We start from the raw sequence: 576,716 nt of genomic DNA on the forward strand, positions 1-576,716 counted from the left end.
CTTTGCTGTAGTCTGTGGCAACTGCCGTTCATCTTCATGGATCACCCATTCTTCTTCATGGCCACCCTAGCTCAAAAATTCTGGATCCAGGCCTGATGTAAAGGAATAACGGTAGGGAATTGTGACTTAACTTCTACAGCTGCTAACTTTGGGACCTGGGAACCCATGTTTGAATTCCAGCCCTGGCGCTTGATTTAACATTGTGCAATTCAGGACAAATTACTTAATCTCCCTGTTCCCCCCGAAATAAAGAAATACAAAGTGTGCATTGTATTTGTTTAATCCCAATTTGATATAAAAGATCCTTTACATCGTCTCCTATTCCCTGAAGTTATGTATAGGACTCCGTTGTTTCCTAGCTGACTTTGCGCTATAAAATGCCAATCCATACACATATGCACAGAGAAGAATTACATTTTAGAGGAAAGGGGCAAAGCATGTAAATGTACAGGAGGAGAGATGAGAACAACATGTGTATGTACCGCAGAAAAGGGAAACGTTAATGTACAGAAGAGTAGCACGATAATGTACAGACAGAGAGGGGAGGCGTGTTAATGTAACAGCAAAGACGGAAGCATATGAGTGTTCTTGAGAGGAGGGGAAATACATACATTTATAGAAGAGAGGCCTGGGAACGTAGTGGAGGGATTAAGTTGGGATGAATGTGAGTGTACAGGGGAGAAGGAAAGCCTGCAAATGTACAGTAGAAAAGAGACTCGTGCCAAGGTATATAAGGAGGGTTGCCTGTAAGTATACAGAAGAGGGCATAGCCTGCAAAAGTAGAGGAGAAGCGTGTGAATGTATAGAAGAGGTGGTAAGCACATGAAAGTATAGAGGGTGACGAGCGAGGCTGGTGGATCATTACGATTAGAGCACATTAGTATATATAGGAAATGCAAACATGCATCTGTACAGGAAATCAGTACTTGTACACATGTAAAGGAGGACGGAGTAGGGCACCCTGTGAACGCAGAGGAGGTGCGTTTGTAATATTACAGGAAGGAGGGAAGCCCGTAAACGAACAGGAGAGTAGGGAGGACAGGTGGATACTGATCTCCGTGCCTTATTGGGGTAAAATATGTAAACTCCCGGAGCTCTTGCCTGCTCCTGACCTTGCTTACATTTTAAAAACAGATTCCCTTTCATGGCAGTGCACTGGCAAACTGTTTAAACATCAGATGGGAATCTTAATGCATCACCAGCACTTTCTTCACAGGCTATTGCAGTTTAATTGGTAAACCCCGAAAGCCGAGAGCTAGAATTAGATCCTCTACAAACCTACATCAACAAGCATTTGCAATGCAATAGGTGCCCGCCGACGGGCCTGGGATTCCAGAGGAAACGCTGTGCCCGCCTCCCTGCTCGGGCCGCGCTGCCATTGGCGGACCCCTGAGGCAGAAAGCCAGGCAACAGGAGAGAAGACGTAGGCCGGGCCAGAAGAAAGAAGGAAGTCCCGCCTGCTGCTGGGCTATGATTGGCTGCCCGCCGGGATGGAGCAAAGAAGCCGAGTCCTCCCGCGGCCCGGGTCTCCTGTGAGCTACGGAGCACCCCGGGGCCGCCCCAGAGAAGAGAAAACTTGCGTAGCCGGTGAGTGGGGTCCGGTGCTGGTGTGTGTGTATGTGTTTGTGTATGTGTGCGATTGCGGCGGCGGCGGGGGGAGGGGGTCTTTGTATGTGTGCGTGCATGTGTGTAGGTGCGCTGGTGTGTGTGTGGGGGTCTCTGTGTGTGCGTGTAGGTGCGCTAGTGTGTGTGTAGGTGCAGGGGCAGGGGGGGTGTGTGCCTGTGTATGCGTGTGGCTGTGTATGCGTGTGGCTGTGATGTGCGCATGCAAGAGTGTGGGTGCGCGTGCACGCAGCTGAATCTAGCCGGAGAGAAGCGCGTGGCAGTTTCTTGTCCTTCATTCCCCCGAGTCAGCTAGCTATAGTTCTCCACCTGGACCGCATCCTTCGGATGCGTATTCCCAGGCTCGACCTAAAAAGGCAGCAGCTTCCTAACGGCGGAGATTGGAGTTTTTCTTCATTCGATTAGCTTGAAAGAGCAGAGCAGTTCAAGGGAACACGCTAGATTAATTACCTCCCAACCATATACTCAAAGCTGTTCCTAACAGGGGCCCCCCTAAATATGTTTGGCTCAGGGTCCCCAAAATCATTAGGATGTCCCAGTTTGCTCACTCTTTTTTCAGAATCCCAATCCCCCTTTAGTTGTTCTGGCTCGCTCTCTGTGCTTGCTCGCTGCGGTGCACTCCCACACTAATTTTACGCCCTGCCGCTCTCAAATGTCACCAGCCGCCACTGCTAACTCAAATAAATCCGAGACCTATTGCATTTCCAATGCTTGTTTCCATTTCCAGTACAGCGGTGAGGTAAGTTCGTCACCGCTGCGGTGAGATAACTTGTTATAACGAATATGAAAACAAGGAATGGTTACATAGGCGTGCAGGATGCAATAGCATTTTTTTCTGAACAATAACGGTATTGCTACCTGCAACAAAAGAAAAGCGGTTGGCACACGAGACAGCTGCACACCAACCAATCGACTGCGTAATGCTAATTTCTGTGTATTTTATGGGATTTCAGCTGCAAACTGTTGCAATGAAACATTCCACAGGTCGTCGGGTTTCACTTCAAGTTTTTTTCTGGAAGCCTCCGTTGATATGCACTTTTTTCTGCCAACTAAAGCTGGGCTCCAACAACAGCGCGAGCCGTCTGCCACATGAGCGTCCCCTGATGTAATGCAGCAGGCGCCGCCCACAGAGCAGCCAGCGAACCACTGCAGCCTGCGGAGGCCGGCGCCGGGGAAGCCGCCGCGGGGAGCACCGCTGGAGGGGACGAGGGGGGAGACAGGCCCCGGCTCCCAGCGACGGCTGCAGAGCTGTCTGCGCCGAACCTCCTCCTGCAGGCGGGGTAACCGAGCCTGAGGAGGATCACAGAGTCCGCGGGAGGGGGCTCCTGTGCTCCACGGCAGGCGCGGAACGGAGGCTTCACTTCCCTGGACCCTTTTGTGTGCAGCGCTCGCTTCCTGGTCGGGGGGCGTCTGTGCGCGGAGGTGAGTTAAGGACCTCTCTGGGAAGGTGGGTGAGAGTGCGCCCGAGTCACGGCTGCGCGCCTGGGGGGAGCGGTGGGGATAGGACAGACACGCACAGTGTCCCCGGGCAGAGCCTGTGCCCTCACCACTTGTGGAGTTGTGCCTGTTGGTCGCGACCGAGCCTCAGGTGGCTTTGCCTCAAAGCAGCCCCAGCGTCGCCCCTCATCGAGCCGACAGGCTGCCCTATGCAAACGCAACGGCTGCTCCTCTGCCTAAGCAGAACCTTCTTGGTTAGGAAATGTCACTTACAGACATATATTCCCACGACCGTCTCGCAAGACATTTTTAAACTGCCTTCAATTTACAGCGTTTCTCCCATTGAAACTTTCAGGTGGCAGGAAGGACGGCTTGGATGGATGTTGGAGAGGTTTGAGGTAGTGATTGGTTTTCAGGCGCATCCCACGTCGTTTTGATTAATGGCCTTTTTTTGTTATTAATTGTGGTGAGATGTTACCAAGCACACCGGGGCTTTAAGTGGGATGAAAAAACGGGGAGGGGGGCGCGCAAAGGGGCGTGACCAATGTAATTAAGGACGTGGCTTAAAAATCGGTGCTTAGCATACATAGTGTGCCGCCGGACTTGTATTTTGTTGTTTCTGTCATTGCATCCAGATATGACACGACAGGTAACATCATACCTACAAGTAGGGACTATTAGCTTTGCCAATGGTTGTTAGTTGCCTAAGATAAATAAGCAGCAACTATGGCTTGTACATAATATTGAAAAAGCTTTCACTCGAAGCCCTGGTGACACCACAACAATGGTGCTGCTCCTGAGTTTCAAAAAGAGAAGGGAAACCACAGAGAAAATGACTCTTTAAAGGACTTCCCTTCCCCCCTACTACGCTCACCTTGCATGACGTCATGCCATAACTTCTCCACTAGTGAGAAGTGAGCAGTGTGAGCAGCGCACATCAATGTGCCTGCTGTCACTGCAGTCAGGGCAAACAAGCATTTACAATGCAACCGTCTCGCCTTTGTGAAAGTTAGCTATTGGCATTGTAAATGACAACATTTTTTTTATGTGTTGGTTTGGAAAACAGATAAATAAATGGCATTTTTATTAACAATGCCAATAGCTTAATCTCTCGCAAATGCGAGACCTATTGCATTTGCACACACAAACGCACAGAGCCACACACAAACGCACAGAGCCACACACAAACGCACAGAGCCACACACAAACGCACAGAGCCACACACAAACGCACAGAGCCACACACACGCACAGAGCTGCACAGAGCCACACACAGAGCCACACACACACACAGAGACACACGCACACAGAGCCACACGCACACAGAGCCACACACACACCCACATAGTCACACACACCCACATAGTCACACACACCCACAGAGCCACACACACCCACAGAGCCACACACACCCACAGAGCCACACACACCCACAGAGCCACACACACCCACAGAGCCACACACACCCACAGAGCCACACACCCACGGAGCCACACACACACACAGCCCCCACACACACACACACAGCCACCACACACACACACACCCACAGAGCCACACACACCCACAGAGCCACACACACCCACAGAGCCACAGAGCCACACACACCCACAGAGCCACACACACCCACAGAGCCACACACACCCACAGAGCCGCGCACACACACAGCCACACACACACACAGCCACACACACACACACACAGCCACACACACACACACGCACACACACACAGCCACAGAGCCACATACACACACAGAGCCACACACACAGAGCCACACACACAGAGCCACACACACATACACAGAGCCCCGGAGTCGCTGGAAATTCCTGGCGCAAACTTCCACAAAACCTCAAAATCCTTAATAGGATTTAGAAAAGCACTACTTTTGATTGAAATGTGTAGAACTATACAGCTCGATGATGATGCTGGTGATCAAATAGAACCCTCATCTGACTGTCTTCAAGCGGGGATGAGGAGCAAAACCAAGGCCCAAGTGATTGATTCTTTTTGAAATGATAGTGATGAGCTAAAACGATAGCATGGAATGCACTGCTAGGGCCGAGCCCCATGCAGACACTCTGCGACCGGACCTCGGCCAGCTTTGCTCTGGGGCGGCACTGTCCGCCCTCCCCATGGCCGGCGTGCAGGTGTTGCTGCTGGGCGCTGGCTCATCTCTTGGCAGGCGCTGCTGCAGTGCATCACACGCTGAAATGGCGGCCAGAGATGCGGATCGTGAGCAGCACATGGCAATGGTAGCAGGGTTAGTGATGGCCACCATGCAGGACAGCGAGAAGGCTGTACTCACAGTTCCGGAGGCTCCGAGTTGTGTGTATAGGCTGCAATCAGCTCATCGTAGGTCTCAGCTGATAGCCACGCTTGGATCAGGGGTGGGAGACAACAGTCGTTCTCCGCGGCCTGCGTGCATCGCAGACGCTCTTCTAGGCGGGCGGTGATGGTGTTGAGGCTAGCCCCGACAGGAGTCAGACAGTGCTTTAGGGGAGCCTCCGGCGGCATCGGCAGACATCCGGGGAGTCCCGGCTGCCCTGGGGGTCCGTGTCCGCCTGGCGCAGCTATTGCAGGCTGAGACCTAAAAACTGATCTCCTGTATTAGGGCACAAAACCGAGCCTGAGAGAGACCCGTTTTGAAGCCCCCTTAAAAAGAACTGCCGGTGCTCAGACCCGGCCCACTTAAAGCCCTGATGCACCCACATAATTACACAAAATGCAAACCACTACCTTCAAAATGGCTTGCTGTATGTACCTCGAAGGACCTGAAACGTTTTTGAGAATGAACGATTCTGTGCGTTGCAAAATATAAGTGAATTTTCCATGTCACGGTATTCTTGAAATTATGTTCCAGAATCGCGCTTACAGTTTCCAGGTTTGAGGTTTTCCAGTAATGGTTTAGTGTTTTATGATCTTTGGTTTATGTTGTGCTTCTTGTTCCTAGGACTGATTAAAAAAGGGATTTACTCGGTATATAGCTAAATTCATGTAAATCAATCTGCAAGACAATGCAGTTTAATTGCTGAACAATGCAGTGACATTTGTGCCAAGGTAATATTGTTTCAGATCCCAAGGTCCAACGCGTTCTGTTAAGTGATTCTAGGTTTTTGGGTGGATCGGTTTTGAACTTTTCCATGTTTAAAAGCTTAAGTTTTCAGGTCAGGACTTTCCAAGAGGAAGCTACCCTACTATCAGGAAGTGGAGAGGAAACATGACCTCAGGTAGTGAGGAAGAAGGTTGTACGGTTCATAAGGACAGAGTGCATATTGTGTTTTGCATAAGAACTGCTGCAGGGTGTTTTGGGACAGTCTGAACTCGTTAAATAAGCAAAACTTGTCATCCTGGCTAATGTATAAATACACTTTAGTGCGGTGCTTCCACATAATCAAATATAATTTGCAGTTCATGATACCGAAAGCGGACCTTTTACAGGAAATTAGGACAAACTCTTTCTCTCCAAACTTTGCCATAATCCTATCAAGAGCTAAATTGTGTCTGGGGTTGTTCCAGAAGGCTACTGGCAAAAATATTTTCGTTGGCATAAATGACCCTTTTATGAGGGCCAAAATCTCAGATGCTCTACGCCACTCAGAATTGAGTGTGTCTGCTAATGGAATGGTGTAGGTCTGCGGATATATGAATGTTTCAAACCCAACATGGTTTGTTTAAAATATTACATTTGAGTATGAGGACTTATCTGTATATCCTAACAGTACATTTATGCACACATGTAACCCTTGCATTGATGGTCTGTATCTCTTAAATCACCAACAATAGGTATTTTGCGTAATTCCCTAGCTTAATGGCAATGGCTTAAATCTCTATAGTAGTTGTGGACTGCAACAAAATTGACACGGTTAGCGGGGAAATGGCCCTGCAAAATGAATGGAACATCCACAAACCTGTACGTTTGTAAAACATGCCAATAAGTTTGCCTGTCCTTTATCACTTTGAAATATGGTACATTTCCTGTGTTTATTGGGTTCAAGGGGGTAGGAAGCACCTTAAAATCGTATGGTTTGTCCAGGGAAAAGTGTTATAGGCAGGGAAAAGTTTTTCATAGTATGGGAAAAACGTTTAACTGCAAGTGTTCATTTCCTCCTGTTATACTAATGTATGTTTTCTACATTGTGGAAATCGCTTCCCTAATTATTGACTTGGGATGCATGTCCCTGGAAATCTAGAACTGCTGTAAACTTCCAAGAGAGGTCCTAGGATACTTGTGACTCCTAAAATGTGAAAACTTTCAGGAGAAGTTTTCTGACTTTTTACTTTTAAACAGGCCTAGGAGAAGCTGCTCAATTGGCAGGAGTTTTACTTTTTTTTTTTTTTTTTGTAAATGTCATTCTTGGTCAGCACATCATAAATTACTCAGTACATTTTGCAGAGCATTGGCCAACAACATGGCTTTGTTTCATCCATCCTCCGAGCAGCTCAGTAGTTTTATAGTAAAGGGAGGTAGGGCAGGGAGACAAGGTAAGGTAAATGCAAAGCACCAAGATATACCAATTAAAAGTCACCTGGGCCAAAACAGTGCTCTCAGACTCTGAAAGTGAAGGAGTGATAACTATAGAAATTCAGTATAAAGGGGTGTCCAATTTTAGAACTTGTGTCCACATTATTATTACTCTGTCCATGTCAGCGGTATTTCTAGCTGTGCCCTCGAGAGATCATAAACAGAATCTTTCAGTTACATTTCTAGAGGGAGACTGGCCACAGATTTGGACAGTTCGGCTCTCCAGTCTGCCTATTTGTAACACTGCAGTCTAAGCTCTCCCCCTTTTCTCGCAGCGCTGTTTTTTTCTTAGTCAATTCTGCTGTGTCTCTGAAAACCTGTTTGTGCCCCGTTGTGCCTTGTGGGCATTGAGTAATTTGCAGGTTTCTCCTGCCTGCCGCTGTCATCTCAGGCTCCGGTGTATCATGATTCAGACAGCACAGCCTACCGCTCGCGCTGTCATCTCGCCTCCTCCGGGCACTCTGGATTGTGTTTCATGGCTGGAGAGACCTGTGGAAGTGTGTCTTCAAGATCCCGGGCTGTGAACACAGTCAAATGGCGCCGCTGTATGCCTCGGGTGCCATGCGGATAGGGTGATGTATTCAGGCAGCCTGCAGGTTAGGTTTCTCATTATAATACCTGTTCCATGAACTCTTCCAGAGTAACGTGGCCCTGACTTCAGTGTTTTTCCCAAGACTGCAACTGTGTGCAGGGGCGTCGCGAAGGGCTGCCCTTCCTGTGCAGACGCGTTACCCCTCCCAGTTGCTCTTAATTCGCTTTCATGCAATTATGTGAAAGTTTGGGATAAGTGCATGAAATTGAACACAATTACGCTTAATCATGTGAAATGCTGAATTTTAGTGCAAAATGCATCCCCATGTCCATTTTGGACATAAGGATATTTTTCACGCTAAAAAATAGTGGCAAAACACAATTACTGTGAACAGCAGCTTCTCGCATTCTGGTCGTTTGAGTTATTTCTCCGCTCCCATGCTATAATTTTGCCAAGAATGGGGTGTTATTACGTGACATGGCTTTATGGCATAATTTCTGAAACTTTGTGCAACACCCATGACATGAAATTACCCAAATTACAGAAATTATTCCAAAGTAATTAACCATTCACCCAGGCCTCGTTTACCTGTAGAAAACTAAAATACATTGCGAACTTGTTTTCATATGACACCGGTTTTTACATTGCCTCTTCTCATTTTGCGAGCTGGACTGGGGCGAATTAGCAGGCCGTTTGATGCCAGTATTCACATGAATCATGTTGTACTTCACAGTTAAACCTAATGCAGAATTTGGGAAGCCAAATTAACGCGGGCCTCGGTAGTTCCAAGTCTTGTTCTTCATTATGTCATATTTATGTTTTTAAGAAGGCAAATTGTTTGATTTCTATGCAATGGTATGGTAGAGTGACTTGACTTAAGTATTTGTCGTTCCTGATTTGCTAGACTGCATGCAGGAAGAGTTAAGTGCTCGCTGCTGCTGAGCTTTGTGTATATGTTTATAAAAAGGGAGTTGGGTCTTCATGAACCAAGGGGTATTGGCCTCTAAATTCGGTAAGAAAAAGTTTGATGTCTGCTCCAAAAATAAAATCTTATCTGATCCCATGTTACAGATAATTACATGGACATGAACTGTAAGCAAGGATTTATGACCCTTAATTGTTGTATTTTTAGTTACGCTTTATACCCCAGATACCCCTCTCCCCCTTAACAGTGTGCCCTATAACTGGTCCCACCAGAACCCTGCTCACTTACACCTCTCTCCATTCTGGTTTTGTTGTTTGTCTCTGCAGTTGTCACGGCTATGCAGAGTAGGCAAGGATTAGGAACAGGTGAAGATAACTCGCAGCTGTCATATTGTTCAGCCGGACAGCTCTGTTTATTGTCTTTTTTCAATCCTTGGTTAAAACGTTTTAAGCAGTCCAGTGGTCTCCGTTGCGCTCATCAGTTTCTGTCCCTGTACTCATGCCAGGTCCCATGTTTAGCTGTTCTTGATTACCTAGCAATTGAGGCTGTACGGGAGGCGCATGCCATGCTCCCACCCTTATGGCCCCACCCTTATGGCACTGGTTCTCTTCTTTGCGGTGGCTGCAGCAGCCTTGTCCGATTTAGGGTTACAGTTCACTCAGGAACTGTCGGAGACACTGAAGGTCTGGGGAATACCCTTTGCAGCATGGGGCACATCTGGCTTGCTCTTTTTTTTTTGTCCACTTCTTCTGGATGCTTCACACACTTGGAACACACTTTTCCTTCCGGGCAGTCTCTCCATTTGCGGGGTCATACAACCTTGTGCTGTCTCACCAGACGGGCAGACTTCTAGGCTCTTTAATTACATGCTTCTGTCTTCCAACAGAAAGCGAAGATTTAATGTGATACCTCCTTACCTTTCCAAAACCTTCTGTCAGGCAAAAACCCGCCCTTGTTACACAGCAACTCTTTGAGCGCTCTGTGAAGCACCACCTTCCACTGGACTGAAACAAAGGGCCATTGTTTGGATCCCACTTTTAAAGACATTTTCTAAACGGAGGATGTAGAGCCATTGTCTATGGATTCAGCACCAGTCAGGGTTGGTTTTAAATGTCCTTTCTATGCTGCTCTCTAGATACAGTCTCTGTACAAAGTGATGTTTTTCTCAAAGTGAGGTAGCAAAGGGACTGGCTCCAAGCAGGAGTATATCAAGCAATAAAATAGCTAAAGAGGGGAAAAGGAGAAAAATGGCATACTGTTCACTCAAACAATGTACAACAAAAAACCCCAACTCTCCTGTCACCCCAAAGAACCTTTTATGTACACACTGTCCCAAACGGGTCTCTTGTTTATTCTAGAACTTAATGCCCAGTCCCCTATCACTGGGATTCCTGTAAAAATGGGGTGAAACTACAGACAGAAACCAAAAATAAGTGTGGCTTTAGAAGAGTGTAAAAAAGTATAAAATAGGGGGAACATTTGTGTCCTCAATTCCTCCACATGATGTCGGCTGTTACTTGAGGGGATCGAGGATTATCCTCATATGTCCTGAAACAGGGTTGGCTGCTGGCCCCGTTACTTTTCTCATTGTATGTATCAGACCTTCCTGACTGCTTTGCATGTAACAAGGGAGAGAATCCAAACATAGGTTGTCGCCCTTTCTCTTGCCTGATGTATGCAAGTGACGTTGCAATTCTGGACCTAACTCCCAAAGGCCTGGGTAATAAGCTGGTGTCTTTGCAACAATATACGTCTACATTATTTGAAGATCAACATCTCAAAGAGTAAGGTACTAATTTTAGAAAGCAGAAATGCTGGGAAGATCAGTAAATGTGTTTGGAGTATGGGTCCAGAGAAGTTGGGCATCGTATACTCATACCCCTTTTTAGGGAAAATTGTAGCCGGTAACATGCTGGAAAAAGCACAATGAATATTGTTCTGGTGAAACTTTTTCGCGTGCCAATGGGTTACATGTTTTTTACAATGCGATGAGGTGAAGACAATTTATTCATATGCGATCTGTATTTAAGAATAAAGTCCCTCCGACTCTGCTATATGCCATATACTCTATAAAGGTATCACAATGGGACTTCTTAGAGAAAATGTAAGGGCACATTTTATGTAAATTATGTAATTTTAACTTGTTTGTTTCCACCCCAGCAATGAGGTTGGAATTCGGTCTGACAAGCTCATATGTATAAGGGCTGGCCAGTGTGATTCAGTGGGACTTTAAGGTCAAGAACAGTGAAAAGGATTCCATGATTGACCTTTCATGAATCGTGAAACATTTTGCTTTGAACTGGGAAAATATACATTTACCTGAGGTTATGACCTGGCGCTAGGTTACCTTGAACTGCAGGAAGAGGTGTTAGCTTCCCTTTCTCCCATACAATTTAAAAGCTACCTAAAGATGCCTCTCTACCAGCTATCGGACAGATGTTCTGTCCTGTATGATCCAAAAAAGGCTTGAGACAGTAACTCTGTCCAGCCGCTACAAGGTTGCTCAGCAGTACCTGGCCTGACATTTGGATCATGATCTCTGCCGTTTTTGGATATTGTTTTGAATGAACTTTGTTGAAAACGACCCTTTTTAGGGTGCTTTCCTTTGACTTTTTGCTTTTGTCCCTCCTGGTTTTCTGCTGGTCTATGTGCTTGCCTTAGACATTTGAGCACTTTTGACACTACCATTCAGTGCCAAAGCACTGTGCTTGTTATATACATACTGGTGATAGGTGTATACATGATTGGCTAATTCGAATTAGCTGTAAGTTTCTTGTCTAGGGAGAAATATACCCATGGTATGTAGCTCAAATGTTCCTCTGTGAGCCTACAGCACGGGTTGTGCCACTCATGGAGGTAGCTCTTCAAACGTACCACAGGTTTGCCCTGGCAGGCCCTGTGTGCAGGTTACTGTTACTCCCTATGGCATTTAAGAAGCTACTTGCCAAGGTTCTGCAGTCTCTCGCGACATCAGAGTACTTCCTAGAGGAAGTGTGCATTGTCGGGAAGAGGCAGGGCATCGGCGTGAGTGCTTTACATGCACAGGTAGTGAATGGCACCAGATTGTGTGTTCGATATGGTGGGGCCTGCTTCTCGCATTGATTAACATGAGAGACCAGTGGAAAGGCTATTCAGCAGTATTTCCTATGTGCAGAAGAGTAGTAGTATAGTGTTTGATATCGATGAGTTAGTAATGGCAAATCCTTTCTGGTCGTGCAAGTGAATTCAACATTACTAATGTGGAAGTTCCACTTTGGGAAAGTGGGCATTTATGTGCTCTTGGCTCTGTCTCCAATCCACATCTGGGTGCTAGGGGTATGGCTGCATCTGATAGAAGGCCATAAATTAGATCTCAAGGAAAACTGCAGACCTCTGAGGGGCCTTCCTGGGACTTATAGGAGGAGGTGGAATTGGCACCTGCATTCCAGAGGGCAGGGTCTTGGCCCCACTAAAGTTATTGATCAAGCCTTCCAGTTTAGGATGGCGGACAGGACAACATTAAGAGAGAGCCTGTGCATTTGAAAGATGACCTTTTGACCTGATCTCATCTTCGAAGGCCATTGTGGGTATAACTACTGGGGCACTGCCATCAGGAGTTGGATACGCTTTTGGGGTTGGAACCATACTACACTCGTTCAATGATGGGGCATTGACAAGAGGAATCATAGGGGCAGGAGGGACACTGACTGGATTATCGACACACTTGAGGTGGCCTGGTGCTTTTCTTACTCCAGGAAGAGGTCTGTCACTTGGATTTTTCCTGGATGTTACTGGTTTGCAGGTAATTGCCAGCTTAGAAATAGGAGGACACTCCATCCTATTTTAAAGTCACTATTTTTTCTGTTGCACCGTTTCTCACTTTACCATCAAAGAACAGCCATCATTGTTGGTCTGTTTGTATGGGTGGACCAAATCCTTGACCAGCAACTAATGGTGCGGCGCTTGAAGTCCCAATGATCAGGGGACTAGCCTGATTTGCACCGGGGTTTGGCCATATGATAGGACTGATCATTGAGTCAATTTGGTGGTAACCCTTTGCTAATTGTTTTGGATTTGTCAACCATGTATGAATGATCTGTACTGTGTTGGTCTTTCCTATACATATAGTGTTCACCTTGTTTTGGAATAAGCTGTCTTGATGTGACTTATCCACCCCGAGATTCTGTTAACTCGGATTGACAGTGCAGCCACATAACTAAGCTGGTAGACCCCCCTGTTTTTTGTGTTATACACAGGTAATTGCCAGCTGTCATGACCCGGGTCCATAAGCACTCTCCAAGGTCTAGTTGGCTAGCCTCCTGTCCACAAGGTCCTAGGGACAAAAGGGTTCTCTCCGTTTCCACTGGATCGCAAGGACCGTGCAGGGTGCTTCAGAAACGGGTGGAAGTTATCGTCGGTTTTGACAAGGACTGTCCTGAAATACGCTGTAATCAAACTGTGCAGAGGAGTGTGCTTGTATAGATCAGCATTCCATCTGGGGTGCTGGAACGTGTGGAGTTCAATGAGTGCTGGGGAAGTTTGCCAAGTCCGAAAGGACCCGTGATTGCAACTGTAAACCTGTGCTAGCTCACACTCTGTAGCTTGTGGTATCCGAGGCGTGTTGGGGGACATTTGCCAAGTCTGCAGGACCCGAACTGGAAGCCTAGACTGTCTCCCATCTCCAGATCGGGAGGATGACAGTACCCGGCACCGCAACCTCCGTCCAAGGTTGGTGACTCGCTCTCCCCAGAACCACGCACAAGTTACTCTTTTGTTGAGAATATCGTAACTGGACCAGAAGTGTCTTGTTGTGCCTTGTGTGCACCCAAGGCTGGCTGCCTTGAGCACCTGTAGCAGTTTGCACCCCCTCTAGAGGGGAGACCTTTCTCCAATTTGGAAGTGCGCCTGCTTCTGGTGTCAGTGTTCTGCCTACGTGGGGGATGGTGATCCCGCACAAAGTGAAGGTGCCGCTGGATGCCTGAAGGCCTTATCTGGAGGGACGAAACCAAGCAACTATATCCTTCCACTTTAGGTGGTACCGACAATCTAATCAAAGTGTTGCTAGCAGGTGTAACTTGCATAGTTGACTGGTGTATTTTTAGTGACTGGGCCATGAGGCGTATTCAAAACCTGTGATTTCTTGACCATTAAAACTCTACAGGGTGTGCAATATTGGGAATGTCGTGTTCTATGCTAATGTGTTAGTGGGAAAGTGGAATACCTCGGAACGGGTCTGCATTTATATTTTGTGTCGCTTTTGACGTGGGAAGGATTGCTTAGTTCATGAACACCTCGGGGAAGTATTCACATGGGTTTATGTGGCTTACGAAGCAAGGGGATAACTGGGCAGGTGAATACCTATGACTAGTAAATATATGTTGAAGCCGTTCTGCTGCTAATGTGAAAGTTCAACAGTTGCATATAACTGTAAAGCATATATCCAATGTCTATGTTGTTTTGATTCCAATGTGTGTATAATACAAAGACCAATGTTTTATACATACAGTGTCATCTTTTTGTAGTGTACTCCGTGTGTTGCAGGGTTAGTGTTTTGCCAATACTTTATACTTTGACCCGGAGGATAAGCCTGACTTCTCTGTGCAAAGTTACCCGAGGATGAGCACAGGTTATCAGACAAGTGTATTGTACTCATCCTATCTAGGACGTTGGATTCTGTCTGACTTCGATGCGTCCCAGCCAGCCACAAACAACTAGGTCTAAAAAACTTACTTCCGCTAAATGCGCTATGGGCAGGCTGGCCGTATTCTGGGAAAACAGGGTAAGAGTGTAACTTGTGTAACTCTGGGACCCAAGATCTTAATCATGTACTTTTTTGTTTGTCCTGCATTATCTCTCTGCCGTTGCCAAATCCTAAGGCCAGTGTTCTTAAAGAATGATATCAATCAGCTGGGATAGCACATGAATTTTATGACCTAATAGGTAGCAACGTTTTGAAATATTTTAAAGGCTTTATAAATTTATACTAACTCGGATTCAGGATTGCTGTGGTGCTATGTGAATTTTGATTGTTCAAAATTAGAGTAATTTGCACAAAGTTTAAATTTGTGTGGTTTTATGAATTTACATCAGTTGATATGCAGTTTGCTGCTACAGAAAATTAGTTTATGGGTATAAATGTTTTAAAATGTGTTTATCTATTCATTTTTCTGTATAATATGATTTTATATTTATTGTCTGGTCTTAATTTATGCAGACCTCTTTTGAGTTCCAAAGCATTAATAAAGCATTGAATTGAGTAGTGTAAAATTAGATATAGGGAAGTGCCTCACATAGACAATCATCACAAACCCGTCGAAGAGTGCTACAAACTGGCTAATATCTCATTATCAGCACTTTCCCACGGATGCAGGAAAAAAGGACAATCCTCCAAGATCTACTTTAGGGGGAGACCGGAGAAGTGTTTAAAAAACAAATATATTAGTACCTGCATCAAAAAGGAAAAAGTCCTCAATTGAATGAAAGTTCTATCATCACTCTGAGTCACAGATGACCCAAAAATAATTTTAACATTTTGTCTGAAGTACCCATTTTTTTTAATTAAATGGACTTTCGACACATGATTAAAACCAATTATACATTCTCAGACCACAAAGTAACAAACGGCTGATCTGTTTCAGTGCCCAAAGAAGGACTATGGCAATTTCATTAGAGCAAGAGGACCGACTCAACCAACAGTGCACAAGGTAAAGGCCTACCAGTGGTCAGAAAGGTTCAAACAGTGAAGCTTTTGTCAAAACACTGGACCCCCTGTGGTATTGGGCTCTAAAGTTCTGCAACCTTTGCATTTGAGGTTGCAGAACGATCTGACCACTGGTAGGCCTTCACCTAGTGGTGAAGTTATAAAACAATCCTGTGACTATTGCATACTCACCCATATTTATGAATTAATTTCATATTCCCAGATGGCATATAAATTTCCATAGTAATCTCTGTGGTCTTCCTACGATTCATGTTCAGCAGCTTTTACTTAGCCTTAGCAGATGATCTGCACAGAGACATAGTGTGCGGAAGAGGGTTTACTGTTCCAATGTTGACCCAGGACTCCAAATTCAGCTCAGATTTGTTGGCCAGTGACTTTGGCTGCTTGAGCTCTTGCTTTCTGAACAGCCGTATTAGGATGTTGAATCACATTTTTTTTTTCAAATCTTTTCATTGACCAATAAAAATGATAAACAATTAACAAACATCAGGCGACAACAGATACATTTACAGTAATCACTCATATAGCACCAACCATCACAATGGATACATCGAATTTTATGGGGTCATGGAGACTCCGACGCCACAACGTCATTATGTGCAACTGGAGGGGTACAAATGTCACCTCTGTAGCCATGCAGGTGCCCCAAATTTTCCCCCACGTTCCAGGGCGACCCCTAGCCACATATACCGATCTCTCCCTAAACATGCTCCAGTCGAGATGTTCCATCCATTTCCCCAGTTGGGGCGCCTGAGTAGCACCCCAAAGTTGCGCAATGTTATGCTTTGCGATCATACATGCGAGCGTCACCCATCGTTTCCCATGCGCTGTGAGGTCAGAGGGCTCCCAGACATTCAAAATACATCGTCGGGCCTCCACCTGCACATCCACCCCTAGTACTTCACGAAACTTCTCGTGTATCCTCATCTAATAGGACTGCACCTCTGAACAGTGCCACAATACATGCATAAATGTGCCAATCTCTCCACATCCTCTTCGGCACCGCTCATCTTCAGCCAACCCTATTCTCACCAATCGAGGCCCAGTCACGTAGGACCGATGTAGTATCTTCAATTGCACAAATCGCAACCTCATCTGAATGGCCACTGTTTTAGGAGATGATACCGCCTCCCTCCAATCTTCATCATCTATAACTAAGCCATCTGCACTCCACTGCTCTCGAAGTGTCATTAGCGGATCCTCCATGTGGTTGACCAACTTTCTATAGATCAGTGAAATGGTTTTAGTGGGAAGATGCCCATCTAACACCCGATCTTCGAGTGGGGAAGCCTCGGGAGGTGTAGTGCCCCGGGGAATATTAGCGGATCCTCCATGTGGTTGACCAACTTTCTATAGATCAGTGAAATGGTTTTAGTGGGAAGATGCCCATCTAACACCCGATCTTCGAGTGGGGAAGCCTCAGGAGGTGTAGTGCCCCGGGGAATATTAGTCTGTAGGGCATGTCTGATCTGGAGATATCTATACCTCTCGCTCTCGCTTAGTTGGTAACTTTTTTGCAGGGCCTCAAACGAGAGGATCCCATATTTCCCCCAGACATCTTTGACTCTTGAAATCCCAATAGGTCCCATTGGTCAAAGCCTTTTGCCTTCCACAGATTGTCCAAGCCATCTGAGCTCCATAGGGGAGTGGCCTGTGTGATTCTCCCCTCCCACTTGAGGTGCCTGTTGACTACGTGCCAGACCTGAACCGCGTGACCTGCCGGCCCAATGAGTGAGATCTTACCCAACTTAGTAGATGGCTCTCATATAATCATGTCCAGGCATCTGGCCCCGGTCCATTGCATTCCCGGGGTCCAGGGGTGACCCTTAACACCTTGGCTGCTAGGTGTTTTCCCCTCCTGTGCTGATTTTGGAGGATTCCCATTGTTCATGACGAGCTCAGCTCGTCATCAGCACAGCTCAACCGTGCCTCATGACGAGCTGAGCTCGTCATGAGCATGGAAAGGGTTAAATTGCATGATTAATCGACGCCAGTTGGGAGGCCCAGTAGTATTTACGGAGATCAGGCAAGCCAATTCCCCTTCATACCAAGGCAGTGTACGTGGCCTGCCCTCCCAAAGGAGTCGTCGTTGAAGAGACTCTATATCCTTAAAATATGAGGAAGGCACCGGATCCAAAGCATTCTGAAGTGCGTATAAAAACCGGGGCAGCGCCATCATTTTAAACAGTCGCACTTCCCAACAATGAGAGCGGCAACTCCTTCCATCTCTCAACATCCCGGCGAAGTCGAACCAACGGGGGTTTCAGATTATTCTCATAACGTAGCTTCGAGTCTCAGGTCATAAATATTCCCAGGTACCTGAAGCCCACCTACTCCGTCCGGAGGGGACAATAGCTCGGGACATCAGGTGGATCCCCACTAATAACGAAGAGGACCGACTTCATCCAGTTAATGGCGAATCCAGAGTGTTTCCCAAAAATGGCTAGGACATCTAGGAAGTTAATCAGAGAGTCTCGGGGTGACGTAAGGTAAAGCAGGATATTGTCCGTGTATAGCGATATCTTGTCTTCCCAGTCTGGTGTCCATCGTAGTCCTCTAATCGTCCTGTCCCATCGCACCCAGGCCGCGAGTGGCTCAAGCGCCAAAGCGAACAGTAAGGGGGAGAGAGGGCATCCCTGTCTCGTTCCGCGTTCCAGAGAGAAATCCGTGGATTTGTGGTTATTCACCACTATTCTAGTGAGGGGGTCCGAGTACAAAAGGCGGATCCACCCAATAAACTCCGTACCAAAGCCCAATTTACTCAAGACCGCAAACAAATAGGGCCATTCAACTCTGTCAAAGGCCATAGTGGCATCTAATGACAAAAGGACTGCTGGCTCGTTTTATATGTGATGCACTGGCCAAATTCCCATGCAGTCTCCGTATATTTAGTGCTGTGTTGCGGCGGGGCATGAATCCAGACTGGTCCGGATGGATCAACTCTGTAATGACCTTCACCAGCCTAGTAGCCAACAGTTTTGCCAGTATCTTGGGCTCTTCATTTAACAGTGAGATTGGCCGATAGGAGGAACACTCCGTCCGCGGCTTACCCTCTTTATGTATGACTACTATGTTCGCCACACGCTGATCATAAGGGAGCCGACTGTCACCCCTGCTCTCGAGAAACATGTCTCGGAAAAAGGGCGCCAATTTATCGGCATTCGGTTTATATAGCTCTACAGGGATTCCGTTTGGGCCGGTGACCTTCCCGGAATTTACCCCCCTAATTGCCGGGGCCACCTCATCATTCGAGAAGGGAGAGTCCAGGAACTGCCCGTCTTCCTCCGACAGTGTCCGCATTTGGATATCGTGCAGCATGTCTTCGTTCTCAGCCTCAGTGTATGTGTTTGTCGCCGTGTAAACCAGAGCATAATATGACGCAAACTTGTCTACTATCTGTTGCAGTTCAGTAATTGTGCCCAGGTCTTCCGAATGTAACTCCGGTACTAATCAAATGGCCCTTTCCCCTTTCGCCAACAATGCAATCAATTTCCCCGCCTTATCACAATGCTCATAAATCCTACTTTGTGTATCTGCATGCTGCGTCACCGCCCTCTCTCTGGCCACTTTCTTATACTCATCGCGAAGGAGTTTCAAATGGTGCCTCACCTCAGGAGTACTAGTCATCGACACCTCCATCCTCCCAAATCAGCTTCTAACTTATCTACTTCTTCGCGACCTTTTTTCTTCTTTCAGGAAATTAGGGACAGTGCCTCTCCTCGGATCACGGCTTTGTACGCCTCCCATAGGGTGCTCTCTGACTCTACTGTTCCCACATTATCGTGGAAGTAGCTGTTCGTGGCCCGCTTTATCTCCTTCTTAATGGAGGGATCTTTTAATTGCCATGTGCTTACAGGGACAACTCTACTAACGTCCCTGCATCCCACCTCTGTGCGGAACCACACCGGTGAATGGTCAGAGATCCCTCTGCCCAAGTGCCTCACCTCTCCAACGCCGGCTATCTGCGACGTCTGTACCAGGAAATAGTCTAATCTCGAGAGGGAACTATGGGCCGCATAGGCATGGGTGTAATATTTATCTAATGGGTGTCTCATTCGCCAACCATCCACCAAACCAGTAGTCTCAACAAAATCTGACAGCCATCGGCTAGACGACGGTAAAACTCTGGTGGGAATCTATCCAACTCACCATTCATCACAGCATTAAAGTCACCTCCCACAATCAAAACCCCAGAGGCAAGGACAAAAATTCTATTCAGATCCCGAAAGGTTTCAGTCTGGGGGGACGGAGGAACATATACAGACAAAAAGGTTACCGTTCGTCCCTCCCACAACCCAGAGATCCCACTATACCTGCCTCGGCTGTCCGTCCAAGTGGCTTGGATTGTCTGTGGGAAGGAATTTCGTACCAATATCCCCACTCCCCTGGATCCCGCGGAATATCCAGCATGCGCTATCAGTTTATATCCTCCCCTGTGTAACGCCACGCAACTATTCCCGGCAAGGTGCGTTTCCTGCAACAGAACTACATCGGGTGCATGCCTCCGGATCAATTGGTTGACCATCCCTCGTTTTATCCTATCTCCCAGTCCATTCACATTCCAGCTGAGCGTGGTAATCCCCAATCCCTGCCTAATTGAAGACATTAAGGTGGTACATCTCATCTAAGTCGCCTGATGCGTGAAAAAAACAACAAATACAAACTGAAAACCCACACACAATGTGATCAATATAGAAACAAGCGAAAGCCTGAATGTCCGAATGACTCAACATAATGAACCCCATGTTCCCCTCCCTGCACCCCTGCATATAGAGTACGCTAATCCCCAACTAGCACTGTGTGCCTGTCTCCCCCAATCTAATCTACTAATAACTAAAGGTAGAAAACAGAGGAGGACCTACGAGTAGGTCCGCCATCCCCCCCGACTCAATAATGCCACATCTGTCCTTCCTTTGGAGAAAGAAAATAACCCAACCAGGCTTTATTAGGCAGAGAATACGAATAATCGGTCCCTTAACACCTACCACCACATACTACTTAGAATTACCCCCTCACTGTCCAGCATTCACAGATTCATTGTTCATCAGTCTCCTCCAGAGCCCGCGACTCGGATCTCGGCATTTGGATAGTATCCAACCACTCCGCTGCTACTTCAGGGTTGTCAAAGAACCAGACCTTCCCCTTGAACTCCACACGAAGGCGGGCCGCAAACATCATGGCGTACTTCATGCCCTCATCTCTCAGCTTTTTTTTGATCACCAAGAACTTCTGCCGCTGTTTTTGTACCGTCTGGCTGAAGTCCGGGAAGAACTGTAGGGTCGTGTTCTCGAATACCAATGGGGCCTTGGCCCGAGCCGTCTGAAGGATCACATCCCTGTCGCGGAAATTGAGGACTCTGGCTATCATGGGAGGGGATTAACCCCCGGCCGAGGTCTACCCCCCGGGACCCTATGGGCACGTTCAATCGTAAAGAGGTTGCTGAGGCCTCTAGGCTTAAGATGATTGAGTATAAGATTTTCCACGAAAAGATCCGGTGTTGGCCCCTCTGATTTCTCCGGCACTCCCAGTATTCGAATGTTGTTGCGCCTCGCGCGGCCTTTATACTCATCAAGCTTAAGGTCGGTAAGAACCCTGGGAGACCTAAGATCTTGCACTTCCTGCTGCAGCAGGTTAACATCATCAATGAGGCTAGTTGTTTTGACCTCCAGGGACTTGACTTTATCACTTGCTTTCGTGAGATCCGCCCTTATCAGCCCCATTTCGATTGTCACGGTGTCAAGCTTACTATCTAACGCCTCCATCTTCTGGCCCAAGGAGGTCCGGACTCCAGTGATTGCAACCATAAGATCCGCCAATGTAGGCTCCTCACTTGCAGGAGCGTTTTCAGTACTCCCCGCATGGCCCTTTTTGGACTCGCTAGGGGACCCCTTCGGCAGTGTATATCGATCCAGCTTGTTGGACTGGATTTGTCTAGCCCCTCTCGTGGACTTAGACTGAGGTTTGTCCGAGTCTGCTCTCCCCGCCATATCACCCCTCGGGGAGCCGAACGCCCTCTCAACTCCGCCATGTAGTTCACGGCTCCTTCGCCAATCAAAATATCCAGAGACAAGATGACCCCAAGCACACCACTCTCTCCTCCGTCTGACCCAGTCCAGGGAGTCAATTCAGGCCGGTCATCAGACTCTATCCAGGCGCGAAAGATACAGCCTCGGCCTGTGACCGATCACCTCCGCCAGATCCTCTCCAGCAGGTTGCTATCATGTATGGCGCAGCCGTCAGATCACTGTCTTTATTCGCACCTCAGGGAGAGCCGAAACCATGTGCGGCCCGAGTTCACACACTGAGCAGGTTCCAGGACCTCCAAGACTCAGTGGGGCCCCACAGCCGTCAGCACTCATGCTAATCAGATCGCACCTAAGATGCCCACGCCAACCGCTGCGGTTCATAGGGAATCTCACGCTGCCAGGTCCGCTTGTCAGCACAAGACAATCACCGCATCACCCCGGCCCCTCCAGACGGTCCAAAACACCTCTTAGCAAGCTGGCCTCACTGGCAGCGGGGCCTGAGTGTCGCACTCCTGTGCAGCGTATACTCCAGTGCGTTGAGAGTCTCAAGCATGTTGGGGGGCCACAGCCGCAGCTCTCTCCATTCAGGCCGGTCCTTACGGCCCGCGGCATCACTGCGCCCCTCCGCCTGCAATCTGCCGATTCGGGCGCACTACTGGGCTGGTCGCTAGTCCCAATGCAGTCTAAATCCACGCTCCAGCTGTGCCGTCTGCTCACTCACTCCAAGTGCGCCGAGGCTGCTCCACCACTACGCGGTCCCGTCCACGCGGAGCTCACCGGCAGATGAGCTCAAGACGTCAGGGCCAAGGGAAAACACACAGCAGCTTGCAATTGCGTCCTCAAATTTCACCCTCCAGGCTTCCGGCCGGGCGGGTCTCTTCCGGTCTCTGAGGCCGGTGTTAACCTCCACAGTGGGTCCGCTACCACTCGAGGTCCCGGTTTTACAGTTCGCCAGGCCTCGAACTTGGAGACGACATTACCGGGTCTCTGGACGTCGGGGAACTTTCGGAGCTTCGCCCCTGGGCACCGCTACTGGTCCCCTGCCCGGAATGGAGGTCAGACCCAAGGATATTTTGCAGGATGGTGAGTAGGGAGAAGGAATGTTGGCGAAGCCGGTCTTCAAGCGGTCATCTTGGTCGCTGATTCGGCTCCTCCTCCTGAATCAATTTTTTAAATTCAATCTAAGACCAAGTTCCTTCTCTTAAACCGTAGTTCACCTCAATCTCATATCCAAGCACAGCTCTCACACACAAGCCTAGAAGGCTTTTCTGCCAGCATCCACACCCCCCACCCGATATGCCAAAACCTCGGATTCCATATAGACTCTAAAACGACCTTTAAGGAGCATGAAAAGAATAAAATGCCTGATGTTCTGCTTCCAATTAAGCCATTTGCACAAAAGCAACCTTTTTCTGCACCAAGCAGCTTCTATGCACTCTATCCTTCCTGTTTAAATGCATATAATGCCAGTGCCTAACTCGCCAGCCCCCCAACACTACCCTGACTTTTGTTAACCACATGGCTGCTGGGCGTTTTCCCCCCCCTGTGCTGGAAAATGCCATTTTAGTGGCACCATGACGAGCTCAGCTCGTCATCAGCACACGACACCCATGGGTGATGACGAGCTGAGCTCGTCATCAGCATCGAAAGGGTTAAAATCTGTCCTTGTCTCATAACAAATCAAATAAAACTCTGATACATCATCCTCACTATCCCACTACTCAGCTATGGTCTCTATGCCACCTTTAGCAAATTGATATCACATTGAATGATATATAAGGCCATGCGGTCTCATTCTGGACTACATTTCTAACAAGATCCATATATGTGTAGTAGGTCTGTGCGCCATCAGAAGAGAAGATAGAAAATAATGTAAAAAAACTTTCACTGTCTCCGTCCAGAGAATTGAGAACGAGTTGTATGTATGTATATGGTTTTTCTATGGGGCACACCTAGCCAAAAGTCAGCAAAGAGCTGTAAGTTACCATTGTGAGTTACCTTTTACCCCAAGACTTGTCCGTTCCCTGTAACAATTCAGGAACGAGCTAAAATGCACCTATTTTCCTTATTCCTGTCTCAAATCAATTGACTCACCCAGAGTGCATCCTCTCCTAACAGGTAGCCCTCTCTACCCTCCCACCCCAATCCTCACCAGAATTATGACCTGGCACACAACCCGTAACTGTACACGCCTGCTTAGTAGTATCTTTGCTGTTATGTAAACTGCCTACCTACCCCCATAAAATAAAATAAGAACAATTAAGACTACACCTTATACCATAATAGTAGTAAATAAACCCTTCCATACTTAGATCCATTCTCCTCTTATTCCTGCATCAGAGAACTGTGTTGCAATGATGGGTTGCCAACGTTTGAGCATTTTGTGATTGTTTTGGTTCAATAACCTACCGCCATAAATCGGATTATGCAGAACACAGTGCTTATGTTTATCTCTGAAAGGACACGTATCTTTCCGTGAAGTGAATGTTTTTTGCCTGCTCGGTGGGGGTGGGATCTTTAATGTGTAATTCTTTGTTGGAAGCTGATGTTGAACCAGGCCGATCCGATGGCCATTCCTTAAGTCCCTTGCTCACTGCACCATCAGGATTCAAGCAAGCCGGGCCGACGGCGGCTGAAATGTCAGAAACCGGTCCCCGGAAGCTTGTCTCCTTTCCAGTGAAGAATTGGCTTGGTAGTCTGGTCTGCCCTGTTCCCATGATGCACTGGGCCAGGGCCAGACTAATTTGCATGTAGCCAGGTTCTGAGCTGGGATGGTGCAGTGAGCTAAAAAACGGTGATGGATCAAGCCCTGATCTTTGGACTGGGTAAGAGTGGTCTGCTTAATTCAGACACTCTGTTCATCACCACCCCCTTTTCTGAATCGTTTTTGGCCACTATAGGTGTGGCAGGGTATACTCAGACATGAGTCCCTTGCTCACTGCACCATCAGGATTCAAGCATGCCGGGCCGACGACGGCTGAAATGCCAGAAACCGGACCCCGGAAGCTTGTCTCCTTTCCAGTGAAGAATTGGCTTGGTAGTCTGGTCTGCCCTGTTCCCATGATGCACTGGGCCAGGGACAGACTAATTTGCATGTAGCTAGGTTCTGAGCTGGGATGGTGCAGTGAGCTAAAAAACGGTGATGGATCAAGCCCTGATCTTTGGACTGGGTAAGAGTGGTCTGCTTAATTCAGACACTCTGTTCATCACCACCCCCTTTTCTGAATCATTCCTTAAGGCCAACACACCATTTTGGCACCCTTCCACCTCGGTAGCCAGTGACCCCTTTTCCCCCTCTGGAAGCTCGTTTGACACCAATTTTTGGAGCGTGTCAGTCTACTCTGTAGGGCTCTTTGCAGTCTACTCTGTAGGGCTCTTTGTGCGGCAAACATTCTTCAGTGGATATGCTGTGCACTCAACTTTAGCTCCCCAACCTTCTAACCTGTAATGACCCCAGACCCCTGATGCTTGATTCGTACCCTGAGTTTCTGGGCCTTTGCATTTTCTTTCAGGTCTTTGAAAACCGTCCCCGACAGAAGAGGGATTGCTAGTTCAATGCAAATCATTGGTACTTCCCATGTAAGTGACTTAAGTGCGCCTAGATAATAGGACGTTTCAAAACCCCAAGAACTGGTTGGTGTTTTCCTGTTTGTCGTCTCTGGTGACATAACAAAATAGAGTGTGTGATGCAACGGAGAGTTGCTGAAAATGTGGTACAGTCACATGGTACTAACCCTGAACAAACAGTGGAAGAAACACGTGCAGTCAAAGAACAGACAGTGGTGAAATTATGTCATAGCGTGTAGGGGAACCAACTCCCGCACTGGGTTTACTCAAAGCATAACGACTTCATGTACCTTGAATCCCAAATAAAAATTTACGTTTACCATGCACCATGTACAGTGTAGCTGCAATAAATAAGCAACGTTTTGTGGAATTTGTTTAGAGTCTGTTGTACAGCTCGGTGATTTGTGACGTCGCGGACAAACCATCTTTCTGCTGGTGTGTGTTTTATTGAACATGTTGACAAGCTGTGATAATTGTTGATTTAGTTAGTCAGACAGTATTTAAGGTGCTGGTCTTACGCTTTATTTGAGATTGCATAGTTGAATTTATGACGCTTTTGCCTGAGCCCAGGAATGCCTCTGTCTTGTTATGCCTCTCATTAGCGCCTACCTGACAATGCAAACACAATAATTGGCATTCCTACCGCATGCGTCATCTATACACGAGTTTGGGGGAGACACTCGGTGAGTTTAGCTGATTCTCAGCCTATAATAACAACAAAACGCCTGCTCAGCATTTTAGTCATAATAGATAAAATGAGGATCCGCTGTTATCGGAGAACAAAATATAAAGTGTGAAGTCTTTTAACTGCCTCCATTTGCAATAATGCGCTGTCCGTTTGACTTGTATGTGAGCAGCAAGCACAGGTTGCATTTTGATTCTTAGTTGTTACATGTGTCTTACTCCATTGAGGTAAAGCATAGAAAACGAGCTTTGACGTCCTTACATTACACTAGCTGCTGTCTTATAGAACACAAGTATCCCTCCAAATTGTGGCTCACAAGTTAAGTATGTGCTTTAGGAGATGCAAGATGACAGAGGAGGGCAGTGGAGATAGGCTTGCATAATTCAGAAACATTTATTGATGTGATGCTATGCAGCCAGTTGGTGAACATATAAGGTCATGGCACACTGGGAAAACACTCTGAGCTTACAACTGATCACACAATAGTTCAGGTTTCATGCTGCTGTAAGCATGGTATCCGATTGAAACTGGTCAATCACAATGTAAATGTGGGAACATTTTGATTGGACGGAACCTACTGGAATGTAGAATGTGCAACTTACTTCACAGTGATTATGAGCTATGGTCGTAGCTCAATAATATGTTTGTTATTGTATTACTGTGTGTTCTGTGTATTGTCTTTTGAACATTTCTTATTGATGGAAAATGGCCCTCTCTGAAGGATCACCCCAAATTTTGCCTTCCTCCTCTTTTTTTTTTAGTGAACTCTTTTTGTTGGCCTTAGGACTCTGAGCACTTTTCCACTGCTAACAAGTGCTAACGTGCATTTGTTTCTCCTATAAAACATGGTGACTTTGGTATATTTAGTTTACTTATAACTCCCTTGTAAAGTGGTATACCATATAACCAGCGCTTGCAATCTAAATGCTACTAGTGGGCCTGCAGCATTGATTGTGCCATCCACACAAGTAGCCTTTTAAACCTGTCCCAGGTCTGCCATATTGTGGGCAGCTTACTGCCACTTTGACTTACTTACTACTTACTGCCACTTTGACCATAGTGCCACATTCTCTCCCCCACTGAACACCGTACTGCCCCTCTGAGAAAAACTCCCACTGTCTTCAACTACAACCCAATTGTTGCCCGCTTTAAACACCTGGATGCAGCTCACTTTAAATTACGCACTAGACAAAAGCAATATGCGGCCTAAAAAAAAAAAAGTAACATCCTGGGTGAAGAAACACTTATAGGGAAATCAAATTTTAGCAAACCATGGGATATGTAAGCAGGAACAACCAGGTTACCTTAATGCTTTTACACTCACTATTCAGAAATCAGTGAGTGCTGTTGCCTGAAAAGTTAAGGACATGACTACAGGGCCCTGAATGGACCCATTTCAATGGCCATTGCTTATATTCTTACAAAACGTAAGCAATATGGTAAAAAGACCACCAGCCAGATTCATCAATGTCCCGATTTGCGACTCCTTAATAGCGATTATTAAGGAATCGCTATTAATGACTCGCAAAACGGGATTCATGTAGGAATCGCAATATTATTTGGGATTCCTACAGCTTCCATATTTGCGATTTAGCAAATTGCTAATCGTAAATAAGGAATTACTCCCCATTCATTCCTATGGGCCTAATAGGCCTTTAGGCCCATAGGAATGAATGGGGAGTCATTCTTTATTTGCGATTTAGCAATTTGCTAATCGCAAATAAGGATGTGATTTCAAGGGTGCCAGGGTGTCCAAAGGACACCCTGTAGCACCCCAGAAATGTCAATGTAGACTGATGTTGCGCACACACATGTCCAAAGGACATGTGTGTGTGTAACATCCAACTTAGAAAAATGCACTAAAGTGCATTTTTCTAAGTTTTCGCTATTTACCATGAAGTCAGACTTCGCGGTAAATAGCGGCCAAAAATAGCGAATTCGCAATTTAAAAATGGTTAATGAATTGCACTTAAGGAATCTCAAATAGAGATTCCTTAAATGCAATTCCTCGCAATTAGCGATTTTTGCATTTGGGATGATGAATCCCAAATGCAAAAATTGCGCTCGCAAAGGGCCAGATTCTCAGAATCTGGCCTTTTGCGAGCCCATTTTTCATTGATGAATCTGGCTGCACATCCCTGGACACGGAGCCGCAGCACACATTTTGTTTTCAATCCACACATTGCAGTACCTCCAGGATTGGTGCACTAGATCCAAGTCCAGGGAAAACAAAGACAAGAAAACAAAAATAGGGCTTCACTGGCAAACTCTGTAAAAGTGGCTCTACTGTGTTTCAGTGTGAATAAAATCAGTTTGGCCAGTTTGCTACCACTCTGTCTTACTTTATTTAGTTATTTTTTATATTTTTAGCCTTTTATTCCCATTGCTGCATTTTTTAATTAAAATGTCAGAAAAATACGGCATTTCCAGCAAAAGCGTCTTTCTTTTTTGGATCCATTTCACAGGGAAGCAAATAAAAGAAAGGAGAGGAAAGAGAGTGAGAACCCTGTCTTGAAGTCTCGGTTTTCATGGGCGTCCGCAGTGGGGGAGGCAAGGAGGGTTGCTCCAGGGGGGGCAAGCGCCCCTCCTTGCCCCTCCCTGCGGACGCCCATGGCCCTGCACTCTGTGTGGGGAAGGAGAACTCTGTGGGAGCATGAGGGGCTCCCCAGGTTCCACCCACGACGGCTGTGACATGGCGCTGATTGGTAATCAAAAACCTCCATTAACCAGAGGGACCGATTTGAAGGAAAACATCGGACTGAGTAAGGCCCCATTACTACTAACCCCGCAGTGGCTAATAAATCCAACTGCCCAAATCGCCCAAGGACACGGGTCCTATCGTGGAACATAGCGGGTCTGAATAGCAAGATAGATTACCCCAATTGGGGCCTTTTTATTGTGCAATGTGAGTTCTGCATGTTCCAGGAGACGTGGGCTAGAGGGGATGTTTAAAAATTGGGTTTCGCCACTTTTAATATTCCTGCAACATCAGGGGGAAAAGGGAGACTATAAGGAGGGCTCAGTACATGGGTGGGAGTCCATCAAGGCTGCACGGCTAAACAGATTGACTCAGCATCTAACTATATTCTGTGTTTCTTTCTGCATTTCCCTCCAAAGACCTCTATAGCCCTTCTCAACGTGTACTCCAGACCAGTTATTCAGGGCAAGGAGTCAAAAACACTTTAAGATCTAATTACCTTCTTACCCACTATTGCAGATAATCACATGGTGATCATAGGAGGGGATTTTAATTGTCAGTTTGAGCCACTTGAGGGAATGCTTCATGATAGCCTTTATGATGAGGATAAATATTGTGCCATCCCGGAGACTAGGTGCCCACAGGTTAAAAAATGGTGCCCTTTGGTGATGCAGATGAACTGTCTTGTCCTGAAACACTCCTTAAGAGCTTGTAATAGTAGAACATCGTCTGATACATCTAGTAACTACACCTTCCATAGAAATGAGCGGGGTTCCATATTGGACTTTATTTTAATTGACTCCAAATCCTGGCACAGGTTAATTGACATTAAAGTTATACCACGGCTCGATAGTGACCATAACCCTTTAGTACTTGAACTCAATGAGCTTAATCCAGGGAGTTCTATAAGTACACATAACCCCATTGATGACAGTTTGACACTCTCAAACTGTAGGAGAAGAGTGCGATGGTCAGATATTAGTCAGTCACAAGATAGACTCAGCGCCCTATATGAAGCCATGATTCCGGTGCTTCTGACTGCATCTAACTCAATATCTTCCAATGGGGATAGAATTGATCCTCAGATGGTTACCACAAACTATTGCAAGCTAGGGAAAGTCACATTAGACATTTTCTATCCCACAAAAACTATCAGGCTAAACCAGAAGCCCTCCCCCAGCCCCCCCCCCCCCACCATTGGTAAAACGTACATTGCCGCAAATCCAAAACAACTTTGGTACTGTCTATCAAGGCCAATGACCGTTCCCTAATTAAAACATCAAGAATGGACTATAAGGCCACAGTTACCGAGGCTGAAAAAGGGGGGGAAATTGATTAGTGGGATACTTTGAGAAGTTCTCTGGGTTTCAGGGACATGAGAACTTTTTGGAAAGTTGTTTACACAGGTAGCTCTGGTGCTAAATCACTGATAGAGCCAAATCTGGAGGCAGAGGTTTGGCGTGACTTTTGAGTCCCTCTATTTAACGGGAGAGATACTGGAAGATGAGAGCACAGAGGGGTGCGCTGTGGGGTCTGACCATTCGACCGCAACAAAGCATACCAATGAAAATGACGGCGATATTCCCAGTATAAGTCTAAATGAGATTAGTGGAGCTCTTTTTAAAATAGCTCCAGGCAAAGCACCCGGATTAGACACGATCCCTTGGGAACTATTTTGTAGTGAACCAACTGTATGGGCACCATACCTTTGGGTGTTATTTGATGCCATACTCCAAGGCATGATCCCTGCCAGTTGGGCTGGAACCGAAATAATCCCCATCTACAAAAAGTGCTCACCGCTATTGTCAATCAATTACAGGCCTTTTAAGCCTCATAGACATTACACAGAAAATGTTTGCACGTGTGCTGCTGCTTCGGCTGCAAACCTGGATGGAGGAACAGAAGATACTTCCCCCCCCCCCCTTACAGGCAGGGTTTAGAGAAAAATTGTCCACACTGGACCAAATCCTCAGACTACAAATATTACATTGGAAGACCGTGTGTCTGGAGGGTGGCAGCCGCTACTTAATATTTGTAGACCTGAGGTCAGCTTTTGACCTGGGCCCAAGGGAAAAGCTGTGGGCAGTTCACCACGAGATGGGGGTTCCAGCATACCTATCCCAAGTTATAAAGTGGCTGCACGATGATAATTACGCCCAAATCAGGTTCGGCAAGGAGGGGAAGCTTACAGGCCCCATCCCGATAAAACGCGGTGTCCGACAGAGTTGTGTGCTTGCCCCCACCCTCTTTAGCCTCCTATATAAATGGCTTAGTAGACTTTCTGCTCGCAGAAAAAGATCTTGATGCCCCTAAGTTGATCTCACGCAAAATCCCAGCTATGATGTTTGCCGACGATACCTTACTAGTATCTAAATCACCCATGGGGATCCAGAGGGTACTCAACAGATTTGAAGCATTCTGTAGCGAAAGAGGATTAGAAATCAATCTACAGAAAACCAAATTCATGACGTTTAACACCGCCAAAAGTACCCAAGCAAATCCATCCTTAAATGGTAAACCCCTCGAGAGAGTCTCGTCTTTGGATTATCTCGGCATTACCATCACAGAGACTATGGACTGGGGGCACAAATCAAAAAATCAACTCTGAAATTGGCGCAATTGTCAGGTGGCCTAATGAATGTTTTTCGTAAGTCCAGCCACAAACTGTTGCGCCCTGCTATCGAAATATATAAGGTTCAAGCCAGGGGAGGGGCGTTATACGGCGCAGAATTATGGGGCCACTGTAGCTCTAAGAGCCTCACTCAGACAGAAAACAACTTTCTCAAACAGTTGTTCAACCTCCCACGGAACACCCCGCACACCCCGCTCCGATTAGATCTGGGAGTAAGGGCAATCGCCGACGAATCTAATCTCAGACCTCTATTATACTGGCGGCGCTTGTGGGTCACTCCAGAACTTCCAGTATACAGGGAGGAACTAAAAGAGGTGATGAATCTACGGGGGTCAGGCAAACTACCGTGGCTTGCGTAAATACAACACATGACAGCTAGTTTGGGGTGGGTTGAACTCTGGGGTGACCTGGAGCTCGCTTGCACCTCACTTTCAAGGAAATCGCTAAAGGACCACTATGGGGAGTTCAAACTAGCACAGCTTCATAGTAACCCCCTAGCAGGCAAGTTGACCTCGGCCTTTTTAGAAACTAAAGACAGATACAGCCTGGAGCCGGCCCTGGATGATATTAAGCCGGCACCTGCTAGAAAGCTCTATCTACTATTTAGACATGGGGCCTTGCCTCTTCGCTCTTTCGCACATAATCGGGGGGGTCTGCATGTCTTAAAGTGCCCGGAATGCGACTGCCCTGTAGAGTCAGTCCTCCATGTGTTCTTCAGCTGCCCTGGTTATTATAAGGCAAGAAAACAATGGTTGGTACAAATTTGCAGAAACCTAGGAACTAGGCGCTGCTCTGAGGCTTTCAGGATACTGACACATGACTGTAGCATCCCGATAGTATACTCAGTAGCAGGTTTCCTATATTCTATGTGGTGTACCCGCAGAGCACTCTTTAAACCATCTTTAAAAGTATAAATCATGGCTCTGCACAAACGAAATGGGGTTCCTTCCAGAACCCCTTTATATCGCCAACTATCCGCCAAATGTATGCATTCATGGACTTCTTTTACATCCAGGTTCTATTTCCCAATGGCTAGCTGTATCCGAGTTACGTATGTAGTATTTGTAACCATTCTTTAAGAGAAACTGACTTTTTAATTATTTATACACCATGCATTATGCACTTTTAAATGCCAGTACTCTTTCCTGCCTTGAGCAATTTACTGCTATATTAGATGTGATTATCCTTTGGTGAAGTAACCTGAATTGTGGGCACCTCAGAATTGTGGCAGACAATACCCATTTACAAACACGTGTGCCAGGTAATGCCTACCACCATTTTATTCAAATGTCTTATATGTAGCATTTGTGATCATGTTTTAGGATAAACGGATTTACAAAAAAAAAGTATTTATTTACTCTGCACTATGCACTTTCAAATGTGAAATACTGTCTCCTGTTTTGATCAATCCATTGCTATATTTGATGTGATTATCTTTTGGTGAAGTAACTTGAATAAAGGGCATCTTAAAACTGTGGCAGGCAATCACCAACTACAAACTTGTGTATCAAGTAATGCCTACTTCTGTTTTAATCAATTGTTTCTTATCACATGCATACAACGCTTCTTGTAGTTTTGTACGTATCTGCATCTATTGTTATTTGAACTTTTAAGGTCATATCGACCGAAATAAAGTTTTTATTGTCTGACTTGACTTGCATATGTCGCAAGGCTTCAATGTTTCTCAAATGAATTCTTTCTTTTGAAGGAAAGTAGCCTCTAGTACATTCTAGAACGTGCATGCACGGTATTTTGCAACAGCTGCTCTTTAAAACCCATGGTCTGCCCATGTGACATAAAATGTCCTCGATATTTACTTTCCTATGACTTGGGGGGGGGGGGGGGGGGGGGGGTAGGTGGATAAAGCAATGAGTGTTTGCAGAGGAGGTGGATTTTAAAAAGGGGCAGGTAATATACTTTTGAAGTACCCAAGTGTGGGAATAGGCCTGAATGTGTTCCTTCAATCAAATCATTTGTTTTCGGTAATCGTGGTAAGCACTGTTTCCACGTCGAGATAGATTTGATATAACAAGGAGAAGATTAGCCAATCCGAAAAGCTTTTCTGATGTAAAGGCGACCGTGGAATGGCTGTGAAGATCCCCACAGATTTGCTGATCTGTTTTAATTCTAGACCGTCACGGGTCATGCTTCTTGGTAGTGCGGGCTTTTTTTTTTTATTGTTGTTAACCGGATGTCTAAAGTTACTATTTTGAAAACCGCGTACATTTTATTAAATATATCTGTTAGATTGGGTGACATACTTTTAAAACGTTGTCAAAGCCAATAGCTCTGGCTAAACCCTTATAAGGTCCCAGGGGCAAGACCTATTGGCTATGCCAATGCTTGTTAATATAGCGCTTATGCCGCAGTAGTATAACAATATAGCCTCAAGCAATCTTCAGTGTTTCTTGCCTTCAGAACACCCACAACGCTACAATCTACCCTTGCTGTTTTATAGCGCATGTCTTCGTATTGGTGCAGTGTCATATGACTACACAGATTAGAACTATTGTTGTCGCTTTGTTCCTCCTCATCAAGGACATCCTAGCAAAGCAATGCAAGAGTGCGTCAGGAGTATGTGAGCACATGGAGCAAGAAGCATGCCCTCGGCCATGGACACACCTGCCGCGTTGACGAGTGGAACAAATAACTACACATTGTGGTTTGAGTTGAAGTAAATGTGCATACTGCACATCTTTAATTAAACCTTTGGGAACCCACCTGCTTTACCGTTGATTTAGAAGAAGATGATGCTTGCGGGATAGAGTTTCTAGCAGTCTGGGGGAAGAGCCATTAGAGGGACGCACGCTTTTTAATAAAACCCTACAGTGTGATATTAGAAATGCCACTAATGCTCAAACAAATATAATCCACTCCCTCCATTTCTGCAAAATATTTATGAAGCTTCAGTGTCGGATCATGTGGTAGTGAGGTTTCAAAACAATTTTAATTGAACATGGGAGAGTTAGGTGAGGTCGTATTGGGACAGAAAATTGCCGGGGAGCCAAAATAAATTGGCCCCATTCAATGATTCAGATAGATAAAAAGTGGCCCACATTTTCAAATCTGGACTGCTTTGAATTTCTAAAGATACACTGATCAGGGGTTTTGCAAGGTATGGGAGACTGCATCCGATTTGTACTTGCTGCAGACAGTGATTGTGGGAATGCTAGGGAAAATCAACAGTAAAGAGCAGGCCACCAGACTGTTAAGCAGGCCCACAAACAGCCAAAAAACCGGCTTCCACACTGACCTTTCTGACCAGACCTTCTAGCACTACCAGATTGCCCAGCAGGTCAGTCCAACCCTGGAGTTAGCATTGTTTTGCACACCTTCGAGGCTTTGTGCAAGTAGCAACCTATGAGCATCACCATTTTTCAATGTAGTACTTATTTCAAATGCATCAAGAGGATAAATGGCATAAGATAATTTACAAACAAAACAGGTGATGGACCGAATGTGGATCAATGTCACACATTCAACCCAGTCCAAAGATCTGGGCCCAAATCCATCGTTTTTTTGCACTCCACACCACCCTGGGTTAGACAATGGCGATATGCAAATCAGCTCTGACCCTGTGCCCCATGCATCCGAGGACCGGACCAAGTGGTGTGGAGTGCCTAGGACCCACGTCTGAGCATCCCCAGCGCACTTATGGTGGCTTTTGTAGTTCGGACTGGACTGTTCCCATGGGGCACAGGCTCAGAGCTGATTTGCATATCGCCATTGTCTAACCCAGGGTGGTGTGGAGTGCAAAAAAACGATGGATTTGGGCCCAGATCTTTGGACTGGGTTGAATGTGTGACATTGATCCACATTATGTCCATCACCTGTTTTGTTTGCAAATTCCGCCCTAAGTGCGCTGGGAATGCTCAGACGTGGGTCCCAGGCACTTCACACCACTGGAGTCAAGCTAGCCGGGCTGATGAGAGGTGTTACCTCGAAACCGGTCCGGTCCTCGGATGCTTGATTCCGTTCTGGGAAGGACATGGCTTTTGTAGTTCGGACTGGACTGTTCCCATGGGGCACAGGGTCAGAGCTGATTTGCATATCGCCATTGTCTAACCCAGGGTGGTGTGGAGTGCAAAAAAACGATGGATTTGGGCCCAGATCTTTGGACTGGGGTGAATGTGTGACATTGATCCACATTCTGTCCATCACCTGTTTTGTTTGCAATTGCCGCCATAAGATTTACCACAAGAAGGGTATGCATACCAAAAATTGCACTGATGGGTACTTTTGTCACACACGTGCAGTAGTCCGATTGGCTGACATGGTGTGATAAGTATCGCACAAAACTCATTTTGCTTCCTTTATAAACATGAGCTTTGACGAATTCAGTGCTGTGCTGTTTATTTTATTTTATATTCTGCGCCCTGTAAATTATCACCTTTTCCCACTTTCATTCTTACTAGACTATAATTGGAGCAGCATTGGTACATAGATACTTCTGAATAACCTTGGTTTGCCATTCTTCTGATCTGAGGAGGATATGCACGTTTCAGGATCGGCAGGGTATACCAGTGAATAACCCCCATCACTGAAAATCTCCATCCATCTTTGGAATTAAGGCGGCTATTAGAAGAGGTTTCCATTTTCCTTGAGGTTCTGCAGTGCTTGGCCAAAGTTACATTTTTCCATAAGTTATACATATCCACCCTGGCGTCCACCATAAGTGGAAGGAAACCCCTCATGAACTGGAGTATTTTTGCTATCAAAGTGTGTGCAAATTTTAATACCCTCTGATGAATTCTGATCCTATAATAGTGTTTCATTCCAGGCACAGGATAAAGGCCAAGGTTTTTCTAAATTGATTTTCCTCTGGTTGTTCCATGATGGACACTTTCATTACAAGAACGAGATGCCTCTCCATTCATTTACATTCACAGTCTTAAAGACCACCTTTAAAAAAACTTGCATGAGCAAATATCGGTGTTTTTTTAAGAACTACTTAGGTGCAGGCAAGAATCCAGTTCAGCATGCAGCGAACTACATAAACACAAGATTATGCAGGGCCAGGCTCGGCTGCAAGGAACTGTGTGACAGGAAGTCCAACGTTTAAACTTTATTTTATTTATTTATAGTATTTTTAAAGTGTGCGCTAATCTAAATGTACCTTGACGCTAAGAACAGCTCAACAAAGGTGGCCAATTCAGAGACCATAAAAATGGTTATAATGAAGAAAACAACCACTTTTTCAAAGATTTCCTAAATGTTAGCAATACCTATTGGCTGCGAAGCGGTAGGGGAAAAGTATTTCAGAATTTGAATGCTGTGACCGAGAAAGCCATGCCACCCAAATTATTTTTTTTTAATCACATTTATTTTTATTGGCATCAAGGCAAAACAGTGCATTGTTTGGACATTTGCATCTCACATTACTCCACATGCCCTTTTTGAAAGCCCCAACGTGAGACTCCCTGTACCCGGGTCAGAGGCCTTGAGTCCGTGTATGCTGGTGAGGGTAACCCAAAACACTGTGATGCTCATTAAAACTCCCAAGCCCAGCCCCCCTACCATGACCACCCACTCCCCAACTGGTTCTCCCCCCGTGCCCCCCCACCCTCCTCCTCTGGTGTGTTCCATTGCGACCATACCATTGGTCTACCTGGGTCTCTTCTTTGTTTTCTTTTCTTTATCGCCTTGCGGTTTGTGAAACTCATCCATCAGTCTGAGCACTTTAAGGTATTTTAGGCACGCCAGTTCATGGAATTCATTGGTAAGCAGCGCGATCAAAGGGGACCATATCTCCCTGAAGGTGTCAGAAGTTTGTGTAAGAGAGGCCTGTATGCGCTCCATCTCCATGATAAACCATAGTTTGTGGAGCCAACCCGTGTGTGAGGGTTTACGTGTGTTGACCCATAATGAGAGGATGTGTTGTGTCGCCGCTCCCATTGCCAGCCCCATTTGCTTCCCCCGAATCTACTTGAGAGGGAAGGGCAGTTTGTTAGGCAGGCCCAGGATCGTGTATGCGGGGAAGCGGGGGATTTCTGTTTCAAAGTATAAGTCTATGTCCCGCACTACCTCCTCCCAATACTCCGGCACCTCCGGACATTCCCACAGTAGGTGAATCATGGTCCCCGTGTGTCCGCACCCCTCCAACACTTAGGGTCCCTGCTAGGATTACTCTGGTGCAACCTTTCTGGGGTCAGGTGCCAGTAGCAGGCCACCTTGATCGCGGCTTCCTTACTGGCCACATTACGAGCCGTGTGATGCGCCCTATAAAAGATATCTTGCCATTCTTTGTCTGAGAGCGCCCTCCCCAGTTCTCTCTCCCAGCGTTTCTGACCTGCTGACCTTGTCTGTGACGCAGGTGGAGTCAATAGTTTATACAATTCAGTAATCGCCTGTGTATCCTCAGATTTGGTTAGAAGCCACTTCTCAAAGGGGGTAAGGAAGCGGCCTACGTGCGGGAGAGTGTCTTTGTGAGTGAGCCAGTGTCGTAATTGAAAGTATTGGAAATTATGCGGGCGATCCACCTCATACCCATTCTTAACCACGTCTAGCGTCATAAAGCCCTGCAAGTCAAATAAGTGTCCGGCCGAACGACACTCCGATTGTCGCCACGGAGGGAAGGAGCCTGGGACCATCCCCGGAGGGAACGCCGGGTTGTCAAACAGGGGCGCATCGGTGACGGAAAAGATGTAAGATCTCTGTTCCTCGCCACCGCGTCCCACACCTGTAGGAGCGTTTTGGTAATGGGGGATCACCTCATGTATGCCGGTCTATCACGACGTGCCAGGAATGGGATTCTCCACAGTGGCATTCCCGCCATCGCCCTGTCCTGAAACAGCCATCTTTTCTCTGAAGTCGGTCTGGACCACTCTAAGAGATATCGCAACTGGGCTGCTTGAAAATAGCGGTGCAAGTCGGGGACCCCCAACCCTCCTTCGGCATGCACCCGCATGATGAGATCGCGCCGCATTCTAGGACGTTTACCGGCCCAGACATACTGCTGAATAACGTCCTGCAATTTCTTAATCATGCCTATCGGTGGGTGACCGGTATGGTCTGAAACAGATAAAGCACCCTTGGCAGCAGAGACATCTTGGCGGCCACCCGGCCCAGCCAGGACAGTGGTTGCTGTCGCCATCGAAGGATATCCCCCTTAATGCGCGTGAGGAGTTTGTTGTAGTTAAGTTCTACCGTTTGGGCTGTTGCGGGTGTCAGGTCTATCCCTAAGTAGGGCAGCTCCAGCCTCTCAGATAGCCCTCCCATATGGAGCGAGCCTCTGTTGATCTGGCGAGCCTTGCTCCCTAGCGGGAGGATCACGGATTTCTGGATATTAATTTTAAAGCCCGATACCTTCCCGAACCGCTCCATTTCCTCCAAGAATGCCGGGATTGAGCCCCTTGGGTCCTCCACGGCGACCAGAATGTCATCCGCGTATAGGCTGATGGTTTGCTCTTCGCCCCTGAAGGTGATGCCCTTGATAGCTTGATTGTCTCGCACCCGTTGGGCGAACGGCTCTATGCAGAGGGCGAATAACATCGGTGATAGCGGGCATCCCTGCCTCCTGCCTCGGCGGATATCTAGCGGCCTGGAGCTTGTCCCGTTCACCTTGATAGTCGCCTGAGGCATCGCGTAGCAGCTCGCCACCCAGGCCCTAAATCTCTCCCCGAGACCAAATCTTGACAGTGTCCTATCCAGGTGGATCCAATCCACTCTGTCAAACGCTTTTTCAGCGTCAACAGATAGTAGGGCTGCGTCTGTAGCATTGAAGTGTGCTTTATCAATTACGTGCATCAGGCGCTTGGTGTTATCTGCGCACTGACGGGAGGGTATAAAACCCGCCTGGTCGGGTTCAATTATGCCTGGGAGACAGGGTCCGAGCCTTGCTGCCAGGATCCCGGTGAAGAGCTTCAAGTCGATGTTAAGGAGCGAGATGGGCCGATATGCTGCAAGTGAGAGGCGTCCTTGCCAGTTTTCGGCAGGACTATAATGTCCGCCTCTAGCATTTCACGGGGGATCTAGCCTGGGCCCTGGAAGGAGTTAAAAAGTTTCATCAACACGGGGGCCAAGAGGTGACAAAAAGATTTATAAAAGCCCGCAGAGAACCCGTCTGGTCCCGGCGCCTTAAGAGGTGTGAGGCGAGCGATGGCTGAGATCACCTCCTCCAGACATATGGGGGCATCTAATGCCCCGGCATTCGCGTCGTTGAGCGCAGTTACATTGGCTTCATCTAGATCGTCCACCCCAGCCTTCTCATCTAAGGCCGGATCAGCTTCGAATAGCTTGGCATAAAATGCCCTGAAGGCCTCAGCGATGCACTCATCCTCGTAGTGATCACTCCCGTCCTCCTCGCGGATGACCTGGATTCTAGACCGGACCGTTTTTGCTTTGAGTTTACTGGCCAGCAGGTGTCCTGTCCTATCCCCTCCCACATAGTATGTATGTTTAAGGCGGAGCGCTGCATATTCCGCCCTGTCTAAGTCCAGGCTCGCAAGTTGAACCCTGGCCGCTTTAAATTTGCACCAGATTCTGGGGGCCCCTGTTCGGCAGTGCACTCTCTCCAGCTCTAACACCTGTGCTGCCAGCTCCTGCCGTCTTTCCCTCCGTTGTCTGCGGCCGAGATCGCCATCAATTCTCCTCTGACGACCGCTTTTAGCGCCCCCCACACAGCCGACATGGCTACCTCCCCTGTGTCGTTCCTGCTTAAATAATCTGTGATGTTTTGTGAGAGTTGCTGTGTGACCCCCTTATGTGTGAGCAATGTCTTGCGGAGTCGCCATTTACCTTTGTGTGAGTGTATGCGCAGGACCTGCAGGTGGAGCATTATCTCATCATGATCGGAAAGGGCCGCCGGGGTTACCTTGATATCCTGTAGCATGGGGGCCATATCTGAGGAACTGAGAAAGTGGTCTATTCTGGCGTATGTACGGTGTACATGTGAGTAAAAGGTGTAGCCTGGGGCTGTGCTATGTATCTCCCTCCATGCGTCCAGAAATCCTCTGCTGGTGAGCCAGCGCTTCCCCTCAGTAGAGAGAGCACCGGAGTCACCGAACCTTTGCCCCGACCTGTCCGCCACATTGTCCATAACCAGGTTCAAGTCCCCACCAACCAGTGTGTATCTGGAGTCTGTGCCCAGGATCTCTGATAATGCCCCTGTAAGAAATTACTCTTGTTTAGCGTTGGGGGCATAGATAGACCCCACAGTGAGTGCCACGTTGCCAATGTAAACAGTATGTGCCAGTAGTCTGCCTTTGATTCCTGCCACTTTGTCCCCCACTCGGCCCTTGAAATGTCTAGCGAAGAGGATGGCCACCCCTGCTTTCTTCTCCATGGTGGATGAGTAAAACTGATTCGGAAAAGCCTGTGACTTCATACGGTGCCAGTCCTTGGCTAGCAAGTGCGTCTCCTGCAGGAGGCAGATCACCGCCCCTGAGTTCTCAAAGTACGAGAGCACCGCTCGTCTCTTGATTGGATTATTGAGGCCCTTAACATTTAGGGTTAACTCCTGAATAGCCTCAGTAGCCATGTGAAATATTTGACCCTACCCTGCTTTTGCCGTGCCCCTGACTGGAGCTCCTCCGAGCTCTCTTACCAACTGCAGTAGTGAAGCAAACACACCGGAGCCCCCCACCCCCCCAGAAGTCCCACGAACCCCAACATCAACCCCCCACTGAAGTATCTGTACCCCCTCTCCCTTCCCCGCCCTCCCCTCCCGTACCCCAACTGTGAATCCCCAACTGAAGAACATTGTCCCAGGCCTATCCAATGTCTAATCAGGCCTGTGGTGAGGTTTCGATTGAAGGGAACTTGTGGCGGCCCCGAGGCCCCCCCCTGCCCCAACGTAGATCTATGGCAATGCATGCACAATCTCTCGCATGTATCTCATCAAGAGTCGGTGCCTGTGTCTTTGTAGACTTCTTGAATCGCCGCCGCGCGCTCCTGTGCCATTGTCTCTGGATCCGGTTTGAGTCCTTTCTTGGCGGTGCGCATGCGCGTCACACGCTGCCAGCCCTCCTTAGAGGTGTGTCGTGATTTCGACTGTGATTGCGATAGTCCGACTTCACCATCCGAGTCATCACCGTCCAGAGGGATGCACAGCAGGGTGCAAGTGTCCCGAAGGGACTTCATTTGTTGTAGCGATCCATTCCACTTGAAAATAAGTCGGAACGGGTGACCCCAAGAGTAAGGGACCCCGTTTTCCCTCAGGATGGTGGTGGCCACTTTAAACGCGCGCCACTTCTGTAGGGTGATTGCAGATAAGTCTTGAAAAAGCTCTACTGTGTGTCCCCGGAAGCGGTTGGGTTGCGCCTGGAGCGCTGCTTTCAAGATGCGTTCTTTAAGGGGGTAATCGGGTAGGAAGGCTAGGATATCTGGGGGGGGGGGAGCAGGAGCCCTGCGCGTAAGGCCCACTCTATGGGCCCTGTCAATTCGAATCTCGAAGTCCTCTTTTTCCTGCATTATGTCCCGAAACAGATCTTGTAGATAGCGGGTAATGTCCTCCCCCTCTGCTTTGGAAGGTACATTACGGACCCAGATGTTGTTGCATCTTGATCGGTTTTCAAGGTCCTCCGTATATGCTTGTAGGTCTGTTTGTTGGTCGTGGAGCCTGATAATTTCCTGCCGCAGGATGTCCACCTCTTCGCTCCTGGCTTGCCCGGTCGTCTCTGCCGCCTCAACTCTTTCTCCCAGTTCGTCCAATTCACAGCGGAGCTCTTTATATCCTCCCACCATTTCCTGCTTAAAAGGTTGAAAGTCGTCCCTAAGGGAGGTAAAGAGGGCTTCCATGAATGATTTTGTGATTGGGGCCTCCCCTTCTGCCCGGTCTTTCTCCTTGGGATGCGCATTTGTGTCGGTTTGTCTGGGCTCTTCTCCCCTTGTGGCGTTCCCTTGTTCAGCAGTTCCGGAAGGGTGCGTCCCCCTCTGCGATTTGAGGAAGACATGACTGCTAACCGTGTGCCCCTTCACGTGGTGTTCGGATCCCCAGCTAATGCTCTGTGACGGCCCCTGCCAGTAGCCCCTCGACCCCGATGGCTGAAGATGTGTGCCTGTAGGGTGCTTCACCCTTTCTTCGGCCGTTTGGCCATGCGGGAGGGACCGTGGTCGCTTTCCCGACTGAGCGGGGGGCCCAAACGACCCTGGTCTCCTAACGCGGGCTGGCCCGAGCCTCCACTGTGCACCGAGGGCACGACACCCGCCCTCCGAATCTGCTGTGGCGTGGCCCCCCTTTGCGCTGCCTCGTGCACCTCTTGTTGGGGCCCTAGGGATGTACCGGAGTACCTGTCTGAGGGCCTTACCCAAGGGCCCAAGCCGGCTCATGCCAGTCTTTCTCCCTCTCCTTGGTGGAGCTTATGCGCGGTTCCTTAGGACCCGGGCCAGGGCCCTCTTAGTGCTCCTTGCGCCCTCTGTGCTTCCTCCCGGTGCTGGGCCCGCTGCCTTGTGGCTCTAGTCTCTTCTGGGACCCTGCCCGTCCCTCGCCGGGGGCCCGATACGCTGCCCCCCGAGCCCCTAAGTCAAGTCACCTCCTCTCCCCCGCTCCTCACCTCTATTGACCGGAGCGCCGGTCCTCCACTCCTGGCAGTCTGATTTCCGCCGTGCAGGCCCTAGCCGGGGCTTCGCGCTGCGCCTCCAGCAACCTTTCTCAGCACCTCAATGTGGGGGCCGCTCCGCCGCTGAGTCTGGGCCCAAGGCAATCCGGCCTGTCCCTTACTGCTCTCCCCACACGCAGGCCGGGGCAGCTGGGCAAGCTCGTAGCGTGGGCATCCTTTGCAGCGAATTCCATCCACCCCTGTCCCCTGTTGAGAGCTCTACCGGCCTTCCCAGCCGTCCGGAATGTCTGCTCTGGCCGCCTCGCAGAACCCCCTGGAGCTTGCCCTGTGTGGTGCGATCTCACCGGGGGCACGGAATCACATCCCCCAGGCTCCGCGGGCTCAACTCCTGCTTCTTTTGCTTCCCGCCACTGGCGGCGGTGTCGCGGACCTCACTCCGCGTGTAGAGCACCACCTCCGGTGTAGGCCCGAGCCGGGACCTCGCGTAGCACTCCATGCCGCACTCCACAGCCCCTCGCTGCGCGGGATGTTTCGCCGCCCGTTGGAGGTCTGAGCTGATGTGGTGCCACTCCGCTCACTCTGCTATTCTGCCAGGTCGGCGATCGCACGGCCCGCTCACTGTGGCCGATGCACCTCTGGCGCCAACTCCGATCACCCAGGCGCCCAGTGAAACAGGCCATGGAGGCCGCTGCTGCCGCTCCGACTCTCGTCCCCAGCCGCTGGTTGTAGTACTACCGCCTCGCTTCCCAGGCACCTCCCGGGGGTCTCGACTGGACGCCCCCTCTGTTCTCGTCTCTTTTGGTGCTTAATGAGGCAGGAGAGCTAGTTTGGCCCTACGGTTGGGGGTTCAGGACGAGGAGCCACCGAAATTCGCGTCCTCTCAGGTCTCCATCTTAGCCACGCCCCCCAAAAAAGTTGTTTTTTTAAATATAGGAACATTTAACCTACAAGCCTTTCTGAACTTAAATCGCTTCTTGGTTTATTGAAGGTGAATCATCTCCAGAGCAGCCTGCCTTTCTTTCCTTCATATACGGATTTGTGAACCAGGCATATAATGTAGGGCTTTGTACTTTATCATCTGGGTAATTGGTAGCCAATGTAGTTTCGCCAAACTAGAAGAGAGATATTCTGATTTCTTGATGTTTACAATTAATCTGGCTGCTGCCTTTTAGATTAATTACAATTTATTTGCAAGATTTAGCGTGTAAACCTAACTACATCACATTGTAATAATCTAACCTGGGTGATATAAATACATTTAATATCTGAAGTATGTGTGGTTAATTCATGTGAATAAACAAATAAATAACTCTCTTTAAAGCTACATATGGAAAAACTGCTCCCTGCAGCAGATTTTATTTGGTCTTCTAAATACAGGTTATAATTATAATCTCTAAATGTTCTACTTTTTAAAAAAAAAGGCAGAGTTTGTTTTCCCCATGAAAGGAGACCAGAAGTTGTACTTCCACTTTTGCATCTGTGTAAAAAGTAAAAGAACCTTGTTTTTAGGTCTCGCGTAACCCGCGAAAGCGCGGTCTCGTCGAGACCTATTGTCAGCGAGTCTTCTTTCCAGGAAAGGGGACAGGAGCTGGCCGCGCGCTCGGAATTGAGCAGGCCACGCGCACGTGAACGCGCTCGCTGTGGCCAGCTCCTGTCTCCACTCCTGGAAAGCTGCCACACAGCCACAGCTCCCCCTGCAAGCATGCGCACAAACAGAGACAAACACACACGAGCGCACCTACACACGCGCACGCACACACACATACAGAGTCCGCCGCACACACACACACACACACGAGCGCACCTACACATACGCACACACACACATACAGAGCCCCCCACCCACCTCCCCCGCCGCACACACGAGCGCGTACACACACACAAGCGCACCCCACCCCCACACAAGTAAGGCCCACTTGCCGCCAGTCCGGACTTCAGCCGCCACCGCGGGGCTCTCCCTCGGGCATGGGAGCCCCGCGTCACCAGCACTGCTTCTCTCCGTGGGCGCGTGCACGGGATTCTGAAGACGGAAGTCCCACCCCACGGATGGTTTCGGTTTTGCTCACGGCTTGGTTTTTCTATGGGCATGTGTAAATGGGAGTTCATCAACTTTCTAATGTAGGCTGACTGTTATGATAAGGTACAGCGCTAACTTGCTAATTATGTCACAACTTTTTTTAATTTAGCATTTTTTTTCGTTCAGTTTACATATCACTAAACGTTAACCACTAATAGTCTCAAGACAGCATACAGGCACATTGACGATATTCAAGCAGTTTATTATAAAGGGGATCGCAAGAGGTCATGCGCCTATACCACCAGCCTTATGGTGGGAGTTCATTATCAGGCTAAGTTTCTGCCAGTGACTTTCCTTTACGTTACGCGGGTCTCGGCAATTTTCCTACCGCATAAGCCACGTCCTGTCTATATGTCCTCCACTATTGGGCCGGTTTTGTCTTCTTTTGATGCAGGAAGTTTGCCTCAGGTGCTCCGCGTCGCACGCACTCCAAGGTTGCAGGGAGCACAAAACGGTGCAGTGTCTTTAGAGTGTAACATGCCCTGCTGAGGCATTTAAAGTGTATGATACCTGCTTCAGATGCCAGGTTTGTTTAAGTGCAGCAGAATTTCTATGTTCTCTGTGTGATTTCCATACCGATGTCTGTTTCCCACTCAGTCCTTGCCATCATCTGTGCAGTCTCCGGCAGTGCCTCTAGCGTCGCCCGTGGGAGCCTCGAGACTAGATGTCTGGTAGAGAAGTTATTGAGTAATGCATTTTGTGGCAGTAATTATATTTGCTCAGATGGGAATCCCGGGTCCATCGATCAACGGGTCCCTTGCAGGCTGTTCCAGCAATATGCCCAGGGTTTGCGGCTAGGGCACTCCACGGAAATGCTGCTATAGATCACCCCACCCCACAATACCCAATTTGTCCATCTGTGAGCAGGCCTTAGATTCTTGTGTTGCTGGCATTAGCAGGCAGTGTGGTAGGGGCAGCCCTGGTGCGTAAATAATGCCACACCCTCTTCTCTTACGTAGGCCTTCCCATGTTTACTCGTGTCACAACTTACCCAATTCTTTGACGGCTCCCATGGCTCCTTCCACCCTATGTTGTCTATGGCTGGTTCCTGAGACTCCTTGTCCCATACTTCTGGGTTTATGTAGGGCTAATAAACTTCAGCTATCCTCTTGAGACTTTTAGTTTGGAGTTTCACTTGCTGTTTTTCTCATTCGAGATCTGGTCCATGTGAAGGCCCCATTCTCCCAGTCACTTTAACGTTTTATCAAGGGAATATCCGTGGCTGAAACATGCAAGATTATTTCTCTCCAAACACAAGGCAAGGGACCCATGATGTTCTCACCAAACAATAGGGAAAGGGACCCACGGTAAGACCAGCCATTGACATTCACAAGAGGTAAAGGCACATGGCTAAGCCATATACCATTATTGATAAAGAACCATCAGTACCTCCTGAAAGGTCCAGTGGCTGTATTATATTAGATATTATACTTTTGAACATGACATGTGTTACATCACACAAGTTATGTTTTTTCCATGGCATTTCTCTATGCCACGGTTAATGTAAATCTACCGACTAAAGCATGGATTTGTTGTTGCACAAACAATTCAAGGCACTTCAGGGGATCTGGCAATATATGATGTGATCGACATGGAGATGCATTTGAGCAGGGTCACACACCTTGTAGTACACACTCGTATCTGCAGCATTATCTTTGTTCAAGTAGAAGAAAGTGAGTATCTAACCAAGTAAGGGTTTGATTGACTACCTGCATTAGTGTTGTGGGCAATTCATTGAAAGAGGGGATCTAAAGCTAGTGGAATCCAGTGCCATGTTTAAGTTAGAGGTTGCAAAAAGAACAATTGATAGACAGAATGTTGAACAATGTCAAACATACACCCCAGTACAGAGATCTGGGCCTAAATCAATTTTGTTTTTCTCCCCATGACATTCTAGTTTAAGCCCAGCCATATGCAATTCAGTCTTGACCCTGCTCCCCATGGACCAGTCCAACCCGAACTGCCTCCGTGGACCAGAAACGAGCATCCCGGTACTGGTTTCACCCTCATCAGCAAGGTTAGCTTGACTCTAGTGGGATGGCGAGCATGGCTGGGCATTACCGTTCCCACCCGGGGTGACAAATGCAAAAAAAACAATTGATGGACAGAATTTTGAACAATGTCAAACATTCACCCCAGTACAGAGATCTGGGCCTAAATCCATTGTTTGTTTTGCTCCCCATGCCATTCCAGTTTAAACCCAGCCATATGCAAATCAGTCTTGACCCTGCTCCCCAGGGGAACAGTCCAGCCCGAACTGCCAGCCCAGTTCTTCCATGGACCGGATTTAAAATTCGAGGGTTTTCTCTAGAAAGTTTGAGATCATGAAACCAAGTTTGATTTCTCAAACTGACTTTGTTAAAGGTAAGTGTACCAGTGTCATGCCAGACTCAGAGATAACTACACGACCACTGCCAAAAGAAGAAAAAGCATTTACAATGCAATAGGTCTCGCATTTACGCGATTTTAAGCTATTGGCATTGTAAATGACAATGCCTTTGGTTTATGTTTTAAAAACCAAATCATAAAAAAGGCATTGTCATTTACAATGCCAATAGATCAAACATGCGTAAATGCGAGACCTATTGCATTGAAAATGCTTGTTTTTTTTCTCTATTCAATTTTTTCACTTTTGGCCATTCGGTTTTGGCCATTAGCAGGCATGTCCTGAGAAGGCCCACACTTATACTAGGGTTATCATTCATTCTGAACAGTTTGTGTGTTATCTGTATGGTTTATAGCAGACAGGCCAGCTGATTGACACTATTAGCCAAAATGATTCATATATAAATTGCAGCGAGAGCACTGATACCTGTGAGACAGCTGTCAGTTCTGTTGCACATCAATAGACCTATTGGTTAAACTGCAAAACCAATTTAGAGGACCTCCATGTGATCTAATAAGATCTGGTCGCCCTAACCATCAAGCACTGTTAACAACCACAGCAGGATTAGTATCACTTGGATGTTTTGATCTGCACCCAACAAAGTTAAAAAAGAAAATTAGGAGTTTTATTTAGCGCAAACTCAACCCGAAGGTATCTGACTGCTTTAAATGAGCACCAGTTACATTTCAGACGGACACATTCATTTTTGGTAGGCAGGGTGAGATTAAGTGATTTGCCCAGAATCACAGAATGTTGAACGTCCCTTTAGAGTCTCTAACCCAGTTCCCCAGCTTCTGGGTCGACCGCTTTAGCCATTAAGCCACAACCCCTCACCCCCTCCCTCCCTCCAGTTCATCTAGCACCGCTGGTACGACACATTTGGTACTGCATCCGGATCTAAATTCTGCCTCAGACAGATGGCGAAATCACGTGGAATTCCATATAATTTGACAGCTGGTTAACTATTGCGCATTCAAGCAGTTTCACCTGATAGTGGGGACATAGGTCTGTAATATTCAAGGCGATCTAGAGGACTTGCAATGCTCTGTGCCAGTCTTCAAAGTTCCATTAGTAATGTTTTGAACTGTAGTGTGTGATTTCAACAGTATGGTTTATGACACTTGGCAGATATAATATCAGCTCCAAAATCTAAGGGGTTGCTGCTCTTAACCAACACCGACTGTCTTCATCATTTATTACAATAAACGGATTGAGTAGAGACTACAGAACAACGCCTACCAAAAATAAATGAATATGTGGCATTTTCTCATGTTAGTGAAAAACATGTTCTAACCCTAACATGTTCTAACCCTCATCTTAAAAAGATGCCAAGTTAGAAGGAAAAACTCAAATGGAGACTAAATGTAATCCCTATAACAGTGTATTTGTTTGATGAATGCATGTTTCTTTATCTTTGTGTATTGTTTTGTGGTTAACCGCATCGCTGCTGCGGTCATTTTTGCGCTGTGCGGCTGTTTTCGCAAAACCGCGTTACATGACGAGCTCAGCTCGTCATCCACACACGCCACCCGTGGCTGATGACGAGCTGAGCTCGTCATCAGCATCGAAGGGGTTAAAATCATCAAAATTGCCTAGGCCAGGGTCTCCGATTCCCAATAATGATGTTAGTCAGAAGTTGAAGAACCACTGATCTATACAGTTCTCCTCTGTGCGTCTTGCCTTCTTCCAAATTTGCCTGGCGCTGTCAGGTAATATTGCTGGGCAGCTACCAAGTTAGATGGTCAGGCGTGCAGGAATTAGCTAAAAAAGATTACTGCTTGCAGAAGCTAAAAAGAACATGCTAGAGTTCCGTGAAGCAATCAACTACTGGTAGGCTTTGTGGAAGGAAATAATTGCTGTTAGAAGGAAAATGATTTGGGGAATGTCTTTTACATTTCTGCCATTCTACCATTCTACCAAGGTGTCAAAGAGCCACATGGTGTTGGCCAGAGGATTGGGGGTGTTTTCGATGTCAGTGTGTGAAGGAGAAAGTTGGTATTCTTGTATTGATCATGGTCAACAAGACATGGTACTTGAAGTCAGAAAGTCAGTGTGAGGATTTTGCCACGTATGATTCCACAAAGTATGTCACAGCTACAGGAGTGGCAGTTAGTACAGTGTATCTCATTATTCAAGCCTCTACAGCCTTCTGTGGTCCTAATTTGCTTGCTGCCAAACAGTAGTGTTCTGTCTCAGGGTTTCCCGTCTTTCATGCTAACTGTTTGTCTGATTGATATCTCAGAGCGTTGCTGAGCCGATATAATACTGGAGTCAGTACTAGATAGCCTATGATGTCATTAGTGGGGTGTTACTGAGGTGAAGAGGCTTTCAAGTCCCTATAAAGAGGATTTGTAGATGGGTAACTGAAGAGATAGATCAGGGGTAAGGTAGAAAGGACAGAGGTCAGCAATCACTTATACTTACGGTAACCCTGAGAAAAGTGTTTTCTACAGATGGCAGAAGAGGTATCTTATAATTCTGAGTTAAAGAGGGCCCTGCTTGGGCTCTCTTGATAGTGTTCCTAAGTTCCTGAGGCCACCAGATGTCTTGTGGTGATTCACTCTCCCCTCCATCATTCTGTTATGAGAGGAGGACCCCAGGGTAACTGACATTTTGGGTAAACTTCCTAGATTCTCAAGTCTGCAGCTTTGAGGTAACAGTCTTCGTTTTGTTTGCATGGCGTGCTTAAAAATGAAGATGACACTTATAACTGAGAAAAATAATGTCGATCTGGCTGGCAGAAGGATAGCAGGGCAAATAGTGAACCATGTTTTAGAATATGCCTTTAGACACCATTGTCAAATTGGAGGTTGGAAAGAAAAAAGAAAAATGTCAGGATGACTTACCCTCATTCATGGCTTTGTGAATGATGATCATTAATTATACTGTGTAATTGCTGCAGTTCAGCCTCAAACCGATGAAAACTGATAGATACATAATTAAAGGGACAGATTTCTTATACCTTAACGTGGTGAAGGAACAGGAATGGTTCATGAGTCGTTTCCGTATGCATTAAGAGCAAAGGAGTGATTTGACGTCTGTACAGTTTCGGTTGCTTGCTGAAAGTTTAGGAATGCAGAAGAATCTTCTACTCAAGCAAGCGGGTGGATGGTTACTTATTTACCAGCACTGCTCAGCTCCTGTTCTGGCAAAATATATTTGTCCATTTGAATTACAGAGAAGAAAATGCTACAGTGTAGACTGTGGAAGTGCGCGAAGATATGTGCTGCAAGATAGTTAGCAGTTAGTAAAATTAATGTTGTAAGCCTTGCTTTGCAGCATATATCATTGGCACTACAAGAAGAGCAGTAAAATAGGCAAATAAAAGGAAATCTAGTTCAGTTTCCTTCTTTAGTATAGTGCGGTAACTTTTGGGAACTTGTTCAAAGTGGCACACTTATGGTTGTCAGCCATTTGTGTGCTTCACAGAGTTTTCAAAATCTTTCATTTGGACTCTGAAGTTTCTTCTCCATTCCAGGTCAGTAGGATAATTCTGTATAAATCCTTTTCTGTTTCTTGGACAGGTGCCAGTTAGGCCAGTTACCTGACCCAGTGCAGGAGTTGTCGGTTATTATTTGATGGGTCTTCCAAACTTTCCCAAAAACCCTTGCTAAGCAAATGTTTTTATAGTGTAGAGTCCATCCGTCTGCGAGTGTGCGTTTATATAATTGGAGCTTTTGGTTATTGTTTTAAGAACGTTTTATCCTATTGTGATGTGTCATCTAGTTCATGCCAAGTAGGACACATGGTGTTTGGATCATTGAGGTGGTGGATTTCGGTGTTTGAGGTTGTGGGTGTGTGTAATGGGGAGCTGTAGGAAACTGGGAAGAGATGGTGGTATTTGGGGGTTGATGATGCTAGAGAGCGAACAGGCTATGTGGGGATGATGGACCGGGAGAACAATGGTAAAGTGTGGGTGACATTTGAGTATATGTGTGTGTTTGTGAGAGAGAGATAGGTTTGTGGATTTTGGGTCATTGGGTCATTCTCGGTTAGTGGCACTGCATGCTGTCATTCCTTTTGTGGCTTTTGTGTATTCAAGTCGCAGAGGGCTCTTCCAATTGGACTTAAGGTCTTGGAACTTTCCCAAAATCCATTGTTCACTTGGTTTAAATTTACAATAGATTATCATCTCTGGCTGTGTGCCCACAGTTGTCTTGTATTTGCCAGCATTTGAAACCCCTGTCCCTGAAAGCTGGTTTTAACATCAGGACGGTTCACGTGACATGAAGTTTAGAATTCAAGTATTTTCCAGCAAAAAAATTTGATAAACTTTCAAACTTAAGGCAAATGATCGAAAGAGTACGTCAAATATAGGGAGTTAGCAGGTACCACACTCTTATTTTTCGTACACGTGCTTTACTTTGGTATGCCGAAATAGGTTAATTAAATGTTGCCCCATAAATTAAATGTACATTTACGGCAGCTGATTATTTCTTCTTTTAAGAGATGCGGCTCCAAGAGCGGGCTATTTACTTGCTGCAGCACAAATTTCATTTCTCCCACGGCTGCCTGGCATTAATGTGTCGAGATAAATTTGCTGCCCTGCGTCTTTATTCCAGAGTAAATATGCTTCCCTGAAGGGTATTCTGCCTTAATATATTTGCTTATCAAGTTCAAAGTGCCACGGTAAATACATCGTCATGCCACAGTGCTTTACCCGGATGGATGTACTGCCCAAGACTCAGTGCCAGGCCAGCATGCCCCCCCTCGTGTAGTATACTAAGAAAACAGCGCTGCCAAGCCGTCAGCATTTCACTGGCGCGAGGTAAATATGCTCGTCAAGATCAGAGCAACGACTCTCCTTAGAAGAATTTCAGACCCTAATTTAAAATATCGCTCACAATTAGCATCATTGTGAGTAATCCATTCTGAAGATTCGTCGTCAAAAATAGCATTAAATCTGTGTTTGCTGAAAATGAAATAGTACTGCTGTGCTCGTCTGTTTTGGTATCCTGCCGTGTTCTTCTTTCTGATTTTAATCCTATTTGTTTTCATCTTTGTCCTGTTTAGTATACTCCATATGATACCACTCGATATCCCCCTGTTCCCACGTTAGTTTAGTTTCTGTAACTACGCAGCCGTTATTAAATAAAATATTTATTTCTGTGTTTTGCATTATCGCATTCATTTCACGAACTGATGTTCAGTTCCATTACCTTGTAAGAATGTTCCTGTAGCAATTAATGTGACATAATTGACCTTAGAGCAACAATCTTGCCCCCCTGTAAAAAATGCTTCTATCCTCTGTGCTTTCGAGTGTTTTCTAATGCTTTACTATTGTCCCTTGGAGTTGGGTGCTAGATGTCTCGTTTTAAGCCGGGTGGTGTGGGGTGGCTATGTCAAGGTTTTATTGTCATCCTACATGCTCCTTGCATCTGCAATTCTGAGTTCTTTTAGTATAAAATTCGTTTCTTTAACTCCTGGACTTCTATTAAACGGTATGGCCTTATCTTATTTAGACAATTTGAATTTTTGACTTTTTTTTTCCTATTCCCATTTGTCAGTGAGATAAGCAGCTTGTTTTATCATTATTAAAGATGGGCGAACCACATCACTGTTATATCTCGTTTCAACGGTTCATTTTAGCAACCCTAGACCTGAGATTGATAGATTTATTCTGTGGGTTACAGATCTCTCTCTGAGATGTATTTCATTGCCTCACAGTCTCAATGATGATATTGGGAAGTGACTGTATTTGTTGACAGTGCACTTCCACTTAAGTGACTTTCACACTTGGAAAAGAGTCGAGTATTTTCACTTCCAGTACAATCATTACTACAAACTAATTATTTTAGAGAAGAAAAGGATAGCGAAGTGATCCCAAACTGATCAGCATACTTTGCGATCCTACAGTACTCAGCAGAATAGTCGTGTCAGTTTTGCTATTTGCACAGTCATAAAATGTTTTTATCATGTTTGATATTTGTGTAAGCACACTAAAAAAGAAAACCTTTTCAAAAAGTTCCAATGTGCATAAACCAGATAGCTGTAATAAAGGGATTTTATTAGTAAAGTGAAATGGCTTTTAACACCTGAAGTTAAACTAGATATATTTTAATGAATTTGTCTCCCGGGTAAAATGTCAGATTTGTGTCTGAATATCTGTTGGGAGCCGATTTCCACTGCACCTCTACTGGCGATATGCTAAAGAAATAGGTGCCTCACCTCCAGTGGAAAACGTGGATTGTCCTCGGAAATCAACATCCACTTGATGTAAGGGAGTTTAGCATAGAACGATGGCAGAAGTTCTGGATATGTGCATTTTGAAAGACTAGCACCTATGATTTCACGTCAAAAATTCCTTAGAACAATGTAAAGGCAATGACACTTAAAATTGTTGTTTTATTTTTCTCCCTGGAAAATATTTTTGCGTACAAATACTACGAAGTTTCCATTAGGATCACTGGGGAGCCATATCATTCACACTGCTTCGAGTATTACATACACTGTTTATATACTAATATATTCACTGAAAAAACAACATTCAATGGTCAAGATTTTCAGTCGACAAACCACTGATTTCGTCGGTTATGGCTAACCAGAACTTGCCCCAGTAAGTACACTGTGCCTGACATCACACAATGTCACCAGTGCTTAACTTGAGCCGGCAGGTGCGGCCTATCCCCACTCATTTTTGGGAACCAGCACTTATTTTTCCTCATCGGACCTTTCCTGAGAGCAAGAGAAGGACAAGCATTTGCAATGCAATAGGTCTTGCATTTGCGAGAGTTTAAGCTTTTGGCTTTGTAAATGACAATGCTTTTGATTTATCTGTTTTGATAATTAACACAAATAAAAGGCATTGTTATTTACAATGCCAATAGCTCAAACTCTTGTAAATAAGAGACCTATTTCATTCTAAAGAAGCCGCCGCCATTGTCCCGGGCTGCTTGGAAAGTGAAAGCATGCATGGCGCGTTGAAAGTTGCCCGCCTCTGGCCTAGATACCAAGGCAGGCCACGATCCTTGTGCCACATCCAACCATGCACTGCCCATGCCCTCGGTGTCCTATCAGCCACAGGCTCGCCTGGCTGTACACCCCCCACCCGCATCCTGAGCTTTCGAGTTTGGAGAACAGAGCGGAGCCAATGGGGATCTGGAAGGGGGCAGTATCACCATATCAGGCTCCAAGCCGAGTCTGGCACCCCTGAAGCACTGTCTGTCTGAAGTTTGAGAATCAACATATAATGTCCCAACTGGTGTAATTCTTTAGACAACTAGATAGGATATGTGAAAACATTATCAACAGAGAAATGAGGAGACTCAATACATCTATTTAAATGTGCCAGTGGCATCATATTTATGCTGGAAAGGCAGGATAGATTACAGTAGAATCAACACTGTAGATAAATAAATAATACAACCACAATTGTACTTGGTTCATTAAAGGTGCATACGGTGAGCAAGGTGGCGACGCAAGTGACAAGGTGATCAGCGTAAACGGCGCATAAGTGAATGGTCTTCAATATATACAGTGATAAAATGAGACAATGTGGCTTCTAATGAGTTAAGAAGCTGTTTTTTTAATGTAGGTAGACTGTTGGTAGGAATAGCCACATTGTGGATAGCGCCTTTTATTGGGCTGAGTAGTCAACGGCGTTTCGATCCTCCTAAATTGGGATCTTCATCAGGACAGGGTTGTTTGTGAAACAGTGCTGAAAGGATATCAGGCTCCGATTCCAAGGGTAGAAGCCAGGAGGTCTTCTGAGTAGTTCAGGGCCTGGAGGGATAGTCGTCTAGGGGTATGTGGAAACGTGCTGAAAAGTGAAGGCATCCGATCCAAACAGTGATCGGAGCGGCAGAGACTCGATCTCTGGAACACAAGTTGTGGCACATAGGCGGCGAAGCAAATCAGACGTTGTCCGACAATTGTGGTTGTGTTATTTATTTACCTACAGTGTTGATACTACTGTAATCTATCCTGCCTTTCCAGCATAAATATGATGCCACTGGCACATTTAAATAGATGTATTGAGTCTCCTCATTTCTCTGTTGATAATGTTTTCACATATCCCATCTAATTGTCTGAAAAATTACACCAGTTGGGACATTCTATGTTGATTCTGATTATTTACCCCAATTCCAGCGTGGTTGAAGGGTTTATACTCCTGTGGTTTTTACAAAAATGTCTGAAGTTTGAGGCAAGCCCCTGACAGACACCGACAATGGCTGGGCACGCAGGACTGCGAACAACGGCGCTTCTGGGCCGGGTGAAGGCAGCAAGTTCACTGGTGGATGTGCAGGGGTGGGAGAGAGGGGTGAAGTCGAGGAAACATGCAGAGGGGGCCACGGGGAGGCATGTGGGAAGGAGGCACATGGGTGTACAGTAGGAATGCAGGCCGGTATGCAGGGGGGACACAGGGAGATATGCATGTGTGGAGGGCAAATTACAGCATAGGGTGCAGGAAGGAGGTACGCAGGATCACACAGGAAATTGCACAGTGGCCCCCACACAGTAGGGGGACGGAAGAAAGTTCAAAGGGTCACAGATGAGAGTATCGGGGGTCCGAGGCAGAGTTATGCATAGTCTGCATCGCATGGGGAGCCAATAAGATATTTAGGGGTAAATGGGGAAAATGCAAGTTGGCTATGGCGTGGGTGTGCTAAAGCTATGCAGGGGAGCAGAGGGAGCTATACAGAGTAAGAATCTGGCTATGCGGGGGTCAGGAAAGGAGATTATGCAGGGATAGAAAGGATAGGCAGGGAACACAGGGAAATTCAGTGTGAAACAGGTGGTTGCAGAGGGTGAAGCACAGTGGAGACAGTCTAGGATATCCAAGTTGGCACAGAGTTGTGTGTGCAAGACCACAGGGATATGCAGGAAAGCCACACATTGGTTTAAGGAGGGTCTTAGCATGGGTCATACAGTGGTCAGGGATGTGCATGGGAATACTTTTAGGTGAATACAAGTGGCAAACCAGAGTACAGTAGTGTGAAATGCAGGGGGCAAGTGGAATAGGAAGAGACACATGCTGGTCGCATAAGGGGCGTGCACTGTGGCAAAACGGTGTATGCAGGATTGCCACAGCGGAAAGTTCTGAATAGATATGTGTGCATGTGAGGTGTTTGGAGAATGGGCAAAGAGGGGCTATGCAAGTGACTCAGAGAAGGTAGAAATGGTAGGTACAAGAGACCCATGTAGAGGAAAGGAAGGGTGTGCAAGTGGGATGTGCAGAACAGACACAGGAAGGGTATGCACAGGTGGGCACTGGAAGGGCATGTAGAGTTGACACAGGTGAGGCAAGCAGAGTGGGAACAGAAGTAGTCTATTTAGTGAACTCGGGAGGGGTGTGCAGAACTGACAGAGGAGGGTATGCGAAACGTGCACAATCTTGATATGCAAGGGTTGGGGGTATACAATGGAGGTTTACGACGGCGTGGAAGGACCGTGAACATAAGCCAACCTTAAGGTGTTCATCCTGAGGTCCAGGGAGAAGGTGCCTGAGCTGTGTTCTGTGTACAGTGATGCTCCCGCCCCCTGGCTCCCTGCTCAGCACAGGCGCTCCACCAGCCGTGGTCCTTTCCTGGAGGGGCTCGGAAGAGGCTGTCCAGGGAGAGAGGGGGCTGCCGTCCATTCACCGCAGTGCAGCCCGCTTCCCTCGCAGCCTGTGCTTACATGTGGATGAGCACGCTGAGCACTGACTGAAGTTTGAGCCCGAGGACTCCGGCACGGGACGACTGAGGCTGCTCCGATGCGGACGTCACGCTCCATATGTGCAGGAGGGGGACCGAAGGCAAGCTCGTGCGTGTGCGTGCACAGGTCAGGTGAGGGGGAGGGGCCAGAGAGATTCAGACAGGGGTAGCTGAGCACACAGAAGCAGACCGATGCTGAAACTCTGAAGCACCTGGGGACAGACAAGGAACAAGAGAGAATAACTGGGGACGGAAACCAAAGTCAGGTGCTGAAACAGATGCAGATATAGAGATCGAGAGATGAACAGACTGCAACCGAGACACGGGCACAGACACAGAAGCACAGGACTGGACATGCATGGATATTAGGACCGCGATTTCAAGACAGATACCAGCACATAAACTCTGAGACTCAACCATTAAGCAAAACATCGAGGTAAAGTCACCACGAAAGTTACAGCGAGACAGAGCCACGAACATGGACACATGTAGAGACAGACAACGAAGCACAAACACACACAGGTACAAAACAAACTCAGAAACATCTTGAAATGAAAACAGATACCAAAAAACAATAATTGAAGCCTCCTGATTGAGTGAGATATGGAGGTAAATGAGACCGGTAATTAGATATATAGACTGAAAGCTAGTAGCAAGGGCACAGACACTTACTAAGCATTGATGCCAGGGTACAGAGAGTTGGAATCCCTTGTCCTCCCCGTGACCTCGTGCGCCGCTGAGCTCCGTGCCTGCTTCACAGATGTTGTGAAGACTTTTCTTATCTGCTCGTTAAATAAACAAGCAGATAAGAAAAGTCTTCACGACAGACGTAAAGTAAGCCACCGAGTCTGGAGAGGTCGGATCAAAAAAGCCAAAGGGAGGCAACACAGATAGCTTATTTCGAATGGCTGTCCACCGCTTAGCATAAACGGTGACACCAGCCAATGGAAATAAGGGGCGGGGCTTAAAGCCCTTTTGTAAAAGTACTCATTGGCATTAAAACTCGCCTAGCGAGCTGCGCATGTGCGCACCAATGCTAGGCGAGACCTAAAAAACTAACAAAGAGGAAAGAAGGGGAATAAGAAAGACTGGAAAAATGGGAGAAGACAGGAACCTGCAGGAGGGAGATACAACAGACACTCCGTCTGTTAGATTAAAGAGGTCTGAGGTGGATTCAGGACTACACAGACTTGGTATTTGGCACGCTGACTAGTAATATCGCTGACCTTGGGCATTTGTGCAGAGCTTCGGACAACTACACTCAATTATTTACAAATTAAGTCCTGGATATCACAGATGACATTGATGACATTACTGCTGCATCACAGCCCGTCGCCTCTGAGCTCACTTTCCATGGGTGACCACCAAAGCCGCTGCAAACAGCCATCTGCTCATGTGCAGTAGACTCTGGATGCAGGGTCTGGTCTTTGGCCAGTGACTGGCTGCACATCTGCCTTCGGCATTGCAAAGCAGTCTCTGGGCACAGGGCCTGGACTTCAGCCTCTTGTACAACTTAAACTCCTTTATTGTTTAAAATTTGTCTTTAGGAGTTGATAAATAAATTAACCTTTATTCAATGTGTACCTGTGTTCCTTCTGGCATTTATCAAGTAAAGTGCCTTATACCAGAGGCTTATTGATTAATACTCTCTGTAGTTAATAGTTCTTTTTTAGGACCTATTGGCCTTGCATCAACTATTGTTTTCGCAATATTAAGAAGTTAAGGGGCACCATAATTGGTAGCTGCATTGCGAGTGAAGTCCCTCTCTATTATGGGTGCTTTAGAGTTCTGAGTGCTGAACATAGTTGTTGTCCTGTTAAACTGGTTTTAGGTTAGTTGCAGCTTATCTGCTGAATCCAAGGAGGAGACCTCTGGGGGGGGCAGGATTGCAGCCAGGAAGCTCTAATGAAGGGGGTAATGCAAGAGCGGTGGGCAGGGATGGCTACTTTTGTGGCACAGTGACGGAAAGGAGTCACTGCCCCCTGATCAGCCCATATATTACGGTACAGCTGAGGCCCCAGAGAGAGGCAGGATCGTCAATCCAACCAAGGGGGGCGGCCAGAAGGCTTCATGAGCAGCTTAGGTTCATACTGATTGGTAAAAAACGAAATAGGAGGATATACAGGCATGTGATACTTTTGGAACAAGGCGAATACAGTGGATTCTACAAAGTAATGCTTAATGTGACTAGTCACGTATCTTAAAATGTGACTTTGTCAACTGCCCCTAATCCTCTTGGTTAAAACCATGCTTTGATTTGCTAGCTGACTTGCTTTTTGGGGTGGGCGTAATTTGCGTAATCGCGTTACGCAAATCTCCGCAAAACGGTAAAAAATCTCAGCGAACACGCGGAATTGCGTGTTCGCAATGCTTTTATTCTGTTCGCAATCACTGTTTGCGTGCTCGGGGGGAAATATCTTGCGAATACGCATTTTGCGGACACGAACAAGCAAAACATTTCACAAAGTCGCGGAACACAGAATTTTGGGCAATTTCGCGTTCTTCGGGGAATGCGAAATTACCCAAATTCCGCAAATTCCGCAACTGGAACGGAATTTACCACCCAGGCCTACTTGTTTTGTCTGCTCATACGTCGATCTTTGCACTATGGAATTATGCTACTTATTATGAATCAAAATGTGTCATGACTTCATCTGCAATCACTCTGGACAATATAGCCCTTACCAAATATAAGACACACAAATATTGCAAACGGAGGTCAGGCCTTTGTTCCAAGCAAACTTGAACGTAACATGTTGGCTGATTGTCTATCAGAATTTAGGACACCAGAACCTCTTCAGTGGTCATTTTGGAGATACCATTATGTTTGAAAGCTAAAAGACACAAACCAGCAATGATTACACCGGATGAGTCTGTGACCTTTGCCACTATTGTCCACATGATCCTGATAAAAGGCCTTGAAAGTAGGGGGTGAATAGTTGGCAGTGCTTTCATGTATATTTGCCCTTCCATAGAGGTGAGCGAAGTGGATTTATTTAGCTTGAATAATCTTCAGTGGATTTTTCATGTCTGTTTCTACTCTCTTGCCCTTCTTATCTGGTACTCCAGTATTTATTTCGATGGCAGTTCCTAAAGAATCGTAGTTTGCCTGCGGATCATACCCAGAATTAAGTTGTATACTCAACGGCTTTAAGTATTCTAAAATCATGGACTTTCCTCGTAAAACTCAAAACATGAACTGGCTCCTTTAATGAAAAGTTGAAGGTAATAGCATTTAAAGCACTTCTTCAATGTGCTAATACCATTTGAAGAGTGCCCGTGTACCTCCTTCTCTTGGCATAACTCCTGTTCCAACTTTACTTGACTTAAGGAAATATTTGAAACCTTTATTTATTATTTTCAACTGCAAAGCTATCCGGTATGCTATTGCCTATTGTTTCTCTGGCACAGACGCCCAATTTATTGGGGAAATTGTCAACGTTTTTAGATCTACCTTTTCGACATTTTAATTAAATATGATTTAGTGATATATTATGAAATTCATTAAGGAGAGGGATTTAATACTTATGAATTTTGCATAATGGCTCTTCTATTGTAATGAATATTTTTATAAAATAAACTTTTTCCACATCCGTAAATAATGTCAGAAATTAAGTTTTTTTTTAAATTCTACGTCTGACGAGTCCCAAGTTAATATGTAAATGTAAATGTGTGTATACTTGTAAAGTGCACTATCACCTAGAAGGTATCTTGGCGCTGTATACCGCTGTGGAACCCTTCCTGGCTTTCCCTGTGAGATGCCCCTTACTGGGCACCTCCAAGGTGAGGCCAGGCATCCTAGCGCTTTCGGGCCGTTGTGGAGATTAAGCAAGCTATTGCCCAGAGTTGCAGAATGGGACCCATGATTAGAGTAGGCACCTAGGCGAGAATTATCGAGTCCGTGGACATTGAGCCCAAGACCCTGCCGCGTCGGGAATTGAACCCTGGTCCCTGGCCAGACCTCTGCCTCCGGGTCTGCCGCTCTAATCGGTGAGCCACACTTAATACTGCGGTTAAACGGCGCATGTGCCCCATACCTGTTATTCCGCATTTTACCTGTACTTCAACCAAGGTGCAGAATGTATGTGGCCAAGGTTTAGCAGTGGATTATATTACAGATATGATTGGCCACTACAAGCGTGATAAAGGTGATGTGCTCTCCACACAACTATGGATGCTCTGTGGTCGTGTTGCTGAATTTCACCTGAGAGTAATGAACTAGAATTGTGATAAAAGTTGGTGATACTTGTTGCTACAGTATGTTTTGTGATCGTTTAAGATAGAGCGTAAACATTTTGCATAGGTCTCCTTAACGTCCATGTTTATAGACGAAATAAAAGTAGCCTGTTCGACTTGCACAGACCGAGTTGAGCATCTTTTCTGCCGAAACAGAACAACAATTCTTCAAATGAATATTGATTCTTGTCCCAAGGTTTAACAGATTACCAGAATTTCGATCGTCAGGTGCGTCATTGGCGTTGCAACTATAATTATTAATACATAGAGTTCTCGTTACCACGAGTGAAAGTCCTATTTTAACATAAAGTGCAAATTCTTTCCTCCCAAACCATATTCTGACACGCATCATTCACAGTTTTTAACAGTAAACATTTCAACCTGCAAGGTGGTATACACCTTTGCACCCTGTGTTCCATGTTTAAATTCACTTGAGGAACTGCTGCCCGACATTATTAAGTAACACGCTGGAAGCGAGGTTTTGCATCACATATAAACATATGATTCTTTAGCAATAATTTTGCCATGGCAAGCTTTAAGATATTTTTGAGGTGGGCATAGCTCATATTCTGAATGTCTGATCTAGTGAGGGGAAAGTGTTTGATTGATCTGCACTTCTCCATTATTTAAACATGGAGTGGCCTTTATAGTAGAAGAGAGGTATTCCATGGCCATAAGACTCCATAAGGACTTTTCCTTCTCATGCAGAATACAGTGATCCCATCATAGAATGTTGGCTAGTCCTTTTATGCAAGTGCTCACCAATCCTAATTCTAGCCTTAACACTTCTATCAAGACCATGGAATGTGGGGTGCAAATAGTTTGAAGAATCTTACCATCCACCTAATGCCAAAATTGCTTAATATGTATTGCCTCTATAGCAGGCTTCTACAACGAGCATCTCATGATCTACTGTTAGCTCTCCACCTATATGTAAGTAGCTCTCCAGTGTGCAGTCCAGCGCACTAAATTCTACGTTTTTGTTTGGTTAAATTAATATATGTTGACTAAAATTCAAAAGGTGAGAAAAAATGTGAGTATTTTTCAGACCTCATAATTTCCAAAAACTAGTTAAAGCTGATATTTGAGTGATAAATCAGGTGACACTCGGAGACTTATTACTAATATTATGAACTTGGTACCAGAGGCATTGCTGCTGTGGCTGTTATGTATTTGCCATGTAGCGGCATTCCAAATTGATAAAGCCTTTTTTACACTACAGCTGGCAACCCTTGCCTGATGCACTGTGGAGATTAGTGCTAGTAATGTTGCCTATGGTAACCAGTAATGTAAAAACTGATATGGTCGCTCTTACAACACTAAGAAGAATAGTAGCTCGTAATGGTTTTCATTGAACAGAAGTAGCTCTTTTTAATAAAAAAAAATGAAGACCGCTGGTCTATAGCATATAAAAGGGTCAACTGTATCTTCATTTTGTATACTGTTAGGAGATGATTAAACTTCTGTTGCCCCATAAAGTGACTTTAGTGGGTTTCCATATGCCTTATATGATATGTGTGCTATATGTTCAGTATCGGCCAAATTTCCGGACATAATTCTTCCAAGTTAAGGGACTTTACTACTTCTATGGTAGAATTGTTGTAAAACCAAATGTACTTGGCCCGACATCCTTTTGAGCAAAACCTCATGATCTTGGTTTTATTTGTATTAAACTTCAGGAACTGAGCATCTGAGTAAGATGACAGGATATCAAGACGTTTCTGGTGGCCTTTAGGAGTCAGATCTAGCAGGACGATATCGTCCACACAAAGGAGAGTCCCAAAAGGATAAGAGTCTAATTTGGGGGCATCAGCAGCAACCTTGCTCAGTACATTGGACAGGTCTGCCATATAAAGAGAATAAAACAAGGGTGTCAATAGGCATCCCTGCTTCAAACCATTGCAGGTCGGGATTCCTACTGTGCCTGCCTCCTAAAATAACATGACACCAGGTAACTGTGTTGATAGCAATAATGAGTTTTAAGAGAACCCCCAGTATTTCCAAGACACTCAATGTTTCCCAAAGGGTCGGCCTGTCCACAGGGTCAAAAGCATTTGAAAAATATATGAAGGCAGCATAGACAGGCACCCCTCTTTGTTTCACACATTTTTCCAATACAAGATGGATTACCGTTATGTTATACAATGTTGAGTGAGCAGCTCAAAAACCTGCCTGCACCAAAGGAATAATATTATTTTCCTCCAACATTTCTAATAAATTAGGTAAAACACATTTGGAGAAAATCTTTCCCGTGGCATCCAACAGGGGAAGGGCCTTTTTTTATGTAACAGCAAGATAATACTGCACCTCCATGACTTAAGGACCACCCCTGTAAAGTAACAATAGCGAAAGAGAGCTACTAAATAAGTGGCCCCTCGGTCAAGATTTAATTGTATTACAGAAATAGGAAGTAGATTAAGAATGATACGATCACTCATAATAATCTTTATCACCTTTAAATCCGATAAATGCGGAAAAACTATACACGAGCTAATAACTAAGTCCATTATCGTGCTGATTTTGCAGTAGCATGGGTGAAATGAGCTGGGATATCACCCTCAAGTCTCCAATTGAGGGCAATTAAATTGTGTTGCCAACATGCCCCCAGGAGCCAAGATTCTCTTTTATTTTTCCTGGAGAGAGAAGGGAACACGATAGCTGGGGTATTAACAGCCTCTTTCTGTCTTTTGTCCGTAAAAAAGAGCAAGTGAATGATTAGAGACAGTTGCGTTTAGAATTCCCATTATTTGGATCTTGGTGATACCCACTTTACAAATAATCATGTTGATATAACATAAGAACTCCGTTACCAAATGAGTATTTTTTTAGCCTGATGGAATATAAAGATTAGCCACAATAAAGGGAAAACAGAGCGGTGCTCCGCATTCTGCTCTGGGAACAGGATATACTGTAATAGGTTTGATTGGTGCAGATACACTTGATATATCCAAGTAAATTTTGAAGACAATAGTGTGGCTATACCACCACTAGTATGACCTCTCTTTGACTTAGTGGTCAATTTGGGGATCTTGAAGGCCATTATCCACTTTTACATAAGATATACGAAGCACAAATGGCATTAAACAGGTTTGGAGCCATTTGTGGGTTATTGGTTCCTTTTTTGAGTCTTTCGAGTCTCAGTTGGAATAAATAGATGGTACAAAGATCTTGTAAGCAAGGGACATCTTTTCCGCCTCATTATCTAAGATAATATCTTTTTTAGTTACTAAAGCCGGTTCCATTGATTTTTTTTTTTTTTGTCCTCATTGTGCAATGATAAGGAAAAGGCAGCGTCGAGGGCCCATGTCCTTCCGATCTAGTCTGCGAACACTCCTTTATGCTTTGGACCTCCATTGATGGTTTAACCCTATTTAAATTGCTTAAACCAAGAGGATTCCCAGAAACAGCCACTAACTGCATTTTCTCATACCCTATATTGGACTTCACCCTTTCCACAGGGTCAGTTGAAGACGAAGTGGGAAGAGTTTCCTCAGAGAATTTGATTTTTCTAGCCCCTCATTTGCTTAGGAATTTTAGCTGTCCTTTAGCTTTCTTCCAACCTTTCTTTTTTCGGGGAGTTATGGCTGGAGATGGTGGCCTTACATCAGCCCCTTTCCTCTTTCCTTTCGTTTTAAAAATTGGAAAAATGTATGCTCCCATGGATTGTAATACAGAGGGATTATATTTGCCTGAAGCAGCCTTTGGTGAAACTTGGAGAGACAAGTCCTTCTTTTTAAAGAGAAGATCCAATAGGTCTATCTACAGCTTTAATTTTTGTGGAATTACCGGTATTTTCGATATGGGGTAACCTACTTAAAGACCAAAATCATTCTATTAACTTGGGTAAACTGCTTGCCAGCTGATACGTCTACTACCTTCTATTTCATTGGGCTCTCTTTCAGAATTATTGATAAAATGTCCAAAATATGATCCGAGCTATCTGTAATTTTTTCCAGCAATTTTAAGGTGGATGACTGCATTCCCTCAAGGCAGTGAAGAATTTTGGAGGAACAGACGTAGTCACCACAGAGATTCGCTGATGGATGCAGCAGTAAGTCGAATGCTGCAGAAAGATTTAGTCCTGACGCGATGTTAATACTAGGTGTACTACAGAAGCATTCCATTGACAATCTCTTCTCTGTGTAAACGGTACAACTATTCCTGACCTACTTTTACTTAACACATCCTTAAACTGCGATATCTCTGGAATAATATGCTCCATCATTAAGGAAGAATCCCAGTGATCGTTCCCTTTTGAACTATCTTGCTTTTCTCTTGTGGAGACACCGATTCATCTAAAACCAAAGAGCTTTGGATTAAATGCTCTTCAACAACTGTGCCTGGATTGTTATCGATAAAGTGCAAAGAAGTATCAGAAGTGATTTTACTACTACCTGAAGAGGCATGAAGATTAACCTCAGGTCTGCCAAGGGGACATCCAGTAGTGGTTTTATTTGTGATTTTATTTTCAAACTATCTTCCAAAGGTAACAGATCGATCAATCAAACAGCATTGGTAAAACACAACACTGCCACCCCAGGGGTATCTGGGCGCTCTGTCTGTGTCCAAGAGCCAGGTCTTGAGTCTCTTTCTGAAGTTATGTTATGTTATTTTATGTTATATGGTTTTTGTATAGCGCACGGATGCCGCAGCAAAGTGGCGTCCCGGCGCTTTGGAGAATAATAACACAACACGACAGAAAAGAAGTAAGGAAGAACAGTGGAGAAGAAATGGGCCTAAATTGTGGCAAAAAGGAAGGTTTTAAGTGCCTTCCTAAACGGAAGCAACTCAGGAATGGAGCGCAAGGAAGCAGGCAGGGAGTTCCAAAGGGATGCTGCCAACACTGAAAAGGAGCGACCGCCTATCCTAGATTTTTTAAAACGTGGCACAATAGCCAAATTAGATCCGGCAGAGCGAAGAGCTCTGGCAGGGACATAGTGCTGGATAGTATGTGCAAGGATAAGAGGGGAGGCTGCTTTAAGAATTTTAAAAGTTAAGCACAAAGCTTTAAATTTAATTCTCTGCCCCACTGGCAGCCAATGGAGATCCTGAATGGTCCGACGGGCCGAGGCAAACTTTGGAAGGCCAACAAGCATCCTGGCCGCCGCATTCTGAACCCTCTGAAGGCGAGATAGCTCAGCCTGGTTTAGGCCCAGAAACAGGGAGCTAGCATAGTCCAGTCTGGTAAGAACCAGGGCTTGAACAATAATCTGTCTGGTCTCCGCATCGAAGAACTTAAAGATTGGTCGGAGACATTGCAGAGTGCCAAAACAAGTGCCGGCCACACGTTTTGTGTGGGAGGTGAAAGAAAGCTTATTGTCAAACCACACCCCGAGGTTTCTGACCTCCGTCACAGGGGAGGGGACAGGGCCAAGATCAGAAGGCCACCACTGATCTCCCCATAATTCACTTTCCCTACCGAAAATAATGACCTCGGTCTTAGAGGCATTAAGTTGGAGCCGATTGTTCGCCATCCAGCCTGCCACAGCTTTTAGAGCTGACTGAAAAGTGGGGGCATCCATATTGGAGTCGCCATTGAGTGCCACCGCCAACTGCGTGTCATCGGCGTATGACACTAAGGAGAGACCAAAACTGTGGGCTACCTCCGCTAATGGCTGAACATATAAATTAAACAAGGTAGGGCTTAGGGCCGACCCTTGGGGGACACCCTGGAGTATGGGGCGAGAAGCAGAAACAAAAGGGGGCGTGGAAACCTTAAAGGCACGATCCTTAAGAAAGGAGCGAAACCACTCGAGTGCCACCTCTCCGACTCCCGCTTCCATCAGGCGGTGTAGCAGAATCTGGTGAGACACAGTATCGAATGCGGCACTAAGATCCAGAAGGATCAGTGCCGCCGTCTGACCCAGATCTAACAAATGCCTGATGTGTTCCACCACAGCCAGAAGGGCAGTTTCTGTGCTGTGGCCTGCACGAAACCCGTTTTGGGAGATATCCAATATATTTGCTTCCTGCAAATGAGAAGATAAAATAGCATTAGCATGAGCTTCTGCCAGTTTAGCTGGCCAAGGAAGAAGAGATATAGGTCGGTAGTGTTCAGGTTTGGTAGGGTCGAGGGCGGGTTTTTTGAGAATTGGAATGACCGTCGCCTGTTTCCAAGCTTTAGGAACACTACCCGAGCTGAAGGACAAATTAATAAGGCCATGCAGAGCAGGATAGCAGCCTTCAGCGAGTTCCCGAAATTGATTGGGTCTCATGGGGTCGTCTGGGGAGCCGGATTTAACTTTAGTCGTCAGGGCAATAAATTCATCCAAGGTCGGACTGGGAATAGTCAATAATGGTTTATGGACCAGTGACTTAGGGCTAGTCTCCGCAATAGGAAGCTGAGCGAATGACTTGTAGATAGCCTCCACCTTTTCGACAAAAAATGAGGCTAAGTCCTCACAGAGTGTCCTGGAAGGTTGAAGAGCAGCAGTATCAGTCCTTTTACTAGTAAGGTCCTTACACACCCTGCAGATGACCTTGGTGGGGTTGGTGCTGTTCTTTATCTCCAGAGAGTAAAACGCAGCCCTGGCCGTGCATATAGCCCGATGATACACTCTAGTGCAGGCCCTATAGGCTGCTTTGAGGTCAGTATCATAAGTTTTGCGCCACGCGCGTTCTGCCTTTTTACAGGAGATTTTGAGTGTTTTAAGAGAATCGTTGTACCAGGGGTTAGAAGGACTAGATCTAGTCTTGCTCCACTTAGCCGGAATAAGTAAGTCTAATGAGTGATTTAGCCACTCACAGAAACTGTCGTAGCCGCTGGAAACTTCAGTAGGGGGCGAGGGATGAAATTTCAACAGGAGCTGATGAAAATGCTCTAAATTTAAGTTTCTCCAGGGGCGTCTAAGACTAGCAGAAGAATTATTCTTAGGAAGGGAAAAGGAGGTTGTGATACGAAATTCAATGAGATGGTGGTCAGTCCATGCCATAGGTCTGGGATGGAGCATTGAAATATTCGTAGAGAGATTCGTCAGAACGGGATCTAGTAGATGGCCGCCTGTGTGAGTTGAAAATTGTACCATTTGGGTCAGTTGAAACGCCTCTAAATCAGCCAGCAAGCTATGGACCGAGTTGGAAAGAGGAGCGTCCATATGCAGGTTGAGGTCGCCGATAATCGTGAAGTTGGCAGTTTTTAAAGCCAAGGAGGAAATCACCTCCGGAAGGCTTTGACAAAAGGCGGCGTCAGGCCCAGGTGGTCTATAGATTAGAAGTCCTGTGAAGGTGAAATGGGGATTCACTGAGATGTTAAAAAGAGCACTCTCGCAACCAGCTATGGTGACAGGTTTCCAGATGCAGGGATAACAGGTTTTTACCGCAACTGCGATACCTCCACCTCTGGCCTTGCGAGGGAGAGAGTGCATAATATAGCCCGCAGGAAGTGCTAGATTAATGACTGCCATGGATTGGTCATGTAACCAAGTTTCCGTAAAGAAAAAGATATCCGGATTGTCATCAGAAATCAAAGAAAAGACTTCTTGGGAGTGACAAGACAATGATCTAACATTCAAGTGCATCACTTTAAGGGTGGATTGATTAACTGTGCCTATAATATCGGTAGGTAAATTGACAGCCGAGGGTTTAGACTGGAGACTATTAATGCACAATGGCATAGGGAGTTTAAAAGGACAAGTGGGGCATTGAAAAGGGCCACTAAGAGGATCCAAAGAACCGACAAAGGATTCACATACCTGATGCCGGAAAAGACGCAGGTTCTCTGCAGATATCATGCTGAAAGGTCCAGAGTCCCCTGCCTTAGCCCTGCCTTAGCCCTGCCTTAGCCCTGCCTTAGCCCTGCCTTAGCCCTGCCTTAGCGCTGACGGGCGCAGACGGGCAGGACTCTGGCGAGACTCAGGCGTAGCGAAGGCACGACCGCTACGCTAGACCGCTACGTCCGAAGCGAGCATTAAGTAGGCGAGTGGCGGAACAAGCGCTAGCGCGCTAACCCCCAGCAGGAAGGAACCAGCCTTCCCAAGATGGCGTCGTCACGAAGTAGTCACGTGACTCGAGGAACCCGGGAGCCCGGACCCGCTAAGTAGCGGTGCTTTACTTTGTTTTATAGTGCTGTGAGGGCCAGGGGGGGTCGCAGCAATGGCGCAGATAAAAACAGGGATAGAAGAACACAGGTAAACAGAAATACAAAAAAGGTTTTTTAAAAGTGCGAGCGCGAGCCACAGCGCAGCGCAGTTCAATAAATTGCTCTGAGCGCAATGGAAACGCGGTGGTCACCTTCTCCAGGCTGACCCCGAGTAGATGCTCACCTTAAGTAGGCGAGTGGCGGAACAAGCGCTAGCGCGCTAACCCCCAGCAGGAAGGAACCAGCCTTCCCAAGATGGCGTCGTCACGAAGTAGTCACGTGACTCGAGGAACCCGGGAGCCCGGACCCGCTAAGTAGCGGTGCTTTACTTTGTTTTATAGTGCTGTGAGGGCCAGGGGGGGTCGCAGCAATGGCGCAGATAAAAACAGGGCAAGAAGAACACAGGTAAACAGAAATACAAAAAAGGTTTTTTAAAAGTGTGAGCGCGAGCCGCAGCGCAGTTCAATAAATTGCTCTGAGCGCAATGGAAACGCGGTGGTCACCTTCTCCAGGCTGACCCCGAGTAGATGCTCACCTTAAGTAGGCGAGTGGCGGAACAAGCGCTAGCGCGCTAACCCCCAGCAGGAAGGAACCAGCCTTCCCAAGATGGCGTCGTCACGAAGTAGTCACGTGACTCGAGGAACCCGGGAGCCCGGACCCGCTAAGTAGCGGTGCTTTACTTTGTTTTATAGTGCTGTGAGGGCCAGGGGGGGTCGCAGCAATGGCGCAGATAAAAACAGGGCAAGAAGAACACAGGTAAACAGAAATACAAAAAAGGTTTTTTAAAAGTGCGAGCGCGAGCCACAGCGCAGCGCAGTTCAATAAATTGCTCTGAGCGCAATGGAAACGCGGTGGTCACCTTCTCCAGGCTGACCCCGAGTAGATGCTCACCTTAAGTAGGCGAGTGGCGGAACAAGCGCTAGCGCGCTAACCCCCAGCAGGAAGGAACCAGCCTTCCCAAGATGGCGTCGTCACGAAGTAGTCACGTGACTCGAGGAACCCGGGAGCCCGGACCCGCTAAGTAGCGGTGCTTTACTTTGTTTTATAGTGCTGTGAGGGCCAGGGGGGGTCGCAGCAATGGCGCAGATAAAAACAGGGCAAGAAGAACACAGGTAAACAGAAATACAAAAAAGGTTTTTTAAAAGTGCGAGCCACAGCGCAGCGCAGTTCAATAAATTGCTCTGAGCGCAATGGAAACGCGGTGGTCACCTTCTCCAGGCTGACCCCGAGTAGATGCTCACCTTAAGTAGGCGAGTGGCGGAACAAGCGCTAGCGCGCTAACCCCCAGCAGGAAGGAACCAGCCTTCCCAAGATGGCGTCGTCACGTGACTCGAGGAACCCGGGAGCCCGGACCCGCTAAGTAGCGGTGCTTTACTTTGTTTTATAGTGCTGTGAGGGCCAGAGGGGGTCGCAGCAATGGCGCAGATAAAAACAGGGCAAGAAGAACACAGGTAAACAGAAATACAAAAAAGGTTTTTTAAAAGTGCGAGCGCGAGCCGCAGCGCAGTTCAATAAATTGCTCTGAGCGCAATGGAAACGCGGTGGTCACCTTCTCCAGGCTGACCCCGAGTAGATGCTCACCTTAAGTAGGCGAGTGGCGGAACAAGCGCTAGCGCGCTAACCCCCAGCAGGAAGGAACCAGCCTTCCCAAGATGGCGTCGTTACGAAGTAGTCACGTGACTCGAGGAACCCGGGAGCCCGGACCCGCTAAGTAGCGGTGCTTTACTTTGTTTTATAGTGCTGTGAGGGCCAGGGGGGGTAGCAGCAATGGCGCAGATAAAAACAGGGCAAGAAGAACACAGGTAAACAGAAATACAACAAAGTCTGGCAGCAAGGGGGCTGTACATAGTTGGAGGGGGAGTGCGTTCTAGGTCTTGGCAGCAATGTAGAAGAAAGAGCGGCCACTGCTGTGCGTGGGACAGATGCGGGTGTGTGTGCAAGGGTGAGTGAGAGGGTTGGTGAAAGGTCAGTCATTGGTTGAGGTAGACAGTTTCTAGGTCGTGGAGGGCTTTGTAGGCTTGCATGAGGATCTTGAACTGGAATCTCTTCTGGATGGGGAGCCAATGGAGGTCTCTCAGGTGGGGGCGAAGTGGATTCGTTTGGGGAGGTCTAGGATGGGTCTGGCTGCAGCGTTCTATATGGTTTGTAGTCTTCTGAAGAGTGATTGGAGATGCCGGTGTAGAGGGCATTACCGTAGTCGAGGTGGCTGGTGACGAGGGCCTCAGTGACCATCTTTCTGGTGTTGGTAGGGATTCATCTGAAGATTCTATGGAGCATGCAAAGTGTGTGAAAGCAGGAGGGGGCAACTGCGTTGACATGTTGTTTCATGGTCACTTGGCTGTCGAGAGTGATGCCGGGGTTGCGTGCATGGTCAGTTGGTGTGGTTGTGGGTCCTAGCTCTGCAGGCCACCAGCTGTGGTCCCATGTGGAGGTGTTGTTCCCAAAGATAAGTACCTCAGTTTTCTCACAGTTGAGCTGGAGGCAGTTGTCTCTAATCCATTTGCTTACGTTGGTCATGGTGTTGAAGAAGTTGATTATGCTGTTGGAGGGGTCCTCGTGAGCAAGAGGATCAAGTGAGTGTCGTCTGCGTAGGAGATTAAGTTTATTCTGTGGGATCTGACGATGTTTGCGAGGCGGTCATGTAGATATTGAACAGGGTGGGGCTGAGGAATGATCCTTGTGGTACGGCGATCAGATGTCTTTGGTTGCGGAGGTGAAGGGAGGCAGTCGAATGCTCTGTGTGTGTTCTGTAAGGAAGGAGGTGATCCACTTGTGGACATCTTGCTGTATGGCGATGTCTTAGAGTCTGTTGATGATGGTGCTGTAGGAGACGGTGTCCAAGGCAGCGAAAAGGTCAAGAAGGATCAGGGCCACAGTTTCTCCACGGTCTAGGGGTGTTCGGATGTTATCTATGGCGGCAACCAGCGCATTCTCAGTGCTGTGGTTTATTCAGAATTCTGATTGTGAGACATCTAGTAGGTGGTTATGTTCCAGGAATTTGGTGAGCCGCTGGTTGATGGCTTTGTCAAGTATTTTAGCTGGGTAGGGGAGCAGAGAGATCAGAGTTAATTTTTAAGATCATTGGGGTCTGCGGAGGCTTTCTTTAGGATGGGTCTGATGTCTATATGCTTCCATTTCTCCAAAAAGGTAGCTGAGGAGGAGTTGTTGAGAATTCTGGTGAGATGTGTGCTGGTAGGGTTTGTTACGAGGTTGTACAGGTGGTGGGGGTAGCAGTCGGTGGGTGCCCCGGAATGGATGAAAGACATGATGTCTGAGGTGATTAGAGCAGTGAGAGGAGACCAGGTGGTAATGGTTTGGATGATGTTTGCTGGTTCGTTGAGGTAATTGCGGTTGAGGGTTAGAGGTTCAAATTGTTGATCAGCTTCTGTCTTAAGGTGCTCTTCACCAGACTTAATAAAATAAGTCTGAATCGTTGATTTATTCTTTAAAATACCCAAATGTGATGTCTTCTTCCTTAATGGATTTGCATTGGTCTTTTGACAACACCTTGAGAAGATTAATCTTCCCTATCTTTTTGTTCTCTTCTTTTTATCAACAAAGCTCAGGAAAATTGCAGACACAGCATACATAGTCAGAGTTACATGACAGGCAGACACCATTGTGCAGAAGTTATATAATGCACTGAATAGGCGTCAGACAACACCCTCAACATGAGTCAGGATCTCAAGACCACCCTCTATATTTCCGCCAAGTTGCCCAGATTTTCCCCCATTTCTTAACGGCCCCCCTACTTTTATATACTGTTTCTTTTAAGCGTTGGCACCAATCGAGGTCCCGCTTCCACTCCAGCATCGGAGGCAATCTCCCCTATCTCAACCTTTTTTCTGTCATGATATATGCGAGCAGAAACAGAGGAAGTATAGGAGGGTGTACAGTAGGGATATAACTGAACTAAACAATGAAATCTTCTTTTTCCTCTGCTTCTCCACGGGGTAGATAGGAGCACACGATTTGTGACCCATACAAAACGGGCTCTCCACTCGGATTTTACACGACCTTTACGCATATTACACTTTTCCACGAATCTACACTGAGGCTGGGGGCTATGGCTGTAGCACAACAATTTATAACACTGGCTTCCACTGCAGTTGCCTGGTGGTATTGACATTTGGTGCATACTTGGTGTCAGCCTGCTTATTCGCTGCCCACATCCACTTCTGGAAAAGAGATGCTGTTCAGAAGGCTGATAGAGTGTGAGGATGGAGCATCGAGGTGCGCAGACACCAAACTCCAGCCAAATGCCAGACCTGCTGTAGGTGCTGAAACTACCATTCAGTGTTCTTCCAGTCAATACACTGGAGCAATATTAAAGGGGCAAAATTGCAGGGTGGGCCAAGCAGGCCTATTCTGCATCCGTGAGTCACAAGCTCAAGCGGTTCATGCAGTTCAAGACCCCCACATAGTGTGTAGCGCTTTGTCCTCAGCTCTTCTTTGCTTGACTTCCTCCTCCTCCTCCTCCGTTAATGCGGCCGCGAACACGGACGTGCAGCATGTAGCATTGGCATCAGCAGCTCAATCCAATTAGCAGCAGCAGCTCTCAAAACCAATCTCTATCATTTTTCTAGGGTCAAATCACAATAGTACATCCGAGAATAATTTACTAATAGTTGAATTTGCTCAACAGAGAATTTATACTGACTGTTCTTTTAACAGCTATAACGTATTAATGTAATGACATCTTTACTATCCTCTGGATACCTCTTCTAGATGAAGTACTTTCCATAGCTAGGGTGTTAAATATGAAATCCCCACTTTTACGAGGAGACGTGTACATCATATCCATGAGTGCATACATCCTACCATCCATGTACAGGTAGAGAAACCATTTTAATGTAGCTCATACCTGGGAACCAAGTGTAGATTCATGAAAAAACAAACCACACAACTAAAGAGTGCTTCAGTTAAAGGGCAGTAGTGAATCTGCCACAGCCAACTGCAACAGACACTTAGGAAGCTGACTTGGTGATCTAACATATCCAAGCACCCCAGTAAATCGCACCATTTGACCATCGAAGGATTGGTGTGGCTGGAAATAGGGTCACTCCTGTGAAGAGCTGGCATGCATTTGGGTTGCTGAATTAGGGCGACCATCGGGACACTTGCCTCACCACCTTTTGTGTTACCACCCCCTCACCAACTCTGTGCACTGCAGCTCTTATAGGCAGGTGTGTGCTGTGGATTCACTTGCTTGCCTGACTCTGCTCCCTTTGGGTTTACAGCCTTTATCAGGTACCACTCCAGGCACTCTGTCACATACGCCTCTCTTTGCACTCACATGTTGCGGCTCTTCTCTTGCCCCACCTCTAAACCTGTCTACCAAGACGAAAGCAGCCAATGGCAAGCAGTACTGATGCCCGGCGTGGACTTAGAGGTGAGCACCGGTAGGAACAATGTCTGCTTCAGAAAGTGCAGTGAAAATTAAAACTCGAAGTCTAGAAAGGCTTGTGCAGCATCTTAATGTTATGTGCTAAACATTTTCTGTTTTCACAAGGTATTTTTTTTTTACACACAGGAGGTCAACTACAGAAATACTGGCCCTGTTAAGAATTAAACTTCAGTGGTTAGATGTTTTCTGTAGTGGAAGTATATCCTGTGGAGCAAACGTGAAAGCTGTGGTTAGGGATGGCTCCTGTGGTCGTTTGTACTGATGGGGCAATCACATGGTAGTCCCTAACTTGGTGTCAGAAAGCTCAGGTGGATTGTAATGGAGTGGTCTCGATGCAAGGTCATCTTACATACATGATGCCTTGGTCCTGGTTAGTTTTATCTCGATGAATTCTTCATGTACAGGAACCCAGCAAGAGTTCCAAAGGGTCAGATTAACTCTGCAAGGTACCACTGGAGCATTGATTATGAGAACCATAAACCCCTGAACAGCAGTATGCCATTGTTGAGCCTGCCAAAGTTATAGTGCCTGCAGTTTATTTATGGTCTTCAGATGGAGGATGTTTACACAGTCTAGTCCAAAGCATGTTTCTTGGAGCACTACTGCATTGAGGAAACTCCTTGTGTCTTCAAGATGGGATCCCCTGGCTCCAGTCCAGTCTTTTGTAGTAGATGGAAGGTCACCATAAAGCGTTCAAAGCAAAATCCAGTACTCGCTTACCAACTGAGTTGCTTGCAGGGAGAATGCTGTACTGTTCCAGCGTCTTCTGGGCTCTTGAACCAGGCTAGGAAAGTTCCACAGGAACAGCAGGTTCACTTTATCCTCGTGGGCCAGTGGGAAAAGGCAGCTACAGACCTGGAAAAAATCCTTGGGTAACGATTCGAGTAAGTTGAGATGACACCTCACTGTTCCTAAGCAGATAGGATTGATCATTTTCTTTAGAACATTTTGGAGAAATGTGTGACTCTTTATGAATTGATAAGGCACACTAGACTTACATTTACTAGCAGGTACTGAATAAAACACACAACACATAGCTAACTCTCACACTTCCATTCTAATGTAATCTCAGGTCTCAGAAGGGTGTTTTAGGCTTTTGTAGATGGTGAAAAGCCTAGCTTTATGAGCAGATATCCCTCCCCTCCCTCAACTCCTGTTCTAGCTCACAAACCAGCCCACAGTAGAACAAACATTTCATTTGGCTTAAGTATATGCAGTATTTTGGAGTTGAAGTCTTGATAGTTTATTAATACAGACTCTTCGAGAGTTGATGGCTGGAACTTTGCAGGGGCTTGTGGGGAACATCTCCTCCCACTTTATGCCTTTTGTGAAAAAGCCTTGTGATGCTTAGTCACTTTGAAGATGACCAGTGTTGTGCGTTTGTGTGAACTAAGCGGATTATTGCTGAATGATCTGTGTGGATACTTGATCAATTAATTACCCCCACATGACAGAGTAATAAATGTGCCCTACCCCAAAACCTTCTATTATCGTACCCACACCACACTCTTCTGCATTGAAATCTAATTGTATGTGCTTAGCTCTTCTCAACTTCAGTACTATACCATGTGAGATTGGGAGTCCGCCACACTCCTGCTTTGTCAGTCACCTACCAATTCAATTATGAAGATCTGGACCTGCATAGAGAGACTGGGTGTAAGGCTAACCAAGATTTATGTCCTGGGTTATAAGGAGACGACAAATTGTAAGAAGCCTAATTCTAAAGAGAACATTATGTTTGTGTCGAAAAGTTGAACTCTAACACTAATGGTTCAGCCAAGTGATACAAGCAAAAGCTACCCCTGCAAGATGAACAAGCATTTACAATGCAATAGGTCTCCCAGCTTTAAAGTTTGAGCTATTGGCATTGTATATTACAATGTGTTACATTAATTTGTTATCAAACTCTGAATTGTTGTATAAAGATGGTAAATGCTGCAAGAAAAAGTAGCACTGAAATTGATAGCTTTCGCAATCGCTATTGTAATGAAGCTGAACAGGCAGGGACAAAAGCATAGTCATAACAGTCGATTTAAAAAATAAATGAAAAAAACACTCACTGAAAGTCTGCTTTCGATTCTGCGACTGTCCGCAAACCCAAAACAACGGCCTCCTCCTCCCCCTAGGGCACCTCACCAGCATTTGCAGTGCAATAGATCTCGGAGCATTAAAGTTTGAGTTATTGACATTCCGCCTGGGAACATCACGCGAGCCCGAGGAGGTGTAGGCCGTGCCACGAGGCAACCTGCGGCCTGGTGTGCCCATCGGGTGAAGTCGGAGCTGCTCGCTGAGGTTGGTGTTTCTCCCCCCCACCCCCCCGTGGGGCACAGAGACCTACCCGCAAGCCCTGAAAGAACTGCCCAGGGTGCCGATTGCAAATTCGGCCCGAACTGGTAGATGGAGCACGAAGCTAGCTGAGGCCTACTCTGCAAAGGAGGTGAGAAGTGGCGGCCGCTAGGCGTGTGGAGAGAGACATAAAGCGAGGCAAGCTACCGCGAGTGGGTTGGGCACTCACTACTCTGCACTCACTACTCTGCACTCACTACTCTGCACACTCACTACTCTGCACTCACTACTCTGCACTCACTACTCTGCACTCACTACTCTGCACTCACTACTCTGCACTCACTACTCTGCACTCACTACTCACTACTCTGCACTCACTACTCTGCACACTCACTACTCACTACTCTGCACTCACTACTCTGCACTCACTACTCTGCACTCACTACTCTGCACTCACTACTCTGCACTCACTACTCTGCACTCACTACTCTGCACTCACTACTCACTACTTTGCACTCACTACTCTGCACTCACTACTCTGCACTCACTACTCTGCACTCACTACTCTGCACTCACTACTCTGCACTCACTACTCTGCACTCTGCACTCACTACTCTGCACTCACTACTCTGCACTCACTACTCTGCACTCACTACTCTGCACTCACTACTCTGCACTCACTTCTCTGCACTCACTACTCTGCACTCACTACTCACTACTCTGCATTACCACTCTGCACTCACTACTCTGCACTCACTACTCTGCACTCACTACTCTGCACTCACTACTCTGCACTCACTACTCTGCATTACCACTCTGCACTCACTACTCTGCATTACCACTCTGCACTCACTACTCTGCACTCACTACTCTGCACTCACTACTCTGCACTCACTACTCTGCACTCACTACTCTGCACTCACTACTCTGCACTCACCACTCTGCATTACCACTCTGCATTACCACTCTGCATTACCACTCTGCATTACCACTCTGCACTCACTCTGCACTCACTACTCTGCACTCACTACTCTGCACTCACTACTCTGCACTCAATACTCTGCACTCACTACTCTGCACTCACTACTCTGCACTCACTACTCACTACTCTGCATTACCACTCTGCACTCACTACTCTGCATTACCACTCTGCATTACCACTCTGCATTACCACTCTGCACTCACTACTCTGCACTCACTACTCTGCACTCTGCACTCACTGCTCTGCACTCACTACTCTGCACTCACTACTCTGCACTCACTACTCTGCACTCACTACTCTGCACTCACTACTCTGCACTCAGCACTCACTACTCAGCACTCACTACTCTGCACTCACTACTCTGCACTCACTACTCTGCACTCACTACTCTGCACTCACTACTCTGCACTCACTACTCTGCACTCTGCACTCACTACTCTGCACTCACTACTCTGCACTCACTACTCTGCACTCACTACACTGCACTCACTACACTGCACTCACTACACTGCACTCACTACACTGCACTCTGCACTCACTACTCTGCACTCACTACTTTGCACTCACTACTCTGCACTCACTACACTGCACTCACTACACTGCACTCAGCACTCTGCACTCACTACTCTGCACTCACTACTCTGCACTCACTACTCTGCACTCACTACTCTGCACTCTGCACTCACTACTCTGCACTCACTACTCTGCACTCACTACTCTGCACTCACTACACTGCACTTACTACACTGCACTCAGCACTCTGCACTCACTACTCTGCACTCACTACTCTGCACTCACTACTCTGCACTCACTACTCTGCACTGGACGTGTAGCCTCTGGTTGCTTAGTGCTTGAAGTGCAGGCTACTTCAGCTAATATTAATTATTTCACCATCATGTAGAGTGACTACTCTTCATTACCAGAAATAAACTGTTTTTCTTTCTGTGGCCTCTTTGATTATCCCAAAAATCATCTTGTAATAACCGTGTCCAAATGCCATGATGGCATTAACTTTTGTAATTAGAAAATAGCGGTGGAATTACTAAAAGGGGCTTCCGTTATATTTTCCCAGCATCAGCAAAATGGCCAAACCATTTCCGGACCCACGTTCGGTTTTTCCAATTGCTTTTCTATGAAGAGGAGAAATTATTTGGTTTCAGGCTTTGGCTACTGCCATAGACTTTACAATGTTACAATGCTAGCTAGTATGCCCCCGGAATGCCGCCGCGGCCGCCCCGGAAGTCAGGCACGTTCGCCTGTGACGGGGGCGGAGCCACGTTCAGAGCGGAAGAGAAGGCAGGCGGAGTCGTTGCGTCTCGTGGCCCGGGGCTCCTGTGAGCGGTGTGGAGCCCCGGGGCCGCGCCAGCAGGAGGTTGGGCGCCGCGTGCTGAGCAGAGTCCCCGACATTGGCCAGGTAAGTTCTAAAAAAGGCTGGGGGGGGGCTTGGTGCACTTGTGTGTGTGTGTGTGCGTGTATGCTCGTGTGTGTGCGTGTATGCTCGTGTGTGTATGTATGCGTGCGACGGTGACGGCGGGGGAGGGAGGGGGGCGGGGCCTCGGTGCACGTGTGTGTGTGTGTGCGCGCGTGTGTGTATGTGTCAGGGGGGGTGTCTCTGTATGTATGTATGTGCGTGCGTGCATGGGCGCTTGTGTGTGTGTATGCGCATGCGTGTGTTGTGCTTGCGCTTCCCAGGAGACAGCGCCAGGCCACAGCGCGCGTTCCAGCTACAAATCGCCTGGAAGGATGCGCGTGACCTGGCCTGTCTCCTGGGACTGCGAGTCGCTGACAAAAGATCTCCTGGCGGACACAGCGCTGACGCGCTGTTAAACGCCAGGAGACCTAAAAATGAGACCTTATAGTAAAAGTGGAGATAGTCTTTGAACAATTATCCAAGCAGTGACCAGTTGCTAAAATACTGCGTAGAAAAAAATACAGTATAGCTACTCTGAAACTGGATGCTCTGAGAATGGAATGTCAGAGGAAGTGTAGAAGTCACAGTGTAGATAGACCAGCGTTTACCAAACTGTGGATCAGGACCCACTGGTGGGTTGCAAGACAATTTGTGGTGGGTTGTGAAAGTCCTGGTCTGTATGTAAGTAATATTTAGAATTATTAACCCTGTTTGAGCACCAGTTCTAAGGTGCTGTCCCAAAGTCTGTTTTTTAAGCAAACCCTTGCAAGTATTCCCAGGCAAAACTCTGGGTGAACCTTTGAGTATTCGTCGTTGTTTGTTTTACTTCACAAAACCATTTCAACAGAGAATGTGCTCAGTATTCATGAGCAAACACAACTTGTGTATGACTTTATAAATTGAGAAATATGGATGTGACCTAATGGCCAGAGCTCCTGACTTGGAAACTGGGGAACCAGGTTTGAGTCTCTAAGTAGGCTCCACATCCTTTGATTCTGGGCAGATCCTTAATCCTCTGTACTTAAAATGACATACGTCTAACCTTGTGTAATGTAATCTGTTGCGGTGCTCATGAAAAGCATTTCAATGCGCTAGGGCCGTGCTTGCACTTTATGAAACTGCTTTACCTCATATTGTGCTGCAGAAGCGTTTTTTCAAATTTACTAAAATCACTAGTATCAGCTCTAAGATATTTCATAAGCCTTCTGATTTTATTGAACAGATGCCACATGCCAGTATATCTATGCCACAGTCTGACATTGAATGGTGTGGTAAAGGTTGTGACGTTTACAAACAATTGCTGTTATTACATAAAAAAATTCCTCTTGCCTCGTGTTCATCAAAGTTAGGTGGGTGTGTTTCTCAAAGTTTGGGAAGCTCTGGAATAGATCCTGAGAGATTATAGGAAGCAGGTTCTGCTGAAACACAAAGACACTAAACCCCTTTCTTCTCCCAATCCCTTTCCTTCTCTGTGGCTGCACGGTATACCCTTTCTGTCTTCTAACTTTGTTTTTCTTAGCTCCTTTCCCTCCTTTGTGGGTGATATAACAATGAGATGCTTACCAAAATTTGGAATGATAAAATGCTGGAACATTGAATCCAAGTCTACTTCTTCCACCACCGATAGAAGCTATAGCTACAAACCTAAGTTTCTGTTTCTAATGACTATTCCCTTCTCCTCATCTCTTTTGGCTTCACTCAGTTCATCACCTCTTGTTTAATCTCACCACCACAAATTTATCTGTGTTTATATAATTTATTTCCATTCACCCAAAGACAGAAATGATAAGTAATTCGAAATTAAGGACATTCAGAAACAAAAACACTTCCTAGAGGAGTACATTTCTTTCCTGTCTCTCTGGATGGATGATTAGAGATGCATTGGATACATTTGAATATGTAGTAATTGCTGTTTTAAAGTTGTTTGAATGGGCATTATAAGACCCTGCATATTTTCATTTTTAGGATCTTGATAGAAGCAACACTTTTCTGGAGTAGGTGATTTAAGATTTGGCATTGCACATGTATGCTGCATTCACCACTAAGCAAGACAATTTCTTTTATTGAAATGATAATTCGCTTGACTTTTTTTTCCTTTGGCTTTTGGGGTCTCCAATTCCCTGATTTAGCTTCTGACTTACCCACAGAGTTCGAGTGATATTCCTCGGCCTGGCTCTTATTTTTTTGTATTTTTTTTTTTACTTTGTGTCTTTTCATTTTGATAACCAATTTTATTGAGTTTTAACACTGTGAGAATACACCACTCAGAAGACACAAAAGGAGACATGGCAAGTATACTGTAGGGTAGATGCATTAATGAAGACAATATTGCAAAGTGAGCATCCATATAGGTGACAATGTTATAGAGGCAGAAAATACTACTGTTCAAGGCTATGTCCCATTTGCCCAGCCACTTCCCCCATATGCGTTTGTGTTTCTAGGGACACCCCCGGGCCCAAATACACAGGCTTCTTCTGTTGTGCATACCAGTCCACTCCCCGCTGCCACTTATGAAACTGTGAGGTGGAGCTGGATTTTTCAATCGGGATACTATGTCGCGTTTAGCCCCCATGGTAGCCATACTCCAAAACACCTGATCTGCTCTAGAGCCATCTGAACCTTCCATAACCCCAAGCAGCATCATGACTGGGGAGAGTTGCACTACCTAGCCCAATATCTCAAAGTTCCCGGGTGATGGCTGTCCAGAATTTATGGATCGCAGGGCATAAGCATACATGCAGTAGAAATCAGCAGGGCTTTTGGAAGAGCGGGGATAGGTGGGAGCAGGAAGAAGGTCTACCCAGTGTAACCTGGTCAGGGTGAGATAGGTACAGTAGAGATAATAAGTTTGGATCCGGTGGAGCCAGGAGGTGATATGATGCGAGACACTATCACAGGATCCCACCAGCTTTCATCTTCAAGGGGGCCCAGCCAGTTCTCCCAACATGCTCTAAGGTGATCCAGTGTGCCAGGGGCATTGATGATAAAGCTGCAGTAGATGCCTCCCTTGCCCAGCACGCACATGAGGAGTTTGGCCTCCAGGGTACTGAATTCTAATTGAGAAAAGGTGAGTGTGTAAGAGAATTGAAGCTCCTGAAAGGAGCTTAAGTGGGTTCCAGACCATATGTCTTTTAGTTGCAATATGCTGATGAGGTCCCATGTCCTAAGACCTGCCAGTGCGCCCATTTCCCTCAACCAGATACTGTGTCACAAGTGGGTGAGGAGTGTTTGTTTGTTGATCAACTTAATGTGTTGAAGCATGGCCCTCCAGGCCAAAAGCACCACAAGTGACCTCTGGGGATAGCAGCAGAGACTGTAGATCTGTAAAGTCAGACCCTCCAGGATTTTGCGATTTGCAAAATAATTGTGGAATCAGTTCACTAAAGCGATGACGGCGATACGCTTGATTCCGGTCCAGGAAAGACATGGCTTGGCAGTTCGGGCTGGACTGTTCCCATGAGGCACAGGGTCAAGGCTGATTTGAATATGGCCATGTCTGAATGGTGTGGAGTGCAAAAAAGCAATGGATTTAGACCCAGAACTCTGTAATGGGGTGAATGTATGACATTGTTCTGCATTCTGTCCATCAACTGTTGTTTTTAGGTCTCGCGACCTATCGATGTGCGCAAGCGCATCGAGCGGAGCGAGAATTCAAGTGGCGAAAACATCGTCAAACTAAGGGCTTTCAGCCCCGCGGTTTTCATGAAGTTCACGTGAACAAGCAAGCGCATTCAGGGCCAGCCCAGCACATCAAAGGGCTTCTCCTCCCCTAATTATTCATGGCCGGCCGCAGGCCGGCCGTACTCTGTTTACCAAGCCCGCCCCTTCAGTTTCCCAAGCCCGCCCCCATCCTCCACGCAGCTCCTTTCACCATGCCTGCACTCTATACAGCCCAGCACATCAAAGGGCTTCTCCTCCCCTAGGGCTTCTCCTCCCCTAATTATTCATGGCCGGCCGCAGGCCGGCCATACTCTCAGTTTCCCTTGCCTTGCATGCAGTGAGAGGAAACAACCCCCCAAGACCCACAGCTGGCCGTGTACAAGACGCCACCCTTTTCAGACATGCAATTTTGCACGGTGCCTTCCACCGCCTGCATTGTCGTCCTGACCCAAGTGATCTCCCATGCCTAGAAACCGCTATTCTTTTCCCTGGGCCACAGTTGACAACAAACCTTGTGTCGGCCCCCTGACTTTTCTCCAGCGCCTTGAAAATTACTAAGTGCAGCGGAGAGAGCACTAGCGCCGCCAGTGACCATGAAGGATGCTTTTCCTGGACACCGGAATGAGCCATGGCAAACAGTCTGAGGAAGACTCACGCCGCACTGTAGAGGAGGTATCGGTTATTGAACCATGGACTGCTGAAAAGTGCCTGCAATTCTGACCGCAGCAGCATAGGCCCCTCCCCAGCTCTGAGCACTTAATCACTCGAACGGATGGTGGCCGCTGAAGAAAGCAGCTTCATGAAAAGGAAATTAAAATCAGGCCATAATGCACAGAATTAAAAAAGATCAAACTACGCAACTACTTAAAAATGAGGACGATCAAATGTAGGGTGCTAGTAAAATCCGAATCACAGCCTTAAACGTGACTTTTAGTCTGCTCTCCCAATGAATTTCCACTGTTTAACTTCGCCATGGGGGGGGTGTTTAATATCGCCACATCAAAGGCATCAATCACCCTCCCACAGGCTTCCCCAGCGCTGCCCCGCCCCCTGCTTCACGGCCAGGCCATCTGTTCCCAGCAGCAGCATTTCTCCTGCGCCAGGCCACATCAAAGGCTCTGTGCCACTTTCACCCACATAGCACCACTTTCAGACACGCAACGCCACTCACACCCACGCAAGCCCACTATCACCCACGCAACACCACACTCACCCACGCAACGCCACTCACCCACGCAACGCCACTCACCCACGCAACGCAACTCATCCACGCAACGCAACTCATCCACTCAACCCCACTCATCCACGCAACGCCACTCATCCACTCAACCCCACTCATCCACGCAACGCCACTCATCCACGCAACGCCACTCATCCACGCAACGCCACGCATCCACGCAACGCCACTCATCCACGCAACGCCACTCATCCACGCAACGCCACTCATCCACGCAACGCCACTCATCCACGCAACGCCACTCACACATGCAACGCCACTCACACATGCAACGCCACTCATCCACTCAACCCCACTCATCCACTCAACCCCACTCATCCACCCAACCCCACTCATCCACCCAACCCCACTCATCCACGCAACCCCACTCATCCACGCAACCCCACTCATCCACGCAACGCCACTCATCCACGCAACGCCACTCATCCACGCAACGCCACTCATCCACGCAACGCCACTCATCCACGCAACGCCACTCATCCACGCAACGCCACTCACCCACGCAACGCCACTCACCCACGCAACGCCACTCACCCACGCAACGCCACTCACCCACGCAACGCCACTCACCCACGCAACGCCACTCACCCACGCAGCGCCGCTCACCCACGCAGCGCCGCTCACCCACGCAGCGCCACTCACACCCACGCAGTGCCACTCTCACCCACGCAGCACCACTTTCAGACACGCAACACCACTCACACCCACGCAAGCCCACTATCACCCACGCAACGCCACTCACACCCACGCAGTGCCACTTTCACCCACACTGTGCAGTGCACAATAGGTCTCGCATTAGGAAAGTTGGAGCTATTGCTTTTGTAAATGACAAAGCCCTTTATGTTTTTAAAATGAAAACAAAAATAAAAGGCATTGTTATTTGCAATTGTAATAGCTCAAACTTTCCTACTGCGAGACCTATTGGCAACGCCAGTGCATGTTGCATTTGTCACCCAGAGTGGGATGGGTATGCTCAGACGCGAGTCCCATGCTCTCCACACCACTGGAGTCAAGCTATCCTGGCTGAAGACGGCTGATAGCCAGAAACCGGTCCTAGGATGCTTGATTCCGGTCTAGGAAAGACATGGCTTGGCATCTCGGGCTGGACTGTTCCCATGAGGCACAGGGTCAAGACTGATTTGCATATGGACATGTCTGAACTGGGGTAGCTTGGTGAGCAAAATAATGATGAATTAAACCCAGATCTGTGACTGGGGGTGAATGTTTTGCCATTGTGCAACATTCTGACCATCATCTTGTGTGTTTTGCAGTTCACCCTATGTGGGAAGGGTATGCCCAGACGTGGGTCCTGTGCTAACTACACCACTGGAGTCAAGCTATCCTGGCTGAAGACGGCTGATAGCCAGAAACCGGTCCTAGGATGCTTGATTCCGGTCCAGGAAAGACATGGCTTGGCAGTTCGGGCTGGACTGTTCCCATGAGGCACAGGGTCAAGACTGATTTGCATATGGCCATGTCTGAACTGGGGTGGCTTGGTGAGCAAAATAATGATGGATTAAACCCAGATCTGAGATTGGGGGTGAATGTTTTGCCATTGTGCAACATTCCTTCCATCATCTTGTGTGTTTTCCTCTTGGATCGTGGCAGCCTGACCTTCCTCTTGCCTACCGATGTGTATACTGGGTTTGAGCAGGTCACAGGTTTGGCCAGTTCAGGAGAAACAGATATGTATCTGACCAGATTTTCATTCGCGCTGTGCCAACTCAATCTTTCATCCTTCCAAGGACGATAATACGACTGACTTTCAATTGGTTGATACTAGAAAACCTCAAGCAAGCACCAAAATACATGTGAGTAACTTTACGAGTCATTTTAGCTGAGAGCTGCAGGTCGATTAGAGATACAGCTGTGCGACTAAAGGATGGATAAGCACACATTTAGGAGGGAGATTTCGGGGTAGAAGAGGGAGAATTGTGTTCCGTGATTCAGCCGGGGGCCGTGTAGGTAAGAGCCGTCCGTGGTGCTAGGTTGACGGTTTGGGGGGTCGACAGACGACCACAAGGGAAAATTCAATATATAATAAAGTTCTCTTACCTGCATGTGCTCCGGCTGCTGTGATTTTAGAAAGGAGCAAGCAGTGCTTTTGTCATAATATCAACTTTTCCAGTAAAATTGTTCTATCGCTTTACTGCACAGGATTTATCGGTGTTGAAATCCATCTTTATATTTTGGAATTTTAGGAGTTTGCGTTTCCCAGGGCAGTATTTGCATTTCAAATTTGCGCAAGTGCTTGGCCTCTTGAATCGTGTACAGATCAGCACAGTAATTGTAATTCTGCCACATTTCAAGGTCGACTATGGTGGTTACATTCTTATGCTTGCCATTGTTCTATTTAATCTGCTGCTGGTTTGTGTGTGATACATTAGCAGTTTGTAAGTCTCTGTTAGAAGGGTAACATTTTCTCAAAGTGTGATATTAATCCTGTTCAATAAGGATGTTAGACTTTTTCCAAAAGTCGCTGCCAATCTTTCTTGCGCGTTCTATTATATTTGTTTTTGGGCATCTCATTTTTAAATGAGAACTGCAAATCATGCACGTCCTTGCAGAGTGCAATGTAATATTTAGCTGCATGATGTTTATTTGCTGAGAATTTAATCTTCTTCCAGGAGTTTGGCAGAGTATGATCAGTTAAGTATGGCACATTTGCAAGATGAGTTATATGGGCAAAGCTTGTTAGGAGCTTGCCCTGGTCTTTCACCAAAATAAAACTGATGTTTTTCAGGCGCTACGGGTACTGTGTTCTGCTGAGCTTTTTTTCAAGTACTGCTATACACGTTTTAATGCCACAAAAACTAGCCTTTCTAAACCCTTCCCTCATTTATCCCTCCTAGACTCATCAGATACCTCCTGATTTTTCCCAAATCCACTTCTAGAAACTCTTCCCCCTCTATCTCGCCTTTACTCATCCCAAACCTCCTCCTACTGCTATGCTCTCCAAATAAATACTTTTCAGACCCTTCCCTCCTCTTCTATTCCTCCACTATCCTTTTCAATCCAACTCACAGAATGCATGTCCACAGCTCAAATCATTTCATATTTCCCTACACTAATTCACCACTAATCATTTTTGGGTTCCGGAATAGTGTGCTACTCACCAAAAAGCACTTTGACAACTTGTCAGGATAGTCGGCACTATATCAATGCAATTACAAGTCAAGGGTCCCTTCCCTTCCAGTGACAATTCCACCTACCCCCTACTGCCACCATCAACAGCCAACACCCGATGCCAGGCTGCCCTCTGAGAAGCTCTTAGATGTGCCCGGCATGCACCTTTCGTTCTCAAGTCATGGGTCCCATCCATCTGCCCCTCTTCCATCCTCAATCACCCACACCCAATGCCAGGCTTCCGTCTCAGGAGTCTGCAGCAAGCACATGCACCAAGACACCACATGCCACCTCTTTCCTTCTGGGGTTTGGAACCGCTAGCCCCAAGTCAGCACAGTGCCACAGAAAACAGGATGGCTAGTTGGGTTGTTGTGCTTGGCTTAACCTATGATCCAGAATGTTGCCACAAAGGAGAATATAGCAAGCAAACACTCTCAGACACTTTAAACATGTCCATTTCAAATTGGATTACTCTGCTAAAACAGTTTCCATGATTTAAGTCTGAAAAGGAATGACTTCAGGTAAAATAAAGTGCTGCAATAATGCCCAAAATTTCCATTTTTGTGCCTCAAAATTTGCAAATCTATGCCGCAATATCCTGGGGAGTCTGTATATTATATGCATAAAGTCAGGAAATCCCAGGAGTGTCAATTCCGGCCGGAAGGCAGGGTCAGACCACCCCTCATTAGGCCAGTCATTATACACCAAATGGTGGGATGCAAGGTAGTATAGGTAAAGGTTTGTCATCCATAAACCTCCATCGTATGGAGTGCATTGTAGTGAGGGAGAGCTAGGCGAAGCCTACAATTATGCCAGAGAAACGATGATTCCGGCCTATCCATATCGCAAAATCATTGACGAGGTAGGAGAATTGGGAGATTCTGAAAAACATAAAAGAATCTCAGCAACACCATCATTTTGTGTAAAGCGATCCTACCCATCACATTTAATGGTAGGAACTGCTATTTTTATAGGTACTTGTTAGCTTTCCGCTCACTGGACCGAGGTTAAGAGGTGAGTTCAGGGTGGCACTTCACCATTATTCCCAGATATCGGAAGCTGAGGCGGCGCGTGAGGATATCATCCGGCCAGTCTATACACTCCTGAGTTGGGGCCAAAGGTACTAAGACCAATTTAGCCAAGTTAACATGTAGGCAAAAAGCGTCTCCAAAACGCTGAAGGAGCTGCTAGCATCATGGACCACTCACATCAGGGTCTCGTAGGAAAAGGAAGACCTTGTCTGCTTAAAGTGCGATTCGGTCCTCGTCCCCACCCCCCCCACCCCGCCTTTGCACTATCATCCCTGAATCCGAGTGCCACCTTAGATTAGACACACAAGTCGCTCAATCGCCAGAGCAAAAAGGAGGGGAGACGGGACATCCTTGCCGGGTCCCCTGCCGAACAGGAAGGCATCGGAGAGCACACCCTTGATCTGATCTCTCGCCATGGGGTTAGATTAAAGTACGCTGACAAACCGGCAGAAACTGGGGCCAAAGCCAGCTTTTACCAACATGTATTACAGGTAAATCCAGGCCACTGTGTCAAAGGCTTTCTCAAAGTTGATATGGAGCAAGGCTGGGCGGGGTGGGAGCCGATGACAGTGAGCTAGAGCAACATAAAGACATTAAAAGCAGTGCTGCATGCTTCTGGCTGGCATTAAGCAGCACTGGTCAGGGTGCACAAGAATGCGGAGGACCTGTTTGGGTCTGGGAGCCAGAATGGTAGCTTATATCTTGACCTCTCCATTAATGAGAGAGATCGGACCATAGTCAGCAAAGAACGTTGATGGAGGCTGTGTATTCAGAAGAAACACGATAGTGCCTGTGTCGATATCAGTGAGGAGTCGGGCATCAGGGTATCCTTAGGGTTCGCGTAATATTCAGTGGGAGACCCATAAGGGCCTGGAGTCTTCCCAGAAGCCGCAGCCAAAATGGCTGCACCTACTTCGTCAACTGATAAGGGTTCCAGCACTCTAATCAGGCCTCTGGCATGACCTCTAATGGTGGCCTTGCTGCCAGCCCGTAATGTGCCAATTGAGCAGACAGTGCCCTTGTTAGTCTGGAAATAAGTTTGTATGTCACCTTCTAAGGCCTGTGTGTAAGATTCACCTTGGAGGTACCAAGCATTGAGACACAACATGGGATGAGGCCCATCCGCGGGGGAACCAAGTATTTTTTCTTAATTAAAAAAAACAGAGTTATAAACCTTTGAGTAGATTCATGCACGGCGGGTAAAGCAACAGGCACAATGTTACATGACGGTGTAAAATACATCTCAGCCACTTAGGGGCATATGTATCAAACGATTTTTCATTCACAAACGCTGCAATTCGCAAAAATACAGCGTTTGCTAATGAAAAATCGCTAAACGCGACGTATGACCTGTTTTCTCATCGCAAAATTAAGGAATCTCAAAATTGCGATTCCTTAATTTTGCGTAAGCATTTAAGGAATCGCAAATTGCGAATCCTTAAATGCTATGTATCAAGCACCCAAGTTGTGCAATTTCTCATTAAGAAATCGCAAATTACCACCAACTTCAAGTTGGTGGTAATTTGCGATTTCTTTCACAAATGCACTTTTTTGCATTTGTAAAGGTGCCATGTTGGGCACACACATGCCCTTAGGGCATGTATGTGCGCCATATGTTCCCACATGTTCATTTCAGGGGTGCATCAGGGTGTCCTTATGACACCCTTGCACCCTTGACATTATTCTCAATTTGAGATTCTCAAATTGCGAATCGCAAATTGAGAATGACTTCACATTCATTTCTATGGGCCTCCTGGCCCATAGAAATGAATGGAAAAGTATTCCTTAATTGTGATTGCGCAATTTGCGAATCGCAATTAAGGAAAACTAAGAAATCGCTAAAAATTGTGATTTTCTACATAAATCCCTTTTTGCAATTCTCATATAGCGATTCTCGAAAAATCTCTATTTGAGAATCGCAAACAGGGATTGTCATACATATGCTGCCCCTTAGTCACAGATACAGATTTTAACATAATTTATGTATTAGAATTATTGAGGTTGTTCCACCCTAACCCCAGATATTCTTAGGTTTATATGAGCACCCTATGGCCAGATAAACTGGTTCTTCAATCCTGGAACAATTGACCATTCTTCTCAATTAAGATTCTATCTCTTCAGGGGCCCTGTACAGTGTTGTCCAGAATCCACAGGAGTGTAGTCCAGGGAGGGGTATCGACAGGTTACTCAAAAATCTGAAGCCGAAATCAGTGTTGATTCTTAGTATTAGTTTATAACGCTACATTCCCAGACTATGTGGTAGAAGTATGTGGTAGAAGTCACCTGCTTGTGAACAACACCTTATGCACATGGGTGTGGGGAAAGTGCCAAATACACCATTAACAATTCTGGGGTGAGGTATGTTGTATGCGAATAATTTACTCGTACTAATTGTATTTTGGTAGATATAGCAGTCTCTCAGGCCAACCCAGCGTCCCTTCAGTTCTTATTAGCTAAAAATACCCAGTCTTATTTCCCCCATTTTGTGCTCGTTTCTGTAAGCAAATCTAGTGCATTGGCTATTAGGAGCTGTGTAATCTGGAGATCCTGCCTTGGACAAGTGGCTAAAATCACGTTTGCTTCTAAGGGACTGTATTGAGGAAGCCTAGTAATACAGACATAAGTTAGTCTGTTGAACCTGCTCTGTATACATTTAAATGAAAGGTTCTGCGAAATGTAGTGGAGCTTTCGGAGTAAGATTATTTAAAATAGGGCTATTCTTCCCAAGACGTTCTGCAGTAAACCACTTCCCCCCACTCAATTTCTTTTTGTCTTTTTTGAGTTTTCCTGGTCAGGGCACCATGTTGAGTTCCCAGGTACACTTGGGGTCTGTGGCTATGTGCACACCTAGATATTTAAAACTGTTTACATTGTTTGTTGATTGCCTCTTCAAGGCCTCTGGGCTGCAGCAAACAAAAATATTGTGGATTTGCCCCCGTTGATCTTTATTCCCAAGGCCTCTCCATGTAGTTTGAGCACTTCCAATATTTTGGTTTCTATGCACTAGAAGTTCACCAGGAAACGTTGCATAGTTTTGGCATAGAGGGCTGGCTAGTATTCAGATCATATAAAACTTTATTTTGGCGATGAGACACAGCCATAACAGCATATTACAAACATATTTTCCCTCCCTTGGGGTAGACACCTAATTGGTCATCACATCGCATTCAGGACGCCAATTTCTCCATTGCAAGAGTGGGAAGTAGCCACTAGAGGGACAACCCTGCTTTGTACTTGGTTAATCCTGAAGAGTGCGGTGATAGAATACTATTCGCTATTACTTAAACTCGGGATACTATTCGTTATTACTTAAACTCGGTTCAAGTGTTATTGGCTTTTCATGTAAAACTGGAAACATAGGCCAAAGTTCTTTTACTGCAGAACCTGAAAGAGAAATGTCCAAATAGTGTTGAAAACCTTCTCAGAATTGTCTACCTTCAGACCATTGTGACGCTGATAGCTGTGCGTCTGTGCTAAAGTCATCTCGACCTTTTTAAAAGCATTCTCTTTTGCTCTGATCTGGTATGCAGCCATTCTGATCTGGGTGTATTAGTGAGGAGACATCTTCCAGGTGTCTTGGCCTGGAGTTTGATGAAGATTTCCTTCTTGGTGTTAATCAATGAAATAGGGTGGTTGTCCTACTTGTTTTAGATGGCTTTCTCTTCTTTTTGCTGCCTTGATGCCTGCCTTGAACCTGAATGTCGTTTTGATGAAGGCGTGACTCTAGATCAGTGATGCTCCAATTATGGCCTGGGGGCCGTATGGGGCCCACTTGATCTCTACATGCGGCCCCTTGATCAACAACAGCAGCAGTGGGCTGCTGTCACCGAACTCGGCACTAACATTAAAAATACATGAAATATACAGGCAAGCCTTTACTTAAAGGTTAATGTAAGTTTTTTTTAAGTAAGTAGCTGGATTGATGTGGTAACGTATCTTCAAAATTCAAAAGGTGATTTTATTCCACACAATTTGGTAAAGTGGGGAAGCTGGGATTATTCTCAGGGTTTCTGCTTTCAGATTGTGCCATTCAGCCACTAGATGTATATGCTTTGTTTGCCCTATACCCACATTATGCCCCCCCCCGCCCCACTATCGCCACCCTGCTGACATCGATGAGGCACTCGTCACATCACAGACCTTCAGAAATTGCAAGTACCTATGCTCTAGATTGTTATAGATGAATGCATACTTTTAGCTGTATGACTGACAGGTGGTAGCCAATCTTGGACTTTTTGCATGTTTATTGGTTGCGTAGACTTGTTTTCCTTCTAGTGGTCTCCTGCTAAGTTACTCCCAAGTCTGACTTTACAGCTTTTTTTGATAGTCCAGCAGTTACACTCAAAACTATGACTGTTGGTAGGAGTGTGCGCTAGGAGTGTAAACCATTAAACACCAAAGATAACACAAATAGTTGTCGGGTTCTGTGAAAGGTTGGTGTGAATTGTGAGAGTCATTGTGAATTTCACTTTAATCTTTTGAACGCACCTCAGTCTGTGAGCTTGGCTAATGTAACCATACAGAAGTGCCTGGTTGTAGCGCCTTGGGCACCAATAGTCTCAACTACTGATGCTTGGACACAGATCGGATTTACTTACCTAGTACTAGCATATGTCAGGTAGTTGTATCTTTAGGTATGCATTAGCACTGTGTGAAGGTGATTTGTTGTGAATAGCTGTAAACTTCATTTTTGCACATTTTTGAAGACGAGCGTTATATGCGGGATTATGTTATTTGTGTGAGGTAGGGTTATCCTATCACGATTATCTCTTTATTTAACTTCCGAATCGATCACTATACAAGTGCCCTTTAAATAAATGAGAAGATTTAAATCTTTCACTAGCCCAGTCTACTCAGTGTTTAAACATTTTGCTTTGCTTGACAGCATGTCTACACTGATGAACAGTGCTGAACGGCAGGTGGCCACTGAAATCTAAATGTTAGTAGGATGCCTGCAATCAGTGTGCACAGCCACATTCCAATTTATTTTAAAAACATGTGATTATTGTGAGATTTTACAATGCCAGGATTGCTGTCCTAATCATAACATTTCCACCCACCCCAAAAACTTTACAAAAGCTTTACCCAGCCTTGTCTGTGTTTCCCTTTCAAAGGATGAATATGCCATAGCAGGGTGTTGTCCCTAACAAGCGGAAAGACTCCAGTAACACAGAATAATAAAGGACGCATATGGACTATAAACGTCAGCAAGATCAGCATAGTATTTCTAGAACGTTCCCCCTTGTATGCGGCCAATTTTAATAAGGGACAGAGAATAGTCATTCCTCTGTGCCATGGAATTTCCTAACAAAGCAATGTTTCTGCCAGATCCCATTCTCAACCAAAGTCAGATGTTCATATGAAACAATTTTAATATGTTTAATATGAACATTAAAGAGATCAGATGTGCTCCCATACAAGGCTGTGTGAGTTGGACTGAAGTGGGTGACTCCCGGTGTGCTGGGAGTACACTTAACTCCTTATGTCCAAATTAAACAATTGGGCTGATGCCCACAAGATAAATAGTCGTGAGCCTTGTTAACAATAACTACCAGACGAGAACGGTTCTAATGACGTTTAAAGTCTTTGAATTTATCAGTAAATGTCATAAATCAATTTATTCAGTCGAGACAATAATATTGATATTAGGAGTTGGCCAGTAAGATGAAGTGTGTTTCGGCGTCTACTACTTGCTAAGTATCTGCTCCCTATCAAACAATGCCAGGAGATTTTTTGTGTCTGGTTGTTCATAACACAAAGGCAGAATTAGTCTTAAAAGAAAATACGTATTTTATGTGAAAATAGAGGGCAGCATTTCTGTTGACTGGTGCATCTAGATTGATGTCGTTATAACTTCTAATTACTGCATCTTGTGTTACATCCGCAGTCCTGGGACACAGGGCTACGTGAAGCCTACTCGGGTGGTCCATGACTGTTTAGAAAATAAACAATGTTAACAGATTAATACATTGTGTATAAATAAAGAAGCAGAATGTAAAATTGGGGCTAAAAAGTAAGTTGGCATCCTCGGATTAATTTGTGGGAGAAATGCAAGTGCATTAAAGATGATATAGTATGAAAGATGCTTTCCCTCAATTACATTTAGAAAGACTCCATCCAACCTTCCCATTAAAATTGTGATTGATTTATTTTTTACATTTTTTTGTAAATCAAATTAAATATTTCATCATTTGTGTATTTGATGAATGCTTGTCTGTATTTTTGTGTTTTGTTTTGCGGTTCAAATCATTGAAAATGCGTAATCCAGGGTCATGGGCTTCCACAAATGACTCAGTGGGGTTCCAGGGTTTCAGTAGTGTTTAAGTAGAGGTCTACAGAAGTCAAAAGGTTAGGACCCATCGTGTTTCACTGTAACAGTATCATTTGAAGGAAGCTGCCTGTCTCGTAGTGGTGGGCTGAGTGTGCAGGCAGAGATTAGGTCAATCGGAGCCTGTGGATTACTGTAGCTAAAGAGATTTTGAGGGGTAGGCTTTGTATTACGTGTCATTCTGCAGCCTCCTGAGCTACAATGGCAGTAGTGCTTTCTATTTCTTAGCACCAAACACTGGTCTTTTCCCCATACATGTGGCACAGGATTCATCTTTCTTCTGATTAACTCACCTTTTAACAAACTACTATGAACCGGAGTTCTGAAGTCAATCTATTGTTTTTAACAAGCTCCCGAAAACGTTTCTGGTTTTGCTAAGGTGTTTTCAGAAACTTTGAATTGGGTACTTTTTCTGGGGTAAGACCTACATTTTTGGATGGGCCCAAATCCATTATGCACCCCAGTTAGTACAAAGCTCTCCCATGCATTCTTTGAGTTCTCAGACCTCCACCCTGTCAATTTTGAAAAGCTAATTCTGGGGATATGGGGTTGGAAACTGGTGTGCTGCTCCACCTTCAGTGGGTACATTCACTAAATCTCCTGGAGGAAGATTCCTGGATTTGATCTCCGTTTTCCTTCCTTCATGAGTTGTCTAATTAAGAGCTCTCCGTTCATCTGAGTAAGAAGTCAGTCTTTCAGGACTGACTTCTTCTCAACCACTATTCTGATGCTACCACCTTGTGATTGATTTAAGAGCAGGGCCGCTTGAAGAATGTGATTCTTAGTCTTGGTTGTGATTCTGATTTTGTCAGAGATTGGCTACTTCATTTTCAGATTTTAATTAAACAAATTTAGCTAAAAAGGGTTAAGTGCTATTGAAATCTCTGCACATCATTAGCAATTCTTTGCCTGCAAAAGTAACTAGTCTGCCCTTCACAGTAGATTGGTGTATTGATCTATACACCTTTCCACAATGACACCTTCACTCTCACACAAATCCCCACGCTCATCATGTACCACTATCAAATCCACACATCACCAACACAACACAAAGCCACGTTATACATAACCTTAATCCTTTCATACACTCATTCCCTGTTCGCACACAACAGCAGCTCTGCCCTCTACTTACTCTTAACAGACCCCTTTACGTCACCACCACCACCCTATGATCAACCCTCTCTTATATCATCCACCAACATCACCCTCCTCTTTTTACCAAAAACACACAACCAAACAATGCTTACACTCCACCACACACAACCTCTTTTTGCTTACAAATCTAATACAAACAGTTCTTGCGAGATACTTTGAATCTGTTACTGCTTCATGTATGTCTACCGTGTGTAGAAAAGTGTCCAGTTGGACATGTAAATCATGTAGTGCCGGAAAATACGAATAATCGCATACTCTAGGGTGAGTCACCCTCCAGTAACCTATTATTTCCCAATGTTTTTGCCATTCGGGAATTTTTTTGTGCCAGTTGTCTGGAGGGCGAGTCCTGCAGGGCTGAATTTGAACTTCCTAATACCTCCAGTCCAGTCGCCTGCCCCCGCCTGGACTGAGCCAAGGGCCTGGAACCCAGCCCCCGGCTACACTCCCTCAGATACTTTGTCACAGACCTGCGTGCCTTGGACGAAACAACAACTTCTGCCTTGCATCGCCTTGTTTCACAGCGGTACGTTTCTCTTGCGTCCGCTGCCGGTTCACTGCCTCCCCAGGACCGACAGACATCGCAGTAACCAGCCCCTCTATCTGAGACCTCTCAGAACTACTCGGGTACCTCCTGATCAAAGTCAGATCACTGTTCAAACACACCACCGAAGTCTGGGACACCATCTTCACCCACTCTCCAGACGTGATATTCATTACAAAAACCTGGCTCACCCTCTGCATCAGCCCCTGACATCTCCGCAGCAACACCCATCGGCTACGAGATGAAACACTGCGACTGCACCAAAAGACATGGAGGTGGCATCGCCAATGTACACAAGCAATCGATCACCTGCACCATCACCACTGACATAACCAGGCCAATCATGGAACACATGAACTTCCAGCCCTGCACCAATGACAAAACCACCATCAAAGGCCCCCTATCATACAGACCGCCAGGACCACGAACCGACCTTAGCAACGCCATCACTGAATTCATCACCCAGCTCACCATTGAATCCGAAGACTACACCTTCCTTGGAGACCTCAACGTCCACCTGGATGACTCCACTGACCTCCTGGAAAGATTGGAAAACATTGGCCTCGAGCAGATGGTCGCTGACCCCATACACAGAGCAGTACACACACGTTAGACCCCATTTTTATGTCCAGCAACAGAATCCGATACGGCCATGCCTTTGAACTCACCACTCCATCGTACACTTGACCCTCGTCGGACTTCCCCGCATTTCTGACAACTACCACAGCGCCCCCTACCACAGCTGGACCAATGTCAACCAGCAACAATGGACTGACGCCCTCGGCATCATACAGCCCAACGTCACCCCCAACTTGGACCAGTCAGTAGAGAACTTCAGCACCTGGATCACCAGCACCGCCAACCGAGTCACCATAGCCAAACCAGCCAAATGGCACCGACCTACCAAACGAGACACCTGGTACAGTCTAAAATACAGCACGTCGAAGTGCAGGTGAATGAAGATGGCTCACCAGCAGGAACCACACCTGCCGAGCCACCTTCAAATCAGCCCTCAGCAACTACCACTGCCAGCTCAAAGCTGCAAAAAAGGAGGCCCTCACCCACTGGATCGAGACCAGCAGCAACCAAACCAAGGAACTCTTCACCATCGTCAAAAAGTTCACCTGCCCGTCAGCCACCGAAAACTTCATCCCACCCTCACAGGAACTCTGTGACCCCCTCTTCCACAACAAGATAGCACACATCAATAGAAATGTGGGTCTCTAACCCTCCAACTTCAGCATCCCCTCGACCACCACTGCCGGCCACCTGCTCACCGCCTGGGAACAACTCAACACACTAAACACAAGCACTCTTATGAATACCATCCACTGTAAATATAAATGTAAATGTCAAGGTATTTGTAGAGCGCACTGCCACCAAGCGGTTTCCTGGCACTATTACTCATACCGCTGTGGAACCCTTCCTGGCTTTCCCTGTGAAGTGTCCATTCCTGGGCACCCTCAGGGTGAAGCCAGGCATCCTAACGCTGTTGGGGCCGGTGTGGAGGTTAAGCAAGCTATTGCCCAGAGTTGCAGCGTGGGGCCCATGATTAGAATAGGCACAGAGGCGAGAATTGTCAGGTCCGAGGAAATTGAGCCCAAGACCCGCTGAGGCGGGAATTGAACCCTGGTCCCGGGCCAGAACTCTGCATCAGGGTCTGCCGCTCTAACCATTGAGCCACACTCCTCCACTCTGAGCACCCACCAACGCATGCCCCCAACAGCTTTTCAACCTTGGAAGAGACAAGATCAGCCACCAGCTCACCACCATCCTCAATGCCTCCATCACCACGGCCACTTTTCACGACACCTGAAAACATGTGGAGGTGAGACCCCTCTCAGGACACCTTCGTCAGACCCCAGCGAATTCCAGAGCTACCATCCCATCTCTCTGTTCCTGTTCTCTGCCAAAGTCCTGGAGAAGGCCATCAACCTCCAACTCACCACACACCTGGAGAGAAATAACCTACTGGACCTTTCCCAATCGAGCTTCAGAGCCAACCACAACACTGAGACAGCCCTGATCGCCACAACAGACGACATCCGCACCCTACTTGACACAGGAGAATCAGTCAGCCTTCAACACTCTTCCACCACACACTCATTGATTGACTACACCAGATTGGGATCACAGACAAAGCGCTCAGATGGATGGCATCCTTTCTTACAGGTCACACCCAGAGAGTCCGCCTCCCTCAGCGTACCCCAGGGCCCATCCCTCAGTCCAACCCTCTTCAACATCTACATGACTCCACTCGCGAACATCGTCAGATTGCACAACATCAACATAATTTCTTACGCCGACGATACCCAGCACATCATCTCGCTCTCAACTAACCCCACCTCTGCCTGGATGAAGGACAACTATCTAAAGCTTAACACAGACAAAACTGAAGTTCTAATCTTTGGCCGGCCATCAACCTCCAACTCACCACACACCTGGAGAGAAATAACCTACTGGACCTTTCCCAATTGAGCTTCAGAGCCAACCACAACACTGAGACAGCCCTGATCGCCACAACAGACGACATCCGCACCCTACTTGACACAGGAGAATCAGTCAGCCTTCAACACTCTTCCACCACACACTCATTGATTGACTACACCAGATTGGGATCACAGACAAAGCGCTCAGATGGATGGCATCCTTTCTTACAGGTCGCACCCAGAGAGTCCGCCTCCCTCAGCGTACCCCAGGGCCCATCCCTCAGTCCAACCCTCTTCAACATCTACATGACTCCACTTGCGAACATCGTCAGATTGCACAACATCAACATCATTTCTTACGCCGACGATACCAAGCACATCATCTCGCTCTCAACTAACCCCACCTCTGCCTGGATGAAGGACAACTATCTAAAGCTTAACACAGACAAAACTGAAGTTCTAATCTTTGGCCGGCACACTGCCCTCTGGAATGACTCCTGGTGGCCGGCGGAGCTTGGACACACCCCCACACCGAAAGACCACACCTGTATCTTCTGCACCATCCTGGACAGCAAACTCTTCATAAAACTTCCCCATCACCTCCACACCGTTCTCTTGCATAGATTGTCAACTGTGCTTTGGCATTCATTTTATGCAGCTGTCACGTGGCTTTACCCGTTTCACTTAGCCAGCACCCAAGGTAGTTGTAAGATTTTGCAGCCGAGAGACAGAATACCAGAGACCCAGTCAGTCAATCAAAAATACTTTTATTTGATCTCGTTAAAAATCATAAAAGAGTGGAGAAAATTCAATGATACAAACATGTTAAAAAAAAAACAAAGTTACTTAATTGGATAAAATGTTGAGGGTTAAAAAGGAGCTAACAGAAAAGAAATGAAAACACAATGCTGTCATGACCTGAATAATCGTCCATAGAAAATACATTAAGTAAAACTTTCATGTTAAAAGAAGTTTTGAACAGAGAGAGGCGGTGCTGTACACCAGGGGCCCAGAATTTATGTTAATGCAGGAGAAGAACAAGGGTCCAAGTGGTCTTAACTGAACCACTCCAGTTCATTCTTGTTTGTTGTCTAATTCTTTGGCTGCCATTTTCCAAAGCATAATGGCTTTGCAAGAAAGTTCAATGGAGTGGCCTCCAAGACAATGTATGACTGCCGCTCTGCATGTCCGTAGCTGATTTTTTATCAGCAACTTGCGGAGGACTCTTTTCCGAATTTCTAGTAGTGTAGGGCAGATGCATAGTAGATGTAAGAGACTCTCTTCTCCTTGTCCACACAGCCGGCATTCTTTTGTTGACCATACTTGTTTCCATTTTGGGGTTAGGTCCTTCGTAGGGAATGACCCCAGCCGTAGCATGGTCAGATAATGCTTTTTATGTTGTGAAAAATGGTCTAACAAGTATGGTTGTGGTTTGAGCGACTGGTAAGAACTAATCACTGCCCAAGCGTGTTTTTTCTTTGAGAATGCAGTTTTATCCATTAGCTGTGAAATTTGTTTGGTTGCGCTGTTTACTGCCTTTTTGAAGCCAGAAAAAGGGGTGTATGTATGCCATGCACCTTCGAGGTGTAAGTCCTTGAGTGAACCTTTTAGGACCGTGACGATGGAATTATTTAACATCGCTTGCTTTTCGATTTCTTCCCAGCAGGAGTTGGCTAATGTGTTATCTTCTGCTTGCCTCATCCGCCAGTAGTATTTGATGATGCCCCTTGTCTGGCTGGTTTCTGGCTTTTTAGCCCGTATTCCAGTCGAATCTGGGCTTGAGAAATGTGCTGGGGGATTAAGAACAACCTCTTGAAAAAGCTTGATTGGGCTTGATTAAGGGCGGCTGCATCTATTGTATGCATTATTTCTGACCCGTATGATATGGTTGGTATGAATTTGGCTGCAATTACCTTCAACACATGGCCTGTTGAGCTGCCTTTTAATTTCCTGTGTAAAGTTTTAAAGGCGTAGAGAAGTTGTTTTGCTTTCGTTCTCACTTGATTCAGCTGGTGTTTGAAGTTAAGGTTTTGGTCAAGTTGAAACCCTAGATATTTGTAAGATTCCACCTGGGTTATTGGTTTGTCACCCAGGTTCCAGATGAATTTGCCTTTTGACCCTTTTTTATGATGTTTTGAGAAGCACAGCACCTTAGTTTTCTTGCGATTGATTGTTAATTGGGATGCAATGGTGTATGCTCCTAGTTGGGTCATTGATCGTTGAAGGCCTATCGGTGTTTGTGATAGAAGGATGATATCATCTGCGTATTGAAGGCTGGTGATTGGTATTTTGCCCAGTTTTGGGGGGTCGGTTTGAACTTGTTGAAGGTATATCTCGAGTTCGGCGGTGTAGATGTTAAAGAGGCAGGGGGCCAGCACGCACCCCTGTTTCAGCCCGTTTTTAGTTTGGATCTTACTTGTTATGCTGCACCCGTCTCCTTTTTTAATTTGGACCCATGTATCCGAGTAAAGGTTGATAATTGCCTCCAAAAGTTTTGTTGGTGCTCCCAAGCTTTGCATTTTGGCCCATAGCTTTGCCCTCTGTACTTTATCAAATGCTGCTTTAAGGTCAATAAAGCAGGCATAGAGGGAGCGGGATTTGGCCATGGCTTGATTGGCTAGGAGTGTGACCGCAGAGATGTTGGTGAGGGTGCCCATTCCAGGCCGGAATCCTGTTTGTGTGTTTGGCATCAAGTTTGTGTGGCTCACCCAGTCTTCTAACTCTGCCAGCAGGTTGGAGGCGTAAATCTTGGCTTCAACATCGATGAGTGCGATCAATCTGTAGTTGGCAGGATCTGAACGTGGACCAGATTTATGTATAGGATTAAGGATGCTTCCTCTCTAGGAGTCTGGAATCGTACCTGACGATAGTGCATGTGTGAATAATGGAGTAAGGATGTCGGACCAGAATAAGGGATCATGCCGGAATAATGCATTAGGCAATCCGTTAGGTCCTGGGGCTCCTTCAGGCCTTAGATTTTTTATGGTTTTAAAGACCCGATCTTGGGAAATCTGCAGAGGTGGTTCTGACAGTTCGATTGTAGGTGTATCATCAACTGTTTCTGCAATGGGGATTTCCTGATTTGTAGCTCCTGAGGGTAGGATGTCATTATATGTTTGCTCGATGTGTGCTTTCCAAGTGTCCTCCATTATGTCAGAGTTGAAGTGCCTGTTCTTGCCGTTCGATAGCTGGTTGATTATATCCCAGAAGAGCTTAGAGTCTTTTTGGTTGCTGGCATGGAGGAGTTTTGCCCAGAGTTCTTCTCTGAAGGTTTTCTTGGCTACCTTGGAGTCTCTTTTGAGGTCTTTTCTTGCTTTTGATATTAGTGAGAGAATGTCCTGAGTAGATTCTGGGCCTCGAGTTTGCAGATGCCTTAGATGTTTATTCAATTGTTTTTTTTTGTTTCCTTAAACTGGTGATGAACCACCCTATCCCTTCTGGTCTGCCTGGTTTGCGGCCATTTTTTGAGAAATCTTTGTTTAGGTCTTGAGCAAAGATTTCCCAAGCCTTTATGCATGATGGATTGACTTTAAAACTCTCCGAAAGGGTTATGCATGTGGCCATGATGTCACCTATATTTTCCTTTTTCCAAATTAGACGTTTCAAATTGTAACATTTTGTGAATTGGGACATTTATTTGTCTTTTGCAGGGTCGGCCATAATTACGAGTAAAGTGAAGGTTTGTGGGTGGTGGTCGCTTTCTGACCTATCTTTTATTTCAAAGTTTGTGATGTGGGGGAGAGGATCTAGGTTTGTTAATGAATAGTCAATGATGGAGCACGTTCTCTGCGTTACTCGGGTATATGCTTGGTGGCTCTCTGATGTCACTTGTCGGTTTAACACGCCCAATGATCTTTCTTCCAACAGGGAGGCACATCTGTTACCATGTGTGTCACGTTGTTTGCTAGGTGGAACGTGGCCTGTTGGACTATCTTTCCTTAGATTTTGTAATTCCATATTGAAATCTCCTGATAAAATTATGTTGGAGTGTGGGTGAGCCAGTTTTAATGTATCCAGTGTTGCTACTAGAGTGTCAATATTCAATCTCTTTTGTTTGGATGATGGGTGGATGTATATATTCAATATTAGTAGGCTACAGAAGGTCGGGCTGTTAATTTGATACATAGCATCCATGTTGTATCTAAATCTACTTCCGTGGCCTGCCAGGAGATGTGGGTCGAGACATAGATTGAAAGGCCTCCTTTAGCTCTACCATATTTCGAGTCCTTCTGGGCCGGGTTAAGATATTCTTTGTAACCTACTATTGGTGAAGGATTTGTTTGCCATGTCTCTTGGAGAAGAATTAAATCGTGTTTTTTTAGAAATTCCATGAAGTCCGGATCTTCTAGTTTTGAGCTCAGGCCATTTATGTTCCAAGAGCAAATGTTACACCCGTGGTCTGTTATTTTAGCTTTGGAAGGGTTTGTTCATGCCGTGCATTGGCGGGTTCCGGCTGGGTTCTGTTTCCTTTGCCCTATGGGTTTTCCTGCTTCCGGATGAACGAAGGTTATGGTTATTTTCCTCCCGTCTTGATCTTTGCCAATTCTTGGGCTTTGGTGTTCTGGGCCTTTCGCACCTCTCAACAAGCTCTCTGATGACTTTAGTTGTTGAAGTGGGGTAGGATAGCGGGCGGGCGTTGGTTTTGTTAGTTCTATACCCCATTTGGCAAATAAAACCTGCTGCTGCCAGATTTGCTCTGTGATGGAGTTATCAGTAAAGCTTACTATGGTGATTTCTCGACCGGATGGGTCGGGATTAGGGCTGAATTCAACGCTTTCAAGGTTCTCCGTCTCAATATGACGTAGGGACGGGAGTGCTTTGAGCAGTTTTAGTATTACCCTTCTATTGAGGATGTCATGGGTTCCCCTCGATTCGAAATGAGGGATGAAATGCAGCTTTTTGTAGTAATAGTTACAGAGACCCATCTAGATCTAACTGTCAAATCAGTAGAGAAGCTTCCCTATCCCTGTTAGCATTTCCTCGATTTAAGATATTGTTTGAAGGTCTATAGGCTCTGCAAAAGCAAGCAGCATCACCTGCCACCAACAAACAGTGCCAAAAAAAGCCCGCTAAGGCAAGACAACCTTGGGGCCTCCGCGTGGAGGCTTCAATTAATAGAATGAAAAGACAATATAAATTGTAAGAAAAAGGGAAAAAATAGGATGGCTGTATGTGGTTGGCCATGAGATAAAAGGTTCCATTGGGCGAAACACTTCTGGCTGATCCTCTGAGAGAATAAAGGTGTGAGGGAGGGAAAAAACAAAGTAGCAAAAAACGAAAATGTGTTGCTTCTGCCCTCTGCAAGCAAGAGTGCTTTTGATTAAAGCCAACTGGAGAGTTATACGATTTCTGGTTTCCTCATTAATGGACTATTTTCTTAACTAGTTCTTGTCTGCACAGCACAGTGCTGTGCTGTTGAGGGTGTTGCTTACCATAAAGGGCTTGGAGCCCGCCCATTCCTTACCATTCGTTGGCATCATTGTCGCTCCTCTATGCTGCCTCTTATTTGGCCAGCACATCCTGGATGTCCATTTAGTTTCTTTAGGTGGAACATGGACCAAGCATAGATTGATTCATCGTAATCAATGTGTGCCTGCTGCTTGCGAAGTGATTAAGTTAATATTTCTTTCACTGCCGCCACCTGACTTCATCTCCTTTGTCCCCAACTGGTATGATATATATTGCTCCCTCGCCCACTAGCCTTTCCCAGTCTAAAATGCATTTATTTGTTAAAGTAAAAAAAAAATGTTCTTGCAGAAGAAGTAGGCATACTAACAAGCTCCTGCATCGGATCAAAGGGATCAGATTCATACATAGATCGTAAACCGATATAATTGGTAGGCTATTGTTTTGTGTTGTAATTGCCTTTATATTGCAATTAGTTGCCCTGATGATGCTTTAAAGTGCTATAGGGCAGTTAAGTGGCTACTTTTCAAGCCACTCTATGCCACTCTAAACCACGCCGTACATTACCTCTCCGCTGTATGCCATGCTACTCCACTCTGTGCCACTAACTCTATGCCACCCTACCACAGGCCACTCTAATCTATGCCAGGCCACTCCACTCTAGTATATGCCACTGTACACCACTCCCCTTTAAAACCACTTCACTGTACGCCCCTTCACTCCCCCATTCCATACCACTCTACTTTACTCTGACACTCCGCTCTACGCCACTGTACTCCATGCTACTCTACGCCCCTATCGTTTAACCATGCTGAGCAGCACCCACGCAGCTGTACAACGTGGCTAAAAGACTGGTGAGACCTAATTGCTTTGCCAATGCATGATTTTTTTAAACGTCAACCTTGTTCATTTTAAACTATGATTTCAGGCTACAGTAATTCAGTCTTTTCTTTGTACCTTTGCTTTGGACCAATAAGCTTCATGTATTTCTGGTATGCGCATTAAAACTCAAAGGGGATTCCATAGCTGTTTCAAGTGCACGTCTTTAGGAAGCACCCATATTGATGTGTTAAAATTAAATACAGTGGTTCATTTTGTTTATTTAATTTAGAATTCTGTGGTGGAGCATAGGATTTCTATTAAAAACAATTAATAATCCCGGCAGCCCCTCGGCACAAGATGTGTTATCTTTGCCAGCGCCTGCTCCTCATGATGAATGATTAGCAGTGAAGTGTTCTGACCTATATCACATATCCGTTCTACAGCGCTCCGCTGCCTTTTGGCTAAGTACGCGCTATAGAAATGCCATATAGATACGCACTTCCTTATTTGACAGATTTACAGTACATCGCACAGGCCCTTACTTGACAAAGACAGATACACATTTCTTGGAGGAGTAGAGTACATAGCTATGGGTCATTAGCTTCTCAGTGGAAAACATGTTCGACCTTCCTTGAAACACCACTTAATGAAAACAGCAAATCATAATGTCGTCAAGCACAAGCTTTGCAGACATTGTTTCAAGACGGAATAATGGTGGCACGTTTAGATATCATGGCTACGACGCCGCCATTACACAACTGTCTTTGTAAACATATACAGACATAAAGGCAACATGGATTGGTAAAGAACCTCTTGCCACTTGTAGCGGTCTTATTGTATTAGACATTCATCAAAGAATCTCTTTTCTCTTTTGTTCCTGCTATGTTCTCCAAGGTCTTTCCTCTGTACACAAATTGTTTATGTCAGGCGTGATCTCCCCTGCATAGTATTTTCCTATATAATTTGTAATACTATTCTTGACTTTTCTTGCATTAATTGTTTTGTATACCTTGTGATTGTGTCTATTGGAAAGCGCTCTGATATCCGCAAAGATCTTGTCCGCGCTATATAAAACCTTCTAAATAAATAAATAAATAGAATAGAGATCCAACTGAACCGTGCAATAGGGTGTGGCAGCATTGGTAAACATGAACTACTGACGCGTTTTACGTCGACCATGCTAAATGTGTCTGAGGTTTAATAAAAGATTATTGGTGCTAAAAAAAGGTAGCTTTCACTTTCGGCACTGCGGAGTGCATACACTGGGAGAAAAAATAACAAAACAAAGAAAACGCAACAGACGCCTGGTGTGGTCAGTGACTTTAAAGGGCAAACTATCAGGTCCATGCAAACTCGCCGAGTTAACCTCGGGTGACATCCCCACCGCCCTCCTGCCTTGCAAACAAACTGGTTCGTGGTAACCATGGCAACTGCAGACTGTGTACTTGCAACTCTGAATATAGAGCTAAACAAGGGGGTGCACTGAATTCATGCCTCAAACAAATTAGGAACCCTCGGAAAGGGAAAATCCGAATGAACGGCACGTTTCAAGGGGCGCTACAATCAGAAGAAAGCTGGCCGGCTCCACTGATGGTGGATGGGAATGGAGTGTATTAGTGGGTTCTACTCACTGGCTTGCTTCTTTTGCAATAAGTGCATATGCCAAGAATGGACCTCACCCTCCAGTATGCGTGTTCTGAAAATGATTTAAAGTTATGTGTTAGTTTAGAGAATACGTCTGAAACACTGCACACACTTTAGGAGCTAACACTTACATATTGGTACGTCTGTTTTTTTAAAACTGCTCCACGCTGTTCCCTCCTGTGTAAGGTTAGGAAAATGGTTGCATTAAAAAGTAACATTAATTTTAAAAACCATCATTACGGATGCTCTTCCATATCCTTTTTCTCTCATTTCACCGCCAGCCCTCTGTTAATCTTTGAACTCAGACCTGTGTGTAAGGAGGTAGTGAGTTTAAAGCCGAAGATCATTTACCAAAAAAAACCTTCCACTGTAGTCAGAATGAAAACAATTCCTTATAATTCTCATGCAGGACCTCATATGCTATTAATGCTACTCTTGTAGATGTGGACCCCAAACTACTCCGACTATCGTCACATAGCTGCTACAAAGTCGCACTACAGACCCAAAGGTCCTGGCAAATTACACTCTTCTTTCCAACACAGCATATTCAATTACAATTCTTGAAATCCAAAGTAACAAAAGGATTTTGAAGCTACAAGCAACAAAACTGGCTTCTATAAGGTTACCAGTAAGGATTCAAACATTCAAGATGCATCATAACTATTGTGATGTATGTCAAAGAGGTAGGTGTAGCAGGGACATCGCTGGACTGAATGCACTCATTTTATCTTCAATCAAAGCCCGAATGCATGAATTGGTTCAGTGTCATCGTATGATCGGTAAGCCTCCTAGGGAATATCCTAGGTTCTGCACTGTCTGCTAATGTTCTGCTCATACTTGTCCACTTAACCGCAAATGCTATGTTAACCTGAAGTACACTTCCAACGGTAAGTCAGCGATATCATTACAGATTTCCAGTGAGCTAGGAGCTGGGGCCACAGTGCTCTCAATTGAGGGTAACAATTTGAGAATTGAGAAGAGTTCTTTTGAAGAGCTATTACCTGCTCTATTTTATCTTGAAAGTTAGAAAATATAGGGTCTAATATATGACTTAGTTGGTGCGTGGGGAATTAATTTTAAGATTTAAGTTCATAGCATTGAGTTCCTGACATAAGGACTGTGTTGTCCTGTTCAAATTGATATAAAAATGTAAGTTAAGATCCCCTAAATCGTCTAGACCAATGTTGGTTGGACAGTATTCTCCACAATGTTCGCTATGAATTTGGTTGCAGGTCCTGTGGGCAGTATATCAGGAAACTGGGTAGAACATGGTCATCTACAGCGGCTAGGGTGGAAAAAAATGGCCTCAGTATCTTTAATATTCGCTGCCTTGATAGTGCATGTAAGGGAGAGTTTGTAGATGATGTCTATCCCTTCGCCTCTCTTTACGGGGCGGTCATGCCTAACGATTCAGTATTCTTGAGGTAAGGCATCTAGTATATCGGGGGATAAGGACTCATTCCGTCAGGTTTCTGTCAGGAACATGGCATCAGGCTGTTTTTCTTCGAGACATTCATAGATTTCATATTTATGTTTAGTGACTTACAATTGATGAGTACAAACTTAAGTTTTTACAGAATAATGGATATTTGCTCACTCTGGGTCCGATTAAATTTGCAGTGTGAGCATATAAGAGGGTCAATCTCAATGATTAGCATATGGTGACATGCTTCCAGAGTAATATTTGCCAAACCCCTTAGTTATTCAGCTGAGTATCTAAAAGGCTGACAGCTAGGGAAACTGGCAGGGATTCTGGCCCCGTACGGATGCGGACTGGCAGACGGGCTTGCCTTTGGCGCAGCAGTGGTGTGCCTGCTGCTTGCATCCGCTACGTGTCCGCGTTGCGGCCATTGAGATGTAGACCACCTTCGAGGGTGTGGCCAGAAACAAGCCAATCCTGAGGCAGCGGGGCGTGGAGCGAGATGACTCGCACGCCTTGCTCTCGGTGTCCGGTGCGATCGCTAGCAGGGGCACATGGACTCTGAATAGGGAGAAATGAGAAATGCAAAGATCAAAAATTGTGGATTTAGTGAATAGAAACAGGGGAAACAGCGGCTGAGGAAAGCAAACCGTATAAATACTGACAAATCACGAATATTACCGTAATTGGTAGTGCATGTGACATGTGAAGTTAGTGATTAAGGAATACACAAAGGAGCGTAAACAAGCATTGGCCAAACAAATTCAATTTTTTTTATACGTAACTGTAGTGGCAAAGGTCTGGCTATTTGTAGTGGAAATGCTTGGTAACAGTTCAGAGACTTTAGGTATGTTGCTCCCAGAGACAAAGAAAGAAAATAGCATAATGAAGCAACCTCTTCAGCTGCAACTATTGAAACTGGGAACAGGACCATGTGCTGAACAGAGTGAATAAGCAGAGTTAAGATATTTCTTCAAAGAAGGCAGTTATAAAAATTAGTCCGAAGATAATCTGCTTCCTAAATGTAGAAGGCATAAACAACATGAAATAAATAATTTTGACAATGGGACAATATTTGCGGTGCATCTGTTAGAAAGCATATGTGTGCGCGCTTTACTTTTTGTGAACAAAAAAATGTTCCAACCCAACATGTCATGACAGCACAGTAAAACAAATGAATGTGCAAGGGTGGCTAGTGAGTATGCATAGACTGTTGGAGAGGAACAGGACATATTTCCTCAAAAAAAGCCATAAAACAATTATTAAAATACTATCATGCCAGTGAGGTAAATTCATCAAAGGACACACACTGACTGTATTACAAGCTGCACGTTGTTTCTTCAGTCAAACACAAGCATTGGCAAACCCAACAGGTCTTCCTTTTGGCTGCCAACACAGACCTATTGGCTTAGCCAATTGGTTTTTCCGATGCCGTTAATCATCAGAAAGGGGAGTAAAAAAAGTGGGATTATGTGTATGTGCACATGCATAATTAAGCATGCATGCAAATACCTTATGACGCTATGGCAGCCCACTATAAAACATATACTGCAAACTACGCCGAGGCAAAGAAGGAGAAAAAAAAATGTACAATGCGAACAAAAGTCAAGCTGAATGTGGAAGGCAACAGACAAACTACGGAGGGTGGAAGCAAAAGACAGCAGGGAAGGAATGAACAACACTGGGTGCAAGGAGAATATTTGAGAGTAAAGGCTGCCTACGAGGGAGAGAGTGCAAGAAAACGTGTACTCCCATGGAGTGCTGCAAGAAATAAAATATACCTGAATGTGAGCAGTGGAAGGATGCACGCCATCCAATCAAAAAAATGGCAAATAAGCTATAGGCCCAGGCAAGTAAAGGCCCTGAATAAGAAGCAAATAAATGTGTTTGACAAGGAAGCCAACCAGTGGTAAGCAATGGACTCACACAAAAGCCCACTCTAAGTAGTGGTATTGAACACAAATGTTCTCCAACAACAGAACAGCCCTAATCTGTCTCTAGGCAAGGCCTGCTTGAGGCTAATGCCAAACTCCAGTTGTAAAATAATTGGGACCATCCACAAAATGCCTTGGCCTTGAGAGAAGCAGTGGCAAAACCCTGAAAATCCCATAAAAGTTCATGCCTAAAGTTTGGTGACTCAAAGCCAGACCTAAAAAAGAAAATTGTTAGTTTACACTACAAAGAACGAGAGTGAAGCAGCTTTGAACAAATAGTAAATAAGAAAAAGCTTTGAAGGTCATCTGTCTGTCAGTCAATATCTAAAACAAGTTAACTTTAGAACTTCCTTTGATGTGGTAAACATCATCTTTCTAAGATCAGTCTCACACAAAAAAATAATCATGACAAAGCTATGATTAAAAGTGTTAACACCATAGACCGAAAGCTAGGGTGAAAGTGAACAGACACGCATCCCAGGAATTTCGAGTGCAGATGGGCACGAGACAGGGATGCCCACTGTTGTCAATGCTGTTTGCATTGGCAATAGGAGCCCTGGCTGTGTGGAAGCGGATTGTTGCTTGAACATGAAATACCTTGAAAAAACAAGTGGCGTTTGGCAAATCAAGAACAATTTGTTTAATTAAATAGTGCGGCTGGGAGAACAATTACATGCATAGGGTCTGAGGACCCTCTCCGTTTACATTTGGTATAACATAGACTTATATACAGGTCATTGGGTGTAATAAAATGGTTCTGCTAGTCCGTTTTTGGAAGGGAATGTGAACATGTCTTTGGTGCCATAAATTAATGTTTGGATGAAGAATCCAGGTGGGCCTCGACCTTGCATGGACACAATGCAGCCAGTTGATAACGTGTCCAGATGGTCGGCATGCGGAGAGCATGATCACTGCGTGTACTGTGTATGCTGGGTCCTGATTAGCTAAGTGTTCCTATCTTTATGTAGCATCTGACTTTATGGTGCTTTGGAAACACGCGCACCCCTCTGGCCATGTGTGCTTTATTGGGCAGATCTTCCTGGACCATTGTGGTGTTGCTGTGCCCGTCTGTGGATTTGATCTGGGATTTACTGCTCGCACTTTTGTGTGCTGGCTACGTGCTACCCCACCTGTGATCTGTCGATCAGTGTCCTCAAGCCAGGGTCTCAGGGCCTGCCTAGCTATGTCTAGGTTGACGCAGAGTTCACACTGGGTGAATTTGTCAATAAGGATGCAATTTCGTTTCTGTACGTAAATGTTTTGTTCACATTTGACAGCGACTTTTTCAATATTAAAATTCCCCCCTCTAGTTGAATTTTTAACTACCTTATCAAACCCATACTTTGACAGTTACATTATTGTGCTACTGTGGTTTTTCATTTTTGACAATTACTACGTTCCTAGCTACTTGTATTCTACCCAACTTGAAGGCTGCGTTTTACAGACGAAAATCCTCAACTGTAGGGAACCCACGCAAACAATAACACTATGAAAACTGGTAGCAACAATGTGCACAGTCTGGAAAGACACAAAGGGAGCCAGGAAAACCAATTTGAAAACCACTCCTGCTCAGGGGCACTTCTCTCCTCACTCATGACTCTTTACAAATGTTGCAGTGCCTGAATGGCAAGAGTCAAAGTCCTGTTAGCCATGTCATTCCCTGGGATAAACGTGCAACAGAAAACATCAGGCTTGACACAGCACTCCCTCCATCGTGGTCATTAGGTCAAACACATACTGATGCTGTATCACCATGAGATTGCTCTTAGTTCTTCCTTGATTGAACTAAGGCAGAGCTCAGTTCTATTCATCATTTTAAACAACTCCCACCTGGTTATTTGTGACCCCGCGGGCATTCGCTTTAGTTTGCAAAGTGAAGAAGGTTATGGACCTTCCTGCTGTTACTTGTGTGTCTGAGAACAGTCTGAATTCTTCTGGAATGTTCTTCTACGAAGCCGAGCCAAAATACTCTGCATTTCTTTTTTCAAGAGTCTGATGCAGCAAGTTTGTCTTCTTCCTTAGCGGGTGCTGGTACAAATCTGATAGTTCATTCTCTGGCAATGACCAGGGCAGGGGTGTAAATGGTGACAAGGGAACAAAGTTGTTGCCATCCAGGGACGAACTGAGTATAGACAAACTCGCTACACTGCCAGTGGGTATCCATCAGTGTGGAGATGCCCCATTGCATATCCGCAATGTGCAGGATTGGGCCACAGTTTTCGTTTGTTCCCTGTGGAAGAGATTAGTTACCTCTGAAACACAAGGAATACAGTGTAAGATTCCATACCGTTATGGGTTGCCCCTACTCTTCCAGGCAAGTGTATACACCCACTTCGGTATTCCAGATTACCTGATATGATGTGTCTATGCTTTTGTTCAACTCTGCCCCACGTGTCATCGAGCTTGACTGCCCTACACAGGAACGCCGTGTCTGGAGTCCACTCGTTGTTAAAGAAGGCTGCCCCAGAAACACCAAGTGCCACCCTTGGATCACAAATGGAGGCATGAGCAGATGTGTTTGTGAATTCCTTTTGGGTTTTTTTTGCCTCCAAGAATCTCTTCTCTAGGAAGTCTCGGGCCAGCATTATCCTCCTCTATGGTGCTCCTTTTGCGCATCCTAACTCAGTTTGAATATCGCTAGCCTCGGTGAAAAGGTATTGAGCTGTTAAGTTGGTCTCGTAACATGTCAAATTTACTATTTCTCTCTGGGGTTCTACCTTGTTGGGCTGGATGTTGTCCCTAATTCTGCATATGTACTGGGAGAGAAGGCATTTTGCTTGTTCAGGGGCTGTCTCCTAGGACAAGTAAAGTCGATCTGTGCCTACTGCATGTGGTATTAGCGAACGGACATAACACTACCTGGCTGATGTCTTTGGAGCCCACAGTGGGGCTGATACCAGGTGTTCTGTAAAAGGGCACTGTGTAGTGCATGTGAAATACTAGTGATTGGGTTGGTGTAATAAGTGGCATGGGAGAGATCCCTACGCAAGCAAGATGGCAGATAGACGCCTTCTCAGAGCAAAGCTGCACGGAGAGGCTCTTCAACACCAGCTTACCCAGGCGATTCTAACCCAGGGAAACTGCGGAGAGAGGAGTGAATGTGGAAGATTTGAAGACATCATGGTACTTAAAGTATCTACAGAGAAGCCCAGGTAAATCACAGAGTTTTTCAGCTTACCTTATCAGCAGAAGTGAATGCAGGTGATAGCGGTGGTTGGTCACGGACATTTGTTGTACACGCCTCGGCTTGCACCCTGGAAATTTGGATGCAGCTTGACGGTCTATTGGTTGAGACTGCTCTTAGCTCCAGCTTTCGCGTTCATTGTGAAGGGAGACATGGTGCAGCCAAAAACGGCTTCAAGAAACACACGGGCTGGTCGGATACTAACGAATGCCGCAGGAGCTCCGGGGGCGGAAACTGGCACCACGGAGGAGGGGCTCACAGGACAGAAATTGAACACTTCCAAGAGTTTTTCGAAGCAGGTAAGCCGCTTTTGCGACTGTTGCAATCTGGAAAGGTAGCGGATCTGCTCATCACAGGCGGACCTAATGAGCTAATGACGGGCAACAAAATAACAGACGTTTTATTAGACGCTATCCCGACGCGCCACAATGTTGCTAATGAACCTTCCAGCAGTAGTTCAAGGGATCCTAGGCCTGAGAAGATGAATTCTTTAGACCAACTGGAGAGTGAGAGTGCTTCAAACCCATAAAAGTATATGATTCATTTATCTGAAATATGCTCATCGGTCTGTGACCCAGAGGAGATGGCTAATCATGCTAGAGGAGGTGCAAGCTGTAGACAAATGGAAAGTTCCATAGAATCTGTGCAAGATTGTCTGGCACTTGAGCTTTCTACTGAAGGCTGTAGAAATATGGATATAGCGGATAGGGCAAGGACTTTTCTGAATGGAAGCTCAGACGGCGATGTAAATTTGCAATCAGCTACTCTGGTATCATGCTGCGATGGCAATGGTGTGAAAGGAGATGGGGAGGAATTACCACTACAAGTTGTTGGTCAGGAATCTGACAATCCCAAACTCCTAATGAAAAAGAGGGACTTGCCGGTAGCCCCTAAGGCCATAGCGGAGAGAGCAGGGTCTGTGTCTAAATCACCTAATGGTAAGTCAAAAGAAAAGGCCAAAGCAATGAGATCTGGGAAGACAACACTTCTTGGTTGTGATAACTTGCGAGAAAATACGGTGCCCTTTACGAGCCAAAGGTACCTCGGGTGGTAGCCCTCTCCGTAGATGAGTTCAGGCGAGAGGAGGGATTAAGACAATGGTAACACAACTATCAGGTTCTAGCCCTATAGATAGCTGCCCTACAGACAACAACCCTTCAGATAGCAGTATGTAAGGCAGGGGTGTAGGGGGAGGTAATCCTGAACTGGAGCCTGCACTAGCTTAAGGACAATTTGCCAGCTCGGGTCCTGAAGTCCTGACATTAACATTGGCTTTGATAAATGTGGGGGCACAGACAACTGAGAAACAACAGCGAAGGCACAAGATTATGATGAGTCATCCCTTCGTTTGATCCTTCAGGCCCTAAAAGATCAAAGACTTGAAGCTCAGGAACATTACGCCCAGAATAGAGTGGATAATCACAGCATCTAACAGTCATTACGAGAGGTGACAACTAAAAAGGGTCACTCACGAAGGATATTTCGGAACTACAGCAGAGGGTTGCTGATACCAAGGAGTTGTCTACCCTAACAGCCAGCTCGATGCAGAAACATGAGGCTCAGATCTTAGCAATACAGACCAAGATAGAAGACTTGGAGAACTGCCAGCGAAAGCATAATCTAAGGCTATTTGGGATTCCGGAGGAGAAGGAGGGCTCAGACCCTATGGCGGATGTGGCTCAGCTTTTTCAGAAGGCTTTTCTCGAACTAGCAGATTGGGACTCAGACACTCAATTACAAAGAGTTCATAGACTCCCGTTGGTACAACACAAGGAAGGATTTGCACTTTCCTCACTACATGAGCTTAGACGACTTATTGCTGGCCACTTTGCCTATCATTGATGATGTTACCTCAACCATCATCATTTTAAGACTAATACTTATAAATCGCAAATTACTTTACGTGCTTTAATAAATCCGCTTACCATTGGATTTTCAGATTTGAAACATCATTATTACCTAGAACCTGAAGAAGTCTCTTTGGAGACAAAACATGTTGGCTAAATTGTGCAATGGATTTTATGAATATTGGATTCTAATGATTTCATATTTTTTTCAATAAAGATAATAAGTCTTATCACCCAGAACAATCTGGACCAGACATTCTTCTTCAAGTTGTCATGGACAATTTGATCTCATTCGTATTAAGACAAATATTGTAATTTGATGGGTGCTGATTCCATTCTCTTTCACACAAGGAAGGATCCCGATATCCTCGGCCTCTTTTGATTTTTTTGGTGAAATTTCCTTCTCAGAGAGGCTGTATCTTTGAAAGCTCGCCCTAGTTCTCCTGTTAGAGATTAACCTATTACCTTCTTTGTCCGGTCTGATCTTTGTAAGATAACAATGGATAGATACTGGAAGTTACGTCAGTTAATAGATCTGTTAAAGGCCTCAGGGGCACAAGTATTTCTACACAAGCCTGTACTGCTAAAAGTCTTGAATGGAGAATATTCCTATTTTTTTCTGATGAGCAAGAGACTAAATAAGTGATCCGCAAGTGGCAAAAAGGCTGCAAATAAGAATTAAAAGGATTATATATAGTTTTTTTTTTAGGTGCATAAAGATAAAAGGGACCTGGGAGCTAGATTGGGATCCCTTAGATTCTCTCTGTTATGGTACTTGTGTTTTCTTTGTTTGTTTTTTCTTCTCACGTTTTCATCTGCATTAAATGGGGCAGGGTGCGGGGGGCCACCGTGGTGGTACTGTCTCCGAGGAGCTGCCCAGTCAGCGGCAGCTGGTAAAACGCAGGATTCCGCCTTTGTGGAACAGGGATGGGGGAGGGAAGTCTAGGGGCTTAAGGGGAGAAGGGTGGTTGGTTTGTGGAAAGCTTGAGGGGCAAAAAAAAGACATCAAGGGGACATATCAGGGTAGATCTGTAACAATAAAGAAAGGTATTAGGAGGAAAAGCAATTTGGCTGATGTTGGAACTGGGGGTCTCTAGTTGGCAGAGGTAAGTACCTTTGACCAAATAGGGACCCCTACTTCTAGTCAGGTTAAAGGGATACACACTGTAGATAACCCCTGCTTACTCCCTAGGTAGCTTGGCACGAGCAGACAGGCTTATCCACAGGCAATATGTAGGGTAGTTGCACTTAACACACACAATAACTTCAGAATACACCACAAACTGACACCACACAGGTGAGTAACACAAATATATCTGTATCTAGCTTTAGGCAGTTTAAACCAATGGCAATACAGCTACAAACTCACTTAACTCTTCTTGTGGTTTGCAAGGGGTTAGGAAGTTATTTGGAGAATCACAGTTCAGTCTCAGTCTTTAAAATAACAGAAAGGGAAAAATATCAGTAGAGGCTGTGAATACTTTAAAAGAATCGAATGCCGTATCCCTAGTGCTGTTCCGCTGAAGCGCTGGTACTGTGTTCACCAAGAAAAGTCTCCCCACGTAGGAACAGCCTTCCCCCGGCCTCTGCTGGTCCCACTAGCTCTCCGCCCGCTCTCGACAATCCAACGAGCGGCGGGGAGCCAGGGTACAACTTTAGGGCTGGGACGGCCGCTCGGGGACGAGGCACACACTCCCGGATCCCTCGGCGAGGACGGGTCATCCAGCAGACTCGAGCGCAGCTCCTGGCACCTTTCGCGTCGTCTCCTCACACCGTCCAATCGGTGCGCTGCCCTTCAGGCGAGACTCCTCGCTGACTTCAGCCACTCGCAGCGTGGCTCACGGGACAAGCCCCTGGTGACGTCGAGGATTCCCCTAGCTTCAGCCACTCACAGCGTGGCTGGACGATGACGCGATGGCCCGTGACCAATCCCAGCGCGGCGCCGTCAATCAGGTTTCAGTGCTGCTGAGGGGGCTCGTCTTCTGTGACCAATGAGAGCGCAGATCTTTCGATTTCTTCTCCGCGGCCCCGGCAAGGGACAGCGAAGCTTCTTTAGTGAATGCAGGCCCCGGGCGGCGGCGGTGATTAGCGGCAAGGGCCGATTTTGGGATGCAAGTGGTCGGCAGATCACCCACGAGGCCACACGATCTTTGGGGCAATTTCTCCCGCAAGGAGGCACCACGATCCTCCAGTCCCCCACAGATATGTACCGATGAGCACGGCGATCTCCACACACGGCCAGCAGTTAGAACAAGCACTGAGGGAAAAACATAGCACGATCTTCACAGCGTCTCGTAGTTTCTGGGGAACCTTTTGACCCTGGGTTCCAGGCCAGGAGGCCAGCTCTTCTCAGGCCCTTGGAGATTCTTGTAGACACAGCACACAGCAAAGTCTTGAGGTCAAGCAGGCAGGGGTCACAGCAAACAGCAAAGTCCCCTTCTTCTCTCCTTCAGTTGAGCAGCAAAACAGGTCATCCCCAGAGCACACAGCAAGGGCAGTCTTCCTTAGTTTCTTCAGCGGTTCTTTTTCTGGCAGAGGTTCCTCTTGATTGTAGAATCTGAAAATCGGTTGTCAGGGGTCCTTCTCTTATACCCCTAAAAGTCTTTGAAGTCTTTGTGAAAGTGGGTCCTGAGCCTGGTCTAAACCAGTTCTGGGTGTTGCTGGATTACTTTGTTTTCCTGGCTTCTTCCTTCTTTTCAGAGTGAGGGGCAGAGTCGTCAGCCGCCCAGCAGGAGGTGGAGGCAGCATTGTGGCAGGCAGGCACAGCCCTATTCAATCCCAGGTGCTATCCCCTCCCACCACTCTAGTTGCAAATGCAGTCATTCAGCCTAAGGCTGACTCAGACAACCTCCTGGGGGCTCCCCAGCCCCTGTCACCCTCAAACCAGACAGTCAATCCACAAGCAGGTCCTGGCACACAGAAAGGTCAGACAAGAGAACAGCCACTTTCTAAAAGTACTGTTCTCAAACACAGAATTTAAAAACAACCTTTCCTAAAAGATGTGTTATTAAATTCTGAGTTCAGGGATATCAATCACTTATGTCCTATCTTGTTCCTATGGAAGATAGGCTGGTAGCCATTGGGACCAGCCTCCTCCATGTTAGTCTAAGGAGCAAGATAACCTTGCATCAGTGATCACACAAAATGGCTGCTGTTCACTACCAGAGCATGTTACCTGCACTAGTGCATGCTCTACCTTTCATATACACTGCACCCTGCCCAGGGGGGTACCTTGAGCCTTCCTTAGGGGTGACCAATGTGCACAAAAAGGGAAGGGTTCAGCCTAGCCAGTGGGGGCACTGACCAGGAGGACATGGCAGTTCACTGACTGCACACAGGCACTGCGGTGGCAGGCCTGAGACACCATTTTAGGGCTACTCATGTGGGTGGCACAATCAGCGCTGCAGGCCCACTAGTAGCATCTGTCATCACCAGCCCTGGCACACCCAGTGCACTTTACTAGGGACTTCGTGGTGATACAAATATGCCAATCAGGTACATCCAATCAATATGATAATTTCCATAGGGAGCACTTACACTCTGGCACTGATCAGTAGTGGCAGTGTCCAAAGCATCTAAACCAGCAAAAACGAAATCCAGCGCAGCATCAAAAAAAAAATACAGGAGGTAGAGGCAAAAAGATAGGGGAAAACCACGCTAAGGGTGTCAGGTCTAACAGCTGATAAGAACAGTTTTTATGATGGATTGGGTTAAATGTCTGGCATGGAATGTTGCAGGGTTGTATAGTGGAAATAAGCGACAATTAGTGTGTGAGGAGCTAAAAATGTATCCTACTGTCTTTGACTTACTAAATATGGAAATGTTAAATTGGGAGGGGGAGCGGCTGATTATGGGTGATTTTTATTGTGTTATGGTCTATAGTATTGACTCAGCAAGACAGGGAGCTACTCCCATAATGCGAAGGGCGTTTGCTGCGATATTGGAAATGGCGCAGCTGCAGTCCATAAGAGATGCATGGAGGCAGTTGTATCCAGTTGTCCCTTGCTACACGTTTTACTCTGCCCCTCATAGGCTCTATTCTAGGATCGACATGGCATGGGTGTTGGACAACGTAATATTGACGTCAGACATGGAAATATGCCCTCGTGTTACTTCTGACCACAATCTTATTCTATTATCCTTTCAGGCCACAGCTGAATGTAAAACAGCTAGATCTTTTTTTCCTAGATATTTACTCACGGATAATGGATACTTGGCTAATACTACTAAACGGCTTGAGGTTTTCTTTGTGAGAATATGGGGTCAGCGTCCCCGCTTACTGTTTGGAATACTATGAAAGCCTTTGTTAGAGGTATCACTCAACAATTTATATAGCAGCAGAACAAAGAGCAGAAGGATGACTTTAAGGCATTTATTCCTGCCTTATGTAATATTGAAAAACAACATGCTGAGGTAGTTATGCAGGATACTAGAGATCTCTTTAATAGATGCAAATACAGCAATGAAGAAGCCTTTAAAGGAGAGAATTGCAGTTAGGTATAATAAATATCGGCTATCGCAATATGAATATGGGGAGCAAATCGGTAGTGTCTTGGCTTTTAAAGTAGCAGATTAAAGGACTTAAACAAAGATAAATGCTTTAAAGGGAACACATAGAATATTGTACACTCGTCCACAAGCTGTTCTAGAACAGTTTTCCATATACTAACAGAAGCTGTATTCACAAACGTTAATATCTGATAAGGGAGATATGCAACAGTATCTTCAGGAGAGTAATCTCCCGGCTGTGAGGGAAGAAGATGTGGCCCTGTTAGATAGTAATATCTTGACAGAGGAAATAAGTATGACAATATCTGCGCTGGCTTCTGGGAAAGCTGCTAGGAAGTGTTCTATACCTGCCGAATTCTATAAAGTTAAAAAAAATATTTTGATTATGCCATTCAGTATGGTCATACAACATATCAGTCTAAGTGGAAAGATACCTGAACCATGAAATATGACACTGATCGTTATTTTTTTTTCTAAAAAAGGATAAACCACCTGCCGATTGTGCCTCGTATCGGCTGATTTCACTTATAAACGCGGACAGCAAGATTTTTGCAAAAATGTTGGCAAATCTTTTGGTTCCAGTAATGCCCGGTTTAGTGTCTGATTACCAACATGGTTTTATTCTGGGCAAGGATACTACTGCTTATGCTAATATGGCAGTGGGGGCCTTTGATATGGCAGAGAAGCTGTCAAGAGACCTTGGCATGATCCTTCTGGACTCCAAAAAGGCCTTTGACAGGGTGGGGTGGGATTTCTTGTGGGCTACATTTATAACTTTTGGATTTAGAGGACAGTTTAGGCACTGGGTTCAAGCTCTGTACAATAAACATCAAGCTACATTATCATACTTTGGGTATATTCAACACCATTTCGAATTCTATGTGGCACTAGGCAGGGTTGCCCTCTCTCTCTGTTGTTTGCTCTTTACATAGAGCCATTAATTTCCGCATTACAATAGAATTCACAAATAATTCTGTTAGAGTAAGGGATAACCATGCTGAAGATCACTGCTTATGCGGACGACATCGCGGTTTTTACAACCAATCCAGCCAGGGCGGTAACATTTATCGAGGAGGAAGCATTTAAGTTTGGCTCTCTTTCCGGATATAAATAGAATGTATAGAAAATGCAAATGCTTATTAATTTCAAACCTGAAAGAGCAGTAATGGGCTTTTGCCCTGTAGCTACATATTTAGGGGTTAATATTTCTGCTTGGATTGATCGCATATTTGCTTTAAACTATGAATGATTATTGAAAGAGACTGCTATGCAACTAAAGAACTGGCAAAAAGACTCAATATGAAATTCTAGGGAGATGTAATTTAATTAAAATGAAAGTATTACCTAAATTTCTATATTTATTTCAATCTATTCCTCTGCAGGCTCCTATTTCATTTCTTAAGAAACTTGAGGGCGTGTTTAGTAGTTTCATTTGGGACAACAAAAAAGCCAGACGTGCGATAGACTTGCTTAAGCTCCCATCCAACCAAGGAGGATTTGACTTCCCTGATTTTAAAATCTACTTTTGGGCAGCTTTCTCTGGGTGTTTCTGTAGTCTCTTAAGTCTCAACCAGGAAGACTTTTTCTGTCACTTGATCTTGGGAAGCGATAGTCATATGTTTCTATATCGGATCAATGATCCAAATTACTTTAAAAGAGTTAGGTTCAAGACTATTCGAGATAGCACATACAAATGGCGTGCAATGGCTGCTAGATGCAATTTATCTCTATATTATGATAAAATTCCTTTATGGGGCAAACCTATGCTCCCTGAGGTGTTTCATGACCATGCTGGCAAGTACTGGGCTAAGTGTGGGATTTCGTGTCTTGGGGATTCATACGATAAGAATGGATTTGCGGCGTTCAAGAGTTTACAGCTCTATTTTAAACTACCAGGCCACTCTTATTTTAAGTATCGGCAGGTCAGGGATTATTTTGTGAAACATCTGGCTCTGACTACAACAACTGACTCAGAGGTTTGGGACTGTTTACATGGGGGGGACAACTAAGTCTGATTAGTGAAATGTATAAACCCCTTAATAATTATAGACTGAGCGATAGTGAAAGGTTGGCGGCGCGCTGGAGTTAAACTTTGGGGTTGGTGGTAACACCTATCACTATCAAACATGATCTTAGAACTATTGAAGATTCAGTTCATTCGGTCAGTTTGAGATTACAACAATTCCGCACTATATGTATGCTGTACGCTGGAAAAAATTGCTAAATGGGCTCTGGGGGGCTTGAGTGGGGATCAGACAAAATTTCCTAAATGTGGTACATATGCAGCTAATATACTGCATATGTTTGCAACGTGTCCAGAACTGGGTACCTTTTGGCTGAAGATCGGTCAAGTGCTTTATCAGAAATTGGAGACAGATTCTCCTCCAACAGCCTTAGAAATTAGGATGGGCTATAAGGAGGGGAATCAGGCACTCACACAACTTTTTTCAATTCTGTTAGTCGCTGCCCGACTCGCAATTGCCCGGGCATGGGTCTCTCCGAAACCACCAGCCATAAGTGATTGATGGACTATCGTAAGGGAGACATATGGAATGGAAACAGCTTTGGCTAAAGCAAGGGGAGCTCGTTCCTTGGTAAAATTGGAGGTAATATGGGGACAACTGTCATTAGATGTGCCAGGATAAGAATAGTATTGGAGATATCCATTAAAGGCTTGTGCTTTTCAATTGAGACGCTATGCAGCATTAAAATCATATGAAATGTTTTTTGATTTATTTGTTTTTCTTTTTCTTGTTCTTACTCCTTTCCGTCTAATTATAATGCATGATTTATGCCCTCTTGATGACAATAAAAGACTTTAAAAACAAAAGGGGAGAGATCCCTACGCAAGCGCTGTGATTGTTCTGAAAAGACTCCATTTGGTCTGGCGGTTCTTTAGTAACAAACAGGTGTGGCAGCACCCAAATTAGACAGAGGGTACATAGAAGTGCAAAAATACATAACTTGTAATTGAACATTGGAGGTCTTTGATATGGCTTCAGGGAAGATGTCTGTGGTTCTCTGGTCATTGGGTGTTTTCGTTCAAATAGTTCAAACAAAAAAGTTCACAGTGCAGTTCGTAAGTTTGATTCACGCATTTTCGATTTGAGTTGGGTTGATGAGGTGACAGCTGAAAGGTGGTGCATTTTGGAAGTGCGCTTACAGACCTGTTGGATAAGACATGGGTTCATTGTTAAGTCAGAGAATCATTGCTTGTGCACTGCAGTTAATGATCTTTTCATCAGGGTTCCTGTTTTCCCCTTGAGAGGTGTGTTCTCCACACCCCTTTTACGCAATTTTTTAGTGAGGCACCGGAAGGTGGCCCCCGATCATGTTATCTCATCGGTGGTTTAAGGCTTTAAGATGGCTTATGGCCAATCAGGCGAATTAGTTTATTTTATGAGATTATGTACCTATTTGAGTTCCTGGATGTTTATAGAGTGGTCTTGATTATAGGGATGGATCGTATCGGTTTTTCTCTCTGGTTGTATGGGCGTCCGCAGTTTTTCCAACCCTGTCTCCTAATGTGTTCATAGAGGTGCTACCGGCGTGGTTATTTTCAACCTGCACGGGACTCAAACCGGAGAGGGCATGTCACTACTGGGTGTTTGGTCGTTGCAACGTGCCCCGAAATCATGTGTCTCTCGTTATGCGGTATGCAACGTGCCCCTCCTTTGTGGCGCCAGTTATCTCTCGACCCCACCCTTTCTGGAGACTTCTTTTTGGGCTAACTTTGTATTATTTTTGTGGGTTTTTGTTCGCTTCCCTAGATCTTGCCTGATCTGCTATCTCACTTATCATGAGGCGGAGGGCGTAGGAACGTTGTTCTGCATCTCCCATGTACCCCTGATCATGCTGTCTTGTGGTGTCCGAGGTTGGGGCTTACTGCTTTCTCTGGATTGTGTATGTGGGGCCCTGTGCGCTAGTTACTTGCTAGGTCTGATATTGGAGTGAGCACCTTCTACGTTCTACTCTCGCCTGGAGCTGTGATGGACTTTGCGGCATCCTATCCCAGTTAACATGTCTTTTCTGTGGTGTTTTGGATGCAGTTCCTAGCTTGTGACTAGGGGCTTCCTCCTAGCTGGCATGCTCCTGTCGCTGTTTTGTTTTTGGAGGAGTATGGCACGCTGACCAGGCTTCGTAGATTAAAAAAAAAAAAAAAAAAACAGGGAATGAAAGAGAAAACACTGCAGAGATCCTAAGAACGTAGGGGACGCGGGCCAAGGCCTAGATTTCTCGCCAAACTTTGCTTAGAAAGGATGACTGGACTGTCTTGCGCTACTGGGATATCTGGCTACCTAGTGGACCTCCCAGTGGCCTCCACCCCGGGAGGGGGCTTCGCAGCGATTGGCTCTGGCGCTTGTGCTGCTGAGGTTATAGGATCTTTACTATCCCAAGCGTACGGGAAACCTTGTTCCCGCCACTTGATGACCGCTTCGTTTTAGAACTGAAATGGGGGCGTCCATTTGCTGGAGGTCTGTAGTTTATAGGAGTGCTATTGGGGCTTGAAATGAAATGAAATGAAAGCAGGATTTGTATAGCGCATGGCTGCCCGTGAGCGTCCCAGCGCTGAGATTGCAACTATCACTGAGGTGAGGAAAAAAAAAGGGAGTAAAAGAAAGAAGGACGGGAAATATTATTGTGGAAAGAGGTGCGTCTTAAGCAGTTTTCGGAACTTCATGTGGTTGGGTTCGGCCCGGAGCTGAGTTGGAAGCGCGTTCCAAAGAGTAGCGGCTGTAACCGAAAATCGGCGTCCTCCAGTGCGGGCTTTCTTTACTCTGTGGACCGTAGCCAGGTTTCTTTGAGAGGAGCGGAGGGACCTGTTGGGTTTGTAAGGGTATATCATGGTCTTCAGCATTGGTGGACCTAGGTTTTGCAGGGCCTTATAGGTGGTACATAGGGCCTTAAATGTAACTCTTTCTCGAATCGGCAGCCAATGGAGTGCTTTTAGTGCTGGTTTGGCCGAGAGTCTCCGAGATGTTCCTGTCAGCATCCGAGCAGCGGCATTTTGTGCTCTTTGGAGAACATTAAAAGTGGCCTCTGGGGCTGCCAGGAAGAGGGCGTTGCCATAATCTAACCTCGAAAGTATTAGTCCCTGTATAAGTAGTTTTTGAGATTGTACAGGGAGTAGAGGGAGGATTTTCCTGGCTGAGCGGAGTATACCGACACAGGTGCCAGCGGTTTTTTTGGCCTGTGTCTTCATAGATAGATCCTGTTCTATCCAGAAGCCTAAACTCTTTAGTTCCGTCTTGGGCTGAGGAAGGGGACCTAGGCAGGAGGGCCACATGGCGGACGGGAGAGGTGACGATTGGTGACCCAGCAACATAAGCTCGGTCTTGGAGCCATTGAGTTTTAACCTTGATTTGGACATCCACTTGTAGATTCCCTCAAGACAATCATGGAGGTTTTTTATTTTCTCGCCTTCAAGGGAAAAGGACACAACCATTTGGGTGTCGTCGGCATATGTTACCGCTTTTATCCCAAAGGGGGTTACCACATCCTCCAGGGGGGCCATGTAGGTGTTAAACAATGTAGGGCTCAATGAAGAGCCCTGTGGAACCCCACACTGGAGGAAAAAAGGGTCAGATTTTATATTGCCTTCACAGACCTGGAAAGTTCTGTCCTTCAGGAACGAAGAAAACCAGTTGAGTGCTTTGTCTCTCACTCCCAGGTTGAGTAGTCGCTGGATCAAGATCTTATGGTCCACCGTGTCAAATGCAGCGCTTAGATCCAGGAGGATCAGTAAAACCGATCCCCCTGAATCCAAGATGCATCTGGCTTCCTCGACTACCTTTAACAGGGCGGTCTCTGTCCCCTGGCCGGGACGAAAACCTGTTTGTGATGCGCGTAGGAGATTGTTGCTTTCGAGATAGTTAGATAGTTGCTGGTTGACTAGTTTCTCTGTAATCTTACTCACACCTGGTAAGAGAGAGATTGGGCGCAGGTTCGAGAAATCTGAAGGGTCCTGGCCTGGCTTTTTTTGAAGGGCTTTGACGATCGCATGTTTCCAGTTTGGGGCTTCACAGCATGAAGGAATTTTGGTCCTGGACCAGATGTCCGAGAATGGGGACCTTTCCATTTGGTAAATGGAACACATCCAGTTAACTTAGGACACGGGCCTTGATGTTTTCTTTTTAAGAACAAGTCTGGAAGCCGCCTGCCCTCCTTCTCAGACTATCCACTCCCTGGGGTGTGGCCAGCCAGTGCAGCCTCGGGGGATCAGCAGCAGAGGGGGGCCATGGCTTTAGCACATGCTGAAAATGGTGAACTCTAGTGAGGATACCAAATCAGCAGGACATAAGTAGCAGCCTTAAATCCCTGGATGCAAGTAAAAGTTTGTATTCCTAAAGCTGTTTCATTGGTCCTTCTTTGATTTAGGTGCAGTTAATTCTTGGGGTATGGGTGAATGGGTGTTATTTACCCTGGATGGTCATCTTACTGCATATTTGGATTCCGTGTTTGTGTGAAGGCATTACTTTCCCCAGACAGTTACCCCACCCTGCCGAGGCTGTGGCACCGGTCCCCCTTGGGCCGGGCTCCTTGCCTGTGGTTGCTGTTGCCACGTGCTTGTCCAATTATCTGATCCCTGTTGCTGGGGTGCAGCGGCTAACTTATCCCCCTGTGGCTGAATGTAAAGTGTGTTCGTGTTTCCCTGGACTTGGTTCTGTGGATTAGGATTTTGTTGGGGCTGACCCTGGCTCATCGATCGCTGTAAATGGTATGCTTTTAACCAGCATCTATCTGCAAGGTTGACCCATCTTGTGGCATTAGTAGCATTCCCTGAGGTCTTGTTGCTGCCAACCTCCCTGATCTTTGCCGCTGAAGCTAGGTTGAGACCCTCTGGGGTTTTGTGGCAGAGCTCCCTTTAAGACTGGTGCCATTGGGACGCTCATGGCCAATGTGGCCCCCTTTAGGGCGGGGTTTTTCAATTTTTCTGGAACCAATTTAGCAGTGTCTCTCTGGACTTGCTCCTGTTTTCCTTTATCCTTCTCTAGCTTCTTTTTGTGATAATGCAATATATAGGCTTGTATTTCCCCCCCCCCAGGGCTTGGTGTCTAAAGCAGCCACGCTTTCCAATCCACTTTGTATCTTGGTGGCCAGCCCCTTTTTGAGAATATTGTAAAAGAATGCCACTTGTTGGCCTGTGTCAGTCCACGGCTGTCCTGTCTCTTGTCCCCATTGTTCCCGTATTCTGTCCAGAAAATGAGTTATTGTTTTGCCTGGCTTCATAGTTTCCGCCATTAATCCTCCTTCGTAAGGGCGGCCAGGTAACAGCTTTCTCAGGGCCATCCATATTCGTTGCCTATTTGAATTGAATGCGGCCCGTCATGGTTGGTGTCTGTTAGCATTGTTCATAGGATGCGAGCTCGGGCGAACACCGTATTAGTCTGCTCTCTGATAAGGCTACTTAGGAGACTTTTGATATGGCCTGTTGCTAGGTTTATTCTTGCGGTGTTCTTCTCATAGCCTGAGATACATTTCCCCGCTCTATCCAGCAATGGCGGTAACTTCATTCTTAACCCTTCCTTTTCCTTTTGAGCCCACGGCTCACAGATTGCCCCTTTTATAGGAGCGGGTATATTTTTGCTTTGGGTAACTCTGCTTGTTTCTCCTTAGCATGGCGTTCCCATTTTCTTAGGCATTTCTGCATATAGGGGAAGTTCCACTTGGTTGGGTCAGCACCAGGCTGCCTTGGTCTCTAATTTCACGGCCAGCCCCTCTCCTACTAAATTTGGTGAGGTTGGGATCCTGCCCAAAAGCTTCTGATCTAATTCTACCTCTGACTGTTCCCTGATCGATACCCTTACCCTGTGCTTACCCCCGCTCTCCACATGTGGGGAGCGCGCTGCTATGGTTTGTCACTGTACTTCCTGGGTGCAGGCTTTTCTCTCTTACTCCTTAGCTCACGTCTTTCTTCCACCTCCCGTCTAGGTTGCCTCCTTCGCTCTGAGTACATGCTGTTCCTTTCGATCGGGTTTTGCTCTCCAATTCACTTTCTGTTGTTTCCTCCGCTACCTGGGCAAGTCCTGTAGCTCCACCCTCCTCATGAGATCCCGGAGGACTTGGTCCCCCTGCCTCACTCCCACTAGCAGTATTGCTGTCTAGAACGCCACGAATTTCCTTGACACTTGCGTGTGCTCGCTTGAACCAGTGAGGGTGCGCATTCTCTGTTCTGCTGGCGTTCTAGGTGTTGGGCACAATGGACAATGTGGTTAAACTTCTGGCAGACCTGTCACCAGACCTGGGTTGCTCTGGGACTGCTGGCCAGTTAGTCTTTCATGTCTGGGCCAAACTGTTATTTGTTCGGTTGGAGGCCCGCTAGCTTCTATTGGTGGATTTGAATTCCCTAATGCTGGAAGGGCGGGTGAGAGCACCTTCATACCTGCAAATGGTGAGGGAAGTGCTGACGCCTTGTTTGCTGTGTGTTGTGCAGGACTGTCAATCTGGGCTTCCCCGAAGATGGCTCATAGTTCTAATAATGCCTCCAATTTATCTTTCGTTTGACCTTTGTATTTGGTTTGTATATGTGTTCTCATGTGTTCTATTATGTTAGTTTCGAAAGTTCCCTGCTTTGACCAGGGAAATATATGTGCCGTCTTGTGGGCGTACCATTCTTGGCAAGTCTTTTGACGTTTTTTTACCTGTTTGAAGAACCTGGTTTGCACATGTTTTACTTGTGTCTCAATGATCAGTTTGGTCATTTAGAGGATAAGCTTCTTTATTTTTAAGGACTCTCTGGTTTCGATCTGAATCGTGGGGGAAAGTATACACCAGGGTTACTGCTTCTAATTACGTTATTATGAGCTCAGCACTATCTACAGATGCATCAAAAAATGCAACACTAACGTTTCATAAACACACAACAATGCATAGGAAGGTTACAACCTGGAAGAAATGCAGGTGTTTGTAAAAAAAAACTGTCTGAACGATATTGATTTGATGTCAAATACAGGTTGTGAGAAACAACAGCACCCTCATATGGAACATTAAATAATTGACAAAAAGACAACACTTAAGCCACAGTTTTTCAAAAGTAACAGTAACAGCAACACAACATTGCACATCAAGGATTGCACATCAACGATTGCACATCAACGATTGCACATCAACGATTGCACATCGATTGCACATCAACGATTGCACATCAACGATTGCACATCAACAATTTACACATCAACAGTTGCATTCTGTATCATTCCCAGGGGCCAAGTGTACCCTCTTTATCACGCCCAGATGTCCAAGCGGCTAGTGCAATCAATAATTGCACCCTGTATCACACCCAGGGGCCAAGCGTACCATCTGTATCGCTCTCAGCGGTCCAAGCAACCATCACCAAGAAACTGACAGAGAAAAAAGGATGACTTGTCAAAAGACTCCTCAGCTTGCTCCTAGTGCATGTTATCCTGTGACCAGGGGAAGCTCTGTGCGGTTCATAGGACTAAGTGAGCCTCATAGTCTGTCACTGTTGGCTCAGGGACAAAGATAATAATTTGCAGAAGAAACAAAATAACTCGAGAAAATCAGGTCCCTCTTGGCCAAACAAAAGTTACACCCAATCTCCTAGGTCCAAATATTTTTCCTTAAATGTCCGAATCACACCCTGTATCACACCTAGGGGCTAAGTGTACCATCTGTATCATGCCCTATGGTCCAAGTATACGGTCTATTTCACGCCCAGTGAAAAAATTGTACCATGTGTGTTACGCTAGCAGACCAAGCGACCAACACCTTTCACTTCTTTTAGAGATGAACGGTGCTGATAAACCAAATCAAATAAACCGGTGGCACTGAGAAACCCTTTTAGACTTAAAATCTAAGGTTGAGGTGTCGACTCTGACAATAAATATTCACCTTTCCCAGCATGCTGACTATCAGAAAAAAAAGGTGACTTCCGCTATGACAAATAAAATAGGTAGTATGCGAGATATCTGTTAGTGGCAGGGCGCTCAAGATAATTTTTTGTGCTTCTCCATAGTTTACAATTCTGATGTGGTCTCTTACCCTTTGTGGTAGCTGCTTCTGGACGGACCTCCAGCCCAGTGGATTCAGCAGAAATTTCAGTTAATTGCAGTGTCTGTGAATCCGCCCAGGCAGGGTCCTATTCCTTTGGCTGCAGATGGGTTTGTGGTACCAGTAGACTACAATGATGGCTCATCAAAATGTTGATTTAACATGAAATGCCTTGGAAAAAACAAGAGGAGCTTGGCAAAACAAGAACAGTCGTTTAATTAAAGAGTGCACCTGAGAGAACAGTTAAAGGCATAAGGTATGTTGACTGTCTCAATTTACAATCTGTCTAACATAGACTTTTATTCGCATTAACACCGACTTTTTCAGTATTAATGGGTCTGATGCACAAATCTGGTGGTGGCCGGGCGGCACAGGGTGTGAAGAGCTCATATCCCTTATGCAGATGATGTTCTGCTGTATTTAATGGAACTGGAACAGACACCGGCCAGACTGCTGGATATCTTTTTATCTTGGGTAGAAATGCTGGTTTGCCATAAATTGGGAAAAGTCCCTGCCGTCCCCATTAGACTCCTGATCCTAGGATAGGGAATTACCCCTACGGCTCAGAACAGAAATGCAGAAGTTTAAATATCTAGGATTTTGGATAACACATGTCTCTAAGGCGCACTATGAAGTGAACCTGTCAGCCATGCGCCAGGGCCTAGAAGGAGATGTCAAACATTGACTTAGGTTGCCCTTATTATTGATGGGAAGGGCTTTACTGTTCAAGATGGTAGCTCTTCCCAGACGTGTACATCCTCCAGAATAGCCCATATAGGATCGTGGATGTGCTGTGTGCAAAAATAGACGCCATAATACGCACACTCCCTTGGGCGGGGGATAACCCTGCATTACTTTAAAGGTCCAGATATGAAGGAGGAATTGCCTTACCATATATTTGGAAATATGTGGTTACAAAGGTAGGAGTGGTCAATGATAGGGCATGTGCGCATTTCGTCAAGACAGAATAGTAATGCTAGATGGCGCTACATTCATGCGCTGTAAGCGGGAGCATTGGCTCCAGGCGGACCCTGCCACTAAGATAGTAGTAGATATTTGGAAAACATTGATAGGGAAATGGGCTGGGTCACTAGACTAACCCGAGAACGCCACTAAGGGAGGGGACTAGACTATGGGCGGTAGCGACATTAACGAGATTCCGGAGATGGGATGACTTTGGACTCACCACATTGGCAGGTGTCTGAGATGCCAATGGGATGGTACTATTTGACTATTTGAGGGCGGAATATCAGATGCCAGAACTGCAATGGCTGTGTTATTGCCAATTGCGTCCTGCCTTCAGGGAATGCATCTCACTAATGAGGAGACACTGGAATACTCCCCACTGGAGGGGAGATTGATAGATGGGAAAGTGAATAGCAAACTTATTTAGTTGACTTTCGGCACCATAATACGGCACACACAAGAATCCCTGCTAATGTTGTGGGAAAGGTGGGAACAAGGCCTGGGGTGGATAGAGGATGAAAACTGGCACACAGCATTGGGCTTCCCAGCAGAAGTGGCAATAAAGACCAGTTTCTGCCTGATTCAACGCAAAATTTTACACCGTACATATTATGTGAGACCCGTATTGCTCAAAATTGGCAGGGCAGAGAGTTCACACTGTCATAGAGGATGCGGAATGGAAGGCACACTGCTGCACACACTGTGGGACTGCCCACGCATGCAGGTCTTTAGGAAGGGGGTACGGAGCTTGTTGGAGGAGGCCACTGGATACCTTTGGATCTAGAATCCAAACTGGCGATACTGGGCATATGGGTGCTGGCAGATATGTCACAATTCCCGAATCTTCTAGTAAATCTGGGCTGTAATGTAGCATAGCGGGACATCACACAGTAGTGGAATTCCCCCCAAGCAGCGAGACTGGGAGGTAGGCTTGGACCACTGCAAGATTGTGGATCGGGAGGCTTATAAGGGGCGAGCTAGCCCACGGAAGTTTAAAACATCTGAGGCAATAGCGACCAGGGACCCACGTGAATGGCACAGATAGTGTCACCAGACGTGACTCAATTAGATGGAGGGGTGGAATGCCGTGGAGTGGCTGTAAGGAACACTACTCGAATGTATGTATGGTTATGTTTCTGTAATATAGATACTTTACTGGACGACAGAAGTATGTCGTCGCGGGGAGGGATTTGGGAAATTGGGGTGAGAATCAACACAAAGTTACTGTATAGTTTTGTTGTTTATAAAATCAAGAAACATTTTTTTTTTAAACTGTTAACACGAATATGTTGAACATTAATAAGAAAGGATGTCTCATAGGACTGGCGCATGTTTGAAGTTACGGTTCATCACCTGCATTATGCCTGTTTGAATCTAATGCTGGTCTATATTTACACAAAAATTTGGTTGAAATTGTAATTATGAAATGGTGTGTTTGTTTTGAAGAGCCTTTGGAATACGTATTTCAGAAGGAAACTAGATGTAAGCGGGCATAACTCAGTGGAACCACAGTCTCAAAGTGTAATATTTTTAGCTGCTGAATTCTAATTTAATGTCAGCAGAAAATCTTTACGACCTACATTCCTGCCTTAAGCGAGTTTTTAATTGGTACTTTTTTGCTTTTTTTTATTTATGAATTGCTGCATGGATGGAATACATTGTACAGTTTATAATACTCGCATACTTATCATTCCACGAAAATCCTCATTTACATCTCGCCTAAGCGTACCAATGTAAATTTCGATTTAAGATTAGAGTGACAGTAATAAAGGAAAAGCAGGTAATTGGGACTTTTAATTCAGGAGTTTGTATAATTAAAAGTGCATTTTGTCATAGAGTTTGTATTAAGCTTTACTCCTAGATAAACCAGGCTTTTGATTCCCAAACGGTGCCAAAAGATTTATCCTTGCTAGCACATTTCTGTTACTTACTACTTGCTACACCATAGTCGAGCTACTTCAACAAAGGGTACCTACCAGCTTACATTTGTTATTACAGAGCAGCGACCTCTAAAGCTCACCTGTGGACCTCCATTTCCTCTAGTGTTGTATATACAAACATTCCTACACCTTTTCAGTCAGACACAGCACTAAAACCAGTTAAAATCTACCCATAGTAATGTCTGCTCCAGATTATTTCAAGGTAATAAATAGCAGGCTAGGGAAAATCATTAGGCAGTAAACAACTGTAAAATACCTTTATAATTTCCACACAACCATCTTCTCTTTCCACACAGAAAACTGAAGACAATATATACCCATGTTCAAACCCACTACTGCAAATAAGGCAATACTACAGTGATTCGAATCACACCCAGAATGCGAGTGCACACCTGATGCCACAAAAAAAACTTATCGCAGTATCATTACAAGCATTTTCAATTGAAAAGGTCTCGCATTTGCTAGAGTTCAAGCTATTGGCATTGTAAATAACAATGCCTTTTATTTATGTGTTTTTAAAAGCAACAAATATATAAAAGGCATTGTCATTTCTAATGCCGATAGCTCAAATGCTCGCAACTGCGAGAACACTTTAATGGTGCCCGAGACCCTTTCTTTAGACGCTGCTGGTCGTATTCAGGTTACAGTGAGCAGCATCTAACAAAAGGGGCGCGGCCAACATTAAAGTGAAAGCGCGGTATGGGGCACCCTCACTCAAAAATAAAAAATTAAAGAAAGTCTCTGTAGCTTGGCCGCTAAAGTAAAAGCGGACCGCGATGTAAATTAAATACATAAAGAAGCGCGGCCTCAAAATAATAACAATATGCAATCTGGTGGCGTGCTGCGACATCGTGGGTGGAATAGGGGAAGATCATTAAAGAAAATGGTGATCACCGACTAGATAAAGCAGACCCTGTAACACCACAAGTAAAAAAATCCAGTCCTTATGAGAGGTTAAAAATGCAGACAAGGTAGTACTAAGAAGGGACTAGTAAGTCTGTTCACAAATGAAAAGCAACGATTTCGAAAGGGCAGTAACAAGAGTCAAATTAAAAGATAGGTGGGAAATGTGCAGAGCTTCTATTCCATACCTCAATACAGCATGCCTCGCAGATCAGCGCCTGAGCTCCCCAGGTTTGACCTAAACCCTCAGGTCTTAATACGCAAGAAATATGGCGCCTTTGCCGGCAAATTGCTTTTGAGCCACAGATAAAATACTTCACAGCACCAAGTAACTGAGACACAGAAAAAAAACACCAGATCCTTCTCCACCCATCCAAGTACACTCATACCACCTGAGCAAGGTGCTGAAGGAGCGTGTTCGCCTTACTCCTGCCCAAAACTTTTGTGTGCACGAACACAGTAGTTTCACATTTCAAATCACCAAGCACTGTTTCTTTGTAAGAAAGGGTGCACCAGACTTGCACAAGGCAGACTTACCAGGAGAGAAAGCTGTACCTGACTACAGACATTAGGAGTAAGCACAGACCAATATAAAATAAATACATGAATAAATAATAGACTTAAAACACACCAGGGGTACAGTTTCTTGAATATTGTTTTTGATAATAGTGTGGATGTGTGTGTGGATGTTGGATGCATTTAAAATTGTGTGAAGGCTGTAATATATATTTGTAACAATGTAAATAGACTGTATATATGCTCATGATTCTATCGCAATTGTGATCTATTGATGATGAAAAAATAATAAATAGATCTATGTTTTTGAAATAAATCTCTCTGTGTGGGACAATGCTGATATTTGAAAATAATTGGAGTTAACACCCATATGTATATTGCTTTCTAGGGGAGGTTTTCCGTTTTTGAGTATAGTTCTTCCCTGCCTCCTCCTCCTAGTATTGTGTATCCAGGGACCCTCTTGTGTTTTTGACTGTTCATAGCTATACACTAGCTACCACTATTGTGGAATACATTTTTTACATAGTTGCAGTCACCACTGTAGTTATGCTTCCACTGCACATTCCTTTGAAAGGGCACCTTTTAATTTGCATATAACTTTTGACCCACATTTAGCAACTGGTATAGTCGGCTGAGTTCTGTCATGCCATTGTAGCAAGATCCATGCCACATAGTTGCTTTAAATAAGGACAATGTTCCTATATCGTATACTCTGTCACTTCATGTTAAAAGCTGTGTCACTTCATGTTAAAAGCTGTAATGGCTGCTATCAAATGAATGCAGATGTCGATATCACAAAAACTTCTTTTAGCTTCCGTGTGGAAATAATTCCAGCGCCTGGGTATTTACGTCGATGGCGGTCCCTCCGTGTAACTATGGAGAGACCGTCATCTACGTAAATACGTAATCTACGTAAGTACCCAGATGCGTGTATTATTTCCACACGGAAGCTAAAAGAAGTTTTTGTGCTATCGACATTAATTTGATAGCAGCCGTTACATCTTTTAACATGAAGTGACACAGAGTATACGATATAGGAACATTGTCCTTATTTAAAGCAACTATGGACATTTTCATATAAGTTAATCAGTGCAGTGAGCGTCTGCTTGTCCCATAGAAATAACGTTTACGGAGATTCTAGATTCCCGGAGATAAAGATAACGAATCCGTCAGGATACGGGTTAATAGAAATAGACCATCATTGCCTCCCTCCATCCCTTTCCTATCTATGTGAAAGTCTGGAATAGCACACGCCTGACTCATACATACTCCAGGGTATCGGTTAAAAGACACGAACAATTATTGTTTCCCTCCATTCCTTGTCTCTAAATGTGGAAGTGTGGAACAGCATTCATCTGACTCATACCACAGAATAGGAGCAATTGCCCTCTCCTGTTACTAAGCAATTTGTACTTGAAACTCCATCATCTCATTTTCTCCAAAGGTAGGAATTTCTGAGACAGCATCTAGGCCAGTTATATACAGTAAATTCCGAGATGGAACCCTGATGAAGGCATTGCTGGAACGTGCGTAGAATAACAACATACCGCCTGTTTTTACATCCAGCGTTTATTCATCGCTATATTGTTGGGTTGCAACCAGGGATTTGAATGTTGAATTACTTTTTGCATATTTTGAATCATTTGTGATACATCTTTAGTTATTTTTATTGCTGTATATAAAACTGTACAATATTAATTCACATAAAGAGATTACTGAATGATTGCAATAATGTTTTTTTATATCAATTTATCCTTTTGATATTTGATACACATATATAAATTAAGAAAAAAGAGAAAAATATATATTTATTCATATGATTGTATTTAATAAATATCCAATTTTGAATATATGTTTGATCCATTATGATTGTTTTTTCATTCACTTACAATTGTCATGCCCGCATAAGCTATAATCCACCTTGCCCAGGTTCTCTTACCTTTTAGTGCTGAGGGATTGCCCAGAGTAGTGGAAAACTCGAGTTTACCAACAGGAAAAAATAAAAAAGGCACATGATTTGCCAGTCAAAAGCTAATTTGACTGCCAATTTGTGAATTATCTGCAAATTGGTTAAGATATGTGCCTTTTCTGCAGTGGAAAAAAATCCACAGGCACAGCGAAACTAAAACAAGTATATGACCCCAGGTAAGAGGTGGTAGGTACACAGAGGCATAGAAAACAAAAGACTACAGGGTGCAGGGCCAACATAAGATTTACTACTCCCACAGTAGAAATACAGAGTTTAAATATTCATTTTATTACGGGTTGGAAATTATTCAGGGCCTTTGCTTGGTTTGGTGCAAATCCGTGCAACAGTACTACTATGTATCTATTGGCATACTTGTATAGCGCAATGGCTGTCACCGAACGGGTATCCTGGTGCTTTAGACTTTTGTAATCCATACACGGTGTTTCCAGCTACTGTCCAGCTTATATTGTTCTAGGAAAAAGGTATGTTTTCAGAGCTTTCTTGAAAGAAGGGAGATCTCCCATAATTCTCAAGCACAACGGTAGGGAGTTCCACAGCCTCGCTGCGGTGAACCTGAAGGACCGACCTCCCATCCGGGTCCTCAGAATCTTGGGAACTACTTCCAAACACGCTGAGGCCGAGCGGAGAGATCTGGACGGGGTGTACCAGGAGAACAAGTCCTGCAGTGGAGACGGGCCCTGTCCATGAAGGGCCCTAAATACCAGACAAAGGGCTTTGAAATCAATCTGCTGAAGGACTGGCAACCAGTGAAGATCCCTAAGTGCCATAGTAGATTAGTCAGAACGTCGGCGCGAAAGGGCCAATTTGGCAGCAAAGTTCTGTACACGCTGCAGTTTTCCCACCAGGGTCATAGGCGCCCCCAGAAGTAGTGCGTTACAGTAGTCAAGCCTACTTAAAATGATACTCCGCACTACCTCTGGCCTAACCTGCACAGGGAGCAGGGGTAGTATCTTCCGCAGCGTACGAAGCAGTGCCATACAAGTGGCCACCGTTTTATTCACGGACACGTCCAGCTGTAGGATGGAACCGAACATCACCCCCAGGTTCCGAACGGATTCAGCCGGTAAACTAGTGCCCTGAAAAGAAGGAGGCCAGAAATCCTGTGGAAGAGGCCTAGGGGTGCGATCCATTGAGCAATGCAACACCTCGGTTTTGGAGCGGTTAAATTGCAAGGAGTTGTGGCTCAACCATTCCGCGTAGTAGTCATGCAACAGTGAAAGATCTCTTGTGACACAGCCTCCTTTCCCTCAAACGAGAAGATAAGTTGGGTGTCATCAGCGTAATTCGTGACTGCTATGCCGAAAGATTTTATCAACTTGATCAGGGGACGGAGGTAAAGATTGAATAAAATTGGGCTGATGGCCCACCCCTGAGGCACGCCCTGCCCAACCCTTCTAATGTTAGATTTAAAGGGTGGCAGGGCCACCACCTGGTGCCTATTACCAAGGTAAGACACCAACCAATCAAGGGCCAAGCCAGACACCCCCACTTCCTCCAGTCTCCCGATCAAGATCGTGTGGCTGACCGCGTCGAACGCGGCCGACATGTCGAGCAGTACTAAAAAGAGACACCGTTTGCCAGTGCACAAAAATCCTCAAAGGACGACAGGGGAAAACTGTTCAGCCGGACTGGCCTAGCATCTTTCTCCGTAATAGAAGTCGAAGTGAGATTAGGCAAGGACTGAGGACTGAGAGTCAGGGCCTGGCGGTGTAGCAAGAATGTTCAGGATAGTAGCAATCTTGTCCTCAAAGGCCTGTGCCAACGAGTCACATAAAGATTGAGAGGCAGGAATATCATTTGCAATGCAGGCAGGACGCGCCAAGTCTTTGACGATCTTGAATAGGGCCTGAGACTTATTCGCGGCTGACAATAACGATTCCTCTAAGAATCTAGCCTTCGCACGTCTAATCTAGGTTTTATAGATCGCCAGTACCTGTTTAAAAAGAGCTCTATCTGATTCGAGGTATTGCTTTCTCCAGGCACGCTCAGCCCGTTTGCACTGGAGTTTAAGCTGAAGAAGTTCCCCTGAGAACCACTGCATTGCGTGTTTGTTCCTAATTCTAGTTTTTCGCAGCGGGGCCAATGAGTCCAATGAGGCCAAAATTCGCTGGCTGAGGGTCTCATAGCTCACATACACACTATCTCCCAAGGTGAAGCCCTCCGAAAGCAGAGTAGGCAGGGTTGACTGTTTAAGGAGTTTAGACCATTGTCTACCCACCTTAGTGGCTCCTAAACTGCCTTTCTTCGCTAAGGCGGCAGAAAGTGAGAGAGAAAAATGGACGAGTGCATGATCCGTCCAACAATGGGGTAGGATATTCCGTATGGTCACTTGGCATACGTCTGCAAAGATCAAGTCTAAGACGTGACCCTTTAAATGGGTCTGAGAGAGCACTAGCTGCTGCAGCTGGATGTTGCGGCAGGCCTGGACCAAATCTTTGAAAGCTGAGTCAGTTGGTCCATCTGGCAACAGATTAAAATTCCCCAACACCATAAACCTTGTGTGGGAGTAAGATAGATCATAAATAAGATCAATAAGCTCAGTCACAGCAGGCAGAGCGCTGGCCGAGGGTCTATAGCACAGCAGCCCAGTATGTAAAACACCTCCCTGACCATTTAGGGATAAACCCAGCAGTTCACAACCTGGAATTGCCTTAATATCGAGCTGGGAAAGATCTAGTGTCTCCCTAAAAATCAGCCTATCTCCTCCTCCTCTGGCCCCCACCCGGGGATTGTGTCTGATTTTGTACCCAGGAGGGCAAGCTAAACCCAATTCCACTGTGCTATTCGCTCTAGTCCAAGTCTCTGTCATGAAAAGTACGTCTAACTCATGAAGCTCAATGAGTAGCACAATTTCTTCAAAATGCTTGCTGAGAGATCTCACATTCAGCAAGCCACAGGACAAGGATTCTTGATGCCTACTGATGGTATAAGGCTGGCGACTGGGAATAGTGCCGGAGTTCAGGCTTAAAAGTTCATCACGGGAGTAAGTAAGAGCAACTCGAGACGAAGAGGCAGCATTTCTGGCACCCGGCGCATCCTGTGCGCCAACGGGTGCAAACGGGCTTACCTCTGGCGCACCTCCGGCGCGCTCCCGCTGCGAGCTAATTGACTATCCATCTGAAATAGCCGTACACGTGGGAGTCGTGCAAGGGAAACAACTAGTCCCCCAACAAAGATGGCGCCTGTAGATCGGCAGCCCCAGATTCCCTCTCCCAAGATGGCGGCCTGAAACGCCGCGAAGCGATGAGTGTCGGTGCCTGACTGCCCTAAATCCTGCCAAGTGCAGGGTGAGCCCAACTATTATTGTGCAGGTAAGAGCTACTGCTACAATGTTGCCCCCAGACAGCCCAATACAAAACAGCAAGCGCATTTTAAAAGTCAAGCGCAGATATACGGCGCAATTAAATAATAAGTATAAGGGTTTAAAATCAGTGAACAACAAAGTGCGCGCTGCGGTAATGATATTTATACATTGTATATTAATTTATCTGCTACTCCACACCTCTAGATCTTTACTTCTTGATGCGTATATTGCTGAGATCCACCGGAATCGTGGAAGCCAAATCCAAATTGCTACCTGGACCGTTTCGCCATTCTGCTAAAGAGAGAAGTTGTTGCCATCATTGAAGTGCATCAGTGTACAGCATAGCATAGTGATTTTGATGCAAATGTATAAGCAGTTATGGTGGAATAGGGTGCATTGCTCTTAGCATCCCCTAGACTAAGGGTGAGTCTACTTCTCAGGACTGGGGGCGCTTAAGGGATTGTGAGACATTCGAAGTATTCAGGGCATGGGGAGATGTTTCACATTGTTGAACCCCACCATACTGGGACTTGATGGGTGCTGATGCTGGTTGTTAAGGTACTAAGAACAAGATGCCTTCGGTCGGGTATATCCTTAAGATTTGAGCAGCACTGTAGACTTGTGTGGTTCTCTGATGATGCTTGACCCATTTCCGGTCCCTAGACTTCCCATTCTCTCTTTTGTCTCATCAATACATCTCAAGTGCTGAATCATGCATAACTCATTCCACAAAGGCCTAAACATTTAATGGAGCCTGTCAACTTACATGTAAATCACGCAATTCTTATAATAGTGGTCAATTTATGGGTAAACTGGACCAGTATCTGTGAGATGCTGCTGAGCAAAACATGTCTTAAATCAGTCATTTTGTTTTGGCTGCTTTTGTTGTGTAGCTGAGACAAAGGTTGCATGGCTTCTTCCTATGTTGTAAATGTGCTTTGTTTGGAACGTATACTGCAACTACCTCAACCACACCTTTCCTGATAAGTGTGTGTGTGAGAGAGTATTGCACCTGTCAGTGGATGCGTTTTACCTTTTGAATCGGTAAGTAACTTTTGTGAAAAGTTGTCTATACATGAAATGCCAAAGCGATTGAATTTGTCAATGCTTCTTTTTTGAGTAGGTCTTCATCCATTTGCCACCCACTTGTGTGTGTGTGTGGTCTTGTAGGGCATCAGAAGAAGCCGTAGCTACTTCTGAATGCTCTTTTTCTTTTGTTCATTTTCTTATCAGAGGTTTTCCACATATAGAATGGGTGATAATGCATTTATAGTGATCATAAAAAAAGGCATCTACTTCTCATTTCTCATTTATTGTTACATCGAATAAAATGCATCCACAAAAGCAAGTAAAAACCACATATTTACAACTCAAATATTCACATAAAATAGCCCAAATAAACAGGATTAGAAGAATTATCTTAAAAAATCAGTAACTTAAAAAAATTGATTAGTACAATAGTTGACAATCCCGTTTTAAGATTCTAGATCACACATGCCAGGCTGATTATAGCAACTTCTAGACTAACTGTACCACATGAAGGTTACTATCAAATTTGCAAATCCTCAGCACTTTTTTATTGCGTCTTTTTCCCAACAGACGACAAAGTGTACTGATCCGCCTGCTTCTCTGTCTATATTTAACTGTACAACAAACAGTAAATGTTTCTTACTTTCCACTGCCAAATGATGAATGGGAGGACAATGTGTAGTTTAGATGGATTGTGTCTGCCAAATGCTAGTAAAAGAAGCTAGTGTTAGAGTTCCAAACCTCAGCTGGATATACAAGTGTCTTATCGAGACAGGGTTGATATAATTCAGGAGCTTGTCAAATCTTGGTTCACATTTCACCTCCAAGAATGAGCTTGACCTACTACCCATGGACAAAGCTGTTTGCAACTTGTCCTACTCCTCCCACAATTTTGTTTTCACAACATTGTGAGTCAGAACTGGTAGAAATCGTATTGGACCAATAATCACTGTCTGAGAAGACTTCATATATCCCAGACAGGACATTTTAGATGCATTAGGCCTTTGAAGAATATCTTTGAGACCTTTCCTCTAGGATTCCGCTCAACTGTGGGCCAAATATGGATCCAACAATGAACCTGCCTCAACTTAGTAAGCTCAACAATTGGTTTCAATGCAAGATCAAGTCTCAAAATGAGAAACTATACTTTTTGGGAGTCTCAACAAACATCTTATGAAGTTTTTTCCAGTAATCCCAATAGAATCTACTTTACATTACCCCCAATATTCAGAGCCATACAGTGCAGCACTAACTGCTCGTGCTCTGTAGATTTCAATCAATGGGATCCCTGGATGCAAAGCAGTTCATCAGGCAAACCAAATTATAGCTGAGGTATTGTGGTTCAAAACGATAACATTCTTTGAGGGTTGTGCTGACCATGACTGGGAGTCAGATAACCTGACACCAAGGTAATCCAATTCTGTCACTCTCTCCATGCATGACTCCCCCAATATTAATTTACTTCTAACATGTTGATGGTGATTGATGGACATAACTTTAGTTTTGATCCCTAATCCATAGATGGTACAAAATAAGACAAGCCTCTGTAGTAGAATCTATACTCCTCTCAGTTTTCAAAACTAGGAGAGTGTCGTCAGCAAATAGGGGAGTATTTTCAAATCAGCCAAAATATGGGAGTCATTCTCACGATTGGTTAGGGTAGTCCACACAGCCTTTATAAAACGGAGACCATCATTTGGACCCCAGCACACCTGGGCAAAATTATCTGTATGTATAATTATATCGAGCAAGTCTGGCAGGACTAAGGATTTCCCAAAGGGCAGCCTTCAGGTCGATAAAAGCGATGTAAATGCTACCATGATTAATGTCCATTGTCTTCCATCTATCTAATGATAAGGAAGTGGGAAACGTGTTCCAGCTTACTGGTCCTTCATCTAAACTCCACCTGGAAATGATTAAGGATCTCGTTCTCAGACATCCAGGCGGTCAGTTTGTCAAGAATTTATTTATATAAAATGTACTGGATAGTGTCAATTAAACTAATAGGACTGCAGTTATTAGGCACATTACCTCAACCATTTCTGAAAATTATCTCTGCACCTTTCTAAGAAGCAGACACTGGAGTACCAGCTGCTACGGTATTTTACAATGCATTAATATAAGGGACCCAGACGGAAGGCTCTGAGTTGTACAAGTCAGCAGGAATTTTATCTAATCCAGATGCTTTCCCTCTTCTCTGTACACATACAGCTAAGTAAATGTCAGACACTGAAAATATAAGTGAGAATGTACTCACAGACATAAGGGAGTGACAAGGGTTTGTATCATTTTTTTCAGAAAAGATTACCTCCACAGCGCCAAGGCCACACTTTTGGTGACAAAAAACATCATTGCTTTTTTTGATTGAATCCTCAATAGTGTTTCCCGTAGGTAGTGCTGTATACAGCCATTTTAATTATATAACCCACTTGCGGGACGGGATAGGGGTCTTGAATGTCTTGTTGTGCCCCGCGAACCCGTGGCCTGCTATGTGCCAAAATATATTGGTATCCTTAGATAGAACTGCGTCCAATAGGTCCTCCCACAGACCTGCTTCCCAGGCTATTTTGCCTCTATTACGCAGCTTTTTGTATGTAGTCCTGGCCTCCCATATGCTAAATGTAATCCCCTACTCGATGATGTTAGTAATCATGGTCTTTGAAAATCAACAATCCCTTTGAAACCATGCATGTGTTCCTGATATCCTTTTGATGTCCCTTTTTTTGGATCTTTTAGGAAGAACTCTGTGCGATGAACATTTTAGCATAGGTTTCAAGTAGAAGGGATGCTTTATCCAGGTTTTTCATAAAGGAAAGGCGTGCTGGAAATAAACTACTATACAGTGATTTTATAATGGATGGGCATTGTATTACATCCTCCGCGTTACCTTCGGTCTGTTGCTGGTGATAATTAGGTCGTCCTGTCTTTTTTTTCAGGGAGAACGGACACATTTCTATTCAAGGTTCCATTCAGATAAAGAGTCAAAGGATTGTCGCCCCCCTCATGTCTTGGGATTGCGGTCATATCGCTCATTTCACCCCACAGCCTCAAATCCAGTAGTATGTAATCAACATTACTTCTGTAGGTGCTCCTCTTAAATGTGGGAGTTGTGTTAATATCTGAAGATCTGCCATTGCAGACATGAAGGGCGTATGAAAGTGTAAGGTCTACTAATTTTAAAGAGGACCCAGAGATATGTTTCTTTTGTGGACCAGTTAGAACTGGGTTACCCCATATCCATCCTTCTCCCTTTCCACATCTATAATTTACGATGAAGGTTAAAAGGTCATATTAAATCCCCCCACCTATGATAGTGTATGTACTCATACTGTGTATATAAAATATATTGTGAATTGAAAGTGTCTTATTGCATAGAGATATTGTTACTTCTACTGTATACATTAAGTAGAAGAAGATGCTGTTCTTTACCCAATGAGCTCTTTAAACTCAGGATATCTGGGGAATTAGTACATATCAGTTTAGTTTGACAGTTGCCGGTGGTTTTATCCCAGATATAAAATCTGTCTGATGCCTGACCTGCTCCAGTATTTAAGGCTGGTATATGATCATTTTTGTAACCTGTTCCATAGGGACTATCTATTGCCCATATTTCGTGCATCAAGCTATGGCCATGTTCCTATGTGTATCGAACACTGCAGACCATGGTATTTCTAGACTGGGTTCTCTAACCACTGTACTTACTGGTAGGATAATGTTTTGTTTCCTCTTATGTAGTCACTGTAAAGCTGGAGTACCTAGCTTCGTAGTGCTAGCCAAGCTCTGTACAGGGTTTAAGTCTATAGTATTCAGCCAATCCACTCTAACCAGATCAGAATCCAGTAAGCACTTCTATGTTTCCCTGTTTGGACAAAGGTTCTTGTGCGCTAAATGTTGTTGCCGTCTATGAGGGAGGTGGGGTATAATTAATTGAATTAAGGAGTTTAAGGGGTTGATGTGTGAACATCTAGAGCCACCAGTCTATTAGCCAATTTCTCTGATTTTAATGTCAGTTATATGTAATCAAATCACGTGCTAGAGGAGAATAACTTGTAACCTTTGTCATCAGAACGTATTGCATCATTACAATGGCGAACCCGTCTGATTCAATGGATCGTCTTGCTAACAGAGTCCTCATTCTCTCTGGAAATAGTGGAGAGTTTAGGTGTATGAGCCGTATACACAGTTTCCGTGTGTGATCATTGTAACCCATGATATTGTACCCATAATTTGTTGGTTCCCGCGCTCGATGTGAAATGGAAATGGCCGGTACACCCCTTAGCCACCATACCTTGCAATGCATGGTATGGGTAGGGCGTGCAACTTTTGCCCTTCCACACACTCACCTTTCTAGAAGTCAATCTAAACGTCAACATTTTTGGTTTCTAAACAGGATGTACTGTTGAGATTTGATTTTGGCTCCTGTCCAACACCCATGGATGTTGAATATAAGATGGACCTTCACTAACATGCAGAAGAGCTGCACTGTCTCTAGACTTTGTGTGGACACTGCTTCCTGGATTTTGGAGCTGCAAGCTGCTCATTTACTCAAGGCCAACACGAAGGCTGGGCCTTACTAAAGCTATTCTGACCTTGCCTCCTGCCGCTGTCTTGCCTACTTGGAGGTCCTATGTTATAGAATGGGGGATCAACCCAGAAGGTCAGAGGGACCTGGGTAATTATGCGTTATGAACAGAGTGGTCCCTGACCAAAGTGAAATTATTCAATAAAGGAACAATTAATGTCAAAAGTATTTAAGAAATCACTGTTGTTTATTCACATAGTGTTTCTGAGCATTTCATTGCATTTTTTCTTTTTTTAATTTTTTTAAATTGCTATAAATATAAATAACATCATTCAGTGCCCACTGTACTACAAAGGAAGGGGAGGGGTGTGCAGTGATGGGATAAGTGCAGTTAAAGGAGAGTGACAAGTCCATTGTATATTTCTTTTGACAATAGACAATGGCTTCTCAGAGGAGCCACACAGGAGTACATCCAGAGTTCTGTTAGCTTCATCATCATAACATCACAATACAACTGGTGTTCAAAATCACACTCTAGTCATGTGCACCTGGTTCGCAGCGCGAAAACGTGGGCCAGGGTCTGTATTACTCGATGACTCAGCTGCTGATAAATCGAACCGTGAAATAGCGTCCCCAGCGGCCGAGTCATCGAGTAATAGGGACCCTGGCCCACGTTTTCTCGCTGCGAACCAGGTGCACATTAATGATGAGAACCTACTGGAACTCCAGTAAGGACTTATAATTTGGAGGCAGCTCCACATTCCTTTACAAGGATTTTCGAGACCGTGTCCCAACACTGCCACGGATGCATTGTCTATACGAGAACCCGATACGCCGGATATGCCCACTCTATCCCCCGTGTCCTGAAGAAGACCCGCCGTGTAAGGGATATCATCCCTACGACCTGGGTCGAAACGTTGACCTCTAAACCGGAACACATGACTAGAGTTTGATTTTACCTAGCACAAGCAGTGGAAGTGTTCTGTGTTTTCTCCCTAGCTAGGTAACTGCCTGTCTGAGTATTTCTTAGTTGCATACTTGACTGTCCACCTGTCTATTGATCCATTCTGTTTGATTTTCGAACTTCCATCCTAGCACTATAAAAACTATAAATAGAATACCACACAAGCATCTTCTTTTTCCTGGCCCTCGTGTATCAGAGAAATGGGGGAAGGGAGCAGGTAGACTTGGGTAAAGATGAATGTGGTGGTACAAGGGAAAAAAACTGAATCCTCATGACATGACATTGTGGTGTGTGGACAGACTAACATTAGTTTAGAGAAAAACGGACATAAGGAAATGGCCAAAATACTCAAGATAAATAGAAACATGATGTAGAGTCTATTAGAAGCTGGATCAGAAAACTGCACACCAAACAAGGAACATAATGATAACAAGCATTTGCAATGCAATAGGTCTCGCATTTGCGAGTCTTTGAGCTACTGGCATTAGAAATGACAAACCTTTTATCTATGTGTTTGTTTTGAAAACATAAATAAAAGGCATTGTCATTTACAATGCGCATAGCTTAAACTCGCGTAAATGCGTGACCTATTGCATTGCAAAATGCTTGTTTCTGTTTTTCCTAATATTACCACAAACATTGCCTGCAGCAAACACAAATGCATGCAGTCTCCATATATTGCTAACATCCATACAGCGTGTCTTTACAAGTTCAAAACTGCCCCAATTTGCAAACATGGACCTCTTTTTCAGCTATCGTATTCGCTAATGGAGGACACTTTTATTTTGGTGCCCAGGCCTATGTTTTGTCCCAGTCCGACCCTGGCAAAGAGCACAATAGGACTGGGTGAACTACTCACGCCTCATGTAGAAGAACTCGAGTATGAAAGTTAGCCAGGGGCCTCTTAAAGTGTACAATATGGCTTTATGGAGCCCCTCGATTTGCAGTTACTAGCTGCCGTTTGAACTGGCGAGCTATAAAAGGAAGTCTCTAGAAGTATTGGCGTCCCAGCGCAATATATTACAGACCATGCACCCAATGCGTCACAAGAAAACATTTGAATTTCTGTAATGTAGGTGCAACCCCAAGTTCATGGAGACCACACCAAAAGCCTCCGATGCCCGAACTTGCCATAATGCTCAATCTGAAACACAGTCCGCGCATGCAGTTTGCTGCTGCCAGAAATATGTATTTTGCCATGCAGGTTTTGCAAAGCATTCCTGAAATTGCCATCTAAAACTTAAACAAAAACGGTGTCTGATATTTGATTATTTTAAACATAATATTACGAAGTAATATGTGTGTTGTTACTTCATGCTTTCGTAATTGTTTTGTACCAAGCACGCAGGCCACTCACTATAGGAATGCAAACTCATTGCCCAGGATTGTTAGCAAAATACCAATCATTTTTAAGTGGGACTTGTAATTCAGAGATGAAGAACAATGCTGCAGTTATTTTTAAACATAAACCCAATTTTGCAGCTAGTCTCCCAAGCCCCCCTCCCCTTATAATGTAACGTACAGTACTCTGTTTCCTATAGAAATACCAATACAGACATACGTCTGCTGGTTACTTATACCATTCTCCGATACTTTACATATGATTGTTTTTTACTATGACTGCTAATACCTTGTACGTATTGTGATACTTGCAAGAGTGCAGCAAGAGTTTTATATGCCTTTCCATCTTTCGTCGGGTGGAAACTATACAAAAAAGAGGCTGCAGATTGCTTAGAGATTTTCCCATTGGGTAATTTATATTAGATGGAAAGAAGATTATTTTAGAGCAAAAATACTTTTGTCAACCAGTGTCAACCAGTGTGATTTAAATATTAGTTTAATATCAAAGCCCATTTTAAGATTATTAAGTAGTTCACGACTATTAAACCACTGGCTGCACAAGAAAAAGGCTACTCATGTTATTTGTCTTGATGTCTTTACATTCTCGTGTGTGATTACCTGTCACACAAGAAAGGAGAGTACAGGTTGGGTTGGGTGGCTCTGAAGTGACAGCAAAACCGAACATGGCATTGAATTGGACAATCTTTTGAGAATAACGAGTAGTATTAGATCAAAGAGATTCTGAGACAACTGTTGCAGCCAGACGACTAAGGTGAACTGCTAAGGTGGCGACCCCCTGGGTCAGTGGTCACACAGTACAGGTTGAGCTAAGCCCTCCCAAGAAACGCTGCTCAAAGCAAGCAACCCAGCACCAAAAGCGATAGAAAGCAGCAGAGATAGGGGCAAGCCTGACGGTGAGAGGTAAAGTGGAACTAACAGCCCAGATCACAGTGACATCATCACAGGCCACAGGGATCCAGCTGCTGTGAGTAAACAAACTCATAGCCAGCAAGCCACAGGGTGGCTGCACCAGTCTCTGGTTAGAAGCTGTTTATTTATGTTCTAGAGCTTGATGACATCTTGGGGGGAGGCATGTTGGTCCTGCCTTGCTAGAGCTGTCCTACCGCCAGGGGGTTGGGGGGATTCCTGGGGAGTAAGAATTGCTGCACTATAAGATACAGGTGAGGGGCTCCACATCCCAGAAGGGAAAAAAAGAGGAGGGTGGGCAGTAGTCACAAAAAGAAGTCACATCAGCACTGAGGCGATGGAGGTGACATAGAAGGTGCAGCAGCATCTACTGAAAGTCACCAGGGATGCAGAGTATGGGAATCAGTCCAGTTGAGTTGTTCCTAGGGAAACTGTCTTGGATAGTAACTATCTGTAAGCATGAGCCTTTCTGCAGCAGACTATCGTGACACTGTGTCTGGGACCTAGGGCTGTGTAGGGCTTTTAAGTACAGGTTGGAATTCGATATCTGTGACTTTGTCAATCAGAGCCAATACCCCGTCTCTTACTGTAGATAACATGCACTACTTGGGGGGTGAGTTTGCTGATGGGAACGGGAAGTCACTCAAAATTGATTTAAAGTTGGAACTGACAGTGTAAATAAGTTTAGTTACCCCACCTAGCTTGCAATAGGCTCTGAATGTTTCAATTTTGGGGGGTGAGGGTATGAGGAGGATCCTGACTTCCAGCAGATTGGCCCAGATCCTGGTTTACATTCCATTACAGGCACCTTATTCGCACTATATGCCCCAGTCAAGGGCACATTACGTTCTTGTTACACACCGTACAGGAGATAATTGAGTACATTTAACTATAATTGAGCAGGGACGCCTGAACTTTTAATGGAAGAGTATATCCAGCAGGGAGACTTGTGTCTAGCTGATAGTTAGCTTCCCTGTCGCCCTGTCAACTGATTGCACACTTCTTAACCCTGCACCAAATACATTGGTGCATTGATTAACACTGCTTGACCAACCTCTGGTACAGTAATTGGAAGATTCATCCACAGGCCTTCAAAGACAACTTGAGCCAGCCAGATATCAAGTGAACCTGCTCTGGGATAAAGAAACAAGCACCAGCATTTGCAGAATCTCCTTTTTGACGTGTACATCATTTCCCATGTAGATTATCACACTGCTATGATCTTGATGTTGCTGCTTTCTCAGAGTATATCCTAAGGCTCTTGAGTTTTCTCAACATATGCGCCCAGAAATTATTTTTTACTTTTATCCCTTGAACTGATCAACTGACCTAGCTGGATAGGTGGTTTAGCAGCAGCCTAGCAGTGGAGAGGTGGGTTACCTGATTCTAGTACCTCAGGGCACAAGTCCTAAAAAAAGAAGTGGGGGGACGCTGTCACCGGAAGTGACGTCACGACAGGAAGTGACGTCACGAAAGGTGCCGAGCTCCTCGTCCCAGAGAGGCCAAAGAGTGAATTCCAGCTGTTTGGCAGGGGGGACGGCGTCCACCCGGTAAAATAAGTGGGGGGACGCCGTCCACCCGCGTGGTACCCCGACTCGAGCCCTGTAGTACCTATTGAAAATTCCTAATCTAGCACAGTTTTCACGAGCAAATATTGCTTTTTTTTCTACATTCTTACATACTCAAACTGCATGCTGTTTCAAAAATATTCTCTACATTCATGAAATCCGACATTAAAACCTGACCTTTAACCCCTTCGGTGCTGATGACGGCTGGGGGCCGTCATGAACCCGCCCACTCATTAAAAGCGCCGCACAGGCGCAGAATCGCGGCCGCGCCCATGGGGTTTATTAAAACCTGTTTGTTGTCTCTCACTTTTTTCTTCTCGCTTTCAAATGACTATAGCCTTCCCTTCCATCCTTTGCATGCCTCCTCTCTCACAGCACAACCTACTCTGGCTCATGCATGTTTCACAGCTCACTTACAAGATCACAATCATCCTCCTTCCTCTGAAATTCATATCTTTGCTACCTAATCTTCTCTAACTCATCTACTAATTCCACAAACCATGTGCATGACTGCACCCCCACCCCCAATGATCACAACCAAACACCATTCATTTACTCCACCACCCTAAAAATTGGAATAAATGGTACTGGACTAAACACTAATCTTGGTGGCGGAGCAGCATGCAGTCGGGTGTAAGGCTCGTAGATGCTTCACCAGGGTAGTAAACGCTACATAAATGCAATGCCAGTTACAACTCTGGTGGTTTACGCATCACCAGCCCACGTCTGCAGTCTGGAGCATTCTTTAAATGCTCGCCTGCTTTGCAGAAGGTCGGTTTAACTTGAGACCTGCGCCTCCAGGTGCTTTGTAAACGCACAAAACAATTGTTTTTGGGATTTGATGGCAGCGCTTTGTAATGGGTGTGCCTATCCGTCCTGCCCATTTGTGCAGGTGCTAATGTTGATGGAGTGAATGAACGCTTGACGCCCCCCAGTTTTGATGCCTGCTTTGCTGCTTCCTTAACCCACCGAGCTGCCTTACGTGGACTAGATCCGGTCTGCTGCGGGTCACTCACAGACAGCTGGGACAGGAACGTTTACCCACCCAATAGTGCTTGTGCAATGAGCCTCAGCAGTTGCTTGCACTTTCACTCGGGTCCCCAGCCCCGTCCCTCCGTCAGTGTGGTCGTTCGTCCCGCAGCAGACCTTGCTTTCCTTTAGTGGCACACAGCCGGAACATGAACTATGGAACACCAGCCTCTCGCTGAGAGTTTGGTGGCGACTGGCGAGTTCTATTTAGATGCTCGGCTAACATCGCAAACTGTGGTTTAAAACGTGCCTGGACTAGGAAGGAAATGTCCCCGGGGAGAGGCTAAACAGGAGGAGAAACCAGGAAGAGTTGTCCTGCTCAACCCTGTTGTGCCTTCTAGGACTCTCTAAGGAGAGATGAGTGATTTACTGTGTACAGTTCTGTTCTGTGGAGACCTTCCCTGTTTCTCTAGGACGGCTGTCCTCTTCATGCTTTATCCATTTTAGTTCTTTGAGGTCGTCAATTCAGTAATGAATTGCTCAAGTTGAGTTTCATGCATCTTTGAAGGCTTTGGCAGGCAGGAGTACCTGAGATACAGGGAGGAGGTTGTTTAGATGCTCTGGGTCTGCAGTGTTTGCAGGGCTGTGATTGGACCGGTTTTGTAGGTTTTATATAATCACTTATATAATATTCTGTTTGAACATCATCACACTGGATCCGGGAGATGCCTGGAGATATTCTAAGTTAAGGAATCTGCAGCTAGACTATGTCTCTACCAGATACATTGTTACTGAAGGTAAGTAACATGTTCATCTGATAGAGACGTCTAGCGGGGGGTTCCTTAACTTAGAATATTCCCAGGCGTCTTCCGGATCCAGTCTGACGCCTGGGGATATTTTAAGTTAAGGAATCTGCAGCTAGACTATGTCTCTACTAGATACATCGTTACCGAAGGTAAGTAATTTGTTCATCAGAAATATTTCACGTGTGATAAATCTTTGATTTCAGTTTGAAGCCTGTGTTTGGAGGGTCCCCCACATAAAGCTGCAGATTACAGTCAATAAGGTTTGAGTATTAATGCTTAGTGTCTGTGACATCCTCCATTAGATTCTTGAGTGATATAATGCATGTCTGTTGGCATTTCTTCCTTTTAAAGCCTGATTGCTTGTTTGTAAGCTTTTCCAACCTCTTGTGCCAGAGTTTCTTAGGATCCTTGTATCTGTTTAAAAAAGAATTGGGCGGATTGTTTTTAAAATATGAAGCACCTCTTATTGGTTTAGCTAATAGGATTAATGTAATGTCTTGCTCGCACGTAAGACTTCACATTTTACCAGAATAACAACTGAGCACGTACTACCAATTGCACTTGTAGATATCGTTAATAAATATATCTTGAATAAAGTAGTGAAGTCCTGTGGAAGACCGCTTCAAAACCACTGACATAGTCTTGGCCCTCTTTCCCCACCTGCACACTCAGCAGCATCCCTGGCACCTACCTGGCTCCTTTAATTTTCCTATATGATACAGATTGGCTTATTTTAAGGCGAGATAAATATGACAACATCTAGCTTGACCCAGAAGAAACTTATCGGAATACCCCTATAAACTCATATAATTTTAAAAAGCGTCTGCATAGTGTACAACCTTTATTAACTGACACTAGAAAGAAAGCTCCCGGTCCGTAAGGTTCATAATTTCAAGAGGCCTTAGGAACATGAAAAGCCGTGATCCAGCAAGTTTAAAAACTTAGTGGCATAAAAAAGTTAAACCAGTCTTAACAACATTCTGTCACGGATCAGGTTGCTCCTTCACAACTCCGTTTTAGAAAACAGCTGCAGTCACATCTCTTCAAGAAGCCTCTCATCAGACTTTGATCTATTTCTTTTATGCACTCTTGAAGCGAATTTATATTGCACTATATTTGCCTATTACTTTTCCTCTGGTGGGGAGGATTCCATGTAGTCCTTCGACTTCCACTGAGCCCCATGTGAACCAGATCTGTGTGGGTGATATGGTTTTGATGTTTTGGGTCCTGCCTATATTGATTTTTTAGTTGTATAGGCTTTGTAACTGTCCACCTAACCCATGTACATGGAATGTATCTCTGGGTTTGTAGCGGCAATGTGATTCCTTATTATGGATGCGGATCTTGCTACCCTCTACGTGTCCCTGGGTTTGTTTGTTCTGTTTTCTTTTGCTCAGGTGATTGCTGGTGGGCATATTATGGTCAGCATAGATATGCATTTGTGTGGCTTCTGAAGAAATAGTTGATGGGTTCCAGCTTGGGCAGGTCGTGTTTGAAGCATGTGCATGGTTTAGTCTATTTAGTCAGCACTTATTTTCAAAAGACCTGGGGTGTGGGGGGAGATTGAAAATGGGAGGGAACATTTCAAGGCTCGAGTGTGACCGTGATCACACATTGAAAGTGTAAGTTGTGTAAAGGTTTGATGCTTGAAGCTGTGGTAAGCAGCATGTTTTACGTATCGGAATCAGTCATGAGGGGCATTTGTTGTCCACGAGTGTTGTTGAAGGCCTTTAAAGGAAAGTTAGGACGTTTAGGTTATCTGAGAATTATTCTGGTTGGTAATAAGTGAATTAATTCTTGGTATTTCATGCAATTATGATGTAATTTTTTTGTAATAATAATATTCCACATTTGTAAAAGCGCGAACAATCACCCATAAGGGTCTCTAGGCGCTGGGGGACGTCGGGAAGATTAAGCAAGCTATTGCCCAGAGTCACATGGTGCTGGGCTAATCTGCCACCGGCACCGGGGATCGAAGGCACCACACCTCTCTCATGGGCTATACTTTATTTTACCTGCTGTCTTGCATTTCCATATTACTTTTGCTGCACATGTTTCTTATACTTTAGGTGATTTGTATGTATATGGTGCCGTAGTCCCCTCCATTCCCCACATGGACAGGAAGAAAGTGCTGGAGGCAGCGCTTGAAATCACAGCTGCTTGCACTGCAGTGGGTAGGAACCCACTCTTTTATTGATTGTTCTCTCTGCACCACTACAAAATAGGGCTGCCCCCTTTACATCATCAGTTACTTTGTCTTTCTGGTACGTAGTGGCATAACACGTTTCCATGTTTAGCATTGCAGTCATTTATATTTCTACCAGTTACATTAGTATGTATATACTATTTATAGTTATGTTGGGTTTGAGGTTTTGGTTAGGATTAGGTATGTTAGGTTTAACGGTAAGCTACGGTAATCATCAGGGGCTGGTGTAATGGTATGGTATGGGATTATGGGTTAAGATTACGTTTTGTGACTGGAGTCTGGGATTGCGTATTGCCCTAGGCAACCTTAAGGTATTGATAATTATCATGTGTTGAAGAGATAGTAAAATTCTTTTAAAGTAGATATTAACAATATAGTGGTGTGACCATGTGAAACTGGTTGTAGTTCTAGTGACATAGATTGAAATATACAATTAGCTATACGCAACACAGTGTTGGCCGTGCTCAAAAATGGGGACAGTCCAGCTCGAACAGTTCGGTCCGGTCCCTTCTGAGCAGAATCATTCTTGGACCCCCATTAATGAGATGCAGTTCGAGGATTTGAAGACTCTTTGTGAAGCACTGGTTGTAAGGTCATTGCTTAGGGATGCAGCGTACATTTATCTTGCGTTCTCCACGTTTGTATATCTATATGTTTGTAGCGTTCTAACGAAGCTCCACCCATATGGATGTATTTGCTCCTGTTTCAAAAGACTAACTTTGACTTAATCAAGTTGTGCAGCTCTTTTGCTGTTGGTTTACATGTTTAAAAATGTATTATCTGTCTATGCTTTAAATTAAATCTTGAAAACTAAATACACTTTCACTCAAGTGATTTCCATATCTGGAAAGAGTAGGCAAGATTGATTAACATCATAGTGCGTTGCCTTATGTAAATAAGCAGAGCTCAATGTAAGAACGTAAGGGAATGCTTTCTGCCGTTTTTCCCATGCTCCTCATGTGATCCCTGGTGTATTCTGGAATGCTCTTGCTGTGCTTATTATCAACCGGACTGGGAACCCAAAGCAGCCCAGACCAGCCCCCACATAGTGAATGCACCAAGCAAATTTGACTACTACAAGGAGGGTTTGGGGGGTCGTCCCCCCCCCCCCCCCCAACAAATTTGTGTGAAAATGGCGCGTTCTACAACACATTTTTCATTATATACTCAATTATATTAGCTTTAAGGCATAGTAAATGATTATCTTACAGTGCACCAGGATACGACAATCTTTGTTGTGACTCTTCAATGATTTCCTCACTATCACCCTCCAACAGTGCCCCTCATCTGTACATAGCTCCTCTCTCACATATATTTAATTTGGTTTATAGCGCCTCTCAAACCAGTGTAGGGTGTAAGAGCATTTTACATCACACACAAATGCAGAGACAATGAGTCATACTTCTGTAAATTAGTGTACAGAAAATATTACATAAGACAAAGGGGACTATGTTATGTTGATTGGATTTATATAGCGCATGGCTACCCAGAATGGGGTTCCCAGCGCTTTGCCACCCAAACAGATCCGGCTAAACTCTAAAAAGATAGTTTCTATTCCAAGAGGTTTAGAACAACAAGGTAACCTCTTCCAGAAAATCAGAAGGGAGCAACAAGACATCAGATCTGGAGGGGGAATTCCATAGCTTTGGGCCAAAGAAGTAGAAGGCTGGACCTCATTGCAGTGATCTCTTGTTTCTGGGAACCAAAGCAAGGTCAAGGTTACTTGACCGCAGAGATCAACTGGGTGTATAAGAAGATACCAGAGATCTAAGCTTCATCTGGCCTGAATTAGATAGACATTTATGCATATAGCACAGTGCTTTTAATTGGATATGGCGCTCGATTGGAAACCAATGAAGTTCTCAGAGTGGATAAGCCATCAAAGAGAACTTTGGGGGATGGAGTAAAAGTCTAGCTGCTATGTTTTGCACCATCTGCAACCGTCTGAGTAAGCTCTTCATGACCCCTAGATAGAGAATGTTTCCATAATCTAATCTGGACATAACTAAGGCCTAAATGACCGTTCTCTGGGCAGAGCTTGAAAGACAGCTCAAGATTTTCTTAAGCCAGTTTACGATGCCAAAACACGTGGTCGCCATCTTCGTAACTTAATGGCTCATGGATAATCAATTATCCATCCAAACTCCCAAGTTCTTAACCACAGGGGCAGGGCTGGGAATGTTACCCCTCAACTCTGGCCATAGATGAAGGCCCCAGGGAGGAGGAATGTTAACCACCAGTAGCACCTAATTTTTGTCCCTGTTTAAATTAAGGTAGCTGGCATTCATCCATGAAAAGACTTGCATAAGACAGCTTTTCCAGGCCTCTGCACTGTTATTTTCTTGGGAGGACAAGGACACAGCAATCTGAGTATCATCAGCATGTGATAACATATTAAGAACCACCGTTTTACAAGATGTCCGCAAATGGCCAAACATAGAGATTGAACAAGGTAGGACTTAAAGTGGAACCTTGAGGGATTCCAGATGGAGGAGGTTGTGGCTTGGAACAATGCTGATGAGTGGGACTGAAAATCCCGGTCCTGCAAATAAGAAGTCAACCAGGACAGCGCTGTGCTCTGCAGGACCATGTTCTCTAGTCTTTAAAGCAATGGACCACTTACTTAGCTTGTTGCACAGTCTGCATTATAAGGGTGTGAGCACTATTTTGTTTATTGAAAGTGATGGGGACAATGGCGGGCGTTTTTCTAATACAGCCCTATGGGCTCTAATTGTATGCTGAGCGCGGCGTCCGCTTTAGGGACACCACACTCAGTTTACTTTTTTTTTTTTTTACTTACTTTGATGAGCACGCCGCCCGCTTCAGGGACACCACGCTCAGTTTCTTTTCTTTTTTGCCTCCTTGAAATAAGCATTTGCACAAGCATTTGCAACGCAATAGGTGTCACATTTACACAAGTTTAAGCTATTGGCAAGGTAAATGACAATGCCTTTTATTTATGCTTTAAAAACCAAAACATAAATAAAGGCATTGCCATTTACAATGACCATAGCTCAAACTCAGGTAAATGCGAGACCTATTGCATTGCAAATGATTTTCTTCTATTTCATATGGGAAACAGTTCCACTGGTATTACTGAAGATACTCGTCCTGTTCTTCTGCAGCCCCATGTTTCACCTCTTTTATGGCCGTCCTATTTTGTTCATATTATTATACTTAATGCATGCCACTTCTGTTCATGTGATGTGCTTAGGAAGTGTCTTCGGGGCACTACATATGAATCCTCTTAGCTATTGCAGCTCATGGACGGGGTCCTGACCTTTGTAACTCTGTAGACCCCCCTCGACAGTTATGCAAGTTCTTATTTACTTATCGCAATTACCGGCCTCTCCTATTACTGTTCAGTCCGGCTATATTTTCGGTGACTGCATTCTGAGTTTATACCATTTTTGTGCCCCTTCCAGAGCACCAATTTAATTCTTCAGTATGCGCAATACCAGCAAAATAAACATCCAAAATGTAATGAATTGAACAGTGCGTATTTAAATATTCATATTATTACATATAGTAAACTATAACCTCCTCTTTCAGTGCTATAATATATTTTCGAGCTACGGGCCCCGTACTGTAATAGAACTGTCATGAGTCTGCAGGAATTTCTGACCGAGATTGCACTGCCAATGCCGGCGCAGAGCGGATGTCCGCCGTCCCTCGGAGTGTGTGCGGTGCCCCCTCCCCGGCACTGTCGCGCCGTCAGCCAGTTTGTCACTCAGCTGGTGGCTCGCTGAGGCGCTGCGCGAGCGCCTGCACATCACATCACATCACATCACCTCGCCTCGCGCTCAAGGAAGGCCGGAGACTGTCCTGTCAGCTGCCTCAGCACGCGCCGACGCCCGCGCATGACTGCCGCTTTTATGCCAGATAATGTACACCGCGGAATCCTGCCTACTCGCTCGTCTTCGCTATATAAACTCCTTTCCTGCTGGAATAGGCAGAAACAGCAGTTTTCTTAGCAAGCTCCTATTGGGCTGTGTAATTGCATATTTCACAGTGTTTTCTATTTCCGAACACTTGCGCTGCATTGGCAGGAAGTTATAATTAAAACAAATATTTGGAAGGAGGGAAGGCTGTCAAAGATTAAGGGTTAGGAATGGGGTGGCCACAAACCGCTTATTTGAAGAAAAAAAAGTGCGAAGGAACAACAAGAACAGTGTACAAACTGAAGAAGGTACCCTTGTCTCTAGCTACCCGCCCCCAGCTCCCCGATGATAATTGCAGCAGGCGCAGGGGTGCTTCTAGTCGGAAGAGAGGTAGAGAGAGCGATTAGAGAGGGAACATAAGAGAGGGTGTATGGATTTAGAGAGAGATTGAGCGAGGAGAGAAGGGCGCTGGGCTGGTTTGAGAATATTTGCTTGGGCCGTTTTTTTGGTTCCCAGTTCTACCCTCTCTAAAGCCATTACCACTTTTCTCCGCCAACCACACATTTCGTTCTGGTACTTATTTGTCTGTGTTTCATTGTGTGCATGAGCTCAAGCATGCAAAATGGCATTAGGCAACAAGCTCGTAGGGGCTAATGCCTTGGGGCACTTGCCAGCCAAGAGAAAGGCATTTTCCAAAGGTGGATAGGACATGAAAAAATCACCATGCTGCAAAAAAGAAGTATAGAGAAAGCACTACATTTAAAACATAAAGAATGTGAAAAGGACAGAAAAAGGGATTTGTGAAAGTAAGAATGCAACAATTTGATCAACATATATTGCATCAAGTACAATTCACCTTCTTTGCGTAACGTGGATATTGCAAGCCACTTGGAGAGCTTTGAATTTTTAAAGGCACTCGCCCTGCAGTCTCCTACATCTATGCGGGTATGAAGCTCTTCGGTGACTGCTCGTATCCTTAAATCTCTGAGATAAGAATATTTTATCTCGTATATAACGTACATTGACAAACAACTGTTGAACAGTGATGAAGATCTACTTGTTGTCATTTTAAAATGTAATTACATTTTTAGGCTGTTACACTCAGACTAAGGTTTTATCATTTTCTCTACAGCTTGAAAAGAACATGTTGCAGATTTTGAAGAACAGCAGTGGTCTGTGCTGATAATTCACTTGAGATTGTCGTCAGGAGCCAGCGGATAACAGAGAAGCTGCAAGTTCATATCCCAGCAGAGCAGATCCCAGGATTATAGGAACCACTGTTCTGGTTCCCCGCCATAGGGCCTCGGTGACTGACAGATCGGTACTGGTCGTCACATTTCTAAGGTATGGGTTGGAGTGCATTTCTGTTAACCGTTTATATTGAACCAACATAAACAGTGCTGATGTAAACACAGCGGAGCGCCCTGCTGTGCGTCTTAATACTTTTTCACTCGATAGTTACTGCATTGGGCTGAAGTGTGTTGTTTATGCTGTCATAACAGATGTACTTCTAATGGGAATTCTCGCAAGAAGCTTTAATTTTGTATACATCTGCAGTCTACAGCTCAAGATGTAGAAGATAAATTGTGCGTATATTTGTAGACTAAGAGTTCGGAGTGTGGAAACAGCACTTTTGTTGGCTCGGAAACGCAAGCTTTCTAGACACAGCAATCCTTTGCAAAGGCTAAACAGCCGTCTGCGCAGGAGAAGAGCTGGAACTGCAGGCTATTTTGAATAATTCCGTTTGACGTCATGACTGGCAGATAACTGTAAAGCTTCATGATTCAGCTACACGGCTGAGGTAAACCATCAATAATTCAGGCCCTGTGGTCTTAGGTTCTGTTTCCAGGAAATGAGCCCTAACTACAAGCACGTGAAGCGCCGCGCTTGCCAAGTGCTATGTGGAACATTAGGGCTACACTACATCATGCAACAGTTAACATTGGCCCTCGTATTTTTACATTCATACTGTGGCAACCGATCCGGCTGATGAGAAATGTTTCACTGGTTCGTTCGATGATTCGCTTCTTGGCAATTGGTGTATTTTAAAAAAATTGCATTGTTGGGCTAATGCAGTTCTCATGACTTAATGTTATCTGGTAATGGTCGCTTTATTTTTCGTTTCCCATATGAATTAAGCTGCAATGTGAAAAATGAAAAAAAGAGGGGGCAAGCCTGGGAACCGTGAAGTAACCAACATCTGTTTTCACATAAGTGCAGTATGAACTGCTTGCTGCAGGCCCAGTTTTTAAAGCTGGCCATGGTCGAATCATTCGTTGGTAATTTGAGATGAAACTTTAAATTACGAAATGTATAGCTGCTTTACTGGGCTTTGGAGAAACAGCTAACTTTCCTCATAGGGACAAGTAAGACACTGCATAATTGCTGCAGTGAATGTATGATTTTAAAGGTTTAATGAGCAATCCAAAAAGCAGCTCATATACTTAGATCCCTTTTCTGAGGTAGTTGTGAAGCGGACATCTTTGGCGTCCTGCTAAAATAAACTCAAGTTGTGATCCACAACTCCCCGTGTAAAATTCAGATTTAGTTTGGTGCTCTTTGTATACAATACTTCAGCGGAATGTAGGCCACACGTGTTAACAGTACTTAATCGGCCACTGAGAAGATAATTTACCATGGCAAACTCTTGAATGCATTTGAATAATCCCCACTTGTGTTTAAAAGCAGATTTTTCCTTGGAAAATTCCTTTTCTAGATGGCATGTCTTGTTTGTGTTGTGAGGTTTGGGTTCTCATGTCTTCCTGATTTGTTACAGTAGGCTCCAGGTGGCTGGAGGAGACACCATGCATTGAACGCCACACAGCATCCTATGGTATTGAAACTAAAAATATCAATGTTTCATGTTTATTAGAGGTGCTTTTTTAGATGGTCTTATGCATGCAGTTAAAAAAAAAAAAAATTAAGGCCTCACTTTATTTATGCTGTACACTGCATGTTTCAAACAAGCATTGACAAAGCGGATAAGTGTGGCTTTACTGGGCTAACACATGCAAATAGGCATTCAACATTGCTATTTGCATTAAAGCCAGACCTTTTGCCTTTGACAATGTTTGTTTAGAAGAGTAGTGACAAAATCATGCAAGCTTTTATTTATGTTGAGATAGTTTTAAAGCACCTATATGTATTATTTGTGAAACGTGTCATATCAAGTGTGTTGGACTTGGCTCTGCTTGCAGGGTCATCCCGAAACTTTTTGCCTTCCCCCTAGCCTTTTTGCTGTATGGTATAGGTGGGTTTCAGGATTCTGGACACTTTAGCGCTGGTTAGCAGAACCAAGTGTGTGTGTTGTCTGCCTCACATAGGCTTATATCAGGAACCCCCCCCCCCTCCTTTCCGGGGATATCTCCCCCATGGTAGAAGATGTAGGCCATGTGTGGTGTGAGATGAAAATGATGAATGCTGTGCAATGGTGTACGTAGGTTTATTTTCAAAGCCTTAGAAATGTGACTTTTAGAAGCCACCATTCCTGTCTGCTTTGTGCCTGCCTGCCTGAAGTGGGTAGCAGGTCTAGTGCTCGAAGTGACCAAGGCTGTCTCCGCCCCTGGGGTGTGTCCGTCTCGTACACCCTCAGCTTTTGGAGGGAAGCCTGGCAGACAGGGTGCTCTACACCTTCCCCAAAACCAGTTGGGACCGGTTTCCCAAGGGAGCCTTCTAGAAGTTTCTAGCCCTTTCTGGTAGGTGGGGTGAGGAGTGTATATATAGAGGAACTGAGACTCCATGTGCTGAGTTCTGTGTGGACTTTGATTGAGAGGGGACACTCTGCCAGGAGGTACCACCTCAATGGCCTGTGTGCTGGCTCCTGTGCCCCCTCTGCTGTCCACAGGGCCAGTGAGAGCCCTTTACTGGAGTGAAGACTGCTATGCCAGGAGGAGTGCCACGATATTGTGCTTAACTGTTCCTAGGAACTGCTGTCCTGTACCGATGAGTGCCCACTGACAGCTGATCTTGCCCAGCAGTGCCTACCTGCACTCCTGCCGTAGCGCCTCGTGAGCGCCACAATTCGTTTGCCTGAACTCCAAGGAGGTGAGGAGCATGGGTGCTACTTGATGGTGTGGGACTCTGACTGCATTCCTGGGACCTAGCGCCTCATGAGTTCTATATTCAAATTGCCAGAAGAGGGGCTGTCGCCTGCAGCGCTGTGCTGACAGAGCGCTACCACTTGATGCTGCATTCTGCATTTCTGCGCCACTGTCTGACTGCCCAGGAGGTGAGGAGCGTGTGCGTCCCTGCAGCACTGTGTTGCCAAAGTGCCACGAGGAAATCCCAGCGTGTGGGATTCCGCCCTGCCTGCTTGGGGAAAAGCGGGTGCCCACCCTGTGTTGATTCCAGGTCCTGAGCACTTTGTAAAGCAGCGGGAGCTCACCCCATGTTATTGCCGCCGGGGTCTGCCTATTTTTATTTTTTTGTTTTTTGTTTTTTTTAAATCTTTTTATTGAATTTTCATAAAGCAAATAGCATAAATACAAGTAACAGTACGGACCATTACACTACCGCATTCATCACCCAATTATAAGAAATGCACAATAACCGAGATTCTGCAAAATTTCACATATTACATAAAGGAAAAGGAAGACCCGTTCAGATAATACAGTTAAATAGTTGGTTTCATAGTTAAATAGGCTGTTTAATACTTCCAATAATCTTTAGGCCGGGATTGAGCATGCAATTCTTCTTCATATGTGTGTAACGTATCTCGACAGTAGGACATGTCATAGAGCCATTGCTTGATGCTGGGTGCGTTCTTACTCTACCAACATAAGGAGACCCTGCGCTTAGCAAGCAAGAGCGCCACGATACATAATTTGCGCTTCGTAGCACGTACATTACCCAATAGTCCCAGTAAACAGGTGCGAATATTGCAATCAATATCAATCTCCACCATTTCTGCCAACAATGAGTTGACTTTCTCCCAATATTCTTGTACCTTTAGACAGTGCCACGCAAGGTGGACAAAATCTGCCATGTCAAGGCTGCAGCGTTTACAACTCGCCTCCGGACGGAGGCCATATCTATAAAGTTTTGCAGGTGTATAGTATGTTTGATGTAAATATTTGAAATGTAAAATCCTTAAATTGCCGTTGGGCGTTAACATTTGAGTTAGGGTACAGGTAGTTTGCCACTCCACTTCGGTAAGGGGAATATCTAGTACCGCATTCCATCTCTCCATTGCCTTGTGTGTATTGTAGGCAATTTCGCTCTGTGCCATAGTGTATTGTCGTGAGACTAAATGTGTGGTGGTGGGTGAGGACAAAATGAGCTGCAATGTATCCAATTGTGGTGGCTCAGTTGGATAGTTGGGGTATAACTTCCTATTCGCCCCCTGTAGCCTGTGATAGGTGAAACGAAACAGTAATTTCTGATTTCTAATATACGATAAATCCTGTGTCGTTTTAAACATCCCATTATGATATAGGTCTCCCAAGGTATCTATTCCTACCTGGTGCAGCAGGCTCATACCAACCTCCTCACCTGTAACAGAAAGTTCAGGATGGTGATGTAGTGGTAGTCCTGAGGCATAAAGAGGCAACTTATTTGCCAGCTGACCTAATTTATGCCACGCTGCGTTGGTTGTGTCAATGGTGTTAATATCCTTAGCATGTAGTGGCTTTCGGTTATGTGTGATAATACCAGTTAAAGGTATTGGTAGGGCATCCCCTTCTTCTACGGCAGTGTGTGTCAAATATGGAATCTTATGATACCAATAAGTGGCGTATTGTGCCTGAGCACACAAATAGTATAAGAGGAAATCAGGCACGCAGAGCCTGCCGCTGGAGTATGGTAAGGATAAAGTTTGCAGCTCAACAGGCTCCTGTTTACCCGCCCAGATCAATTTGAGAACTACTGAGGATATTCGTCAGAACACTTCTCTGGGGGGGGCGGGGGGGTTCGGGATATAATTAAAAAGATACATTTTTTTGGGTAGAATGACCGTTTTTACAATTGCTATACGATCTGCTAGCAATAGGGGCAATTGTATCCATCAAGTGATTTTGTCATCTAATGAGGATAACACTCTACCATAGTTGGTTCTGATAACAATCTCAGGATCTCTATGGTACCAGACGCCGAGGTATTTTATGGGGTCAGTTTGCCATTCTAAGGGGAATTCTGTGGTGTGCGGAAGGGTGGTATCGGTCAGTGGAATAATAGAAGATTTCAACCAATTAATTTGGAGCCAAGAGTGCCTCCCAAATTTAATATACTCTCACAATAATGGGGCTAATTTCTGTTCGGGGTCACGGACATAGAGCAACATATCATCCGCGTTTAGCGAAATGTGCAAGGGCCTACTTGGGAACTGCAAGGCGGATGATTGATGTTTGTGTCTGACTTTACATGCTAGCAGCTCAAGGGCTAAGGCAAATAACAAAGGGGACAAAGGACACCCCTGCCTCGTCCCTTGCGCTATAATGATTGGATCAGAGACATAGCCATTCACCCGGACTCTAGCTACAGGCTGCTTGTATAATAATTGAACCCACTGGATATATATAGGAGGGAAACCCATGCTTCTGAGCACCGTCAGTAGATATGGCCATTCAATTGAATCGAAAGCCTTGGCGGCATCTAGCATGACCGCCACTGCTTTAGTGCTAGGTATCAAATAATGGGATAGGGCGAACAGCGTCCGGGTGTTGTGCGTGGTAGCCTTAGATGGTATAAGACCAGATTGGTCATAAGGGGTTGCAATCTTGTGGCAAACAGCTTGGCCAAAATCTTAGAGTCAACATTAATTAACGATAGAGGCCTATAAGAGTCGCAGAGTTCAGGGTCTTTTGCAGGCTTCAGAATGGCAATCACCACCTCTTCTCTTAACGTTGGTGGGAGTATATTCTTCTCAAAGGCATCCCGGTACATCTCGACCTGATGAGGGGCGAGCAGGTCAGCGTAAGCCTTGTAAAATTCACAAGTGAACCCGTCCGGGCCCGGGGCTTTGCCGTTAAGTAACGATTTAATGACCTCTGTGACTTCTTCTATCGTGATTGGCAGCGAGAGGTAGGCCCTTTGCATGTCCGAGAGCCACGCAATGGCCACATCCTCTAAATATTCTAAAACTTCTGCTGGTGACGCCGTTGGTTGTGATTCATATAGCGCGCAGTAGGTTTTTACAAAACCCTGCAGGATACCCGTCGCATCTGCAGAGGCAGCCATACTCACCCCGTATCTGCAGCACTGTTTGGGAGCTACGACCTTCGCAAATTTTTGACACTAACACTCTACCCGGTCTGCCTCCCTCTCCAAAGGCCCTAGCAGCGGGGCGCTTGTAGATATATTTAATTTCATCTGTAGCAAAGGATTGATAGTCAGTTAGCACCTGCTTCAGTTCCCCCAGTAAGGACGGGTTTTGTGTGCGTTCATGTTGATTCTCAAGTGTCTTCAATCTAGCCTCGCAACGTGCCAGCTGTCCTCGAATATCTCTTAATATCCCAACATTGGTACTTATGCACACCCCCCTCAAGGTGGCTTTAAAAGCCTCCCATAGAAGGCACGGGTCCGTTGTGGAGGGTGCATTCAATTGAAAATAATCTTTGATAGCCTTGGCGATAATGTTCGCATAGATCGAATCCGTAAGTGCTTTAGTGTTAAACCTCCAGTGGTCCAAAGCAACGCTGTTTCTGATCAAAGCCAATTGTCAATGCGGGACCAGCTACCATGTGCTGCTGATGTGTGTGTTGCCTCTCTAGACCCCGGATTCCGTGCTCTCCATATGTCGTGTAATTGCATTTCAGCCATGATATCGAGAACCTTAACTCGTGCCTTCCTGTGTGGCTCTGTGGTGATTCTGTGGTGATTCCTGAGTGTCTAAATGGTCATTTAGAACAAGGTTTAGGTCCCCTCCCCAAATCAATGTTCTGTCTAGCTCGTCGTGTAAATGTTGCCAAACCTCGTGATAGAAATCAGGTGCATCAATGTTTGGACCATAGGTGTTGCTGATCGCTATCCGCAGCCCTCGCAGTATCCCTGTTAGTATGATATATCTACCTTGACTGTCCCCTACCATGCGCTCAACTTTAAAGTTTGTCCCTTTTTTCACCAAAATTGTGACCCCTCTAGAGTATGAAGAATATGTTGAATTGTGAGTCGATTCGGCCCACCTACAGCCTATATGGCTGTGTGTGTGTGGAGCGATGTGTGTCTCTTGTAACAACGCAATGTGGACATGCCATCTATCAGAACGCGCAAACACTTGTCTAATTTTCTTTGTGTTTGTAAACCCACGGATATTCCATGTGAGCAGATTTAGGTGTAACCGGCCCGGTAGGGTGTTAGCCGTAGCCGTCCTCGACATTGGAGTAATAGCCACAGAAAATCGTGCTTGCAGTGTCCTTCCCTTATGCAGAAACTGTAGTGTGTCAGTACAAGAATCTCAACACAATAAGTGCCTATAGCTTGGATCTCAGCAATGCATCTTAAGTGGTCTTGCCCGTTAAACTTGTCTAACCCCCAACTCAACCTCCCCCCACCCACTTCAACAACTGAATCCTGCCAACGCCATACCCCACATTTGACACCCTTGTGAAACATTAACTGTCCGGGGAGCACCCATATGGAGGTCAGCCCAGGGTACACAACACCATCCAAGCTAATGGATGTGGACAGACCATAATTATTAATACAGACTAAATCTTCACGAACAGTTTTGAATAGTATAGACAACATTGCAAACGTCACAATTAAGAACGTATCAACTTTCCGCGTGCATGACAGTTCTTGAGCATGAAACACATGACATATTTTGTAAGACCACCTCCCCTCAACATAAGTGTCGAGCAAATGCGATCCAGACTCCGCGACCGTCAGGGGAGTTCTACCGTAGCCAAGGATCGCAGAATAACATTATTTGCAGCCCCCCCAAGACAGTACATGGCTGTGATAGTGATCCAGCAGCCGTGCCTAAAGTTCTCGTATCGTAAACGTCCCCAACATACAGCACCAAGTGGTCATCTGAGTACCATGGTCTTGCACAATCACTGTATAACAACTGTTCATTGTAGCTGGGAACGAACTGAAACAGCACATGTATTAATGCTGAGAATAACAACCCCGACACCTCACAGGAGGGAGACTGGAGCAGTGCAACTAGCAGAACCCCAATAGAAAACTTAACTTTTTGTAGATGGGGTCTGGAAAATACATGTAAATCAGTCATCTGCACAGCAGTCTTACAACTATATGTCCCAATTTCCAGCCATCAGTGTGTCTCCTCTTCTAGCATATATCTATGGCTATTGTATTCAGTGCTATGATGCCCAAGTGTTATACATTTTGCTGAAGACGTACACTTACCACTCAAGGATCGTTCAATGCCCAACTAGTGTGGCGTACCTGGGTCAGTTATATCAATGACACGGAGTATAACGTCCACAATAACTAAGACAGCTGTAGTATAAGGTCTTGTGCTGGCTAGCTGATTAGTCTGAGTCTTGCTGTTGGTCAACACGTTTCTGTTCCTTGCGCTTGCCAGCAATTCTTTTGATGAAGTCCTGGGTCGCATTAGGATTGGGGAGGATTGTTGGTTTACCTTCCCATGTTACCTTCAGTCGTGCCGGGTACAACATGGCATATTCCACCTGCATGTTTCTCAGCTTCACCTTGACATTACCGAACTCCTTACGGGCTTGTTGCACCGCTATATTGTAGTCCGGGTAGAATTCTAGTCGATTACCTTGATAGGTCACTTGCCGTTTCTCCAGTGCCATCCGCAGTATGCTATCGCAGTCCCGATAATTTAAGATTCGCGCCACTATGGGCATAGGTGGAGCACTTGGCGGTGGACGTGGCACTAGCGACCTGTGTGCGCGCTCGACTATGAAGATCGGAGATAGTTGTTCCGCCCCAAAGACCGCTTGTCAGAGCTCCTCTACTTATGTCTCCATGCGGCCTGTGTTGGTTGTTTCAGGACACCTGCGATTCGAACGTTGTTTCGGCATGATCTGGCCTATAAATCCTCCGCATTGGCTTTGATCACTTTCAACACCTTTTCCGTTCCTCCACACTTATTGGCAGTTGCATGCGCCTCGTCCTCTACTGCCGATATACGTTTTTCAGCCGCGTCTAGACGTTCCCCTTGTTTGTCCAATTTTGCCGCCAGGTTATTCACGCGGCATGTAAGGTGGTCGAGCTTCTCGTTAATGTCCTGCAAGTTGGATTGTTTTGCCTTAAGAATAGATTCCATATTGCTTTCTGTGGCAATGTCCACATCCGTTTCCGTATCAGAATGCGCTGTAGCCCCACGCATCGTCCAACGTGATTCAAAGTTTAAGCTTTGGCTGTTGTTCGTCTGGTTTCCCCATCTTGGACAGTGGAATCGTCACCTTAGGACACTTGCCGGTAAGTAGCACGAATCAGTAAACAGTTTACCTCAGTGCAGATTAATGTTGTCGCGGTCGAACTTAGGAGTGGCACTGTTGATACTGCTACCTCCTTCTAGGAAACAACACTCTCCCCTCTGCCACCCGCTATATCAAAGGATGATCGTAGGCCAGAAGCGCAGGGTCAATCAAGTGGAAAAGGCAGACGTTGGATGAGTAAATATACTGTGCCAGTATGAAGACGCTAATTTTAAAAGGCGATGCCAAGGCGGTGATACCATTTAGGGCTGTGTAGCAGGGTCCCCATCACTGGCGAGTCACCTTCATCCACCAGATAACTACACCCCAGGAACATCTGCACAGGAAATCAACGTTAATGCTGCAGTAAACTTCGGCTCAGGTCCATCCCTGCAGCTTTCCGCTTGGAGCAAGTCCGCCTGACAGAGCCCCCCAGCGCGTCAACAGTCGATCTCAGTGTTCACAAAATGGCTGTCTCCCAGGGTCTTCCATACCACTCCCGCCAACCGCAGCACGAAAATGCCCGTATTGCAAAGACTTAGTGCACTGATCAAACCAATGGGCACAGTCCAGTGTGCAACACCTCCATCACGCCATTCCAGGTGGCCAGGGTATATGCCTAATATTCCAGCTGTTGATAATGCGTAGCAAAGGGGGGTTGCGGCGATGCAGAAACTCTTCTGGTCCCCTCAGTACACACACAGCGTAGCGGGTGGGAGTGGGAAATGGCACTCAAATGCACATTAGGTCTAGTACTGAGTCGTGAAACTCAGACCTGCTTGACTTCCGGGTGCGGGCACGTCCGCGCGGCCTCCGCCTGACTGCCGCGAGTAGGTAATACGCGGTCAGCACTAGTGGATGCCTGCAACCGATCTCACCCTCAGCAGGGGCACAGTGTAGCGAGCAGGGGCACAGTGTAGCGAGCGGGGGCAACAGAGATGACAGGGAGGAGTACATTATCTCTCCTACCTGATCCAGAGGCCCGATCGGATCTGTGCCGCAGGGGCAGCCATATCCGCTCCGCTGCTTTGTTACTAACTTGAGTGCCCGTATCGTGTCTCAGTGGTCGCAGAGGTCCGCAAGCAGCTTCACCTCATGTTCCGGACTTGGGCCGTATTGGTCACGTTTCCCGGACCTCCGCTCATTCCACTTCTGTTCACGGCAGCAATCAGTGCACCTCTCAGCCTTCCAGCAACTCAGCGGGCGCCATTTTATGGAGCTCCAGTCGCCTCGCTCTGGAAATACAAATGTACGCCTGCACCTCGGTCCGTCCGTCAAAGCTTACTAGAAGCTCTCCTCTACTGCCAGGCACATTCCGATGACCATCGCTACCAATTTACAGCATCATGTCGTCTGTTTTAGGGGCAAAAACACGCAGGACAGAGGCCCGTCCGGCGGAGCTGTCTCTTCAGGCAGCCGCCCCGCAGTGCGCCCTCTAGAGCCCCCCTGCTTATTTAAATTAAGCTGGAGCCTACCCCACATTCTGCCGCACTTTTCTCCTAATCGAGGGAGCCTAACCCGCCTTCTGAAATCACTTCCGCAACCCGGGAGAAGAGGGCCGCCGCGCTGCCCGTGATGACCCGGAAGCTGAAGCCAGGCTGGGGGCGGGGACCAGCAGCCAACCGGAAGCCTCACGTCGAACAGTGCAACTTTCGAGCCACGTCTCTTGTCAATGAATAGTGAGGTGTGCATGTAGTTAAACCAAATATTTATGAAGTATTTACACATTCATACACTTGTATTTTAAAGATATAAATTTCATCTTGTATCCCATCTGTGTGTAAAGCGCTCTGATATCCGTAAGGATCTTGTTCACGCTCTATAAAACTCTACAAATAAATAAAATAAATAACAATTTCAAGAATCCACCACAAGGGCCAGAGAAGACATACGGCCTCAGAATCTACAGCTTTAAGTAGTAACATGGTGCTGCCTGGAATTAAAGGTACACAAACAGAGCTGGGACGCTTTAAGGGATATGGGGAAAACACTCAACCTATTGTCTGCATTTGGGGCAGAGTGAATTGGGGGACCAACAGAGTAGTAGCCGAGAGAAAACACAAACTCTTCTTGTAGACACTTATTTCAGGGGCCTCCTCCAAAAACAGTGGCAATGAAACTCTCATTACTGGTGTGTCTCTCCTGCAACTTCTTCCCTTCACACCTAGCAGAGGAGTCACAATGACCCCTCCCGCCAAGCAACCCTGCCTCCTCTAAAGCTCAGCTGGCCAAATAAAGACTGGTGCAGTCTCACCGCCACCAGCTGTTGACACCATTGTGTTTTCCATCAAATTTAAGCCCTCCCTCACAACTTGCACTGCTGGTCGATTTGGGGCTGCGTTAGGTAATCTGGCACAAGGCCTTACACTTGGCCTTCAGCAAATTCTGAACATACAAATATCACCTTTTTCCAAAGAGGTACTTCGAGGGCCGTGTTTGCTCTAGGCCTAGGTGCGGCCTGCTGCTCGAGCCTTCTTTCGCAACGTTTGATTAGAAGTGATTAATTTCTAATTATTACGCTATCACCAAAGCAGATCCGCGCCACAAAAACTTACTTTTTGCTACACTACATCATCCCTTATGAATAAACCTGTTTACCAACACCGATGTCGCTCCTATTTTGTCGAACAATATTAAGACAGATATGTTTCAGTGCTCCTGCTGCAGAAATCTGCGTGCACGTAGAACGTCACTGAAGTCTTGGCTGGGCTATCATTGCTTTTCATCCGATCAAAGTCTATAAATTGAGTACAAAGTAGGGGGGGGTAGAGTAATCCATTTTGTTTACATGAAAATGCGCACGACATGAAAGCAAATTGTTACAAAACTCGGACAGCCCTATATCAGATGATTTGTTTCGGTGTAGGTCTGACCTGCTCCCGTAAATAGCCACAACTGCGCATGCGCATTTATGATTTCTTCATAGAGCAAGCAAATGGTATAATTGCACGTGATATATTCCTGCAAAGACTGCTTATTCAATTAGTTCATAGGCCATAGGCCATAGGCCAGACGAACTCGACTGACTTCACTCCGGTGGAAGTTTCGATATGTATGTAAGAACAGTGTCCTGTCAATTTCTTTTTGCAGATGTGTGCCCTCCTGACGCAGCATTTGAGCTTAATGGTGAGTGGATATGGTCTAACGGCTAGAACAGTCCATTTCGAAGCTGGAGAACCGGGTTCGAGTCTCAGCAGGAACTCTCAACATCCCGTGATTCTGGGCAAATCACGTAACCTCCCCGTGCCTAACATGAAAGGGGAAAAAAAATGTGACAGTCTGTAACGCAACTGGTGCCTGCTCATGCTCTGATACCTTAAGGTCCAGTTCGCTCTATATAAAATCCCGGAGAAAAGAAAAACAGTGAAAATGTCTGTGATGTTTTAACTTTAACCCATGCACTTTAACACAGTGCATTGATTAAGCGGTTACTTGCATAATTTTTTTTTCTTAGAGAGGATGGTTTACCATAGACTACCTTTGCATAAGTCACAAACTTGTCAGTTAGTCAAATGGGTGCAAATCACAACCATGTGTATGCATAAATGCAATTACGTCAACATTTGTGAACCAAGCTTAAAACGTACTCCCAGTTGCGGCTGGCACAATGGGCTGGAGGGGATGGCGGTTCGGGAGGGGGGGGGGGGTGTTGTGGCCTGGGATGGTAATTAAAAGAAAAGCCTACTTCCCCTGGGTCACACGCTGCCGACTGAGCTCCAGCTGCGCCTGGCTGGGTCCTGCGTCAGGATGCAGACTTCCTCCCTCCCCTCTTCAGGCCAATCACAACGCTGTTATGGCAGCGTTGGGATTGGTGCTGGCGGAGCCCATCCAGGCACCTGTAGGGAGGTAATTTTCTCTATGTAGGCTGCATGCAGGGAGAGTGCACATGACTGAGGGCCAACCAAAAAGTCAGGGCCCAAAACAGTGAGCAATCCTCTCCCCCACCGCCCTCGAGCAGGACCGACCGCCCACCCCCAACCAGGCACTACTGCTTTCTCCCAGTGTGAGAAGCAGAAACATAAAATGTTAGTTTTACTATTTTATGTTTCTGCTTCTTGCACTGCGAGAAAGTAGTGGGGCGACGCCCCCACGCCCCAATGGAGGAGAAGCTACTGCAGTGCACCCTGCCCTTTGGGCTGCTTAGGGCCTCCTTTAGGTGTGGCTTGTATGTATTTAAAAAGTAAGCTGTAGGCCTGTTAAAAGGTTTATTTTGCCAGGTCAAATTGGCAGTATAAAACTGCACTACAGGCTGTAATGGCAGACCTGAGACATGCTTTAAAAGGCTTCCTCTAGTGGGTGGCACAATGATACTAGTAGCATTTAATTTGCAGGCCCTCTGGTACATGTGGTGCCATATATGAGTGACCTACGAGTAAATTAAATGTACCAATCAGGTCTAAACCATCTGTACCACGTTTTATGGGAGAGCACAAGCACTTTAGCACTTGTTAGCGCTTTAGCACTAGTTAGCACAGAGTCCTAAAAGCCAACGAAAACCGGTTCAGAAAACAGGAGGGGTGAAGACAACAAGTTTGGGGGTGACCCGGCAGAAAGCGCCAATTCCTACACTGATTCATTAGAAAAAGCGACATCAAGAAATTAAATTCCACCAGCTGGCCAGAAGTGATGGGAAGATACACAGTTCCTTTTTAAGTGGCATGTTATCTAGGTATCTGCCTAGCCCCGAGCATCAGACATCCAAAGTAGCCAGTGTTTGTTTCTGGCAACCAAACCTACTAAAGAAGAACTTGCTTTACAGTGATCCTAACCATTGCACTTCAGTTGCTTTAACTTTAGTTCAGTATCTCCTCGATTACTGCAACTCTTTGTACCTGGACCTCCCAGACAAACTTAAGAGTCAGCTGTATATGGTGCAAATTACGTCAGCACAAATTGTCAAAGGCACACACCTTCACAACCATATTTCACCCATCTGCTCTAATAATTTCACACAGAGCCATTCATGAAAGTGTGCCCTATTAAGTGGCCTCCAGATCCCGTTTTTACCATCACAAGCACCTGCGATCCACTGGACACTTTCTGTTGGGTATTCCGAAAACTGAAAGGGTAAAGTTAAGTGGCAGAGCATTCTTAGTGGCTTCTTCGAGAGAATGTCATGGACTACCATTTTTCATTTGAACTATCCTCTTCTTGTTTTCTCTAAGTTAATGAAGAGTTTTCGTATTAGTCAACCATTTTGAATTGATTTTTGTTTTATGCACAAGTTCAGCCATGATGTTTCCATATATGGTAAAAAAACAAAAAACAAGTGATCGCTACATGCAAATTGGTTGTTATCTTATCTAAAATGATTCAGGTACATGTTATATATGCTCACGAATAAATCTGATAACAATGAAACATAAAAGACCTCTGAAGTTCAAAATAAACATTGTCAGAATCTAAAAAGAGTTTTGTAGGATTTCTTGAGCTTAAAAACCAACCCACAGAGGGTAAGTAACAAATATCAATCTCAAAAGGTTGGCCATTCCCTAGAACCTGTGATTCGAACACTGGCATTCACAAGTCTAATTTCTTCAGTATTACAAATTTAAAATATCTGCCAACTTCCTAGACCACATGTTCATCCTCTTACTGCCTGAAATATATTACTTCTTAATTTGGCCTCTGTTAACTTTATTCATGATCCAAGGCACATTTGTAACTGGTTAGCAGATGTTCCCAGTGCTCAAGTGCAATTATTTTTTCGCAATTATTAAACTTCGTGGAATCATATTTATTTTGTTCTCCACTTTGATTTCACTGTGAGTCATCATTAAACAGGATTGCATTATGGTACAGTTTAATTCCCGCTGCTTTTTAAGATACGTCCTTTCTTGAAAGATCGTATTAAAGAAGAGAAAATAAATTAAGTAGAAAAAGAAAAAAGTGCTAAATAAAATATAAAAAAGTACTCAAAACGTAGGTACTTTTTCACATGCCCTGGTTTACGCATATCATTCCTTCACTTGTGATTTAGCCAAGGTTGTGATCAATAACCGTGCTGACTAAACCTATACATGTCCCGAATGTGAAGAGGTTGTATACACATTCAGAATTTCAAAATAACACAAATTATATATATGTATGGAGCTACGTGGGTCTTGGAAGATCTATCACCACTCCCTCCACTGTTTTCCACCTGGTCGAATTGTAAGGTTGAGCAAGCCATCTTCTCATCTCTCGAATTTGATTTTAAAGGACTTTGGTGTGTGTGGACCACTGACTTAAACTGTGGAACTTTGTCAAAAAAGCAATTCCCTCTGGCCACATTAATCAAAACAACATAAAAAACAACAGACAATGCAGGCAAACTAAAGAGCAGTGCAGTAAAAACCCAAATTCTGAAACAACAAATAAACTACCAAATGCACAAGTTTATTAAAATATTGTTAAAAAAATAAAATTAGTAATAGTCAAAATCAAGGGAAAACAGACAATATAAGGAACAAATAATCTTCACAGTTCATCACACAAGTTCCTAAAGTTCAAAGGAAGGAGGAATTCAGTAAGGTTATATTCAGCATCAATCAGAATAGTCCTTAGCTAGTCATATGAATTCTCTCCCCCAATCCTCAACGCGTTTCGACGGGCCAGTAGAATTGCAGCCGTCTTCTTCAGGAAAGTTATTAGCTGTATTCCCCAGAAATACTATGATTTAAAAGAGAAATAAGTCTCATCATCAATTTCAAAATTTATAAATAAAAATTGTACACGAGGCTACATCTGCTAACCAGAACTTGAAAGTTTTAACTACCGCTCAATACAATACAGCACCTTTCATCAACATTTACATAGTAAACATTACAACACATATACAGATCATATCATTGCTGTTCTTCAGTTGTTTACAGTTCATCACATTTTCAATAATTTACAGTTCATCACATTTTCAATAATTACCATTTGTAATCACGACATAGTGTATGTTCTAAGCCACATTGATGTTTATTCATTTGCCACACAGGAGTGGTATCAAAGAACACGTTTACATACATAGTTTATTAGGAATACTCTCTGTTGCCACATACGGCTCAATTTGTTAGGAATGGTGATTGTGATTCCAATTCGGCTTAAGTTGTTTATCTCCTGGATTTTATGTTTCGGCATTCCCAGGCTAAACCCCAAATAGATCCTAATAATAAGTTAATACTGACCTTTAGAGGGGACAATAAGGTACAAATAGCTTCTGCTTAGTTTAAACGGGAAATTTTCTCTTTTCTGTGCCAAGTATACGTACAGACTGAAAGAAATGTATAAAAAATATACATCTTAGAAGCCCTTCTTATATTCAGTTGGCTGTTAACTAGAGGCGAGCTAGAGTATTCACTCGCTCGGTAAATAATCGTCTCACACGGACCAGAAGTACCAAAAGATAGTTACTCAAGCAATCAATTTGTGCTGCCTCTAGAGTTCTTTCTAACTTTAGGAAGTACACACATCAGATACTCACATATAGTATTTCTTATATGTTCCTCTCAATAGTCGGCGCGCTTAATTCTCTAAGCATGAACCCAAGATCAGTTCTTCGTAGGGTTTTGCATCCTAAAATAGAGCAAAATGTCTCACTATACGTATTCTTTTGAAGCAAGAAAATTATTTTAATTAGAGATAGGCTGACTGTTCTACTTACGAATAAAATCTTGCAGTATTTTGTGCACGCGGTAGTTAGGATATATAGATGAAAACATCCCACAATTGGAACCACTGTAGAAAGAGTTAAATGGGATATATTTAGGTCCCATATTGCATACACATAGGGCGACAAGAATTTACACCGAGCTAGCACTTACATAAAAGAATGTTTACGCCAACTAGTAAGTGATATGGGGCTGCTTTCGTCTTCCCATTCAATCCTAAAATAGAGCAAAATGTCTCACTATACGTATTCTTTTTGAAAAAATATATGAATATGGAAAAGCTGACTGTTCTACTTACACATGGAGTCATGCAGTCTTGTGTGCACGCGGTAGTTAAGATATGTAGATTAAAACATCCCAAAAAATGGAAGCACTGTGGACAGAGTTAAATAGGATATCTTCAGTGCCCATGCTGCGTACACGTAAGGCGAAACCAAATCAGGCCGAGCTAATACTCACATAAAATAGTCTTTGCGCCAACTCTTAAATGATATGGGGCTGCTTTCGTCTTCCCATTCAGTGGTGGCTACTGCTCCTACAATAATTACAAAGCGTAAACACGCCTGAATATCGGAATATTTTCGCCAAGGGGTTTGTTACAAAGGAGGTTCCCACCCTACGAGCTAACACATACCTCTTCATAGGAACCCGTAAACTTTCCGCGTGCCTTTACCATGGAGTGCTATCCACTTTCCACCTGAACACATGAAAACGCCGTTTAAGTACTTTTTATCGGCGTCCGAATGCGGAAGTAGAGAATAGACCGCCGGTGATGATCATAGACATAGAAAGGAGCTTGCCGATAGGAAAACGAAATAGTTTGCGATAAGAAATCTTTTTTGTTGTATCCTTTTCTCACGGTTATTCTTTTCAGGCGCAATCAACGTTGTTAATTTCCATTATTTCCGTAAATATGTTCGGACGATCGGAATTAGAGAAATTAAAGTCAATAGACCGCACATGCGCATACCGACGTTTTTTTTAAAAACGCATCTATACGCATATGCTACCAGAGCCTTTCAGTAGATTGTTATAAACATTTTCACGGACTGTAAGGCCCTGATATAGAATTCACAAATGGGTGGGCTGACCCAAGAAATAATGGTGCCCACTCATTGACCGAACATATGTATATACCCGAATATGCAAAGTATCTCTAAATTATTTATTGAGATACACTACAGGTTCACTATTTGTCACCCGATATGTCTGTCATATATATGCACATGTGCGCATGAGCATTCAGGACCACTTAATACGTGTCCATAGTGCTGTATTATTGCTGTTAATGTATTCTGTCCTCGCATTTTTCTAAGCTATCTATGGAGCTGGATACTCCTATTCAGTGTAAGAAGTGCTTCAGTTAACTAGAGTATATGGAACACATCTATACCAGATCTAGAGCTACAATAGCGATACCATTAGTGATATAAGACCACCAATCATCACCCAATCAGCCTGTCCCATTCTTCCCGGGAGTTAAGTCCATTTCTTAAACTGTGGAACAACAGCCCTCTCACAACTGTAGCCAATAACTTGTCATGACATTTGAAAGAGATACAAAAGTGTGTGACCCATTGGTATTATCTTTGCTCTGCAGTTTTAATTTGTGACTCTTCCTTAAATAAGAGTATCTTGGGAGAGGTGTGCTCAGATGGAAGAAATGTGACGCTTCATTTTGTGGTTCACTTGTTTATTTCTTTTGTTTTGAAGCTCTAGCAGCATTTCAGTCTTTTGGCAACTCTGTAAATCCCAGGATTCTTGAACAATTTCTCCTGAACCTTGGAGGGTATTTCCTGCACCTTCTTTAATTCACAAGCCATTTCTTTTGACTGCTTGAAATTTGTTTTGAATCCATGATTTCTAAGAGGCTGCTGTTTTGGTGTGTCTCAAATGTTATTCTGTTTGAACTTCTGTCAGCGTTTCTTTGCAAGATTGTAAGTACTGCTTTGATTTTTGAAAGCCATGTTGCCTTCTCAGTTAACAGATCGGAGTCTTTTATTGCTGTAATTCATTTTATCACCGGGGATCCAGGTAAACAAATGCAGATTCTGATACAAATAAGTACAGAAGGGGCTTTAAGCGTTGCTTAAGTTTTGGAAATTAATTTTCTAAGCACGTGTAGCAGCAACCCGTAAATAAGTACTGTAAATGTTTGAGGGTAGTTTAATTCATGCATGAACAGAAGGAAATAATCATGGTATTTAGGACATTTGACCAGTTTGTGTGAATGACTTCTACTGAGGGCTGGTTTGTCGCTAGGTGACGGGGGGACATTAGAAAATATAAACAACTGAAGTCTTCCACCGGAGCATATTGTAGAGACTTTGGAATATCTTTCGACTGCACTCACATTACAAGCCCAGTGGGGGTTATCAATGTTATTTTGTTTTGTTTCACCTAGTGAAGGTCTGAGTTATTGAAGTAGCTGTATTCCCTCAGATTGCTGGTCTTTATATACTTTCCTTCCCTACCTTAAGATTTTTGTCTACCTTTAACTATTTAATTGTCTCCAGCATCTGCACAACAGCCATAGTCTTTCACGGTTTTCGTAATGAAGATCATCTGATAGCTTCAGATTTTCCCAGTAAACAGAGATAACCACCCCATGCACCATTGTTCTTAACAAGCAAAATAGAAACTACCTGTAATAGTTATAACAGACACTACACTTTTAAGACCTTTGAGGTCTTCTCCAGATCAAGTGGTCAGTCCTCCCAGATAATTGTTTTAAATAGGGTCTGATCGACCCTTGAGGTGTCCAATACATAAGACTATTCTGTGGAGCATGGTACCACACATGTGCCATAGATTTCTTTTTTGCCCTGCCAATAATTTGTCTTAATTCCACAAGTTGAAACTTCTTAGTAAACCTGGGTATTGCCATCTCAGGATCTGCATGATGAGAGGCTTTAGGTTCAGTAATTTTGGCCTACCACTTCTGGCCCCAGATATCGATAAGAGATCCCTTCTGGAGAACAGGTGCTTGAGCAGGTGCAAATAATGCGTAACATGGTCCTGCCGGCATAACCGCCATGCCAATTGCCACCCACTGTTGATTACCTAATATTCATATACAAGTAGCTGCAGTTTGATTTTTAAGTTTTCTTTAGCACAGGTGACGCAGAACTCGTATCTATATTCAAAAATGACGTAGCGATCCAGCTGTCCTTCCAAAATTGCCTCAAAACTGTTGCTAACTGGATGAAGCTTAGTTGCCCCAAGTTAAATTCAGATAAAACCAAAATCCGAATTGTCGGAAACTCCCACTCAATCTAGTCACACACCTGGTAGCTTCCTGATCTAGGCTCGACACTTATCCCTGCCAAGGTGGTTAGAAAACACAGGGTGTGGAGTGCGACCTGGCTTTTAGTTCGCTAATCTCATTTTTAGCACTGTGCTTCTGTCTTCTTAAAGCTCAAAGCAATTATTATCCCTACATGGACGAAGACTTACCTTAATCTTCGATGTCACATTTCCATTTCTTCTTCTCTCAAGAAGCTTTATTGGCTTCCTATAGCTGATGGATTCAAATTTAAATTTCTCTCCCTGCCATTGTGCTTAGGTCCTTTGCATCTTGCAAATATCATCTCATCAATTTAGATCATCCAGTGTTATTCTCACTTAGCCACCCAGAGTCTTCTGTGCACGTAAGGGCAGTTGGTCTTTGCAGTTCTAGCAGCCAAACTGCGAAATGAGCTACCTTCAGAATTACGTAAAGCTCCATCTGAGCCTATTTCCTGCTAAAAACTGAAACCATGGTTCTTTGCGTGTTAAGCACTCGATCTTGCCCCTTAGCCCTCGGATCCCTCAGTTATGCTTCTAGCGCTGGGATGCCGATTTTCTTGAGCAGCTGTAGCGCTTTACAAATCAGTCATTCACATCTCCTTGTACGTGTGACCCACATCTAGCACTCAGAAAGCACTGCTGTACCTTTCCTTATAGGCCCATTAGAAGGTAGTGTACTTCAGCATCATACTTTAGTTATTTCAGGTTTTGCACATCTCATGGCCCGGTCGTCATCCAGAGGTTTGTATTGTAGTGTATCAGCATTTGGATAGTTGTTTATTCCCGTGATGGGGTCACAAAGTGCTCCGATTAACATTTGGGTCCTGGGCACGATTATTTGAGAGCAGGGTTTCAACAGGAAGTGGGATATAAAGCGACCAACATGGAGAAGTTGGGTAAGATGTGTGAAGTTTATTGACTTGCTTTACACCTGGTGAAGCGCAGTTGTTGCCCTCAGTCATGAAGTGGTGAGGAACAGCATGAGAATAGAGACTTGAAGATCCCTCAAATTTAATTGGGAAGAGCCAGTTTTTAAAAATACAAAATAGTTGCTGCCTAGGACTTAATCTATGCAGCGGTGGTGAGTGAGTGGCGCCTTGCGTTGCGGTGTCCGCATGACCGTACAGCGTTCAGGTGGCCCCCTTCTTTGAGCAGCGCCCATATCTCTGGCCCCATTGACGTTCGCTTCTTGGTCATCTGCGAGGGTGCGCATGGTACATCTCCCTGCTAGGATGCATTACTCAACAGCAAAGAAGGGCCCTCCTTGCTCAACTGGGCCTGCCACCTCAGCACTACTCGGCTAACACAGCGGTCATTCTGACTGTTTCAAGACTCATTGTTCCACCGTAGTCCCCCTTCCAAATTCTGGGCCTGCTCGTGCCGCCTATTGAGCGCTGTCACTCTGGGGAGAGGGGGGCTCAGGAAGGGGCTGCTGGACATTTTTTGTTGCCATTCCACCTAGTTTGCTCCTATTTGCCTAGCCCAGGACTGGAACCTCTACAAGTGCCTCACTGTGCCGCTCATTGGATCCGCGCACCTGCCATCCACCTCCACCGTGGCCCCCTGCCCGCCTCACAACTCGAAAAGCCATGGGGAAACAGGACATGCAACAATCTACTAACCGAGGGCAAATGACAAACGTGCCATTCTGAACAAGACGCAACTGTCAAGGATCCCCTCTGACCCGCCCAGAGGGCACTCCCTACAAAACAACGACCTCAAGGAAATAGTAGATGTTGAAAACAGCCTGCATGCCATAGACGCGAAATCGACCTTCTAACCAGCCACATTGATTACATGAAGGAGAGATTTGACAACCATGAAGACCGAGTGGACCACCTTGAAACCCGCGTGTCAGATGCAGACGAAGCCCAGGGTATCACCGGCGAGCACCTCCTACACATGGAAAAGGTCCTCAAACTCATTAAACTTAAAAAAAACAAAGTCCTAGAAGTGCGAATCTGGCTCACCAATCTCCACATAACAGGTATCCTGGAGACCACAGCCATTGACAAAATGGAAGATTATGTGGAGACCGTACTCTTCAGAGATGCTCTATCACCAGTCTTCATCGTGGAGCGTGCCCACCTCTCCCTCTGACTGCGTCCACCCCCGGGGGCCCCGACTCGACCCATAGATGCCATGCTCCTTAACTATAGGCACTCTGTCCCCTGCCTTACCTGCGAGCGTCGCTCGGCAGCATAGTTTCATTTTACCCGGACTTTATGCTGGTGGTGCATGCTGCCCACCAGGAATTCCTGCTGGCCAAGCGACTCCTCCAGAAAGTGGACATTCAGAACGCACTTCTCTGTACAGCCAAAACGCGCATTCATCACAAGGGGAAACTTCACGGACGTTAGGGCTGCCCTAAATTTCGCAAAACACTTCACAGTCAGAAAGGTGTCTTCAAGGTATCCCCACAGCATCATGAGAACCACCTCAGTGACAATGACAGAACCCCTGTGCAGCTGTGAGTACACCTCGCAAAAACAACAATTGATGGACCGAATGCAGAACAATGTCATACATTCACCCCAGTACAGAGATCTGGGCCTAAATCCATCGTTTTTTTGCACTCCACACCACCCCAGTTCAGACATGACCATATGCAAATCAGCCTTGACCCTGTGCCTCATGGGAACAGTCCAGCCCGAACTGCCAAGCCATGTCTTTCCTGGACCGGAATCAAGCATCCTAGGACCGGTTTCTGGCTATCAAGCGAGTACACCTCAACGCCACCAATGGAGCTTCACCTCCCTTGACATGCTGGAGCTGGAACTTCTCTTCCTGGTAGCCCTCCTGTGAAGTCGTGTAGCCCCCACACGCATATGGATGCCATGAACTTTAATGCTGTACAAAAGAGGGTGGTGATGGACGGAGCATCTGAATCAATCAAACACTCACACCCAGTCAAAAGATCTGAGTTTAATCCATCACCGTTCTTTAGCCCACTCTGCCACCCCAGTTCAGACATGGCTATATGCAAATCAGTCTGACCCTGTGCCTCATGGGAACAGTCCAGCCCGAACTGCCAAGCCATGTCTTCCCTGGACCGGAAACAAGCTTCCGAGGACCGGTTTTTGGCATTCCAGCCGTCTTCAGCCCGGCTTGCTTGAATCCAGTGGCAAAGTGAGCAAGGGACTAACATATGAGCATACGCTGCCACACTTATGGCGGCCAAAAGCGGTACAAAAGGGGGTGGTGATGGACGGAGCATCTGAATCAATCAAACACTCACACCCAGTCATAAGATCTGGGTTTAATCCATCATCGTTCTTTAGCCCACTCTGCCACCCCAGTTCAGACATGGCTATATGCAAATCAGCCTGACCCTGTGCCTCATGGGAACAGTCCAGCCCGAACTGCCAAGCCATGTCTTCCCTGGACCGGAAACAAGCTTCCGAGGACCAGTTTCTGGCATTCCAGTCGTCTTCAGCCCGGCTTGCTTGTTCACAATGGGAGCCCACTGCCCTCATGTCGGGTGCCTCTGCATCCCATTGGCCACCCAGTTGGATCTTGACTGGAATGTTCAATTGGCTCACTGCTGCACTCAGGGATGAGTTCCATGCTGTTTGATTGTTATTGGGATAGGTATCTGGGTGGGCGGTAGCATTGAAGCTTTCAACCATGTTTGGGGGTTAGAGTGGATGGAGGGGGGATTTTGTTTAAGGGCTTCTGTTGGTTGACTTTATATCCCCTGCTTTGTCCCCTATGCACAATGCCTCTGCCTTTTCCAGATTCAAACCACACCTGGCCCTGCCTTCTAATGCCCTACCACCTTCATTCCACAGTGTAATGACCGCCACTAGATGCTTAACCTGGAACATTTGCTGGCTACAGTAGAAAGGCTAGACTGGTAAACACTTACCACAACAGGCACCATATAGGTATCTGCTTTCCTCAGAAACTCCACTTAACCTTGTCTAATGCATCCCGACTGCGTGTGGGATGGTGCGCTGACACTTACACATCCCTATACTCGAACTATGCCAGAGGAGTGGCACTACTTCTGCACAAAGGCCTGCCCTGGCAGCTGTGACATGCCCTATGTGATGACAGGGGTAGATATGTCCTCCTTACCGGCACACTGTACAGACCCCCATCATACTGGCTCCGAGGTCTGGCAAGTGATCACTAGCCTCGGCCAGGGAACCATCATTTGGGAGGAGGGGGGAATTTCAATTTTGTACTTGATGGTGCGGTGGACCACTCGGCCCTCCCAGGCGCCCCAATCCCAAAGTAGTGTTACATCTTCCCACACTCATGCACGACAATTACTTAAACATTGTCTGGCGGTTTACTCATGCGACCAGTGTGGAAGGCACCTCACACAACCGCCTCACACAATGCATGGTTATGTATAGATTACGGTCTACTCTCCCGAGACACCCTCACCTGGGCCACTTTAGTGACACACATGCTCCACACCCTCTCTGACCATTCCCCCATCCTGCTGGCGCTCTCACTGCTGCAGTCAGCCCTTGGGTTCCTGGACACGGTCCGTGCTGTGATCATAGACTACTTCAGCAATAATGTAGGCTCGGTGACATCCCAATCTACCCTCTGGGAGGCCTTCAAAGTTTTAATCTAAGGCACCTGCATTGCAAAACAATTGAGTATCAAGGCAATACGGAAGCAGCTGACCATGATGGAACAGGATCTCGGTCCCTGAAATACTAAACTTCCAAATGTGCTCCCACCATGGCAGCTATCCGTGCAGAGCTCTCCGAATATGAAGCAGTGGCCCTACGTGAGACTAAATATCTATGCAGAGAGGTGGACGCACATTGCTATGTGGAGGGTGATCATCCTGACAAGATGCCAGCAAGTATGCTGTGCAAACCCTGGGCCCCCGCCTATGTTGTGGAGCTCCTGGACGAGCAGCCGGGGCGACAGTCTACTCCTGCCAGGCTTCTTCAAACCATGACCTCCTTCTACTTTAAGCTCTTTGATATAATGGCAATGCCAGGCGTGGCGAAGCTACTTCATACCAAGACTCGATCCAGGTACTTTGGCTGGATTGGGCTCACAGTTTGTACCTATACTCCCCTTTCTGGTAGAGGAGGTCATGCAGGTTATTCAGGGCCTTCCTTGATAAGGCACCCAGACCGGATGGACTTACCACCTCCTTCTACAAAGACTACGCTGCATTGCTAGGTCCTCACTTACTGACTATGTATGAGGATTCTCTGGAGTCCAGAGCGCTACCACCGTCCCTGGGAGAAGCGGCTATAGTCACAATTCTAAAGCCCGCCAAGCCGGCGGACCGCCACGTCTTTTACCGACCGCTCTCCATTGTAACTTTTAGGAATTCACATGAGTGTACAAGTGGAGGCCTGGAATCCATACGCCTAGCAAACGTTTGCAAGTTCCTTTTTCTCAGGAGCAGATATACAGGTATATTTGCCTGTGTGAAAATCTGCTGATCAAAAAATCAAATTCACTTCACCCACACCTATTTCTTCCCACTTTGAATAACGTTTTGCTGCCAACCTTGTCAGGAGTACATTTCCAACCTTTTCCATTGTGAGAAGAGATTGGAGAGGGGTTGGTAAATACCATTAATCATTTAAGTTTGTGGCTGTACACAGACTGAATGAGTATTCAAATATTGGGACTAATGCTTCCCTTCTGCTTCCAGACCCTGTATGTAGATTTACAGATGCCCAAATCAGTGCCTTGCTAGAATCCGAAGTTTGAACTAATGTGACCCTTGGCATCATCAGAGAGGTTAACGCTGTCATTATTTATCCACGCACTGCTTATCACCAAGAGCAAGTGGATTTTATTTTTACAGGACAAGTAGATTTCTTAATACTCCCTCCATTTGTATAAGTATATATTTTATCCAATTTCACACCGTTGAATACTGGTCCATAGGACAACTAATTCAATATCCCTTATTAGTTCTATTATAGTAGTAGGCTTCAATGTACAGCTTTCATGTGTGTAAAATTCCCAACATTAGAACATTGGAAATGATATACGTGACTAGAAAACAGAACGGTGTTCAACTCTTCATTTAATAACTTTTAAACAAAAAGACTTTTAAACGTTGCCCTGTGGATGAGAATTTGCTAAGTCCGTATGTTTGGGTTGAATGCGCTAACACATGCAGCTTTACCACGTTGAATCAAGAAACATGGGTGAGAGATGGCAAAGTGGGCAGATTTACAATTGTAAAGTAGTCCCTCATGCAGTTCAGGGCAAGCACTGAAGTGGCGTTGAAAGGACACGCCAATCTATCAAAATAATTAGCTTCGAGATGAATACTCCACTCAGCTGAGACAAGACTCGATTGACAAAGTCCCAGTCCAATGGCTGAAAGAGGTTGGTTGAAGATTGCCAGTGTATGTTGTTTGCATGGTACAGGTCTGTTTGGCAGCTGTGATGTCAAAATCCAGAAGTAAAACGTCAGTTGTTGGCCCTGGAAGGGTACGATCTCTCGTTTAACAGGGCATTTGTGGTGCCTTTATACCCAGTGGGATAATGCAACTAAACAGCAGTGCTGTTTCTAGGGCTTACATGTATTTAGTCAAAAGAGATAAAAAAAAATCTGCAAGGGACATTCTGTTTAGGAATGAAAAACACTACACAAATTTAAGACACTAAAAGCGTGCCAAACTCAAACAGATTTGTACATGGAAACATGCAACAGTGAGTTTCTTATTTAGCAGCAGTAATTCGTTTATATTTATTTTGGGCACTTAGAAGCCCTCTTGCTCTACATGGAGCAGAGCCCTGCAGTAATCTTAAAATTAAAATGGTAACTAGAGCCGCGCTCTATTTACAACTGTCATTTTGTGTGAAAGATATACTTCTATTAGTAGTAATAATATTTACTGTATAGAGATTATCCTTTATCACAATATAAAAGTATTAAACACAAAAGAAAATTCAAACGCGTTCAAAATTACCATTTCATCCTAGCTGGCCATAAAAAAGCAAATGCTACAAATGAAGTTAGTCATGACCGAATGTTGGTCTAAAATTCATTAAGAGCTCATAAATTTACTAGTCACTTTTATTGAACCCACACCATAACCTCCCCCAAAGTAATGAAATACCTACTCTAAAACATGACCATAAATTTAGGACGGTCCCATCCTTACAGGCCCAAATGGAAAACAGTAACTACTAAATTGTTAGTAATGGTCGGATGGAACTTCGAAATTCATTATGATTTAGATTCTGCCTGAAGTTGAAGAGATTTCTTAAAGGTGTCATTGCCCAGTTTGAAGCCCCCGTGTAACAGGGATACGGCTACAAATCCTTCTGCACTGCTCTTGCACGAGTAAGGAGTGTAACAATCTATCACTTTCTTGTAATAACACAAGACCTAGTGTTAACATGCGTTGTTCAGGCTGCATAGTCTACGTTTTTTTACGGCCCATGGGGTTTATCCATCTGCCTTCAAATAGGGCAAATAGAGAACATAGGGTTACATGTGCGATGACTTTTAGCAGTCGCAAATAGAAAATTGGGCCGTTTCCGACCGCCGAAGAGTTGTTTGGCATGTACCAACCCTATTTTGCAAGTCAGTAACCTACTACCAATTCGTAAAATAAGGTTGGCGAGTTGGTATTAGGAAGGGGTGTTTCAAGGGCAAGGGCGTCCCTTCCAAGAAGCCAGTTTCAGAGGCATGTATGAATGTTTTGCGACCAGAATGCTGTTGCAAAACATTCATATTTTACTGATTCCTTGAATGAGGTGGTAACCCATTTTCAAACAGGATGGGGGTCCCCAAGGGACCCCTTCCTCTTTTTGAATGTGGTGGCAACATTATAAAATGAAAAGGGAGCTTTTCATTTTTTTTATTTCTCTTCCAATGCATCCTGTTTTCCTTTAAGGAAAATGGACTACATTTAAATTTTTTAAAAATTGCTTCATTTAGAAAGCAATCACAGACATGGTGATCTGCGGATGAGTTCAGCAGGCCACCACCACTGTGATTAAAGGACATTACCAATGGGTCGCAAATTACAACCTGCCTTATGAATATTGATGAGGCAGGTCAATTGCAACCCCAGTGGGAATCGCAAACAGTGTCTGAGACAATGTTGTACATCGCATTTTGTGAGCCACTAATTGCGAGTCACAGAAAATCACAATTAGAGACTCACAACATGAAATCGTAAATACATTTTGCTATAAACTTGTTATCCAGAGAAGGTTGATTCTCAAGTTTTAGATCTCCAATAACTAATGAGCATGCTACTCAAACCGCATGTTGTCCTCATCAGTCCTAAAGGATGCTGGGGAAATAGCTAGCGTCAACTTATATTTAAATTCCGAGTGTACAGATTTTATTATTGTTTCCCACATTGGAAGTCCATTTTCTCACAAGATGGGCGACGCATTCCTTACTACCGCATTTGGAATTAGATATTGGACTGCAGAATTGTTCCTCTGAACAGGGCCGAGATGGGAACAACAACCAGCCCTGGCAGGTTGCTGCTTGACGGGCCCTGAGAGCGAGTTGGGGTGGGGGCTGGATGGGTTGCTAGCAAAAATTGCCACTCCCGCTTTTCTTACAGGGGGTCAATATTGCAGCCCTGCTGCAAAACTGGCCGATAGTAATAAAAGTGGTCCCTGTGGGCACAAACTGGCCCTCACCCCTCCGGCCCACTGGGGAAATGGCCGGTGCCCTCTACGGCCAGTCCGGCCCTGCTCCTGAATCACCTTCACACTTTAATGTTTTTAAATTAGCTTTAATATATCGCTTAAGGTAAAATAATAGTTAAATGCTTGCAAGAACAGCTTTGTTAACATTAGTTTTCGTACAGATGGCACATAATCGACTTGTTTTCTAGAAGTTCAACAGTTTCCCAATTGATTTCATTGCATTAAGTTTAATTTTAAATTAATTTTCCCGAATGTGCTTGGGGCCCCGTAGTAAAGGCTTCAATTTACTTTTGTTTCAAACATTGCTTATCCGATAGCTCGTCCTCCCTATCTGTTTAAAAATGGTTTAATTGCAATGGTTGCACTAGCTATGTTTCCTGTGTTAACCGTTTGTCTACTATAATCAGGGATACGAATTATGCAGTAGCAGAGGACCGAATTATGCGACAAGAAAAGTGAGATCATGCAGCATAATGTGCCACATTTTTGGGCAGTATTAATTCAATATTTTACAGTTTCTGTCTGGGCGAAAGTTCGGCCTATTTAGTATCAGTTTAACACCTAAATCCGGCAATCAGCAGCTGGAAGATGACCAGTTAAGTTTTGCAAAGAACCCTCCACTGCGTGGCAATATGTGTGTCCGCGTTTTCAGTAACCTTTGATCCATATGCCATAGAAACATTGTTTTTCTTAAACTATGATAATTAATGCAATAGATGATGGATTATGTGACAAGTGTGGGAAAATCCTTAATTATGCATAAAATGCCTTGGCTGCAGAATCACGTAAGGCCGCTGGCCTGGAGCATAAAGTCTAGATAACGATGCGGTTCAGTTGCTCTGTACAAGACTTCTCTATGTACTGTAGGTTGTTGGATTGCGCACCAAATGACAATACCTTTATTTTGCTCAACTTTAATTTGAGGCAATACTGCTGATTGATTGTAACCGATTGATCGCTTTACACAAGTCAGGGTGGAAGATGGGAGTACGAGTTCATGAGTGTAATTTAAGATGTGCACGTGTTTACCAAACTGTGCTAGGTATGAGTTAGCCAATTTTAAGAAGGCGAGATCTGTCCTTTGTAAGCAAAATAACTTTGGGGCCAAACAGGCTGCCTTGTTCAAGGCTGTTTCGTGTGGTAATCTTTGGTGAACGCCTCCGAAAGTTTCTACCTGCCCAAGTTTCATGAGGTAGCTCAGTTAACCGATTAAAGAGAGTTTGGCCAATTCGCCAAACTATAGTCCACAAAAAAGACATATAGTATGACATTGAAGTGAGATATCTTTAAATGAATAATTTTAGCACTATAATATAGAGTGTGAAACCGTTCTTGAAGACCTGCTTGCATGGAATCTAATAGCTGGCGTTCAGAAGTCAAGTTTTCCTGCCTTTGCAAGATGATCTATGCTAATGCTTTCCCTTCATCATATAGTAAAACAATTTGATGGTAGTCTGTTGGATCACTTATTAGGTCTTTCTTGAATGTGGATTCTAAAGTGATCCATTCCATGACGGAAGTATAATTCATTGTTTTTACTTGGTTATATAAAGATGTAAGAACATTAGCCCAAGTGTGAGCATCCACCTTTAATATAGGAATGGTTAACCCATTAAATCGAGACGCTTAAGACCTCTTACTGTTTAAAATGACAAGGTTTACTGTGACTGTGATAAAACACCCAAGGCCTTTTGGTACATTTTTCATATCCATATTCCCTGCTCTACTTAGTTGCAGAGTGCTTCTTTTCATTCCTTATTAAATCATGTAATCCGAGACCTTCATATAGGAGCAGGTGTCATGCCCGTCAAGCATCCAGAATCTTTTTATTTGTTTGTATGTCACTTCATCAAATAGTTCAAGCTATAGCACTCCTGTTTACTACAGGTATTTTGTACGAATTCCTTTTTAAAATGTTTTATAACCTCTGCATGAGAGTTTCTGATGGAAACTTGTAACCAAAGATTTCTCATCTTGCGAATTTCTTCCGGTGCCAGACTGGATCCAAAAACTCTTGCAATAAGTCCTGTATTTAGATAGAGTGCACCATTCGCTTGTGCCTTGAATTCGTCCTGCCTCCAGACATGATGACAGAGCTGTAAAAAGGCTCCACCCCTGTGTGCTGCCATCTGCTCCTCTTTTTCTGTGCCCATTTAGCCAGATCTAGAGCTCCCCTCCTACCAATTTAAATTTTTCATTGAAATTCTCCACATTATGAGATCTAGTAGTGTGGTCTGATGTCTTTTCCAATGATGTAATGGTTTAAGCCATGTTGTGCGTTCTAAAAGCAGATGTTGACTGCTCACCCACATGACCTCGCCATATGGTGCCTCAGCACCAAACAGTTTGCTGTGCTCAAATTCGATTGGGACATCTTGCCATGTTGCTTGGACAGCAAATTCCTCAAGACTCTGAGTTAGTAGTTGGAAGTACCAAACCATCCAAACCCAATCCAGGGCCAAAAGAATCAGCTGCTCCTCATTACATCTGATTTTCTGTAGGACTTTTGAGATCGAAGGCAGAGGAGAGAGCACATACAAAAAGCAGAAGTCACACTTAAGGCATATTTTCCGTCAGCACATGTATTGACCTGCTCTTGAAATAAGGTAGAAAAACCTTTGGAGCCAACCAAATGGCATGCAGCTTCATAGCATTTATGTGGTGATGCTGCTCCATCTGATCTCCACTTTGTCCACATGAATCATCCTTTCCCCAAGACAACATATCCGCCCACCACTTTGAGTTCCAGAGCAGTCGAGGAGAGTGGGCTACCGCATGTCAGATTGGCATAATTTGTCAGTGACAATCTTGAGTCATCAGATTGGACACACAGATTCTGTCCCACAGTGCCAGTGATGGACCAGGCGCAGTCACAGATTTCTTTGAAGGGCCCTCGTGTACCGATTGGCTGTGAGGCAGTGCATGATTATAGAAAACCTGGAACAGAAGACCTTGGCTGATACTTCCGGATCATAGCCTGAATGTTCTGGTCTCCTTGTCGGGTCAAGAAGGCTTTCATAGCAATTGAGCCCTGAATGGCCTTTATAAAGGGAATGTAGAAATTAACCCAGTATTCAAATACAATTTGATAGAAGTTTAATCCCAGCACAGCATTCACGTTTCTCCACTAGATGGTCCAGATGCATCTGGCTCAGTTCACTAGCTTCACTCCAGAACACAGAATCCAATTGGAATCAAAACAATGTGCATGCTCAAGCTGACAGGGAACAATATGATGCAATACAGGGAAAGGGTGATGGACATAAAAGAAATCTGTAGTAGGAGATGTAACAGGGAATCTTCTAAACAGGCTGAATAGATGAGATTTGGATTCAGCGATCAAAAACCTCGAGGTGGATAGTAACAGCACTGTCATCTGCATATGGCCCATATCTAGCTCACCTTCAACAGCCAGTTGGCGAGGTACAGGAATATGTGTATCCCTGATCTGCAAAGATCCTTGAAGCCGGTGTAAGGCCGAAAGGTAGGACGGTTGAAAGTAGTCTGACTCTACCACAAAGCTGAGTTACTTCCTTTGGCATTGCAGGACTGGCATATGAAACACACGTCCTTCAGGTCCCAGGATCATAACATAGTCCATGAGGTCTAAGGCCAACGGAACTTAAGCAAGTGGCATTGTTTTGTATTTTAACCGTTGGAGGAAGGAGTTTACCAACCTGAGATCTAGAATTGGTTACAGCCCCCAACCTTTTGTGAGGGCCAGTAAGTACCAAGAGTGACAATCCAGTCCTCTTTCTGCCTTCGGGTAAATTTTTAGTGACCAGCATCATCCCTCCTTTTAACAGAATACTTGTGAGATCCGCTGACACCAGAATGTAAACTGTTCCATTATTGTCACCTTTTTTCAAATATAGGATATGATTTAGATAGTGTTTTTCTTATTTGATGAGGAGTCAACCCCAACTCTTAGTTTCTAAATGTACTGTTTTTTTCTTATCATCCTAAAAAAAAACATCTTCTATAGCTGATTTTACAGTAAGCAATATATATTCCCTTAAGTTTCTTCATGGAGAGTTCGAGGTCCTGCTTATTTTTTTTACCTTATTAGAGGAGGTTTGGCCTTCTATGGTTGTATTTATAATGGACAGCAAATTATGCTTCTGTATATCAGCTATTACTACTAATAGGTTATACTTGGCCTCTGCTTAGATATGGTTTTTAGTAGGTAAATCCTTAAATAATATGATTTGATATTTATTTAAAAAGAAGGCACATGCCCAGTGGTGTCCTGGTGCTCAAAGGAGTAAAAACGATACCAGAGGCTTATAGCATGACTTTACTGAGGAAATAAATGGGTCTTTGGTATTTTGTTAAACTTAAACAGATTAGATTGAAAATGAAACATAATAGGTACACTGCTCCAAACAGAGGCAGTAATGGCGGAAATAGCACAACTGCCAATGCAAGACTTCTTACAACAGGGAATTGACAGAAAAAATACTTTGAAGAGCTAAGAGTACGACTGGGTTGATAAAAGGAAAAAAGAGAAGATGTATACGTTTTGGATTGAGAATGCAACAGGGCCTTGTGGCATAGACAGAGTGCCTTAAAGGTGATGCGTTTTGACGGTATGCCACAGTGAAGGCTGAAGCCACAGGGTAGTAGCCTTCGCATATTATGGTGCTTCAAGAATCCAGCGTGCTACTGCATTTAGAATACGTTTGAGTTTCTAATTAGAAGCAGTGGGAAGACTAACATAACAGGGATTTAGAGAGTTGCAGAATTCTAGCTTCCCCAAAATTAAAATACTATACTAGTGTTTTCCTATAATCGGTACAAAGGAGGTGAGTAATTTTTCTTTGGACTCTCAGCATAATGATGTAAGTTTGGAAGTACTGGTTTTGAAAGAGAGACTAGAATCAAAAAGCACTCTCATATTGCAAACCAATTCGAGTGGGATGGAACAGATGACAAAGGAAGTAGGCCACAAGCGAGAAGACAAAATGCCTGATTTGCCAAAAACCACAACCTCCATTTATCAGTATTCAAGCACAGAGAATTGGCTTTCATTGAGATGGCTAAAATAGGTAAACACGTTTGGCCCTCTGTCTGCACGGCATAGAGAGAGCTGGTTACCGTGAAAATATTTGGATGCCATTAACATAGACAAAAAAAACGACAGCCCAAACAATGCAACAAGATTGGCAAGGGAGGTAACTTAGAAGTTGAACAAGTTGGGGTGAACGATAATCCCTGGGGGTCAGTACAGACAATATGTTTTACAGAAAACCTAGAGGAACCCATAGAGATGACTTGTGCTTGACCACTGAAAAAAGAGCAAAATCAATTGAGCATAATTCCGGGGTGACCTGCGGGATCCGAACACTTCCGACCTCCAACGCCTCAGTGTCCAACTGTGTTTTGTCTTTCTCCGGGTCCGTACTCTCCGGCGACTGCAACGTTTGACTACTAGACAACGCCGACACTGCCTCCGGCGCATCGTGTTTTCTCAGCTCAGTTTGGGCTTGCGACAGTTTCTGCTCCTTTGGTCGCCTACGTCGAAGGCGCTGCAATTGACGCTGGGGCAGCCCTTCAGAGCTCCTGCAATCGTCGCTCCACCCGATCCGTGCCAGCTCTGTACGTTTCCAGCCACGCCCATGCATCCTCCGGGGAGTCAAGAAAATGAGTGCCACCATCTAGCATAATTTCCAATTTTGCAGGGAACAGTAACGAGTACCGAATGCCTTCCGAACGCAGCTCTCTTTTCACTGGTAGGAATTAAGTGCGACGGCGCTGGATCTCCAGTGTATAATCCTGGAATATAGTCACTCTACCATTATCAACCTGATACGGACCATCTGTCCGCGCTCTCTGGAGCAGCAAATCCTTGTCCTTTTGTTGTAAGAGTCTGGCCACCACCGGGCGCGGGGGATGTCACGGCTGTGGTGGCTTGGCAGGACCCTGTGTGCTCATTCCAGCGTGAAGAAGGAAGACAGACCCTTCGGCGCCACCACTGTCCGCAACCACTGCTCCAGATACTGCACCATATCGGACCCCTCCACTTTTTCAGGTAAACCCACCACTCGAATGTTGTTTCGCCCATTGCGGCTTTTGGCATCCTCCGCACGCTTCTCCAGCGCTTGAATGAGATTCAGCGCATCCACCATCTTGCTCTCCAAAACCTTTTGGGACAGCGTTACCACCTGTAATGTCACTTCCACCTGCTTCATTCTGTCCACCAGCTTAGGGTGGTCTGCCCTCAATAGTCCTAGCCCGTGGCTACTTGCGCAATTTCTTGTTGCAGGGCTGTACATGAATCCGCAATCGCTGCTAATATACGATCAAACTGTTGTTGCAACTGAGGGTCCTGGGCCTCCTCCGCTCCTTCCAATTCAGCCTGGGACTGCTGCTCGCCCTCCGGCTGCTGGACTGTCCCGCCCTGCTTTCCTCTTGGCTTCCCCATGGTCAGCGACTCTTAATACAAGCCGGGTGTTAGTGCGCTCGCCGCTGTCTTCAAGGCTCCCAGAATATCACCACTCCTCCCTTTTGCTTCACAAGTGCCCGGCTGCTGTGCCTGCCAGGGAGGACCATCCCCAGCCGCCTCAATATTTCAGCGTGTGGCTTGATCGCTTCTATCCACAACTTGAGGGGTCAGTGTATCTCAAAACCGTGTCACCCCCGCAATCCCCAGCTCCCGGCAACTGCAGCGTCGGGGGGGGGGGACAACCATGGCTCCGCGCACCCTGAAAGTCAAAGTTAATTCTGCTGTACTGCCAACAGCCCCACTCAGTACGTGTTTCACTCCCGGTGCCAGGTGTAGTCCACTGCTCGCCAGCCTATGTACCTCCACTCAATACGCGACGACAGGGGTGCTTTCTCTCCTCCTGCACATTAGTTGCGTGTGCATCGTCGTCTATTGTTTGGTCCGCCGGTCCTGCCTCATAGGGCAGCAGTGCTAGCCCCCCTCTGCTCCTTGCTGTGTACCGCTGTCTAGTGAGCCCCGGGTTGCTGGGGCCCCCCTCCAGATGGAGTCCGTGTGCCGACTGGGGCCCTCTTTGTCGTCCTTCAGGCGCCCACTCCACAACCTCACTCAGCCAGGCTTCTGCTCCCAGCCGGCACCCTCCCCCGCTTCTGCCCCAGCTCGCAGGCCCCAGCCGCCCCCTCCCCCCCCCCCCTCCCCCCCGGCCCCATGACCGCCTCCGCAGCCAAGGGCCGTGGGACCGACCGCGCCCCACTAATCAAGACAGGCAGGAAGGCGGTAGGCCTCCTCCACTCGTTGCTCCTCAATTCCTCTCCTTCTTGCCGTTTCTGAATCGCGGAGGGGCCCGCAGCGGAGTCTCCAGGCCGCCGAGCTCACTTCTCCTTAGGCCGCCGTCTTGCTGCACCCCGAGCTCCCCACTGCAGGTCCGTTGCGGCATAGGGTTACACCGGGCGCGTTCCGCGCGGGCTCCGTTGCTCTCCGCCACTTGCTCAGCGCCCGCGCGCCACTCCTCATCAGCCCCTGCAGTGGTCGTCTTAGGAGTCCGGCGGCTTCACAGTGCCTCAGCCGGAGGCCCGGACGTTCCTCTGCCGCCCCGCCACCATTTTGTGCTTCTTCCTCGCCGTTTGTCCTGGGTCGGGTAAAAGCCCCGGAGCTTCCGCAACTCGCCCTACTGGTCACAGGGCAGGCTCCCGGGCGGGGTCACCCTCCGTCCGCGATTCCTGGTGCCTCTGGGGAGTAACTAGGGCCTCGGTATTACAGGATTATATGTGGACCGACACGGACGCTCACGCAGCAAGCTCCATGGTCTCCAAGCCCGCCCCAAGAGTAATTTTTATTTTCATAGCCTTTTTTCGTATATATGTCTGGTAGCAGGGCAGTAAGAAAGTCTCCAGTGGTGCTCTAGTATTTTTTACAGTTCGTTTTGGCCTTAAAAAATATTGTCAATTAACAGTGGCAGAAACCTCAGAAGGGTCTTTCAGGTCATAAAATCCAAGAAATTCTGGCAGGCTGTGCTTCAGATCTTCAGTTGTAAATGAAGCTTTCAAAAGATGTTCAACCAGAGACCTAAATTTTCCAGTTTTTATTTCCATTTTTAAAAAAAAATTTAAATGCATATCTGATGTTTCTGCTTGCAAAATGACTACAGGTATGATATTCAAATTATTAGTAATGGTTCGCATTTCTCATAAAATAGAGCATTCTAATCCCAGCTCCCCTGGAAGTGTACTCACTTTCCTACTATCGCCTATCCCATCATCAGTAGTATTTAAACGGGCATCATGTTGAATGGCTGTTCTATTCCAGTAGAGTACAAAGTTCTAACTTTTGCTAATGGTGCAATTGTTCCTAATGTATCGTCGGAAGAAGTCAGAGGGTGAATCGTGCATGATTAAGAAATAACTACAGAATGTGTCTCTGCTATAAATAGAGTCCCGGGTTTCATTAATGGCAGAAAAATGCAGTAGATTTAACCATAGTAGAACACTCTTTGGTACTAACTAGTAGGGGACTTCTAGTGTCCAGTACATCCTGGCCAGTTTGCCTTTGATCATAATAATGTTCAATTGTTCATTGTTTAGATAGTAAACATGTGCTCCAGGTCAATTCCTGAATGTTCAATTGAGGTTTGCTGCTTAATTGGGAACCCTCAGAAATGATTGTCATATAGTTTCTAGGAGCCCTGATCAACATAATTCTTATATTAGTTGGTTCCAAATAATTACATCAAACCAAAAAATAGTAAAAATCAAATAAAACGTATTTATAAATGTACATATTTCGCATGCAGAGTATGAAACCTCTTTACCTGGCCTCCTAATGGCTGCTACAGTGCGATTGTAGCATTTTGCGACTGCGAGTCTTTCCGACAGTGATGCTAGCGTCAGAAACTCTGCGTCTTTTTTTCTGGTGGATAGAGCACAAAGGCATTGAGTGACCCTAGTCCTACCCTGCCTACTGGCTCCAAGTCTAATGGCCCCCTGGTGTCCTGTAACCATAAGGCAAGCCCCTGCTGTTGCCCACAATGCTCTGTGCCTGCTGAATGAAGAGCACAGCAGTCGATCAGTTCGAGTGTAATAAAGTTGGTCTAAATACCAGGGGCCATATGTATCATCAAACTATTTTGCATTTCCTAAATATCGAATTTTAAGGAATCGCTATTTAGGAAATGCAAAATGGTATGTATGAACAAAATCGCTTTTTCATAGCGATTCCTTACCATTCCTAATTTGCGATTAGCAAATTTCTAATCGCAAATTACCCATTCATTTCTATGGGCCAGGAGGCCCATAGGAATGAAGGGACAATTTGCGATTAGCAATTTGCTAATTGCAAATTAGGAATTCTTTCAAGGGTGCAGGGGTGTCTAAAGAACACCCTGCTGCACCCCTGAATATGACATTTGGGGGCATTTGGAGCACATACATGCCCTAAGGGCATGTATGAGCGTCATATGGCACCTTTGGTTTTTTGGAAAAAAGCTTTTTTTAAAGAATTCGCAACTTACCACCAACTAGAAGTTGGTGGTAATTTGCGAATCCTTATGGGCTTTTTTTGAATATTTATTCTTTGATACATTGCATTTAAGGAATCGCAAAAATTGCAATTCCTTAAGTGCAATCGCAAAATAAGGAATAGCATATTTTGCGATTCCTTATTTTGCATCAAACATGTTACATACATACCATTCAGCTAATTAGCATTCGCAAAGGCCGAAATTCGCTTGATACATATGGCCCCAGATGTTTGTTTCCTTTCAAATTAAAATGCAGGTGCTAGAGTTCAATACCGAGTTACAGTAGGGGTGGGAAAAGTTTAATTATCAGGCGGCATGTTTAAGATTTCTTCTTTATCAAGTAATCCTTTGCTGTTGTGAGATCTTTCTAATTCCAGTATTACACATTAATCACCCCTGTGTAGTTTTAAGTAAAGTAATCCTTCAAGATACATTAATAACGGGTGCTCTGTAACTAATTAACACGGTCATACGTGGCCTGTACTCAAGACCTATATTGGTACCTCATCTACTTAAACATGGCAGCCATCGCTTCCTTCTTCAGTTTCGGTGCATGAAGACTCATTGATGTGCTACAGCTTTGACACCAGGTGATTCATTGTTAAAATTCTCAGACTTGCTGACTAGCCATCCCTCCCCTTGTCCAAGATGGAACAACGTGGCTCATTGACATGAGAGGTTGGTAGCGGATCCTCGCCGTCAGACTAATTTTACAAACCCGCTTGCAGCTTGCAATTCTGTTAATGCCTGCCAGCCCTGTGTTGTCATATAAATAGGCTTTTCATTGCTGATTGGACACACCATCACAGGGTGACAGCAACGTTCCATAAAGGGCCCTCCACTGTTACAATTGAGATTACATTGTTTAGAAATGTGTTTTAATTAGAATCCTGTCCATTGTCCTGATGATTCATGGTCTCCTCCTTGCTGACCCTGAAAGGAGTTGTTTGGAGATGGGGGCTGTGTAAGTGTTAACTAATAGCCTAGTCCTTCAGTGTGAACACGATCATTCTGTAGGACTGGGAGGAAGTATGTTTTCCTTGAAGTAATGTCTGATACAAAAGTGGCTCCATTTCTCTTTAATTAAAATTCAGCTAGCATTGTACCAATGTATCAAATATATATTTAAAAAAATGGGCACATAGAATTGTGCTTGAATATTGACATAGCTTGTTGGGTGTTATGGCAAAGGAAGGTGTCATTGGTTGGAGAGCTTTGGGTTTACTAGGCATTCATGCAGTATTACTCTGGAAGGGAGACTTTGTTTGCAGAAGATTATGATTCGTTTCTGAACCTCTCTGCTTTTGCAAGGAAAAGCATCAAGTAAAAAGTGCTTGCTTACACTATTGGAATTTACAGCGGAGTTTTCAGAAAACTCACATGTTTAAAGACTCTTACACAGCTGTTCAATGTAGAGAGCTGAAACTGGTAGGAAAAAAATGCATTTAATTGAAAGTGTCCCCAACAACATTTTGCTATTTTGGTATGCGGAATCTTCACACTTAAGAGACAAAATATTCAAAGAAACAAAATGTTGGATGCAGTTAATCCCTGCAGAGGTTTATTGATTAAAAAAAAAATCTCCCAAAAGAATACTACTAAAAACTTGTTTCCCACTGTATCAGTTAAGGAAATGTGGCATTTAGTCAGTGATACAACGTATTGGACACATATGACCAGTGCAGGGGTTGAAGACTAACTAATATGTTGGACTATATAAATCCCTGCAAATTTAGGCACTTGCTACCGAGAAGACCTATCTAGTGCTGTATCGAGCCACACTGAAAGTTTTTTAAACTTTGAGTCTTTGCAACTAGAAGTATTTCATAGAGAATCTTTTTGTAAGTGAATGTTGGACTTGGCACTTTTGGCAGGTTCACCCCGAAACTTTTTGCATTTGCCTAGTCTGTTTCTGTAACCTGGTGTTGCTGAATGAATGAATGTCTTTATTGTTTAAGTTAATTAAAACCATAACGATATCATAAACCAAATATAATGTCCCTATAAAATCATTAAAAAGATATTTAAAAACATAAACAAGCATATTGATTGTATAATTCCAATAGAGCAAAAGCGGTGTCCTTCTCATGATGCCAATTTAAAGTTTGTCTCATAATACAGTAAGAATTGTATTATTTTACAAGTCAGCTGAGGGTCTGTCGTGCCGAGACCTCTAATAATTGCACCTCTACACATTCGAATACCTCTGTCATTAAAAGCCTTTTTCAGTAAAAGCGTACGTTGCATTTTTAAGGTGGGACAGACTCATATTAGATGGATGATGTCTTGCCAGGCTTCAGATAAACCACAAGATTTGACGCCACTATATTTCCACGATGGTTGTTCAGCTAGGCTTGGTAATACCCCAAATCTTGTTGCCATTAACTTGAGTTTCAAGTGGGGCGAGTATGTTGCTCCGTGGTATTCCGCTGGTCGAAGTGATGTATAGGATTGGAGAACCATCCAGCCGTGTGATCTTTTTGCTAGGGTACCTTTGTCTGCCAATAATGATTGCAGTTTAGCCGCCTTGTTTACTATGCTACAGAAGATTTGGAATGACGAGTTCTTCGTCCATAGCTCCTTCGTATCAGTGTCATCTAATGCCTTTTTTAAAAATTTACAGTAGCTTGAGTTTGGATCCTCCTGGGCTTGCCACAAGGCATCATTTAGCAGATTAGATAGATTCTGCCATAATTTATAACATGTTTTGATTGCTGCGTATTTTCTCCCAATTTCCTGCTTGATGAGGCCAAATTCAAGTCGAACCTGTGCCGGGGCTGCTGACTGGGGTAATCTGAAGACTTTTTTATAGGCCTTTATTTGTAATGAGTCTAAGATTTTACCATCTTTTCCATTTAACACTATGCTTCCATACGTGATTGATTGTAGTAGTTTTGCAGCCATCACAGAGATTAGAGGTGTAAATGAGGGGCCATATAGCTTCTTAGCTATAGCGCAGAAGGCATAGATATTTCCGTTTCCTTTATTTTCAAGATATTGTTTCTGAGATTGAAAAGTCAGACTTTTCTCGATGTATACCCCCAGGTACTTATAGTTTTTTACTATTCCAAGGTGCTTTTCTCCGAATTTGAAATGATACTGATGCTGTGTGCAGTTCATGAACGACATAGTTTTTGTTTTGGTCTTGTTAATCTCCAGTGTGTTGGTATTGGCAAACATCAATAGTTCATTAAGTGCTCTTTGTAGGCCTACTCGGGTCAGGCTAAACAAAACGATGTCGTCTGCATAAGAGAGATGCGTTATGGGCAATATTCCCAGACGCGGCGGGTGTACATTTGCTTGATCCAATCGAGGTGAAAGGTCGGCCATAAAGAGATTGAATAAATGGGGGGCTAATACACAGCCTTGTTTTAATCCAATCTCAGTTGGTATTTTTTTGGATAATTTAATACCTTTCGCTAGTTTTACACGGACCCAAGTATGCGTGTAGAGTTGTATGATGGGGCGTAATATTGTTTCCGCGAGCCCCAGGTTGTTTAGTTTGGTCCATAGTAGCCCACGATTCACTCGATCGAATGCCGATTTAAAGTCTATAAAACACACTTGTAGTGGTCTTCGCTGGCATTTGCATTTATCGGCTATCGTTGCAAGAGCTAAAATATTTGTTGTGGTGCCACAAAATTTACGAAATCCAGTTTGGTACAGGAATCAGGCCATTTGTATTAGACCATTCCACCAGGTCCTCCAGGATTAGTTTGGCAAAGTATTTCGCTTCCACGTCCATGAGTGCAATTAACCAGTAATTTGCCAGATCTGGTGTTGGTGATTTTAGGCCTCTGCGCACTTTTTCACTGTGGTCCAGTGAAAAGTGCGTGCGCTCTCTGTGTATGTGTGGTGAGAGTGACCTGCTCTCCCATAGGAGTGCATGGGAATATGTGTGTCCATGATAGTTCCTGATGTGTAGGGAGTGCAAGGGCGACTTTGGTATGGGCGAACTCGTGATAATAAATGCTACGCGATGGTGTGCTCAGATTTATTGTGTCTAGTGCAGAAGTGCCACTTTTAGAAGTTGGCATGTCTGTGCAGTAAATGTGAATTGCCTGTCTGGCTTGTGATTGGCTGGAGCTGGCTGGTGTGCCTGGCTCCAGGAGTCAGGATGGGTCTGCCCCAGTGGTGAATGGAGAGATTAGCATGCTAATGTGAGGGAGGGGTACACCTGGGACCTGAATAGGGCTGGGTTTTCCCTCCACAATGCTGGCTCCACCCCCTGTGGTGCGTCTGATGTCCCTGGCCTGTCTTGTGAACAGGGAGAGGGGCTGAGCAAAACAAAGTGCTCCAGAACCAGTTGCATCTGGTTCTCCCCTTGCCTAAACTGCTACAACAAAGGATTTCTGTGTATAAAAGAGGGGCTGTGACCCCAAGTAAATGTTCTTGTGTTCAACTTGAAACAACCAGGGGCGTGCTGCTGCTGGGGCCCAGGGGAAGGATTGCCTCCCTGGGCCCTGCTCAGCCACTGGATGTTGGAGGACTTCTTTGCGACCTTTTTTTGCTGTAGGGGTAATTCCTTGGGGGCTTGGAGGTTTCTGTGCCCCCAGCGCCTCGTAAGTGCTTTATTTTTATTTGTGGGCAGAGTGCTGTTGTTTTCCCTAGAAGGAAGCGCTCCTGCCCGTTTGTTCGCAGCACGGTGCCGACCCCGCTTAGTTTAATATTTAATTGAAGATGCCACCCTGCCTTCTGCCCGCTTATTGTTATTGTTAAATTTGGGTGCTCACCCCGATTATGGCCGCCTTTTGACTTTGAATCGCTACGGGTGCCAACTTCGTTTATCAGAGCAGAGCGGGTGCCCACCCCGCGGTGTGCTTCCAATATCGAGGGAGCCTACCTCTCATTGCGAAAGGAATCGCCGCCGCAGCCCGGGAGGAGCACCGGAAGCTGAAGTCCGGCCCGCCTGGTTGTGGGCGGGGCCGGAGTTCGTCATTTCCGCTTCAGCCGTGCCGCGTGGAATCTCCTGGGTAGGGAGATAAGGAGCATGGCGTCTCGGCAGGGCTCCCATGAGCGGAGGGAGCCCTGCAGCATCGAGGAGAGAGCCCCGCGTAAGGAGGACACAAGGGAGGAGCCCGACCGGAGCATCAAGAGCTGCCGGGCCGAGTCCCCCACCCGCGCAGGACAGAGGAGTCCCGGTGAGATGAGGCCACGAGTCAGAGGAGCCTCCCTGATGAGAGCCCGGTGAGTGTGGTGCGCGAGCGGAGAGGCAGAGTCGGAGCGGCCCCGTCTAGCAGTGGGCTGCTCCAACGGTGTAATCTACCTCCGGGAGTTCCCATGGGCCCCACAGTTCCTCGAGGGGCAAATTCTGATTTGGCCACAGTATCCCCGGGCCTGCAGTGGCGGGCCGGCCCGACGGCGGTCTCTTGTGTTTTAGAGCCGCATGGCTAGCGAGGGGCTATGTAGAGTAAAGGGGTCCCGGGGGGTCTCCCAGGCACCAGAGTGGTGCCCCTTTTTCAGAGTGGCCCCGGTTGACAGCGGGCTACTTCATCGATGGGGCAATTATTTCTTAAAGGGCCAGAGCGGCCATGGGGCAGTTCCAGGCACCACCATTGCACAAGAGCCTTAGGGCTCCAACACTGTGCATCATGGTTTCCCGAGCCAGCTGGCTCCAACGGTTAGGCGCAGTTTGTCCTAAGGGCCAGCAAGAGCCCATGTCGCATTTGCGACTTTCACAGCTGCCCAGCAAGTAGCGGGCAGCTGCACCATTTAGGCATTTCTTTTCAGGGGACATGTACTTTGCGAATCTTGGAGTGAGACGCACTCCTTCGCCCATTTGGCCTCCACAGCTGCGCAGCACTTAGTGCCAGCGGCAGCGTTTAGGCCCCAGTGTTGGTCTCAGCTGCCCAGCAAGTAGTGGGCAGCTGCAAAGTTTAGGTTTGCGCAGATGGCGCACCCCTGACTGGCGCTCCATTGGCAGTGTGCCCTGACATTCTGGACACAGGGCATTTGAGACCCTTCTTGGATGGTCAGTTGGCCAGGGGGGCTGGTATATGGATAGGGTGCAAGGCCCTAATGTGATTGATGTGCTTATGCAATGTGGTGCTAGGAAATGTAATGCATTTAGTATATTTTACGCACCCTGTTTTGATACCTCTAGATATGGTTTAGGCTTATGAGGTTGTTTTACCTATTTAGGTTTGTGTTAGTGATATTATACCTCACGCTGTTATTTACGCCCCTAATGTGAGTTATACTTAGGAGGTCGGGTCTAATGTGTTTAGACTAGTGAGAGATTGCATAATGTGTTTATGCCTGTGATGTTGGCGCAGGAGGTAATTTGCGCCTGATGTGACTGTGCATATTGTAAAGTTATGTTACAGGTTGAGGTGGAGTACAGTGATTACCAGTGGCTACTGGTTGTAGGTTTTTGATCTATTTTGACTTGTACCAATTTCTGCTAAGTGTTGATCCTGACAGTGGCCCACGTGGCCCTGTCCTGTGTAAATAATCCCTTGTGAATATTGCCCGTGCCAGGTGGCACAGTGTATATTGTGTGATTGCTATCTGATGTGTTATGAGAATATATAACCTTGTGGGGAGTTCCTTTTGTTGTGTGCCTGGGATGTTGTTGCTGTGTAAGTGGGCAAATGCTTTACACATTGCCTCCGGGATAAGCCTGACTGCTCATGCCATGCTACCAAGGGGGTGAGCAGGAGTTATCTTTGGCATGTAACTCCCTTGCCCTGACTAGAGTGGTGGTTTCTGCCTGGCTTTGGCTCAAGCCTTAGCCAACCAGAAATTCCAGTTCTAACAGTGAAGATATGTTAAGAATCGTTGTTTGCATGTGATTCCTAGAGAGGAAATAATATCAAATTTTCTGGAGGAGAATGTTGTTGAGTCAATCTGTGTAGGAATATGACAGAATAGGGTAACCATGCAGTGTAGGGTGTATAAAGCTGCACCACGTAAATTGTCTGAGGTATGTAAATAGAAAATTTCCATTTTGAAAGTAAACACAATTTAGCCATTTGAAACCTTTAGTGGGGATGGTATGGCAGTAACTGTTGTAGTTTTTTAGGTCTCGCCTGTCGATGCGCATGCGCATCGAGCAAGGCGAGAGTATTGGGACTTATCCACTCTTTATCCACACTGCAAGGAATCGTGGCGATTCCTTGCAGTGCCCGTGACTTTTAAGCTCAATGCGCATGCGCATTGAGCTTAAAAGCGCGTGCACGTCCGTCTTTGTTTACCCGCTCCGCCCCCTCCCCTTCCCGCCGTGTCGCATTTCTCCTCCCCCCTCCCCTCTCTTCCCTCCGTCTTGTTTATTTTACCCGCTCCGCCCCCTCCCCTTCCCGCCGTGTCGCATTTCTCCTACCCCCTCTTCCCTCCGTCTTTAGACTTTAAAGCATGTGGTGCAGTGGTCTCTTACAAACATTTGATGCTATGAATTAGATTCAGTTTGTTACTTTACCTAATTTTGGATACAGCACGGACCAAGGAAGACTAGAGTCTGCGTTTTTTTCCATAAAATGTACAGGTTAAAATAATCTGCACTTATTGGCAGCACTTGAAGTGAACGATTCATGGTTCATCGATGACGGTGGATTATTCTGTGCTGTTTGTTGTAGACCCTCTTCATTTCCAAGTTTGGTTGAGTCGTGGGCCTTTGGTGCAATGCTGTGCTCACGTTACCTGTCGTCAGTGAGCCATCCCCATCATGTCTTTGTACCTCCGGGTCAGCGCGCGGGCTTGGTTGGTCAGGCGGCTCAGAACGTGCAGCAGTCCTCGGGTGTGAGACTGGAGCAGCACTTCCAGGTCAGGGCTCTCTTCCGTCTCCGGGTGCAGGTCTGCGGTGTTGGCCTTGGCCGGCCAGCCGTCCAGAGGGATCAGCCCAGTTTCTACCGTCATCCGGATGGACTTCAGCATGATGTATCTCTGGTAAAGGTCAGAGAGGCCGGTGCCCTGCGCCTGGTCCAGCGGGACATCGAGCAGCAGGCTGGGAAACATCACTTTGTGCTCCATGTTGCAGGCGGCTTCGGAGAACCTGGCCATGGCGGAGGCGAGGCAGTTTTTCGGGTGCTGCATCTCCGAAACTGTACAGAGGCCTCCTCGAGTCGCAGGGCAGTTGTTAGGTTGGTGATTCCCAGTGCGACTGGGTATCTGCTGGCATTTCAGGGGTTATATGGGCCAGAAGCTGGTGGCGTGACTTTTTTTTTTTTTTGGAGCAGTCAAATTGCAACAGTGGCAAAAGTTGGATCGTGCAGGCAATCTACTTCCACAGCTTGGTTAATAATCCCATGGGTTACGTAACGACTGCCAGCCCAAAGCTTGCTCAAGACAGCTCTTCGATTTCACTGCTCACTGGGTGAGGTGATTTGATGTTGGGCAATAAATAAACGAGACGTTCCTTCTGTTTCACAGTATGAATAACTCCCCTGCAGCTGGCCCAGAGTGACCCATGCAGACTTTGATAAATGCTTTATTCAAGGACAGTGTAAAATAACTTGATTAAAAAATGAAAAGATCTTACATGAGTTTACCAGATTTCGAAGTTTATTTTTCACTGTATATGTGTAAAAAAAAAAACCACACAAAAGTACTATTAACATTTGAATAGTCCTAAATAGAATAAAATTACAAGACCTATATATTCCATCACCATGAGGTACTGTGCTTACGTTTTATGCGTCTTTTGTTGCATTCGGCTCTCGTGGTTTAGCTTTTAACAGTGCAAAACCTTTCTAAAACATAATTTTTTATAAACCTTTTTCTTGAATACCATTTCGCAAATAATTAACCATATGAGCTCATTTAGACACAGCTTGTTTTCCATAAGATGACATGCTAATTACTTGCATAAGACAGATGTGTGCTTTCAGGGTAGGGAACCACAGGTGTTATATGGTGCAAATCATAATAAACATTGACAAAGTCAATCAGTCTCACCTACGAGAGCCTGTGACTCTCACTCACCCTCACTCACCCTCACTCTCACTCACCCTCAACCCCTCACTCACCCTCACTCACTCGCCCTCACTCACCCTCACCCACCTTCACCCTCACCCACCTTCACCCTCACTCACCCTCACTCTCACTCACCCTCACTCACCCTCACCCTCACTCACCCTCAACCCCTCACCCTCACACAGTGCAATAGGTCTCGGAGCATTTGAGTTAGAGCTTTTAGATTTGTTTATGGCTTTTTTTATTTGTAATTCTTTAGCATTGGCTACAGGAAACAAAAATGCTAAAGATTTACAAAAAAAACCCATAAACAATTCTAAAAGCACTAACTCTAATGCTGCGAGACCTATTGCATTTCCAATGCTTGTCTTCTCCTGTAATGAAAGACTATGTGGGAAAATGGTGCATGAGCAAATGCTTGGGTTTGCAGTGGATATGTTTGGTCTTAACTATGGTAGGAAAGAGTCACTGTTACAGCTTTAAAAGGAGTGGGCTATGTGTAGACTTGGTCACATTTATAGCACATTAACACAAACGTTTCATAATTGTATAATTACTATCATGGAATTGTCCATTATATTTTGAAAGAGATACCATGTGTAGTCCTCTTCAGGATAGATGGGGTATGGACAATGGTGGTCTGTTAGGTGACAGCATGTTAGAATTGGTGTTGGTGATGATCCAAGTGGAGTTAGGTGACGTTAGTAACGGGTAAAACATCGAGAACGTTTGACTAGAAGGAAGGTACAGCTACTGCACCACATCAAACTGGTATATATCATTTGACGTGTGGACTGTATTGTAATTGGGTGTTTACAAGGTTTGTGTTTTTTAGGGATAAGGGAGGTATTTTTTCTAGTTCCTCTGTGACAATAATTTATTCATCTCAAGCTTTTAGTTGTCTTTAGCAGGTTGCAAAGTCTTCCCCATTTCTAGTCCTGTCAATGCTCATATTACAACTATTCTTGAAAAAGCACACATGAAGTTCGTACAATGATTTCTCTAGATAGCATATGACATGTTTTGACTCTCCAAACCCATTACAACTCTGTACTAGAATTGTTGCTCACTGAGCCACTGGGTCCTATCCGTAACTGACTGACCAGGCCTAAGAAGGCTGAAATAGACCTGGGGTTGCTGGTCTTATCTTCTAGGAGGGGGCCTCGTCTGGCATTTCGGGATGGACTGTATTCATGATGGTCCGGGTCAGTACTGATTTTCTGTCTAGAGTGGCAAAGTGTTTCATACTATTTGCAAGTATTCCTTCCATCACCCGTTGCCTGTTTCCAATGTTGAAAGTTCATTTTTAGCCTCATAAATTGGTGCACTATAATCATGATGGGCCTGCTGTGGTTTCGCAGTTCATACTGATACTTTGTGTCATACACTGTCACAGTAGCCTTTACACATTTTTATTAAATCTGTTTTGGGGTATATATGTTACAATGGCAGAATCATAATTCAGAAAAATAACTGCATTAAACCCGGTTTCCCTTTTACAATTCTTAAAGCCAGGAGCTTCTGGAGGAAAGGTACATACAGAACTGCTTTAGTCAGCATCTTTTTATGTAGTTTGAAAGACGCATACAAGCTGCTGACTGCATTTTATGTCATAAAATATTACATGTTCCAAGACCGCAAGCTGTTTTCTTTCCAACCGGGGCTCTCCCAGGTCCTTTCTTGATGCCTGTAATTGTGTCCAGCTGCCCATCAGTACCATGCATATATTTCCTGGCTTCTGCACTATTGATTGTTATGTATTTAATGCAAAGTGATTTATTGTCCATGGGAGAGGGCATAGCTGCACTCCAGCTAGTGTTGCGTTAATTTTGTCCTGAACTGAAAAAGTGAGTACCTCGTGCCGGGGAGGTTGAATTGCAGTGATCGCCTAGTCAGCATTTCATTTTAATGTTCTGGTCACCTCTGTGGAACGATGATGTGAAGTCCAGATTACGTTAGCTTCACACAGTGCCGGATTAAACTCTGTGGAGGCCCCCAGGCAGTCGGAATTTCGCCCCCGCAAAATATCTACTAATATGTTTTTAATTTTGCCAACCAACAATTTTAATAAACCAATTTTATTACACAAAAGTAAACTTTAATTATTAATGTTATTAAATAAAAAGTATTTTAATTTTAGTAAACCAACAAATCTTTAAATATTCACTTTCCTCAATTTGTTTCTGGTGAAATCTTTGAAGATATCTTGGAAGTCTACCTTTTGCAAGATATTGTGTACAGTGGAGTCTTTAATGTAAAGTTTTTGTTTCTTTCAGTTGATTTTTAAAAAAAATCTTTTGTAAAAAATGTGAGAAAGCTTGATTGTAATTTTCTTTCACCATCAAATCAATATTATTTTCATCCGTTGTTGCGGGCCCCTAATAGGAGTGGGGCCGGTGTCTCCTTTGCCTGTTTCGTAATCCGGATCTGGGCCTTCACATCTATTGAAGTTTTCTCCATTTATTGGGTCGATCGCATACCTGAATTCTATTAAACCGTTTACCGTATTCACGCACAATAAATATTCCACATTTTGTAAAGCGCACAATCACCCGTAAGGGTCTCTAGGCCAGAGGCGTAGGTAGGGATTGTGTCGCCCGGGGCTATCCTTCAGATTGCCGCCCCCGTGGGGGGGTGCTGGGGAAAAAGGACGGCGAGAACGTGAAAGTTACCTTGATCATGTAAATTACATGCACATACATGACACTGTCTAGGGCTAGACAGTCCCCGTCCCCAAAATAGTGCCACCTGGGGCGGACTGCCCCCACCTAGCTACGCCGCTGAAGGAAAAGCAGAAGGAAACCCAAAACTTACATCAGTTCTACCTACCCTGTCTGTGACATCTCACTCATAACATCACAGCTTGTGCAGGACCCTTGTCCCCTGTCCCCTATCTGCCCCGTCCAAGAACTCAGCAATGTCTGCAGACCAGTCCACCACACTAGGTTTGACCACGATTCCCCTGGCAGCACCTTCAGGATACTACAGGTGAGTCCAATGCACCTGATCACTAGACTAACTTGAGTTCTGCAGTTGGGGCAGTACCAGCCCTGCAGTGGAAGCCTACTCGCTCCACCCAAGCCTCCCATGAGAGCTCAGTAAAAACCATCCCACGTGCCCCTCCCACTACCCACCACCCCACCTGCGGCACGGGTTCTATCCGGGGGTGTCAGGCGCCATAGCTGATTCACCCACCGTCATCTGGGAGTGGTGGTAGGGGTGCCAACAATCGTTGCATTTTCATCACATTCTGCAGCATGCCAAGTGGTGCAGAGACAGAAACATAACTACATACCTTACAGCTGGCTATCACATCACGTCATACTTGTCAACAAAAGACAACACATAAAGTACATTACAGAGAGCATTCCCCATAAAGATACGCTGTGCAGTTGGCTATGAGGGGTGACTAAATGTGCATGAACCAAAGCATGTTACATAAAACATCCCAAACCATACATTAGAGTTGCTGGCATGCTTCCAAGAGAGTTGTGATGTGCCATATACTATCACTACTAAAAGTGTCATCATGCCATCTAGATAATTTTACCATGCTCAGTCCACTGGGAAATTTAGGGTCAAGGATATATTTAAGACCATGCAATCAGTCATAGGCATTCAACCACATTTTCACCAACATACTAACACCCAGAGTTCAATTCATTCAAATCCGCACCAAATTGTCCAGCTGGGCCCACTCAGGATCCTTTACATATCGATCCAATGGTCAAATTTACAGCAAGCAAGTCACACCATGCACACGTCAACATAAACAGTTTAAAACCTTTGAACAAGCTGAAGTAAAATGTGTGCCTGGTAGAGTATCCCTTAAATCTCTAATTTATTCCTTGTCCAATTTGCCTCCGCACTCCTTTAATTATCCATTCTATTACCACTTTTTATTCAAACCACCTCCAACCTGAGTTGTTTTCCCTTGACTTTGTAGGTCTCTTGCTTTTTCAATTGAATACCCCTTTCATTTTTTTCCAATAATTTTTATTAAAGCTTTTAAACATTTACTTTATCAATACAATAAGTAAACGGAGAAAGAGGGTGCACATTCAGCTAGAATCGAATCATAATCAGTAAGTAATCAATTATGAAACAGCACACAAAAGACTCACTAAGCAAAAATAAAACTACAAAAAGCATCTGAGCGAAATTGATACTGTACAAAAAAACTGTAGGGGTCTTTAGAACTAGTTTATCAAAGCATGGACTTTTGAGACTACATACATTAATAAAATATGTAAACAAAACATCAGCACAATCCCTGATAGAGTCTAATATACACTTCTGCAAAAGATTCAAGCAGCCTGCCCGTATAATATAACCAATATCAAAATTAATCTGATCATAAAGTGCTGTACTCTTACATGTGTAAAGCACAAAAATCCATACAGTGCAAAAACCATGCCTGCATTTAGGCTCAAAAGCAGGTCATCCTACCCAAGGATCCGAGGCCAGCCAGAGAGCATAGACCCAATCCGACAGAGGCCCCCATATTCTTTTTCCCTTCTGCCTGGACCTTATTCCTTTGTGCTCATACAATGTGGTTTCTAAATTCAGGATAGACAAAAACCAGCCCCCTGCCATTGCTGAAACGTGTGAGGCTGTTGAGCGCTGAAGCGATGCACATACTAAAACAGCCATGGCCACATATATTAAGGAATCACCCCCTCTAGCCATTCCTGCCTCCTTTATCCCGAGGAGCATAGTTTGAGAGGTCAGAACAATATTGGTGTGGAGAATTCTCTACCCCCGCCCCCCCCCCCACCCCCACCCCCAAAGGTTTTTAGCGACCTCTGATCTCAGGGGCAGATTAACAATTACTGGTGCATCCCTGCAAATCAGCAGGGATGCACCAGTAATTCTGCGCCGCAGCTCCGTCACCCATGATGCGCCGCATTTACAATGCGGCGCACCATGGTGCAAAAACGGCACAGATGCGTCACGCATCTGTGCCGTAAAAGCGGCGCATTGCTGGAGTTGCGTCGCAAGCATGACACAGCTCCAGCAATGCTTTGGGGGCCCTATCTGGACAATACTGCATCAAGCCTTACGCCTGCTTCAAGCAGACACAGGGTTTTGACTCCGCATTGGCCTAAAATTGACTGAGTGAAATCTTGTAGATTTCACTCAGCCACTTTTAGGAGGCATTCCTGCGCAGGAACGCCCCCCTGCGATGGAACGCCTCCTTCTGGCGCAGGGTTTTACAACGTGACGCATCTCCCAGATGCGTCACGTTGTTAATACCCAGCACATTGGCACATCTTTTGCGCCGCCGCTGCATCACAAAAGTGACGCAACGACAGAGCAAAAGAGGTGCAAGGGGCTTGTAAATCTGCCCCTCATAGCTGCCAAGGTTTCAGATTGCTTTGTGTGACATTTTCATAATTTCGGTGTAATTAGGAGTGACATTTCAACAACTATGAGTGACACTTTCTCACGTGCAAAATCAAGCAATGAGGACGAGGTAAATATATAAATATCACTAGTTAGACCCATTTGAGCAACAAGAAACTCTAAGAAGCTCTATAAAGTGTTGTAAAGCAGCAAAATGGAAGGATGCTAACATATTTTAGCAGTCATCTTTAGCAGGACTTTAGCTTTGCTCCCAAAAGTCACCATGTTACGCAGTAAATGATCTCAGCTGCTATAATATAAATCAGTTATCTAGAGCCACTGTACCTGACCTCACTGCCCAGCCTGCAGAGCACAATAAATTTCAGTGTAACTGAGGACACAAGCACTGAGCTACAAGTTCATGCAGATGTACGCTCAGCTTTAAACTAAATATATTGAGAATGAGCCCTAATTAAATATGTCCCACGGTCACCGCGATTCACCGGCAGCCGGTCCTACTGTCATCTGAGCAGAGTGCTGCATAGAGGAGTGCTGCATAGAGGAGTGTACATAAGTGATTAATCTGTCACTAGTGTGAGTTGCAGCTGGACTTTTATTACGTGCTTGTGCTTTCAGTGCACCTAAACACAAGCGCAACTCTGAGTGCAGTAAGAGGGCCTTCTTTCAGCCTAAGAACATGAAGCAGCAAGTACATCAGGCGCGCAGCACCCATTGGACTCATCGGGCTCCAGCCTCCCCCCCCTCCCACCCCTCCCCATCCCGTCGTGTGTTGCAGCCCGGGATGAGACAGATCTCGGGTCAACACATAGCCGCACCCGAGCGCTTCACAGGTCTTTAAAAGACCATTTGAATGTTAATTAGGCCTTGCTGTTGTTTCACCCATTCTAAGAGCCCCTGAAGCTCCACTCTGCCGATTTGATTAAAGGTTCAGCCCCTACCCCCGAATTTTCTTTTCACCCCCCCCCCCGCCCCAAAGTTGGCTCTAGTTGCGCCTCTGAAGTACATCAACTAACTTCACTTGCCTTTGCGTTTGTTCTTCTCTCAAGGGCCCAGGCCACGAGGCTCCGTGGCGTTGCAGGCTTCAGATATCAGCGGTGGGAGGGGCACTGGGGCAAGGGGCTGAGGGGATTCATTTCTGAAGATCGGAGTGCTTAAATCTTCAGCGGAGCTTCTTTCATGAGTAGTGGGCAGCTCAAGACGTCACGCACTGGAGCTTTTTACAAGCAGCAGGTCACGTACGCAGCCGCAGCGCTTGTTTTTAAACCAACGGCGGCGCGCTGCACTGGCACGTTGTGGCGGCCTTTATAATTTATTTGGGGACACTGTGAGTGCCCCCCCCCCCCCGCATCCCCATAGCTACGCCGGTGCTCTAGGCGCTGGGGGCCGTCGGGAAGATTAAGCCAGCTATTGCCCAGAGTCACATGGTGCTGGGCTAATCTGCCGCCGGTGCCCGAACCGTGATCCCCAGATTCCGGAGTCAATCGCCCTCTTCTCACAATACCACTTTATACTTGTAATGCAAAGATTTAAATGTACTTTGACAGCATTTTCCACATTTGTTAAGTAGGTGCGCTAATTGGCATGTCATTTCAATCAAATCTCCTTTTAGTAACACTTACAATTTATTCAGTGTCTTCTTACAGAGGTCTCGAGGGCTGAAGGGAGAGAATAAAAAAATGCACATTTTCTTACTTTACTATTCTCACATTTTTTATGCTGTTCATCACAGTGAATCATAATCTCACCACTACAAAAAGCACCACAGATAAATATATTTAACCCAGAGTTCACGGTTACTTCGTGAAATAGTTATCAGTCTTAGTTTGTGTTCTTCAGATTCAGACTCTCAGTTCAGCATTAAGTAGATAAAATGTACCTTGTGAAGTACAAGCCCCAGTGCATGCGGTATACTGATGCCCAGTTTGTGTTGTCATTGTGAGTTGTGTTGAACATAATGACAAACATACGTAGACATGCTGTAACTCGAACCAGGAGCTAATGCCTGCTTTCTTTCCGATCAGGATAAGCATTGGCAAAGCCAATAGGTCTGTCCTATACAAGAGCTAATGTATTTGCCAATATGTTTTAGCTATGTTGAACACAAGCGTGGCTTCTATTCAGCATGGCTAAAAGTAGGTGACGTAGAGAAGAGTGACTTGGAATGGCATAGAGGGGAATGACAAAGAGTAGAGTAGAGTGTAGTGGCATAGAGTGTCCTGTATTAGAGTGGCATAGAGTGGTGTACCAAGGAGTAGTGATGAGTGGCCTGGTGTACAGTGTTGCAGAGTATAGTGATGTAGAGTGCAGCTGCATAGAATTCAGTGGCATACGATGTTTAGTAGAATGTAGAGGCGTGGATTAGAATATTGCATAATAGAGTGCAGTGGTGCAAGGTTGAATGGTGCAAAATAGAGTGGCATAAAATACAGTGGCGTATGGTGCAGAGTAGTGTGGCACAGAGTGCAGTTGCATAGAGTGGTGTAGAGTAAAGTGATGTAGAGTGATGCAAAGTAGATTATAGAGCCGTAGGGTGCAGTGTCAAGAGTGGACTGGCCTAGAGGGGAGTGATGCAGAGTAGAGTGGCGTAGAGTGCACTGGCATAGAACACAGTAGAGTGGTGTCGAGTGCAGCGGCATAGAGTGCAGTGGCAGAGTAGAGTAGACTAGTGTAGAGTGCATTGGTGAAGAGTGTTGGAGAGTATAGTGATGTAAAGTGAAGCGGCATAGAAATCAGCGACGTACAATGTCTCATTGTGGAATTCAGTGGCGTAGATTAGAGTGATGCATAGCAGAGTTGAATGGTGCAGAGTGCAGTGGCAGAGAGCGGAGTGACGTAGAGTGGTGCAGAGTGGAGTGGCATAGAGTGGACTGATGTAGAATGTAGTTGCATAGAGCACAGTAGTGTAGATTAGAGTGGCGTAAAGTACAGTAGTGCAGAGTAGAGTGCAGTGATGTAGAGTATATTGTTTTAGAGTATACTGACAGAGTGGAGTGATGCAGGTTAGAGTGCACTGGCGTAGAGTAGATTGTTTCAAAGTAGAGTGAAGTGACAGAGTTAAATGGTGCAGGGTAGAGTGCAGTGGCATAAAGTGTAATGACATAAAGTGGTGTAGCGTGCAGTGTAGATTAGAGTGGCATACAATAGACTGGCGTAGAGTGCAGGGGCATAGAGCTGAGTGTTACAGTTAAAGTGCATTGGCACAGAGTGCAGTGACATAGATTGCAGAGTGGCGTAGAGTGGAGTTGTGCTAAGTAGATTGGACTGGCCTAGACTGAAGTCGTGTAGAGTGCAGTGGCGAAGAGTGCAGTGGTGTAGAGTAGATTGCATTGGCTAGAGTAGAGAGACATAGAGTGAAGTGTTGCAGAGCTCAGTGTATCAGAGTGTACTGGTGCAGAGTAGAGTGCAGTGGCGTGTAGAGGGGCAGAATAGAATGCAGTAGCTTGGAGTGGTGCAGAGTAGATTGGAATAGCGTAGAGTGGAGTATGCATGGTGTGGAAGCACACTGCCATTACAGAGATTACATTTTCAATTGAAATGACAATTAAATTTGCAGAGACATAAGCTTTAGTAAGAAAAATATACAGAGCACAAACGTTAATGTGTGGAAGCGGCATCAGCTAGTGTATTGAATTTTTAAATCATATTTTATTTACTATACAAGTATTTGTTTCCAATACACTTTAGAATTAACAAAAAGTGTGCTTCGTTTATGTGTTCCTAATTCTGAAATACTCTGGAATGCTTTCACAGCTAATTTAAAGGTTGTTGTGTGCTTAAAAAACACCTTTTCCTACGCCCAGTATCTAGCAAAATTGTCAAATAATTCCTCTGGTTTTTAAGTCGGAGAAAGAAAAGTAAACACCAAGCTCCCTCCGGAGACAAAGCCCCACATTGACCTCTGTCTTTGAATGCACAGCAAATATGACAAGATGAGAACACGATTACAGGCCTGTTTACAGGAAGGAAGAATACAAGGGGAGTTTGTGTGAAAAGGCTTTCCTCCGTGGGAGGGATGAACTCACCCTGGAAAGCCTAAGATAAATAAAGCTACCAAATAGAAAGCCAGAAAATGTGAGTTACAAACCACAAAGCCAGTGGTCAGCAATAAGCGGAATTCATTCGCAGGCAAACTTTTTGAATGACCCTAAGATGTCTTCAGCAAACTAGACTGAAGTGCTGTCTCGTACGCTTCAGCCTAAAAACTAGTAATACGAAATATGGACATTATGACTTCATGTTAATGCAGTGGAACTTACTAAATTCACAAATTTCTTGCTTTTAATAAAGGATTCATGCAAATACTATTGTTAAAGCACATCATGGACACAAACTGTACTGTTTTTTATTACTTGAAATGATAGTTATACACAATGGAATTGGCCCTTGTACAAGTCTTATGCTCCTCTTTTATATGTTCTCCACATAGAGATAAAACCATATTTTTTCATACGGTAAAAAACACAATATATGTATGTTGTTTTTCCCCTTCTTTAGCCTAGCCACTGATTTTCTCTGCCTGCCATCATATGGGGTATTCAGATTGAAGTCAGCTATAACAGAGCAGTTCCCGCCAATAGGCCTTCTAAAAGTTCGAAGTGACCTCTAAGATAAATACCAGATATTGGTTCCTGGTACACCACGGAAACCTCAGTGGGAAACACTGTGGTTTAAGTAGCTATCAATATCGGACGCACTATGCTTCAACTCCATAAGCAAGTCTACACATGTGTTTTGGTGCACAGCAGTTACCAAACAGAAATTCAATCTGTCAGCTTTTAACCACAGAAACATTGTGATTCTAACTTCAAACTAGCCACAAGAGGGAGAACTTTTTTGTCAACTGGGAAAAAGGAGGCTTTAGAAAGATGGAGCAATGTCATGCTGAGAGAAAATGAGGAGGAGCATTACTACCAGAGCTGACCCTGGGTTTGGAATTCAATGGTGGGCACAAGGGCTCAAAGAGAGCGACGCAAGTTTGAGAAACGAATGCAGATACTGCTTCAAACAAAGGGAGACAATTCTGGATGTACAGACTCCTACACCATCAGCAGAAATTCCAAAATGCAAGTACATACATAACTGTGAGCAAGATTTTAATAGACACCTGGATACCTCCAGGTTTAGGCACCTTGCACATTGATTTGACTTGTCTCGAAGCAGTATATGTGCACAAACTCAATCCCTTTCATAGGGAATTACGTATTGCAGACAGCATGGTCCTAGGCAATTTACACATCTAGCACTAAACACCATTTGAGTCGATGTCTGCTCAAGACAGCATGTTAATAGACTGAAAATCAAACCCAGTAGTTCCATTTGTTTATATGTTTAGTGATGCACACAGTTTACTCACCTACCTATTCTGCTTGCGCTATCTCATCTCTGGGTTTTCTTTTTCTGACATTTCTCTTGATTTCCATCTTAGAGCCCACCACCCTATATATTTTCCCACATTTAATAGGTTTAGTGAACTAGAAATGGTGGATTGACAGTTCAGGCGCAATGGCAAGGAGTATTACCATTGCCATAGAGAGGGTTTGGAGGCAACTGTTATACCCCCTAGATCCATAAGCGATTCAGTGATAGAGACAGGGCAGTCTGATGAACCGCGGCACAGTAGGGAGGCCAACAAAACCATTGCCAAGCCGCCCAGTAGCAACAGGGAAATAGGAGATGCACTAGGAGATCTGGTTACAAGAACAACGCCCCTGGGTAATTCAAATGATAACGCTCCCCCTTCCACTCCACCATTAAACCCAAGGCCACAATCCTTGAAAATAGTATCATGGAATGTGGCTGGCCTGGGAAATAAGTTGGACCAACAGGAATGGATTTCCTTTATTGATTCTAAAGATATATGCCTTTTTCAAGAAACCTGGGCAAGGGAGGAGTATTCTCCCCATGGTTTTGCAACATTTTCCATTCCGGCGAAATTGGGGGGCAGGGGACGTCCGTCTGGAGGCCTCGTAGTATGGGTGGCAACCCATCTGGGATGCCAGGCCACACGACTACCCTTGGTTTCTGAGGACATACTAGTTGTGTTGCTCGAATGGACAAACTCCATAGACTTGCCTTGATAAACGTATACTCCAGACCAGTAAACCTATCACGAGAATCGCCTACCATTGAGGAATTGTCAGCTTTCCTCAACGAAATCGCCACGGGGATCCCTTTTCTGGTGGGTGGGGGCTTGAACTCACACTTTGAGCCTCTTGCAGGCCTCCGGGATGGATCCTCCCTAGAGGAGGAGGCTAGATGGCTAGTTCCCCCAACGGCAGCCCCACCGCCTAGAGCTTGGACCCCGCTTGCTTTAAAGATCACCGCCCTGACCCTTAAACATGGACTCAGGGCGTGTAATGGGCGTACCAAATCTGATAATCCCAGCAAACATACCTTCAATAGAGTGGGCAGGGAGTCAAGAATAGATTATGTCCTAGTCCCACTGTCTTTGTGGTCGCATAATATTGATTTTAGGGTGTTAGATAGAGTAGATAGTGACCACAACGCCCTATAATTGGATTATGCTGTCCCTGGCAAGGAGGGTAGGGACCATGCTATGGCGGTGGTAAATTCAGGCCTTCTCCTTGAAAACAACAGAAAGAGAGTAAGGTGGGAAACATTGGCTAGTAGTTGAGAAAAACTACCCAGACTTTATACAAGACTCATTCCAATATTAGAAAAAGGTGGCTTCCTTAGTGTGGAAACCAACTCACAGGAAACCCATAAACTACTGTGGTTGGTACATGAGGAACTCGTTAGGACCCTGGCGACAGATTTGTTCTCCAAGGGTCACAGCAAAGGTGCCGGCACCCACCGTACCACATGGTACAATGCTGCATGTCGTAAGGCAAAGGGGGATCTCCTGTCTTGTATCAAGGAGGGTAAGAGCAGACTGGAGATACAGGCTAGAAGACGGGAATACAAGAAATTGATCAACAATGCTAGGATGGAATGGGATCAAGATAAATGGGAGGAACTTTCTAGCTCTTTAGCTGTCAGGGACTCCCGTAAGTTCTGGAGGATTGTCAACACAGAGTCTGAGGACCTAGCATCAGCAATAGAACCTAATATTGCACCAAGTGTATGGCAAGAACACTTTCAGTCCCTCTATACAGAGGAAATTGGGGCCGCACGTTATTTATTTCCAACTGCTGCTAACCATGCAGAGGGGGGGACCCCTTTACAGAAAAGGAGGTCAGAGCTGCGATTGCTGGCCTGTCAGTGGGCAAAGCGACGGGGCTGGATGGTCTTCCAGGCGACCTGTTCAAACAGGAGCTCGATGTATGGGCCCCCTATTTATTGGTAATGTTCAATGCTGTTTTGAAGAGCATGGATGTGCCTTGTACTTGGCTGGGCGCAGAGGTTGTTCCTATATTCAAGAAGGGTTCGCCTCTGCACCCAGCCAATTACAGGCCCATCAGCTTCATAGACTTGTCCCAAAAGCTTTTCGGGCGGCTCATATTAGATCGGCTACAGAATTGGCTTGAGGAAACTGCTACTCTTAGCCCATATCAGGCGGGCTTTAGAAGAGGGGTGTCTACAACTGACCAGATATTCCGCTTAAACCTCATCTATTGGAGGACCGTACTAATCGAGGGGGGCAGCTTGTACACGGTGTTCGTGGCCTTCGATTTGGTGTCAAGATCAAAATTATGGAGTTTGCTGGCAGATATAGGTGTCCCGGTAGATAGTCTATCTATTCTGATGAAACTACATCAGAATAATTTTGCGCGTGTCAGGTGTGGCAGGAATGGGAATCTTTCCCCGTTGACAAAGGGGTGAGACAGGGCTGTGTGCTTGCACCGACTGTTCTGCCTCTTTGTGAACGGGGTAATCGCCCACCTGACCAGGATCGGTGACATTGACGCCCCCAAACTGGATGGCAGCAGGGTTCCCGCTATCATGTTTGCGGACGACACCCTGCTGTTGTCGAAATCCCCTATGGGAATCCAAAGGGTACTGGATGGGTTTTTGGAATTTTGTACGGAGAGGGGTCTTGAGATCAATGCCTCTAAAACAAAATATATGAACCTAAACCCCACTCCCTCAACACGCCCTAATCCCCTGCTTGGTTCAGTCAGATTAGAGAGGGTCTCTACATTTGAGTACCTAGGGGTAACCCTAAATGAGAAAATGACCTGGGTAACACATAAGACCAAAGCTAACATGAAACTGGTGCAGAGAGTGGGTGGTTTATCAAGGATGGTGAAGAACTCTACATATCGTCCACTCGCCCCTGTTATCCAAATCTACAAATCACAGGCGAGGGGGGCAGTTACTTATGGGGGAGAATTGTGGGGTCACACTTCTGCCCAAAAGCTGATGCTCACGGAAAACAAATTCATCAGGCAGCTGGTAGCTCTCCCGTCAAGCATGCCGTTGTTCCCTCTAAGACTGGACTTGGGTATTAGGCCAATTGCTGAGGAATTGGGACTCAAGCCATTAACTTTCTGGCGACGACTATGGAGCAGTAAAGAACTTATTAACTACAGGATTGAGCTCCAGGAGTTTCTAAATGCACCAAATGCGGCCCATATCCCATGGCTAAGCTACATAAAAAGTTCACTTGAGAGCCTAGGTCTATCAGAACTCTGGACTGATCCGGCAAATGCAAGTACCAGGATTACAATCAAAGCATTGTCAAAAGCTTACTCCGAACTAAAGCTTACTGTTACCTTGGCTGCCATGCGGGTGGGATCTTTAACAAACCTATTCATTCAAAGTAAAGACTTTTATTCCCTGGAAAGTGTTTTGGATGGTATGACTCCTGTGCTAACCAGGAAGTTATTTCTGCAGTGGCGATACAGCACACTACCTCTAAGGTCATTCACCAGCTCTTGGTCCTCGCCCCGACTACTGAGCGTTGCCCGGCATGCGCGCACTTCCAAGAAAACGACTTACACGTGGCATTTTTCTGCAAACCCTACCGAAAAATTAGGAAATACTGGCTCATCCCCCTTCTCAAAAATATGGGCTTCAGACACTTTCTTCCTGCGTATAGATTCCTAAAGACTGATCTGTCCCCCCCGATAGTGTTTGCAGTTGGAAAGTATTTAACGGCAATGTGGCACGCACGTTCTCGCTTTTTGAAGGCGGACCTGGTCCTTTAATTCTTTTAACAAATTTTAGCTACTTATCTGGTTTTAAGTAATACTGAGGACAATCTGATTCACATTTGTTGTACTAACTTTTATAATCATTGTTTTATTGGATTATGTAAATTTCATAGAATTTTGATTGTCTGTATATCTTTTATGATCTTATTGGTCGAAATAAAGATTTCAAACGAGAAACGAGTTTATATTTTTAGTGATGCACACAGTTTACTCACCTACCTATTCTGCTTGCGCTATCTCATCTCTGGGTTTTCTTTTTCTGACATTTCTCTTGATTTCCGTCTAAGATCTCGCATGTGCTGGTGGCGAAATCTTTTGTAAACAAAAAAAACAACTTTAAACAGGTTTAGACCCCACCCATTACTTACCATTGGTTGCCTTTCATGTCACTCTTCTTTCCCTGCTTCTTGTTGGTCAGCGCATCCTGCTTCCTCAAGATGTTTCCATTGTTATTCCCTGTCGTGGAGCATGGACCGAGTACAGTTTCCTGCCTTTGGTCAGTGACTTCCACTGGTCTTGTGCTCCTGAAGATATTTAAAAAAAATATATCAGTATACTCTATAAGCGGGCACATGTCTGCAGTCCATCTCCTTTCCTCTCATATCCCTCCCCCCACCATCCAGACTCTTGCTCCCACCTTCCTGCTGTCCATTGTTTTCTGCTCCCTCCCTCCTCCGCCTACCTTCCTTGTGTTGCTCGTACCCTCTTACCCCTTCTGTCCGTTGTGTTGCTGTTCCCTCTTTGCTCCCCCACACCTTCTTAATGCTGATTTCTCTGTCTGCTGTGTTACTGGTCCCTCCCTCTTCCCGTGCACCTCCCCCTCATTGTTTTTTAGACATACTGCAGAGCAGCGCAGGCTGCTGTGCAACATGGTTTAAAGAAAAGAAACATGTTATGACGCATCAATTCTGGACGCATCATACCATTTTTTATTCTTTAAGCAGTGTTGAATCCAGCCCACATTGCTGTGCAAAATGTCTAAAAATAAATAAATGACGAAGCCAATAGATCTCACATAGACAAAACTTATTGATTTTGCCAATGCTTGTTCTATTTGCTATTGTATTTCGTTCATGCTTGGATCAGATCAATTCAGAGACGTCGTTCTATCAGACAGTATTATCTACATATTCTTTGGAATGACTACCTTAAGTTTGAGGCAATCTAGGCAATATGAATAATATTTCATACAAAAAAGGGGGAGCATTTTCATCCACGTACCTGGGCAGTCTTACTTTTTAGGTCGAGGTACTAAGTAGCGAGATCTTATGTTTCTTAGAGGGGCTCTTCATCCCGCCTCTAATTTTGTCTCTCTCCCATTGGCTGGCTTCCTAAATGGAGGCCAGCCATTGGAGGAGAGAGCCGTCACTCCAAATAGGCTCCGTCCTTTTCGGATTTGGAGGTGTGTTCGGTGTTCTTCTTTCAACTTTTTAGCCACGCCCACCGAACACGCCCCCAAATCCGAAAAATTTGGAACCTTCCGTCGGCCATTATTTGGTTTCTCTTCCTATGAGGATGGTCTCGCTGTTCGTGGCTCCCGCTGTCCCCCCTCCCGCTCTCCGTGTATTTTCGCTGTCCGTGTCTGTTTGTGTCTTCTTCCCCCTGTCTGTTTCCCGCCCCCTCTCCCTCCGCAGCTCTTCTCCGTTCCGTTCCGCTCTCAACTGTCCCGCTGCTACAGTGATCTGGAGGCACCCACACATGTCTCACTCAATGAGACTAGACCCTGGCATCGAGCACACCTCGTATTCCAGCAATAGGATGAGCGCACTAATCAGATGCACCGCAAATTCCGACCATTTGTGCTGCTTCTATCCCAGTGCTAGCTATGCCCAACACACAATTCTTCCGATGCACTCCAACTCTTCCTTACCACACCCAGGCCTTTCCAGTAATGAGATCGAGAGACAGCTCAGCCAACGCAGCTCAAGCTGGAAGGGGCCCTTACTATTCCAGCGAGGTCTGCCAATGCCAGAGCTGCTCTGCTCGTCCCCCCTCCCTCCGCAGCTCTCCTCTGTCCCGCTCCCCCACCCTCCCTCCGCAGCTCTCCTCTGTCCGGCTCCCCCCCCCTCCCTCCGCCTGCAGCTCTCCTCCGTTCCCCTCCCTCCGCCCGCAGCTCTCCTCTGTCCGGCTCCCCCCCCTCCCTCCGCCCGCAGCTCTCCTCTGTCCCGCTCCGTAGAGGGGTCGTTGGGTGACAATTTGCCGCTGTCCCTGGCTTTACCCCCTAGCCTCACGCTCGCTCTTTTCATGTCGTATCTGCTGTATTTTGCTTTGTCATGTTGAGGGTCTGTGTGGCCCTAGGTACCTCCAGATGTCCCCTGTCAGGGATGACAGTTACTAAACCTGCTCAGGTCACGATATGCTGGTAGCTGCAGTCCTTTATGCATAGGGAAATAATGGGTCGAGTGACACTACAAGTACCAGCATGCAACGCAAACAAAGATGTCCGGTCTGTCAGAAGTTCCTGTTTCGAAACATTCCAGTCTGGGAGCACTGGGGTTAAGGGTGATACAAGAGGTGACTAGAAGGACAGACTGAAAACCAGGCTAAAAAGATTGTGTTACCTGGCATACATTCAAAGACCATCACTCTAAATGTGACATAATTACATAGTGGCAGATGTCTCTGAATGAAAGACTTAGCCCCTCCTGTTTCCAAAGACTTTTATTTAAATTATTCCAATAAAAGGGATCAATATTTGAAGACTTAAGACCGGACCAACCCTGCCTGACGTACTTGACGCAGTGCACCCTGGGGTTTGTAGTTCACCGTGTAATACGGCAGGCAGGTAAACGCCTTAGAAGTGAGACCGCACAGCTGGAAAGGGTGGAAGCTGAGACATTCTAAACCACCAGACCTGTAGGGTGGAATCTCGTCAAAGATTGGCTCCGGCTTTCATCACTGTGAGGTCATCGAAAGCAGCACTTTTATTTGCGTCAGTCGTGTTGTGAAACCCAGATATGTTCATGTCTGTTTCCTCCTGTTCTGAGGCCAGCTGTGCACGGGCCGAGGTTCAAGCAGCAGGACGTGCTGGCACCGTGTACGTCATGGGAGGATGGACACGGCTTCCTTTCCCGTAACATGTGTATTTTGTAAATCGCACGCTCATTCAGAAGGGTATCTTGACGCTGATTAACAGATGTTTTATTGTTACCCAACTCGATGGTACTCATTTCATCGGCCTCCGAAGGATGAAAGGCTGAGTGGACCCGCCGGGATTGAACCCACGCCCCTCCAGTGGACGCATTAGTCTCTCTGAGCCACCAGGCCCGGCTCCCATAGGTCTTAAGAAAGGGTGATGAGTGTGTTAGGCATTACATCATAGTGTTCTTAGGCTCAATCCTTTTTGTATGCATAGAATCAAAGGATTCCGTTCTTTATAGAAAAGTTGCTCTTTATTTGTGAGGACAAGGACGTAGACAGCCGACACGTGTTTCGCCCCTGTGGCGTATTGCACCAGGGCTTTCTCAAGGCTGTAATAAATCACAGTAGAGAGATGTAAATTGAATCATTAAGAAGAAGGAGCGCCTAAGACCCCAAGGAAACCGTGCGGAAGTGCAGAAAAAGGAATTGGTTTGAAGTGCAAGTTTCTTAGTTTGTGAGAGCTGGCATGTGATCACCAGAAGGGAGAAATCCCTTTTAAGGAGAAAGTGTGTGCATGCAGGCGAGAATCGCCAGACAGTTAGGATTATAACACCTCGGGTTGTTGTGCTCACTAAATGCAGGACTCTTGAGATTTTAAAATAATATACAGTTAGATAAGATATGGGTAATCAAGAAAAGACAGATGCCACCACTAGTGTAGTTGTAGAGGGGGTAAGGATGTTTTGTCCAAGAAAAAGACAAGTTAGGGGGCAGGAGAGAAGAGAGGAATTAAGCATTGTTCATATCATACCTATTTACAATTTTATGTATTCTGCGTGCTTCGTCATTCTTTACACAGTAAGTTTTCACATTTGGTCCAGTTTGTAAATCTGTTAACACAATATTTTCTCTTTTTAGATAAAAGTCTGTTGTATTATAAAAAGCCATTATGTACTGTAGACATTGGTAATCTAGGTTAACCTGTTTCCCACTCAGATGACAGTCTAATTCAGCGTTTTCGAGGTTTGAAATACAGTTGTTATGTTAAACTATACACATTCATTTTATCTGTGATCATAGGTATAATGTTTACATAGATTTCCTTATCAAATGACAGAGAGCATTTTTGTTAAACAAACAATTAAGTCGCTTACAATTTAAGATCTTGTTTATAACATGATAAGGATCGATTTAGCATGATTCAGAAAGGGAGATTTTTTCAACCCTAAGGGGTTAAAGTCCTACAGAGTACTGCATAACGGGCTAGATAGATTAATTCCAAGACAGGCAGAGTCTGCGCAGTTAGTTACAGAGCATGGGCAGGCGGTATAATCACCGGAGGAGTGGTTCCGCATACTCCATAGTGGAGGAGTCAGCCTGGTGGGCGTTCGAGGGAAAGTGCATCGGTAGCGCGGCTTCGTTGTCAAGACCGCTTTACCGATGACAACTAATATTTTGTGCAGCGCGTTCGTCTCTGAATACGCGGGAGCTAAATTCTCGGGCATTGAAGCTCTAGCTCTCTAGATGAACGAGAGCTTAATAACGGGCGTCGGAACACTTACTTATTAAGGGATTAAATCCCTGGCGTAACTCTCGGTTTCTCGTCTCTTCTGCCGTTTCCGCGTCTTGCGTGTTTGCGGGACTCTTCCATGTTTTAACCGGAAGATGAACCTTGACCCGGAAGTGCTGGTTTGAGCCTAAAAAATACACGGCTTGTTTTGATTTTATACTTGTAGGTCTGAAACATGGGGGGAGCAGTCTGAGAATTGTCTCGATATCGACAGATTCATATAGGATAAAAGTTCGTTTATGTATTGTTTTTATGTTTAAAACACACGTCACTAAAGGGATGTGTGGGCGTGAGAGGTGAGAAGATGGAAAACGGACTATTCTTAGTGACTGAAAATATGTGGAAAAAAATCGGCAGCGGACTGATGGAGAATGTGTCAAAATTGCGCCATATATGAATGGCGTGTAAAGTGTCTAATGGGTCAGAATTCAGTACAGTAGACAGGGGACGGTATTTTTACAGTCTCAAGAGAGTTTGCGAGAGATGAAGGCCAAATTGGTTAGTCTCCTAATATTACATGGTCAGATTTTCTGTCCATTCGTTTGGGGGTGAAGGGGTAGGAAGTGTACTCCTTCACTTTGTGTCTGTTATATTTGGAGAAGGGGCAAGGCGATTGCCCTTCTGCTCTGAGTCACTCCTCTTGGGGAAATGTTATCTTTGTTTTAAAACCTACAACGTTCCAACGGGGGATATGTTAAGGTGCAACCTTAGGTGATCTCCTAGGAGTTGCTTCAAAGTCAGTTTTTCTTTTTGATTATGACAGATGGAAGTCATCAAATTCAATATTTTTGAGGACATTTCTATACTGAGATTGGCTATGAATCCAATACTATCTATTTAATTATAACAGTTAGGCATCATCCCGTTCATTTACTATTAATAAACAGTTGTAATCCATACTGAACTTAGCCAGGACAGTTTCTTTACACAGACAGGCTAAATATTGTATCTTTATCTCTGTACATTGTGCTCAGGTGTCGTTTACTCCAGCCAGTGGTGCCATTCATATTCTTGGTTCAGGCCCTTCTCCACAGTGTCCATTTTATGATCAATGCACTTTCTTCTCTTCGTAAGAGGCGGTCCACATCACCTCCACGTTTAGGTGTCTTGAGTTTTTTGATACCTACGAAAGTGAATGTTCGATTGTGCGAGAATCTACAACGTCCACCAAATCTAGGAACACCAAAACCAAACACGGCGGGTGTACAGACAAGAGCGAGGATGAAGGAACAGCATTTACTGAAAACCTAGGAAACAACTTGGTCCTAAACCTATCGACAGAGGTCCTATCTGAAACACACTACAACATTCTTAACAAGGGTCTCTCCTTTTGCCCTACGGCACAATGGGACTTGGTCAAAACGAAAGTTGACCTCTTCAAATTCACAAGAAAACTCAAGCTCCAGTCGTTCTTCAATGAGAACCCAAAACGACAAAGTATATCCTATAATAACGCACAAACAAGTGACATGTCAGCACAAGATCTTGAAAACAGCAATCTGCTTTTACATCTCGCGACAGACACAGACCCAGACCATCTGGAGCTCTTGACTACAACGGCAGAAGACCTGGGCATTGACATTTTTCACTCCAAACCGAACCCATTAAAGAAAAAATCAAAATTCACCCCTTCACTACCAGCAGGAAACTCCATCGACATGTTCTCTAAAAGAGTGTCAGAGGATTTTGATAAGGAATTTCAGAAATACAAAACCAAACAAAAATATATCCCCAAGAACATCTCAGCAAAAGAAAGAATGGCGCTAAAGGATCTAAGATGTAATGACAACCTCACGATCAAAGAAGCGGACAAAGGAGGAAATGTTGTCCTCCTAAACACCTCTGACTATCTAAAAGAAGCCCAAAGCCAACTGGAGGATAAAACTTGTTATCAACTGTTGGATCATAACCCCACCAAACATATCCAGGACAAGCTAACCACCCTATTGGACCTCTGGTATGAAAAAGGCCTGTTGACCGCAGAAGAAAAAAACTTGCTTCTCATAAAAAACCCCATCACACCAACACTATACTTGCTGCCCAAGGTGCACAAGCCGGGAAGAATACCGAAAGGGCGACCAATCATTGCTGGAATCGATTCCATCTGCTCCAATGTAGGGGCCTTCATCGATGCAGAACTACAACCTCTGATGAAAGCACTACCATCCTTCATCAAAGACACCAAGGATGTCCTACAAAAACTAGAAAATATATCATGGCAGGATGACTACCTCCTCATCACAATTGACATCTGCAGTCTGTACACCTCAATTAAACATACTGATGGTCTAGCAGCAGCAAGAAAATATTTACAGACAAGATCAGTTCACCTAACTGCACGGAATAAAATGATCCTAGATCTACTGGAATTCTGCCTCTTCAATAACTACTTCTCATTCAATGGCAAACATTACATTCAACTACAAGGGACTGCAATGGGGGCCAAATTTGCCCCGCCATACGCCTGCCTGGTGATGGGCACAGTTGAAGAACATTGGCTATGGCAAGAAAGAACTGAAGAAATCATCGACAACATAATTATGTGGGGTCGCTACATAGATGACATTCTCCTAATATGGCAGGGCAGCGAACAAAAACTGAGAACCTTTATCAAATCGCTAGTACCAAATAAATGGGGCATCGAAATTACATATAACATCTCCAGAACAGAAGTCGATTTCTTAGACCTAACAATATATGTTTCGGACCAGCAACTACAAACAAAAATCCATAGGAAAGCAACATCTGCAAACTCAATCCTCCATGCCTCGAGCAGTCATCCGTCACACACAATTGACAACATCCCGGGAGGAGAATATAGACGGGCCCGTCTAAACTGTAGTGCAGAAAGAGAATACCAAAACCACTCAGAGGCCATAACCCAACGATTAAAACAAAGAGGCTACAATGAACAAAAACTCCGAAAAGAACAAGACAAATTCCTCAAAACCGACAGACAATTCCTACTTCACAACAACCTGGTCAAAAAGAACAAAACAACAATTCGCTTTAACACAGAATACCACAGTGGTGAATATATAATCCGCAAAATACTAAATAGACATTGGCACTTATTGAGAGACAATCCAACTTTGAAAGACTCTCTGACAGCCAAGCCACAACTAGGCTTTTCCAGATGTAGGAACCTACGTGACACACTCTGCCCATCCTTTTTTGAGGCAAAAAACAAACCTACGAAATTTCCACCACAAACCACAGGCTTCTACACCTGTACAATCTGCTCAATATGCAAACTTGGCAAATCCAAGACCAAAGAAGTCAGTATTAATGGACAAAAATACACAATCCGAGATTTCATCAATTGCGAAAGCACCAATACGATCTACTTGATCACTTGCCCCTGTGGCAAAAACTATATTGGTAGCTCAAGAAGACCTCTCAAGATTCGTATTCAGGAACACTATCGGAATATCCACAAAACTGACACCAGACAATCCCTTGTAGAACATTTTTTGCGATACCACGAGCACAATCCAACATTCACTTTCGTAGGTATCAAAAAACTCAAGACACCTAAACGCGGAGGTGATGTGGACCGCCTCTTACGAAGAGAAGAAAGTGCATTGATCATAAAAATGGACACTGTGGACAAGGGCCTGAACCAAGAATATGAATGGCACCACTGGCTGGAGTAAACGACACCTGAGCACAATGTACAGAGATAAAGATACAATATTTAGCCTGTCTGTGTAAAGAAACTGTCCTGGCTAAGTTCAGTATGGATTACAACTGTTTATTAATAGTAAATGAACGGGATGATGCCTAACTGTTATAATTAAATAGATAGTATTGGATTCATAGCCAATCTCAGTATAGAAATGTCCTCAAAAATATTGAATTTGATGACTTCCATCTGTCATAATCAAAAAGAAAAACTGACTTTGAAGCAACTCCTAGGAGATCACCTAAGGTTGCACCTTAACATATCCCCCGTTGGAACGTTGTAGGTTTTAAAACAAAGATAACATTTCCCCAAGAGGAGTGACTCAGAGCACAAGGGCAATCGCCTTGCCCCTTCTCCAAATATAACAGACACAAAGTGAAGGAGTACACTTCCTACCCCTTCACCCCCAAACGAATGGACAGAAAAGCTGACCATGTAATATTAGGAGACTAACCTATTTGCCCTTCATCTCTCGCAAACTCTCTTGAGACTGTAAAAATACCGTCCCCTGTCTACTGTGCTGAATTCTGACCCATTAGGCACTTTACACGCCATTCATATATGGCGCAATTTTGACACATTCTCCATAAGTCCGCTGCCGATTTTTTTTCCACATATTTTCAGTCACTAAGAATAGTCCGTTTTCCATCTTCTCACCTCTCACGCCCACACATCCCTTTAGTGACGTGTGTTTTAAACATAAAAATAATACATAAACGAACTTTTATCCTATATGAATCTGTCGATATCAAGACAATTCTCAGACTGCTCCCCCCATGTTTCAGACCTACAAGTATAAAATCAAAACAAGCCGTGTATTTTTTAGGCTCAAACCAGCACTTCCGGGTCAAGGTTCATCTTCCGGTTAAAACATGGAAGAGTCCCGCAAACACGCAAGACGCGGAAACGGCAGAAGAGACGAGAAACCTTGAGGGTTACGCCAGGGATTTAATCCCTTAATAAGTAAGTGTTCCGACGCCCGTTATTAAGCTCTCGTTCATCTAGAGAGCTAGAGCTTCAATGCCCGAGAATTTAGCTCCCGCGTATTCAGAGACGAACGCGCCGCACAAAATATTTGTTGTCATCGGTAAAGCGGTCTTGACAACGAAGCCTCGCTACCGATGCACTTTCCCTCGAACGTCCACCAGGCTGACTCCTCCACTATGGAGTATGCGGAACCACTCCTCCGGTGATTATACCGCCTGCCCATGCTCTGTAACTAACTGCGCAGACTCTGCCTGTCTTGGAATTAATCTATCTAGCCCGTTATGCAGTACTCTGTAGGACTTTAACCCCTTAGGGTTGAAAAAATCTCCCTTTCTGAATCATGCTAAATCGATCCTTATCATGTTATAAACAAGATCTTAAATTGTAAGCGACTTAATTGTTTGTTTAACAAAAATGCTCTCTGTCATTTGATAAGGAAATCTATGTAAACATTATACCAATGATCACAGATAAAATGAATGTGTATAGTTTAACATAACAACTGTATTTCAAACCTCGAAAACGCTGAATTAGACTGTCATCTGAGTGGGAAACAGGTTAACCTAGATTACCAATGTCTACAGTACATAATGGCTTTTTATAATACAACAGACTTTTATCTAAAAAGAGAAAATATTGTGTTAACAGATTTACAAACTGGACCAAATGTGAAAACTTACTGTGTAAAGAATGACGAAGCACACAGAATACATAAAATTGTAAATAGGTATGATATGAACAATGCTTAATTCCTCTCTTCTCTCACGCCCCCTAACTTGTCTTTTTCTTGGACAAAACATCCTTACCCCCTCTACAACTACACTAGTGGTGGCATCTGTCTTTTCTTGATTACCCATATCTTATCTAACTGTATATTATTTTAAAATCTCAAGAGTCCTGCATTTAGTGAGCACAACAACCCGAGGTGTTATAATCCTAACTGTCTGGTGATTCTCGCCTGCATGCACACACTTTCTCCTTAAAAGGGATTTCTCCCTTCTGGTGATCACATGCCAGCTCTCACAAACTAAGAAACTTGCACTTCAAACCAATTCCTTTTTCTGCACTTCCGCACGGTTTCCTTGGGGTCTTAGGCGCTCCTTCTTCTTAATGATTCAATTTACATCTCTCTACTGTGATTTATTACAGCCTTGAGAAAGCCCTGGCGCAATACGCCACAGGGGCGAAACACGTGTCGGCTGTCTACGTCCTTGTCCTCACAAATAAAGAGCAACTTTTCTATAAAGAACGGACTCCTTTGATTCTATGCATACAAAAAGGATTGAGCCTAAGAACACTATGATGTAATGCCTAACACACTCATCACCCTTTCTTAAGACTTTGTTGTTTGAAAACTCAAGAGGTCCAGAGTTTTATTGAGTGTGTTATCATTTTTAAAAAATCGGTGAAAACCAATGTGGACTTGGTTTCCTTCTTTGGACCGGCTCCCATAGGTGTGGCAGGTGCAGTGGCACCGGGGCCCAGAGGCAAACCCTGGTTATTGTTGCATTTCACGATACAACCAGCGGCCGGGGCGCTTCCTTGCTCTGGGGCGCCGGACACACTGGCATTGCCCCTGCTTGGAACGGGCCTCCTTCGTACCACCTCGTCTGTCCGGCCCTGGAGTACTCGCCTCGAGGATTCTGTCCACTTCTTGGCGCACGAGCCGAGCTAGATCTGATATGCAGTAGTGACAAAGTCGTACGCCCACTATCACAAGATGCGGCCTAGTCTGGGCGCTGGAATTTCAGAGCGGGTTTATCGGCCTCAAACTTTGCCGCTGAAGCCCCTCCAGGGTCTGGGGTTCAGGGTCAGACGGCGGGGCCTCTGTTTACATGCCGCTTTCACTGCCTCCTAGACGCCCTACACACCCCAGAGGCAGTGCAGGGGATACTAGGACGGTACAAGCTCACAGACGATGCCCTCGGGTACAGCCTGGCATGCAGACTGATGGCAATATCTTCATTTTACTGCTTTTGTTGCAGAAAAGTGTGTGGGGGAGGGGGGCTGATATTTTGGAATAGGGCAGCTCTCTCCGCTTCTGTGGATGCCTGCTCTGCCCTTCTGTGCCAACAACGAACCCCCAACGCCCTTCAGATGACCTCTGACCCCATCAGTACCCAGAGTTCACAGGGCGGTCTAGCTTGTACCCAGTTACCTGATAATTCCTGGAAGGTTTGTTGGCTGTAATATGGCTCGGCAGACGGCTGTTACCGCACAAAACAAGGGGTTTGAGACACTTTCTTAACAGGGATGACGTTGTTGCTGTGAATTAGTGTTTTTTCTAAACATTAAAATGGCGAGATCGAAAATGTGGACTTATTTATGTGAGTGGATTATTAAGCGCCAAAAACCATGAGCAGGTACCCTAGTGGCGCCAAGACAAGGAGAAGAGGATAAGTAAGGATAGGCAAGGGTGGAAGTGGGGGTCTGTGACAGCTTGGTTCTAGATCGCTTCAGGTGGGCGGGGGCCTGTGGCCTGCCTATTTCTAGATTGCTTCAGTTGGCCTATGGAGGGTGTGTGTGCTTCAGCTGGCCTTTGGGGGCGGGGGTCAGCTTGGTTCTGGATCGCTTCAGGTGGGTGGGAGCCTGTGTGCTGCCTGGTTCTAGATCGCTTCAGGTGGCGGGGGCCTGGTTCTAGATCGCTTCAGGTGGCCTATGGAGGGTGTGTGTGGGCTGTCTAGTTCTTTCACTCATTCATCCATCCACCCTTCCCCCAGCCTTCCATCCTTTCACTCTTCCATTCCTCCGAACACCCTTTCACTCATCCTTTCATTCACCCATCCATTCTTTCACTTGTCAATAAATCCCGCCTTTCATCCATACATCCTCCCTTTCATTCATCCATCGACTCTCACTCATCCATTCTTACAGCCATTCTTTCACTCATCTATCTTTACACTAATCCTTTTAATCATCCATCCATCGATACTTTCAATCATCCACCCTTTCACTCAGTCCATCCATCCACCCATTCATTCTATCCATCAATCCATCTATCTGTCCATCTGCCGCTTCACTCATCCATCAATCCTTCAACACATCCATTCTTACGTTCTTCCTCCCACCCTTTAATGCAGTCCATCCAGCCACCCTTTTACTCATCCAACAATTCCATCACAGTGAGTGCCGAGTAGTGAGTGCCGAGTAGTGAGTGCCGAGTAGTGAGTGCCGAGTAGTGAGTGCAGAGTGCAGAGTAGTGAGTGCAGAGTGCAGAGTAGTGAGTGCAGAGTGCAGAGTAGTGAGTGCAGAGTGCAGAGTAGTGAGTACTTTTGAGTGCAGAGTGCTGTGTGCTGTTGAGTGCAGAGTGCTGTGTGCTGTTGAGTGCAGAGTGCTGTGTGCTGTTGAGTGCAGAGTGCTGTGTATTGGCAATGTAAATGACAATGCCATTTATTTATGATTTAAAGAAAAAAAAGAAATGTCATGAGCAATGCCAATAGCTCTACCTTTAATGATGCCGAGACCATTGCATTGTAAATGCTTGTTATTTATGGTGGTGGCGCATCCCACCACCCATGATTCTCTCCTCTGTCACCCTGCATTTCTTCTTTGAAACGCTCAGCTGAGCTGGTATTCCTGAAGTGGGGACTGCAGATCACTCTGTTACTGCAGAACAAAATAAAGCCGAAAAGAGCAGATCAGCAGCACCTACAAATATCAAGAGTTGGGACAACTTACGTTGTCGGAGTATCATATGCAGGTTTTGAACTTCGAGCTTGATGCTTAATGCTTTTTAACATTGTGGTTCACTCAATACAGAAATGAGAATGGCATTTTTGTCATTTCGGTCACTTATTCTCAGCAGTCGACGGATAGTTCAGATTCAATTCAAATTGTTTAACTTTGCATGAACTGTGTTCATTAAATTCAGATGCGAATGCCGGGGAGGTAAAAATTGCCAAGAACATTTTGTTTACTGTGTTTGCATACGATAGAATTTGTCTTATGTGATTTACGTGGTGCACTTGCTCATACTACCAGCAGAACATGACTCTAAGGCCCATTTGATGAAAAGACAAAGGTATGTTTGCTGCTGGCCTTTTGTAACAAACCTTGTAATTATGGGCTGTCAGCCCCCTCAGTGATACCAGTGAAATATCCCTTTGTAGATTAGTGACTTCACTGTGAGGCCTCGGATTACTCGACGTGTTAGGATGACTTATTTGAGGTCATTTGAGACTGGGGGTTAATGCCATGTATATATTTAGACAAACATGCAAGCTTTTTCTCAACTTTGCTTTTGCGTCATATAGAACAGGGCAATCTCTTCAAGTCAAAGAAGGCAGCGTGCCTTGTAACAATGGAACTATTGTACGTGCTCGCCTGACCTCATGTTAAAGTGCAAGGTCATTGCATTTTCTAATATTAAATAAATGACATTAATCTTGATTGGCGGTTTATGGTTTCTGCTGAGTGAATGGTCTCATTCACCCAGACGCTGCTTTAATGTCATTGCAAGTGACCGAGAAAAAGCCTTATTTCAATTGTGCGGTTGGAGTTCTTAAACTGAGTCAGAATAGCTCACAATGACCACTTCTTAAATTTAACAGATTCATACGAGTGTTGCACGTCTCAAAAGACATTTTTAGTCAAATAAAACCCACCCACTTATAAAACAAGTCCTCGTTGAAATTGAAGAAGCAGAATTATAATTATCCACCTCAGCGGAAACCAGCAGCTTTCTGCTGGGTGGGAGCTAGGATCACCCTGTAAAACTCTGCCTTTTAAAAACCGCAATATCTACTTAACTATACCCTCAGAGCAAGCTGTGATTAAGACACTTGCCACATGAGCTCCAAAAACAACTGCTTCGGGCATGTAAAATGCTGTAAGCTGTTAAAATTAGTTTCCCACCCGCGTGTCAGGTGTGTCTCTACTTGACTAACTGTTTACACGCCCTTCTCATCCACCCTGGATAAAATTGCGTTTTCTGTGGGCCGCCCTCAAGTGCTGTATTTTACCATTAAATTTTTCCTATATGCCACTCTAGTCCTTTCAAAGATCGTCATGCCCACTGTGTTGGTCATAGGTTGATCCATGTACATCTACTCGGCCCACTTTCATACGAGTCTGAAATGGTGTTACTTGGATTTTTACCTGCAGCATCAGCAGTGCTCCTTACTTGCAGCATCAATAGTGCTCCTCACTTGCAGCATCAATAGTGCTCCTTACTTGCAGCATCAATAGTGCTCCTTACTTGCAGCATCAATAGTGCTCCTTACTTGCAGCATCAGCACTGCTCCTTACTTGCAGCATCAGCACTGCTCCTTACTTTCAGCATCAATAGTGCTCCTTACTTGCAGCATTAGCACTGCTCCTTACTTGCAGCATCAGCACTGTTCCTTACTTTCAGCATCAATAGTGCTCCTTACTTGCAGCATTAGCACTGCTCCTTACTTGCAGCATCAGCACTGCTCCTTACTTTCAGCATCAATAGTGCTCCTTACTTTCAGCATCAATAGTGCTCCTTACTTGCAGCATCAGCAGTGCTCCTTACTTGCAGCATCAGCAGCGCTCCTGACTTGGAGCATCAATAGTGCTCCTTACTTGCGGCATCAATAGTGCTCCTTACTTGCGGCATCAGCAGCGCTCCTTACTTGCGGCATCAGCAGTGCTCCTTACTTGCGGCATCAGCAGCGCTCCTTACTTGCGGCATCAGCAGCGCTCCTTACTTGCGGCATCAGCAGCGCTCCTTACTTGCGGCATCAGCAGCGCTCCTTACTTGCGGCATCAGCAGCGCTCTGCACTTGCAGCATCAGCAGCGCTCTGCACTTGCAGCATCAGTAGTGCTCCTTACTTGCAGCATCAGTAGTGCTCCTTACTTGCATCAGCAGTACTATTTACTTGCAGCATCAGCAGTGCTCCTTACTTGCAGCATCAATAGTGCTCCTTACTTGCATCATGGGCATTGCTCCTTACTTGCAGCATCAATAGCGCTCCTTACTTGCAGCATCATTAGCGCTCCTTTTTCGTTTGCATTTGGCTTCATGCAGTGTATAAACTTTAGCCAAGCTCTAATTTGTTGATTGTTTTCTGAATGCCTTTGTCGGTGGCTTGTGGCTTGTGTCTCCTGGTCAGTGGTAGGCAATTCCAGTGTTTCTGCCAGGTTATTTGATTGCCTTTCCATCACTATAATTCATGTAGGTGTGCATTTCCAAGACGCCTGCCCTTGGCCTGAAAATCGTAACAATCATGAGGAATTGAATTTCAAAATGAATTCCTTAAGTTTTATATGTATACTTTGAGTGAATGTCTTGGGGATTTATGACTTTGTTAGCAGCCATTGTGTTCATATAGTGGTAAAGATTGCATTTTGATGGTGTATCATTTGCTTCGTAAGGTGGTAAGGGATTGATCTCTCTGGGCTGGTGAAGGTAGGGCCTAAGATAAATATGTAGAGTAAAAAAGCATTTCAATCATCCACAAATCACACCGTTTTTCTTTTGTTTTGAATGAGTAGACACCACATTGATTCTAGTGATGTCTAGTTGTTCTTTTATTGAAGATAGTTAAATCATCATTCACTAAACTCCCCAGAGGAGACAGAGCATGCCTCACTTTGTCATCCGTTTTAAGACATTTTACATATAATGTAAATTAGTGCTTCCCAAACTTTTTAGACCGTGACCCAATTTTTAGAACAACAACCTTTCGTGACCCACTTAGCTTAAATGAACATGAAGCGAGATAAGTTTGTTAAATGTAATAACAACAATTCCTTGTAAACGTTTTAACCTTGATCATTGCCTTTTGTATTGGACTGTGGCCAACATTTATCTGTCCGTAACAGTGGCAGATGGTGAACTGCACTGGAGTGTGGTGCTGGAGCACTTTACAGAGTATGGTGCTGGCCTGTAGCATCCATTCACTAAAACTAGGGGTGGGCGGAACTCGCACAGTTTCACTCTGGAATTCTGCGGATTTGCATAAAAACTCTGCGATATTCCATGGAGTTCTACCAAAAGGCAGAAAATAGGCGTGTCACGCTGCAAAATGGTGCCAGTAGCGTGAGTAGCACTGAAAATCAGTATGAACGGGATCATGTGGTGTGCAAGAGCGCGCTGCCATTCGAGTTGATTTTGCTGCCGCATTCGAGAAGAAAATCTACTCGAGAAGCAGTCCTCTGACTGTGACCGCCCGCTTAAGAAAATCGTGCTAGGGGACTCCAAATCTCTCTCTCCAGGTCGCATTTCGGGAGTCTTTCAGGAAACAAACTCAGCCATATGGCGATTGGTAGGATCTGGCTGGAACTCCGTATTTCAAGCCTCCAAATTCCGCATGTGGAATGAAACATTCCGTCCACCCCTGAGCACCAGACAGCAGATATTATGTAATTTGTGCAAAATGAAAGGATGTTGGGCAAATGTCTAGACTCCAATCTTTTTACCCAAATTCAGAGTCGGGAACTCTGGGTGTTGGCCCACATCCATATTGCTCAATTTATTTGTTAAAGTCATAAATTAGTGGTATTTCTTGTGTATTACCACATGTAGTGGACAGATCCTGTTGAAATGGCTTTGTGAAGTTAAATAAGTAGCAACAACAAATACTGGAATGTTTACCTGGAATCTCACTTGGGACTACATGTAAGGGTTTTGTTTTAAAACTTGATTTGGTGACATTATTCAGCACTGGTGACAAACGGGGATAATCATTTCACATATTACTTTCATGTTCACCAGGACTTTCATAAACCACCAGTGTGTCCCGACCCACAGTTTGGGAAACGCTGGTGTAAATAATTGTTACTTGTGTTTTGAAAAATGTGAGTACCAATCGAGGTTCTTGACCTTTACCATTTGTTGATTCAGAGGAACAAAGAAACAATTATGTAACCACGTGATCTTTTGGATAGGAACTTGATTTTGCACAAGACTCAATTCCTGACCAGTAGTTTGGCAGTTGTATTTTTTCCACGGAGATAAAGGTGGGATTTTGTTTGTAAGTTCCATTATGATACTACCATAAGATGTGGACTCCTTAGTTGCTGATTGTCCTTTCTTTAATTTCTGACTAGAAATGTTGTTGTTTCGAACTCTGGATTTGAACAGAACGTTTGTTTGAGGTTTCTAACATGGGAGCGAACCTGTACTATGAGAACTATATAAGATCAAAAAATAGTATGCATTGCTATAGTACTTTATAACTTAATTGCTAAGTTTCATGCTTGAGTCCTGCATATCAGTATACATGTGAACTTCCGACTAGGTTTTTAGGTTGGCCAATTGGTCTCACTATCCTTTTTGTTCTATAAGACAACACAAATATATTTACTGCCTATGAAAGAAGTTCTATTGGTGCCTATGTGTATTATCACCTATATGGACGGCTTACTGTTTGCTGGTTTTTGTCTGGAGGCTACTGGGAAAATTGCTCCTGTGACAAGATCACAACTCTTGTGGCTACTCAAATTGCCATGGAAATGGCCCGCAGTGTAAGTGAGAAGTAATTAGAAAGTGGAAGACTGCCCTAGCTAGTCTGAAAGTAAATCCTGACACATCTGTCGCTGCAAGAGCAAAAAAGAGAAATAAGAACGAGCCCAACATTCGGTAAGTACAGCTAATCTTCTCTGTCTCGCGTCTACGAGGTCTATATTCAAAGTAGCCTGAACTGAATGTTTTTATTTTGGTTTACAGAATATGGTTTATTGTATCAGACCTTCACTTGTAGCCCCTGGCAGAGAAGCCAACAATCAGTTATCCATACACACCGGATGACACTGCACGTATAGCACCATGGAAAATATTATGCCTAGAATGTTGCTTGCAACTTATGCGTTTGAGTAGTGAGAGTTTAAGTGTTAATGGCATTTCTTTCTATAGCTGGTTAATTATGTCAGTAAACATGTGATTTTTGTTTGGTGTAATACGTCCGTTTGCTATCTCTGCACATCCATAAATCTGGACTAGCTATGCACATCCATTGGCAAACGTATTAGTCAATGGGATACGCTAAGGGATGATCTCAGGGATTTGAAAAGACATACTTGCTGGGAATGCCCCCTCTTACACTTCCAGTAAGATCCCCATCTATTAAAATAATCTTTTAAAGGAGTAGATTTTGTACCTGACAATATGAAAGCTACAAGTAGGCAACATCTTTATCACAATCACAGACCGGAAATCCAAGCTTCCCTACTGATAGAGGTCAAGGATGATTTTCTTAAGGTGTCTGGTTTTACAATACATTATGGCAAGTCAGAAACGCGAAACCAAAAAGCGAGTGAGGTACTTAAACTACATTGGGAGATGTGTAACGGGAATCTCATGTGATCAAAGACTTTCTCCTTATCATGTACACCACAGCCCGCATGTAATACCCCCCATTGATGAGGGGGTGGGATTTTTTGGGTGATATGTTGGGAGAGTGTAGGATGTTGGCAGTTTTTACGAGGGAACGAGAATAGCCTTTATGAACCATAAAAAAGTATTTGGACTGTGTGAAGAATGAGATGCCTACAGATCAGACATTGAGCCCTAGCACCTAGAAATAGGCAGGCCGGCCTATGGTCCAGCATAAGTAGAGCATATATTTAAGATATAGTTCTGTTATAAAGGCCTCATTTTTGTTGTTTATAAAGTGTTAGAAGTGTCTCAGACAATGCCAAATTGGCTTATGTGGAGAGATTTGTCTCGTGTTACTGCTTGCTAACTTGGAAATTGCGTGCCAATGTAAAAGTAAGTCCCCCAATGGTGAGTGATGGGTCAGTACAATAAGGAATATACTATAAGGAATATACTAGTGATTGGTCTGATTTCACACCCAGTCACGGACGGTCATTACGAACGTCTTTGTTAGACTCTTTAAGAGGTGACAAGCATGAGTTACTTTGCCCAGGGGCATAAAGAGCTTTCTGGATATATTGTAGCCTCTTAATCCTGGTTTTGTCGGACATGTTGTGCTTCTGTTAAATTTTTCGTTTTTTTTATAGTTGGGGAAAATGTTCATTTACTTTAGAAGAATTGACAACATGGTGTGTCTTGCTGTCATCTAATCTTTGGAGCTATTTAAAAGACGAGGGAATACACTTGATCTGTATGTTGGTGGCAAACTAGCATTTGGTTAAGGCTCTTGTTTCTTGATGGATTTTCTTTTTAATTGCTTACCAAAAAGCTTCTTAGCCAAATATAATTTGTTTGCAGTGTTCATGATTTTTATTTTTGACAAATGTTAATTCCTGTTCCTTGTCTTGAATGCTGCTTGTTTTCAATTAAGTTACAAGATAGTCCCCCTCCTATTCCTGCAAATATTTGCCTCTACATTCTATCATGTCTTGTAACGTCCCTGAATTAGCCATTTTCTACTGGTAATCTGACCTGTGCTTCTTGTTACCATTATTCTATCCCAGTGCTGTGGACATGGACCTCCATTTACTGCTGCTCCCTCCACTCTTTCGCTGGCAACACTTTCAACATTGTCTAGTGCACTATTAAAACCTGTCTCAACCACTCCGGATACGTTTCCATTGGGCAAATTTCGTTCCAACTGTTTGGCCAGTTTCTTTGCTCCTCTTCAGGTTTTGCACCTTCTCCTTTCTTTTTCAGCATCCATTTGCCATTCTTATTCTCCTCCTCCCCATATGTCACATCTCTGAAAGATAAGCAGTCCTTAGACACCGCACTCACTATTTGAGTGCAGACCAGCACACAAAACCCAGGTCTTTCTCATGTAAACCATTGAAAAATCTGCGTTGGTGTGTTTGCATGAGGTAAATCTGGTATAATTTGTGGTTACCCTCAGGGCACACTTTCGAGCAACAATTTGCACTCTACACATTTTTCATTCTTTCATGTAAACCTTTGTTATGGAAATGCTTACACCATTTTGTGTTACTGCTGTTATGAAGTCTCCTAGTGCTCTTGTCTACTTCTCGTCTCCCGTGAGCCCAGATAGTTCTCCTACCGACTTTTTTATTTATTTATTTTTTTAAACTTTATTTATAACTTTTCACCACAAACTGAACGGTCATATACAGAATCGTTCGAGACAATATCCATAGGCTTGTTTACATTTTACACATTAGAGCCCCGGTCACATAGCACTGATATACACTTTACATTTTTCGGGGCTTAGTAGTAGACACAGCATCATGTACAATTAAGGGGACACGCGCACCTGCGCTCACATACCATCGTCCCCATCAGTCTCAGCAACCTGGTCACTTTCCGTCCTAGTTAAGTTCAACAATTCACTACATAATTCTCTCCAAGTTGCTATATCCTCATTCAACCTTTCGTCCCTGCAGCAAGCTTTCATATGTAGTTCCTCTGCCAGCTCCTACTGACTTTTTGATCTTCATTGTGCTTTGAGGAGTGCTGTATATAAACTGGATATATCTCATGTCTTCCATGCCTCCTCCGTGGGAAGATATTTATTCAACTTCCTTACTGATTCATATTTATTTGTCTCAGTTGTAGGTATTCGTACAATTTCTACTTTGTAATAGAACTTGGCCCCTACACGTTCAAATATTTTATTAGCGGCTCCAAATTTACTGCGCCTTCCACGGTCTCAAAGCCATTATTTTGGCTTATTTTTCGTCTACATTTCCTTGGTTAAAACTTCCTCTGTGTACAGGTGTTTTGTATGAGTTTGATGCATTTATTTTAGGTTTTGTCAATGTCTTCTATTTTAATGTTTATTTCTTGTTATCGAGAGCTTCAGTTTTTTCTCATGCCATTTATAGTCCTTTCAGAAAATGGACTAAGTGTTTAGTATACCTTAGGCAGTCTTTGAGGAATGCGGAATCGTGCTTGATTTGTTTTACTCCTTAACCCTTTTAATGCTAATTAATGTTTAATTGGTGTTTTATTTCACTCTGCGGTCACATTTTAGGCACATGCTTTCATACGTTTCTTGCTCTGTAAAATAGACAATCACATAAATAAAATACCTGTTTCATTGATATTATTCCAAATTGCGAATTCCCCAATCCCAAAATCTATTCTTTCTGTGGCATGTGGTGAATGGTGCTTCTCCGCCTCGTAGCCCTTCTATTCATGGCAATTGCATCATCTGTGACCAGAGCGAGATTATTCGTGGTAGAAGTCTTTGCAAGGCAGGGAATGGACCCTGTGGGCTTGGTTGGAGAGAGTTGTGGCCTAGAAAATAGCTGGTTTGGGAAGAGAGCGAGCTCCTGCTGCCTACTTGCCTGGTCACTTTGCGTGCGCATTTCCCCCCAACAACCAGACCATGGGAACTGCTGTGGAGTGGAAACAAGGCATCTGGATTGGTCCCAATGTCTTCCCAGGGTGGCTTCATCTTAGCAGATAAGTGCTAAGAACCAGGTGATGTAGCCAAGATGCCGATGAACCAGGACACAGCTCCCTGGTCTGCTGCTTGTCTTCTCCTTGCTGCTGTTGCTTAATGCAGCAGGTAAGAAGCTGGTGCCAAGGCCATCCATAAAGCAGAGCTTGAGACTTGATTGTTCATACTTTCTGATACCTGTGTGTACCGTGGGACCTCTCTGCTCCACAAACTCTTATAATCCCTGTAGGACTTGGCCTTTTTGGTTAAAGTTCCCTAAACTTTTTGCTTTCCCCTAGACCGTTTTCCTGGCCTAGAGATGCCAATTTAGATGCTTTGGGTACTTTGCCACTGCTGATCAGTGTCCGAGAACAGGAGTTCCCTATGTAAAATGTAATGGTGTTTGGTTGGTCATAATTGGTATGTTTACCTTACTAGTAAAAGTCCCTAGTGATGTGCACTGTGTGTGCAAGGGCTAGTAATGCAAGGGCGTGCAGAGAAGGGAACTCAGGCCTTCAGTGTAGGGCCTGCACACAGAATGCTAAGTTAGCATGTAGTCCTGACAAGTGCAACCACTTGTCAGGCCAGATTGTCCCTTTAACATACGCATGGGGTGCCCCTGTGGTAGTTACCAGGTAACCCCTCGGCAGGATGCAGTGTAGGTAAAAGGCAGAACATAAACTGAGGTGTGTGTTATGTTCTGACAGTGAAAAACTCTCCATTTAGTTTTTCGCTGCTGAAAAGCCATTCTGCCCATTGGACATAATGAGGGAGGCTGGGTGTTGTTTGTTAGCCTAGTTTCCTGTCAGTTCATAATGGAGAGGTTACGTTTAATATGTATGGACTCAGTGTCATAATGCATCTTTCTGTGAAGGTGGTTTTGTCACTGTGTGTTTATAAACCACTCTTTTAGAAAGTGGCTGAGTTCTGTGCTCTGAACATTTCTGTGTGTCTCTGAAATGTGGATTGTCTGTCTGGAACTGAAAGGTGAGAGGAGCAGGGAGAGGTCTTGACCCTGGGAGGGGTTGAGATGGCACCAGGCTGACCTGCATCTGGAGAGTAGGGAGAGGAGAACCCGGGAGGTGAAAAGCCCTGGGCTGGTACTATAAACAAATTGACCCATCTCCTGATGAGGTATTAGGGATCTAGACCCCCAGTATCAAAGGGAGAGAGGGGACACTGGAAGGGAGACACCCGGAACTGATTTAGGGAGGGGTCAGGGACCCCTGAGTACATACATACATCAAAGACATTAAGGGGTAGAACTATGAGAGCTGAAGCCCCTGAACGTGGGAATGAAACCGATATGGATTGAGACTGAAAAGTCTTGGACCCATTCTGTGGTCAAGAGGAACCTCTGCTAAAGAAGGAACAACTAAGAGTCTCTGTGGATAGACCAATCCTTGCTTCATTACCTGGGACTGGTCTGCAGTTTGCTCTTCTAACTAAGAGAGAGGCTGTAGGGACTGTGCTTGGAGGTGCTGGGTCCCACTGCTTGAAGAAGACTGTGCTTTGTGCTGTGTCTTGTGACCCCCAAGGACCCGAGGTGAGCTGGCTCCCTGTTTGGAAATACAGGATCATAAAAGTTTCCGGAGAAGTCCCAAGCAACGCTGTGTGTACGCGCTTTTTGCCGCTTGAGACCCTCAGAAGTTGTGCATTGTGATCCTGGGCAGGCAGGAGCAAGCTAAGTCTCAGACGCGCAGAGAGCGTGTCGTGATGCAGGGCAATGCGTTGGTGAAGAGTGTCTGGTCTTGGAGTGCACGGGGAGACAAGGCGAGTCTCGGACGCGCAGGGTGCATCTCATGGTGCTGCCAGGGCATTGGTGAGGAGCGCTTAGACATCGTGTGCACCAACGGAGGAAGTGAGTCTCGGACGCGCTGGGTGCGTGTCGTGGTACAGCCTGTGTGTTGGTGAAGAGCGCCGGGGCCTCGTAGGCACCAAAAGAACAAGTGAGTCTCCGATGTGCAAAATTGCGTGTCGTGATAGGCACCAAAAGAACAAGTGAGTCTCCGACGTGCAAAAGTGCGTGTCGTTATGCAGCCAGGGCGTTAGGGACGAGCGCCTGGACATCGTGTACACCGGGAGAAGAGGTGAGACTCTGACGCGCAAGAGTGCATGTCATGGTGCAGCCAGGGCGATGGTGAAGAGCGCCTGGACATCGTGTGCACTGGGAGAAGAGGAGAGGCTCGAACACGCAGGGTGCGTGTTGAGGTGCAAACGGAGTGTTGGTGAAGAGTGCCGGATCGTCGTGAGCACCAGAGAAGAGGCCAGTCTTGGACGTGCGTGTAGAAGTGCAACCTGAGGTGCTGGTGAGGAGTGCCTGGTTAGGGTGTGCACCGAATTGAGGTAAAGTCTCCACAGTGCTGAGGGTGGGTCTTGGTGTGGACTGAGACCGTCTGAGTGAGGACCAAGTCAATGGGGCCCTCTGAGTCAATCTGCAGCGGCCCGGACCGGCAGCCACAGAAGAACTGAGTCGCCGGCCCGAGAACCCCGCAGCCCATGATGGAGTTCTGGATCAATGTATAAAGGTCAACAAGGGCGCCCAAACGAGTCAGCACAGGACCTCGGGGAACATATTTTTGAAAACAACAGTGTTCCCATGCATAAGCAATATTCACACAGCAATCAATTTAGACACAATGGATACTATATTCGTTATGACATGTCCAGCCGGACAGAGGTCGCAATCTTTTACTTGTTAGAAAAAAATGAGAAAACAAGATTCCTTCAGCAGTTCTTCGTAGTGGGGCACATGCCTGTACCCTAACACATACAAATTGTCATGGTGAAGAAAGTACAAACAAACAGAGCAGGGCTTTTAGGCAAAAGCTTCAGATTCCTGTAAATAATATTATAACAGAAATTCAGAGGGCACCATTACAGGCATATAACACATTGTATACGTTTTTTTGTATATGGTGCTCAGAGAGGTTGACGGCGTTTCGATCCCACTATCTAATCATGGGGATCATCATCAGGACATTAGTAATGCCTAAAGAGTAAAGCCTCTATAGCCTAAGAAAGGGAAAAAGGTGTAGAAAAACGGATTACTAGATCTGACAAGGCTAACAAACAAGTGACAGTAACCGTTTATAGGTGCCATTGTACCAGTGATAGTGATACAATTATAGCGTGCACAAAGTGCAAAAAGTGGTGATGATAATAGCGTGCAGTGCCCTGATGTGAGTTGGGCAGAAAAAATAGGAACAGACCACAGTGATAAAGGACTAATAAAATACCGGCGCGGAGATGTCAAGGCAGCAGAATTCATGCAAGGGTGAAGGTCGGCTCCCAGAAGGTAGGGCGGAGTGCCTAACGTGGGAGAGCTACTCTATTAGACAGCAACACCAGCGTACATTCAGTGGCTAATTCTGACGTCGTAATACGGCCGGCTAAATTACGGAGGTGCCCAGGAGAAGATAATGGCCGCCCCAGTTTACTGAATGCTACACAGCGTGATTCCCGGTATATTAAGGCAAGGTGATGGGAATCGTCACATAGAGGAAATGCGGACATACCGGTTCGGCGAGCCCCAGTGAGAGGAACGTACATCGACAGTGCGGGCTTACCGATGATGCACAACCAAAGAATTCAAGGTTTGGTGGGGGGGTCGGTTATGTAACCTGGCAATCCTGTGAAGAAAAGAACAAGGACAGTAGATTGATGAGGTGCCCTATTAATTAGCGGTCCATAAGGAAACCTCGGCATTTCTGGATCAAGGCCCAAGTCGCTGACATCGGGGAGGAGAGTGGGATCGCACCCCTAGGTAACGTGAATCAACACCTAGGGTGGGGTGTGGGCACGGAAGGACACTCTCTCAGCCTCCCGCTTCAGTCAGCTGCGCGAGCCGTTGCTTCGGCTCAGATCCCGGCCCGTGCTGACCCAAGACAGGGCAGTACTGGGGCCGGAGTGGGAAGCATTTGATCATTTGACCGCTTTAGCGTTTAGACCAAAGGTACACAAATCAGATTTTACTTTAAATGAAGTTGACAATTAAAGCCTGCAGAAGGTTTGTTTTATCAGCAGTTCTTTTAGTGGCCACGAAAGAAGTCTGCGGAGAAGTGTTTCATGAATATATAATAGATAGTTTACAGAAGACTTTCAATTTAAAAGATAATAATTTTGCAGAAACCAGCACAAGTAGCTCGCTTGAAAGACGCAACCACCTTGCCCAGCCTCCTCCTTCACTGCAGAAAGACACATATCAGGCCTGCCCTAAGCTAGACTTTATATGGGCATGTTGTCCTTCCTGCACTTGCGACTCGACAATCAAGAGTCTTATTCGGAAAATAGAAAAATAACTATAACAATATTTAAAGAAAAGGGTCTAGTGGGGATGTCAGCACAGTAACAGCTGCAGTCTGCGTCATCTGGGACTGGTAGTCTTGCTTATTGTCTTCTTGTAGCTTTCTCCATCTCTGGCTTATGGCATTACTGAGCAGCAGCAGGGGGTTGTTTGTGATTTCATAGAAAAACTATTTAATGGAGTATCATTACCGAGAAACCATTTCACCTAAACTGTTCAATGACATTTTTCAGAATGAATGGCATTTACTATTTCATAGAAATCACATAGAATGCCTTTTTGTTCAAAATTGATTTTTGCATGCTTTTTTTAGGGTGTAAATATAATGGTGTAAATTTAATGGCTGATGGTCTTACTTTCAAAAACAGTTTCGTTGCCGTACTTCAGGGGACCTACTTTCAGATTTATACATTTTACATTGTGAAACAATTACTTCGGATGCTTTTATTTTGCTGATCCTCACCACCTCTAAACACCATTCATTCTGATTCCCAACAACCCCTAAACACCATCAATGCGTGCCCCCAAACCCCCTCACCACACTTAAACTACACCCATCCTGAACCCTACAAGCTCTTTCTATCCCTAAACTCCACCCATCCCGGAAACACAAAAAACACTAATTACATCTAAAGTACAACCATTCCTGACTCCTATCCATGAACTCTAAAACCTCTCACTAAACTACCCATTCCTGAATCCCCATCCCAGACCCCTTAAAACTCCTCACCACCCCCACACTTCATCCTATCCCTGAACCCTAAAATAAACCTCACCATCCTTAAACACCATTCAGACTTGACCCCTTTGAACCCCTCTACGGAACCCAGAAACCTCCTTTCTAAACCCAAACTCCATTCATCCCTGAATACTTAAACTCTTCACCACCCCAAGCTCTACCCATCACTGAGCCCTAAAATACCAAACCACCCCTAAACTCCACTCATCCGTGAACCTTAGAAACCTCTCCTCACCCCTAAACTCCATGCATTCCTGAACCCTAATACGCCCCTTTGTCTGCCTGAAATTCATCTATTCCTGGCCCCCTAAAACCCCTCCTCACCCCCTAAGCATTACCCATCCCTAAACCCAAACCCCCCTCACTTGTCCGAAACTCCACCTAAGTGTAACGTAAGTTTGGATTTTTTCTTAAAATGTTTTCCTTTAAAATGTTACCTTTAATTGTTGATGTATTTGTATTGCCTTAAAATTGTCTTTCCTTGAAATTGATTCTCCATGATTTGGTTCTCTCTAATGTGGTTTTTAACAGTTTTCACTTTTCCATTTATTTGCATTAGTTTGCAGCAAGGACCTCTCTGAAGTGGGCACTAGGCCAAGGCAACAGAATTTATAAACACTCTCTACATTATCTATTCTTGTGAAACATTCTGCTCCTGTTTGTCTATCCTGGCTACACTGGATGTCTATCAAACCTGTGCTACCAGTTTTAAAACTCAGGCAGCACATGTACCCATAGGTGTCCACTGTCACTCACTGTTTTTGGCATAGCATGGGAAAGTCATGTTGAATGGTCTGCTGAGTCACCTGCTAGGCAAGAGTATTTGTTGTAATACTTTATTCGATATGTACATATCATAAAAGTACAAACAATTCACACATAAAAACAAGATATTTAAAATATTATGTTCATTTCATGAGATAAAAAGATAAAAAGGTATTTACAATCAAAACGACGGGTTATATAAAAAGTTAAAAAGTGCATACACAGTGATGGGCTTAATGACCAGATTAGGTAACATGGTCTAAGTTGTTACAGTGTTTAGCAGCATTGTGCGTATGAACCAAGCCTTTGCTATGTACTTAGCAACACCACATACGATAACCAGAGATGTAGTGTCTGATAAGAGAATACGAAGGGCTATCCTAAAGTCTCTCACTCCCAACTCCCTACATAAAGGCTTTAGCCATCTAGTTCTAGGTACCTTGTATGCTTTACAAGCGAACAGGAAGTGGGGTAGAGATTCACTCGTGGATGGGCACCCAGGACAGGTATGCAAATGGGTCCTCGTTCCTTTCCATCCCTCGATGAATTTATTAAGTGGGAGTATCCCATATCTCATTTTCAAGAAAAGAGATCTGTCTCTTGGGATTTGGATGAAATCCAGGAAAGGTTCAAGCTTCTTAGTGGGCTTGTGTTCCATGAATCGGTTAGTTAACACTCCCCTCTTTATACTTTTTGATTCCTCCGCCTGCACCCACTCCCAATAGATTTTTTTTACAACTTGCTTATGGGGTGGGGACTGGGAGGTCCAAAACTCTCCAGAACCTAGGTTCACAACCAACTGCCTCAGTTTATTCAACCACTGAATCTTATTCAAGCCATTCAGAGTGATCAGCTCATCCAAAACCAGGGCATAGTTTGCCAGTTCTGGTGTCCTTCTCAGGCGCACCCAGAACAGCAAAGGACGGAGGCGGACTATATCTGCAATTGAATGTTTTCCCATGTCTGCAAAAAGGGGTTTTAACGGTGTCGAGAGCGGTAGGGAAACTAAGTCTCTCACAAACGTATTCTCCGCTCTTACCAGATCCACGGTATTCTCACAGCCCCACAGCTCTGAGCCATAGACGGCAGAGGCCAATGCTTTGCCGTCATATACTTCCAGAGCAGGGGCTACCGGTCTGCTAATAGACATGCGCTGGTTTCTCAAAATGGCTCCAGACGCTCTTTTGAGATTTGGGAGCATTTTGGCCACATGTGAGTCCCATTGCAATCCACACCTACTACCAAGTATATCCGCGAATTGCACTGGCTGAAAATCGAGAACCGGGTAAAATTCAAATCCTTATGTCTTATGCACAGGATTTCAACCAACAAGGCACCCAAATACCTACAAAACCTTATTCATCCCTACCGTCCATCCCGCACCCTTTGTTCAGCTACAGCCAACCAATTTGTGATCCCCAAAATCAGGCTGGCGAGAATGGGCGGCAATTCTTTTTCATATCTCGGACCCTCCCTCTGGAACACTCTCCCATTAACCCTTAGGCAGGAAACTAATCACTTGAAATTCAGGAAGGCCTTAAAAACCTGGCTGTTTAACATCTAAAAACCTGATTTTCTCAATGCACTGAATCATCAGCGCTGGGAAACCCTTTGTTGGGTAGCTGTAGCGCTATAGAAGTGAAATAAATAAATAAATTGATTCTGACACCCAGATAGTCAAACTCCTCTACCACCTCTAGTGGGGACCCATTGAGAGGCAAGAGTATGCGACTGACTCTAACCGAGCCCTCTCGTACTTGTATCGTCATGAGCCAGAGATCTCCTCTTTTCTTTTTAGTCCAGCGTGCCACTTCTTGGGAGGTGATGTGGTCTGATAACTAAGGTGATGTCTGGTCTTAACAGTGACATAGTCTTGATAGGCCACATTGTATGGTCTTCAGCTTGTTACTATACCTATGTTTTTTCATCTACGTTGTCCACCAAAATTTGTAGAGATTAGAAAGCAGCTAAATATCTGTATTGCCCACAATGAATAGCCATTTTTACATAGACTTATGTGCTGAGTTTTAGCATTAAAAACGGATGCAACTTTCAGTGTAGACAATTTAGGAAGACTTCTCTCACACCTAGCTTTCCCTCCCGAGTAGTCTCCGATCAGTTATTTCACATTCACCTTTTTTGTACTTCATGCATGCTGACCTTTTATGCTGTTAGTAAGAATATGCTCGATGGCATGTGTGGCTGTAGATACACATGCTCTGCATACTCCTGCCATCCAGTGTTGGGTTCGGATGTGTGCAAGTTATTTTTCGTCAGAGAAGTCTCTGAAGTTACTGGATAAAGAGACTCCTCTATTGTGCATGGGCATCGACGCGATTATTAGATTGTTTTCTTTCCGCCATCGGGTTTGGAAAAGTTCTTCGGTGCTCCTGTTCAAGGCCGCTTTCTGACTCCCTTTGGTTCGTTGTTAAACTCTATATACCTTCGGTATTGTTTTCATTCACGTTCCACTGTTTTCTTTTGAAAACAGAAGCAATCCTTCGGTTGTCAATTCAGCGTTCTCCAGTCGTGGCCTTCGGGCCTTGGCCATTCGAGTCTAGCTTCTCTTTTCATCAGCCTCATCCAGCGATGCGCTGCTGTTGGACCGAACTCCATTTCGATTCTGCCCCAGCAGCCACACGAAATACCAGCACACAAATCTACATTGTGTTTGGAACCTGTGTCTGTCTCATGACCACAACGTGGAAAATTGTGAGGATTGTTGACCTTTTTGATTGAAGTAAACGTTGTGGGACCATCGGGTGCGTCGGAAAAAGATGCAGTGTAAAGATCTGGAAGAGACGCCTGACATCTTTGGCCAACACAATATCGAACAGACGGAGGAAGAACTGCATGAGGCTTTGGCAGCAGAGGAAGAGGCCATTTCCATATCAGGCTCAGCATCCCAACCTGAAATAGTTTGTTCTACAGATGCAGGACTTGCCTTCATGACAGCGTGCAGTTAGCACCCATATCTCTGTCCAATTTACTAAGAGACTTGCAGTTTCAACCGAAATTACGGCTCTGGGCACCGAATATCTGCTAAGGATGCCACACTCTCCGGCCCGGCACCGAAAGCCAAGCTGATACTTTCTGCATTGAGCTGACCAATCTCAGTTCCAAGCTTACCACCTGATGCATTTGCTGCAAGCCCATCCTCCGCCACTTCGGCTCTGACCACCTTGACATCAAAACAAAAATCCAGTTTGTCACCAAAACCATCCATTTCAGCACCAGAACTGATCCTCAAGACTATGAAGGAGATGCTTGATCTGAAGCTAAAGAAGATACACATTCAGCCTTCTACTGGTCGGGCAGCTGCATATCAGCAGGTCCACTTGCACAAAAACCCCACAAAGGATGACTTTCTGTTTAAAACACTTTCGTCTACTCCTAGGGCATGCTAATATCTGTCCATGCTAAAGGCGATGCTCCGTCTCCCAGATGAACTCTTTAAAGATCCAGTATGGGCACATATTATTACACCAAGAGTGGGCAAAAAATATGAAGCTGCTCCCTCAGATCCGCCTTAAATCAAGGGCCAACACCTCCCAGACTCGCTGGTGGTCTCTAATGCCTGCAAGAGGGCTAACTCTCGAACATTAGTAGATGCCTCTCCATCTGATAAAGAGTCTAAACTTATTGATTCTTTGGGGAAAAGGGTGGCAGCACAGACAGCTAACCATTGGCGAATTACCAGCACTCAGGGGTTGTTGGCGAGGTGCGACAGGGGCCATTGGGACGGAATGGAGGACCACCTCCAACATCTCCCTGAGGAGTACATAAAAAGAGGCCACCAAATAGTCCAGGAAAGTAAAATAATTTCAAACAACTCCATCAGATGTTCCCTCGACGCACCTTTCTGTCTGAGTTCAAGGTTTGAGGGTGCTCCTCAGTCATATACTGCATGGTAGGCTCATGCCATGGACATCAGAAGCCTTACCCGCGTTGATTCCATCTGTTTCAGGTACTGATCTGCATTAGGGCCAAGTCATGTGTGAAGCCGCTCCAGTAAGAACAGGGAGTGGAGCTAGGAGTGATCTCTCACAATTACTACAGTCAGCTACAAAGGGAGAAATGCTATTCCCCATCCCTCAAATCACCAAGTCTCCATAGCAGGACACAGGTGGACGGAAATCAATGTAAACCGGCAGGTCACAGGTCAGCAAAGGTCTGGACAGCCGTACACATAAAAACCTCCTCCATTTTGGGGTTACCATAGCCGTGAAAGAGAAAAACAAAATGTAATCCCTCCAGCTGGCTGTCTGATATAAAGGCCGGCTCCACAGTCATCTTGCACCATACAGCCCAGGTAGAAAGGGCAATTATGATATTATAGGAATATTTCATAAGTGTCTCTTCAGAACTCCATTTAACTTTTTAGCCTTGTGTTCTAAAAGTGATCTGTAAAGGTATATAATTTGGTCCTGGTTATTAAAAAAAACATCTCGGGGAATACATGTTGTGTCATATGCTCAGTGAAATTCGGGTACCGTACAACATTTGTGGCCTACCAGGTTCAGAGTTCACTTTGATCTCCAGGCCAGTAAAGGAGAACGGGGCTTTAAGAACTCCGACCCCAGGATAAAAGGAACAAGAAGGAACGCGCCTAAACGCACCCTGATCAATCAGTGTTTAAACTGATCCAAGAACTCACTCCACCGTTCTTAGTGGTATTTTATTTATATTTTGCCCTCGTGCTTTTCAGGCGTCCTTCTCCTTCAAAGCATGATTTTATTAAACGTCTAGTGACGTTGATGTGTGGTGTAAAAACCGCCACAATAGTTACAGAAGTCGCGGCAGCAAGCATCCCGGAAAAGGGCATCGCACATCTTGTTTACAACCGAATTCTTTTTTCTGAATTTCACAGGCCAGCAAATATCTTGGTTTGTGAGGCACTTGAGAATAAATATTGAGTGGTCGTGTGTAAATTGGTTCTCGTGCTCACTTGCACTGGGTGGGAGAGCGTGGGCCCATCCGAAGTGTTGATTGCGACCTTCATTTTTTTCTTCTAAAATGATGGTGTCGGAGGTAAAGTCGTGCCGGCGTCTTGACAGCCGTGGCAATAGTTGCTTTTCTTGAACCACGGTGTGCGGGTGGTGCGTGCCTCCACAGCCCCGTGCTAGGAAACAGCTATAATTAGCCCGGGAGCCCGCTAAGCGGCGGCGGTGACAGGATCCGCGCCTCAGAGAGCATGTGCTGGATTCTGCAGGAGCCTGCCCCTTATTGGCTGCCGGTGTTGCTTTGCCAGCCCGATAGGTTTCCACAGGCATCTCTGCGCGGCGCTGGAGAGACGGGAGCCCTGTGTCCGTGCGGCGGAGGTGCTAACGTGGATCAAAAGAGAAGCAGCCGGGGTCTTTGTTGTCGGGGCCGGTACCTGCGGATGGCGGGCAGCAGCTGGACGTCAGGGAGGGAGTTTCAGAGCCTGGTGAGGACCCGCCGCTCTCCTAAAGCACACCCATGCGTGAAATGCATACTGTTGATCAGGTCACCGCTCTGATTTGATCCTGGTATTTACGTCATTTGTTCCCCTTCAAGGAAGGACGAGGCCGTGCTGTGCTCATACCTGCTGTGGGAAGTGCGCGCGCGGTGTGCTACGTCGGGTTCCTGCGTGAAAGGTGCCTGCCCGCGTTTAACATTGTTCTTCTTTCTCGTGCTAATGCGCTAATCCACATGTTTGCAATTGGATTCTAATGCCGCCGCCGCCTCCCCGTCTGCCCAGGAGATGAGCGTCTCAAGCGAGCGGCCGAGGGGACGGACGGGTGTGTCAAAGGTGCTTTCATTAGCCTGGAGTAATCACTTCTCTGATGATGTTTTCGGTGGGAGGCGAGCAGCGGCGACTTTTGCCTAGTCTGTTGTGCTTGAATGCCTTCTGCATGATCTGGGTGGATTTGTGTGCGTTTCCTTTTTTAGTTGACAATACCAGCATCGTTTCTTTTTAGAAGTCTAGCGTAGCACATCCTTCCCTGCCCGAGCAGGGGATTATTCCCAGGGGCCAGATGTTGGCCCCAGGCCCTGTGTATTGAAGCTCTGCCCTTTAACAAGCCAAGCACAACAATGTGAAGCTGGAGCCCTGTCTTTGGTGAGCAATTGTCTTTTTGCTTTCATTGTCTGGCACAGGCTGCTCTTGCACGATTCCTGTTCAGTACGGTCTGTTTTTTTTATTTTTTCGAAAGGCTTTTAATCGTGGTCTTGTGAAGTTTGTTTACAACGGAAGAAAGTGTAGTAGTGAGTACGCAGCAGACAGAAAGCAAGCTCCCGCCTTTCACCGACAGGACTTTGTACGCTGCTTGAATATTTTCTTTACTTTTCAGGCTTACATATTGTGGCTGTGTTGTCATTGTTACAGGGGGACTATAGATTCGACGTAATGTAGAGTCACGACGCTGGCCCTCTGCCACCATGCGACTGATGTAGCCAGGGCAGTCTGAGCCACATATTGAAAGAAGTTAAACTATGCATAGCGATTGGAATAGTTTAATTTCCTTTTTACATTTTTTTTACTTAAAGCAACCATTAAGTCTTAATTCCCGCCAGTCACCTTCAGGTGCCACACTTAATGTAGTTTATGGGCTCAAATGTGACTATGTGAGCATTCTTTTATTAGAAAAGAAACTGCGTCCTAAAATAAACATCTAATCATTTTGTGCTTTTCAGTGCACATTTTGTTTTCAGTTCACATTTTGCTTTTCAGTGCGCATTTTCTAATGTAAACATGTACGTGATGCAAACTGAATAACGGTAAGCATTTGTTGAATGGCACTTGAACGGTGTTGAGGATGGATTGGCCAATGTAACTCATCAAAGGTTAAAAGGCTCAATGTCTAACCCAGGAGTGTCCTAGCGCTAGGCGTGTGTAATAGAAGAGTGCTGATTCATGTTACGAATATGCAAGACTGTGCGTTATTTGTGTAACATTTCAGGGAACATTTGGTACTAACGAGTCCACAGGATAAAGCAAATCATTTGAGATCATGCAGCAATTGACAGAGAACAAAGTGGATGGTATTCTTGGTTTACAAGCAGAGTTGTCTTGTCACATCATACCAAACATGGAAAAGCATTGGATTTGTGCATCTGATCCAGGGCGCTACCGTAGAAGATAACTGTCGATGTGGGGATTTTAGACACATTCCTCGAGAGAGTGATCAGTTGTCTACTGTTCATTTTTATTGTGCTTTCCTCTTCGATGTACGGAATTCCATGCCTGTGCATCCATCGTTAATCATTTTAAAGGGAAGGAGGCATGAATGGACTTACAGTTGGCTTCACATGTACACTTAATACATGACCGAGGACCCGTAAAAGCATATTGTGTTTTGAGCACTTATATGATGGTTATATAGAGAGCAATGAAAAGCAAATTAAGTCACTGCTCCTATCACAAATCATGTAAAGCGTTTGGCCATTAGATACTGGAGTTTGGGCTTCAACCCTATTGCCGGTAATTTCCATACCCTCAGTAACCCACTGATTGCGCATTTTCTTTTAAATTGTGACAAAATGGCAAACCCTTCCAGAGGTGAATTATTATTAGTGGTTGTCTTTTACAAGTGCGAACAACAAAACATGACCATTGATCTCCAGCGTTTTCGTGCACCGCTCCTGGTGGCCCAGTCTCAGATGTCTTGCTTGACAGATGGACAACATGGCTGAACACTTATGGTCTGTGAGAGATATTAATTAATATGACTATCCAAGAAATGCTTCCCTCAAGGCACCGTTAATTGTGTCGCTTGTACTGTCAGAAGACTAGGGAGCATGATTGGCTGAGAGGGAGACAATGGTTTTGTCTGTGCAGGGATTGACTTCCTAACATAGTTGTGACCTATACCAAAAAGGACACATGATGGGAGCACATGACTGTCATGGGGATGCCACAGTAAACTTAATTGCCTGTGACTAATAGGTCAAGCAGACTTTGTGACTATTATGGAAACTGCTGAAAGATGAATGTGTTAACTTGCTTCCTTTATCTTAATGAGTTTCCATGCCTTCTCTTGCAAAACAGGAAAACGCGAAGGAATTATTGTTTCCTTAATGAAAAAAAAGTAGGCTTTTCAAGTTTTCTTTTTTCCTACTCATTTTAAGTCTTCATTGGTTCTTCCTTTGTTGTCTTTTGAGAACCTTTAAAGTTAGTTACAAACAAGTGGTACCAAGAAGAAGGCAGTGGGGAATGAGCTCTCTAATAATCACCATCAGAGAAAGCTTTAGAGCCCCATCGCCGGACCTTCAAGAACAGGATGCAGGCACAATTGAGTCTCGCACAGTAACATTTGCAGTACTGTAATCCCCTGTGCAGCACATAGCATGCGACATTGGGAGCATTGAATGTTACACGTTCCAAAGACCAGTACCTTGTCAAACACCATCTAACCTCTCCCACACTAAAAGAACAACGGTTGGCCTCTGAATAAAAAATAAACCCTCACTGTGTCTTCACCAGCACTCTGAAATACCACAGACCCTGCCAACACTATCATCTGTAAAATTCGACATTCAGCTCACTTTAATTCCGGAGCTCATCGCCACCTCTCCCCATAGTGCCAGCTTCTCGACCTGATAATGTTGTGGTATCCGCACCTCTTGTATTTATTTTATTTATTATTATTATTTTTTTTTTTTTAGAGTTTTATATAGCGCGAACTTGAACCGATTAGGTTATCAGAGCGCTTTACATAGCACCAGTTCCGTTACATGTTATCAAAGCACTTTACATAGAATCAGTTACGTTACATAAGGAACGCATTTCTTTTTGTTCTAGTGAATAGGGTTATCTCTTCACACGGGGGAAGGGATACACCTGGCTATACTCCAACAGTCACACAGGCGACTAGTCGTTAAAGCTATATCTCTAAACACAGGGAGGGGATACACATGGATACAATCTAAAAATCACATAGGATACTAGTCAATAGAGTTATCTTCTATCTACACAGGAGGGATATGACTGGAAATACTCTAAGGGTCACATAGGAGTGGTAGAGAGTACAAAGGTCCACTGCAAACACAAGTGATAAGGGTGGGTGGGATGCAAGGTATGGAGGGAAGGGCTAGAGTCCAAGCGGGCAAACTACAATACCAATGTTAAAATCAATAAAATTCAAGTGTCAAATTTATTCCGATATGTTAAAAAACAAAATTGTTACATTTGTCAAAATTGAATCATCAATACATTATACAAACTTAAATACAATACATAAAATACAACACATAGGATACGATTCCGACACCTTCAACTTCCCCGTACGTACGCTCAAGTACGAACCAAACCCAAAGCAGATCTCCGTACGAATCGTACCACACACCGTACGACACAAAAATACATATGATTTGTATCCGGTTCACTCAGTACGCTACGTCCGTACGTCAACAAGCAGCAGTTTCCGGCCCAGCAAGTACGATTCGTGTCGGCGACACTTCGTACGACCCTTTTTCTACGGGAGCTGAAAACGTCTGTAAAAGCAGAGTCCGCCCAAACCGCATCCCTGGTACGCGACATACACGTCATGAACCCCATCATCCGTGTCATCCCAGTCCTGTACGCCTGGTGCACAGAAACCAACAACGGCACAGACGGTGAGAACAACGTACCGCAACAACAGAAGTGTACTTGTACGGTCTTTGTTCATCCCTTCCCGCGCCCCCTTTGTTCTCCTTAAATGCTCCTTCTTGGATTAATGCGGAAAACTTCTCGGACGACGGCCTTGTCCCTTGTCACTGCCTATGCGTTTCAATCATGTTCTACATATAACCTGACAGTGTGCAGATCTGTGTGCAATCGACTATTGCAGTATTCACAGATCAGAGCTAGCCTTTCAGCCTCATGAGGTTGATGAAAGGTGCAATATGTGGTGGATAATAGTAGCCTTTTGAAGGATCAGGAGAGAGTTCCAATGGTGGTGATTGTCTATATTTTTATTGTCTTGTGCATCCTGGGGAAAGTAGAAGTGCCCCTATTGTTTTAAACCAAAACAGCACTATATTTCTTTATACGTCGGTGATATATGCTATGTTTTAAATGAAAAATACATTTTTGTGACCCAATATTGAATTTGTCCCTCTGGAGTATCTGTTTCTTTGGAAATCGATTGAACATCTAGTATGCCTATCTCCCTTTTATTAACTCTCCTGAGTTTACAGTTTTTCTTGCATAACTACACACTATTTATCTATTATAATATTCCCACAATGATATTACTTTCATTTACAAATATAAAACAATATAGTCATAATTGCATTATAATAAAGGATTTAAAAAAGGACAATCAATAGCAAACACTCGCCATTTTTAGATGATCTAGAAAACTCAATGCTTCAGCGAATGTTTGTACAGTGTGTATCTCAAATACAAGCTACAAAAATACGTTTTGATAAGTTAATAGCCCCAGATAAAAGAAAAGAACATGACTTAAGTCTTAACATCAGTAGAACAAAGCTCATAACCCAGATGTTTCTTACCACCCTCACTGATTAGCCAGACATTTTCCCCGATGTCTATGTTCCAAAATTTAAAATTCCAATAAATCATAACTTCTGAATTAGGGTTAGATTCTAAATAGAACTGTGTTTCACCCACTCTAACAAAGTAACAGAAGTAGGATGTTTAATGTTAAGGCCGTGAACAAGATCGTTCTTAAAACTTCGAAATTGATTTTATCAACTGCTTAATACAAAATAAAGTTGGTTGATTTAAAATATCTATTCCTGAAATAGCCAAAAATTCCAAGGAAAAAGACAGTATCTTAGAGATTGAGTCATTTTTCTCTAACTCTTAAACATTAATGCCACATGACATTTTTCGTAAAAGAAAGCTCAGTTTTAAATAGATAAAAGTAGCATACCATGTGTGGCCAAGCGTGATACATCAGAGCTTTCATAACCAAGGACAGTCATAGACCAATATAGGTCTTCCTTAATCGTGATTCTACCTTGTTCATATTTTATAATGCAGGTGTAGATTGTACCTTAGTGGCCTAAAGTGAGATGGTTAGTGTTTTTGAAATGCAAATCTTCATCAAGGATGTAACACCTCTCTTCCTAGCATGCCTAAAAAGTTGCACCAATTCCATTCAAACTGAGCTGGCTTGGACAGATTGAATTTTAGTGTGACAAAGCCAAGTGGAAAGTGATAGTCATTAACCAGCGGAGTAGTTTTAGTTTTGCATTTGTAACCCAAAGTGTGTGTACTGATGCAGGATCAACATGGGTTACATACGAATTTGAGATTCATTTCTCAGTTTCCTCTTGATGGAGATGCCTTTGTTGGGATCAGAAATCAAGCCAGACAGAGAAGTGTCAGTTTGCAAAAATTGTCTTTTTATGTTTTTTAAAACGTATTCTGTGAATTTGAGATCCTTAACCATGCTCTCGAACTGCCAGTTGTTCAGTAAGTAGTTTAAGCATTGACGAAACAATACATTGAATAGAAAGTATCCTAGCATATTTGAGTTTTTTTGCAATTGAGGGCTGAGATTTCAGCATGGGAGTAGACTTCATGAACTAAAAGGAAAGGATATTCTATCAGTGATAGGGGGAATACGAACTGAGTTCAGACAGTAAAATGAATGTCCTTCTGCAACACAAAACCAGTTTAGGCTGACCGATTGAGCTATCATGGGATTCAAAATTGATTCCTTTGTATCAGATTTATTAACCCCTTTACTGTGGGTGTCAGCCAAAGAACAACACCCGCACTACCTCCACAGTGCGTCTCTCAGCCATTGACTGACACTGGAGAGGCACATAAAGGCCCCTATGGTGCTTTTTTTGTGTGTAATGATGCTCGGTGTGCAGGTCACGCTGAAGCCATTACACTAAAGGGAAAGTTAAACGAGTCAATGGGCTCGTTTTACTTTCACTGCATCAGGGCTCAGGGGGCATATATTAGCCCCCAGAATACTGATCTGGGTGAGAGAGATATTGTTGGAAAGGGGAGAATCTCCCCTCTTCAATGATATCTCTCTCAGGTGGATCACCATAGGAGAGTGATCCACCCACTGGACACCAGGGATTTTGGGGGAGCGACCCTGTTAGACTTGGCATCTTTGGCATGGTTTCCCCTAGACTTTTTACCTCTACCGTCTGTGTTTTTGATGCTGGGCTGGATTTTGTTTTTGCTGGTTTACATGCTTTGGGCACGTTGGCCGCTGCTGATTAGTGTCAAAGTGCAAGTGCTCCCTGTGTAAATTGTTGTTACAATTGGCCCTCCCTGATTGGCATATTTGATTTACTGGCAAGTCCCTAGTAAAGTGCACTGAAGTGTGCCAGGGCCTGTAAATCAAATACTACTAGTGGGCCTGTAGCACTGATTGTGCCACCCAAATGAGTATCCCTGAAAAGGTATCTCAGACCTGCCCAGGCAGTGTCTGTGCGCATTTGTTAAATGCCATGTTGATTTGGCAAGTGCACCCACTTGCCAGGCCGTAACCTTCCCTTTTTGTTCATGTAAGACACTCCTATGGTAGGCACAAGAAACCTCCATGGGTATGGTGCAGTGTATGTGAATGGTAGGACATGTACTGGTGTGTGTGTCATGTCCTATTAGCGAAATACAGCCAATTAAATTTTTCACTATTGAAAGTCTGTCTTGCCCCTTATGATAGAATGGGACATCATTTGTAACATCTTACAAGTATGACTTCCAATTGAGACAAGATAGAGAAATAAAGTTTAGGCTCTCTGAACTCAAAATTGTTTGTAAAGATGAATGTTTTCTACATTGTGTGTTTAAAAATGCCTTTTTTAGAAAGTAGGCAATTTCTTGCTTAACCATTCTGTGTGCCTCTGCCTGTTTGTGTATTTACTGTCTGGTTTTGGAGTGACAGGGGCTGGAGATGTGCATTCACTGTAGACAGCCACTGGGGGTGTTAGGGTGTGTCTGGCCCTTCATGGATGACTCGGAACTGAGCTGAATAGACCTTGGCTGAATTTAGAGTAGAGGGAAGAGATTTCTTTTCACCTGAATAGGGATTGTCTCCCTTGCACAATGCTGTCTGCACCCCATGTGGTCTTACGGAACCAGTAAGGACAGAACTGGTTTGTACTGGGCTCAGAGACCCTTGCATAAAGAGAAAAAAAACATTTTGGGGTAGAAGTATTAGGCCTAAAACCCAGAACCTTAGACTACTTTTGGAATCAAGAGGAACCTTTGCCAAGGAGCAGCGCTGGAGAAACTGGAGAAGGAGTAGAGCCCTTTGCTGTGTGCTGTTTGGGATTGGCCTGCAGTAGCTGTTTCTGCCAAGGAAAGGACAGAGACTTAGCTTTGTGCTGCATCCCCCTGCTTGAGGAAGAACTCCAAGGGCTTGAGTGGAGCTTGCCTCTAGTTTTGAAGTCTCAGGAGCACAAAGACTTCAACCCCAGCTCCCCTGAACATCCTTGCTCGGAGTTCTGACCCTGCCAAGAGGTGCCTGTGACTACGGTGGGCTCTGGAGGCTGTTTCAGCTGTTGGGAGCTGGAAAAGCAACGCAACTACAAGAAAACTGACCGATCGCTCTTCTAGTGGCTGTTTTTCTGACTCAGCACCGCTGTGCGATAAGAATCTCCATGCATCGCCGCGCTGCTGCCTAAACAGACACAGCGTCTGTCGCCGCTGCAAGAGCCGATGCATCGAGGGATCTCGGCTGAAGAAACCGAATCAGCGCCGCTCGTCGCATCAATCGCTGACGCATCCCAGATTTCCGCGCATCGTACCTGTACAGCATGTTTTCCCGACGCATCGCCTGCAGATCAGAACCGTCTCAGAATTAGCTTTGCTAATGGTATTCTATATCAAAGAAAATGGCTTTAACCTAATGAAAGGCGAGACCTATTGCATTTTTAATGCTTGTTTCTTCATTCTCTCTAGGGGAATCCACAAACCCTGGGTGCTTTTTGAATCCCCAGGATATTGGAAAAAAAAGAACACAAAATTGGTGTATACCTCATGTGGAAAACGTTGTGGAGTCCTAAGTGCAAACTGCCCGAAATAGCCAAAAATGTCTCAGCACTGAAGATAACCCCAGCAGTTAAGGAGTTATAAGAAAGGGCTTGTTGTAACCGGGAACATTCTAATGAGAGGGAAATAACACAATCGGAGACATTATTAGCAAAAAAATGTGCTATTAAATTCCCCTTTTTCTCCAAAGAAGAGTAATAATCTTATATGGTACCTTTTTATTGAGTTGATTATGCTATGGAGCCATGTTTATTCAGAGGTGAGATGGCAGCCAGTTTTGAGGCGATAACTATAGTACAGTGCCTTAAGGCTCTCATTTGTACTGATGTGATTGTGATTTTCAAAGCTGAATGCAAATATTTCAGAAAAGTTGCTAAAACTGCATAATATAATATACCATTTTAAAAGCGCAAAAATAAAAAGAAGCAAAAAGAAATGCAGGACAAAAGTAATATGAATTTGCTGTTAGTCCAAGTGAACATGTTATAACAGTCAATTAAACGTAGTCAACCATATCATCTTATCAAGTACATTCCAAATTCAAAATGAATGCACTCTAAAACACTACAAAAACACTTACAAGAAATATATTTTGCTACGGAATTGAAACACAGCATGATAAAATATAAAATGCAAAAGAAATATCCTGTGCTCCAATGTCCTCACGGGACTTGCCCAAGTCAATCCTTATTTGCCAAATTGCAAACAAATGATGGTGGACTGCAGATGCACTCTAGGTATAACAAATATAAGGATGTTTAATAATTTAGTGTAAACAAAAAACCTACCATAGCTATAAAGGATTGTAAAATAATAGCATTCGGATTAAACTCGGTAATTCTGATGTTTTCCAAGACTGAACAGTAACTCAGACAACTCACACACAATCTTACTTGATGTGGACCCAAAGGCCCCTGCTAACTTCCGGCCCATATCTCTATTGCCAGCTCTAGCAAAGATTTGCGAAAAAGTTGCATTTTCACAGCTGGACAGATTTGTTGAGAGCTCTCAAGCTCTTCACCCTGCGCAATCAGGCTTTAGAGCTGCTTTCAGCACAGAGACGGCTCTAGTCGAAGTTTCTGAGGCCATCCGTGAGTGTTTGGACGGAGGTGGCAGAGCGGCGCTGATTTTATTGGACCTCTCTGCCGCCTTCGATACGGTCCCACACTCCCTCCTACTTACCAGACTAGCAGCCATAGGCATAACTGGTCCAGCTCTCGGCTGGTTAACATCTTTTTTAGACAGCAGGTCACAGCAAGTATGGATGCCGCCTTTCTCCTCCTCTCCCAAAAAACTTTCTACTGGTGTACCACAGGGCTCCACCTTAAGCCCTCTGCTTTTTAATGTATATATGACCCCCCTCATTTATCTTGCGGAACAGCTAGGTGCCAAAATTATGGCTTATGCCGATGATACTTCTGTTTACATGGCCTAAAAACAACTCGGACACATCGAGAGTTCAATTTTGCTTATCATCGGTTTTTCGCTGGCTGGCCTGTGCCCAACTTAAATGTAATGAGAGCAAATCTGAAATCCTGTTGTACGGCTCCTTTCCAGACAACTTTAATAACTCTCTCTGGCCCACCGACTTTCCTAGCCCCAATTCCACTGGCGGACCTGCAAAAAACCTAGGAATTTGGTTTAGCAACAATCTCAGATTTGAGGACCACCTGAAAAAACTTACTGGAATCTGCTTCTCAACCCTTAAAACCTTGCGCAGATTTCTTCCTCTGCTTCCGAGAGCAGCCAAGGAGACGGTAATTCGCGCTCTGATATTATCCAGATTGGATTATGCGAATGCTCTCTACTGTGGACTCCCAGCCTATCTGATCCACCGCCTCCAAGTCGTTCAAAATGCTGCGGTCCGGCTGCTGTTTAACATACCCAGAAGATCTAGTGTCCGCCAACCTCTCAGAGATCTTCACTGGCTCCCAGTTGCCCAAAGGATCTTATTTAAGATCCTTGTGCTAGCTTACCGTGCACTCCATTTAACAGGTCCAACCTATCTGAGAAAAAGATTTTCCCTCTATGCTCCCAACCGCCCTCTTAGATCAAGTAATCTTCACCAAATGACTGTGCCAAGGTTTAAATATAGTAGGCTTGGAGGCCAATCCATCTCGGTTAGAGCAGCGAGAGCTTGGAATACCCTGCCTCTGCAGTTGAGAACAGCCCCTTCCATCATGGCATTCAGGAAAGGCCTAAAAACCCACCTCTTTAACACCACTGTATAATGACCATCTCTCCTCTGCATTTACTGTGATCTGCTCCCCTCTCTTCCGCGCCAGGATACTATACTATTTAGTAACAGAGCGCGTTACAAAAGCCTCTATAATAATAATAATGTAATACTTCAGTGTTGTAAATTGACAGAAGAATACATAAATAAAGTTGTAATAAGCTACAATCCCGAAGGTCTTTCAAAGGCTGAATTTTATAACCCCGGAGTTATACTTATGATCCTCCACGGAACAAATGCTGGCTGAATGAACTAAGCACCACCATGCCTCAAGTAGCTGCAGTTGCACTCCTCTCTACCAACTGCAAGCCATGCTTCCATCGCCTGGAAGACGCTTTGGATCGCTTGTTATCTAGCATTTGAAAGTTTGTTGAGGATAAGAAAAATAGTGGAACCAAACCAGTTTCACTTACCATCTGATCAATATTTAGTTCGGCATACCAGTGCATGCTGCTCTCTCGCACAGCAGTGTCAGACTCATACCTTCCAACACCCTACACCAGTGCTTCCCTAACGTAATTATAACCTGAGAAAATCAAGTTTCTGTGAATATTTATTTGTGCATCACCAAGTAGTGTCTTGATTTGTTTTGATCCTATTAAACTCTCTGATTCCATCACACTTCAGAATTATAAAAAAGGCTTTCTTTTTGCTTTCCTAACTGCTAAATGCATACAGTACATTTACATTTTGTTGTGCGTTGCTGAAAAACGACATCCTTTCCTTTCACACGACTGCCACATAATTAATTTTAAAAACTCTTACTTTGCAGTCAGAGAAAGAAAAGTAAACACCCATCCCCATGTTAAAAGAATAAGAATCAGTTTGTAAGAAGACATAGCCTGATGTTTGACCTCTATCTTTGAAGCGCCATGTCACAAAATAAACACAGAATATCTTTATTTATTACTTGGACTTTACCGCCCCACCAAAATTGGGTTAAGGCACACCGTTTGGGAAACGCTGCCCTCTGCTGCTGCACTGCCACCGGCAGGAACCCATCACCTAGCTCCCCTAGAGAGTGTCCCACCTCTCCCGCCAAGCTGTTTAGCAGCCGGGCTGCTAAGCTAAACCCTGTAACTTCAGACAGCTGCAAGCTTTGACAAGCAACACACAGCCAGTGTTATGAAGTAAAAAGAGTAGCAGCAATTACTAAGGTCTGTCCACAAGTTGGACCAGTTGCCTGTTACTCGCTGTCTTGGAGTGCTGTGGAGTTCGTAGAGGAGTACTTGGGGCGAAGCAGTGGCTCAGAACCAGCTACTGTGAGATCTGAACTCCAGGACTGTGGGGCTACAGAAAGACCCAGGAGAGACGTGGAGGAGAGGCATGAGCACAATTATGCATGTCTATATTGTCTCCATTATCTTTGACCTAAGGTTAACAAAGCATAATATCAACTACAGGGAGGAGTTCATAAAGCTTAAGACATTCAGGTTCTGTCGTAACATTTTGCATATATATGTCTCTTCTATAGTATGCCTACATTTTCTATTTTGTTATATTGAAAGGGGTCTAGATAAGAAGTAAAACAGGCTTGTATGCAGAAATAAGACACACTCCTCAAATCTGTCTTTGTTTTTCCTTTGACACATCTTTAGGGCATGGGGGTTAACATTAGAATCATTTTCAAAGTCAGTGGGGCACCCGTGCTTGATATTTTTCTAATGAAGTAACAGGACTGTAAGCCAATATGCACAAATATGTTTTCTGCACCCCTTGAAATCATATGTAGTTGTTTTTTGAGTCCGAGGTGGATAAGAATTTGTCTCTAGTGAGCAGAACCCTCACAAGCGATGGAATCCACTTTTGCCGACTCTTCAGTTGTGCTTGGAAGTTCAGGCCAGATTAGAGACCACCGCAGGTTTGCATGCCTTCTCCTACTGATTGATTGGAGGAGGGCATTGATTCTGACCTGCCAAAAGGCAGTTTTGTGGGGCTTCAGTTACTTGTAATAGGATCTTAATTTTAGGGGTATTGAGTTGGAGTAGGTAGTGGCGTTTCCATTTTAGGTCATCTGAAAGGTAGTCTGTGACATGATGCTAGTCCCTCTATACCTCTTGAACATTGAGTTGGATTAGGGTATCACTGGCATGAATTTAGCAATCTTCCATAGAAGTCTCAAGGACCACCAGCTAAGCCATGTGGACATTGAAACGGATTGTTAAGTGGATTAATCTTTGAGGCACTTCACAGGATATTTTGAATATCGTAGAGAGGAACGAGGAGACTTTTATTATTGGATAACGCTTTCCAGGAATAATATGAAGCAGATGAAGGTCACCCTCACATACCTGAAACCTTCTTCAGATGAGAAATTGTACAATACTTAAATAAATTAATCGAGAGGTCATGCCCTACCACAATAAACTTCTAATTTGCCAGCTTGAACCCAGAAGATAGTTCACTATTAATTATGGTAATTCAGTTGCTTGGTTGATAAGCAAGGTTAAGGAAGCCTGTTTTGTCAATGAGCTTCATGCAGTGTTTACTTAATCCAGAGGTCCTGTGAGGAAAATTTTCATTACTACTGAAAATAGTATTATTTTTGTGAGGTTCTATTGTGAGACTATGACTTAGGCTTGTACAAATGCTTTGTATTGTAGGATTGCTGCATTTACTTAGCAGATTCTACATATGAACGCATTTGGTTGTCTTCCTCTTGCTTTGCCTTGCTAAAGCCATTAGATCTAGTTTATTAACGGATTTGCCTACTTCATTGTTTATTGTAGCCGTATCACATTTGTCAGGGTTTCTAATGTTTCCTGTTTTTGAAAATTTGATTGAAGATCAATAGTTATAGCTGCGGGGAATATTTCCCCTGTTAGAGACAAACCAGAGAATTCAGGACAACCTAGTTTTACATTGTCATTTGAGTTGAAAATGTTTAAAGGACTAAAATGGCAAGCATTGGCAAAGCCATTAAGTCTTGCCGTTGGAGCCTATTACCTTAGACAGTTGCTTTTGGCAGTGCTGTACCAAATAAAGCCACTGATGCATCACCAAAAATAAATAGATAAAAATGGCATGATGGCAGTCTCATCAGAATGCATGCAGTAGAACACATGGATACACGCAGGACGGGAATGTTGCTGGAGCCATTTGCTTTTATTTTGTATTTACCGATCCAAGATGACAGATGCCACTTGGATCAGCAAATTAAAAAAAAATTAGATTGATAGTGCAAATTAAGGACTGCAGGTATTCGGGTGGAGTAGGTGGTTACGAAGGGGGAAGGAAAGGAAAAGGCAGCACATGGAGGGGGTAGTGGAAACGCACAAGCAAGAGAGAATGCCACTGTATCACATTGATATGAGAGAGCAACACGTATTTTTTTTTGAGGGGGGGAGAGAAGCACACAAACTAGAGAGAGCAACACAGAGCGGTAGGGGAAATAGAAGCACACAAGTGACCACAGCTTGAAAACACATGCAATCTCATGGAGTGGTTAAGCAAAAAGAAAGAACAAAGCAGTTACCTAAAAGTGATCACTGGAAGGACACCGGTAAAGGGGACATGTTTCGGAGGGGGGCAAAAACAAGTTGGTCAAGGAAATCCATTGAATAAGAAGCAAGCAAATGAGATTGACAATAAATCCAACCAATGGTAGGGAATGCAAGGGCTTTATGCCCACTCTAAGATCTTGTTAAGCTGACAGTTGGTCTTTTGCAACCAGCAAGCTGTCTGGTAGGCTCGACCTAAAGAGATCAAATGGACCTGTTGCTGCAGGAATCTGTTCATGTATATTTTAGGACTGTCGGTCCTTTGGCTGTTGAATGCCTGTAAGCTTCAAATAGTCTATTTTCCAGTAGAAAACTTGTTAGTAGAAGGAATACATTTTCACTGTAAATGGCAAATTATCTGTGGTTTCTGTTTATTGGCCTGCATACCAACACCTTTGAAAGAGATTCTGCAGGCCTTTATTTTTGAAAATTGTTCCAGTTAAGTTGTCGCTTTAGGTAGAGTATTAAGGAAATTTACAACGTAGTAGTTGAAAAACAATTGCTGAATGTAGAGGATGTATACATACAATGTAAAGTATTAGGGGCCAGATGTAGGTAAATCTCATTTACCGATTCATAAATACCGAATTTTACCGATTCGGTATTTATGAATCTGTAAATGAGATGTAGGTAAAAATTCGGTATTTTTTACCGAATTAGGAAGATTCAGTATTTACCGATTCGGTAAATACCGAATCAGTATTTGCTATTGAATCCTATGGGCCTTGAAGCCCATAGAATTCAATAGCAAATACCGATTCGGTATTTACCGAATCGGTAAAAATACCGATTTGCTAAGGGGGACAGGGTGTCACTTTGACACCCTGTTGCACCCCTGTAACTGGCTTTTGCGCCATGTGGCACACAGACATGCCCTTAGGGCATGTCTGTGTGCCACATGGCACAGGTGTACATGCACAGATGTGCATGTACACAGGAATTCGTAATTTACCATGCAATTATATTGCATGGTAAATACCGAATTCTAAAGGCCCTGTAGCACTGTTAGAAGTGCTACCCACATCACAAAATACATTTTCGGTATTTTTACCGAATGGTAAATTTACCGAATCGGTAAAATGTACAGAATCGGTAAATTTACCGATTAAATTACCGAAAATGTACGTTTTTTTAGCCCCTACATCTCCATAACCCTTTACCGGTCGGAAACGGCCGAAAATCGGTATTTTCGGCCATTTCCGACCGGTAAAGGGCTACCTACATCTGGCCCTAGATGAATAAATAACAGTCGGCTAAACAGTGCAGCGCTTCAGCATTCAGCATTCGAGCTCTTGCCAGCGTGCCCTGTCAAGTCCCGTTCGTTGTGATTGGCGCTTTCCACAGTCCACTTATATGACGTTTTAATGTGTGGGCAATCATGGAACATGAAAACGGGAAAACAGTGGATTGGGACAGGTTTCTTGGGAGCCTGGGAACAATTCCTTATATCAGGGGGGTTAAATAACGGGGAGGACTTGGGCTGTATATGAAAGGTTGTCAGGAAGAGGGAAGGAGAGAGTGGAATGGCTAAAGAATTCAGATGGCCAGTGACAGAGTGAACTCATATAAGGCCAATCTGGCACAGGTAATACATTTGGGACGGCGGAGACAAAAGAACACCAGCAATGACATGGTGCATAGCAACAATGGGAGTGGGTATCAGACATCAATTCATAAAATTTAGAATAGTTAAAATATGTCCAAGAGTTTTGCAGTGGGGACCAACAGAGGTGTGATAGCATCCTCCTTGTAAGAGACTGACCCGGTCCTTTTTCAGGCGAAATACGGTCTATTATCTTTTTGGGCCTTTCTTCGTGACCTCCTATATGGTCTTGCATATAGAAGGGGGGCCGCCAGGGGGCTCAAATTGCTTGCAAGAGTTTCTTGATGAAGATCACTGAACCCTGTTCTTCCCCCGATTCAGGGCCAAATCATAGTGTGCATAAGTGTAAGGTATTTTGCACCTCCCCACCCTTATTTGGGCTACTGAAGCACCATTGGGGCAGTAGTGGTCACTCTTTAGTAACCTGAGCAAGTCTCCCTTCTGCCACATGGCTTGTCTTACTGTGATGAACTATGGCTGGTACAGGTCCTATTGCAAGTACTTCATATCAAGTCTCAAACGTGAAATTATCACAAACAATGAGGAGTTTGAATGTAAATGTTGAGTTGGATGAATAGGGCTAGAAGGTTGTTAAATCCCTAGTCTGTTACATAGGTTGATAATAGAACGTGCATGGAATGAGTTTGAAGGAATTTCGACACTGCATTTGGGAGGGCGGCAGGCATACTAATACAAGACTTAAGAAAAAGGCAGGACAAATCGGCTTTGCCTTACCAGACAGCAGGTTACTTTAGCGAACTGCAATGCAGGACAAACCTCACAGGCTACTGGACTTGACAGTCCATTGCCCTTGAAATCCCCTCAGCTTTTTCTGGGCCCATCCTTGCTGTGACCTGGTGTAGCTCACCATCGCCTCTGTGGAATTGCCTGCAGGGTTTTGACAGTGGCTCACTGAACCGACTGCACATTGGAAATGGATGCGTAAGGTCCCTTAAGAGCACAGTATTCTCTTGAATGTGGTAATGAATGTCGGCATGTCTCTCTCTGGTGTGTTGTGCTTCGGAAGTACAGGGGCAGCCTAATTCTCACTGTGGACAGCTGCTTTCTAGCTGTTCCTTCCATACCCCCATACCCTCCCCATTACCTTCTCTTCCACCTGATCATTAATACCAGGAACCTGGTAAATGGTTAATTCTCATCACTCCTTATTATTCGACCGTCACTGAATAGGTAGTGCCTAACACGTTCGCTGAAAAATGCTTGGTTGTGAGTGTTGTTAATGGCTATTGCTTTCCTTCATGCCAATACACGTACGTGCCAGTTGAGTGGTAAAAAAAGTTAACATACAGAAATGCCTGCCAGCATCTGGGGTATAAGGACACTAACACCAGTAGCTGTATCTCTAAAATACGTAAATAGGGCACTTCTTTTCCCATCTTCCTCATGTCTCTGCTAACAACTTTATCAAAACTCAAAGGCTTAGAATGCGGAGAGAAAGTAACTGATGCCTTCAATCTAGTACACAGAGCCAACACCTCTTTCTTTGGAAATTAAATCTGAGGCTGAGTATTGCACTGTCCTTGGAAGTAAACCATCTCATCACAGTACGTCATTATGCGAGGAATAACTGATCAAAATACGGCATTTATGTTTTATCAAAAATAAAGCGTCTTCAAAGAATGCGACGACATAGCATGAAGGTGTTCCCTTCTTATTTGCTCTTTCACGACTTGTTTTTATAAGGTTTTAAGGATAAGGGAAACATCAAACAGTTCTGAAATCAGTCTTCACTTATTCTGCTATCTTCATTTGAAGCAAACGTGTTTCATTATTCTCTGAAGGTCTCTAGAGCCTTTCATAACATTTGATGGCAACATTTTAACACACATTTTCTTCAACTAGATCAACCAGTGCTTAAAATGTTTCTGTAATGCTGCATTGTTTCATCAGCTGTGCTTATTTAATTGAAGTGGCATTGAAAACATAAATGCAGTTAAAAAGCATTATCAAAACGAGTCCCAGGACACCTTTTTCTTCTTTAGATGTTTATCTTTTGAACACACAGAAATTAGCAAAATGTTATAGGGGAAATAACTTAAACACTCAATTGGATCCTATTTCTCTGATGGATACTTTTAACCGCAGATTTCACACTATTAGAAAAAACCCCAGGCTCCAGACTGAATCTGAAATATTTTTCAGCATAGCTCCTGAGGGCCAATATGTGACATTGTGCGACTCTGTGTAGACACTGCATGCCCCTGAAGTGACGCTGGAGTCCCATATAGAAACTATCCAGGTGTACAGAAGTCAGTTATCTTATTTCCGTGCCTTTGTACGTGGATCTGGAGTAAGCTCTGAACGTTTTTTCTTTAGTGAAATAGTTTTCTCTACTTAATGTATTTCCAGTATGCAAAGGGAAATATCTCTTTTTTAACCTATAGGGCTTAAGCCTTGTAAAGACTGTGGCAAACAGATATATGTGACAGATTCCATGAGATCTGTCTCTGGTGTTTGGGTTCGGGCCACGACTCCAAGTCATGCTAGGAGTGTGCCCTGATGCACCCAAACACAATCTGGAAAAGCAAAGCAAAGCATTACGTCACCATAGTTACTACTCAAAGTAGAGGACGCAGACCCTTTTTTGGTGTCTAGACCGTTCCCGCGACAAGTCGGCATTGCATTTAAAGTTTCAGGTAAATCCAAATCCACAAAGAAGCACAAGAAGGATAAGCAGGCCTTGTCTCACTGATCGGTTTTCCTCTGAGGAGTTGTGAGGACTTCCTGGTGCCCCTCGGTCTTGCTACCGGTCCCCTATTGAGGAGCTGATTTTGCAGCTGATCCCTATTCACCAGAAATTTTTGTGGCCATCGGGGATGGCACAACAGATTGAGGCATTTAAGGATGCCATGCTTTGCATCTTCAGCACCCTTCCCCCTCCCTCTGGTGCACTTTCCTGCCCTGTGGATCTGTGGAGACCTGCAGTCGGCGTACCTCTAGGGCTTCTCTCTGAATGCCATCTGTACATTCAGACCCCGCTGCAGCTTCAACTCCAACTTCAGAGCAGGCTCCACGCCCTGCACCCCAATTCATTCCAGTTCCTGCCACATCAAAACTAGTGCAGACACCAACTCTTGAGGAGGACGCCAATCGCAAGTCCAAATCAAATCTGTCTTTACCTAGGCCGAAGTAGCATCACAGCACAATACTGACATGCCTGACTCTAGTACAATCTGACTAAGATATTGCCTTTACGTATGAGCCATCCTCCACTGCTCCAGCAAATGTTTGGAATAGACTTTGACCTAAGTCAAACTCTTTTGGTACACATTTTCCCCACAATGTGATGATCATTTTTATCCGAACCTACAAGGTACTAGTGGGATGGACCCTTCCCCTGATACTGGGCTGAGTTTTCCCCATAGCCTTTCTATTCGAGCTTCAGCCTCATTCACTGTAGTCATCAGACGAGCAGTCGAAGTCCTAGGCTTGCAGTTACCTTCTGTTGAGGTAAAAGCCAATATCCTCACCAAAGTTTTACAATCAGGGCAGATCTCATCTGAACCTTTACTAAAATTAATTGGAGCACTCATAGATCCACTCAAGGACACTTCAAGAGACAGGTGGCACGTTGTAACAGACCCGCTCTCGGTGACCCTGCCTTCCTGATGCAGCACCCTGCTCCTGAGAACCTAGTAGGGCAGGCTTCTACTAGCAGGGTTAATCCCAATTATTTTCCTACAATACACCCAGACAAAGGCAGAGAGAATTATGCATTTGAGAAGAAGTTGTTTTCTTCAGCTACCCTTGCTTTCAGTTCAGTCAGTGCCAGGAGTTTGGTGGGTATGTCCTCCTTGCATTATGGAAGTTATGTCCTGTTTTAGTTTTAAACCTAAAAAAACTGATAAAACCCCTACCAAAAAGGAAATGGTCCATTCTAAAACGATATAAACACTTATAAACACCTATACAACTACAAACTAAAATTCCATTCAAAGAAAGAAAAGTGAGTGAATAAGTCATTTTTATTTTTTCCTGAAGAAGCCAACGCAATGTAACCTTTTTATACAAGGCATTAGCAAGTCTAAGGGGCAGATGTATCAAGAAACCATTTTGCACTTCTCTAATAGCGATTGTTAAGGAATCGCTATTTGAGAAGTGCAAAATGGTATGTATGTAGAATTTCTCTATATTTTAGCGATTCCTTAAAATTCCTTAATTGCGATTAGCAAATTGCTAATCGCAATTAAGGAATAATTTTCCCATTCATTTCTATGGGCCAGGAGGCCCATAGGAATGATTGTGCAGTAATTCTCAAATTGCGAATTCGCAATTTGCTAATCGCAATTTGAGAATTATTTCAAGGGTGCAGGGGTGTCTCATGGACACCCTGCTGCACCCCTGAAACTTACATGTGTGTGCATATGGCACACATACATGCCCTATGGGCATGTATGTGTGTCACATGCCACCTTCAAAATAGTCATATTTTGTTTTTTTAAAGGATTTCGCAAATTAACACAAACCTCAAATTGGTGTTAATTTGCGATTCCTTAACCCAAATTCGCAATTTAAAAAAGTATCATACATGCCATTTAAGGAATCGCAAAATTGCGATTCCTTAAATGCATAAGCAAAATAAGGAATCGCAATTTTTTGCGATTCCTTATTTTGCTAATGTGTGATACATCCCAAAAGATGCTAAATGTCCGTTTGCGATTCCTTAAGGCCGAAATTCGCAGAATTTCGGCCTTAAGGAATCGCAAAAGGCTTGATACATCTAGGCCTAAGATTCTTCTGATTGAATTTTGTTGTTTAAGGATGCCACCAAATTATTTAGCCTTCCTTTTGTTTCTTCCAGGTTTGTGTGCTTGGATTAATGGTGCAGGGTTTAGATGTATGATTCAGGTCTGATCTAATTATTTTATACACTATAGATAATCTGCAAATATTAAAATTATATTTGATCTTTTGGAAGTATTTGATTTTTTTCCTGATTGGTAAAATTGCTGGCTTTTATAAATCTTGGCTCCTGATTGGGCCAGGAGAGTATTGTATCGGAAAATATAGTGCATGACCAACTGTCCTCTGGACAAAAAGGCTGCCGCTTTGAGAGAATCTTCTGTTGCAGCAGCTGGACAGGGTCTTGCACACGTGTCTGCAAAATCTACACCTTCAATGGGAAGATTGAGCGGTGGCAGTTTATTGTATTGGATCTCCCTCCCAAAGTAGTGAATGTCATCCTGGCGGCTAGACGTCCTTCTGCAAATGCTGGACAAGTCTGTGGCTTGGTGTGGCATCCAAACCACAGACCTGCTGTTGCATGTGTTACTGTTTGTTTTGTCTTTGACCCAGCAGCTACTTGCAGTGTGCTATGTTAAAGGTTGTCGTCTCTTTCTGCCTTTTCAAGTTTACCAGACCAATGGTCCTTTTCAAATGACTCACTGTGATGAGATTTCTCAGAGGTTTAATCCACATGTTTCCTCCTAAACCGTTTGTCATTCCACAGTGAGACCTTACTTTGGTCCTTACTTTCCTTATGTCTACCCCTTTTGAGTTGTTGCACAGCTGTTCCTTATATCTTCTGATCCTGAAGACAGTCTTTCTCATCATGATCATCTCTGCTAGTTTTGTGATTGAGTTTCAAGCTTTGTCAGTCAACCATTCTATCTATCAGGATTTGTGTACCGTGGCTGCTTCACCTGTGAGGGTCTCGAGGCGCAGTCCAGACACCCTTCACCACCTTCTTTCCCCACAAATTGGTGCGGAGGTCTAGAACAGCCTTACCGCCGAAAGTTGTGACACTTTTGTATGTCAAACAGTTAATCGCCCTTTGAGTGTTCCCCCCCCCCCCCCCCCCCCCCCCCCCCCGAAGCTTCGACAGAGTAGGAGAGACTCCACTGCTTGGATCCCAAAAGAATGCCTGGCTTCTACATTTATTGTTATAAGGATCCTCTGTGGACAATTTCTTGGGGGGGTTCTTGGGGCAAAGAAAGGCAAGGTGTTGCATAAGAGTATTGTATCCAGGTGGATAGACCTCTGCATTAAGATCTGCTACAAGTTGGACAAGAAGTAGCCTCAAGGAGGATTTAGGACCGAGTTCACCAGGGCCAAGGCTGGTATCACTGTGCTGGTATGCGGAGTGCTTGTTTTGAATATTTTTCAGACCTCAGCGTGGCTGTCAGTGCACACGTTCACAAACTATTATTGCCTTGACAGGGATATACGACAGGAAGAGCCTTTTAGCTGTTCGGTCCTACAGTACATTTTGGTCTTTGCCATTTGCCATTCCACAGACCCACCACCGGAGGAGATACTGTGTTGCTATCGGTTCTAAAGGTGTAGAATCTAAGATTTGAAGATTCCATTAGAAGAACAAGTTACCTTTGGTAAAGCTCTTTCTGGTGGATACCAGATTCCTCGCCATCCTCTCTCCTATCACTTTTGGGGGGATTTGGATTCAGTTTGGGACATTCTGAAGGTGATGAATCTGCATTTAGATAGAGTATTCACCAGAAAAAAAGAGCAACCAAAGGAAAGTAACCTGTTTGTGTTCATCAAGGGAAATAGAGCGACACTATACATATTTCTAGTTGTTAGCTTACTTTTTAGTTACACCAATATTACTTGTTGTTCATCGTCTCTTTTCAGTAACTGCAGAATATATTTTGTTGACTGCTAATATTTTGAGTTGAAGTTACTTAAGAGCACCTTTGCCATCCATGTGCCACAGGTCGGAATGTGTAAGTTCACCCCTTGGCATGTGTGGCTGGTGGTATGTTCAGTTAAGCTGATAACGGTGTACCAGTTTGGCATTGCTGTCAGGCCCATATGAGCTTCTAGAAGTAGGCTAGAGGGACATTACATGTGTTCGGCCCCTATCACACAGCATTCTTGCATACCTGCATATAGAATGATCTCTCTATATACCATTTTGTGGCTAGTTGTGTGATGGTTTTTCCTTTCCTTCGGTCAGTAGTGAAGCGGGAAAGGTGTCTTTGAAAGCCAGTATTCAAGACCTCAGCCAAAACCAGGCCAAGAATAACAACCCACAAACTCAACAAGGTTTAGAATGCTTGCAACAAGCTACACAGTAAGCTCTCTTGAAAAAGAGCTGAGTACCAATTAAATAGAACAGAGCAAAGTAATAAACGAAAAAATTACCAAATAATAATTGGTTAAAGTTCTTAAAAAGGGATACATATGTAGATTTGGGTGTGTGTGTGTGTGTGCGTGTACAGATAAGTCTTATTTCGGCTTTTGCCTTCCTCTGTGGCTTGTGTTTAGGGCTCCAGGAAGACAGATCGGCGGATGGTTCCGTGGCGAGTAGGCGAGAGGAATACACGGATGTTTTCATTTGCTTTAAATATAGTCTCGTTCATCATACATAATTGCAAGTGTGTTCTTCTTTGTATTTTGTGCCCACTTGCACCAAGCTGAAAGCAATTTATCCAACTTTATACGTTTTGTACATTACATTATTTACGGTTACTTAAATGTGTAATGTATGTTAAAAACATATATATATATATATATTAAGCTGAAAATCAAATTGATGTAGTAAACAACTGAGACTGAAGGAATCGGAGACTTTAGTGCTCTTAACGCATCCCAGTGGCAACCACCACCAGCTAGCAAAGCCCACATGTGATGGGGAAATTGGATCATGTGCTCAGTAATACGACGGAGGTCAAAGGTAAAGCCTACAGCTCAGGGTCGTCTGCGTGCCTGTGGAGCGAGACACCTGAGGCCGTCATCTCATATCTTTTCAAAGGAGGTTACCGTTAGCAAAGCATAGGCTCTAGATGGCAATTGTTGCTGGACAACACCTCACACGGACAGGCCATAACGAGGCTTTTTTAGCCTCAAATGGAAAACCTTATGAGCTGTAGACATACAAACGAAAGTGAAGGTATTCTAATTACTTCAGGTCAGTGTTAAATTCGTGATGGGAAAAGTATCAATAAAACATTGGATTGGAAGATTGGTGAAATATCACGAGAACCCGATCCCTGACCACGCAGTTCACGAGGTAGTGGCTGTGCTAATAACATTTAATTTACTTTTTTACAATTTTTGGAGCTCAGCACTTCCATCAAATTTGAGTGTTGATAAAAGATGGCAGTTGGTTATGCTGGTGGTTTAAAATCATTTCCTAAAGCACTCCACTACTTTGTCTACTGTATGGAGTCTGTCAGTGGAGTGGGTTTGACCGGAACTGAATTAGTATTCACCTCTCTTAGCTGCAGCGCCGGTGAACCTAACATGCCAGTGTGGTTGCTTGGTGTGCAATGCAGTGAGATGAAGCACAACATTGTGTGCCAGACGGACCCTTGAATTACAGTTGCAGTGATTTGGAAAATGCTTGTCCCTTTTGTAAAGACACATGTGAGCTAACATTCTAAAGCAATTTTGATAAATACACTCTTCGGTGTAACCGGTGGTTTAGCAGCATTAGATCTAATGTGTTTTCCACTGTAGGCTCGATGTATTAGCCACTGCTCTTATAAGAAGCATTGAAAGCCAATATGTCTGGCTTGCATTTGAGTCTTGACTAGAACATTAAAACACTGCTACTGTGGAAAGCAAAGCTAAAAAAAGATTGCCTTCTGTGTACAACTCATCTGTAAGTTAAAGAATGTAATGTGTGACAGCTCAGTGTACCTTTGGAACATTACAATACCAGCACTGCTTAGTTCAGAGCGCTCTTTCAACACACCAGAAATAAAGTAAACACTTGTATGTTACAGTTATATCTATCTACTGCCTATCACTTTTAAGAAAAAGAATTGGCAAAGCCCATCGTTTTTCCTTTCTGTGGTGTCTGTAGAAATGTATTGCAAACATGACCTGAATACACAGACCTCATGTGCCAAGTCAGTATGATGCTTCTAAAATATGGTGAAACCTGACTTTGTCAACAAATTTAACTTGTAGATTTCATTAACATATGGGCATTTTACCTCTGTTACATGGGCTCTTACTGTAGAAAACCATTCTAGTTGCCTATGGGCTATCCTTGGTTGCTTATGAGATGTCCAGTATGTTGGTGCGGGAGTAGGGAGCGAGGAGTATGGGTGGTGTTTGGCTGTTGTGTGTGTTTCTGTTGGGCTTTGGTAGGTGGGTTGATAAAGACTGTGAAAGCTGGACCTGGTCAGTTTCAGTGGGGCCTATACTTGTTGGATAGCAGGATGTGAACATACAGTGATCTTTGGATGGCACAGTGAGAGTACTCGCAGTATGTGCACAGCACTTGCCACTCACACACTGTGTTTTTCATATTGAATATGTGTGTGTTCGTGTATGATTTACCTTTTTCAAGATTGTGTGTATAAATGTATGCACATGTATGCTCCTGTTCCAAGGACTTGGTGTGCGCATTTGCTTTGTAGTTTGCACTTTGAGTTGTGTTTCTTTGCCCACGCTAATTACTGCATTCCTGTACTGCTAATGCTTTATTAGAAAACTCGCAGACACACATACACTGTCTAGTGTAATCGTGTGCCGAAGGCTGACCATATGCAAGTTTTTTGTTTGGTGGGTTTGGTTGCTGCAGGTTGTCTGGGTGTGTATACATATGTTTAAAGTGTGTCCACGCATTACGAGAATTGGTACTCATTCAGCTGCTAGGTTACACATGCAGTGCATTACAAGTTGTGCATCCCCTGAAGTGTGTTCCAAACAATGCTGTGCAGTCTGGTGTGCATCACTGCATGGCTCCTGCTCTGCACAAGCTGTTCAGTGGCAGCACACGGATGGACTCACAGGCTCTTTGTGGATGGATGTCTGAGGCCAACACGCAGTCTGGGGCTCAGAACTGAGCTGCGTTGCCTGGGAGTGATTCCGCCCCATCCTTAACACTAGTCGGACGGATTCCTTGAAGAATATGCACGTGCACAGGTTTGTGTATAGAGTCCTGTGCGGGAATCTTCATGGGGGAGGGGTATGTGGCCAGACTTGCAACCATTGAATAGACCGACTGTGTTGTGGGAGGCAGTGGGTGGGGGAGGGCTGCGGGAGGCTCTCGTGTGCTTAAGAGATAACTACTTAAGAGCTCTGTCTACTGTAAGCATTATCTCCATTATTTCCGCCCTCCAGTGCAACGTTCTCAGTTTGTATCTTTTCTGTTCCTATTGTGAAGCGCTCTGACACCTTCGGGTAAAGTCCGCGCTATATAAAATTGCATAAATAAATAAATAAATAAACAATGAAAAGCACATTGATGTGCTGCGGGTTGTAAAGCTGATTACAGAGTAGGTATTGTAAGCTGCCTCTGACCTAAACCCCCTCCCAAGCCAGCCTGTGGTGCACAAAGAAGCACTCAATGCCAGCTGTTTTTTTTTAATGGGATACTGCGAGATTCCCAGTGCAGCTCGAGTACACCCTATTTCTGACCATTTTGGTTAACCTCTTCCATGCTCATGACGAGCTCAGCTCGTCATGAGGCACGGTTGAGCTGCACTCATGACGCTCGTCATGACCGTTGGAATGTTCGCACACGGGGATAATTTCCCCCTCTGTGCTGAACGTTCCAAAACTGGTGTGGTTGTGACGAGCTCCGCTCATCATGAGTGCAGCTGCACTGTGCCTCATGACGAGCTGAGCTCGTCACAAGCACAGCGGCACCGCGCGCGGCCCCCTCCTCCTCGCACAGCGGGGGGAAAACACCCCGCAGCGGAGGGGTTAAGCACTGCTTGTGTGAATGTTTTCATTTACCTCTATTGTGTACTTCTATCCCCTTGCACTCTGTGTTGTTCTCTGTTGTCCATGTGCTTCTCCCTGCCCCTTCTATGTTGCGCTCACCTTTGTGTACTCCTCCTTTTGCTTTCTCGCCCATGTACTTGTCCTCTACCCGCTTCACATTGCTTTCAGGTTCGTTGCTTCTCATCCCCACCCTCCATGTTGCCTACCCTCACCTGTGCTTTCCTCCCTCGCCCGTTGCTTATCCTCTCTATCCCCCCACTTCCCTCTGATTGCCTGCTTGCCAAAGTGCTGCTCCCTGAATACTCCATGTTGTTCTCCCGTCTGTTCAGTGGCGTAACTTGGTCAATAAGATTGGGGGGAGGGGGGAGTTACAGATTTCCCAACAATCACACTGGTATTTAATGTTAAAATACATTATACAACAAGCAGGGTACATGAAAGGTGCTAAAGGGGCAGTGGAAAGGGAGACGAATGTGGATTGGCAGGGAGAACAAGCAAGAGAAAGTACAATATTTTGGTAAATAACCAACATTTTTTAAGGCTTTCAAAGCAGAGCGGGAGTGTGCGCGCGTTTTTGTTGGTGTGTATGTACAAAATCCTGGTCAAATCTGACAGACACCCCACCAAACCCAACTGAAAGTGACTGTACCGAACTATTTACCAGAAAATATATTTATTGGGGGGGTGGTGTAACACCTCAAACACCCCCTGAAGTTGCACCCCTTCATCCGTTGCCTCTCCTCCCCACCAAGCCCACTGTGTTACTTCCACCCACCCACCCTATTGCTTCCCTTGGTTGCTTTTATTTTTTAACACTTTTAAAGTTTTGTTTTCATTTTAGTTTCCTATCTGAACTTGGATTGGTAATTAAGCCGAAAAAAGATAACTGCGTCATTATGTTGGCTTACACATGTGGTGCTTGCACCTACTAGATGATGTGGGTGGCTTAATCATGAGATTTAGCTGTCTGCCAATCCTATCTATACTACTAATATAAAGTAAGAACTTTGAATCTTTGAGGCGGGTAAACTCGGGAACCATAGCGCCAATCCACACACCCGATACATCATTGTAATCGTCAGGGTGTGCAGATGGACATAGGCTATATAAACTATACAAATATGCGTTATTTAAAAAATTTACATAAAAAAAAGTAGTCCCTTCGAAGTAGCTCCGGCCGCTGCCATCAGGAGCGCGGGGAGGAGCGGCGTCCAGGAGCGCGAGGAGGAGCGGCGGACATGGCGCGGGGGAAGAGCGGTGAGCAGGCGGTGAGGAGCAGCGGACAGGCGGGAGGAGCGGTGACGAGCGGCGAGGAGCAGCGGAGCGGTGAACTGAGGAGCGCGGGTGAGGAGCGGCGGCTGAGGTAAGATTCCGGGGGACCCACGGACAATGTCGGGGCAGGCGGGGGTCGGGCAGGCGAGGGTCGGGGCAGGCGGGGGACAGGGAGGGTGGGGGCCCGGGCTGCTGGACAATGTCGGGGCGGGCGGGGGGCGGGGAAGCCTGATTGCTCCCGGAAAAGGTCGGGACGGGCGGCTAGTTGTTTATAAACAAGTAAAGCTTAAAAACTGACTTGGAAGCTGCCCATTACTTACCAAACTTAACATTAGTTGGCTTTCATGTCACTCTCATTCCCCTTCTTACTGGTTACACCTCCTGAATCCTGCTGACTGTTCACCTCCACCTGTATTCTTCCCGGGGCTTCTGTGCCTGCTGTGGACCATGGGCCTAGCACATCTTCCTGCTGTTCCAGGTACTTTTTAGGTGTCACCTGCGTTGTAGCGCAAGCGCTGCTTCGCCTTTGTTGAGAACTACTGTTGTTGCTTTTCTGTCCAACTTCTCTGGAAGCGGGGTTGGTGTCCGCCCTGTCGGCATTAGGCCCTGCTCACACTGACTGCATATTTGGCAAGCCTTGCTTTGGCTTTTCATGAAGTATTCTCGGCGTTTGTTGATGTCCGCCCTGTTCATTAGGCCCCGCCCACCTTGCTCGCGCGTGGCACCACAAGTACGGGCCGCTCCTCGCTCTCTCTGGCCCTTTAAAGGCTGTGTCCTGCTGGCGGAGGCGGCGCTCAGGGATGAGCTCAGCTGCTGCTTTTTTTTCTGTTGACTAGAGCCCACTTGGCGCTTTTACATTTATGGATGCTGCGCCTCTTCTTTATACAAACCGTGTCTAAAGAAGGGTGCACAACTACTATTAAAGTGAAAGTGCTGCATGGGCGCTTTTACAAAAAAAACATATGTTTGTCAAGTTGACAAACGGATGCTTTTTTTAATCAAAGCGTTGCATGCAACGGTTTCACTTTAATAGCCGCACCCCTTTCTTTAGATGCCGTTCATCTAAACAAGGGAAGGCGGCATTCATAAATGTGAAAGTGCTGCATCAATCAATTCTACTCCAATCCATTCAACGACACTCAACGACATTCCACTTAACTCCAATCTTTCCCAATCCACCCCATTCCACCTCACTCCACCCGATTCCGCCTCACTCCACTTGACTCTACTCAAATCTACCCAACTCCACTCTACTCCACTCTACCCCAATCTGCACCACTTCATGCAATCTACCCCAATCTATTCCAGTCAATATACACCACCACTCGTATCTGCCCCACTCCATTTCCACTCGACCACACTCCAATGTACCCACCCCAATGTACCCACTCCAATTTACCTACTCCAACCTACCCACTCCAATCTAGACACTCTAAACTACCCCGGTCTATCCCACTCCACCCAACTCCACTCTACCTCACTCCACTCTACCCCACTCCACTCTACCCCACTCAAATCTACCACAGTCCGTCCCACTCCATTTTAATCTACCACACTCAAATACACCCTAACTACCCCAGTCCACCACAATGTACCCCACTCATTGAACCCAACTCCACCCTACCCCACTCCACCTCACCCCACTCCAATCTACTAGACTCCACTCAAAGCTACCCCCATCTACCCCACTCCATTCCAGTCTACCCCACCCACCCTACTCCACCCCAGTGTACCCCACTCCAATCTACCCCACTCCTTTCTAATCTACCACACTTCACTTTACCCCAATCAACTCCTTCTACCCAAATCTACCTGACTCCAATCCATTCTCCTCCACTTCATTTTACCCCAATCCAATCCACTCATTCTACCCCAATCCACTCCCCCACACTCAACTCCAATCTCCCCTGCTCCAATTTTCCCCAATCTAATCTACCCCACTCCAATCTACCTCACCTAACTCCACCCAGTAGCCAATACCTTGCGCATAGGCAAAACTTATTTGCTTTACTAATGTGTATTATTCTTTAGCCATGCTGCACAGCAAGGATGTTGTGCAGCATGGCAAAAAAAACATTCACGGTGCCAGTTGCTCTCAGAAGTGAGACCTATTTGCTTTACCAGTGTTCTTTTTTTATTATCTCAACACCTTTTTTATTATCCCAACACCTTACCATATATGTTTAGAAAGTGTTACAGTTTAGGAGGGTTCTGTGTGATACTTTTTGGTTCTATTTTTCTGCGAGAAACGGAGAATGGGAGCCTTTTAGTACTTTTACGGACTACAACGTTTGTGTGGCTGTTGAATTTGGTGAACTCTATGAAAGTTAAGGGATGTATTGTAATCCTTATACCACTTAGTCTGCAGCTTTTAAATTAATGAAGAGACTGCTTGCTAAACAAACACATTTTTGTCACTCCACCCCGTTTTATACCCTCTCAACCTTTCACGAGTCCAATGTGCGTGTGAGAGTGCTTTTGAAGGGTAAAAAGACCATTGACCTTAATGGAGACCAGCATTTATTTTAGGTTTGAGGAATGTTTTCAGGACAGGTGTCCACATTACAGTCTATGGTAAGCATTTTGATTAATTTAAGATGAAGATGACTACGCGACGATGACCCCTCTCAAGTGAGGGTGAGTTGAGAGGTATGCTGTGGAGGACAGTATGTATACCGATCGTTGTATGCTTGCCTCACAGATTTGCTGTTTGTTCTAAACTAGTCTGTTTAACGATGAAAACATGAGAAACTCACACTTGCTAACATCCAGATGTATTCACAATGCAATTAAATGGAGTAGCAGCAACAGCTAGCCACTTTTATAAGCCATTATTCTATTTCTTATTTTTACAGCCTTTTGTTTTTGGCTCTTCTACAAATTTTTTGTTTGTTTTGTAAATAGTGTTGTTAAAAAAATGCAGTACTTAACACGAAAATACATACTGAAAGAGGCAGCCAAAACTATCAATGTGAGAAAATAGTTGTACTAGCCGGTCACGGCTGCTGCCAATATATAGTGGCGGGGTGGCAGGGTGATGGGGGGTGGTGGAGGGGGGGAATTGGAAATTAATTTAAAGAAAAAGTACCTGATGCCAACCAGTAGGCCACCTCGCGCCTCGGTGCTCTTCCTGCTCTCAGCATTCCCTGGGGCACCATTCACGGACTCCCCATCCAAATCAGATGCTGCTCTCATGCTATAAGAGCAGCTTGTAGATTAGCCTGAGCAGGCTGGTTTGCTGCTCGCTCAGGAACAGGGAGTCTGTGTCATTCCTCCACCTGGCTGTGGAACACAGCTAGTTTGGAGAAACCTAAAATGTCTGTTTGGCCGCCTAAAACTGCTGGCCAGACTGACATGCACATTTAACAGTGCCCACCACTCCTCCTCCCAGTCCCTGCCTGGTCCCGCCACGCCCTAGACTTGACAGCATCAACCGCCTTTACGGAAGGGCCACCGCTGGATCATATTGTCCTTTCAGCTGCTCATCTGGGTTTCCCACTGCATATTTATTTAGTATTAGGTGTGGAAGTGTACACGCAATTTGAGTAGCAGTCAGAAGGAATCCCCATAGTCGGCCACAGACCCCAAGCCTTTAGTTTAAATGGATAGTGCAGTCAGTGTTTTCTAAAGGGATGAGAGGATGTTAGAAAGATACCTCGGCATGCAGCGTTTCTTGAGGACATTGGCGGCTAAACATATCACAAAAGATGACAGTTAAAATCTTCGGATGAATTAACTCAATTTATGCAACAACAAAAAACGTTAGAAGTTATTGGTGGAACTGGAATTGTATGTAATTAGATTACAAGGTTGAGCTGCTCCACATAACGTTTATGGAAGCCGCGTGCCGTGGTTCCTGAAGTTTTACGTTAAGATTGAGATATTTAACATGTATCCATTGAGGACTCTTGGTGAGGAGTCTTATGCTGACTTTGAAGTGTATAGATCTATGATAGATCAGAAAGCCAGTCTGACGGCATCAAGCCCTAGACCTTGACACATTTCCAACGTGCCTTGTTCCGTTTCCCAGCCACATTAAAGCCAATATATAGGACGACCTCTCAACACCAGTCTTCTATCCCTAGCTCTTAATATACCTCGCTATTTATTCTGCACAGCTCCGCAGAGGTCCTGAACCCTAAGTGCATTGTACATCCCTGTGCTGAAATGTAAATGTCACCTCTTGAACCACTTTTGTCAGCATTTTATGGTCGCTTCTCTTTTCTTCACCTCTTGTCGCAGAAAACCCTTCGAGGGTTCTTTACATTGTTACCTCCTGTTGTGTTTAGGAAGAGCAAATTATGCAACATCTGATGTTATTGCAATAAATACAGAATAAACCCTAAAGCCTTAGAAAATACAACAGTTTTTCGAAACGAAAACATGTCCAACAATACTCTTCTAACAATGCCATTCTATACTGTTCACCAATTTAAAACTATCTTGCAAGGAAACTAGGTTACACTGTTGTATTATTACTGTTCTTTTATTTCACAAAGTATTCTTTCTGTTGAATTTCTTATGACACAAAACAACACCCTGTTGAAAAATTATGATTTGTCATGGAGCGACGGACTGAGTTGTTTTTACTCCATAGAAAATAAGCACATAGTTAAATACATATAGGCAATGTATATCATGCTTAACAGAAAGAGACCTTACATTTTGACTTCTTTTGTGAAATACTCTCTGTCTACAAAATGTAATAGAAAATTATACTTTCATATTGGAAGTAAAAAAAATGAATCTGAATAAATGTGAAAATAGTCAGATTGTGTAAGCACCATCATGCGCTCGCCCATTGACGCCCAGAAGTATATTTACTTTTGAGGAAGGTGATGAAACCCCACCTGATGAAAGGGTTACTGCACAAGCCACAGTCCCCGGTGGGGTTTCTGGTGTACCCAGATAAAGGAGAATATTATCTTGTGTAGTTTAACAAGCTTTGGTGTTGCTTCTAGGTCTCTCCTTTTCACTTTCCACTACAAATCTATTGACTTTGCCAATGCTTGTTGACTATGTTATTCAGAAACAGCAGGGGAAAAATTGTTAAATTGTGATAAGTAAATGCGTAATCGCATATCTTCATTTATGTGTCCTGGTGCTAGGGCAGCCTCAGAATGTCGGCATACAGGTGGGCATGTGTTACCATGCATCATAATGCAGTAGCCATTTTTATTTATTTTGAATTTTGCTGTTCAAAGTTGATGGGCCTCTTTAGAACAGTACATTTAAAAAAGAATAAAAAGTGTGCAAAAGTCCTTCTTTTTTTTTTTTTTAGAATGGGACTGCCTGTTAGCACGTTGCAACGGCTGGCCCTCCTGCAAAATGTTAAGAAAAAAATACCATTTAAAAAAGGGGACTGCCAGTGGGAAAAGGAATGGAGGAGTTGGGTTGGGAAAGAGAAAAATTGCTATGGCGAGCAGAGACAGCAAACAAGGAAGGTTGGGGAATCAACCAAAGGGGTTTATTAGACCGAAAAAGGCGAGTGAGGCAGCAAGCTACGGAGAAACAAGGAGCTGGAGGGTGGCGGAGCAACACCTAACCCTGGGGAGTGGAATGAGGGACGCATGATGCATCGGCGAGATACACTCCAATTAAGTGGTAAAAACAAGCTAAAAAGAAGTTCCCTAAATGTGAGCAGTGGAAAGAGTCAAGTAGTCTAATTGAAATAGTGGTAAAGAAGCTATGCTCTGAGACTCTGAGTGAGAAAACAATCTGCTTCACCCCTTCCCCACAAGACACTTCCCCGGAACCAGGAGCACCAGGGAAAGAGACTGTCTGTACGCATGCATGCGAGTCTGACTGACTGAGCATTCATTTATGTCTTTGCCTTTTTGACTGTATGTCTTTATCTGAGGACATCAATGGCATGTTTACATTTGTTGGTCTTCCCTGGCATAAAGTGGCCACCTTTGACTTCTTGTAGCATTTCTTGGCATTTGTATTCCATTATATAAGGTATAAGGTGGGCATCCTGTTGCATTCCTTCTATGTGATGACGACACATGGAGATGTATTGCAGTAATAAATGGCACTTAATTAAATCAATAAGGTGATATTTGGAGACCAGAGTCGTCTATTTTCTTTAAAAAAAAGAGCTGGTGTTGGAACTGGAATGTACCCTACATGGTTAACAGTCATGCACTCCTGCCCTGAGTGTCCAACTGCTTATGAAACTGGTGTCCTGACTTTTTGCTTGGCCCTATCAAAACCCTATTTGCTGTGTGCACAGTCGCCTAGGCCTGGCCTGGCCCTGGTAATGTGAGGTTCAGAGCCCTCACAGATGTCAAAGGACAACAGGCTTTGCCATGGGTAAGTCACATAAATCGACAATGGCAGTTAGTGAATTTTTGTGGATGAATAATGCAATCCACTCTTTTTCTCTGTGTCGAGGATAAAGTTGTCTGCTTACCCACGTGTACGATGCTGCTACTATGTGAAACCCAAATCCTTGTGCTGACATTCCATGTGCTTGTCTCTAAAAAAAGAGAGAGGGACCCAACCGCCAAAGGGGTAGGGTACCATTAAAGACAAATGTCAAAAAGTGAGATCCCCTCTGGGTAATTTCAATCGCATATACTCAATCCACAACATTACTCTAATAAAAGAAACTTGATTCACACCAATGTGATGAAAAAAGAGTAAATGTAAAAATTATATTTAAAAAATGTATACAATGTATTCAAACAAATATTAAAAAGATTTGAGACCTTCTAAAAACAGATGATCCGAACCTATCATAGGTGCAATATTACTTAATAATACAATATACAAAGCACAGTAATACAACACAAAAATGGGAAAAACACTAAGGAAAAGTAATTCCTATTGCAGAAAGGGAAATACAGTAGTCATCCAGAGATCAGTTCTGATTAGTATTCCAATTCGCCGTCAGAATTATTGTCTCCATAGACTTAGAGTAATTATCCCTCGCTTTGGCATTGACGCGTTTCGGTGGGCAAATTGATAGATAGCCAACACCTTCTTCAGGAAAAAACTATATTCATTCCCATTTACACATTAAATATCTGTAGAGACAAAGGTATATAAAAACATATTACTTAGCAAGTTCTAAAAACAAATACACCATATAAATACAAAACCTCTATGTTCAAACAAAAAGTGTTTCACAGTGTGATAAATATACATCAACATTCACAACATCATTTTATATCCAAAATCATAATTACATGTAGGCGTAATTAAACCCTAGAACGTATACTATGGCCGCCACATAGATCCACACAACTCAACCTACTACCTTTGTTAAGGAATCTAAATGTGGGGCAGAGCCGCCTCCAATTGTTACACCTAACAGAATTTTATATTTCATAATGTACATAAATGGGTCATGACAAATCAGCACATTAATTTAAATTCATTTGAAGCAAAACATCTTTGTTTTATATAAAATGAGCAACAATATATAACTGCATTTTAGCCAAAGAAAGGCTACATACATAGTGACTAATATCATTCTAATTCACAGTGTGAACTGATACAGCCCATATAATACATGTCAGTTTATTCCCCTATCGGGAAGAGTTAATATATTCTCATATTGCCAACTTTAAGGTCCCTCAAAACCCAGGAACTAATTTACCTAAAGAAGCGGTATCTTGATCCTATTCTCGTAGTTCACTTCCGCGTGGTGGGTATATTCACCAAATCCCCACAAGTTTAAAAGCAAAGACGTCAACGTTCTAAACAAAAACAAGGACACGCAGGTTTCCAAAATGCTGCGAGTAATTTGAATGCAGCAAGCAAATTTATACAAGACGAAGAGCTGGCCCTATCCCCTCATCTCAACTAGAAGCCCTACATACCTCTATTATTCAGGTATCCAGGACACTGGGCATACGCCTCGAATAGTCGTCGGAATTCCTATATGTAACGGCTTTAATCACCACAACCCGACGTATTCAGTGCATAAATACGCCAATGCTCTAAATATAGAGAAAGGACACATAGTGTTTCAGAATTTTAGTAAAGTGCTACAGCTAACTTAAATGTAACCAATAGTAACATGCGGTAATCTCAACATAAATCCCTGCATACCTCCGATATTTTAATATCCAGGGCACGAGGCATACGACTCCCCAGATCGTGGAAGTTCTTTGATGTAGTGGGTTTGTTCACCAAATCCCAACTTGGTAAAAATCCAGAGACGCCAGCGTTCTAAATAAAGAAAGGGACACATAGTATTTCTGCATATTAGTAAACTGTTGCAACTAGTTTAAATGCAGCGAATAATTGCACATGCTACTCTCAACGCCAAGCCCTACATACCACTGAAATTCTGGTATCCGGGACACGGGGCATAAGCCTCCAAAAATTGTCAGAGTTCTTTTGAGAGAGCCTTTTCTGACAGTTTAAATATCCGAATTGGGCGGCCAGCCATGATCGGCCATATACACACTTCCGGTCTCGGCCTACACTTCCGAATAGAAAGCTAGACCAGCAATCGACAAACGGTGACCCGCTAGAAATAGACAAACGACCACACACCCTCGTAGTCTTTAGTAAGAGTAGACGGTCATGAACTCTATACTCAAACTTGTCAAAACAAAAGGACAATTATTTAATAGTACCTAAATATTTTATATTTTTCTTAGATTTAAGGGAAGAAGTTTTATACCCAAATATATGTAACTTTTAATAAGGACCGTATCAAACAGCATCAGCGAGCTCATAAGCGTAACCAGAAAAGTTTCCGAATGGAAAACTAGACCGGCAATCGGCAGACGGTAAACAAATAAAAATAAACAAAAGACCGCACAGCCTCATAGTCTTTAGTAATAGTGGACAGCCACAATACTCCATACTAAAACTAATTAAAAAACCGTCATTTTACTCAAAGCAGGAGGACTATTAATAATGATACCTAAAATATATATATATTTTTCTTAGAATTAAGGGAAGATGTATATACCCGATATAAATAACTTTAATAAGGACCTCATCAACCAGCATCAGCAAATTAATAGGCTTTATCAAAAAAGTCCAGATGTGTATTGGCATCTGTCATCCTCATCTATATTGCTCCTATTACTCGCTCCCATTCCTCTTTGGAAGTTAAGCCTTTTCGTACAGTATTTAAATATGAAATGTACCATTGTTCACGCATTTTTCGTTTAGCCTGAATATTTCCACCCCTTTTTCCAATTAACTAGCATGTGTATGTGCAGTCAGTAGGTAGCACCTGTATAGTAGTAGGTCTCTGTGCTTTGCCAGTGAAATCTATTTTGCAGTGTCCCTGGTTTAGCATGGTACAAAATGGATGGTGGATACTTCTACCCCTGGCAGTGCCTGTTTACTGACTGCATTCATGTTTCTGGAGGGTGAAGCACCAGACACTGATGTGAGGGATGATGGAGATTGGCTCACCTTTGAAATTCGATGAGCGAGGCCCTTCTTAGAAAAAGGCTGATTGGTTCTTCCCCAGCACCACCATTTGGAAGATGGTAGTGGTGAAGGGTGGGGTCTGCAGTTTCTGTTATTCAAGAAGTGAGTGTTTCAAGTTAGGCTGTTCACTTTTGTCTGTCCCTGATTATTTCTTCATGAAAACTGATGACAACCAGATGCAGAAATCTCACACTTCATTGTGCCCTCGTTTTGGATACATGTTCTTCAAACCAGCATAATTTGCTCTCTGTTGTGAGAGCCATTACGCAGCACTAAGGCTGCACCTGAGAAACAGACAAAAAATTTTTATTTTAAAGAGAACCATTGCAAATTGAGTGGATCCACATCGCCTGTCTGAAACGTGTATACAATTGAGAAATAATCCACCCTATGTTGTTACACTTCCAATTTCTTCATTTTTTTTATATACATAGATGAAAGGGATCTTTATTACAATACCGGGGTATCAGTCAATTTCCAATTAATGTCTCACATTCCATAATAAATAACCATTATAATATATCAACAACCATATTCAATGCAAATCTTTTCGTTACATAACTTTACAAACTAACATTGATTAACCTAAAGATTCCCTCCCCACCCATTGTCCTGGCTTCCCACCCATGTATGCATATGCTGAAGAGTTTTGCGATTTTGTGAAAAAGTATAGTATTTGTGTTAAGTGTATCTTGAATGGTTCTTGAACTGTTGGTCACATATACACCTTGGTGATGGTTTGAGTGAGCTGCACAAGTGCCTCATCATTGCCATGTTTAGGGTTACATGTGGGTGATCTTAGATGATGGGGAACTCTGGAGCGATGGTACTGAAGTTGTAGTGCCGCAAGAAAGATCTCAAACAGGATTGCAACCCTGTGTTTGATTCCCCTAATTGTGGTATGTAGTATTACACTATGCGAATTACAGTATTTTCTTTTAATTTAAAAGTTAAGCACTGGACTTGACAATACATTATTGTGTCTGTTGGATAACTTGAGTTCTGAGCTCTTTCTCACCACGCTAGCTTCCTAAGAAGCCTTTGACTTCCCCTCCTCCATACTCTGAGATTCCATTCCACTCCACGAGTAGCAAACAACCTCAACTACCATGTGTGGGACCCAATAGCTGCTGTCTGCTCATTGCCCCATAAACCCGGATTGACAGCTGGTATTTTAGAGAACTAACTAATAGTTTTTAAAAAAAGCAAACTTTTAATTCCGGGGTAATAGAGTTTATTTACAAAAAATAAAAATATCGAAAATTAGCAGTTTTGTGGGGAATATGTTTATTTGCTACTACGGATGTCAATTAAGCCAAGTCTCAAGAAGGCATTTAGTTATTTATATCGATAGATTTTGATGACACTATAATTCCTAATTTTGTTTGAGGCCTGAACCTTTAAGATTGTTGTAACCGAAGGAAGTTGCGTTCTGAACCTGTAATTTCACTGTAACCTGAGCAATACATCTCATGTGTAAACGTGTAAATCAAAAGATGGCTCCACTGTCGAAATTCCTGAAATTGAGAAATCTGTCTAATTTTTCATTTCCCCACCCTGTCTCTTCCAAGAAGAGTATCATCGTGATTTATGATTGGCAAACTATTTTGAAGTGGGAGGGTGGCAGAATGTAATTAAAATGGAGTTAGATGTTAAGGAAAATGTTGTAAAATGATAGTCCTTTTCAAAGTGAAAGTACATCTGATCGTCTAATGCGATATTTTGTTAATTTTGCATAATGTAAACATTCAGGTATTTTAGTAATTTTGAAGGTATAACTAAAATTTCTCCCTTATTTTCCCCTCAATTATTTTTATCCTTTTTTTCTGTTTTGGGGATTTTTCTTGTTTAATAATCTTTGAGCAGTCAAGCCATTTTTTCAGGTTGAGGTCATTCAAACCCAATAATACCTTTTCTATGCCTAACACAATCATATACGTATGTGATTAGCATGAAGACTAAAATGGTTTATGATCTAAATGCATTTGCCTACAAGGAGGTTCCCGTGCTGTTTTATTAAAAGTATGTCATTTAAAAGAAAGATGACCATCTCGCGGGCTTAACACCGCCAGTCCTGTTGCCCTTTTAATGCTTCTAAAACTGCTTTAACTGCATAGATTGCCATCTCTCTGGCAGTCAGTTCATATATTTTTCAAATTATTATTCTGACTTTCAGTCCATAAATCATTTTGTTTGAATGATGTCACTAAAAGGAGGCTAAGAAAATTTTAGTTGCTGATCTGTTTCTTGTGCTATGCTTATGGCTTTGGGCACAGTGTGAAAACAGCACGTTTTCTGTACCGTGTTTACCAGGGGTCACGTGCACTTGTCCATTATTTTGGTAGATAAATTGCCAAGCCATCTTAAATCTAGTAAATCGTACCTTTTCTCTCGCCATTCAGGCGTCTGCCTCAGGCTTTGTTTTTTCACCCTTTGCTTGGAATGCAAGAACTAATGTTTATGAAATATCAATTCACAACTTTGACCTTCTAAGCATGTTACTTCCAAGTTAATTATACCCTGAAGCTACATGTTATGAGTAGGATTTCCTGGCAAGAAAAAAATTATTCGTTTTACAAAAAGCAAGCGTGATCACGAAATATATCAGCCTGATATTGCCAAATAAAGAACCTAGTGAGATTTGTAATGTTACTGTCAAATTAAGTGGAATTTAGCTCGTGGAGAGGAGAGCAGAAAGGAAGACAAATGTTTGTGGCAGATAAGACTCCCTCGTTCAGGCTAGCTTGCCATATTGCTGTAAAGTGGTAGCGAGCAGCAGGAACAGAGCCATGATGTTAACTGAGTTTTGTATGTTTCACTGTCGACCCTCCAGTCTTTAGCTGGGCACAGCGATCCACAGGATCCTTACTGTGTCCACTTGGGTGACCAGTTAGGCAAGAAGGTTTGGGGAGTGAGTCTGAAATTGAGTTTTTCAAATATTCTGCTAAGACGTGTGAAATTATGTAAGCAGTCCTTTGTGCTAGTGAGAAGTTTTCTGTAGCATTTTAAGAGGAAGTGGGACACATTGGGGAAATCTTCCTTTAAGGTCAGGGATAGTGGGTTGGTAATTATCCATCAATGTTCACTTATATTGAGGAAGTCATGAAATCTCGGTGGAGCCCATGTCTCAGTGGCTGGTGAATCATGAGTCTGCCATAGTTCCCAGTGTCCCAAGGATATTTGGAATTTTGTCTGGTAATTAATGATGAAGAGCCAGAAAATGCTAACATTTGAAGGTTAACTAAACCATCTCGGTTCAACGGTGGGGCTTAATAGTAATTAAAGTTAATTAGGTAGACTTTTAATTGATGATGACTTGTAATTGCTTTATATATGGCAAATTGTGCTGGTCATTTGGCAATAGAAGGAATTTTGTCGGTGTATCTGTAAATGACTGATGGTTAGATATTTTGTGCAGTACACTTAGAATGACATTCTTGATAATGTAAGAAATGGATACCTGCATGAGGGATTTAGCACTGTTATCGAGGCGAGGAATCAGCACATCAATGATATTTACCTATGCAAGATCTTGATGACTTCAAGCATTAAAGGCTAACATTAGAGGTCCATGGAGCCCAATGTGTACTCCTAGGAAATGATTAGTTTCTGAAGTGTCTTTAACTCCACTTGATGAAAAAGATGTCCGGGGTGCAGTTTTAGAACCTCTGGACCGATTCTCATTAAGGGTCTGAATATGCTTGTGGAAAGGTCATCTGGTGGTGTCAGCTCAATCAATCTACAAGTCCTGACCAACTTATTTATGTCGACTGGTGGGACAGTAGGTTCAGTGAGCTAAACACTCATCACTGCAATGTGGTGTCCTGGAGGATGAGTTGTAATTCTGACAAGGCAGATTCTGTGTCCCGTCTCTGACAAGGTGGGTACATTGAGTAATCATAGCATTTCTTATTCACAGTATCTGAAAATTTGAAGAATTTTGGTATTTACCGCTATGTGAGGCGTTCAACTTCTGTCCTACATGGTTTGCATAGGAAACCCTCACATCTGATCGTAATACAGGTTTTTCCATGTCCATTTCAGTATTTGGGGAATGGGAAAATGTTATATATTTGAACGCTGCTGTACAGGTGGCATTATCCTTCTTTTGTCTGTATGTAACATTGAGAAATATGTTATTTATACAGTGCTTGCTACAACACTCTTGTGGCTTTGCTGCACTGTAATTACATTTAAAAAGCTAAAAGGCAGCATCTCAACCCTTATAGCAGCTGGTATACTATTTGCTACTTTATTTTATTATTTGTTGACTGTCGTCGACCTCAAGCAAAGTACTTTTTTGTAAAATTGATCTTTATTTACATTTTGTATTTAAACTTACAAAGTAAAATGACATTTAGTATACATTATTCCTGTCAGATGCACAGCGGGAACACCACACCTCATATAACATTGCAGCACAATTATAGGGAATAAACAAACGGGCATTCCAGCCTATGTCATGAGTACACTGTATGTAAACAGAAATATACTTGATGGGTAATGTGTCGTCCAAGTGCACTAAACAAGTTATAAAAGCATAGACCTCGTGCTGCATCACTGGCACATGGAGTAGTGCGCTGTGCGCTGAATTGGTCAGGTATTTATGTTGGTGAATTACAGTGAGTTTGATTCGGAACCGCAATCTAAGACCAGCAACATAATGTCCCAGTGAGTAAGGGGAACACGTCTCCCAACTCTATTCCAGACACGTCTAACCATCTGTCCTTTGCATAAGCCCATTTTCTAAGCTCAAATTTCCAGCTGTTCATTGTTGGGAACCAGTCTTTCAGTTCATTGTGATTGCATGCTTCGAAAGCGCAGAGGCAAGATTAATACATTTACTACTTGCTTGATACATTTTAGGATGGGACATCTGTCCCTGTAGGCTTGTTTTCAGGGTAGTAATGTAATGTCAGCATTTGGCACATTAGTGTTTTGCTTTGGTTGGGAGTTAGAGTGAAGATTTGAATTGGATTGAGGTTGATTTTTCTTTTGCCTCACCTACAATGTTTATTGGTGCATTCATGGAGGGTTCTCTTCTTGACCAGCACCACTACTGGGATTGTTATCTCTGCAGACAGGGGTGTGGAATTTGCTAAAGTATCTACATGTCTAGGGAATTATGTTCTTCAGAAATCTACTTGTCCTATAAAACAAAAAATCCCTTTGTCACATTTTGTGACTTGCAGCGATGTGGCAAATTATGGCTATACTCTGATTATATCAGGGCTCTGAAATACCTTTTCTTGCTATGCCAATGATCTTTTTTGATTCTTTTAAGTCTTTGATTATACCACCTTTCTGATTATACTGGACTCTGATAATGCCATTGCTGTATTTAGGTCAGATCTTTGAATATTCACAATATCTGCATACACGGAGGCTAAATATTTTTGTACTCTGTAGTGGCCATCTTATTGATCATGATAGGGGTACGCTAATTGTTCATGGTAGGGGGTCTCACTATGCCAGCATGTTCAATATGGCAGACGTCTGATTACGCAGAGTTTTACATATATAATTGTCCTAATTGAACCGTTACTCCCAATCTTAATTTCGTTTCTGGGGAAATATCTTGTGAATTGCTCTGGCAAATTTACCTTAAAGCAACTTGATTTAAAAAAGAATTAATGTTACTGTAAATAAGCCCAGGTTTTGCCTATGGTCCAGAGCCTCAGGTGGAAATTGAGGATCAAAGAGCCTTCCCACAGCCGGACATTCTCCACTTGACCACATTGTGTAGTTCTCAGGCATATCACTTCATCTCACTGTGTCCCGGTTCCCGTGTTTGCCATAACTGTGAGCATATACCAAGGGCTATTTCAATGCCTGGACACGGACATTTGACCCGTAGATGAACTCTTAAAGGCTTGGTCAGAGTCCAAACGTCAGGGTCCTGATTCCCAACGATATTGGCACACGTAAACTTGGCCTACAAGCACATAGGTTGGTTTTGCATTCATAAAATTATCATATGAGCAAACCTTGTCACTGGTAATAAAAGCAGGCAGGAATTGGTCATTCCAGAGCCAGTCCCCTCACAGCCAGTATAGGTCAAATATTTATGCTCACAAGATGAAAGAAAATAGTCTGCTGAAGGCAAGATATGTATCCACATGTACAAGTTTTTCGAGATGAACTCTGTAAGCAGATATAGTGTGCTGTACATTTGTACACGGTTTTATCTTACAAACCAGGTCAGTTATACAAGCTGGGCTTACAATGTACTGCATTTGCTTAGAGCTCTGGCCATACTGAAAAAGGCTTTGAAATAATTAATCATATATGCACTTTTGAATATCTCCTGTATGTGGTACATATATTGCCATAGCAGACAATCCTCTTTCACACAACCGTATTGTGGCACTGCAAACTGACAGCCCAAAAATGTGTGCTGCATGTTGTTGAGCTATTTGCTGAGCAGGCAAAGGAAACCTGGAAACCTGTTGTCCTTGACCCCAAATAATGTCCCAGGCCTTGTTCTGTGGAAATGTCCAATCCTTGGTTGCCTAAGAGCTTCAGTGTTTACCTTTGAAATATATTTAGTACAGAGCATATATTTTCAGATTTCCCGACAACTCAGGCGTCCAGATAATCCTCAGACTATTTTTTTTTAAACCATAGCTCTTAAGATAGGCTTTCACCATCTTAAATGGACAAATTAAAAACACGTTAAATGTCTGCTGTGTCATGACCTATAAGTGCACAAGTGTGATAGGGCATGTGTGTGTGTAGACATCATCACACTGGTTTTTCTTTTTTGCCAGTACTGAATAACATCAGTAAAAAGCATTGGCAAACCCTACGGCCTGTATTGGCAAACCAAACGTTGCAATCAGTTGACTTTACCAGTGCTATTTTGTTTTGCATCAGAATAAGCACAGATATTTTAATGATGAAGTACACTATGCAGAATAGTAGCTTGCCCTCTTATTTAAGAATTTAGGGATTAAATTTAACCTAAAACGTTCTCCGTGATAAAACTAAATCTTGCTAAAAGACAAAGATGTGCTTGTCATGTATCAAATTGCAAAGTATTATGCAATGTCTCAGCTGTCCACCTCCCGTCTGCTGTTGAATGAAGTTTTTTGTAAGACGGGTAAGGCTTCGATCATCTATATCAATGTATTCCTTCATCAATGCATCCGCAGGTAGAATACCGCCTTTTTTTTGTTGTTTTGTGTCTAATGGCGTTATTTAGCCTGTAATGGCTATTGGTAATTATGTATAGAACCCTAATGAACTGCAAACGTGCTGAAAGGGTCCCTACCCAACTGGTTATTGATTACCGAGTGAAACTATCAGTAAACGACAGCACTTTGCATTAAGTCCACAGTAGCCAGAAGAAAAGTCCACTTCACTTTGGACTCTGCAGACACAGAGGAAATGTTTTTCTTCTGGACATTATCCTAGTGAGTGGTGCCTGCTGGCCATGACCGATATGCAACGTGATCCAAACCTGGAGAAACTAACTGTGCAGTTACCATCATGTGAAGCGGCTTGACTTTACTTGTACTACTCCGTGTAGAAATAGAACATGCAGTAACCTTCTAGGTGGAGTCAGACTCTTCCCCCTCTTGAGTGGTATGTTTACATTCTCCAGATCAGGACTTGAAAGTCTGCCTTGTGCCTGTTTCTGCTGCATTGTTACTATACTCCGATGCCACCCGGGGTGCACCTCTGAGGCTTACATTGTGAGCTCCTGAAGCTGGTCGTATAAGGAAAGACCGTGGGAACTTGTAGGTGCCTCCCCACGCCCTAGTAAACTTGTGCACACCAGTTTACAGTACAATTTAATTGTGTTTGCCTTATATTTTGAATAATAGCACGGACTTAACGTATGTGCCTGTATTTATTCCTGCTTTAGCTGTTTGCAGATGTCTGCTCTCCATTCATGTGTTTGATCTTGTTCGTGAAACCATATTGAAAAACAAACCTAAGAACTCTTTCTTTCAATGTAAAGCCGTAAAATGCTTAGAAATACAAATGAACGCATTCAGTTATGGAATGTATTTGTTAAGCGGAGTCTTGCCCAAGCATGAAAATACTCCAGAGAAGAAACAATGTAGATGCTTTACAATTTAAAAAGAAACACCGTATTTCATGTTAAAAAGAGACACCATATTTCAGTATTATTTATATATCATCTTTTAAGGATATAAATTTACATTTTAATTTGCTTCACAGTAGGTTTCTAAATATGAAAAGTATTTTTTCCCCCTGCTACTACACATTGATGTGAACACAGACAAGTCCGTTTTTTTCAATGAAATCCTTTGCTCTGTTGCGAACTCCTTCTCCTCTGTCTGCTGCAGTACGGAGAACTAAGACCCTCTTTGTTTTCTGCAGATCCCTGGCCTTGAGGAGTACTTTGGAAGGGAGGAACTTCAATCCACCTGCTCTACCACCTGCTAAGTGAAACTTTCCTCTATCTTTTGGTGAGTACAGAGCCTCCCCCTTCCTTTCTTTGAACTCTGTGTGATCCTGTTGCAAGGAAGGCCTTGCTCTGCACATCTGCTTCCAGCATCTGTTTTGTGGAATTTACAGCCGTTGTGAAGGACCTTCCTCAAGTTCTCGGTGTTCCAAAGTGTCGAGGTTAAAGGAGAAATGTGCAAGGCAGTTCTGTTGTATTCCTAGTTCCATTTAGTAACAAGAGGCTTCCCACAGCATCCTTTGATCTCAGACTCTTGACATTGACGTCAAAGAAACCATGGGATTTTCTTAGCAATCACTTTGCATCAGTGCATGCTACCTTGAGTGGAGAGAGTGAGTCACTAATGGTGGTGACCTTTTTAAAAATTATTTTTTTTATACCCCTTTTGCACCTGGCGGTCATAATGTGGCATCTAGCTAGCAAATGGTGTGAGGCAAAATGATTAACACTCAGGTGGGTTCATGCTTCTGCTCTGTGATGCAAAACGTTTACATTACATATATATTTTAATGTGAGTTTTGCACAGATAAACACCATTTATTGAATAAACATTGTTGGGTTTGGTCCTTCATTATACTAGCCGGTGTTTACTGCTATCACTAATTGGTTAAACACTTAATTTTAAGCATGTTTTCTTAGTTTGGAAAAAGAATACTGGCAGTCTTTCTAAAGCTTCTGAATGTATTATTTTTAGGTATAGCTTTGTACATGATTTTTGCTACAAGTGTATTCATTTAGAAATGTCTTTTTGTCACTCTTGCCTATTATGGCTTTCTGTTACCGAATTAAAAGGAGTTTCGTCATGGAATAGGAATTGCATATTTCACGCAGGTTGAGCTGAGTATGTTCTGCCAAATATTGGATTTCAGGCGAAATGTTTATTTGATGTACACATTGTATTGTATCGTACTTCAATATGTAGTGGCATCCGTTGTCAAAAGTAAGCATACCTGAATGAATTTATACTACGACACCACTAGGTTTTCTTCATATAGTGATAGCAACTACTGGGACTTTAGTTTTGGACATCTTAACTCAGTGTTAAATTTTTTGCTTTTGGCTGCAGCTAGTGGATTAGCAACTCTGAGGACTGAGACTAATGTATTGGTCTGGCATTAGCCAAGCCTTTTGGATTTTACTAAAATATATATAATATACTTACATATAGGGGCTTTCGGCTACCTCTCTTGATCTATTGGTATTTTGTTTTAATTCACAGCTTGCTTCCTCCCACTACAGCATGTAGCTTGGGGCAGTGGGTCTGCCTGCATAAGCAACTGGTTAACTTCACTTTGAGTTACTGCATTTTGCTCTCTCACAAGGAGCACAACTCCACACAAGCTAATTCCTTTCAGTGTTAAGTTTTTTAAACTTCGTAATTACTTTAGTGTTCCCTTTGTGTTTAGAGCTTGACGTGAATGCAGGGCGCGTCTGATGCACATTCCATCTTTATCAGATCCCTTCTCCAGGCAATGCTATTTTAATTCTATTTGGGGTATTTTGCTTTTCTGGCTACTGCCATTTCACAGCATACCAGTTCAAATTGTGTCCATTTGAAACTATTCTGTATTAAGTTATCCTCTTTACTTTTTTCTTTCTCTAGTTTATTTGTTTTGTCTTTCTTTCTTCCTTTTTCTTTCTCTACTTCCTCCTCTTTCTTTTCTTCTTTCTTTACTTTTCTCTTTCCTTCTTTCTTTGTTTCTTCTTTCCTTCTCTTTTCATCGCTCTTCTTTCTTTTTTTTTGCCCTCTCTCTCTCTTTCGCCAAGACTTTTTGATTTAACTAAAATATATAGGAACAGGAATTGACAGATGGCTGGCGGTCAACATCAGACATATTGGCTTTGCGAATGCTTGTTCATCATTGGACTTTGAGCAAGAGAGAAAGGCTGAACAGGTACCAAGAAAGAAAAGATAAAGGAAAACAGTGACAAGGAGAAAGCAAGGATGAAAAAGAACCTGCACGAGTGAGATAAGATACATGAATGTAGTGTGGTAGAAGAAAGGAGCACAAGTGAGATTCAAAACTAGACAGACTTGGTATTGCGCAACCCCGGTTTATTACATCACTAGGCTCTGAAGGACAACTTTGAGCGCCTGTGCTTATTTTTTATGTATTTATTTTTTAATACTAATCAAGCACTGGAAGTCATGCAGATAAAGAGGTAAATGTAATGTGCGGTGTACAATGCAGTCTGAATTGCTTCTAGAAATTTGTGCATCTGTTCCTAGCAAACCTAATCAGATGGCAAATGAAAATGAGAAAGAGACGCTTGCTACTAGGCATTCTTAAGTGTAGTGATTTTACTTTGCTTTGTGATAAGAAAACAGAATTGTATATGACATGTAGACCAATAATGTTTCTGGTGTATGCATGATTTTGAGTAAGCAGTAGCTGTGTCTGCAGATATTAGACCACAGTGTGGAAGGGAGACAGTGTTCACTGTTTGTTCTTCGAGTAGTGAATTGTGTACGAAACATAGTACTTAAATATTGATCTGTGCTAATCCTATTGGTGGGCCATCACAAAGATCACTAGCAAAGGAGAAAATAAATCTAATGAATGTGCACATTGGAAGGGATTGTGTAACCACACAATTTTGTTGGCAATGCGATACCAGAGGGGGAGTACTTGGGAAAATGGCGTTTCCCCTCTCTGTTGGTTTGCCCAGTGAAGCAAGTAGTGGCATTTATCCCATATATTCAGCATACTGTCCTAGGTTTGAGAATAACAATGTTGGTTCCATCTTTAAGACAAATTCCTCCTTGTGCTGATGTCTTTTTCTGATACAGCAAGTAAATAACACATGTTGCTCTAGCCAGAGGGGTCATCTTAATATTTTTTGTGTGTGTAAACATGAAAATATATTGGCCACTTTTCATTATAGATGTTAAAATATAACACTAGCACAGACTTATAGTCCAGGCTCATATTACACCACTCAGTGTTCACCAACCACACCCGACTGGCATGTTCTTGGGAGTTGGTGCTAATGGTGGTGGGGAGAGAGAGAGCATTTCTTGTCCCTTTGTTTGGTGTCACTTAATGCATCCCACCCATCTCAATATTGTCCGAATTTGGGTCTCTGTTGTCCCCACGACTGCGATCTTGCTTAAAGTTTGTTTTCATCTGCTGAGCTCTTCTGTGTGCCATTCCACATATGACTCTTCTTTAATGCCTACTGGGCTTCTTGTGGCTGCATCTCTTCAACAGTTCTAGTTATAAGTGCCCCGCAGTGGTCTCTGCTCTATGGCCTTGTAGTGGGTGCACATTGTGTAATACACAGTGGCGACTGGCAGGGGAGGGGGCGGGCAGACAATTTTTTTTAAAGAAAAGAAAACTTACCTTTTGCTGGCTGCCGTCTCTTCTCAGCTTCGATCCCTTCTGACACCGCTGTGTCTCCTCCACTTCGGTTGCAGAAACAGTAAGGACCCAGACTCCCTCTTCTAAGCCAATCACAACGCTGCAATGCAGAAATGTGATTGGTCTGAGCGCCGTGATTCAGAGCTCAGATGGGGACAGGGAGCCTGTGCTTGTTCCTCACCAGACTGTGCCTTACAGCCTGGTGGGAAACATGCAAAGTGCACCTGACTGTTTGGCCGGCCCAAGACAGCCGGCCAAGCAATCATGCGCCATTGGAGTGTGCAAACCCCTCCTCCCCCTGTGCCACCAGCCCCACCCCACCCAGCCCCATAGTTAAAATAAAATGATAATCACAAGGTTATTATCATTTAAGTTTTCCTTTCTCCTGCTCTGAGAGCAGTGGGGCGACGCTGCTCTGCCTTAGTGAAGGAGCTACCCCTGTTAATACATTTATTACACTGTTAAGTGTTGCTTGCTTTGATTTGGAGTTTCAGCAGAGGGCAGGATATCGATGCAGGGTATTATCTAGCATTTCTGCGAAGTTGATCTAGATTTTGGCAAGTATAAGATAGAAGCTTGTGACCTATTACTTTTTTAAGGCATCCGTGCTGGAAATTCTCAAAGTTTACTCTGAGGACACATAACTTGGGTGTGGGCAGGAGGCAACAGAGTAGTGCAGAGTTCATAAAAGCTTATGTAGTACTTATTTAAAACTCTGCCCGCAAAGAAATTGGCAACAACAAGAAATGGGATCGCAAGTTTATTCTGGTTTTCCTAATAGGTCCCTTGCAGGCTGAACTGGCTTAAGGGTTCAGGGCACCTACTACAAAGGCCAGTGTATAATGATATAATACTGGTAACGTTGAGCTTTGTTTGGTGATGGGCGTCTCATAATAAATGTTTGGGGAAAGCGTGTTAACGGTTGAAAACACAGTTGCTTTTTAAACTTTAAAAAAAATTACAATATTTATGTACTTTCCAGATATGTGCAGTGAATGAATCATTGCCCATGGATGGATCATGTTACAAATGGTTACTATTTACCTCTACCCTCGCCAGGTATGCAGTCATAATTTTCTACCTCACACTGTAGTGAGGCAGAATGAAGCAGATAGTGGCAGGTTATGTGCAAATATATAGTACTTTTAAGAAAACTCCTAGTGGTTAATGCATTGGCTAAAGAGATATGTGTCACGGGTTTGAACCATCATAAAATGGATCAGAGAGTTAATGTTCTTGTTACGAAGGAGAGCCATTAAGTGTAGGTCACAAATGTGTATTTTATGTAAGAAATCTCAGTGGTTAATGGCTTTTGTTGCAGTCATCTTTGTTGTACCTCAGGTGAGCATGTTACAATCCTGGCAAAATATCTTCCTGAGGCGCAGCAAGGCATAAGATTGACTCCTTGCATGTTTTAACTAGATCTTGCGTTCGTCTAAGGTTGGGTAAAATTAGTTTTGATTGGTAGTGATAACAGCTTATTAAATTGCAAAAATTAACTTTGCATTGTGTGCTACATAAGAAGTATCATTAGCGTACCTAAACATACATCATACCAAGCTTGTCTACAGAGAAGCAATAAACAACCTATCTCACATAGGCCCACTGCATGAGAAAGTTAAAAAAAATCTCTGTTTATCTCTTACCAACTTTTGAGTGACACTGCTGAGGATGCATGTTTGTTTCCTCTGGTTGGTTGCTGCATGAGGCAGTTAAATGTGAGGTTTCTGGTTTTGTTCTCTGGGTCCATCATACAGAACAGCGTTTGAAACACAAGGAATCAGACTGTATCCGAAGTGATGCATATACATCCAGTAATACCGGAATGGCAAATAAAATCCCTATGCACGCTTTAAGTGCACGGGTGCCGCACCCTGTGCCCTGGTGTCGGCACGTAGCACCTAGACACAGTCTGCATAATTCACCGGAGCTGGCCTGCAGCAGGGTTCAGACTCAAGAACATTTGGCGGAAAAGAAGACATACAGTTCCCGCACGATTCCAGCAGTGTGCAGTAGTAATGCATTTGAATGTAAAGTTAGGGAGGGATGGCCACGCCCTTCTGTACAACCGACCGTCTATAAATGTTTTTACTCCGCATCAGTGATTTGTGAGCTTATGCACCACGCTTGTTTCGTGAATGCTGGAACTGAAGGTATCGGCATGAAACGCGCTACGTTTGATTCAGCATTGCTTATGTACCTTTAACAATGGTGCTTACTGCTTCACCTGGTTAGTTTCCTGCCTCGACATACAGAGCTTTTCAAATCGTGAACTTTTGACATTTTTTTGGACGTGAAATACTTTATTCTGATAATACATCAAGGCTGTTTTCAGTGTGCTGCAAGCAAACTTGTATTGCTTACTCTGGACCAGCGCAAAATATGTCCACTGGCTTTATTTCTTTGCTTTAACTTTAAATGACTAATTGTTAGGGCTGAGTAGTCGGTTTGTGGTGCTTACCTGAGTACGCTACATTTTGCCTTTCATTGACTTCCCAGATACAACCCTCGTGGTGATATGTGTCATGTATTTTTGCAAGGGTTTGCTCATAGCGTTGTTCCGAGAACATTCTTCCTTGGTCTTTTTGTTACATACTTTTGGGCACCCCGCGGATACAAAGTGATTTCTCGCAGGATGTGCTGAGGCCGAGTTTACAAGAACTGCTGAAAGGGCACCGCGGGCGCCGCTTCCAAAAAGCTTCCGCCTTCCAGGCATTGAAGTGGCAAGATTCCGAAGTCGGCGGCGCTGCTGCGAGAGCTGTAAGCAGAATATTACCTCGAGAGCTGTCTGGCTGCGCGTGGAACCGCTGACAAGCGGCGTATCTTGGGGGTGCTGCAAAGACGCGGTATCTGTCCGTTGCATGTCTACAAAGGGAAACATGTCCGTTGCATGTCTACAAAGGGGAAAAAACTATGCTATGTTTCATTTCGTAAATAACGCAAGCAGCATGTAACCACCCCAAGGGGAAGGATTCGTCTTAAGTCAAAGCCCTCGACCCACGTGTGGGTGATATCCAGTGCTGACCACGGGAGTGTTACACTTCTGAAGGAATTCAAATGTGTGTAAACTCAACTGCAAAATATCTGAACTGTGAGTAAGTGACCTGCATCTGCCATTGTGCATTTCAGGAGGGCTGTTCCAACGTGAGATAGCGCGGACCCACACCTGTGAAATGGTATGGTCACGTTCCGAGCCCATGTGGCTTTTAACTCTCTGACCGCTATATCTATGCAGGTATCTCTGCTTAAGATTGTATTGCGTTTTATGCCTCGAGGATGATATCGCCGCAGGGTGTTTTTCCGAATTTTGGGGTAGCTTTAGGTAATTAATTTTAGCCATATATATTTGAAAGGCGTTTCAGAATCAAAAGTGCTCCACTGCCTGATTACGGCCTTCTGGAGACTGCTTTCTGAAAGATGCATATGTCCATGAAATAATTTCAGTGTTCATTGTTGCTGATATGAAAGTATGTTATTAAAGTTACTGATACATACAAGTTACACTTCTATAAAGTATTCGGTGTGAACGTTTTCTTTTGAGAAGTGCGACCACTCAGCCGCTTATGTCCACAGCTGCCATGAAATTGTCATACCGTAGGCTGTTTTCTTTTTAACATTCATCATTTTATTGTTGGTGCACTACAAAAACCTTAGGTATTGCCAGCCCTAGGTAACTTTCCACCTTGTCCTCTCTCACCTCCCTTCCCAGGGTAGAACAAAAAGAATAACACTCAAATCCCAATATAACACATTTGTAGCGTCTGCCCCAGCCTGGGTACCTACAAATGACTATGCCACACACGGAGCTTAGTAATACACTTCTTTATTCTTCTGCCTGTAACTGCGAACTCCACAGTCTAAACCACGCTTTTCTAAGGTAAACATCTACATAGCACAATCTTTTCCTTCACTCTCACTTGACATTGAACAGAGAATCTGTTTGTTGGTGATTTAGATGAAAATCAACATCACTCTGTGTTGATTTGTCTTAACTGGTGTTGCCAATTGGACTTGAGGGTGCATGTTGAACGTTGTTTCTGGAATATTTTGGCAGCCATTTTGTTTTCACACCGTGACATACTTGCATTTCTCTTGGCTTTGCAAACTGTCACAAAATGGTTCTCCTTCCCACATCCTTTTACAAATCTGTCAGAGAGCGGGACATTTACCTTTGTGTGGAAACGAAAATCCACATCTAAAAAACAACTTCTTTTTATAGGCGAACATCACCTTGTGTCCTTTAGTCTTTGGCTTCAGCTTACTTTTTACATTCATGACTGATTCATTCTGGGCACCCCCGGCCTCCATGTCGACAGCTTGTTTATCGGCACGCATTTCATCTCTGGCAGCCTTTAACACTCTCTCCAGACTAAGAGTTTCTCTCAGCATTTGTCATCTGACTGAATCTGACAAGCGTCCATCAATAACTCTCAGGCGCTTAGCTTCTTCGTCATTAAATTCATTAAACTTAGAATGCTGATGAGTGTGTTGTCTTTCCACAAATTCATCAATGGTTTCACTAGCTTTGTATTGATCCTGGTTGAATATGTATCTTTTGTAATCAACATTTGGCATTGGATTAAACTTGAGATTCAAAACTTCTTTACTCTGACGATATGTGACTTCATCGGTTTGCAGCATTCTCTTCTTTAACACCATCACCAGCAAGATTTTTGAGATACTTGCTAATGTTTTTCTTATTGGTCTCTTCAAGTGTATTGAAGAAATCATCAAATGTCTCTATTCAAGCAGTCCATCTATCACCAATATTTTGCTTTTTGGCAGTCACAAACCGCGTTGGTGGGCTCAGGAAAGTGCAGCGTTGTAACCGTTTCTGGGAGGGGTTGATATTGAGGGTGGAGCTCTCTCCGTCTCACTCTGCGGTTCATCTTGACTTGATTTGTGTGAGCCATTTGTAAGGCCTTGAGATGTGCTGCCCTCTGGATCATCCTTGATGAGTTTTGAAATGATGGCCTAAGTCTTTGCGTCAGTTTTCTTAACCTTCCACAGCTCTGAAGATCTATTTGGTCATTTAGGAGTATCACCAGCTTAGCACAACTCCTGTGCTACCTGGGTTGCGGCATCTGGTGCTGAGGTCATAGTGGCTCACTTTACTCAAGTTCTGGTGAGTAAATACCTGTTTTATTCTTAAGTGTCTATTTGAAAACCTGGTTGTATCTGCCTTTAGCGTGCACGCTCCAGATTACATATGATTGTATATTGCGTAGTAGTGCAGTACCTTTACATATGGTCTGACCAGCAGGTTTTCGTCATCGATACATAGATTCTTTTGCAATGCTTTCATAATTTTTAACTTCTTTACGGTGGCTGGAGTTAATCTTTGATTCCACATGCATTAAGCATCGGTTCCTCACTTCGGCGGCAACACACGTGGCACGCAGGAGCAGTTTGCTTGAAAACTCTGGGAGAGCATTGTCAAACTTCATTTTACTCATCCCCTATCTCATTGTAGCACCCTCTCCAGCCTGCTACGCACAAAGGACTATGCCCCACGGAGATTCGTAATACAAGTCTTTATTCTTCCGCCCGTAACTGCAAACTCAACATTGTAAACCAGCTTTCAGTGCATTCCTCTCTAACACTTACATCATAGTTCTACAGAGTCCTTCTGAAGCCAAAAATGTTCTGTCATTTGTACTTCGCAAGGTACTACAATGTTTGTTTGTAAAGTGCATGCTCACACAGAACTGTATCTTAGTTCTCAATTAACAGGTGTTTGATACCCAACTCAGTGGTAGTAATTCAATCAATCAGTAGATTAGTAGCATGCTACTTGTCACCTGTGAGAGTATCCATGTGCTGGCAAGGTCCCGTTAATTAGCCAAATAACCAGGTCTTCAGGGACTTTCAGAACTCTAGAATAGATGAGGAGGTCTGTAGATGACAGCGTAGCTTGTTCCATGTCTTTGCTGCTAGGAAGAAGAAGGAGCGACCGCTGCATGTGCTACATCAGATGCGGGGTGAGGGTTAGATTAAGGAACGTAGAGTGGAGGTGTCTGGTGGGCTTATAGAAGTTAGGCAGTGGTTTAAGAAGGCGGGTCTGCTGTTGTGCAGGGCTTTGAATGCATGGGTCAGCAATTTGAACTGGTATCTTTTCCGGGCAGGGAGTCATTGGTGTTCCCTGAGGTAGGGGGTGATGTGAGTTGGTCTAGGGAGATCCAGGACGAGTCTGGCTTTGGCGTTCTTCATAGTCTGTAGTCGTTGGTTGAGGTGAGCTGCGATCCCTGCGTAGAGAGCATTGCCGTAGTCCAGTCGGCTGGAAATGAGGACCTGGGCGATGATGCATCTTTAAGCTTTGGGGTAGCAATTTGAATATCTTACAACGCTTGCAGCGGATGAAGAAGCAGGAGGAGGATGCAGAGTTGACCTAAGTCGTCCTGGTTAATTTGTTGTCCACAATGATGCCTAGTTTCCTAGCGTGGTCAGTGGGGGCAGGAGTAGGTTCTAGTTCTGAGGGCCACCAGGATGCGTCCCATGGAGAGCTTTAGTTTCTGAACATCAATATCTCTGTCTTGTCCATGTTGAGCTTCCAGCAGTTGTCCTCCATCCAGTTGGCATCTGTCATGCAGTTGTGAAAGTTAGTCTTGGTGGTGTCTTCGGAGAGGGAGAGGATGAGTTTTTGGTCATTGGCTTAGGATATGGATGTTAAGTCCGTGGGTATTAGTGATGGTGGCCAGAGTTGTCATAGAAGTGTTGAAAATAGTGGGACTGAGCTAGGACCCTTGGGGTACTTAACAGATGATTTCTTTAGGTTTGAAGGGGAAGGTGTTCTGTTGGCGTTCTTCTGGTGAGGAAAGAAGTGCTCCATCTGAAAGCGGCTCCTTGGATCCCTTGCTGTGCAGCCTTGTGATGAGTATGTTTTGGGAGACTGTATCAAAGGCTGCCAAGAGGTCTAACAGGATAAGAGCTGCAGTCTCTCCACGCTCTAGTAGGGCTCAGATGTCATCAGTAGACATTATGAGGGCTCTCGAGTGCTGTAGTTGCTGCGGAATCCAGATTGGGAGGAGTCCAGTAGGAGGTTCCATTCCAGATGTGAGGAGAGTTGTTGGTTGATGGCTTTTTCCAATTCTTTGGCTGGGTACAGGAGCAGGGACATTGGTCAGTAGTTGTTGAGTTCGCCGGAGCCTGCTGATGGTTTCTTTAGGAGGGCGTTGACTTCTTCTTGTTTCCAGTCCTTGGGGAAGGTGGCCGTGTCAATTGAGGAATTGAACCAGGTGGTGAGTATGTGGCTGATTCTGCGTTCGCCTGAGTTGAAGATGTGAGGGCATGGGTCGGTTAGGGCCCCTGAGGGGACTGAGTTAATGATGGAGATGGTGTCCTGTGGGGCAAGTTTGCTCCATTTGGTTAGTCGAATGTCTGGATGTCTGTGGTGGTAGTGGGGTTGTTGTGTTGCTTGAAGTCAGTGGCCTTGGGCTGGGTTTGAAGTTTCTTTAGATGTTGTTGATCTACTCATGGAAGATGTTTGCAAGGTTGTTGCAGAGTTCCTGTAAGGGAGTAATGTTTGTTTCAGCTGAGGGGTTGGATAGTTCTTTGACAATGTTGACGATCATTTAATCAACCTAGGAAGGATGAAAGGTTGAGTGGACCCACTGGGATTTGAACCTTTGGCCAGGAGATCATACACAGAACCATGAAGTGGATGTACTGGTCCACTGAGCCACCAGATCCAGCTGTGCAGCTGTGGGTAAAAGAGTACTGCTCTGCTAGAGGAATGGGGAGATCAATACATGTGTTTTTTTTAAAGCTATGTTGATGTTTAAGGACTAGGAGCTTCATGCAATCGATAACTAAGGGTGGGTGTTTACGTAGCCAGGTTTGGGTAAGTCTCTGATACACAGAATTTTCTTCATATATGGGGAGGGTTCTTAATGGGCTTTGACCATGTTAGATGATCTTTGATAATGTTGGAAGTCTGTGTTGTGACAGTGTTTATGCTCTTTTAAATCTTATAGCAGGTGGCATTCTCTTCTTTTCTTAGTTACAGTTTTCACTTTTTTCTATAGTGACCACAAGTGCTTTGTGACTAAATAAGTTTATAATTAGTGCCTTTATAAATGTATTACTGCGGCCTAGTGCGGTTTAAGGGAGTTGTTGTAAGCCACTGGTTCAGAAAGTCCAAAGCGGTGATTCCAAGAGATATTTTCTTTCAGTGTTCGTAAATTTGCGTGTATGCTTTCAAATTGTTTGCTTCACCGTTGATGCCTGATGTACTGTTACATACCCTGTAAAGAAGCCTTTAAGATAACAAACTCTGACTGGGGGATGCAGATGAGGTTTGGTTGTATAGGAGCTGTCTTACCAAAGTGAACTATCACTTTGATTGCTATAAATGATCTTTTTGTCTGCCCCAAATGTCGCTTTCAGACAAATGACTTGACAGCTTGTGTCCAAGCAAGTGGGAGATGTCACCTGAAGGAGGGAGTGAAACTTGTCACATCTTGGTCCTTTCATATTACTTTACCTGACGAGTGACTTCTTTTACTCGTCCATGATGGGTGAAAAACAAAGACAACTTTCTTAAGAACTGTTTTGATGTAAAGATGTCCCACACCTGAGACAGTGCAAGATGCTGTGTCTGTTGCCCACATTTCTATCTTATGCGCTAACAGGCTGTCATTCGTAACACTAGCCAAGATCTCATGAAACAGCTTGTTTCCCTCTGCCTCATCCTTTGGCAGACATTGACTCGTCAATGGTAGCCAGAATGAGCTGCACTGAAGCATGCTCCCAGTCCTCACATGCCGTGCCTAGTGATGTGACACAATGGCTGTGATTCTTTATGCACATATTTTTTATATTTACCAGACCTTTTTATTATGTATAAGCACTATGAAGCTAGCCCTGGCGGAATTGTTCTGGTTTCAGTAGATAAGGGATATCCAGGATTGTATGCACAGCTTCGCACTTTCCTTGACTTTGGGCTTCCGCGATGTGTCTAGATGGCAATAGGGAACTTTCTTTTCTGCGGTACAATCATACTTTTCATTATAACAGACTCTGCTTCTTCAGTACCGATGCTTTATGTATAAATCGTGCTTTCCCAAGACGTTTCATGAAGAAAATGAGCCGCCACCCATGGAGAAAGAGCGAATGGCAACTGGGGTCTCTCAGAGGTTTCATTAGGTGTACGTCACATAATGCATAAAGAAACATTAATTTGACATGCACGATATACAGGCTTGATCAGTGCTGGCAGGATAGGCCGCTCAACTGATGGAAGCTGGGAGGTCTGTGGAGAGATATACAGAAGGTTGAAGCATGATGGCTGTGCGCAGACGTGGAAGACGGCGATGTCAAGAGTAATAACTGTAAACTGACGCAAATGTGTGAAAGGCCCGTGAGCTGCAGCGTAATGTTAACATTGTGGAACGCACTCAGAGCCTGAAATCAGCACTACTTACTGCAGAGCCTGCACAGGGCAGCACTTTGAGCCAGCAGACATCACTGGACCACACATACTTTCACTCCATGACTTGCCATACATGAGGGTAACCATGACTGGCAGGCGGCGTACCTTCACCGCGACCTTCGTCTGTGGCTACGTGGTCTGTAGTAGTAGGAGCCACCACGCTTGAAAACCTTATTGTGTCCATACCACTATTGTGCCCATGCTGCTGGGCCAGACCTCTTCCTGCAGGTAAGATTCCCGTTGCTTCTTTAACACTAGAGTCAGTGCACCGGAAGCATTCCGACCTCTCCAGGGCACTCCCTGAGCTCCAAAGGCTTTTTAGCGTCGACATGTTCCAAAGATCCACGTTAGAGCCCAGTGGTAATGTTCCAGCTTCTCTAGGGTTTTAAATGTGGGCACTCAACTAAAATATCACGGCAGTGGGACATTTTCTTGCACCGGGGCCTCGTGTAGCCACAGGCTGAATTGAGACTGATGGAAACACTTGCACAGCACCACCAAGGGTATTTTGAAACAGAAGGCATTTATTGAACGATTGTACTAGGAGTTCATATATATTGGTGCTGAAAGGGGCAGCACTGCTTGTCTGGTTGCCCACTTGTCAGTCTGCTGTAAGGTATTTTTGCGAAGCCACTTTTTAAACTTTTACCTGTTGAAGGCAGAATCAGGCATTTATCACCCTCCATAAGCAGAACTTCTTCCTTCGATTAGTGCCCAGCATCCTAATTGTGACCACACTTGTTTTTTTCTCATTACAGCTTTTGCAGTGATGTATTTTATACTTCTAAATCACTGTACTTGTATGGAACAGAAAGTCCTAATTTAGCGTTTCGCGGTATTGTGTGTTTGACTGGTTGAAGTCTCCCTGTGTGACTATTCGAGTTATTTCTCACTATATATGGCTGCAGTTGTCCTTGTGGTTTCCTTGGTGCGTGAGGTTGCGGGCACTTGAAGGATTGCTTTGACGTTTGGGACTGGAGAACACAGTTCAGGTTCTAATAATATTGCCACGCAACTCACGGGATCACTTGGGGCAAATCTAAGCACTTGTTCAGACGTTGCACAGACTTATATTTGAGTCTGCAAGGAACAAATACACTTGTGAATAATAAAATGTCACGCTGAAATTAGATGTACATAACATGTCCTACTCATTTACAAGGTTTTCACAGTGCATTTTAAGAAGATGCACCCAGTTCTCATGGTTTAGACTCAACTGAAACCTAAAATAACCAGTAGCTGATAAAATGAAAAAAGACAAAAGGCATGACATAAAAGATTGCAGGCTCGAAATTGAACAGATGGCGTGCAATTCATACAATGAGCTCAAATTGCGTTTTTACAAAAACTGACTCCTTGCAGCTCTGGATGACTCTACAGCCATCTTTAGTACCTGACTGAATTCTATGACCAGGATTATTAGCTATCTTATGTTCTCCTTAGATTTCTCTTCTGGATTCAGAAATGTTTGTATAGTATTTTGATGCCCCTTTCTGTGAGAGCGAAAGCCCGTTAAACATTTTTTTGCACACTTAGGTACACGAAAATAATTCCCGTTTGTCAGTGTAAAATTCTCGATCACAGAATCAGTGTTTAATTTTCTCTCTCAAATGGCGTTTGCGAATCAGGAAATTCAAGGGCAGCAATGAGTGAGTTTCCATTGAGCGAATGGGCAGTGAATGTTCATTACCATTACACCATTACGTCGACATATCCGGGGTCCTCTCTGAATTGGTTAAAGTTACGTGATTGGCTTGAATTACAGAATGATGTTGCGGTGCCATTTCCAGTTTAAAATCCTGTTGTATTTTTTACAACTTTGCATTGTTACATATTATTAGTGCATTCGTATTAAATGTATTTAAACGTTCCATAGCATAGCCATACAAAATGCCTCTATAATTTAAATACAAAGCCATGGAGCCAGCGTTTTAGGCCCTAGTAAATACCCACAAAAATGATATTGCATTTAAAAATGCAGCAATTCCCATAGCCACCCTTGTCCTTTCCACAGAGCAGCACGGACACGAAGAGTACGAAAGGTGTATAGATACAGAGAATAATTAACATTGAAAACAGAATCCTGCGTGGGGGATTGCTCTGCAGTGTGAGGCTGGAGGAAAGTTTGTCTGCATAACATCGACGGATAGTCTGCATCAAGGCCGATACCTGGAAGCAGCTGCTGTAAAGCTTTCACTAGTCCATCAAGGACATTAGACATTACGGTGCTGCATGCCTGCGTACATTATGCATGGAAAAAAACATGCATACACCAACCACTTCGCCTTATATTTCTTTCATGAGCAGATTGATTTTCTATGAATGTTGCATTTGCTTCATACACTTCCCTGAGAGGAGCTCCTTGTTCGACTTCCCGTCTTCTAAGTACAAGAAACATTTCACCAGAAATAAAGCATAACCACCTCAGCCAGACTCTCTTACAGTGTGTGAGGGATGTCCAACTGAACACAAACACGACAGGTATATTAGAAGTCATTTGTTGAATGGGACTAGCTCCCCGTATTGGGGCGCCATTTGTTTTTGCCCGAACAGTATTTTGAGTCGGCATCTCAGCCGCTTTTTGAAAGTCTGCCATAGCATTGTCCAAACTTTTTCCGATTGCTAGTTGAATAAACTTATAAGAGACCAAAGAAACGGCTGAACGGAGTGAACAGTACAGTTTGCTAGTAATTATTAGTATTTTTTTAAACAAATGAGCCCTACAGTCTTGCGCCTAACCATTAGTTTTACATTAGTCCCCATATTCACATTCTGGGTGGTCTCTCAGTTCTTTTATGGTGCCAATGGCGGCTCTCCTTAAGCAAATTGTTTTCTTGATTGTCTCCTTTAATGCACCTGTACATATTTAATTCCTCTTGGCCATTCTGTACATGAAGGGTTGCTTAATGTTACAATACATTTTCCCTTTTTCTCTCTCAGGGTCTGGTGAGTGTAGCGGTCCTTCCTACTCCATATATACAGCAGGCAATTGCCTAATGTCCCGGTCCGCAAACACTACCCCACATTGCAGGTCCATATCATATTGCAGCACTCAATCCGTGAGCCCCCACACCCAGGGCATGATTCTGGTGCAGATGTGTGGCTTTTTAATACCATCATTCTTGTATATAGGCCGTAGGTAAGAAGCTACAATGCATAACCTTGTGCCTTTCTCAAAACCAATTTTGCACATCTTGTTTAACATTGCGTCATGATGCATACACTCACATCAGTCTCTCATTTATTCCTTGGCTTATTTAGTTTCCACCGCCTGCTGTACCTCAGGATCATGTTATCTTGCAATATTGTCCAATCAACATCAACCAGGCTTCTCAACTCAATCAAGATCACTGATAAGAGTGTCCCTGGTGTGCATTCCTTTCTTTCCTTTTGTACAAGATCCAGTATTTTTATTTTATTTATTGATTTGTTGTGGTTTTATATCGTATAAACTTAGCTCATGGGCATTAGAGTTCTTTATAATAAAACACGTTTAAAACAGTAAAAATGTGTTTGAAGCATACATGGCCCAGAGAGGGTAGCAGGTGTGGAGGTAGAGGTAATTTTAAAAAAAGCATTTCGAAAAGGAGGATTTTGAATTTCTTTTCTAAGGTGTTGAGATGGTTTTGTGGGAAGGACTGAGGGAACACAATTCCAGATTAGTGTAGGGCTTTCAAGGAAGGCTTGATTCATGTAATGTTCTTGCTCGAAAGTGGGAGGCTTCAGAAGAAGGGATTCTGCTTTTCTCGAACCCCAGAGTATCTGTGATTTTCTGTTTTCTGGTCAGGTAGGAGGCAGGAGAGTCGAGACATACCTGTCTGTGCTTGTGATGCAACCAGTTTTATATTGAGCTCTAGCTTCAATGAGGAGCCTTTGAAGGGTGGGAGGAATGAGAGTGATGTGATCACATTCATGTGGTTTGTAACAAAATGAGCCTGTGCATATAGAACTGCTCAAAGTGGGGCCAGTGGAGCTTATGGGGAACTAGTTCTGGAATTAGAAGTCTTATTTGGAGACAGGCACCATTTGGCATACTAGAGATCTAGCCACATTGTAATAACTGAGCCACCTCTTATAAATTGGTTGCTTCTTTTGACAAATTCTAAATTGCTGCTTATTTTGGCAAATGTTTCAAATTAATAAGCAAGGAAAAGTTGACATTTTGATCACAGTTCCCAACAATATCTTACATTGAAAAGACCTGGTACCTTTTTAATATTTGACATTCTACTGAGGAGCTGTTGACCTGAATGGCCTTTTGCCAATCACTTTGCAGTAGCAGGGGTGTTGATTTTATTCATAAACATAGTGAGGCACCCAAAAAAGAATGCAAAATAGTCCATTCAAGTTCTCCAAGTTTTCTTTGTTCTCCTTTATTTTATATTCCAGAAAGCTTTTATGTTTTTATTATTAATATCCAAAATGTTACAGCCTTCGCCAATACGTTTCGTTCATGACGGTGAACTTCTTCAGGGCATTCCAATTGAAGGACCACTGTAATTCATAGTAATTCCACAAACACCATGATAAGGCCCCTTTCCTTTCTTCTGCACAGTGTTTCATCAATTGGTATTTCAAGACTGCATTTCTTCTACCTAAATCCTCATATTCTACATGCCCATTGGATGCAGAAGGTGGTCTCTGTTGACAACCTGTCTTCAAACGAAGGAAAACTCGCATACAGCCAAGGAAAGGGCAGACAATCTGTGGTGAGAGTATTGGGAGGGGGGCCTGTGGTCATAGAGAGGTAAAACATGGTATGGAGTCAGTGCTGAGGGTGGCTAAGGTGGCATGCTGCCTGTGGTTGGAGAGTAAAGGAACAGTTAGCAGACTTTGGTGAGAGTAGGTGCGGAGCATGGGATTGGTACAGCTGACAAAAACAGAGGGACGTTTGAAGCATGTAGGAGAGTGTGGAAGTGAAACGTGTTTAGACACCTGTGGTGAGAGAGTGTACAAAAGGGGGCATGAAGTCTGTGGTGGGAATGTGGAGGAACTAGGGAAAGCATAAATCCTCTAGTGTGAGAGTGCAGATTGGCATGGATCCATCAAATAAATTGAGCTTATTTTGTGAGAGAAAAAGCAATGGATGGTTAGACCAATTAATCATTAGAAGGAGGATGTTAAGAATAAGATGAGTGAAAGGAGAGAGAGCAAAACTGCGTTGGTCTGCATCATTTTAATGAGTGTGTGATCCTTTGATTTCCATTCTGGTGAGCTCCCTTTTTCAGACATTCTCAAGTTTAAGAAGAGTGGCTGCTTGACCACATGACTGAAGGCATGTAATTAGCTGGTCACAGCAAACAAATTGCTGGGATTTTATATAGAACTAGCCACTGCTTTTTGCAGTTTTCTGATGTTTTTATTATTCCCAGACTTGAAAATGTATCTTTGTTGATATCAGAAGAGCAGTCAAGCGATTCCTATCCTGATATGATCCTGTGACTTGCAGTTCAATTTATGAATGACAATCAAATGTATCCCCTGCATATTAACTGTCGAAGTTGAAGGTCCAAGTAGAGATAGCTTAATAGTATCTACTTTTTAAAACAAAAGGTCATGTGGCAAATGTATTACCTCGCCCATATGCGCCTTCTACCTTCTGTGCGCTCTCGGCTAAGGAATGGAACATTTGCCGGCCCCATGCAGAATTTGAAGGAGGACAACTCTAACTTGGGCTGACTGTTTCAGAGATATAGAAAGGTTTAGACAAAAGAAGGAATGACTACAAAGTAGAAACACCACTGTGGGTTTATAATTCGAAACGAGTCAGTGGCGGGCACTAAGCCTGCTACGTTGTGTGAATAAGCAGTACATGATTCACAATTACAAGATAAATATGAAAACATAAATCACCCTCACTATTCCCATACTTGCTGGCGTGGTTGGCAGCTCCACTAGATTGGGGCGATATGAGTCAAAAGTTTCTTCGATACCTCTCAGAAGAAAACACACGAACACTTAGATCTCCCAACAGCCTTTTAATTCGACAGTTTTAAGGCAATCACTCTACGCGTTTCGGGTCAGTGACCCTTGCTCACGAGTAAATTTTAACATCCCAAGTGCAACTTAAATAGTCATGTGATGGTTGTGCAAATAATGAAACAGAAAAACAGACTACAACTGATTCTCCAAAAGAAAACAAACGAGAATAATTCCTTTTTTTTTCTCCTTATACATATCTGTTCGAGGCATATGGGCTGCAGATGGTACATTTATGAATAGATCGCCATCTGGTGTTGGGCTCGGATGATTGCACTTTGTTTTTCTCCTGGAGAAGTCTTTGTCGTCATAGATGACTCCTCCTCTTGGTGTTAGTGCGCATGGGCATCGGCTCCATCCTTAGATTGTTTTTTTCCGCCATCGGGTTCGGATGAGGAACGAAGAGCTCCGGACCGACTTCGGTAAAAGACGGTATATTCGGCGCGTAAAACTTTCCAATTCGACGGTATTGTTACCGAACGCGACTTCACTTCCATCTCGACGCGTTTCGAAGAACGAAGACTACGAGAAGACCAACGCGACGTAGTCCAGCCCGGAGTCCATGGAAAGGACTCCATTCAAAAAATGTCCAACGTGTGGTGCTAAGTTTCCACACAAGGACCTACACGAGGTGTGCAACCTCTGCTTGTCCCCTGAACACGAATCCAGGGACTGTGAAGCCTGTGCAGCATTTTCTTCAAAATCGACGATTAGAAACCGTCGAGCCCGAAGACACGAGGTATCGAGAATGCAGTCACAAGCAATCCCAGAGCTGTTCGAGGACCAGCACCCCGAAGAGGAGGAAGAGGAGGCTGACGAGGCGGGGTCAGAAGAGGGCGAGTCCGACGCCGACGAAATCGGCGTCCAACAAACCGTGAGTGACGACGTCCCTTTACCAAAGAACAGACCCCGCACGGTGTCGACCCCGCCCTCGAGCCCGGTCAGACAACCGAAAAAAGTTTCCGACGCCCCGCCTTCGGGCCCGGCAACGAAACCGAAACCGAAACCGAAACACTCGGCCTCCCATCATGGTGGTTCCGATAAACGGACCACATCGACACCGAAGCTCCATGACAAGGAAAGCTCGAAGTCGAAACAGTCCATATCGACACCGAAACACGTGTCGATGTCGAAAACACCCTCGACACCGGGGACATCCTCGACACTGAGAACATCGGATCCGAATAAAATCTCGGTGCCGAAAATACAAATGGACAGTAGTAAGAAAAAACACCTTTCGGACCCGAAAACTGCGGTACCGATACAGGAATATAAAACAGATCCTAAACAAAAGACTCTGTTGATAGATCCAAAAACTGGCAAAGTAGTCACAGAACTACCTAAAAAGAGGAAGAATGAACAGTCGGATGACAAGACTCATCCTAAGAAGAGAACAATGGGGACAAATACAACTCCTCCCCCTTCTCCAAGACATAGAGACACACCCTCTTCCCCTCTCCCTCACAATAGGCCAAATATGCCTCCCACACGACCATCTACACCTACAACAGATGTAGAGAGTGACACAGGGGAGGGAGAACATCCTAGGGATGATGAAGACACAATCCCAGAGGAGGTAGACCCATGGGAGGAGTACAATGTAGGGTCAGATAACGATAACGACCCTGAATTGTACCCTTCAAAACCCTCACCTCCTGATGATAATACTGGTTTTGCACAACTCATTAATAGAGCAGCAATATATCACAAGGTAGAACTACATGCAGAACCTCAAATAGAGGATTTCTTATTAGAAACACTACCTACCGCGCAAAGAACATCAGGAACACTACCAATGCTTAAGGGCCTTCTCAGTCATACATCAGAGATATTCAAAGACCCAGTGAGGGCTAGGATACTGAACCCAAGAATCGATAAGAAATATAGGGCAGCTCCAAAGGACCCAATATTCATTAAAGGGCAGATTCCTCTAGACTCACTAGTGGTCACAAACGCTCGTAAGAGAGCAAACTCTTTATCCACAGGAGAAGCTCCACCTCCTGACAAAGAGTCTAAGCTAATAGATGCCTCGGGCAAGAGAGTAGCATCTCAAGCGGCAAACAGCTGGCGAATAGCTAATACACAGGCACTACTGGCAAGGTATGACAGAGCGCATTATGATGAACTAGAAAAACTCATCACACATCTCCCTAAAGAACATCAAAAGAGGGCAGATCAACTCATACAAGAAGGGAAGTTAATTACTAACACTTCAATCAAGTGCGCCCTAGACGCGGCAGACACTGCAGCAAGATCTACAAACACAAGCATCATGTTAAGGAGACATGCATGGCTCAGGGTATCGGGGTTCAAACAAGAGGTACAAACATCATTACTAAACCAACCTTTTGATGGGAAAACACTTTTCGGCACAGGGACAGATGAGGCCTTAGAAAAGATGAAAAAAGATACCGAAACGGCTAAATCAATGGGAGCATTGCAACAGCCGACACAAAGAGGTTCCTTTCGTAGATCCGCCTATAGAGGAGGATCCAAAAATACAAGTACAAACCAGCAACAAACCTCTTTTACACCTACATCACCCAGAGGTAATTCAAGAGGTGGCTACAGAGGTAGCAACAACAAGGGTAGAGGTCGCGGGAACAACAACAACCGCAACTCTCCAACCCCAAAACAGTGACTTCATACAGCTCCCCCCAGACCATATAACACCGGTCGGGGGACGCCTATCACAGTTCCTACCTGTCTGGGAAAACATCACATCAGACAGGTGGGTGCGACAAATTATCCAACATGGTTATTGCCTAGAACTCACATCTACCCCGCCAAACATCCCCCCCAGGCAGCGTCCAATGAAACAAGATCACCTGACACTGTTAAAAAAGGAAGTACTATCCCTGCTAGAAAAGCATGCCATAGAGAAGGTTCCACAGCACCAACAAGGAACAGGAGTATACTCCCTATACTTCCTAATTCCCAAAAAGGACGGGTCTCTAAGGCCAATACTGGACCTAAGACCTCTCAACGCATACATAAATTCGGAACATTTCCACATGGTCCCGCTACAACAAGTACTGCCTTTACTGAAGAAAGGGGACTTTCTTTCTACACTGGATCTAAAAGACGCTTACTTTCATATTCCAATTCACAAGGCCCACAGGAAATACCTCAGGTTTGTGGTAGAAGGACAACATTATCAGTTCAAAGTCCTTCCGTTTGGTGTCACAACAGCACCAAGGGTGTTCACAAAATGTCTAGCAGTGGTGGCAGCTCACCTAAGAAGACAACAAATACATGTCTTCCCATACTTGGACGACTGGCTAATAAAGGCCAAGTCACAAGAGGAATGTCTTCAAAACACACAAAAGACAATTCAACTACTACACCAGCTAGGGTTCACGGTGAACTACACAAAGTCACACCTACAACCAAGCAAGGTTCAACAATATCTGGGGGCTACTATAGACACAGGGAAAGCCAAAGTATACCCCAATCCAGTCAGGATTCAAACAATGCTTACAATCATTCAGAGATTCCAGCCACAACACTCACTACCAGCAAGAGTGTTTATGCAGCTATTAGGGATGATGTCATCCTGCATACTGCTAATACCATATGCCAAACTACAAATGCGTCCGCTACAAGAATGCTTAGCGACACAGTGGAATCAGGCTCAAGGACAGATTACGGATCTGGTGTTGGTAGACGACCGCACACACCGCTCTCTGAAGTGGTGGAACACAACAAACATTGCCAAGGGGCGGTCGTTCCTAGAACCAATTCCACAGGTGACAATAACAGCAGACGCATCACTCACAGGATGGGGAGCACATATGGAAAAATACACAGTACAAGGGAGGTGGAGTGTGCAGGAAAAAAGACTGCACATCAATCACCTAGAACTACTAGCAGCATTTCTAGCATTGAAAGCCTTCCAAATACATGTTACCAACAAAGCTGTCCTGATCAGAACAGACAACATGACAGCAATGTATTATATTCAAAAACAGGGGGGGACGCACTCTCTCCAACTATCCAGACTAGCACAGGAAATTTGGAGATGGGCCATTCCTCAAAACATCTATCTATTAGCCGAACACCTACCAGGAGTTCAAAATCAGATAGCAGACATCTTAAGCAGACAGTCGGAACAAATACACGAATGGGAACTGCACCAACAAATACTGCAGCCATTCTTCCAAAGATGGGGACAACCAGAGATAGACCTCTTTGCCACCCATCAGAACGCAAAATGCCAAAGCTTCGCGTCCAGGTACCCACACCACCTGTCGCAGGGCAATGCATTATGGATAAACTGGTCCAACAAATTTGCATACGCTTTTCCCCCTCTCCCACTAATCCCATTAGTGGTCAGAAAGCTGCAACAACACTCAATGACCATGATACTAGTGGCACCCACGTGGGCAAGACAACCGTGGTTCACCACGCTCCTGCAACTCTCACAAGTGCCACATCAAAAGCTAAGAATTCTACCCATGCATCTTACACAGAACCATGGAGAAATAATGCACCCAGATCCCACACAACTGAACTTAGCGATCTGGCTCCTGAAATCCTAGAATTTGGGTACTTAGATCTACCACCAAATTGTATGGAGATAATTAAACAAGCGAGACGTCCCACCACCAGAGCATGCTATGCAGCTAAGTGGAAGAGGTTTGCTATACACTGTACTACTAATAATATCAACCCTCTAGACGTATCAACAAGGGAGATTATTTGCTACTTACTACACTTACAGCAATGTAATCTCGCATACACATCTATCAGGGTACATCTAGCAGCTATAGCAGCGTACCTATAAAACAGGCAGCACATATCACTGTTTAGAGTGCCAGCGATAAAAGCCTTCATGGAAGGCCTTAAAAGAGTCATTCCACCAAGATTACCACCTTCCCCGGTCTGGAACCTCAATGTAGTACTCACCAGACTAATGGGACCACCGTTCGAACCTATGCATAGGTGCGAAATACAATTCCTTACATGGAAGGTGGCTTTCCTGATAGCCATTACCTCACTCAGGAGAGTAAGTGAATTACAGGCATTGACAATACAAGAACCATTCCTGCAGTTACACCAGAATAAAGTGGTTCTTAGAACAAACCCAAAGTTCTTGCCTAAAGTAATTTCGGCATTTCACATCAACCAACCAGTGGAACTGCCAGTCTTTTTTCCAAAACCACAGACAGTAGCAGAAAGGGCTCTACATACACTAGACGTCAAAAGAGCCATTTTGTACTACATAGAAAGGACACAAAATTTCAGGAAAACTAAACAACTATTTGTGGCATTTTCCCCAACTCATAAGGGCAATCCTATCTCTAAAGCAGGCATAGCTAGATGGATTGTAAAATGTATACAAGTATGTTACATTAAAGCAAAGAGAACATTAACTGTTCCTCCTAGAGCGCATTCTACACGAAAACTAGGAGCATCTATGGCATTCTTAGGGAACATTCCCCTAGATGATATATGCAGAGCAGCAACTTGGTCTACACCACATACATTCACAAAACACTACTGTGTTGATGTACAGGCTACACAACAAGCCAGAGTGGGCCAAGCTGTATTAAAAACTCTATTTCAAACAGTTGCGACAGACACTGGTGACCACCGCTAGGGAGGTAACTGCTGTACAATCTATTCATAAATGTACCATCTGCAGCCCATATGCCTCGAACGGAATATGCTACTTACCAGTATGCATCTGTTCTTGGCATAGAGGGCTGCAGAGTGGTACATGCCCTCCCTGCCTCCCCGGAAACCTGTGTCTGCCCCAACATTATCTTAGTTAGATACACTTACATGGGCATATCTTTATGTATTCTACTACACTACTCCATCTAACCCTACTATGGCAAAACAATCTAAGGATGGAGCCGATGCCCATGCGCACTAACACCAAGAGGAGGAGTCATCTATGACGACAAAGACTTCTCCAGGAGAAAAACAAAGTGCAATCATCCGAGCCCAACACCAGATGGCGATCTATTCATAAATGTACCACTCTGCAGCACTCTATGCCAAGAACAGATGCATACTGGTAAGTAGCATATTCCTTACTAGCGGTATGTTGAATATTTAACCATATTCTTTTCAGTAATCTATGTTAACTCGTTTTTAACTCATTTTTAATACCATAGGGTTTTAGGGAGATTTCTAAATGAAAATGAAGACAGGGGTGTTTGAAAAGCAGGGGTAACTTTACCTAGGTTACTTTCGTCTTTGCTCTTTATAGATCAGGACAGACTCTTTTGTCTGTAAGGTATCTAGCCCTAGTGGGCATTCTCAGCTATACTTCACCACATTGGTAAAATTCCTTAGTGTATCCCCTTGTCACAGTTTCTTTTTCGCTCATTTTGTGTGTGTGTATATATATGTATATATATACACCAGCAAGTATGGGAATAGTGAGGGTGATTTATGTTTTCATATTTATCTTGTAATTGTGAATCATGTACTGCTTATTCACACAACGTAGCAGACTTTTACACAACCTGTGACAAAAAGTAACCTATGTGTTTCAAAAGCCACACTATAGTCCAGTATGTAGAGCAAAATAAGATGCAATTGAAGGAAACACTTTTCATTCATTAATGTGTTGAGGTTTAGGTCTCTCCCAGGGCAGCTCCCATACAAAAAAGCAAAGCATTTCATTTTAATACGCTTTTGGCAGGGTTAACCTCAAAGCAATACATACTAGAGAAAAAATTAAACTGTGGTTACTTGTTGGGCCTTTCTACTCCCCAGGCAGAGATCTGTCACTTTCTATGTTTCTTTATTTCCGTGAAAATGTAAATCATTTCCCAACATTCCAGGAATATCTATGAAGCGGGGTAATTTACAGCTTGAAAGAAGTAGGTCTCGCTCAACCACGAAAGTTATTTTTCGTTTCCAAATGTCAAACTAACATTTCTAGATCTGATAATGAAAACCGATGCAACCCTAAATCTGAGATGACAAGTGTACACGTTTTAAGAAAGTGTTCTGAATTATTTGCATAGGTGCAGGGTCACAACTCTTAACATATTTGACTTGAATGGCAATGGCTTTGTTTTACTTGTTTTACAATCATCAATGACAGTCAAATATTCTACATGTTTCCCAAATGAGCAATGTGTTTAAGCATCTGTTTACATGGCATTTACTGAATTGTATTCTTGCCTTATGTTTTAGCTGTCCATTGTAATCCTGTACTTACATTTTTAATAATGCTCAAGCAGTTAAGTACTCAATGCTGAGATCCCTTGATGAGTGTGAGGGTGCTGGTCACAGGTTCAAATGCAGGCATAGTCAACTGAGCTTTCTATCCTTCTATGGTCAATTATATGAGCTGCTTATAGCGCTAGGTAATGCTAAATAGTAATAGTTTGTTTAACGCACTTTATATAACAGTGCTATTTGGGAAAAACCGTCATTTCCTAATAGAATTAACCACACTCTCTCTTGTTTCTGGGAGCTTATGTTTACTCAAAGTCAAGGACAACAAATTAACTTCCCTCAAATTAATAAAAATCTTCTAGAATTTGGGTCACTGCAATTGTAGACACAACACATTCTTTAAATAAGACCATAATATAGAGCAATTTAAGAATGAATCATTGTTCGTTATCTCTGCTGACCTTTGGACGCTTCAAGCACATCACATTGAATGCCCTTGCAATCTTAAAGTGAACCTGAACACCCTCCCCCTGCACCTCAGAGCCTCGCCATCACTCCAACAGTTCTGGAAGGACCTCAAGACCTGAATGCTCAACCAATAAGTACAAGCAGCATGATCTAGCAGCAGGATCCCTCAGCGCCTCGAGATGCTCACGAGTGAAGCAGCCACGCTCTACAAATCCTGATTAATTGATTGAATGCAGCCAAAGTTATAGATTATTAAAGCGGCGAGGACCTTTGACTGCATGTGCCAGAACACAGTGTTAAAAAAGGATTCTTCCTCTTTAACACTCCTGGATTTTTTGCTTTTTTTGTATTACCTTGTTTATGAATTATTGTTTTGAGTTAGTCTGACTACCTCAGTCTCACACACTGTAAGCTCTGTTATAATGGACTGGGAGTTCTAACCACCAGTGTCTGCCTTTTAATAGAAGGACTGCAGCTGCCCAGTTAGGTAAGAGGCTCTGAGCTCATTGCATGTAAACATGTGCTCATACACAATTGTGTGGGCTGAATATGAGACTACCATCTAGCTCCAGCCAGTATGCACGCACAGGTAGCCTGTCGCAAAAGGGGCCCTTCATAGATTGTGTTGACTTGTGCAGGCCTTATAGAATGAGTGGGCATTAATAGTGAGAATGCACATGTATAGTGCTTCACTGAAGCATATAGAGTACTTATTAAACACTCTGTGCGATGCCTGCACCAAACTACAGTTTCACCGTAATTAGTTCTAGAGACTCAGTTGAGACACAATAATATGGTGAATGCAGATCTGACATTAATTTGCACATATCTGCACTCTTTGTGGCCGTTAAACATTTTTCATTTTTCTCTTACTCCACTCCTAATTGGATTATGGTTTATGAATCACCTTGCTGGGCAAAAGTAATTACTCTGCTGGCCAGTGGAAGGATCAAAAACCTCCCCACACAATAGGGCAATTTGCCAGTAATTAGTCTTGTTCCTGGGAGACGAGAGGGTGGGGACTGAATTTACACCTGCACCTAGCCTGGGAAGGCTGAACCAAGCAAAGAAGGATAGCCTTCACAGAAAGGAATGTCCTTTGAACTTGGAGGGAAGGCACCAGCCCACTGTGGCAGTTCAGAGTAGGGTGAGACTCTTTGAGAAGGTCTTTCAATATCCAACTTGGTGGTGCCATCTTGGAAATTCTCAAAATGCTGTGCAGGAGGGTTGAGGCGGGGTGGAGTGATACATCACATTAGGATTGAGTAAGGTTTGCCTACCTTTTAAATCTTTCCACCCATCTTAAAAAACCCTGTACAAGTGAGACTTTTAATAACCGTGTGGAACTCTGGGGAGCGACACCAGGGGAATGCCCAGCTGAAAGAGAGGAGACACATGACTCCTGGTGCAAGGATGGATTCCAGGACTTCTGCCGTCTGTTGGCACTCAAGAAGAAGGATTTGTTTCTCCAGGGCTAGGGGCGCTGACCCCCATACCTTCTGAGGGGACACTAGAGTGATGGACCTGCTGAGGGGAGGGAGGCAGAAGGTTTCCCTATGTCTTCTGTGGACTGGTGTTCTTCCGAAAGGAGGACATCATTGACTCCTGAAGAGATACAGATGCCTTGCAAAAATAGAAAACAAATGACCCAACCCTTCAGCCCAAAAATAGAACCACGGTAATGAGCAAGAACAGAATCAACAGTTCTGTGGGACTCTGTTTGTTAAGCACTTAATATAGCCTTCTAACTCCACATTTCAAACAGATTGCAGAATTTAATATTAAAATAGATGCAATAAATCATACATTATGAAAATGGTGCAGACAGCGCAGTGCTCAAAAGTGCAGTGGTGAGCAGAATTTATCAAGGATGCATGTATGCAAAGTACTTACAAAAGGAATGTTCCAAGGTGCCATATACCACAGCAGTACAGTGTGTATTCTCAAATTACTGCCCTCAATATGTATACACATCAGACAATCCCTATTCACAATGTCAACGTTTCAACCTAATCTGTGGTTTACGTGGGTCTCTTCAGGACAAAAGAGTGTTGTCTGGAACAACACTTTTTGTGTCAAATGTGGAGATGGGCTCTTAAATTCAAATATCAGTCATCTATGTACTGGTAGACCAAAGAATGGTAGATGTTGACGTATCCCAACACAGTATTCATTATTGAAATGCTGAGGAAATCACGGGTAGTTGGCCACTGGATCCCCACTACAGAAAAAAATATGCAAGAGGTGTTTGGCAAGGAAAATCTTGTTTAGTGTATTGTAAATGTAAATGTACATGTATTTATATAGCGCAAATTACCCACATCGCAGGCATCTAAGCGCTTGCTTAGGGAACCCGTCCTGGTATTCCCTTGTGAGATAACCCCGGCAGGGTATCCACAAGGTGAAAGCCAGGCATCCCGCCGCGAGGGGCCGTTGTGGAGATTAAGCAAGCTATTGCCCAGAGTCGCAGAGTGTGAACCCGTGAGTCGAGTAGGCACCGGAGCGAGAATTATCGAGTCCGTGGAATTATTGAGCCCAAGCCCCGTCGAGGCGGGGAATTGAACCCTGGTCCAGGGCCGATCTCAGCTTCCGGGTCTGCCGCGTCTAACCCCTGAGCCACACTTCTCCAAACTTTATGAGACACTTAATGGGTACAAAAATGTTTACTCTTCAAAAGTGATGTACATGAGACCTGTCAGGTAGTGTGGATAAACCAATATCATAAAACTCATGTAGTGGGCCAACACCCCAAAACAGACCCAGAAACTTCATATGCCAATCATACTGTGACAAAGAAACCTTGTGAACCCGACCTGTTCATCGTAAATGCAACTCAACGAGTTTCAAAATTCACCTGATGTTGCTGAAACAGGTGTAAACAAATTCCAGCCTATCCTTGTATCAAGGCTCTGCAGCGCCGTAAGATCACATGTCTGTATCCCATCATCCCACATAGTGTGCATTAATAGTGATGTCTAGATCCCACAGCATAGATGGCCTTTGAAGTTAGAAGATTGGGGTGGGACAGCTGTAACGGAGGCTCACACGGGGTTCTCATATACATCTATGATGGCCAGGGTTAGCGGTCTTGTGTGGGGAGCACCGGAGATAAGAGTCAGACGCTCCTATCTCGACCATTACCTTGAGGTAATGGGCCATCACCTGGGTATTGTGATATTGGTTTATCCACATTGCCTGACAGGTCTCATGGACGTCATTTTTGTAGAGTAAGCATCTTTTTACCCATTGTCTTGTCTCATGCAGTTTGTTAAATACACTAAATAAGAATTTCCTTGCTTAATACCACTTACCAGTGGCCACCTCAGAATTTGCATAATGACTACTGCGTGGAGATAGGTTGACATCTACCATTCTTTGGTCTACCATTATAGAGATGACTGATATATTAATGTAATAGCCCATCTCTATAGGTTCAACCCCATCATGCTGCAGTCAGTTCCTTTCTCTCCATGCCAGTCAGCCCAAATTTTGAGAGAGCTACCCTCAGTCACTTTTTGACTTACTCTTTTTTGACCTTTTGTCACAGTCTTTTGAGAATTTCTCTCCTTGTGTGACAGGGATGTCCACTAAAAAAGCTAGCTTAAAGCCCTGCAGCACCTGTCACCGACAGATGTTGTGATGGACCCTTATCTTGTTTGCCTCTGGTGCTTTTAGCATGACCACGACGCTAAGACCTGCGTCGACTGCCGCACCATGCATCAAAGACCTTGAGAGCATGATCCCTGAAGCTCCATGCCGCTCGATGGTCTTGATCCTGGTCAAGAGGAAGGTCCTGGAATCTGTTAGGGAGCCATCGATCTTCATCGCAGTCACCGTCATCTAGGAGTTCACATAGGTCTCACAAAAGAAAAATAGCAAGAAGGTGAAAAGGTCTTCGACTTCACCCAGTCTGTTGAAGTAATACGACGAGACGAGGCACCCTCGTCATTGGAGTCCTGGTTCCGCAGTTGAGCTTGCGACTAAGCTGACTGCATGCCTTCCTGAAGTTCTAGTGTCTGAAGTGATCCCTGCCCAAGTCCACGAATTTTCTGAAGGCATGCACCTCATATTTGGACTTCACGTCACGCTGGTGTGCCTTTGGGGCCTGGGCAGTTGGTAGGGGTACCTACTGGTTCCCTGCCAGTGGTACCGTCCCTGGCACCAGTTGGGTCCCTCGGTTCCACGGATGTATCTGGAACGGGGCAGGTCTTAACTTCTCAACCTTCCCCTATGCCTGTCCCAATGTCAAGGCTCCCGGCTCCGCTGCCCCCATTCTCATCTCCGACAAGGAGACAAAGGGGCGTCGTCCTATGCTGACTACGGAGCTGACTGGAGCCATACCCGCCAGACAGTAGCCTGAGCCCTATTCCTATGAGCCAGGACTTGGGAAAGATTGGGAGGGGCCACTGGAGCCTGAGAAATGACCCTAACATGGGCTGGTGTGAGGATTAAGCAGATGCCAGTGGACTGAACACCTCCCCAGATACTGGCATTGTCTCTCCTCCTACGGAGGAGGGAGCTTCTATTGCTATGGTGGTGAAAACGGCGGCTGATGCCCTAAACCAGAGCTTTCCAAACGGTGTGTCCCGACACAGTACTGTGTCGCCTACAAATGGTGGGTGTGTCGTGGGCACTTAGCACATAACTGCTGCTAATTAAGAGGCATTACTAGACAATCTGCACTATGGTCAAGACCGGTGAAGCGCTAGGGTGCGGCTGTGTGTGTACCCGGGAAGCTGGGGTGAGGTGACAGAGGGTGACAGACAGAGGGAGACGGAGGGAGGGAGACACAGAGAGTTGGACCGAGGGAAGGAGAGACCGAGGGAGGGAGGGAGGCACAAGTTAACAGACAGAGGGAAACCGACAGAGGGAGGAGGGCGACAGAGGGAGGAGGGCGACAGAGGGAGGAGGGCGACAGAGGGAGGAGGGCGACAGAGGGAGGAGGGCGACAGAGGGAGGAGAGCGACAGAGGGAGGAGGGCGACAGAGGGAGGAGGGCGACAGAGGGAGGAGGGCGACAGAGGGAGGAGGGCGACAGAGGGAGGAGAGCGACAGAGGGAGGAGAGCGACAGAGGGAGGAGGGCGACAGAGGGAGGAGGGCGACAGAGGGAGGAGAGCGACAGAGGGAGGAGGGCGACAGAGGGAGGAGGGCGACAGAGGGAGGAGGGCGACAGAGGGAGGAGGGCGACAGAGGGAGGAGGGCGACAGAGGGAGGAGGGCGACAGAGGGAGGAGGGCGACAGACAGAGGGCAGGAGACAGAGGGCGGGGAAAACTGTGGGAGACAGAGAAAGAGGGAGACTGAGAGGGAGTGCGAGATAGACAGAGGGAGGGAGACAGAAGGAGGGAGACAGAAGGAGGGAGACAGAAGGAGGGAGACAGAGGGAGGGAGACAGAGGGAGGGAGACAGAGGGAGGGAGACAGAGGGAGGGAGACAGAGGGAGGGAGACAGGGAGGGAGACAGAGGGAGGGAGACAGAAGGAGGGAGACAGAAGGAGGGAGACAGAAGGAGGGAGACAGAAGGAGGGAGACAGAAGGAGGGAGACAGAAGGAGGGAGACAGAGAGGGAGGGAGACAGAGAGGGAGGGAGACAGAGAGGGAGGGAGACAGAGAGGGAGGGAGAGGCAGAGAGGGAGGGAGAGGCAGAGAGGGAGGGAGAGGCAGAGAGGGAGGGAGACAGAGAGGGAGGGAGACAGAGAGGGAGGGAGAGAGGGAGGGAGAGGCAGAGAGGGAGGGAGAGGCAGAGAGGGAGGGAGACAGAGGGAGGGAGACAGAGAGGGAGGGAGACAGGGAGGGAGGGAGACAGAGAGGGAGGGAGGGAGACAGAGAGGGAGGGAGGGAGACAGAGAGGGAGGGAGGGAGACAGAGAGGGAGGGAGGAAGACAGAGAGGGAGGGAGGAAGACAGAGAGGGAGGGAGGGAGACAGAGAGGGAGGGAGGGAGACAGAGAAGGAGGGAGGGAGACAGAGAGGGAGGGAGACCGAAAGGGAGACAGAGCGAGAGGAAGACAGAGGGAGGGAGTCCAGAATAGACAGAGGGGGGAGAGGCCGATAGAGGGAGATAGAGGGAGGGAGATAGAGGGAGACAGAGAGAGAGGGAGACAGGGGATAGAGGGACGGAGGGGAGACAGACAAGAGGGAGACAGACAAGAGGGAGACAGACAAGAGGGAGACAGGCAAGCGGGAGACAGGCAAGCGGGAGACAGGCAAGCGGGAGACAGGCAAGCGGGAGACAGGCAAGCGGGAGACAGGCAAGCGGGAGACAGGCAAGCGGGAGACAGGCAAGCGGGAGACAGGCAAGCGGGAGACAGGCAAGCGCAAGCGGGAGACAGGCAAGCGCAAGCGGGAGACAGGCAAGCGCAAGCGGGAGACAGGCAAGCGGGAGACAGGCAAGCGCGGGACAGGCAAGAGCGAGAGAGGGAGACAGGCAAGAGCGAGAGAGGGAGACAGGCAAGAGCGAGAGAGGGAGACAGGCAAGAGCGAGAGAGGGAGACAGGCAAGAGCGAGAGAGGGAGACAGGCAAGAGCGAGAGAGAGACAGGCAAGAAGAGAGGGAGACAGGCAAGAGAGAGAGAGGGAGACAGGCAAGAGAGAGAGAGAGGGAGACAGAGAGAGGGAGACAGAGAGAGGGAGACAGGCAAGAGAGAGAGAGAGAGGGAGACAGAGAGAGGGAGACAGAGAGAGGGAGACAGAGAGAGGGAGACAGAGAGAGGGAGACAGAGAGAGGGAGACAGAGAGAGGGAGACAGAGAGAGGGAGACAGAGAGAGGGAGACAGAGAGAGGGAGACAGAGAGAGGGAGACAGAGAGAGGGAGACAGAGAGAGGGAGACTGAGACAGAGGGAGACGGAGACAGAGGGAGACGGAGACGGAGGGAGACGGAGACGGAGGGAGACGGAGACGGAGACGGAGGGAGGCGGAGACAGAGGGAGACGGAGACAGAGGGAGGCGGAGACCGAGGGAGACGGAGACCGAGGGAGACGGAGACCGAGGGAGACGGAGACCGAGGGCGACGGAGACCGAGGGCGACGGAGACCGAGGGCGACGGAGACCGAGGGCGACGGAGACCGAGGGCGACGGAGACCGAGACCGAGGGCGGGAGACGGAGACCGAGGGCGGGAGACGGAGACCGAGGGCGGGAGACGGAGACCGAGGGCGGGAGACGGAGACCGAGGGCGGGAGACGGAGACCGAGGGCGGGAGACGGAGACCGAGGGCGGGAGACGGAGACCGAGGGCGGGAGACGGAGACCGAGGGCGGGAGACGGAGACCGAGGGCGGGAGACGGAGACCGAGGGCGGGAGACGGAGACCGAGGGCGGGAGACGGAGACCGAGGGCGGGAGACGGAGACCGAGGGAGGGAGACGGAGTCAGAAGGAGGGAGACGGAGTCAGAGGGAGGGAGACGGAGTCAGAGGGAGGGAGACGGAGTCAGAGGGAGGGAGACGGAGTCAGAGGGAGGGAGACGGAGTCGGAGGGAGACGGAGTCAGAGGGAGGGAGACGGAGTCAGAGGGAGGGAGACGGAGTCAGAGGGAGGGAGACGGAGTCAGAGGGAGGAGGGAGACGGAGACGGAGTCAGAGGGAGGAGGGAGACGGAGTCAGAGGGAGGGAGACGGCGTCAGAGGGAGGGAGACGGCGTCAGAGGGAGGGAGACGGCGTCTGAGGGAGTCTGAGGGAGAGGGAGACAGATGGAGGGAGACATGCAGAGAGAGACAGTTTGCCCACTTTTATTTAAATAATTTCTTCTGGGGGAGAACCCCCTCCCCTAAGCCCCCCTTAGGTGGTTCGGGTTCGCTCGCTACACTGCCTTACTGTGTCACATAATGATGCATCTCAAAAAAGTGTGTCACCAACATGAAAAGTTTGGAAAGCTGTGCCCTAAACCTTATCTTGCCCTTAGTGGTAGTCAAGACTAATGTCTTAAGAGAGGTGCTTCAGCTGGGAGTCAACCCATCAGAACAGCTTCTCCCATTTAATGAAGCCCTTACGGGCATCATGTTTGAAACTTGGTCCAAGCCCAGCACAAGGACACCTGTGAATCGGACAATTGCCTGCAGTGATCAACCTGCCTCAGGGGACCCCAATTTACTTGCACAACGTCCTACCTGGAGAGCTTGGTATTCTAAAACTCCACATCCTGTGTAAACACTGGTGCATTCCTTAGCACCCACCAGATAGGGAATCCATGAGGCTGGCAAGAAATGTTTTTGTTCCACCAGCATGGCACTGCAGTCCATGAAAACTGCATGCCTGACATCTACACTTCATGATACAAACCAGCCCTACCACCACCCTCCGAGGAACCCTCATCTACCGACCCCCTGGACCGTGAACCGTTCACCAACTCCATCACAGACATCATCTCCCTGCATGCCATTGTATCCACCAACTACACCCTCCTGGGAGACCTCAACTTCCACATCGACAACCAACTGGACCCCAACACCACATCGCTCCTGGACAACCTCCACAACACCAGACTCCGCCAAATCATGACCAATCCCACACACTCAGCAGGACACACCCTCGACCCCCTCTTCACAACAGGAAACTCCATTACTCTCAGACACCCCATCGAACTCAGATGGACTGACCACCGATGCCTCCACTTCACCTTCAGAACACCCATCATCCACAGACACCAGCACCTGCTCCCACGAAGAAACCAGACCAGAATTGCCGACGACAAGCTTACCTCTTCATTCAGCAACTCCACCCCAACTATCGCAGAAAACGACGACCCCAACACAGCAGCCAAAACCCTGCACAGGTGGCTCTCCAACAGCGTCAACACCATAGCCCCCCCCTCAAGAAAAACAGCACCCACGCCAAGAAAGCTAGATGGTTCACCACCGTACTTCGAGAGTCCAGACGCACCTGCCGCCTCCTCAAAAAGGCCTGAAGGAACACCACATCCACAGAAACTCACAATAACTTCAGAGGCGCTACCAATGCCCACCACCAACTCAACAGAAAAATTAGGAAAAAAGCAATTGAAGACAGAATCTCCACACATGCACACAAAAGCAAAGAACTCTTCAACATCATCAAGGAGTAAGCCAAACCCACCAGCGAGTCGACTGACTTTCTTCCCTTACAAGACCTCAGCGACAAACTCAGCACCTAATGTGAAGGTTGTTCCGCCGGCTTCTATTTTCTAAATCTTCCTGCTTAATTTGGAGTTCCACATGTTGCTCCTCAAGGGCCGTCACGCGATGCCAGAGTTCCTCCTAATCCTCTGTTCTTGTGTCGAGAGTTCTTTCGAGATCGTCCACTCTAGTGCCAATTTGGGTTACGTCTCGCCAGATGTCTTTTAGGCAGGTTTTGACCTCTGTTTTGAGAGAATTAATTTCAGAATTTAGGAAGTTGAACATAAAGGCTTGGGTGATAGGGCTGCTTTCAGCAGTTTCCGAAGGGGTTGCCATAGGGTAGGCGCCGAGGTAGTTTTAGTCCACAGGTCTGCCACCAATGCATTCTTGGAGGTTGGCTGTACCGTGACCTAGACAGAGGGTACACCCAGCCCGTGGAGGAGTGCGCTAAGGTCCAGCACTCGAGTCCCCCTCTGGAACGGCACCATACACAAGCAAGATGGGAGGCCGCCAGCCAGGGTCAACAGCATACAGGATGAGTCGTGGCTACAGGAGAGATAGTGTGGGTGACTCCGGTGGGGGGGCGCCCACGGCGCAAAGAGAGGATATGAGGGAGGTGGAACAGGCCCCAGACGCTGGCCGACTGCACAGATGATCTCCTCGCCTCCGCACTGAGTCCATTTGTGCCCCCTCACCCGACAAGCCCCAGACTCACCCCCGGCACGTCCACCAAGGAGGATCCTCTGTAGTCTCTCTTCAGCTCTTTTGCCTTCCTGAGGGCAATACAAGGGAACCGTCGCTGTTGCTGGGGGCCACAACACTATTCACCTCACGCTGCTCTCCAGGGGGGAGCACGGATGTAGGGGCTGTGGTTCAGGGGCCGATAACTCCCTGGTCCAAGCCCCGGCGTGCAGGTGGAGAGGCAGCTCAAGTGAAGGCCCTGCCATGGGAGAGCTTCAGGCTCAGGCGGGCGTGCTGTGTCCTGCTTAGGCCCAGGTGTGGCAAAGCTCCGTACTGTATGCTGTTGAGGCGCCCCCCCCACCGAACTCCACCAGTCCAGGAGGGAGCGGGAGAGGCAACAGGGTGACCCAATGAGGGCACCCACAGAAAACCCTGGGCTGCAGGAGCGTGCCGCCGCCTTGACGGGCACGATGTCCACTATGCGCTACCCTGGGAGCTGCACCGCCACCAACAAGCTTCATTTCGACGAGGCAGTCCTCCGGGGGGGGGGGGGAGCAGAGGGGGAAGCGGCAAACATGCTTGGGTCAATATCTCCCGACCCAGGTCTCTGTGCCATTTGAAAAACCTGAGCCCTTCAATCCTTCGGGCTCAGGCAGGGGCGCAGTAACCCACCAAGGCCCAAGACGCGGCAAAGCTTCGCTCGTGCAGCCGAAGATGGCTGTAATGCCAGAAACCGGTCCCCGGAAGCTTGTTTCCTTTCCAGTAAAAGAATTGGCTTGGTAGTTTGGTCTGCCCTGTTCCCATGATGCACTGGGCCAGGGACAGACTAATTTGCATGTAGCCAGGTTCTGAGTTGGGATGGTGCAGTGAGCTAAAAAACGGTGATGGATCAAGCCCTGATTTGTTGACTGGGTAGGAGTGTTCTGCTTAATTCAGATACTCTGTCCATCACCACCCCCTTTTCTGAATCGCTTCGCTCGTGCAGGCGCCTCCGCTCCCCCCACCAAGCCACCTCAGTCCAGGGGGTATCGGGGGAAGCAGCAAAGAGGTCCCGGGGCCAGCGCCCCTGGAATGTCTCGCGGCCCGGGGGTGCACAGATGTCCTGCGGGGCTAAGCATTGATCTCACTCCTCCCCCGGATACCGCACTACTGCACTCGGTTCCCGCACCAATGCTGCTCTGCTGGGCCCAAGTCGCTCCGCCGCCCCAACAGCCACCTCAACTCTGGGCCTCTTGTGATGCTCCACGGTCGAGGGCCGCCTCGGCATGGATTCAGTGCTCGGCCCAGGGCTTCACTCTGGAGCCGCGGGTTCAGCTCATTGCCGAAGGAGCCCACTGGGAGCCGTGCAGTCAGGTACGGGGGTGTCGGGCATAGGCAGCACCCCTGCAAACCGCCCGCACCCCAGCAGGTGGCCCGCCGCAGGACCCAGGACTTCTCTGGAATTAAGGCCTCTCCTGCGCCCGCAGACAAGATGGCATGCGGGAGCACTGTGGCAGGCCCTCTGCTCCATTTCAGGTCAAGCTGGGCAGCAGAGCCCCCTGTGAGACAACAGGGGTTTACTAGGGGTTGGAGGGACTCTTGGGGTGGAGGGGGGGTTACCGATCGCACCCCCCAAGCCGCTAAAAGCTCTAAAATGCCAGCGGCCGGCCCCTCCAGTGAGGTCTTGGCCACGCCTCCCCTGAATATTTTTTGAATGTGTACCGTGAAATATTCCTGTTGGAATACAATTTCAGCTATGCCTATTGACAGACTACTTTGAATCTTTTTGTTTGATGCTAGGCCTTCTTATGACTAGCATGGGAAACCATCTCGATTTTTCAAGTGTCCTAGGTTGCACTATGTGAAAATGGACATGTGATAGTCTTTCGATGGTGGTGTGAAGCCATGCCACTGGACATTGCTAAAAAAAACTCTATAAAGGAAGAAACCCCAAAGGAGGGAAAAAACACCATTGATTTTTGTACCACTCCAGAATGCCATACTTTCTTTCCCTGTGTGAGCAGATACCTTGCTGATCGATTTTTTTAACTTTGAACTGTTTGTCGATGCTACAATCGGATGCTGATGGACCCTCTTTGCCGAACCATTTCTATTTTCCATTATATCTTTAGCTCTAAGCTAATGGACTCACCCCTTACGGACTTCAAGTCTGAACTGTTCACCCTTTTCATTGGACCTTAGCTGTTAGAAATTTGAACTATCCCTCTACCTTAAAGGGTAGTGGGCCTGGGAATTTTCTAACCACTCAATAACGATTTGCCTAAAGGTTTGGTGCTTTAATGCAAGTTGTGATATTCTTGACCAACATCCTTAAGAAATTGCTTATTTTAATGAATTTTGGTTCTTTAATACAAAAAACAGATTAATCTGAATCTGTCTAAGTCTAATATTGAGGCCTGTTGGTTCTTTCATTTAAACTATGCAATTGTACTACTGATTTGAATGCATTATAGGTAGAATCAGCAAGCGCTATCAAAACATCAGATTTACTTTTTATTCTGTGTTGCTATTGTTTTGTTTGTATAATCCCTGCCAGACTTAACTTCTTTAAGAAGTTGGGTCTTCCAGTTGCTATTTTTTATTTCTACAGTATGGTCTTAAGAGTGGTATACCTAAATGTGATTTCTGACTTGTGAGTTGGCTGTCAGTTAATGGTCCTCATTCAACAGCTAACGTGGATTTAGGTCACTCTAATTTCCACCCCTCCTATCATTGTAGAAAGATTCACCAGAGGATCATTGCCTATGTGGTGAATGGAAACGCTTCAGACGGTCTAATCATAAAGGGCCCAGTAGGGTTAGAGTAGTTAGGAGAGTAAGCGTATTAGTAAATATTTTATGCACGTTTTACTCTGCAAAACTTGTAAATCATCTAGCGTGTGTTTAGGCATACAGGTGAGGGCCATGGATCATTCATGATTCTTCATGTATACCTAATGCTACTTAAAGTTCCAGATTTAGTTTGTATTCTTTGAAAGACACACTAGAACTGCATCTGGGGTATAGTTAGCATAGATGGGGCTAAGCCCTTGCTCCAAAGCATGGCCAAAGGTCTTTACTCTCTGGAATAGCCTGCAGCTGGGTTTGAAACATGGACAAACTCTTACTTGTCCAGGTTCCATTTCTAGTACATATTTGTGCTTACATACTGTAGCAGCTCAGCACTTCATAACAGTCTGACAGGATATCCCTTGGCAGGCCTCACATTCATGTAAATAATTTCTTGAAGTCTGTGAAAGCATTCTTTCCAGTGGCAGATTCTACAGTGCACCATTGACGAACCAGCAAGTCTCCAAGCTTACAGGGATTTGTTTGTTAAAAGCAATGTTTTATTCATTGCAATGCAAGACGGAACCTCCTAGTCCTGGGTCTCATGGATTTTAAAATGTTATTTTTCTGGTCCTACTTGCAAGTTGCGTAAAACTCCTATGTGAGGGGATTTGAAAAGAACATCGCTGGGGGTTCTAGCTTGTTGTACTGCAGATTTGGGTTCTTTAAGATTTGAGGCTCGGTTACTTGTAACTGACACTCTATTTCTCCAGTTGCTTGCAAATGGAGGGTGGTCATCTTTTGCAGGACACTACCAGATCACAAAGTTAGAAGATTTTCCAGGCCTTTCTCAAGAAAGTTCTTTGCCAAAATGTATTAAATGCCATTTACAAATGGATTAAGCTTTGAAATCAAAATATCCTATACCTTGACTTAACCCCTACCAGTTCTATTACCACCCGCAGACCATGCACTACAAAACCTGATAATTAGGTTCCATCCTTAAGAGCTTGAAAATATTAGTCCTGTTACCACTCTGGTAGAGCTTCAACCTGGCCCGAAAGTTTGAGGCATGCCCCCCAGTGGAGCCTTGCATCCTCCAGGATAAGTGGCTTGGACCATTTGAGGTTGTGGCGTGCAAGAGTCTAGTTACCAATTTGGTGGACTTCGGTCTCCTAGGAACCCCTTGAGGGTCCTACATGTCAACCGCCTCAAGCCCCACTTATAAAATCCTCAAGGGATCCCCTGCTATGATCCTCTCCAATCTTCTGTCCCGCTATGTTCCGACCCGGGCTTTAAGATCTTCAGACTTAGAACTCGCGGTTGTTCCCCGCTTTCAGCGTTGCAGGGCAGGCGGCCGTTCTTTTCAAGTTCGTGCCGCAATGTTGTGGAACTCTCTTCCCCCTGCGATTCGCGCCTTCAGGGATCTGCTTTCCTTCCGTCGAGCCCTAAAAACTTTTTCTGTTTCCTTAATTTTCCCTGCTTTGTTCTGTCCAGTTGTGTTGTGTTGCTACCTGGTCGGGCGCCAGGACGCTCCTTCGCTGGAGCATCTGTGCGCCTAATAAATGAGCCTAAATCAACATAACATAACTTAAAGAGCTCTGAAGTGGGCATGCTCTTGGCGACAGATGCTGGAATGGAAGAGGAGACTGAGCCTCTTCCTGAGCTCCTGTCAGCCACAGAACAAGATGGGTCAGTGAATGGTGTTAACCTCTCTTCCACTCTGACCCATGAGCAACAGAATGACTGCCGCCAGTTGCTGGGACAGTTTTCTGGTCTGTTCTCCCTGGTTCCTGGTGTCACTGATTGTTGCGTCCATGATGTGGACACAGGAGACAGCATACCTTTGAAGCATAAAACGTACAGGGTAACTGACAGGGTGAGGGCTTGCATCAAAGAGGAGGTCTCAAAGATGCTTGCGCTAGGGGTGATTGAGTCATCTAACAGTCGTTGGGCCAGCCCAGTGGTCTTGGTCCCGAAGGCTGCAGTGCCGGATGCCACACCCGAACTCCGGTTCTGTGTGGACTACAGAGGGCTCAATTCAATCACGAAGACTGACGCGCAACCCATCCCCAGAGCTGATGAGCTCATTGATCGGCTAAGGGCTGCACGGTACCTCAGCACGTTTGACTTAACGTCTGGGAACTGGCAGATCGCCTTGACTGATGGAGCAAAGGAGAGGTCAGCATTCTCCACACCAGATGGGCATTTCCAGTTCCGTGTTATACCCTTTGGGATGAAGAATGCCCCTGCCACCTTTCAGAGGTTGGTCAACCAGGTGTTGGTTGGACTGGATGAGTTCAGTGCCGCCTACCTGGATGACATTGCAGTGTTCAGTGCCAGTTGGGAGGAACACCTGCACCACCTCTGGGAAGTGTTGTTGGCGCTGCGGAAGGCAGGCCTCACGATCAAGGCGAGTAAGTTCCAGATCGGGCAGGGATCTGTGTTGTACTTGGGACAACAAGTTGGGAGGGGCCAGGTGGCGCCCCTACAACCCAAGATTGAAACCATCCTGGCTTGGGACCCACCAAAAACCCAGACAGAGGTGAGGGCCTTCTTAGGACTCACAGGGTATTACAGGAGGTTTGTCAAGGGGTATGGCAACATTGTTGCACCCTTGACAGAGCTGACTTCCAGGAAGCAGCCCAAGAAAGTGATTTGGACTGAGATTTGTCAAAAAGCTTTTGAGGCCCTGGAAGCTGCCATGTGAACGGCACCCGTGCTCCTGGCACCCAAGTTTTCAAGTGAGTTTATCATTCAGACAGACGCTTCAGAGCATGGTGTGGTGGATGTTCTGTCACAGATGAATAAGGAGGGCCTAGATCAACCCGTAGCCTTCATCAGTAAGAGGTTACTTCCACAGGAAGAGAGGTGGAGTGCTATTGAACGTGAGGCATTTGCTGTGGTCTGGACACTGAAGAAGTTGAGACCATACTTGTTTGGGACTCCCTTCCAGGTTCAGACAGACCACAGGCCCCTCAGATGGTTAATGCAAATGAGAGGTGAGAATCCAAAGCTGTTGAGGTGGTCCATTTCCCTACATGGTATGGACTTTACGGTGGAACACCGCCCTGGTACAGACACGCCAATGCTGATGGTCTGTCCAAATTTTTCCGTCTTACTGATGAGAACTCCCAGGAGTTAGGGTAGTTCTCCCCACATTTCAGCTGGAGGGGACACGTGTTAGACCTGGCACCATTGGCCTGGGTCTCCCTTCCATTTTTGCTGTTGCCTCATATATTTTTGCTGGTGTTAGATGCTTTGGGCACTGTGCCACTGCTGGCCAGTGCCACAGTGCAACTGCTCTCTATCGTAAATTGATGTATTAATCAGTGGTGCCATGTTTGGCTATTTGGTTTACTTGTCAGACCCTAGTATAGTGCAATGAGTGTGCCCAGGGAGTGTAAATCCAAATGCTGCTGGTGGGCCTGCAGCACTGGTTGTGCCACCCACAGAAGCAGCCTTGTAAAATGTGTCTAAGATCTGGCATTGCAGAGCCTGCATGCAGTCTGGTACTGTCATGCTGACTGGGCAAGTGCACCCACTTGCCAGTCCCTAAACCTTCCCTTTTCTTCATATCAGTCACCCCTATGGTAGGCCCAAGGGCAGGGTGCATTGTAAGTAAAAGGTAGGACAAGCCCTGATGTGTGTAGCATGTCATATTAGTGAATTACAGCCATTTTATTCATTATTTCAAGGCTATCTGTTCTCCATAGGCCGGAATGGGCTGTTAGAATTATTACAGTTTATAATCCTAACTGACTTGGAGAACATGGTAGAAATTAGAGTTTAGTATGCCTGGACTCAGAATGATAAAATGCATCTTTAGTGAAGTTGGTTTTAACATTCTGTGTTTGCAAATACTACTTTTAGAAAGTATGTATTTGCTTGTCTAACCTTTCAAGCCTGCCTCTGCTAGGTTGTGCATTCCTTTGTCTGGTTTTGTGAGTGACAGGGCTGGGAGATTCCAAGAGACAGGATGAGTCAGGCCAGTGGCGAATAGAGAGATCTGCATCTAGATGGGAGGGAGGAATTTTCACCTGAACCTTGAATAGGGCTGTGCCTGCCTTCCACAATGCTGGCTCCACCTCCTGGGTAGCGGCTGATGTCTCTGCCCTGCACACTGAAAGAAGAGGAGTCCAGTCAACAAAGTGCTCCAGGACTGTACTTGCCTTCCACAATGCTGGCTCCACTCCCTATGGGGCGTCCAATGTTTCTGCCCTGCACTGTGAAAGGAAAGGAGAAGTCTGGTAAACGGAGTGCTTCAGAACTGGGTTGGACTGGGCAAAGGCCCCTCTCCCCTCAGAGAACAAAGGATTTTGGGGTATAAATAGTGGGACCCTGATCCCATGAAATTAGATCACTTTTGGACTGCAAGAAGAAACCTTTACTGAGGAGAGGAACCTGAAGAAACTGAGGAGAGATTATTCTCAAGCTGAAGTACTGCTTGGGGGATTGGCCTGCAGTGGTTGCCTTACTGCCAAAGGAAGGAGGAAGGAACTTTGTGTACTTTGCTTTCAACTTGGGAAGGATCTCCAAGGGCTTGGAAAAGAGCTTGCCTCCTGCTGAAGTCTCAGGGACAACAGACTTCAACCCTCAGCTCCACAGAATTCTTGTGGAAGTACCTGCTACTGTTTTGGGCCTTCTGAAGGACTGCGTGTCGCAAGGAGCTGGAAGCGCGACTCAACGTAAACGAAGCGTCGCACTTCTGAACAAAGGAGTCACTGCAGGAGTTGACGTACTGCATCAAGAGAAGCGTCTCGCAACGAAGAGGAAGCGTGTCGCCGTCGCTGCTGCCTGCTGTCGCACTTCTGAACAAGGGTGTTGCAGCTGGAGTTGTCGCACTGCACCGCATCGAGAGAAGAGTCTCGCAACGAGATAGAAGTGTGTCGCCGTCGCTGGACCTGCCGTCGCACTTCTGAACAAGGTTGTCGCCGCTGGAACTGTCGCATTGCACCGCATCGAGGGAAGCGCCTTGCATTCCCGAGAAGCGCGCCGCCGTCGGAGCTGCTGCAGTCGCATTTCTGAACAAGGATGTCGCCGCTGTAGTTGTCATCAAAAGGGAGTTGGCGAGATCCGTGGTAGAGCTGCCGTGTCGATTTACCTGATGAAGGGCATGCCATATAATGCCCGAAATGCATTGGATGCCTCACAATGACAATGTCTGAATAATAAGCACATGTGAATCATTGAATGAAGAATATCAAATTATGCTTAAGATCATCATTAAACTGAAACATTTGAGTGAAAGTCTTCTTTTGGAGGGAAGACAACCAACTGTGTGCCCGTGAAGGGATGACCCTAGAGAACCTCTAGTCTCACTTCCCACGTTATGCCGCTGTAGTTGTCGCATTGTGCGGAAGCTTCACGCAATCGTAGGAGAAGTGTGTCGCAGCTGAAGCTGTTGCCGTCGCACTTCTGAACAAGAGTGTCGCCGCTGCAGTCCACGCATCGAACCGAGAACATCTCGCATCCCCGGAGAAGCCTGCCGCTTCTGGAAGATCTTCACGTCTTTATTTCTTTGCACCTGAACTTTGCAGCATTTCCCTCGCTGCGTCATTGCTTGTCATGGAAGAGCAACGCATCGTAAGGTACATTGACGCAAAGTGTTGCATCTTAAGAACTGAACTAAACTAAGCTAAATATACCATCTTAAAGTAACAGTATTGTGTATTTTTGTTGTTTATGATCTTGTGATAAATCTATATAAAGTATACTTATTTATTGTATAAATCCTTGTGTGGTGTCCATCTGTAGTGTTGTCACTGGGTTACTGTATGTGGTGGCAAATGCTTTACACACTGCCTCTGAGATAAGCCTGTCTACTCGTGCCAAGCTACCAATGAGGTGAGCAGGGGTTATTTTAGGAGTGTAATCCCCTTATCCTGACTAGAGGCAAGGGTCTCTATTTGTCACAAGTACCTACCTGTGCCAACTGGAGACCCCCAAATCTAACAGTCCTCCACTGCCTGCAGGCCTATATGTGACTCCTGCAAATGAGTAGCTGTAAGCACCTTACAAAAATGCCAGCGTTAATTCTCTCCTGGCATACACAAATAAATATACTTCCAATTGGACAAGACATACAGCCCCCATAACTCTTACATCCTCTTCCTCTGCAAGTTCCTTCATAAGACTGTCAACACCCACCTGAGGAACCCACCCTGTTCTTCGTCACCAGCCTGTCATTTTCCTGTGTGTCGGCGTCAGAAATCGGTGACGCAGCTTCACCTCTGCTTCTATTTTTCTCAATATCTTTACTAAGGCACACAAGACTACTTCACCTTATGTCTCACAAAGATGAGACCGTCACGGGATTGTCCTTTAGTGAAATTCAAGGCATTTTCCAGAAGGGCATAACCAGTAAGTCTCCTACCACGTTGCACTATTGTTCAGTCTCAGATTAATGTTCTAAACGATTGGCCTCTGTCCCTTCTCAGTTTCCCCCAGAATCTGAATTCATGCTCTCTTCTCTTTTACTTTTCCTGAAAAATTGCAGTCCTCAAGGGAAAAAAACACAAAGAAGACGTTGACAATTATCATAGCCATTCCCTAAACACTGAGGCATAAGTGGAGAAGTGTGGCTCAATGGTTAGAGCGGCAGACCCTGATGCAGAGGTCTAGCCCGGGACCAGGGTTCAATTCCCCGCCTCGGCGGGTCTTGGGCTCAAAATTCCACGGACCTGATAATTCTCGCCTCGGTGCCTATTCCAATCATGGAGTCCCACTCTGCAACTCTTGGCAATAGCTTGCTTAATCTCCACAACGGCCCCCACAACGCTAAGGATGCCTGGCTTCACCTTGGGGGTGCCCAGGAGTGGACGCCTCACAGGGAAAGCCAGGATGGGTTCCACAGCGGTATTCGTACAAGCGCCTTGAGACCCTTGCGGGGGAGTAGTGCGCTATACAAGTATCAATTTACATTTACGTAACAAGACCTACAAGCATGTGTATTTCCTATGCTATATAGTTTAATTTCATGATTTTTATTTGCAGCAATTTGAGCAGTTCCTTTGCTTGCAACTCATTCCTGCCAACAGATTTGTAATCCTTTTCAAACACCTTAAGCTGTCGGAAGGATTGAGTCATGCTTGGTTTACATGAACCTTTTTAACGAGTTACAAACTCCTCTATTCCAATCCATCCTGAACCAAAGGATATCAAATTATTATTATAAATGCCTCATTATCGTTATACTCATAGTAACTTGCCAGACATAAAGACAAACCATATTATAAATGCCTCATTATCGGTATCCTCATAGTAACTTGCCAGAAATAAAGACAAACCATATTTTCAATTTCTCTTGGCTCTTTATCGTGCCTGTTTCTCGCAACAGCAGACACTGAGCTCTCATTGACTGTATTATAGCGATTTCTGTAAACAGGATAATCTTAAAATAAAGATCCTGTGACTCACAAAATCCATGCTAGCCTTCCCTTACAATGCATCTTCACTGGAAGTCGCCTGTTCAGCTGACTGTCACAGCGGTGCCATAATTTTCACTTTTGCTTGGCTGCAATTTCAGCAAGGAGAAATTTCAAGGATTACTTGCAAGAACTGAATGAAAAATATTCATTTAGATGAGGAAACTGTTTGCTTCCTTCTAACAGTCCTAGTACATTTGCAAATATTTTTAATGTATTTTACAGGCAAAGTTATATGGGAGAAGTATTGTATTCTACTGATTTTTATTTTTTCATGCCCTGCCCACCTCGCCCCCACAAACACAAGTACAATAATTTGCCAATGAATCGTGAATCAAGGTAATACATTATAGTGGGGCTTGGAGGCATAGGAAATGTAGTCAAGCACTGAAAATCAGTAATGCTTTTCAATTTATGACCACAACTATATGCCACCTAAAATATTACAAGCAAGCCAAACCTTTAGTGATAACAGAAAATGATTTTTTTTACAGAATAGTCGAAACATGTTTTGTATTACTTTTTTTCGTACAATTAACCCAGCGTGTTAACTAAAACTGTATTGTAAGCAAAAAGTCTTAAGTCTAAAGGACTTTTGGAGCCAGAAGAGTATAAATCGTACAGGGCCGTTTGTAAAATATTAATATTTAACACCATTTATTTTGATCGCATAAACTTACTTTGTATCTTAAGCATTCATTACATGCACGTCTAGTTTCTCTTTTAAAGACCTATTTTGACAAGTACATTTACAAAATGCTGTTGGTTTTCAGAGATGCTTTTGAGGTACATTATAAAGCATTAATACTCATTCTTACAGCAGAAGCTCCGGTTTTCTAACCGTGGAATAATGAAGAGCCGTTTACTAGTAACTGAGCCTCAAATCTTTAAGAGCCTAAATTTAGACAAGTATCCCTCTGTACTGATAATTTTACCTTGGTTAGCAGAGGCAAGCAACACTGGCCAGAAGACTCTTCATGATTAGCAGCTGGCTAATGACCTTCTTGAAGGGTGAAGACCCCTGGACCTTGCTTTGGAAGGAGGTTTTGGCTGCCCTTGTTTATGCCAGTCTAAATGCCCCTGATAAAGTTCTGACATTTCTTATTTTATGGGTGGATAGTTAGTGTAGATGTGCTGCAAAGAATACAAAACCAGAATTATACCTGTAAATGGCAAAACAGTTATAGCAAAATCATGCCCGATCAGTTGACCACACTTTCTGCACAGGTAATTTTGCCCATATGCCTTGCCATATAATGATGATAACTCTTACAATAGAAGATTGAGCTTACCATCCTGCAAGTTGCTGATGTAGTGGAGAACATTTGCATGATTACGCTATTTTCACCTTGGTCTAAGGACACCATCATTCCATCTTCTGTGACATCTGGCGTCCTTGTAGGCCGTTGCTTTCTCTGGTGGATGGGATATTGAATTAAGACGCACAATATGGAACAGCCTTTCTATTCAATACTGGCAAGGACATGCAGACAAATCATATTTTGGTCCCCTGTGTGTGGCAAATCTCTCATCTCCTCACATCAGCAAGAGCAAACTGTGATTGTTTCGTTTTCTGAGGAGGGTACAAAGGATATGCTTTCTCTTCTTCTATGGGCAAGGAGGGTAATGCATGACGAGTATTTACCCGAACCATTGGTTTGTGCTCCACAAAGCAAATACCTTAGTGGTGCCATATATGTCTTGGTGAGACGGCATCTAGATCAGTTATTTCACCAAGAATATTGGTGAAAATTCCAAATCTTGATTGGAGGTTAGAGACGGAATGCTATGCACCAGCTTCAGGTCTTCTGTGATCTGGTATATTTGATTTCCATGTATGTTGTTCACAATTGATATAAGGACGCAGAGAAGATACATGGCCTCCCGCATGGTATCATGGCACCACTCTCTTTTTCTGACCATAGGTGAGATCCTTAACTAGGTCAAGATCAGTATTATTACAGATAAGTCTTTTAATGCTTCAGATGCTATAAACCTAGTAAACTGCTTGATAAGAATCTTGTTAGTAGGTTTTCTGCCTTAAAGGCCATTTAGCCCTAATAAGCCTCCATGATCATTTTTGATGTATTGTACACCTTATTTTCCAGGAAATCTGTATTATCTCTATGGGAGTGTTCTTTCCCCATAATGTTAAGTAGATTGTTCCTGCATGTAGTAGAATGTCAAATCATCTCCACTGCTAGATGTGGATCAAGTTTTAACTTCTTTAACGCGGAGCAAATTTCGCCGCGGTGCGGGAGTTCTATTAAGTGGGCTGGGCCGCGACGGCAGTTGGCCGACGCACGCACGCAAGTGGTTAAGCATTAGAAAGTCTAAAAACTTGTTCCCTTCAAGGTTTTTTCAAAGATGTGACCATAGGCCAGTCTTTATAGTCTTACATTTCTTTAGGGTGCAATATATGAATTGTGGCGCATCAAATGTGTTATCTTGATGAAATGCCAATTATCACCAAATAACTAGTGACTAATGATCAAATATTTGTTTTGTTAAGCAAATGTATAGGGTTTGTTCAGAAAGTCTGAAAGACTTACACTTCCACATCAACAATTGGTAGTGCAGTCAAATTGTTTTCATGTTTGCAGTACTGGGGAATCATTTATCTTCTCAAAATTATCCCTTTGCCCCCATTATATTCCTAAGGTTTATATGAAGCTTTGGTCCACATTACCGCTTTGTCTTCCACTATGGAATTTTAAATGTGAGTGTCACCTTAAAGATTTGTGGATTTTTTTAAGCCTGACACTGAAATATGAATTTTACAGCCTCAAGGTAGTTTTTTTGCGCCTGTATTTTTTCGACCTCATGACAATTTGGGATCCTCTTCATTTCAAGTAATTCTGCGATATCTACTTATTTCCTTCTCTGCTCTTTTCTAGTTTCTAACTACATGCTCATAGCACAGCGTATGTTTGTTTTGTTTATGGCACTTTTTCGTAAACAAGACTTGGGCTTCCACAGTTCATGTACTTACCTGAAGGAAATGCTGATGAAATGTTTGCTTAGAGATTCAAAATGGAAAAATTAGCGCAAAGAGATGAATATTTGTATTGGTTCTTTAGTTTGTCAATGGGCCATTTAATGGAACGATTTAAAAGACATCACCCATTAGTCCAAAGACTCCAATATCTATCAAAACAAGCCTAACAAATGCATCTAGGGTGCCACACTGCATATTATCTAAAATTACAGTATTCCTAGTTAGGTGAAAGTTCAGGAATGGCCATTGCCTTCACCACTCTTTACTCTCTGGGAAGGTAGTCATTGTGTTGTCCACCACATCATGGCCAAACAGGTGGCATACACTCGCACTTTGTCTCTTCAGGCTTGTGGAGATTTGTAGTTGGACCCTAAGAGGCTTTATCTCTTGTTTCCATCCATCTTGTAAGAGAAAAAGTGAAAAGCAGAAATACTACCAATTCTGAAGTGATGGCGAAATGGAAGCTAAACAATAGGTCTGTTTCCTGAATTTCTGTACACAGTCATTTAGCCAATCGCAGTGCCAGCTGCCTCATGGTAAGAGTTTCAAAAAGTACATTCTACATAAAGATGTGTTAGAGCAGTCCTAAGAATTCCTATATGCATTTGCAAACTGCAAGTAAGCTGCAAAGGCAAGTTCAAATTTTAGAGGGAATATGGAGGCTCTGGGATTGGTATTTGCTGGGCTTGAGAAACTTGTTTTTCTATAGATTTCTGTGCAGCTATCTCATCTGAGATCGAAGGGTTCTGAGGCACCGGCCGGCTCTGTGAAGCGGCAGTTCTACCAAAAACATTGAGGGTTCCTGCAAGTTGGGTTGGGGCAATCATATGAACCATGAACAACAACAATCTGGGCATATCCAAGGCAGTGAGGAAAGAAGAGGAGGATGGAGGTGGTGAATATGATCACAGCTCAGAAAGACAATACAGTTTTGGAATAGTTTGATGTTTTTCATTGTCCAGTTAGACACTAATGTGGAACACTGAAAACGTGACCATATATATTGCTTTTTATGAAAGCCAGCACTCCCAATATAATCAAATATAGGCGCCCTGTTTAGGACGTATCCAGCCTAAGAGTTCCATTAGCATTTGTCTGCACACCTGCAATAGCACAGAAAGCCTTGATCAGATGATTTGTAGACTAACCTCTAGCTCCGAATCTGTGGAAGATTTGCAGGACACAAATGCAGTGTATGCATCTTACAGTACATCGCAAACTTTGCTGCATTGATGTAGTAGGTAGGTGTTAGAAGGGCAAAAAACGAGACCCCCCCATACCCTGGCAGGCTACCAAGTTGGCAAAATTTAACACAGCCACATCCAGCGCTCTGGGGTTTCCAGAGCTATTAAAAAGCAACTTGTCTTCCTTTCAGGGAAAACTGCTCTTTAACATTTAGTGATTGGAACTAGTAAATAAAGAACATAATTAAAAATGTTTGGAAATCTTTTTTTATTGTGGTGTGAAGGATTTAGATACTTCTCGAGGAGCAAGCAGGATTATGCTAGCCAGTCCTGTTTTGAAGAGAAAAGTGCACCGTTGTGGTAGATGCCTCCCACCCACGCTCCAACCTCCTGTGCCAAGACTTAAAGACAAAGCAATAACCTTTGAAGTAAAACAGGAGAAAGAGACGTCTATCTAATGGCTGAACTGAACAATATGAAACCAGAAAACCTATGCTCAATCCTGGCTTTCCACCTTGATCAAATTGTGTGATCCTAGGCTGATCTCTCTTGCATTCAATTTAATAAGCTGTAGTGTTGCACCATGTTCAATAAGGATCTAGGCTACATAATGGATGCACTAGACTAGACTTTCATGTGGCTTCTGCCGGCTAGCCTCACTCTAACCTCATGCACCAAGAAGTTAAGACTAAACATTAACATTTGATATTAAATAGGAAAAATAAGGAAATGTCCATTTATTTTCTGAATTGCACAAAGTGAATCAGAAAAACTGTGCTGCTGCCCATGACCTCCTCCGTATGCCAGGCAGGGGCCGTGGTGATCATTGGTGATTGTCGCCATGGAGCATTGCTCGGTCAAGAAGAGGGCTGGTGCCCTGTACAGGTTTGTGACCTGAAGTGAGCTGTTTCAAAACTACTATTCCAGGAGGGGGCCGTGGTGAAGTGAGAGGGCTGTCGTCCTGAATCAGTGTGAAGCTTTGAAGGAGAAGCAAGCCATTTCCCGAGGGGGGAGATTAGTGATTCAACAACCCAACAATCCTGGAGGACCCAAGACCTGCCGTAGGATTCAGGGAGGCTTATCATGTAGGCGGAGGAGCACCTCTGTTGTACCATCGAGACTTCTACTCAACGCCTTACTGTAGACGTGTGCCAGAGCACTCTAAACCTCCACTCCAGCAAGAGCGAGGAAGACTGAATACTGGGCCTTCAGGCCTTGGGGCAACTTGCTCTGACTGACACACTACGAGGCAGAGACACTTTGACTTTCTATGGCTTCTTCTTTCTAAGACTTGAAATCGCTAGCAGGCCTAGCTGGAATGTCACCTCACATAAATGGGGAATAACCAAGATCCTTTTGACAGGTAAGTGGGACTCAAGAGCTTACTCAGGCAAAGCAAGTGTCCCTGCCTCAAGAAGGCTGTGTATATTTGTACACAAAATACATGGGAAGATGTACAGGAATGCCCAGGCCTGACGCATGGTAAACTTGCATTTGTTTCTTTACAAAGCCACACACACGTGATTTGTGTAGCACTGTAGATCCCAAAATAGATTTTGCACCTGGGTTGTGCCAGAAGAGTGACACAACCTGATGAAAAATCTGGGCCTCAACTTATACATTTATTTTTTTAAACTCTGCCAGTAAGAAATTGGCAACAAGGAGAACCGTAACAGTAAATCTGTTCTGATTGATTGGTTGGAAAGTCTGAATTTTAAAATATCTTATGGGGTTAAGGCACCTGTTGCAGAGATCTTTGTGTTCCCAGTAAGACTGTTGGAATAGTTATAATGGTAAGATAACTCTGGTTGTTAACACATTTGCTTGAAATATCTATGTTTTGCCTAGTCCCAGTTTTGACTCAAAGGTAGAATACAGGGTTAATGCATCTCCTGCAAACCACATCATGTAACATGCAGATAACAGTTTTTTATTTTATTTAGATAGGTAAGAAGGTTGCTGTTTTTAACACAGAGATCCTTTTGTTACTTGATCCTTCCAATATAGCGCAGTAAGCTAAGAAGGACATATGACTCCTACAACAAACCTCAATGTCTTAGGTCCTGTACATTAAATTACAAACATATGATTTATTGTCAATATAATGTGTACGAGTTATGTAAGATACTTAGACACCCCGCATTGGGATGTATAGCACTAGGAAAGAAATAAAATAAAAATACTGATATTTAAATGATTTTTTGCAAATACTGGGGCAGAGCAACACATCTGTCATTCTTACAGTGCATGCATATCTATTATATACAAGGTCTGCGAAAAGTCACAATCGTGCTTCTCAAATACCTGTGAAGGGCTAAGAAGCAGCTTGCTTTTGTTTCCCTTCCATTGTATTTGCATGTAGGTGTTAGGCTACAGTGAGCTCCCATCCTGGATACTGGAAACAAAAGTAGGCCAAATGGCTCCCTATGTTCAGCCTATGGTATGGCTCAGCTGGAGTCTGAAATAACCAAGCCCCATCCCTGCCTGCATGTTGCTGCTCAGTACCAAAGCAGCCTACGAGCAGGTCCTGCTGATTGTGTCGCGGTGCCTGCAAATTAAAGCAGGACGAGTTCAGCATATTTTACAGTGGGGTCCAACTTCTTGGCAGGGTGGATGGTGTCCATCCTGTCAAAATAGTGGGTAGAGGCCGTCCACCCGCGTGCACCCCCGACTTGCCCCCTGCCTCTTAATGTATGTACCGTTTGAATACAGTTTTCTCTTCCACCTGTGGGTGGAATGCTGGGGGTATTGCTGGTGGCCTTCCCATAGGAAATAGCCGATATTTCTTATTTAATAAAAAGCTCACGACCGACAGTGACATATAACTATATAGTGAAAGCAATACAAATGCTGTTAACTTCGGATTAGCAGATATGCACAAACAGCATCTAAGAGCAGAGAATTACTGTAATCCCAGCAAATGCACAGTTTTGGAAAGGGTTGTTTTTTTTCCAATTTGCTGCTGGTGAACAAAATTCTACTCCTGTACATTCGCAGGAAAGCTGTTGTTGCACACACACAGTTGTAATGAATGCTATGTGAAGAACTGGATCCAGAGTGATTGCACATTTTTCCAGTAGTATTTACCACCACGTCATTTCCTTGCAGTGCCATGGGTGGAAAACATCTGTAACCTTTCAATTGTTTAATTGTAACACGGTTTGTTTAATGTGCAGTGTGTGTGGCTTTGGGAAGTCTATTGTTTCCCTCACCCCTCTGTAATGTTGCCTCTTTAACATTCCCCACTCATTTTAAACCGATTTTCAATGGCAGCAGCTTGTACCCCGTGGCCCATGTAAACCTCACTCCTAGTGTTTGGTGCCAAACTGGTAACCTAGAACCCGCATCAGTACATCTTTTAGCAGTCTTTATTAGTAAAAGTTTCATATTAAGTTAGTTTTAATTTTAGTACGAGTATGTTTATGTTTCTACTTGCTCTGTGACTATTTTGTTAAAAATTGTTGGAGTAGGTCGTCACCGATATGGCGGAAAACTCAAACTTTCTTCATGTATAGAAGACTTCAGAAACAGGGAGGGAGCAGAATTTCTGGAATGCTGCGATTACCTCAGCTAATCGGGTTTAGAATGATAGCGTTAACTACTCTTGTTTGGCTTTTTCTAATTTAAGTGATTCAAGATTGTGAAGGGGAGAGGGAAAGTTTACTTGTAGGGGTGAGACAGGCGGTGAGCGGGAGGGGGGGGGGGGTGATGGATGAGGTGGTAGTTGCTAATATCCTTTTTGTTGATATGTTGTTGAGCTTCAATTGTCAGTTGTCCTTTTCCCTCCTTATGTGCTCTTGATTTTGTTTAGGGTACATAATTGTGCTGCAGGTAATTAACATAGATAATCCATTATTAATGCCATAAGCAGAAAGCATTAACTGTTATTTCTTTCTCTTATTTCTTTGCGCTTTTTAGGTCTCCCAAGAGACCGCGCATGTGCTGTCGCTTGCGAGACAGTGAGTATACTTACAGGGGCTTAGAACCCACCTATTGGTTACCATTGGTTAGCTTGACTGTCACTCATTTCTTTGCTTCTCTTTGGTCAGAGCGTGCCAGCATGACTTCCTCTTCGTGTGTTTTTCCCTCTTTTGGAGCATGGTCCAAGTAATGCTTCCTTGGCCAGTGTCGTCCCACTGCTTGCACTTTTGGTATAACTTTATTTTAGTTGCAGGTCTCCAATAGAGTGCTTGTGCTTACCTGTGTTGTTGCTTCCTCCTCCCATCTCACGTGTTGTTTTGCTTTGGGCCAACCCTCCCTGTCTGCTCTCTGTGTTGTTTTGGCCACACCTTCCCTGCCCACCTTCAGTGTGGCTCCCTCTCTTCCTGCCGTCTGTTTTCTTTGCCTCCCCCGCCTGCCATGCATGCTGCTTTCTCCCACCCTCCCTCCCACCATCTGTACTGCTTTGCCCACACCCTACCTGCCCACCGTTCTTGCTCCTTTTCCATACCTGTCTGCATTGCCCCCAGGACCCGCCATAAAAAACAATATGGCACAGACACTGCTGGTCATATCATAATGCTTTTACACCTCATGAACCAACTCTCTATAATGCCTCCTGCCCCTCCCTCCATTAAGCATGCTACCCTGTCCTCCTGCCTGTTGTATGAAAACAAGCATTGGCAAACACCAATAGGTCCTGCCTACGCGAGAACCATTGGCTTTGCCAATGTTTTTTTAACCACCTTCTACTGCAGAGTGCCTGCTGTACACCATGGCTTAAAGTAAAAAGAAAACAAACCTATAATGCTTCCAGTGCTGACTGCATTACAGTGCTTTCTACTTTCAGCAAGGCTGCACAGCAGCTGCTCTGCTCTACAACATCGCGGAAAAAAAACTTTGACAAAGCCAATAACTGTCACGCAAGCGAGACCTATTGGCTTTGCCAGTGCTTGATTACAACAGCTTTTTTTTGTTGAATAGACTGAGTTCAATTCTGCTGTGAACTGAACAGCATTCTTACTAGATCTCTGTATAAATAAAGTAGTGTTTCTAAAAGGTTCCCTTTATAAACACTGAAGGCAGGAGGGCAGTCTTGCCTAGACTGTCCTGTCCGCCTGTGTTTGCCATCCCTGCATAGCTGGGTGAAGCTGTACCCCGGGCACTGTGCCAGTCAACCCTTCACCTCCACCCTGAGACTGGCAGCAGGTTGGCCGCAGCCCTCTGGCGTTTCTGCGGTGTAGCAGAACCTATACAGTCCGGATTCTCCTTCTCACAGTCCCGTCCAGTCCTGGTGCCTGCTCTCTGTCATGTAGTCCTTTTTTCACAGTGGGTGTCTGCATGTTTATGATCAGCAAGCACCAGCAAACCATTGTTAAAAAGGTATCTTTTAATATTATTGTGATATCTTGGTGCATCGAGCCCTATCGTGTTACAGAATTCTCAGGTGTGAAGATAGATATTCCATATTGCTTATTATGTTACAGCATTAAAATGATAGCCCACCAATATCCTAAAGAATTAAAGCTTTTTAAATCTCGTATGTCTGGGGAAGTGCAGGCTTGTACTAGCTACACCATCGGAGTTTATATTGGAAACAACGTCTCTCTGAGCTGTGTAAACGTAGTGAAAACAGCTTGTGTGTGTGCGCGTCTTTGTGTACTTATGCATATTGCTAAGTCAGCTGCTGCACTCAAGTAGTGAAATGATCTTGCTTTGTTAATGTATTCAGTTTCCATGGAAACGCACACTTTCTAGCTTAGTATCCCTCCCCCGGACCATTTTGTGAACAATAGCTCAACACGAGTGCAGAAAAAAACTATAAAGGTCTATTGCCTTAATTACTGAAATGAGTGGTAAAGAAATGTCTGTGTAATTTGCAGTTAACTACCCAACGTATTTTCTTCACATGCGTTGCAGACATGAATCTATCACATATGAAAATGGCATGCGCACAGTATGTATTGTATTGTATTTATTGTAATTGTATTTATACAGTGCTTACTACTCCAGAACCGAAAAAGGATTAGTTGTGATTTAGTATAGTGAATATGACATTAATTTGAGCCGTGGATATGTTAGTCTGTTTGGATTGAGAAGGATAATGGAGGAATAGAAGAGTAAAAGATTTGCATTTATATAGTGTTTGCTAGCCATGATGAGGTACTGAAGTGCTTTTCGGCAAGTAGCACTCTACTCTGGAATCAGGAAAGGATTAGTGGTGAATTAGTATAGGGAAATATGAAATTAATTTGAGCGGTGAACGTTAGTCTGTTATTTGGATTGAAAAGGATAGTACATGTTTGTTTGTTTCTCACCGATTCAAATTAAGATATTTTGTGATAACAATAACTTGCATATGTGACTATAAATGAGATATGAAATGGTGCAGTCATCATGATTGTAGGTAGATTGTGAAATGCAATTTAAAAGCCAGAAGGTTTGGAAAAAGAAATCGACAAAGCTCCGGGGTTATGTCAAGGATCTAGGTTTGAACAAATGAGGTTGAAGTCAAAATTAGGTGAATAATACAGTGAGTCTGTTAAGTCTACTGTCGATACTATGCCAGTAGGCACTAGAACCAAAGTTGCCGCCAACATAGTACTTCGTCCCCAATCTGCCCCCACTTGACACCAAAAGTCCTGGTTCCACAGGCCTCTGGTGACCAGCCAAACCTATGAGCTCATACTAATGGAGCAGGGGCTTGATGCATGTTTTGAACTAATAACTCAATCACCTTATTTGCACTTGGGCCCCTTCAGGCCCTTTTAATTCTGCCACCATGTACCGCGAATGGTCCCAGGTACCATTTTCCTGCTAACCTGTACCTCCATGCTCTGCCCCTGGGTTATCCTCTTCTATGAGGTTAAAAAGGAAGACTGTAACACTCCACCCACCTCCTTCACCTCTGTTGTTTTCTTTTTGACTAGTACAGAATCCTTAGTTTCCTACTCGCACCTTGACACTCTATAGAAATCCGGAATTTTCGACAAGCCCTGCGTCCGTTCCCCCAAGTGACTGCCTCCACACCCGGCTGGCCTTGCAGTCTCCTTTAGCCTGTTGTCGTATCCGAGTGGACTCTTCTAGCCACTTCCTGATTTTCGTATGATGTATTTCCTCAGCCAGTCGATTAGTACAAGGAAGGCGTGCTCTGTTCCTTTGAGATCACTGGTTAATTTACAGAACAGTTTGTTGCTATAGCAAGGGCCAATAGAACTACACAGGGCCACTAGGAAAATGTGGCACATTATGCCTCTATAACTGCCTTTTTTTGCTGCATAATTTATTCGACCCTGCCAAATAATTTGATCCTCCCTGCCCCATAATTCCAGTGGCCCATGGTATAAAGTAATGCTATTAATAATGTTCATGTCACCACGTTTACGGTTATCCATTTTTTTGATTTTAAGGATTTTTAGAGAGGCTTCTCAGCTTCAAGACAGGGTAGAGGGTTGCATAGGGTGGAGGTTGGGGAGCTAGAGTAAATGGTGCACCCATTATTATTATGTATTATTAAATTGAATTTGTAGGGCACACAGCTACCCCAGAGGGTTTCCCGAAGCCAAGCTGGTAGGGAAGGAAAAGTAGTGATTGAGAAGGGAAAAGTATGAAAGGTTAAAATAACCAAGTCTCTAAACCCTTGCGGGAGGCACCAAACATGGTTTCCTCTTGTAGGGAAGCAGGTAGAGAATTCCAAAGGGTCGGTCCTAAATCGGAGAAGGACCGACCTCGCATACAAATACGTCTGACTTTTGGGACAACGAACCTGGTCTGCTGGGCGGAGCGCGGAGTACGCAAGGGCGGACGACGCTAAACCTGATCTTGAAGATATTGCGGGTCACTCCTGTTTTAATTTTAAACATTAGCACAAAGCTTTAAATTTGACCCATTTCTCCACCGTCAGCCAGTGTAGGTCACAAAGAAAACCAGAGACAGAGGAGAACTTAGGCACACAACAAAGCAGTCTAGCAGCCACATTTTGCACTAATTGAAGCCTCTGGATCGTTGCTTTGTTGGAACCCAGATAAAGAACATTGCTGTAGTCCAGTCTAGAAGCAACTAGGGCATGGACTACTGTTCTCTGTGCTGAGAGAGGAATCCTGCATAAAATCTTCTTTAGCCATTTCAGAACAGTAAAACAGGTAGAGGGCACCTTGGCGACTTGTTGTTTCATAGACAGATGTTCGTCTACGATGAAACCCAAATTACGAACATGATGCATCGGCATAACTAAAGCTCCCATTTCAGAGGGCCAATGTTGTGGTCCCCAAAGGTCCTGTTTTTTACCTAAGATCATGACTTCAGTCTTGTCCCCGTTTAATTTGAGCAGGTTAGTTTGCAACCAGGACACAACTTTACTCAATCCTAACTGAAGGACTGAGGATTCAGAAACCTTAGAAGAAGACATTAACAGTACATGACTTGTAAAGTGTGATGTTTCATAGTATAGAGATAGAATTTGCTGTACAAGAACAGGTTTATGTGACAGTCAACTGTAAACAGCACTTTGCAGGGGAGCAGACGTGCCTGTAGACACCGCCTAAAGAGCATGGATAGATCTACGGTCATGCAGGATTGAATTATTTACACATGTGGCATGTAGTGAAAGGGTATACACATAAAGGTGGAACAGGAAGGATAGATTGCGTAAAGTACTTTTAAATCGTTTTTTTGCACAGGTTTGCTGCACACTTTTAAGAATAAATGGACCTTTGAGCCATGTTCCTTAGCCATGAGCTTATGTTGGTAATAAAATTAAGAATTGGTTTTAATTTTCTCCGGTTATAATTCTTAGGTTCACAACTTAACAGCTAGGGCCAGAAGCATGTTCAACCACCAAGTCTAGTCAAAGAGAAGTTATGAATTACACTCCGAACACTCATGTTTTGTAATGTAACTGCATACTTGTAGACACTAAAACTCTCCAAATTGACTTAACTGATGCCCACCACAGACCCAATACAAAAGAAGCGGTTTAACTTGGCTGAAGACTGTATTCGAGGATACCAAGGTCAGTAAACGGTGGAATGGTAAGGGTACTAGAAAGCAGTTTCAAAAGGTGCTCCAAAGAAGCTATTCTCAGATGTAGTCAATGATGTGAAATTGCTATAGCCCCTTATGTCTGCTACATATTTACTTGCTTCAAATTACCACTGTCTTGCCTGAGAAATACATTATTTTGCTACTTAACCCCTTCAGTGCTGATGATGGCTCCCGGTCGACATCAGTTACGGTTGGCGTGTGCTGATGACGCCCGGGAGCCAACATGACCACACCCGCGATCGGAATGTGCCGCACAGGCGCAGAATTCCGGCCGCGGCGGAGGGGTTAAAAAAGTATGTTACTACGCGTTTTCAGAATTTGATAATAAATGATTGTGGATGGAAAATGTTATCTGGCACTCTACCCATGAAGATGAGTAAACATTTTAATATTTCTTCAAAAGCTATATTAAATTGCTTTAAAGACTAGTTTCTCCTCAGTTCACAGTCTCTCATATGGAGCAGCCTTGTGCTGTTACTTTAATTCATGGTTTCATTCTTGTGCTTAGTAGGGTCATACAAACCATGTATTAGACGGGAAACATCATTTACCACGAAGGCATTACCACTAATTACGTTTACCACGTGACACTTACCACGCAAACTTCTTTACAACGAGGGTGCCTTCCACAACGTCTTTACCACGGGCTGGGGGGGGGAGACGTGGTATTCCTTCAAGTCGTTCTGCGTGGGCTTGGGGGGGGCAGGGGGGGGCTCGGAGGGGGGCTGGGGAGCGGATTACTTAAATTTAAAAAACGAACTTCAGTACCACCGAAGAAAAAGGAAAGTGCCTCCCCCAAAGACGTGCCGTGTACGTGAAAATAGCAGTCCTTTTTTAGTTTTGGTATACGTGTTTTGACGCTTGTTTCGATGGTGAATTGAAGTACGGGCTGCTGCTGAAAGAAAGGAAGGTGTCAGGTAAGAAATTAATCTTTATCGTTTGTGTTTAAAGGACGTTAAAATGCGTGGTATAATCCTTCGTTGCAAATTCCAGCGTGGTAAAGCCACTTGCGAACTAAAATTCGCGTGGTAATGCCATGCGTGGAACTTGTAATCGTGGTAATATCATATATTCACAAATACATTTTGTTTGTGATCCTTTGGCAAACAAACATGTATTAGACACATATTGTTTGTGATTCTTTGACAAAAAAAGTTTCTTTTCTGTCATCTTGTTGTTCTTGGGGAAGGTCAAAGCGTCACACCTGCCTTTCCATCCTATGACATGCTCGGTTAAAATGTTATTCATACACTGAATTTAATAAAGTCATTTCAGGTGTCCATATTGCATGTTGATGCTGAATTCCAGCATTTCTGAATGAATATCTAACTGAAGAGGGGTTCTTCTCTTCTAAACCACTCTGCATTATTCAGAGAAGGTATTTAGCGACTGGTGTAGTTCTGAACTACCTGCTGAGGTGGAATATATTCTTTAGCAAAATGTGATCGGAAAATTTCCCATCTGCTTGCAAGTAATGCCATGTGGCAGGCTACGTCAAATGTTTGATGCAAGTGTTCTACTACTGGAAGTCAAGAATCCACTGTCTATGATCACGTCTACAGAGACCTCCTACCCCAGGCACGGTGGGTGAAGAATGAGGTGGTTTATAAAGCAGAGGAAGGAATGTGAACGCCACTGCTCGCTCTGAGACCATATGAACTAAATCCTGAAAAGATACCTGCAATCGGTGCAGACTTTTGAGAATGTGTGCATTTTAAAACACTTTCCCATAGTTGAAATTCCATCTGCAAAAGTGAATCCACTAGTGTAATTGCCTATGTTGATGTAACCATCTAGCCTCAATGCTAACCTAAACAAGAAATTGTGCATGTACAGTGGAGCTTGTGTGCATTGCTGCCTGCAAACATTATCTGGTTCACAGTATTTTAAGCATTTCGTTTCATCCACCTATGGAAATAGCTTTCCAGCATGAGAGATATATGCATGCTTCAGGACCCCATGAAAGAATGGGTTGCTTTATAGGGTGCAGATACAGCAGTGTTGTATTAGCCAAATGTTGCAAATTGGGACTGAGTCAGATATAGCTTCATATAAATTTGCCGTGGTTTAGGTAAGCATGAAATGTTTGCAAACTAAATGAACATGATATATTCCAGAGGATAGCATCCGTTTGCAATATTTTCGTTCTGGTTTGATAACTTGGATGCTGCATGGGATTCTCTTACTAGTATTGTGTGACTGCACAGGACGTCAGTCTTGATTGCAAAGAGTGTATTACTGTTGAGCATGGAAATGCTGTTCATTTTAAACTTAGTTAGCCCACTTACTGGTTGCCTGAATGGCGATATATAAACCTAAGAAGAAGCTTGATCAAAATTAGTATGATAATGTAGCTAGACTCCAGTATGGCAGCCATGTTTTTGATCATCATCACACTTAAAGTACCCCGCCTCTGCTCCCAACCACCTGTGGGGAGGAGCCAAAGAAATGTACCAGTACCTGTGGAGCTGCGACGAGCCCTGGCCACTGTCCCCCCGGGACCGCTAGTGAGGAGCCCATGTGAGAAACTGCATTCTTGAGTGCTGGGTGCTTGTATGGTTGACAGTCCTGTTGGATTGCTTGTGCATGAATACATCAATCTCCTCCTCCAAAAGACAATGTTAGAGCCTTAGATAACTTTTTACCCTTCCATTGCTCCATGGCTCTTGTCACCCAGAGTCTACCTTTGTAGAAGGATGATGGTGTAGACTTCCAAAAGTGACCATTGGCACAGGTCTCAGCCCAACATCCTACTTATGCACTACTTCCATTGCCTGCATTAAAGCCCCTTCTGAGCTTTAAAGAGAGAATTATTTTTCTCTTGCAGTATCTGGATCTTCTCCATACATAATTGAGAATCGATTCTTCGGGTCCGATAACACAGGCTCACCACTTAAAATTTGTTCAATAGTAACAATAAACAAGTGTCCAGTAAAATTATTGCTTCTACGAATAAAGGAGTATTATATACCAACACCAAGTAAAATATGGCATTCACAAACGATACATGCAGCCCCTCGAGGTCAGGGCTCTAATGTTTCAATAGGTGGCTCCTGAGTCCCGCTCCCTCTTGCTATTTTCCATTCACTATAGGCGACATTCAGGGTAAGTCTCACTAGTAGTCAGAGTCTCAGGAGTAGTACTCAAACTCCAGTTAAAGTCAAACGTTTTCCAGCGCCTAAGCGATCAATGGTAGGCAAGTTCCCCTGGGACCTTCTGGCTCGTCAGTCAGTCTTACCCACAATAGCAGGACCTGCATTACACCAGAGTCTCTGTGAACACCTCCCTCATAGGTGGTAATGCTGCAGCAGTGGTCTCCAGTGACACCCCACATACGCCCCTGCAGGGGCTGCAGTGCTTAATTAGAGGCGTTGCTTTACAGCGCTCGACACCGACACTTAATTGTCAACTCCGGCGCTTGTGGCAATCTTAATTCAGAGATGATCACAACATTTCATTATAAGTTCAATATACATTAAAAATTACTATTACCTGCCGCCCAAGCCATTCTTGCAGCTTTGGGGACCTGAAATAGTATGAATCGTCACACTTGTAGGAGTGTGATGGTTAGTAGTTGTGTTGTTTGTCATTCTCAGCAATGGTAGGGGCAGTGTGTGGTGCAAGCTGCAGTGGTCTCCAGACGAAAGCCCTGACACACACACATATACATATATATATATACATATATATATATATATGTATATATATTCTTCTTCTTCATATTAAGCATCGAGGGGGCAGAGGTCACATGTGGTCTTTGGAGACAGTGACTGGGGTTCCTCCTTGCTCTTCTGATGCTGGTAAGTTTACATAGATCTTCCTCATAGTTGAATTTGCCTCTGTCGCAGATCCTCAGTGTGAGCTAGGAGTACCACAGCGGCCTCTTCCTCTTGACGACTGTCTCGACCAGATCATGCTCCTTGCATTTTTTCAGGTGGTCTCACGTAGGACACAAAGTCACCTTCTTCACTCGGCACATGGGCTACAGCACGATCGGCACTGCAGTAATCTTCATGGCAATACGGTGTCACTGACTTTCTTGTGCACAAGAGCTACAACCCCATCAATACAGAAGCTGTCTCCTCACACTTCGCTTCAGCGATCCAATTGCCAGGATCTGACAGTTGGTAACTTTGGGGGCCTCAAACTCCCTGTGACTCCGAAACTCATAGTCCCACAACACAGGCCATGGAAGTGGCTACAGGTTCACAACTGGATGTCCGCAACAGTGATATGTATTTTAAACTGTTACCCCCGAGTCTCATTCCTGCTCTTATCAGTCCCATCACCTTCCTGGGATGTGCCCAGGCCCCTTTCCAGTGACCTCTCTGTGAGTCTAAAAATATTCTTTGAAGTGTATCAAAAAGTTCAGTTTACCCAGAATCTTCCATGTATTGTACCATGAGAGAGCCCCTAGGTCTCACTCCAGTGACAGAGGTAAAAAGGCTTGTTTACTTCTACTGATCATTACACGTTGTGCTGCCACCATCACACTCATTCTGCTTAGCTTCTGGTTAAGGCAGTAGCCTTTCACCACTAAGAGTGTAGCACTTTAAGCGCCCCTCCCAGTCCAAAAATTCTGCAATCCATGAGACCGGTCTACGCATGACGTACACGCATGATCTGTGTATGCCAATGACAACAGAAATCAGCACTGGGGATCCAGATACCATAACATTTAGTGGTACTCCGGGCAGGGGTACAAGTCCATCACCATGCAAGGGACATTTTTCCGACCCAGCAGTTTGCTTTTAGCTTGGTGTCTCTGCGACTTAAGTAAAGTTCCCTTTTATGTTGCAGGGCGCTGTGTGCAATTGTCTGTAGGTGTGATTGTAAACAATCCGGTTTGGAGACCTTAAGAGCTTGAATAAAATAGTAAACTCATCCTTGGAATTAGTTACACATGTGGATTGCAGTGCCACTAAGGAACTGTGTATGTCTGAAATCTTATAGTAGTGCCCTGCAAAGCATTACAGCCCTGCATTTTATCAGAGAAGCTCATTGTGTATACTTGGCCTCTGGCTAAAAAATTAATATTAGAATGAGTATTAAAATATACTGTTTTCCCTTAGACGTTTTACCTGTCTGTGGGCATTCAGTTCTGTGGTCTTTCTTTTGTGTTCATTTGTGGAGAGAAAAGAGCTTCAGGGGGAAAGGTGGTTCCTGAAAAGTAAGACACAAAGACTCCTGGTGGGTGGATCTTCTCTTCCCAGTTTCTTTTTTGCCTTAGTTTCACCATAAGGATGGGGTTTCCCTATCATAGATAAGATGACTTTTGAAGGAATCAACCTTTGAATATTAGACCGATTAATTGGTGTAGGGGAGGTAAGCTGTGTGGCCTGGACATATCACATTACAGGAGGAAGCACAGATCATTCTGGGAGTTATAGTTCCAGAATAAGTTGGATTTCTTGATACCCATTGGTAAGACAATCTACACTGCCATCCACAGACTGCCTTCCCCAAACCACTTTCTATTCCACTAGTGGAAAACACTTATGATAGAAGCATAAAGGCCAGCGGTAACAGTTTTATAGAACCTTCCATACTCAAGTGATGGAATCCCTGAATAAATTAAAATCATCACAGGAGAAACCCTTATTGTGAGTGAATGTGAGAATAACATGCTATCAATAAACTGCCCTCTTCATAGCACATGACCAAGCACTTGTTTCATACATTAAAAAAATGCGAGCGGAAACTTATCTTGAAACTGGTATGGCATTCTCATTGAGCCACATGCATCAAACGTAGGAAAACAGAAATGGCAATTTCAGATTGGAAGTTAAATTATAAGTATGCTAGCTTTTGATGAGGAAAAAGGATGACGTGAGAAAGTGATATTTATGAAAGCTCAGTATAGACCAGCAGATATATATGTAAGTATGCAAATAAAGCCATCTAAACTTAACAACCAACTCATTACTGAATGAACACATGTTGTTTTGCTTTTTGACCTGGAAAGTGAATCGAAGTTCCACCTAGATTATTGTAATTCACTATACGTTGACCCTTCCTTACCTAGCCATCTTCAAGCTTTGGAGGTTTCCAAGCATAGCTGTCACAGTAGTTTTCAGTCTTAATAAATGTAACCATGATTTCCTGGCCCAAGGTATCGTTACGTTTGCTTCCAATCAACCTAAAGATACATCTCAGAATCCGTTGTCTCATTCATGGGGCTCAGTGTCACTCCGGCCCAGTTTTCCCAACGTATCTAGTGTCTCACTCTAGGGCCCCTCGTAGGGTAAGTTCCAGTAGTTTCTTTACTTTGCACCCTGGGGTTCAATCTGTTGATGATCCCAATTTTGTTACATTTTTTAGGCACCCTGTTAAGGACTTTTTTTGGGCAAAGGTCTAACTTTGTGCTCTCTGTTTTTTGTTGACTTTTTCCCGTTTCTCCTGTTCCTTGAACTAAGATGCCTGAGTGGCAATTATTTTTTAAGCAATACGTTGAATAATTAACATCAAGTGTCTCTTTGTCAGGCCCTTGTTAGGCGAAAGGCTGTCCCATAGTTGAGGGAGCCTGTCACTGAGAACATGCAGCCATCCTTCTGTTTGACTTCAGAGCCTCTGAGGTAAGCGCTCAGAGGTTGACCATAGCGTTTCGCCAGGTAAGCATGGCACATACGTATGGTAGAAAAGATGTGATGTGGTTCTGCTGCCTAATGAATGATGCAAATCTGGTAACGCTGATCGCTAGACTGCATGTAGACAATTATACCCATGACCATTGGAGGAGACAGGGTGAACAAACTAGTAGAAATCCTATCCAATGCAGCGTGTACCAGGGGTGTGTCCTCACACCTACGTTGTTTACTTTGTACTTGAACGATGTTTAACGCAACTGAGACTGCAGAAATGACTCCCCGGCCCTGAATGAGAAGAAAATACCAATCCTGCTTCTTTTCGCGGATGATTCTACACTCATCTCAAAGACTATGACAGGTCTTCAGAGTTTATTAGATATGTTATTGGTTTTTGTGCTTCTAGAGGCCTAGAACTCAATGAAACTAAAACCAAATCAATGGTATTTGGGAAGGACAAAACCAGAAGCAGCATTGTTAAAGTTGCTGACTTATCACTTGAGAGGTTCCATAGCTTTGACTACTTGGGCGTGACAAGCTGTGCTGGGAATCGCAGCTCAGCAAAAGCCATCTGCTTATAATCCAAAGATCTAAAGCCATACTGAGACTTTGCAAGCAGACGCAGAGGTTTATTGTGCCAAGGCCCAAAGTACGGTGCTTTTCGTAGCTGAAATGTGGAGCTACACTGATACTGGGCGAGAATACCTTTGTTAGATCCCTTATTTCGGTCCCGGTCAGCACACCCCTCATTCCTTTGTATTTTGATCTAGGTATGAAAAGAATTGCACATGTGGCAATATTAAAACCTCTGATGTATTGGGCATTGGATTGTGTGTGTCTGAGTCCCTCCTGAGGCGGAAGCCGGGAGGCTGTGTGTCAATTTGTGCTGCATTAGTTTTAAATTGCTTTTAATACTGGAAATAACTGCAAAAATCGACGTTTTTTCACTCACTCGAATTTGTGTCTAAATAGCTTGATCTTAAGAAGCTTGACTTGCTGACTCCAACCCCCCTCTTTCCCGCTGCCCAGGGCCACTCCCAGCCGAGTATTGAAGCTGTGGAGTTGGTCCCGGGCACAGTATTGCGGCGACCATCTTGGGTGTGGGTGGGTTTTACCTCGCTCTATTTGAGCATAAAAGGGGTCCCTATCGGCCAGGCGCTTGATTGTGTGTGTCTGAATCCCTCCTGAAGCGGAAGCCGGGAGGCTGTGTGTCAATTTGTGCTGCATTAGTTTTAAATTGCTCTTAATACTGGAAATAACTGCAAAAATCGGCGTTTTTTCACTCACTTGAATTTGTGTCTAAATAGTTTGATCTTAAGAAGCTTGACTTGCTGACTCCAACCCCCCTCTTTCCCGCTGCCCAGGGCCACTCCCAGCCGAGTATTGAAGCTGTGGAGTTGGTCCCGGGCACAGAATTGCGGCGGCCATCTTGGGTGTGGGTGGGTTTTACCTCGCTCTAGTTGAGCATAAAAGGGGATGTCTACTCCTCCGCGCAGCGGACGCGCTTTGCGGGCGCGCCTGGCTCGCGCCGGAGTCGTGCCAGAGTCCAGCCCGTCTGCGCCCGTCCGCGCACTGGCCGGGCACAGGGCCAAGAACCCTGCTTGGACCAATAAAGGGAATTACAGTAGACAGGAACTATTAGCCCTAAAATCGGATTGCGGATGCGACCCACATAAATTCGATCCCTCACACTGGACAGGCCCGGTGAGTTGTCAGAATTGCCACTGTACTTTCTCGTGGTCTCAAGTCTCCGCCCTCTCAACATCTAATTATACCCTAAAGGCAGGCTTAATTAATGCTAGATCTTTGCCAAAGCATTCAGGATCTTCTAATCGATGACAACTTAGATTGTCTCTTTATTACAGAGACCTGGCTGAAACCTTGGTGTACTCCTGATCTGGTACATGCCCTACCTCCAGGGTATGGTATTCAAAGGGCTGACAGAGGAACTGAACAACGGGGGAGGAGTGGCCATCATATATAGAGATACACTTGGCTGTTGGGTGACAGAACTCCATGAATTAAAAGATGCGGAAGGGATGGGTTTTTGTCTTAAAATTCACGATAACTTCTCCTTTGCTGGGGCATTGATTTACCGCCCACCTGGAACATGAACAGGCTTTCTGGGGAGTATTGGCGATGTGCTAAGTCCATTAATACTCAGATATTCCAATTTCACTATGTTGGGAGATATAAACATTCACCTAGAGTCCACAACGGAAGCACCTACTGCCTCCTTTAGGGAAACCATGGATGTACTGGGTTTCACAATATGTGACACTCAAGCCACCCATGAGGCTGGACATACGATAGACTGCATTGCCACTAATTTAGACACTTTAACAACAGACCACCCGAAACCCCAAACGTGTACGGATCACGCATTAATACCTTTTACGTTCCCACTGGAGACTAATAGAAAGAATAAACATGCAGAAGAACGTAACCAGGCCAAACGAGATGACTGGAAAGCTATTATGAACCATCCAGAACTAATTACAATGGCTAGAGAATGTAGACCAAAGCTAGTAGGATCCCCAAACTTAAACACCTTTAGGGCTTGGATGAATGAACTGAAAGGTATGGCTGGACAGGGACAGGGAAGAAATAAAATTAGACCCAGGAAAAAGAAGAGATCAGCCCCTTGGTTCGACCAAGAACTTAAAAACAAACAGGGGGAGCTGCGAAGAGCTGAACGTAGCTGGCGGAAAAATTATCGCAGCATAGAACGTGGTAAATACAAAAAGATTAGGAGTGCGTACCACGCACTCATCAAACAGGCAAAAACGAAGTATTTTACATCAGCAATAGAAATAGCTACTAGTAAACATAAAGCGATTTTTAAAATTGTGAATGATTTTAATAAACCTAAATGTCTAATGCAGGATATTCCGCCCTCACAAATGCTCTGTGACTCTATCGCAGATTTCTTTGAAGAAAAGGTTCAGGGTCTGACGAAAGACTTCGAGGTCCCTATACCTGGTTCAAGGAATGAGGATGACAATACAAGGCAAGAGGTAACCCAGTTTACAGCCTTTCGAACAATCAGTCCGGAGGAGACTAAACGAGCTATCTTGGCAACAAAATTGGGATCACCATTTGACCCGTGCCCTATTGGACTCCTGCATTTCATTGCAGAAACTGTCAACCCAGAAATAAATGACATCGTCAATAATTCACTGTCCACGGCTAACGTCCCCTCAGAGTGGAAACTGGCAGCAGTGAAACCTTTGCAAAAAAAACAGCTTCCTGACCCCACTATACTATCAAATCTACGTCCCATTTCACTACTCCCGGCACTGTGTAAAATCACAGAGTCAATAGTAAATAAACAGCTTACGCGCTTTCTGGAAGATAGTGAAGCATGGCACCCCAACCAAGCAGGTTTCAGGACTCAAAATTCCACGGAATCAGCTCTCCTGTTCACCACTGAAACTATCCGCTCAGCCCTAGACCAAGGTAAGAAGGCCGTCCTGATATTATTAGATCTGTCGGCGGCCATCGACACGGTCTCACATGTTATCTTAATAGACCGGCTAATAACATCTGGCATCACAGGCACAGCCCTGGAGTGGATAAAGAACTTTCTAAGTGACAGGAGACAAGTGGTGACCTTGGGGGATTTCCGTTCCAGTGAGAAATCATTGTCGACGGGAGTACCTCAAGGTTCCAGCTTGAGTCTGACATTATTTAATGTCTACACCGCACCCCTGATAAAGTTGATATCGTCATTTGGCATAGATGTAATAGCATATGCCGACGATACACAACGTATCCTGGTAATGGATAAAGATAACCAGGTCTGGGAGGAAAAACTCAAATGTTGCCTAACGGCCACGTTTGATTGGATGCGGAGAAACCATCTAAAATGCAACACAGGCAAAACTGAGATCATGCCTATAGGTCCAAAAAACGATTTCATTCCCAGACTATGGTGGCCCGAGAAGGCAGAAATACCGCCTCACACCACCTCCTCGGCCCCTAACCTTGGGGTACACTTTGACGCCGACTTATCCTTTAAACACCAGGCTTCAAAAGTGGCAGGCACCTGTTTTGGGGTGATTAAGGGGCTCAGGAAGCTCTTTGACCTGCTGCCCTTTGAAGCGAGGAAAACAGTTACGGTTGCATTAGTTACATCACGCATTGATTATTGCAACAGCCTGTATGCTGGTACCAATAAGGTGGTTACCCATAAACTCCAGATGGTACAGCATGCGGCAGCAAGGCTGGTTTTAAAATGGCCAAGAAAATCCTCAGCAACCAAAGCCCTTAATGTATTACATTGGCTGCCTATAACAAAAAGGGTCATGTACAAAGTGCTGATAATTACCTTCCGAGCTGTCCACGACCTAGGCCCTCTATACCTAAGGAAAAAATACGTAAGATACTGTCCAACTCGAGCACTACGATCCTCAAATGCCAACCTACTGACCGTTCCAGGGTTTAGACTTAAAACCCGTGGGGGCAAATCCCCGGCGGTACTAGGTGCAAAAGCATGGAATGCCCTCCCCCCACACTTAAGGGCACTGGACAAGGAATCAGAATTCCGTAAACAATTAAAAACTTGGATTTACAACCTTCCAGACATAACTGCCAGAGCACTAGTGTGATTCCGGTCCTGGTCACTCCAAGCAGTAAGACAACTTTGACATCAGGTTGACCTCACATTGGCGCCGAAATGCTCCCTGGAGCGATTGTAGCGCGGTATAAATGGGCAATTACATTACATACATTACATTACAATTATGGTCTACACCTGAGGTAATCAAATATCGAGAGGCACAGAGGGATTTGTTGAAAACAAACCGCACTACAGAAAATCCCTGGTTGAGAGGCATTGCAACTTAGTGAAGGACACTTGGGTTGGCTAGATCGTGGGACCAAAGACACAAGGCAGAGGTAGCTGTTCTAACAGAGCAGTATGGGGCATTTCTGTCTGACCAATATGGTACAAGTGCAACACCAGGGCGTTTGTCTAATCAGTTGTGAGTTTCCAGCCAAGTCTTAAGTTTGAACTCTTCCTATACATGATCTCTCCACCTTTGGGAAAAAAGCTTGTACGAGCGATTACGCTTGGGTTGTTTACTTCTAAGTAGCTTTAGTAAATGGGCCAGAGTTAAGGTTCCAGACGAGTGCCCTGCTTGCGGTTTGACTCCGGAGACGCAGGAACATGTTTTGTTCTTTTGCAGTTGGTATCGCTATGCCCATAGTTCAGTATGCTTGAATTTAAATTACATGTAATTTGGTTGCACGTAGAATCTTAAAGACTGATACCTCTGGTCCAATTGTTTTTGTAATAAGCCTGTTTTTTAACTAAACGTATTGTTGAAACGCTTAAAGATCATGTCCCATTAGTGTTGAAACACAAGAGCCTGTTTATGACCAATGACTTGGATTTACTTCTCAGCAGATTTAGACATATTCATGTGAGAATTGATTTGTACATAAGAACTCATTCTCTGACTTTCAGGGTTAGTCTCTCCGATGCACGGTGCACTTTACATTCTTGGACGGCACACCAGTGATATATTGAGGCCGAAGAATATCGATGGTTTGACTTATGTATTGCTCTTTTAATTGCAGTGTGTGTTTTATCCCTGGCTGCTTTTATTGAAAGTAATTGTTTATATGTTTTAAACTATTGCAGAGTTGCTCGCTGCAAGGTATCACGAGGATAATTGTAAACGCACACAGCCCAAAGATTGTTTTCAACTGTTATTTTTATCCATGTTGTTTTGTACACTTTGTTTTTTTTTTTACACACCGAATAAAGTTTCTGTGGATGAATGATACAAAGTGTCTTAAATGTCATTCAGTAAGCTAAAGGCGCCAGTGAATTATTTTACATTACATTTTTTTCAAGAGAAAGGCTGCAGCGCTAGTTATGTTCTCTTATCATTTATATAGCACCTTTCTGTCTGAGTCATGAATTTCCACACCATGTTCTTTGTGTTGGTGGTGCAGCTGTTTTGTATGTACTCGTCGATGGTGCAGCAGTCTAACTCAGAATTCATCTGCACTAAGTTCACAAGCACAGATCTTAAAAGTGCTTTTATTTCAGTCTCGGATCGGTAAGGAGTCACTAAGGTGCAGGACCTGCTGGCTGCACGAATCCACATTAGTTGAAGAGGAACACGTGATTACATGGTATTGACATTTATTTAACACTTTACTTGTAGGAAGCTTGCTCTTTATAGGATATACCAAAAGGAAGTGTACTGTACAAAGAGTCAGGATATTCCCTAACTAGTGGACAGGGGCTTGCTCTAGCAATCCCACGATGCATATTTTGGTTAGTGTGGTTGAGCAGCCTTAGGCTTACCAGAAAAGAGTGTAAGACATTCACAAATACACACAGTAGTCAATAAATGATGCACACAACTCAATGAGATCCACACCGATTTGACTCATTTATAAAAATAACATGCATCTTTATGTATGTTTCGGCACCAGAATCAATACGATCAGGTAAGTACTTTTTAGCACAGCAAGTTTGAAGCAAACCGGTGTTTAATACTTTAAATCTGCTTTGAAGCATTCAGCGGCAATGTTAACTTAGCAAGAAAACATGCGCTGCATACAGTCACTCAACAATGACTTGCAGGACCCTTTTCCGGGTCTTAAGGTGTGTATGGGCAAGGTCCAAGGCAACACCAACAGGTAACCTACAGAGGCACTGAGACGTCCGGGTGCAGAGGTGTGTTTTTTCAGTGTTGGGTGACTTTGATACTTTAAATATTATTTTAAGCACTTAATGCTAATGTTAATTTCTGGAGGAAAAACATGTATTGCATTCAGGCACTTAACAGCAACTTACTGGATCAATCTTCTGGACTTAAGGTGCGTATAGGGCAGGGTCCAAGGCAGCACCAATAGGTCACACTGGGCGGCACTGTGGCAACCAGATGCAGAGGTACAATTCAGCTTCGGGTGCCCAATGTTATCCTGTGGGGATCGGTCAGGTTGAAAGGAAGGCGGCAGGCTTGGACTGGGAAACCAGTTGGGCTGAACCTGGAAGTGGGCTAAGCTCTCACTATGCTAGGGTACGTGGGGACACTCTCCACGGCCCAGGGGCAACATGTGCAGAGGTGTATTTAGGTGTCAGATTTTCGTCGCCAGGAGCAGTTGAAGTAGAGGGGGGCCTGCTAACTTTGAAAAGGAGTGTCCACTTCAAGTTAGGCCACCTTAGGGGTGGTACTAGCACAGGGACCTGGCGGGGCGGGGGAGGGGCACTCCTATCTGACTAGATCATTTTTACTTGTCCAGGTGCCAAATGATTCTGTATAAGGGGAATCAGCATGTTATCCTGTGAGAGTAACTAGATTCACATACCAAAGACGGTAGGAGCTCTGAAGCTCCCCTGCCTTGGAATGTTATTCTGCAGGTAATCCCGTGGGAGGAGGTAAAAACACCCCGGCCCAAGATGGCCTGTTTTCTGGCCTCCTGAGAGCAAAGACCCTTGGATGTCAGCCACTCATCTCTGGTGGCAGGCTGACAAAGGCCACCCAGTCAGCACCAGGTCCTGATAGGTTTTCAGGGGGCACCTCTAAAGGGCGCTCTGTGTGCATGTAATACTAAATGCAACACTTGCATCAGTGTGGGTTTATTAATATGAGATGTTTGATACCAAACATCCCTATTTTCAGTAAAGCCATCATGTAACTGGGAAGCTCATTTTCACCAGTGTCCAGCCCCTGTTTTTAAATGGCTTCCTTGCTCACTTGTAGGGGCAGCAATGGACTGACCAGCACACAGGCACATCTGCTTATGCATTTATATCCTCACATTTATTTAAAGGCACCCTACCTTAGGGCTGTAAGGCCTATGGTAGGGGTGACTTACGAATATTACATGCAGTGTTAAGGGACATGGCACACAGGGATATGGGTGTGCATTCTATCACTTATCTTGTCATTATAAATCTTTCTGTCCTTCTGATAGTGTGCACCCCATAATATTGGTATAAAATTATGTATGCTCAAGCGGAAACACTGATATTCATGTTAATATTTTATTGCACATTAATTTCATTTCGAGTTTACCACATGAATAAGATGGTTGTTTTCTCTAATGTTCCTCATCATTGTAGTTCGTATTAACACCACATATGAATATTTCTGTTCATATATTTATAGAGTCATTAGGTTGAACACAAATTTATTTAAAAGTCAAACAGTGGGTTAGTTGATTGATTGTGGGGTAGGAGTATTTTGTTTATTTCAGTTATCCTTGCGCTCAAGTTTTTAGGTCACACCACATTAGTTAATTGATTGGGAATGAAGGGTTCTGGGTGGATCCGGTTTCATTTTAAAAGGGTGTCAGCAAGATGACAGCGTTTGCATTCTCCACTTCATATCATGTCCAATGGAGACATTATTTGACAACTGGCGCATCCTTAGCTGCAGCGTTTTTCATTATATTTGGTTGGCACGCAATTTGCACATTGGCTCCTTCGGAAGTTAGGAGTTTCTGAATCATAGACATACATACGTAAGTTTGTTTATTTTTGTTTGGTCGTTATTACACGGTTGTTTATAGGGAGATAACAAACAAGTGTCAGCATATGCATAACTGAATGGTGAACTCGCAGTATTAAGTACTACTGAGTTACTGTGGGTGTGTTTTTTTGGGTTAACTCGGATTCTGATTTCATTTTGGTCCTAATTTTCCTGTTTCAGTTAACCGCTGGCAAAGAGATTTTGTTGCCAAATGCATTGGGTGTATTACATCATGGATGAAATTGTGGATTATTATATATGAACCAAAAAAACTGTGGACTTTTACATGTTGGGATCACTGTATGGCTAATAACACACGGAAGATCTGAATATCGCGTCTCATCTTTTTTAACCGGTTTAAATTTGGAGTAAAAGGAATGAATAGGTTGACAAAAAGACTGAAAATGTTTATTATAAAAGTTGCAGAATTTATACTGGTCTATGGGCCTGTTCAAGGGCTGTGCACTTTGGAACTGGTGCTCCATTAATTGGGTCATCCAATCTGTTGCAAAAGGATGTGTGTCATGTTGTGTTTTCATTTTTGGGTCTGCACCAAAACACGCAGCCTGCAATGGCAGGCAGTCTTGCATGAGTTTGGTGAGAGGGTCACTTAGGGTGGCACAATTTGTGCTGTAGCCCTTAGGAACCCTCTTTAGTACCTCAGGCTCTAGGAACTAGGGGTACCATTTGCTTGGGACTCATAGAGGGTGGTAATAAAGGTATTGCCAATTGGGGGAAACAATTGCACCGTTTTGGCACTGGGGATCTGGTTAGCAGGAACCCTGTGTACTTCCAGTTGAAATTGCACCAAATACCAGGCAAAACTTGAGGGTGACCATGTAAAAAAGAGCACTTTCCTACACCTTTTAACAGCCTAAGGCGCTTACATTGCTGAGTAAGCAGCTGCACTGTCTTTGGCTGCATGAGCCCCCTTCTGGTCTGATTGACAGCGTTTTGGTTGTAAACGGGGAAGTTTGTTGCAATGCATGAGGCCTGGAGGCAGGGTAAAAGTGTGTTCGAGGCATGTGGGCTGCTAAATTCATATCTTTGCATTAGATCGCCACCTAGTGTTGGGTCCGGATGATCGCACATTGTTGTCCTGGAAGAGTCTTCGAAGTATCCTGAGATGGGTGGCTCCTCCCCTGGACTACAGTGCGCATGGGCATCGGCTCCATCCCCAGATTGTTTTTTTCCGCCATTGGGTTCGGATGCGGTCTCGACGTCTCTCCGTCGGAACCGAATAAACATCATTTTTCACGGCCAAAAGGCTTTGGGTTCTTCACGTCGGTATTGTTTGCGTACGGTCTCGAGTTTCTTCCGTCTCCCGGAGCCGGAATCACCGGAGTTTCTTACAACTCTTCGGACGTCGAGGCCTTCTCATCGCGACTCGACACTAAGTTCCCAACATGGAGCGGAGTCCGTTTAAACTCTGTCCGCTCTGTGGGTCCAAATACCCACATATAGACGTACACCCGGTGTGTAATAAATGCCTTTCGCCAGACCATGACGAAGGAAGTTGCCGGGCCTGTGCGAGGTTCAGGTCGAAGAAGACTCTCATGATTCGGCGTGCGGTGCGCCTTGGGGCCAAGCAAGCGGCCCCGGATCCAGATAACATCTTCGGCGACCAAGAAGAAGAGGACCAGAGCCATCATCTTCACATCTCCCCGCCTGAGACGGAGGTCGAGGCCGATCCGGAATATGACGACGACGGAGTCGTGGGTCAGGGCCTTGAATACGTCGACGAGGTAGGGGACGACGCCATGGTTTATGGGGCCGAGGAAGATAGCTCAGAGGACGAGCTATGCCCCGAAGTTGAAGACCATCACGAGGGGGTCGCGGGATCGCCTGTCGGCCTTACCCAAGACCCTGTAGCGCAAGCCACGGCCCCGCCTGTCGGCCCGGCCACGGACATACTTGCTGCGCCTAGGGTTTCGAAACCGAAACTGAAAGCATCGGTCTCGACTACACCTAAAATGGCCGACCCGAAACCGAAACCGAAAGTGAAGGACTCGAACGTCCCTAAGATGGCGGTCGCAACGGCGAAAACAAGTAAGACGACGGCCTCATCGACTCCGTCGACCTCCGGTCCGCAGAAGTCGAAGAAACACGGCGATTCCACAGGGTCGAAATCGGCGCCAGAGGAGAAATCCTCTAAGAAAAGTGGCACGCACAAGACAAGCGCGCCGGCGCCGGCGAAGCCTGCTAAAGCAACCGACACAGCACCGGCTCCAAAGGGGACATCGGCGCATCGCTCCAAGGACTCGGGGTCGGCGCCGTCCATCCCTCTAAAAGACCTCCGGAACGTCGCATCCGAGGGCAAGTCCACTCCGTCGGTGCCAAAGTCATCGGTCACCGACGCATCTCTCGTGGCGGCTTCGCTACAAAGAATTAAGGACAAGGTTCTTTCCTCGTCGACGCCAACGCCATCGACGCAGAAGGCGGCAGATGTCCCGGACAAGTCGGCAAGCAAGCTCCTCTTCCTTCTACCTCCAAAGGTGGTGCCAAAGGCTTTTTCCTCTAAATCGACGCCAAAGAAGTCGGATTCTTCTACGGCGGGGACATCTTCAGGTCAGGTGATCGACCCCGAAGAGGATTCGGAGTGTGTTATAGATGCGGACACGGGGAAGTTGACCCTTTACAAGAGAAAGATCACTTCGCAGCCGGTGGAATCCTACGTCATTCCTCTAAAGAAGAAGAAGTTTCCACAGGACGCCCCGGTCCTCATGGAACCTATTCTACCTCCTCAGGGAAGGAGCCCAACACCGTCTCCAGACCACTCTGACAGTGGGGACTATGGTGACGATGAACAATACACGTTCCCAGTAAATGAACCTGATGCACAGCCAGATTCTTATTATGGCATTGGGGACCAAGGCAACCAAGATGTGGGGCAAGAGCCACAGTCCTTCAGTACACGTGCATCCCCTACGGAGGATTCTGCAGGTTTTCATGCACTAATTGAGAGGGCAGCTGCTAATCATGATGTGGACATGCATGCTGACCCAGTTGAGGAAGACTTTCTATTCGACACATTTTCAGTTTCGGAAAGAAATGTAAAGACACTGCCTATGCGCAAAGGGGTCCTCAAGCACGCTGCGGACATCTTTAAAGAGCCTACCAGGGCGAGGGTGGTCAACCCACGTATTGAAAAAAAGTACAGACCAGCGCCTGCAGACCCTGCATACATTCGAGGACAGTTGCCGCTTGACTCCTTGGTGGTAGCAAACGCACGCAAGAGGGCCAACTCCCAAACAACGGGTGAAGCTCCTCCCCCGGATAAGGAGTCCAAAGTGCTAGAGGCAGGGGGCAAAAGAGTGGCTGCACAGGCTGCCAATTTCTGGCGTATTGCAAATACACAGGCACTACTGGCACGTTATGATCGTTCACATTACGACACACTAGAGCAGATTGTAGAACACCTGCCTCCGCAGTTTCAAGAGGGCACCAAACTGCTTATACAAGAGGGACAACTGATCTCCAACGCGGCCATAAAGTGCGCACTTGATGTCGCGGACACAGCCGCTAGGGCCGTTAACACCAGTGTCATGCTCAGAAGACAGGCTTGGCTCCGCATATCGGGCTTCAAACCTGACATCCAAACAACCATACTTAATCAACCAGTCAATCCGGATAGACTGTTTGGTCCAGATGTTGACACCACCCTGGAAAAGATTAAAAAGGACACTGAAACTGCTAAATCGATGGGGGCCCTACAATCTCAGCAGTTTCGGGGCAATAATTTTCGTCGCTCAGGTGCCCGTGGAGTCACCAGAGGACAGATGGGTCAACAGTCGCAGTTCCCTAGAGGTGGAGCACAGTCCTCGTACCCCAAACAGAACAAGAGGGGCTACAGGGGAAACAGCAACAAAGGACGTGGCAAAGGAGGCAACAATTCACGCTCCTCTGCCCCAAGCAACCAGTGACTCTCTGTCACTGCCCCCCGACCATTTAACACCTGTCGGGGGGAGAATACAGCAGTTCCTGCCCGTCTGGACCAACATCACCACAGACAGGTGGGTGCGACAGCTTATCCAGTACGGTTATTGTCTAGAGTTAAAGTCCACTCCACCCAACATTCCACCAAGGCAAAGACCTATGTCAGCAGAGCACTTGCACTTATTGCAGCAAGAAGTGTTGGTAATGCTGCAAAAAGGGGCAATCGAGCTCGTGCCAGTGGGGGAAGAAGGCACAGGGGTTTATTCCCTGTACTTCCTCATTCCAAAGAAGGATGGATCTCTACGGCCAATTCTGGATCTCCGTCCCCTCAATCTGTACATACTGTCAGAGCATTTCCACATGCTTACACTGCAACAGATTCTTCCTATGTTAAACAAAGGAGACTTCTTAGCAACCTTGGATCTCAAGGATGCTTATTTCCACATTCCGTTACATCCGTCCCACAGGAAGTACCTCAGGTTCACTATCCAGGGCACGCATTATCAGTTCAAAGTCCTACCCTTCGGAGTCACAACTGCCCCAAGGGTCTTTACCAAGTGTCTGGCGACTGTAGCAGCGCACCTCAGGAGGCAGAACATCCATGTCTACCCCTACCTCGACGACTGGCTCGTTCAAGCCAGATCGGAACAGCAGTGCGCCGCGGACATGTCGACTACCATTCACCTCCTTCACGACCTGGGTTTCTCGTTGAATTACCCGAAGTCACACCTTCAGCCGGCACACGTCCGGCAGTTTCTGGGTGCGACAATCAATACCCTGACGGCCTCGGCACAACCAAACCAGGTCAGGATAGACGGCATACAGTCTTTAATCCAGAAGTTCAGACCGGGACACTCACTTCCAGCAAGAGTGTTCATGCAGTTGATAGGCATGATGGCCTCCTGCATCTTCATAGTCCCTCACGCACGGTTGCATATGCGCCCGCTCCAGGAGTGCTTAGCAAATCAGTGGACACAGGCTCAGGGACAATTAACAGACCTAGTGTTGGTTACCAGTCGGGCATACAACTCTCTGCATTGGTGGACTCCACACAACCTTTGCAAGGGCCGACTGTTCCAGGAGCCAGTGCCACAGGTTATCCTGACAACGGACGCATCTCTCCAGGGATGGGGAGCACACCTGCTAACTTACACAGTGCAGGGACTATGGACGACGCAGCAACAGAAGATGCACATCAACTATCTAGAACTGATGGCGATCTTCATGGCGCTCAAGTCCTTCATTGTACATCTGTGCAACAAGGTGGTGTTAGTCCGGACGGACAACATGACCGCGATGTACTACATCCAAAAACAGGGAGGCACCCACTCACCACAGCTGTCTCACCTGGCTCAGAGCATGTGGAAGTGGGCCATTCAGAGGAACATCTTCCTCATGGCAGAACACCTCCCGGGGAAGGACAATCAGATGGCGGATCTGCTCAGCAGATACAGTCATCAAATGCACGAGTGGGAGATACATCCATCAGTACTCCAGCCGTACTTCCAAAGGTGGGGGCGTCCAGACATAGACCTGTTCGCCACAAGGGAGAACGCAAAATGCCAAAGCTTCGCCGCCAGGTTCCCACACCCCCAATCGCAGGGCAATGCGATATGGATGAACTGGTCAGGCAAATTTGCTTACGCTTTTCCCCCGACACCCCTGATACCACTGGTGGCGAGGAAACTACGGCAACACTCCATGACACTCATCCTAGTTGCTCCAACGTGGGCGCGCCAGGCATGGTACACCACGTTCCTCGAGCTCTCAGTGGTCCCGCATCAAAGACTGCGCCTCACGCCCAGACTTCTGACGCAGAACCATGGAGAAATTCAGCATCCAGATCCGCAACAGCTCAACCTAGCGATCTGGCTCCTGAAGTCTTAGAGTTTGGATACCTGAACCTACCTCCTGAATGCATGAACATCATCAAGGAGGCAAGGAAGCCGTCAACCAGAGCATGCTATGCCGCAAAGTGGAAGCGTTTTGTCATTTACTGTGCAGACAATGACATAAACCCGCTTGATGCATCTATCCCTAACATCATTTGCTATCTGTTACACCTTTACAAGTGCAAACTAGCGTACACTTCTATTCGGATACATCTATCCGCCATCGCAGCTTACCTTCAAAATAGGCAGCATCTCTCAGTCTTCAGGGTGCCTGCCATTAAAGCGTTTCTTGAAGGACTGAAACGAGTCATTCCCCCAAGAACACCGCCAGCTCCCGTGTGGAACCTCAATGTGGTCCTCACCAGGCTGATGGGACCACCGTTTGAGCCAATGCACTCGTGCGAACTGCAATTCCTAACGTGGAAAGTTGCTTTCCTAATTGCCATTACGTCACTAAGACGCGTAAGTGAGTTGCAAGCACTCACGATACAAGAGCCTTTCATCCAGATTCATCCAAATAGGGTGGTACTACGTACTAACCCCAAATTCCTCCCAAAGGTGGTGTCACATTTTCATCTCAACCAAACTATCGATTTGCCTGCATTCTTCCAGAACCCACAAACAGTGGCGGAAAGGATGCTCCATACCTTGGACGTACGGAGGGCATTGATGTACTACATAGACAGGACACAACACTTTAGGAAGACAAAACAACTCTTTGTTGCCTTCTCACCACAACACAAAGGCAACCCAATTTCCAAAGCAGGAATAGCCAGATGGATTGTTAAGTGCATCCAAATCTGTTATCATAAAGCCAAGCGCACTTTAACAATACCCCCAAAGGCACATTCCACACGCAAGTTGGGGGCATCCATGGCTTTCCTGGGAAACATTCCTCTAGAGGATATTTGCAGAGCAGCCACGTGGGTTACACCACATACCTTTACAAAACACTACTGTGTTGATGTACATTCCAAACAGCAAGCGGCTGTAGGGCAGGCTGTTCTCAAGACACTTTTTCAGGTTTCTGCAGCTGGCACGGGCAACCGCCGCTGATGGAGGGACTGCTATGTATTCTATGCAAAGATATGAATTTAGCAGCCCACATGCCTCGAACTGAATATGCTACTTACCAGTATGCATCTGTTCTTGGCATGTAGGGCTGCTAACATTCATATCGCCCACCCTCCTCCCCGGTGCCTGTCGCAGCTGCAGATATACTATTGTATTTAATCACTAGCATGGACATCCTTTACACTTGCCACTCCATCCTCTGCCACAATGGCTAAAAACAATCTGGGGATGGAGCCGATGCCCATGCGCACTGTAGTCCAGGGGAGGAGCCACCCATCTCAGGATACTTCGAAGACTCTTCCAGGACAACAATGTGCGATCATCCGGACCCAACACTAGGTGGCGATCTAATGCAAAGATATGAATGTTAGCAGCCCTACATGCCAAGAACAGATGCATACTGGTAAGTAGCATATTCATACAGCAGCATTAGTACCGTCTTAACTTTTGTCTTGTGAAAACTAATTGGAACATTCCGACTTTGCCCCTTTAGTCCTTTGAAGCATATGTCTTTGTCAATTTGAGCTTAATCCTGTCTATAAAATGATGTCAGAAAAATGTGATAGTTCTTGTTTCATGAGCGTTTTCTTTCTGAAGAGCTTTCAATTTTGGGATTTTAACAAAAGCTAACCATCCTTAAGTGGTTCAGTCACCCTGGCGCTGAAATGGAATTAATGAACAAATACATGTTTTGTCAAAACACTCATGCAGACAGCCAGAACACACAGTTCTGTAGAGCTGGCTACTGCAGAGCACAGCTGGCAGAGTTATTCGTCACATTTTGGACGAGCATCAGCGCCTTCTTGTGCCAGCTACAGTCTCTGCTCCTTCCTTATGCCGCCAGGAGCTTGCATGGTTCTATGAGTTCCACCCCTGGCCTGCCCTTCTGTCAGCATTTATGGTTAACAGCCGTCAAATGTGCGCGACGCTAATAAGCATTATTTGTGTGTCCCAGGAAAGCTCGAATGCTGACAGGTGAACCCCTAGAGTTATCCACCCCTTTATATATTAGTGTTTGTTTGCACGTTACACTTCTGCAGTCTCCTTGTTGTTTTCACAGTACTGCCGTTTGCAGCAGGGTCTAGCTGAACAAAGTGAATGATGCGCTGGCGTGTGTTGGCCATTTAGACTGCGAGGTAGCGCCTGTTCCACGCATCCAACTGAGAGTTTGCTGTCAAGTCGGACTCCTGTGTACCGAATTGTTTAATATATGTAAAGGCTTGCTCTTTGAAAACACGTCCTATAAAGCCGGGTGCCCTTTGTGGGTGCCGGGACTGAAAATGATGAGAACTTTTTCATCTGGGAAGGTGAGCAGTGGAAAAACATATATAAAGAAGCAACCTATGTTTAATAATAGTTGTGTCTGCATCCAAAAGGGCTCAAGGGTATAGGCAAAGTTGGTGCAGACCTAGAAGGCCATATGCCTATTTTTGTCCAGTACAGACCACGCCTCCTTAAAAGTAATTTGGTTATTGAAACTCATCCATGGACTGTAGGTAGTCTTTCATCCGATTCTAGAAATTTGGTAATTTTATTTGACTAAGACCGCTCATTTAAATCCCAAATCACTGCTGTTACCTCCTCCTGTTTCACCCTCCTGAAGTCACTGCACTGAACTAAGGGAATTCACGATATTTGGGTTTACTCAAATATTCAATTCAGCTCCTGCGGACTGTTCAGAATGCTGCAGCATACCCTTGTACTAAATCTGCTGAAACAGCTTTCAGTTCAAAACTATCTTCACAACTTGCACTGGCTCTCTATTCATAAGAGGGTGTTATTCAAGGCTTTGATAATATCCCATTGGGAAATAATGAAGACTGGAAAAGCCTATCTGCAATGAATATTACAGGTATACTGCTCTCGTAAAACCGTAGGATATTCCCCATCCATGGTACTTGCTGATTCTAGAATAGGGCTTGCAAGAAAGGCCGGTCTCCTCTTCTCATTTCTGCCTTTCAAACACTGGATCTGTGTTGACACTATCTGGATTTTTTTTTTTAAGTAATACCTTGCTTTGTAGCATAACTAGCGTGCCATCTTTTCTTCAGTTGCAGTATCTCCAACGCCAGGCTACACATTGAGGAAGCTGTTAACGCGGCCAAAATGTTCTCATTCATTCATACTGTGTAGCATCACATGAAGAATGTTTGTTAAACTTTGGGCAGAGGGGAGGCTGAATTTTTTGTTTCATGGATATTGGACCACGAGATGCCAAATTAATTTTGTCAAAGTAAACTATCAAGAAAGCTGAAAGGGTGTCAAAGAACCTGTACTAACTTTTGAGTGGATTCTAGACTGTGAAATACATTGAAACCAAGCTCAGCAGCAGAAACTAACTTCGTGTCTGACGACTAAACTTACAGCTTTCTTTCAGTTGTATTTTTGAGGAGAATATCCAACCGGGCTCACCATGGCTGATCAGACTCGCTCTGATTTCCCTAGGGATTGACTCGTTACTCGTAGTGTGCTCTGAAGTAACTGAAGGTCTGCGCGTACTGTTTAAATGTTGTAATGCATACATATAAAATTTAGGTTTGTTCTTACAACAGATTTCTACATTTGACTTTAAGAAGTTTGTTTTTTGTACATAAGACTGAGTCGGAGGTAGACATAAGATAAAGATCGTAAGTGTCGTTCATGTGACTGAAAGTGAACTGTCATACCACGAAAGATGTACGAACCGTACAAGCACATGTTTCCTTTCAGACAAGAATTAAAGCAACAGAGAGGTAACTAGGTGAGCTCTACAGTACCAGGGATGCGGTTATGCGTTGAAAGATCTGAAGGCTGAACTAAAAACTTCAGATAAAACGCTTGCATACAAGCCAGTATTTCAACAACTTTGCAATGGTGGAGAATGTTTCCATCCATGATATTTATAGGCTTCGAACAAAGCATTTTAAAATGGTTTTCGTGGTGGCAGTACATTTTTAGAATATTGCTAAATTGTCACTTTTTGTGGTGAATGCGTGTTTAAGGAAATGCAGGGAGAGAAGTGAACTAAATATACACATGCATATAACTCTTATCCCTAGGGAAAGGATGCTGGACAGGTTAGCAATCAAGGAGCTTTTTTTCGGTCAGTAAACACAGCTCTTCTTAAAAGGCCCTTTGGATGTTGCATTTGGATAAAGGATGCTAAGTGAACACGTCAGATATTCAAAGGCACAGTGACTCAAAGATCCTCATAGTGGATGTACTTTTAAAAGCTTTGTTACACAGCTGCAGCCCGAAGGAACATGACAGAATGGACCCATATATAGCACAGCTGCACTCCAAAGCCTGCTAGGATCATTTATGAGCGCAACGTTGGGCATACTGGAGAAAGGTGTAGGTAGCTAGCAGTTTTGTGCATGTACACTAACTATCCACTCCATCCAGACAGCTGACCCTGCATGTTCGACTCCCTGACTGCACCACCTATTTGTCATCTCCTTGCTAGTTTTTCGCCTCCTTGCCTGTCTGCCCCTCCCCTCCCCCCCCCCTCCTCTCCTTTCATTCCCCCAACCACCTCCGTGCCTGGTCCCAGTTTGGCAGTCCGTGCCAGAACAACAACTTGCAAAATCTGCCTTCTGGTTAGCGGGTGGTTGCAGTCGCAGGTTGTGTTTAGCTCATATTGGGCTCACCAGAACTATTGGATTGTCCACCTAGAAACTGATCCCTCTCTTTTTAAGTACTCACACATTTGGCACCTGCTACAGTTGCCTTAGATAGGGGAGGCAGGTGGAAGGCTGGCAAGGTTCATTTAAATCCACTTTGCACACAAATGTAATCCGTTCTGCTGCTTCTTACTGCATGGAGTAGAAGTTAAAATCTTCGGATTAATAGGGTAGGTTACTGCATGATGGGAGTTGTCGCTAGCCTGGTTCATATTGTATTCTCTACTTATTATACAGTCAAATAGAACTGGTGTTTTAGTCCGTTAAATCAAATGACTTAATTGTTCTGTTTAAATGCAACTGAAGTATTTCGTACTCAGTCTGATCGAGAGGGGCAAAGACCCAACGTGGCATTATCTAAAATAGCTTTTTTATTATTGTTGATCTGCACGAAGGAAATGGCTTGAGGATATTTGGTGAAATGTTCAGTTCAAGTTATACTTTATTCGGATTCCAAAGAATCCATAAAAGCACAAAAAAACAACAAATTTTACAGCAATAATGATAACATTGATTTCAAATTAGACAGTTTGTAGTAATATGCAATAACATTTCATCAATTCATTTAATAAGGTGATTGTACCAGGATGAAAGTGTTCAGAGATTAGACATCATCTTGTGTGCTCGTGTGGCAATTTTCAAAAAAGTGCTAGTGCGAAAGACTAATTCTTCATTGTTCAAAGTAAGCAACCACAGATAAGCATTATCCAAGGAAACAGGTCTCTGCTTTAAAAAAAAAGGAATTAAAAGCCACTTGGTGTATTTGAAGTAATATTTACAGAGAAACAAAAAATGTAAACAGTGCCCGCTCTCAAACGAAATAAAAGGCTCCTTTCCCAATGGGTCATTGGTAAAATAAGATAAATTGGTAAAGGATGCCTATACAGTTCTATGCTCATATAGCTTAGTGCAAAGGATTTCTTTGATTCCGTACAGATCCTTTCTGTGTTATATAGTGTATAGAGTGCGCTTTTTAACTCATTTTTATGGAGTGTTTCAGCTGTACTTGGGTTTAAAAAGAGGCTACCTTTATTGACACTACAAAGACTGTGGTACACTCCAGACAGCCAGGGAATATCAATTCCTCTCTCACATTAAACACAGTCACTAATAATTTCTCTGATTAGGGACGCAGCTTGATTCTTCCAGACTGATAGCCAAAAAAGAGCAGGGCGAGCATTAAAGTCATTAATATAATTTAAATTAAGTTCAATATGACAAATGTATTGAGGAGTGGAAATTGGAACACCCAACAGCTTTCTGCAAAACCTGTTTTCTTCCTGCTGAATGCAGTAGCTGTTCACGTTGCCCCAAATCTCAGCCCCATACGTGGCTACTGGGACACATTGCAGTTTAAACATGTTTTAAATAGCTAAGATATCACCTGTATTCTTTGGGCGAGAGAGGCTAAGGACGGAATTGATGGCCTTTGTGAACTTCCTCCTAGAGTGGGCCAAGTGCTCAGTCCAGGAGCCGTTCGCAGCAAAGACTACCCTGAGATAGGGAAAGGTGCTAGTGATTGTCAATTTTTGACTACCTACACAAATAGAATTGAGCTGGCGCTTTCCGGGGCCGCAGGACATTATAAAGGATTTTTTTAAATTGACACATAAATCTAAACTGTCCATATAGTTTACCAAGGTCTTTACTAAAATGCGCAGAGAATTCGGGGTGCGGGAGATAAGGACCACATTATCTGCATATAATAGTACCGGCAGCGGTTTTCCATTAATTCTGGGAACATCTGGGGTCGTAGATTTCAGGGAATTATTCAGTCCATTGATATAAATAATAAAAAGCAGGGGTGCCAAAACGCATCCCTGTCTGACTCCCCTGCCCACCCCAATAGCTCCAGAGACCTCACCACCACTGCCGATCCTAACCTGAGATCTTTATGGAAGTGCGCCAAGAAATGTACCAGAGGCTCATCCAATCCATAGGCCAATAAAATGACCAAAGTTTGGCCCCGTTAACTAAATCAAAAGCGGACGATAGGTCCATAAAGGCCAAATAAACTGGGGCGGATCGAGCAATGGTATATTTCCCAATGACCGGGTTGAGATTTAAACACTGTTCATTTGTCCCGACCTTACTGCGGCACCCCAGTTTGCATGGCTCCAAAATGCCGCTATCCTTTGACCACTTTAGATTCCTGTTATATAAGACATTGCGCAATATATTTAGGGTATTATCAAGCAAAGAAATGGGCCTGTAATTAATGGGTTCTGATTGGTCCCCTTTTTTGAAAATTGGAACAATAGTACTCATGGCCCAAGTGCTCGGCATCGGAGCATACGGTAAGTTATTAAAAACATTGAAAAGGAGCGGTGCCCAGAACTCAGGTTTCCATTTGATCAAGTTTATGGGCAACCCATCCGGGCCAGGAGCCTTGTTCCCAAGGCTCTGGTCAATAGCGTCTTCCACCTCAGACAAAAGTTTTTTGCAGACTAGACAATTGTCCGAGTACATATTGATCTGACCCTTGTATGGTCGAAGCGTACATTTTAAAGAAGTGGCTCTCCCACTACTCATTCAAAATGGGGCAGCTAACAGGTGTTAATAGCTGGCCCATGGAGCGCAAGTCCCTTACGGCAGACCAGAATATGTTACCTTTTTTTATAGCAGCATCCTTAGATAAGGCTTCCCAACGGTCATTGAGGAGGGCACCCTTCCGATTATTAATCGCTATATTATACCTCCACCTAGCTATTCTTACATCTGACGTGCACCTTGGGTTGGATGTTAAAGCCTTACGTAGGTTCCTATTCGCCTCATAACACTCATGGTTGAACCAACTTAGAACGTTTTCTACCCGGGGGGTTGGTTTTGACAAGAGTTTTAATTGCCAGACAAAGTTTAGTGTGGTTCATAGGTTCATAGGTTCTCAGTTGATGGTATTATATTCCTGGCCCCACATCCTATAGAGAACACTGGGCGGGATGCTAAACTCAAGATTATTTTAAGAGGGTTACGGTCCCCGTGATTCGTGGCGATAACCTCAGCGGCCATTAAGCGATCCACAAGGGGAGGGGAAATAAAAATAAAATCAATAGTTGAAGAGCATTTCCTTCCTCTAAAAGTGGGTGCTTGATGGTTAGTATCAGGTGAAACACCCTCAACGTTCATGACGTTAACAAAATTATGACGGATCAGGAAAGTATCCAACTCTGCACCCCTGCGCACGGCAGGATCTGGGGTGGGTGTACCCACACCATATGAAGTAAGTGAAAATTTTTCATTCAAATCACCACCCAAGAGAATCCCAATAATTCCGTCTGAACCTTGCTGACTGTCTAAATTAGAGATGTAATTCAAAAGCTCAATGAAATTCCTATTTGGAGTGGAATAGAAATCATTATTATAAACATTAATCAAATAAAAAGGAACACTCCTTTTGTATCTTAATATTTGGAAATTACGGCTATTAGTTGGTAAAACCTTGGTGCTCCCTCCAGCAGCGACACTGATCCCAATTAATAACCCCCCCCCCCCCCCCCCCCCCCCCCCCCCGGATGGGCGACCAAATTTGGGCCTGGATGCAACTATACTAAAACAGTGAAACCCCTCAATATACAATTCATGGGTTGCCCACGTCTCTTGGAACATTACTATGTCTTGGTCGGGTATTACACACAGCCAGTCCTCGTCACCTAGCCTTGATTGTAAACCCGCTACGTTCCAACTCAAGAGATTCAAGTCAGTATCAGTTTTAAACGTAATCTGGGTTTGCAAAATGTTATGCATATCAATGGGAGCTGCCAATGTGGGCCCTGCAGGGTTTTCTACTTGTTGTGACTTGTCAGCCAATACAGGTGTTTGATACATTTTTTGTTGCTAGTCAACCAGCTTATCAGTATGGACGACTGATATGAGACCTAAGCAGTTTTCAACAAAATGAGATTGACCATCCAATCGAAGTGGTTGTCAATCTTGAGCATCTTGGTTGGATAGGGCTTGAAACCTATTCGTTTCCAGCGGAGAAACATGCACATTCCTGGCAATTGTATGTTAGGGTTTATAAAAATAACCCAACAGGAATGTAGTGTTGGTGACTGCTCTTGGATACTTAATAAACGTCGGACCATTTGGGGTTTACGAAAATTAATAACAATGCAGTCGCCACTGATGTTTTTAGGCGAATGGCCAACCCACTCAACTCGTCTGACCATAGGAATTTCATTTATATCAGAGGCATGGAATCTTTTATGTTTTACCAACCAATCTACTGACTTATTGCGTAGGTCTATCCAAGACTCTCTCCGATTGCCAATAAAACTTGGAACACTGGCTAACACTAACACATAGGGGCAAGCGGCAGGGTGTAGGCTCAAAACATCGGCATTGGTTGTCGAACAGTTACCCTTGACGCGGTCCGTGATACGGTCCGTTGCCTTTGGGCCCACACTCAGATTACTTGCATCGGAACCAGGAATAGTGCCAAGATGGGGATGCCTAGGATGACTTTTGGCTAGATTCAGTGATGCTAACATCAGGCACTCTGGATATATCTTGTCTGATCCTTTGTTCATAATTAAGATGTGAAACAAGAGGGTTGATAGGTGTTATGGTATCATTATGCAGGGTAGAGCTTAGCAATAGTATGTTGGGCCCGTGATTTATAAGGGTCGGCACTGGCAAACTTCTCCCCACATTATCAGGGGTACAATTCTCTTTGGAACCACTCAGATTATCCATAATGGAGTCCATCCTTTGTAACCTTCCCCATAATAATTAAAAATTCTTATCAATCACCTCCTTAATTTGAAACAAGGCAGAATCCAAAATGTTCTCAACAGAGTTTACAAGCAGTTTCCATGGTGTTGTTTGTACCAATAACGTTTCCTAGTCGATTAAAAATTATATCAGTCTGAATACCCATGGTATTTAAATTAGTGTTTATTGGGGAAACTGCTGGGCCAACTATGGGATTGGCGGCACTGGAGCACTTTGCCATTGTTGTTTTCTGAGTACCCACGGCTTGCTTCTGTTTATTTGGTAAAGTTTTCGTATTGACATTCCCTCTAGACTTGGCAACCTGCGCTCTGGTAATAATGCAGGGGACAACCGAGGCAGTCTTGTCAGATACTTCCTGATTTGGTGAAACAAAATTTAGAGAGACGGGATGACTCACAATAACCTTTTGGGGGGATGAATAAGATGTGTTAACTGGATTAGGACCGCCCAATGACAAGCGAGTCTGTAAGGAAACCGGGTCCAATGACAGGCGACATTCAGTAATCTCAATTTCGCGAGTCAACAGGGATTGTGCCCTCAAAATGAAAGCATCTAAAGTCCCCGCAACTCCTTTCCTTTTATGTTGAGCTAACAACTATACTGAACGAATTCTCAAATGTCAAAGTGTAAAATAACACAGAAAGGAAGTAATGGCTGCCACGAAATAGTGATGACTTTCACAGTACCTGGGTTTTCCCAAAAGATGGATAGCAGGGGACGGCTATCAGAGGGGTGGCCCAGCCCGGCCTCCTCTGTTCTGGGACGGGCTCAGTCGGGCCCACCCTTGGTCCGGGCTTTGTACGGGCTACGTCCCACGCGAGTCCCGCGCCGCGGGAGGAGAGGCAGTGCTTTAAGCGCGATGGGGCACGCCTCCCCCTCCCTCGCGGCAGCTGGGTGTAGGCAGATGCACCATGGGCACTGTAGTCAACTCCTCCGGGTGATGCGCTAGGCGGAGGCAGCAAAGCGGCAAGGTTTCCAGATCAGGCAGCGTCAGGATGAACCCCCCGGTCTTCAGCCGCGTGTCACAGGCAACATAAACAAGCAGCAAGGTGGAATGAATATTGTTCTGGAAACAGAGGAAAAGTGTGGTTCATTTAATTAAGGGAATCATTATACAGTAGGTTTTTATTTCGGTTATTTTGGTGGCTTTTGACTTTTTTTTGAGTTCTACAAATTAACTTTATATGTATTACCGTTGTTTCAAACCCATCAGAAAAGTACTTTAAACACTTGTTTGTATGAAAGTGGTATTTGTGTAGTGCAAACCGAGAAGAAAAGGTAGTGGAGTACTGTCAAGGATCTGTGACAAGCTTACAGTGTTTAAAGAGCTCAACCCCAGGGCGCGAAGGTGGGGCAACTGATGGTGCAGATTTCAGCAGCCTCCTGAGAAGGGCCCTGACGCGTAAATTTTTACAAATTAAACATGAATTGAATCCTCAATGAGGTCAACCTTTATCCCCCTCTTATTTTCCATACTCATATTAGACAGTCCATAAAAGTCCTGACGGAGGCAATTCCTCCAGATCTGTGTTCTTGTCTAAAGTTTCATCAGAGGAGCAATATATTGAATGGGCTCCACTGCTAAATGCATCCTTCATACTGCAACTTTCACACCACCATTGTTGTGCTGATGCACAAAGTTGATATTCTCGAGATGATTTACCTCTGTGAAGCAGTATTGAGGAATGCTTTACAGCCACTCACTTTGATTCAAGGGCCATGTGGGCAAATGGGAAAGTTATATTTCCGCTGTTTTGATGTGCTGAAGTCATCTTGCGGGTCAAGCAATTTGCACATGATGCAATGCTACATTATCTTTGAGACAATCTAGCCTTAAGGTTAAAAATTATTTATGAGGGTTTTCTTTGTGTTTTTCAGCATTCTCCTTCGATAAATGTATGACGTGTACAGAAGATATCTGCTTACAAATATATATTATCTTTTGATATGAATGAAACTAGAAGACATGCGTGCCTTTGAAAATTATTAATTTTTGTATTAAAAATGCAGAAGCAATTCTGCGTTTGGGTTCATTTTTGGGAAGGAGATTAATTGGGGTATCATCGGAGTGTTTCTGGGTCACCTAGAGATTCAAATACAAAGAGATCATGAGAGTGTAATCCGCTAAAAATATATTTGGATGATTGATTAGATATTGAAGGATTTGGGGATATGGTTATTTCAATTTGTGGAATAGCATAAATACAGTTTAGCTGAATGCGTTTCCTACACTTCATTATGTGTTGCAAAATATTTCATTATTCATAGCTAAAACATCCATTTCAAAATTAAACATAGCTACATCCACTTTTTAGTAAAAGGTTTGGAATCCCTATGTTTGATTATTTGATTTCAGAAAACATTTGAGCTTCTACCTGAATAACGCAAGGTAAAACGAATCCTCCATGGAACCTGTCCCGTTGTTGTCCATCCTGAGTATGGAAATTGCTTTGACAATTTTAAGGTTTTGACACCTGTGCCATTCTCCACTGAGCTCTTGAACCAACTTCTAATTACCAGGAGTTTTCATTCGGTTTATTTGAAGAGGTGTTGTTATGGTGGAACCCAGCTATAAAGCTGAACAATGCGGATTTGATTTGTAAGATTTGGGTTCCTGCTGGACGTCTGAGTCTAAAACGTGGCAAAAGATCTACATTTCTTCTGGATTTGTTAAGGCTAAATATTAACTAAAGAACTCTATTAATACATCTGCTTTCAAGAGCTTGTAAATTCAGTCACGTCTCAACAGAATCTGCAATTCCATCTCTTGTCAGATCTGTGTTGTTCTGAGTAAAATAATTTGCTTCATTCTTCCAGACTCTTTGGACTTGTACCCAACTCCTGTAAAGGGGCGAATGGTGCATTCTTTTACAGAACAATCATTGGCAAAGCCAATAGGTATTACCAAAAGAATTATTGGCTTTGTCAATGTCTTTTAGCCATGTCATACAGCAGTATGGCTGGCATAAAAATGTAAAAACTGCTGCCCTGCTCTACAACATTACAACATTTCAAACAAAGACACATTCAAAGCCAATAGCTCTCTCAGGAGGGTAGTCAGAAAGGGACAGAGAGCGGTAAGCTGGGGCAAAGAGGCACACGAGCTTGGGTGGGGAAAACAAGCAGAAAGGAGAGGAAAAATCAACTCAGACAATAGGAGGGTCGCCGGGTGGGAAGGGAGGGAAGGAGCAACATGAGGAAAGAAAAAAGAAGCAACAAGAGGGAAGAAGAAGGAAAATAGTACCTCATTCTCAGCACAAGTGGCGAACGTACACTTCCTGACTAAAAAAAAAAAAATAAGGATGTTATATTCACCCTAAGATTGTCAAAACTGTGTTTGATTTCTCCATTTTTACATTATCATGTAAAACTGGAACTGTATCTTTAGACCTCGGTATCTGGAAATGTTTTCGAGTGCCTCTATTGTTGGAGAATGCTTCGTAAAGTGAATTTAGTGTTGCATTTATCAGTTGGTTGCTTTCCACAGATTCACGTGTTTCCAATAAGCCTCTTTTTTGTCTGCTACTAAAGCTCAGAAGCTGTGAGCTGTAGGGCTTTCATGGTTGCTTATAGTTTTCCAGAATGTGCCAATGAGTTCCATCTCCCTCTATAAAGGATTGGGTGATGGAACTGACGTTGCTTCATGGTAAGAGAAAGTGTTGGTATTCTGGAACAAAGATTTATTGCAAGTGATTTATTTTGAGTGATTGTAATCATTAATATGTGAATATCGCAGTTTCCTTTTTATTTTGTAGTGGCTATTTTTGTGTCTCATTGCCCCATTTTTTTTTAGGAATTTCCGATTAGTTCCTTAGTGCTGTATTGGTGTTTTACAGTTATCAGACAAGTATGGATTAATGGTTCTTGGTTTGTCTGTGTATTTTTTTTAACACTGTTTATTAAAAACAACAAGCACAGAAATGAAGCAAGTTCCATTCTCAGATCCAGTTCAACACCCTCAACCCCAGCGCAAAATGTTTACATATTAACTGCAACTAAATTCTGCGGTATACAGTTTGTTAAACCATGGTATCTTAAGAAGGTTCATTTTCTTTATCATGTCACTGTATGCACACCCACCACACGAAACATCAAAGAATGAAAAAAAGACTGGGAAATGGAGAAATAAAGGAATAATCTTTAATCAATAGCACACATCTCCAAATTTTACTTCCCACACTCCACCCATGGGTCTCCATACATCCATGTAAAACGAACGCTTGACCACAGAAAAGCATCGGGCAGCAACACACATTAGTGTCTCATTCCAAACTGCATCCAGAGAAACACAGTATAATATTATCTCCAACCTGCTAGGAGCATTATTTTACGCTGTCTGTAAATGTTCAGGCTGCAGAAATGTTAGTAAAACCATAACACTTCTTCTGAACTGACTTCATTTCCATTGGGATCCACAAGTCAACTTGGGCACCAGAAAAACCAGGTCCTTCCAAATCTCCAACAGTGATCCAGTAAGAGCAGGATACGATTTGTAGGTCTTGCCTGAAGACAGTTTTTAGCTGTCTGTTACCAGATTCCTACAGTGTTATAAACCAGTTCCTAAAGTGGGCTTAGGGGTCAGCCCACTGCTTATCATTGGCTGGATTTCTTGTCAACCTCATTTGCTTGTTTCTTAAGTGATGGATTTCTTCCTCTTCTTGTGTTTGTCCCTCTTCTGGAGCGGAGCTTCCTTACAATCCTTTTAATGGACTGACTTGTATCCTTACTCTGCTTACTTTCAGGAGACCACTGTTTTTCTTACTGTTCCTGCACTCCATGAGTGCATGTGTTTTCTTATTCTTTCTTGTGTGCTGATTCCTCCCTCAAATGCCACATCCATATGCTCGCCATGCTGCTTTCTTCTTCCTCACCTCTCATGTAATTTACTCATGTGAAATGTATGTTATCAATAGAAATGAAATGCTTGTCTTTAGGAGTAATAATAACAAACCAAGTAAGGGGAACTGGAGAAAACGTTATGCCTCTGGTTTTTCAGCCTAAGAAGCTGCGATGGGACTTTCCTTTCCCCACAGTCTCTGTGTATTTTATCAAAAAAAGTAACATTTTCCACCCATGAATCCAGTTTCAGTAAATAACGTGGCCTGAAAGCACTACATTACGTATCATTGTGCCAGAATACGGCTTACTTGAATCATGATGTTCTATAATTTTATATTCAAAAGGGTGGTCTTCGAGAAAGCACACGTTTCATTTCAACACATCACATTTAAAATAGTAATATTTATACTGATTATCTGCTTCTATCTCTTAATTGATCAACTTCAAATATCAGATTCTGAAGATGAAGCCTCCCAGTGAACGTATCCTTTACATTTGAATTTAAACACACTGGGCATGCAACAAATCTTAGAATAAGAAATTAAGATTTTAGTTTTTATTTCTTTCTTTAGACTGCGATGATCTAATGTTCATTTTTGACGTTAAGGAAAATACAGTAAATTATATATTGGATGTGTGTTTCCTTTGGGGTTTACACAGACTGTTAACACTGCGGAGAGAGAAGCTGAGAGCATGCACACACAGTAACTTTGAAGCCATTTTTAGGTTGAGTTTGCGCTGTCTAGCTGCTACACACATATTGTGGGTTTACCAAGAGCCTACCGGAACTTGAAACTCGCACATTGCTTACCATTGGTTAGCTTTTCTGTCAATGTCATTTGGCTGCTTCTTATTTGATCACTTTTTTGTCAGTTTTGTGTTTGTAATTCCCATGCGGTTATAAATAGACAATGTCAAGTCAAGTCAAGTCAATAGATTTATATAGCGCGCTACATACCCAGAGGGTCTCAAGGCGCTTGAAGAAGGGAGGGGAATTACTTGTCAAATATCCACGTTTTGAGTTGCTTTCTGAATGCTAGGTGGTTCTGAGTAAGGCGAAGGTGAGTGGGAAGTGAGTTCCAAGTTTTAGCTGCTAGGTAGGAGAAGGATCTACCTCCCATGGTGGTTTTGTTGATGCGAGGTACAGTGGCGAGGGCTTGGTTGGAGGATCGTAGCTGGCGGGAGGGGGTGTAGAAGGATAGTCGTGTGTTGAGGCATTCGGGTCCGATTTCGTAGAGTGCTTTGTGTGCGTGGGTTAGGAGTCGTAAAGTAATCCTCTTATTGACGGGGAGCCAGTGGAGGTTTTTCAGGTGACCAGAGATGTGTTCTTTACGCGGGATGTCTAATATGAGCCTGGCTGAGGCGTTCTGGATGCGTTGTAGTTTTTTCTGGAGTTTTGCGGTGGTGCCGGCGTAGAGTGTGTTTCCGTAGTCTAGTCGGCTCGTGACCAGAGCGTGGGTGACTGTTTTTCTAGTTTCGGTAGGGATCCAGCAAAATGTTTTTTTGAGCATGCGAAGAATGTTAAAGCAAGATGAAGAAACGGCGTTGACTTGTCTGTTCATCGAGAGTGAGGAATCCAGGATGACGCCCAGGGTCCGTGCGTGGTCCGTCGGGATGGGTGCTTTTCCAAGGGCCTCTGGCCACCAAGAGTCGTGCCAGGCGGAGGGGGAGGTGCCTAGGATGAGGACTTCTGTTTTGTCTGAGTTCAGTTTCAGACGGCTGTGCTTCATCCATTCTGCTACTTCTTTCATTCCTTCATGCAGGTTTGTTTTGGCAGTGTTAGGGTCTCTGGTGAGTGATAGGATCAGTTGAGTATTGTCGGCGTAGGAGATGATGTTGAGGTTGTGTTGGCGTGCGATGACCGCGAGGGGGCTCATGTAAACGTTGAAGAGGGTGGGGCTGAGTGAAGATCCTTGTGGTACGCCGCAGATGACTTCAGTGGCCCCTGACTTGAATGGTGGAAGGCGGACTCTCTGGGTTCTTCCGGAGAGGAACGAGGTGATCCAATCCAGTGCTTTTCCTTGGATTCCGACGTTTCTGAGGCGTTGTAGAAGGGTGCTATGACAGACCGTGTCGAAGGCTGCGGAGAGGTCGAGGAGGATGAGGGCGACTGTGTCTCCATTGTCCAGTAGAGTTCGAATGTCGTCTGTTGCTGCGATGAGGGCGGTTTCAGTGCTGTGCTTGGCTTGGAAGCCGGACTGTGAGGAGTCGAGGGATTTGTTGGTTTCGAGGAATGCGGCAAGCTGGTTGTTGACCGCTTTCTCGATGACTTTGGCCGGGAATGGAAGGAGTGAGATAGGGCGATAGTTTTTGAGTTCGGTGGGGTCAGCTGTGGGTTTCTTCAGGAGGGCGCTGAGTTCGGCATGTTTCCAGCTTTCCGGGAAGGTTGCGGTGTTGAGGGAGCAGTTGATGACGTCTCGGAGGTGCGGTGCAATAATGAAGTCTGCTTTGTTAAAGATGTGGTGAGGGCAAGGGTCTGTGGGGGATCCTGAGTGGATAGAGTTCATCAGACGGATGGTGTCCTCAGTGGAGATTGGCTTCCAGTCCTTGAGGATGTTCAGGGGGGGTGGGGGTCCTGCAGGGGATTGGGTGGGTTGGTCTCCGGGTTGGTTGTCGAAGCTGTTGTGGATGTCTGCAATTTTGTTGTGGAAGAATGAGGCTAGGGAGTCGCAGAGGGCTTGAGAGGGGGTGATGTCGTTGGAGTTGGCTGAGGGGTTGGTAAATTCCTTGACGATGTTGAATAGTTCCTTACTGTTGTGGGCGTTGTTATCTAGGCGGTCCTTGAAAGCGGCTTTCTTGGCATTTCGGATTAGTTGGTGGTGTGTGCGGGTGGCGTTTTTTAAGGCGTCCTTGGTGCTGGTGGTTGGGTCTTTTTTCCAGGCTTTCTCGAGGGAGCGACAAAGTTTCTTGGATTTCTTAAGATCATCGTTGAACCAGGAGGCCTTCTTGCTGCCTAGTTTGATTTGTCGTTTTTTCAGTGGTGCTAGAATGTCGGCGCTGTTGGATAACCATTGGGTAAGGTTGGTGGCTGCTTGGTCTGGGTTTGAGGAGTGGGTGGGGGGGTTTTGAAGAAGCGACGAGGAGATCTGGTCGATGGTAATTTTGTTCCAGTTTCTTTGTAGAGTGGGTTGGGGGAGGTTGTTGGATGTGGGCTTGTTGTAGGTGAAGTGAACGCAGCTGTGGTCAGTCCAAAGGAGAGCTGTGGTGTGGCTGAAGGAGACATGTTTGCTGGAGGTGAAGATAGGGTCGAATGTGTGACCTGCGATGTGGGTGGAGGTGGTGACAAGTTGTTTAAGTCCGAGGTTTGCGAGGTTGTCCAAGAGGGTGGTGGTGTTGCGGTCGTTGTTCTTTTCAAGGTGAAAGTTGAGGTCTCCCAAAAGGATGTATTCCTTGGAGGGGAGCGCGTGTGGAGTGATGAAGTCCGTGATGTCTTCACTAAATTGTGCGCGGGGTCCTGGTGGCCTGTATAGGAGGGTGCCTCTGAGTGTGGTCTTGGGGTCGATGTGGATCTGGAAGTGAAGGTGTTCAGAGTTGGCGAGATTGACGTCTGAGCTGGTTGAGATGCGGATGGATTTCTTATGGACGATAGCGATGCCTCCTCCTGTGTGGCCGGTACGGTCCTTGTGAATGATCTTATAGCCTTCCGGGATGGCAATGGTGATGTCTGGGGCTGATGTGGCGTTCATCCATGTTTCTGTTAGGAAGGCGACGTCCGGAGAGATGGTGTCTAGTAGATTCCAGAGGTCGATGGCGTGCCTGTGGACCGAGCGGGTGTTGAGCAGGATGCATTGTAGGTGGTTGGGGTTGGATATCTGTTGTGTGTTCGTAGTTGAGGAGTTGTTATTGGTGCCGTCGAACTTGCAGGAGTTGCAGGAAAAGGGTCCATGGGAGTGTCCAGGAGCGGCTTGGACGCAGTTGGGGGAGCGGCCGGGGTTAAGGGCAAGGAGGGTGGTGGCATCGTAAGTAATACGGGAGCGGTGGACAGTGCCAGGACCAGGGGCTCTGGCGCTGGGCGCGGTCCAGGCGCGGACAGGCGTAGACGGGCTTACCTTTGGCGCACCTTCGGCGCGGCCGTAGCGCGTGGACGTTGCGCGTGGAGGCATTGGCCATAAATGGATGGTGGAGGGGGCGGAGCGTGGGAGGGTCAGCTGGGAGGCGGGGTCTAGGTGCAGGGAGGGTCTGGGACGGGCCAAGGGGCCAAAGCAAAATGGCTGCAGGGTAAACAAATGTACGAAGGTAAATTATCCCGAGCGCTACAAGCCTCAGTGTGCACCACAGTGAAAGCGCTAGTGGTGATTAGTGTATGCCAAGTAGCATTATCGAGCGCTGCACCCAGAGTTACTTATTTCCAAAGTAAGTTGTTCAACAACACGAGCGCTGCACAAGGCTGAATAGATGAACACAATGCTAATGATTTTAAACAGGCGCGTGGGTCACGAGCGCTGCACAAGGCTGAACAGATGAACACAATGCTAATGATTTTAAACAGGCGCGTGGGTCACGAGCGCTGCACAAGGCTGAACAGATGAACACAATGCTAATGATTTTAAACAGGCGTGTGGGTCACGAGCGCTGCACAAGGCTGAGTAGATGAACACAATGCTAATGATTTTAAACAAGCGCGTGGGTCACGAGCGCTGCACAAGGCTGATAAAAGAAATGAAACAGTGCGGCAAGTTAATTAGCAGTAATGAAAGCGCTGCACAAAGCTGATACAAGAAATGAACAGTGCGGCAAGTTGATAAGCAGTAGCAGTAGGTTTTACAATACCAACAGGAGAGGGAGGTGAGGGGAGCAGCCGTTTCTGCGCAGAGCAGGATGGCTACAGCTCTCCACGAGGGCAAGCGTAGGCTCTACCTCTGTGGGTGGGAGGGTCAGCTGGGAGGCGGGGTCTAGGTGCAGGGGGGGTCTGGGACGGGCCAAGGGGTCAAAGCAAAATGGCTGCAGGGTAAACAAATGTACGAAGGTAAATTATCCCGAGCGCTACAAGCCTCAGTGTGCACCACAGTGAAAGCGCTAGTGGTGATTAGTGTATGCCAAGTAGCGTTATCGAGCGCTGCACCCAGAGTTACTTATTTCCAAAGTAAGTTGTTCAACAACACGAGCGCTGCACAAGGCTGAATAGATGAACACAATGCTAATGATTTTAAACAGGCGCGTGGGTCACGAGCGCTGCACAAGGCTGAACAGATGAACACAATGCTAATGATTTTAAACAGGCGCGTGGGTCACGAGCGCTGCACAAGGCTGAACAGATGAACACAATGCTAATGATTTTAAACAGGCGCGTGGGTCACGAGCGCTGCACAAGGCTGAGTAGATGAACACAATGCTAATGATTTTAAACAAGCGCGTGGGTCACGAGCGCTGCACAAGGCTGATAAAAGAAATGAAACAGTGCGGCAAGTTAATTAGCAGTAATGAAAGCGCTGCACAAAGCTGATACAAGAAATGAACAGTGCGGCAAGTTGATAAGCAGTAGCAGTAGGTTTTACAATACCAACAGGAGAGGGAGGTGAGGGGAGCAGCCGTTTCTGCGCAGAGCAGGATGGCCCTCTAGGTAGTTAAGGACCTAGGTTAGCAATTTATAAAACAACAATGGTCCTTAACGCATTTAATAACCAGACTGTATTGATGTATAGTAAACAATGTGTACTATATTCAAAGAAAAAAGTGTCCAGCCGGACACAGCATTTAATCAATGTAAGGTATAGAGGAATTTTACAAGCACAAATATACAGTTGGATACACTCCTGTATCCAATATATGAAAACAAAACAAAAGCAAAAAAGGTTTTCAAGCAAAAAGGATGCTTATGATCAGTAATAAAGCATATCAAAGCTATCCATAAACAGTTAGCACATGGATAAAACACATTGGTAAACTTGTGTGTAACTATATTACTGGTCAACGGCGTTTCGATCCCTAAAAAACAGATACTGGGGTCATCATCAGGACTATTATTATATGCCTGAATATTTAAAGCAAGCCTGTGGAAGAATGGGGAAAAAAGTCGAGGAAAGCTTTTAGAAAACGAACACCATACAACTTGGTTTTTCCATTATATATACTCAAACCATGCAAATTGTGGCAATTGTGTTGCGAGGTGAGTCCTTTATTCAATTGAGGTCCCGCCTGAGAAAGGCCCTCCGCACCTCGCAAGCATGTATCACAGGTCAGGGTCCATTATTACTATCCAAGTTCCACATCACCTGGTTATTTCACTCACTAATAGATCCACAAGAGTAGATTCCTTCACGCATGTGATAGTCTTAGCTGGCCCTCACATGTCTATATCGAATCAAGTCACTTTTTACATCACCCCTGTCTCACTCTATCGTCGCGGTAATTTCACTTACAGACATTAAATGGCAAAGTCACCATTAGACTTTTTCTTTTCCTCTCTGATATCTTCTGAAAATATTCCTTCTCAACCTACTGCAGCCACTTTTAAGAATTGCTTATGCATGATTAATAATTTTGCAGCAATGGAATTCCGGGCTCGGCCAATTCCATCACTCGGCTCGCAACTTTTTCCTTTTCGTTTTCTTTCTCTTAATTTCAATTATCACAGGTTCTACTCAACTCGCAACACAATTGCCACAATTTGCATGGTTTGAGTATATAATGGAAAAACAAAGTTGTATGGTGTTCGTTTTCTAAAAGCTTTCCTCGCCTTTTTTCCCCATTCTTCCACAGGCTTGCTTTAAATATTCAGGCATATGATAATAGTCCTGATGATGATCCCAGTATCTGTTTTTTAGGGATCGAATCACCGTCGACCAGTAATATAGTTACACACGTTTACCAATGTGTTTTATCCGTGTCCTAACTATTTATGGATAGATTTGATATGCTTTATTACTGATCATGAGCATCCTTTTTGCTTTTGCCTGAAAACCCTTTTTTGTTTGTTTTGTTTTGTTTTCATGTATTGGATACAGGAGTGTATCCCACTGTATACTTGTGCTTGTAAAATTCCTCTATACCTTACATTGATTAAATGCCGTGTCCGGATGGACACTTTTTTCTTTGAATATAGTACACATTGTTGACTATACTTCATTACAGTCTGGTTATTAAATGCGTTCAGGACCATTGTTGTTTTATAAAATGTAATTCCCATGCAGCATATCCTCTTTACCATCTGTTTTACTGGCTGGATTCTGTGCTTCCTCTGAACTCTTTTGGTGAACTACTTTCTCTCAGTTTGAGCACTCCATGAGTGCACCTGTTTTCCAGCTCTTCCCCTTGAATGCTTTTCTTGCCCCTTGCTCTCTCTAACCATGCTCGTCTTTCCCCACCTGCACTTGTGTTAAACTTTCTCGCCTGTTTCTGATCCCCCCTGCATTGCTCTTTTGCCTGTTCTCTCCCTCTTACTGACTCACCTCTTATCATTATGTTCCTTCTTTCCTCTCTCTGCTCAGTTGCAACACACCCCACCACCTCTTCAATCTGCTCCCCCAGTAATTTTTTTTAATTCACTTTCATGCTACGTTCTAAAACAGCAGTTGTGTGCTATTTATTTTTTATTCACTTATCAACCGTGGATTGGTAAACAACAAAATGGTATCTTTTTGCAGGCTTGTGCAAAATGATACGCCAGGCATCACTATGTCTTTTTTGGATTCGTTTTTTTGTAGCCGTGCTGCACTGCAGCAATGATGCTGAACAGCATGGCTTAAAAAAACATTAGCAAAGCCAATAGGTTTTTATAGGTGAGCCTTATTGGTTTTGCCAGTGCTTCTTTGAAATGTAGCTAGTGTATTATGTCCCCAGCTTTTGATTCCTTCAGAGGCTGCACAGTGTGAGTGATATGTGCTGAGTGCATCTGAAGGGAGCGTTTGTTTACATAGTCATAGGAGATGGGCACATTGCACCTCTTGGCATGTCTATCTTTAAAGATCAAGTGAAATGGTCATAAACCAGCCGGGTGGCAGCCCTAAAGCTTTTGATGTAGCTTGTTATCCCACATCTTCCTGCGCATTGCCCTTCCATCAACACCAGAAGCCTATCTATACCGGTTTACCTGAAACCTGACTTGTTAATCGGCGTCCTGTCTTTTACTGTTAGAGACATAATAGTTCACTATTTCCGTGCTTGTGGCTACTTGGCATAGCAGCCTCAGAAACTTGTGTTTGAGATTAGATTTTACACCTTCTGTGGGACGAAGTCACAAGTATCCCACTGCCGCATGAAAATAGTTTCCCTCATCTTACTATTCAACATCTTTTGTAGAGCCTTATACAGAGAGGCCCACACAGTGACTATTTGGTGGCCCACTGCGCTTTATGATGAGAGCAGAACGAGTGCTCGGAGTGGTTATTAGTCAGGAAAAGTGAACTCAAGATGAATGGGGTCATGAGGAGCAGATTTACCCAGCTTGCCAGTGGTTTGCTTGGTACATGTGCATCATTGTATACTTACAGACTCTAACCCCAGAAAGACTTGTGAGAACATGGTTAACTTTCTTTATATATTTCGCTTCATTCCACACTTTTGACGTTTCTAAACGGTGTACATCACTGGTGGTCCTAATACCTGATTTCTTGCTGCTCAATTGATTAAACCTTGGAATGATGAACAGCTGAGTCTGACTTGCTGTATTCAAATTCTAAACCTGTGCTCCCTGCCGGTCAGTGGCTTTTGTATGTCACTGAACCATCCTACAAAAGTAGAGCTAGGTAAACTTGATTTAGTTTAACCAGAATTCTTTTCAAGTTGGCTTAGTGTCACTTGCTGGAGAGATCTGAACATCCTTTAAGACTCCGGGTATATTAGTGGTAAAATAGGTCAAGTATTTAATGCACAGACTATTGTACTACTGTGTTAACAGAATGTCTGCTAACCACTGGTGAAAATTGTAATAACATAAATTAGGGTATTATTGATCTGTGTTGTGCTTGATGGAGATCCCTGTATGTTACTTGCTAGTCACTGGTTTGTATGGTGGTAAGACTGGTCAGTGGGTTTGTGGCTTTATTGCACAAATACTTCTAGTTGCAGGATTGGGAATTGCAGCCCCTGCTCACAATGTACAGTATTCCTTCAAACCTAGAAAAAGAGCTTAATGCTTTAGTCCAAGTGAGCCCAATCGGGACTAGTCATACAGAAAAACCGAGAAAATCACTCAAATATATTGTGAATTTAAAATATGTATTTCTGTTTTTAGCACTTTTTAAACGTTGAAGTAAAAGCTTTTCATCTAGTTGTGATTTCTCCTGGTGTGCTCTCTATATATTTAGTTTGCTAGTTTAACGCATTGCTCCTGACCACTTTCTATTGTACATGGAGAACCTTCAGTATATAAATCTTTGCCGACTTATGCTGAATGTGGAGCAGGTAGTCATTAACAATACATATCATGGTCTCCTCGTTTCACCCAAAACACGATTTCTGTTTGTACGACTAGACGCCTAGTATATAGCTAGAAGTTGGGTGTGGTATCCTTACCGGTGGTTGTTCAGTTTGTACAGTGATCCTTGATGTAATGACCCTTTCCCACACAGAAGTGAATGCCTGCCTACAAGCTTTGAGCTCTCTTGTAGTGGCTCACCCCTGGTCCCAGATACGCACTCAAGCCAGAGAAGTGTCGAATCATATTATTGTCTATATTAAGCTATTTTAATTACCATAAAACCTTTGCCAAGAGCACTAATCTGATATCAGACGGAATCTGTCTCTAATCCTGCTCTTTCAACTATTTTTATTTATTTATTAAATGCACTTGAACCTTTACAGGAATATTTACTTAATTTGCATTTTGCTTAACCAAATCATTTGTGCTCTTGAACGCCAGAGATAAACTTTCATAATGTGATTAATTGGTTACAAAACATAATCTTTCTGTAGAGCTACAACTGTAAACGTTTGATAAATTTGAGGGTGGAACAGAACCCTTTCACGAAAAGTGCACTGACTTTGATTTTTGCTTTGAATTAATTAATGTATTTATTTAAAGAGTTTTCTAAAGTATTAACATTACCCAAAGGTATCAGAGCGCTGTAAATAGAAGTTCCAAACACATATGATCCTGAGGCAAAAGGCTTACCATCCATGATCGCCCTTCAAGGGAAGGTGTCAGATGGTCGGAGGCCCTTCCCTGGTCTTGATCGTTGTTGTAGGAATCTATTTATTGATAACCTTTTATCCTCATTCCAGATAGCTATGGTCGAAGGGTTTGTTTGAATCTCAGATGGCAGAGAGTTCTATAGAGAATAAAAAGACAGCTTTGTCTATCATACAAGAGAGAATGTTTGTACTTCCTGTCATTTTCTTAAACAATGGTTTCTCATCATAGCACCACCATTAGTTTTAGGTCGCACCTACTTCTAGCTGTTTGTTATCGAAAACCCGTTGTTTACTATAACAATACTTGAAGCAAGCTTTGGGCACCCCACTGCTTACCATTGGCTGGATTTCTTGTATATCTAATTTGCGTCCTTCTTACATAATAGCGTCCTTTCTTTTCTTGCATTTGTCCCACCTCTTGAGCATAGCATATACATCTTTTTGTTAAATTGATTGAATCCTTCTACTCCTTTTATTCATGGAATTACTTTTTTCTTGTTTGTCCCAGCGCGCCATGGTAGTGAATGTGTTTCCTTGCTCTCTCCCTTGTGTGCTGATTCCCCCCCTCAAAGTAAATTATTTGATCTGACTGGGTTGCTTTCCCTATTTTGGGAGTGATTTGCTATTGAGCTGCTCCATTCACTTTGATGTACTTTCATACATACTTTTTTTAAAATAGCTTCTTCAAAGATTGCGGCCTTCCTTCGTGGAACAGAAAATACACCATAGAAAATGGCTGTTGCGTCAATATACATGAGTGGTGATGCATGCATGTGTATATTTCATCACATTGCATCAGTGTTTTTTTGTTGGTTTTGCCAGTACTGTTTCGCATTGGCAGAGGCTTTTTTGTCAATTCAGAACTACATCTGCATAACACTGGCAAATTAAAGGTTGGGTAGCACAATTGAAATGCAAGACCAAGAGGCTCTGCCAATGCTCGTTTCAGACACACATCTCTTGCTTCAGGGCAGCTGCCTTCCCCTAGACTGGTTATCCTCTGTCAAGGTCACCAGCACCATCATCAGTCTCACTGCTTTTAGGTTAGACTGGAATGTTTAGAAGTGTGGGGGAGGATTACAAGAAATTACAAGAAAAATGATCATTTGAGTTAAGTTCCCATCATCTGTGGTAGATAATAAATTCAATACCCTCACATCAGCCATTCATTTAGTATATCAAAGTGACTTCAGTTTGATTGCTTTCAGGAACATGACACAGGTTGCACTTTTTGAGATACACACAAAGGTATTGCACCTTAGCCTCCACTTTCCAAACTCCGCATTCGGTTCCATGTAATCTGGTCTCCATTCCATTTACAATGGTCTCCATCACTGGCATCCTGAGTTTAATTTTCCAGATCTGTGATGCCCTTTGAGTTAGTCTTTCACCACAATCCATAAAAAAAAAAAAGAAAATCAAGACATGGGGTTTCATCATTTTCTGCCATATCCTTTACCTGTTCCCCAGCAATTGTGTCTTTAGGGCCCTTTTCAGATGTCCCTCCCGCCTCCTAAAATTGGTTAATTTTTTTATTTAAACATTTTCTAAAACGCCTGTTACTCCAGTGCATGTGAGCACTATGCATTTGACTAAAGTAACATCTGACTACTCTTCAACCTGTGGTGCGGTTAACAAACACCAACAAGCAAAGAGGTGCAGTGTTGATTGGTCTACATATTAGAGAGATGTAACGTAAATAGCTTTAATTGTTGACAAAACGTCTGCAGTTTTGAGTTAGGCCAGAGGTTCCGTTGAAGAGTCTTACACAAAGTCTTGGAGCCCCTGAAAGGGATTAGCGCTGACATGGGGATGTTCTAAAATCTGGGATTTCTAACAGAGTTGATCCTTGCTTCACAAGTCTCTTTGCCACTAGAGATTTTAAGAAGATCCCAGGTACAACGTTGTGTTGAGATGTAAAGGATGGTGTGTGAGACATTGCAGTTTGAACTTCAAGCATGCCTTATTAGGAGGCCAATGTAAATAAAGTAGCAAAGATAGGGGATATGTGATCCATATTTTATGAAAGGGTTGACTAGCCTTGACTTTCAGTAGATTGAGGTATTTGGGCAGTGGATTGGGGATTGACACACATCTCCCAGTTGGACTGTTCTTCTGTTCTTTTGCTTCCCGGAGGTGTTACCAGTGTCAACTGGAACAGATCAGAGCAGGGCTCCCTGCAGCTGCTGCTCAGTTCAGGATCTTTCTAAGTCAACCCCTTCTCTTTCCATTACGCCAACAATGGGGAATATCTCTGTGCAATAACCTTGTTTAATCGGTTGTTCACCTCTCACACACAAGGTGGAGTTTTTCTTTGCCCTTCATGCCAACTAGAAGCAGCCTGTCAACCTCAGGAGTCTACGAGACACCAATTTTGCCAGCTGTGCCAAATCCTCGAATGAACCCAGGAACTGCGAATGCCATCTTGGAGTCTCCTCCAGTCCAGCTCTTCTTCTGCGTCCCAATTTGTGGCTTTGATTTGAGTTCCAATTTAGATCTTAGTATTTTATATGATTAGTACATAATATGTTTGTCTGTTCTCTTTGCCTTATTATTGTTTAAACTGATAAAAAGAATGAAAAATCATTCAAGTAGTACTACTTTCTAATGAGCATCAGAGGCTTGTTTTTGGAGTAAGGATTGACTTTCTCTTTTCATTTTGTTTTCTGCAAGATTTGCTCACAAATGTATAGCAATTTGCATATAGACGGGGTCTAAGCTTGATGGGATTGGGTAGGGGTGTGGATTACATAATAGATCTGGGATATTCTAATGTTTTTGTATTTATTATTATAATTGTATGTCATTTTGCCCTGCACAAGTGATCTAAATCGTGATTTGTATAGATTAGTTCTGGTACTTTGTGGTTTCACCCTATGATGATCCTGTCATGAGTCTCCTGGCAAACAGTTTGTTCATAGTAGTTCAGGGTATTGGTACAATATGGTTTGTGGGCTGGGATACGTTTCCTACAACATGTCTTTTTTCTTGGAAAACAGCAGTAATGTGTAAAGGTAATTGAGATTAAGACTACCCATGTATCAGATGTCAAGTTTTGGTGGCCTTTAAACAGAATAAAGTACTTATAAATATGATAAACACATCTGTTTTTTACCCCCTCCCACAATCGTTGAGTATTTCAAGGTTTAAAGGAGCCCTCGCTCTTGGTAGGTAGTTATTTGAATTGCAACAAAGAGACATGGACCCAGTATCATTTATTTTGGCCATATGAGGGGTTCCAGGATCAGAGCTCATGTTTACGGATACAACAGTGGACAACCTTACCATAGATTACATTTCTTACTGTGTTTTTCTTAAGTAATCATATTTTCATAAGCCTTCTTGAACCTATTTGTTGTAAATAGTGCTTTCTAGGGTGCTTTCCCTCGACTTTTTGCTTTTGTCCCTCCTGGTTTTTTCACTGGCCAGGTGCTAGCCTTAGGACTTTGAGCGCATTTGACAATATCATTCAATGCCTAAGCGCTGTGCTCGTCATATATATATACTGGTGATCAGCGTATACATGATTGGCTCATTTGAGTTAGCTGTAAGTCCGTTGTCTAGGGGTAAGACATATACCTAGGGCATGTAACTCAAATGCTCCTCCGTGGTCCTGCAGCACTGGTAGTGCCATCCACTGAAGTAATCCTTCAAACATGCCGCAGGTTTGCTCTGGCGGGCCTGTGTATGTCAGTTACTGTTTTAATCGGTTTGGCATTTAAAAAGCTACTTACCAAGGTTCTACATGCCTCTCGCTACATTGGAGTACTCCCTGGGGCAGGGTGCCGTGTCGGAAAGAGGTTGGGTATGTGCATGTGTGCGTTACATGATCTGGTAGTGAATGGGACTGGATGGTGTGTTCGGTACAGTAGGCCTGCTTCTCGCATTTGATTAGCATGAGGGAGCTGAGGAAAGGCTATTCAGCTGTGTTGCCTACGTGCAGAAGACGGGCAGTATAGCATTTGATATCTATGAGTTAGTAATGGCAAATCCTCTCCTGTGGTGCAAGTGGATACAACATTGCTAATGTGGAAATAACACTTTGGGAAAGTGGGCATTTCTGTTCTTGTGGTTCTGTATCCTGCCAGCCTGTTTCCAGTCCACATGTTAGTGCTGGGGTGACAGTTACATCTGTGGATTACTGAGAAGACAGTCATAAACTAGGGTTTCAAGGAAACTGCAGACCTCTGACTCTGAGGGGCCTTCCTGGGACCGATAAGAGGGGTTGGAATTGGCACCTCCATTCCAAGGGGCAGGATATTGGCCCTACTAAAGATATTGATCAAGCCTGGCAGGATGATCAAAGATAGGATCAGGGATGGCAGACAGGAACATTGTTTGAGTTGGCCTGTGCATTTCAAAGGAGGTCTTTTGAATTGATCTCATCTTCAAAGGCCATTGGGGGTATAACTAATGGGGATCAGGATTTGGAGATCCTTGTGGGATTGGAACAATACTATGCTGGTTCGACACTACTCCATCAAGAGGATCTATTGGGGCAGGAGGGACTGCAACTGGATTGTCTGCAGACTTGTGGTGGCCTGGGGCTTGTCGTGCTCTAGGAAGGGGACTATCACTTGGTGTATTCTACCTGGAGGTTGCTAGCCTGCAGCTAATTACCAACTGTTGTGTCCCAGGTCCCTAAGCACTCTCCAAGGGCCGGGTGGCAGGCCTCCTGTCCACGAGATGCCAGAGACCGAAAGGATCTTGTATTCTTCAAGATCATAAGGAACGCAAAGGGTGTGGCAAAAACGGGTTGAAGTGATTATCGGAACGCAAAGGGTGTGGCACAAACGGGTTGAAGTGATTATCGTTTGGGACAAGAATGATGCCGATGTGTGCAGTAATCACACTGTGCAGAGGAGTGTGCTAGTAACAATGGGCACCACACCTGGTAGGGCCATAGCTTGAGGAGTTTGAGTAGTGCGGGTGAAATCTGGTAAGTCCGAGGGACCTGAGCCTACAACCAGAAACCCATGTTAGCTCGCACTCACTAGCGTGTGGTGTCCGAGGAGCATTGGAGGACGTTTGCTGAGGTCATGGGACCCAAGCTGTCTGACTAGACTGTCTCCAACCTCCAGATCAGGAGTCAAGTCAAGTCAATAAATTTATATAGCGCACTACATACCCAGAGGGTCTCAAGGCGCTTGAAGACGGGTGGGTAATTACTGGTCAAATATCCACGTTTTAAGTTGCTTTCTGAATGCTAGGTGGTTCTGAGTAAGGCGAAGGTGAGTGGGAAGTGAGTTCCAGGTTTTAGCTGCCAGGTAGGAGAAGGATCTACCTCCCATGGTGGTTTTGTTGATGCGAGGTACAGTGGCAAGGGCTTGGTTGGAGGATCGTAGCTGGCGGGAGGGGGTGTAGAAGGACAGTCGTGTGTTGAGGCATTCGGGTCCGATTTCGTAGAGTGCTTTGTGTGCGTGGGTTAGAAGCCGGAAAGTAATCCTCTTATTGACGGGGAGCCAGTGGAGGTTTTTCAGGTGACCAGAGATGTGTTCTTTACGCGGGATGTCTAATACGAGCCTGGCTGAAGCGTTCTGGATGCGTTGGAGTTTTTTCTGGAGTTTTGTGGTGGTACCGGCGTAAAGGGTGTTTCCGTAGTCCAGTCGGCTCGTGACCAGAGCGTGGGTGACCGTTTTTCTAGTTTCGGTGGGGATCCAGCGGAATGTTTTTTTGAGCATGCGAAGAATGTTGAAGCAAGATGAAGAAACGGCGTTGACTTGCCTGTTCATCGAGAGTGAGGAATCCAGGATGACGCCCAGGTTCCGTGCGTGGTCCGTCGGGATGGGTGCTTTTCCAAGGGCCTCTGGCCACCAAGAGTCATCCCAGGCGGAGGGGGAGGTGCCTAGGATGAGGACTTCTGTTTTGTCTGAGTTCAGTTTCAGACGGCTGTGCTTCATCCATTCGGCTACTTCTTTCATTCCTTCATGCAGGTTGGTTTTGGCAGTGTTCGGGTCTTTGGTGAGTGAGAGGATCAGTTGAGTGTCGTCGGCGTAGGAGATGATGTTGAGGTTGTGTTGGCGTGCGATGACCGCGAGGGGGCTCATGTATACGTTGAAGAGGGTGGGGCTGAGTGAAGATCCTTGTGGTACGCCGCAGATGACTTCAGTGGCCTCTGACTTGAATGGTGGAAGGCGGACTCTCTGGGTTCTTCCGGTGAGGAACGAGGTGATCCATTCCAGTGCTTTTCCTTGGATTCCGATGTTTCTGAGGCGTTGTAAAAGGGTGCTATGACAGACCGTGTCCAAGGCTGCGGAGAGGTCGAGGAGGATGAGGGCGACTGTGTCTCCATTGTCCAGTAGAGTTCGAATGTCGTCTGTTGCTGGGATGAGGGCGGTTTCAGTGCTGTGCTTGGCTCGGAAGCCGGATTGTGAGGGGTCGAGGGATTTGTTGGTTTCGAGGAATGCGGCGAGCTGGTTGTTGACCGCTTTTTCGATGACTTTGGCCGGGAATGGAAGGAGTGAGATAGGGCGGTAGTTTTTGAGTTCGGTGGGGTCAGCTGTGGGTTTCTTCAGGAGGGCGCTGAGTTCGGCATGTTTCCAGCTTTCCGGGAAGGTTGTGGAGTTGAGGGAGCAGTTGATGACGTCTCGGAGGTGCGGTGCTATAATGGAGTCTGCTTTGTTAAAGACGTGGTGAGGGCATGGGTCTGTGGGGGATCCTGAGTGGATAGAGTTCATCAGACGGATGGTGTCCTCAGTGGAGATTGGCTTCCAGTCATTGAGGATGTTCAGGGGGGGTGGGGGTCCTGCAGGGGGTTGGGTGGGTTGGTCTTCGGGTCGGTTGTCGAAGCTGTTGTGGATGTCTGCAATTTTGTTGTGGAAGAATGAGGCTAGGGAGTCGCAGAGGGCTTGAGAGGGGGTGATGTCGTTGGAGTTGGCTGAGGGGTTTGTAAATTCCTTGACGATGTTGAATAATTCCTTGCTGTTGTGGGCGTTGTTATCTAGTCGGTCCTTGAAAGCGGCTTTCTTGGCATTTCGGATCAGTTGGTGGTGTATGCGGGTGGCGTTTTTAAAGGCGTCCTTGGTGCTGGTGGTTGGGTCTTTTTTCCAGGCCTTCTCAAGGGAGCGGCAGAGTTTCTTGGATTTCTTAAGATCATCGTTGAACCAGGAGGCCTTCTTGCTGCCTAGTTTGATTTGTCGTTTTTTCAGTGGTGCTAGGATGTCGGCGCTGTTGGATAACCATTGGGTGAGGTTGGTGGCTGCTTGGTCGGGGTTTGAGGAGTGGGCTGGGGGGTTCTGAAGAAGCGATGAGGAGATCTGGTCGATGGTGATTTTGTTCCAGTTTCTTTGCAGAGTGGGTTGGGGGTGGTTGTTGGATGTGGGCTTGTTGTAGGTAAAGTGAACGCAGCTGTGGTCAGTCCAAAGGAGAGCTGTGGTGTGGCTGAAGGAGACATGTTTGCTGGAGGTGAAGATAGGGTCGAGTGTGTGACCTGCGATGTGGGTGGGGGTAGTGACAAGTTGTTTAAGTCCGAGGTTGGCGAGGTTGTCCAAGAGGGTGGTGGTGTTGCGGTCGTTGTACTTTTCAAGGTGAAAGTTGAGGTCTCCCAAAAGGATGTAATCCTCGGAGGGGAGTGCGTGTGGAGTGATGAAGTCCGTGATGTCTTCACCAAATTGTGCGCGGGGTCCTGGTGGCCTGTAAAGGAGGGTGCCTCTGAGTGTGGTCTTGGGGTCGATGTGGATCTGGAAGTGAAGGTGTTCAGTGTTGGCGAGATTGACGTCAGAGCTGGTCGAGATGCGGATGGATTTCTTATGGACGATAGCGATGCCTCCTCCTGTGTGGCCGGTACGGTCGTTGCGAATGATCTTATAGCCTTCCGGGATAGCAATGGTGATGTCTGGGGCTGATGTGGCGTTCATCCATGTTTCTGTTAGGAAGGCGACGTCCGGAGAGATGGTGTCTAGTAGATTCCAGAGGTCGATGGCGTGCCTGTGGACCGAGCGGGTGTTGAGCAGGATGCATTGTAGGTGGTTGGGGTCGGATATCTGTTGTGTGTTCGTAGATGGGGAGTTGTTCTTGGTGCCGTCGAACTTGCAAGAGTAGCAGGAATAGGGTCCGTGGGTGTGTCCAGGAGCGGCTTGGACGCAGTTGGGGGAACGGCCGGGGTTAAGGGCTAGGAGGGTGGAGGAATCGTAAGTAATGCGGGAGGGGTGGAAGGGACGGGGGCCAGGGGGTCTGGCGCTGGGCGCGGTCCAGGCGCGGACGGGCGTAGACGGGCTTACCTTTGGCGCACCTTCGGCGCGACCGCTGCGCGTGAATGCTGCGCGAGAATGCATCTGACATAAGTGGAACTTATAGGGGGAGGGGCGAGGGAGGAGCAGCTGGGAGGCGGGAGCGGGGCGGAGATCAAGGCAGGGAGGCAAAAACAACAACAACAGGAAGACACAAAATGGCAGTCAGCCCAAATTCGAAGAACGGGTTGGGGCACACTATGATCATAAGAACGCTATCACTAAGGCAGTGGAGCCGGCACAAGGCACAACCAGTCACAAAAATACAGAGCACAGGCAACACAGATAAACAGAGCGTAGCAGCGCGTTATTGCAGCCTAGCGCCGCGGTAATATGCTAATGAGCTCGTCAAAACGGCAGAACACCGTTAAACAGTGGAGCTGTTAATTAAGGCGATCTAGCGCTATAAGCAATGCCGTAATGGTCAGTGCAGGCAACAAATTGGCCCAGCAAGCAATGCAGTAATAGTCTATGCAACAGACTGGCACTAGCGCCGCGTTATTATGTAAATGAGCTGGTGAAATCGGCGAAACAGCGCTAAACAGAAGAGCTGCCAATTAAGGCGATCTAGCGCAATAAGCAATGCGGTGATGGTCAATGCAGGCAGCTACGATACCAAATTCGATCTCGCAGGGCAGGGAGTAGCGTTGGGGAGCGACCGTATCCGAAGGACAACAGACCCACGACACAAGGTACTCTGTTGTTGGGAATATTGTGACTGGACTCGAAGGGGTCTTGTTGTGTCTTGTTTCCACCCACGGCTGTCTGTCTGGAGCAACTGCAGGTCGCACCTCCGCCGGAGGAGAAACAGTTTTACAAATTGAAGGTGCGCCATTTTCCGGGGGCGTGGCTGGGCCCTGCAGCGGAATGGCCGCATACTAACACAGCTCCGCCGGCCGGGCACATTTATCCGACACTATCCTTCCTCCACACGTTGCACATGTGGACTAACACACCGCAAAGGGAGTAGAGATTATTCCGGCCTACTCCGGTGCTGTTTCTGGGGCCATAGCTCGGCAAGAACTGAAAATACCACCGCATGAGACTACGGCCGGAGTGGGGCCTGCCGGTTGTTCGTGAGCCGGGGACTGGCGTGGCTGCTGAGCCCGAGACACAAGCTGTGGGCGCACGGCTGCTGTGCCTGCGCCTGTGCTGCGTCTTACTGAGGATCTGTAAAGCATCGAGGGCGGCAGTGCAGGATTGGTAGACCGCTGTGAGACTCCTGCTGGGAGCGGCGGTCTGGTCTGAATCGGCAGAAGGTCCGGTGAGGCTCGATTGGCAGCCGCGAACGAGTTAGCGCGGTGGACAGCGCCGGAGGTGAGAACGGAGGAGGCGGCTGGGGGAGTCTGACGCTGCGGGCGGGTCCGCGAAGATCGAGTCCTGTGCTGCGGTGACCCTACTGCTGGGGAGCTACAGTTATAGTCGCTGCCTCCGGTGGATTTCGGCGAGAGGCGGACTGCATTACCGGCCGCCATTTTATGACAGGGTGCTGAGGCCCAGGGGAGACCCAGCGGTGTGCTGTGGGACCTGGCAGAGTTTTCTTCTTTTTTTTTTTAACAAAGCACCGTCTCCTGAGCCAGCCATTACCTTAAGAGACACACCGATAGAGGAGTCTGTTGGGTCCCGGAGCCAGGAGGAGCTGTACTGCCTGCACGGAGCCACAGTGAGCTGGCTGGAGGGAATAAGAGTGTCGGAAGGCGTCATTTTGGGGTTCAACCGGCTTGCCTGGCGTGCCTCCAGGTCTGGCACAGCAATTTTAATTAAATAGCCAAGACTTGTCACGGGCGGAGGGAGACGTCCGTTCTTCCTGGCTTTGGGGCTCCGCGCTGCCGCCTGGTCGCGTGTGGGGGTGCGCTGTGGGGGCTGAACATGAACACGATCTAGACCCCTGGAGGTTACTGTTTTGGCGGTGGGCTACGCTGGACAATTGGAGCGCTAGGCTGAGGACCGGCATTGCGATAATGTGGTGCTGCAGATTAGCGGAAATCAGAAGCTAAGCCTGTGTCTATCTTCCTGAAGTGAAGTATACGGGGGCTGAAGATGACGACGCGGCTACTGTGCGCCACGTGAGACATTGCTACTGCCGAGGTGGAGTAGCTCGTAGGGCGACCTACGTGCTGCTACTGGCAAGTTGAGACCTGCGTCGTGTCCGGCCAGCGTGACATAGGCAAAAAGTGTCTAAGGGGCAAATCGTTTGGGCACAGACCGCGTGCCAACATCCGGAGGGCGCGACAAGGCGTCTAGTAGCGACAGACGTGCGGTACATAGGCGGATAGCCCGCAGAAATAGAAATCTGTGCCATCTTGGGGAATCCAGACATGAGGCAACCGCAACTTAATTTTGAGAAGAAATCCAGTAAATCTACTGAATCTGACGCAGCTGACCGGGAGCTGACGGATGGTGGAGCACAGCAAGTGCAGGGTTAGATGCCGGCAGAGGACATCCGGTCCATGTTCCAGGAACTGAAAACAAGCCTACAAGGGATCAACTCCAAAATGGACACTCTTGCTGAGCGCATGGACAGGATCACACAACGGATGGACAAGCAGGAGGGCAGAGTAAGTGTCCTGGAGACAAGAGTGACGGAGACAGAGGAAAGCCAAACGGATTTAGAGAAGAAATTGAGAGGTTCTGGATAAAGTTCTGACTCTAATCCAACAGAAGAATGAGGATTTGGAGGCGAGATCGAGATGGAACAACATACGAATTACGGGCATTGCTGAACCGACAGACATCCAAAACATGGAACAATATGTTGAAACCATGCTGAAAGATCTGTTCGGTCCAAATCTGTCTCCAATGTTTCTTATAGAAAGAGCACACAGATCTTTAGGGCCCAGACCGAAGCCTGGCGCACCGGCTAGGCCAATTTTGGCCTGGGTGCTAAACTATAGAGACCGCAACTTGATTTTGCGCCTAGCCAGGGAGAAAGGTGCCAGCCAATACAGTAGAAACGATGTGGCTCTATATCCAGACTTTACCCTACAGGTGCAGGCTGCCCGTAGAGAATTTATGCCTGCGAAGAAAATCTTCCAACAAATAGGAACAAAATATGCCTTGATATACCCGGCCAAGCTATGGGTTCAGGGCCCTGGTAAACCCACTTTCTTTACGGACGCTAATGCGGCACTAAATTATGCTAAGCAGATGGCGACAGACCAGAGGCACCAAAGTCTTCGGTGGAGGGACAGGCGGAGAACAGGCTCTGCGACAATGATTGATATACAGAGATCAGTGGAGTGTATACCGGACCCTGTGTTCTCCTAATGTGTTTTGTGGGACAGCGGACTGATTGCTGATTTGTAAGGTACGAACTATGCTGTCCTTTTGAATGATTAATATTGATCTAGATCTCGAGGATCTCCCTAATGACTGTTGGGTTCTGTTGTAACAAGAGGTTCACCAGATGCAGGTGCGTGGTATTTGCAGCCCAGCCACCCTGTCATGAGTACAGGGATGATGCCGGACACCCTGCGTACCCCATGGGATGATTCCCTTTGATTGGACATTATATCTGATCTGCTCAAGGTCATGGGAAACGGGTGGGGTGGGTTTACACAACCTGGTTTGGGGGTTGATGTGGGTGGAGTGGGGACTGTTGAGGGATTGAGAGATGGGGTGGGGAATACACAACCTGTTTGGGGGGTTGGTGTGGGATGGGGGAGGAAAGGGGAGTTTGTTTGGTCCTTTTGCCTGCCATGTCTTATGCCCAAAGTCGTGCAATATCCTTGCCTGTGTAGTATGCCTCGCACATGCAGCACTATGTGGCAATTTATTTTCTCTGAGCTGAAACTAGGAATTGGACTCACACAATTACAGATGGCATTGGCCTATAGATGAGAGGCTGATTGCTTATGAATATGGAGTTGAAGTGTGGTCTTTGTGAAAGTCATTACATGCCTATCATGGAATATTAGGGGTTTTAATGCCCGCAGAAAGGTTCGATTGGTACAATCCTACTTGTTGCATAAAGGAGTGGATATATGCTTATTGCAGGAAACCCACTTGACCTCTACTAATACCGGCATGCTACGGCATAATAGGTGGGGAGAGATTGTGGAGGCTACGTACTCGAATTATGCAAGAGGTGTTGCAATTCTAATACGCAGGGGGTTGCAGTGGAAAACACACACCTCGATCTTAGATGCTGACGGAAGATACATCCTGTTACAGGGCACGCTATGTAATACTCCAATGTTAATTGTTAACACGTATGGTCCCAATGTAGATAGCCCGTCCTTTTTTCAACAAATATGGCACAAGCTACAATCGTTCGGGCCGATGGCAATACTGTGGGGTGGGGACTTTAATATGGTCATGTCACTCACTGCTGACAGACAGGGGACAGCTCGGGACCACCATCCTAGAGCGGCGGCGGTACTGAAGGATATTGTTGAGGATGTTCAATTGGTGGACTCGTAGAGGGCCCTTCACCCGGCGGCCAGAGAGGGCACGTGTGTAACTTCACCTAGAAATGCCTGGTCGAGACTGGATTACTGGCTGTTGTCAAAGGATTTACATTCCCTGGTAGTTGGAGCCACACACCTTCCACGTACAAATTCCACCGCAATATGTACAGCCATTTAGTTGGAGGTTCCCATCGCGAGCATTACTGGACCCGGTGTTTAGGTAGGAACTCAGGGAGAAATTAGCTGAATATTTTGAGTTAAATGAGGGATCCGTGGACTCACCTGGGACACTTTGGGAGGCCTTTAAAGTCGTCACCAGGGGACATTGCATGGCGCTGAAAACGGGAGTGCTTAGGGCTATTCCAGGCACACTTGATAAACTAGAAAGGGACATTGTCGAACTGGAGAGAGATAATAGAGAGCACCCTTCCCCTATCACCCAGGCTGCACTCTGAGCGAAGTTGATTGCCTTTCAGGAGGAGGCGGAGAGAGAAACAGCATACCTACATAAATATGTACAGGCTAGCCGTTATGGAGAAGGGGACCAGGCAGGCAAAAACGCTCGCTAACCTACTGCGAGCTCCAAGGGAGGCAGACTATATAACTGAATTACAAAGTGAGAGTGGTGAGGTGGACAGGACACCAAAGGACATACTTCGGACTATGACCGACTTTTATAGGTCACTCTATACATCGCACACAAGCCCATCTGCGTCAGAAATCACGGACTATTTGGACACTATAGCATTAGTATGGTTCAATAACGGAGCTAGAGAGTATATGTAACTTCCCATTACAGTGGAAGACGTGAAAAGAATAATCGCGAGTATGCCGGAGGATAAAGCCCCTGGGGCCGACGGGCTCACGGCTGCCTTCTATAAAGAATACATGGACATTGTGGGGCCACGCTTGCATCAGGTTCATTTAGAGGCGATGGGAACGGGAATTCTCCCACCCACACTGAGAGACCACAATTATAACCCTGTTGAAGCCTGACAAGGACCCCACTAGACCGGAGTCCTACCGCCCACTTTCGCTAATTAACTTAGATGCGAAGATTTACGCTAAACTCCTAGCAGACAGGTTGCAACCCATGCTCCCGCAGATAGCGTTATCTGATCAGTCTGGGTTTGTGCCGGGTAGGTCCACCTCCCACAATCTGAGAATGATTATTGGGGTGATTCATTACCTGGCTCCACATGTCCAGGCGGTAGCTGCTCTCCTTTGATGCGACTAAGGCTTTTGACTCCCTTGAGTGGCAGTTTCTATTTGACATACTTGCTCGAATGGGCTTTGGTCCAATTTTAATTAAGCAAATTCAAATTCATTCATTCATTCATAATAACTTTATTTCGGCCAAAGTGGCCATTAAAGTGCATTAAAAAAACTACAGTTTTTACAGTCAAATAGAGAAAACATGAAGAGTCCAGTTTACAGATGCAGATATATACAGACATCATGAAAATACAATTTTTCCAGTTAGGGAAAAAGGCCATTAATAGCGGCAGTCTGGGGAACGCTTATCAAAGTATATCTTAAGAATATAAGTTAATATGTAAATATTAAAATCCAATTAAAACAAAAGTTTGTAAAAACATCACAAATATAACCCTACCAATAAATAGTGTACAGCTGTACATATGAAAGGAAAGTCCATTCACAAATTACCCTCTTTTTTGACAGATTACAATAGGCTGAAATTTAGAAAAACAACAGAAGATGACCTCTTTGTTAGCACGTTGCCATAGATGAAGACCTATATACTGCAAATATTACATTTTCGCAGGGCCAGGACTAAGCAGATACCTTCTCTTGGTCTATATTGCAAACAAAAATGTCGATATTACAATTCAAATTATATATACTGACCCAAAGGCAAGGGTGAAGGTCAATGGTCATAGATCGGACACATTTGATATCACAAGAGGGGCAAGACAGGGCTGTCCTTTGTCGCCGCTGTTATTTGCCATTGCTACTGAACCGCTGGCAGCGCGACTCAGACAACACCATACACAACGCAGCATAGGCTTTACCTCCAGAGGCTTGCTAATATCCATGTATGCGGACGATATGACAATCTATTTGACCAATCCCAAAGACAATTTAGACATAGTAATGAGAGAGTTCATTAAATATGGGGGCTTGACGGGTATACAGATTAATTGGGCAAAATCAGTACTGATGCCGCTGACTGATAACACTGAAAAGTGTGAGACAGAGTTCCCCATCCAGTGGATGGATGGTGACGTAAAGTATCTCGGAATCTGGATCAGCAGATCCATACAAGAAATATGGCTGGCAAACTATGGGAAAGTAATAGATTGGTTGGAAGGGAAAATACAGAGATGGAAAACGAATAGCAATCACCAAAATGGTAATCCTACCCAAGCTGCTTCATTTATTTGTTAATATTCCCATGCCCTTAAACGCCCACTTTTTTAAACCTCTCCGAACTGGGATTCTTGAACTAGTTTGGGCGGCACTGCAACCAAGAGTCTCTTGGAAGCTATTGACTCTTCCTTTTGCACAGGGTGGCCTAGCAGTCCCGGATTTCGAATTATACGCATACAGTGCACAAGCACAGTATCTACATTACTGGAACCATCCAATCCCATACCAACCACATGTAGCCATTGAAATGGATGTGGCTGCGCCCACTCCACTCAATGCAACTGTATATCACCCATATAGACGCTCCCACTCGGACATCAACACGGTTGAATCTACATGTTGGGCATGGAGGAATACAGCAAGGCGGGCGGGCATTAAAGAACTATATGCGCCGTCTATATCGTTGGGAGGGAACCCGCTGCTGGGACCACTAACATATAAGGCTGTGGCAGAGCGCGCTAGGAAGCGAGGTTTGACGGTGGCTGTTGATCTCTATCCAGATGACGAATTCCGAACTCTACAACAGATGTGTGAGCCGGAGGAGCCCACGGCGTCTGACATGCTATTATACTACCAACTGAGGGCAGCATGCAAAGCACGACATTCGTAGTTCCCAAGTGCTCCAGTCTCATTGCTGGCGCTGGAAAATATCTTGGCTAATAATTCACCCCGCAAATTCATTACACGTATCTATAGTATAAAGCAAGCGACATCGCCGGTTATTACAAGCAGGTCTAGGGCTGAATGGGAAAGGGAGGCTAACATCACAATCACTGATAAGCGATGGACATTCTGTTGCACACAGCTGGAAAACCTATCACCCAATTACAGATTAAGGCTTATACATTTTAACTACTTACATAGAACATATCGTACGCCTACGCAGTTATGCCGCATGGGCCTTCAACCAGATGCGAACGGTTAGAGATGTGGGGCACTAGAGGCCACATTCCTCCACTTAACATGGAGTTGCGGTCACATAGCAAGCTACTGGTCAGAAGTCATAGGACATATCAGACGCATTATAGATTCAACTCTTCAGGTTGACCCTCTCATGGCGCTCTTGGGCTTTGTACTGGAGGTACCCAGAGGTTCCCGTAAGTTAACTGCTCTCCTGCTCTTACTAGCTATGCGTCAGATAGCTCTGCACTGGAAGAAGCCAACGCCGCCTTCTGTGGCAGGTTGGATACGCTTGGCTGTTTATTGTAAGGATCAATTGTCGAATTATTGGGACCTCTTGCCCAGTAGATCTAGGCCTGCTGATATATGGGAACCTTTCATGACCTGGTTGGGACAGGGGGGCTCTGATCTATATGGAAATTGTCATGATGCGCAACGTTCTGTGGTTGATTGATGGACGCAAATCCAAACTACGTGGTGCTTGGATTGCTTTTATGGTCATTCCTCTTTATTGAATGTATAGGAGTATATCATGTATGGCACTGAAACCACCTGAGATGGTCCAGTTCGGCTGGGAGATTCTTTATATCTTTTAGAGCATCAAGAGGGCGGGGGACAGGGTGGGCAGGGGACAGTTTAAGTATTGGCGTTGAAAGGTTATATAGTGTAATTGACATTTACTATTGATCATGTCTCACACAAGTTCTCAATATAAACATTTACATTCCTGACTCACCGCCGGACCCCCAGGTTGTCTGCTGAAGAGCTGTGTTATCACAGAGGAAATCAGTTCATTGAATGCTGCCGGCCTCAGGGTTGTAGGCACGCAATAAAGGTTTACATTTTTTTTTTTTTAAGTGCGCCATTTTCCAGTGTCAAAGGGATAGTGATCCCTCACTTGTGAAGGTGCCACTGGGTGCCTGAGGACCTAATCTGGATGGCTGAGAACACTTAACTGCTTCCTTCCGCTTTAATTGGTCCTGACAATCTAATAGCAGTACCGCCTGCGGTTGCAACCTGTATCTTTGGCTGGTGTAGTTTGAGTGGCTGAGGGGCTGGGTCCTGAGGCGTAGTCAAAACCTGTGATTTATTGACCATTACAACTGTATCGGGTATGCAATTTGGGGAATTTCGTGTTTTATGCTAATGTGTTAGTGGGAAAGTGGAATACCTCTGAACAGCCTGCATAAAAGTTTGTCGATTTTGATGTGGGAGGGATTTCTTGGATCGGAATACCTTGCAGAAGTACGCACATAGGTTATGTTGCTTATGAGGCTAAGGAGATAACGGGGCAAGTGAATACCTATGACTAGTACATATATGTTCACACCGTTCTGCTTCTAATGTAAGAGTTTGACAATTGCATTGAACTGTAAAGTGTATATCCAGTGTGTACATCATTTTGATTTCAATGTGTGTGTACAGAATACAAATACCAGTGTATCATGCATACGGTGTGGAGTCTTTTTGTAGTGTTCACAGTGTGTTGTGAGGGTGGGGGTTGTGCCAATACTTTAAACTTTTGACACTGAGATTAAGCCTGCCTGCCTGCAGCTGTGTCAAGCTCCCCAAGGGTGAGCACAGGTTATCAGACAAGTGTTTTGTACTTATCCTATCTAGGATGGTGAATTCTGCCTGACTTTGATACGTCCCAGCCAACCAGAAACCACTGGGTCGAACACTTCAGGATCAGAACACCACTCAAAAATATAACCGATTACAAAACACAAGCATTTACAACTCAGTGGATTGATTGGATGTGCAACAGTGACTTGAGTTATTCACTGGATTTTTACCTTTGTATTAACCCACTGAGCTATCCCATTAGCCTGATGTTAAGGTGCTAGGTACTCTCCTGCTACATGGATAAGGAAATGAGAAAATTATGGTTTAGGAAGTAGAAAAGATGGTTACAAAGGTTAGCATTGTCCGTGACTTTGAGGAACTCATGCAAACCAAACTTCCCTCACCCATCCTTAATACACTCCCATAGCTGAATGATTTTGTTAATGTGTACATAGTGCAGCCCTTTTCTCTTCTAAATTGCTATGTAATTTTTTCATCTGTAGATCTTGGGTCATACCTTCACTGTGTCGATCCATGGTCCTTCCTTTCCTACTAGTGTTGGTAAACTCCTTGTATACCGTTGGTTAGATGCTTTCATTTCTTTGTTTGGTATTTTCATTAGAGCGTGGCGACTTTATCCTGTGTCCTGAATATAATCTTGTAGAGAGCACCTGTTGGCTGTCTTGCTGACATTTATTCTGCTGGCTTTTGAATCTGCTTGGTTGCCTGATCAAGATGGTAGAGGGCTGTGGTTTGATGCTATGGCACTGCATGCATATTTGACGTATGGGAAATAATCTGTTAATATTCTCACCATATACAATATTGGACTGCTGGATAGCTTATCCTTATTGGTAGCTCCTTTTGTAAATTGATTGAAGCACAGACCTTCCTTGTTCTCTGTCTAGCCAGCTTCCTCTTTTATTTTAGAAATAACTACTACACATGTTACAATTCCCCATCAGTAGTGTTCTTCCTTCTGTAAGTATGGTGTCTGCTTCAGGTTCTCGTTCCAAAATGATTCATAACCTCTGTAAGGTACATTACAACAAAGGAGGAATGTGTGTGTCTAGTTCCTGTCTTGCGGCTGTGCCAATAAAGGGTTTTTATTGAGTTATGTTGACACAATAACCTCGTATACTCCCCTGCTCTTCCTGCTTTTCTAGATTCCTTTTCAAATTATCTAGAGAATCCATTAACTCAATAGCACATATATTCTAGTATACACAAACCATTAAGTTGTGAGTGTTAAATTAGTGTTTCTGTGCTGAGCGAGTGTTGAACAAGCTAATGTTAATAGATATATTGTTTTTGCTTGTGTGGGGAATGGGGCACTGACCATTGTGTTCACTTCATTCTCACCCGTCAGCAAAATCAGCCTTTGAGGTTTACATTTGCTAGGATGGTTCTGGCCATCTTGGGTGGTGTGCTTCACCATACACTGCTTCTTAGTTATGTATGCAGTTTGTATGTCATAAATGTAGGCTACCCTGAGGTAATCTGCCTCTGAATTATTGAAATGGACTGTAGACTCAATCCACAGGCTACCTGACAAAAAATTCACTTGTCATCAAAGCTCGCTACATACGTTTATTGCTGTCATGTTTCCCATTATTTGTAGTTGAAAAGCTTTTCATTCTTTGACATTTGCTAGATGAGCAGGAATAGTGATTGGAACGTATCATTTCTGATAGCTCTGTTAGCCGTTAACACCGCACCAATAGAGGAGCAACTACTCTGCTGAATCTTACCTGCTCAGTGTTCATATGTGAGAGGTCCAATTAAAGATGCTTAAAGTTGGTATTACCGGTACTATTTCTACAGTACTCAGATCTGTTTAAACACAATGTAGAACAGCATTTACAATACAAGTTTTTATTCATCAGAGTGGGTGCCTTTGTCCTGTGGTTAATGTGCTTTGTGCTGTGGTGGTTTGATAGTGGGTTAAGTATCAAACTGTGTTTTTTTTTATTTGAAGCTAGGCTTGGTTTTAAAGTGATCCTATGAGCTAGAAAGCACATATATTATTTTCAAGAGCTCCATCAAATTAGGTCTTGTTGCTGAATCCAAGTAATGGAGTACAGATATCTGAATACTCAATTTCCAGTCATGAGATTAACTGGAGTACGTTGATGTATTAGGTATCATGAGAACTATATAAGAAATACATTGACTCGGGCTATACTTCGATATGGGTACTCGGATTTCCCAGACATTGTCCTTCAAACGTGAAGTTAACAGCTTGCACCCTTGTGTCTTGAGACCAAGAATGCTGGACCTTTTTCATCTTTTCATGGCTAGTCACCTACAATTAAGCTTGATTTGGAGGAGTGGAGTGAGATCTTCCGGCATTGGATGAGAGAGCATCTTTTATATCCAGTTACTTGATTGGCAAGTGATGAGTAGCTGACATTTTTTTACTGTGTTCAGAATGCTGCAGACTGTCTGGAACTTGCATTGGGGCAAAGGGAGATGTATTGTCTTGCTTCTTGCCTTAGGCTGCCACTGAAGGCCAAGTTTGATTAGGGTGCACTGCCTTATGTTTAAATGCTTTCTGACTGAATGCCAATTCACCCGAATGTTATATACATTGTGAACCAGAGCGCATGCTCATTGGGTTCCATGCAACCAATGCTGTGTGATCTTTGATTATGTGGAAAGTTAGGGTCTAGATCAGTGGGCAGTTTGCTGAGGGCTGTCATTATTTCCAATCACTCTCTCAAGGTGTGGGTCCTTTTTCATTAGCACCTTTTCTCATCTGATGCTGCCTCACTAAATGCCTGATACTGGTGGCTGGTGCTAGCGCTTATGGTTTCGTAGGTATGTTGGCAAAGTGGATGAAGAAAGTCAATATGCTGGTGAGTTTGGCCCTCTGATGTTGACTGAGGAAAGATTTCATGTTTGTATGTAGGAAAGTGCTTCATCATACACCCACATATATGACTTTATTGGGGGTTGTTAAGGGAGAAGGTCCAGTAAAAGCACATCTCTGTTAGCCAGACTTGGAACTAAACTGTTGGAGTACATCTTTGATGTGGAGCGCATTATGAGAGGATGAAATGTCCAGACAGTATTTCATTCACGGCTTCTATTAGAAGATAAGTGACCCCGACCAGCAAGATTAAATGAAAAATAAGGAACATTTGCTTGCTTCCATGTGGGTTGGTTGTGTTGGTTATACATGTGATTTACAAAAAGAATGGAGACTAAAGGGACTTGAAGTTGTGCTAAGAATGTCGAAGCATGTTGTTGCCAGTATGCCAAAAGGGTGAATCCTAAATCCGGTTATTCAGGCATGTCCTCAATTTGTGGAGGAAATTATAAACTGCTACTACCAGACGAGGTTCACAGAAGTATGTTGCATGTCTAATGTTCAACCTGAAATATTGGTGGCTGTCAATGGAAGGTAATGTCTGTGTGATTTTGGAGAACTGTATACTTTGTAAGGCCAAAGACAAGCTTTTGCAAGTGAGGGAGCATTCCTTTTCCCACACTGCGGAAACTAGAACAGTTAGTGGTTTTTTACTTCGGACACAATGGTTGTTGATATGTTGCCAAACAGCAGTAGGTTTCCTGTCATTTGAGTGGTCAACGTATCCAACTCTTTTTATGTGTGGATTATAAAGTTGCCTGACACAGTGTGATCAGTTGCTTTACCAGTGCGTCTCCCAACAAGGTTTCCCCCAGTATTTGCCATCCAGCAATGCGGTGATGTGTTTTTCTAATTAACAGCACCATTTTTTGGGGACACAGGTATAGTACACAAAAGGTTGCTTTTAAACCACCCATAGTATAATGGCGATTTATGGTGGTGCACGCACGAATGGACTGATGTGTAAATGTGTTTGGGGTTTAAAGTGAGGGAATGCCAATGATAGTGGCTCTTGCCCTGGTAGATGGCCATCGCACCACCATTGCATTTAGCTGTGTGGAAAACTCCTTTCAAGTTGTTGATGGAGGGCTATGACTTTGCTGGAACCAACTTGGTTGAAGGCAGCTGATGAAAGAGGAATGGTTAAGGTCGGGTTCAGGCAAGTAGGTAATTGTATCTGAGATGAGAAAGTGAGTGCAAGGAGTTAAGTGATTAAGGTAAGCAATATTTATATAAATCTTTCTGGGCTTGTCAAAACAGGGAATTATATGTTTCGTATACTGGAGATGGTCAAGGGGAAAAGAGGTGCGTCTGTGTGACTGTATTATTGTTGATGGTGGAATTTGAAATAGACTGGTGAGAGAGGGCAAAGGAAAACGTAGAGTTGGCAGCACGGGTCATGGGATACATGGCTACAAGCGATTTGTCTGATTCCCGGTGGAGCTACCATATAGCTAAAGATGAGATGGGTTGTGGACCCCCCCGCCCTTGCCATCACCTACCCAGCCGGACCTTGGGCAGATCTTCCCCTTGTCTCTCTCCATCCTATCTTCCACCTACCCCTTTACCCTATCCCCTTACCCTTCCTTGCGCCATACACCTTGTCCCCTATGTTCTTTAAATGCTTTTCTTGATACTTATGTCATTTTCAACTGCTGTAAATTGCAACAATATTGTTCCTAATGTAAAGCGCTCTGTTTCCTTTGGGTCAAGCCAGCTCTATATAATAACTCATTAATTTAAATTTGTTCCCATTTAGTAGTCTTTCTCTCTTTGTCTACTGCCCTAGCTCCTCTCCCCTCTCACCTTGCCTGCTAATCTGCCTAGCGCCCTGTCCTTTGTGCCCTTTGATTAAGCACTCATTCTCCCCTTGTTGGGGAAAGATCCAATATTTATACTCTGGAGTCCCAGCAAACCCGCTGAGAGAGTCCACTGCACCAAGGGAGCCAATCACAGCTGAGGTATGGTATGGCACCCCTTGCCAAAGCACTCCCTCTCCCCTTTTTGGGGAAGGATCCAGTATGTAGGCCTTGGAGTCTCAGAGACCCCTCTGAGAGAGTCCACTGCGTAAAGGGAGCCTCCCACAACAGAGATAGGGAAGTGATACCACTTCCCATGGGATCACAGCTTACTGGACTTTGGACGTTGCTTTGACTCGTCTACCGGTTTGTGTCATAGTCGCCCTTCCCCTCCTCTTTCCATGCTGTGTCCGTCACCCTCCTTTTCTCTCCCCTCCCCTCCCCCCCATTACCCCTCCCCTGAATCTTTCCCCTTGCCTTCTTTTCCCCTTACGTATTTGTGCTTATTGTTTTATCTCGACCTTACACATAACTATTTTGCCATTCTCTAATAACTGTGTAACCTTTGTAACGATGTAACCTGTAACTATGATCTGATGCTCATGAAAAGCTATTTTATATAGCCAGCGCTATATAAAACCTTTAAAATAAAATAAATGGTAGCAGTGTGGTGCCTGTACTGAATCACATTGCGCTCATTCATTTGCAGACTAGGCTCTTTCACACTTATGAGGTAATATCTCGCCATCTACTCTGACTTGGGCATGGTGTCCTCAGCCTCCCTGAGTGGCAGTCTTGTCAGATGTTTCCTAAAACTACACGGAGAACAGTAAGTGGTAAAACACAACTTGTCATGTTAGCCGGTGTAGAAACTGTTACCCATAATGCCTCTCCCAGGTCCACCCATGTACCGGGTCTTGCCAGGATCCTTAGCTGACAAGTTGTGCAAAGGTGTGTCGCAGAGGCTATGTACTACTTACTACCTGTGGGCAGGAACTGCTATTACTCAGTGTGTGCTCCCTCCAGTGCCCATTAAGTCCGGTACAAACTTGGCAGTCCTCATGGTAACTCGCTGTGTGTCACCCACTTACCATAAGCCAAGGACAGTAAATGGCACATCCTCTTAGTCTTCTGCAGCTGGGGATGCCAGGCTGATCAATATGGAAATCGTTGAGGAATCTAGCTGCTAGTGGCCTAGTAGTACCTGGCCGTCCGGTGTTTGGAGTCCCCTCAGGTGCAGTCCTCCTCTCAGGCTGGGGGTGGTCTTGGCGGATTGCGGTTCTCTCACTGAGAGGACGTCAGGGTCTGAACACCCATGCAGGGCTTGGCAGGACAGATGTCCCAGAGAGCGCCCTGGTCTTTCCTCTCGTCTACACAAGCCCCAATACCAAATCAGCTCTTGTAGCATCCTTCTCTCTTGGAGAATATACTTTGCAGCTGCTTTCCAAACCTCCAAGCACGTGGCTTGCCTGGTGCTGAGCCAACAAGGTACCTTCACCAGTGCTCAGTCACCTACATACACATTTAAACATACCTTTTGGTTGATCCTACAGCAGGGAAATAGTTTTATAAAGTTCGGGGTGCATCTGTTTAATGAAGCCTGCATTGAAAATGGAAACTAATACTCTAATCCTTTTCTTAGGGTCTATCTGAGTCAATATCTATTCTAGGATATTATTCTTGTCCTGACGTTTTCCTGAAGGACAAACCCCTATGATCACGGCAGCAAGGTGTGTGTTCATATGCAACTAACTTAGTTAAGTGGTACTCGCCATCACGCTCCCAGGCGACATAGAGTAAAATACAAATTGCAGCAACATCTGGGCACATATGACATTTTTGCAAGAAAGCACTTGCGAAATGGTGACAAAATATCATCACACTTTCTGAATACAGTTGCAACAAAGCATGCCTCGTTAGTATATTTAAATAAAATTCGCAGATGATGCCCTTTCTCTATGTGATCAAGGAAAGAGAAATTTGGGTGGACCTTGCGCACTGGTTGTATGTGGGGGGAGGGGGGGGGGGGTGTTTGCGTTGCCTCCTCCCACGTCTGTTTCTTTTACACAGTGATAATTCACCCTTATCATGGGTCTGGTGTGGGTTTATGAGGTACCTCCATTGCTGCATTTAGCAGAAGAAACCCGAAGCAAGCCATTTTTGACGTGGTAATGTTGGTGTATATGATATACACCGCATACAAATATCAGATATGACGTCGAAACGTATTATGTTTGTTGCACGATGCATTTTCACTGATGTCCTTTGCCATGCTCAACTCAGGCGTCCTTTCTCGAACTACCTGGAGCTTCTGCCAGAGAAAGTCTGCGCTGCATATGCTGCTTCGTGCCTCATTGCCCTTCAAATTCTTTTCCATCTTTTGACCTTTGCCCTGCATACAAACTCTGAACTGATCTACTGTCAGTTTATGCCGGCTTCTCAGCCGAATTTAGTTTTGTATACCCTTGTTATGTTATGTTACTGGACATTTACTATAGCTCAGAAGGACTCGACCCCCAAGGGGTATCTCAGCGCTGTAGCAGAATCAGTTCAGAATAGTTCAGTTCTAAGTTAAGCTGTTAATGATACAAAACATAAAAAACTGGAATGCCACATTTTACCTTTTTCACAAATTCACGTTTCACTAATCTACCAATGCCAAACCTAATATCTTGGCCATTTCAGATATAAAACACCTCCCTGGGATCTATTTTTGGCGATGACTCCCATGGTAGATCTTTTTATTTATAATCTGCATAGTTTATTTTACAATACCTCTGCACCGCATTGCAGTCTACTCACTCCAGGAGCATCTTTCTGCTCACCTCACTTTCCTCAGAGAGGATCCCATTTACAAGTAGTACTTCCTCCATCATCAGTAATGCCAGATGCATGCCAGGTTTACCTTCTTGCCCCCCATCCCAAGAATGATCTTTTTATGTACATGGAGTCTCAGATGCCCGGCCTTGGTCATTTCCTCGAGTGCCCATCGAGAGAGCCCTATTAAATTATTATGAATGATCTTCTCTTTGGAATCTATGGTTCAGTGTTTCTGTATGGCCACGATTTTGCGTTCTTATGTCTTTTTACATTATTTCTTCAACGTTTACACCATCTAACAACTTTTCAATCCTCTGCGTCTTCCATTGTTCAAAGCTGGCTTAAGCATGTTTTCTTTTATTGATGCCTTCCCCTCTCCAAGTTGCTTTAATGCTTATTGTGCATCCTCTCTGAACATGTTGCTCTATTAGCCCTTTACTTTGACTTTGCAAGCTCCAGTGACCTTCTTCATTTTGCATGTTTTTAACCCCTTCGAAGCTAATGACGAGCTGGGCTCGTCATGGCGCTTACCTGCCGTGCGCGGATGACAAGGCCAGCTCGTCATGATTTATGGACTTTGTTTTTTTAGCGCAGGACGGGAAAACGCCTAGCAGCCATGTGGTTAACAATTCATTCCCATCCCACCTCCATGCATGGATAGAACTAGAGTATTGTTTATATTGTGTGAGGGATCTAAGTAACCGAATTTAGAGATTAGTATATAGCTAATATATAAAATGATTGGCTTGTGCGAGCTCCTAAGCTGAAAAGAACGGTTCCTATTTTTAATTTGCTGTGTCATACTGGTGTCAGTCTTGCGCCGCTCCCCCCCAAAAAAATGAGCGAGACCCTGTAAAGCACGGGTACTCATAGTGTGGCCCGGCAAGCCTTCCTTGGCGGCCCGCGGACCTTGCAGGCATCGTACCGGTGTTAGCAAACACTGCCGGTTGCAGCAGCAGCCCGGACTCTGAGAGACTCTGCTCTGTGGGGGCCTGGAGATTCCAAGAATTGCTAGAGTGGAGATGCAGGGGCGCTAAGAGGTGAAATACAGCAAAGCCTCATTAACATGTAAATGGTCTTTTAAAGACCTGTGAAGAACTGGGTGCGGCTGTATGTGCACTGGGGAAGCTGTCTCAGCCCGGGCTGAGGGCTGACGCACACACACACAGGGTGAGATGACAGAGGGTGACAGAGGGAGGGAGGGGGAGACAGAGGGAGAGGGGGGAGGGAGGGGGAGACAGAGGGAGGAAGGGGGAGACAGAGGGAGAGGGAGGGAGGGGGAGACAAAGAGAGAGGGAGGGAGGGAGGGAGGGGGGACAAAGGGAGAGGGATGTAGGGAGGGGGATACAGAGGGAGAGGGAGGGAGGGAGACAAAGTTTGACCGAGGGAGGGAGGCAGAGGGTGAAAGAGAGAGGCAGTCAGGGGGAGAGGGAGGGAGAAGGAGGGTGACCGGGAGGGAGGGGAAGGGGGACAGACGGAGAGAGTGAGGCAGAGAGTGAGGGAGACAGAGGGAGGGAGACAGAGGGAGGGAGACAGAGGGAGGGAGACAGAGGGAGGGAGACAGAGGGAGGGAGACAGAGGGAGGGAGACAGAGGGAGGGAGGGAGACAGACGGAGGGAGACAGACGGAGGGAGACAGACGGAGGGAGACAGACGGAGGGAGACAGACGGAGGGAGACAGACACAGAGGGAGGGTGACAGAGGGGGGGTGACAGAGGGAGGGTGACAGAGGGAGGGAGACAGAGGGAGAGAGGGAGGGAGACAGAGAGGGAGGGAGACGGAGAGGGAGGGAGGGTGAGGGAGACAGACGGAGGGAGAGCGAGGGAGGGGGACAGGGAGAGACAGGGAGAGGGACAGGGAGAGGGATAGGGAGAAGGACAGGGAGAGGGAGAGGGACAGGGAGAGGGACAGGGAGAGGGACAGGGAGAGGGACAGGGAGAGGGACAGGGAGAGGGACAGGGAGAGGGACAAGGAGGGCGACAGGGAGGGCGACAGGGAGGGCGACAGATGGAGAGAGAGAGACAGAGGAAGAGAGAGAGAGACAGAGGAAGAGAGAGGGAGACAGGGAGAGGGAGGGAGACAGAGAGGGAGGGAGACAGAGAGAGGGAGGGAGACAGAGAGAGGGAGGGAGACAGAGCGAGGGAGGGAGACAGAGCGAGGGAGGGAGACAGAGCGAGGGAGGGAGACAGAGCGAGGGAGGGAGACAGAGGGAGGGAGGGAGACAGAGGGAGGGAGGGAGACAGAGGGAGGGAGGGAGACAGGGAGGCAGAGGGAGGGAGACGGAGAGAGTTGGAGACAGAGAGAGTTGGAGACAGAGAGAGTTGGAGACAGAGAGAGTTGGAGACAGGGAGGGAGGGAGACAGAGAGGAAGGGAGACAGAGAGGAAGGGAGGGAGAGGGAGGAAGGGAGGGAGGGAGGGAGAGGGAGGAAGGGAGGGAGGGAGGGAGAAAGAGATTTGTGAATGCCGGGTCTGGTGGCTCAGTGGACGAAGGCGTCTGATGCAGGGACCTATGTTAAACCTCATGGTCACAACTTTTTTTTGCTTTAGCCCTGCCCCCTCCCCCTCTGTCCCCGCCCCCACCGGTGCGGCCCTCGGCCACAAACCACAATGTAAATTTGGCCCCCAAGAGAAAGTTTGTGAGTACCCATGCTGTAAAGGGTGCAACTGCTAATGTTTTATTATGATCTGTAGAGAATAAAATATTGCAGTTTGCATAGAACATTTGTGAACACCTTGATGACAGACTATGGGAATGGTGTTTAAAATGTATGTGGTGTTTTTTTCACCCCCAGTAAAATTAGTATCTCAAAGTGAAACAAGTGAGTGCAGCAAGCAATAAAATATTTACTGGGGTTCAGTAATTACAGCTGGTTCAGCAATTACAGCAGCCTCAGCAGTGCAGGAAGCAGCCCGCAGAGTAGCTCTTCACAGCTGCTTTTTCTCTTTTTTTGAGAATAGTATGCTGGTTTTCATTGCAGAGTGATTTTTAGACAGTGTATGATGGGCACCTGGAGATTGTGTGCAAGGTTCCCAGTTTTCTGGTTTTACTGATTCTTACTAATAAATACAGACTGTAAAGCAGAAAAATACAGATAATTGGGCTCAACATACTATCTTTAATGAATATCAGGCCGATAGCTTTGCAGATTGGCAGCTTTGGGAGTTTAAAAATAGGATGAGATTTCCTTACACAACTCCATATCTCAACATTTGTTTGTGGTATAATGCTAATATTTTCATACGGTTGTATTGTTTTATTATATTCTTGTTGGACCTGGTCCTTTCTGCAGGGTTATCCCCCAACATTTTGCCTTAGTACTCCTATTTTCCCGACTCTCTTGTTGTTTGCTTTAGGATTCTGGGCACGTTACCACTGCTAACCAGTGCTAAAATGCATTTGCTCTGCACTCTAAACATTGTAGCATTGGCTTAGCCACAATTGGCATGTTTAATTTACTGAGAAGTCCCTAGTAAAGTGCACTGTGTGTGTCCAGGAACTGTAAATTAAATACTACTAGTGGGACTGCTACACAGATTGTGCCACCTGCTCAGTATCCCTTTAAACATGACTCAGGGCTGTGATTGTGACATTTTGACCCCTCTCGCAAGAGTATGATTGACAATGACCGGGGCCGACATCCCAGCCCGAGGGGCGGAGAACCTGCCCTGGTGAGTGCACAAAATCCCTAACAGTGGCAATTTCTTGGTCTGAGTGGTCCCTCCACGTCCTTTATCCTGAGCGGGTCTGCTGCTGAGTTTGGACTGAACGGGACCGCTGTCCTAGTTGTGCGGCTGGATTCCAGTACATGACTGGAGCCGTCCCATTGCTCACTTTGAACCGAGCGGACCCACTGTCTGCATTGATGGTATTGGGCACACCCTAGTCTCTTTGAAAGGCACACGTTGTGCACTGCTAACATTGGGTGCACCCTAGTTTCTTTGAAGATCAGTGTTACTCCTACGACACTGAGGGCAGTTGGGGGGGGAATTGCTTTTCCGACATTCCGGTCTCCTTTTTCTGAAGCAGAGGTGTCCGGTATACAAATGTCCATATCTCCTTAAAAAGGGAGCAGCCGTATCATTTTAGCACTGTGGTTTGCTGATACTTGCCCCCCCACCCCCCTAAAAAAAATCCCTGCGACTGCTTCGAAGGTGGCTGAATTCGAAAGCACTGTGTGTTTATTTACTTGAACTAGATCCAAGGGGTCCCAGCATTGCCAATCTGCACTCCTAGCAAGCCGAGAACATCACTGGTTACATTCCTCACATAATTTACCACAAACACCAGAATAGATTTGCACCGGCGCTCCCACGTGTTAACTATATACTGAGTTTAGAAGGCATGTAGTTGAGCCTAAATCACCTTAAAGGCTCTAAAAGGAACCCAGTGTTGAAATACTGCTCTGTGACCGAATTTTATTTAAGATGACATATCTCTTGATTTATTAATGTGATTATTTTCGTTTTAGGTCTTTTTTTATTGAGATAAAGAATACCTACGTTTGTGCATTTTGGTGTTGTCTGTTTGTGGTATATTCATTATTGCTGTTATCCATATGTTGCACAAATACTTTACACATTGCCTCTTGAGTTAAGCCTGACTGCTCTGTGGCAAGCTACCAGAGGGTGAGCACAGATTAATTTAGGGTGTGCATCTGACTTACTCTGACTAGAGTGGTGGGTTTTATTTTGCTCGGGTGCGTACCCTAGACAACCAGAAACCCCATTTCTATCAATTTGGTTATGTAATCTGGTAACACCAGACAAGCATTAAAGCATGAGTGCACATTTATCAGTTAATTCATGTGAAAATTTAAAAGTTACTTCATTTGTCCAATAAACTCAAATATATGCAGAAATGTATAAGATGGCCCAAAAAATATGACTAAATACAGAAGGAAATATTAAAAACATAAATACTATAAAACTAGTATTCCTAGTTCTAAACAAAACCCACATAGGGTCCACACTGAAGCTGTGATGAATGGGAGATCACATCCTACCCTCCTCTACTCTTCGCTCTCCCTGGCCCCCACCAATTAGAAAAGTGCCTTCCAATGACAACGTTTTCCAATAAGAGCTGTGGCACTGCCATTGCCAACAACATCTTAAGGAGCTTCACAAACTCGAAAAGTGGATACAACGCATCGGATTTGACCACCTTCATGCTGAGTGGCTCACTGTTTCTGCACCTGCTACTCATGTTCTGAATCTCCTTGGTCGGTCACTTTTAACAGAACCAAAGCGTAAGTGGTATTTGCACCCTGGTTGCAAATCTACTCTGTCTGGCTTACAGTGAACTGTCCCATCTTGATGAAAGTCTGTCTCAGTACTCCATTGGCAAAGATATGGGGCATCCAGAATGTCCCTGCTGGTGCCTCCCTTCCAGGGGCCTCTACAAAAACCATACCCCTCACCTCCTGTAAATTAAAGTAACCTATTTTTGAGTTGTGAGAGGCAATCAAGAAATGTAACATCATGTAAATGGTCTGTTCAGTTTTTTAGGTAATGTTTTATCATTGTTTTCACCATTCTCACCAAGTCATCAAGACCGATTTAGAGATACATGCCACCAAGAAGCCTACTTTATATAAAACATAAGCATTAGTACCAATTACTGGCTATTATATACTACATTAAATAACTGTTACCACCGCTTGTAGTGTGTTTGCACTACACAATCATACACAATCGTGTTGTTGTCCAGGGAATCTGGTAAATATCTTGACATAGCCAGTTAGGATATAATGGTAGGTTTGTTCACTAAGTTTGTTTTCTCGAGATGAGGTTGCAAGGCTAGTAAATTACATGGCATGTCTGTTATTTTCTCCACCCAGCTGTTTTTGCCAGATTCCGCAAGTTAACGATTAAAAGAAAGAGTTTCCCCAGGAAAAAATGAACTATGTACAGTACTGAACTCTGAATTCATTATCTCTCAGTGACCACAAAATGTGAGTTGGGTATTTCAAAATAAAACCGTATATATTTCATTAGTCCAGGATCGATCTTGATGCAGACAGTGCATATGGAAATGCTTCTTTCAGCTTCAACTACTAACTCTGGAAGCATTCAATATTTTGCAGCTCATATGTCATTTCAGGCAGGTGCTAATCGTATGCATATGACTCTTGGTCCCATCTCAAAAGAAACAATACAACTTTCAGTATTTGGCCACATCATTTCTGAATATAATATGACATGTATTTGTAAAGCGCTTATTCACAACCAAGAGTTTTTTATTGACACTACCTGTAAGAAAGTGAGCTTTTAGTTGGGACGGATGTTATTTGGTGCTTGAATGCGAGTCCTTCTCAAGTAACAAGTTTGCAACCTTCACTATACTGGGAATCAAGAACCCTATTCTAGCATTTGACTCTCAGGTTAGTGAGGCAGAGCAGTCCAAAGCCTGCACAGGAAAGGTGTGTCGACTACTACCCAGCGTTACAAGTACCCGACAGATAACACTAAAAATATAATTGAACAGTCAGTGTATTTACCTATAAGAAAAAAGAAGAGTGCTTTATTAAGCACACACTGCTCAACACTACGTATTCATTTACAAGCATACACATGATGGCAGATTTAGAAACCTATAGTGACACTCACCTAATCGTTCACACCTCTAGCAAGCCCTAAAACCCTCTAACTTAAATATCCCTCCACATACACCAGCCACAATATAATGGGGTGTAGTTATCAAAAGGCAGGCCTACTGGATTTTCAGGCGGTCATCACATTAATAAAAGCAGAAATATGTCATGTTAAATCAGTGCAACCCCATTAAAACATCTAAGGATGGTACCCTATTACAATGGCATCAAATAATGCCTGTAATGATTCTCTGCATGGGAAAAGTTGTTTTTTGCTTCTGATGGTGCGCTTCAGCTGCCTGGAGTGATTTCTTCAGGCCTCCTGTCCACTAAATTTTGCAACTCCTTGGTAGTCTGATTTTTACTGCTCTCCCTCACACAAGACCTTTAACTTGTCTGGTCACCTGGAAGTTCTCCTGGGCCCGAGGCCATCGGCAGCAGCACCCAGGGCTCCAATGCAGAGTGCTCTCCCTGCCTATGCCCTTCAGGGATCGCAGCCACTTGCAGAGCACCTCGGTTGTGAAACAATCAGGACCCTCTCCTTGTGGTGGTCACACTCCTACAGGTTCAGTTACTGAAGATCCAGGGGAACCCTCCAGGGTCTGTCCCTCTACAATTTCTCAGAGGATGTAGGTGGGACAGTGCCACTGGCCTTGTAGAAACATGAGGCCTTGGAGAAACATGACCTAATCCCTTAGTGCCAATTTAAATATAAAGTCTTTGTGGCCATCATTGCAGTGGGGTTAGGTGTCATTCCTACACAAACTGGACATGTGGCCATCTTTCCAGTGGGTTTACGTGTCATTCCTACACAAACTGGACACTCCCCGGCATTGCTTCCCGCAGGTCCAGGCTGTTCTCAAAATGGGGGTGGAAAATTCCTATCCCACAAGCTGCACAGCATTTTGTGAATTTCCTAGATGCTACCATTAAGTGGTTCATTGAAAGAACTTCTCTGAGAGTCTAAGCTGTACACCTAACTGCTGTCTGGCTCCTTCCTTCCAAAATGTCAAAGGGATGCCCCTCCTGTCACTGGCTTCATAGGTCAGGTTACCCTTCTTTGTTTCTATGAGGTTGAGCCTTTCCAGGCCAGGTGCACTTAATACTCGTAGATTCTGTCCTCACACTTTTCTCCCCTAGGAGCAGGCCTAATTTACTGGCTAATGGCCATTGTGTGGAGAGGTTTTTTATCCTCCACCACAACAGCAGAGTAATTACCTAGGCCCATCAAGGCTTACAGAAGCGTGGAATCTAATTAGAAGCGGAGTGTAAGAAATGACAAATTCTCAGTTTCCAGATGGATTGCAGATATGAAAAAGTGCCATTGTATCTGCATTTGAGGTCCCTTTTACCATATGATTCGTGTTTCATACAAGCTTTATGATCTAACTGTGGCAAAACATTTCCTTGGTGCAGATTTTACACATAATGTACATTAAAGTAAGCACATACTCTGTTAAGCACACCAGAATTACACTGTGAATGTCCACTCACATTATAAAGCCTACTCCAGATCAACATCAATCCCTTCTGCAAGAGGCTAGCTCTGTGTAGAGACCGGGCTGAGCAAGACAGACTCATATGCTCAGCCCATACAAATTTGCACTGGCACAGCCAGCCCAGAGCCTCTTATCCTAGTTGTGTGAAAGTGGGCCTTACCTAAAAAGGCTGACACTGGAGGTTAGCACTCCAAATACATTATAACAGAGCTTACAGTGAGTGATACTCACTCACAGCAGAAGTCCATAAACCAGGTAGTCCAAAAAGGGGAAAATCCAGGGAGGCAAAAAGGGGGAAACAATTTCTCGCACTAACCAACAAATGTTTATTGTCACTCAACTAAGTAATATTCATTTAACCCATCTCTTTCTGATCCGTGACACATCAAAATCAGTTGAAACACAAGCAATTCCAGACTAGTGAGGTGCACTTTGAGTCCAATGACGCACTGAATTCAGGACCCATGTCTGGGCAAACACATCACATGTAGCACCAATTAATGAGACTTCATAAATGGATATATGTCTATGGAAATGCTTGCATCCATTTTAACAATTGATTCAATTTCATCTGTTTATTTTGCAATTCATGTGTGAATTACAAATATGTTTGGAAGTAATTTAAGTATTGAATTAAAGAAGAACAAAAGGGATAGATGTCTGCTGATATTTTTCAGAAGTTTTGAAATTATAGCTGATAAATATTACCTTTCTTTTATTTTTGTAGACGGGTCTAGAATAGACCATTTAAACAGTGCCTAAAGTTTATACAGTTCCAGCAAAATCATTTTATTACACCCACCCACTTTACTTACAAAAACCTTATACATTTTTAAACTGACCCCAACCCTGTACAACCTTGATGAAACTTCCCCCATACTTCCAGTCCTACCTTCCACCTTTTGCTTTGTAAATCGTAAATTCAGTTTCGTATATGGTACACTTCCGCTGCCACCATTGTACATATTCGAGAGAGTTCAAGTTTGCCAATGACTAGCAATCATGAGTTTACCAACAACTGTTGGGTCGAAGGACAGCCACATACCAGCAGCTGATATATATATATATATATATATATATATATATATATATATATATATATATATATATATATCCTTGCACATAAACCCCTAAGATTAAATGGAGTTGTAAGAATTATCGCAATTCAAGTTGTATTGGTTAATTGATAGACAATTGCCTGCCAGAATTGCCTAAGTAAGAGACAAACATGTACGCCTTATCTGCCTCTTCCATGCAAAATCTAGGACAGCTGGATCTTATATTACTGTTCCATGAGTGTAGACCACTTGGTTTAAATATATAATATTGTCTCATTTGTTACAGGTAAGTTTACAACATTGGTCCACTTCTTTGCTAGCACACTATTGCAACTAGGTAATTGCTGTTTCAAGAGGGCATATAAAGTTTTAGTTGGAAGATGAAATCTTATCAAGATGACTATTTACCCCAAGTTCCTATGCGCATTTCGCACAATTCCATTATATATTCCAATAAAGTTTTGCAAACAATTGGACGCTGCTGTATCTAGCTATGTGTGGGGATATACAAAGTATGCCAGTGTGCCAAATTTCTCAAATATACATGACATGAGGGAGGGAGGAATACCAGATTTCCAATCTATTGTTTAGGCCACCATTGATAATAGGCTTGCAAACCTGCCCCACATAAAACATGACTACTCCCATGCAAATATATAAGCGATGTGTTGAGGTAGTACTGCAAAGGTTGTTTACTAAGCCACTTGGATACTGACTATTACAAACGAGTTATGTTTAAGGCAATAAGGCATGCTAGAAATATTTGTTACAATGAGTTAAAATCCTCAATATTCTCTTAACTAAACAGTATACATCAATTGGTTTACAAACTGAGGTTTTTATTACAACATAGCTCAGAAACAGACAGATAAAGGGGTTAGCAAATTGGAATATTTTATAGGGATCAATATTTATTCAAAAGTAAGTGACTTCCAAATGAAAACGAATTTACAGATGCACAAAATTGTGATAATATACATTTTAAGTAAACTTGAATTAGCCATATTTAAAAATGAAAGTACACTCTTGAAACAGCAGTTCGCCTAGCTGTGATAAATATTAACTTTTTCTATGACTGCCTCTGAAATTATGAAACCCTTCAGTTTCCAGTGTTTTTTTCCAGTGACTTTCATTGTGCGAGGGCAATAGCACCGGAGTAACATGCTACCTTAGTTAATTTGTAACAATTTAAATGCAAAATTAACCGTATCAAACACTCCTTTTCTTGAATTAAAGAAAAAGTTCAAGGTAATTTTCAGAAAAAGGAGGACATTTACTTTTTAGGACAAAGCCTTCTAGACAGCACATCTGTCTGGTTTGCTAACAGCATCTTGGACATTCGAAAAGCTGACCTAGTAAAGCATTCTGCCCATTGCTTACCATTTGTAGCTCACATTTGCATGCTTTCCATCTGCTGGCTTTATTTATATTAGGTTGCCCACTATGTCTTCGTCCCTCCTATGGAGTATAGGATGTTTAAACATCGCTACTTGATTTCTTCCACAAGGCCTCTAAATGTTGTTCTTATCTTGTCACATCTGCTGTGTCCTCAAAGACACAGGTCAAATGTCAGACTCTGTCTTCCCAGGGAGCTTGGTGTTTACGTTTCTTTCTCAGACTTCAAAGTGAGAGGCTTTATCTGACAATACAAGGTGTGAAAGGGTGTGTTTTTTTTCTCCTTTGATTCTATGCAGGGTTTTATTGTTTTTTCAATTCGCTCTCCTTGCCTTTGCTGCAGCTTCTGGGTTTTGCTAGCGCGGTGAAACCTTTGGGTACTGTAAGCTCTACAAAATTGTTTTACTTACTTAACTTACTAAAGGCTTTTTCCCAGCACACAAGAACATTTAAATAACTGCAAATGAACTGTGCAAAGATTTCAGAATATATCAGAATTAGGAAAGCAAAAATTAAGCACTTTTTTGTTATTCTGAAGAGTGCTGGAACTAAATACTTGAAAACGATCAAACCAAATCAATGCAGATTCCATTTCCACACATTATCAGTTGTGCACAGTATAGTTTCATCAGTAAGACTGTATGTCTGTACAAATTAATGGTCATTTCAATTGAAACTGTGTTGTCTATAATGGCAGCACACTACCACATCATACATACTCTACTCTACTCTACACCACTCTACTCTACGTCACTATACTCCACTCTGTGATATTCAACTCTATGACACTCTAGGCCCCTCCATTCTACAACACTCTATGCCACTTTACTCCACCCTATTCCACTTCTTCACTCTACACCACTCCACTCTACGACACTCTGGCCCAACACTCTACTCCACTCTATGTCCCTCCACTGTACCCCACTACAATACACTCTAGTCTACATCATTCCACTGTAGTCTACATCACTCCACTCTACTCTAAACCACTCCACGACACTCCACTCAATAACACTCCACGACCCTCCAGTCTGTGACACTGCATGACACTCTATGCCACTCCACAGAACTCTACACCATTCCACTCTACGACACTCCACAATCTAATGCGCTACTAGCGTTTAGCCATACTGAACAGCAGCCACACTAGTGTACAACATGATCAAAACATGTTGCCAATAGATCTTGCATAGGCTGTACCTATTGGATGTGCCAATGCTTGTTAAAACTTCGTAGCCTTACCATGTTTCTCGTATGAGAAATGGTAACAGATTAGAGGTCTTTGTTCAAACTCAGTGGAGAAATAAAACACCTGATGGCTGTAAAAGACTTCCCAGAAGCTAGCATAGATGGTTCATCCATGTTGCAGTGTTTGCCATAGAGTACGGAGGGAAAGGGAGCCGTTTTGAAAACAAAAGTACAGGGATTTTCCCCAATTAATCTTGGTAATTGCAAATGCTCTTCCAGTTGCTTATGTGAAATACCTTCTATATCAACTAAATGACTGCAGCACAAATGCTAAATGTGCCAATGAGCAGTTGCTTAATTGTGAGGGGCAATAAATCTTTGCTGTAATTATTTCGATTATCACCCCGGCAAGGAAATATCTGTACCCCAGAACAAGAACATAACATGATGAGGTAAACTGCTGGGTGCCGAACTCATCCCATATACGGTTTTGTTATTGTCCCTTGTTATTGTTTAGAATTACAAAACAGTCCAACGCTTGGATCATAGGATTGGGTTGTAATATAAATACATAGGATAATATTGGCTACGTGCTTCATTGTAAATATGGGTGAGCGTAATTCGTTGAGTTCCATGCAGCATATCAACTCAGAATTACCTAAGAATTCTGCAAAATTACATGGATTCATGCAAGAAGAGTAATTCTGCAGTTAACGAAATTTCTTAGCACAAAAATGCCCCCTAGCATTCAAAATGGATGCTAGGGTGCAGTTTGTACTAAGAAATAGTGTCAAAGGCAACATAACACGAATAGGAAACGTGAGTAGCTGCTAAAGGTGCTTGTGGGTTAGAATTTTTCAGCAACTTACTCCCAGTATTTACAGCTATTTTCTCAGTGCAAAATGGACCCTTGAGTCCAAAATGGACATGAGGATGCACAAAGAAATAGTGCTAAAGCAGCAGAACACAAATAACGAGTGCAGTCAGACACTCTCGATTGGTAAATGTGCTCCTGGGGTAGAATTTTTCCCTAAGGTACTCCGGGCATTTAGCGTTATTTTCTTTGCCCAAAATGCACCATTCAAGGATGCATTTTTGCTCCAAGACGTAGCGCTAAATGCACCAGAACACAAATAGCATACCGCCGCTTACACTTGCTAAATGTGCTCTCGCAGTAGTATTTATCAGTAATTCTGCATCAAGGAGTAACACTGAATTTCCGAAATTTCTCTAGGTACTCTGTCCTAATTGAAATACCACCAAGGACTAATTGTCGTAACCTGGTCCTCTCGGCTGTTGATCATTGCTATATAGGTTCCTAATCAGTAATGCCACTTCTACTTAGAAAAATGTTTGTGGATTAGGTGGGAGGTGACTAAACGACTTTATTCTATCAAAAAGACGTAACATCAGATACTTCAAATTAATATGGTACCTACGATTGAGAAAGCACATTTGAAAAGTAAATTCAATAAACATTGGAAAAGGCGTCAATGTGATATTGTTTGGTAGATATCTCCCTTGGAAATCTGCAGGAAGTTATTTTCTTTTTAGGAACACACTTGTTCAGATGTGCTTTGTCAAAGTGGGTCTTTTAACGAGTGCGTATGTATGTGAGCCTACGCCTGCTCCGGTTTATCGAGATGTTCCATTTGTCACAAAGTTGGGCTGAATAGAGAGGTGCGCGCGGGCACGTGGCAGGCTGGCAGCAATACTTCCCAGAGCCGCCTGCCTGTCTGTGAAGCTGTGAATGTGCGCACGTGTTAATGCGAAGCGTGCTCTGAAGCTTTTCTTTTGACAGTAGTCCCCTGTGCTGCTAGAAAATGTGCGAGGTATGCCGCCTGCCTTTTCTGCTAAACTGCCTAGCGATATCGCCTAAATTGGCAAATGAAAGAGTACAGTATTTCTCGGTTGCTATAGCTATGATGTCATGTGCTGATACTGACCTGCGATTGGTTATTTTGTGTTTCAGATTCACTGCCTGTAGCTCAGCACAAAGAAAGGGGAAAAAGCCAAGACTCCCACATCCTTCACCGAGAACAAAGGAGGAAGCGGAGCAGAATAATACACATTGTGACTGGTGTTTTTTTGTGTTGCACAAACGCTGTTTTTATGGTACCGAATGAGCTGTGAAATGAGGAGCTCCTGCTAGTGCTCAGATTCCGGTGTTCGTCTGCTATTCAGTGTGCTTGATGTACATGTTTCTACACAGTGCATATAGGAGAACGAAGAAAAGAATCCAAAACGGCTGCAGGGGAGAGACCACCAAACATGCCTACAGAAACACTACAGACAGGTAGCATGGGGAAGCAGGCCAGCCCCACAGCTGCTTTCTCGTCTGCTGTTCCTCTGCGCATCCTGAATAAAGGGCCAGACTACTTTCGCAGGCAGGCGGAGCCTAACCCCAAGAGACTTAGTGCAGTGGAGAGGCTAGAAGCCGACAAAGCCAAGTACGTGAAGAGCCAGGAGGTGATCAATGCCAAACAGGAACCCGTCAAGCCAGCGGTGCTTGCAAAACCACCAGTATGCCCCGCCGGCAAGCGAGCCTTGAGCAGCCCTACAACAAAAATGTTTAACAACGGAAAGACTGAGAGCAGCGTGCAGAGAGAAAATTTAAAGCTTGAAATTCTGAAGAACATCATCAACAGCTCTGAGGGCTCAAGCTCCGGGTCTGGCCACAAACACAGTTCTCGAAATTGGCTTCCTCACAGATCTGACTCAACAGAACTTAACCGGCATTCATTTGCAGAATCCTTAAAGGTTTACCCCACTCAAGACCACTCTAGTCCTCAAGAAAGCAGCTCGAACATTAGCCGCAGGCTGCTGGAGAAGTCAAGTGAAACTTTCCTACATGTGTCCCATAGCTCATCTGACATTAGAAAGGTAAACAGCGGCAAGCCGTTGAAAGCAATACCATGCAGCAGTTCCGCCCCACCTCTGCCTCCTAAACCCAAGCTTGCCACCCTCTCGCTCCTTAAATCCCCAGAAAACGATGGATTGGATACTGGCTGTGGAGTGAGCCGAAGGCCGTCCCTGCAGCGGTCTAAATCAGACTTAAGTGACCGCTACTTTCGGGTAGATGCAGATGTTGAGAGGTTCTTTAATTATTGTGGACTGGATCCTGAAGAGCTTGAAAACCTTGGAATGGAAAATTTTGCAAGGGCTAATTCGGATATTATATCCCTCAACTTTCGCAGTGCAAGCATGATTAGCTCGGACTGTGAACAGTCTCAGGACAGCAACAGTGACCTTAGAAATGACGACAGTGCCAATGACCGTGTGCCGTATGGCATTTCTGCCATTGAGAGAAATGCCAGAATCATTAAATGGTTGTATAGCATCAAGCAAGTCCGAGAATCACAGAAAGTGTCCCATGTGTGAGAGCAATCGAGAATGCTGGCCTAAGTGAAGAAAAGATTGTATCCTTGTCTGTGAAGTTTCGGTTGTGAAGTCTACTTGAGGTCCTGTACACTTCTCAGATCGCTTTGTGTTGCTTGTTGTGCAATATTTTCAAGTTGCATGCCTGACAACATGTGAGCTGACCTGGCTTCCACTTGAACAAACAAATACCGAGCCTGGCTGAGCATATGCATTATCTGCCAAAAGTTTAAGACCAGAATTTAACTAGGGCTTCATTTTTTATAATGTTTACACCTGTAAAGGCTAGGTCATCTCTTTAACTTGTATCTAGTCTAATGTATCTTAATATTGCGTTTACTGGTTCTGTTACCAGTTATCCTGCTGGTGTTCGGAAGTTAAAACAGTCAAAGTATTAAATAAAGACATAACAACGAAAAGTGTTTTGTTAAACAAATGCATAGGCAACAGTAGGCAATGTGCCTAATAAAGTTGTTTCCGGATATATTATTTAATTGATAAATATATTTTTAATTCATTTACTAAATTGGATACGACCTCAGCTATTACTTGGAAAGTGTGATCGGTGGGGATGATCATACAATTTATGGCTGTGGGAAAGTACTTACTGTAGTGGCCCCCATATCGTTATGGCTATTTCAATATATTGAGTTGGGGCTCCTGTTCACTCTTTAGCCATAAATGTCACCTAAACAAACGTAACAGGGGAATAGTTAAAGGTGAAAGCACATTTTGCCTTTCCCCTCTACCCAGATACCTAGTCTTAAACTTTTGTCCATAAAAGTTGAATTGTTTCGCTGCTATTGAAGGCCTTCCTTGGTAAGCAGTCGTGACTACAGCTGCAGTCCGTTGTCGTTTTCTAGTCACCGAACATTTCGTTAAGCGAAAATGGAAATACACAGCCATATCAGTATCAAAGCATCTTACTCCGAAGTGATTCCACCCATCCAGTGGCCGAACTGTACCCCAGAAACTGTGGTTTATGTTGTCTTGCATAATGTCCCATCTCGGCTGTGAAAGTTCTGCCCTACACGTTTGCAGCTTTGGTCTTCTTACACTTTGTGCTGTCAGTCTGTTACAAATAGTTTACCTTTTTTTTTAACATTGATCATTACTTGTGGTTTTATCGATTGTCCTGAATTTCCTCTGTTGGGCAGAAGCAAAAGTCCGATGGTCAGACTCCTTGTTTTTGTATTGTGCTACGGAGTATATTGCAGCACTACCTTATCGTTCATCAGCCGAGAGGCATCTTTTTTATTGTGTACATGCTGTAAGGATTTGTATATACTTCAGTTGTTATTGAATCTTTAAAAAAAAGTGTCATGCTAATAAATAGCTCTTGGTGAAATTGCTGTGTTTAACTTTGCTTTGTGTAATTGCTTTTGCTTGAGTAATAACAATAATTGGAATATAGTGAAACGTCTCTTGACCCAAGCGTCTATATAAAAATGAAGAGCCAATAATGATGGGAATAATATTGTTGGCTTTATTTTGAATATACTTATCTTTGAAAAAATAAATCCAAGGTTTAATATTGTATAATTAAACAAATACAAGGCCTGAAGAACCGAAAAACGCCAAACTCGTCTTTGCTGGGAATATACTAAAAAAAACAAAAAACAGGGAGGAAGACTGTACCTCTTTGAGAAATAAGTTAGACTCTGGTAACACCCTAATGTCCTCCTATAGCAATGCTGCTATCCACATTGGAATTGAGTGGGCCCCCTTAATTTTTTAGTTGATCTAATATATGTCCACCCTGTTACACAACTCTTTTTTCCTTCCTCATGCAAGCCCAGTGAGCCTTCGTGCTGCATCAGCAGCAACATTCCTTTCTGCCTAGTAGGAAAATGAGGCAGGCCAATGTGAGCAAACCTATTTCACCCAGCTCCTGTCAGACTACGCATGCTGCCAGCCTTAAGTCTTTACCATGTAGACCAACACCATACCTACTCCCCCTCCCCCCCGCCCCCCACTCGCCCCCGCCTCAAGGCACGGCCAGGGTCTCACCTTAAGGGCCTGCATGGTTCTGTGTGCCCCGGCAACCGATGACCATCTAAACCGATAAAGTCAACAAAGTAAAGAAAAGTTATTTTTGTGTTGTTTTAAAAAAAAAAAAATATCCCTCAATGGTACCTTTGTGGACAGTCCCACTCAATTAACTACAAAAACCCACACAGCATCAAGCCCTCTGAGTAAAGGAAATAAATGATCTGAGCTAGCTCCTCCAAAAGTGGCACATTTTTATAATGTTACAAAGAAGGCACACAATTTAATAGCATGTTTTTAAATAGGACAGCACTAAAATGTTTCTTCCATTTTTAACCAATACGACTGCTAATTTCCAAACCACCTACTAGAAAACCATTTTCATTGGACATTAGCATTGTGAACAGAGAAAAATAAACAAGAAATGCAACTTTAAACATACCTTTTCTGCACGTTCATAATGACAACATAGCAATGGAAATCTCGGCACATGAGCTTGTAATGTTGCAAAAGTCTATTGCTTCAACCAAGGAAGCTAGAAGAAACCTTTTACTTCACATACCGAGACAGACGTTTGGTAGAGCTGAATTTCAATGACTTTCTGAAAAGCAAGATGAAAATAAACGCTCGTACACATCATTAGGCATGCACTTTTCAAAATGTGCCCTTGTGCAGCCTGCTGATTGTCACTGAACCAAATCTATGTTAAAACTTTTTTTTTTCCTAGTTTCACTTTTGCCAGTTGTTTTTATTAAGAATTTCCACCAGTAAGGCCCTTGCAGGAAAAGCATTGAGTATTGTGCTAAAGACAGTTTCTTTATTGCCTGACTCAGTATTTTGAATGAAGGAGAGGCTGGGTGGACTCACCAGTAAATGAACCGTTAAGCTTCAGGTTGCACTTAACTCTCTGCAGTGTATTCTAAGGTCCACTGCTTGGTTGGTAGTTGATTCTCAAAAAAATGTATTCTCTCTTTCAATATGCATATTTTAAAGATCCAGAGGAAGCAAAGGTGAACCACTTAAGTATATCAGTTGTTAAAAAGATTGTATCTGTTTATGTTCTTTCTAGCTTCATGGATTATTGACATTTTGAGAAGATTTGCAGGGTTCACAAAGTAATGGCCTTGGCTTGATTTTCACATCTCAGTCTGTGGTAGATTGAAGAAGAAATAGCAAATTACCAGTATACAAGCCGACTCTTAGAAAGCCCAGTATTGATGAGTAAGAAGATCAGATTGCAAAATGATTTAACGCTTTGGTGCAAGAACTGTTCTTCCCATATCCAGACTCCACTTTCCTTATATCATTCGGTTTCCCTCCTCAGTCCTTCCTCTCCCTTGGGAAGAACTATTTTGTGCTATTGCCTATTTGCAGTGTACCATATTCGTTTTTTGGTATTTCAGTACTTTATTTCACTATATTTCTTCCACTTACTGGAACCTGAGTTTTACACTTAGTTTTTCCCTGCCTCGCTTCCAACAATCCTGAACATGCCATAGGGTACTTGCTTCAAAGAATATGCAAGTTACCCGTGTGAAATCTCTTCATCTCACCTGCCAAGGCTCTTTGATTGTCAAAGCTGACAGCACTGCATCAACGCTTGCCACGTCAGCAACTATTTCTAGGCACGCTTTCAAGAATTACTCCCTCTAGCTAGTAGAGCTTGAATTTAGATACAAAATGCAACATCAAGTAGGAAGAATTCTATTGCTTTTTCTGTTTCGGATAATAAGCACAAGTTATTTCTGCAGTAGTGGGCCTAGGTCCAAGGTGCAAAGGCTCCTAAGCTTCCCGCTAGGAGCATGCAAGGTTGCCGCATCACTCGAATACTTGATCGCAATGTTAACATTCACAGTAATCACTGTGGATGGTTAACAAAGTACCACATTAACAAAATGCACACAAGAAAAGAAAAATAGGGCTAGATTGATTATAGAAAGGCTAGGACCCTGCATGGAGGAAAGATCATTGTTAGGCATAGGTATAGGCAAAGGTATATAAATAATATGAGTAACGTCACATGTAGCATTCTCACCCAATGTATTCACCTTCCAGATGGATGGTGAAAGGACACTTTGAAGAACATGCATTCTAAAGGCAGTGAGAGCAGAATAATGATCAAATCTTCAAAAGGACACAGAGTTCGAAGGACAAAGTTCAAGAACATGAAAAGGAACGAGAGGGAGGATGTGAAAAAGGGATGCCGGGAGACAATGCCAAGAACTCCAAGCCATGGTCCGTGCCTAACCAACCCATTTGGACACCTACTATCAAGAAAATTGACTAGGCAGTCCAGGACAAAGGCTGCAACCTGTTGCATCTTCCCACACTTCTCAACCTATCTTGTTAAGAGTGCCTGAGACACTCAGTAACATAACCTTGAGAGCAAAGGAGAGGAAAATTAATGATTACCATGTCCTCCCTAGCATGTTATAAAAATCAAAAGAATGTGGTAACGAGACTTCTAGCTGCACGATCCAAGATACTTAGCAAATTCCTGGAATGCCCCTCTGTCTCGGTTAGTCCAAACATATGCAGTTGATACAGTTACAGGAGATAAGCCTTCATCCCTATAACATAAACAGTTTGTCAAGGGGCTGTCCATCTAACATGGGAAAAACAACAATGGAAAATCTTTCCTCCTCAATGTCCTTAACCACATCCGCGCTAGTTGAATTCTCCTCCTGTGCTGAGATTTCTAAAAGCCCCTTCTTCATGACGAGCTGGGCTCGTCATCAGTGTGCGAGGAGGCTACACCATGACGAGCCCAGCTCGTCATGAGCCTGGAAGGCGTTAAAGCCCATCTCAAAATATTATTTTGTACATGTATTCTTATACTCTCGTAAAAATGGCTGAATGTTGTTTCTTGACCCAACATGGCAACAGTCTTGGATGTACAAAAAATACCATCTTAAGAGGGATGCCACCCGCTATTGACTTTGCCAGTGCTTGCGCTTTAAGCAAACAAGAGTCCTTGCCATGTTGATAGTTAATCATGACCAATATGTGTGTTGCTCCCAACATCCGTTTTACCAACTTTAACAGATTCCACAGCATTAGATTTGACACTTGTATATGGATTATGTGTTGTGTTTACACTGTATTACATCCATTTAGGTCATACAAATTAATATTACAAGTAAAGAAATTCCTCAATATAAACAACCTAAAAAAAAATCATAACCATAAAAAGAAGTTTATTTAATACAGCTTTGTTAAAAATAATTCATGTATATGCAGTTCCAGCAGTCGAAGGGCCAGATGCTTTCGTATGATCTCCGAGGATTACATGACTCCCAAAGACATTCAAAGAGCTTAAGCCAGCCGTTCAGTGGATCTACGTTACCCTATGTACAGGAAAATCTGTGCTGCATTATGGTAGCTTTATTGGCTAATATTGACGTTTGTTTTTATCAGCAATCGAGAAGAGTAAAACAGTTCCTAAATGCTTTGCAGCACTGAAAAGGCGCAGTGCTGAAGAGGTGCAGCTGGGCTGACCTGCAAAAGAAAACAGACAGATGGTGGGCTTAAGACATGGTAAAGTGACTGAGTCAGTGAAGAAATTAAGAATCCTCCACTGGTCAGTTCCAGTCTCACAGCTAAAGCTTGTGACATGGGATGTCCTTTAGTGTAGGCTCATACACTGTCAGATTCCTAAGAAACTGGGTGGATTTTGCCCAGGTCTGCTAATCTGGGCGCGTTTCAGAGAAGGAGGCAGAAGTGGAGTCCATCGAAAGGCCAAACAGTGAGTGAGCAGAAGTAGCAGTTGTTCCCATAGACTGGTCTTGTGTGCATTTTTCCCTATGTACCATTCTGTAGGAATTTCGGACCTAACCCACAATTTGAGGATTGTTCAGAGGGAAAAAACTGCAAGCCCTGTTTTCTCTGTACAGATCAATATTTAGCAATTAATAGTTGGATATATTTAATATTATTTTAAGAACTATAGCACATGGATGGTAATATACCCCTTACCATTGGTTGTCCCAGTGGTTCCCAAACTTTTTCGACCTGTGGCTTCCGAGACCTTTTGGTGGTGGCTCTCCATTATGTTATCAGGGGATGTAAGCCTGGCCTCAGAAGTACTTTCATTTTCCTCCCTGAAAATATTTGGAATGAAGGCAATGAAGATGTTATAATCGTAGATGTAATCCTACCAATACATCATGCAACACACTGTCACTGCAAAGCGTTTGTGTCTACCTGCTCTTAGCATACAGCGGGGGTTACCCATAAACTGCACCTGAATTCCACATGGGAAAAGGTGCTGGTATATTTTAGGAATAAATGACCTGCATGATAAAACTAGGTTAATGTACGTCCAGACTGCAAACTCCGGAAATCAGAAAGGTGGATTTCCGAAAAACGTTTTGAAAATTGATTTTTTGAGTTGGGGTGGGTACCATAAAAAATAAATCGTCTTGTGTACTACCGACTGCAAACAACACCACAGGTAAGTTCTATTTCTTGGTGACAATGGTTCAATTTGTGGCCAAAAAAAATGTAATGAAGCCTGTCTGTAAATGAAATGTACATTTGTTTTAATAATGTTGCAGTGTCAATGCTCGAAATTAAGCATGATAACCTGTTTGCTGATAGAAAAATACTTAAACACTCTCAATTTGAAGGTGGAAATAGCTGCTTCCGTATACTGTGTAGGAGGGTGGCGAGATAAATGTGTCCTTCTTATGGCACAAGGAGTGCAGATTAGGATATATATCCTGATGAGGCTGCAAATGGTGGGGAAGAGGACAACAGGACCTCCTACAAACTTGCCACCCGGAAACACCACCAGCTGATCCGCGCCGCCAAGAGAACAGCATTCAAGGACCGGTTGGACAACAACGCACACAACAGCAAGGAACTCTTCAACATCGTGAAAGAGCTTTCCAACCCCAGCGCAGGAAACAACGACATCACCCCATCGCAAGACCTCTGCAACTCCCTCGCCTCATACTTCCACAACAAGATCACGGACATACACAGCAGTTTCAACAACCAACCAACGCACACCACGACCGACCAGCCACCCCCCCCCCCCACCACCACCCTCCACGTCTGGACCCCGATCAGCACAGAAGACACCATCCGCACGATGAACTCCATCCACTCCGGATCACCAACCGACCCCTGCCCTCACCACGTCTTCAACAAGGCCGACGCTGTCATCGCACCCCACCTGCGAGACATCATCAACACATCCTTCGACACCGCCATCTTCCCTGTAAGCTGGAAACACGCCGAACTCAGCGCTCTACTCAAGAAACCAACAGCGGACCCCACCGACCTCAAGAATTACCGCCCCATCTCGCTTCTCCCGTTTCCAGCCAAAGTCATCGAGAAGACCGTCAACAAGCAGATGGCCGCCTTCCTCGAGACGAACGGATCCCTCGACCCCTCACAGTCCGGCTTCCGAGCCAAACACAGCACCGAGACCGCCCTCATCGCCGCCACCGATGACATCCGAGCCCTGATGGACAATGGAGAAACAGCGGCCCTCATCCTCCTAGACCTCTCCGCGGCATTCGACACGGTCTGCCACCGCACCCTAATACGGCGCCTCAGCAACATTGGAATCCAGGACAAGGCGCTGGAATGGATCATCTCCTTCCTCGACGGAAGAACACAGCGAGTCCGCCTACCACCGTACAAGTCAGAGGCCTCCGAAGTCATCTGCGGCGTCCCCCAAGGATCATCTCTGAGCCCCACCCTCTTCAACGTCTACATGAGCCCCCTGGCGGCCATCGTACGCAAACACCACCTCAGCATCATCTCCTACGCCGACGACACCCAGCTGATCCTCTCCCTGACCAACGACCCCGCCGCCGCCAGAGCCAACCTGCACGAAGGGATGAAAGAGGTAGCCGAGTGGATGACGACCAGCCGCCTGAAACTGAACTCGGACAAGACGGAGGTCCTCATCCTGGGCTCCTCACCCTCCGCCTGGGACGACTCCTGGTGGCCTCCCGCCCTGGGCACCGCACCCAAACCGACAGACCATGCACGAAACCTGGGCTTCATCCTGGACTCCTCCCTCTCCATGACCAGGCAAGTCAACAGCGTCTCCTCGGCGTGCTTCAACATCCTACGCATGCTACGGAAGATCTTCTGGTGGATCCCCACAGAGACCAGGAAGACCGTCACCCAGGCCCTCGTCACCAGCCGACTGGACTACGGCAACGCCCTCTACGCCGGGACCACCGCCAAGCTCCAGAAGAGACTCCAGCGGATCCAAAACGCCTCAGCCAGACTCATCCTCGACATCCCACGATCCAGCCACATCTCCGGACATCTGAGAGACCTTCACTGGCTCCCCATCAACAAGAGAATCACCTTCCGCCTCCTCACCCACGCACACAAAGCCCTACACGACCAAGGCCCGAGCTACCTCAACAGCCGAGTCAACTTCTACGCTCCCAAACGCCACCTCCGATCAGCCAACCACGCCCTCGCCGCCGTCCCCCGCATCCGAAGAGCGACTACAGGAGGAAGGTCCTTCTCCTACCTGGCCGCCAAGACCTGGAACTCCCTCCCGTCCGACCTGCGCCTGACCCAAGACCACCTCTCCTTCAGGAAGAAGCTGAAGACCTGGCTGTTCGAGCAGTAGCGGCACCCCCCCCCCCCCCAGCGCCTTGAGACCCTACGGGTATGTAGCGCGCTTTATAAGTGTCACTGATTGATTGATTGATTGATTGATTGAAGAGCATTATGCCGTATATCCAAAATAAGACTCATGCATCGCATCATGATCAACCGTATAGTTCAGGTGCTGTACGGCTCCAGCAGCCTATCACCTGGACACTGCGCTCATACTTGAGCCGGGTAAGCACCTCGAAGTCAGTCGGCCAGCTTGATACACCGATCTGGAGGAAACACGTAGCACTGGGGCGGCAAATGGCAACTGCAGGAGATCATCTCCCTGCCGGAGGCTTTACAACCGCCGTCCTCTCGTTTTTTTCACATTAAAGGCTTCAGTGATTGCCAAACTGTGTTCACGATGCCCCTGGCTAGGTTTGACGGGCACCGAGGTGCCGCACCACACAGTTTGGGAACTGCTGAGTTATCCAGTGGTTCTTTTTATGCACCTGAGGGGTGATGGAAGTTAGCACTTGTTCAAACGCATATGATTAACCATGCAACCCAAATTGGCTATTCCATAACTACCAAAAATTAGTGAATAAAGAAAAGAAGTTAATTACAAGTTAGCAGTCAAGTTAATATAAATCAGTCCCAATACTGTGCTGTAAAGGTACAGAATAACAATTAGATAGCCAAACCTCCTAAAGAAGTTGAGGTGCATCAATATGAGACATACAATAATTCAGTTACAGCAGTACAAAGTATTGACAGCAGAATTTGGTGCTCAGAGAAGGGCCTTCGATATTCTCTCCTAAACAGTAATATTTAAAGTCCTCTAATCTAGAGCCTAAAACGAATGAAAATGGTTAAGCCTAAAAGGATCTCAAAAAGGTTGTGAAAAAAAGCAGAAAAAGAAAAAAGTGGTGGGAAATATGCAGGAAGGTGTTGCCATTTCAGATGCTCGATCAGAAGTCTTTTATTGATAGGGAAATACGTGTTAGTCTAAGCCACACTCAGCAAAGAACCAAAGGGGTAAGCATAAACAACAAATTACAAAGGAAAAGTGGCCAACAACAACTTGTGAGAACCCCAGTTATTCACACACAATTTTTCTGGGTAACACCCCTTGCTCACACCATTAGGAGATTCCTTCCTCCCTTTGTGAGCTGGTGCTTAGTAATCAGACACACCACAGTGGAGCGAAGCCAGCATTGTATGGGGCAGGCACAGACCTTTCAGGAACAGGGGACTTCTCCGGCCACTACTCCAATTGCAGATCTCCTATTCAGCCTGGCACTGACTCACCCTGCCCTCCCTGGAGCCACCCACACCTCACCAGCCCTTAGCACTTCTAGAAACAGACATGCAGGCAGGCAGACACACAGCACACACAAATGCCAACTTCTAAAAGTGGCATTCCTAAAATAGTGAAAATAAATCTGCGCACACCATTGTGCAGCATTTATTATTTCCATACCACACATACCAAACATGACATACTTATTTTGTTTCATTTAGGAGCTATCCCATAAGGTGGGGGATTCCCAATGTCAGCCTATGGAGGGCAGAGGGTACATGCATCCTGCACTGCTAAACAGTGCAAACGTCCCCAGAGTCCTAAAACCACCAACACCATGTCAGGAAAAAGGCTAGGAGGAAGGCAAAAAGTTTCAGGGATGACCCTACAAAAAGGTCCAAGTCCAACACTGTGTCTGAACAGTATTATTATTTTGTGGTTGCACAAATCCATTGTTCTTAACCTGATTCCCAGCATTCAATCAACATTCCCACTTCCAGTCCCCAACGTGCCGCAAACATGACCAGGATTAGTCTTCTTCAAAGTCACCACATCAATCCCTATACTCCTGATTATTTGGAGAACCAAGACCACTACCTTTTCGTTGAATCCAATTACCACCTTGCATCATAGGAACTCCCTGATGTTGCAGTCCTTGCATAAGACCAACATTCCAGACAGACTGTGAATTCTGACATTGCTGTGCAGCTTTCATCTGTACCACCATCAACTTCTCCTACAATTTCTTCTCCAATTCATCATTGCAATACTTTGCATGCCTCAAGATCAATTGACTTATTCTGCCAACAAATCAGATGTTGAATTATCATGCTAATTTCAGGTTTCCATCGCTGTACAAATCTGAACACAAAATATCCAGTGAATTTAGCTTCAATAGTTTCTTAACCACAGTACTGTTAAAACACTTGCAGCAGTTTCTCATAATAAGAATGTATTCATTCTTTGGAGTCTTGGGTCATCTGTCAATCTTGAGCCAATCAAGACCTTTAGTGGATACCTTTGATTTTAAAAATGTAATCACCTGCTGATACGTTTTCATCATCAAGAGCGCTGGAACCTTTTTCACTGGATGTCTCATAGGCTCCCTATCTACAGACACTTTACATTAAGCCCACAAATCACTCTGAACTACTATGTCAAACAAGGTTTTCAAATCTGTCCACTAAATCTTTGATATTTTTTCAAATCGATTAACTTCTTTGCACCACTCCATGGCTTCTCATCTCAATTTCGGGAAATCATTTGTGAATGATGCAAGATCACTCCTGCTCCAAGGCACATAAACATAACCTCCACCGGGCAATTTGATGTGCTCTCTTCGTCTTCTATAGATGGTGGCAGCTCTAACCTTGGTTTCTTTTGTTCTTTCCCATCTGCCTTCCTACCTATTTAGTTCACTCTATTTTTGGATATGCCCTAATAATTCCCTAATTTGTAATTTCATTCCTTGTAACCTCATGCTAGTGATATCCTAATAATTAAAACATGCACAGTAGCATTTCTGCAATGTCGTGGTCCTATTGAAATCAATTTTGTATTTCAGAGCAGATTCGGACAACCTGTTTCAAATGTGTCCTGCTCGCCTGAAATATCTTTGCACATGAATATGAGTTAATTCTCTTTGTTTGTTTCTAATCTGCACAAGTCATGAGTTTCAAGTATCACATCTTCTAATTCCAATTTTAATTCGGCCACGTCCACTTTGTTCTCTCTCACTGGAGACTGAACAGTCCTTCCTCTTGGTCCTGCACACGAGGGTGCTATTTGTTTGAGCCAGTCATCAAGTTCTTGGGCACTAAACCCAAGTTGTTCTGCAAGGGTATTAACGATTATTTCTCCTCCAAATGTACGAGGATTTACATTAGGTAGTGAATTCAAAAGCGGCATATCATAAATTGGCGAAACCATAGTTGCTTCTGTCCTGGGGTACTTTAATTAACACATGGAGTCACAGTCATGAAAAAGGTGGTGATCTTTGGGGAAACCTTACATGCTGGTAAAACCCCGTCTGATTTAAAGTTGAGTCTACACTTGCAATACATCTAGTGTTCTCTTGTGTCGAGACCAAAGGAACGTGAGGAACCGTTCTCATTGCCGGGCCAGCAAGAGTGTTACCAGTTGCACTGATTTCAGTATGCACAGTCAAAGTATGTGTTGTGGTCCCTTTTGAACCAGGTTTTGACCGTTAGTAACCCTAACAGTACATGCATCTGGGGCATTCACAGTGATTTGTTTAATGAATGCCGATTCATGTATTCTCTACCATCTAATCAGAGCTTGTATTCTCTAGTGCTGTAGCTATTCCCGAAGTTACATTGAGACATACACCACTAATTTCTTCCTATTGAGCTTCATTATATGAGGCTCGAAAGGTCGACTAATACGTTTAGAAGATCATCACTAGAATCACTATGACAGGCTCCATGCTCACTTTCTGCATTTTATATCTTTTTCTTCTTCTCTTCCTTTTCTGTCGGTCTCTTCGCTTGTTAATGTGGGGTACAATCTATCTCCTTCTATCTTAGAAGTTCTCCACCTCTTTTGTTCCGCATCCCATTTAGCATCAGCATTAGTACGCACTGCCTTTTTGGCTCTCCCCTTATATTTTTACTTCTGCTTTTCCTGGGCTGCTCACTCCCAAGCATTAGGCGCTTCATACTGTGTGGGTCTAGAGGGCGGTTTCATTTAGTATATTTATCAGATTTTCATTGATTCTCAAATTAAAAATGCCAAAGTGTGGAAACATCAATGCACCTTCTTTCTCAGTCATTTTATGCCATTCGTTAAGCCAAATACATGTATGGAGTACTACGTTTATGGTCCTATGATGACATAGCATATCCTTAGGTGGTGCCTTTTCTCCCTCTCGAACAGGTATCTTTAAATGTTCCCTAATCATGTCTTGTACAGCCTTAAAAAAAAAATTATTTTCCAACTGTAATTTGACAATTACAACAATCTTTATGTCTCAAACCAGAAAATAGTTTCTTTACTCACAGTTCTTGTTCGGTGTCAACAACAAATACCAGCACTCTATGATGTAGTTAACCAATCTCATTGCTGCTTTATTCCAACTGACAGAGCGGCACATTGTGACGTCGTTCTCAGACCTCACAGTGGCTCTTCTCCTTTACAATTCTTGATGATTGGGTTCTCTCAGCAGTTTTTTGTGCAACTACAAATACAAGCAATTTCAACAACTAACTTTGTATGCTCCTCTAAAGAAATTAAAGTATTCATGCACACAAGAAACGGTCCGGAGTAACACTCACCGACCAACTCTGACGCACACTTGAATGAAACCTCAACTAGCGGGGTCGCACTCTGATTGTTACAGTTCCTTCCTGTCCACTGAGAGTCACTATACCAACCATACCTCACAATCACGCTAAGATTAAGTCCCTATCTCAATTGTGCTGTTGACGATCTGTCATGACTAGCACTGCAACACAGCAGACAATTACAACATAGTGTATTCAACACTTTTTAATACCATCCCGGGATCTTAGGCCATGTCGAATCCAATAATCACTTCACTTTCTCTGCATTAAACTCCACGTTCACACAACATTTTAAAACATCTCCGCAGAACACGACACAATCACTGTAAAACACCTTACATTAAGCATAAGCAATTGCAATGCACAACCGTATTATTACTCATATCTCCACATTTACTACTCTCTCCCGGACCACTGGAACTCAGTCCTCCAAATGAACCATGGGCTTTTAGGGTTTTGTACTTGGTTTAGGCAATTTCTAAATGGAACACCCTAACGTCTTCCCCTCACTCATAACAGTCTGACAAGCTACCAGTTGATCCAGCTGTGTGCCGACCCCTTACTTCTGGTTATCCAGTGGGTCTTTTTATGCGATTGAGAGGTGATGGGAGTTAGCACTTGGTCAAACACATTTGATTAACAGTGTAACCCTAATGGGCTACACAATAAGGACCAAAAATCAGTGAATTAAGTCACGAAGTTTTACTACAAGTTAGCAGTCCGGTTAATATAAATCAATCCCTATTACCTTGCTGTAAAGGTACAGAATAACAACTGGATAGCCAAACCTCTTAAAGAAGGTCAGGCACATCAGTATGAGATAAACAACAAATTGGTTACAGCAATACAAAGAATTGACATCCGGATTTGGTGCTCAGATAAGACTCTTCGAACTTCTCTTCTTAACATTAGTAATATCTAAAGTTTAGGAAAATACAGGAAAATAAATGTTCGGAAATATGCGGGAAGGTGTTGAGATTTCATAAACTTAGTGAAGAGTCTTTTAGTGATAGCGAAATAAGTGTTAGCCTAAGCCACACTCCCCGGCCAGTCCTGAGAACGACATTGCCCTTTGTCATCTGTTACTCCTCACAGCATTACTGAATAGAGCCTGTCAGTAAACACTCTAGCTCTGTATGTTCTTTGTCAAGGTGGTCCTCTCAGGCTCTCTATCGCTAGTACAGAGTTACATATATTCTTAAAGTAAAAAACAATGTGACCATACCTTCATAGAAAGTCACCTAGGTAGAAATGAAAAACCATATTTTATGTAGAAAGGAATACAGGCCTACTCATGTTAACTTAATATGTTAACTCAAGGGTGCACATTTAATATGCGTGTGCACATACAATTACAAATGAATTGCATGTCAGTACATAATTCAGCATTGGATTTGCATTGCAGTTTCAGTATGTATAAAGTAACTTTGAATACACAAATAGAAGTGTAACTAAGAACTACATTATGAATGCCAATGCAAAAACAGTAGTGCACATGTTAACACAAATCTTTCTCATTTCTAATTTAAATACATTTTAATAGTGTGAGGATGGTTCATCAGCTCTCTAAAAGCCTGCATGTAATAACGTTAAAGCACACAGGGTATGATTTTCTTGTTCTTCAGTGAATGCACCTCAGTATTGGATTTAAGGGCAACACTTTACATTAATAACAGTAGGACATGTAAAGTATGTTATGCCAAGAGCACATTTATATGCGTATTTGTGACGTGTAAGGATAATTCTGCTTCACATATAATGCCTCTTACTTCAGCATATTCCTATTCATCATATTTGTCATCCACATCCTTTATTATTATTATTATTATTTCCCTTTTTGGGGGACCTGCTTTAGACAAAAAGTTGGCCTGCCTGTACTGGCCAGATAGTCCAGGCTGCTGTACCTAGGAAGATTCCCATATTAAGCTGCCTATTTTGTGAGTTCATGTAGTCAAACAGTCTGCAGATGAATAAAGCTCTACCTGTAACTCCTCATATTATTCCAGCCTATCCATTAATCCAAGGATAAGGACAGCGAAAGGATAAACTGCAGACAGCAGAATCTATCTGGCTTTGCAACATGGGTGTTCTACTGCAGTTCCAGGTATGGCACTGAATTAGAAATGCAGATTCTTTAACAAGCCCATAATGGGAGTTCTCAATGGTTCTCAATACACATATCTGGATTTCTAATCCAGTGACCCCATTTGACATCATGCCAGGAGAACTGTACCTGTATGCATGACTTGAGCGGCTGCTTTAGAAAAACTATCTAATATCAGTCTCACCTTAGCCTCAGGATTGCGTTTCACTAGGACCCCCCTTTCCCTATAGATATTAGTCTAATATAACCACAATGAAATGTATTAAGTGTTTTTAACATGATAGTTCAAAGAAAAACAAATGTTCAGTTTCCATACTTAAGCAGAATTATTGCTAGGTTGTAAAGTTAGGTGAATGTAAAATTTCCTAGCTAACATGAAGTTAGGTTTCTGTTCTATTAAGGACATGGAGGTGAGGATTATGCATTTGTCCTACTTTATTTTCAGCTCAGCAGCCCAAACATCTTAATTGCACAACATTTTAACATAACACTACATTTTCCACAAGTTTTTGGTTCAACAAAATAACATTTCACCAACGGCATTGCTCAGTCCAGCTCAAAGACCTCATCAAGAAGAAGCACTACCTCTTTCTTCCTGTGACGTGTTATGCCATGCATCCTTCATCAGAATTATTGCCTCTGTTCATTGCTTATTGAGTAAAGAAAAAAGAATCTGTAATTTTGGAGTCCTGAAAGTCTCTGAAGCAACAGCACAATGTCAATCATCGCTGCCTTGTCAGTTGGTGTACAATATCAGAGTAATATATGCAAATTATACTTCGCCTCACACAGTAACAGTGACCCTGATCTGATGGCTGAGTGGAGATACAGTAGTATTGCGTGGATAATCCTCGCCTCTGTGTCCTTATTCAAATTGAAACATTCCTTCACCTTAGCTAGTAAATTGTACATTCTATTTTTAGACCGGAGGCTCGGATTATGCATGTTTGAAGCTTATTAACCACCAATGAAGCAACATTCAAGACAGACTTGAAATAGAATTTCTGAAAAGTGGAGTCTGAGGACCAATTTGCCGTATTCAGTTTGTGCTCCAAGCAACCCCCTAGATGGAAAACTTTTTTAGCCACGACTCCCTAGGTGTAATGAGCTCCAGATATTGAAGTATCAATACCGGCTTCTTACATCACCAACTTCCCTCATCTTGATATAGTTGGGGATACGACTGCTTTGAATGGTTTCTTCAAAGCAATAAGTAGGAAGCTCCTCCGTCATCGATTCATAAGACCTTAGGCATCTTACCACACATAATTGTGGGTGTTGAAGGACAGCCGTAAAATGAACCACTCTAATATTTGACTTTGGTCTTTCTTGAGATGGAAAATGAGACCCCTTCTGTGGAAAAAAGTTCTTTGGCTGAATTATCAAGAGCTCTAACATCACACACCCTCCAACAAGAGCTGAGACCTAAAAGAATTACCAACTTACCTGAAAGCATTTTATGACAAATATGTGTTATTCTGCCAGGACTTCAAGACTCTAAATCCAGCATGGACATCCTACAGAGAAGAATACTTGTGGACTGTTGGTAGTGAGATCCTGATGTCTCTAATCTAAAAACTATGGGCTGTTTTCCTGCTGGGATATCCTGAACAGGAAAATGTCCCACCAAAATAGCTGAGCAACAAGCATTGATGGTCCTGTAGACTAGACCTTTCTCCATCCTACTCTGACAAAGAATTAACTATTGCTACTACATCTGACCACATGGGATCCAGATTTTTTCCCACACACCAGCATGACCATCTGACCCTTTAACACATATTCATTTTAGATTAAATTTCAGATATTCAGTCACTTCAGTTTCTGCCATTTTAGTACTCTAAAAAAATTATTTAATGTTACCTCTTTAATAAAAAAATCGGTGTGATCCCACACTTCAAAGCTTTTCGTACTTGACCCTTTTTCTTTTTCGTCTTCTTGGATTTCTTTTATCCTCTTCTTTATTTATTCAATCATTTCCGTCTTCTTTGATTTCTTTAATTCTCCTTTATTTATTCAATAATTTCCACCCTTAGTGTCAGTCTTTTCCCTTTAAGGTGGTCTCAATTGGCTGTCATCAATTCTTTTTACAGGAACACTTTCTTGTTATTCATTCAGATCTAGATTCTCAGTCTTCTAGTATTATGTATGTTTATTCAGAAGCTTTATATTTTCTGCTTGGAATTCTCAATCTTCTTGATTTTCGTATTGGTTTGCTTCTTAATGGTTCTTGCTCAGTTTGACTTGACACCTAATTTATTTGCTCTTTTCCTTTCCCTCTTTTCCTCCTTAGAAAGTATTTCAATCTTTTCACTCCACTTGGCCAGTGATCACCTTTTCTGACCCTCTTAGTTTGTACTGCTTTTTTACCTTATTTGCCTATTTCGAGTGTTCTTTTGTTTTCTCTTTCTTTTAGCTGAACTTGTTCTGGGCTTTCCGATATTTCTCTTTCTGTTGACTGAATTCGTTCTGAATATTCTAATCTTTCTTCTTCTTCTGATTGAGCTTGAGCTGGATTTTCTGTAGCTAGTTCTTCTATTCTGTGCTCAACTTGTTATGGTCTTTCAAATTCTTGTCTTTATTTTGTTTCAACCGCAGTCTCATGAAACCCAGTAACTGGTGCCCACTCTACTTGACTGGTACTTGGTTGTTCATCATAGATGTGCTCTTCAGAGTCTGTTACTCTGATTTCTTTGACTTCACAACTTTCAGCTTCGGGTTCTTCTCTTTGTTCTACCAGTTGCTGCTCTTGTCGTACAGGTGGACTTGGGACTCTCTGTGTATGACTGGCATGAATCCAATTTTGTAAGCCAGCACACTTCACTGCTGTTGTCGTGACCAATATGACTTGATATGGTCCTTTCCATCTACCTTCTAAACACGTTTTTCTCCTGTGTTTCTTCACCATGGCCCAGTCTCCTGGACTTAAATCATGAGCTTGATTCGGCTGTGCCTAAGGTACGTCTTCTCCAACCTGATGACACAGAACTTACCAGAACAGCTAGTCCTTTGCAATAGTCTTACACTAGATCATCAGTTATATTCATCAGTTTGTTTCCTGGTACAAATGCTTGTCCTATTGCTCTTCCCATGAGAATTTCATGTGGACTCAATCCCGTCCTGTCAGGAATGCTTCTAAGACTCATTAATACAAAGAGGCAAAGCATCAGGCCATTTCAGTGTTGTGGAGGCACACACCTTTCCTAGCCTTGATTTTATTGTGCCATTAAGCTGCTCAACCACTCCAGAAGCTTCTGGTCGATAAGCACAATGTAACGGCTGCTCAATTTAGACAGCTGCACAAATTAAGCGAATTATCTCATTGTTAAAATTAGATCCTCGATCTGATTCCAAAGTGACTGGAAATCCGAATCTAGGGATAAGTTCTCTCAACTGTAGTTTAGCAACCGTGAGGCTTTCATTCCTTCATGTGGGATGAGCTTCTACCCATTGAGAAAACAGACACACAATGACAAGGACATACTTTAAACCATTGCACTGTGGCAATTCTATGCAGTCAAGCTGCAGTCTTTTAAATGGTCCTTCCTCCTTTTGAATTTTTCCCCAACTGACAATCGTCTTTCTACCTGGTTGCTGCTGTTGACATATCAAACACCTTTAATAGAGACTCTCTGCAATTACCCTGAACTTGGAATTATACCATGTCTGCCTGAAGTGTCTAATCATGCCATCTCTCCCAATGTGTGTAGCTCCATGATATACCCTCGCCATGTGTGATAACAAACAATCTGGCATTATTGGTCTACCATCTGCACACACCCATACCTCTTCGCCTGTTCTTCTTGTGCAACCTTATTTAATCCAGAGTTCATTTTCTCTCGCATCTGCCTCATCCTGAAACTGCCTAACTTCATCCCATGTTTCAAAAGAAGAAAAGAACATTAGATGGGAATTGGTAACTTCTTTTTCCAATTATTTAAAGACATTGTATTTCGAGCACAAAGTTGCGCAACTTGGTCAGCATATCTGTTACCCTGTGTCACATAGTCATTTTCTGACTTATGTGCGGCACATTTGACCACTGCAATTTCTTTTGGCAATTATAGTGCTTCCAATAGTTCTTTTACATTTTTACTATTCCTGATAGGAGAATCTGAAGTCAAATCCTCTGTGCATCCATAATTGGCCAAAGTCGTGCACAACCCCAAAACCATATTGACTATCTGTGAATATGGTTACTCACTAATTTTTCCCAATTTTGCATGCTTTTGTCAAAGCGACCAATTTGGCTATTCGTGTAGACTTGGCTCCTCTTAAACAGGATGCTTCCAGGATAGCTGCCACAGTACATACAGCATAGGCAGAACTCAATTCTCCATTTTATTTCCTCAGATATGACCCATCAGCAAGCAACACAGAGACTGTTTCTTCTAATGGGACGTCAAGAATATCAGGTCTGGGCCTCGTACACATTTCTGTCACATCCAGACAATCATGATCAACCTCCTCTTTTACTTCCTCACAGTATGAATCAGGCAACAAGGTTGCTGGATTCACAGTGGTGCATATTATCACACTTGCATTGTCAGCACCAAGAATCACTCTTTCATACTTAGTCAGTCAACTTGGGGTCAGGTGCTGAGTATGAGTCCTTGTTAGAAGGATCTTGACTGAATGTGGCACATATACTTTGATGGGATGTCCCATCACAATCAATTCACTCTGTTCCAGACTTACACAAGTAGCAGCTACTGCTTTTAAACAGCTAGGCAGTGCCGCAGCCACTGAATCTTAAGTGGCAGAAAAGTATGCCACTGGACGTCGTAACAATCCATGTCTCTGGGTTAACACTGAAAGTGCACATCCTTCCCTTTCACAACTGAACAAGGCAAATTATTTTGTCTAGTCTGGCATTCCCAATGCAGGTGCTTGACACAAACGATCTCTCAATGTTATGAATGCTTCTGTACTCTCATCATCCCGCTCAATCGGATCTATCACATCCTTTCGTATCAACCTCTGTATAGGCTTTGCCATCAGTGAGAAACCACTGATCCACTGGTGGCAGTATCCAACCACTCCCAAAAACATTCGTACTTCTTTCTTAGTTTTAGGCAGCCTCAACTGTCGAATCACTTTTATTCTTTCTGGTGTCACTTTTCTGACTTCTTTTTCTATCTTGTGTCCCAAATAATGAACTTCTTCATGACAAAACTGTAATTTTTTAGGTGACACTTTGTGTCCTCCTTCTGCCAAATGGTTCAGTAAGGCTATTGTATCAGTGACACAAGCTTCTCATGTTTTTGATGCCACTAATAGGTCATCAATATACTGAAACAAAACTGAATTTCCTGGCATAACCAATGTCTCCAAACACTTTTTCTGAATATGATTGAAAATCGAGGTGCTCTTTGTGAACCCTTGAGGAACTCGGCACCATGCCAAAACACGATCTCCGAACCGGAATAATATTGGCTATCCGGATGTAAAGGAATCGAAAAGAATGCTTGGCACAAATCAATCACTGTGTACCAATGTGCATCCCGAGGTATCTGATAAAGGATCACTGCTGGATTTGGTACTACTGGACAACAGGGTACTACTATCTTATTAATCTTCCTCAAATCTTGCACTATTCTATACTTGCCACTAGGCTTTTTAAGCCCCATGATTGGCGAGTTACAAGGAATTCTCATTATTTCCTTTAACATACCTTTTTCAATCATTTGATCAATTACTGGAGCAACTCCGGCTTTTACTTCAGGACTCACTTTGTATCGAAGTGTGTTCGGCTAAGTCGCACCCTCTTTCACCATGATTTTAATTGGGGCTACATTCACCATCAGGCCAATTTCTTTTCCTGAAAAATTCCACACATCTGTTTTTTTCAGCTCGTCCAGCAAGTTGTTTTCTGAAAGAAGTGAAAACATCTCATCCACTTCTGTCCCTTGCTTCACTAGCTTCATCTTAAAAGCAACATCCTCATCAGGTGTTTGAAAAGCGATATCATCAGGCGTATAGTAAATGGTGCAATTCATCTTTCACAACAAATCTCTTCCTAACAGATTTACCGGACTCGTATCACACACCACAAACTTATGCATGTCTCTGAAATTTCCGATATTGACTTCTATTGCTTTTGTGACTGGGATTTTTTTATATGCTTAATCGAGACTCCAACAACTTGAATAGTTTCTCCTGAGAGTCGTAGGTTTGGAATTTCTGCTGTTCTCACAGTTGACCGGGTAGAACCAGTATCCACTATGAAAGTGATGTTATTACCTTCTACTTTTCTGTCAGCAAATGGACCTGACTGATCTACCGCCAAGGATGTGCCAAGCACGCATTCTTCCTTCCCCTGCAGGCACCGTCATTGATCTGAGTCTGAATCACTCTCATTGCTCTGCAACCAATATTGTGGAACCGTTTGTGTATTCTTACCACTCTCTCCGTGAAATCTGCTGTTCGCACTGTATCTCTGCACCTGAACATTCACATATTTTGGCATAGGGGCTTGTGGCACCTGTAATTGAGGAGTAACTTCCTGCTACTGTTGCTTTTGGTTCACAACCACCTCATTCTGCATCTGTGGATTTAAAATGTGATTTACCCCATTATTCCGTTGAATAGATCGACACTTATTCTTCCAATGTCCATGCTTTCCGCACACGTTACACGGGTATTTCTTTTTTACTTCCTCTCTACTCATTCGTCCTTTACTTCCATTCAATACTTGACTATTCTGATTCTGACATTTCATCTGGTTATCATTTTGAAAACCAGAGCTTGCCTCTTCTTTCTCTACCATCTTCACTTGTGCCGACATCATTTTCTCTTTCAGCTTTCTGTGTTTTGCATAAATATCATCACTACAATACTTTGCATATTTTAAAATATCCATGGGTTTGCTCTGTCAACAAAGCATGTGTTGCTGAATCATATGACTAATTTCTGGTCACAATCCATACACAAACCTATATAAAAAATGTCCCATATCCTTATCACCGATATTTTCAAATCCACTATACTGTTTAAATACCTGCAACAACCTTTCATAATACGCATGCACTGACTCCTTTGGTCTTGAGTTGTTCTGTCTATTTTAACCCAATCTGTTTCTTTCGGAGGAATTATGCCTTTCAAGAAAGTGATCACTTGTTGATATTTTTTCATTACATCCTCTGAAGGCTCACCTGTTTTTACGTCTCTAGGATACTTTTCAGTCAGCCAATCAACAGTAATTTTACACTCCGTCCACAAATCAGCTGGTACCTCTATGTCAAACAGACCATCCAAATCTTTCAGTTAATCCTTTGAAACTTTTACAAACCTCTCTACCTGCTTGTACCACTCAACCGGTTTCTCTCTCAATCTAGGAAAATCATCCGTAAAGGATCAAATATCCTGCCTAGTCCAAGGAACATGAAAATATCCACCACCAGGACATTGGACATACTCTCTCAAATTGTTCTGTCTCTCTTAATGGAAATGTAGATGTTTCCTTTGTAGCTGCTTCATCCCTCTTTCTTGTCCGTCTACCTCTCGCTTGGTCTGTATATCCCCATTTCTTCAAAATATTCTTTTATCTGTAATCTCCTTCTTGACGCATTCAAACCTTCAAATCTTTTTCAGTAAATTCTCATCGATAGGGTTTTTGCAATATTTTAGACTTTTCCATATCTATTCCAAACTCTGAAGCCACCTCTGCTATTTTCTCGTGAAGATTCCTTGCTCTTCATGTTATACTTTTGGACAAAAACAACAATTCCTAATTTCCATAGGAACCCAATCTGTCTGAATTTATTGTGTCAATAATCATTTCCTCCAAACTTGCTTACATCTATATTTTTCGGTTGGGGATTTTTCTTTTCTATTCCCTTTGCCCACTCCTCTGGCAAAAACCCAGTTGAATTCTATGTCAGGACAGGAGGCTCCCATTATGCTTTCTCATTTCTTTAATGAAATGCTCAGCAGCCAATAAAAAACAACCAAAACTACATTTCCCATGAACACTAGGGAATGACCATAGAGACTGTAGTATAAAAGGTCCCAACATTAGTCCTTCTTCCTCTTTCTTTGCTGCTCCGCAGCCAGTTAAGTGCTTTATCTATTTGTGCTTACTGTTTGCTGAATGCTTACTGTGCTTTTGTTATTGCTTATTTCTGCTCATTAGCGTATTGCTGTAGCGCACTGCGTTCACGCCTCATTGGAGCTCTTCCGACTCCGACTCGTTGTGTGATTCCGTCTGCCGTTTCGTTCGGTGTATTTTCGTCCCGGAGCGTGTGTTCACCTCCGCTTTGTCTGGGCGCTTGCTTGCTGCCTGTAGACCTTTGTGGAGCGGGGGCAGGGGTTTCAGACTCACACGGAGGGCGCGAGCACTCTCGAGCCGGTAATTGGAGGCAAGCAGCGGTCGCGCATGCGCGCTGCTTAATTTCCGGCTTCTGGGAATTTTCTCCTCAGCGCCGGTTGAGTGACGAGGTCGTTTATACGCCCATGCCCACAGCCTGTCTCAATTGTTAACCCCGTGTGACACTGGAGTCTGGTGAAGGCTTCGGTTGCAACTTTGTAGCATAGGCTCTGCCTAGAGTGTTGGACTGTGCAGGCTTTTTGCTCCCTCCACGTTTGAACTCATTTGGAGTCAGGTTTGTTCCTGCTCTATTTCAAAGCCTGCTGTGGGGTTCTCGCACTCCCCCTTATCTTGTGTTTTGACACTATATATTGCTGTAAGTCATCTTGTGGGCTCTAATTGCTACACTTGTGTAGAATGGCAGAATACTTTGACGCAGATGATGACAACTACTATGGGGATGAGGATGACGGCTCTTTGGAGCATAATTTGGTGGAAGAGTTGGATAAAGGAGTCCAACTGTCAGTTAATAAAGCACTGGTACGTGCAATTAATCAACTTAAGCGTCATTTAAATATGTATGCGCAGCAACAAGGATGGCTGCCTGCAACTAAAAAATCCACGAAGTCACCAGTTAATCCCCATAAATCTGATTTCCAGAGACTGGCTAAGACCTTGGTGGCTGCGCCTTCCAGAGCTTCTGCACCTCAGGATACTGATTCAGACAATGCTCATTCCCCTACATCTTCGGATCATACTTCACCCCCGCCAAAAAAGCGTGTCTGTAAAGAACATTATGTGGACGCTCCGGAACATCCTCCAGTGCTCAATTTTGAACCAGCGGATATATTACATCCGAGTTCATCTTCCTGGTTACCTTCACCTGCTGTTGCTGCCTATATTCAGGCGCACATTCAACAACCCTTTGAGGCTTCGGTTCATGCTAGACTCCGTTCCGAATGCCCGAGGCCTGACCTCGCTGACCATTTAGCAGAAACACCAGAGGTCGACCCGATGATGGTCACATATTTAAAGAAATATGTGAAGGACCCGAAAAAGGGCCTTGACCGGTCTTGGCGGTCTTGTCAAGACAAGTTGCTGGACATGCTTGGGCCTCTTACCAAGATTTTGGATCTAGGTTTTCAGGCAAAGGAGGCCTCGGCCCTTGTGGACCAGGACGAGCTGATTGAATGGGCCCAAAGGGCGATCTGCCAATTGGGGAACGCCAATTGTGCTATGTCTGCAGAACGGCGCAGGTCGATTCTTCTGAAATTGGATCCTAAGCTGTCCGAGCTGGCGACTTCGGAGTCTGGTCCTGATGCACAAGGTCTCTTATTTGGGCAACCTTTCTTAAAAGAACTCACAAAGTTTGCCTCCACCTTCAGTGGAATTGACAAGGCGCAGGCCTCCTTGCGCCGGGCTATGCGTCCGGTTTTTGCAAAGGCCGGACGACATCGGGGACGCTCGTTCGGCCGCGGTTCCGCCAACCAGTCCCAGCGAGGTAACACCTCTCAGCGTGGAGGAGCCTACGACACCGGATACTCCACCATGGCCAACTTTTATCCCTCACGCAAGGGGAAGGGACAGTATGGCAAGGGTCGATCAGGTGGATGGCAAGGACACTTCCGGGACTCCAACTCTGCAGGTGAGCCTGATTCATGCATGTGATGTGATGTTGGGGGATCGAATACAATGTTTTCTCGAAAATTGGCGCATGATCTCCAGCGATGCATGGGTGCTAGAAACGGTACAGGGGTTCAAGATAGAGTTTTATCACCCTATGCATCAAACCCATCCTCCTCCTTGTTTAAGTTTTTCCCTTTGGGATCAGGCTTGTCTCTCCGAGGAAATCGACGCTCTTCTCAGGAAGGGGGCGATTCTTCGAACCGACCGTCATCCGACGGGGTTTGCCAGCTCAGTCTTTCTGGTCGAGAAGAAAGGGGGCGGGTCTTGCCTGGTTCTCAACCTGAAAGACTTCAACGGAGGGGTAGTCTATCGGCACTTCAAGATGGAGGGCATCCATCTATGGAGGGCATCCATCTATTGCGGGATCTCCTGCGCGAAGGGGACTGGATGGTCCGTCTGGATCTCAAGGACGTGTATCTATCGATACAGACCCTATCGTCGGTTTCTCCAGTTTCAAGGGCAGGGGGTTTGGTAGGAGTATCAGGTTCTCCCATTCGGCCTTTCGTCGGCACCATGGTGCTTCACGAAACTACTGAGACCGGTTGTGGAACATCTGCGATCTCGGGGGGGTCAGATTGATTATTTATCTGGACGATATTCTCCTTATGGCGGATTGTCCACTCAGACTTCTGCAACATCTGGAGTGGTCCATAGAACTTTTGCAGTCTCTCGGTTTTCTAATAAACATTCCGAAATCGGTTTTGACTCCAGCTCAAACTATAGATTTTCTGGGTTTCCAGATATACTCGGTTGCTTGTCAACTTCTCTTGCCCGGCCAGAAGATTCGTTACATCAAGAGGGAATTGACATCTGTTATTTCCAGACAGACTGTGTCATTGAGATCGTTGGCACGTGTAGTAGGTCTGTTAGCGTCTTCCATTCAGGCGATCTTTCCAGGCCCTCTGCATTACAGAGCGATGAAACGGCTGAAGATCCAGCATCTCCGGAAAGGCCTCAGATATTCAGACCAGATCCCTCTTACGGAAGAGGTGAGGTGGGAGCTGCAATGGTGGCTAGACCACATGGAGGCCTGGAATGGTCGAGCCCTGTTCGGTGCGTCGCCGGAACTGGTGATAGAATCCGATGCCAGTCGGTGGGTTTGGGGAACCCGTTGCGGGTCTGTCTCGACGGGGGGTCGTTGGTCCCCTCAGGAATTGTCTCTCCACATAAACTGTCTGGAACTCCTAGCCGGTTCGTTTGCGATCAAGTGTTTCTTCCCCCTTCAGGCGAGTTGCTGTATTCTTCTCCGAATTGACAACGTGTCTGCAGTCCGCTATGTCAACAAGCTGGGCGGGACTCGGTCCAAAGTGTTGGCGGAGATAGCCAAGGATTTTTGGCATTTTTGCCTCATGCGGAGGATCACTGTTATTGCGGAGTATCTCCCGGGTCGCAACAATCAAGTTGCGGATTGGCACTCCAGACATCTTCGGGATTTCAGCGACTGGAGGCTTCACCCTCGAGTGTTCCGTGCCATTCTTCGGCGGTGGGGCCAGTGTCACTTGGATCTGTTTGCCTCTCGCCTCAACGCGCAACTCCCACAGTTTTACAGTTGGAGACCGGATCCGGAGGCCCTGGCCACGGATGCTTTTCTTCAGCAGTGGCCCTCGACTCTGTGCTATGCGTTTCCCCCATTCATGATGCTCCCCAGAGTTCTGGCTTACGCCAAACGGTTTAGAGCGGATCTGATCCTGATTGCTCCTCTCTGGAGGGCTCAGGCGTGGTTCCCGGTTCTCCTGGAAATGTGTTGCGAGCCACCTCTCCTTCTTCCCCAGAAGTGGAATCTTTTACTGGATCCCCTCGGAGGTCCACATCCCCTAATTCTATCCTGCTCTCTTCAGCTGCTGGCGTGGCGAATCTCGGGATCGCTGGACGATCCCGGCATTTCTAGCGACTCTTCCAAATTCATTAGTGAGGCCTGGTCTCCCAATACTCACAAACGATATAAAGGTGCTTGGAAGCGGTGGTGTGATTGGTGTGCTCAACGGGAAGTGGATCCCGTTTCAGCGGATATCAGTTTGATCATTAATTTTTTGGCTTCCCTGGCCACCTCCGGCCTGGCTTATAGGACGGTCAATAGTTTCCGTTCCGCTATTTCAGCTGGCCACATCCACATTGATGGCAAACCTGCGGGTGAGCACCCATTCATTTCCAAATTGCTTAAAGGGATTCGTCTTTCGAAGCCTCCCACTCCTAAGTCTGTCTCTTTATGGGATGTTTCTGTTGTTCCGAGGTTCTTGGAGGCTTGGCCTTCCAATCTCTTGTTATCCCGTAAACAGTTGTCTGCAAAATTGACAATGTTGTTATGCCTTGTATCTTTCAAACGTGTGTCAGATGTCCGCGCTTTAGATCTTGCGGGTCGCAGTTTCACTCCTGAGGGTGTTACTTTTCATCTTTCTAGGCGCACTAAGTCTAAAACTACTTCCATTACGTATCCTTCTTTTCCCGCTCATCCCAACCTTTGTGTTGTGCAGTGCCTTAAAGATTATGAGGTGAGTACTGCTTCTTTCCGTTCGGACATGCAGGGTCAACTGTTAATTGCCTTACAGAAACCATTTCGCCCTGTCACTCCAGCTACTCTGGCGCGCTGGGTACGGTGGCTTATATCCGAGGCGGGCATTGATGTGTCTGTGTTTGGTGCGCATTCTGCACGAGGGGCAATGGCCTCTAAAGCTTTTTCCATGGGTGTCACGCTGTTTGACATTATGAAGGCCGCAGATTGGTCTTCTGATTCATTTTTCAAAACGTTTTATTACAAACCTATTGATAGTGTTGCTTCTGTGGTGGTGGATCAGCTTTGAAAAAGCATAATCGGAGCCTCCTGTCCTGACATAGAATTCAAAATTTGCAAACATTCGTGACAAGAATTTTCAATTCTATTAAGGACTAGGAGGCGAGGATTATCCCACCCATTGTACTTCATTTGCATTGTGATGTACTGTACTCTGTTTAAATGACATTGTAAATCTCTTAATCCTTGTTCCCCCCCCCCGGATTGCATTTGACTCTCTTGCATTATTTGGATGTTACGGCTGTGTCTCTTTCAGGTTCAGATCCGAAGTGATGTTGACCGCCTTCCTCCGGAGTTTCATTCTTCTCCTGGTTTATGGACCCAAGGTTCTTTTGCTGCCTACTTCAAGATCCTTTGGATTTCTGCAGCGTGTTTGGAGTTGTTATTGTTGATATACATGGGATTTCATTTTGCACTGGAACTGTTTCCACAAAGAAAGAGGAAGAAGGACTAATGTTGGGACCTTTTATACTATAGTCTCTATGGTCATTCCCTAGTGTTCATGGGAAATGTAGTTTTGGTTGTTTTTTATTGGCTGCTGAGCATTTCATTAAAGAAATGAGAAAGCATAATCCTCGCCTCCTAGTCCTTAATAGAATTGAAAATTCTTGTCATGAATGTTTGCAAATTTTGAATTCCGTGCCACTGGAGTGTCAGTCGTTTCATTCCTCCTTGTATCCACGGGTGTAATTTTCTTAGGGGTTTCAGTCACTGTCACAAGATTTGGGAGATCTAATAACGAGACATTCGAATCACTCTCACTAGTTTGATCTTCTAACATCACTACCTCTTTTCTAACACTACTCTGTGAGACTGTCACTGTTTGTAATTCCGGTGTGTCTTGTTTATCTCCATACAATGGAATAACAGCACAAATTGTTACTGGTACTGTCAATGCTTCGGCATTCAAATCTAACTGATTTATTTTCTGTACTATTTCTACTTTTTTCTTATTCAATGCATCCCTTTCGTTTTCTTGTAATACTCAGGTGACTGTTGGATCATATCGAACCTGTGGAATTAATGGAGTTCCCACATTGGTGCACTTGGAGTTGTATTTGTGCCATTCTCTTGATAAGGCAGAGGTCTTTTAACCAAAATGTCCTCTAATAACTCATCATCCGATTCATCACACCCTACTCCTGTCATTCCTATATATTTCGTTGTTTTTTTACATTTACTTCCTATTTGATCCTCAGCCATCAACACTGGGTACAAGCCCTCTGTTACTACAGCTTTTCTCCATCTTTTCATCTGATTCTCTCGAGTTTCATATGGGTATCTGGGCAAAAATCCTCTATTAGTTCTTATACCCCCTCTGTATTTCTCTTTTTCAAATTCCTCAACTTCACATTCTTCCAAATCTTTATACTTTATTAACCTAGGATTTGGTTCTATGAATTCATCCGATTTCTCAAATTCTGGAGAATCCTTACATTGAACGTACCATGCACTGTAAAAGCTAGAACAGCATCACCTTTCGTATATTCTACCCAATTTTCCAACCAGACACAGGTATGATATCCTCGTTCCATCATCATAAAAGAAGCAGGCGTTTTAGGAGGTGCAATAGGAATTCCCTCCCTAGTTATTACTTGCTTGTCCTTCTTAAAGAAAGTTTTGATTTTATTAATCAACTTAATTTTTTCCGACTCCTGGGACTAACTAATTCAGCAGGTAAAATCCAGAAACTCTTTCTTATTTCTAGTATTTTATTTGCTAACACTCGTCTTATACCAGCGCGATTCACACCAACAGTTCAATCAGAGCTTACTACGTATTTTCTTCCACAACCAATACCAACGCAGTTCTTGTCTACTGGCCAATCAGAGCTGATAGTACACCCACTTGTCTGACCAATGCCTGTATTACTCCTACTACTGACTCTCCCTTTACAATCTGCACTTGTTATACGCCCGCTGTCTCAACCAATATCAGCATGGCTCTCTGTGACGTCAGTATGACTCCTGCTACAGACCCTCCCTTCACAAGGTAATACAGCAATGTATTTATCTAACTTTTTAAAATACATTTCTGTTAGTAACAACGTTAAAACAGAGTTACTCTGTCTGCTCCACTAAACCAAAGATAGTTTCTTCACTTCTTCTAAGAGAGTTTTGTCTTACACTACGAGTAAAAACTACTGTTTACCCTTCAATTATGCTCGGGAGCTCCTGTTACTCTTCTGGGGATAAGGCCAGAGTTTTGCAAGCGAACCTTTTGGCGCTTACACTCACACTCTACTCTTATACAATGTAGTCCCGAATATAACACCTACAGGCCTCCATAGCTTTTAGGAATTATTACAACAGACGAGTAACCTTCTGCAGTGTGATTTCCTTACCACACTCTTCTAAATTCCATTCCTGGGATTCCCAGGTAGCTCCATACCTGTACTTCCAGACAACATAGAACGCAACACTAACTCTTAGTGTTAAACGTATAGTTAATAATCAATAATTATCACCAAACTAATCTTTCACCGATCAACACTCTTTCCTCTGGACGATGGACCATTAGTTGAGTTAGTTGATGGTGATATTAACAGTTTTGTAACTAATTCATATATCTCAGTGAATTACCACAGGCTCTGGATAAGATTCATCAGTTTAATCTAAATTTAAGACATAAAGGTGAATATCCTTTCCATACAAATTCACAGTGCAAGCGCCATCATTTTCACAGGGGAGAGATAAATCATTTAGCAGTTACAACCAATGACCTACTCATTCAATAAATCAATGCAAAAGGAGTGGATAGATGAAGATTCAAAAAAATTCAGAGGCAAAAATACATGCAAAGAAATGTCCAAAATATGAGTCCGAATAATATTTACCTATTTGGAAATACTGAAAACTACCTCTCTGGCCAAAGAACTCGGGGAGGGGGGGGGGGCGAGGGGGGGTCCCCTGAGTAAGAATCCAGAGACAAAGACTATAGGACAGATACGTACTAAACTTCTCTACAAACCTGACGTACCACAGCGCATCCCTCTCTTACACTCTCTCCCTCCTCGATGTTCTTCCTGAATCTTAGAATCTAATCAGGCTGTCATTTGGATCTGAATCTTCCCAGACTGCACTCTCCTCTCTTTTTCTTGATCTTGCTCGACCCAGCTTCCCTCTCTCGACCCAGCAGTGGCAAGCTTAACTTGGCTTCTCTTGCCTTGGCAATAATAATTTAACACTCTAAAGTCACTCTAGTTATAGTCTTCATTTTTACAAGTCCCACCCTCAATAGGTGCAAATACTAATAAAATAAAGAATATGATTGGACAGGGCTAAGGGAGTTTTCATCACACTATGCTGACATATTCATTTTTATTAAGCTCCCATTGTTCCGCAAACCCTTCCCCTTTAGCTCATTCATGCTTCCTTTCACATTCATATATTGTTGCAACTTTTAATAGTTTCAATGCAGGCTCCATAGACGAGGCATACACGTCTTTACTTTCCCACGTCTTCTGTCCTTGATATTTGGCAGCAGTTCACTTTTCCGGTCATTGGGTCATATTCTGACTGTACTGAGCATGCGCAACTCATTGTCATTCAATTCCATTTTCTCTCCATGTCATATGCGAAACAGGACCAAGTGCACACTATTGATAAAAGAATCATAAACAGATGTTATTTTCCCAAATATATAATTCTCACTGTTCACCACCCACTTCTATCTATCCCACGTTAAAAAAAAATTCTGGGCAAAACCATTAGCGTAAGCGGCTTTCTTTTTACTTCAGGCAAGCAGATGCCGGGCATGCGGTTCCGCAGGACCAATTGTTAGTACCTCTCGCGCAAGCACAAAGATTTCCATCCAAAAGCAAGTTAGTCAACGTTATCTCTATGTAATTCTAACTTGCACATGCGCAAAGCATTTTTGCAAATTAAAGCGGTTTTAGTCGCGTTGCACTTTATTCCACATTAATTAAGCATGCATAAAGCTTTCTTCCTATGTGTCGCTGTTTGGTGTATATTAGTTTTGTCTCATCTACAATTTTTAACAGATAGTAAAAGTTAATGAAGGATTTGTTCCGAGCAAGTTTAGTTTTTTTGAATCCTTGCTCCATCACTCATATTGCTTGACCGTACGCCCTTGCTCAGTTGATGAATTGAGTAGCTTGTTGCAGATTGCCTGGGATTTTCAAACATGACCTGTAATCCGCTGTGCCATCAGTTGGAGAGTCCCTGCCAGAACCAAGTGGTGCAAGTTGCTGTGAGCATCCTTCAACAGATTTCCGGGGAAAAGGGATTGGAGAATCCATAGAAAGATTCAGAAGAATCAGATACCAGGCTTGAGATCTCCAAAGTGGTGTTACCAGTACCATTTCCACTCGTCATCTAATCTGGCCCATTAGCTTGCTGATAATTGAAAAGGGCCAAAGGAAGATCTGTTGATTTGATTCCAATCCTGTAGAAACTCATCTGTGGCTTCTCCCAGAGGATCCGGACACCAGCTGAAGAAACGTGGAAGATGATGGTACAGGCACATGTCAATCTGGCACAGTCCCCACTTGTTCATCAGGACTTAGAAGAGAGAAAGATCCAACTGCCAGGCACCAGATGCCTCAGGTGTATGGACTCCCAGTCCGCTATCCTATTAAGCCTTCCTGGAAAGTGTTTCGCCGTTACCAAAATTTTAGCAAAAGTCTTTTGAGGCTTTGCTAAGGCTTTCAAATGCGTTCCTCCCCGACGGTTGCTCTATTTCACCACCAACGCGTTGTCCATTATCAGAAGAATGGAACAGGACACTTTGCTTGAATTCAGGCTCTTGACTCCGAACAAGCCTACCAGGAGCTCCAAACAGTTGGTGTGTTAAGATTCCTCTGCTATCGACCAAGGTACTTTGGTGGTAAAAAAAAAACCCACATCTGGTTCCCCAACCTAGACGGCTTGCGTCCGATTTAATTAAAAGATCCAGCGAGGATCCGAAGATGGCTCTGCCATTCAAGACTTAGTTGTGTTCCAAGCACCATTGAATTTCCCCCCTGTCTTCTAGGTTGAGGAAAATATCCTCTGTGTACAAGAGTCCTTGTCTGACGTGCATGGTCTTTAATGTCTTTAAGGCCCTGTAATGTAAGGTTCCCGTAAAGATGGGCTGTATGGAAGAAGCCAACAAATGTTGCAATTAAATCTTCTCCTTCCTCACAGTCCTCTGAAATTATCTGCAAATCAGAGCCATCATCCTCTGTGGTAATTTCAAAGACTGCTGTACTAAATCTATTACAAACCCCATGAAGAACCGGGTTTTAGAACCCAGCGGCGCCCGGGGCATGCCCAAAGTCTTCGAGTTCACCTGTCTTAGTATACAGAGACACGGAATACTTCTGGATGGCGTCAGAGATCAAATTTATTAGCTGCAGCTAGTAACAGTAATCCCAGCATTACAACACGGTGTACAACTCAGAAAACTGGTCAATCTTCGTAGAGCAAGACATCAGTATTTATCCCAATTTTGCTCATTATTAATGCACACCCACTGCGACAAACACTGACGAATAGAATACTTTTTCCCACACATTATCACATCATAAAAAGCTCTATTTACATTGTACCAACCCACAAGTTAATTATTAGGAATGTCCCAAATTCAATTTCCACGAGCCGGGCAAACCCATAATTGAAAGCATAACCCGTGTAATGAAAAGACATAAGGAAAGAAGCAATTCAGATATTGAGTAGGATAAGATATGTGCAAGAGAATTAAAAGTTAACGATATCCTGAACAATGATTAGCAATTTCAGACAACGATCAGCTAGAGAAATTGGCTTCGCAAAGGGTCAGTTTCAGGTGACGGGGTCAGCGTCTCACCGTCCACTCGCAAGTCAGAAAAGGCCTAGTTAATATGTACATGAACAACGAAGCCCATGCAACTTTGTTCGTTCGGTTACCTCCACGGCCTACGTGAGGGCAACACAAAATGGAGGCATGGACAAAATGGAACCCGTATTCGAGACAAAGTCTCTGAATACGTAATGAACTCGCTAGTTAACGTGACAAATTCATTCCATACTAGCCGCACTTACTAGATACGGTACAACATCACCAAAATCCTGACGGAACCATAACCTCACGGACAAGGCAGAATTTTACAGAACCTCAGACCCTCCTTTTGCCATTACGTAGGCAACAACCCAAACTCACGTCAATCTGAATCTAGGTCTATCTCTATTCTCATCAGATCATCAAGGTGTTGCTGTAACATCATTTTATTCTCCTTCACTTCTCTCGGGACAGGTCTTCTCACACAGATTGTAGCACAAAGACAACAAATGGTGGGACCACACTGGATGCATAAGCAACACAAGAAAAGGATAGCTAACGCCATACCAAGGAACATCAGAACCTTCCATCCCCATTTGGACAACAATTCCCAAATCCATCCTGTTAATGACCAGTTCCCTTCGTCTACATGTATAGACTCAACGGTCTTATGTAACTTCGAGATGGCTTGATACACTGTCCGGGCATTATCTGGTATGAAAACGCAGCAACTAGATCCGATCAATTTACATACCCCACCTCTATCTGCAAGTATGATATGTAAAACAATACGGTTTTGTAGCGTCATAAGATGACCCGCTTGAAGCTCGGCTGTAATATTGCTAAGGGCACCAGCAGTTTCATTTATAGTGGCCTCGACCACTCTCGTAAGATGTCGAATATTCCTACTGTTGGCCATAGGACCCCAAAAGGGCACGAAACCCTTAAAGAAATCCCCAGCTTCTTGTGCGACAGGATCATCTGCATCAATGACACCTCTACCATATCTTGTCTTGTGGTAATTGAAATCAGCAGTGTATGTGTATACATAGCATATGCCTGAGAAATCAGGTGGCAACCATGTATATGCTCTGTCATAACAAATAAAATACGTGCCTTTTGCTGGCACAAACGGTGGAGAACTCTGAGATGTATAGACGTACGTGTGAACACATACACTTTTACCAAGCTGAGCTCTCGGATTCTGACCATTACCTTCCAGACAAAGATGACCTCGGTGAGGTACGACCCAAATAGGGGGAGACCTTTTTCGTCTCTCTTTTTCTGTCAGACTAATGCTATACCTAGCCTTGTTCCATCGAACATATGCTCGTACCTCGTCCTTAGGGATAGAAATATATGCATCCATATCTCTGATCATATCTACTATTCCCCGTATCAAGGCATTATTACTTGCATTATCTTTGACGGAACGTACAGGAGATGCTTCATTCGCATAAACAAACATTGACTGGAGTGCCCATACTGACCCATTAGGCGAAAAAGGCATAACCAAATATGGCATTCCCTTATCTGTCGTATGCGACATAAGTCCATATACCCAGCAGTTTGTAGTATTTACTACTAGCTGATGCTGATGCAATAATTGTATAAACGAATTGTTAACAAATTCTGATCTTCGTGTCTGCTCATGTTCAGGTAACGTATAAAACTCATGTGGGGAAACAGTAGAAAAAGAAAGATTAGGTTGGGACGTAAATGTAAGCGTATGTTGTATGGTATAAACAATCCATCCCACACAACCCAATATAATATTAAAAAACATCAAGAAGCACAATATTAAAAAACATTTGTTACGGACTAATGTACACATTTTCATTTTAGCACCAATTTTCTCAACACCTTTCTCAGACCCAAAAGACTCCATCCTCTAACGTGCTGCTCACGGCTATTACCTTCTTAACTTAAGTGTGCGTCAATATCGTACTAACATAGATGAACCACAGACCTTTCGTCAATTCGCGGCTCACCCCTTAAGAACTGTACCGTGACCCTGCAGCTGAGTCCGGATGGTGACTCGAAAAAGAAAAATAGCCTCTTGTCTGAAAAGGTGTAATTCACAGTAAAAAATTCAGATTTTTTATTTGTCCATATGTTTATCCTTTCTCGGCCTTAGATTGTAGCGTTCTTTACCAGGCACGGTCTGTTCCTGAAAAAGCACTTTTGGATCTGTTGTGTCTAGTCCCAGATGTGGAGGAACACCAGCTTGTAGAATATCATCATCCTCTCGTTCTGACTGAGTCCATTCCAAACGTGCATCACTAAAAGATATAAATCTAGGTATTCTTTTGCATTCGGAATCAGCTATACCTCCCCGCACCCACTTATCATACGGTAAGGGTAACGGAACTTTTTTACAATGGGTACCATGTACCCAATTATTTTTACCAGCTACTCTAACAGCAGTTCAAGTTGCTAAAAGCACCAAATAAGGTCCAGTCCATCTAGGCTCCAAATTTTTGGATCGTTGAAAATTCTTCGTTCGAACGTGATCACCAGGTTGGATCGTGTAGCCTGGATCTGCAGTTGACTGTCATAGACCTGTTGGCGGAGGTCACGTAATTTAGCAGTCAAGTCATGAAAGTAATCCACCAACATAGGATACTCAATCTCACTAAATTTCTTAGGCCTTGGCACACCCCAAGCATTGATCGGACGACCAAAAACAATTTCATAGGGACTAAGTCCCACACGAGAATGTACTGTCGTCCTTGTTGACAAAAGAGCCAATGGCAAGGCATCTGGCCATGTAAGATCAGAGCTCGCTTGTATTTTAGCCAGTTTCAACTTAAGAGTGCCATTATAGCACTCGACAAGTCCAGCAGACTGGGGGTGATTCGCAGCATGGAATTTCTGATTGATGCCCAAACCCGCACACACTTTCTTCATGATCTGGCCCACGAATTCACTCACATTGTCACTCCATACCATTTTCGGCAAACCATACCTAGGGAAATATTCCTTGAGCAAAACCTTGGCTGTAGACAAGGCAGTTTTATCCTTTAGGGGGTAGGCCTCTATCCATCTGGAAAATGCACAGACAACCACAAGGACATACTTTAAATTGTTGCATCTCTCCCTGTGAATATAATCTAGCTGTATCACTTCAAACGGATACATCGGAGGAGCAAAGTGACCAGCTGGAGTTGGAGTTCCTTTTCCAGGATTATACATCAAACAAATCATACAATGCTTCACCACATTCTCAGCACATTTAGGCATTGCAGTATTCTGCCATACTGGAGCCAACAACTTGCATATTCCTTTCGAACTAATGTGAGCCATTCCATGAGCCATAGTAACCACTGGGAGCACATACGCATCCGGTAATAACCATCGCCTGTGCTCCGACAACTCAACCCAACAACCTGTCGAATCCAACATACCCGTAGTTTCTCTCCACACATTCACTTCCTTTTCCGTAGCTTCAATCTGAATCAACATCACACTTTCTATTGTGTCTTCGCATATCCCTCTATCCGCAATCCATCTTGCGGGACCTGCAACATATATTCGACTCATCATGTCTCTCGCCCTTTCTTTCGCGACTTCATCTGCAAACGCATTTCCTCGACCCACATCATCCACAACCTTCCTATGCGCACTACACTTCACAATCGCAATCTGCTTTGGCAAAGTAAGTGATTCAAGAAGTTCCTTCACCAATTGCCCATGCTGAATTTTCGTACCATCGGAAGTCCTAAATCCTCTTTCTCTCCACAAGCGGCCGAAACTATTGACCACACCAAACGCATACTGGCTGTCAGTATAAACATTCACTCGCTTTCCTTCTGACAACACACACGCTCTCGTCAATGCTATAACTCAGCTGCTTGTGCTGAGTTCTGTGCTATACGTGCTGTTTCAACAACTGTATGTTAAGTTGTGACAGCATATGCTGCAGTCGACTCTCCATTCGGAACCTTAAAACACGAACCATCTACCCCTAGAGTACCATCAGCATTCGAAAGAGGAGTATCTTTTAAATCGACTCTAGCCTTCGATTCTTCCTCTGTGCGAAGAAAGCAATCATGCTGTTCTTGAACATCTGCCCCTACAGTAAATCGGTAACAACGTAGCTGGATTCAACACATTGCATCTTCTGATGTGTACATGGCTAGCCAAAAGTGTCAACTCGTAACCTGACAGATGTGCACTAGTAAGGTGCTGAGTCTTAGTCCTATTTAATAAGGTATCCACTGCATGTGGGACCATCACAATCAACATATTATTCAATACCAAACCAGCAGACTGTCGGATAGAAACAGCCGCTGCCGCTGTAGCTCTCAGACAACTCAGCAATGCTTTAGCTACCGGATATACCGTAGATGAGAAATACGCACATGGGCGTTGCTTGTCCCCGAATTGCTGTGTCAATACACAACCTTCTCTCTCGTGGACATACAATGTAAAAGGTTTACTGTAGTCCGGAGTACCCAACACTGGAGCAGAGCACAATGCATCACGTAATTCAGAAAAACTCTTCTGACATTCGTCAGACCAAGGAAGAGGATGTGGAGTATCTTTCAGAGTCAATGCCAACAAAGGTTTCGCTAAGAGGGCAAAATTCGGGATCCACTGTCTACAATACGAGGTGATACCTAAAAACGCACGCACCTCTCTCTGTGTGGATGGCAGTTATTTGGGCAATCACTTGAATTCGCTCTGGGGTCAATCGTCGTCCCTCCTTCGACAGGAGATGACCTAAGTAGGTCACTTCTTGGCGGCAATACTGTAGCTTTGAAGGGGACACTTTATGATGGTCAGACAAATACCGTAACAAAGAAAGAGTAGCTTCTTTACAAATCTCTTCATCATCAGCAGCGATCAGTAGATCGTCAACGTACTGGATAAGAGTAGCACCTGAAGGCAACACAAAATTATCAAGCTGAGTTTTCAACGCCTGACTATAGATTGACGGACTTTCACAATACCCTTGAGGAACGCGTTTAAACCGGAAGCTTCGTCCTCCTAAAGAGAAGCCAAAAATAGCTCTACTCTCCTCAGCAATCGGAATACTGAAGAAAGCATTCTTCAGATCGATAACAGAAAACCAAGAAGCTGAACCCGGAATCATAGTCAACATAGCAGTGATATCCGGGACAACAGGAAACTGTGGTACAACAATCTTATTAACCTCTCGAAGATCGATCACAAACCGATACACAGGTGGCTGAGAAGCATCAGTATGCTTAAGGACAGGTAAAACAGGATTGTTACACACGTTACCTCTCGTTTCTTCAACCACACCCTTCTCGACTAAATCATAAATGATCGCTAAAAAAGCTCTCTCGCATCACTCGAGATCTTATATTGCGGGATACGAGCTAGCCTAGAATTTGATTTAAGGGTAACAACATAGGGTGGAATCTGCAAGGGACCAACATCATTGGGACCTGTAGCCCAAAGTGTATCAGGAAGAGAACGCAATTCCAGTGGAAGACAATCTTTAGACAAATACATCGGGGAAACCACTTTCTTACCCATCGTAAGATGTACTCCCGCAGGAGAGCAATGCAATGTCGCATGTAATCTTTTCAGCAAGTCCAAACCCAACAAATTCTCACCACAACCAGTCGTTAGAATAAGAGGAGCTTCCAATTCACAAGGACCAATAGAAAGAGGCAAAGGATTAGAAACCGGGTTAAAAACTGGGGCGCCTGAGAATCCTACTGAAACGTTGGTCAAGCCAGACAAAGGTGCGCCAGGGAGTTTAGAGTGCATAATAGAACTCTTTGCCGCACCAGTATCCAAAAGAAAAGGTTCTGCTACACCTAATGTAACCACTTCAACATAAGGTCCACTCTGGTCTATTGGAACTGACACTACTCCCTCTCTTTGCCCATGGCTGTCCTAGCAATCATCGTAACCAGCACTCTCGCTCTCAACACAATAGTCGTCCACATAGTACTGGGAAGACTGAACAGTCAGAACATTCTGTCTGTCAAAACAATTCATAGAATTCTGAGGGGGAAAGGAACGCTCATTCCGAGGAAACACACCACGTCCCCTACCCCTAGGAGCTTGCTGGAAACCACCACGACCTCTCTGTCCAGATACACCATTCGCACGTTGTAGCAAAATCGGACAATTCTTCTTGAAGTGACCTTCTTTTCTGTAACAAGCACACTGATTAGGGCTTGGCGGAAATCGCTGAGCCGAAAATTCAGGCCTCTGCGTAAATCTCTGCAACTGTGGGCGTTGCTGATACTGAGGCTGATTTGAACGAGGTGGATAAGCTTGCTGCAAAAGAACTTTCGTCTTTAAATCTCTAGTCTTCTTCTCTACTTTATCCTTCTCATCCTTATCCCTATTCTCATAATATTGTGCAGTAGCCAATATGTGGGCCGACGAAGAAACAGCCCATGAACTCTTGGAGTCCTTCAGCTTATTACAAAGTTCTGGAAGCAAATTAAAGACAAATTTGTCCACAAACAATCTCTGACCACCTTCGGTGCTCATGTCTTGACCACTATGATCAATAAACGTTTCCTCAAACCTAGTGAAGAAATCAGACACACTTTCGTCTTTCTTTTGTTTGCATGCCGATAACGTATCCCAATTCACTCGTAAAGGAGGCATCATAGTTTTCATTAAATCAATAATCCTACCAGGCAATTCTGCAACTAAAGGCTCAGGTTTGGCACATCCTACCTGTCGACCATCTGCAGCAGCAATATTAACCCACGTGTCTCCTAATCCTGGCGCATGATCCTCATGACGAATCTTCGCCCACGAAGGTTGAGGAACTACATTACCCATCAACATATCTATATCAGCTAAATTCATGACACACGCATCAACTGTCTGAGACAACTCCTTGTAATAACGAGCAGGATTGTTACATGGTTCAGGTAAGGTCTGCTTAAGAGCCAAGACCTCTGCTCTTTTCCAAGGGACCTGTACCCATACTCGCTGAAAATGAACCGGTACACCCTGAATACCCTGATTAGGATTAGCCACAACTTCCTCTCTCCATTCAGGAGGAACTTCTCTCATAGGATACTGTTTCACTTTCCTCCTAACAGAGGAATCAGGTTCGTACAGTGTCCGAGGCGGTAGCTAGACCTGTAAACTAGTATCGTTCCTACGGCGTCTTCAACATCAGATTCCACTATCGTCCCTTTAGCAAATTCTGACTGAACATCGAGCACTTCCTCTGGAATCGGACCCAACTTATTATTTTCCCATTCCTGACGGAGAAAAGTACGCATCGCATCAAAAACATACCTTTGCTTAGGCGGCTCCCACTGTTAGAAAACATCCATAACCGCTTGCAAATTATACCTAGAAGCACTCAAAATTCATCTACGAGCCAAACGATCCAATACTGCTCGCTCTTCGGGACCAGGAAGCTGACTACGACTCTGCTTCCGTACTGAAAGAGGGGTCATATTCAGTGACCCAAAGAGTGGAGACAAAAGACTAACAACGGTCTCAGTCATTCGCTCTCGAACAGAAGGAGAAGTTGTCATAAGAACAGGATATAGAGTGTTTTGAGGTGACAAAGGCATAGGGACAGAAGTAGCAGAAATCGGAGATACAGGAGTTTGAGGCAAAGCTGGAAGCAAAGCTGGCGGCCCTTGAGGGGGCTGCATCATAGGAGGGAGAACCATCTGTAAAGCAATGGATGGCTGAACAACAGCAGGAGGTTGAGCAACAAAAGGTAGAACAACCGGAGGTAATGGAGGCGCAGTAGCACCCTGCACATAAGGGGGTGGTAATCTCCGTAAATGAGAAATCAAAGGATCTTCAATCACTTTTGGAAGGGAAGATGGCAAAGCCGGATAACATTTATCGATAGCCATACAACGCTGTCTATCGGATACTTCACTCGCACGATCTTCCTCATCTTCCTTAAACTGCCTAGCAGCTTGTAGTACTGACATATTCTTATCTTTCCTATCTCTTTTTGCTTGCTTAATTTCTCGCTGTTTGGCTTCCTTTCGCCAAAGGCGGAAAGAGTCAAACATCGCCGGCCGGGCTTTCTTCTTAAATAAAGCAACTTCCAGATTATCTAAAATATTTAATTTGAAACTACCATATTGGGGCCATCGTAGAACACCATCCTTCCTTGTGTAACAAACCCATACTTCATTATAGGTGATAGGACCCACTCCGTGTTTTGAATAGAGCTCATAAGTTGGAGTTCCAACCGGAGGTATGGACACGAATCCTCCAATCGGGAATCCCTGTTGCAACCACAACTAAACCATTTCCTAAATTTGCTAAGACCAGGCATCTTATAGCTCACTAATCTAGCTTCAAACTTCAAGGGTTTATCAACTATCGATACACTCGTAAATATACGAGACCCTCAGCTTCAGCTATTGCAATATCTGAATCAAAAACCAAGAAACAAAACAAGGTCGTTGGAGCGACCCACTTATACTTAACCAAAATATCTGTCACGCCACCAGAAGACCGTCTATCGTCTCGCTCTACAAATCATCACAAACGGGTCCAAGGCAGGGCGACTGTCAGGGCAGCAGTCCTTCATAGCCGCCGGGAAAGCGGGAAGCCTCGCAGCAAAAACCTTTGGACCACGACGACATACAGGGGTCGATGAAGTGGTTGGCCTTCCTACAGAATTTCCTCACGTGACTCCTCACGATCCTCGGGCTTGGACCGGTACCGCTGAAGTCGCCCCACCGTTGGGCGCCAACTGAAGAACCGGGTTTTAGAACTCAGCGGCGCTAGGGGCACGCCCAAAGTCTTCGAGTTCACCTGTCTTGGTATACAGAGACACGGAATACTTCTGGATGGCGTCAGAGATCAAATTTATTAGCTGCAGCTAGTAACAGCTATCCCAGCAATACAACACGGTGTACAACTCAGGAAACTGCTCAATCTTTGTAGAGCAAGACATCAGTATTTATCCCAATTTTGCTCATTATTAATGCACACCCACTGCGACAAACACTGACGAATAGAATACTTTTTCCCACACATTATCACATCATAAAAAGCTCTATTTACAGTATACCAACCCACAAGTTAATTATTAGGAATGTCCCAAATTCAATTTCCACGAGCCGGACAAACCCATAATTGAAAGCATAACCCGTGTAATGAAAAGACATAAGGAAAGAAGCAATTCAGATATTGAGTAGGATAAAATATGTGCAAGATAACTAAAAGTTAACGATATCCTGAACAATGATTGGCAATTCTAGACAACGATCAGCTAGAGAAATTGGCTTCGCAAAGGGTCAGTTTCAGGTGATGGGGTCAGCGTCTCACCGTCCACTTACAAGTCAGAAAAGGCCTAGTTAATATGTACATGAACAACGAAGCCCATGCAACTTTGTTGGTTCGGTTACCTCCACGGCCTACGTGAGGGCAACACAAAATGGAGGCACGGACAAAATGGAACCCATGTTCGAGACAAAGTCTCTGAATACGTAATGAACTCGCTAGTTAACGTGACAAATTCATTCCATACTAGCCATACTTACTAGATACGGTACAACATCACCAAAATCGTGACGGAACCATAACCTCACGGACAAGGCAGAATTTTCCAGAACCTCACCCAGAATGACTGTCCTTTGAGTTGGGTTGACTTCTGCTTGTTGACGAGGAACCCTAGATTCTATAGTACGGAAACCGTCATCAGTAGTTGATCTCTCAGACAATCTGGGTCTTGATGCATGAGAAAGATATCTTTGAGATAGACGATAAGTCGGACCCTTGGCACTAACCCTTTCCATGGCTGGTCGCATGATCTTGGTTAAAGGTCGATTGGAAGGCACATGAACTTATAGATCTGATTCATCCAAGCGATTGGAGAAACCGGTGTGGAGGAAAAATCAGGACTGTTAAGTAGGCGCCATGAAGTTTAAAGTGTACCAACCAGCCGTTCATTTGGAGGGTATCCCTGAGAAGGTGAATCACCTCCATTTTGAAATGGCATTATACCACCTATTTGTTGAACTCCCTCAGATATATGACTTGCTGAAATTCTTTGTCCTTTTTCTATACCAGAAAAAGTGTGCTGAGGAAACCCCTGGGATGAAGGGATGTCAAGGAAACTGCCCCCTTCTCTATTAGAGCACTCACCTCCTGATCTATCAATTGCATGGCCTCTCTGGTGAAAGTCAAAGGTGAGGGATGATTCTGCTGGCAGGGAATTCTCTACAATTCTATACGGAAACCTTCTACTACTTGAAGGACCCATGCATTGCCTATTAAGGTTCCCTACTTGTAAAGAAAGAATCTAAACCTGCTCCCTACTCTTACATGGGAAGTAAGGGTATTGCTTATCATTGGATCCTCTGGAAGCGTTGGAGGCACCGTAAAGGCCCTTTTGCTACCTCTGCCTTGTCCGTAACCACAAGAGGGGAAGAATCTCCTGAATCTCTTCTGGTCCTACCACTGCATGGTCTTTTTGTCTGGAGTTTTTGGGCAGCCGAGTTGAAGGACCAGTCAGGTTAACTTCCCCTGCCAAAAGTCTTCTGGCCAAGTACTTTGCACATTGATTAATTCACCATATCAAGGGACTAAAAGGTGTTTCAAATTCAGAAAGTTCCTTGGTAAAGGGATCTCCAAAGCGCCTGCCATCCGCAACCTGGCCTGTCTCTGAGGTGACTAATTCCTCTAGCTTAGGGTCTCTCTTAAAGAGGAGAGATCTTCTACGCTCAGTAGAGGGCACAATTTGCTTTGCTTAAGCACAGGGTGCATTAGGCGCAACCTACAACTATCCGGATCAATGAGGTTACCAGACTCTTGGGTCTCTTCTGCCATATCCAAAATTTATGTAAGAAGTCCCAAAACTTCTAACACTTTCTCCTGACAGGACTTCCATGCCTGGTCAAGGCCCTTCTTCGGGTACATAATGAATTTTGTGGTGAACGTGGCCATCTTGGGGTCAATCTCGAGGTTATACACCACCTTCCCTGCTAGAGACAGCCCAGGTCGTTCTGCCCGAAGCCTTTCCCATACTTCTTTATCCAGGTGCTTTCTAATGCAGCTGCCCATACAGTGCACCACCTAGTGGCTTGGGGTCCAATCTGAGTAATGGGGGGTGGAAAATAACATTGGGGTGAACATATCCGAGGGATTGGTGGGATCGTCACCGCAAACTGACTTGATTCTGGGACATTTGGGATTGCCTTCTGGCCTGGTTCATTCCCAGACTCAACATTGTCTGAATCTTCTCTGGCATGTTCTTTAGAAGGGAGGAATGGATCATCATTGGGAAGGGTAGTCCCAGAATTGTCGTTCTGACTATCCTCGTGGGCGTCCATCTGTCTTTTCAAAAAGGCTAGGTGCAACCTCTCAAATACTTCAGATGGTGGAGGGTTGAAGCGGCCTTTAGGAACTACTTATTTGTAGTCAACCCTCTGAGGGGGTCGGACCCTTAGCCTTACTGGCCGGAAGACCGCTGGTTTTTGCCACTAGCAGCAAAAGTTGCTTGTTAATATTGAAGAAGCCCTTTTTTTTCCTTAATAAGTAAAAGGTGTTGAGATTATGATCTTTCTCCCAAAACGTAGTTAAATGTTGAGGTAGACGTAGATGCACCGGGGTTGGTTTCTTTCACTCGCCTGTGTTAAATCAAGATATTCAGGCAAAAGGAGAATTCAGAGTGAAGTTGAAGTAAGTTTATTCCAAGAAGAAAAAGGTCTCCTCCATCTAGCAGGCTCAGTCAGATACAACTGACCTCTACATCCAGTATTTTCTACTACCAAGTTCTTTCACCATGGTGTTGCTCAAATGAATACATAGTGAGACAGGCCTATGTGATGCAAGGAAATGAAAACACATTATTACAATAGCCTCTAGCGCTGATGAGATCGTGCGTTAAAAGATGCATAAATTACATCACCCAGCCCTTCATTAAGGTGTAGAAATACCTGATCTTCCTCCACAACCTCCTGTTGCTGCCCTTTGGAATGTCCAGACGTGGGTACTGGGCTCACTGTGCCACTGGAATCAAGCCATCCTGGCTGATGAGGGCTGAAACCCCGAAACCGGTCCTAGGATGCTTGTTTCCGGTCCAGGGAGGACCTGGCTTTGCAGTTCGGGCTGGACTGTTCCCATGAGGCACAGGGTCAAGACTGATTTGCATATAGCCAGGTCTAAACTGGGGTAGCATGCTGAGCAAGAGAATGATGGATTTAACCTAGATCTCTTGAGTGGGGGTGAATGTTTTGATATGTTCTGCATTCCGTCCATCAATTGTGTGTCTTTGGCTTTTTCGCCCTTGGGAATGGCAATTTGTGACAATATATAGTGTAACAATGTGTGATTACCAATGCTTTATAAACTGTCACCACACTGCTGAATAACAGGTGAAATTGCTGATCAGGACTCTAGAGAAACAACTGCTAACTGGAACTGTCAAAGGGTAAAAAAGCAAGTGAAGTGTCTGAATCAGAGCCCCCGAGGCACCACTTGATCATCCACTGAGCTCCAGAAGCTGCCATACTACACCAAGGTGGAAGAGTGCACCAGTAAAACTAGCACACTGCTCTGGAAACGTGTTCACCCTCTAGCGGCACTGACCAGTCAATGCAGCAACACTGGAAGAGCTTCACTGCCCCTCTGCCGCTACAAAATGCCGCAACGGCAGCTGGGCTGCCTTAAAACCTGGAAATGGCCCCCCGGAGAAGAAAGCTCCCCTACAGAGTGAGGGGCCGGCACGGTGGGCATGTGCCACTGTAAAAGGCCCGGAACTGCTTAACTATTGGGAGCATAATTTCATCCTCTATTGAAGACACGTTTTCCTGTAAGGTCAATGAGCTTGTTGAGACGGGTGCTGCTCACTATGAAGAAGGACAATACCAATACCACAACAAATCTCCCAGAATAGACACTCATCAAAGAGAAAAAGCACTTTTCTGGCCTCTGAGCAGCTAAGAAAGAGAAAGTGCTTTTCCTTGATGAGGTCTTTATGCTGGACGGTGCAAGGCAATTGGTGGGATGTTATTTTCCTGAAGTAGAGACTCATGGGAAATGTAGTCATATGTTTAAATGTTGCGGAGTTAAGATGTTTGGCTGCTGAGCTGAAAATAAAGAAAAGAAATGCATAATCCGAGCCTCTGGTCCTGACATGGAATTAATTGAACTAATCTATTGAGCAAAATTTCAAAATGAGAAGAGGGCACAGTAGGCTTTTGCACTTATTATTTAGTTATTTGTTATTTGGCATCACTTCATCCACCTTAGTGGATCTCACATTTGGGGTTTGCTCAGCCAACACACAACTGTTATTAAACTCACACCTGGTGGGGAAGCTCCTCACCACGACTGTCTACTGAACTATCCGACACTTCCATTGTGATACTCCTCTTCCTCTTACCCACCTCCTTCAGTCCTACATGTTCTTAGGTGTCAGTTGCCCTGCAGACTGTTGTGTGCGTTCTTTAATTACTACCATTCTTTCCTTGCTGTGCATATGGAAATACACAAAGATCCACTGAGAACTTAGACCTGGGTGGTTACGAGAATGTAACTTGATTTAGTATTTTTGCTAAATTGACATAGAAAAACTTTTACATTTCTACTGATTTACACTGCTAATTTAGTGGAATGAGAATAGTCATTCTCTGGCTTGCCTGCATTGCTATTACAAGGGTGAGTATGCTAGCTCCAAGTGTGTGTTCACCCATATGTGACAGAAGTGAGAAGCAGTGGTAACTTATCACTCCAGGCGACTACAGTACAGCACAAGAAGACCGAGACAAGCTTAGCTATGAGGCTTGTTCTTGGGGATCTGCTGCTTCATCTTCTACTTGGTATGAGTATTAGAAGGAGGAGTTCTTGCATTTTCAATTTACTTTTCTGGTGTCTACCAGAGAGGCTGCAACATTCATCAGCCATCCAAAGTACAGTCTGCTTAGGTAATATCGACTTATCAGCACTGCAGGGTAAGCCACAAAACACCTTTGAGGGTGCAATGTGGCATACAGAGGAGATCAGTAGAGGCCTAGCCAAAGATGGGTGGGACGAGAGCATTAGCCTCACAGCTGAGAATTTTCCACACCATTGGGTCAGAGGAAGGAACGGCCAAGTAAGTAGTGAGTTACAATCATAGCTGAAGGATCTGAGCTGCTGCACACAGTGGAGGAATGGAGAAAGGTAGAATGGTGTAAAGGGATCGAAGATTGAAAAAAGAGTGGTATCTGAGACGTATTGGACACATTTGGAATTAGAGGTTAGATCTACACATAAAGCATGGTTGAGAATCAAGACTGTGTTTGTCGGGTGTTGTGAACAACATTGCTTCAAAATATGCACAGCCCCTTTTCTACTCTGCCCCTGGTTACCATCCTGTTATGTGGGAATAGTTGCACACTGGTGATGAAGTCCTTGGTATTGTGGAGGCACTGCTTGCGAACAAGGGAGAGGGCAGGCACCTGCTCTTGCAAGTACCAGGAGCTGGGTGTTCAGCATGTTCAGCCATAACTCTGAATTCATGATGCTAGCACTGAAGTGACTCACTTCTGCAGTCTCTGGCCACCTGAAAACCCACCCGTAGAACTATTTAGTGAGGAAGCGGTGGGAACTCCTGCCTGAGGGGTGTTAGCTCCTCAGTCCTCCACCAGTGGTTTCCTCCCTTAGTTGTGTGCTTGCCAGGTGCACATCATGTAACTGGGCCTCCCCAGCACAGGCTACTCTGAGGACAGAGAGAGTAACCTGTGATTGCCCTCTGAAAGAAGGGAAACCCTGCAACCTGCCATGTTGGACTCCTTGATAGCTCGCCACACTACTTAAGTCATAGGCTTAAGGATAAGTTGATAAGTGGTATGGGTGACAGTTGTTGAATAATGTGGGTGCTCTCTGAGAAACCTACAGTTTCGCTTCTCCCTCAGCAGTAGACCACAGTTCCTAAATCTAAGCTCTGGATAAGGTGTCCACTCTGGGTCTGTTAACCCCAGAGCTGATATTACCCTCAGAGCCTGTTACTGATGGTTTAGTCAAGCATTCACATCTTATGTTATACCTTTTCTAATTACAAATGTAGACATTTGATTTTAGGACCTCTGTTGACAGTTGTATGAAAGTCAGACTCTGTGAACCTATTAATTTTGAATAGGTATGTTGTGGCAGCTTGGCCTACGATGTCAAGACTAATTGCAAATTGAAAACGTGAATCTGAACATGAAAGCATCATTAAGATAGGGGAAGAACAAATCGTACTTCACCATTTTGTGAAAAGGAAACATCGTTAGTGCTCTCAAACCCGAGCATGGAATATATCAAAGCCAATGTAGAACATGAAATATATATTGAAATAAACAAGCACAGTGTCAGAGGGAATAACACCCTCTTTGATTAGAAGTTCTCAATCAGCTAACCTGGAACCATCAGACCGTGGGTGTCACGTTGGCAAAAGTGGGCTAGGTATCTTTATTAATTTCTCCTTTATTGTTGGGAAATTGAACTTTCTTTTCTTTTTCTCTGAGCCTACCTTTCCATTCTCAGGGATGTGGCCATTGCTGCTACCTAGAAATAACCAAAGCCCTAGCTACACAGGCCCATGATGCTTTGATATGCATGTCTGGAGAGTACAGATGTGGCCATTGCCAGTCTGTATTTCATCTGAAAAAATAGGACTGGGCATGGTATCAATATTTCACCCTGGCATGAGTGACCAATTATTCAGTTTGTTTTTCCTTCACTCCTCATGCGCCTGGTAGTCGTAATTGGAATGTTAGTTTTTGCTTATATTCAAGAAGCAGTGTTTTCATTTGTCTTCCACCATACTTGGATTGCCCTGTCTGTATTCATTTAGGCATGCTCTTTTGCATTTTTGATTTATTTTCAAATTGTGTTTTCCTTCACACTAGCTATTTGCTGATGATAAAAATTCTATATTTTGTGGCGTCTTTGGTACCTATTCCCTTTGAATACACTTATTTTCCGTTTTGATTGTAGTTCGGCTGAACAACATAAAACATGATGCAGCAATCTGTGTTGCCAGGGCCGTTTCTAAAATTAGGCAAGACTAGGCGGACGCCTAGGGCGGCAAATTACATGAGTTTGGGAATCCCCTTGAACGACCTTCGGCCTGGAAAGCGCATTGGCTAGCGCCTTCTACAATTCGACGTGAGGTCACGTTCGGCACCACGGCCGGGGGCCGAGCGTGCCGCTAATAGCCTGATGCAAAATTCCTGCCCATGGCTCGGCTGAATCACTCGCTGACGACTACAGCCACGCCTCACGTCAACTGGCCGAGGTACTAGTGTGCAAGATGTCGAATCGAACTGCTAATGTGAGGCGTGCGTGGCACCTACTAGACCAGGGGTCCCCAAACCGGTCCTGGAGGGCCGGATCCATGCCAGATTTTTAAAATACTACATGTATCTCAATGGGGATATCCCAAAAATCTGGCATGGATCCGGCCCTCCAGGACCGGTTTGGAGACCCCTGTACTAGACCACCGACCTACCACAGAAAACCTCAGACTCCGGTGAGCCGGTTATCTTTTAACAATCCCTGTGAGCGTAGCACTGCACGCTCGTAATAACTCAGTGTTTCATAGCTTTTTTATTTAGCGAGTCGCCACTTTCCGCTGCTTCTGGCATCGGCCCCCTCTGCCGTATGCACCAAAACAATAGCTTGGCTGTAAGCACGCGATGCGCGCATGTCCCAGCAGACTTGAGGACTAGTGGTTCAAGTGCGCACTAGAGTACTATAGTATAGTGAATATTACCCGAAACACGCGGCCAGCATATCTGTCACTTTCAGTGCCCAATGTCGAGACACTTTACTAGGGCGGTGCCGCGTGCTGGCAGAACTTGAATTTTAGCTACAGTGTGTAAGCTGTTTGCACTAACACGGGGTGGTGTAATGGATCCCGCGGCACTCTCAGGCTCACCCGACCACCATCGGCACTGGCTAACTCATACTCCCAGTCGAGAGCAGGAGCCTTGCAGCCTGTAGCAGAGGTAGCTGCTTGCTGCTGGCTTTTGGCTGATGCCTAACTTATACACTCCGCAGCAGATTCTTGACAGATTCTTGACTGTGACTGAATCAATGGTGTGTGACATAGGTTTGAGCCAGGCCAGGTTCACAGAGGTAAGCGCTGGCATGTCCATCACATTATTTTAGCACCACAATAAGCCCAGATCAAAACCTGTGATCAATTAAGCTTCCCCCTGTCAGAGCTGCCCCACCGGCTTTCCTTGTGTGCTATTCAACATATGGAGGAGAACGCGGGCACTGGCTGCAGCCCCCACGCAGATCTAGTGCCTCGCCTTTCGTTTTAAGTGCTAGCAAGGCACCCCAGACAATCACTACTATGCACATACAGTGTAGACATGAGGTTCCGTGGCAATTGTAAGTGGTGTTTTCGACTCGCACGAATATGGTCGAGTCTGGTATCTACGAACCGCAAATGACGAGTTTAGTAAGTGTGCGCAGTTTCGCTGTGCTAACTTAAACCGTTCATTTGTTACGTGGGTTTTTCACCTGTACCCACGGGTTCCATCTTAGATACGGCATCCATTTTGTCTCTTGCCCTCAAGTAGCCAGCGAACGGACGTTGTCCGCTTCGCGACCCTGGGATTCCCAAGATATCTGCGGAAGACACATGTCCTTTGAAAGTGTCTTTATGACGAGGGGGATGATACTGTAAGGCAGATGCCCCGCTCGAGGCTCATCTCGCCGTGCCGGTTTATTGTCTCAGCCGTGCATCTCATTAGGCACGTCCCTTTGATGCCTGTAGCTCGTGTTTCCCGATACCTCCCCTTTTACACCCTTTCCAATCTCCCCACTGTCTCCATCTTCCTCCACACCTGTTCTTGTTCCTTCTTCGATCTGTTTTACTGCTGATTGGAATGTACTAATGGTGGGAAGATGGGTTTTTACAGTTGGGAACCGCCAAATGTTTCCGCACTTATGTTCCGGACCTTGAATGTATCAAAGTGACCAAAGCGACCCCTCTCGGGGATAATTGTGGGAACCAAGTCGTAAACTTTTGTGTACCATGTTAACCTATGGGAGAATCGTGTATAAAAGGAGCGATCCACAGAACCAATTTGAAGCAGTCTCCCCGAACTACACTCGTTGTACTTCCTGTGACTTCTGTGTTTCCCTGCAGTAAATAAACCTTGAATCTTTGACGCCGAAGGAAGTGTCCCGTGTCTCTGTCATTCGTACGCCGGAGCAGGTTACCCACGAAGGTTTCAGGTGTTGTCCCCTGGCACCGCTGGGTCTTAAATAACCCAGTCCTTCAGTTGGCGCACAACGTGGGGCTGCATCAGTGGTACCGGTCCAAGCCCGACGATCGTGAGGAACTTCGTGTGAAATCTCCGAGGGAAGGTGCACTCCGCTTCATCGATCCTGTTGTCGAAACAAGTGCCCGAAGACTTTTCCCGCGAAGATTCCCGCCTCCTGACGGCTGCGACGGACTGCTGCCCTGACTGTAGACCTGTTTTGGCGCCTGGCGTAGACCTTGGTATAGCGAGACGATTGACGGGCCTTCCTGGTGACGCCATCGATCTTTGAGTTAAGTATTTGTGGGTCGCTCCCAGAGTTCTTGGTTGTGGTTGCTTAGTTGTTGCATGGTTCCATTGCATTTGTGGTTCTTGGTACTTTGTTGTGATATTTGACGTCTGCAGCCACCAAAAACCGAGGGTTTTTGCTCTTTGCAGGGACTTGGTAAATCCCGTAACCCTTGACGTTTGTGAAACTCGGCTAGTGTGCAAGATGCCTGGTCGCAGTACTTTGTTTAGTTGTTTCAGACGTTGTGGTATGGATTCCCGACTGGAGGACTCGTGTCCGATACCTCCGGTTGGAACTCCAACTTATGAGCTGTACAGCAAACACGGGCTAGGCCCGATTACTTTTAATGATTACTGGATCCGTTATACCAAAAAGGATGGTGCCCTTAGTTGGCCACCTCATGGTAGTTTTGAGACAACGATTTTAGATAATCTTGAGACTAAATTGTTTGAGAGAAAGTCAAGGCCGGCCATGTTTGATGCCTTTCGGTTGTGGCGTAAAGAAGCCCGACAGAAAGAGATCAGACAGACTAAACGTAATCAGAGAGATGGTGTTGCTACCATTGTAAAGAAAGCAGAGCAGTTTCAGCGTGATAAGGAGGTTAAGGAAAAGGAAGTGTTTGACAGGCTACAGCGTATGTCCATAGATAAATGCTATCCCGTTTTGCCAACGGAGTCGGATAAGAAGGAAGAGTCAGTTGAGGATCCCCTAATGTCTTATCTTATGAAGTCGCCACCTCCGTATGTACAGGGTACCGCAGCTCCTGTGGTTCCCCCTGTACCTATTCCTCAACCTGTTCCTCAACCTGCACCCGTTCTTCCGACTGTTCCCGCTCCTTTGCCTATTGCTATTCCTACTGCTTCTCCACTTCCACATACTCCTGCTCCCGCTACTGCTCCTGCTTTACTTACTCCTGTTGCTTCTTCTGTTTCTACCCCTTCTCTTGTTAGTCCTTTGTGCTATACTTCTCCATCTACTCGTAGTCGTACTCCTCCTGTTGCGGCTAGTTTTTTTCATTCTCTCGGACCTGTTCTTGGGTCCGCTGGTTCAGATGGTCCTCAGAGACGTAGTCAGCTTCCCGGTAACCGGGAACGTGCTTCGCTATACAATATGGCGATGGGTTGGATGACGCACCCTCTTAGAAATCCTCCACGGGTTGTACTTGATACGTTCTGCCAATTCAATGTACCGACACAAAGATACGTGTTCGAAGAAATGTGCAAAGTTCTGCGTGATCAGATATCGGCCGATGCACCTGACGAGGTGTTGACCGCTTTGTCTGATCTACAGCTTCAGTTCTCGAATGGACTGATAGTGGATACTAACGTTCGACGTGCTGTTGAACGGTTGTTATCTTTCCGTCCCGCTCCTATACCTCAAGCTTTGTTTGTTGAGGACGTTGAGAGGCAGTTAGATGCGTCCGGTCAGTTTCCTATGCGGGAAGTTCCACCAGTGTGGATGCCAGGTGATCCTAATCACGCTCCACCGATCTTGCCGTTCTTTCAGAGAGTATGGATACATCTCCCATGGAAACGATCAGAAGTTCTACAGGTGAAGCAATCTTTGCCTGACCCTCGCAAAAATCCTGCAGGGTATTATAAAGAATTGTCGCAGCTTGTAGACGCTACGATAATGAATCTTGCCGATATCGACATGTTGTTCGGCAATATCGTACCGCAACCGGTATGGGCTAAGATTCGGCATGAAGATCACGCAAACGAATTAGGTGGCGATTGGGCTACTCTTACTGCGGCCGATACGCGACAAATTGGAGGGGCTAAGCCTGAACAGCTCATTACTGCTCTCCCTCAAAGAATAATTACCTTAATGAAAACACTTATGCCAGCTATGAGGGTGAACTGGGACAAATTGTCAGCTTGTAAACAGAAGAAGGACGAGAGTGTCTCTGATTTCTTTACGAGATTTGAGGAGGCATTCATCGATCATAGTGGTCAAGATATGAGCACTGAGGGTGGTCAGCGGTTGTTTGTGGACAAATTTGTCTCTAACTTATTGCCCGATTTGAGCAATAAATTAAAAAATTCTGAGAGTGTGTGGGCCGTTTCTACCTCGGCTCAAATATTGGCTACGGCACAGTATTATGAGAACAGAGAAAAAGAGGAGAACGACCGCGCTGATAAAAAGACGAAAGAACTCAAAACTAAAGTGTTGTTACAGCAGGCGTATCCTCCGCGCTCGAATCAGAATGCTTCGCAGCAAAATAGACCGCAGTCGCAATCAAATAGGTCACAACCTCGAAATGACTCCTCTTCCCAAAGATCTTCGTTAGGGTACAATCAATGTGCCTATTGTAGACAGGAGGGTCATTTAAAATTTAACTGTCCCGTTTTAAACGATCGTAACAGTGGTAACTCATCTAGAGGAGGTCGTGGTGGTTCTCAGCAGACACCACGTGGTAGAGGTCGTGGTGCTCAAAATGACCGTTCAGATAACTCATCAAATTCCGATAATTGTTTCGATCAACGTGGATCATCGCAAGGACGATCTGCACAGTACAATGTAGACGATTATTACGTCGATCAGGGAACTGACGACAGTAATTACTAGGACAGCCATAGACAAGGAGAGGGAGTGGTATCAGTTCCGGTTGATCAGAGAGGGCCTTACGTCGCAGTTGCTACATCGGGCGTCGTTGAGCCTTTTCTGTTGGACACTGGTGCAGCGAAAAGTTCCATAATGCATTCGAAACTCCCTTGCGCACCTTTGTCTGGCTTAACAAATGTTTCCGTTGGATTCTCTGGCGCCCCCGTTAGCAATCCAGTTTCACTCCCTTTGCCCCTTAAAATTGGGCCTCGTGAGCTTCAAGCTCCGTTGATTTTAACTACGGGTTGTGGTGAAAATCTTTTGGGCCTGGATTTGCTAAAACGTTTGTATGCAACTCTGTATTGTTCTCCTGCGGGTGTAAAGCTTACTTTAGGAGAGAGGGTTGTCTCTCCTATGTACTTGTCTCTCGATAAGCTTCCACCGGAATTGAGTTCTCTTCCTGCATCTTTGTGGGCAACAGGTCCCAATGATGTGGGCCTGCTTGACATCTCCCCTTATGTTGTTCACCTGAAATCTAATGTGCGGTTGCCACGTATTCCCCAGTATCGTATCTCTCTTGATGGTGAACGAGCACTGTTAGCGATCATTTATGATTTGATCGAGAAAGACGTTCTTGAAGAAACACGGGGAAACGTGTGCAACAGCCCTGTACTGCCCATTCTAAAACGTACTGATCCTTCGAAACCACCTGTTTATCGTTTTGTTATTGATTTACGGGAGGTAAATAAAATTGTGATTCCTCAGTTTCCTGTTGTGCCTGACATCACGGCGCTACTGACTCTGATTCCAGCTTCTGCATCGTGGTTTTCGGTGATCGATTTGAAGAATGCGTTCTTCAGCATTCCCATTGCAGAAGAGAGCAGAGACCTTTTCGGTTTCTCTCTTGGTGGACGCAGCTTCCGGTTTAAACGCGCTCCTCAGGGCTACTGTGAGAGTCCATCGATTTACAGTCAAGCCTTGAAGGGTCAACTGGATGCGTTTTCGTTGCCGGCTGGTGCGGCCTTAATCCAATATGTCGATGACTTATTGGTAGCTGCAGATACTCAGGACATTTGCAAAATTGCTACGGTGTCGTTGCTGCAACATCTCTGTGACTTACATCACAAGGTGTCACCTTCTAAACTCCAATATTGTTGTCAAGAAGTAACCTATCTAGGTCACTTATTGTCAAAGGAGGGAAGACGGTTGACCCCAGAGAGAATTGCAGCAATTGCGCGAATGGCTGTGCCAACAACCCAACGAGATGTGCGTGCCTTTCTAGGTATCACGTCGTATTGCAGGCAATGGATTCCAAATTTTTCATTGCTAGCGAAACCATTGGTGGCTCTTACGTGCAAGGATGTTTCAACTCCTTTACCATGGACGGAAGAATGTCAGAAAAGTTTTTCTGAATTACGTGACTCATTGTGTTCGGCTCCTGTGTTAGGTACTCCTGACTATAGCAAGCCGTTTACACTATATGTTCACGAGAGGGAAGGTTGTGCTTTGAGTGTCTTAACGCAACCTTTTGGTGGTAAGCAACGTCCATGTGCATATTTTTCCTCGACCTTGGACCCGGTAGCTAGAGCATTGCCGAGTTGCTTGAGAGCAACAGCGGCAACTGCGGTGTCCATCCGACAATCAGCAGGATTGGTCATGGATAATATGCTTACGGTGATGGTTCCGCATGCAGTCGATACTCTTTTGAATCGTACGAAAACTCAGCACTTGACGAGTGCGAGGTTGTCTGGGTAAGAATTGACGCTGTTGGCAAGTCATATTCAGATAAAACGTTGTAATGTCCTGAACCCGGCAACTTTGTACCCCATTAGCACAGAGTCAGATGAAATAGCAGCCCATGACTGCTATCTGAGAACTGAAGAGGAAACAAAAGGTCGAGTGGACCTTAAAAACACTCCTTTGGAAGATCCAGATGGAACGTTGTACGTGGATGGTTCATGTTTTAAATTGCCGAATGGTGATGTGACTACTGCGTATGCTGTCGTGACTTTGGATACTGTTGTGGAAACTACGAGATTGAATCAGAACTCTGCCCAGGCTGCAGAGCTGATCGCTCTAACTAGAGCATGTGTGTTAGCAAAAGGGAAACGTGTGAATGTGTTTACCGATAGCCAATATGCGTTTGGCGTCGCTCATAATTTTGGACGGTTGTGGAGAGAGAGAGGTTTTATGACATTGCATGGTACGAAGATTCAGCATGGACAACTTGTGAATGATCTTTTGGATGCACTTACGTTGCCTAAGCAGGTAGCAATTGTTAAATGTAGTGCGCATCGTAAGGTGACGGATGATGTTGGTCGTGGTAAAGCCTTTGCAGATGAGATTGCTAAGGAGACTGCACGGAATCTTAGCACTAGAATGTATGTGATGAGTTCGGTTAGGTGGCCTACAGAATCGAGTATGTGCGAGGACACTATCGAGAGTGTGAAAGCAATTCAGAATGAGGCCACCGAGACTGAAAAGACGAAGTGGAAAGAAAGTACGGGAAAGGCGGATGTGAATGGTTGTTGGGTTGATTTGTCGGAACATAAGAGATGGATGTTACCGGATGCGTATGTGCTGGCTGTTGTGACAATGGCGCATGGGTTAGCACATATTAGCGTGAAAGGTATTTGTAAGTTACTGTCCCATGTGTGGAAGAATGATGGTATCACGAAGTGTGCTGAACGATTGGTTAAGAACTGTATGGTATGTATGTTGTACAATCCTGGTAAGGGAACCCCAACTCCTCCTGGTAGTTTTGCTCCCCCTTCATGTCCTTTTGAGGTGATCCAATTAGACTTCATCCATATGGAGCGATGCAATAACCTGAAATACGTTTTAGTTGTGGTTTGCGCGTTCTCCCGATGGATTGAAGCCTATCACCTCAAAGACAACACTGCTTTGTCTACTGCGAAAATCCTACTGAAGGAATACTTCCCTCGGTATGGAATGCCTCGGATTGTATGGTCGGATAACGGAAGTGAGTTTGTGGGGAGTGTGATGAAGAGTGTGTGTAAGGGCCTTGGAATTAATCAAAAATTCCATAGCGCCAATCACCCCCAGTCAGCTGGTTTGGTTGAAGGGTATAATGGCACCCTTAAATTGAAACTAGCGAAGATTCAGGCTACGACTGGTCTTTCGTGGCCTGATGCTTTACCCTTAGCTTTGTTATCAACTAGGGCAACCGTACACTCCCGAGTAGGGCTTAGTCCCTATGAAATAGTGTTCGGTCGTCCTGCGAATGTGTGGGGGGTCCCTAGACCGGGTGTGTTCTCCAGTCTCGAATACCCAATGTTGATTGACTATCTTCATGATCTGACTGCTAAACTGAGGTTAATTCACCAACAGGTTTACGAAGCATTGCCGACGCAGACGGAGGGTCCAGGCCACCAGCTCCAGCCCGGAGACTGGGTGGTCACCAGAAATTTTGCCCGCAAGAAGAACTTGGAACCCCGGTTTACTGGACCCTACCAGGTCCTCCTTGCCACGAGAACTGCCGTTCGTTTAGAGGGCCGGAAAAATTGGGTGCATGCCACCCATACGAAGAAAGTTCCTATTCCTTTGCCGGCAGACTCGTGGGTGAGGAGGGGCATTGCTTCATCTGAATCCGAAGGATTGCCGGCGTTTGTACCTTTTAGCGACGCACAACCTGTCGGAGAATCCTCAGTGCAGCAGAAAGACACTGTTGAACATTTGTCATCAAAAGACTCGAGACCAGAACATTCGGCTGATCAACAGGACTCTGTTCCCTCATCGGATCCTTTGTTTGATGAACATACACGTCCTGGGAAAACTCGATACTTTTTGCGTTCCAGTACTAAGGACAAATAAAAATCCGGTTCTGCCCCTTGACAATTGCATTATCCCGTTTTCCACGATCAGTCCGAACACCCGTAGCATTGTAATTATTTTTGTATATATATATATTGAGTTTTGTTCCATATGTGTTTTGCTTCCACAGCTGAGAGAGATTTTGTATATACATTGTGAATAAAGGCCGTAGGGCCGCGCGTGTACTTCCTTCTTGTTAGCAGGTCTTGACGCTAGGTTAAAGACCGTTGGTTCCTGGGAACTCCTAGGGATTGACTACTGCTACACAGAACGAAGTGCGTCAAGAAACGTTGCGGACGGTCATAGGGGATGGCGTTTTCGAAGCTGATGGACTTGGAAGAAGCTCAGGCGCAAAGATTCAAGTTACAACAACTTAGTCGTACCAAATGTTTTATGTTTCAAATATTCATACTGCTTCTGATTGTTTCTGCACTATTGGCGGGTGGGGTGTATTACATGATGTCTTACTTCTTACCTTCTGCCATACCTACTCCTACTTCTGACCCTAAACTTACCTCCACTGCATCCCCTCATTCCTTTCATATCTTACCTGAACACGAGCAGGCTAGACGTGCAGAATTCCGCAATAATTCCTTTATTCAGCTCCTTCACCAGCACCAGTTAGTGGTTAACACTACTAATTGTTGGGTGTGTGGACTAATGCCACATACCACGGATAAGGGAATTCCATATCTGGTCTTACCGTATAGTTCCCAGGGTTCAGCTCGAGCATTCCAAACAATGTTTCGAAGCGCACTAGATTCTCACCCCAGTCGAGAGCCACGTTCTCCCTACCTTGGCCTTGGCTCGTACTATAAGCCTTTGTCCATAGCGATAGAAGATTTAGATAGAGATATCTATGAGCCGTCGCTCATCCCAGAGGAAGAGGTACAAGCCTATAGGGTCCTGAGTAAGGTTGAGTACAGTGCGCTCACGAGTGATAAACAGCTTAAAAGCTCACCTCCGATATGGGTCGTACCCCACATTGGTAATTTTTGTCTAATGGGTCGTGGCCGAAGATCGAAAGCCCGACTTGGAGAGAGTGCTTGCACCGAGAATTACATTCTGCCGATGGTCTCGTCCCCTGTGTTTCTGGCTGCCAAGGGTACGTACTTTGTCTGCCATGATCGTGCATATGCATGGTTGCCCTCCGACTTCGCGGGCGCATGTTTTATCGCAAATTTGTTGCCTCCGACGTTCACTGTAGACGCAGATTATCACAAAACTAGAGTTGTGAGGGGCGTAATTAGCGAAGAGGATACTGCCGGTCAAGAGGCAGGAGACTTTTTCAAGGGTTTCCTCCCGTTTTGGGGGCCTATGGTTAATAGTAGGAACCTGAGACAGTTGACTCGAGTGGTAGAATCGACAGCTAATATTACTGCCAGTGCCCTTGGTAATATCACCACAGAACTTCAGGCGGATAGACTTATGACGTTACAAAACCGGATGGTTTTAGACGTGATCTTAGCAGATCGAGGTGGGGTATGTAAGGTGATCCATTCGAGCTGCTGTATTTTCATTCCGGATAACGCTCCGACTGTTTATCAAGCCATCTCAAAGTTGCATAAAATCTCCGAATCCATGCACGTGGATGTAGGGGATTGGACGCTACTTGGGTGGTTTTGGGGCCTGATGTCGACTTGGGGTTGGAAGATTCTGATGATCATCGGAGTTGTTGTGGCATTCCTGTTCACGTGTTGCCTTTGTGTGCAGTGTGGTCCTGCCTTATGTGGCCTCTGTGCTACAACGTGAATAAGACAGCCACCTGTTACCAATGGGACTCGGTTGGACAGAGGTATGTTACAGCAACATCTAGATGGTCTGATGAATATCGAGTATGATTCAGACTAGTGCTTGCCTACATGAGGGCAAAAGGACCGTCTGAGGTTCCGTGGCAATTGTAAGTGGTGTTTTCGACTCGCACGAATATGGTCGAGTCTGGTATCTACGAACCGCAAATGACGAGTTTAGTAAGTGTGCGCAGTTTCGCTGTGCTAACTTAAACCATTCGTTTGTTACGTGGGTTTTTCACCTGTACCCACGGGTTCCATCTTAGATACGGCATCCATTTTGTCTCTTGCCCTCAAGTAGCCAGCGAACGGACGTTGTCCGCTTCGCGACCCTGGGATTCCCAAGATATCTGCGGAAGACACATGTCCTTTGAAAGTGTCTTTATGACGAGGGGGATGATACTGTAAGGCAGATGGCCCCGCTCGAGGCTCATCTCGCCGTGCCGGTTTATTGTCTCAGCCGTGCATCTCATTAGGCACGTCCCTTTGATGCCTGTAGCTCGTGTTTCCCGATACCTCCCCTTTTACACCCTTTCCAATCTCCCCACTGTCTCCATCTTCCTCCACACCTGTTCTTGTTCCTTCTTCGATCTGTTTTACTGCTGATTGGAATGTACTAATGGTGGGAAGATGGGTTTTTACAGTTGGGAACCGCCAAATGTTTCCGGACTTATGTTCCGGACCTTGAATGTATCAAAGTGACCAAAGCGACCCCTCTCGGGGATAATTGTGGGAACCAAGTCGTAAACTTTTGTGTACCATGTTAACCTATGGGAGAATCGTGTATAAAAGGAGCGATCCACAGAACCAATTTGAAGCAGTCTCCCCGAACTACACTCGTTGTACTTCCTGTGACTTCTGTGTTTCCCTGCAGTAAATAAACCTTGAATCTTTGACGCCGAAGGAAGTGTCCCGTGTCTCTGTCATTCGTACGCCGGAGCAGGTTACCCACGAAGGTTTCAGGTGTTGTCCCCTGGCACCGCTGGGTCTTAAATAACCCAGTCCTTCAGACATTCCGATTGAAATGGGCTTTGTGGTTCTTTTTACTGATCTGCCCTAGGCTGTGGTGTTGGCAAGATGCTTTTTTTTTTTTTTTACTCCCCGGGCCCTGCATCACAAAAACCCGAAGGGCCTCCTGGCAGTCAGTGGAGCCTCCTCCCCCGTCCCAAACAAAATTTCGGTACCAAACAGCCGCTCTGACTCAGAGAGCAGATCGTTGTACACCAAGGCCAGTCTACTCTGCAGGAAAACGAGCAAAGCGGCCACTGTAACTGGAAGTTGAAGTTCTCAAAGCGTTCTAAACGATTGCTGAAGAATAACTAACACCTTTAAGGCAATCCATGACACCGACGCAGCGCCTGTTTACATTTCACACGCTTTACTCTCTCTTGCATTCCTGAAGACTGATGTTTCTGTAGATTTTAACAAAGCACCGATAGCGGGCTTATGGGCCATTTCAGAGAGATGTTGGAAGAGAAAGAATGAAAGTGTATGGAGAGTGAGAAACTACAGAGGACAGTTAGCCTGGATGACAGGGGGAGAGAGTGATGGTAGTAAAAGTGAGGGGCGTCATTTTACAATTCTCACCTAGAGCGGCAAAACACCTCGAAACGGCCCTGCGTGTTGCTATGCGTGACCTCCCACGACGTACAAATACATTCAGCATTTAACTTAGACATGCGCAGCTGGCCACCAATCAGCTTGCACCTCTAAAGAGGCCACTCAAAACATCAAATCATAGTTAGGCTGTGGCTTGGCGCTTCAGTTTTTTTGCCTTTCGCTCTCCTAAAAATCACCTCGCGTTAGGCATTAAGAATTGATTGTGAATTGAAAAGGCATGCAATTACTTTGCTATATTATGTTTACAAGCATGTTTTTCAGTCTATTGTGTGGTAATCTGGGGATTGCATTGGCCCATGTAATGATTTAGAAATATTTCAAGTTCTGGCTTTACTCTCTCTTAGCTTTCCGGCCTCAGCCATTGATATTGGTCTTCATTTTTTTTATACTTTGTAAACTCTGCTGATCATGTTCAAGTAGAAACTGGGGCAGAATGTCCAATCAGTGCTTAATTTGAGGCAGTAGTTTCCGGTGCTCGGCATGTCTTTTAATCATCAACACCAGTGGTTATAGTGTGACACAAAAGTATTGGGACGCTATTCATGAAAACCAGTTAAGGATACATTCATTTTTGGAAGGCATGGGAGATCAATTGATTTGCTTAGAGAATCACAGGACATTGAGCCTATATCGATACTCGAATCTGGTAGTCCCAGGGCAGCCCGCGGGGAGGATGCAGTCTATTTAAAAGGTATGACATGTTCTGTTGTGTTGTACATGTCCTAAAAGTGAAATCCTGCTAATTTAGTTTTTCACTATTGCAAGGCCTATCTCTCTCATAGGGTAACATGGGGATTGCCTTGAAAAATCTTTTAGGTGATATTTTTTATTGGGAGCTGCTAGAGATTGGAGTTTGTGATCTCTGAACTCACAATTTAAAAGTACATCTTTTTTGTTGAAGCTTTTTTTTAAATTACATGTTGGAAAATGTCACTTTTAGAAAGTAGGTATTTTATTGCTTAACTATTCTATGCCTCTGCCTGTCTGTAGAAACCACATCTGGGTTAGGATGACATTTGGGCTCTTGTGCATTCACTGAGTCTATACAGTCTCACAAAGGGAGCTGAGGTTTGCCTTATATATACTGATGGCCCTCCTGAGCAAGAGTGGTGGGAGAAGTTGTCATTGACACCTGCATAGGGCTGTGCCTGTCCTCACACAAAGCGGTCTCAACCCCCCTGTAGTATGTCTTTAGCTAGGTCAGGGAAAGACAGGGTCTTGTGCACTGCAAAGACTTTCCTTTGAAGTAAGCTTACTTCAAAGGCAGGAAGGGCTATAAGTATTGGACCTCTGACACTCTCAAATCAGAACACTTCTGGACTGAGGAAATTCTGCCAGGAAGAAGAGCTGGATACTGTGGGAGGGGTGCCACTCTGCTTGTTGATTTGTTGTGCTGGCTTGCTACTCCTGTCCTGGGAGTAAAAGGTCTGTCCGGACTTTGCTTTCTGTATCCTGCTTCCAGTGTTCTCCAAGGGCTTCTGTGTGACTTTCCAAGTGGTGCCAAATCCAGTTCCTGGGCCCTTGGAAGTACAATCTGGTGAACTGAAGGAACCAATGCATTACCTCCCCTGGTAGTAAGGAACCAGCGCATCACCTCCCCTGGGAGTAAGGAACCAATATATTGCCTTGGTTTTCTGGTGCCTCATCTCCCCTGCACCTGTTTCGTCTTTGAATTTTTATGCATCCAAGGTACTTCGTGCTAAGAGTGCCAAATCCATAGATTTCTATGGACTGAACGGATTTAACCTCTGAAAAGTGATATCTTTGCTTGTGTATTTTGAATTTGTGTGGTTCTGGTCTTGTTCTATTCAGATAAATATTTGCTATTTGTCTAAACTGGTGTGCACTTGTGTAGTGTGTTCCCTGTATTACTGTAAGTGTATGTACAAATGCTTCACACATGGCCTCTGAGAAAAGCCTGACTGCTCATGCCAAGCTACTAAGGGGTTGAGAAGAGGTTATCGTAGCTGTAGTACTCCCTTACCCTGACTAGAGTGAGGGTCCCTACTTGGACAGGGTGCAAACCATTGCCAACTAGAGACCCCAATTCTAACAGTTGGTATGCCACAGGCCAGCAAATCTAGGTGCATGCACTAGGTAATATAATATATGTACAACCATGCAAATAAGTACATCACCATGCAGCAGCCAACCAAGTGCACTGAACACCTTTATTACAATCAACACCTATGGCACTTAATCAATGTCCAGCATGCCTGTGATTTTGAGGGCATGTGTATGCTTCTTTCCCTGGTGCAACATGTTCCTTCAGCCAGCAATTGCAACTCAACTGGAGTCTGGTAGCTGTGAAGACATTGCATCAAAACTCCAGCTCTCTCATGCGTAGTTCACACAATTATGTTGAAGGACAAACTGAAAGACAAATGTTCATACATATATCCTACTTTTACAAAGTGACACAGATAAATGTATGTGAACCCTTGTTTTCCAGGATGGTGCACTAGGATTTACTCCTACCTCCATATCACTTGACTCCTTTCTGTCCACCCATCACAGTACTTCAATTGAGGTTTAACAGTGTGCGAGGCAAGCATATGCACCAACACTTGGCACCACAAATAAGAATTGTGTTCTCCGTTAGCTGCGCTACAGATGTCTGGATCACAGAGAGTGCTGGTGTCCTAGTCTACGCCCAGTATCCAGAAGCGGTGTGCCAGACTGTCGTTGCCTGCTTTGTGTTCCTCAATATTGCCTGGCTTTTGGCCATAAATATTGACCTTAATCATGTGCCTCTATGTGTGTGTACCTGCTTATGCATATATCAGGCTATAAAGACAATTTTCATACTTTTTCCATATCAGCAGTTAGTAGTTTTCTACCTGCAATGCCGAAATTGTATTTATGTTGTTATATTACAAATATAGTCTTATTCTTCAAGACTAAATTGTCATGTATTTTTCAGAAGAATATGCTTCATTGTGTATATTTAATTATATCTGCATTTTGGTTAGGTTTTCCTTACAAATTGCTGTTCTTGTAATACAAATCATAGCGTGCAATCATGCCTAATTATTATAACAATACGTCAACAGTGCATAGCCAGAAATAAAATGGAGATATACAAAACAGCCATTCTAATGCAATACATCAGTAAGGACCACATGCCTCATCCAGCTGCTCTGTGGTTTTCAGACGGATGAGTAGTATAGGGTGCCTTCAACTTTGTTGTCGAGGAGTTGGAGATCACAAAGGAAGGCATCCTTGAAAGATACATCTTGAATTCTACTTGTCTGCAGATCAGCAGTTGTCTAATAATGTGGAATTTTCCAAATGATAAATTATTTTCTGATGTACAAAAGTACTTTGGCGAACCTGATGAACACAGAGTTGTCAAATCTACCCAAAAGCTTTAAGGTTTGGTGCTATGGTAACATGCTGTGCATTATGGTTGACGCTTAAATTTCTAATGTATGTCTTTGCACAGTGATACGATCATACTTGGCTATGGTGTCACAAGTCATGGTGTGCTACAAGCTCTGCATGTGTAAATTTACTTAGAGGCGCACAAGGAAGCAGGACCATCGTTGGAAGCTCATGGACATCAATACATTATTTCTGCCTGTCTGGTCTGCAAATAAATATGTGTCCAATTTTGTTTCCACCTGTGTTATGATGGTGGAAAATCCATCTTTCTCTGTCCTCTCCTTGGCATCAGTATAATCAAATAGTGACAGCTCAACAAAATACTTCTGAAAGTCATTCAGCATGCTTTGTGGCACCTTACATTTGCCCACAATGTCATCTATGAATCTCCACCACAAACATATGTAATTTTTCTAGGTAACTTTCCTCAAGATGTTTTTCTCAAGGTGCACTAACCTGGTACTCCCAATCAACAGTAGTCTCCACTGCCTATGCTGCACTACCACAGTGAAAGGTTGTAATAAGCATGACAAGTGGGACAAGAGAGAGAAACAGACAATGGAATCGTCACACTGTAAGTATATAGCTCTGCTAATATAAACTGCAAGAATGTTTATATATAAACTGAAATGAGAACGTTAGTATGGCCATACTGTTGATCTAGAACGTCTTCTATTGTCCATAATATACCCTTCCTGATGCACTCCGTGTTTTCACTCCATTATGGAATGAAACAAGGTAGTTCTTCTGAGCTGAAATGCAATTACAATTGGTGTAGTTACTTTGAATCACACGTGTTTTGCTAAAGATAGCCACCTTTTGATATTATGAAATGGGTTTTCACAATTCTGTTTACATTCAATGTAACAAGTTAACAGCTGTGATATAAGCATAGTTGTTAATATTATATATTCCTTCTGAGCCCTTGATACTCCTTTACTTACAGCTATCAATATCTGCATCCAGTGCTACAATATTCATTTCCCAAAATAAATCCAGTTAAGGTATTGTAAGCATGACGGGTTTTAACACACTTGTTAAATCCTTCTGAAATCTAAACAAATGCATTGGAGTTCACAGCCTACTGGATGATTCCTTGTCAAAACAAGCAAATGTAATATAGTTCGTAATTTTAATGGATAACTCAATGTGATAAGAAGTGTACGTCTACGTCCTTTGCAAGTGTGACCGGTAATAGTTTTCTGGCTTCCAAGATGTTTTTAGGCAGCTTTACAGAATAATAGACGTCAAAGGTTTCAACGCCAAGTCGCTGATGCAGTAACTACGCAATTACAATTGCCTAGCTAGGACACTGAAGACAAGAGCTACCATCAGATGTTACTTTGCATACAATTGCATTGGGAGTCACTACATCAAACTTATTACATCTGTAGTCTTTAAATCAGGAGTATTTTACTTCTTATCTTTGAAGGTAAGTGTATTAAGTAATGTACATATATTTATTTATATATATGTCATTTGTTTGAAGTTATATTTTTAAAATAAATTATTTCCTATTTTAATATACTCTTTAATTTAGTTTTAACTCGAAAGCAGATTATTTTTATAGATTATTTAGCTAATGTATTCAATATTTTATTTAAATGTAATTATAAGATTATATATATATATATATATGTGTGTGTGTGTATATGTAATTGGGCGTTTACTTGTGGTTGTAATTCCCCCATACCCCCATCGCTTTATATATACAAAACCCATTTCTTTTTGGGGTAAGCCCCAACACTCCATTCTTAATTAATAAATACATTCATTTTTTGGGGGGGTTCAGCCCTCCCCGTAACCCATCTTTTAAGAAAATCTTTTTGGGGTAGGTAAATCCCCACAGTGTATAGGCGTGTGTGTATATATAATACAATTATTTACAAAACTTGTTATATATATTTCAGAAGTTTATACATTTAATTTACATAGTTAATCATTAATTTTCTAATACATTATCTCAAAATGTACCTTAAAATAGATTTGTTGTATTATTATAGTTTCAAATTATTACTTTGCATTAATTTCAATTGTTTACAAATCTCGTTTAATTTACAGCTAAATAATCTGAATAGTTACATTGTAAAATTAAATGTTAAATTTACTTTGTTTTATATTGTATGTACTTCTGTTTATTTTTAACAATTACATTCTTTTAATTAATCTCTATTAGAACATATGTCTAAACTCACACAATTATATGTTAAGGTATGTTTAATATTAATTGATTGACTTAACTGTCTTGTAAAAGACTCCAAATGTAAAATCATGGGAATTTAGCATCCAATATTATACTTCCTGAACGTGATGTAATGACTCCTGATTTAATGCTGCAAAGTAACAACATCACACCCCATGAAGAACTTATGTTCTAGGTGGTTTAAGCATCCAAGATGACCATCACCATTGTCAAGTACTGGGATAGACTTGTGGCCCCATAGACATGCGGTCCTTGCCTTTACTCAGATGTTTGAGGCAGTAGATCCTTCTGAGATGTCAGACTTGTGACCAGGTGGTAGCCATACTTTGGCATCCTTCCTTTCTCTTGTGTTCCTAAAGACATGCAAATTCAGAAGCTTTGTAGTTGTGAGTCAAATGGGACCGGTGCATAGAGGTAAGCGTGTTCAGAACAGCATCCTGGCAGTTTTCCTCTCAAAAATAAACGTACACATGTTTACATAATAAGGAGCAACTATCCAACCCATAGTTACTCCAATAGATTTTAAGGAGCAATGTCCCTCAAACTGGAAGTAATTGTGAGGTAAAATTACAAGTAATAATCGCAAAAGAAATTCATGATTCATACCTTCAAAATCATACTTCACTAATAAAGTATTCAGACTATCATATTGGTACCACATTGAATAAATTGATCACATTTCTATTTTATATTGATTAAAACATGGTAAAAAGTGTACAGTTACATATAACATGAAGTCTACTTGATGGGAGGAAGAGGAGCTGCCGCTGGAGCACCAGCAGACAAGTGAAGAGAAATAAAAGCAGAGATAATAGAGTTCCAGACTGAGAGGCATGAGTAGGAGATGTACCAGAGAGATTCTGTGGACCAGAGGTGGGAAGAGACCCTTGGCGCAGGAAATCTGCAGGTAGAGGACAAGGCATTGGTGCAGGATCGAGAATAGACAGAACAGTGACACAGCTCTGGTGGTATGGGCAGGCGAGGAGGAGTGTGGGGACTGAACCCACCTCCAGATTGAGAGTCAAGAAGAAGAATTGCGTTGTAAGGTGAAGCTGACACTGGGGTTCTATAGACACGGTGCTGAAACTAGACCTAATTGCAACCCAGCAAAGAACGTAACAGCAAAAAAGAATTTGTGATATCAGGCTATATCCAAAGGAGAGCACAGTAGGTCAGAGAAAACATTCACAATTGCATGAGACCAGGTGTGATAATTGTAATATTGTTGAAACATGGCCCCCAGGGGGTTGATAACCGGGCACTAACACAAATTAGAACCAACCATAATACTAAAAACAGCAGGCTGTTTTCTAATAGACCAACAACTCTGTTATGAAGAATCATTTACAAACTATGGAAACAGAATGATAAATAAGGGACAGACTGGTGTATTTTGAGGACCTCCACCCTTGAACACTATGTTACTTGCAAAATAAATAGAAACACAGGATACAGAGCTGCCCTGGTTGGAGATGAACATCTTGAAAGTGCACATATGAACTCTGCAGTTGAGAACCCCTATATATTATATGAAACAAGTACCCATATGAATAATATTTTAACCCCCCTGGGAACGGGGCTGAATACACACACATCCAAGAAATGCATTTTAAGTACTCTCAGGGATTCTGTTTACATGTCTTCTTGCTGACCAGCCAAGTAACTGTTACACTGACAGGCTACTGCCATCCACTTTGAAAGTCTTCTAATTTTAGAGGACACATGATCTGACCTAAGTCCACCACTGTCCATAGAGGTCCATCTCCCATCATTGCGTGCCTCAGAAAAGACCAGGACGTAAGGAAGATACTGGTTTCTGCAAAAGAAAATGAAGGGGCATTTCTCTTAAACAGACAGTCCATATCAGTCTCCATTTATTATCAGTTACCGGCCTTGTTTTTGTTGGCCATAGGACTCTACACACTTTACCACGGCAAACCAGTGTTAAAGTGCTTGTGCTCTCTCCTTTTAACTTGGTGAAATTGACTTACGCTCAAGTAGCTCATTTAATTTACTTGTAAGTCACTAGTAAGGTGGTACTACATGTATCCAGGGCCTGTAAATGAAATGCTACTTGTGGGCCTATAGCCCTTATTGTGCCACCCACTTAATTAGCCATTTAACCGCATCGCTGCTGCAGTGATTTTTGCGCTGTGCGGCTGTTTTCCATTTACCGCGATACATGACGAGCTCAGCTCGTCATCCACACACGTCACCCGTGGCTGATGACGAACTGAGCTCGTCATCAGCATCGAAGGGGTTAATTACTTGTCTCAGGCCTGCCATTGCAGCCTCTGTATGTTATGTTATAGGGGTCTCTTTTATAACGCACGGCTACTCCAAGGAGTGTCCCGGCGCTTTGGCAAAGAGAACTGGAGAAAAGTACACAACACAGCAACCCACCGAAACCCGAAAGAATATTATTGGGAGAAGAGCCAGGTCTTCAATTCCTTTCTGAAAGAGAACAGACTGTTGGCTTTCCTTAGGGAAACGGGAAGCTCATTCCAGCAACGAGGTGCCAAGTGTCGAAAGGAGCGACCTCCAATGCGAGCACGTGTAATGGAGGGCACGACGGCTTTGGCCAGCAAGGCCGACCTTAGAGTCCTCCTAGGAGTGTAAAAAGCCATACGCTTCCAAATATATTTTGGGCCAATCGAGTGAAGGGCCTTAAAGGCAAGGGTCAGAACCTTGAAAGTAATTCTCTTAGAGACAGGAAGCCAGTGCAGTCTCTTGAGCAACTCCGAGGCTCTTGCCCTATGCTGAAGGCCAAAAATGGCTCTGGCAGCAGAATTCTGCACGATCTGCAGACGTGCCAGAAGATATTTGGGAAGGCCGAGGTAAAGGGCATTCGCGTAGTCCAAACGCGAGCCTATCAAAGCCTGAACAATGATTTTTTTATGTTGCAGAGACAACAATGGAAGAAACGTACGCAACATTTTCAAGATGCCGAAGCATTTCCCTGTCAGCCCAATGATCTGGGGTCTGAAAGAAAGATCGTCGCACAGAACACCAAGATTTTTGGCTTTTGAAGAGGCAGCGTCAGGCGGAAACATATCCTGAGGCCACCATCTCTTCCAACTGGGATCAGGCGGACATCCGAAAAAAAGCGACTCCGATTTATCGGAGTTGCATTTCAGACTGTACCGCTGAAACCAGTCATAGACAGCGCCCAGGCATTCTTTGATCCGACTGCCGTCGAAGGCCTCACCCTTATCGCACGTAAAAAGGAGCTGGGTGTCATCAGCATAGGATATGATCCGGGCACCAAAAGATTCCGCCACCGCCGCCAGAGGGGCCATATAGATGTTAAAAAGGGTGGGGCTCAGGATAGACCCCTGAGGAACCCCCACCTCCAGCGGTGGCATTTCGGCGGAAAACGGAGGTGCCCAGACCACTTGTCGGCGGCCGGTCAGAAATGACTTAAACTAGTTCCACAAACTGCCATTTTGACCTGGCAAAACAAACTTTTTACCAGGCCTAAATCTTACTTTTAAATACATATTATTCACCCTTAGGGTAGGTTGTGGGCAGCCCATAGGGCATTTAATTTTTACATGTCCTGGTAGTGAAAAACTTTCAAATTTGTTTTTCACTATTGCAAGACCTACCTCTCTCATTCAAGAACTTTAGCTTATTACATCTAAAATCAAGCATTTGCAATGCAATAGGTCTCACCTTCGGGACCTTGTAAGCATTTAGCTATACAGCACAGTAAATTAACATTTACTTTTATTACTGTGCACGATGCAGTGAAAAGATGCAGTACCGCAGATTATCACTAGGTGTCTCTTGGGACCTGTTTCGGGAGCGATCATGCTCAGCGACACAAATGGCATTTATAGAATAATAGGTTAGGTTCCCAGGAAAACATTTCATGTTTTAAAACACTAAACACAGATGCTTCACTCATTTGGTGGTTCTTCAGAGTACACAAAGAGCTTGCCCCTAAAGCTAAAAAGGAAGCAAGGGGCTGATACAAGCGTGTAACCAAAAACTTCCTTTTACATCCTGTAGATATTACAAAATCAAAGAAACTCAGGACTTCCATCACTTATTGAAAGTGTCTGCACATTTTGTCTATTGTTGAAATCATCAGGCGTAGATGGAGCTTACAGTAGACATATCTAACTGGTAAAAGCTCATTTTAATGAAAATACAATGCGTTTTAACTTATTGGTGCCCCGCACACTAAAAGGGCTTTACAACTTGATTTTTGGGCAAAACCATGATGGTATTAGCTTGAAAATGGTATTGCAGTGCTAAATCAAACAATGCAATAAGGGGAGCGGGAGCAGGGAGTTCTAAGTCTCTGGCTGTGTTGAGCAAAAAGCCTCCTTCGCTTTACTCCTACACTGAGTTTATCATAAGTAAAGCACCTGGGAACACAGTGTGGAGAGCACCATAACATCAGGACAGCAATTGTTCTTCAAGGAAGCAGGCACTTAGGCTCAAGTTTGCAGCAGGCACATACAAGCACTGGTCATCCTGGGACATGGCATTGTGGAGAGAAGGCACAGAGTAAGCAGGGAAAGCAGACCAAAATAGCTCTCTAGTAGGGAGTGCACGTGTGTGTGTCCTGCAGGCAGGAAACCAGATTCATGGCTGCATTTGATCATTCTCCTGATGTTGGATAAAAGGAGGAGCCTTTTCCGGTATGTAACACTGGTATAGTACGTGTTCTTTGTGTGTTGCATTGAATAAACTGTGCTTTATTGTGGTAGGGATTCAGCGTGCCCCAGCCTGGCTCTGGGCAGGGATTGAGAAACGTCACTCAAACCGATGCTGGCATACAATGAAAGAAGCCATGGAAACCACCCTGATGGCTTGCTAGTGAGGACTCTGCGTAGTATTGAATCTGTGACACTAGGTGTTAGCTGTAGTAAATATGTACAGTAATAAGCTTGCTGCCTGTTGATGCCTGGTACCCACGTTTATTGATTCTCCTCTCCTAAATGCACGAGCTATGCATATTCAACACCCCTTCCTTGTGCTGTGTGTGACAGTCTGTCGTGCATCACAGGGTGTGAACCTCCAGAGATAGCCCTGTGCCCCTCATTGCAATGTGCGTCTACTGGTTGTACAGCAGGTACATATAGGGGGTACTGGGCTTTTCTTTATGCAGTGACCTTTGACCTGCCTCTGTCCAGAAGCAGGCCCTGTCTGATAGATAGTTGTGTAATTGATACAGATCAATGTTTATTGGTTCATTGCCTGCACTGCTACCCGCAGCAGGGACCCAGCCATGGGTGCGAGCAGCACTGCACTGCAGAGATGAGGTCGGACCGAGCACCATAAAACAAGTGATTGTCCAGTAATTCTGGCCAAATCACTTAATCTCCACATGCCTACCAAATAATGAATGAGTCTTTTTGTAACGTAACTGGTCACATTTGATCCAGTCCGCGCTATTCAAACTACAAAAAAAAAAACAACTCCTGACCTGCAATAGCCAGATTGAAGGAAGGAAGAGAGGCCATCACGCTCTGAGGTTCCGTGATTCTGAACCCGTTTTATAAAGGTCGTTGTATCATGACGATTTTGGTATCAGCGAACCGCAAATGACGAGTGCGGTATGTACGAGTGTTTTCGTCATGTTTGATTGATGGATACACTGTGTATTCAGAGATTTCGTTCTGAACCTTCGGGTTCCATTTTTGTGGTTGCCCTCACATAGGCCGATGACTACGGCAGAGCGAGTCTTTGGGACACGTACACCTTTAGCTGACTTCTGTGTGACCTGAGCGAACTGACTCCATTGCCCGAAGCTAACCTTGTTGAGCCAGTTCCTTGTTCGGCAGCTGGTCAAGATAGAGATCAAAGAGCAGGACATTGCTGAGTTTATGGTACATGCACACACCCTTCTATCTTGCTTCTCATCTGTTTCTGTTCCTTCTTTTATGGCCTATTTATGGTTTGGGTTGAGGTCCTTTTATTATGGGTTCGTCCGGCCTGTCCGAGCAAGAATGTTGGGTTTTCCCTTATAATTGATGATGGGCTCGACAACTGAAAAGTGGGCTTGTCATTATGCGATACCTTTTGCAATGTCACTTTGTGATTGGACAGTTTGTAAATAATTGGTGCTAGTCAGGAATGTGATTTTTGGCATAAAAGACGATGTCTCGCAATACGAAAATTGTGCAGTCTCTAGCGAAACACCCGTGTTGTGCTTCGTAGACTTCTGTTCCTGGTTGCAGCCAATAAATTTGATCTTTAACGTCACCGAGAAGTATCCCGTGTCTCTGTATTCTAAGACAGGTGAACCCGAAGACATTGGGCGTGCCCCTGGCGCCGCTGGGTTCTAAAACCCGGTTCTTCAGCTCTGTACTATGTGATGGCCGACCAAAATGCTCTCTGAGTAAAATTACAGGTAAGAGAGCTAAACACACAAATGAGAGACGTTGACATTAATGCACCAATAAGAAGCCAGCATTTCTGAATGCCACAGATATTAACCAATGGCAATCAGTGGGTTTGCCAAACCACACAGAAGAGATATAACAGGTCGATCGAAGCTTGACCTAATAAGTACTAACTTTTGATTGGGAGTAGATAGGAAAGTCATGTTTGGTGTCTGAGGAATTAATTGAAAAGCCTCTGTAATGGCTAGGTAGGATTTTAAGCCAGTCAGTCAGTACCAACTTTATTCAATCTAAATCAATTAGACCATAAAAGTACAGTAAGAAAATACCTAAAAATACAGTTAATATCGGACATCGTTTTTGAAAGTACATTTTAAAATTAATTCATTTGGATGATCATCAGGCCCTGAAGCCCCTCGTTTATATCATTCACACAATGATATTACATATTCGGATTAAAACAGGTAAAAAAAAAAAGGACAGAGTGCAAAAACCTCAACGAAGGGTCCGCTCGGGGGCGTGGCCAAGCAGCATGGCCGACAGGATGTAGGCTTCGTCGTGTCCCGGCAGGCCGCCAATTTAATCCTGATTTTAAAATGCTTCAAGGGCAAGAAATGAAGGTGTCAGAGAGTCCGGTTTGCAGCGGGCTGTATTCCGACCCACTTTGGGGCTCCTGGCTGGTGGAGGAGACGGCCTAGACGGTCCAGGCCGAGAGTAATCGAGCCCGGGGACTGCGGCCTACTCTAGTGCGGCGGAGGATTGACGCTGGGGGCCCACTGCCATCGGGGCCTCCCGCAGCAGAAGCCACAACAGTCGTATCTGGGGCCGCTGCCGGCTGGGGCCCCGCACTGAAGCAGGTTTGGAGCCACCGGGTCGGCTGGAGGGACTGACCCGACCTGTCCGTGAAAAAGGGGGCTGCCAACTGAGGCTGGAGTCTGCGGCCTACATCCGAAAGCAGAGAACATCTGAGAGCACGGGGGGCCCGCTGTCATCGGGGCCTCCTGTGGCGCCGAGAGTGCCGGAGTGGAGCGGGGCCTGCTGCTGCCTGGGGGCCTCGCTGCGGGGGGATTCGCCGGAGCCTGCCGCCTCGGAGGAGGAATAGGCCCGGCCAGGAGCTCCACCACGGGCTCTCATCGCCAAGATCCTTAATTATCGTGATAGAGACTGCATCCTTAGAGCGGTGAGGGAGTCTGTGGATCTGAGGTTTGAAAATGCTACGGTCTCCATTTTTCCAGACTACACCTAACTGGTCCAAGATCGGCGGAAGTCCTTCCTGGCGGTCAAACAAAAACTCTGGGTATTGCACCTACAATATATGCTACTATACCCAGCTGAACTTAAGGTTATTTCCCAGGGAAAGGCGCACTTCTTCGAAGCCCCGGAGGAAGTCTGGGATGGCTCGAGATCAGGGGGGATGCACTGCCGCCGGGAGAGCGGGGTGGAAACCGCAGCGCATGGGGGACAAGACCGCGGAAGAGACGTACCAACAGGAGAAGACGATGGTCCCGTATGGATGAAGGAGAGGAGGTACGGCGAGTCACGGTGGGAGAAGATGGAGCCCTTCGCCTGGATTTGACGGAGTCTGATCATTTTCCATCTGCATCAAAGTCTCCCCTGCCGGGAGACGTACTTGTTCCGGATACGCTGCAGCCCACCACAGATATTAATTCACCTACTAGTACTACGATTCCAGAGACGGCTGGGGAGCAGGGGCCGCCATCGGAAGCTCTGGAGTGAGGAGCGGGAATGGTATTGTATGGCCTGCTTGACTCTGGGACTGGTGGCTGGCTGACCGGGCGGGGGCTACTACTTACGTGGAGGTAATCGTCTGTCTATTGTTTCAGAGAGGGGGCGAGCTGTTAAAGAGCAAATGTAAAATGTAAATGTAAACGTAGTATACTTGTAAAGCGCATAGCTTCCCCACCTCGGGGCGTCCCGGCGCTGTATAACGCTGTGGAACCCTTCCTGGCTCTCCCTGTGAGATGCCCCTCCTGGGCAACCCCAAGGTGAAGCCAGGCATCCCAGTGTTGTTGGGGCCGTTGTGGAGATTAAGCAAGCTATTGCCCAGAATTGCAGCATGGGACCCATGATTAGAGTAGGCGCCGAGGCGAGAATTATCGAGTCCGCGGACACTGAGCCCAAGACCCTGCCACGTCGGGACTTGAACCCTGGTCCTGGGCCTGATCTCTGCTTCAGGGTCTGCCGCTTCTAACCAGTGAGCCACACTTCTCCACTGAAAAGGGGTGGACACACAGTTAAATCCATCACTGTAAGGGCCCGAGTCCTGCCTTCCTGATCTGATAGCAGCCTTGCTTGGAGCTGAGTGGGGGGTGGGGGGGTTGTTTCTTTCTTTAATGGGAGGTTAAGCCAGGTTGGCAGATAGGGTGGCTGTGCACGTCCTGGCACCAGCATGGAAAGGGCATATCGGCTGGTTGTGTTGTTGCTAGTATATTGCTCGTGGGTGGGGGGGGGGGTAGGGCGGGGTTTGTTGATGGGAATTGTTGTAGGCATCGCATGTATGACACTTTGGGCACGGGGCTGGAGGGATGGTGAGGGTAGCAGTCTGTGGGGCAGTGGGACACATAGTTGACAATGGGGTACACATTGGGGCGGGGTACACGACAGGGGTGTCCCCTCACCGCTACTCTTCGCCCTGGCTATAGAGCCCTTGGCTGTCCAGATCCTTTGGGAGATGATGCAATGGGGCATACGAGTGGGAGACACCTGTAATTTTGTCTTCCTGTATGCAGATGATGCCTTGTTTTACCTGAGGGCCCGAGAGAGGCGCTTCCAGAGTTGCTATGTCAGCTGGATAGGTTCGGAGATGCGTCGGGACTGCGACTCAATAGGGACAAGTTCCTGATTTATCCGTTATCGGGGCTCAATTTGGTGCGCCGGGAGGATTTGCCGGAGCTCGGGCTGCGATGGGAAAGAGATAGCTTCCGCTATTTGGGTATTCACGTGGCCTCAACGGAGGCGCAATCACTGGCCTGTAACATTGATAGGGTCAATAAGTCCCTGCAGCGCTCTGTGTCCTTCTGGAACACCCTGCCGTTATCACTCATGGGTTGGCTGGCCGTCGCCAAGATGGGGATGCTGCCTAGAACACTTTACATACTTCAGAACACACTGTGTCCCCGTCCCCCTAGGGTCTTCCGGACTCTGAATATGCTCCTTCCGTACGAGGAAGGAGGCCTGGAGGCCCCGCTCTTTGATTTGTATTATGCCGCGCAACTGCTACCGGCTGCTAGATGGTTTGCAGATGCAGACGTCTGGGAGACGCAACTGTTGGTAGGTAGAGCAACGGTGCTGGAGCTACGGGAGGTTTTGGTGCGGGGCAGGGGGGCCAGTGAGACTTTGCCCTACGTCGTGAGGCACATGGCAAGCATTTGGCACCGATTTGTGGAGTGGGTGTTGCGGTCAGCACCCTTCCACAGGGACCGACCGATTTGGATCCTGGTGCCCATGGTAACAATGGAACAACATGTCATTCCGGGTCTGCAGGGAGATGGGCTGTGAAATCCTGGCCGATCTGTACCCCACCGAGACCTTTCTGACCTACGAACAAGCGAAGGAGGCCTTCGGTCTTCGGAGAGGGCAGTACCTGCATTATCAGGGGCTGCGGGATGTGGTACGGTCGCTCTGGACTCAATATCCAGAGGCACCCCCAATGACTCACACCTTGAATATCTTGCTGTCTTGTGGCAGGGGCCGTAGCCTTATATCCCTACTATATAATTCTATGCGTCGGTACTCGACCCCGCCGGTGCCACCTGCAAGGGCGGCCTGGGAAACGGACTTAGGTGCACCACTCGACCAGGGGCAACGTAAGCGAATAGGGGCCCTTACACGGAAGGTCTCATGCAAAGCACGCTTTAAATTAATACACTTTAATTACCTGCACCGCTCCTACCTCACTCCAATCTTATTGAATTGCTATTCCCCGGATAGGGGTGATACTTGTCCCAGATGTGGCGTGGGAGGGGCGGGGTTCCTGCACATGGCTTGGGACTGCCACCTAATCCAGAGCTTTTGGGCGAGCGTAGTACAACACATAGTGGCCACAACGGGACTCCGTCTCACACAGACGCCTTTGCACTGCCTGTTGGCACTAGTCCCTTGGCCAAAGAAACAAAAGCTGTCCTAAAGTCTAATGCAACTAATGTTGCTACTAGCAAGACGTAGGGTGGCTATCACCTGGATGGGCCAGAGAGCCCCGGAGGTGCCCACGTGGCTCAGGGATGTGAGGGAATGGTCCCTAGCGGAAGAGACACACATGCAGACCAGCAGGAGGGATGAAAAACTACAAGAGGACCTATTGGCCTGGTGTGTCATGTGTGGTACGGGTGTGGGGGGGAGGGGACACACTTCTGACAGTGATTCTGAAGGGGCGATTGTCGAGCTATTCTCACCGTAGGGATCGGGCTCTGAGGAGGAGGCCGAGGGAGTCCCCTAGAGTGAAACTAGTATGTTCCGTAGTGTATGGTTTGGTTATGTACTCACAGTGATGCAATTCTTGTATGTTACTCTGCTATTCCTTCGGAGTGATCGTGTGGCTCAGTGGAGCCTCTAGCCAACAAAAGTGCCTTAATGAGTCAGACGATGTGAATACATGCTGTTTTGATGCCATTTGGGGGGGGGGCTTCTATGTTTGTACAATAAAACTGAAAAATAAAGTAAAAAAAAAAAACTAAGAGTCCTCTCTGTGTTCCTACCCAGCTACTTGTTAGCTTAGTACATTAGTCTATTCTATTTCATAATAGTGGTTTTTAAGAATTCCTTAAATTACACTTTGATGTATTTTATAGCAGTTTTTATAACAACAAGTTAATAATGCATTGTGAATCAATTGATAATTTTTAAACTAATATATAATCATAACAAATGTAACATTTTCTTTCTGGTATAGAAAACAGCCCACAAGAAGCTTGACATTCTGCAGTAAGTCCCAACGGTGGACCATGATTGTAGGAAGAGATGAGCAGGGCACCATTGTGTAAACTGTAAGGGCTTTAGAAAAGATAACATATACGGTTATCTCCACTTATTATAAAATGTCCATAAAAAGTACAATGTGCATGTTGCTCTGTGCCATCATACTATCACATGGGACGTTACTTAGATTAAATGACCAGTCATTTGTTTCAGGAAAACTAACCACACAATGGAAAGTGTCCATTCTAACACAAGTCAGGACAAATCAATGCCTAGAGTTAGATACGTCTTTCAAATATGGTTGCGATTGATAAGATTTGAGCAGGATTTGCTTGTCTAAGGTGACAGGATAAGATAAGTCTTTATTGCCTTATGGACTGCCAAGTAGTTTTTCGAACTTCGAATAGGCAAAGGGAGAGAATTCCATAATTTGGCTGCCCGAGTGCGGAAAGCGCGCCCACCGGCCCGGGCCCGGATGTTGCAACCCTGAAAAAAAACTGTCATTTTTGTAACAAGATTGGGCATTGGGAGCACAAGTGTTGCCTCTAGGCCGAGATCTTTTAATGTGGGAGAGAATCAGAACCAGTTAGTGAAAGTGCCCCAACCTCAGAGAATCTCAGAGGTAAATCAAACCTATCATCAGATGCCCCTAATAGAAGCACTGGATATATTTGATCAGGGCCTGTCCTTATGATGGTGCCTGAAGTGGGAGGAAGACTGTACTCTTGGCGCAGACTTAGAGGAAGACCAGAGTTGACCATATGTAGAAGCAGCCATCGATGTTCATCCCACTACATTCTTGATTGATACTGGTGCTACCAATTCTACTGTGAGATGTGCAGTAGTCCCAAACCTGCCCACCTCGGGAAAATCGATCCAAATTATAGGAGTCTGTAACAAAAGAATGACAAACCCTGTGACAGAAGAGGTACCTGTGAAAATCAGAACCTTTTAGGATCACTATCAGTTTGCAGTGTATGATTTGCTAGGGCGTGACCTCTTGTGCAAATTGAACTGTACCATCTATTGTATGCTGAAGGGGATCGAATTGAAGACAAAGTATGAAGATATTGCTTTCATACTGGCTAATCAGAACCATCACACAGCCCTGTTTCCTTTATTGACAGTAGAGGACATGCTGTTGAATTTGAGAGACACTGTCTCTCCAGTGGTATGGGACTTCTCGCAAGAGGAGATCGGACTGATTCGAGGAGTCAAGCCAGTCCGCATACAGATTAAGCCCAATGCAGAATTTCCGAGAATGCCTTAGTACAATCTGACCCCAGAAACGGTGGCAGGAATTTCACCTGTAATTGAGTTCATGATTGCGCAGGACATTCTCAAGGAGATCATGGAAAGTCCCTCCAAACGCTCATCTTGGGACTGCAGAAAATGAGTGGGAAATATCACATTGTTCAGGACTTTAGGAAGGTAAATACCATAGTGATTACATGTTGTCCCGTGGTACTAAATCCATCTGTAATCCTGTTTCAAATTCCTTGCGAGCCTGAACGGTTCACAGTGATTGACCTCTGTGAGGCCTTTTTCTCCATTCCATTGCATGAGGAAAGGCAATTTTTATTTGCTTTCTGTCTCGAGAATCATCTCATAATGTGGTGTCAAATCCCTCATTGGAATACTGAAAGTTCCTCCATATCCAATCAGGTACTGAAAAGAAACCTGGAGAGCTACATTCTTCCCGGAAACTCAGTGCTAGTCCAATACATAGACGAGCTCCTCTTTGCATCTGAAACACGGGAGGCCTGTAAGGATGATACTATCGCTTTACTGAACCATCTAGCTGACAATGGGCATAAGGTGTTTCCAAGTAAACTCAGTGGTGTCTGAATGAAGTACAGTATTTGAGTCCTCAAATCAAAAAAGACAAGAGGAAGGTGTCACCAGAGCGAGTGGAGGCGAGCATGAAAATGAATCCGCCCAGAATACTACCCAGAAAGAGACCAGGATGTTTTTGGGCATGGTTGGCTGCTACTGGCAATGGATTCCAAATTATTCCTTGATGGCAAAACATTTGCTAATTTAATTTAAGGGATTTATATAGCGCATGTCTGCCCAAAGGCTTGTCAGTGCTGCCGGGAGGATCAGACATAATGTGAGGTCTCATGGGAACAGCCAGGTTTTCAGTCTTTTTCTGAAACACTGTTCATGCTTGATTAGTCTTAGTTATGGGTTCATTGCGTTCTAAAGTTTAGGGACAAGGTGTGAAAAGCCTCTCCCAGCCCCTCTTGCTTTCCTTATCTTTGGGGTGTTCCTCAGAAAGTTACCTCCTGACCTAAGGCACATGTTGGGAGCATACAGGGAAACCAAAGATGTTATCATTGTCGGGTCTCTCCCATGCATGGTCTTGTGGGCCAAAGACAGGGCCTTGAATTTAACCCTGGATTGGATTGGTAGCCTATGAAGCTTCTTCAGAGATGATCTAACTGATTCATGTCTGGGAATCTTGAGAAGCATTCTGGCTGCTGTGTTCAGTACCACCTGCAGCCTGTCTGTGACATGTTTGGGAGAGTCTAGGTACAAAGAGTTGCCGTTATCCAGCCATGAGACCACAAAAGCCTGTACCACTTTCATTCTTGATTTTTCTGGGATTAGGCTCAAGATTTTTCGGATCATTCGTAATATGCCAAGGCCGATAGCAGAGCGTTTTTTGGCCTGAATTTCCATGGATAGGTTTACGTCTAACCACATAACCAGATTTTTTATGGAAGTTTTAGCATTTGGGGGAGGTCCCCAATTTCCTGGCCAGTTGATCTCAGCGCTTGGGCCCAGGCCATTGCCTAGGAACATAAGCTCTGTTTTGTCCCTGTTAAGTTTTTTTTTTAAATGGGTTTTATTTGTCATAGGTCACATATATTGCATAGCTCCGGTATCCGGAGTCTGCTGCACACATCAATAGATCAGCAATAACATCTTTGACTTTTGTAGATAAACTAACAACACCTCCCCCTCCCCCCGTTTGCGCCGATCCCAGCTAAGTTTGAGGCCAGAGTTGGCCATCTAAGTTCCTATTTTTTCCAGGCATGGAACTAGTTGCAGATGGTTAGAATTGGGAATTTTTGCCTCCGAGACCACCAGCTGAGTGTCGTCAGCATAAGATACAATAGATAAGCCAAATTCCTGTACCAAGTGCACTAGAGGGCTTAGGTAAATGTTAAAAAGGGTCGGGCTCAGTGACGAGCCCTGAGGTACTCCGCATGGGGCTGTAAAAATATCGGAGATGATACTTGCCTCCATACACTGGAAAGATCTGTCGCTCAGGAACAAGGCCACCCATTGGCTGGCAATGTCTTTTATCCCAATTTATTTGAGCCTGTGAATGAGAATCTCATCCTCTACAGTTTCGAAGGCCGATTTTAAGTCTCGGAACAGAATTGCGGAGGCTCTCCCTTGATCGAGTATAGATTTTAGTTTCTCTGTGATCACAAGTAAGGCAGACTCCATACTGTGGTCTGGGCGGAACCCATCTGAGACTGGTGCAGGAGGTCATTGTCTTCCAGGTATTGTGGAATGGAACTGTTGACATTTCTTCGCAATCTTTCACAGAATGGGTTGCAATGAGATGTCCAATAGTTTCTCATGGATGTGGGGTCCAGTTGGGGGTTTTTGAGCAGGGGTTTCACTATTGCATATTTCCATTCTTTGGGCACTAGGCCTTTTCCAAGGGATAGGGAGATAAGGTCGGCCAAGTTGTCCAGTATGGGATCACCCCCCTGGAGAAGGATGTGGGGGGACTAGATCTATTGGAGATCCCAATTTGTATCCGTTGCCAATAGGTTTGGAGCAAAGGGCACGCCCAGATTATGTGGAAGAACGCCCCCCTCCTCTCCACACCCCCTCCTGCAGAGCCCATCCCCACCACGGCCATCAACTTCAACCTAGTTCCAGAAATGTAGACTCTGTGAAGAATTTTGAGCTTAATCAGCCGCAATCTGGCCGATATGGCTACTTCCTTCAGGGACGCTAGGGCACCTCTCCACTCCTCTTCATCAATTTCCAACCCATCCACCTCCCATTTTCCTTTGAGAGGCTGTAGTAGGTCTGGGGAGTTGTTGATAATTTTATTATATGTGAGGGATATGGCATTCTCAGGTAGATGGCTGTCAAGTAATCTGTCCTCCAGGGGGGACGCCGCCGGGGGGGGAGGGTTTCCTGGAGAATGTTGGCTTGGAGGGAGTGCCTGACTTGTAGGTATCTGAAGTGTTCTGTGTGAGCGAGCTCATAGGTGCGTTGGAGTGAGTCAAAGGAGACCATACCGTTGGAGCCCCACAGGTCCCTCACATGGGAGATCCCGATTAGGTCCCAATTGCGGAATTCATTTGCCTGCAACTGCCTTCCTATTTAAGCAGGGCAATGCAGGCGCGCAGCGACGCGCCAGAGATAAGCCCGTCTGCACGCCGGACGCGCCCTGTGCCAGGGATGCTGCTGGTTTGATCCCTGCCAGATTAAACTACTCCAAGGAGGCCCTACTGAGTATAGGAAAGGGGATAAGGGGCTGGCCTCAAAATTTTTATTGTAATATTTATATGTTGTCATATATTTTTATGTACGTTTTTAATTTTTAAATGACAATTATAATTATTAATTTAAAAAAGTAGAAATATGGGGACATATTATCAAGGGCCATATCGCCGCTTTAGCGTCACTTTTTGTAGCTAAAGCGGCGATATTTTTATCGCCCTATTTGCAAACTGTCGCTAACAGCAGTTAGAGACAGCTTTTAGGCGATAGCAACCGGTTTGTGGCCCGCTTTGCATGTCAGCAATATTTATCACTAATGACATGCAAAGTGGGCATAGCCAAACTGTTAGCGACTGAAAGCATCGCCTATTAGCAAGGCAGACAAAGCGATAAAAAAAAATCACGCGAAGCGCGATTATCGCTACAATCTAATGCCTGCTAAAAACATGACTTACCTGTTTATCCAATGGGAGGTGGATCTTCAGGTTAAGTCCCCATTGCCGTTAATTTCGTGAATACCGCTGGATTTCCAGCCATATTCACGCATTTCGCCGCTATCGCTGGATATTTTAGCACAATGGAGAAAAAACGTTGCTAATGGCATGTTTTCTCCATTAACATATCCAGCGATAAAAAAAAATGCGCTAAGCACAATTTGAGATAAAGCAATATAGAAATATACAAAAAAAATTATATTTATAGAATATATTAACATAAAATATAACATTTAATATATAGTACAATATATATTTCTTTGATGTACTTACTTTCAAAATATAAAGAGATCAGAAAAGTATTGTGAATGTGCAAACAATATAACAATGCTTAAGTAAAAAACATATATGATACAGAAATATTTACTTTAGAAAATGTGTAAATTATTTAATATATTACATATTTTATAAAAAAGAATAGTATCTAATATACTGAATAATAAAAAAAAATGTACAAACTATAACAGTGTAAAATACATGTTATATAATTTGATGGCAAAAATAAAATTATCTAAAATGTATTAAAAACATTTCAAGACAAATGTACTAAAATGTTTACTTTTCTTTACAATAAATGATACATAACAATTAAAAAGTCTATAATGAAAGTACTGAAAATATACTTTTTTTCCTACTACATGACTATGCTTGAATAAAAATGTACCATTTTTTGAAAGTGTTTCAAAAATGTATTTAAAAATATATTTGTAATATAAATGTACATTACAAATATGTTTTATATGTTATAATACATTCTGAATAACATCATTTGTTTATTTCGTTTTTCAATATTTTCAAACATTTATAATAAAACTGAATAAAAACAATTTAAATGTAAACAACTAAAATAAATACTTTTTTTTGTGAATAAAAATGTTAACAATAAAAACTGACATACGTCTACTGTTTTATTTTTTATTTACATATAAAGTCCAAGAAAATCCTATATCATAAATCATGGAAAATTACTATTCCAACTTCATACCAACTAAACTCAGGGAAAGTGCTGTATAATAACCACAAAAAATTACTAATCTAACTGCAAACCAACTAAACTCAGGACAACAACTATTGTTGGACATGTATCATTGAGAAATATATTAAGTCATCAACACACCCATAAAGAGATTCACTCACTAAAACAACTGGTTCCACATGCAGTCTTAACATCATATACCTACATATTAGTTATGATCAAATGACCTACAAAACAGACTGTCCACTAAACAGCCTACCAAGCCTCTGCTTCAGACTAACCAAATGTATATATCGCACTCAACAGAAGAACAAAGAATTGTCTGCACTCAGATATGGCCGAATTTAATAACGCGTTTCGACAATCTAAGCTGTCTTGTTCACACAGTTTGTGCCTTCAAACTGCAGAGTATACATAGTTTATAGAAATCAAAAACAGACCAATCATTACAAAGGTATGGCAAATTAGGTTGTACAACTATGGCGGCCATCTTGTAGTACATAAAAGTAAATGAAAATGGTCATGTATGATTGGCATTAGGATTAAAGACATTATAGCAGATATTAATGCATGTTATTAAATTCGCTTCGGGCATACCTGAGAGTGCGGACAATTCTTTGGCCTTCTGTTGTGTGCGATTGACCGACGGCCTGCTCCGCCGAAATTCCGCACCACTTGCCTCGGGCCCGTGATCCCAGCAAGAGTTTCACTGTGTATGTGATATATATTCACTGAAAAAAACATAAGTTTTAGGGGTGTTATAGTTAGCTGGACATTTCACTCGTACAAAACCATTGAAATTCCTCTGTTTAGTTAGTTGTACTAACTATAACTCGCGCATCCACAATCCACTGCTGATGATGTCACATATTACATCATTCATGACATGGTCAGTGGCATCACTGATGACTTCACTGCTGACATCTCAAGTGACATCACTGATGACATCATCCACGTGACAATCTAAAAACCCAATCAGTGATTTGTAGATGTACACACACATCTAAACACTTACCTATAAATTCACTCATACATGCTGACAAAGATCAATAGAACAATATTAAATATACTTATTCACCTGTATCAACCTTACACAGCAGCGCATATCCTACTCACGTATGCAGTCATCCTACTCACTTACGCAAATAATTGATCATACTTACATTTACTCAGCTACACACTTATCAAAACGTAACTTTATTTATTGATATAGAAAGTAACTCATACTTAGTGTGTTACAAAATCACTATTACAAAATCACTATTACAAATATACAGTTTTCCATACAGTTACTCAGACAACCACTGATTCTTCTATATACTTTTTTATATACACCAACTGTCACATACAGTGCCTTTTATATTTCAACATTGTTGGACATGTATCATTGAGAAATATATTAAGTCATCAACACACCCATAAAGAGATTCACTCACCAAAACAACTGGTTCCACATGCAGTCTTAACATCATATACCTACTAAATCAACTATTTACAAATCTTTGGACAGTCGCACACCTGCCACCCAACCACATACGCATTCACTCTCCCATACAAATACTCACTTAACTAATTAAAAACTAATATAGAGTTTCACATAGGTAGTAGCCAACTTATGCAGTAGTTTACACAACAAGAGACCGAGTGATACAGATATTCACACAGTTTAATCACTATCCCATATATTTAGTGAGACACTTTAACCCCTTCCATGCTGATGACGAACCCCAGCCGTCATGCACTACGGTGCTCGTGTGCTGATGACGGCTGGGGTTCGTCACGGCCCGCCCCTGTTCGTGTTGTTTATAGCACACCAGGGGAATCGCGGCCGCATGGAAGGGATTAAATTAGGCACTTACACAAACAATCACAGTGCTACTAAATTCTCCATCTAGACACTTATACATCCACTCAGTTTTCAATACAGATTCCGATATATATAATACTTATTTAAATATGAAACCAAACCACATTCACTGGATGATGTCATCAGTGATGTCACTGACCATGTCATGAATGATGTAATATGTAACATCATCGGCAGTGGATTGGGGGCGCGCGAGTTATAATTAGTACAACTAACTATAACGGAGGAATTTCAACGGTTTTGTATGAGAGAAATGTCCAGCTAACTATAACACCCCTAAAACCTATGTTTTTTTTCAGTGAATTTCTAAGGTTTTTTAAATGCTAATTCTAATTCCTAACTATAACAGGTCTGAAATCTATGGTTTTTTGAGTGAATTTCAAAGGTTTTTTTAAATGCTAATTACTAACTATAACATGTCTGAAATCCATGTTTTTAGTACATTTCAAAGGTTTTTTTCAATGACAATTTTAATATTGTTATATTTATTTTTTTTATACTGATTTACTACATTTTTTAAACTATTTATTTTTAGAATTTTTTATAATGACATTACATATTTTTATTATAAATTGGATTTTTTTTAAATATTGAAATTCTATATATATAATTTTTTTAATATTTTTTAAAATATATTTATATTTTCTTTGGTTTTTTTTTTCTTCAAATTTTTGGGGGAGTTGCGCACCCAAAGCGCACCTTCCTCGATCACTGCGCGGAACCTAGCTGCCATTTTAGGATTGTTGTGTAGGATCTGCGTAGGGTGTGCGATGGGTGCATGTTTTCCTGCGCAATTGCTATGCGACTGGTAAGCGACTCCAAGCGCATACACGACTTTATACGTATTATGCTACGCGATGCTCCCGTGCTTCCCCGTGACGTCATATACTTGTTCGACGCGGTGGGTGCGGGTGTGGGTTTAATGTCTAAAAAGATATATATATATGTATTTCATATAAATATTAAGGCAAGACATTATCTGAGCTAATCATAAAAATAATATTCTTTTAGTTTTAATAAACTTATATTACTTTTAAATGCAATTTCGCGAAGTCGTGCTGTATGTGTGCTGTCTGTGCGCACCCTACACGGACCCCATGTGACAAGAAAAAAAAGAGATTTGATTGGTTCATAACTCTTCCTAATCTAACTATTGAAGGACCCACGCATTTCAATCATTCTTCTTAGACCTTCTTTGGAGCAACAACTCTATTGACAGGAACCTGATTTTTTGGTGATTGGAGACCTGATTGTGATTAAAAAACAATGGCTTCTGGACAGCAAGAATCATCTGATTCTGAACATTCCAATAATGAAGGATTTCTACCGGAGCCTGCACGCCCTGAGAGGTACACTTCCATTGTCTGGAAATGTTTACATTTCCTGAAGGACAGAAAAAAGTGAATGCGACCAAGGTCACTTGCAAAATCTGAAAAGCTGTACTTTCACGTGGAGATCTTAATAAGAAGTATTCTTGCAGGACCGCTAGTATGCAAAAACATTTAAAATGTCTACATCCTGTTAACCTAGAACACGAGGAGTGCCAAAGACTCCGGGAGAACCCACCACCACCACAGGCAGTACCCAGCACTTCGGGGACATCTCCATCGAACCAACATCTGGACATGCGTCCCCAATTCGCTAATGCAAAAATACACTGCATTAAATGTAATAGATTGCTCTGCTATGGAGAGTAGTCTGTGGATTTTGTTTGCCGAGCTTTAGACAACCATTGGTGCTAGATTTTTTTTCCCCACTGAAGTTCATCATTTTGTTGCTCCAGTTCTTTTTTTTTCCCTTTTGAAAAAAATACATAAAAATCACAAAATTGTTGAGAAAAACAAAAAAAATTAAAAAAAAAAAGTTATTTTCAGAACTAACTTCTCTGGTTAATAAAAGAGCTATATTTGTATGATAGTGTGTGAAAGTTTAGATAAATGTATGCATAGTGTATAATTGACTGAAATAATGCATTATAATAGTGTATGGTGAATGTAAAAGTGCAGAACTATAAGGAAGTGCTGCAGCATGACACTGTAAGCTCTTTAGCTGCAGTGTGCTGTGGTACTTCCGAAGCACAGAGATACAACATATGTACATAAATATGTTGCAGGTCTATGCTTCCCTCTGCACTGCTGCTTAAACTGCAGCCATGTGGTGACACAGATACCCTTGCACCATGGTGCAAGTTTATCTGTGTTGTGTTTGTTTTTGTGCAGGAAGACGCACCTTCCTGCACAAAAACAATCAGTGAAGGCATTTTTCTCTTCCAATGTATGGTGTGCATTTTAGCATACATTGAAAGAGAAAAAATGAGGAGAAATTAAAATAATTCTCCTTGTTGTGCCTTGCTACACCAGTTGGAGGATGGTACAGCATTCACACACATGTCCAGATTTATAATTTCTGATAAATCTGGAGATGTGTCTTGTTCTATGAGTGTTCTGTGCAAACACGCACAGCAACACCTATAGAACGCCCTTTCAATGCAAAGTGGTATGTATGATGAGGTCGTACTTAACATGGAGAACAAAAGGTACACAGACCACCTTTTCCTCTATTTGTAAATATGAAAGAGTGTCTTGTGCTATAAAAATGTAACAAAAAGTGACATATTGTTAGCACAGGATGTTTCTCAATTTGCCCCATAAGTGCTTCGGAATTATCAGACTGTCACAATAAGAACATATTGCTGGTTAATTGTATAAAAATTGCATGCGAGTAACATGAGGTAAGCACAGAGTTATGTCTCCAAAAATGCTCAAAGAAGAATGATTGAAATGATTGCGGTCCTTCAATAGGTACAATGGGAAATATTATAAACCAATCAAATCTTTTTTTTTTCAGGTCACACGATATCCTATGACAGGGAGATTAAAAAACTACATAGGTTTATACTGGGTGGTCTCAAGACTATATTAATACTTTGTAGCTTCTTAAAGATCTGCTTGCATAGTATATAAAGAAATTAACTTGTACTAGGCTTAATAGCTAGGCCAATCCTTAACTATGTGAGTAATAAGTAGAGTAATTTCAGTATCGCAAAGAGAGAACACAATAAATTTATGAGCACTTAGGTTTTGGCAAACTGATAGGACATGTTTATAGATTAGTGAAGGGAAGGAATGGGGCCTGATGTGACATGTGCAAACACACTCTGTGATGTGTTTTAAGTTAAGGAATTTTGTCTCTTTCAATCCTGAAAGTCCATAACCCTACTAGCCCTACATGTCTCTCTATTGAATACCATACAGGTGCGTTGCAGAGAGGTGCTCTGTAATCATGTCCTATTTTATACCTCTCGCAATGCAACTCTCTGGTACTTTCTGCACATATCTGGTGGGTTAGTTGGCCCCCAGTGACACTCCGTATTCATGTTAACTTTATCCTGTAACTTAAAATGCCCACAGAGCATTTTTCCACACATATCTACTCTGTCTATCTCCCCTTTCAAACACAGGCCATTGTGCGTTTTACTACTTAGTTAAACTTACCTTCACAGTAATAGAAATAAAAGACGCTACACATTTTTTTCAGTTGTTTTTTATAATCTAAATTTCTGAAAATTTCATATTTTAGAATTAAGATCTGTGAAAGAGAAGAAAACATGCAGTTATATATAATATTATATTTTTTACAACACAGCATAATTTTAACATTTTACAAATTATTTTCTTTGCCTTTTTGCTGTTCTCAGAATACATTGAATTTCACTAAAAACAGTGATTTCAATCATACTCATCACATAACAGCGGGTAAAAAAAAGCAATCACTAAGATTGTTTTAAAAAAACCAAATCTACATCCTCAATAACATGCCATATAATACAAATCACACATGAATAACATGCTTACTCCTAAAAAAAATTCTTACTTGAATTTATATACACTGTAAATATTGTTGTTTAAAAATATATGATGAGAGAATGCAAGAAAAAGTCCATAATTCAAAGATACACCTTTCCTCTAGGCCAAATGGTATTACTGAAATCCTTTATATTGAAATTATCCAATAGTAATAGTATTAATACATATTAATAAATTCCTTAGAAGCCGAATTATGTTTCTAAAACTTTGGCTTTAAAAATATTAGGTACAAATTTGGTAATTCGCTAGGCAAACGTTGTTTAAAAAACAACTGAGCATCATTACAACATGTCCATTCTTTGTCACATTTTAAATACGCAGTGTAACGTTGTGGAAGGACCGTCATGAACAATTATTGCTACTGCTACAAAGTCCTTCCTGATATTGATAGTTGGCTTGCTACAAAATGTTTTATTAAAGTGTCCAATTTTCTTCCATCAGCTGTACAACGTTGCATCATTAAAATTATATATTGTCCATATCTTTGTATAAATAATGTTGATAACATTTCTGATTTGCATTGGCTACACTCCATGTTTTGATTTGCTGCTTTAACTAGTTTATTGAAAGACACTGATTTACAGTCTGGTAATGTCAAATATATAAGTCTTTCAGTGTCTATGTTAGTGCTACATGTAAACATACAATTTTCACAATGATGTTCCCATTTATAACAAAGGTCAAAAAGATTTTCAATTTCTATGTCTTCATTTTCCAATACGGTAAGCATATACATTAGAAATTCTTGAGCATCTTGTTGGATATTGTGCGTAAATTGTGTGGAACCAGAACATATATCCAAAACATTACGAATATCACAAATGCTTTGTATTTTATTTTTATCAGTTCTCAATTTTTCATAAATACAATGCAACAAGGAACAAAATCTTTTTTCCCGATTCTCCACAATTTGCTGTTGCAAACTTTCTTTTTTTTTTTAAACCTTTTTATTTGTGGGTATCACAGGCAGATTTAAACAGAATATTCAAAATGTTGTTGTACATAACTTCCAATGTCTTCAAAAAAATATTACAACAAGCAGTTTACCAAAACTTGTAAATAATAAACAGTACTCAGACGGGCAAATAACTACAATACTGGAAGGATTTACACAAATAAGTACAATCTTGTCTAAATTAGAGTTTAAACACAGCTACAAATCAAGTTAGTTAGTTTCGGATGTATAAAACATGCCTCCCCATATTCTCTTTACATTAATCAATGCTTTCACTCCTCTTTTTCTAGCTAGAGATAACTCCATTTGATGTATCTCTTTAACCAAACACCACCATTCATTCGCATTAGGTGCTTGATCAGCTATCCAAGCTCTAGCCAGGACTAGCCTTGCACATGCCAGGACTATAAAAATTAGATCTTGAAAGGGTGTAGGATTGGGCTGTATACCTAACAGAATCATTTCAGATGTTAAAGGTGCATCAATTAACAATTTAAATCTCAGTATCTTTCCTATACTGTCCCAGAACGGAACTAGCGCAGGACAAAGGACCAACATGTGTTCTAGATCAGCAGCCTGTAGTTGGCATTTTGGGCATTTGGTTCGATCGTTAAAGGCATTATTCGGGGACCATTTGCTTATTTGTAGTGGAGTGTGATAAAGTTGACATATTGTTTTATATGCTTGCAGTTTTAAACTTGAAGAGTGGACTAACGTATCAATTTTCTTTAAAGAGGATGATATTTCATTCGAGGTGATACCCATGGGAAAGCATAAGGCCCATTTCTCTGCTATTTTTGGACACTCATCTTGTTTATTTTCAGTAAGGCACTTATATCCCTCACTAATAGTTACTTTTTGGTTTTCCTCCCCCTTGTACAAGCATTGCCAGAAATCCGAATCCAAAATCTCTTTCAGTTTTAATTTTCTTACAAGAAAGTCACGAATTTGTACCTATTTAAAATAAGTGTGGTCTGGTAGTTTATATAATAACCTTAATGTTTCGAACTCCAAAAAACCTTAGGAGCCGTAAAGATCCCCAAGTTTCAATATACCTTGACTCGCCCATATTTTACTCCCAGAATCGAAAAGAATGCTAGGTAAGCCTGGATTGTTCCATAGACTTAAAAGAGGATGATAAAATGATAGCTTATTCTGTTTCATAAGTATCCTCCAAATGTTAATCATGTCCTTTACGGTCTTGAACCTCACTCTTTTGAAGTAGTTTGGGTCATTATTTCTAGCCAAAAACTGCAAGCAATCTGGCCACAACATAAATTGATGGAAAAAGTATGGGTTGCTGGAATTAAACAAGCTCTGTAGCCGCCCCATAAATGATGCAAAATAATATAATCGGAAATTTTTTGTCCCGAACAACCAGAGGAAGACAAATATCTCCCCGATAACTATTCCAGGCACTCAAAACTTCCCCCACTTCGCGGGGCAGCCCCTGGCGACGCTCACCGACCTCTCCCTGTACATGCACCTGTCCAGATCCTCCATCCACCTCTCTACCCGGGGCGGTTGGCTAGCACCCCATAGCTGTGCAATGTTACGCTTAGCAATCACTGCTGCATTCTTAAATGCACAAAGCAAGCATTACGTTTGAGACCATGCTTACCTCATCAATAAACACAAGTTTCATTTTTTTTAGCACCCTTGAAACTTCACAACAAGCTTCTCCAGATAGCTTGTGATATTCCAATTCGTTTTCATGCTCCACAGGTAGCATAAGTAAACAATGTAATGTAATTCCTTTAATGTTGTGTGCTGCCAAACCAGTTGGAGAAGTTACAACACAAGACAAATGTGACTCAGTTGTTTCCTGTAGATAACTGGTGATTACTTCAATTAAGAAACATTTTTCTGTTCCAGCTTGTCCACTCACATACATTCGGATAGGTTGAAATGATGTGCATGTGCATTCTTTCTTTTCATGAAGAAATCCATGTTCAATCTGTTGTCTCACTTGCTGATTTATTTATTTCTGTTCAACATTTAGTTGTTCTTCCAATTTTGCTAAGTCTATTATATCTTCTTGAGATTGATGCATTGCTGTTTCTACCTCATTAATGGTAATTGCTGCTTCATTTTCAACAATTGGATCTTGACTCAGTGGAGCAGAACTTTGACTGTCTTGAGAACTGTCTCTAGCAATCTCAGCTGCAATAGTAGCTTCTTGATCAATTTCATCGTTCAACATTTTCACATAATCTGCAAAAACAGTACATTGTATGGTATCTTTACAAGCATTGAAGGAATCTTGATAACTCTAAAAATATCAAAGTAATTCCAATTCTGAACGCCATTTTTTGAACAGTTGCAAAAGAACTAAATAGTAAAATTCCCTGTCATCAGCAGAGTCGCAACTTAGTTTCTTGTGATTAATTACATTTCCTTTCCTTTGTTTCACCAAACATCCCTTGGAACCAATCACTGCATATTTTCCATCATTGATGTCTTCTGTAGTATTCAGTTTAAAAGTGTAGTTTTCAGCACTTCATAGAGACATATGTTCTTAAGATGATGACTTCTATTTGGATAATATGTGTCCAACATATTTGTTTTCTCAATATCCGTACTTTCTGGATCTTTTTCTGCTAAATATTAAATTTCGTGTACAGATTTAAGTACTCGATTTCGTGTTGCAGCAATACCTAGACTCACCCAAATGATTCTTCTAGATTTGGAGTATAGACTTGCAGATGATAACCGATCTGAGCATTCATATGCTCTGATTTCTCGACGGGATAACATCTTCAAACTGAAATTGTATAATGTCTAACTTAGACTCTTCTCGTGAGAAATCTCTTCTCACATTTCTTTCAATTCCGTCTTTTCTGATTTTGTAAGGTAGGATGTTACATATCGAGCAACAGCAATGGAATTGTCCACAACGCACTGAATATCCAAATTAGCATTCCACATGGACAGAATAACCGGATTGTAATCATTTATGTATTTTGATTCTTTGCTTCTTCTCAAATTGTAGGTATTTTTTTTAAACTTCCTTGTGATGGTATGTCGCATAGCTGACATAAAATTGTTCACTATTCCTTTGGATATTACAGGACGTGGAAATGTAAAACCACATTTGGTATAGAACTTATCCTTAGACTTGTACTTTTGTCGACAGTATTTTCCACATCGATGGCTTTGAAATTGTAAGACTTGTTGTCTTAAGTTGTTTTCTTCTGTGCTTTTGGGTACTGCACATGTGCCATATTCTTCAATAAAAGACAAAACAGTATCATCTGATTCTGTTCTGAATTTGGGGGCATCCTTGATCCATAACAGCATATGTATGCGAGGAGCACCTCTTGCTTGATACTCTTTTCTCCAATAGAAATCCACAACTTCTGCAAGAGAAGGATTTTTTTTATTGCAGATAAAAGACATCATAGTTTCACATCTATGATTGAAATACCCGCATACATTAACAGGATCCAAAGAGCACAATCCTCCAGGTGTCTTGTGTTCAATATTTTTTATATTGGAATTTGCCTCTCGAAGAAATTCAAGTAAATCATACCAAGCGTATTCAGCATAGCTTAGGGTAAGGAACCATGTAGGAGTTCCTAAGTTCCTTAGCATACATTTAAGTTCTCCATGACTATGGTACCAATGTTCATTAGTGCCACGCTGACATGCCATCATATTAATCAGCTGAGATTCTAAATGATCATCTTTCTGGTACACTTTATCCTTAAATTCCTTTGCAGAAAAATTTGCAGATGTACTCCTGTTTTCAATATGTGATTGACTGCATATGACAGTCCAGACAAGTCACTCTCAAACAAAATATGAAATATATATGGGATACATTGTCGAAATCTTGGATCTTCTGCATACAATCTTGTTGTCCGATATTCAGATGCAGGAATCTGCACAGGTCATTAATCATATCGTCCTCCTTTTCCTGTTGGGAACAACTGCGGAACACGAGCTTCCAAGCTTTCTTCCCATGCACTCATGGGACATCCCTTCGCTTTTTTCATTTGCAATAACTCAATAGTATTCCCCATTACTTCTTTTGAATGAAGTGGATGTACACTGTAATGTTCATAGATTTCTTCACTTCTGGACATGTCCACTTTTTCAATTTTTCCACTTGACGTTTCAGTATCTTCTGCTAAAAGTATTTCTTCTTCTCCCCTATACACATTATTATCGTACTCCTTGTTTTTATCAGATACAAAGTTGCCTTTTGCACTTTCCTAACATCCACTAATTCCTGCTAGATGTTATTACTCTTAGTAGGCACATCATTAACTAGAATGATTAGTGGTTCATTTTCTACACACTCTACACCAATAGTTTCAACATTTTTCTTTAAATCCAGAGGTAAATATAAAACTCTTCCTTTTAATCTTCTCAGTAAATCTGACAGAGGCAATTTACCTGTTTTAGGCTCCATACGAACAATAGCCTGAAATGGGTGCACACATTGAATGAAAATAGACTCACAGGTATTTAAATCTATCAGTTCTAGAGGATTAGTTACCAACTCTAGATTATTATGGACAGCTCTAGAGGGCATTTTATTCTCATCCAATTTATAATAACAATATTTCCACATACGCTGATCAGAACCCAAATCAAAACAATTCTCTACCAAAAAATAAGTTGCAAATTCCTTCCACTTATCATTATTTTCTCTTTCACTTTTTAAGTACAGATCAACAGTCCTATTCTGATTTTTATAGTGAGTTTGCCGACAACAAATACCAGAATAATTTGGTCTTTTACCTGAAATCACCTTAAACTTTGTAATTTGTTCCTCAAAATCTTTTCTAGTAGTATGTTGCACATTCTCTTCAACATTTTCTTCTATTAATGCCTCAGTTTCTGCAATCTCTTGTTCAGGACCAAAGAAACAAAACTCAATTTCATCACAAACCTTCTTCACATCTGATTCTGACCCACTCAAAAGAGCACTGTTCATCTCATTTAATTTTAGTGCTGAACTTTTTGCAGAATACAATCTTCTGACTAACTTCCGCATTTGAGAATGATGTACTGCTAACATCCTGAAATGATGAAAAACACTTTGACATACTTTTCTAGAAAGACGAGCCAGAGATTAGAGAATTACCTTTGTAAACCAGTATTTTATTGTAAGGGTCTAGTCCATGCAACATCTTAATCTTTTGTTTAACACTGTTTTTTACTGTATTGTCATAAGAAATTGTGTAAAATATCAATAGATTCTTGTCGTACACTACAAATACGACTGCAATCCCAAGTGTACACTTAGGCTTTAGGACGTTTGCCTAGAACTTCATCAGCTAACACTTCTTCTGCATTTCTGGTAACCATTTTCTCTTTCTCAATTGGACAACCATTTCTAACCTCATAAGCTCAACCACTGGTATCAACTGCATGCAATAAATCATTAGTACTCTTTTCCTCTTACCGTAAAAAAAATAGCACCTATCACTAAGTTCTATTCTCCCCAGGGACCCCATCCCCCGGGGCCTATATGCAACGTTGGGGACCGTGGGGGAGCCCCAATGCCCCCACGGTCCCAGCCGGCTCCCTGTGTCCTTCGGGAGCCGGCATTGGTAAATATACAATTCTTCCTTTTAATCTTCTCAATAAAACTGAAGGATGCAATTTACCTGTTTTAGGCTCTATACGAACAATAGCCTGAAATGGGTGCACACAATGAATGAGAATAGACTCACATGTATTTAAATCTATCAGTTCTAGAGGAATAGTTACTAACTCTAGATTATTATGGACAGCTCTAGTGGACATTTTATTCTCATCCAATTTATTATAAAAATATTTCCAGATACTCTGATCAGAACCCGAATCAAAATAATCCTCTACCAACAAATAGGTTGCAAATTCCTTCCACTTATCATTATTTTCTCTTTCACTTTTTAAATGCAGATCAACAGTCCTAGTCTGATTTTTATAGTGAGCTCGCCGACAACAAATACAGGAATAATTTGGTCTTTCACCTGAAATCACCTTAAACTTTGTAATTTGTTCCTCAAAATCTTTTCTACTAGTATGTTGCACATTCTCTATAACATTTTCTTCTATTATTGTCTCAGTTTCTACACTCTCTTGTTCAGGACCAAAGTAACAAAACTCAATTTCATCACAAACCTTCTTCACATCTGATACTGACCCACGCAAAAGAGCCCTGTTCAACTCATTTAATTTTAGTGCTGAACTTTTTACAGAATACAATCTTCTGACTACCTTCCACATTTGAGAATGATGTACTGCTAACGTCCTGAAATGATGAAAAAACACTTTGACATACTTTTCTAGAAAGACGAGCCAGAGAATGACATTGCAAACCAGTATTTTTTCTCACTCTGCAAGGGTCTAGTCCTTGCAACATCTTAATCTTTTGTTTAACACTTTTTTACTGTATTGTTGTAAGAAATTACGTAAAATATCAATAGATTCTTGTCGTACACTACAAATAAAACTGCAATCCCAAGTGTACACTGGGTCTTTAGGACGTCTGCCTAGAACTTCATCAGCTAACATTTCTTCTGCATTTCTGGTGACCATCTTCTCTTTCTCAATTGGACAACCATTTCTAACCTCATAAGCTCGACCACTGGTATCAACTGCATGCAATAAATCATTAGTCTGAAAATAACTCTCTTCATTAAAGAAAGGCTCTGAACTTGAACTGTGTTTCCATTCACCCCAAAAAAATAACAAAAATTAGTTATGTTAATTACTCTTTTCCTCTTACCGTAAAATAAAATAGCACCTATCACTAATTTCTATTCTCCCCGCGGAACCCATCCCCCGGGGCCTATATGCAACGTTGGGGACAGTGGGGGAGCCCCAATGCCCCCACGGTCCCAGCCGGCTCCCCGAGTCCTTCGGAAGCCGGCATTGCTTTTCCACATGGGGAGCTGCTAACATGCAGCTCCCCATGTGGAAAAAAAATTTGGTTTGCATTTTGACAGAAAGAGCAGGTTTCCCTGGATAGGACCGAACCAGAGTGGGCCATAAGTTTTGAAAATTTCGGGGTGCTATGGGGTGCACACGCAAGATGGCCGCTCAAGCGTGAGGCTCCTGCAGCCTGGTGTAATGCATCCTACAGATACCCTGCCAAATGACAACATAAATATCTGCAAACCCTCCACCTGAGAGAAATAGATGACCTCTTACCTCGCTGTGAAAATCAGGCTGATCAGAGCTGAACTGGTCATGAGCTGAGCCATTGAAGATCTGACCGAAGCGGCCCTAGGAGCAAGGTGGAGCTGTAGTGTGGCGGAGGCAGCCCCTGCTGTGGGCAGATCAACTGGGATGCAGCCGCTAGCCGAGAGGCGGGAGTGGAAAGAATCCCTTGGTAGCTAGCGGGCAGCAAGCAGGGGTGCCAAACCGCAAGACATCGAAGTGAGGGATCCACAACTGCGGATTTGAGTACACTGGCAAACCCAGACGTAGAGTGAGAGGCGGCGGCACCGACAGAGCACTGATGGCGCCGCGATCAGTGGCGGCAGTGGGGGAGCATGCTAGACACCTCATTCCAGGGGCATATGCTACGACTACGAAGGCTGTGAAATCCCCGCTTGATTGCACCACTCATAGCTGGAGGGGTGCCTGTGACCAGGCCCCTCTTCCACAGACAGAAGTGCCAGAAATCAGGAAGATCGCTCAAGAAAATTGCGCTGCTGCTGGCATTCATAGCACACAATGAACGGCACACCTTGCCAGAAGGATAGCTGAGGACCCCCAGAAGGCGCCTAGAGGAGAAGCCAAGGTTATAATTGTGGCACGCCACGCCGGATACCAACTAGCTGGCCTTTGAAGACCAACAATAGGTGCCATTTCGGGGAGAGGGTAGTGCGGCTGCCTTTTTGGGTGATACAGTGCTCATATGGGCCAGAGCAGATGCCATTGCTGAGTGAGGTGCTATAGGCTGATAACTACCATTGGAGACTATATTTCAGCTTCCAGTACACCCCCCCCTCTGCGGAGAGACCGGGGATCAGACGTTCAATTAGAATAAACAGAGTGCCAGTGCTCAAAAGTGCGGAGAACGCTGAGGCTGATAAACTACAAAGCAGAATCGAAGTGCGGCTGTGAGTGCGATCGAAGGTGTCTGGAGCTTAGCATTAGGACATACACTGCTGCGCCCATTGAGAGAGGAGGTCTGGCTTTACAAGCCTGGGAGCACCATCAGCGCATTGTTCCTGGGGCTGGTGGGGTGCGCTAACGAGACTACAGCTCTGTGACAGGAGCTTGGAGTGGGACAAAGCCGTAATTGCTGTGCCAAGTGAGAGAGGAAGAACATGCTCAGATCACGCCCCAGTGCTCCTCGGACTTACTTCCGCTGACCTCGAGATACCGTGCAATCATTGGCGGCTGCATGCCCCTATATTGTTAGACTCTGTGTTTCAAGAAGTATTGCGGGTAGAGATTCAGGATTTTTTGGCGCTTAATAAAGATTCAGTGAATAGTGTGGAGGTTGTTTGGGAGGCATTTAAAGTCATGATCCATTGGTACTGTATGTCGAAAGGGTCAGGAGTACTTAAAGATATACTCTGCATGCTGCGCAGGTTAGAGACAGATCTTAAAGCATTGGAGTTGGAGGCCGCCAGAGGACAGAATGGAACTGCCAGGGCCAGGTTCAGAGACAAACTCACAGAGTACATTGAGGAAACGCAGTGGGAAATACTGGGTGAAGTTAAGGAGAAGGGGACAGGCCAGGAAAGACTTTGACACACAAGATAAGACAACCTCGTTGCAATAATTATATACTGGAAGTCGAAGACTGGGAGGGAGCGGTGTGCCAGGACACAACCAACATACTTAATGCCTTTCTGACACATTACATTACAAGTCAAGTCAAGTCAAATGATTTATATAGCGCACTACATACCCAGAGGGTCTCAAGGCGCTTGAAGAAGGGTGGGGGAATTACTTGTCGAATATCCAAGTTTTAAGTTGCTTTCTGAATGAGGCGAAGGTGAGTGGGAAGTGAGTTCCAGGTTTTAGCTGCCAGGTAGGAGAAGGATCTACCTCCCATGGTGGTTTTGTTGATGCGAGGTACAGTAGCAAGGGCTTGGTTGGAGGATCGTAGCTGGCGGGAGGGGGTGTAGAAGGAGAGTCGTGTGTTAAGGCATTCGGGTCCAAGTTCGTAGAGTGCTTTGTGTGGGTGGGTTAGGAGGCGGAAAGTAATCCTTTTATTGACGGGGAGCCAGTGGAGGTTTTTCAGGTGACCAGAGATGTGGTCTTTACGCGGGATGTCTAGTATGAGTCTGGCTGAAGCGTTCTGGATGCGTTGGAGTTTTTTCTGGAGTTTTGCGGTGGTACCGGCATATAGGGTGTTTCCGTAGTCCAGGCGGCTCGTGACCAGTGCGTGGGTGACAGTTTTTCTAGTTTCGGTGGGGATCCAGCTAAATGTTTGTTTGAGCATGCGAAGAATTTTGAAGCAGGATGATGAAACGGCGTTGACTTGTCTGTTCATGGAGAGTGAAGAATCCAGAATGACGCCCAGGTTCCGTGCGTGGTCCGTCGGGATGGGTGCTTTTCCAAGGGCCTCTGGCCACCAAGAGTCATCCCAGGCGGAGGGGGAGGTACCTAGGATAAGGACTTCTGTTTTGTCTGAGTTCAGTTTTAGTCGGCTGTGCTTCATCCACTCGGCTACTTCTTTCATTCCTTCATGTAGGTTGGTTTTGGCAGTGTTCGGGTCTTTGGTGAGTGATAGGATCAGTTGAGTGTCATCAGCGTATGAGATGATGTTGAGGGTGTGTTGGCGTGCGATGACTGCGAGGGGGCTCATGTATACATTGAAGAGGGTGGGGCTGAGTGAAGATCCTTGTGGCACGCCGCAGATGACTTCAGTGGCCTCTGACTTGAATGGTGGGAGGCGGACTCTTTGGGTTCTTCCGGTGAGGAACGAGGTGATCCAATCCAGTGCTTTTCCTTGGATTCCGATGTTTCTGAGGCGCTGTAATAGGGTGCTATGACAGACTGTGTCGAAGGCTGCGGAGAGGTCGAGGAGGATGAGGGCGACTGTGTCTCCATTGTCCAGTAGAGTTCGAATGTCGCCTGTGGCTGCGATGAGGGCGGTCTCAGTGCTGTGTTTGGCTCGGAAGCCGGACTGTGAGGAGTCGAGGGATTTGTTGGTTTCGAGGAATGCGGCGAGCTGGTTGTTGACAGCTTTCTCGATGACTTTGGCCGGGAATGGAAGGAGCGAGATGGGGCGTTAGTTTTTGAGTTCGGTGGGGTCAGCTGTGGGTTTTTTCAGAAGGGCGCTGAGTTCGGCATGTTTCCAGCTTTCCGGGAAGGTGGCGGAGTTGAAGGAGCAGTTGATGACGTCTCGGAGGTGTGGTGCTATGATGGAGTCTGCTATGTTGAAGATGTGGTGAGGGCATGGGTCTGTGGGGGATCCTGAGTGGATGGAGTTCATCAGGCGGATGGTGTCCTCAGTGGAGATTGGGTTCCAGTCATTAAGGATGTTCAAGGGGGCTGAAGGTCCTGCAGAGGGTTGGGTGGGTTGGTCTCCGGGTCAGTTGTCGAAGCTGTTGTGGATGTCTGCGATTTTGTTGTGGAAAAATGAAGCTAGGGAGTTGCAGAGGGCTTGAGAGGGGGTGATGTTGTTGGAGTTGGCTGAGGGGTTGGTAAACTCTTTGACGATGTTGAATAATTCCTTGCTGTTGTGGGCGTTGTTATCTAGTCGGTCTTTGAATGCGGCTTTCTTGGCAGACCGGATTAGTTGGTGGTGTATGCGGGTGGCGTTTTTGAAGGCGTCCCTGGTGCTGGTGTTTGGGTCTTTTTTCCAGGCCTTTTCGAGGGAGCGACAGAGTTTCTTAGATTTCTTAAGATCGTCATTGAACCAGGAGGCGTTTTTGGTGCCTAGCTTGATTTGGCGTTTTTTCAACGGTGCTAGGATGTCGGCGCTGTTGGATAGCCATTGGGTGAAGTTAATGGCTGCTTGGTCGGGGTTTGAGGAGTGGGCAGGGGGGTTTTGAAGAAGCGATGAGGAGATCTGGTCGATGGTGATTTTGTTCCAGTTTCTTCGCAGGGTATGTTGAGGATGGTTGTGGGTTGTGGTCTTATTGTAGATAAAGTGAACGCAGCTGTGGTCCGTCCAAAGGAGAGCTGTGGTGTGGCTGAAGGAGACCTGCTTGCTTGAGGTGAAGATAGGGTCGAGTGTGTGACCTGCAATGTGGGTGGGGGTAGTGACAAGTTGTTTGAGTCCGAGGTTGGCGAGATTGTCCAGAAGGGTGGTTGCGTTGCTGTCATTGTTCTTTTCCAGGTGAAAGTTGAGGTCTCCCAATAGAATGTATTCCTAGGACTATACACTATGAAAAGAATGGAAGAGCTCAACTTGGAGGGATTCCTGGATGATGGAGCATTGGGCTGGCTGATTGATGTACAGAGAACCTTCCTATGTGCTCCTTTTTAGTTAGATGAGGTAAAGGAAGCCATAATGAATATGCAATCTGGGAAGGCCACTGGTACGGATGGCATTCTGATCGAATTCTATAAGACCTATAAAGATCTGATGGCCCCCATTCTGCAGGAAGTCTATGAGGACTCGTTGGAAATGGGACACCTCCCCAGCTCCATGAGAGAATCTCTAATTCTCTCACTGCTGAAACCAGGGAAATCCCCTACAAAGTGCGACTCCTATAGGCCGCTCTCCTTACTTAACTGCGATGCCAAAATACTGGCCAAGCTGATAGCGACGCGACTGAGTCTACTGATGGAGCACCTAATTCTCCCCGACCAGTTGGGATTTGTACCTGGGAAGGCCACCTCCCATAACTTGCGGACACTTTTTTCTATCTTAAATAACATTTCACCGTTAGCTGCAGTTTTTTTAGATGCCACCAAGGCGTTTGACTCCATTGAATGGGATTATATTTTTGGAGTAATGCTACGCATAGGCTTCCCACCACTGATTCTATCATGGATTAAACTATTATACTGTTCACCGGTGGCTAAGGTACTGATTAATGGACATACATCACAGTCATTTAGTATTACTAGGGGACTCGCCAGGGATGCCCTCTATCACCGTTGCTATTTGCTATAGCGGTGGAACCATTGGCAGTCAAATTGAGACAACACCACAATGATAAAGCATTGCGGTGTAATCCGCGCCAAATACTTATATCCCTCTATGCAGACGATATTACCCTATACATCCGAGACCCACAGTACAATCTGAACCCAATCCTGAGAGAATTTATAGTGTTCGGGAAATTGTCAGGAATCCAGATCAACTAGGAAAAGTCGTGTTTTTTCCCATTGATGCCCGCAACAACACGCTTTCCACTGCACTATCCCTTGGAGTGGTGTGAGGAGGAACTGAAGTACCTGGGGATAAAAATCACCAGAGATAAAGAAGAACTTATGAGATTAAACTATGGAACGGCCATTTTGCGTATAGCGGATTGTGTCACACGCTGGATAACGCTACCCCTCTCACTAGCAGGTCGAGCATCCTTAATAAAAATGGTGATACTCCCACAACTTCTCTACCTATACCATATCACTCGGGAGCCTATTTCTTTAAAACGCTGAAATCGTAATTGATATGGCTGGTGTGGGAAGGCAAACAAACACGGTTGCAATGGAATGTACTAACTTGACCTTATACACAAGGAGGGTTTGGTATACCGGATTTTGAATTATATTACATGAGCGCACAAGCACACTATGCATGGTACTGGATGGATCAACCACAATATATGCTTCAAGTTGCGGCAGAACATTGGCTCGCATATCCCGTTCCGTTAGATGTTGTCTTATGTGAACAGGTGGGAGCTAGAGACAAACAGCCATCTGCCCTCACATGTACAATTGTGGCATGGCAACGCATAGGCCGTATGTTGAATACCCCCCTACTATACTCGCCACTGTTGCCTCTCACTTATCCGAGCATGCCCCTGCTCCAGGAAACCGGTTTTCATATTTTCAAAAAGCGAACTCAGACCCACACCTGGGGGGACCTGTATCATAACGGACAATTCTGAACTGCTGAACATTTATTTCAGGGCACACAGCAAACACTGCTTGATGTCTTCTTGTACATTAGACTAAGACAGGAGATCCGAGCGATTACCCCGGACTTCCCGACGGAACCGCAAACTCTTGATCCATTACAGGTGCTACTGAAAGCTGACTCAGCTAGACGCCTTGTATCACTGATATATAGGATGGTCCAGACACAAAGAGACATGCCAGACACACCATCACGCATTAGATGAAGGGAGGAACTAGGCCTTGCCGTGACTGATGACCAGTGGGAGTTTTGTTGTTTGTTGTTTGCAGACGGAGCGGGTATCTTCCAGTAGCAGGCTTCGTATCATACATTATAAATTTCTACACAGATTGCATTATACGCCAGCCAAGATGTGTAAATACAAACTGAGAGAGTCTGATAGATGTGACAGATGCGGTGCTGGAGGGGCAGATTTCCTGAATTTGGCGTGGGAGTGTCTAGAGGTTAGAAAGTATTGGGATCAGGCCTTTCATGCCATACAATTGATGATTAATACAAAGGTAGAACCCACCCTGCTAACGGCACTGTTAGGTTTTGTCAAACCACTGAGAGCAGAGCACCTCAAATTTGTTGCATTGGCATTACTAATGGCTAAAAGGAGAGTAGCCTGCCGCTGGGGGTGGGGAAGGGCACCCAAGTTTAGGACTTGGATTGATGACCTGTGTATTTGCCAGGAGCACCTTACAACATATGCTGAACTACTGCCCTTGACATCCCGGCCTAGGGATATCTGGACTCCATTGTCGTGTTATCTACTTACACACCCTAGAACCTAGAGTTAGGTAAGGCGAAGACACAATGGGCAATATATCCCGGAGGTAATAGACTGCTAGTAGTGAGAAGCGGTTGGAATGATATAGACATAACTAAGTTGGTGCATGCATTGTGATCCGCTTGGTTGACCCAGAGAGAGAGGTCAGTAACGTGAGGTACAGGGTGAGGAGTGAGATGGAATAAGTGGAAAAGATGTGGATGTGAGGCACTGTTGCATGGAAAGAAATGTTGTACCCAGGCACCCTACATGATTTCTGATTATTCTAAGGATGTTTAATGGCCAGAAGATGCGTGAGGATGTTAAAATGTATCTTTTGTACTGTTGATGAACTCAAAATGTACTTATTTTTGATTGTTATGATGCTGTGATTGAATTACTGTTATCAAAACCAATAAACAGATGTTTAAAAAAAAGTTTTGAAAATTTCGCGAAGATTCGTCAACTGGCGCCAAAGTTATTCCAAATAGAATGTTGCATATTTCCTATGGAAAATAAGTCCTAACTATAACTACCTACTGGCGACCGCCAGAAGGTTATATATATATATATATATATATATATATATATATATATATATATATATATATATATATATATATATATATATATATACTCGCAATTTGCCTCGTCGCAGGGGGAGCACATTGGAGCTGGTGCCAAACAACGGGACCAAGGCAGGATCCCGTAAAATTATTCACTCAAAGTTCAACAAATGATGGCACTCCACTCGAGAAATCATTAAACAGCATTTATTTCAGGCTGCGAAGACCTACGCGTTTCGAACGATGCGTTCTTGATCACGGTAGTAGTTTGCACAATAAGTCCCTTTTCACTTTTGCCATATATACACACATTGCACCCTATGCATTATGGGCGTTGTAGTTAAATTAACATCATTCAACTTTTGAGCAACATTTCCTAACTGTTTTGTTAACTAATATGGAAATGACAAAGATTTACATAAATCATAAACAGTGTCTCTATTTGTTAATCGGACTAAGTGCCCTTTTATGTCATGCATATGGTGTTAATTTCAACATATTGTGTATTTGTGAGACTAGTGTCCAGGTGTATGTGGCTTAACGGTGGAGAATACATCCTGTGTGCTTTTATTAATACTACAGTGTTGGTTCGTGAATTTCATTCACTTATTTTGTATGCACAACTACTGTGATTGGCAGATAGGATAGTTATTCCGTGTTTCTAGGGCTGAGTGCCCTGACCACCGCTATTACTTGCCACTAATACTTGGATAAATATTGTCTCTTTGTTGTGGTACTCTTAATTTTCAGAAAACAAGACATAACATATTCCTCATATTTCATGCGTCAATTATAAATGAACATGAAGTTCTGCATCTGCGTTCAGTCCCATCGGTTGTGTGGTCTTAAATTTCATAATTAATTTTGATTCTAGTCTCCTTAGTTGCATTTTTCTATCCCCTCCACGTTCATTTGAAGGGATTGCAGCTAAGCCAGAATATGTCATGTTTGTCCAAGTATAGCCAGGGTGGCTAATCATGTGCTTGGCCATTGCATAGGCAGGGTCCTTTTTCTGTATTGCCCTGGTGTGTTCCAGGATCCGTTTTTTTAGGGGGCATGTCGTGCTCCCTATATACCTTTTTCCGCATTGGCATTGGAGTAGATATACTGCGAATGGAGTTTCACATGTAATTTGTTATTTTATTTCAAATTTTCTACCTGATGGTTCCAATAGACTTTTAAGATTTTTACCAATCTTGCATGCCTTGCATATTCGGCATTTTGTGAAGCCTGTTTGTTTTGATCCCAGCCAGTCTCTTTCTTTTCGTGTTTCGAAATGGCTGTGCACCAAATGATCTGATAGATTTGGTGCTCTTCTGTATGTGATTGATGGTGTTTCTCCTATATCATTTCCAATGTCAATGTCCTTTTTCAATACGTGCCAGAATTTGCTCATGATTTTTCTGATCTTGAAGCTCTCCTTGGTATACCTGATTATCATTCTCGGATGTTCTTCCAATGTATTAGTTTCCATTTCATTATCATTGGATGTTGAGTTCTGGTTCGGACTTTTTCTTTTTCCTAGTTGGGTTCTGTTGTTTGATGTTAGCATTTCTTGCCTGTTTTTAGTTCTGGCTGCTATTTCCCCTCTTTTTATGTCCATTCTTTTGTAACCTCTCTGTTGAAATCGTATTTTTGTTTCCTCAAATTTTCGCTCCATTTCGCTTTCTTCTGAACAGTTCTGCTTCATCCTTAATAGCTTACCGTAAGGGATGATTTTCTTTAGACTGTTAGGATGGTAACTCTGTCCATGCAAAAGACTGTTGGTGGCTGTTTTATTGCGATGGACAGTTGTCTCCAGTTGATTGTTTTTAATGTAGACTTTGGTGTCTAGAAACTCAATTTCTCTTTTGCTGATGTTATAGGTAAACTGTAATCCCACTGTGTTGGTGTTCAAGATGACAAAAAAGTCTTTGAATTCCTGTTCAGTGCCTTTCCAAAGAAGGAAAAGGTCATCTATGAAGCTGATCCATAATGCCACGTTAGCCATATATTGGTCGTTTTCTTCTCCCCAAGCTATACACCTCTCCCACCACCCCATCATGAGATTAGCATAGCTTGGGGAGAAGGAAACTCCCATGGCAGTTCCACAACGCTGTTCATATATTTTCTTGTTGAAGACAAATACGTTATTGTACAAACAGAGTGATATCATTTGTACCAGCATCTTTGAATGTTCATAGAGGTTAACTGGTCTTTGTTGTAGGAAATACTGGATTGCCTTCAGTCCAATTTCATGGTCTATGGAAGTGTATAACGATACAACATCGATCGTTACCAAAAAATAGTTAGGTTGCCATTCAGTATCAGACAAGATTCGCAAAAAGTCTCCTGTGTCTTTGATGAAAGAAGTTAGGGTGGGCACTATTGGGGCCAGGAAACTGTCCACATACACTGATACTTTCTCATATAAGCTCCCACAACTGGAAATTATTGGTCTCCCTGGCGGCTTGTTCAGTGTTTTGTGCACTTTCGGGAGAAAGTATATGGTTGGCACAATTGGATTCTCCACCATAAGATATTTCCTTTCTTGTTCCGTAAGTAGACCAGCCTTTTTCCATCCATCTAGTTTATTCCTCAGGTCAGTTGTTAGTTCCTTTGTTGGATTTTTCTCAAGCACAGTGTATTTTGACTTATCCTCAAGTTGTCTCATTGCCTCCATCATATAATCAGTTCTCTCTTGGATGACAATGTTTCCCCCTTTGTCAGCGGGTTTGATCTCGATGTTAATGTTTGATTTGAGAGACTGTATCGCTGATCATTCTTTCTTATTGAGGATTTCCAATCCCTTGTGGCTTACATTCGTCATCTTGTCAATTTCCCCCAGTACTAAGTCATGGTAGATGTCTATCTTATGTCCTGGGTATAGGACAGGACAAAATTTGGAAGGAGGTTTAAAGGTTGTTTTCACAGTTTTATTTGTGGTTACTTCCATTTCGCCAAGCATTTGAGTATTCCCGATTTGAGTGCTGGTGGTTTCATTTGCTAAATCATATGCTGTACGTAATTGTGGAATTTCCTGTATGCGGAATTGCTCATGAGTTTCCACATCCTTTCTTCCCTCTGGTGTGTCTGGAGGTTTGGGATATTTTTTTAAATGTTTTTTCAACTTCAACTTTCTTATATACTTATAAAGGTCAATTTTCGTGTCAGTAATTTCCTGATGTATTTCCGGGCAAAAGGTTAGACCCTTATTAAGTAGTGCATTTTCAGTTTTTGACAGGGTGTATCTAGATAGATTGATTACCAGGTTCGGAGGTTTCTGGGTTCTGTGTTGATTGTTCTTATTGCATATCATTTTTTCACTATTGTTCTGTTCCTCAAATTATATGCTCCCCCTTGATTTCCTGCTTCTCCTGGTTTTGCGCCCTGTTTTTTCGGTTGGGAGTAGCCTCTTCCTCTTCCCCGGGAACAATTGGATCTTCCTCTCTGTGAGGTTGCCTTTAGCGGTAGTTGCTCCATATGGAGCATCTGAAGCTCGTCTAAACAATTGAACCTGCGATCTCCTGGTTGTCGTTTGCGTTGCTCCCCCTATCTCCAGTCCGATTCTACTTCAGTGGTAGAGTTTTCATTAGTTCCTGCAGGAGGTTATTTCCATTGTTTTTTGTACACATCATATTTTTTGGCAAATGTGAGAACTGTGCCAAACTCATAGTCGTCTTCGTCTCTTCTAAACTTTCGTTGTTTTCTCATCTGCACTTCTTCCTCGTGTTTGTCCAAATTTTTGTCCATATCTGTTCTCATTTTCTTGACATTTTCGGGATCCTCCTGCAAATCTGATATTGCTTTTTTAATATCCGCTATGGCTGTGTGTAATTCACTCACTTCAATGCAGGCATATTTGATGATTATTAGAAGCATGTTTTCGGAACAAGCCATATTGTTTTGGCCCCACTCCTCCAACATTTCAGGGCGTGTGTCTGGGTGGTTAGGTAATGTGAAGATTCGAAGTCCTCTTGGGACCATTGCACATTCTACATATTTTTCTAATGTGATGATTTCCCATGAGCGTGATATTTACTTTCGCTGTAATTTTTCTAATTTAATAAATAGTTGCTTTGTATTTGAAGGTGTCACTGTTGCAGTTTTGTTAATCGTTTCTCCACGCTTATAGCCAGGAGGAGGTTTTTTAAACATGTTCTCTGCTTTGGATGCCCGCTTTGCATTTCTTTCCTCCATGTTAACGCTTGTTATTCAATAATTTATGCTTGTTTTTTTAGATTCTGCCGTTGTACCATATGTGCGAATCACGTATAAACAACAAAGTCAGTCTCACTTTACTCAGCGTGTTATTTGGTTGCTGTGAATACGGGACCGCTTGTTCAAACAAACAGAGGATTGGTGTTTTCTTTTTATAAATCCTCATACAAGCGCAGCCTTTGTTTGGTTCCCGAGTCGGGTGGGTTTATCCAGGTTCATTTCACTGGATTACAATTATACACCGGGGTTGCTAGTGCCCTCTGTAATTTTCATCCACCCCGCTTGCAACGCCTCTGTGGAGGGCGTATTACCCTTTTTCGATGATTCTTACCTGGGAGACTCCCGGCCTTGAAGCGTCCTCCGACCCAGCACGTCGGCGCTCAACCAGTGCGATAAAGGGATATTTTCCGCCTTTCCCTTCTGCAGATACTGATTTCCGTGCTTCCGCCTCCTCGCGATGAGTCTTGATGCACTCTCCTGCACTTTCAAAACCGCTCGGCTGAAAACAGTGCCTCGTTGTTTTTTCTCTTCTACAGTTGTGACGTTGGGCTCTATCCTGTATACTTTCATGTACTCGCCACTTGCCTCGTCGCAGGGGGAGCACGTTGGAGCTGGTGCCAAACAACGGGACCAAGGCGGGATCCCGTAAAATTATTCACTCAAAGTTCAACAAATGATGGCACTCCACTTGGGAAATCGCGTTTCGAACGATGCGTTCTTGATCACGGTAGTAGTTTGTACAATAAGTCCCTTTTCACTTTTGCCATATATACACACATTGCACCCTATGCATTATGGGCGTTGCAGTTAAATTGACATCATTCAACTTTTGAGCAACATTTCCTAACTGTTTTGTTAACTAATATGGAAATGACAAAGATTTACATAAATCATAAACAGTGTCTCTATTTGTGCAAACTACTACCGTGATCAAGAACGCATCGTTCGAAACGCGTAGGTCTTCGCAGCCTGAAATAAATGCTGTTTAAAGATTTCCCGAGTGGAGTGCCATCATTTGTTGAACTTTGAGTAAATATATATATATATATATATATATATATATATATATATATATATATATATATATATATATATATATATATATATATATATATATATATATATACATAACATTTTACTGACATGTTTATTTAAATATTTTTTTCTGTAAAAATATTTTCATTAATTTTTATATTATTTACAAGGAAATATTTACACCTCAAAAAAACTTTAAGTTTTTTGTTCATTTACATTTTTAATTTAAGATTTAAAAAATAAACATTTCATTAACATATATATTTTTAATTAAAAAACTATTTTAAACAAACATTTTTAAATTACTACCCACCCTTATACCCTATAAATCCAATATCCAGCTCCTAAAAATAAACATATATTTTAAAATTAAAAAATAAATGTATTAATTTTATGGAACTTATAAAGCGCACTATCGCCTGGCAGGCAACCTGGCGCTGTACGGTTCAAGGAGTGGAAATATGTACAGTGTGGTGCCAACTAAAGTGTAGGAAATAGCGAGGTCTTAATGGCTTTTCTAAAAGGGAATAGCTCCTGAATGTGTCTGATTTCACTGGGCAGACTATTCCAAAGCTTAGCCGCAGACACTTCAAACAGTCTACCTCCCATTCTAACACTTCTATATTTAGGTATCCTCACCAGTCTTGCCGAAGAGGAACGAAGAATTCTAGAAGGAGTGTACCAGTCACATTTTTTACGGAAGTAAAGGGGACCGGTCTCATGAAGAGCTTTAAATACCAGACAAAGAGATTTAAATTCATGCACAATGAAGATGGCGGCCGTACACTAACGCCGGTCATGAGCTCCGCACCTTTCTCTCAGAGAGACCATGGGAGGAAGCGGCTACGAATGGACCGGAGTCTTTGAAATCTCTGCAATGTAACACTAAGGAAAACGTAATTATAGACGACTACATCATCACGCCTAAGGAAAATTTTGCAAGCATTAGCCTGCCGGCGAGGGAAAAGAAAAGAAAAGAAACGGACCCATGAACGAGCACTTCGCTTCACCTTGGTAGCCCACACCTGTGGCAGTTTTCCGATGGCTCCTGGGCGGGTTTGAGTCATGTTCGAGTCGTCGGGGCTTGCCGGGAGGTGAGATGGGGGTCGGGGAGCAGCCTGGAAACCTGGCGTGGGCTGGTTCTGATCTGGATATCGACGTGGTGTTCGGTGTGGTGGCGGAGGAGGCGGCGTGCTTTAGGAAGGGAGAGGGAGCACAAGCAAAGCCGTCGGAGCAAGGATCCTACGGAGCCGGCGCCTCGTCCTCGCCCCACTCAGCTGTTAATTGGTGGGAGGCAGCTTCAGAGGCTCGTCGGTGCTGTCGGAGGGCTGCGAGCCGCGTTGCTGTCTACTTGCGAGGAAAGGCTGGGAGATCTGCAAGAGGCTTCCCTGCTCCAAGCTCAGTTCTAGGGAGAGAAGGTACTTGCTTGGGAACAGAGAAAGTAACAGTTTCAGGAGAAATAACAGTACTGCCTGGCGTATTACAGAGGGGCTTAAATATTGAAATAATAAAGGGCTGGAATTGTTTCACCTTAGATAAAATCACAAAAGACCTGCTATTCGCCCAGTTTTCGTTACATACATTTTCCAATCAGAGAGAAGAAAGTGAAATGAGTGTCCCCTCAGCAAAAGTGGAGGGGTTAAACTTGAGCTTTGATGAGGCGGTCTCCCCTGTACCAGCAGCTAGTGTTTGTATTGTGGCACCGGTAGGGGTGGCTCCAACCAAGAAGAAAGGGGTAAGGTCTGGTTTGACTCCCCCGGGGGATGTGGAGAAAAAAACTAAGGAGACCCATAGAAAGGATATAAATAAAAAAGAATTAAGTTTGCCCCGATTCCAGGTAACTCCGACGATAAGGGTAGGTCTGCTTATTGCCTTAGAAATAGACAATTCCTCAAGGCAAGCCTCCCGCCAGTCACTAAACAACCGGTGGTACCTAAAATTACCAGGAGAATCACTGGTAAAGCTTTGAAGCCTCAAGTAAATAAATCTAGCAATAAAAAAGGACAAGTAAGGGATAACAAAGAGGCAGGCATAGAGGGTAAAGCTCCTAAAGTTAAAGTTACCCCTTCACTGAGGTCTTATTTTAAGATCCTAAATAGTAGCTGCGAAAAAAGCAACCACACACCTGTTGCGTCTGAAGGCGAAGTGGGAGTGGAATTGGAAATGGAAAACAGCCTTGATACCGATTTAGTACCAGACCTGGTAAGCTCGGGAGGGGTGATGACTGAACAGGACATTTGCTTCATCCGGGAACCAGTCCCGGCTCACTCTTCGAGTCACGTATTCTCGCCCAGTCCAGAGCCTTCCAGTTCTGAGTATAATAAAGGCACTAATCCTAAAGCTATTTTGGTCCCTAGCCCAACCTCGAGCCCACTCCAAAGTCCGACACAAAGTCCTGGTAACAAGTCTTGTGTAAATCTGCCTAGATCTGCTTCCTGGAACCAGGTTACTGATTCGGAACCTGCACAGGCTACTCCTAATAACAGCACAGAGATTCTCTTAGAAAAAATGATGGAAGAGATAAGAGCAAGATTTGGAGATAACGGAAAGTAACCAAAACAAGATGCATGAAAAGTTCGAGAGGCTGGATGTTAAGCTTAACTCCCTAGGAGAGAGAGTCACTACAGCGGAAGGAGTGGTGGAGGGACTGAACAAAAATATGGAAACAACTGAGAAGGAAATTAGGTCTCTGAAAGCCAAGGACAGAAATATTGAGGAGAAGTTGGAGGCTTTAGAAAATCAATCTCGAAGATGCAACCTCAGACTTCTTAATGTTCCGGAAGGCAAAGAGGGCTCAGATATAAAAAATGTTGTGGTTGCATTGTTGGAAGAACATTTTCCATGGAGTAAATCACTTGGGCGAGGAGATGACATCCAACGGGTACACCGAGACCCCTTTGGTAAAACAAAAGAGAGAAAGAATCCGAGGAAAATCCTAGTGAATTTTAAGACATATACCCTTAAAGAAAGGTTCCTGAGTGAGGCATTGAAAGGAGGAGATATCAGCAAAGACAATTGGTCGTTTAAAATCCGATCTGACATCGCAAAAGTCACCCAGGACAGGCAATGGGAACTAGGACAGTTGATGCCAGAACTAAAATCTCTAGGCACAACCGTCCAGATGAAATTTCCTGCCTCTCTTAGAATAATGTGGAGGAATAAAATGCATAATCTCAAAGACCCGAAGGAAGTGGAAGCTCTCATGGAGCTTATGCGTGACCAGATCAAGATTCAATCTGTAACACAAATCTAAATGCAGAGCATATAGTTATCTCCGTAATCTAAGGAGTAGTAGCGTACTTCAAGAAATATGAATTTAGGTAAGGAGCTCAAAAGGGGCCAGAAATAGAGCCCAAAGGAGGAAAGGGAGGCTTCCGGGTGTGTCTACCCACTTTTGTTGTTTCTTCTTTTTCACGTTTACTTAAGCTCTAATATTCACATTCTAAAAAAAAAGAAAGGGAGGGGGGAACAAAAAGAGATGGAAACACACGTGGGTGGGGAGCAAGATAGGGTAAAAATAAAAACAAAAAAATGTCCTCGTAAACACCTTGGAAAAAAAAAGGAGAAATCCGGGGGGTGGCGATATAGAAAAAAAAATGATTCAGAAGGTAAAAGAAATGAAGATAACCTCCTGGAACGTAAATGGGCTACGTACGAAGAGTAGACGGAGAAAGATCTTAGAATACTTAAAATCAATAGATAGTGAGATAATAATAATACAGGAAACACACCTTTTGAAGAAAGAGTGGGAGGAGATCGTGAAAAACTTGAGGTGGGTGGACTCATATGTATGCACTAATCAAGATTGTGTCACAAAGGGAATTGCTATTTTATTTAAAAATTCCTTGAAAGTTATATTAGAATCCCTAGAAATAGACCCTAAGGGAAGGTGGGCGATAGCTAACATTAGAGTGCTCAATCAATCTCTATCGGTGGTGGGCTATTACGGCCCGAACCTAGATGACCCTTCTCCTCTTCAGACTTTGTTTAATCATTTAATCTCTGTACCATGCTCGCTTATTATGGGAGGGGATTTTAATATCATCCCGGACCCGAAAGCTGACCGATTTCCAAGGGGGAAACAAGCAAACCTGCCAAAAATGAGATAATGGTTGAAAATCTATAAATGGGACCTAAATCTAATTGACATTTGGAAAGAAAAGGGAGATAAGATAGAGAACTTTACGTTCAAGAACAAAAAGTTAGGGATACAATCTAGAATAGATTTTTTTCTAATAGACCAAGGTCTGTTAGAAAAGACTCAACAAGTGGTCCATCTACCAGCACATCTCTCAGATCACTCTGCGGTCCAATTGACACTATCACTAAAAGAAGTAATGAAACCCCCAAGGTGGACATTGGACCGCACGATTCTCCTAAATCTTGATATTGTTACTAAACTTAGGCAAGAAACTAAAAGCTTTTTTGAGGTAAATAACGAGAGTGCCCCACCTCATATAGTTTGGGACTCATATAAAGCAGTGATTAGAGGAGTGATTTTGGCACTTGCCTCTCATAAATCAAAAGAGCTTAAAAAAGAGATCCAAAAGATAGAAGATAAGATCATCGTAATAGATCAAAAGATTTTAACAGACTCTGGGGGGCCGGAACTAGAATTTGAAAGAACTAAGCAAAAAGATAAACATTTTGAGATCCTGGAAGATAGAATCAGAGAAAGATGGGACTGCAGTAAGTTGGCCCATTATGAATACGGGGAAGGCTGTGGAAAACTACTAGCGTGGAAGACCAGAACAGAAAGGTCCAGAAATAAAATCGCTTACATAGACCCTTGTAATTCAGCTCATAATGGAGCAGAAGAAGAAATATTAAGGCAAGAATTCACAGCTTTCTTCGGGAATCTTTATTCTGAGGATTGTAATCCAACAGTGGAAGAGATAAATAGGTTTCTAGATACACAAAATCTTCCTATCCTGACTCGTCAGAGGCGGTCGCTCCTCATCACGCTGCCTCCCCGACCTCACTGCGGTATCGTTCATTCATCTGCTGTGCTGTGCCCAATTTGATTGCTCATTTAATCATTCAGCTGCTTTGCTGCTTTGTGCTGCGCCCGATTTGTCCACTTATTTATTTACATAGCGCTCCTTACTTTAGCAGAGCAGAGTAGCGCTAGTCCATATCGGACTAATTAGCATACTAGCACAGCGCGCTGTAACGCTGAGCTTTATCTGCGGTGCCTCGCTTTAACTATTGTGTCTCCCTGTGCCCTAATAGTAGTTTTTAGCGTGTGATTGCAAGTGTGTGCCCCGACTGCCATTTTGTATACCACCTTGTTGTTGTTTAGTCTCCCCTCCCCGGATGTCCACCCTGCCTCCCAGCTGCTCCGCCCTCGCCCCTCCCCCCCACTTCCTTTATATGACTGATGTACTTCTGTGCAGCGTTCATGCGCAGCGGTCACGCCCCATGCGCGCCGAAGGTGTGCGAAAGGTAAGCCCGTCTACGCCCGTCCGCGCCTGGACCGCGCCCAGCGCCAGACCCCCTGGTCCCCGCCACACCCAACCCGCTAGAGTCACATATGATGCCGCGACTCTCCGCTCCCTCAACCCCGGATGCACACTAGAGTGCTGCGTAGCTACCCCAGGACGCACCCACGGCCATTCGCCTGCCTTTCCTGCAAGTTCAACTGCTTCAGGACTCTCACCAACCCCACCCCCCCAAACATACCTCCGACTCCAACCGCCTAAAGTGCATCCTGCTCAATACCCGCTCGGTCCACAGACACGCAACAGAACTCTGGGACCTAATCGACACAACGTCACCTGACATCGCCTTCCTCACAGAAACATGGATGAACACATCAGCACCCGACATCGACATCGCCATAGCCATACCGGACGAGTACAAGATTATCCGAAAAGACCGCATCAATCAAACAGGAGGAGGCATCGCCATCATCCACAGAAACACCATCAAAATCACAACCAGCTCCGACGACAATCTTGCAACCGCCGAACATCTCCACTTTCAGATCCACACCGACCCCAGGACCACACTTAGAGGCACCCTCATCTACAGGCCTCCAGGCACCCGCACCCTATTCAGCGATGACATTACGGACTTCATCAGCCCACAAGCCCTCGCCTCCGAGAACTATATTCTTCTAGGAGACCTCAACTACCACCTTGAAAACAAACACGACAGCAACACCACCACCCTTCTGGACAACCTGGCCAATCTCGGACTCAAACAACTTGTTGACACCCCTACCCATATAGCCGGACATACGCTCGACCCAATCTTCACCTCCAGCAAGCACATCTCCTTCGATCGCACCACAGCTCTCCATTGGACGGACCACAACTGTGTTCACTTCAGCTACAAAAGCTCCCTGACCCACAACCGTCCACAACCTATTCCTCGGAGAAACTGGAACAAAATCACCACCGACCAACTCCTCACATCACTCAACCAAAACCCTCCCACCCTCTCAATGGACCCAGACCAAGCGGCCACCAACCTCAAGCAATGGATTACCCACAGTGCTGACGAATTAGCACCCCTGAAAAAACACCAGATGAAATCAGCCAGCAAAAAGGCCCCCTGGTTCAATGATGAACTTAAAAAATCCAAGAAACTATGCCGCACCCTGGAGAAGATATGGAGAAAAAAAAACAACTTCAGACAACATGGCCTCCCTCAAGACAGCCACCCGCAAACACCACCAACTGATTCGATCCGCCAAGAAATCAGCATTCAAGGATCGTCTCGACAACAACTCATAACAGCAAAGAACTCTTCAACATCGTCAAAGAATTCACCAACCCCACCGCAGCATCTAACGACATCACTCCCTCCCAAAACCTCTGCGACGCGTTATCCTCCTTCTTCTACAACAAAATCGCCGACATCCACAACAGCTTCGAGAATTCTCCCAGCGATCAACCTTCTCCACCCCCTTCAGATCCTACTCTGCCAACTAACAACCTCAACTCCTGGAACCCAATCACCACTGAAGACACCATTCGCCTCATGAACTCAATCCACTCTGGCTCGCCTTCTGACCCCTGCCCCCACCACATCTTCAACAAAGCCGACTCCATCATCGCACCCCATCTCCGCGATGTCATCAACTGCTCTTTCAACTCCGCCACCTTCCCAGAAAGCTGGAAACACGCCGAACACAGCGCCCTTCTGAAGAAACCCACAGCAGACCCTTCTGAACTTAAAAACTACCGACCCATATCCCTCCTCCCATTCCCGGCCAAAGTCATAGAGAAAGCCGTCAACAGCCAGCTCGCCGCCTTCCTTGAATCCAACAACTCCCTTGATCCATCTCAATCCGGGTTTCGAGCCAAACACAGCACCGAACCCGTCCTCATTGCAGCGACCAACGACATCCGATCATTCCTGGACAACGGACAAACAGTGGCCCTCATCCAACTCGACCTTTCCGCCTCTTTCGACACAGTCTGCCACAGCACCCTTATACATCGCCTCAGCAACATCGGAATACAAGGAAAAGCCCTCGACTGGATCATCTCATTCCTCGCTGGGAGAACTCAAAAAGTCCCCCATTCTACTCAGAGGCCACAGAAGTCATCTGCGGCGTACCTCAAGGATCCTCACTCAGCCCCACCCTCTTCAACGTCTACATGAGTCCTCTCGCCTCCATCGCGCGTCTACACAACCTAAACATCATCTCTTACGCCGATGACACCCAGCTAATCCTTTCCCTCACCAAAGACCCCAACACCGCCAAAACCAATCTTCACGAAGGCATGAAATAATTAGCCGAATGGATGAAACAGAGCCGCCTAAAACTCAACTCAGACAAAACGGAGGTGCTCATCCTAGGATCCTTCCCCTCAACTTGGGACGACTCTTGGTGGCCGTCCGCTCTGGGCACAGCACCCACACCCATAGGCCATGCACGTAACCTTGGCTTCATCCTAGACTCATCCCTCTCGATGTCCAGACAAGTCAACGCCGTCTCGTCCTCCTGTTTCAACGTACTTCGCATTCTCAAAAAGATCTTCCGCTGAATCCCCCTCGAAACAAGAAAGACTGTCACCCACGCTCTGGTCACGAGTCGACTGGATTATGGCAACACACTTTACGCCGGAATCACAACAAAATTACAGAAAAAACTCCAGCGCATCCAAAACGCGTCAGCTAGACATATACTAGACATCCCGCGCCAAGATCACATCACCGGACATCTAAAAGACCTCCACTGGCTTCCCGTCAGCAAAAGAATTACATTCCGCCTTCTCACCCACGCACACAAGGCCCTCTACAATCTAGGACCCGAATGCCTCAACACTCGACTGTCCTTCTACAAACCCACCCGTCAACTAAGATCGTCCAATCAAGCCCTCGCCGCAGTCCCGCACATCCGGAAATCCACCATGGGTGGCAGATCCTTCTCCTTCCTGGCTGCCAAGACCTGGAACTCACTCCCCACCCACCTCCGCCTTACTGAGAACCACATCTCCTTCAGAAAAGAGCTCAAAACCTGGCTATTCGACAAATAATGTACCCCTCCCCCAGCGCCTTGAGACCCTCTGGGTGAGTAGTGCGCTATATAAATGCCCAAACTTGAAACTTGAACTTGAACAAGAGATGAAATATGAGTTAAATACTGAAATCACTACGGAGGAAGTAAAGGGAATCATAAGAAATCTAAAAAGAGGCAAGGCCGCAGGTCCAGATGCCCTTCCAAATGAGCTATATATTAAATTAAAGGACACTTTAGTGACACCTCTTACTTCCCTCTTTAATAAAATCTTTCTGGAAAATTGCAGCCTCCCAGAGTCTTGGAACGATGCAACTATCACAGTCCTCCTAAAACCAGGTAAAAATCCTAAGAAATGTGAGTCGTATCGTCCTATATCTATTTTAAATTGTGACTATAAAATCTTCACCCAAGTAATGGCGAAGAGACTCGGACGAGTAGTGGGCACTTTGATTAACTCTAATCAAAAAGGGTTTGTGGCGGGAAGAAATCTACAAGAACTAACTCATGAGCTAATTGGAGCAGTGGATATAGCTACGAGTGAGAAATTACCTCTGTCCATAATTACTGTCGACGCTGCAAAAGCGTTTGACAGAGTTAATTGGATCTATCTAAGTGAGGTGTTAAACAAATTTGATGTAGGAATTAATATCTTAAAGATGGTAGAAAATATTTACAATTTACCTAAGGCCAGAATATTAATAATTGGGGAGCTGAATGATCAAATCTCGATTAAGAGGGGAACACGCTAGGGGTGCCCCTTATCCCCATTACTATTCAATCTATACATTGAGCCCACAGCGGAATGTCTTAGGAACCATCCTGATATTGCCCCCTTTTCATACCAAGATTGGCATACAAAAATTGTCTCTTTATGCCGATGACCTCATGATTTTCACCTCCGATCTAAAGGAGGCTCTCATAGCTACTGAGGAAACATTAACAAAGTTTGGGAAAATATCGGGCTACTTAATAAACAAGTCTAAGACAGAAACCATGACTTGGAACGAGAACTATCAAAGTCCTTATAATAAGGAAAAAATCAGATACTTGGGCATTGACTTGATCAAAGATCTAGATAAGGTAGCACAGGCTAATCTCCAGAAGATACAGGTGGAAGTCAAGAGATTATTGAATATATGGAAAGGCCTTGACGATTTTGGGGAGATCGAATATTTTAAAAATGTCAATCTTGCCTAAGTTTACTTTTATTTTTGGTGCAATTCCGTTAGAATTCAATAGGGAGCACATAAAGAAAATCCAGGGAGAGTTATCAAGCTTTATATGGTCATCTAAAAAACCCAGAATTGCTTGGACTAAAATAAGGAGAAGGAAAAACCAGGGAGGGCTAGCTACCCCAGATATCCTGGAATATTGTAGAGCATTTCAATTTAAAAATATAAGAATTATGCTAGGCCCATATGAAGACTACCCATTATATTTACAGAAGTTAACCAAGACCACTAGCCACTTCCTTTTTAAATTCGGTCACCCGAAATTCTTCAAAGAAATTAAATTAAAGACTCTGAGGGCAGCCGCTAAATCTTGGTACTGTATCAGATCTACAGTGAATATCCCACTCTACAGTGATAAAGCCCCAATATGGAACTCACCTTCTACACCTGAGTGTCTTAAGGACTCCCTTTCAACTCCCCTAAAAACAGCAGGAATAACGACATGGGGACAACTGCTATATCAGATTATCAGAACAAAATCTTGGAGTGGGAGATTCTGAATCAAACCACAAATTCCTCACTTTCCAAATTCAAGTATTACCAACTCTCGAGCTGGACAAAGTCCGTGAAGGAAACCAAGACTGGCAATATACTACTGGAAAAGAAAATGTTGGAAAAACCCTTCAAGAAGGAAATATCATTCTGGTACTGGGCTCTCATAGTTGCTGGTGAGGAGGAATTTCAGATACCGGAGAGAATTTGGGGGAAAGATCTGCCAACGCTGGATACGAACTACCTATGGCAAGTATCAATGAACAAATGCTGGTCAATAGTAACATCTGCGGCATTAAAAAGAAACCATTTATATACCACCCACAGAGCTTATAGGACGCCGGAAAAATTATCCAAATTCAGCGGATCTACGGTGAAGTCTTGTCCAAAATGTGGTTTAACGAAGGCCAATGACCTGCATATGTTCTGGCAGTGCCCCCATCTCGACGGTTTCTGGAAGGAAGTGGGTAAGACTATTGAAGAGGTACTGGGAAAGCGGCTAACTGTGAGTATTGACTTAGTATTATTTGGGGTTTTTGGCTCTCCTTCAGTAGTCAAGCTAACAAAACATGAAGAAAATCTGGTGTTTATGTTGATTCTCTTGGCTAGGAGAGAGATTTGTTTAAAGTGGATTACCTCAATTCCACCGACTAAGGGTGAGTGGCTCACGACAATTCTAAAAATTTACAGTTTAGACAAAAAGAAGAAACCATTTTCTAAAAAATATGGATTTTGGGAGTTATGGGAGAATCATCATTCTGGCGGCGAAAGATTTAAAGGAATTGGGGTGGCTCTTTGGATGTTTTTTCTTTTTTCTTTCTTTTTTTCTTATTTTTCCTAAGTCCTATGATTAGTGCAAGCAACAATCCAACTGGTTTGAAGGCCAAATAGAGTAGCCAGAATGGCTAGCTCAACCACCCCCGGAGAGTAACCTTCAAAATAGTAATTGGAAGTAAGGGGTCCCAAAATTTCCCAGAAGGAAAAATTCCGGAATCCACCAGGAAGGTGGGAAGGCAAGAGAATAAAGGGAAAGTGGGACCCTGATATCTCCTTACTTAAAAGTTGCATAGTGAGGACTAAAAAAAAAAAAAAAGACGTTTATTTAAATAATTTTTTTTATGTAAAAATATTTTCATACATTTTTATATTATTTACAAGGAAATATTTACACCTCAAAAAAACTTCACGTTTTTTGTTAATTTACATTTTTAATTTAAGATTTAAAAAATAAACATTTCATTAACATATGTTTTTAATTTTAAAAATTATTTTAAACAAACATTTTTAAATTACTACCCACCCTTATACCCTATAAATCCAATATCCAGCTCCTAAAAATAAACATATATTTTAAAATTAAAAAATCAATGTATTTATTTTATGGAACTTATAAAGCGCACTATCGCCTGGCAGGCAACCTGGCGCTGTACTGCTCAAGGAGTGGAAATATGTACAGTGTGGTGCTAACTAAAGTGTAGGAAATAGCCAGGTCTTAATGGCTTTTCTAAAAGGGAATAGCTCCTGAATGTGTCTGATTTCACGGGGCAGACTATTCCAAAGCTTAGCCGCAGACACTTCAAACAGTCTACCTCCCATTCTAACTCTTCTATATTTAGGTATCCTCACCAGTCTTGCCGAAGAGGAACGAAGACTTCTAGAAGGAGTGTACCAGTCACATTTTTTACGCAAGGAAAGGGGACCGGTCTCATGAAGAGCTTTAAATACCAGACAAAGAGATTTAAATTGTACTCTCTGTCTCAAGGGAAGCCAATGAAGTATTGCTAGGGCTGCAGATGCTGAGGCTCTTCTAGGAAGACCCAGAGCTAGTTTGGCAGCTGCTGACTGGATTCTCTGCAGTCTATCCAATACAAATTCCGGAGAGTTTAGCAAAAGGGCATTGCAGTAATTGAGCCTGCTAAGTATTGTGCATCGTGCAACTTGAGCCCGAGCTTGAAGAGGGAGAAGAGGAAAGATTTTTCGAAGAGATCTGATAATTGCAAAACAGGAAGCCGTCGTCTTAGTTACCTGAGCTTCTAGCGTAAGTCTGCTGTCAAATATGAAGCCCAGGTTCCGAGCTGCCTAACCCAGTGTGGTGTGGAGTGCAAAAGAAACAATAGATTTGGGCCCAGATCTTTGGACTGGGTTGAATGTGTGACATTGATCCACATTCGGTCCATCACCTGTTTTGTTTGCAATTACCGCCATAAGTGCGCTGCGGATGCCCAGACGTGGGTCCCAGGCACTCCACACCACTGGAGTCAAGCTAGCCGGGCTGATGAGAGGTGTTACCTCGAAACCGGTCCGGTCCTCGGATGCTTGATTCCGTTCTGGGAAGGACATGGCTTTTGTAGTTCGGACTGGACTGTTCCCATGGGGCACAGGGTCAGAGCTGATTTGCATATCGCCATTGTCTAACCCAGGGTGGTGTGGAGTGCAAAAAAACGATGGATTTGGGCCCATATCTTTGGACTGGGGTGAGTGTGTGACATTGATCCACATTCGGTCCATCACCTGTTGTTTTTGCATATTCCGCCCTAAGTGCGCTGGGGATGCCCAGATGTGGGTCCCAGGCACTCCACACCACTGGAGTCAAGCTAGCCGGGCTGATGAGAGGTGTTACCTCGAAACCGGTCCGGTCCTCGGATGCTTGATTCCGTTCTGGGAAGGACATGGCTTTTGTAGTTTGGACTGGACTGTTCCCATGGGGCACAGGGTCAGAGCTGATTTGCATATCGCCATTGTCTAACCCAGGGTGGTGTGGAGTGCAAAAAAACGATGGATTTGGGCCCAGATCTTTGGACTGGGGTGAGTGTGTGACATTGATCCACATTCGGTCCATCACCTGTTGTTTTTGCATATTCCGCCCTAAGTGCGCTGGGGATGCCCAGACGTGGGTCCCAGGCACTCCACACCACTGGAGTCAAGCTAGCCGGGCTGATGAGAGGTGTTACCTCGAAACCGGTCCGGTCCTCGGATGCTTGATTCCGTTCTGGGAAGGACATGGCTTTTGTAGCTCGGACTGGACTGTTCTCATGGGGCACAGGGTCAGAGCTGATTTGCATATCGCCATTGTCTAACCTAGGGTGGTGTGGAGTGCAAAAAACCGATGGATTTGGGCCCAGATCTTTGGACTGGGGTGAGTGTGTGACATTGATCCACATTCGGTCCATCACCTGTTGTTTTTGCATATTCCGCCCTAAGTGCGCTGGGGATGCCCAGACGTGGGTCCCAGGCACTCCACACCACTGGAGTCAAGCTAGCTGGGCTGATGAGAGGTGTTACCTCGAAACTGGTCCGGTCCTCGGATGCTTGATTCCGTTCTGGGAAGGACATGGCTTTTGTAGTTCGGACTGGACTGTTCCCATGGGGCACAGGCTCAGAGCTGATTTGCATATCGCCATTGTCTAACCCAGGGTGGTGTGGAGTGCAAAAAAACGATGGATTTGGGCCCAGATCTTTGGACTGGGGTGAGTGTGTGACATTGATCCACATTCGGTCCATCACCTGTTGTTTTTGCATATTCCGCCCTAAGTGCGCTGGGGATGCCCGGACGTGGGTCCCAGGCACTCCACACCACTGGAGTCAAGCTAGCCGGGCTGATGAGAGGTGTTACCTCGAAACCGGTCCGGTCCTCGGATGCTTGATTCCGTTCTGGGAAGGACATGGCTTTTGTAGTTCGGACTGGACTGTTCCCATGGGGCACAGGGTCAGAGCTGATTTGCATATCGCCATTGTCTAACCCAGGGTGGTGTGGAGTGCAAAAAAACGATGGATTTGGGCCCAGATCTTTGGACTGAGGTGAGTGTGTGACATTGATCCACATTCGGTCCATCACCTGTTGTTTTTGCATTGAGTTTCACTATGGCAGCGAAAATGCCAGCTGTGTTTTTGTAATTATGAACAGCTGGCAATTAAAGCTACACTTTCAAGCACTCTGTGCATAAGCTTATTTTAGTAGTATGCACTAGTCCACTAGCCATCCTTCAAGTCGCCTTTCCTGTGTCTTTCTTATAATTGCAGAGGGAGGTTGATAAGACACTGAAATCTGCATAAACTGTTGTGGAAATACTGAATTAATTTAGAGTCACTTGTAAAAAAAAGAATCAAAAAAGGCATTTTCAGTGCTTGTCTAAACTTTCTTTTGGTAATATTTGGTTAGAGCTAGAGCTTTTGGCTGCCTTTGTAAGCCCCCGTTTCTGAAAGATTAACATATAATTCAATATTGCTTGAACCGTAAGGAGATGCATTAACTGAAAATGAGTAATAAATCTAGTTGTTCTGAAATATATCGGGCCTGTGGCTGCAAAAGCCCTTATGATGGCACTGCCTGCAGCCACCCGTGATGGAACCAGAACAACTAGAATGCTAACTCGTGATGGTATGAAGGGAAATGGAGGTTGTCATTGGCACCATCATTGTCATGGAAGACACACCAGCGGTCAGGGCACCAGTGCGAGTTGGCATCATGGTGCCAAGCTGTGAGGTCCCAACAGACAACTCACCTCCCAACCCTTTGCCTGGCTCATCCAAGGACCCCAGCAGCCGAAGGGCACACTAGGAAGCACAACTCCAGTTAAGTTATGACACTTTAATATGTGGATATTGACAGTGTAACCCTCTTTTAACCCTACTTCGGGGTACACTTCCGGTGTCCACAGTTACTCGAACAATTTCCACCAGGAATAACGAATATTGGTGTTTTCGCCTCCAAATTGGCCCTACCACGGGACATACTGAAACTCTGAAGAAGTAACATATTGTTCCTTGGCAGATTACCCTAAATTTGGCACATTTTTCTCCGTCCACCATGGAATAGGAAGAAAGAACATTTTCTACAACGGCTAATACATAAACCAGCTCCCCAAACTCTAACGCAGGTCGTCAGTCGAGTATCGATAACTAATATAGTAGGAAACAATTATTATTATTTTTTTTTAGCAAAACCTCGTCTCTAAATCGTGAGTAATGTCGACTCACTATATGGTTGCTTATAAGAAAACTTGATTTCAATCAGTGATAGAAAATACGGATTCGTGGGATGCTAAAACTGTGAGAAAGAGAAACATTATAACATTTTTATGTATTCCTAAAGTCAGTAATGCGATAAAAAATATTTGGACTTCTGGTGCCACTTTATTAATTCTGTATTCAGTCCCAGCAAGGGAATACTTGGGTTGTCTAGAAATGTCTGAAGCGCAAGAATTCCTTCCCTCACTCACTGCCAAGCGATAATACATTTATATCAACCCCAGTAATACAAACATCACATTCCGGGCCTGCAGTCTACTAATTAAATCTCCTGCTGATAGCTCGTAGGGGAACCAGCTTCTAGGAATAACTCTGTTTGTGGCTCGAAGAACTTTAAATGAACGAATCTTTACATGGAATATCATGCCAAATGCACATTAATGTTAGGTCCACCCTAGCAACAGCATTTCATGGTTTTATAATATGGCGATGGTACATTTTTTGGGAGCCCCTAATGTGACGAGGACTTGTGTTGCGAGTACATGCCTTTTAGAATTGTTCGTTTGTCGCACTCGCTATGATTGCTGCCTAGGGCACAATATTCTGAAGAAGTAAAAATAATGAATAGAGAACTGTATCCAATCTTTACATCTACTGTACAGCAAAGGATATTCCATCGTTCAACACGGATGTAGTTTAAATAATATATTCCTCGGAGTGATACAAGGATTTTCAGTGTCCCGCACAAAATATTTTTTTGCCGTTTGTATGCATCATTTTTCCTAGTAACAAGGGCATTTTTGAAGGCCTTTTGATGCAATCTGCGCCTTTTAGGGGGTCGTTAGTCGTGACGCCCTACGATTCTTGTCCTTAGTGGCCATATTATAGTAATGGCGCTTCCACTTCCTGAGCCATGGCTATAAATGGCAGTATTCCCCTTCATGTATATGAAATTACTACAGCTAAACTCAAGAAAGCGGGTTGGCATTGCTGTGCAGAATAAGCTTATCAGCATGACTGATGTCGCTATACATGTGGCATGACGAAAGCACAAGCAAGCATTATTGCAAACCCAATGGTTCTCGCCTATTCGAGATCTATCGGCTTTGTCAATATTTTTTTAGCCATGTTGTACATCAGTGCATCCTGGTTGAAAGTAAAAAACAAGGGAGCACTTTGACGCTGCCAATGTTGATGCATAGTACTTTTTTCTTTTTTAGGTCTCGCCGTGGTAACGCTTGCGCTGTCTCTTGGAGACATGCTGTGCATTCAGGATATGGGCATGAAGCCCCGCCCGGTTTTCCATCTATTTTTTTAATTGGCTCCTGTCACTGTGTTTTGTAAATGGTGGCTTTTCATTGGTCAATAGGCGTAGTGGTCCCTCCTTAGTACCTAGGGAAGGGATGGGAAAGACAATTATTTTGTCTTGTTGCCCTCATACACCCCGAGAGGTGTCATGCTTCATCATTGGGCCTTGCTCCTCGTCGGGCCGGCGCTGCAATGCTCGACGGGCTCACTGTTTCCGGGGCACTTTATCGGAGATCTTTTTTTATGGAAGCCGTTTGGTGCATGAGGGGACCTGGAGCACGGGTAGGCGAGCCGGCGAGTTGCTGCGAGCCTGAAAGTAAAACGGAGCAACATTGTGCTCTTACGTAACCCCCGTCAGGCTGTAGTTCCTGTAACCACGGGTTGAATCTAGCCCGGTACAGGACTACTAGGCTACATTGCAGGTTATATCCAGACTAATTCTATTACCTGCCTTTAATGTTGTTTCCTTCCATATTGTGCACTTTATTATATTAATTCACTTATAGGTCCTGAAGAAGTGCCATCTGATTCCCTAGGAACATTGGGCACGAAACATGCCGACCCCACACCAGTGATAGCCCTGCCAGATCATTGTAATCCACTAGGGCTTCCTGTATATTTTTAACCAGGCAGGTTCTACCTAATCAATTAAAATAGATTGCTCCTAGGACTGACCCTGACCTTTTTCATACCACCTTTTTCACGTGCACTATCTCCCACTCTGGCCCTTTACCCTCATGCACCAAACAGCTTCCATAAAAAAAGATCTCCGATAAAGTGCCCCGGAAACGGTGAGCCCGGCGAGCATTGCAGCGCCGGCCCGACGAGGAGCAAGGCCCAATGATGAAGCATGACACCTCTCGGGGTGTGTGAGGGCCACAAGACAAAATAATTGTCATTCCCATCCCTTCCCTAGGAACTGCTCTCCCTTGTTGTACATGCCCTTCTTGGAGTCATGAGTGCAGGACCTGTTTGAATATTGGCTCCTGGTCCCACCCTCTCTTCCCTCCTTAGTACCACCTTTTCTCTTCTTGTAACTAAGTGTGGTCGGTAAACTTTGCACGGCTGGCGGAGTATTGGGAGTTTTTATCAGTTCAGCAAAAAAACTCCACGTCCTGCTGCTGCATAGCAGAGTTTAGCACCCACTTCCACATCTGCGTTATAATAACTTAAGTTATTATTTATTTCCTTTTTTGTAGTGGCATCAGTGATAGCCGGCACAGACCGGGGGCGAAGGGGATAGTGGATGTTAAAAAAGTCATTAAAAACTTATCTGATCGCTGCGTCTCTTCCTCCGTCTCTTCCGTCGGGCCAGAACAGGAAGCACCCAGACTCCCCTAAGCCAATCACAATTGTTATTGGTCTGAGTGCCTTGGTTTGGTGCTCAGGCAGGGACTGGGGGCCTGGGCATGTTCTCCACCCAGGCTGTAATGCAGCCTGCATGGAGACCATGCAAAGTGCGCAGGAATGTCTGACCGGCCCAAGATAGGTGGCCAAACATTCATGCGCACTTGCAGTGGGCAAACCACTGCTCCCCTGCTCCTCAGTCATTCGAGCAGCACGCCCGCAAAGCTGCTTCAGCAAGAAAACATAAAATGATAATAAGTTCAAGTTCAAGTTCAGGAATTTGTATAGCGCGCTACTCACCCAGAGGGTCTCAAGGCGCTTGTGGGATGGGGTGCATTATTTATCGAATAGCCAGGTTTTAAGTTCCTTTCTGAAGGAAATGTGGTTCTGTGTGAGGCGGAGGTGAGTGGGGAGAGAATTCCAGGTCTTGGCCGCCAGGTAGGAGAAAGATCTTCCTCCCATGGTGGATCTGTGGATGCGCGGAACTGCGGCGAGGGCTTGATTGGAGGATCTTAGTTGGCGGGTGGGTGTGTAGCAGGACAGTCGTGTGTTGAGGCAATCGGGTCCTAGTTTGTAGAGGGCCTTGTGTGCGTGAGTGAGGAGACGGAACGTTATTCTCTTGTTGACGGGAAGCCAGTGGAGGTCTTTCAGGTGGCCGGTGATGTGAGCTTGGCGAGGGATGTCCAATATGAGTCTGGCTGATGCATTTTGGATGCGTTGGAGTTTTTTCTGTAATTTGGCTGTGGTTCCGGCATAGAGGGTGTTACCATAGTCCAGTCGGCTAGTGACCAGTGCGTGGGTGACGGTCTTTCTTGTTTCTGTGGGGATCCAACAGAAGATTTTTTTGAGCATACGGAGTACGTTGAAGCAAGAGGATGAGACGCGGTTGACTTGTCTGGTCATCGAGAGGGAGGAGTCTAGGATGAAGCCTAGGTTACGTGCGTGGTCTGTGGGTATGGGTGCTGTGCCCAGGGCCGATGGCCACCATGAGTCGTCCCAGGCAGAGGGGGATGACCCTAGGATGAGGACTTCCGTTTTGTCTGAGTTAAGTTTTAGGCGGCTGTTTTTCATCCATTCGGCTACTTCTTTCATGCCTTCATGAAGATTGGTTTTGGCGGTGTTTGGGTCTTTGGTGAGGGAGAGGATCAGCTGGGTGTCGTCAGCGTAGGAGATGATGTTGAGGTTGTGTTGTCGCGCGATGGATGCGAGGGGGCTCATGTAAACGTTGAAGAGGGTGGGACTGAGTGATGATCCTTGTGGTACTCCGCAGATGACTTCGGTGGCCTCTGATTTGAATGGGGGGAGTCTGACTCTCTGGGTTCTCCCGGCCAGGAATGAGATGATCCAGTCCAAGGCTTTTCCTTGTATTCCGACGTTGCTGAGGCGTTGTATGAGGGTGCTTTGACAGACTGTGTCGAAGGCGGCGGAGAGGTCGAGTAGGATGAGGGCAACTGTTTCTCCGTTGTCCAGTAGCGATCGGATGTCGTCTGTCACTGCAATGAGGGCGGTTTCGGTGCTGTGTTTGGCTCGAAAGCCGGACTGTGAGGAGTTGAGGGAGTTGTTGGATTCGAGGAAGGCGGCGAGCTGGCTATTGACGGCTTTCTCAATGACTTTGGCAGGAAATGGGAGGAGGGAAATGGGGCGGTAGTTCTTAAGTTCAGAGGGGTCTGCTGTGGGTTTCTTCAGGAGAGCGCTGAGTTTGGCGTGTTTCCAGCTTTCTGGGAAGGTAGCGGAGTTGAAGGAGCAGTTGATGACATCCCGGAGATGGGGTTATATGATGGAGTCTGCTTTGTTGAAGATGTGGTGGGGACAGTGGTCGGTTGGCGAACCTGAAAGGATGGAGTTCATTAGGCGGATGGTGTCTTCAGTGGTGATTGGGTTCCAGGTGCTAAGGTTGCTAGAGAGCGGTTTAGGTTCGGAGGTGGGTGGAGTGGACTGTTCTTTGGAAATGTTCTTAAAGCTGTTATGTATGTCGGCGATTTTGTTGTAGAAGAAAGAGGATAACGAATCGCAGAGGTCTTGGGAGGGAGTAATGTCGTTTGATAATAACATCAAGTTATTATCATTTTATGTTCCCTTTATTTGGCTGCTACAAAGCAGTGGGGCAACGGTCTTCCGCCTTAAGACACCACTGATCAACACAGTAAGGAGCCGGGTCGCAGGGTGCATGCGCAGAGCTGCAACACCCCGTTTCATGTGTTGCTACTTGGTTCCTTTTAATTACAGCCTCCAGCACTATTTTCCTAAATGCCATTCTTCCTGCCTTTTGTTGTAGGCAAATGTAACTAGCGCGACATGCCTCAGCACTAAATATGGCGGCTGCACGTTTTTTATTGCGATCTCCAATACAGCTGCATGCCTTTTTTTCTGTTTATTTACTTTTCCTTCAATAGCCGCATCTGAGCTTTAGCTTTAAACATCTTAAGCTAAAGTGTGTGTGCCTCTATTACTTCAAGAGTAAAGTAATCGCAAAAAAGAAATGTGCATTTTTTTCTGTGTTTTTACTTTTGAAGCGTCCGTGTAGGCATGGGAATTAGATTGTTATTAACGCACAATTTTGTTTAATGCACAGAAGCTTCTTCACGGCTTCGCATGCAGGGATTGTTGAGCCTAGGCTGGCAAGGGTTACACTAAAAAATAGACCTCTGAGTGCTACATACAGTTAGCTGCAGGTGTCATGTATGACATGAGGCGCGTTGCCAGCTAGCAGTTAAATGGCAAGTAAAATAATCCTTTAGAAAGGCACCAAAAAAGGAAAGAGAGCGCTATGAAACATGCCGCCGATACTGCTGCACCAAGCAGGGAAAATCTGTATCCCTAACATCTTCAGAAAAACATGACAAGATCTCCAAGCCCCCCCCCCCCCCTACATACACTAGCATGCAAAAAAAAAAGTAAACAACATAAAACGCATGGAAAGCGCCTCATTTTTTCACAGCACAGCCCCCTTGCTTCCCGCAGGGAGGACTTTCCCATCCAGGCCATGCCTATGTTATCTCACAAAATAAGGGGTGGGGGAGATGGGCACCATTATAAAAACGTGATAGTCGTGCCCAGAGTTTTATAAGCACCACAGATATGGGAGCATAAAGTAACAGACGTGTAGAGGACGGCCAGGTGACGGCTACAAGCAATCTGAACATAATTACTCGTTCTTAGGTAATAGGAAACCATTAAAAGAGCCATGCCCCAGTCTAAACAGCTTGCAAGAGTTACTAAGCACCTTAAAGGGGCAGCGTTTGGGTGCTTTATGAAACACAGTAAACAATTTTTGATGGCCTAGGTCTACCTGACAAAAGACCGTAGGCAGCTCTATCATATGGCATACTAGACATGGACCGATGGCATGGTGCCACCATTATAAGCTCAACATATAGACACGTTATGCAACATACTAAACAAACAAACGCCATAGAGCTTTTCAGAAACAACGGAGAAAATATGACTGTTTAAGTCAGTGTCATGCCTGGGAAGGGTGCTGAAGGCATTAAAGAGACCACAGTTACTAGCCTCAGTAAGGAGCTTTCAGAACCTTCCTTCCCCATGTCTTCCAAAACGTAGCATGAATCTCTAGTTTCCTCATTTACAATGGGAGCTATGTACTGAGACATGCATTTACTTAGTGTATTCTGGAACTTGTAGTGTTGTTATTCTAAATTACACATACTGAACTGCAAATCCCATAAGGCAAAGAACACCCAAGGAATGGTTGACTTGCTCCAACTTTACAACAAATTAAGATCTACGTGAAGGGCAGGGGTCATTAAAGTTATAACTGTCCTCACTTCTAAAATGAGTGAAAAGAAAAAATATACCCCTGTTGATAAGGGGGCTTTGTTGAAAAGTGAATGTTAAGTTTGCCACAAAAGAAGACTGATGGGAGTTGGGGTATATATGTGAAAACATGCCATGTAATTGGTATATTGTGGGCCGCTTACCTTTCTCTTGTAGGGGGCTCTTCACCTCTTCTTTGTTGACCTGAGCAACAGTAGGGGGAGGTGTACGGGGCTATAGGGAAAGCAATGATATAGGGGGGTGTGGAGGGAAGGGGGAAGCAACATTGATGAGAGTGAGGACGGAGAGGCAAGCAACATGACGTGAGGGGGAGATGTGGCAACCAATGACAGGAAGGCAAGTAACAATGACGGGAGAGGTAAAAACCACAACAAGAGGGGAAGGGGGCACAGGGGTAAGCAACAGCGACAA

The 576,716-nt window shown here is 44.5% G+C and overlaps 3 protein-coding genes across 3 annotated transcripts; 2 read left to right on the forward strand and 1 right to left on the reverse strand.

Annotated features, from left to right (window-relative positions):
• The first annotated feature begins 2,823 nt into the window (after positions 1-2,823).
• On the forward strand, positions 2,824-444,884 carry FAM110B (family with sequence similarity 110 member B). The gene is made up of 4 exons (XM_086965772.1): positions 2,824-3,045; positions 158,593-158,804; positions 298,568-298,656; positions 442,131-444,884. The coding sequence occupies exon 4, from the start codon at positions 442,430-442,432 to the stop codon at positions 443,537-443,539; it is 1,110 nt and encodes a 369-aa protein (XP_086821898.1). The 5' UTR covers positions 2,824-3,045; positions 158,593-158,804; positions 298,568-298,656; positions 442,131-442,429; the 3' UTR covers positions 443,540-444,884.
• On the reverse strand, positions 204,171-204,947 carry LOC147724205 (mid1-interacting protein 1A-like). The gene has a single exon (XM_086966973.1). It carries the CDS (start codon positions 204,852-204,854, stop codon positions 204,468-204,470), a length of 387 nt encoding a protein of 128 aa, XP_086823099.1. The 5' UTR covers positions 204,855-204,947; the 3' UTR covers positions 204,171-204,467.
• LOC147724206 (uncharacterized) lies at positions 319,219-320,064 on the forward strand. Its single transcript, XM_086966974.1, has one exon. It carries the CDS (start codon positions 319,219-319,221, stop codon positions 320,062-320,064), a length of 846 nt encoding a protein of 281 aa, XP_086823100.1.
• Positions 444,885-576,716: the final 131,832 nt, after the last annotated feature.

The sequence above is a fragment of the Lissotriton vulgaris genome, chromosome 4_1, assembly GCF_964263255.1.
Source record: "Lissotriton vulgaris chromosome 4_1, aLisVul1.2, whole genome shotgun sequence".
NCBI classification, from domain to species: domain Eukaryota; kingdom Metazoa; phylum Chordata; class Amphibia; order Caudata; family Salamandridae; genus Lissotriton; species Lissotriton vulgaris.

What these genes read in the sequence shown, in the direction of transcription:
- LOC147724205 (XM_086966973.1), bottom strand. Translation starts at nt 204,854, where the DNA reads ATGCAGCACCCGAAAAACTGCCTCGCCTCCGCCATGGCCAGGTTCTCC.
- LOC147724206 (XM_086966974.1), top strand. Translation starts at nt 319,219, where the DNA reads ATGCTTAAGGGCCTTCTCAGTCATACATCAGAGATATTCAAAGACCCA.
- FAM110B (XM_086965772.1), top strand. Translation starts at nt 442,430, where the DNA reads ATGCCTACAGAAACACTACAGACAGGTAGCATGGGGAAGCAGGCCAGC.